The 518,526-nt window shown below is 41.7% G+C and overlaps 4 protein-coding genes across 16 annotated transcripts; 3 read left to right on the forward strand and 1 right to left on the reverse strand.

Moving 5' to 3' along the window:
* Positions 1–1,273: 1,273 nt before the first annotated feature.
* Positions 1,274–43,089, forward strand: ODF2L (outer dense fiber of sperm tails 2 like). Of its 7 annotated transcripts, none has more exons than XM_048498137.1 (17): positions 1,274–1,372; positions 7,187–7,350; positions 10,958–11,084; positions 13,744–13,875; positions 15,936–15,998; positions 16,558–16,629; positions 16,727–16,843; positions 19,403–19,588; positions 21,716–21,825; positions 24,480–24,615; positions 25,415–25,525; positions 29,615–29,719; positions 29,865–30,023; positions 33,364–33,449; positions 33,535–33,697; positions 36,015–36,140; positions 42,083–43,089. In XM_048498137.1, exons 1-17 carry the CDS (start codon positions 1,349–1,351, stop codon positions 42,209–42,211), a joined length of 2,010 nt encoding a protein of 669 aa, XP_048354094.1. In that variant the 5' UTR covers positions 1,274–1,348; the 3' UTR covers positions 42,212–43,089. The 7 variants fall into 7 exon arrangements, with proteins under 7 accessions (XP_048354094.1, XP_048354098.1, XP_048354099.1 ...); XM_048498141.1 differs by having other exon boundaries at positions 1,275–1,390; positions 10,998–11,084; XM_048498136.1 differs by having other exon boundaries at positions 1,281–1,390.
* A 72,017-nt stretch (positions 43,090–115,106) lies between these two features.
* Positions 115,107–362,751, forward strand: COL24A1 (collagen type XXIV alpha 1 chain). Of its 3 annotated transcripts, XM_048497360.1 has the most exons (61): positions 115,546–115,618; positions 141,392–141,456; positions 144,354–144,447; positions 146,269–147,581; positions 161,888–161,941; positions 165,486–165,539; positions 169,082–169,135; positions 171,256–171,309; positions 179,407–179,451; positions 182,293–182,346; positions 191,076–191,120; positions 194,892–194,945; positions 197,722–197,766; positions 202,791–202,844; positions 204,594–204,638; positions 210,006–210,059; positions 211,129–211,173; positions 213,288–213,341; positions 214,372–214,425; positions 218,552–218,605; positions 228,700–228,753; positions 243,628–243,681; positions 247,507–247,551; positions 253,710–253,763; positions 255,127–255,171; positions 271,888–271,941; positions 276,487–276,540; positions 278,565–278,618; positions 284,344–284,397; positions 285,482–285,535; positions 285,921–285,965; positions 286,080–286,124; positions 289,909–289,962; positions 293,241–293,294; positions 296,452–296,505; positions 298,538–298,591; positions 299,915–299,968; positions 302,298–302,405; positions 312,989–313,042; positions 313,205–313,312; positions 315,661–315,714; positions 319,553–319,606; positions 320,644–320,700; positions 323,338–323,391; positions 325,691–325,744; positions 325,863–325,916; positions 330,309–330,362; positions 333,772–333,879; positions 335,052–335,159; positions 336,909–337,016; positions 337,557–337,610; positions 337,861–337,923; positions 339,716–339,769; positions 342,186–342,221; positions 347,191–347,226; positions 348,028–348,054; positions 349,154–349,219; positions 350,494–350,662; positions 353,168–353,277; positions 359,891–360,106; positions 361,655–362,751. In XM_048497360.1, exons 4-61 carry the CDS (start codon positions 146,337–146,339, stop codon positions 361,799–361,801), a joined length of 4,899 nt encoding a protein of 1,632 aa, XP_048353317.1. In that variant the 5' UTR covers positions 115,546–115,618; positions 141,392–141,456; positions 144,354–144,447; positions 146,269–146,336; the 3' UTR covers positions 361,802–362,751. The 3 variants fall into 3 exon arrangements, 2 of the variants coding, with proteins under 2 accessions (XP_048353316.1, XP_048353317.1); XM_048497359.1 differs by lacking the exon at positions 144,354–144,447 and having other exon boundaries at positions 115,107–115,618; XR_007244588.1 differs by lacking the exons at positions 144,354–144,447; positions 347,191–347,226; positions 348,028–348,054; ... (3 more) ...; positions 359,891–360,106; positions 361,655–362,751 and having other exon boundaries at positions 115,107–115,618; positions 336,909–336,945; positions 342,186–342,206.
* A 3,090-nt stretch (positions 362,752–365,841) lies between these two features.
* On the forward strand, positions 365,842–411,133 carry ZNHIT6 (zinc finger HIT-type containing 6). Of its 5 annotated transcripts, XM_048497394.1 has the most exons (11): positions 365,842–365,931; positions 372,529–372,594; positions 372,683–372,789; positions 373,281–373,366; positions 375,789–375,892; positions 386,467–386,535; positions 388,115–388,195; positions 388,379–388,459; positions 403,411–403,547; positions 404,573–404,640; positions 409,331–409,688. In XM_048497394.1, the coding sequence occupies exons 1-10, from the start codon at positions 365,870–365,872 to the stop codon at positions 404,608–404,610; spliced, it is 831 nt and encodes a 276-aa protein (XP_048353351.1). In that variant the 5' UTR covers positions 365,842–365,869; the 3' UTR covers positions 404,611–404,640; positions 409,331–409,688. The 5 variants fall into 5 exon arrangements, with proteins under 5 accessions (XP_048353351.1, XP_048353349.1, XP_048353352.1 ...); XM_048497392.1 differs by lacking the exons at positions 404,573–404,640; positions 409,331–409,688 and adding an exon at positions 410,378–411,133; XM_048497395.1 differs by lacking the exons at positions 404,573–404,640; positions 409,331–409,688 and adding an exon at positions 409,712–410,369.
* Positions 411,134–432,149: 21,016 nt separating this feature from the next.
* On the reverse strand, positions 432,150–436,241 carry CCN1 (cellular communication network factor 1). Its single transcript, XM_048496565.1, has 5 exons — positions 434,816–436,241; positions 434,305–434,518; positions 433,592–433,939; positions 433,189–433,391; positions 432,150–433,078 (listed from the first exon to the last, which is right to left on the reverse strand). The coding sequence occupies exons 1-5, from the start codon at positions 434,873–434,875 to the stop codon at positions 432,779–432,781; spliced, it is 1,125 nt and encodes a 374-aa protein (XP_048352522.1). The 5' UTR covers positions 434,876–436,241; the 3' UTR covers positions 432,150–432,778.
* Between the last annotated feature and the right edge of the window lie 82,285 nt (positions 436,242–518,526).

Raw genomic sequence — 518,526 nt, forward strand, 5'->3', positions numbered from 1 at the left:
TAAAACAACTAATCCATCTTTATTTTAGTTGCCCATCTCTGCACTTACAAAGAATGGGAGGTGATGAATTCATAAGCATGGTGATGCCTGAGAGGAAAGCTCTCCAAATTTAAACTAAGATAGGTATCCTATTCTGACGAAATGCTCCTTTTTCTGTGGGATGAAAAGAAAGAATGGTTGTATGCACCCTAAAGATTGCCAAACTCCAAGTCAGACCTGGAATTACAACTGATCTCCAGTTTACAGAGATCAATTCTCCTGGAAAAAACAGCTTCTTTGAAGGATGGACTTTATGGCATTATACATGGCCAATGCTCTTCCCCTTCCCCAAACCTTGACCTCACTAGGCAATGACCCCAAATCTCCAGGATTTTCCTAACCCAGTGTTGGCAACTCTAGTTGATAGGAGGACTGGGACGAGCGATTACTCGGGTTGGGGTTAGATTTTAAGTTCTCTGTGATATTTCTCTGGTAATGCCTAATTGATGCTAACCGTATCGATTGAAATGTGGTGTTGGAGGAGAGTTTTTCAGATACTACGGACCACCAAAATCACTAATGTGTTCTAGATAAAATCGAGTCTGAACTTCCCCTAGAAGTTAAAATGACTAAAGTATTGTACTTTGGTCACACTATGAAAAGACAAGAGTCACTGGAAGAGGCAATAATGCTAAAAACAGAAGAAGGTAGCAGTTAGAGTTTACAAGACCTGAGCAAGCCTGTTAGTGACAGACGTTTTGAGAGGTTATTAATCCATAGGGTCGCCATAAATCAGCAGGGCCTTGACGCACGCAACACACACGAAGTCAAATTAAATAGTGCAATCTTTTAGTATCTGTCCATCATATAAGAATGTTCAGAAGAAAAAGCACAAATACTGGCTGTGTCCGGTCAGTCTGAGTAGCGGAGCTCGTTGCTCTTTTTAGCCAAAAACATGACAGTATCAGATGCATTTCGTTTTGGAATGACATGTCCCAGAGCGTGAAAGTGCGAAGAAGAATAAGGACAGTGGCGACCAGGCGCTTCTGAGCATGCGTCCTCCTAATTTGCTGACACCCCCCCCCCCTTGCTTTTCTTCTACATTTCTCGCACGCTTTATTTAGCGTTTGAGTGAATCCTGAAGCCCCATCCTTAGTACCATGTATTAAAATAAGATGGTTCTTTATTTAAAAGGGAAAAATCTATTCTAAATGAACTCAAAATAAAGGAAGGGATTCATTGGCTGCTTCCGAGCATGCTCAGGGATGAAGCGAGCACGCTCAGTAAAAGGAAACCAGGCGTTGGTTGCTGTGCAGCCGAGCAGGGCGTTTTGCCGTCGCCAAGGCGCAATCCCACTTTCCCGCCCCTTATGGCGGGGGCTGGCGGAAGAGCGGTAATGGAGGAAGGCGGGGTAACGTTGCTGCTTGTCTCTTTGGAAAGAGTGACAGGAAAGGATATGCTAAGGGGAGAGGGACTGGAGGCTGGATAGGAGCGCACGTGGGGAATGGGTCGGAGGGTAGGGTGGCGCTTAATGTCTGGAACCAGAGGTCCTTTCCCCACTTACCGTAAGCCCCGCGCTACTTGAGGAGAGTAGCGCGGGGTTCCTCCTCCCTCCCCACGGCAGGGGCGGCCACAGCGCAGCCGCCCCGACGCTGCCGCTGTCGCACCCCCTTAGCGCGCAGCATCCCAGGCGCTCTTCCGAACGGCGCCTTTTGATGACCCCGCACAGAGCGCGGGGTCGTGGGGACGCCTGGGCGCGCGCCTGGGATGCCGCGCGCTGAGAGCAGTGCGCGGCATAGGGGGGATAGAAGGGAGTGGGGAAAGGGAGTGCTGGGCCTTTCCTCACTCGCTTCCATCCCCCCTATGCCGTGCACTGCTCTCAGCGCGCGGCATCCCAGGCGCGCGCCCAGGCGTCCTCACGACCCCGCGCTCTGTGCGGGGTCGTCAAAAGGCGCCGTTCAGAAGAGCGTCTGGGATGCCGCGCGCTGAGGGGCGCGACAGCAGCAGCTTCAGGGCGGCTGCGCTGTCGCCACCCCTCTCAGTGGGGAGCGCTGAGGGACCCCTCGCTACTCTCCTCGAGTAGCGCGGCGCTTAAGGGAAGTGGGGAAAGGGCCGCTGTTGCTCAGGGATACCTACAGACAGGTGTGTGTTTTTGGTCTGGGAAATTGGTTTCCAGAGCCCCGGAACTATTTGTCGGTATTCAGTACTTCCTACAGACCACATAAATGTTATAAATATCAACTATAGTGTTCGTGTCTGAAAAATAATAACAAGTGGGGTGGCTGCAAGCTTGTGCCATGTTGCTTTCTAGTAAGCCCCCGCAAGGAGCTTTCTTCTTCCTTTCCGGAATTGGTACAAAAGGGCCTCCAGGAATGTGCGAGCCCTAGCAACTCTGGTTTTACAAACTAAATTTGCTTCATATGCGGAGGTAATGTAACAGTTCAGAGTGGCTGCTTGAGAGGCTGAGTGCTCAAATAAACTGGTTTCCACTCTTTTATGATACTTACTGGTAAACTTGGACCAGAAGATAAACAGTGAGGAGAGAATCACCTATCCTTGCCCTGAAATCACCTTTCCTTGCTCTGAACTCTTTTGGGGAATAGCAGGATAATAATGAGATGGATGTGAGGCATTTACTGTAGTTTTTTTTTTTACCGTGGCTCTATGCTTGCCACTGCAAATGGAGCTAAGCCTTTAGACTCCAGTTACATCTTATGGAAAAGGCAGGAATGGACCGTCCAGTGACCTGAAGGAGTAACACAAAATTCAGACATCATACCAGCGGAGTGAATACAGAGAGGCAGCAACAGTTGGCTGCTCTTCATCAGTTCCCTCCTTATAGTTCTTGGCCAGGTCCCTTCAGGTGTTCACAGGATCCAGTTTACTTTTTTGCCCTGCTGTGTTATCTTTCCTTGGAATTTCCCCCCCCCCCCCCCCCCCAGCCATTTCAGAGGCAGAAGTTCTGTGAGTTGTGAAAAGTGACATTTACTTACAAACAAATGGCAGCCTCCACCTGAATCTCGAAGGTAAAAGATTCCTGGTGAGAAACATCAGACGTTTCAGCCTTTTCAAATGTGTAGTTAATTATTAATAAGTGATTCTCAATTGTATGGTTTCCTCAGTACCGCACCATCTATTTCATCTTGAAGCCAGTTTTGGGATGAAAAAAGGAACTAGAAATGCAGTAAATAAGTGAAGGTGTGTTATTAGGGAAGATTGACATAGGTGCAACAAAGCTGGAGCAGTTGTTCTTTAAAGTAGGATATTTAAAAATGGAAGACAGTGATATTATCTTTCAATTTGTTTGCTGTGTGATGCTTTAAAAAGGGATGCTTGCACACTGGTGGCTGATGTCAGATATGTCCCCTTCCATATTGATTATTTTCAAATTGCTTATAATTGTGTCTCACTGGATTGCACAGCCATGTTAGAAATGAAATCTTTTTTGGAGTTCAGTTTCAAATACAACCTGGGGTGGTAGTGTTGAACTATTGCTAGTTGACTGACTGTATGCATGAAACTGATAGCACTGCAAATTTGGGTTGGGATAATTGTGCCTTATATGCCCTATATGTGATCTAATTTTGGCATCACTGAACCAGAGGCACGACTTTAACAATATAGTTGAATAAATCAAAAGTGCAGTGACACCTTATGTCCTAAACCTACTTATTTCCAAATAAGCTCTTACAAGTCATAGCTGCTATCATTAGATGCATTGGAATATAAATCCATCAGGCCACGTGTGTGACTGTGAGCTCTGACTCGTAAAAGCTTATGCTTAAATTATTTAACTTAAGCCTCTAAGGTGCCTCTGAATTCCTGCTACAGGAATTCCTGCTGCTACAGACTGGCAGGTGACCCATCTGTGATTAACAATTGAATTATAAATTATATACAGTAAACAAATTTAGTTTTCATTTATATCCAGCAAGTTACAGGTATGCTGTCTTTATTATAAAATGCTTTTCACAATATTTGTAAAGCATATGTTAATTCAAAACCATATATTAAGAAAGTAGTTGGATTTGTGTTTTTTGAACATTGTCTTTCTGAATTCTTGAATTGAATTAAATTGAATTAAAATTTACTATTTATTGCAGTTCTTTAGCATATAATGTGTTTTTATGAAAAATATAAACTACTGAACCTTCATAGGTGTATGTTTGTCAGTCAAAAGAGTGAAATCAAAGCCAACTTTTTATTGGAAATAACAGTGATCTGCCCTATTATCATGTCATCTTGTATGAATTGTGAGATAAACTTTTAAAAGTTTGTTGAAGGCAACCACAACCATTTAAAAAGTTTGTTATTAAAATATTTTATTTTTCTGATCCATCTCCCTCCAAAATATTCTGTACAAATGGTGACTTGGATATACCAAGATTTTTTTAACGCTTGAGTGACTTCATATCATATAAATGGGTTCCTTCTGATTTGTTACCTGCAGAGAATGATCATAATCTAAAGAGCAGTAGTGTTTTACACAAAGGATTTGTTTGAGCCTACTACAGTTTGTGACCTTTTTTCTGTTCAATACCTTACCCCATGGGAAATTTTTTCTTTGGAAAGGGGAGGTTTTCCCCCTAAGGATTTTTAAAAATTCTAGTGGAAAAATTAGAAATGTTTTAAAGAGGGAAATCTTTTCTTTTTTGGAATGCACGAAATGGTTTTTAAGATGCTCTACTCAATCTATGTATTGCTCTACATACAATCTATGTAAAGTTTGACAATTGACTGCATTAGAAGATAATTCCTACATATAGTGTAAATGTACCATTGAAAATAGATTCTGTATGGTTAAATGTGAATAACATTGACATCCATTTATTACACTGTAATTAGTTTGATATTAAACCATTCAGTTATAATGCTTGATATACAAAAGGGCAAACGGAAATATTGTGGCTACATATTTTCCATTTTTGGAAAACATATAGCCTCACCCAAAGCTGGAGGTGGTAGTATATGGTGCCACCCCACTGCCTCCAAGAGGGCTTTCCAGAGGCACAGGGAGCAAAAAGAACTCCAACACCCCACCCCTCACTGCTGGAAAACCCCATAGGGCTTACAGGACTTGTGCCACTCAAAGTACTCTTGGCTCAAAATCCCAGGAGGGAGCTGTCTAATGTCACATCCACCCCTGGGAACACCCTGTTCCATCCCCTCCATGCTAGAGTACCGTATGTTTGGGACTCCAGCACAGCCCCACTCCATCCCAGTCTTCCAGGTTTTGCTGTGGCGGGCTGAGGGATGAGCACCCGCCAGCAAATCTCCTCCAGGGCAAGTGCCCTGGGGCGGGCAAATGCACTGCTGCAAGGGCTGTGCTGTTCCGTCAAGCCCTTTCACTGCTCCCCCCGCCCATTTTGATGGGGCTCAAAGGAATTTACACTTTAATAGATATAGCAGTGATGGCCAAATTTGCTTAACCTAAGATCCACATAGAATAAGCTTTAGATATTTGAGAGCCACAAGACATGAACAAATAATACACACACATTTTATTGTTATATGTACATTTTAATACAAACCTTTATGTAAATATTAAACATACATACATAATAATTCATGTATGTTATTTATATTAACATTAAATGAGACTACCATAAATAAAAACAAGGAGGATACAGCCAGATATTACTAATGATATTTTTTTGTCTTAAGACCCTAAATATCTGGTTAAACATGGAGAAAAATATGAAAATTAGAGTTAGTTACTGGCTATTACTACTAGTCTCCATCTTTACTGTTGAGCCAACTACTACATTGTCAAGTTTGTACAGTTAGCTCTGTCAGGTTGATTTTTAAGGATTGCATGTTGGTCTGACTTTGACTTCACAAACTTCATTACAGAATACAGTTATACACAGCAGTATGTTGTAATCCGCATTCTACTCTTATGCAAAAACAGAAATTTCAGGAAGGTCTCTCAAGACCTTCAACTTTTGAACCTTTATCCCTAAGCTAGGATAAGCTACCAAGGATGTGATCACAAGAAGTGATACTCCACTTAAGTATACGCCACTGTGCACCCTCAGTTCATACAGCTGGCTTCTCACCATGCTGCATAAACCCTAAGATGTCTCTGCGGTGCTCTGGCTGATAGTCAGGAGTTCTTTGTAAGGTAGACTGTGAAAAGGTTTCCTGAATTTAGAAGCTTTGGAAACCACTTGTGAAGGGAAATGGGGGGGGGGGGGGTTTGCCCTGAGCTGGGTGCCCTCTTTCTTGTAACATACCGAGAAAACAGGATTATTCTGTCCAGATATTCTAAAATAGTTGAGTTTTCAAAAGTTTATTAAAAGAAAGAATTAAAAGAAAATAAAAAGTAACAAACGGGTTTCTGTCTCTCTCAGCTCTAAACAGTTCCAATCCTGTCAGTCTCTCTCCTGATCTGAATGTCCCTCTAGACTTATTTCAGGGTGGTTTTTTTTAATTGGATCCCTTCTCTAGTCCAGGAAGGGCAGATCCCCCCCCCCCCACTTGATCATTCTTGGTAATCTGTCAGGTTTAGAATGTTGCCATTGTAAAAGCCAATTTCCCGTGTAAACACAAGCATTGTTTACAGTTTTCAATGAGGGCCCAAAAGTTGTGTTGTTTATGACCTAGCCAGGCCATGTCAAGAAGAGACCAAATGCTTGTCATGCTGGGTGAGTTATTTCTAAGTAATCCTAACAGGAAGGATTCACTTTCTTCACACCACTGATTTGGTGTAATCCAAAGAGTTGCTGTACCATTGTGATATGTGCTGAACTGTGTCAAGGTTTGTTCTGATACAACACCATAAGAATAAAGTTGCAATTAAAGATATTCAGAGTCTTTACATTACTTACAAGCCAGTGATATAAGCAATTCCAAATAAGTGACTAAACTTGCTGCTTTAATTTTTTATAGATAGAATTATAGTGTTCAGATTTTCTTCTTGATCCCTGGCACATTTAATTGTACGATATTTGGGGGGAAAAGATAGATACAAGTAGTTAAATCATAAGACAACTTCTCCTAGTTAATTTGAAAAAATATCAGATTAGAATCTATAATGGCTGAGAACCGTTAAAGGCCACATCCTTAGGGAGAGATGAAAGGATGGAAGTGTGAGAACCTGTGAAATGTAGGCTTGTTACTTTGAATTGTATAATTCTGATGCAGAATCAACTTGCAAATATTATGGGTAAGAATAAGGAGTGAAACAAAATCTGTATTTTATAAGCTGACAGAATGCATTGAGAAAGTACCTTTGAAGGAAAACTGGAGTTCGTACAACAGATTTGTGATTCATCACTGGACTACAGGGAATGAGCTCTTGTCACGCCTTAAAGAGAAATCCCAGGATAACACTCTAGAAGAAAGCATGAATGAAAGTGAAACAAAATGGTATGCTTGAAATTTGGTTGGTGTTTGGTTGGGGGAATGAACATTAACAGATTGGACATTTTGCTCTAGAATGATTTATGTTCTGCTAATATCCATATCTGTGCATGGCATAGTGCCTACTTATCTCAAAGCTCTGGAGCTCTTTTATAAGATGAGTTTAATTTCTAAACTGTTGTTAAATTTTTTGACAAAGACGACCACATTTATATGGAACACTTACAGACTATATGTGTAACATTTAGAGATTTATAACAATCTCAACTCTTGCTTAGTCCTGTCTCAAGAATGAGTGGAAAAAATTGACTTGGACAACTGTGGATCCATTGCCACTGTCATACGTTAGATGAAAACAGCATTCTGGGTTCCTGCATGCAGTTAATGATTTGCACAGGCTGTAAGCCTGAATGCAGGCTTTGCTTCTGCTGTCTCATATTGAAGAGACCTGTTAAGAAGGCTCTTGGTTTCCTTAGTGAAAATGATAACCTTGTTCTCTTCAGCACTCATTGAATAGAAAGTGAAAATGTAGTGTAAAAAAGAGTTAAAGGCAGGTCTTATTTATTAAAATGTATTCATAATCTTTTGAATTAAGTTATATGCATTGTATGTGCAATCAGCTGGTGATCCTCCAACAAGCTCCCTAGCCCATATTGGTACTGGGTGGGGGGATGTGGTTTAGCTACCTCAGCTTGAGGGGTTTATCAGGTCCATGAGCCAGCTGAGGCAAACCCCCCTCTCCTCACTCCTGATCTGGCCTGGGAAGTCTGCAGGCCAAATTGGGAGCAGAGTAGCCAGGTTGCCTCAGCTGGTTCGCAGGCCTAATAAGCCCTCTCAAGGGGCTGGATTCAGCCCCCGGTCTGCATTTTGACCCCCCTACTATAGAAGAAATCATTTTCTTTTTGTTACTTTTTAAATGTACCTGTAGTCCATAAGGGCTGTTCCACACAATGTACATTTTTGGAACACAGACAGTTTATAATTAAACCTACATTTAGGCAATTGTGTATAACTATTGCACAAACTTTGGAAAGCCCTAACTGGCTGCTACCTTTACATTTATTTAGTACATTTTTATCTTGCCCTACATTGAAGGAGCAGCTGGCATCATGTATCTCCTTTAATGTTTTATCTGTACAACAATCTTGTGGGGTAAGTTAGACTGATGGGGGTTATTGACCCTGGGCCACTCATTGAGTTTTGTGGCAGAGTACAAATTTGAGCCTGGGCCTCCATCCTAGACTGACACTCATAATTTCAATGCTTGCTGGCTTAACCCTACTTACAAAAACCTTTCACAAGCACTACATGTGTTCCTTCCTATGTTATGTCTTCACAAGTATTTTATATGTCAAACCGTCTAATATGTCAAGCTGTTCTAAATTCACAAGCTCCCATTTTCACCCAAGATTCTTCAGTTGAAAATAGAGTTGCAGACATGAGATGCCAGGAAGCTGTTTCCTTTTTTTCTTATTTTTTTAATTTTTTAAAAAAATAACTACATAACCACAGGATGGTAAACCAGCCATTCTACAAGAAAATAGACTATAGAGAGAGAACAATAAGAAAGAACAAAGAGTCACCCTCAGCCCCCAAACATCTAACCCCATTACTGTGACATTAAGAATAAAAGGAACATAGACTACAAATTATGGAACAGGTACAAACTACATGACTCCCATCTCACCATCATATACAAAAACATTCTATATCAAATACTCAAAACCTCTTATTCCAGCTTTCTATTTCCTACTACTGATTTTTTTCTATACCCTTTGTTTTATGATCTGATTGCAGATACTTACTTCACAATCTAGTTTATACCATTACCACTTCACCTAGAATTCTGCTATTATGTATACCCATACATGCTTATTTTTTGTTATTCTTAGTCTTCTAAGTAACCTCTGCTATTTTTTTAGAATATTTTGTGAATAATTTCCATAATGTACCCTTCCATCTTATATTTTAAACCTCTAACTTATCCCTCTACTAAATCTTTTTTTATTTTTGCTAGTGAGTTTTCTTGCTTTTTGTACATCAGAGATCTTCTGTTGAGCTCCATTGAATGTAAAAACCTGTCCTTCTGGTAGCCACCATCTAAAGGGAATATTTTTTATTTTTCAGCACCTCAGTGAAGAACCTGTATTCTTTCCTCTTCTCCAGTATCTCTGATCATCAGGTCCTTCCTCAGATACTGCATTCTCTTTTTAATGTGCATGCAAAGTATACTTTCTTTTGTTGATCCTAATGTCGGATACATCAAACAGTCTTGGGGTATCTTTTTCTTTTGTGCAGAAAGTGATTTCACGCAGTATATTTTATCCACCTTTGCTTGCATTTCTGGAACAGGAATAGACATACATTTTGTTAGCTCTGGTACAAAATCCATCTGATTCTGGTAAAGCATGAATTCTCATTTCAAATTCCTTCTGTCTTAACTCGAGACCAATTAATTTTTCGGTCTGGCATTGTATTTCCTTCTGGTTAACATATAATTTCGTTTTTATTATTTTAGAATGATCAAGACTTTTTGTAAGTCCTTAGCCAGACCTTTGATCTTTTTTCCAGTTTTGCAGTATTGTGAATGCGTCTATCAACTTTATCAATCTTGTTTTTCGTTTCTGGTATATCTTTCTGCATGGATACAAACATTGATTCAGTTCTCTGCATTTGGTCTGGAATAGCTGGATCCAAAATAGCCCGTTTTGTGTTTTGAATCCGCCATTATTCCTCTTCCACCCTTTCTGCCGGGGCCTTTCCCCACTTACCGTAAGCCCCGCGCTACTCTCCTCATGTAGCGTGGGGTCCCGGGGCACTCCCCACGACAGGGGCATCAACAGCGCAGCCACCCCGACGCTGCCGCTGTCGCGCCCCCTCAGCGCGCGGCCTCCCAGGTGCTCTTCTTAACAGCGCCTTTTGATGACCCCGCGCAGAGCGCGGGGTCGTGGGCATGCCCGGGCGCGCGCCTGGGATGCCGCACACTGAGAGCAGCGCGCGACATAGGGGGGATCGGGGTGAGTGGGGAAACGCCCCCAGTTTCCAACTATATCAATATCTTTTTTTCCTGAGTGTGTTATGAATCTTTTTTCTAAGAGGGCTTCTTAAGCTTTTACTTGTTTAGGTTGTGGAAGAACATTATAACATTGCACCCATGCATGGGCATTACAGCATTGCAGCACTAACAGACCTCTACATAAAGTCTGTCATTCCAACATGGCAAAAATTATGATACAGTTCATATATCAGGCACATAACTCAGTTGTACTTATCTGCTTGTAAGGAGCAGTATGGGTGAAGTATATAATATCACCCCTCCATTCCCATCTCTCCAGAGCACAATGTCTTTCTCTCTTGTAGCTGCATTTAATCCACAGGGCTATAATTGCTTGGGGGCAGCACCTGAGTGAAAAAGAGACAACAGGTTCTTCTTTTCCTTCAGGAGAGCAGCAGCCATTCATGGTGCTGGAAGTCACCAGGACGCAGTTTCCAGTCACAGTAGACCACACTGGGTGAAAAGGTGTAATTGTTTAAAGGCCGCTTAATATAAAATGCTGCTATACAATTTCAGAAGAATAATTAACCTTGCAAGTATCTTTTTTTTTATCAATAGGCTGCAGGAAGGGGCTAATAATGAAAATGTCACTTTTCAGAAAAATCTCCAAGATGCAGAGTTTGCGATTGGTTCAGTTGAAATGTTTGTGCCATCATTTAAGGAAACTCTTGATAGAATTACAAAAGTAAGTTGAATTATGTAACATGAATACTTTTAGTAAGCACATCCCATGCAGCCAATATCAGTAGCTGTTTTAAATGCAAATATAGTTGTGTATTATAGTATACCAGATTTGAAACAATATGCTTAATATTCCTCTGTGTGATAGTTTAAACATTAGCTGCAATTTAGCTTTCAGCTATGAGTACCAAATTAATGAGTCTTAAGTATGGCTAAGGATACAATTAAGAATACAATATTCTCAGTTTTAAATATTTAAAATGGTACATTTCTTCTTTAAAACATACTTATGATATCTTACCTTCATTGCAACTTCATGAGCAGTTTATTCCACTGCATACATTTAACAAAATTTCTGGGAACAGTTCATCTAATAATGGATCAGTTCAGGTACAACATAAAGCCACAGTGTAATTCTAACTGTTATTTGTCTGAGAAATCAGGATTGAGTTCACAAAACATTCAATCCTGGTTTGTCCCGACAAATCCTGGTTGTCTCAGTAGTGTCCTTTTCTGTGCCTTCCATGCAAACACCTGCCTTCTGTCTCAGCCGATATTGCAACACCAGTGGAAAGGCAAAGCTTTGTTGTATAAATGTCATTTATCATTAGCATAGCAGAGGATGAACTCTCTCAACACAGAAAGCAACCACTATTCATGACCTCACAGCTGACTGGCTTTTCAGATTAACTGTTCCTCACTCCAGATTGTAAGAACACAGCTACATGCATATTGAAAACTGTTCAACAGACCGCTCTTCTGAAGATTCATTCCACATCTGGCAATCTTATTTCATGTTCTGCATCTGGAGTTTATCTTTTACTCTGCCAGTGGTAAGACCATTGGCCAAACTACACAATATGATTTCTACCTAGCTGCGTCCAGGCCCAACTCCTTTTTCCTGCAGCCACACAGCAGCTGTGAAAATTGACTTTATAAAAGTGTATGGGGGCCTGATCTGGCTTGGGATAATGGCATGGGGGAGAGAAAATTCCTTTTGCTTCATAACTTCTGCTTGTCTGTGGGACTAAATCAAATAAAGTTTCCTTTGGCTGCTGCATGTAAGAAAAGTGTGCTTTTAAACAAGGGCAAAGATGGAGGAGGTGGACTGATAGAGGCAGTCAATTAAAGCAGAGCAGTTTTGGGAACTTCTGTAGTTCTCGAAGTTTGGAAAACAGCAAGCCAGGCTTCCTCATTTATATGCCATGTAAAACCATAGTTTTGCATCACTGTGACAAACTACTTGCAGGTTATATTTTCAGGTTAGTAAACTATCATTATTGGGGACCAAATCAACTGTTTAATTAAACTTTGGCCTTGTGTTATGATGCCTGAACTGGGCTGTTGAGTTTTGTGTCTTGTAGGTTGTGTGTTGCAGGGTGGGTGTAATAGCTATCCCACCTCCATTGCTGTAGCCTCCTCTTCTTAGTGTTTCTCTGAACATAGAAATATTATTTTCCTAGTTCTACATTTATATTTGTGGGTGGGATTAAGGACCCAGAGAGTCAGTATGATCTAAGACCTGCCGGGTCTAAACTGGAGAACCATGTTCAGTTCTCCACTCTTCCACATGAAGCCTGTTGGGTGACCTTGGGCCTATCACAGTTCTCTCAGAGCTCTCTTAAGTCCCATGGAGGCAGGCAATGGCAACCACCTCTGAACCTCTCTTGCCTTGAAATCCCTATGGAGTTGCCATATGTCAGCTATGACTTGACAGCACTTTTCAGCACTACAATGTGACCCAAGTGCTATATGCTGTCTTTAGTGTACATGTAAGTCTATTCTGACTAACAGTGCTTGGTTAATTTCCAGGAAGGGGTAATAGGCTACTAGACAGACCCTTGTATGAAAATGTAGAATCAGTCTGTACCTTCTGTGTCATGGCAATATGACTGCATCGGTATATATTAAATGGTATTAAATTTATGGCAATGCGTGGCAGTAAGGTGGTTCTCTGATTTGGGCTGCTTCCATGCATGGGCACAAAATGGTGTCCTACAGTGGAAAAAGTGGTAAGTGGATTAGAGGTGGGCAGAAAGAGCATTCACACATTTCTGTCCCCCACATCGCTTCCTTCTTGCTCCATCCCTCCCTGTTCCCTTCCCCTTATTGCATCCGCACAAAAGTGCTGACCCCCCACCCCCATAGAATATCTTGTCAGGCCCTTCTCCACTACCAGCCTAGAGGCAGCTCACGGTGAGCCATTCCTCAGCTGCTATAGATTAAAAGCTGTGTGGAAAGATGATTAGCTGTGGGCAGCACTTTCACCTAAAGCATCCATCTGCAACCGTAGCACTTTTTTCTCCTTTAAGTCAGGGCAAGAGAGGGTTTCCTTTGATTTGGCTTAAAAGAGAAAGGCCCAGAAAGATCATGCCAAGCTACCCTGAGCCTCCGTGGAGCCAGGCAAGGGTGGCAGATAAATATAAAATAAGCTCAAATAAAGGCAGGGGCATGCTATATTCTACGCAGGGGAAAAATCCCCAGGTGGAAACAGACATGGAGAAAAGCCAGTGGGTCATTCTTTATATGTGACTGGCCCCACTTTGTGCTTTGCTCTAGTAAAATGTTTGGTATAATTTGCTTTCAAAATATTTCAGCTTTCACTGGCTTAGTGAAAAATGGTGTCTACAAAATGATTTAACTGTAACGTAATGTCTTATCAGGCTTGTTACGTTTCTGCAACAGATATGATGAAGATTTCTGTGCAAGCCGATTTACTGGTGAAGGAACTAGAAGCTCTCAGAAATATGAAGGGATGGTTACAGCAGCTACTTAGAACAAGCAAGGAAAAAGAAGTAAGAGGATGTACAAAAAAATCTTTATTCACCATGAAAAGTTGGTTTACCTTGAGCCATTCTTTACCTCTCAGTTTAATCTACTTTATGGATGCTTGTGAGGATGAAATGGAGGAGAGGGAACATAAGCGTAGTGCTCTGAGCATCTTGGCGACAGGGCAGAATAATATTTTAACAGAAACTAGGACCAAGAATAGCACTGAAAATTGTGCATCTAGTCAAAAGTAATCACCCACAGAATAGTGTAACAAGGATGTGTGTGTACTAGATTTCTTTTTTCTGGACCAGGTCTAAGGAAAAAATAGAAGAACCGCAACCAAATGTATGTCTACTGCATTAGTAAGGCTGAGCAATTTGGCACGTTTTAACAATCAATTTATATTGATATAATAAAATTTGTCACAAAAAGTAACACATTTTTCAGTTTTCAGTTCTGTCAGTAGACATACATCTAAACATGTCTAAATATGTTGTGTGTTCCCTCTTTAAATATATATATCTTATCTATAGCCTATCTTTCTGCTTTGTTTTTGTCCCGACGAGCCGATTTCTCCTTGTTTCACTCAATGGCTTATTCAAGGGACTTGTTATCTTGGGATAGAAAACAAGCAGAAAGATATAGTATTTAAAGAGACACAGCATATTTAGACTCATGTTTAGATGTATGCCTCCTGTTTCAGAATTGTAAAAATGTGTTACTGTGGCAGATTTCATTATAATAGTATAAATTGCTTTGAACAATAAAAGTTGATTGTTAAAACATGTGCCAAACTTGCACAATCCTTCTGGACCAAGGAAAAGCAAGTTCTCTAAGATTGTTTCCTTGTTTCTTAACCCACTCCTCACAGACCTGCACTGTGCTAGAAGAGCACAAAGAGCAGCACAGGAATTGCTCACAAATAGATTGGCTTGCATGTGAGAACTTTAGCTTCTTTCTCTTAGTGGCAGGCTTTCCTCACAATTATTCATGGCAAATAATTGAGTAGAGCAGGCAGAATCCTTTTTCTGGCGTGAATCTATTCATCAAGATTGCCCCGAAGCCAGTCAGATTGCCCCTCAGTTTTTCCCCTTCAGGCTGTCAACTCTTTCTGAGCAATTGCTGCCTGAAGAATCTGGGTGTGCTTCATGTGAGATCACATTAAGGGGTGGGGGCGTTAAATGATCCACAGTGACTTCCTGCTTTGGTCTGTGTCTTCTGGATCATTGTTTTGTGTGGATTAGAACACATGTATGTTTTTCAATAGAGGGATGGAAGACATCTGTCATGATTTGTCACCAATGGCAACAGTACCAGAGTCCACAAGGCTGAGTCAAGTGTGACATGCTGAATACCACACCGCCACATTTACTTGGAAGTCAAGTCCCTTCATTCCAGTTTACTTCTTGCTGTGCAATTCAGAAATGCAGCCCTGTTTGGCAGTCAACTCTGCTGGAATTGGGAGGAGGGTGCCGGGTGGCTTGTAGCAAAAGTGTGCACCATTCAGTGGTAACCCTGGACTAGAGCTGGCAATTCGAACTATGGGAGAACAAGAGAGGTCATCTCCATTACCTCACAACCTTTGTCACTCAGTTTCTGCTTTTTATCAGCCTCAAGGCCTGCTGTTAACTGACCCCAAGTTTCCAGCTGTGTGGAAGCCAAGGGCCAAGCTGGAAAAGTGGACTATCTACAGACACTAGGCAGATACTAGGACCCCACGGAGCATTCAACTATGAAATAAAGATCCCAGAAGAAGGGGTGGATGGATTGTATCTTATTCTGTGGATTGAAAAATTAATAGGGGTGCAATTTCCTTTAAAAAACCCTTGTGTTTAACAGAATGACCATGATTGATCTTCCCTTGTTCTTGTGGTATGTATAGTAATGATAATTACATTTTCTGATATTTAATTGGCATTTGTTAGGGAGATGATTTTTTTCCTCTTTGCCCACATTTGTAAATCAGTAGCATGCTTGTGTAAGCAATTTAGCAGGGAATGTTGATTTCACAGAAAGTATATTTAATTATGACAGTGTGCAATATTAAGTGGTATTCAGCTTTGTCACATTTCTGATTTTGTAGATAACCAGTAAACAGGTTGAAGATTTGGCACAGAAGTTAACAGAAAGTGAAAGTGAAACTATAGTAAGTTCTGTTTTCTGTTGATACTTTTGTTTGCTATAATTCTATATTCTGAACTAATGGAGCTGTGGTGGGCAGACAACCCAGGCACCATTCGACTGGGTCATGTGGGAGGCATTTTGATCCCTTCTCCTGTGCTCAGCTCTCAGCCAAACTCCCCCTCCCCCCAAACTCTCCCCCTGCTTCTACTCCCATAAAAAGCTCCCCCACAAACCTTTTCCTCCTCCCAGTGGTGCCAGCCAGCAGTGCACTGGGGGTGGCCAGGGTTAAGGCCAGGGAAGCTTCTTCCCCCAGTGTGTTGCTGGCCAGGTGTGTGCGGGGCGAGTTCTTTGGCAGTGGGGGAAGTTCGGTGGGGAGAGTTTGGTGGCAGGGGCTAGGGGAAGTTTGGGTGGGTGGGTTAGGGAGGAGGGAAATTGTGGCAGGGGAGTGCAGGGGATGAGGGAGTATGGGGAGTGGGGGAGAATGGTGCTAGGGGCAATCCCTGGGCGCCATTTTGTGGTGAGGTGCTATTCTGTTCCTGTATACTTTTAAATATTTTTTGAAAAACCATTTTTCTTTAAAGGATCTTACAAATCAAGTTCTTCAAAAACAGAGGCTCATTTTGGAGCTTTCTACTCAACTTCAGCAAGAGAAAGTAAGTAAAGAGTCATGTTAGAATAAATAGCTTATCTTAAGTCTTAGCAGCTGGATTCTTAAAACATTTTGTGGTTACTTTTTTCTTTATATTTTAGGCGGATAAACTAAGAGCATCACACCAGGCAGAACTGATACAAGTAGTAGAAAATCACTTGCAATGCCAGATAGAGAAAAAGGAGACTGAGACTAACCAACTGAGAACAAAAATTCAGGTTATTTTTTAATGTTTGGCTGGCTTCACTTCTTTGAGAAGTTCTTTAACATGTAGGGAGTTTAACTATGAGTTAAAATTGTTGGCTACATAGTCTTTAAATAATTTCCTCAAGACAGTGAAGCTCTTTATTGGTGTTATTCACAAGGAAAGTTGAAAATCTAATAAAAATGGGGTCTTGTATTCTGCTCACAGTAGAGTAAACAGGCAGGGCCTTTCCTGGACTGCTTTACCTTTTAAGAGAGAATTCATCCAAGACAGGTCCACTGGTGACCTCTGGATGACTTGCTACCACCCAGCTTATATGACTGACCCAGCCCCAGCTCCTTATTATTGGTTACACATGAATGCCAGTGTGGGGTAGAGTTTCATACTAGGATCCGGAAGACCCAGGTTCAGATTGCCACTCTGCTGTGGAAGCTCCGTGGGTAACTTTGGGCCAGTCACTCACACTCAGCCTGACCTACCTCACAGGCTTGTCGTGAGGATAAAATGAAGAGAAAGATGTAAGATGATTTACGTTTTCATTATGGAGAAAGGCAAGATATAAATGAAGTAAATAAATATCAATGTAGCTGGAGATGGGTTGGTTGGTAAGTGGGGGCAGGGGAAAGATACAGAAACAAGTTATGGGGACTGCCAGAGAAGTCAAGGACGAAATAGTGTGGAGAGAGTAAAATTAGATGCCCCCCAGAAGTTCTTGTTAGCTCGCTGTGTGTATTACTAATTTTCAAGCCTTTTTATTTTTAGAGGCTGTAAAACAATTGAATTGCTTTCTCTTACTTATGCAAAAATCAGTTTGATTGTGCACATTGATATGTCTACCAACATAGAATGGATGAAGATGAGCCAGTGGTGAGCACCCTTTGGGTTCCGTCAGTCAACCAATTACCAATCTATCTAACAGTAGCATTGTCTAGCCCACATTTTGCTAGTTTGCTTGTAAGATTATAATTGGGCACCTTGTCAAAGGCCTTACTGAAATCAAAGTATGCTACATCCACAACATTTTCTGATGCAGAGGATTCTAACTTCTGTAGTTCTATATTCAGCAGTTGTTTCTTTATCATGCCAAAGGCTTGATTTTCCTCCAGCATGTAAAACAAATCAATATCAATGCCTGTGGATGTAATTTTTTGGCAACGAGTTTGGTCCATTGATCTTGGAGTAAGGAAAAGATTAAGCTGATTGGATTACATCAATAATGAACATGCTGCCAGTATTTAAGCGTTCACATTCATGCTTTAGTCTCCCACAAATGCTGGCCCGCATATAACTCGAATTGCCTGTGCTTCTGAAAAACTTCATACTAGGGGAGAAGACTGTTTTGTAGTTTTGTTGGTGATTGTGTAGTTTGAGGTGGAAGTTACTTTGCTAAGAAACTTGTAGCGTTATTATGGTGACATCTTGTGTTAGTAGGTGAAATCGCAGCTGCGTTTTCTGCCCAAGGGTCATTGCCTTTTGTCAACAAATATAAACTTTCCTAATAAGGCCTTTTCTTCTGAGTCACCAAGCTGAACACTTCTCATCAACCTGTATTGTAGCTTGCCAAGGGGTTGATACTGCTGCTATTCCTGCAGTCCCAGGTTGGCAGCAAAAACTTTTCATTCCTCAAGTTCCTGGTCAGTTAATTTATTGGATATTTGTTGTGCAGCTCTGCTGTAAACTGAGTTGTTGGTAACCATACTGACTCCCCGCCTTTAAAAAGTGTCAAATCACAACAGTAATCTCTCTATCAACTCCTCCCTTACCCTCACTTGTATTGATACGTAAAGCTGTCATACAAATAATTACATTTGCAAAAGATTCTTCATTAAAATAGTTAGATTCTCAACTTGGCTATGTCATCAGAAGTGTTTTTTATTTGAGAAAAACCATTATGTTAATTGACATCTGACTTGGGTTCTCTCTATTATAATCAATATTATTCAAGTTCATAAGTGAGATGTTGTAGACTATGGACTGTGTTGTTAGAATCCTCACTGGTTCATTACATTTTTGCTGATATAAAAGTTGCCTAGTGCAGATGTGACAATTCAGCATTTCTGTGACATTCTTGTGCTCCATTTGAGCCATGCTGATAAGGAGCTGGATGAACCACCTCTATTAGCCTGAGGGGACACCCTATGGGTCCCCAGGTCTAATCTGGCCCAATCTGGCCCTAGAAGTGAAAATTCATCAGTTGTATGTGAAGCTGGAATGGAATTTTCCAAGTCATTGGATCATATTTCAGATGCAGAGGTGATGACCTTAACGTGTCTTGCTGCAGGTTAGGTCAGCTGGCTGTGTTGGGTCATGTTTCAGTGCTATGTAGACTCTGGGCAAGTTCCTCGCACCATTCAAGAATATGTTTAGCTGTAAGTTTAAGGTGTCTTGGTTAAATAACTGAGAAAACCCAAATATTAAACTTGAAGCCTGTTTTAAACTGTCACTGGATTGAGTCTGAACAATTGCTTTTTTGGTCTGTCATTTAATCCGATATGTGGGTAAATAAGAGACCTCTATGTTTGTCTGCACAAACATTTAAAATGTAGAATTTATTCTCTCAATGCTCTTGCAGGCTATAGAAAAGAAAATTACTGAATGGAAGCTACAAGTTGGAGACCAAAAGCAGCAGATTTTGACTGAAAAGGAAAGAAGAAAGGAGAGAAAGGCTGCACTGAAAAAAGCAGCACAGGTTCAGAAACAAAGAGCTGAACATTTGGATGCTGCTATGGAAAATTTGATTTCCAAAATTAAGGAGAAGGTGAGGGGTTGATTAGGAGACTATATTGTTTCAAAAGAACAAAGATACCCATTAATGCTGGTGGTTCATGCTAATGGTTGTCTGGAAGGACCAACTTCATTTTATGGACATATTTAATTCTTTTTGTAAATCATTTTAGAGAGTAACCATGTTGGCTTGCAGTAGAAGAGCTAGATTTGGATCCAGTAGCACTTTAGAGTCGAATAAGATTTTTGAGGTATAAGCTTTCGAGAGCCAAAGCTTCCTTCACAGAAAGAAAAAAGTATACTTCACGTGAGTTATGAAGTGACCTGATATCTGTGAAACAGTTTATCAGTATGTGTATTGTGGTTAAGAAGGGAAGTGTCTGAGGAGGTAAGCTCCTTTTATTCAGATGATTTAGCGAATCAGAAGTTCAACTGAGCTAGCCTTTGTTTAGTTAGAGGGGAAGGTATACCCTATGCAAGGACTAAGTAGCCTAGGCACACTCTACAACAAACTCCAGTTATTCTTCTGAGCTCACTGACTTAAATAGACTTAGGCAGGTGTTGCTCTAATTGGGATATATGTTCATGTAAATCTATGCCCCTTAAGCTCTTGTTTTAAATTATACAATGACTTCGGGAAAGCAATACTGTTCTACTGGTTCAAATGTAACAAACCTGCCCGTTTGACTACTTCTGGGACTTATTTTTTTCTAGACCTTTGAAAGACAGGCTTTCAAAAAAGTTTTGCTGTGTTAATTGAATATGCACAAATTAGATGCTGCATTGTAGATTCTTTGATTATGAGCTCTGCTTTTCTACCATATATTTATGTGTGCCTGACTTGTAGTCTTTCCCACATTGATCTATTTCTGCAGATAATCCAACAAAGTTTGTTATACTAATCTAGACTGGAGTGTGTTTTTTAAATTATATGGTATTGTCTGAAATAGTATATATTTCTTTTTCAAAGATAAGTAGCAAAACATTCTGTATTGTTTAGAAAGAAGCAGATGATTTTTAAAAAATCTTCTCAACTATACTTCCCTTTTAAGTAATTTTTGGAAAAATGGTTTCCGTTTATTGTTTCAAAGTAACATGTGTGCTCTCTGATAGCATTTGTTCTGGGCTTAGGAAAGCTGTTTGAAAGACCCCACTGTTATTTAAGTAGGCAGTCTCCACTTCAGTTGGGGGAATTGGCTAGAAACAAAGAATAAGAAAGGGTAACTGGGTTCAATAACATATGTGTACCAGGATAGTCCTAAGTGAAATCTCTCAGAAGAGCAGGCAATTGTATAATTAAAATATGGTTCTATTAAAGAATAAAAATAATATAACAAAAATATGTTTTAAGCAATGAACATGTGTATACAAAGCATACAAGAGCTGACTAAGAGAAAAGGGAGAAAGTTGGATATGGTTTCAGGGATGGATGATAGCTGTCAATCTTGAAGGGACATGCAGGGAAAGCAGCTCTGAAAAGGAAAATAACCAGCATTTCTAGGAGTAAACACAAGAGGCCACAAGCACATAGGAGTGCATGTACAGATCCAGAACACATACACACTATGAATGGCCCAAATACCAATATTTGTACCCCAAAATGGGTCCTTACACTGGATGAGGTAAGCTGGCAGGAAAACCAGAGAAAAAGAATTGATTGCTTTTCCAGTGTACCAACAATAAAATAGGAGATGCTTGATGAGTCTTTAGAACCCAAGAGAATGCTTGGACTGTTTTCTTGACTGTGTTTGATTGTTGGGTTGGGTGTAGTTAGGGTAAGTCATGGTCTGCTTGGAGCACTGATGAAATCACCTGAGGGTGACACAGTGGGAATTAGGTCATCCCATTGTCCAGCCAGGCTTACTTTTGGATCAGAGGAAAAGTTCAGCTGCCAACCTGCCATCTGCTGAAGCTTGACACACAAGATGGATCCCAAAATTCTGGGAGCAGTGTCTTGCTCTTATGCTAGTCTCTGACCCCTGTGCCTTTGTGGCACCCCCTTAGTGGGAGGAGGGGTCTGACTGCTGACACCATAGTAGGTTCACCGTGTCTTGGTGCTGTATGTCTGAAGGAGGGGAATGAAAATACCTTCTGTATTTAAGGAAAATTTTTTGAAAAGAGTTCTTGTATTACATGGGTCTGTATTTTGTACATTCTTCAGGAAATCCAGTTGACTGAGGCACTTTCAGCTTCTAATGTCTGGAAAAGTCATCATCAGACAGTGGTAGATGAAAAAACCAGGTTAGAAGTTCAAGTTGAAACTTTGAAAAAGTAAGTTTGTATATTGTACTACTTTGTCAGTAATCTCTTGATTAAAAATTAATACAGCCTTATCAACAGGTTTCCCACTTCCCTGCATTTTTACAGTGTAAATTTCAAGCAGACTTTAGAATTTAGTGCAAAGGTTATGGTAGTTAAGCACTAGCAGTCTTTCTCCATAGCATCCAAAAAACTTTATGAATAAAACCATTTGTTGTGGGACATCTCCTGCTTGTCGTGTGGCTCCTTAGGGAATTGCTGAGTTCCTGATTGAATGGATTAGGCAGGCAGTGTTTGGAGATCACATTGCTGCTATGCCTGTTAGCTCTTTTACTTCCAAAAAGGGAAACCAGAAGGAGCAAAGGAGATCCAGTACAAGCTTTTGACGTGTTGAGCTCTTAAAGTGCTGCTGTAGAATTATTCTGGAATACTTTTTCTGGCAGTAGACAGAGGCCCGTGTTTATTGTTAAATTGGAAGTGGTGCATATGCATATTTTCCCTCAGCCTTCAAAATAATGTCAGCCAGAAGAAAAATGTGCACATGTCATTAATGCCACTGTTCTTTAAAGCAACAAATGTCATAATTGACATATTGCATTTTTGAGGTTGGAAATACAGATCTTAAATGGATGAAAGACTGCTTACAGCATTGAAATAGGATTCACATAAGATGTTTCCTTTATTTTTTTTGAAAAAGTTCATAACCTGGAAACTAAAACATCGAATATATCTGCTGGCATTTTGGGGTACTGATCATGATATGCAAAGGTATTCCAGAAAATAACAGCCGAATGGCTTCCCCTGCTTTATGTCTAAATTGCTGGTTATTTTGGAACATAAGTTCTCATTTCAGTTTATTCGGATTTTCCTGAACTTTTTTGAATATTTTGAAAATTGCCAGTGGATAGATTGAGGTCCCCAACTTTTTTGAGCCTTGTGGGCACCTTTGGAATTTTGAGAGGGGGTGGTGAACATCCACCCCAAAATGACTGCCACGGGAGATACAGCCAAATGCAATCTCTCTCTCCTCACACTTCCTGGGTAGAAGGAAATCCTGAAGGGAAATAATAAAGCAACATACAGACTCAGGGAAATTCAGGTGCTTACCATTCCTTCTTATCTCCCAGTGGAAATCTTTCATCTGAATAACAGTAGCCAGTATTAACTCCTGTCTTATAGGGGTCCTGCCCCTTTTTGAAAATTTAGTGGCCACCATATTGGGGGACTCTGAGATAGACTGTTGCTACTCATGAGTAGTGGAGTGCCCACAAGCTAGCTGTTGCAGTGTTTTATAGTGTTATATATATGGACCAGAGTTGTGATGTAAAATTCCTGATATCTTAACCATGATTGAGAGTAGAAGCAGGCTTCTGTACTTCCTTTTCCCATGTACATCCCCCCTCTCCTGTTTTATGTCAGAGTTAACTATGCTGCAGTATTATGGCTAAATAAAACGAACTTTGATTTATTTTGACCAAGACTTGTTAACTGTTTGATATCCTGATTATAAGCTAGGTTACAGTTGACATTGCTGCAGGTGAAACACAATGATTAATGCTGTCAAGAGCATGAGATGGAAAATTTGTATGGGAAAGGGAGAGTAGAATTGAGAGGGCTCAAGCAAGCCTGTAGTCCACGCTGGATTTCTTTATAGAGACAGTGGATGCTGTGGCTTCCTCATGCCTCAAAAACAGTCTTGAATGCTTTAGTTTATAAAGAAATACAATGGAGGCTGCCAGGAATGTGAAGCAGAACTTGCTGAAATCTTTCATATTTCCACGTAACATTAGTAACTTAGTGAAAATGATTTTCCTAGACTTTGTACCACATTGCGCTCTCTCTCTCTCTCTCTCACGCGCACACACACACACGCACACACACACACACACACAATCTAACTTTATATTCCTAATAATATTGGGGTATAAGCTTCATTGTACCCTGTGTGACTGACTTCTGAGTAAGTGTGCATAAGATCAGATGGAACCACCCTTCTTGAGTAAAACTCTGGCTCCCAAATAAAATGATTTCACCTCCAGAGTACTCTGGGGGCCTTGTAAGGCACAGCCCTTGCTCCAGGCGCAAAGCCTGCCAGCTGTCCACACTGTACTTACCTTATTGCTGTCCAGTTCTGTCACTGTTCTCTCTGCCATTTCAGTTTGTTACAGTTCCCTTGTATTCCTGAGCACCAGGGCTCTGTGGGATACCTTGTATGCCCCTCCATCCTCCTCTTTGTCCACCATGGAAGAGGCAACAGTGAGCACCTCTGTAGTTCTTATCCCCTGCACATAACCTCCACATACTAGCTGGTCCATGAGTGCCCCCATCTGCTGTATGCTTCCTTTTTATAAGCTATTCAGCCTGAAGCTTCTCTATGGCGGGATGATTCAGTTTCCAGTGCAGTCCACTTCCAGTTGTTGCAGAAGAGACCCATTGTCACTGTGGCAAGCCACAGTCGTTCTGTTTTTGTGCTATTTCTTATAGTTTCCTTGCGCTTCATTAAATGGAAAATCTAATTTCAGTTTTTCCTAAATAATTTTTTTTCCATATGGTTCATATGGAAAAATTTCTAAGAAGTTGAGAATGAGGAAGTTAGTTAACATGGCCGTATGTTCTTAATCTAGTTAGTTATGATTGCTTCAGAAGCTGTGCTTGAAATGTTGAAGGCAGGTGGAAGACCATCTGATAGAACTACGAAGAATACAAGATTACGGGAGGAAGTCCAAGGGAGAGATTCTTGCACAGCTTAATTCTGTCCTCTCTGAAAATGAAATCCTTTCTCTTGAAAATGCAAAATTAAAGGTAATGTCATCTTCATTTGCAGAAAGTATAGTCATTCTGTTTGAGTTAAGTTCTCCTCTGTTGAAGAGCATCTTGATCCTTTCTGAGCATACTTTCCAATTGTTTTGTTGTAGCACTTTCCATGTGGTTGCACATAAAAAATCCATTTCCTTACAAAGCATACATTCATTCCTTTATTTCTCACTGAACTCTTTCATCCCAGTCTCATGCTTGCTTACTGAAAAGTGGCTCTCACAGTGTTAGCTGAGACTGACTTGCAAGGAAGTCTTCATGGGGTTAAAAGCAGAGGCGTATCTCCAAGGGGATGGGGGGCACAATGCACAGGGCGCATGCCCATGTGGGGGTGTGGCAGGGACGTTCTGGGGCGGGATGGGAACAGAGGACGCACCGGTACACTGGTCGCTTTTCCCACTTGCTACGCCTCTGGGTTACAGCTTGAGACTTACAACTAGCATGTAACAACTTGTTAATGAGGGTTTTAATGGTTAATTTCTAAGTTTTTTTATTGGAAGGAAATAATTCCCATTCGTTGCAAAAAGAATTTGACTCCCCTTCAAGTGCATCTTAAAGTCCCAAACAGATTGACTGTTTTGCAGGCTGAACCCAAGTTTGGATCGTTCGAATGCACATGTCTACACTCTCTGTTAGCCAATCTAGAATGTAAAGTAGGGATATCAAAATAGCCGGAAATAACTAGCTTTTCATTTATTTGCTACACTACACTAGCCAAACCCAATTTTTTCATTTCCTAATGAGACCTTGTGAGTAGTATTTATTTAAGCTGCATTCTAAATGTTAGGCATCCTCTGCTGCTTTGGACGTGAATATTATGTCTGCAGAAGCTGAACTCCTGGACTTGCATGAAGAAGCAAAGCTGCAAGAGAACCTGGTTAACCAATATAAGACTGAGGTGAGTCATTCAGCTGGAATACTTTTTGGTGCTGTGTTCTGACAATACTTTCCCTGATATTTCCTCTGTGTAAAATGGGGAAGCAGTAAAGCTCCTTACCTTGCTGTATACTTGGTCACTGTCTCACTTCCAAGATCAGTGGATATGGTCATGTTGGCATAAGGTTTTAATAGAGCATACATGTGCAAACCCTGGTGTGCATAAACCTGGGTTTTATGATCAATGTCTGGCTTATATCCAAGATGTCACTTGCCTTATTCCAGATAGAAAGCATTAGGATTGTGTGCAAGCAGCTGTATTCAAATGCGGTCATATTAAAAAGTTTTCTGCAGGCCAGCAAGGCATCACAAAATGACTTTTATTTGTATTTTACCACTACCAGTAATTGAGATTGTTGGTGATTATTTTAAGATATTGTCTGATGATTATTTGCAGGGTTGGCCCTTCGTGTCTATGTATGAGTCATATTGCATGGTTCAGGATAGCAGTTTTATGTAGTGTGATTGCCCAGTGAACAGTAGGATATGTTGCCAACCCCTCTTGGGGCAAGCTGGTTGCTAAGCAACTGCGGTGAGCTGTTTCTCTTGGCAGAATCTTAATCATGATTCATGACTGGCTGAGGGTGGCTTGGGATTAATACCTTTACCATATTAATTAACTAGCATAACTAATGAGTTCCAGTGGTGTACAAAACTGAACAGCCGCAAAAAGTCTGTTCTGAGATGAAGCTTCTCAGTTAAAGCTGTGTTATAACACAGATGTAGCAAATGCAGTTAGTCATGAATTGCACACACGATTCTTTCTGACCCTGGCTTCCTGGATGACCAACTCCCTAACAAGTACTGTTCTTCAACTACCATTGAGGGGGCCTATTTATATTAAGATGCAAGTAATACCCATGAGGCCTATTTCTGTCATTGTAACAGTATTGTGACACCAGCCAGGACACGAATGTGGTCCATTTCACATTCTTGATTCAATAAAAAATGTGATTCTTTGCCTGTGATTCTTTGCCAGGAATCTCTGCTTGTTTATGACCTTATTTCATTTCATTTCCATGAAACTTGAATTTGAAATGCTTGAGCTGAGAACCTTTTCTACAAATGAAGACCAGCCACCAACATACATCTGTAGAATCCCACAATTTTTATGCTGAGCAGTTGGTGAAATCGTGCTCTACAACCAGATGAAACTTTTAATAGAAATTTCCGGTCATACTTTGGCTTCATTGGGTTTTTGGTTCAAGCATCTCTGAATTTTGTAGTTCAGTATTAGACATATTATAAACTGGTATAAATTTGCATGGGTTTATTCGTGTGCACACATATACAGTTAGTAGATAAAAAAAACTAAGAGTAATAAATACTGTATAAATGTGTAAATGTATCCATGCAAAGATGTATCAATTCATAATGCAAAATGTTAGTGGATACACTGCTGCTATATAGTTTTGTTTTCTAGCACTGATTAAGTAATGAAACTAGTGAGATAACAGGCATAATTAATAACAATTTTCAGAGCCAGCAAATGTTTGCTGGCAGATACTTTGAAGAGTAATTGTGGTAGTAGCATTCATGAACTTTTTGCTTTCAACTATCACAATTAGATTCTTGAGTAAAGTTTTTCTTGTCTGTACAAGGAATATCTATGGGGTCTAAATGTCTAGTATTGCTCTCACTTCACTAATTTAAATATTTTTGTGAACACAGTGCAGGGGAAGAATTGTAGATCAGCGCCCCCGCCCCCCCCAACTCTTTTGTGAACCTATGGGCTTTCTGGAATTCTGACAGTGTGATGGGCACAACTGCAAAATGGCTGCTTTAGGCTCCTAGGCAAGACCAAACACAAAATGGACACCACAGAAGGTGGAGACACACACATAGAAGAAGCTCAAATACAGGGGACAAGAGGAGTAATTGTAAAAAATATACTGGGAAATACGTTAGGAGAGAGGAGAGAGAATAAAACCAACATTGTGGTGGCAGCTGCTGTTGAAAGGTTGTATTAATTTTCACATGTTGGGCAGAGTTTACACATGTATACAGCTGTTGTGCAGAAGCTCCACCTGGCAATGCCCACTTTTTGAAGATATCTGGTGGATGCCAAGAAAGGTCTCAGTAGGCACTGTGGCTCCCACAGGCACCATGTTGGAAGAACCCCTCCTGTAGATATATTTTAAAAATTGTGTTAATTTGCCTGTAGATTAACCTTTTATTCTGGTTTCAGAGTAATAGCTGTGTGCTGGGAGGGAGCTAGCCTTTTGAGGAGAAAATTGAAAATATTGACCCATTCTAGTTCCTCACACATAATTTTTTAGGCACTGGCTTGCTGGATTACATAATACTTGAAAAACTGAGAGGCTTAGATACAGAGAACCACAAATGAAACAGACTTTGTAGAACAGATGTCTGCCATTCCTTCCGACCACATCCGCCCTTTACTTATAAGAAGAGATTGCTGGATCAGAACAGTGTTCCATGCTGCTTCACAAAGCCGCCAACCAGTTGCCCTGGAGGGCCAAACAAATAAGGCATACAGGCCATTCCCTCCTCTGCTGCTGCCTCGTAGCTCTGGTATTTAGAGGTTTGCTGACTCTCGATATGGAGGCTCCCTTCAGTCAGCATAGCTATTAGCCAAGAATCTGTCTAACTCGTCTTTATAGCTAACAGATATTTCCTTTTTTACCTCTCCTGAACCTATATCCCAATGATACAATTGGGTGCCCCTGAGTTGTAATGTTATGGGAGAGGGAGAAAAAGTTCCTTCTACCAGATTCTTTAAAATGTATTCAACAAGATTTTTACTCTACACTTTTCCCTAACCGTAACCCTCATAGGGCCTCCGAGATAGCTAACAAAAACATATAGAATATCATTTTAAAAGTCATTAAAACCAACACACAAATACGTAATTAAAGCAATTTAAAGTTCGAGCTTAAAATATAAAAAAGATAAAAATGTTGTTGAAACATTTATTAAATAATTAAAATATTTTTTCACTCCCTGTGTAATTTTATAAGTCTATATCATGTTTCCCTTTAGCCATCATTTTTTCTAGGAAGAAAGCCCCCAAATTCACCAGCTTTCCCTTATAGGAAGAGTGCTCCACCCCCTAATGATCTTGATTCCCTTCCTTTGAATGTTTCCAACTTTGCAATATCCTTTTTGAGATACAGTGACTAGAACTGCATGCAGTGTTCCTAAATGCGGCCTCACTATAGCTTTAAACAAGGGCACTGCAATATTGGCCATTTTCTTTTCAATCCTTTTCCTAATAATTTGTACCATGGCATTATGCCACACACCTGGTTAATATTTTCATCAAACTTTCTACTACAACTACAAGATCTCTTTCCATCTTTATCTCTGCTAGTCAGACCCCATCAGCATGTAATTAAAAATTTAAAAAAATTGTTCCAAAAGACATCACTTTATACTTACTGACATTAAACTTCTTTTGTAATATTGCTGCCTACTCAACCAACCTAGAGAGATCCTCCTATAGCTCTTTACAATCTGCATTGTGGTTACTGTTTTGGTTGGTTGCACAACATTTATATTTCACACCAGGTCTTACACCTGTTCAGAAGCAAGTCCAGAGTTGGCACACCTCTTTTTGGCTCTGTGACCAACTGTTCAAATTTATGTAATTTATTATGTTTAGAAAACATGTTTCTGTGGATTAATTGAGTATTTATTTGCTCAGTCTATGTGCGGGTTGTTCAAGTCACCAGTAATATGATGTTCTCACTTTTAATCAGTTGCCTTATTTCCTTCTCCATGTCAAGATCTGCTTCCTGATTTTGATCAGACGATGATATGCTCTCATTTTTAAGTAACAGGACCAGATATCTACACCCATAATAATTCCATGGGGGAGGTTCCCCCCTCCAAATGGTTTCTAGCTTCTTTGACTCTACTGTTTGCACATACTCTTCGTTAATTCTATAGTTCCAAGCCAATATTACGTGTATCTTTACAAAATTAATTTTTAAAACTATTTAAAATTCAAATGCAAGCTTTTATGCTTGAAATAAACATTAGCATTCTGAAAGAAATATCATTTTGGTGTTCATGTAAAATGCTGTAGGTGCAGAAATTAGAAACAGAAGCTGAAGAATTGAAGACCAGGTATAAAAAAGTCATACATGAAAGGAAAAAGTTAATGGAAGTTAAAGATTTAGAAATGGATAAGGTAAGTACAGCGTATTCTATTTTTGTGCAATTAATACTATACAGTAGTTTAAACTTATTGGGCTGTGCAAAGTGCCTGTAAACACTAACAGTCCTTTTTCTTCCACCGTTTACTACCCGCCCCCATCATCAATGCTTTTTCACAGATGAGAGGCCAGACGGAGGCTCGTTTGAAGGAGTTAGAACATGCCCATGATTTACAGAGAGCAGCTGAAGGGAAACTGCAGAAGTGTCAAGAAAGCCTGCTGTCATGCCAAAAGAGCTGTGTAGATAAATCCAAAGCCTTTAGGGAACTGCAGGTTCAGGTGCTTGGGGAACAGTAATTCTTGGTTAACGCTTCTAAAGAAATGTGGAAAGAAGTCCAGGAAACTGGGGCTTTCTTCTCCCTTTTTCATTTTTTAAAAAAAGAATTGTAAAGGAGGGAAAGCAGGGTTTGCCAGTTGAGGGCACTCATGTCATCCTGCTGCCTGCTGTATCTCCCTAGTGGAATAAACACCCTTTTTGTACCTGAATTGGTGCACTGGATGAAACTGATCTGTTCAATTGCTTTTAGAGGCAATGGTGTTACTTCTTTATGTATTTGAATTTCTGCAGACGGACCTTGGCTATTAGATATTGATCTCTGAAGCAGTAATTGTCTTGTGATAATCTGCTCCTTCACTCTGTTTAAACATTAAATGTATAAATATCTATCCCTGAGAAAAAACAGTGGAGTACCTAATGGATAATGTTGCATTGAAAGAAGCTCAACTCCAGTTTGACATCATTTTAACAGAATTATTGGCATTGTTTTAATATGGCTGTTTTTCTGTTTAACATTGCAGACCTTTTTACACTAATGGCTGAGTTCAGACTTCTGCTGTTTGTTTGTGATGGGCATAAACCGGCTTGTTGCTGTCTTTGCATTCTCCCTCTCCACCTTCCTTCATATCTGAAATGTGATTGAAGTCTTCCTGGTTTGAAAAACCTTCAGTCAGAATCCAGTTTGCCATGACATCCAGTCTCAAAAGACAAACTGCTGTCTGTTTTCTTGCCACAAACCAGAATTTTTACCAGAGAATGCCCATTGACTAGCATGCCCATTCATTAGGAGACACCATTATCCAAGTTGCACAGCAGCCTGCACTTGGAGCATGAGGACTTCAGAACCAGGAAGTCTTCAATCACACTCCAAATGCAAGGAGAGAAGGGAAGGAGCATTGGGGTGCTCACATCATGTGCCTGAAACACCATGAGTCCTTTCCACTTAAGGCTGGGGTGTATGCCAAGGAGGAGGGTGCACACAGCAATCCTCCCCCTCACAAGTGAACATTTACTGGAGGGGGGGGGTGTGGTATACAGAAACATATTTCCACATTCCTTTTGGTAGAGATTTGCTTTGCATGGCAGGGAGGGCTGGCTCCAGAGCAGGTTGCAGCGAGTCTCTTCAACTACTTTGGTCAACGTGGTAGCATCATGAGTCTAGAGGCAATGATAGGTACAAGCCACACCTGTCACTTTCTATCAGATGCCATCCCTCTGCCCATTGGGTTCCCTGGCAGTGAACAGGTCCTGGCATGCAAACAAAGCAACAAGCAAGGCTCTGGCTTGGCACGAGCAAAGAGTTTCTATTCAACATTTGAATGAAGTCTGTAAATCTCCTTGAATACAGTGTATTTTAATCCTGTCTAAACTTGCATAGGATTGGGTTGCATACTTTGCGTTTCATTTGTAAAGTTTAATGAAGCAGTCTCTGCATGACTGGGGATCGACACTGGTTGCTCAGTTCGCACAGGTGGTTGGTTATCTGTGTGGGAGAAAGAAGGGGCTTGCACTGCTTCTCCACTATACATTTTCAGCACTGGCCTGCAGTGAATACATGAACTGAAGTTAAATTGGCTTTTGAAGGGAATGTAAGGCAGCTATCATGAAAGTTATTGTTTCCAAAGAGCACTAGTTATAAGTAATGGGCGCACAGATACTTTCTCCTTCAATTCACCTTTTTCAGAATGGATTCTTGGTTCATCTTTTGTTGAACATGGTTAGACCACAAACCCAGGTGTTTTTTTTTTAATTCACCCTCCAGTTTATTTATTTATTTCAAAATAACCTATATATCTTCTTTAAATAGCCATTTGTAAAAGCCAGTTAAAAATGTCGTTCAAGTTTGCAAGGCACTCTTGTATGCTGTGCAGCTTCCAGAAATGTAAAGCTTCCAGAAATGATGCAGCATTTCCAGATAAGAATGTCAGATGAGCTCAATTTTACATTTCATACAAGTTTGGATTTTACATACTTTACTCCTATTTTAGTTGTATTTTTACATTTGAAAGCGTAATTGAGAGACCTAATTCATCTATATATATAAAAAGCTAACAGTGACTTTGTTAGTCACGCCCTAACTCCAAAACGGCTGGACGGATCGCCCCCAAATTTTCACATGACGTTCCTCCCTGTTCTGGGCAGGTAATCAGACCTTCAAATCACCGAAAGTCCATACCTGAGCCAGGTAAAACGTCTTTTTCCTGGCGCACCAAGCCTTGAAGCTGGCTCTGTTTAACTGTCACCCTTAGAATGTTCATGCAGCATGTCTGTCTGTGGCTGGAGGGCTTGGTATGAGGGCTTAGAATGTTCATGCAGATGGGCAGAGATGAGCAGTGAAAACAGAAAATAGGTAATACTGTTAGGTAATAATAAAGCTGGCTGGAAGTGGAAACACATACACACTTTAAGCCGCGGTAGTGAGACGCCAGGTGGGGGTCCCCCCCCCCCACACACGCTCCAGGTAACTTCTTTCTCACTCTTCTCTGTGCCTCTTCACCCACTGCTACCACACAATCTGCTACACCCACTTCATCTCCTCTCACACACAACTCACTCTGCCCTCCCTCACATCCAACCTCCATTTACCCATTTCTACACCCATGTTCACCTCACTGCTCTCTTTTACTAAAAAGCAAGCTGGAGTTTGGCCTTTTTTCTTCTAAGAAAATCCACAGTGTGGGGTGGGCTAACCAACACCTCACTGGTCTTCCTCGGCTTCTTTGCACATGGCTCCTTTAAGAACCTAGAGAGCTGGGTTCCTCCTCGATCTGAGCTTACCACTGTCTCTGCCCGCTCTGCTGCCTGGACTGGGATAGTACTCCTTGCTCCCAGTTCCCTGCCTTTACCTAAAGCCAGAACTGTGTACATGTCAACCAGCCTCCTCATGGACAGCAGGATCTCGTGACTCTGGAACAAAGTTACGCTTTGTGGAATGGAAAGTGGTTACATTATACTAAAAAAAAACAAGACAATCTCACCATATAACAACAATGTGGAATTGAAAAGGGAAAGGGATTCCATTTGACCACCCCAAAAGGCTATGCTGGGGATCATTGGACCTGCATGGACATCTGTGTGGGTTGTGGACTGTGATGAGAAGAACAATTGCCACAGCAACGCGTGGCCGGGCCCCGCTAGTATATTCATAAGGGGCCAAATCTGCCATATGATAGTGGAGAAGCAGGATGAACTCTGTCCTTCCATGTGACCCATCAAATAGATGCGGTTTGTCTTGAGCATGGGTCAGTCTCAGTAGCTGCTGTGAAAGACTGCATAGAACTGATAGAATTTTCTTTTTTGTCTGCTGCTTTGTAAAATATGTTAGAACCATTATTTTCACAGGTGGCCAACAGTGATGATTTCTTGAAATACTATTCTATGCAAAATGAAAATTATACAATTCAGACGAAGTATGAAGAAGTTCAAAGGTGAACAAGGCTCCCCTTCATTATTTCCTTTTCCATCCGCTTTTGTAGTGATGTTACTTATATATCTATCTCTCTGACTTAAAAGAAAATTAGAAGAAATGGAATTACAAAACAAAAAGCTTGAAGATCAGCTGGTGGACCAGGAAGAGAGTCTTCAGAAAATTGAACTGCAGTTCAAACAAAAGCTTGCAAGTTATGATGCTTTGACCAGACAACTGGAAGTTGCTTTGGAAGATGGACGGAAAAGGGTAGATACAATCTAGACTGCTTTGAATTTTTGATTCAGATGAACAGTATTCAGACTGTTCCTCTGTGGACTCATGAAAGAGGCAGTTGGCATAGTTCTACGTTTTCTTTGTAGAACACTTCTTTTGTCAATGGGAGAGTGCAGTGTTATCTTTTAAAGTGAAAGTCATACTTTCCTCAGAGAATTGCCCTCAGAGTATTGTTTACTCATTAGTGAAGGAAAGGTCTTCTATATATGCCCAAAGCATTTTTTTCTTGATCATATATTGAGGGGTGGCAGGAAAGACTGGCATTGAGTTTTGGTTCCTGGACTAATTCTGGCTCTGATTAAGCACCAGGAAGGAACACCTTGGACTGATATCACACACACACTACACCACTGTAAGATTGCTTTGTCATGAGTTTCCCACATTGAGCAAGTACCTGTTGCATTCTCATGCTGCTGATGTACCATCAATCAAAGAGTGATACCAGCATAGACTTATACTGCCTGTGTGTGTGTGTGTGTGTGAGAGAGAGAGAGAGAGAGAGAGAGAGAGAGAGAGAGAAAGACCTCGCATCCGGAAATAATACAAACTAGATTTGTTCTAAAGTCTTTATTTCAGTACGAAAGGGCAATATGAAGCAAAGACGAATCTGAGATTCCCACTCAAACCTACTGTCTATATTCCCCAAAGCTTCTGCCACCCCCCCCCCCTTAGCCAAACGGCTCCTATGATTCCCACTACAAAGCACTACAAGCCTGGGAACAGCTCATACTTCCCACATGACAAGTTCAGGTCTTCCAGGGCTGCCAAGGCTGTCTGTGGAAGGAAGGGAGGAGGGAGCACAGGACACCTGCAGAGTACAAAGCAAAACCATAACTCTTTGCAATGCCCACCACCTATCAACTGACAGGCACAGGCCTGACATTGTGTGTGTGTGGTGTAGCAGCAGCTTAAAAATGCAAACATATAGGGACTTAGGATAAAGCAGCTTTACTGTGGTGCAGTTAAAATTACCTGAAGTGCATAGAGGCCATTACCCAAATGAGGTAAAACTAATCTGTCCAGGTTTACAAAATCATCATTTAGAAGCCATGAATAGAATGTTTTCTCCTTCTCCCATAATACTAGAACTCAGAGTCATGCAGTGAAAAAGTTGAGGAGCAGATTCAAGAAAGCCAAAGGTTTGCTATTTCATACAATGCATAATTAGTTCATGGAATTCACTGCCACAAGATTTGATGCCCACTAGCTTAGGGAAACTTGACGGATTCAGAGAAGATAGATCTATCTTTATTTCAAATAATCCAATGACCCAGTGGTATTGGACAACTGGGTATGCCTATCAAGAACTGCTTGCCAAGATGGCTAAATGGATCCTTCATGTTCAGAGGCAATGTACCATTTAATACCAGTACTGGAGGACAAACTGTGGAAGAAGGCTTTTGCTTCCATATAACTTTTGTGGGCTTCCCAAAGGCAACCAGTTGGCCACTGTGGGTTATGTGGGATCCAGCAGGCCTCTTCTTAAGGCATACATGAAGAAAATGCACCAAACCAGTATGTTACATGCACGTCCTCCGGTGTTTGGACAAAGTATGGAAGCATGGTAAGAGGAAGTGAGGGTCATCCTTGTATCTCAGTTCAGAAGCCAGTTTGCCTTTTGTCTGAAGAATGGATATAAGTAATTTCTTAACATAAAGTAATATCCGTGTACAGAGAACTGCTAGTGGGAGATGGAGCATGACTCAGCCCTAATACATCCAGATAAGAACTTTTTCCCTTTGCTGTTATGATTATACATGGTTGTTTTGCCTGCTTATGTTTGGCAAATGCGTACAAGGAAGCAGGCAGAAAATGGCCACAGGATTTTTCAATAGGCCTAACTTTACCACAAAGTCTGACACATGGCTTTGTCCAAGCTCTTGTATTTGTTGAAAACAGTTGCCTGAATGTCCTCACGTAAAAAAGAGACCTGTCCTTTCTTGCAATTTTAGGTAGCCACATGGAAGTAGTATGTCCCAAAGGATTAGTGGCTACCTGTAATTAGATGGTCAGTCTAGTTTACTGGGAGAATGGCAGTGGTAGCAGGGACAGTCTTTGAGTCCTTCGCTTAGAAAAACATTATTCTGATTTTGTTTTCCATGAGGTTTTTTTAACCTTTGTGTTGAAATCTGCCGTAGAACAAGTCAGACCCTATGATACAGTAGGTACTGATTACTAATTGAACGATTTGCTGTTTTCTAATGCTCACGAAATATCTGAACTAATCTTAACATTTTATCCACTACTTCTGATTAAGGGTCATCTAGGGTTGATCTCTTTTTTGTTACAGCTGGTAGAAGAGGCAGAAAAAAATTCACCTAAAGAGCAGGCCCTCCAGTTGAAGATATTGGATCTAGAAAATGAACTGAGGCGGAAAAAAGAGGAACATAAACAATTAGCTAAGAAGCTGAATACTGTGAGTATATATTGGGGGGTGGATACCGCTTTGTGATTGCAGATCATCTAACTAATGGGCATGTGTCTCCCAGGTCCTCCCTTTTCCTTTAGTGTTAGTCAGATTAAAATATGCATGTATGATACAACACCGTGTGATTTCTAGTACATAACGCCTTCCAAGTTCAAGCCAGTGCCCTCTGGTTGCTGTTCTTTCTTCTCCCAGATGATCATTCTGTTCCTTTTTGTCTGAACCAAGCATGGGTGTGTTACGGAATTTCTAAGCTTTGGATGCAGTTTAACAGATTGCCTCATCTCGAGAAAAGTGTGTGGCTACCATGCCCCCCCCCCCCCAATAGTCACCTGTCTGTGTCATTCCTGCTGACGTTAATGGAAGAGGATAAAACTTACCAGCCATGTGTCAGAACCTTATTTGGGATGTCTTATTTGTAAGATTACCTTTTTTCCTCTGTACACTGTCTTGTCTCTCCGATATGACCTCCCAGCAAATTTTGATATTATAGAGGAAGGTAGTTGAGAGAGCCATAGCAGAACAGCTGCATGTGTTTATGAATAAAATCTTGGCCCTGGACCCATTCCAGTCTGGCTTCCAGATCATTCTGGTTTCCCTCACAGGTGAACTTCGGCTCCTGCTAGACCTGTGTGGGTCAACACGGCTGTTGCTATTAGATCCAATGGCAGCATTTGACACTGTCTTTTGGCCCTCTGCCTCACTGGGATCCAGGGTACAGCCTTGAAATGGCTGTCCTCATTTCTCCAGGGCCAAGGACAGCAGGTAGCAATTGGGAAAGAGATGTCCCAGCGGTTCTCCCTTTCTTGTGGGGTCTCACAGGGGAAAATCTTCTCCTTGATGTCATTTAACATCTATGTGACCCCCTCAGCTGGTTCAAAGTTTTAGGCTGGGTTGTTGATGTCACTCAGCTCTATCTGTTGATGGAAGGCCGGCTGACTGCCACTCTTGATAGTCTGCCCAAGAGTCTGGAGGCTGTGGTGGGATAGTTAAAAAAATTGGAACCATCAATGACGAAGGTCCCATGGCTGAGACAGGGTGGAGTGGAGGGGAATTTCAGCTGCGGAAGTTAGACACAGCGATATTAGCACCTGCTTCCTCTGTGAAAAGCCTAGGTGTGCTCCTGAACTCCTCCGTCGAGAGGGAGACCCAGGTTACACAGCCAAGATGGCCTTTTTCCACCTCAGCCAGGCTGAGTAGTTACTCCCCCCACCACACACACACACACTTTTCCTGCTCAGCTTAGCTACAGTGATTCATACAGGGGTCACCTCTAGGCTACACTACTATAAGTCATGCTACGCTGGCCTACCTTGAAACTACTCTGGAAATTGCAACTGGTTCAAAATGCAGTGGTGAGAGTCCTTACAGGGATCCCTATAAGAGCACACATTCAACCTGTGCTTCACCAGTTGAGGCAGCTACAGTTTTCTGACTTGCTGACCTCCCAACCCACCTGTCTCCCTCCATCCCTTTGGCACCAAAAATCTATGGGAATTTTAGATGATTACTATTAATTTTATCATTGTATTTGAAATATTGTTTTACTGATGATTTTACATTATAGGTATTGTACATGTCATTCTGAATATTGTTAGCCACCCTGATCCTGGCCTTGGGCCGGGATACTAAGTCAAATAAATAAATTTAATCCACCTCGAATCTCAGTGAGAATAGCAGGCTATAAATAAATTAAATAAATGAAGCTCATTTAATATTTCTATCTTCTAAAATTGGCTTTAAAATCTCCAAATATGGACTTAGTCAGATCTATGACTCACAGGTGAGTCAAGTCAGATCTATTACACCAGGTGGGTCAAGTCTATAGTAGCGGAAGATGAACAAAGGGCTGATTAGGGCCTTCCAAACATATTCTTCCATGTATTTGTATGCTATTTAATCTACAGTTCAGAACTTGATCTTTTGGGCAAAGAGGAAATTTCCAGAGTAGCTGTCTGTATCCCTTACTACCTTCTCCAAGCACTGCAAGTTATTGTTGGTAGTGCCATGTGGACAGTGGTGGATTTGGACCAGGGATACCTGAAGTAGAACACATGCACACCCCAGCCCAGAAGATCCCTTTCTCTCAGCCTATCCTCCTTCTTTTTGTTAGGATAGAGTAAGTAGCCCTGCATAAATTGCCTTGTTAAAATTCTCCAAATGGGATAAAAATGTAATTTGTAAAAAGCTGCATGTTAAAGACTGTACTCACACTGTAGTCTGTTTTCTGTTGTGCTCTTTTTTTAGTAGATCTGAGGGCTAATATTTGTCTCTTGTGTTTTTGCGGGGGAGGGATAGAGCAAGCAGAGACTTGCAGCAAACAGTTGTCTTTTTCATGAGTTAGATTGATGTTTCTTCTGCCTGGAAACAGCCTCTTTCTCCATTAAACCCCAAAGTTGGAAAATTTAGTGCTGTGGGAATCTGTTGTATAGCACTGGGATTGGTAAGGAAGGTTAAGAGTTTGTTCCTCATCTACCTCTTCACCTCAGCCCTATTGGGCGGTTTCACTGCCATATCAGGCTGTTGATTGGATGAAAAGCAGTAATAAGATGCTTGCTTCTTGTCACTGAATTAGCGTAAAGGCTGTGATTGTGGTCCACCACGTGGGTTCCATAGATGTAGGAGTGGAGAACACTTACATAGTTCTCATTTTATTCATCCATCCATCCATCCATCCATCCATCCATCCATCCATCCATCCATCCATCCATCCATCCATCCATCCATCCATCCATCCATCCATCCATCCATCCATCCATCCATCCATCCATTCATTCATTCGATTTAATATACCGCTGTACCCCTGGAGGGCTCAGGGCAGTGTATCTATATATATAAAAAGCTAACCGTGTATGTGTTGATGACAGGGTACCTCAGTAACTGCTGGGCCAATTCCTCTGAAAATTCCCAGCCACTATAGTCAGTCAGGCGAGAGTGTTTTCAGATGTTCACATACCTGAAATTTCATACCTGGCCCAGGTAAAAATGCCTGACTGTGTGTGACTGTCACTCTTAGGGGCCTGTGTGTAACTGTCACTCTTAGAATGTTCGTGCCCTTAGAATGTTCACTCAGATGGCCAAAGATGAGCAGTGGAAACAGCACATAGGCAGTAACTCGAGTGGAAGTGAAACACATACACACACATACACACGAGGGAGAGGGGAGGAGGAGGAGGAGGAGAAGAGGAAGAGGAGGAGTTTGGATTTATATCCCCCCTTTCTCTCCTGTAGGAGACTCAAAGGGGCTGACACCTTCCCTTGTCTCCCTTCCCCTCACAAACAAAACACCCCTGTGAGGTAGGTGGACTGAGAGAACTCCGAGAAGCTGTGACTAGGCCCTGAAGGTCACCCAGTTGGTCGCAGGCAGGTGGGAGTGTACAGGCTACTCTGACTCCCCCAGTGATAAGCCTCCACAGCTCAGGGCGGCAGAACGGAGAATCAAACCCGGGTTCCTTCCAGATTAGATAATAATAAGCTCTTAACCCCACTGCCACTGGGAGAGGGAGGGGTGGGTCATTGTGAGATGGGATCCAGCAGTTTCTCAAGCAGGTTCCCGCAGAGTAGGTTACTAATTATTTGTGTGTGCCGAGAGGGGCTACCACTTGGTGATTTTGTCACGTGGATTTTTGCCTCCTAGCTACGCCTCTCTCAGAAGTAAGCAGAACTTGGAAGCAGTCTAGCAGGAGGTGCACCTAGCGTGCGTGGCAGCCCGCGCGCTCAAGGCATCTCGGCTTCCTCACCCTAAGTGATCGTGTACACAGCCAAGGCTATGTCCTGCCACAGCCCCACCCAGTAATGCCCCACTCCTGGAATGGCCGGCCATCGCCTGGGTCAGTGTCCTCGGCTTCAACCCCCATTGGCGCTTACGCAACAGTTTGAATCCCGCCCCCATGGCAACCTGTTACTAACACTTTTGGACCCCACCACTGGGTGGCATGCAAGGGAAGAGAGGGAGGGAGAGGAAAGGGACAGTGGGGGAGGCATGCAAGGGAAGAGAGAAGTGGGGAGAGAGGGGAGACACAGTGAGCTGTGGTGCATGCAAGGGAGGGGGGGAGGCAGGGGGCCTCTACTATCTTGATATGACCCACCCACCCTGAAGCAGAGAGGCGGAAAGGGAAGTGAGGGAGGGGAGGGGTGGCATGCAAGGGAAGAGAAGTGAGGGAGGGATGAGGGGTGGCATGCAAGGGAGGGGAGGCAGGGGCCCAGCATCTTGATAAGGACCCACCCACCCCAGCGAGGGAAAGGCATGGGAGGAGGGGAGGTGGCAAGGCAAGGGAAGAGAAGTGGAGGGAGGGGAGACAGAGGCTGTGCATGCAAGGGAGGGGGGAGTAAACCCCATCTTGATATGACCCACCCACCTCTAGCTGGTGGAGGGAAAGGGAAGGGAGGGAGGGGGAGGGGTGGTATGCAAAGGCAAGAGAAGGGAGGGAGGGAAGAGAGTGAGGGCTGCAACGGGCAGGAGGCAGGCCCAGCATCTTAATATGACCCACCCACCCTAGCGGAGGGAAAGGGAAGGGAGGGAGGGGAGGTGGCATGCAAAGGATGTGGGAAGGGAGGGGCCAGGCACCAGCTAAAACTGCTTAATGGCGGTCAAAACTCTGGACCCCATACTTCAGTTACAGTTAAGAAAAACCAGGCATGCATTACCAGGAGTAAGCCTGCAATTGGTACAGCAACCATGACATACTTTGAATGGCTGCGTCGCACCCGTCAGAGGGTTTCCTCAGAAGCGACACCCATTGCCACCAACCAAACTTACTCCCAGGTAAAGGATCAGGACCAGCTGAAGCCTAGGGATGTGTGCAGGGGTGCTCTTTCCATCCCCCCCCCCCCCAAAGAATGCGGGCACAATAATATCACTGACATCGCGACAAGTATCAGGGCTGCATAGTTTCTAATACGAGCATGTACTGCTGGCCTCTGCAATTGATTTGCTGCTACTGTTCCTTTCCCATTTCACCACAATAAGCCACAGCAACGCGTGGCCAGGCCACGCTAGTAAGTCAATAAATAACAAAGTACAAAAAACATCGAATAACATCATTAAAATATATAAAACCAATAAAAACAGTAGCAGCAATACAACCTACCCACAAATTGGTGGATGGTGTCCAGTCCTAACTCTGGGAGGGCTCCAAAGAAAAACAGATGGGACATAAGGCATCATTCTGGCTTGGGTTTTTTTTGTGGGGGGAGCATTTAGTTCTGAGCAAGGGGTCATATTTTTATTTCTATCTGGGGGAGAGGCCCCCATTTATTGGGATACTTTCCTTTTCATTGTTGGCAGCCGTTTGATATTGGGAGGGTCATCCATTTTAATGTTAAAGGGACTGATGTATCTCATCCAATTGGGAATATATTATAAAAGCAGAAATATGGAACATATTGTTCTACTCCTGGTGAGCTGGTGTTGCTGGATATGAGAATCAACTGTAAATACTTAAGAACAAGACCCAGGACTCCTTAGTGTACAGATGTTATAGGGTATTACAATTGAAAAACAAGCCCTTAGGAAGTCATTTATTTGATCCCTTTTAACCAGACATTAATACTGCATACAAAATATGGCCAGTGCTTAAAATTCTGAGTCAGCTTTGACACTTATTTTAACCACATGCATTTTTAATATTATATTCTAATAAATATAAAAGTAAATCTAAAGAATGTGTGTATTTTATGGGGATGATAAATTATGAATGACTGTAATAAAGCTGCTATCTATCACTTTGTTTTAACAAGCACCTTTGGTACCAAAAATGTAATTTAAATTGATTACAGATTCAGCTGTAAAAAAAATCTACAGGAGTTCTGATATTTCAGTGGTATAAGGATGAAATTGGCAAAAATTAGGTTGTTCCTATGGGGTAATGTGTTATGACTGTCTTGTTTTCAGGGAACATTTGGGTGTAATGCAATGTTTCTTTTTTTTCCAGAGTGAAAAACATCACGAAGTTTGCTTGAAGGAACTAGAACACAGTCTTCAAAAATCAGAGAACCAGAACCAAAGCATCCAGAATTACGTACAGTTTTTGAAAACCACTTATGTAACCATGTTTGGCTAAGTTTTTTGTTTCTTTCAAAACATTAGCACACAACATGGTAGATTCAGACGTGTGCTTTCCTCATCAAAGCTCCTATTTTTAAACCTGTTACTTTCTCCAACCTCTGTTTGAAGTTTGTAATTCCTAGTGAGACGTCACTGAGAACCACTTCTGCAGTTATACCAAAAAATGGATATTTCTTATCTTGAATTTGACAGAATCAGACTAGGGGATCTCCATGGATGGTGTCAACCTTATGCACTCAAACACTTGTAGGACTTCCCTGTATACTCTGTGCTCCTCTCCTCCCCCTTACTTGAGTGAAGAGGGTCTCTCATGCAGTGCTCTGAATTAGGGGCAGTAATGAATCAGAAACACATCACAAGCTCAGATGGAATTATTCTGATAGTCACTGTGCCTTGCTGAAGAAAATACTTCTGCTTCAATATAAGTTTTAGCTACTTAATTTACACACTTGAATTAAGTACAGTAATGTGAATCAACACCCCAGCACAACAATAATACAAACTGTACTGATAGATAGGTTAAGGATAAATGAAGGCTCAGCCCAGTTTGCACAGTTCTATGTATACATAATTAAAATCAGATGTACTCTATTAATAGCAGAAGCAAGGCTTTAAAATTTGGGATTGGGTTGATATTATTAACCTAATTAATGCATCAAGAGCCAAATTGTGTTTGGTTTAAAGAAAGCCACAAAGAATTGATTCCCCCTCCCCTGCCCCCTCCCCGCCCCCATACACGTAATTCAAATTAGTAGTATATAGTATTAGTATCTGAAGAGAATTTCTACAAAAAAGTCAGCCACAAAACAAAGTTTTTTTTAAAAAAACACTAGGAAAATCAGTGCTCAATAAAAACTTTCTTGTTACATTTTTTATGTTGCATATTTCTTACTGTTCAATTTTTTTTTTACTAAACTAGTTTTTAAAGTACTTTTTATGGTCCTGGAAAAGTGTTTCAGTTAAGTTTATTTGCTTGTTAACTCTGTTAAATCAACACTGACAAACTTAATTTTTAAACAACATTCTAAAACCTTTTCCTGTTTTATTTTATAACAACACAACCTGGAACCAGTTTACACCCATCCCCCTCAAAACGTCACAATTGCCCTCAGATGTGGGAGAGAAACAGCATTTTGATGGCTTGCAGGCAGGCCCAATACAGACAGAGGAGGGGTTTATGAGGGGTGGAAGTTCTGCCCCTCCTCCTGAACAGCTTTGCCTGTCCTCTCCTGGGCCAAAGAAGAGAGTGTGAAGAGATTGCTGCCCAGGACTGAAGGCAGCCATAGGGAGAGCTGCATGAGGTAACACTAGACCTAGCAGCTGGCAGGGAAAGGTTTATGGAAGAAAGCACGAGAACTACAAAGAAGAGCCCTAAGCAGGGAAACTCCAGGTTTTTCTTTCTCTCTGCAAAACAGTTTTCTTTGGCATTTGCCCAATTTATTTATGTATTAAGCATAGTCTTGCTAGATATGGGGGAGGCAGCACATTTTGACCAGGTGCTCAGGAGCAGCAGCAGCAGAAGGCCATTGCTTTCACATCCTGCACATGAGCTCCCAAAGGCACCTGGTGGGCCACTGCGAGTAGCAGAGTGCTGGACTAGATGGACTCTGGTCTGATCCAGCAGGCTAGTTCTTATGTTCTTATGTTCTAGTATATATTCCCTGATAACCTCACCCCATAATAAAGAGCCACAGGGTATTGCTTCAGTGTTCTTTCCCAATAAGTGAACCAAGTCACAGTTGCCCAGATACTAATATTCTGCCTGCCTTAAAAGAGTTGGTCTGCTTTTCCCAGTGTGTGCATGTGTCAAAAGTTTTATATTCTTCCATGTGAGAACTGGTGGTGGTAGCGAAAATCCACAAAACAGCCCCCATAATAGTTCTAGTGTTATATGAATGGGAGGACAGTAGGTAAAGGCTCTCACACAATAGAACAATTTTTCATTGGGAAACACTCAGAATTTAACGCGTAATCATGAAAACAGCTACATTTGGAGCTGAATGTTAACCCCATTTATATTATATCTTATTACTAGCGGGGCCCGGCCACGCGTTGCTGTGGCAATTGTCCTTCTCATCACAGTCCGCAACCCACACAGATGTCCATGCAAGTCCAATGATCCGCAGCATAGCCTTTTGGGGTGGTCAAATGGAATCCCTCTTTCCCATTCAATTCACATTGTTATATGGTGGTGTCTTCTTTTTTTAGTATAATGTAACCCTTTCCATTCCACAACGTAACTGTTCAGAGTGCGAATCCCGCTGTCCATGAGGCTGGTTGACACGCACAGTCCTGGCTTGGGTAAGGCAGAACTGGGGCAAGGAGGCTATCCCAGTCAGGCAGCAGAGGCAGGGTGGTGAGGCGCTCAGATCGAGGCCAGCTCTCTGGGTTCTTAAAGGGCCATGTGCAAAAGAAGCGGAGCCAGTAGTGTTGGTTACATACACTGTGGATTTTCTTAGAAGAAAAAGGCAAACTCCAGCTCGCTTTTAGTAAAAGAGCTGTGGTGAATATGGGTGTGGAAATGGGTAAGTGGTGGTTGGATGTGAGGGAGGGCAGAGTGAGGTGTGTGAGGATGAATGGGTGTGTATTGTGTGGTAGCAGTGGGTGAGGCACAGAGAGTGAAAGTTACCTGTGTGTAAGGGGGGGAACCCCACCTGACGTCTCACACGGCAAAGTGTGTATGTGTTTCACTTCCACTTGTATTACCTAACAGTATTACCTATTTTCTGTTTTCACTGCTCATCTCTGCTCATCTGCGTGAACATTCTAAGCCCTCATTCCAAGCCCTCTGGCCACAGACATGCTGCACGAACATTCTAAGGATGACAGTTAAACAGAGCCAGCTTCATGGCCTGGTGCGCCAGGAAAAAGACGTTATACCTGGCTCAAGTATGGACTTTCGGCAATTTGAAGGTCTGATTACCTGCCCAGAACAGGGAGGAACGTCATGTGAAAATTTCGGGGCGATCCGCCCAGCCGTTTTGGAGTTAGGGCGTGACTAACAAAGTCACTGTTAGCTTTTTATAGAGAGAGATTATGTTCATTGAGCAGAGTTCTAGAAAACAGCTGTGTTACTGCTTCAGTCAAAACAACAAAAATTCAGCAATCTAGGTTTGCTAAATTGCTATGGAGAACAGACATGGACTTTTTTTTGGCAGAGAATAGTTCTGGGTTGATATGTTGCTCTAATGGTCAATTGTTACTGCTGAATAGTTGCTTAAGTTTGGTGCATAAATAAGACTGGCATCCCTCCAAAGGAAAAGAACTTGTAAAAGCTGTAGATTTTTTATGATGGATTGGAAACCTTGAGATAGGAGCTGCTGGTAACAACCAGGGATGTCCTGCTGTTTTCTCTGCTTGATGGTCATATAGAGGGTGACTCACATGACCTTGCTGGTCCATCTATCCTTCGAGTCCTCTGCTGAAAGAAAGATTACATCAGATGTACTATATGCTGGAGCTGACAGTAGATTATGTAGTGTGTTCTGGATGGTAGCTGGAGAAAAGTGGATAAGTACAGCAACAGCTAGTTTTCTGGTATAAAGGGGCATTAATAAGTTCATCACGTCACTTACCAGTGGTGACCAGAAAATAAATCTGCTGTGTGGGTTGGGCTAGGTTGAGGTTGACCGCTGGACTGAGGGTCTTTAATAATTTTAAAGGGGCTTTTAAGCATCCTGGATATATGTCCATGTAACAATGATGTCATTGTATCAACTGGGTTTAAAAAAAAAGAAAACTTCTAAGACTCCTAAGGCAAACTGAAAACTTTTGAAAGTCTCCAGTTAAGGTCTGGTAGAGTTGTTGAACAACATGGGGGGGCGCTATGGGGAAACCACTCATCACAATGCAAGACTTGTCTGAGTTATCATTTGAAACTCAGGGAGATGGGGAAATTTCAATTAGTCTAACTTTATCTGTTTTGCATTGGGAGGGATCATTGAGTGTGTTACCCAACTAGAACCTTCACAATTGGTTTGTTACTATTCTTTAGCATTCTCCTTAAAGGTTTGTTCTTCTCTTTATGTTCTTTTATCACTTCCAAATGGTTCAGATCGCTTGCTACATATAAAAGAACTTTATTGCTAAGTTGCAGATGGATTTTATATGCTCTGCTTGTACTTACGCCACAATGAAGCAGAGCATCTTCCTCAACAAGAGGGTTTTTATTATTGTCTATCAGTATCATCGTTTATCTCTGGTACCTCAGAAGGTGCCTTTTTCTTGCTTTATTACACTAATTTCACAAAACAGAAGTAAAGTAGCTGTATTCTTTCATGAGAAATGTAATTATTTTGTCATGGAAGAAAATAGCTCTCAGAAACATTCATGCAAATATAAAGCTGGATGGCAGTGTTGATTTAGATTCATGTTACTCCATGATGTGATTTTGCAGTTGCAGTTGTGAATGAAGAGGAAGGTGGTAGGATATGTTATTTCATAATACTCTGTTTCTCAAGATTTACCTGTCAAACATAGCAATAGTATTCCCTGTTCTTGTCTTTTTGAGAGATAGATCCTATAGCCCTTATACAAGGCAACTTTAAATTTTTGAAAGATTCTTCAATGAATTGCCTATGAATCAAGAATCTCTGTAAAACAGATCAAGAGGATTTTATCTAGTATGGAATTCAGTTAGGTTGAAGAATGAATATTGTGAATTAATGATAAAAGAGGTGTAATAATATAATGAAGCATATTGAAAACAGATTTACTTTACTTTCTTCTCTGGTGATATTTTCTTTCTATGTTTGTGTGTTTATATACACATCAATATCATTTGGAAGAACAATTTTCCTTTTAGTCTGTGATGGTTGTACAGATGTACTTTCCCAACACCAATCCATGCTGGGAGTAAACTCAGTGGGTTTAAACTGTAATAACCCTCCATAGGAAGGGACTACTAGTTTCTTTTTTTCCTGATTGTCTTGCGTGCATTGAAATCTTGTACAGAATATGTGAGAGTTTTGTCATTGATATTGGTGGAAATTATTTTGTGCTTTCCATTTTCTACACAGCTCCCTGATAATAGGTTACGTGATCCTATTTGTTGTTAGTTTTAAATAGTTGGCCATAATACCTGCCTCAACCAAATATAGCTGCGTTGTTGATTCTGCTCTGAATGATTCTTCTATGGGCCCTAGAACAAATGTAGCTGTTCAAGAGAGCAAGAGAGACTGCTGTTAACAGCATGTAAGCTTATGAAATATTGAGGGTGCAATGGAGTGTGTAAGGAGAAATGAGAGTGTGTTTCTGGAGATATTTGGAACTCTCCAGAATATATATGCCTCATCCTCTATACCAGGGGTCTGCAACCTGCGGCTCTCCAGATGTTCATGGACTACAAATCCCATCAGCCCCTGCCAGCATTGGCCATGCTGGCAGGGGCTGATGGGAATTGTAGTCCATGAACAACTGGAGAGCCACAGGTTGCAGACCCCTGCTCTATACCTTCACATTCTAGCAAATGAATGATACATTTTAGATATGCACTTGAAATCATCTAAATATTATAAACTTTTAATTTAAAAAAATCAGAAATAAACTTGAAACTATGACTGTGCTTTGTAGAATCTGCAGCACAATCCTAAGCAAAGCTGCATCCATCTAAGATCACTAACTTCAGTTGTCCTAGAAGTGTGTAGCTCTGCATAGGACTGCCCAGTTAATATATTCCTGGTCGATTTATCAGTGGTAGTTCTCTTTTATGTATCCCATAACAATAGAATGATATAGCACTAGATTACCTTAGGTTGTCTCCCTCTTTTCAGTGATGGAATTCTGATATCATTTAGAGTTCAGAGGACCAAAAGAGCTGTAGAAAGTCAATGTCTGAAATCCTTTTGATTGGAAGAAAAACCAGTTAGCAATCTATCACCCCTCATTTCCCTCTGCCTTGGAAGAAGACAGTTTGAAGCTGAAGAATGTTCATATTATCATATGTTTTTGATTTGAGAAATGTCTGGGAAAGCACAGTTTAAAGCAGAAGCATAAGTCTCTTAAGGCAACTTGGTGCCTCTATCCTCTTTAATCCTGCCTGCCAAGTAGACTATTACTAGTGTTTCAGTACTGATACGAAACTTTCATCTCTGCTTCCTATCTGTGGCATGAAGACACTGTAAATCTTACGCTAAGGGGTGACTCTAGCCAGATAATAGACACTTAATCGTTTCTCTCTGTAAATGTGATGCCTCAAAGAATTTCTTGCAAGATATGCTAACCCATGCTGAATTACTTCATGAATGCATCTCTAGATTATTGGCTCGAGACATCCAATTTTTCTTGAATGAATCCAGTAAAATCCTGAATTATCTGGAGATATCTGGAACCAATCTCTGAATGTTCAAACAATCTTAAAGAGGAACTGTTCTATTATTATGCTAGAATGGTAATACAATAACCACAGAACAGTAATATGTAGAGGCTCCACACTTGTTTTTGTATTGCACTCTAAGTTCAGTAATATACTGGGTTGGATACTATGAGTGGTGCTCTGCTTGTGGAACAGATCTTCCTGCTGCTCCTACTGTCTTAAGCACTCTTACCAAGTTACGGGGCCATTAGGATCAGTGTCTACTGAAGTGCCCGTCTGCTTGTGGATAGGGGGTCTAGAACTACATTCCCTGTATTCTTACATTTTCTTTCCAGGGCCAAGATTGGAGGGTTGAATCATGCTAGGATTTTTTTTTGCTTCAGAAAGTAGCTATGTTTTTTGCTTCAGAAACTAGTCACACTGATGCCCTCCCTATTCCAGAGCGATTTTGTAATTCCTATTACATTTCTTGTGCTTAAATGAAATAAACATGCAAGCATACCTTTGGGCTTTACAAGACAAAAAACCTCTACTAAACGATGGGAAATAGCAAAATGGATGAGTAATCACTGGTATGCACATCACTAATTTGCATGGTGAAGGAACATGAGGAAATTGGTCTTACTCTGAGGTGACAGGGGAGGGAGGAAAAGAGAGTTCTTCACTCCTAAGTTTATATTCTTATTCATCTTTCATTGAAAGGAGAAAGCCCAGAGACATCAACTAATTGGTTTATCAGGACAATAGGGTACTGAAGTATTGAATATTCATTGAGAACAAGTGTGGTTATCCATCTGTATGTATTAATTACTGTATTTTTGCACTAGGAGATGACTTCTCACTCCCACATGTATAGAGTCTAAGGGTCCTTTTGGATGGACAGCTTTCTCATTTATTTAGTGAAATAGTTCTACTCCCCCAGTTTTCTCTGAAGACTCAGGGTGGCTTACATAGCAACACCAGGCAGGAAAAAACAACATCAAACTCTACAGTTAAAAAATTAAAGCAGCTGTTATTATCCATGACCTTCTACATCCTCTGCCAACATACTCAGCCTTTCATTATCAGCCAATGAAGGCTCCCTGAAATAAAGCAATCTTGCATGATATACAAAAAATAGCCAGTGATGGATGCCTCCACGCTTTTATAGGTAGGTCATTCTACCATATTAGACCTATTTCTGAAACAGTTTCTGCTTGAGTTGACATACAGCACAGTACCCTAAGGAAAGGATGTAGTAAGAAGGTAATCATCCAAGAAATATGGTTGTACAGGAACATAATAGGACATAATTTGTTAAATATGAATTGTTTTGGCCACCAAATGCTTTAGAGGTGAACACCTACACCTTGATTTAGACCTGGAAGCAAATAGGTAACCAAAGCAGATGCTTAAGTATGGATATTCTGTGTTCCTAGTTGCTACTGCCTGAAGCAGCCTGGCTGCTGCATTTTGTACCTGGTCATCTGGGTAGGCCTACACAGAGCATGTCACAATAGTCCATCCTGGATAAGTATAGTAAGGTCAGCAGAGTATGATAAGAAGGTAGCCTAAATGCAGTTGTGGTTAGGTTATTTTTTTTAATAAAGGGAGGAGCCCCATGGCACATAGTGGTAAAGTGCAGTACTGCAGTCAAAGCTCTGCTCATGACTTGAGTTTGATCCCAGCAAAAGTTGGTTTCAGGTAGCCAGCTCAAGCTGACTCAGCTTTCCATCCTTCTGAGGCTGGTGAAATGAATATTGGAGGTAAAGTGCAGCCAACTGGGGAGGGCAGTGGCAAAACACCCCATAAATATATTCTGCCCAGTAAACATTGTGATGTGACATCACCCCATATGTCAGTAATGACCCAGTGCTTGCACAGAGGACTATTTTACTTTTTACCTTATTTTTGTAAGGCACTAGTAGTAACAATGCCAACCTCCTTTCTATCAGCAAAAGTAGGTCCCATATTGTTGAGGTTGGACCCCCTCCAAAAATGGTAGATCCATTCCTGCCAGCAACTTCATCTTTCCCCACCAGCCTCACCTTGTCTTCTCTGGATTCAGGTTCAATATGTTCAACTTCAGCCACTTGGCCAGAACCTCAAGACACTAACCTAGGACAGTCAAGGAAACTTATGGAGGTTTGATAAAGAAATTGCTCTGTTATTAGAACTAGATACTTACTTTGTTGGTATTGTGAACTATGATGACAGGCAAGAGTCATATGGTAATTGGAGCTACATGAGGACAGAAAACTGCTGAGAAAGCATCCAGAGTGCAAATGAAGTCATTCTGTTGCCTCCTTCGTTTCACAACATCACCATGCTGGCTTTTAAAAAATGTATGACTCTGATTAAAAAAAAATTCAATGGGTTAGAGTTAATATAGTCTCAGTGAAAATCAAGCAGCTGAAGGCCAGTTCTTAGTTAAAGAATCAAGGCCTATTCATCGGGGATTGTAATCAATTCAATTACTCTGCAGAAGCTCCTAGTGTACTGAGCTCTCAGTAAAGTCTATCTATGAACTAGTTATCTCAGTTCATTTATGTATTTGTTGTTCTTATATCCCACCTTTCCACTGGAGCTTGTAGCTGCTGTCTCTCATTCAGTTCTGACCAGGCCAAATCATCCTTGGCTTCAGACAGAAATTGTATGAGAATTTCAAGACATGAAATTACAAGTTCAGGAAGCCAGGTAGTGTGCAATGCCTATGGAGGGTTTTGTTTTTTGAAATGGAAGCGGGGTGTGGGACCCACATAGCCTTTTAAGATTTTGGGGAACTAGGTTCTTTTAAAATAAAACCTTCCCAGATTGACTCAAGATTGCCCACAGCTCTCCAGGAAGGTGATTCCTTGGGGAAAGAGGTGAAGCAGAAGATTCATCTGTCTTCGCTTGAGTTGAGTCACTGGGAAATGGGATCCATCTTTGCTGAACTCTGCTGAGGAATTTTGAAGAAGATTGAAGCAGTTTCAGCCCAAATCTCTGCTACCTGGAATGAGTGGATCTAATCTGACAGAAAAGCCACCTCAGAATTTGATGTTGCTACTAAATGCAGACTGTTTGCTGGTTTTCTGATAAATATTGGCTGGATGACCCGTGCACTAAACTGAGTTTACAATCAGAAAAATTTAAAAGCGAAATAGAGGAAAATTAACATATAGTACACAGAAAATATTGCTAAAAATACCATTTGCGACAAGAGTAATGGAAAGATAAGTCTACTTTTGAACTTGCAAGAATCCAGTGACTTGACTGGCTGAAATAAGTAAATATTCTGATGCAGAAGCATGGAAGAGAAATTGGACTGACAGAAGTGAGCTGGAGGAGAGGCAGGACATTGGTGGTGTGATCTGGCAAGCTGTGAAATACCAATTCCTTCTGGGAAGGAAGGAAGATCAAAGGGAAGATTTGATTGGCATGAATATCTGTGGTAAGATAAGGGGAAAATACATAAGGATTTTTACAGTCACTGTTAGGAGAATTCTTCTATGGATATGACTGAAATATAAAAGATTTAAAGCTGGTGTTGTCTCCAATTGAAGCTTGTGCTAGAAAAAAAAGTGAATATTTTTATTTATTTATTTATTAAATTTATATACCGCCCGATCCCCGAAGGGCTCCGGGCGGTGAACAACATTATTTGAACATCAACAGGAGCGGTCATACAAATATAAATACATAAGCTCCATCCCATAAAATAGCTTAAAACTCATAAAAACAGCGAATAACCATAATACATAATAACAACAAGAGGCGTCCAACCCCAATTTAAAACCTTCCCCCATGAGGGGGGGGCGGTGGGGCCCCTCAATATGAGGGGACCCTGATGTAACTGTCCCAGGCACAGAGCAGTGAGGGGGCACCGTTCAGCAGCTGGACACTCCAAAGGCCCGGTGGAACAACACAGTCTTGCAGGCCCTGCGGAACTCACCCAGGTCCCGCAGGGCCCGGACAGCTGGAGGAAGGGTGTTCCACCAGGCCGGGGCCAGTGCCGTAAACGTCCTGGCCCGCGTGAAGGCCAGCCGCATCATAGAGGGGCCGGGGATCACCAGTAGGTTGGCCTCTGCAGAACGCAGGGGCCGAATTGGGACATATGGGGTGATGCGGTCCCGAAGGTACGAGGGTCCCAGGCCGCGCAAAGCCTTGAAGGTCAAAACCCACACCTTGAAGATGATTCGGAATATGTAAGAAAAATGGCCTCATATAGACAGTTGTTGAATTTCCAAGATTATAAATGTAAACTTAAATCTATGAACAACTTGAAAAACATAGTTGAAAACTGGTTTCACTATTACCACCTTTTAGAAACACTGGCCGAATCCCCACCAGGAAATTCAGTCTAGATCAAACCAAGTTTGAAAATAAACTGCACCTTTTCATCAAGGTTTCAACCTCCCCACTGCAGCATGTTTCCAGTGAAGACATCTAGGCCTATCTCATATTCAAGAAATTTAATAATCCACACTACCACACGATCGGCTTGGCGGGTCTCTCCTGATTGGCTAATGGAGAATTGCCCGCAAAAACGTGCTCATGTTATGACGTCAGCACGTTTCCCCTGCCCAAGTTTCTGGTTGGTTATTGTTCTTTCGTGCTCTCGCGAGAACAGCACCACATGCACTGATTGGTTGTAAGGCATTTGCGTCATGCGCCACGGTGGAAAATTTGAACCAAGATTAGACCCCCGATTCTCCCCTCCAAACTGGATTGAAGACGCGTTTTTTTTAAAAAAAGTAGTATTTTCAAGCAGGTTCAGCAAAGACACAGGATAAGGGGGAGAATGACTGCCAGAACCAGGATGAATCCTTGTTCGTCGATCAGACAGTGGGGAGTTCTTCCTGAATCCTTGATATTTTGAGTGAGTATCACGCAATTAATTGACCATGGGGAATTGGCCACTGAAAGACGATTATAATGCTAGTGACAAGTGACAAGATTTTAAATGTAATCTGTCTACAAATGATGACAGATTACTAAAATGTACAAGAGGTTATTAAAATGGGATAGAGAACATGAGGTGCTCAAATCTATTATGATTAAATGGTCTAGAAATATTGACCATGATATTCAGATGGAAAAGTGGGAGAATTCTAGAAGAATGGTTTAAAATTTACAGCATGTTATAATCTGAAGAACTGTTACAGAATGATGTGTTTAACATTACAGATGGTATTTAACGCCAAATGAATTGGCATAGATGTACAAAGGTGTGTCAAATAGATGCTGGAAGTGTCAACAGCAAGAGGGGCAGTAGTGGGACTCAGCAGGTTCGCACCACTTTGGCAGAACCGGTTGTTAAAATGGTGCTTGTAAACAACCAGTTGTTAAATTATTTGAATCCCACCACTGAAGAGGGGTCTTTCTTTCATTATGTGGTAGGCATGTAAAGAGGCTAAGACTTTTAGGGATATGATATTTAAAGAAGTACAAAAGATTCTGAAGTTGACCATCTTGAAAAAGCCTGAGACCTTTTTGTTGGGAATCTTAGGAGACGACTTTGCCCAAAAGACAAATTTGAGGAGAAATTGAGTCTTTATTTTTTTTTATACCAATCTGAACTGACCATGTAAAAACAGAACAACTCCAAGACTGAAATGCAGTTATTTTTAAGATATAATAATTGCACTAGTAAAAATGCCCAGGAGTAAACAAATTATAAAGATTCTAAGACTTTATAAGATCTCTCTAATAAATAGAAAATGCTATATTGGGATCCATTATGTAATATGTACTTAATATAATGATGGATAGATGTCTTCTTTGATGTAATCTTGACTGTTTTCTATTATTCTTTTCCTTTTTTCTGTTTTGTTTAATATATGTCAAAAATAGTAAGAAATTAAAGAAATCCAAAGACAACAGGTAGTGAACACTAGAATATAAGAAATAATGTCTTAATTATTTGAAGTAATTTCTTATTACTGACAGAAGCTAGAAAAATTACTGCTGGCTATATGTGGTCATAATACATAGACATTGGTTGGTATTCATCTAGACTTACGTCTATTATTGTTAGCAGAAATTTTGCTACATTCTCACACACTGTGGGATCCATGTTGTTCAAAAGCATAGGTATCTTAAGAGCATCAGTTAGATTGTTATACAGAAATGGGATAAGTGCAGATTGTGACATTCTGATTTTTGCAAACCTTACACAATGAAAGAGGGTATGATCGAGTGTCTCCACCTGACCCATATTGCATGGACATAGCCTCCTCTGTTTATCAATTTGTTGATATCTGCCATAGAGCAGCATAGAAGGCATTAGATTGAATCTGGCCAGTGTTAAAGCTCTTCTTAATTTAGGGTTGGTGATCCACTGTAAATAATTGGCCATGTGTCCTTGTTCAATTAAGATAAGCAGGAGGGTCAGGGGGGGAACACGTTTTCCTCGCAGCTATTTATCATATCCCGATACTCTTGTTCTAATAAACTGGATTTTCAAGCAGCTATATGGCTACTGATGATAGGGAAAGAAGGGACCAACGACTCTAATGAAAAGCCAAGAGTGTTGATTTTTCCCTCAACTAGTTTCATTTTAGAATTTGCATAGTGGGCATGAATGAGGTGTAACAAACTGGAGTGATCCACACCAAAATAGTGGATACATAGCCAGTATCCTGACAGTTCTCAGCCGAATACCATCGTGGCATATGATATTTGCCCGAGTTCTAAACATAGGAGCTGCATATGAAGCAAAACTTTGGTAAGCCCATAATTTTGTGGAAGAAAGCGGAGTTAGGCTGACATTATATTTTTGTTTATAGCTCCGATCCAAATAGGTGCTCCATAGAGGAGCTGAGAGCCGCATTTAGCATTGAACACCTTCAATGCGGATGAGGTATACTGGTGGCCCACAGTGAAAAAGAAGCGGCGCTGAATTGCTAGAGGCACTGTTGTTAGTTGTAGCGAGTGCTAGTTTCCTATGTACTGCACCCAGTGGAGGTTGCTAGTAAGAGTTATGCCCAAATATTTGAACTGGTTAACTTGTTCTATGGGTCCTGTGATTGCGGTCCATGTATGACTAGGGGGGTCTTCTAGCGAAGACCATTGTACTGGTTTTTTCATAGTTAATTACCAGTTGGAACTTCCTCTTACAATATTCGGCACAACAGGAATTTAAAGAGCCGAAGAGTGAGACCAACTTTAGTGTGGGAAAGAAGAGCGATTATTAGATCGGCAGCAATGCAGTAACGCGTGCACGTGTTTGGTACTTGGTTTGGGAACATGCCCATTGGCCTTTCTGGAGGGGTTGGCACTAGATCACTAAAGAATATATTGAACAAAGTGGGGGCCAATGTACAGCGCCTTGTTTGACCCCTCTGGTTTGTGATGATATTTTCTGTGAGCCCGGTCCTTTTGTTCAAACTCTTATTCTGCAGCTAGTGCAAGTGTGTAGCTGTTTACGCAAAACAGTAGTCTGGGGTCCATGTGTGTAGCGCCGTCAATTTTCTCCACAGTAGGGCTCTAGATATGGAGTCAAATGCCCCTTTTAAATCCAGGAAGGCTGCAAAACAGTTTACGGTTATTATGAGTTATGCTTTTGTTAGCTAAGTGTGCTAAAACTGTTACGCTGATCCAGTGTTGATTTATTTTTTAGTAGATCCAATTTGCTCCGGTCCTGTGCTTCTATAGCGTTACCCAATCTTCCACTCTCCTAAGGAGTAGTTTTGCATATAGTTTGCCAATTACTGAATAATAGGCTTATGAGATGATAGTTTTGAAGGATTAGTAATATCACCCTTTTTTTTGTGGGTGGGACAACTATAGGCGCCAGCCACATCTTTGGGATCGCGGCCCGTGTTATTTTATTTATGGGTAAATAGGGAAGCCAGAGTTAATAGCCCACCACTTTCGAGGTGAGGATTTAAGTATTTCTGGTATTATTGCATCAGGACCTGGGGCCGCTACCGCTTTTCAAACCACTGGTTAGTTTGCTCGCTGTGAGGGATGCTTACCTCAGGCCAATCTGGTAGCTCCTCTGGTATTGAAGTGGAATCAGGGTATTCAGTTAGGCTAGCATTGAACAGATTAGAAAAATAACTGAACCATTGGTCTAGTGAAATATGGGGCAACTGGATACTGCACGTTTGGGCCCTTCTATTTATGATCTGCCAGAATTGCTTAATGTTATTTGTTAAAGTGGCTTGATATAGTTGTTCCCACTGCTGTTCGAATTGATTTTTTCGTTTCCATTGTACCATAATTATGGTACAATTATGAAGTAATTTCTTAATTACATGCTTAAACCTTGTGTCATGCCCCCACAGAGACTTTTGTTATTTCCCCATTAAGTTTCAGTTTCCCCAGGAAATCCTAAAGCCCCACCTGCAGGCTGTTATCCCTTAATCAACAAAGGCTTCAGTTGGCAGAAGATCTCCCACTTTAAGCTAGCAAATGGGAACACTAGTTGTAAGATATTGGGCTGGGGGGAATTTATTTCATTTACATTATTTATAGGATACAAAGGCTGTTGGTTCACTGATGTAGGTTTTGTGGTGAGCAATATATGCAGAGTATTGAGGCTGGAATTGTATGAAGATTAAAAAATAAAGTGGTTATAGAATAATCACTCTCAAGGTGCTGGCCATAGATCTCCTGTCCTGAGTGTCTGAGAATTATACCTAAATAGGGCCTGGATTAGTGAACATTATTGATAACATTTTAAGAGCAATGACTCTATGTCTTAAATGTAGATGGTTCTGCCTTCTACATTATTGATTTATGTTAAATGCTAATACTTTCCTTCTTTTCAATTTGAATCTCTTTAGTAAAAACTTGAAGTTTTTGTGGATACAAATATGTATAGATTTTCTTTATCCAATCTGCTTCATCTGTACCATCTAATTTTTAGCATAGTTTTAGACACTCTGCAATCACCTCCACAATTTCAAGCCTTCCCCACCAAAACATCAGTCATGCCAGTTCCCCTTTTTAATTATCACTAACCGTATGATTATTCTTGGTTGAGGCACTTCCCTGCAGAGGTGCAACATGCTTATCTGTGGCAATCCACATATCAATTTACCAACCCCACCCACAGAAAGAGCCCTTGTGAATTATAAACTACAAAAAGTAAACACATATTTGACAGCCTTAATTTTACCAACTTGGTTTTAAAAAAAATACATTTTGACAGGAAAAAATGCTAGGTTGGCATTTTTTTGTTCTGAGAAAGCAGAATATTCTTTTATAGGATATGGTGAATATAAGAAAAATCACTGCAGTTTAGTAAAGTTTCTTCTTGCTTATATTTTTGTAAGCTGTCAAGAGACAAAGGCAATTGCTTATCGTATGAGTTGGAGATCATATTTAATAACTGGGCGAATCTAGGGTTGCCAGCTCATGACAGACCTCAAGGAGGCAGGGACAAGGTGGGACAGATGATGGTGTGACACCTCTCTAGAGTTTCCAGCAATTCTGAAACTGGACTAACATTACTTCCAGGGAAAATCTGTCCCCCAGTGGGAATTTGTTTGTGGAGATGGTAGTTGTTATTGGTAGGAAAATGGAAAGCCTGGTTGGATTCAAAAACCATTATCAATATTTTCTGGGTATATTTGGGTATCCTGAATAGTATTCCGTATTCTTGAGAGTACTGGTATTTGGTCATGTATATTTCTGTAAATATTCTGGCATCTCCAGAGCCAGCATTTAAAAAATCTCAAGCCTGCTCCCCACTCTCTTAACAGGGTTCCCAGGAAATGAGTGGGAGGGGGTTGGAGGTATCTCTCAGCCTGGAGAAGGCAGCTACTGGTCATTATGAGCCAAGCATACGGCCTGCTCTTCTCTCTCTCCTTCCCTCATACAGGTCAGGCTCTTTCCCAGGGCTGCTTTTTTTTGTGCCAGGTGACACTTCTCCATGTAGGGCAGCTGGGGGCTCTTTGTTCAGAGCCTTGTAAAATTATCTTGGCCCAATTCACCTGAAACTTGGGCCGGGTGGGAAGTAATCTTTAGGGAACAGGCAGCACTAGGTCCTCTACAGTTTTGTACTGTTGAAAAACAGTAGTCTCTGAAAAAACCCCAGCACAAGGACTAATGGAACCCAAATACTACTGCAATCTAGAGAAACCTAAATGTAAATCCCAGAACAATACAAGGTAACACAAATACCATTAAAAACCAGTATTAATGCCCTTTCTAAAATCTGAATGTAAAAAAGACCAATTTTTTAGGTGCACATCCCTAGTTATAAGCAGTTTGAATCCCCATTAGGAAGAAAAGGGGGGGGGAGTATCAACTTGAGAACTATGTGCTTTTGTGGTTGAAATACTCCTCTTCCATTAATTCAGGTATCTTGGGCATGGGAGTTTCAATTACCTACTTGTCAACCAACATTGTGAAGTTCAGTAGAATAAGGATTTTATGGCATTTTTCACAGGAGAAGTTAGACAGTATTTTGTAAATGCATGTCTTATCAGCTTATCCTTGAGTCCTGTGAATGCTTGTCACCACGGTGGTTGAGAGTCACAAGCATGGAGGTCTTGTGAATCACTACTGGCTGGATTGCAATCTTTGAACGTTTTTAAATATCACATTTTCAGTTTATACTGATAAGGACTTAATGTTTTACCTGACCCTTTTATAAGAGGATCTTGAAATGAATCCTTCCTTGTGGTGGAGGTAAACGTATGATTATGAAATTCTGACAAAGCTGTGCTATGTTTCCTGTTTGCTAGCTTGCGTGGAGGTAGTTTGTGTTCACACTAGTGACTAGGACTTTCAGCTGGGACAGAGAAACTCAGTTGTTTCTGCCCTTCATGTTCTTGAGGAAGTCTTTACTCTGATTAAGAAATGTAACTTGGCTGACCTTAGTCTTCTCCTTTAGGCTCCAGGTATCAGACAAACACCTGGAAGTAAGAATGTTTCTTTGGTATGTTGTTTATGGTACTGCCTCTTCAGTTAAGGTGATTAGACCAAAAAATTAAATATTTAACATGACTGTCCTTTCACTCCTTTCTGCCTTTACTCCAATATTTATTCTACTAATATCTATGTTAACCATAGGAACTGCCTTGCACCTCATTCTTTTGACTGGAATTGTACAGCTGTTGCTTATTTAAGTGTCTTGAGGTGACCTCTTCCTATACTTTGGAATAAACTTAAATAAAAGCCAAAAATATACTCCAAGGGATCTAGTTTTCCACAAATCTTCTAGCACTTTCTATTTCCAAGTCTTCTGACAAACCCACACTATTTGATCAGAGTTTTCTTATGTCTAATATTCTTGCCCAAGTGTTGTTTCCTTTCAACAATAGGAAGTGTTAGATATAAGCCATTTTAGGTTTGACCAAAATGTGGGATATAATATAAAGAAACAAATAAGCCTTAAAAAAATCCTGCTTAGGCTTGTAACTTGAACTAAGCAGAGATCACAGGGCGTTTTCGCACACACTGTATGTTGCAGATCTGGCATGTGAGGTCGTCGCAGTATCACACATCTGTTTGCACACACTTAAGCCGAAATGTGTCCCGACCCCCTTTTTGTGCCACATTCCAGCCGTTGTTCCACATTTTTCCTGTCGCTCGATACTTGTGCAACTTTCTTGGAAAACGCAGTTTCCCCCCAGAATTTGGTGCCTAGTTGCGAAACAAAAGTGGAGCGAAAGTGGATCAGGCGGCAGCGAGGGTTTACGCCCACCGTGTGGCGAGATTTGATCTCTATCCAATGGAAGTCGCGGCGGAAGTTCTTGCTGCTTACGCACATTCCTTTGTTCCTTTTGCATCTCCTTCGACTTCCCCCCCTCGTCCCGTTAGGTCGTGTAGCCAAGCCTTGCAGCTTGACCCAAGAGGCGAGAGAAAGAGACACGCCCAGTGAGGAGGGTTGAGGGACAGGGGTGGGGAGAGCCTTTGGATTCTTCCAGCCTTGTAAGATGTTCACCACCTGGCTCAACATGCAGCCTCCAGGAACCGCACACAAGCACAACCTTGACAATCAATCCAATGAGGGGTGTGCGGAAGAGCGGGCAGAAGGCGAAAGCGCCTGGTTGCGGATAAAAGTAAGCGAGGGGCCTGCCGTCCTGCAAAGAGAGCCAGGGAAGGAAGTGACAGAATGCGAAGGGGAAAAAAGAACAGCTCACAGGCTTTGTAACATCGCGGATCGGAGGCAGGGAGGGGAAGAGAGGCAGGGAGAGGAGGCTTCAAAACTCCATGCCCGGCGAAGCTGCTCTTCCTTCTTGTCCTCCCTCCTCCTCCTCCTCCTCTCCTTCTTCTTTTCTCTTTCTCTCTCTCTCCCTCCCACAATCCCAAACGAATGACTCTCTCCTGCCGAGCTGGAGAAATGATCAGTTTCACTCTGCAAAAAGGGGGGGGGGGTCACATCCCTAAAGTGTTTTAATAAAACAAACAGAGAGCCCAGCTCGGAGCAGCAGAGCAGGGAAGAGGCGGCGGCGGCGGCGCTCCTCTTCCCCTTGCCCCTCTGCAGGCTAAACAAGATTGATAAATTACTCCACTCCCCGACTTTAATTATGTATAAGGTATGCAGAATAAATCACCCAACATCAGGCACCTCAATCAAGCACTTTTTAAATGATAATTGCATCTTGGCTGAATCAATCTTGCCATGCCTGACATTTTGCTAATTTTAGTTTTTTACCGGGGGGGGAGGGGTAGGAGAGTTGGAGGGATGACATATGCCACGGAGCACCCTTTATTCTACCCAAGCCAAAAGATCGTGGCGTTAAAATAAGAATGTGAATCTCGTGCCCCTCCCCTTCCCCCCCCCCCGCAGAGAAGGTAAGGGATGCGGGGGGGGGGGGAACGCTCAGGATCTCTGATGGTTGACCCATCCGGGGTGAAGTCTCGGGCCAGAAACACAACCAGAAGAAGCAGCTCTGTCTCCTCTGTGTCAGGAGGCATGGCGACCTGATGGCTTTCCATCTGATATTATGCCCACAAAGCAGTTCTGTAGCCGGCGGGGCGCTGCAACTGGTGAGGGAAACCTCCTAACCAGGTAGCAATACCTCGGTTCCTTGGTAACGCGAGAACTCGAGGCTACGATATAAAATGGAGACGAGATCACGTTTCAATCAACGCGAGATGTAATCGAGCTAACGGCGTGACAATCAGGGTTTTCACCCGCCCACGTCCGCGTTCTCCGCGTGACAACTAGGCATTGCGCATACGGGTGGCCCTTAAGGAACGTTTAGCCCACCCCCGGACCGCCCCAGGACTGCGCGCAAGCCTATCAGATTCATCGTTTGCACCGCATTCCTGAGGGATGCAAAAACACGGGAGTTGCGAAGCAAGCAGAAGATGCGTGACTACAGGGCCATGTGCGAATGCCATCGAGCGACGAAACTACATTAAAAAGGCAAGGAATCAATGCGGTTCACTTTTATTCTGGAACAAAAAGTGTTTGCAAAAACGCCCATAGTCAGTTTTTCTTTTCATTCCGAGACAATATTGTCCAATGGGACCAGTCTCTAAAGCCTTACCTTTGTTGTTTGATCCTTTCCATGAAAGCTTTTGGATCTCCTAAATTCTGGCTCATAGCTACTTCTTAAATCATGACCATTTTTCACCCCAAGGGCTGATGAATGTAGTCTTCTCTCTCTATTTGCAGCTGTGTGGCTAATTTTCCTAAACTGCAAATTACCAAACCTGATTTTTGGCACAGAGTCTATGCTAAATAGAGATGGCACAGTCAATGTGGGTTCTATGATGAATGCACTTGCATGTTGCCCATTTTAACAAATAGCAACTTGTCACAGCGAGATTTTATATTTTGATTTGTTTGCTTATGGTTCAGGTTCCCTTCCCTGTGGTATGCATTCCTGATGCTAATGATGCTTCCATTTTTACATATGCTGTTTCTTCTGGCAGGATACCATTTGGTGGGAAAAGCCCAGTGCAACTGGTCCTGCTGATTTAGTTATTTAATTCATTCGTGCTCTCTTCCAGCATAACATGGTACCACTATTCCTGCTTTTTGTGTGCACAGGGGCTCTCAGGATGATAAACATGGCTGAATGTACAATAGCTCTTTTTTTGTTTTGCCATAGCTGAATCCTCTGTGTTGTCTGGTAGGGATTATGCAGAGTGAAATATTTCCAGTGGGAAATCATAATGTGGTATGTGAGAGCATATGGATTGCAGAAATGCTTTAATGTAGACAAAGTTTCTAAAAACTACAACAGAGAACCAATTTTTGATAGCTAACCAGAGTAAGTGGGAAGGCAGGTAAGATGTGTAACGGAACTGCCATGTTGTCCCCATGTAAGAATTCCTGCTGGTGCCAATAAGCTATGTGGCATCTTACTGTGGTCAGCAATCCCTGTGATAATAGTACAGATTTCCTGAGGTTTCCCTATTCGATATGTAGTTGATTAGCATTGCAGAAGCACAAGGTCTTGGTTTTATGATCCAGAAGTCTGGAATGAATCATTTTTGTTAAGAGTTTTTGCACTGGAGCTGATTAATCATTCTTTGAACTAGATTGCTCCCATACCCATATGCTGCTTATAATGAATTTGCGCACAATAGATCAAAATGTTGTTTAATACAAACCTGTGTGGTTCTCAGGAAATTTTTTGGTAAGATATTGATACATAAACCATTTTTTCTGGCCCCTTTTAAGCCCACAGCACAGGAAATATTGCATGCAGAAATGTTATACTCTGGGAGGGCATATGCTATGGGATTTTTCATTGTTAAAATATGGAAACTTTATTGGTAGAGATTGCTGTAGAGACACATGTAGCAGTTCTTGGCACTGCTGCAATGACACATGTTTTTTAAAGGTAATGCAGTAGTTACTTTGTGGGATTTGTGGGAATTTTTCCTCCCACACAAATATTTGCCTTTGGGGTGTCTGATAATGTGTTGCATAATAGGGGTCCCTAGTTTGAGGTAATTGTGCACTAATACAGTGGGGTTTTCAGTTTATACTGGGTACTTTGCTGCAGTCTCAAAATTGCATGAAAACTAAATGTGTGTGCGTGCATGCGTGTGTGCGTGTGTGTGTGTAAGAGAGAGTTAAAATATGCATGCCATATTGATCACTGCGTGTGACTGGAATCTAACATTTTAATCTCAAAACAGTTTGTTACCCAAATTAGTAATGTCCGCCTCATGGAATAGTGGGGGGGATTAGCTAGGGGCAGACCAGCTATGTGAGCAGTAGGTAAGAGATCTAACACCTGTGTATATACAGATTGATTCCCCAAGAAAACCACTCAAAATCAAGATTGCAGCAAAAGGGATTACAATTTTATTAAAAGATCAAAACTAAAAACATATATTCCAACAGATTTAAGGGCCTAAGAAATAAAAGGGATGAGCAATAGTGGAAATAGGGTAGGATTTGGGGAGGGTGATAATTATTGTTTCAAAAGTGAAGAGGTCTGAGAGAGAGCAAAAGAAACAACCCACGTTTCTCAAAGAGAGGGATGTCAGGTGCAAGAAGGTAGACCAAGAGCAAAGAACTAAGGCTTTGGGGGCTCTAGCTATAGGAAAAAAGGACCCCCTGGCAATGGTAATGGGACAATACACAGTTCCATTCCCAGGCATGGACAGTGCCATTAGAAATGACATGATTAAATTAAACTTGGGAGAGCCCAAAACTTGATGGTTTGGGGCTGTGCTGATGAGATTAAAACAGAGAAACTTGGGAAGCTTGACAACACTTAATTATTGGACAGAAGGTTTCTAGAATAAAGATAATGTTCCTTATTCTGGTGAAAAGAGGGTACAGGGCAGCAGAGGCATAGCTGGGCCATATGGCGCCCCACCCCCAGCGCAACTCACACACCTTAGTTCAGCCTGAATGTGCAGGCTGGAAAAAGCAGCCTGTGGAGGCTGAAAACGGCCTGGTGGGAACTACACTTCCCAGGAGACCTTGGAGCTTTCAAGGTCTCCTGGGAAGTATAGTTCCCACCAGGCCATTTTCAGCCTCAAGTGTACAGGCTGTTTTCCCAGCCTCCACTTTCAGGCTGAACTAAGGTGAGTGTGAGGGGGGGATATGCACCCCCCCGGGTACGCACCCAGTGCACTGTGCCCCCCCATCCCCTGGTAGCTCTGCCTCTGCAGGCAGTGCGCAGGTTTGTTGATAAGTTTAAGGTGAAGATCTTTGCAAGTTCATTGTAGGACTGGAGCCAAATGTGCCTTCTCAAGGTTAGGCTGCTGTTCATCAGATATGAGTGGCTGTGCCCTCAGTTGAGGCATTGTCTGAAACTCTGTATTACTAATTTGAGAGGAGGAGGAGGTCATGTGTCAGGCAAATCCTTTTGATACCATGCTCTGGCTTTCAAGCTGGCATCCATTCTCCTGAAGGCGGAGGCTATCTTAGATGACGAGGAGGCCGTCGATGACGCACTCTGGGAGCATGTATGTTCATGAGGGCTGGCTGCTGCTGCTGCTCCAGATGCTGCTTTTTGGGCACCACGGCTTTGGCGCGGCTTCCAGCCGCTTCTGGGAACATTTGTGTTCCTCTCCGGCAATTGCCCTTCCTCTCCGGGTGAGCTTGCTGGTTGCCCTGAGAGGGGGAAGAAGTTTTGGGCATTGCTAATGTCATTGTTTCTGCTGCAGATCTGGAGAACTGTGACCTGTGAGGCGAGAAGGAGACGTCCATCATCTTGAAGACGGGGAAATTGGTGGGAAATAGGGAGTCGGTTCTGCCAAGGCGTGTTGCTTCAATTGTACTGAGAGGGTGGTAGATCAGCCCTCCACGAAAATACTAACAGATAGAACTAGACAAACACACAAGAATATGCAAGACTAGACAGACTAATAAACAAGAATAGATTAGAGAATAGTGGAGCCAAATGCTAGAGCTGCTCTCCCTTCAGAGGTTGGAAGATAACTGGGGCTAAAATGGAGATGGAGTCAGGGACAGGAAGTTGAAAAGTTAGTCCTATCTCCCTAACAGAAGGATAAGGAAACACCCATCCAAGATGGCCTCCTAGCCTGTCTGGAGAAGTGCTCTTCCCGGTAAGTGTCCAATGGACCATTTCCCCCTGACTGTGTTTCCTCACACTGGGTTTCATATGATATCAGGGCAAGGAACTATAGCTGGTTCCAGCATAAATGCCCCTGCACACACTTAAGGATAGTCTGTCATGCACCAAGTTGTTTCCTCTCAAAAATGTGCTTTGGGGTTGGCCCTTCGGGAGTAGAGCGGTTAAGAAATCGAATAAATAATAATAATAATCTTTGAAGCTGTAGTGATGAAATTTTTTTGTACTGCAAGGACTTTTACAGTTGCACATTAGATGAGAGGATTGTATCCAGGATCATGAATTGTCAGGTAATTAAATTATATGAGCAGGGAACTGTGTCTTCCATAAGCCTATGAGAAAATGTGCTCATGTGAAATAACATCACTAACTGATTCAAATGAACACCAAACAGTAAGTTTCTTTCAACAGCTGGATGAGTGATTGAGTTGCTCACTGTTTATTTGATTGGCTGCTCAGTAGCCACCAATTCTGTGGGATAGGGGAGAAATGGGACTCCCATCCAGTCTATGTGAGAATGTACAGGTGCAAAACACTGCATTGTAGTGCACTGTTTGAACACATTAAGAACATAAAAACTGACCAACTCAACAACCCAACCAATGAAAAACACTGCATTGTACTGCACTGTTTGAATAAATAAAAACTGCCCAACCTAATCCAACAATCAAGTTCAAAATGTTATTGTAAAGCTGAATGATGGATGAAAAATTGGCTCCCTGTTTTCAACCAGTAAACGGACTGCAAGCCAAACTGGTGGATGTTTGAGCATCCTTCTTTAGAAATGAAAATTATTTACTTTGAATGTTCAAAGAAGAATTCTAAGTGACTTTAAAACTTGTTTGAAGCATTTAGCATTTAACCTGTTTTGGCGCTGATAATCCCCTAACTGGCTCCTGGTACACTGGCAAAAATTAAGTCCTTGAACTTTGTTCCCAAAATGTTAAACAGTGCTTATGGCCCTAACAGAACCATTTCAACAGAACCTCTAGTAATACATGACAATTTTGGCATACTTTCAAGTGTATCTCTAAATGGCAGCTTCATTGGATAAAGCACATGGTACCCATCTGGAAGGATTTGACTTTTCCTGGCTCTTATGATTGCATTTGTGTCTAGGATGACCAGATCCTTCGTTAATGCACATCTGTGGTAACAAATCCAAAATTACGTTTGAACTGCACACCTGCTCTTGGGTGACTACCAAGTATGGCCATATTTTTGACATTAGGAACAACAGCTTTACAGTGTTCATATGAATCTCTTTGAAAAAAACATGTTGCTGACAGCTGTGACCTTCTCCAGGCAATGAAACATTAAAAGCTGCTAAATTTGGATTTCTCTCTATCTCTTTTTTAAAGTATGTTGTGTGTTTTCCCCCTCACAAGACTTAACTCTTATCCATTTGAAGCAAATTGGTATTTGATATCTTTTCATCTGTGGAACATGCTGCGACTTCTGACCTTTCCCCCTCACAAATAAGGAGTGTATTTTTCCTGGGTTTACTCAAGTATATGATTGTGGGTTGGACCTCTTTGAAAAGATCTGCAAGTGCGGGGGGGGGGGAGGGGAGAGATACTCTCCCTTATGTTGCTCCGTAATTCCTAGGAATAATATTTCAGGATGCTTTTTGGGTTACTTAAAGGGGCAGCAGGCAAGGAAACTGTGTCTCTGTGCATAGAAAGTAGATGTGATCCAACCCTATGTATGAATTGGTCACATATATTTGGGAGAGGGTGGTCATTTTCACAGTTATCTTAACCAGCCATGATCACAAAAATGGCTGCAACTGACTGTTTGTAAGCAGTTGGTTCACACTACATTTTCCCTAGAAGGTCATATATCTTAAGTACAAGACCATAGGTTGAAAATGCTGGATAAATACTACCTGCTAGCCTTGAACCAAGTGAGCAGTCTGCCCCATGTGCCAATTTTCCTCTGCAGCAACAATTAACCGATCATATCAGGAAGGAAAATGCTTCTTTTGCTTTGAGATGACAGAGGCTGGTCTAAGCCCTGCCAGTTAATTAATGATGGAGTTGCAGAGAATTATTTTTCTTTGAACATTGTGCTCCCATCTTTCTACCACTGCTTCTAACATATGTATATGATTCACTGGATAATTAGCACACACAGTTATCTATGACACTGACAAGAGGATGAGGAAAGACAGATTTCTTCAGATGGTATGAGAAACAGCCTACATTAACAGGACTAGAAGGGCGGAGGGATTTGAGGCCTATTTCATGGGCTATTCAGGCAGATTGGTAGCTAGCAACAGGTCAAACATCCTGGATCCTAGCGAGCATGATAAGACTATTCTACAATGACTGGCACTGATGAAATCCAGGTAGGAATTCAACCTTGCCAGAACTTGGGGCTTCCTTGTGGTGTCTGAAAAGTGCCCAAGTCAACTTTGCGCTCTTTCTGAATAGAAGCTGAAACTCCAGCTGACTAGGGCTTCAACCTCCAACAGCTTCAGCAGCATTGTCACCTTACCTCACAACCTTAGATATAACTAAGAATCATAAGGAGGGACAGTATAGTGACTGCTTGCTGGCCCAAGAACCAGCCACAACTTGCCCACCTTATTATAATTCAAAAACTACTGAGCAAGGAACTTAGGCCCAAAGATGACTGCATATTTTCAGATCCAAGGGGGTGATTTGGCTACATTATCATTCTCTGACAATTAAAGATATTGTCTTGGAACTGGGGGGGGGGGATAAATTTTATGATCCAGACTTCACAAAAATTTTTTGATAATGATCTATACATACAAACATCCGGTTTGAGCATGGGGTCGCCATTAGGACCTAGCTGCGCAAATTTATATATGCAATATTTCGAAACTAAATACATTTACAGCAATAATCCATACAGTCAATATATGTTGTTCTACAGAAGGTACATTGACGATCTTCTGTTTCTAATGAAACCTGGATTTGAGTTTTCTCCATTTTTAGAATGGCTTAATGGGTTGCATCCTGCTTTATCTTTCACTGGACAATGTAGTAGTACATCTATCAATTTTTTGGATTTAAGAATACAATTTGATGAAGAACATAAAGTAGTATTTTCCCCTTTTCATAAGCTGGTTGAAAAAAATAGAGCTTTATTTTACACTTCTCATCATCCTTCTCATTTGGTACACAATTTGCCATATAGTCATTTACTACGTCAAAAGCGCAATTCTTCTAGACAAGGAACTTTCCATGGCAATATTCTGTGCTATCAAATGATTGTTGCATCCTTCTGTTCCTAAATACTCCAATCAGTCAATGTGCTAGCCTGCTTTGATCATCCACCTCTCTTCTCTGCAGAAAGAGTCACATTACTCAATATGTTAGCCATAAAGCAAAAGTAATGAAATATGTTAAGTGTTCAAAATGAAAGTTTTCTACCTCATACTGTAGCATTTTGTTCACTCCAGTCATATGAGCTATATAGTTTAGCAACCAGGAAAAAACGCCTGGATTGTTTGAGTGCCTTTAACCATGTTACCCTACACAGAGTTACACCTTCCTAAGATTTTGATGGATATAGAAGGATGTGACTATGCTTAGGAGTTGAAGTTCTTGATCTACAGCAATCCACAGCTGAAAGTTGTCATAACATGGAGGTAAACATAATTATATGATAAAGGGTGCAAACTATTATAAATCCAATAGGTACTCTACCTCTGCTATGGCATATTTAACTAATCTTGAGTTACCTAAACATCAGAATGCTTTTACTCTGACATGATGCCATGCCCTCCCTTCAGCCTTCCTTGAAGGCCAATATAGGCAAACTCTTTATTGGGAGAGACAATGTTCCTATGGAGCTAGGAACAATAGAATATGTGCTTCTCCAGTGTCAGTACTATAAAAAAAATACAGCAGCGTTAGTGTAGTAAATCTAGCCTAGTAACTAACCTAAAATACAGAAAACTACCAAAACTAAGCCTAGTACATCACCAATCTATACCTAACACTAGCTCTACAAAAAACTATAGACAATATCCCAACTTACTACCGAAAAAATGTTAACATTGTAACAGGAGCCGGACCAGTCTGTGCCCCAGATGAATCTCAGTGTCTGAGGGTAACGCTGCCACCACCATTGCTGCCGCTGTCGCCATGTTCTTACTGGGACACACCCAGCCCCAGCTGCTGAGAGGAAAACCCTTGAGCACTTTTTGGGGGGCCCTGCCACCGGTCCCCATTGCTGTCTGGAATCCTCTGGCAACAGATGAAAAAAACCACCTTGGCACTCTCACTGCCCTTGGGGAGCCATCACTGTTGCAACTGTCACTGCTGTAAATCCCGTTGCAGCTGCTGCCACCGTCGCAAGTCGAAGTATCCGCAACCTCCATCATCTCCTTGTCTCACTCATCTGTTTACCTCAGCTGGTCTCCTGACCTCACGGGGGCCTCAGCTGGTTGTCATCTGGGGGCCTTTGTCACCGATTCCCATGCCAAGCACACCCCAGAGTCACCAAAAAGCCACTCCACTCGCCAGACCAAGAAACACGGGCGCCGCAGCCACCGAGAGCCAGCTGCAGACCTACACAAAGGAGCTGAGAAAGGTCCCACTGCTCCACTCCCCATAATTCAACTCCAACCTAGTACAAACAATAACAAAGTTCTTAGAGTAGTAAGAAAATACTTTAACCCCCTCCTGGGTCCTAAACTTAACTACTGCAGCACCGCAACAAGTGGTCTGCTCTGGGCGCCATCAAATTATTTATTTGGCATATGTCTTCTTACATCAATATAGTACAGAGGAGTACAGTTCTTCCTTCTAAAACAAAATAAACTCAAACACTCAGGGAAGCAAACTGAAATCTCTCTGCAGGAGCCATGCTCCCAGAGTACTTCTCACCTGTAGCTCTGGAACTCCTTCCAGGGAAAGCTATTACCAATAGTGTATTGTCACGTTACCATTCTTGAGCAATTTAATATTAACTCTTTTTGTAGCAGTAATAAAGCACGGCTGCGCCTAAGATGCGCCTGCCATTGCAGGGGTTGAGGCCCCAGCAAAAGCCGTCTGCCCAATTGTGGCAGCTTTGGGTCCCGGCTTGCGCATGCGTGAGGGCTGGGTGGCCTCGGGCCCTAGCTTGAGCATGCGCGAGGGCCGGGCCCCAATTGGATGGCGTGCTCTCATGAGACCCAGGAGAGCACATCATCAGTGGGCCAGGCAGGGCCTATAAAAGGCCTATATAAGGCCCTGCCTCGTGGTCCAGGCTCAGTCTGCTCCAGGATGGTGACCGTGAAGGACTTGTGAGCATCGTTGTCTCCTTGGCATCGGAGTGTTTGGTAGGATGGAGGGAGACAACGGTGCTTGGCGGCCAGCTGCCACAGCGTTGTTTGGGCCTTCCTGGATATCGTGGCTGGGTTCTGTTGGGGGTGGGGCAAGGGATCAAGGGCTGGGGAGGCCACCACCTGCAAGGGGTCCCACAGGGGCAAGGCAGGGCACAGCGGTGGCCAGGACCCGTGTCCACTTCAAGGCCCAGTTGAACTTTTGAAGGGAGGAATAACAGTGCATTGAGGCCCAGGCCTAGCATGGCCCCTTCCCCCTCCTGAGGGGGGGCTCATAGTTTCCCTGCTTGGGGCTTACTCCCCCAGTTTAAGACTCAGGACTATAGCTGGGTGTCTCCCTCTCCACAAGGTGGCACTGAGGCACAGCGTGGGAGTAGGGCATTCATTACCCCCCTTGTTTGTTTGCGGGGGGTCCCAGGCTTAACCCCAACACCTCCAGTGGAGACTTTGCCCCCTCACCAAGCCCACAGGGAATTGGGCCTTGAATGAATTAAAGTTCATCTGCTGCACCAGGATCCAACATTATTCAGCCAAAGAGAGGGGGGTGGCACAGTAAAGGTGCTGGTGCTGGTGGTTGTCGGGCACGGTTAAGGACATTCTTTGAATTGTCATTATAATATTGAACTAAGTAATATTCAACTATGTTGGCAAACACTTCCTTGTACATTACTGGTTCTTGCCCATTTTCCAAATTTCTATACTAGCTCAATTAGTGATTCCATCATCAACCTACTTTACTTTGTTACTTCCATGTATTTTGAAAGGCTTCTTGTACAATTTGAGCACTAAACATCCAAACTTAAATATCTCCCTTGATTTCAACACTGAACATTAGACACATGTTTAATTTTCTCCCACTGAAATCAAAGATACCATCTGTTCATGAAAGTAGTCTTTCCACACATGATAGTAGTTTTTCAGTCAGTGAAAGGGTGTCTCCCATTAGCTGAAGAGCATCTTTGGACTAGGGATGCTTGAACATCCATTGATTCAGCTCATGTCCTGTTTGCCAGTTGCAAACAGAATTTGATTGAACAATAATTAATTCAAAACCTTGTTGATGTGTGTGTTCCACAAATTGATTCAGTGTATTAATTCACCATATTCTTCCCTAAACATTGATTTTTTTCATTCATTTAGCGGGATTTGTGTGCACTTAACAATAGTTGAATTATGGTGAAGTTTTCAGCATCCTTACTTCGATCCAATTTCATTGAACTCAAAAACATTCTACTTTATCTGGGTTGGAACAGATATGTCTACACATTGTTAGCCCAATTGTTCAGTTGTTCCTTTTGTTTCTATTCGTGCATGATTTTTCATCCTTCCATAGGGTCATATCCTTCCTTATTGGGCAAAAGGCTACACGTCACTAACAAGGGTGGGAAACTAAAACCCGGAATCCACCCCCCGGACTTCCCCACTGCCCTGCGCTGAGCGTGGTGTTTTCCTAAAGGTGCTCTTCCGTCCAGGATCTTAAATGACGCGCGCTGAGGGAGTAGGAGAGCGGCAGAATCGGGGTGGCTGCGTTGTTGCCGCTGGTGTAGTGGGGAGTGCAGCCGGACCCTGGGTTATTTGCCGCCAGTAACCCGCAACAAATGGTGAGTGAGGAAACGGCAGTAATTTATTTGATTCTTCCTCACAGATGCACAATATTCAATATGCAAATATAGTTACATTAACCATTATCACCATTATACATTTTAAAATGTATATTTAAAAAAATTAAAATTACTTTAAATATACTCATGAATATGTGAAAGTTCTGTCTTAGGAGAAAAAAGACAAGTGGCCAACCTGGTCTGATATTGAAGCTTCACTCATAAAAGCATCTTTATGATTGGATTTTTAAGAATGTTTCCTGAAGATGTTGTACAGTAAACAATCAGTAGTCTTTTTCCAATGCTACTGTAATAGTAGTACTGGCTATTGAAGCAGCTATTTCATCTAGCCCTAAGTGCCAATTTCTACCTTCTTCATGCTTTCAGCTTCTTCCATTCAATAAAATATAATGAAGTGTTTGTGATTCCATGCTAGTAAGAGGAACTCCGGATCAAAGAAAGCATTTACAAGGTCCCTTAGTTTTGTTATCCAAAGTATTCATTCTATGTCCTTGGAGACATAGAAGAAAAAAGCTTAATTAACAGTTAGTGAGGAACATTGACAACAGCAAAATCCTTACAGAACTTACTTCAAAGCTTAGAGCAGGCAGATAAATTGTATTTAAAACTAAGCTTAGAATCCTTACCTACCTTTTAAGTCAGATGCATTAAAATATATTGTACGTATAATTTACTATAGGAAGTTAAGGGGATTATTCCAAATTTACCCTGTACTAGCGGGGCCCGGCCATGCGTTGCTGTGGCTTATTGTGGTGAAATGGGAAAGGAACAGTAGCAGCAAATCAGTTGCAGAGGCCAGCAGTACGTGCTCATGCAAACACAGCCTGATACTGTACGTTGTCAGTGATGTGTGTGCCCGCATTCCTTGTGGGGGGAATGGAAAGGCACCCCTCCCACACATCTAGGCTGGCTGGTCACGATCCTTTACCTGGGAGTAAGTTTGGTTGGTGGCAATGGGTGTTGCTTCTGAGGAAACCCTCTGAGAGGCACGACGCAGCCATTCAAAGTATGTCACAGTTGCTGTACTGAGCTTACTCCTAATGTGTGCCTGGTTTTCTTAACTGTAACCGCAGTATTCAGGGAATCTAGGGTGCCTGGCCCCTCCCTCGCATCTGTAACGACCCAAAGGACCCCCAGAATATTATTTATATATATTTCTGCTTTAAAATCATATTGGCAAAAGCCAGTTGCCAAAAGCACTCCTATGGGTGTAGGTAGCAGCATGTCAAAAGGTCAAAACTACTTTAACAAAAGCTAAGATAATGAGTTACTCCAGCATAACTTGGAGGCCTCATTTGAGTCACTAGAATGCTTGATTACCACACCTTGCTATAGAAACTGTTAAAGCCAACTTGCTATCAGATACTGTCATTTCCCTATCTCTTCTGGGAACCCAGGTCAACAACAAATAAGTTACTTCTCTGCATTTCCTTCCCTTTGTGATGACTCTCCTAAAACCACTTATCCCATCCTGAATCAATCAGCCTCATTCAAATCTGAATGCTGAAGGCAGAGACTGTAAGAGTTACTTTGCATAAAAGCCATTAAGAGCAAATAAAGCCCCCCATTGTCACCGAGGTTTAGCAGTAGATAGGAGATGACCTAATGACCTCAACAGCACCCCCTCTAAAAGAGTCCAGCATGGGAAATTCCAGAGGGATTTAGAAAAAATAAAACTTGAAAACTCACTTATTCCCGCCCCTTCCTTACAAGGCAAGAAAGGGTATAAAAAGTTCGAAAGTTCACCCAACAACACATGTGCCTGCCAATTCTGGCCTGTGCCTCTCTTGGACTGGTTGCATTTTGGGTTGGAGACCACGACATGTAAAATCGATCCTTAGCCTGGATTCCAGATGCTGGTCATTTGAAATCCTTTTGCCGCGCTCTACAAGATCTTCAGCTGAATTTAGAGTAACGTTATTACCCTGAAAAAATCCCCTCTCCATTTCTATCATCCAATCCTTATCTTTCAAACCTCTTTATATCCTAGGAAACTTGAATGTATGTGCCTTTGTGTCTTACTGAGTGTGTGTATTTTTAAACAAATTTATATAAAACATTTAAATTCAATTTGGACTCTTGCTTCTCTGTGGAATATTCATTGCCAGAATTCCTTCCCCGTATCATAAAGTCTAAAAGATCTCCTCTTGGCCCCTCTCCTGATCTGCCAATGTGAGTTCATTCCCCCTTGCTACTTTTAAAAACTATATGTGTGCTGTTACACTTTTTAGCAGCTGGTGGAGAATCCTATCCCAAATCCCCTTCCCCTGTTAAGGCCATAACACATCCCTTGCATGTTGCCCCTCACTCTCTTCCCTCCCTTACTTCTTTTCCCTTGCATGCCACCCCTCCCCCTCCCTCCCTTCCCTTTCCCTCCACCAGGGTGGGTGGGTCATATCAAGATGTTGGGCCCCCTGCCTCCCCTCCCTTGCATGCCACCCCTTACTCTCTCCCCTCTCTCACTTCTCTTCCCTTGCATGCTTCCCCCTCCGTCCCTTTCCTCTCCCTCCCTCTCTTCCCTTGCATGCCACCCCTTCCTCTCCCTCCCTTCCCTCTCCCTCATGTGTATGTGTGTGTATGTGTTTCACTTCCACTCGAGTTACTGCCTATGTACTGTTTCCACTGCTCATATCTGGCCGTCTGAGTGAACATTCTAAGCTGCATGAACATTCTAAGGGTGACAGTTACACACAGGCAGCTGCATGTCCTTCACCATGGAGTGCCAGGAAAAAGGCATTTTACCTGGGCCAGGTGTGAAATTTCAGGTATGTGAACATCTAAAAACACTCTAACCTGGCTGACTATAGTGGCTGGGAATTTTCAGAGGAATTGGCCCAGCAGTTACTGAGTTATACTTTCATTAACAAAAACACTGTTAGCTTTATATAGAGAGAGATTACAAAGGTGATAATAGGTTAGAGTTCAAAAAATATATTGCATCCTTTTCAAAACTGCAACCACCTGACTATTATTTACACCAAATAATGTTTACTGTCTGCAGACTGAATTACATTTAACGAACCTTCTCTTGTTGCTATAAATAAATACATATCTATTGAAAAGGTTTGGCTCAGGGGAGGGGGATGTTGCTACAGATACATATCTGTTGACAAACAGTGGCTTGGCTAAGGCAGGGGAGGTGAGTGAAATACACTATAGAAATTTGGCTGTCTGCTCTTATAAAAGAAGTACTCTATATGACCAAAAATCCTGGAGTTTAAAATAATAAAATATTTTCTGCAGAGGTGTAGCTGGGCCAACCTGCTTGTTGCCGCCTCACGGGATGCCAAGAAGGAAACAAGAATGCAAAAGAATCACATGCTGCCAGTTCTTTTCCAACTACCCCTTGCAGTTGGACTACAGGCTCCTGCAGCATTATAGCAACCAGGGATGTAGGTATAGATTTTTTATGGGGGGGATTGGGGGCGGAGCCATGCCCGCACCTGCTCCTGGAGGTGTGGCCCTGCCCCCAGCCTCAGTGCTTATAACAGCAGGTCTCCGAGGCCAGGGGCAGCAGACTCCCCTCCCCTGCCCCCTCCCCATTGTCTGGACTCCCAGGCAGCAGTCCTTCTGCCCTCCCCTCCGGGCAGAGGCATAGCTAAGGAAAATGGAGCCCAGAGCAAAATCTGAGTTTTTTGGGGGGGCAATGGGTGGCCACTGTGATGTTGGAATCCACCCCCAAACAGCATCACTTTCAATGGTGTTTAAACTAGGGAGCCCAGATTCTCTTTTTAAATCTACCTTAAAGGGAGAATCGGGGGTCCCCAGTTAAAACAAAATTTAAAGTGATGCTGTTTTGGGGTGGATTATCCCCCACCCTGAAACAACATCACTTTCAATGTTTAAACTGGGGACCTCAGATTCTCCATTTAAATCCATACTGAAGGGGGTGAATTTAAAAGGAGAATCTGGGGCAATTTGGGGGGGGGGATGCCTGCTGTCAGGGGTGCAATTGTTAAGCTAGCAGCACCAAAATTTCAGGGTATCTTTAGGAGGGCCTCCTGATGATACCACCAGGTTTGATGAGGTTTGGTTCATGGGGGCCAAAGTTATGGACCCTCAAATGTGTAGCCCCCATCTCCTATTAGCTCCCATTGGAAACAAAGGGGGATGGGAACCCTTTGGGAGCCCATAACTTTGGACCCCCTGAACCAAACCTCATCAAACCTGGGTGGTATCATCAGGAGAGTCTCCCAACAAATCCTTTCAATTTTTGTGCTGCTAGCCTAAAAACTGTGCCCCCTGCAGGCCAAAAATTGAAAAAACACTAAAAAAATTCAAAAAACCCCACAAACAGGGGCAGAGCTTCGGACATGTAATGGGGGCAGTTAAACTCGAGGAACCCCCCCCCCCTTACCTACGTCCTTGACAGCAACTATTCGTTGCTCCTTTGGGAACTGCTAATGCCAACAGGGTTCAAGGAAAGATGAGAAAGCCACAATCCAGCATAGCTGCAGTGATAAGGAAGGAGGAAGCTTTAACTGAGGGAAAGATGGCTGCAACTGGGGGAAGGGAGTATGGCTATGACTGGAGGATTTCTGTACTGTATTCAATACCAATCTGCATTCGATTTTAGATTTTCTCAAGATGCAAGTCCTCTATTATTAGAATGTGATTACAAGAACCCTTTCATGGGAACTGACTTTCCCCTCTCTTTCATTAGCAGAATATAAGATAGATATTAGCTATCCATTTTTATTCATCACCATATGCTGTCATTCACCAAATCAACTCCCCATCTATTCTGGCCTACATTAGGTTATTGCCAATGGAATTTGGATATACAGGAGCAGCAGTGGCGTAGGAGGTTATGAGCTCATGTATCTAATCTGGAGGAACCGGGTTTGATTCCCCGCTCTGCCGCCTGAGCTGTGGAGGCTTATCTGGGGAATTCAGATTAGCCTGTACACTCCCACACATGCCAGCTGGGTGACCTTGGGCTAGTCACAGCTTCTTGGAGCTCTCTCAGCCCCACCTACTTCACAGGGTGTTTGTTGTGAGGGGGGAAGGGCAAGGAGATTGTAAGCCCCTTTGAGTCTCCTGCAGGAGAGAAAGGGGGGATATAAATCCAAACTCCTCCTCCTCTTCCTCCTTCCTCTTCCTCCTCCTCCTCCTCCTTCTTCTATATATATTAAATACCAGTTGCTCCAAACCCACTTTTCACTTCTTCAAAGCAATATGCGAAAGACTACATGCTTTAAACAAATTCTTATATTCCAGATGTAAGGCACAAGTACTTAAGCTCTTGAACAGAACAGAGGAAAAGAATGACATTTCACGGAGGCCTGGAGTTTCCAGCTGTGTTGGTGCTTGCTCTGGGAAACATGGATGCTGTTAATGAGATCCTTTATTGGTGCTACTGTGGTGGAAAAGTATATTTCTGGGTTTCTCAGCAGAGGTATTTATCCCAGCACATTTGACTTATTAAATTAATGAGCTGTTGGAGGGCAAGGCCAGTTTCCTGAACATGCATTGGTCCTGTATACCAATGTGCCAGGTATGCAGGGCTCCAGTTGCAAAGAAGCTTATGTGATCTTCACATATGATAATTATAGGTGACTTTCTTGCTTTTTTCCTCATGAAAGTGTTATGTAGGAAATTTGTAATATTTGAAGCAGTAATGGACAAGTCCATGTACTATGCTTTACACACACGTTCTGCCATTATCCAGCTAGTAAAAATGCCTTTTCTGACATAAACCTTTTAAAAGGCATAACTTCTCCCTGGTGTAATATAAAATGTTTAGTGGACCCATGAGATTAAGCCAAAGACATCCCCGCATCTCTAAGGAGAAAGTCTGACCCCAGTAGATTTTTACAACTTAAGGGGTGTTCAGAGCTTCCAATATAATTTATGCCATATGTTCCCTGATGTACCATTTTCAGATCAAACTGCTTTTTGTGATTAAACGTTTCACATAGGAACATTCCATTAATGCAGCAGGCTTACTTTCTTCTTGAGTACTGTGCACCCTTTTATTATAGCTGGGATTTGCTTATTAATTGGAGGTTATGTCCCTGGAAAGGATTCATTTAGTCCAAGTAACAGGAGATAGGAATGCTGATGCAGTTTTAAATGCACATGCTTACAATAAGATCATTCAGTTTTATATGCACATGCTTATAATAAGAACATAATTTGTGTTGCTGCTTCCTCCCATGTGGAAGTACCCATTTTGGGATGGATGGGTAGGTTATCCTCTAAGTTCTCAAACAGCAACCAGTGAGCCTAAATTCCATTTTTTAAATTTGTCAAGTCACAATAATTATGGAACTTTTCAAACATCATTTGATAGTCAATTTTTAGGATATAAACACACTTTCTTTTATTAGGTTCGGAAGAAGTTAAAGGGCATACACTAAAATATATGACCAGGAAAGAAAAGCTACCACCTCATAATATTTGTTTTACAAAATTAATTTCTGTGAGCATCTGCCACATCACCAGGGTTGGGTAGGGTTGGTATGCCCTCCACAGCCTCTTCGGGGAGGTCTCAACAGGGCTTAAATTAGAGAGAAAACTGCATTAACAGGACCCTAGATCTTCCCTCTCTGTTTCTATTTCCCTCCCCTGTAGACTGTTGGCTGATATGAGGGCTAGTATCTCCTCCCAGGCAGGAGATCCTGGCCCTTAAGAGAGAGATTCCCTAGGGTATGCCTACCACACTTCCTCTGTCTGCTTCCCTGAGGGTTGCACCACCCTCCCAAGTTGATTGCCAGGAATTATTACCAATCATGTGTGACCTGCCCAGGCTGGCCTCCAGCCTTGTTCTCCATCTCTGTTAAATGGCTCCCCTGCCTAGCTCCCGGCTAGATGGTGTAAGCAAATTAAGGCTCAGGGCTGCCCTGTGTGGCAGCTGCTCTTCCCATGCTAAGATCTTCTTGGATGGATGTGTCATTGGCCTCTTGGGCAGGCCCAGTTTCAATGTGTCTGCCACCTGAAGGACTAACTGCCCTGCAGTATCAAATGGCAAGGTGTGATGATCCTGCCCCCTCCTCCATCTGAGACTCCTTAAATAGTAGGCTTTTCCTCTTACGTTGGATCTAGCCAAATTAATAGGCATCCCCTTTTCAGCCTAAATGCCAGGGGATCTGAAACTTGGGGAGTCTCATAAAGACACTTGGGTTCAGTCATGACATTGGCCATTCCCATGAAGGAAGAGAAAGGCTGTTGCTGCAAGGAAAAAACAAGTGTAATTTCCCCCCAGCTTAGTGATGTATCATTTTCATTAACAAAAGACTTTTCACCACTGGAGATATTAACCAAAATCCTGACATACCCCAACCCAATGACACTGCTACTTCATTAAGCAACTCTGGTTCATTCTCTTCCTTTTTTTTACACAATCAAGAAGGGTACTCAAGCTATTAATTTGCCCCGTTTCAAGAGTTATGTTCTTCAAACTTCCGGTATAGTAATGACTTAAGATGGTTGATCTCAAGTTTGCTCTGGGAGCAGTTAATGGCTCAAATGAAGCCACATGCCTCCCCAGATTAAGGGGAGAGCTTAAAGAAGCTGCATACGCTCTCAAGACTGTCTCCCCTGGCTAAATTCACATAGGAGGGATGCTTACTGTAGCAATTTGCTGAGGTAGAAAAGTTGGTTCAAGGGCACCATCACCATTTCCTGCCAGAGACTTTGTTTTTCCTTTGGAAAACAACATCTCAAGTAATGCACCTCTCATGAAGAAACAAAGATAAAATGGACATTAAATAAGGAGAAGCTCAGAATCTGTTGCAGTTATGCCCAACAAAAACTTGATCTCTCTAAAAGGTATGGACTTCGAGTAAACAAAAAGTTTAAAATGAAAACACAATGAATTAAACAAAAAGAAACTGTTTTAAAGGAGAAGTTTGGAAATAAAGGCATTAGAGAGCTCTGTGACTATAAAAACAAGGTGAGCTGACTTTCTTTGTTCTCTGGAGTTGATGGGGTGCCATCAAGAGTGGTTTAAATCGGAAAAGAAACAATGAAATGAAGGAAGTTTTGCTGAATCATAGAAAGGGACCTGAAAGAAAGAACAAAAACTTCAGCTATACTATATTATAGATGTGGAGGCTTGATGCACAGATACATCTTGTGGTTCTAGTGGTCCTAGCAGGTCGAGATGGCTACTAGAAAAGGATCTTCTCAATCGAATTATCAAGAGTTGTCGAACAATGTTAGAATCATGACTACAAATTTACAAAGTCTGCAATTGGGAATAGACTCTATAAAAAGTAGTGTTTAAAACATAACAGCAACGATGGCTGAACTATTAAAGGATATTAATGGAGGATATTAATGGATAGTTTTTTAAAGGAGTTGACTCAGTTCAAACAAAATCTAAAAAATGTGAACAAGCCATTCTTCAACTGGAATATCACACTGGAATATCACGCTAGAAAAAAGTTAAATAATAGACTGAGATAAGTTGCAGAAGAACAAGACTCTTTAAAAGAAGCTTTCTTCGACTCTTGCCAAATTTATAATGATACAAGAAGAGAAGATGGCTGGAAAAATTGAAAAGATATACAGAGTAAACTCCAAAACCAAAATCACAGGGACTGTGTTGAGATATTATTGTATTCTTCTATGTAAAAGACACTACAAATCAAATTATGGAAGTCTATTGAAAGTCTGTATTTAATATGCATGACCAAGATATTATTATCAAGAAGGAAATTCCCTTGAGGATCCTGCAGAAGCTAAAGGACTATACCTCTTTAGTGGATGCTTTGAAGAAGGAACAAATAAGAATCACATGATTAAAATGGGAGGGAATTCTTTTCACATACAAAGGACAGACATGAAGAATCATCTCTGCAACAAGTGTCAAAGAGTTTTACAAGAAAAATATTAAAGAATTTACTTAAAAACATCCAATGAAACAGTTGTAACGCATATAAAAATCAATAAGAATTCTAGATATTTTTTAAAAGAATGTCAGACAGCACTTAAGTATTTATCTTGTGGGTCAAAATGTTTAGGAGGAATTAAAGAATCTTTATGTAAATTACCTCTAAAATTCAAGAAACAAGTTAGAGAGATAAGGTTACACTATGCACATTCTCTATATGAAAAGGATAGAAATTTGAACAGTTTATTTTCTTTATTTTTTTAATTGCTGGTCTAGATACCAATGGTAACAGTATTATATTAAAGATAAGTTCTGCAGTGAGTTCTGGGTAGAAAGTCAAGCAGCACAACTGGCTGCAAACCAAGGATGGGAGCTGCTACCATCAGCTTCACCCTCAGGAACGCCCTGGCCTACCCCCACCCTTCCAGCATCCGTTAGTACACCAGCACAGCTTTGCTGTCGCTGGGACTTACAGCTCCTGTGGCAGCGGTGCTGAAAAAATGCCCGCCCATCCTTGTATCTGGCCCTCCACTGGCACATTTTCTCCTTGTGCTGACAGGATGGGCACCTGTACTGGTACAAGACTGTACTGGCTCCAGAGGTGAATCCACCCCTCCCCTTGTGATTGGACTGCCTCTTTAGGTTCTTTACATTTTTATTTCTATCCCTGGACATTGCTTATGTTAAAGTTCATTGCAAATGAACTATGTATACATAAATCTCATATTTTCAGTTAACCATACCAGAATAGATAATGTTCTCTGATTCTTTATTCATTTTTAAAGTGGTCTGATGCTCTAGTGACAGCTCCCAAACCCACAGTCCTTCCACCTTCCTGCTCCGTAATAGGAAAGTATTTTCTCATGTTTTTAGCTGTATATTGATTCCTAAGTACAGCTGGTATTATTCAGTCAAATGACCAATAACAGTCTTTTATAATGAAGGAAACTCAATCACGTTATGTCCTTTACAATTTACCCATCCCCATCTTGCCATTATCAAGACTGATGAGCTTACTTTGAAAAGTAGCATTTTATAAAAGTGAGAAAATCACCTTTAGCCACAGGAATTATTCTGGTTCTTCTACTCCAGGGGTAGGGAACCTGCGGCTCTCCAGATGTTCAGGAACTACAATTCCCATCAGCCTCTGTCAGCATGGCCAATTGGCCATGCTGGTAGGGGCAGATGGGAATTGTAGTTCCCTACCCCTGGAATTGTAGTTCCTGAACATCTGGAGAGCCACAGGTTCCCTACCCCTGCCTTAGTGAAACAGTGCAGGCTGGAGAAGCAGCCTGTTCCCTTCAGGCTGAAAACAGCCTGGTGGGAACTACACTTCCCAGGGGACCTTGTGCAGGGGCGTACCTAGGCAAACTGGCGCCCGGGGACAAAACCTGAGTTTGGCGCCCCCCCCTGCCCGGCGTATGGGCGGCCACCCTCCCCCACCATGACCAAACAATGATTTTTTTGTACCAGCAATGGTGTTTAAACTAGGGAGCTCAGATTCTTCTTTGAAATCTACCTTAAAGGGAGAATCTGGGGTCCCCGGTTAAAACAAAATTGAAAGTGATGCTGTTTGGGGGTGGATTCTCCCCCACCCTGAAACAGCATCACTTTTGAGGGTTGGAGATTCAGATGAAACAAATAGCAGATTCGGCTGGAATCTGGGCACATTTGGGCACATTTGGACAAAAATTGTCCAATTATGTCCTGCCCAAATATGAACAAATGTGAATGCAAGGTATTTGGGTTGGGGGGGGTATTTTTGGTGTTTTTTCGGCCTGCAGGGAGTGCATTTTTAAAGCTGGTGGCACCATAATTTCAAGGCATCATCCAGAGACTGCCCTGATGATATCACCCAAGTTTGGTGATGTTTGGTTCAGGGGCAGCAAAGTTATGGATGCCCAAATGGAATGCCCCCATCCCCATTGTTTTCCATGGGAGCTAACCTGAGATGGGGGCTATCCATTTGAGGGACCATAACTTTGGTCCCCCTGAACATAACTTCACCAAACTTGGGTGGCATCATAAGAATAGTTACCAGATGATACCCTGAAATTTTGGTGTCACTGGCTTTAAAAATACATCCCTTTTCTGAGGCAGGCTGCACATTTTTGAAGATAGAGGCACCAGACTTTCAAGGTGGCTCCAAGAGGCCTTGAGTAATAGCATCCAAGCTTGGTGAGCTTTGCTTCTGGAGTGGGGGGGGGGAGTTGAGAGAGTTCTGAGAGAACTCAGCCCACAGGCTTTCATGTGCAGGAGCGGGGAAACAAAATAAGCCTTTTGGGGGCCCATAAAATTGAACCCCCAGAAGCAAAGGTCTCCAAACCTGGATGCTATTACCAGGAGGCCCTCCTGGAGCCACCCTGAAAGTCTGGTGCCTCTATCTTCAAAAATGTGCAGCCTGCCTACACACTCAGAAATTCCTCATTGGCTACAATGGAGCAAAGTCACTGCAAAACAAAGACTCTTGAGCAAATTTCTTGGGGTGCCTGGAAGGGATGTATTTTTAAAGCTAGTGACACCAAAATTTTAGGGTGTCATCTGTTAACTATTCTTATGATTCCACCCAAATTTGGTGAAGTTATGTTCAGGGGGACCAAAGTTATGGTCCCTCAAATGGGTAGCCCCCATCTCAGGTTAGCTTCCATTGAAAACAATGGGGATGGGGCACCCCTTTTGGGAGTCCATAACTTTGCTTCCCCTGAACCAAACATCACCAAATTTGGGTGGTATCATCAGGACAGTCTTCGGATGGTACCCTGAAATTTTGGTGCCGCTAGCCTTAAAAATGCGCCCCCTGCAGGCCGGAACGTGAAAAAACACTTAAAAATTTAAAAACACACAAAGGACCCTGAAATGTTGGCGCCCCCCACGTGACCAAATGGGGGGCGCCCGGGGACATAGGGTACCCCCTGTCCCTAGGCAGGAACGCCACTGACCTTGTGAGCCCCAAGCTCTCATGAAAAGTGTAGTTCCCACCAGCCATTTTCAGCCTGAAGGGAACAGGCTGCTTCTCCAGCCTGCACTGTTTCACTAAGGTAAATGTGGGTGAGGTGGGGGGCAGGACGCTGCGGAGGGGCCCCAGAGTAAGTAAGGACTCCATATTTGAACAAGATGGATTTCCCAAGTGCCTGGTTTGATTCCCAAGCTGAGGTTCCCAGATTGGTTTCTGTTGATATCAATTTGAAAAGTAAGGATTTTTAGGCTAGCTGCCCAGGTGTAAGATAGAAGTTAAAACTATAAGGCTGTTAACAGCATGCTTCATTCTCAGGCATATTTTAAAAGTTTTTTCATGATACCCCCCAAAGTAGTGTTTAGATATAGGAATTTCAGGTTGCAAAATTTCTGGAGATTTAGAGGGTAAAGCTTGGAGAGGCAGAGTTTAGGGAGGGAAAGAATCTCAGTGTGGTATAATGCCCTATAATTTACCCTCTGAAGCAGCCATTTTTTCGCCATGGGAACTGATCTCTGTAGTCTGAAGATCAGTTGTAATTCTGGGAGATCTCCAGGTGCCTCATGGAGGTTCCAAACCTAACAGCAACTCATCTGGAGACAGAAAAGTGAATGAAACCAAGGCCACCCTTCCTGGAGGTGCAGCAGAGGGTGGGGGCACCACAGCAGGAATTGTGCAGGGCCCCTTGTGCCACCAACAGGTCCCCAAAAAGCCTCTCGGTGCACACCTGTCTGTTTCTGACATCCCTCACAATACCTATCAGCTCTTCCAGGTGATTTATTCTCATATGTAGACCTACACTCATAAAAGCGGTGCGCTTCGCACGGTGCCCGGGGGGGGGGGGGGGGATGCCGCTTTCCAAAAGAAAGCAGCGTTTCCCTGCAGTTCTTTGGGGGAAAGCATGGCAGGGGCAGTGTTTTTACTGTCCCTGAGACGCTGTTGTTGGCCCGTGCGGAAACAGCCTAGGATTCTCCCAAAACTTAAAAACCATAGAATGGGAGGGGTGGGGATTCTACAGCATTATGCCAAGGGAATTACTTCATGTTGGGGTCATGCTGTAACTGATGTGACAGCATTCATAGTAGTAAATATTTTTCCTTCCTTCATTGGTTGTCACATGATCCAAGAGCAGCACTTTTTCATTTCCACTTGTTTCAATGGAAAACACATTTCCATCTGTAACATTTTTGTTTTCTATTTAATTTAGGATCACATTTTTTCAGTGATTTTAGCCTTTAACAAACAATACCAAGCTTGCCAAATTGCAAACTGTCATGGAAGCGGCACATGCTTTATAAACAATTAAGTTCAAAATCTATTTCAGCTGTAATTTCTTTGTTTGAATCCAATTGGGATGAATTTTTAATCAATTGTACCTCTCATCCAAAGAATCTTCCCTGCTAAATTTAAGTCAGGAAAAAGGATCCAAGCTTTATGGGTGATTAAAACCAACACATTTTTTTGGCTACAGCTTTTCCCCATCTAATTGGGATAGAATTGTTCAAAACTGGACTTCTCACTCAATTGTTCAAAACTGGACTTCTCACAACTCTGCCAGATTTCAAAGAGATAGAGAAAAGTTTTCTAAACTAGTTATCAGTGATAGAATATCACAGTTTTAAGGACTGGTTGTTGTCCATTTGACAGTTTCATATATCTTGGCTCTCCCCCCACCCTCACCCCATGCCTAAAATAATAACTTTTTTACTTTGACAGCTTGTGGAATGTTTCCTGTTCAATTGATTGCATTTTCCCTGGTTATGGTGATCACTGATTGGATGTTTCCTGTTCTTGTGAAAATCCCTTAGGAAGTATAAATGCGTCCCTATATTTCACTGTAATTGTACAAATACCATTATACTTTTAGATCCATAATTTGGCAGGGATCATCTTTTGGGTGAAAGCTACAATGTCTGAGAATTTAATCCACTTAGATAGAAAACAGAACTGTATTTTGACTTTGCTTATAAAACATTTAGACCTGTTCAATTGTTCACACTCTAATGTTTGGATGAGAGATCCTCTGCCTAAAAATTGGATCCCAGTAATGTATTTTGACTTGGTTTATAAAACTGGGAACATTTCTTCTGTGGGCAGGTGCCAGGTTGTATCCCACTAGTTTGTTTTCTTTTTCTTTTTGCTAAACCTATATACTAATATCAAAGAAGGCAAAATCTTTGGATACTTAAATCCTGTTACTGTAAATAGACAAGACAGATTTTCCTACAAATCTGAAAAGGTCCCCAGGTTTGCAGAAAAATGTGAAATTAAAAAAATACACTGGGTTTAAAAAAAATAAAAAATGATAAAAGGGGCATCTGTAGCTTTAAGCAACGAATTCCCACAATGGGAATTCCAAGGCTTGGTTCTGTCAGTAAAAACAAGGAGGGAGGAGGCAGAGCTTTTTCCAATCCAATTTTAATCATTGAGGGAGAGTACCTTGGGGCGAAGCCTATAGGGTTGTTAGCTCCAGGTTGGGAAATTCGTGGTGATTTTGTAGTGGAGTCTGAGGAAAGCAAGGTTTGGAGAGTGGAGAAGCCTCAGTTGAATATACCACCATACAGTCCACCCTCCAAAGCACTTGTTTTTCCATGGGAGAAATGTCTGTCTTCTGGATTCAGTTGAAATTCTGAAAGGTCTCCAGGTCCCATACAGAGGCTGGCAACCTAGGACTGGCAACAACCTTTGGGTAACTGGATATCACCTGACTTGCATGACTCAACTATGCCTGGCTGCTGGCTACTGTTCAACAACAGTCACCTTATGAAAAAGGTGTAGTATAGCAGTTAGAGCTTAACAATAGCATCTGAAAGACCCAACCTCCCGTGGAAGCTCACTGGGGATTTTGAGCCACATTCTTTCAACCAAGCCTATCTAACAGAGTTGTTATGAGCACTAAAAAGGAGGAGCCTGGGGATGGTGGAGTATGAGGAGGGAAGGGCCCTCAGAAGGGCATAATGCCATAAACTACACCCTCTAGAGCACTTATTTACTCCAAGGGAAGTAAGGTTGCCAACCTCCAGGTGGGGACTGAAGATCACCAGTAATTACAGTAGTTCTCCAGCTGATACAGATCAGTTCCCCTGGAGAAAATAGCTACTTTGTAGGCTGGATTCTATGGCATTATACCATACTAGGTCCCTTCCTCCCCAAAGTTCACCCTCCCAAGGCTCCACTCCCAAATCCCCAAGAATTTCCCATCTTGGAGCTGGTAACCCTGATCTCTGTAGCTTGGAGACCTTTTGTGATTCTATGGGCCTTTCTGCATGGCCAAAACAAAGTGGTAGGAGGTAGGAGATTAAAATTTTGATGCTCCGTTACATAAAAAAACCTCCAGGCATAGAAAATTGTACAACATAGAGGGGGTTAAGCTAAGGTACTTCCCTCTGACATGCTGGCTTTCCAAAGCTAGGAAGTTTTTTGATGAATGGGAGTATGAAATCATGTGATCTTCTATGATCCTGGCATCATTGTACTGCATGCTATTTCTCAGTATGCCAAATGAACAATGCATGAATGAGGGAAATGTGAAAAATCAGATTTCCATATTTTGAACTTCATCGTTGAAAATGTTAATCATGCATTTAATGCATTTAGTAATTTTTCATTCAAAAGACTGCATACTTGTTGATAGTGTTTCAGAGAATTTTCCTAAGAGCCAAATGGCATAATACATTTCCTGTTTTTTGTTGATTTTTAACAAGTCATACATTGATATAAAATTCCTTTCTAGAATGCTGGCTGACGGGAGATTTGATTTACTCTGATAGCAAATTGAGAAGAGGAAAACCAAAGGAAACCTATACAGCTTTTGTAGCTGTTTTTTGTTTCAGTGAGCAACCACAATCATTTCCGTTTCTCTTTTAAAAGAAAGTTGGAAAATGCATAAAAAAGATAATTTCATTCATTTTAAAGGGTTGTTCAAGTGGGGAAATAAGATGGAAAAGTCATTTGTCCACTATACCACAGACTTTGTGGGAAATTGTACTATTTTGCATTCTGTGGACTGTTGTTTTGTATGTTCTGTTTCACGTACAGAATATCTGTTTTAACTATTATATAGTTGGAAATGTTTTGTTCTGGATTACCCATTAAAATGCAGCTACAAATACAGCTAGTCAGTTGGATTGATCTTCCCTCTTCTTATGAAGATGTTAGGGCTGATTAAGTGTTTGAACATCAACTACTTCAGTTTCCAGTATTAAGACAGGACTTGCTCAACACATCAGATTTCTACATCCATATAATGGCTGTTTCCACATGGCAATGATTCTCCATGCACTGGAGAATGCATTAGCAACACTGATGGCGAGTCTTCATGGGACTTTCTGCTGCACAACACTGTCTAAACGTGCTAAATTTTAAAGAACATTTAGAAACCAAATGTGGATAGATGGGCTTCTCCCCTCCCAGAATTGTGTTGTGCTCGGTATTTGGGGGCTGGGAACCATCCATTTCCCCCCCTCAGAGCCCTATTGCTTCTCCACTGAGCTCCTCAGAGCCCCTATTGTTTCTCCACTGAGCTCCAGCACCATTCTTCCTCCTGTGCCTAGAAGGGAAGAGTAGTGGGCTGGCAGCAGCTGCAGACTGGAGAACAACAGTGGGGAAGTGGGGAAGAAAGAAAAAGGGGGCATTTCCTGACCTCCAATCACTGATCACAGGGTAGGAGGAGGATGAAAGAAGCCCCTTTCCTTGCCTTATTTGGCTTCTGAGCCAGGTCTGATTGCTCATATGGTAAAATATTCCCAAGTGGGGTATTACCACCAATAATGGGTAAAGTGCACCATGGCAGAGATGTCTTTGGCATAGGTAGGATATGCAAAAAGCAAAATCATGGCATTCTTCAAGATGGCAGCCGCCTCTTGTTCTACCAACCTAATCTGGAGGAATTAAATTCCTACTTAACAACGAACCCTCTTCCCTATTACAGTTTGTTAGGAATAATCAGTCAAGCTCTGATGTGATACCCTACCCCGCCTGCTATTTCTTTCCTATGTATGACTGTCACTTATATCTGAAAGAAATGAAGAAGTCATTTTTGTAGAATTCAAGGTGCACTTTATGGTATGGGTAAAGGGCCGTCAAGGCGCAGCTGACTTATGCTGACTTCATCAGAGAGCTTATTACTTAGTGTGTGTGTGTGTGTGTGTGTGTGTGTGTGTGTGTGTGTGTGTGTGTGTGTGTGTGTGTGTGTGTGTGTGTGTGTGTGTGTGTGTGTGTGTGTGTAAAATACCATCAAGTCGCAGCCAACTCATGGCAATCCAGTAGGGTTTTCAAGGCAAGAGATGTTCAGAAGTGGTTTGCTATTGCCTGCCTCCGCATGGACGGAGACAGTTCTGAGCGAAATGTGACTGGCCCAAAGTCACCCAGCAGGTTTCATGTGGAGCAATGGGAAATTGAACCTGGTTCTTAGATTAGGGTACTGCCACTCTTAACCACAACACCACACTGGCTTATTACTTCTTACACAATAGTTATTTTAGCTTTCTTGGTTTTAAATTTAATGAGAATCTTTTTTACTTTTGACTTTACAAGGAAAAGCATACTAAAATTTTATACCAAAGAGGAGTACAGACCTGATTTCAAAGCTTAGCTAATAGATGGTGAGTTTTCACCCATCCCTTTCACCACAGTGGAGAGTTTCTACCTTGACCTTAAGTCTGACAATTCTCCCCAAACTGTAATAGTGCTCAGCTACCTAAAATGTACTTGGTAAAGATTTAGATGGAGGGCAAAATAGTCTTAGATCTTTCAGTTTACATGAATAAAATTTCTTTACATCAAAACTCTCCACCATATAGAAAAATACATCAAGATCAGTGACTAAATGCATACATGTAATAGAGAACAAACTTGCAGCAGATAATGTTTCTGAATTCAGTTAAGCGGTAATTATTGCTTGATACAACTTTGTGGTGAGCATCAAACTTTCTGGTCCACCAAGTGTCAGTCTTCCAATTCATACCTCTGGGTTAAAAGAACAAACTGGACATCAAAGAACCCAGGAGGCAGTCTTCAGCATGAAAAATACAGCCTGCAATAATAACATGATTCTAATAATAATACTAGTCACATTTAACTTACCCCTTCTTTCCAATTAAGATTTTACATCTATAAGTTTCAATTACTCGTTCAAGGTAATAAGAACTCAGAACTGTATTCAGCTCCCCATCAAACAGATTCTCCCTGAGCTGCTACCTGCAATCATAGACTCCAATCATACTGTGCTAAACCAATTAGTTCCTGGGGGGTTACATTAGCTGCAGGTAGCCCAACTGTTGATGACCCTTTAATTTTTCTTTTCTCATTAATAAACAAGCTGTAATGTAAGCAAACCTGTAAAGGATATCACCCCAAACAGCCATTTTGTAGGTGTTTGGGAAGGGAATGGGCAATGCTCTTCAATAAAGAAGTAAGAGCAGATGGCAAAACCAAGGAAAGGACAGGAACTTTGTCTCCTGCTAGGCTGGATATTTGACAAGTACCAGGGCTGCACCTTCATGATAGGTGGGGCTGCCATAATCCTAGCTGGGGGTTCAAAAGACGAATGCAAATGTTCTTCCTCTCACAGAAGTGATCAACATGTTTTAAGGTATTTCAACATGTTTTAAGGTATTAAGGTGCAATCTTCCTACTCTGGATCATTTTAGTTGTACCTGACCTAGCCAATCTGTTGAAACTTATAGCATTGTTTTGGATCCTTCTCTTCAAGGAAAAAAAATCAACAGCTTGAGATGTGCCTGTTAGAAAAATTTGATCTGTACCAGAAAGGTTTTTTAAAAACATATTTTATGGAAATTATGGTTTTAGCAAATCATGACTTTTCATAGTTCCTGAACTTATGAAAATATGAAATACTGTAACCCATTCGCTTTCTGTTGTAGGCTTTAAAAGGCATGGCTAGGGGTGGGGGAGGGTGGAAAGGTAAGTCTTGGGATGTTTGTGAGAGGACTTTGCTGGGCCTGTAGAGCAGCTGCTCTGTGGGTTGGGCTGGTTGTTGGGGGTGGGGGGAGGCAGAAGTGCTTGTGCAGCCCATGGATCAGCGGAACTGTGGGCTGGGTGGTTGTTGGGGGGAGACGGAAGGGCTCCGCTGGGCCTGTGGAGCAGTCACTCTGCAGGCCAGGTAGGGGTGAGGCGGTGGGGAGGCTGGGATAGGGGATAGGGTGGCTTTTGGTGGGCTTCCAAGGGTGGTGGGAGGCCAGAGGTCAGGAAACTTTGAGAATGGTGGTGGGGCAGGTTGATTTGGGAGGGATTGAGCGGAGCATGAGCCAATGGGTGTGCAGGACTCACAGGGCTTGGATGGGTGTACATCCTGCACGAGGATTGGCTAACGGTTCGTCATTGGATGTTCGACCCTTAGCCAATTATTTATGGTAAGATACATACAGATATGTATTATGGTAAGATACATACAGAGAAAGAGAGAGACATGCTGTAGGCTTTTTAAAAAGTTCAATGCAACAAAGCATTGGACAGGTTATTGCAGGTAGAAATAAATGTGGAAAGAGGATGTGGTTATTCAAATCACTTACATTTAGCTTGAAGTCAAATAGTAAAAGAGGGTTCTCCAAAAACACTTCCTAATAAATAAATAACACTTTGTAATAAAAAGGTGCTACTGGTCAGTAGGACAATAGCTTGGGCTGTTGCAATAATTCAGTCTTGACATCTAAACATACTTCTTTTCTTCTTTATCCATTTAGTCGTGTCTGACTCTTGGATATTCTGTAAACCAGTTCCCTCCATGCTTCCCTGTTTGCCACAACTTCTTTCAATTGGTTGATGTTCATGCCCATGTCCCTCTTTATGGTTTCCAGCCAACAAGTCATTGGCCTGCCCCGTTTCCATTTACCACTGACCATTCCAAGTAGCATCTCTTTTTCCAGTGAATTTGCCCTCATCACATGTCCGGAGTAGGTCAGCTTCTGTCTAGTGATCTTACTCTCCAGTGACATATCTGGGTTAATAAGCTCCAGGACAGCTTTGTTGGTGACTCTAGCTGTCTATGGGATTCGTAAAAGTCTTCTCCAACACCACAGCTCAAAGGCATCCACTTTTCTTCTATCTGTTTCTATCTGTTATCTATGAGCACTCTAGAGTATATTATTTCATTTGTTAAGTCGTGTAAGTGTATGCAGTTTCCTTAGAAAACACCTATGCATGTGGAATTAGATTTTGAATTTCTATCTTTGTAACACAATTTGAAAATATGGCCAGGCATGGTATATGTTTTTCACACAGGGGACCCTAGGTTTGGGCCTTAGAAGCTTCTGGCAGCAGAAATGCAAACCTTTCTTCCTAAGACCCAATTGGAAAGTTGGATATGTGAACCTTATGTCAGTCTGAGTTAACAATACTGAGTTAAGTGGAATATTGAAATCTGTATAAGTTCATCCTGCATATCAGTGCACGTGTTCCTCTTTTTCCAGTAGGAACATTGCCAGATTATAATGAACACCAGCTTTTATCTATGAGCACTCTAGAAAATGACTCCTTACACTAAATGCAGAACAGACATATGCATGTTTAAATTCACGAGTGTGCAGTAAGGCTTACTCCCAAGTAAATGTGCATAATATTGTAAAATTTACGTCCCACTTATAAGGTATGTTTATTTTAAACTATGTCCAATAAATTCAGTAGATATGATTGCAGTAGATATGTAGATATGATTGCAGGCATCATCATATGCAATTATTTGGACTTAAAAAAAAAGAGTTTACATTGCTGTGTAGTAATCTTTGTGAAGGGGCAGTTCAGAAACATTTTTATAAACTCCATGAAATTTCAGTTTCACATCTGTAGCATTATATATGTTTTATAGATATATATGTTTTATTATTAATTTATTAATGTCTGAAGCTGCTCTGAGTCTGCTTTGTCAGGCAGAGCAGGATAAAAATATCAGAAGTAAAAATTTTTTAGTTAAAATGCATTTTACAATACAAAAGCCTTCGATTTTATGAACTGACAGTTTGAGGTGTTTGCAGAGGTGGATCTTTCCTACCTTCCCCTTCCCCCAAACAGCAACTTGTTGCTCCTGAAAAGCTGAAGTTAAGGGCCTAATTATAGGTTACAAAGTCCTCAGGTTATCTCCATGTCTGCCATAAGAACCTATAGTCACCTATGTGTTGTGAGTTCTGCCTAGGATTGCCATGTGCTTTTAGGAATTGGTCCAATCTCAAGCAACAAAGTCCAATGCTGCAACCACCGAGGTTTTGGAGATTCCTAGAGTGGTAGAACAAAGCCATGATGTCACTTTCAGTTGCAAGGGACCTTTGTACAATGGATTTGCTTTAGCACTGTGTCCCAACAGAAATACTTTGGTCTAGCAGATGAATTTGTGCCTGCTTAAAAATGACTTATTTGTGTAAACATAAGCCTTGAAGAATTTCGAAGTTCTGTCCTGAATCTGGCTGACGGGCTAGCTTGTGTTAATATAATTGCATGTGTTAATGTATTTTGCCTGTGTTGCTTTTCTTAATGTCTCTACAGTGATAAAAAGCATTTTGTTTCCTGTTCTAATACAAAACGTTCACAGCCTGACATTATCAGCCTTCTTTTTTTTGAGCTTTAGGCTCAAGGTCATTGTAGCATATTTCTTGACAATTTGTATTATTTTCAGTGTATACTAGTCCCCAACTTACTTATTAGAATGGATGACTTTCAGTTATGTAACCAGAGTGATTGCATAGCATCATGCTCCTTCCTCCATTTTCTTCTTCTGCTTTACCAGGTCATGGTGGGGGGGAATAGAGGAGGGGACAGGAATTCTCCCACTGAATCATGAAAGCTGGGCCCCTGAGATTTGACCAGGAAAATCTTCCCAGGTATGTCAGGACCAAATTTAGATCAGTATTAATGGAAAGCGTTCTTCACTTCACCATTTTCCAAACCTGAGAAGTGGCCTCAAGAAGATGGCAGTCCTGCTCCCCCCTCCATATATTGAAGGCTTGTCTAAATTGAGCTGTTGGAGACGTGCAGAAAGCTTTGAATTAAGTGGCAAAGAAAGCATAGCTGAGTTGCATGGCCAGCCATTCTTTGGGGAAGTGCATGATCTATTATCTTTAATACTGGTATCTATAAAACCAGGTTGGCCCTCAAGATTCAGCTTCAGAAATCCTTATACATAATTGCCTAAGGGATGGAATGTCCAACGATGAACCCACAGCCAATGGGTGTGCAGGACTCATGACATTCCATCCCATCCCTGCCCACCTTCCCTCAATCCAGGAACCTTCCTTGCCCCAAACAATATGGGCTGCTCTCCTGAAGGAAAGAGGGAAGAAGAGGGGGTCCCCCACCCTCCCTCCCCTCATTCTTGAACCCATTTTATTTTAATTTAAATTGGGCTTTTGTGCTAGTCAGTTAATGCCTACATGAAAATTGGATCCATTAATCTTTCATGTTATTTAGGTCAGAATCTCCAGCAGCAATTGAATTCTGAGTCAAATGTAGGTATGGAAATAGGCACAATAAAGGAGAAAATGACATGTTGGTTGCATGGTTAATTATGATCATGTTATGAATTTGTTCCCTAGGTAATTTTAATAATCTTCACAAGAAAGGGAGATGCTGGTACTGAACACAGTTTTTAGGAAGTTCATTTTTTCCCTGCATATGGGGGATCGGCATAACAGCTCCACAAAATTAGATGTGAAATTATCCTAGCTCAGATCTTATGTAGGTTTATGTAGAAATAATACCCAGAGAGTTAAGGGTGATTTACTTCCAAGTGTGTGTGTGTGTGTGTGTGTGTGTGTGTGTGTGTGTGTGTGTGTGTGTGTGTGTGTGTGTGTACAGAGTTACACCCTGTATGTGTGCTGAAGTAAACAATTTAAAAGTTTTCTCCTTTGAAGTGAAGACCAGCTGTAAAATAAAAGTGTAGAAGGATTACCAGCTCACTACCCAAAATGGCCTTACTATCTCCTTTGCTTTTAATCACAGCTGGGTCTGCAGCCCTCAGCTGGATTTTTATGGCATGGATGTAAACATGTTGATGTCTCTGGAACAAAAATATGCTTCAAGCAGGACAGCAGAGGTCATTTTAGAAGTTCACTGCCCTGGGGCATTATATTGCTCTGTGAGGTAGTGCCAAGTGTAAGGACCACAGAAGCAGCATGGATTGCTATTGGATTGTCTGTTAGCAACTGTAGCTTAGTTAAGCTGTTAGACAATCAGAAGCAACATCCTGATATCCTTATAAGAGACATTTGCTTACCAAGAGCTTCCAGATGAGTTCATAAATAACAGATATACCACCCACAATTCACAAGTGGCTCGTTGTTGAAGTTTCCTTTGATAGAACAGTCCAAACAGTTCAGCATTCCAGAGCTTACTCTATACAAATGACTGAGCTGAAAAACACATTATAAAGAGCCAAGGAAGAACTCAACAAAACAGCAAAGAAACTAGAAGGTGTAAAATTGGTCTTGTGAAAATAATGACACCCACCTATGCAAGCATTAAGGTTACCTGCCATGAATACTAAGAAGATCTTTCATGCTTAGAGACGGAAAGGCAGTTCATTCTGCAGCAGCTGTTCAGGTATATTTAGAAAACAAGACTAGTCATCAAGAGGTAGACATTTGCAGCCAAGACAGACTCAAATATTCTTCAGGATTATGAGTAGTCATCAGTCCCAGAACAAGAAAGTTTGTTCACAAAGGCCCATTCCACACATGCCAAGAAACACAGGTGTGGGATGCTATATAACCCGTTTTTGTGAGGGGACTTTACACAGGCCCCGCCCCCAAAACGAGTCTGCCCCATTACTTTGAGAAAGTTTTCAGTTTTCACTGCATTAGTAGGTGTGTCATGAATAAGATGGGCAATACATGGCTTGACAACAGTACATGTGAAAGCGATCTGGGAGTCTTAGGAGACCACAAGCTGAACATGAGTCAACAATGTAATGTGGCAGCCAAGAAAGCCAATGCAATTCTGGGCTGCATCAATAGGAATATAGTGTCTAGTTCAAGGGATGTAATATGGTCAGACCTCACCTGGAATTCTGTGTCCAGTTCTGGGCACCACAATTCAAGAAGGATATTGACAAGTTGGATCAGGTCCAGAGGCAGGTGACCAAAATAGTAAAAAATCTGGAATCCATGCCCTATGAGGACAGACTTAAGAATCCAGGTATGTTTAGCCTGGAGAAGAGAAGTTTAAGTGGTGTGACATGATAGCCATGTTTAAATATTTGAAGGGATGTCATGTTGAAGAGGGAGAAAGTTTGTTTTATGCTGCTTCAGAGACTAGGACAGTAATGGATTCAAAATACAGGAAAAGAGATTCTACCTAAACATTAGCAAGAACTTCCTGATGGGAAGGGTTACTGCACAGTGGAATACGCTGCCTCAGAGGGTGGTGGAGTCTCGTTCTTTGGAGGTTTTTAAACAGAGGCTAGATGGAGTGCTTTGATTGTGTGTTCTTACATGGCAGGGGGTTGGACTGAATGGTCCTCGTGATCTCTTCCAACTCTATGATTCCATGATTCTATAACTTCACCTAACTTGTTGGTTGCCAGTGCTTCATGATGTATGCAATAGTAATAAGATACCGCACTGGGAACAACTTTTTGTTACTTGCTGTACTAACTCTGAATGTCATCCAGTCATTGTTGCTGCTCTGTTGGTGGTGGTTCCAACATAGTTAAATTACTTCAAACCTCTTTTAGTCACAAACTTTTCCAACATTCTGCATTTCTCTTGTGGCTCAAGTAGGCAGCTCTTCACTCAGTAAAAATTCCTCCTCAATAACCACATTGACAGGATGTACAAAACATACATAAATCTTGAACAATTTGCAACATTTGTTGAGTCACCCAATTGTATTGCAAACTTCTAGCTTTTAGCATATTAACGGTTCATTTTCATCTTCTGACATCACAGAAATTCTATGACTGATGGTATTGTTAAAAAAAGAAGGGCACACATCTTATTCACCATATGCTTTCCTAATTCAGACTATTCACCATGCCTACAGCAGAGGGCAAAATAAGCTGTTCTGCTAATGTGAGGTTTCTAAGCTTTCACTGTATGTAAAGGCGCTTTCAGCACAGTAGAATTTTTTACCCATTTTAGTTAACAATCACAGTTGCTGTTTCATCTGGTCATGTTTACACAGGAAAAACTCTGTTTTGTCATGGTTTTACTGTACTTCGTTTTCTGGTGTTGCATTAGCTTTGACATTTTCATACTCGCATTAGTCAGCATCCCTGAACATTGTGGCATATCATTTTCCTGGACCAGTGCTAAGGAAACAGAACTTTAGACAAGATGTCATTCTAAACACTGTTGCACTCATCTGATTTGCCTCTTTCCTCCTTCCTATTGTCTCTTCTAGTGTAAAAATGTAGATTAGATAGTCCTCGGTTCTGGGGCCTTCTTTGCCTGTATGCAACATATTGTAATTTACTGAACAGCAGTAAATTAAAAATATTACTGGTCACACACTTTTGTGGGTACATTATTTTGTAGCGAAATATTACTAGGATTTCCTTTTCTGTGATCTGGGCATTGTTTCTGAATTTCCTGTATGGCTGCAGGGACAGGCACATAAGGCAAAAGAAACCCAATTGCCAGTAATAGGAAATTCACTTCAAATCCAGTAGCAGAATGTTTTTGCCTTGGTTAACATTTAACATGGCATCTGTGTGCCATTATAAAGCCTGCACTTTCAAAAGTCATGCTAGGCTTGAACTGTGGCTAGATAGTGACTATGGAAAGACTGTCTTAAGATAAACTGGGATTTTAGTTTTTTAGTCTCTGTGTGTTCAAAAGTTTCTTCCACTGGCAGAATTAATCCTGTTCTCTCATGTCAAGATTTTGTTAACTGTCCCTTTGGGAAGAATTAGAGCTGTTGGTTCTACTGATGTGTGCCCTTCATGTGTATTCAAAGCGCCTTCTCCTTTCCAGCACAAGGCAGAGAACTGAAGTTTTGCATTGGAGAAGTAGCAGGTAGAAAGTGTCATATATCCTTCCTTCTTGGCTTGATTTACCCTCCTCAGAATTTCTTTTCCCCTGGCAAAGGTCATTGGCCCAAGATTCCATTATAAACAAGGTTCTGGAATGTGGGCTGGGGGAAAAGTGGAATGAGATATCTGTGAGCAAGGGTAACGTTTAGACCCTGCCTCGTCTGTGATGGAAATGGTGCCCCTCCTGACCTTGCTTTGAAAGGAAAAGCACAGTGGTGATCAGTCTTTAACAAGTATATAAAAGACACTAACTTTTGCCCCAGAAAACAATCAATCAAGAAAGGCATGGAAGAACTTAACATTATATTGGATTCCCATAAATGTGGGATGTTTGCTGTATTTTCTCACTGCAGTTGCTGTGCATTTTCATTGATCAGAAGGCTGCAGACATCCAGGATTTAAGAGCTAAGCAACAATTTGCCAGGTTGCACTACTATCCTTTCAGGTTATACTGCCATCCTCAGTTTTCATAAAGTGACAGACGTCATCTTCCTAAAAAGCCATTCTAGCCCTAATGAGTCAGCAGACAAAATCATGTCATGATCCCTCCATTTTTATAGGTACTGTAGGTTATTTATGGGAGCTTGGCTAAGCCTGGCTGGTTCACAGTCAGGTTGTGAACCTCCAGATGGGGCCTGTAGAGCTCCCAGAATGACAACTGATCTTCATACTACAAATATCGGTTCTGCTGTACAAAATGGTGTCAGTGGGATAGTATCTATGTGATTAAGATGCATTCCTAACTGCTTAGAACAACAAATCAATGATGATGAAATATATATGTATGTGGCCTGCTATATGTAACCACTGTCATCTGGGGCATTCTTGATCTTTCTTTATGGGTTCATATGTTTTGTAGATAACAAGCTTTTCCCTAGTCCCATGAGAAAAGAGTCACATCCATTATCTCCTGAGGCCAGAAAGCCAGGTGGCTCTCCACTACTATCTGCTTGCGACTTTGGGGTGCCTTTGCTCCAAAGATTGTTTTTCATAAAGTCTTTGGAAAATGGGAGGGGGGCTTGCTTTGGGGATAAAGGAGGCTGCAAATACCAGCTTTCGCAGAACTGGCTTTCCAAGTGTGGTGCTTCGACACCTGTTCAATAAATGCTACTGATCAATACCTCAGAGTTCTTGCCTTAAGGGTCCAAGACCTAACAAATGGCTGCTTTGGAAAGTACAGAACTATAGAATTATACCCCGCTGAAATCACTCCCCATGTCCCACCATTCTTAGGCCAAACCCCCAGATCTTCAGGAATTTCCTAACACAGAGTTGGCAACCCTATCTTACAGTGACTTTGGGAGGGGTGGGGTTTGAAGGATCCATTTTCTGTGGAACTGAAACTGAAATTCATCTCAGCACAATATAGTGCTATATCCCCTTCAAAATCTGGCAATGGTTCCCCCAAAGGATAAGATCCAATTATGTCTGCTGGGAAGTAAATCAACTTTAGCAAAGGTCTCCTTGTATTTTTCCTTTCCTCTCCCATTTCTAGTCTATTCACCACCACTGTTTCTTTCCTGGCATTTGTGATACTGTTCAGTATCAGCTGGACAGGCTTTACTTTTTTAACTTTGTGGAAACCTGAAATCACAGGTGTTATTTATAATCATAATAATACATGCCAGTCCTTGTTGTGGCCTCAGACCAGGCACCTTTGGCACTAAGTCCTCTCAGGTTCCTTCTTGGCCACCTCTTGTTACAGCTGATCTTCCGATTGTTTTTACAATGCTTAGCTCAGTACCCATGCATGCACCTTCCTGCCTTCCCACTGGCAACAGTCCCTTCCCAGGTTCCCATATGCTGCTACTTCTTGTTCTTTGGGTTCCTCAATAGTCCTTTGGGCACCACCCCCATAGACCCACCTGGCCCTGGGCCTTTGTACCCTCCTGTACCCTGAGCATCTCTTGCAAATCCTTCCTTGGGTCCTTTGGTGACCAAGCTTGTTTATTGTCCAGCTACATCCACCCCCACATCAGTCTTTTCCAATCTGGTGTTTCTTCCCATTTGTGGTGAGCCCTTCCAGAGTCCTGTGCCTCTTTTGGCTTCTTGCCCTAGCTACTGGACTCACCCCCTGTTTCAGACTTGTCTGCAGGGATGTTCTTGGTCTTGATGTTTTCTGTGGCTACCACAGTCCTGCTGCCACTGCTGCCATCCTTGGCCTGCACCCCATCTTTCTCCTGCCTCTCCTTCCCCCAGTCCCTCCAGTTGCCAGTTTTTAAATTCCTCAACTGGTTGGGTGGGCACTCACCTAATGGTTGCAGCACATCACTTCCAGTCTGGTCATTTTTATTTCTGACTGGGCCACAGGAGATGTCCTGCTACCATTTAGGCCCTGTAGGACTAGCTTGCCAGCCACAATATGATTACAAAACTACAATTAAAATTAAGTACTGATGTAACACATGACAAAGAAAAAGAAATCCCATTTCTGAAGTTCACTGCTTAAGAAACTGTGTCTGTGCTTCCCCTACTGCCTTCCTGCTCCTCTTCTTTTCCCTTCCTCCTGAGAAAGGGGATGAGGCTTCTGCCAAGGCACAGGAAGCTCACTGTTTGCAGGTGGAAGGCTCTTCGGGTGACAGTGCCTTTCACTGTTCTTTCACTGTCCACAAAGGGCAATTTGATGCTGCAACTGTGTCTGAAATCAAGAGAACCATCACAAATCAGGTCAGAAGAAAAACCATAGAATATGCTAAAGTACAACAGGTTGATCATGATGTCATCTAGAGTTGGGGAGATCAGAGAAGTCAGTTACGACAATTCCACACAAAAATATTTTGTGTGCAACCAGTTCAAAGTAGTAGGCTCTGCTTTTGCTCTGTATGTGCACTGAGAGCTTCTCTCCTGCATCTGCATCTTGCAGGAAAAAGAGTTCAGTGATGTACATAAGTCATAGTGTCTTTCAGGAAATGTTGTCTGGCATTATTAATCTTGCTGAGGAACTCTTGACAAACTTCCAACCAAGGCAGATGGTTTCTAGAAACATGATTGGAAAACCACTCTTTTATTCCTCATTATTATATGTATTACAGATCTGCCAATGGTGGTCACAGCACGTACTTGTGAGAACAAACTAGGTTGACTTGGTTGAAATGGCCACACTGTACAGATGATTTTCAGTGGTTAGCCATGGACCCAAATGACAATACAAGTGCTCTCTAAATGCCCTCTGAAATTCTGTTTCTTGACAGGAATGTTTTTGTTGGAAAATCCATTATGGTTATTCTTTGGCATGTCTTGTTGCTCTTTCACATGCACACAATTTTCCTGTGAGTGCCATAATTTGCTGTAGACGAGCTCATGCTTTATGGTTCTGAGTTCTTGAAGTTTATTTTTTTAAGCAATATGGCAGGAAATGGCTTTTACATAATTTTCCTCTCTTGCCAATAGTACATATATATATTCAAGAATGCTTCTACTGTATGCAGAGGTAGCTATTAGCACAAGCTTCACATTTTACAGCATAAATGTGGTGAAAAGTGAGTGCAAATGAAAGTGTCTAGTTCTTTCTGTATATTCAGATTTTTCTTTGATCAGCTATGCAAAAATACTATTTTCCTTCATCTTGCTTTACATGCAACCTGGATATTGTGAATGGCATTCTCATACAATGGCTAGAATACGGTTGGGTAAGCATTCACAGACAGACTTGATAATCCTGCACTTTCTTTTTGCTATCTCTTCCCTCCTCCTTCCAACACACAACAATTTATCATCTGGCTAGTACTCCAGACAGACTTTTTCTGCTCCTCCTTTGTAATTTCTTGGGTATTTGCCTGGGTTTCTCATAATTCCTGGTATGGCACATACTATGTCATCTCTTGAATGACAGTTCCCATTCAAGCACAGAATTGCTTCCATGGAATGGTTTGCATTAAGAGTGCCTCAATCTTCCTCCAGCAAAGATTTCACTTATAGCTTGATGGTAGCCCTTGTCCTTCAGAAGTGGCTTTCTGACTGCATTTCAGGAGCATCGCATGTTTCTCCTTTTAACAGTCTGAGCTTTGTGGTTGACAAATCTTCATTCCACCTCACAGTTCACTTACCCATTTTCCCCTACATTTTTCCATTTCTTTCTTTGGCTGCATCCCTTCATTTTCTATAACTGCTCATCTTACAGCATTCCAAAAACTGCACAGTTATTTGTGGTTTGGCTTTTTCCTTATGCTGTAGATGCCACCCCAAGTTCAGCCCTGTAGACTAAAGAAAAAATTCCCACTTCTATTTTTGAGTTTCAAGTAATTTCTACTATTGGGGGTGAACAGACCATGGGAGTTATTGGGTAACTGGTTGACAGGCTGGGTGGTTAAAGGCCAGCATACCAAGGCTTAATTGGGGCTGTGGCTTTTTAACTAATTGCAACCACATATATGTACTACCGAGTGCCAGCTGATGTCTGAACTGAAGCCAGGCCCCACTTGATCCCAAAACTGGCCCATAACAGTTGATCTCTAAATTATACCCAAACAAACATATTCCAGAAAGAGGCCTGGGTGTACACTACAGAAAAGCCAGAGCGAGAAGCTATAGTTGTCAGTTTCAAAAGAAAGGGCAATTTTTCCTTCTACCTAAAGTTTCAGTGGTATTCCAACTTGTCATGGAACTGGATTGGATCCAGGGCTGGGTCTGGAGCTGAATCCCATGGATCTGTTCTGCTAGCTGATGTGCTTTTCTTTGGCAGAAGGAGCCGTCCGTTGACACAAGAAACTCAGTTTCAGTCTCTTATATCAGCGGAAGGCTTCTTTTACTGGAGGAAAGTGTTCCACTAGCAGGTTGAATACAGGAGATTGAGCACCTTATGGCTACTCTGAATTGATAATGATGCTAGTAAATTTGATTAAAATTTTGTGTAGGACTAATCCAAATACTCCAGAAGAATCTATGGAATTTCTAGATTTAGGAATGAGCAAAAACGACAGTTAAAAAGGTCTGTAATTCATTCTATAGAATAAATTTTAGACACTTTGGAGATGTAATCCAAATTAGGCCTCGGAGCTGACATTCATGTTTACGATGACTATATGGTAAAGTTGTACTGAGAGTGTACCGCTGCTGACCATTTGTGAGAGATATTGCTGATGTACATGGGGGAGGGGGGAGACTTAAAAGATCAGAGAATAAATTTCTACCTCAAACACTGCTTTGATGAATAGTGCATGGGGAAGAAGCCCACACAGCCTGGAAGAATTCTCTGTTGTGGCAGTGCAAAGGACTACTTTCACAGTTGCCATTACAACATGACAACAAATCCAATTCAGCAGGGATTAGAAGTCTCACAGGGCTTGAGGACAGTGAACAATCTATGCAATGTACATATCAGTTTAATTACTGGAACCATGGCAGATGGCCTTTGTAGGACACAGCCAAGTTTTTGTGCAAGAGACATTCAGACATATAATCCTTCACTTGTAGTCAAATGTTGTGTAGTCTTGAGACAACTGTACTATATTATTCTTACCCTGGATATGTAGGTAAGTTTAGGAAGGGTTTAAGGAACACATCTAACTTTTGAATGTTCCTAGTTACTGTGAAAGACATGATGTAAACACTTCCATTTCTTGGATTTCCTCAGTTTGTATTTGACAGGTTAGTAAGATGTTCTTTAACCAAAACAAACATATTTTTGGCTGACTCTTACAAAGTTTTAAATAATTTTTGTGCTGCATTACATTTTGGTGCATGTCTTAGCACTGCATATTGCTGTGAATAGATAAAATATGTTTCTGAGGTAGCTTCAGTTTTTCCATGGATTTACTGTCAGACACTGAAACTAAAGCAGAAAAAGTACAGGCATCTACTCAATTCATGTAAAAATCAATGACAAACTTCTCAATAAACACTTCTCAGAATGATAGATTACACTATCCTGAACTCTATACTTCTGCGAAACAAAGTAAAAAAAAGGTTTTTGTGATTTTTGGGCCACAAGGTTGTGGTCTGATAGTATTTGCCCCTAATGTTTTGCACACATCTGTGGCTAGCATCTTCAGAGGTCACGTGCGCTGGAAAACCCACAAGAGACAGATGATTCTGGCCCTGAACACCTTCAACAATACATTATAAAGGTTTGTTATATTTATTCCTTTTGTTGATAACTTGGAAAAAATTTGGAACCCCATTTTCTGTTAACAGATCTTTATCACAGTAACAATAATATTGTATAAATCATACAAAACAACTTGAAAGAGAAAATCAGGCAGCAGATTCTGAGGGAAATGGAATAATGAAGAAACTGTGCTTCAAATAGAGAAAAAATTTAGGTCTTAGTCATCACAGCGAAGTCGGCCAAGACTTTGCTTGTGAGAAGACAGAAGTAAGACTGCTGAAACACCATGAATAAAAACAATTAAAATATTGGGGGAAATACTACCAAAAATGTTTGTACAGGCTTCGTTTTATCAGTACATGCCTGTCAGTACATATTGATGAAGTATGCTTTATCACAGCCTATCAGAGTTACTTTCATGCATTCAATTATAATGCATCCCATAACAGTTGTCAGCTGTTTGGAAACAGGTGAGAGATTGAGGGCCTGATGCTATATGAATATACAAAAAGTCTATGCAACATGAAATAATTCCTGGCAATACAATCAAATTGGTCATGGATTTTGAGGGATGGGATGGCTGTGCATCAGTAGCCTGTCACAATAAAGGGAATGGAGTTTAGTGCAGTCTGGAGGGGAAGGAATAAACCAAGGTGATAGGTTGGAAAAGTAAACAATAGGTGATAGGTTGGAAAAGTTACAAAAATGCTGCATGAGTCAGAGGACCAGATGGGAAAATTAGATTGTAATGTCACAGAAGTCTTGAGCAGAATAGGGAATCCTCAATGAAGGCAAAATTTGGTTTTAATTAAGACAACTGAAGTTATTTTCTACACATTGTTTGTGGCTACATGTCAGATTCAACTGATAATCCATACCTGGCTGATATTGAGTAGTTGACATCATTTATCTCTTCTATCCACATGAATTTTTTTGTTACAGCATGATAATAAACCTGCTTTTCCTTCTGTTTACACTGATTGAGAAATACCTCCCTTTTCCCGTTCAAGCCAATTAGCGCTAAGAATGTATCATTATTCCCCTATTCTCATGTTCCTTTCCCTCTTAGAAATGACAATATGATCATTCCATGACAATATGATATTGTCATGGAACCCACAGAGCTTTGTCAGTGCTTAGGTTTATGTTTGCAATTGTACCTGTAAGGAATTCCATAGAAGCAGAAATAAAAGGCTCTTTGGTGAAAAAGACCGTTTATTCAGACATCTTAGAAAGCTCAAATACACGCAGTGGCAGGAATGACACTTCCCGCCAGAAGCACAGGTTATAACTCTATTCACCCCATCCCCCTTCCTGCTTCCCACATGAGGAGCGGAGTCCCTCATCTCAGCAGCAAAGATAAAAGTCTCCGCCCGATGAAGCTGGCCCATACGCCCGAGACTGTCAGGAGATGCTTGCTCAAAGGTTACTTTACCATCAACACCATTGAATCCTTTACATTGAATCCTATTTGAATCCCCCTCCCCCAGGATCCTTGGTATTCCACTCTAAAGTAGTCCTCATATGACAGCGAGTTGATATTTCCTCAAGGATATATTGAAAGTAATGTGTATTACAGTTACAGCTCGGAAGTTGTCGTGGAATTTTCTTGTCTTCTCGAACATTGAAGAGTTGGAAAACACCCTCTGACTGCCAAGACATACCTTGCCTCCTGCAACTCTCCTATGTACTAATAGTGAAGTTGGCCAAATCTGAGGATACTTGAATCTGGTGACTGGATCTGTGAACAGGTGAGACAAATATTTCTACAAACATAAAAACAACCCAAGGTTTGCAGAAAAATGTGAAAGATAATTTTAAAAAACCTTGAAAATTGTAAAAAGGAGCACCTGTAGGTTTAAGCAATGGATTCCCTCAGTGGCTGTTGCTAGGCAACCTCAGTATTCCAGGCTGGGTTTCTGTGAATAAAAGACAACTGTTCTCAAGATGACAGAGATAAGTTCCCCTGGATAAAATGGCTGCTTTGGAGGGTGACATTATACCATCTCCTTCCCAAACCTTACTCTTCCCCTCCCCCACAAATCTCCAGAAATTTCCCAACCTATAGTTGACAGCCATAAAGGGGAACTAATCTATGTAGCTGGGAGATCTGTTGTGATTCCAGGAGCTCTCCAGGCCCCATCTGGAGGTTGGCAAATGAAGAAGGAAAAAGGGGGAGGCTATGGGGGCTTTCAGAATATAGAATTAGGAAATAGTGGGGAGGGGGAAATGGGATACCTCCCACAGGTCCTTGTGGGTTCCCACCTGTATTACTTAAAGGTGGAAACAAATAGTACTGATGTAATAGTTTCAGTAATGGTGTAATTTCAAAACAGTGTTTTAAAATGGTGACCACAGTAAGAATTCATAGGTTGAACACAGGAATTAAGCTCAGCTGTCATACCACCAAACCTTATGGGGCGAAGCAGAGCCTTGATCAATAATAAATCATTAATCCGGACCTCTCAAATAATTAAAAAGCTAAATCTCACCCATGTTAACATTTTGCCAAAGAAAGAACCAGAAACATATTAGTATTTCTCACAAACAGGTTAGATTTTCCTAATGTAATTTGGACTTTTTGAGTTGCCTGCCAGAATCCCAGCTCAATCTGATAACCAAAACTATCTAAAAACTTTTGTTTCCCTGCTACCCTTCAGTTTTTTTAAAAATCTGGATATATTCTTGAGAGAGAATGAAAATGTGGAATTTGCTCCACATTTCAGCCAAGGTATGGATTATCAGTTGAATCTGACAAAAGTAGGACCATATTAGATTTTTCTTTCAGAGTGTTGCTACTATTTTAAATGTTTTGAGAAATCATTATTCTCACAATGCTTGTAACATATTACAAGTGTGAGAAACAGTCTGAAAGAATAAAGCACTGCATATTCATGTGGAAGAAATACCTTCCTGACAAGAGACTGAGTAGAAAAGTAACCATGTATATACAATCAACATTCTTAATGTTCACTATACAAATAAAAATCCCTGTGAAGGAAAATCTGCTGAAGTCAGTTAAGCTGCTGTATGAATAAGGATTTGTTATGAATAAAATCTACGAATTTGGCAACCATCTTTTTACTACTTCTTTCTATAATTTATGCCAGGCCTTCTTGCATTGTTTAACTTTTATACTGTGGATGTTTCACGAGACAGCTTGGATGAATCCTCGGAGACAAAATTATATAGCATCTCATAGTAAAGATAGAAACATTGGAAAATCAATTGACATTAAAAACAATAAAAAGAAAGAAGGGAGAACAGAGTATTGTATTTCTTTTGGCATGCTGTGACTCCCAAATTGCATCTGTTCTTCAAACATTTTCCAGAAGAAGATTCCCAGATGCTGTTCTAAACTGTTCAATACAAAACCTCTATTCCATCATCTCTTTCATTCTCCCCTGTTTTTAATGCCAACCTGTTCTGGTGTGTGCCCCAATATGGATGGAAGCTGATGCTGCCAATCCTCCAGATCACATAAAGTGAAGCTGCCCCTATTTTTATGCTTCGTGTCTGCTTCTTGGCTGAGGAAAGCATTCCTGATTAATTTGGGCTGCATATAAATAGACTTACATTTATGGAGCTGGGAAAATTCTGGTAGTGCTGTTCCTCTCAAAGGAGTGTAAAATGAAAATGAGCCTGGAGGAAACATTGGTTTTAAAAGTGGAAAGTTGAAACATGAAAAATGATGTGTCTGAATGTGGTGTCTAAAGCAGTTTCAATCCTTTGAAGCGCCTTCTGATACCTTGGAAAGACAGGGATCCCTAATGCTTCCCAGAAAACATGGGGCCTACTCTTCAACAAGGAATCCAAACAAGATTCAGGTGGTTTGATTCAGAGACTGATGGACAAGAAACATGCACCTTTTCTGCATTCATAGCTCACCACAGATTTTCCCAGTGGTCAAACATTATGCCTTAGAAATATTTTCTGTGAAATTATTCTGCACACCTCCTATCCCCCCCATCTCTTCATTTATTCCACATGCTATTACTGAAAACATTTATTCCACAAACTATTACTGAAAACATATTATTCTTGATAATGGTGGAATGTCATTTGTGATGCAGAACAGCAACTCTCTTCCTTTTTCTTTGTCTTGACAAGTGTTCTAGTGTAACTGTGCCATTACATTTTGAAGTGGCAATTTAAAAAATGTCTTAGCTTGCATTTCTATTGTTGAGAACTGCCAACGCCAAATTGAAGTTAAAACAACTCCTGGAGCAGGCATCATTACCTGAAGAAACAGAAGCACGTACCCCCCCCCCCACACACACACACACACCAAGAACCACATTTTCTGGCCAAATTTGATCTGCAGTAATAGCTTATTGTTACTGCAGCAGTCTCTGATTATATGCAGTGATTACTCCTAGTATTCTTTTCAATTGCCCCACTGCCTCAGCGTTCTATAGCTGCTGATATAATTGCCCCCTGCTTCAAAATTGCTCCCTGCCCTAGTATTATATCACTACTTCTATGTGAAATTGGTAAAACTGATCCAATTGACTAGGCTCCTTGTATTTCTGCTTGAACATTAACATGTGAAATTGACAAAGTTGATCCAATTGTCCCTGCTTCTTTGTATCTTGGGAGCAGCAGTGGCGTAGTGGAGGAGCAGCAGTGGCGTAGTGGTTAAGAGCAGGTGCATTCTAATCTGGAGGATTCCCAGCTCTGCTGCTTGAGCCGTGGAGGCTTATCTGGGGAATTCAGGTTAGCCTGTGCACTCCCACACACGTTAGCTGGGTAACCTTGGGCTAGTCATAGTTCTTCGGAGCTCTCTCAGCCCCACCTACCTCACAGGGTGTTTGTTGTGAGCGGGGAAGGGCAAGGAGATTGTAAGCCCCTTCAAGTCTCCTACAGGAGAGAAGGAGGGATATAAATCCAAACTCTTCTTCTTCTTCTTTATCTTTTCTTCTTTGGACTTCTTTGGAATTCAAAGAAAAAAATGGCAGGAAGATACATTGTCAATGACTCATGTGGATTCCCCACGGTCAATTAATCGTGTGATACTCACTCAAAATATCAAGGATTCAGGAAGAACTTCCCACTGCCTCATCGATGAACAAGGATTCATCCTGGTTCTGGTGGTCATTCTCCCCCTTATCCCGCATCTTTGCTAAACCTGCTTGAAAGTACTATTTTTTCAAAAAACATGTCTTCAATCCAGTTTGGAGGGGAGAATCGGAGGGTCTAATCCTGGTTCAAATTTCCCGACGGGGAGCGTGAAGCAAATGCCTTATAACCAATCAGTGCACACGGTGCTGTTCTCACAAGAGCACGAGAGAATGATAACCAACCAGAAACTTGGGTGGGGGAGACATGCTAACGTGTGACTACCTCACACAAGTTCTGGCTGAGTAATTTGGCTAGGGCAGCAGAGTCTTGTGGGCAGTGATTCAGCAGGGTACAGGTCCCAGCCAGGTCCTGCAGCTTGAAAATGCTGCCCAAAAACATTAACGTGGTTAGCATAAGACATTTAACATGCCCACTGGCTGGTCACCAGGTGAAAACTTTGTTCATCAGCATAGCCTCTGTGCAGGCATATGTGGAACTGAACTTATGCAGGCCAGCCACGGAGCATTTTAGTTAGCATTTAGGAGGTTTGAGTCACTCGTTGAGTGCTCTGCCCTCAGTCACAAGCCTGGGCTAGCAGCTCTTTCTGCCCAGGATCATGTGTCCATGGTGGAGGGGCACACTTCCTCCCTCCAGATCTCTCTTCGCAGCCGTATAGAGCAGGTGTGTTTTTGCCTATACTCTGTTCCACATAAAGAACTCAGTAGAATTGAAATTTCATTCACCTCTTCTTTCTGGATCTTTTTTTCTAGTGGAATGCTCTGCAGGGTACTAGTTCCTGGCTAGTTTTACTCCACTCCCCACCCCCATTTGACAGAAAAAGTAATAATAAAAAAGACAAAACACCTTTACCATTTTGTATGGTTAGGCCAGGGAGAGACACACAAAGGCCATTTCCGCACGGGCAGAAAATGACGGCCTGGAGACGGTAAAAACGCCGTCTCCAGGCTGCCATTCGCACAGGGGGAGCAGCTGCAGCGCAGCCGCGCCGCCCTCGCGCCGCCCGGCTGGCCCGAAGCCGGCGTATTCCCAGAGCGCTGGGAAGCGCTCTTTTAGGGAATACGCTGCCGTGAAGCCGCTGCTGAGCGAATGGCAGCTGCTTCACGCCGCCTCTCCCGCCCGGCACTTACCTTGTCCCTGGGCCTCCAGCGCGTCGCCAAGGCCTGGGGACACGCCCCCCTGGCCTGCGCTGCTGGAGCGATGCGCCGGAGGCCCAGGGACACGCCGGGTCGGCTGGGCACCGGCGCTCCGCGGCGCCGGCATCCCGCCTCTTCCCGGGACTGTCCGTGCGGACTTTCCCAGCGTCTTCGGGTCGGCGCACAATGCGCCGACCCAGCCGTTTCTGCCACCGTGCGGAAACGGCCAAAACAATGTTTTAGTTTTCTCGTTTCTCCCACCCCCAGCTTACAGATTCTTCTTGCCTTTTTGAAGTGCCCACCATTTTGTGTTAGCTTCAGGAAACTCCACACTGCTGCTGCCACCATTTCAAGAATGTTCCCAAGAGTTCTCTCTGCTTTCTGCTCATCCCATGGCTATTTCAATGTAAAAATTAGAAACATAAACTTTGTTTTTGCTTGCTATTCTGTGCACAAGTCTTTTTTGCACTTTTTTTTTCAGGGAATGATCTTTGAAGATGTGGACACAAATTAGAGAATCGCAGCAGCTGTGATTCTCGTATTTGTGTTGACAAAGCTGTAAAGATTCTTCCTTTGAAATAACCAGGCTTTGCTATATTTGCGGAAGAGCCAAAAACTAGTGATGGATCATATGCCTTGCATGTAGAAAGTCCCTGGTACAGTTCCTGCTGGCATTGAGGAGGAATTGGAAAACTGTCTTCTCTTCTGAGGGCTTCCCACTTGGCAAAAAGTGAAAGGCATCAGAAACTGAGGATTCCATCATCTGGCTGTATTATTGCCAAGGAATCTATGGGTTGAGATTTTGAAGAGTGGAGGGGGGGAGTGTCAGAACAGGCTGATTCTGACAAGAATTGAAGCACAGGATTAGAACAGCCTGCTCTGCTACTTCTTCGTCAACCATTTTCTCACCGGAAATTACTGTTTCCATGTAAAAAAGGCAAGTTTCACCAATAGTCATACAGGGTAATAGCAGTTGTTTATCATCATCATCATCATCATCATCATCATCATCATCATCATCATCATCATCATCATCATCATCATCATCATCATCATCATCATTTATTAATTTTTTAGACCGCCCTCCCCAGTAGGCTCAGGGTGGTGTACATCATAATTAAAACATAAAATAAAATGTAAAACAGTAGTTCAATCTGTAATTTAAAACAAACAAAATGGTGACAGTTCCCTCCCACCAACTCCATCCACAGGGGGCCTGGATAACATTAGGGTCTGATGGCTATCCCGGCTGGCCAAAAGCCTGATGGAACAGGTCCGTTTTACAGGCCCTGCGGAAGGTCCCGCAGGGCCCTGGTCTCCTTAGGGAGCCTGTGAAATCCCTGGCCCTTGTAGAGGCCAGCTGGATCTGCTTTGGGCTGGGGATTTCCAGCAGACGCTCCTCCAAGGAGCAGAGGACCCTAGCAGGGAAGTATGGGAAGATGCGGTCCCTCAGATATGCAGGCCCAATGGTGCTAACAGCCATAAAGGTCAAAACCAGTACTTTGAAGATGGCCCAGAACTCGATGGGCAGCCAGTTGCCCCTCTTTGTTCAAACTGCCATGTTTTGTAGTGCATAAAATGATATTTTAGACAAGGGCTGCACTGAAAAACTAATATTTAATGTGAACGCTCTTTCAGGTCTCCTTTCTAAAGCGGAAGCATGCTACTTCCTTTTCCTGTGAACAACTACAGACTGAATTGAGTTCTTTATGTGGAACACATTATAGCTGTTGGCTGAGCTTGGTTGTTTGCGTGTGAAATTGTTTCTGGATGATTTTTTTGGTTAGTATGCTTTAGTTTCTTTTCATGTATAGTTTTTTAAGTAGTTTGGTTTTTTGTTTTTATTTGTTTTCAAGTTGATATCTTCAAGGAAAACTATCTGCACCACCTCATGCTGAGGCAAAACTGCAACTGCAGATGGACTGGTGCACAGATGTGCAATTCACCCAGAGGGCACACCACGGCAGGGGTGGGTCCCTACTCCCTGGGAGATGCTTTTCAGATTAGCTGGTCAGGACTACTGATATAAGGTTTTTTGCCCAATTGCTATCAGGGTGCACTCCACATGGGCCTTTACCACCTCAATGGTTTTTAAATCTCATATGGACCTTAATGATGTCTGTAAAGCAGAGAGATGGTCCACTTCATTAACTTTTATCAAGCATTACAACGTGGACGTCAATTCTAGGGTTGAGAATGATTATGAATCAAGCTGTATTGCAGTCTATTGCATGTGAAATTGCACAGAGGCCATGCTGATGAAAAATAGTGTTGCTTACTGTAACTGTTAGATCATCTAGTGACTCTCTGTCCAGGCACATGTTCCTCCCACCTTCCCCGCTATGGACTGTCATCCAGCTCAAGTGGTTGCTCCCTGCAGCAGCAAAGGGAGATCTGGAGGGAGAGAGTGTGCCTGTCCCCCCTGGTCATATGATCCTGGGCAGGAAGCGCAGCTAGCCCAGGCTCGTTACTGGGGGAAGGGAGCATTCAACTAGTCACTAAAACCTCTTAAGCTAACTAAAATGCTCCACAGTTGGCCTGCACAAGCATAGTCCCATGTGTGCCTACACAAAGTGACACTAGATGAATAAACAGCTATGGTAAGCAATGCTTTTTTAACAGGCATATTTGGTTAGCTGCCATCCCCCATTCCCCTTCATTACTGGTTAAAAGAGTTTTTACTATACACAAAAACATTTCATTGAATGTAAGGTGAGGTATAATTTGGATAAGAGGGTGTATAATTTTTTGCGATAAGGTTTATTTTGGTTTTATGTCGATTAGGGATGTATATTAACAATTTTGTGATGGGAAACTGTTTACTTTCAATTTAATTTGTTTCTTACTTTTAATTTAATTGAGGGGGGGAAGGTCGCCATCAGCTGCTGTTCATTAATCTGTTGTGTTGCTAAGTTTAATTCAGTGTTTTATGCTGATTTCATTGAGATATTTATATTTGATGTACACCACCCTGAGCCTTTAAGGGAGGGCAGTCTAAAAATATAATTTAAAAAATAAATAAATAAATAAAATTTGAAGAAACTCAAACATATAATAGTATATCAATTCTGGGACTTGTATTTTTTTAAAAAATACTATCTAGTCACCATTTTCATTACGATTCTAGCCAAATGTATTGTTGAAGGCTTTCACGGCTGGATTCAACTGGTTCTGGTGGGTTTTCTGGGCTGTGTGGCCATGGTCTGGTGGATCTTGTTCCTAATGTTTTGCCTGCATCTGTGGCTGGCATCTTCAGACGTGTATCACAGAGGGAACTTCCCAGCCACAGATGCAGGCGAAACGTTAGGAACAAGATCCACTAGACCACGGCCACACAGCCCGGAAAACCCACCAGAACCAGTCTAACCAAATGGTTTATATCTGGGAAATTGTGACAGCTATAAAGGGTCTAACAAGACATTAAAACGATTTTATGAAATATGGTCTTTGTGATCAATCACATCGCTGAAGAAGAGTAAGCTTGAAAACAGTCATTGAGCGCATTCCGTTTGGATGTGATTATTGGACAATTGAAGGACTCGGTCCCGTCGTCAATACCGGGTTGGGAGCCTGGGCAAGTGGTCAAAATCCCATGTCTTCTAGAAGAAGCTCTGTAAAGACAAAAGAAATTGTGATATTAAGAATATCCGAAAGGGCACCAGATTAGCTGATTTTTCCATTACTCCGTTAAAGGGACACAAGCATTGAATTAGTTAATGTTACTGTTGAATGTATGGTGTTTGTCATTGTTTTGAATTTATTATAAGAATGCTTAAAATATGTGAATATATTAAAACGTTTGGATTTGTGAGCCAGCAGTTTGGTGCAACACGTTTCTCTATTGGTACAAGTTAAAGTAGTGTCAGGGAATTCTTTGGAACATGTTTCAGTGGGCAAATCCGTTGACTGCTTACCTTCAGTCACTAAAAGATGTCACTTGAAAATGGTGGCCATGACATTGGGTTACTTGGTTAACAAAACCTGTAATATGAACACCGCTATTAGCTATCAGCCTACGAAGGATGGATCAGAGAAGATGACAGAAGGCTCTGGAGATGTGATATAAAGTTACATGATTACAAAAAGTAATATTGCAATATATTTGTTTTTATCCTTTCAAGATGAATGCTGTCAATTAAAAAATGACACAAGTCTCTCTCTCTCCCCACCAACACCACCCCACTCCTTTCTGGCACTGGAACATTTTCGGAATACTTTCTCTTTCCTCTCCTCATCCACTATAGAAATAAGCCTTCTGCAGAGTCAGTAAACTTGTCTTTGAGGAGTAACTTTCACTACCATGAAAAGCACAAACCCTCTGAAGAAGTCCAAAGAAGAAAAGAAGTGGAGAAGGGTAGCGAGGAATAGATCGGGTCTGCGTGCTTGTTTGTTTATGCGCTTTCTTCCGTCCCCCAACCACACAAACAAAAACAGCCGCGTGAGTCCGTCCAACTCCCGGACTCTGGGACAGGCGCAAAAGCCTCAGCGGCTCCTCGAGCCCCCTACAGGCGACGCCGAGTCAAACAATCCGGCCTGAGGCAGGATCTTCGCTTCCACCGCTTGGCGGGCGGGGAATGATTGAAATGCATTGTATGATGTAATGAGCGGTGAAATTTAACACCGAGCAGCGGCGGGGAGGATTTGCTTTGCTTTGGGTTGGCTCTTTGCTCTGCTCCGCAGCCAGAAGCGGTCGCCTTTCAGCGCTGAATGTCTGTGCCATTGCCACTAGTCGCTGGGAGCAATCCCCCCCAAAAGGTTTGGAGTTCTGTGCGCTGCTTCTGCCGCTCCTCAGTTCCAAGAAACTCTCCTTGCTGGGAATCCCCTCTCAGCTCCTGTCCAGTTGCACACCAGCTGTGCTGTGCTTTGCAAAATAAAACTTTAGACAAGCCAAACAGCAGCAGAAGCAGCGACCAAAAGGGTGCCCGCGAGTAGCAGCACGTGAGCCAGCCCTCGGGCTCTTGGGCAGAGCTGGCTCTCCTCGTCATGTGCGAGACACTCTAGTGCAAGAAAGCGCTCTGGACAAACCAGTCTGCAACCACCTCGTGAGGGCTCGATTGCATGGACAGCACCTGAATCTCGAGCGGTCGCGAGTGGGCTTCTGTTTTCGCGTCGGACTTCGCTGCTCGGACAAATGCAGACAAATGCATTTAGGAGCTCAAAGGACAAGGCGTGGAAACATCTCTCCCGCAGCAAAAACGTGAGTAAGAAAGAAGCCCGGAGGGGGCGGGGAGCGGAGCCCAAGCAAGGGGGCGGGTTACTGCTGCCGGAGCTCTCTCTCTCGCACGGCGCCACTCACGTTTTGCGAGCGTGCGTTGGCTATGCAACTACTTTTCCTCCCGAAATCTGGACAAAAAGAGCATCACCTTTGGATAGAAAAGGCGTCTCTTTTGGATAGAAAAGGGATACGGGGACTCCCGGGTCTCCCCAGATATCTGGAGGCTGAGGAAGGTTTTCCACACCTCTCTAGAGAATTGTCTTAGCTTGCTTGGGAGAGCAGAAAGCATCGATCTTTTCCATTTATTTTGTTTCAGTCCTCAGCAGGAAACGGAGATGTCGCTGGTGGTGTTTTCCTTGCCCCCCCCCCCCCCCCCCGCAAATATTGGTGGTGAATTAGGAAGCAGATTGATAACGAATGAGAAAGTTTGTTTTGGTTTCCAAGCTTGGAAGCGTGAAGGAAGGTGGTGACTGTCTCAGAAGAGAGAGCTGTGCTGTGATAATGGCAGCATTCACTTGTTGCCAGCTTTTTGAGGCTGCCTTCAAGGAAAATACCAACTCCATAGAACAATTCACAAACTTATTATAATCTCTGTGTTTATATCCTGATTATTGATTCCAGCTCCCTACTCAAGAGCAACATCTCCTTTCTCCTGACCATCCAGCTCACCCATCATAATCTTACAAACCACTAGAGTGGTGAATTCACTCTTTCACTACCCGTGGACAAATAAGGAGGACTTTGGAACACAGAGAAATTTCTACTCCCAATGATTTGTTTCTCCTGAAATTCTGAGGAGGCCAAGAACTGTGTCTGGTGTAGAATTGCCCCTTCCAGTCAATTAGAGAACATTGCCTGATGAGAAAAGGCCTGTCAGAGCCTAGGATTCATGCAGATATGCTGCAGTCCCTGGGGATGCTTAAACATGTATGACAACTAGGAGTGTGGCCAAGGGCAGACGGGCCCTTTATCTTAGGTGGAAGGTTCCCATCTAAGTTCCCAGAGGGTCTTTAAAGTCAATGGCAGCCAAGCACCTCTGTACTGCAAGAACCACTTGCTTCTGGGCTGGTTGAATGCCCTATCAGCTCCTGTGTGGCCTTTTACTTCTAACTGCAAATGGGTGCTCATCAGCAGCGAAGCTCCCAGGGGGCGGGGGGGCGCGACGCACCGGGCACACGTGTTTGGGTCACGTGGGGGCGCAAAATCCCCCCCCCGCGGCGCCCCCCCTTACTTTAGGAAACCGAGCAGGCTGCAGAACAGGCCTTCTTGTTCTGGTGGGAACTATATTTCCCAGGAGACCCTGGGAAATGTAGTTCTCACCAGAACAGGAAGGCTTGTTCTCCAGCCTGCTCGGTTTCCTAAAGTAAGTGGCAGTGGAAGTGGGTGGGTGGGTGGGGGGCTGATTCCCACCCACAGCGGCCCCCCTGCGACGCCCCCACACTTACTTTAGGAAACCGAGCAGGCTGCAGAACAGGTCTTCTTGTTTTGATGGGAACTACATTTCCCAGGAGACCCTGTGAAATGTAGTTCCCACCAGAACAGGAAGGCCTGTTCTCCAGCCTGCTCGGTTTCCTAAAGTAAGTGGGAGTGGGAGTGGGAGTGGGAGTGGGAGTGGGAGCGCCGCGGGGGGGGGGCACTCTGGCCCAGCTACTCCTTTGGTGCTCATGGAACGATGCTAAATAAGAAGTGGTTTCTTTCCTTGCTTGCTGGAAGGGCACAGGGCTTGGGTGGATCAGTTTGGTTCCCAGTTAGATTGGGCTGCATGTCGTCCTCTCATTTTTTGCTCCTTTAAAGATCTAAGTTGGGAATCTGTAGTAAGTGCAACACATTTCAAAGAGCTTGCCCCTCTGTGCAGTCTTCTTCTGGAAAGAAGTGGAAGAATTCAAGGTGGTTGTTTTGGGGAGAGGAAGTTTTGTCTTACACTTGTGTGAATGTGAGAAATATTCCTACCCACCCACCTGCTGTATCCCTCACTTAAAGGCAAATGCTTTTATGAGACACTGGTTATCAAAATGAAACTTCAATTGAATAGTCCTCTAGCTCATGTACATTAATGATCCCTTTTCTTTCTTTGGAGGCATTTATTGTTCCTTGTGCTGTTTTATTTTTTTATTTAGTTCATTTCTGCCCAGCGAGGACACAAAGTGGCTTACATTGTTCTCTTCTCTTCCATTTTATACTCACAATTATGTGACGTTGGTTAGGCTGAGGGAGTGTGACTGGTCCAAGGTGACCCTGCAAGCTTCCATGGTACAAGTGGGGATTTGAACCCAGGTCTCCCAGATATTGGTACAATACTCTTAACCAGCACTCCACACTGGCTGGCCAGTGAAAGCATGTAGACTTATTGAGTAGATAGACTTTTGAGCATGAAAATCTGGCACTCTTTGATTTTCCACAGACTTTGATTAGCTTGTGCTTAGAAAATGAACAGGGTCTACCAAGCTGCCAATTCCCTAATTTAATTCAATGAAGTGTCATCTGAGGCAGCTTTCTATAAACAAATCCCTTTGCATGCATGTCAGTCTTTCTGTGAAAGAACTAGAGAGTAATTAGACTGCTTTTGTTGAGATCTGCAAGGCTGCTGCCTTTGTTTCATGTCTGGCTGGTTGGAATTTATTCTTGATTTTTATGTTCTTCAGGGAGTACGTAGGTGGTACACCTGTGGGCTGTACCACTTCAGACAGCAGATGGAGACATACATGTTTCAGAGTCAATTCATGGGAAGGGGGCACAAAATTAATGGATGTGGCACAAGGGCACACCAACACATATGCCCCTTATGCCAGAATAAGGGGCACATATACTGGTGGTGGGGTGCTGCGTAAGTTCCATGGAGCCCAAACCTTGAAGCTGCTGCTGTGCCAGCACTCCTCCTCTGCAGGAGGCAATATTTTGTGCAGGTGAGGGCATTATGGGGGCATTCATGGAAGTGAAGCTGACTTTAGTCAGCTTACATAGAGCTTTTAGTCCAGAGTGTCCCTACCCCTGTTGGTGACTTATGCCAAGAGAACAACAGGCATATGCTATTGAAAAGGTATAGTGAGTTGAGAGTTTGGGAATTTGTGCTTTTTTGCATCTTCTCAGGACCTCCCCATTGCTGACTGCAGCAAAACTCCCCCCGCCCTTGGACTGCACTGCCCGTTATATTTTATGGAGGAAAGTTTCTATACATAATGCACTGCAGAAACAAAGCAGAGCCCTTAGCATTTATTTCTGTTGTGAGAACTAATTTTTTTTGCGTGGAAGAACATTTGATCACCCAACTGCAGTGTGAAATAACAGTCCAGACACAAGTTTGCCTCCTCAATAAGAATTAAGTCTAGATTTTAAGAAGCCACTTTTGGCTGAACACTGTTTTTGAAAGAAAAAGCATGTAAAACAAATGCTGTGGACATTTTTTTACTGAAATGCAAGAGTGAAATCCCACAAATGTTCTAAAGCAACTGAAAGTTCATTTGGGAATAATTCTTGCTTTTGTTATTGCACAGGAAGTGATACTTTCCTACAGTGGATTCCACACAGCATAATAACGGGTTGCATCTGTTATTTTTGATTCCAAGTCCATTTTATGCTGTTTTTGTCCTTTGCATGGGTGCCTGTTTCTGTGAAGGAATTGCGTTGAGGTCAGGGGGAAGCAGTCCATTTTCTTTCAGCCTCTTCACATGAACATGCTAATTTTTTTTTTACAATGCAGAGCTACACAGGCGCAAACATCCCCTTTCCCTGCATTCTGATTGGCTGTTCCTGCCTTCTGCTAAGGGAACGCTTCTGATTTGTGGAGAATTTACAGCAACTCTGGGAGCCCAAGTAGGACCTTCCCCTCCCATTTCTCCAGCATGGAAAAAAAGTTTAGGGCTTTGAAACCATGACACATGTAAATATGAAGCATGCAACCCCCCTACTTAATATTGTAAAATACAAAATAATAAAATGTGTCCAAAAAGGACCAAAGCAATATGTGCCATCAACATCCAAAGGTGTGCATCAGCCTAGCTACGTGCTTTGAATAACCAAAAAAATAAAATAAAAGGAAGTTTGTTGTGAATCCGTTGCTGTACACATTTGGGTGAAATGGCACTCACAGTCACTGCCATGGGGAGAAAATGTGCTTGGGGGATGTTTCGGAAATGACAGGCTATCACACTAGTCAGCAGCTCAGCAGAAACAAACTGACATGACATAAGGGGGGAAAAGGAATGGCGGGCAGAAAAAATAAAGTAGTTGGGCACCTGTGCCATTCAGAGAGTCTGTTCAGTTCGAGATTTTGCAAAAACATCGCAGTTTTGGCGATTTTTGAAAAACCTGGGTTGAGGGAAATATAACAAATCAATCCTGCTTTGGGGAAGGGATCCAGGCGAAGTACTTCCCCAAACTGGGATATTTCCCTTCATCAACCCATTATATTTCTACCATGCAGAATCCACCTAACAAGATCAGGAGAATGTTACCTTTCTTGGATTCTGATCTCCAGTAAATGGATAAGGTCACAAAATACCTTGTCAATTTCAGCACAGTATTTCCCTCCACTTGAAAAATTTGTATCTGTAGATGTAGATGCACATAACAACAGTTTAATTAAAAAAACAAGGTGACAGTTGTGAAACCGTAACATTTCTTCTTCTGATGCCCATTGTTTCCACTTCTGAGCTGAGCAACCCTCTTCAGTATTTGCCTGCAGGAGCCTCTTAGTTTATTGTGCTATAATTTGACATGCTTACAGTTCAATGATATATACTGCAGTAATATGGCCACTAACCTGGATAGCTTTAAAAGGGGCTTGGACAGATTTATGGAGGAGAAGTTGATTTATGGCTACCAATCTTGATCCTCTTTGATCTGAGATTGCAAATGCCTTAACAGACCAGGTGATCGGGAGCAACAGCCGCAGAAGGCCATTGCGTTCACATCCTACATGTGAGCTCCCAAAGGCACCTGGTGGGCCACTGCGAGTAGCAGAGAGCTGGACTAGATGGACTTTGGTCTGATCCAGCTGGCTTCTTCTTATGTTCTTATGTTCTTAATATGACACTTGACATATGTCCAACAAATCTGAGGTTTTGACTCCTAGACACTGTGAGTCCCTCAAAGTGGATACGTGGTGGTAGAACATCAGATGACAAAAAACATTCTGCAAAATAAGGCAGAGAAATCACACTAAGTAGTTTTCTCCAGTTTCGCTTGGTTTTCTTCAGAGCTATTTTGACTTAACAACCCAGTGGTGGCTACTATGCAAAGGTGTGCAGGATACAGGGCTGGAGAGAATGATGTCTTTCAAACAAATCCACAAAGTTACAGTCCCAAAAACATTTAATTGCTTGGCCTCATGTATGTTGATTAAAACATTTTAATAACTTATTTAAAAATCAGTAGAAGGAAAATCTGAAAAGGAGTAAAATACTTAGTATCTCTACCTTGAGATCACTTCAGAGAAACAGTTTATGGAGTGATTGTTATGTAGCTCTGGGAGTTCTACATGCAGAAATCCTAGCAACCCACTTCTGTTTAGTGTGATTTCTCTGCTTTGTTTTGCAGAATGTTTTTGTTATCTGATGGTCTACGTATCCACTTTGAGGTACTGAGGATGTCCAGAAGTCAAAAACCTCAAAGAAATTGCTGTGACTGACTGATTCTGGACATATCTCAAGTGTCTTATTAAGGCAGTGTACATCAATGAACTTTAAGCATGTCAAGTTATGGCCTTCAGTTGAATAATGTGTGTATTATACTTGCATGAAGTCAACCTATTAGGGCTAACCTTAGCATGTTTCGCAGTCTCTTAACGACCGAGGAGCTTCCCCTCAAAGGAGCCCCCACAGCAAAAGAGAATTTGGCCACAACTCACCTAGGTTCCATTTTTCCCTCTTTGAGGCAGAGAAAATCATAAATTTTTGTGGTTTGAAGGAGAAACTTCATGGTGGCTGCTGCTTCAGCTGCTGCTGCAGAGGCAGAGCTATGCTCCTCTTTCAACTTGGTGTGGGGCAGCTTGCTGCTGCATACCATGGTCCTCTTTTAGCCTTTAAAGAGCTTTTTCTCATCCTCTGCTGGGCTGGGCTTTAGGTCTGTAGCATGAGAAATAGAAAGGGAGGGGGAGGGGGAGCTCTGAGCTGTAGAGGCCCACTAGAAGTGCTTTACCCACTAAAAGTGCCATATTTTGTGCAGCACTGATGGAGAAGAGGAGGAATGGTGAGGTCACATCTACAGTGAGCAGAAGAAAAACAGGATATGTGGGTGCCATTCCTTCCTGTTCCTTTCCTTCTTTCTATTGCACCTGTAGCAGGCCCATGTTCTAGCCCTCCCACATAGATGCAGCCTCAGTAGTTGCTAGTTCATTGCAGCTGGGTTTCTCTCCCTCACAGCAGTTGTCTCTCTGCCCACACTAGCTTTTTTGTATTCTCACATTGTCCTGAACCTATTTCTATACCTCCTCCCTCTTTACTGGGCCTTTCCTGCCCAGTATGATAGAAGCATTTGATTCTTCTATGAATTTCAGAATGATCCAAAATACTTCAGGATGAATAAAACTGAATGCTCGAGATAAGCATTGGAAGAAAGGCTAAAGCCAGGGATGTACCTGCAAAAACAGTGGCCAGGGCAAACTATCAAAGTGCATCCCCAATTTCTGGATCTACCTCTCCCTACCCCAGCGTTTGGATTTTCCTATCTTCTGAAATTCTTCAGAGTAAACAAATTCTCTCACCTGTCCACCCACCTAGCTCTCAAGTTGCTCTCTTCCTGCTCTTTCGCCTGCCCACCTGCTCACTCTCTTGCCCGCCTGCTTGCATGACTCTTAGGATGCCCACCAGTTCATCCACTCGCTCTCGTGAGCACCCACCTACTCACAAATTGCCCGCCCATCTGCTTGCTGTCTTGCCTGCCCCCGCCTATTCTCAAGTCAAGTCGCCCTCTCACCTGCTCGCTTCTCCAATACAAGGGCACACTCTGGCCACCTTCCTTGCTTGTGGGGAGGGAGGGAGGGAGGAGGATGGGCCGCCAAACGTGCCCCCCCCATGTTATCCAGACGAGTGGTGCTTAGGAAGCCAACCGCCCTCCAGGTTATGCATCTGGCTGAAGCCCTGTATTGAAATATGAATCTAAATTTAGGATGAATTGGCTTCCCTTTTCAAATTTAAACTTGCTGAGGATAATTGTTTTAATAAGGAATAAATCAACTGAATACATGAGAGAAAACCTGAGACGGCCACTGCATATAAGGAACTGCAGCAAATCCTAGTTCTTTGATGAGTATGCTAGTGTGTGTGTGTATCACAAATTACAATACAGAAACAACAAAAGAATAGAAAATGAGAACGAAACATAACTTAATCATAGTTCTAAATATGTAACTGAAAGAGCCAATAGAATTATGCCAATGATAAACATAGATTAGTCATCCCCGTGGTATATCAAAATTAACAAATATAAATAAATAAATATTGTATTCCAAATATTTTCTCCAAATTTATAAATTTGGTTGAGTTATACATTTATTTTATGCTCCAGCACAAGTAGCGCAATATTAACACTTACTGGTAATTCTATAAATTAATACTACATTCCCATTTTTACACATCATTTCATTTTCCCCTTACATTTATGAATAATATGAGAAGTACATTTTTCATTTGTCTTGAAATTCTTGATTAAGTCTTTTAGTAATTAATTAACTGATTGATTAATTAATTAATTTAATATGCCTCCCTTCTTGCAGGCTCAGGGTGGCTTCCAATATTAAAATACAATCAAGACAAAATCAGAACTAGCAAGTTAAAAACTCAAATGGCAAATAAAATCAAATTTAATTAAAATAACATATTAAAAAACCATGCCAGTATCTACTGTAGAGGGAAGAAGCAGGAGACCATTCAAATGGTACAACGATAGCTGCCTCAGCCATAAGCCTCGTGGAACAGCTCTGTCTTACAGGCCCTGCAGAACTTAATCAGGTCCTGCAAGGCCTGGATCTCACAGACAGAGTGTTTCACCAGGTAGGGGCCAGGGCCGAAAATGCCCTGGCCTGGTTGAGGCCAGACATATATCTTTCAGGTCACAGACCACCAGCAGATTGTTATTTGTTGATCACAGCATCCATCAGGGGACATACTGGGAGAGGTGGTCCTGCAGATATGATGGCCCTGGACCATTTAGGGCTTTGAAGGTCAACACCAGAACCTTGAATCCCGTGATGAGCATACATTCCCTTCAAGGCTGAGCTTCCTTTAAAGACACCTTTTCTACCCCTGCCAAACTCACTGTGCTGCTGATCCGCTAAGCCCTGCAGGTTCCAAGAGTGCATAAACTGTGACTCTTTACCTGGAGACCACTGGAGACTTCCCTGGCGAAGGAGACCATTTGTCTGTTCTGCTTGCTTCACCTTTTCTGTTCCTCTCTGTCTTCCCCCGCCCATGCATAAGCAATTCCACCCACTGCTGGCCAGGCATTTCTGGAGGAGCCATGGGTCTCCTTTTTTTTAAAATTGCACCAATGTTCTATCATGGAAGCAACAGAACATTAAAACGTCAAAAAAAATTAACAAGAGGGCAAAAAAGGTGGCAACAAATCTAGTGAACTGGTGTGATCCAGAATCAGGAATGAGCAAAAGGCAGCTCCAAAAGGATTGGAGCAAGCAGTGGGACACTTCTTTGCATGTAAGAAGAGAAATGTGGAGAGTCCACACTGCAGAGCAAACAATCTTGGGGTAAACACAGTATGCATAATAGGCATAAGGTGGTCTATATGTTTTATCTTCATTTATTGAGTTGGGCGGGGCAATACTTTTAACAGTACTGTTTCTTTACCTCACAATGGTGTGATAGGCAGTATAGATCAAACTTACAGTTTCCACTTGATGATGTGTTTGATTTCAGTCAAATAAATCATTTGTGAGACCTTGGCTGTCATCGGAACTGGTGTCTTCAAATGCTAAATAAATCTGATTCTCACACTGTCTGCATCATGTACGGCTAGAAGGAATAACTGCTGTGGGATTTGATTGTATAAAAATGGTTTATTGTTGTTTGTTTATTTGGAGTGGTTGCAAACTAGTGCTAATACAAACACTGTTCACGGTGTAAATGTCTGTACACAGGATGGAAGAATCAAAGTGTACGAATGGTTCAATAGACACTAGTTTTATTGTTGCCACTGTTAAAAATCATTTATCAAATCTCTAAGACTGTTTAGAACAAACTCAAAAGTCAATCTTTCTTGAAAATACAGTATTTAACAACACATCAGTTAACATGAAGAATGAAAGCCAGCTGATTATAGTACATTAAAACGTTAGTTGTTCCAGAAGAAACAGCAGTAGAAGAGGAGCTATAGATTAAAAGTTCTTCCAGTAAAAGGGTAGTCTTCAATAGCTATCTAAAGGTGTTCACAATCTTAGGTCAGTAATGTGTGTGTATGAGGGGCAATGGGTTGATTTGGTCCTTGCCACTTTTTCTTTTTTTTAAAATGCATTCCGGCAATGGTATGACAGTGCAGAATTAATCAAAGAATATTTAAAATTATTTTAAAAGTATTACAGAGCTAAGAACTACAGGTCATCTTAGACGGTAAAGTGACTGTGAGCCTACAATGTTACCCTGTGGCCAGCAAAGCCAATACAAGTTTGAGTTCTATTAAATGATCTTGCTATACGAGAAGCAAGAGATCATAAACCCTAAGAAAGTGACAGGCTAGGAGGCTGCCAACATAATCAGTTCTATGTGGGCAAAATACCTTTGAACAGTTTGTTCCATAGTGAACAACAATTGAGATTGTTGTTCTCACCATTTGCTCCTTGTGTTTTGACCCAGGCATTCAATTCAGGAGCTGAGATATATCAGAGGAGGGTTCTGCCTAAGTCTTTGATGTAGTTTAGATTGTGGAGGAAAGGGTTAAAGAGACCTTTGCTGATTTTCAACTGGTGCAGGATTGAGCAGAGCCCTTGTAGTCATTTCAACCTTTTTCTGTTTAAAATTTGGACCCTTTCAAACTTATTGGGTTGGATGGATCCTATGCATTTGGACCACTAGTGACCTTTCAGAATGAACCTTTTCTACTTCCACTTCTCCTTTCCTGCTACTGCCTGCTTGTCAAAATCCTACTTTGGGGGGTTGATAGGCCCTCAGGAACACTGCGTTGGAGCTTTCAGAAGGTCTACAGTAGAGAAAGGGATTTGTAGAAATATTTGTGCAAGCAGAAGTGCCATTTGTGTGAGCAGTACATAGCAGAGGATCTAACCCACGGTAACACTGATTATGTTTTCTTCTCCTAACATGGAGCACATTTGTTATCTGACCTCCTGTTGCCTATATTATCCTCCACAACTAAGGAACACACCAACATGGTCCCTTTTCATGTGCTACTGCCATGTAGCCACCATGACAGCAACTCTATCCGTTCTACTAAATGAGCTGTAGTAATTCTAGCTGTACTGCAAGTGACAGACTCTTTTCCCACCAGCAAGTTAGGCATGGGTAATCCTAGCCAATGGGAAATAGGGGCAGCTGCCCCAAGATCTTCACTTGGGAGGGCCCCAACTGCTAACAATGCTGCCTTCCTTAACTGGGGTGGGTGGTGAGGAGATAAGCAGACTCTTGCTGATCCTCCCCACTGGGGCCAAGCGGTGGATCACCCCATCTGAAGTAGGTAGGAGCCACTGCTGCTGCCAGAAGCCAGCTGCCTGAGTCCCAGACAGGAAAGGTCCTGTCTGGGACTCAGGCAGCTTTAGCAACTCTTTTGATGTCTACAGATCCACCGCTTGGCCCCAGTGGGGAGGTTAATGTGGACTAGCAATGGACTTTTGCTTGACTCATCCTGAGCTTTTCCTTGTTGCCCTAGCCTAGAATCACTAAGATCAGCCATGAAGGCAGAGTAAAGCAAATCAGAACAAGTGAGTTCCTAGCAGGAGGAGGTCATTGAAGACTTTGAATTGTTCCTTTCCAGAAGAACTGGGCAAGGGAGTAGGGGCAAGCTTTGGCACAGGAAATTTTACAGCTGCTACCCAGATTGCTAGTGGAACAGTGTTTGCTTACTTCTTTTAAAGGTCAGGTAGCTAGGGGCTCCATGAAGAGGACAAAGAGCTTGGTACTCAACTAGTTCTGATTTCACATATGCTGTTGCATCACTTGATGCTGCTCTGTGTCATGACATGAAGTTCAGTTTGTGAACTGCTTTTATTGAAAAAGCATTGATTGCATAGTTTGATTCCTGATTACTGTTTTGCACATGCAAGGCTTGGTTTGATGTTGCAGTGATAAGCATGTATAGATGAATTTGTGTTTTTATATCTAGTCTCATGCATTATGGTTGGTGGAATGAGTGTCTGGGGGCTGAATAAATACTGAGAATCACATTACAATAAGCAGCTCAAAGAATACTATGTTGGTATAGTTGAGTTTGGCCTTTTATATATATTAATGAACATGACGGATGGTGAGCTAGTCTGTGGAAGAGCTTCCCGAGGGAAGCTTTAACATTTTGAAAGCATTAGCTGAAATCTTAAGAACACTTTCTGGGGAGTACCAGTCCCACTAAATAAAATGGGACTTACTTTTTTATAGACCTGCTTAGGATTGTTCCAATGTGGAGTGGAACCACCCCCCACCTCCTGCCCCCTTTACAATTACATTCTTGTTTTCTTGCTAGGTTTGTTGCCAAGGCATGTTAAGACTTGTGTGTGAAGCAGAAAAGTTTAAAAACCCTATATGGGACTTAATATTCCAATAAGCTGCTCAGAAATACTTTAATTCAGTGATGGCAAACCTTTTCGAGACCGAGTGCCTAAATTGCAACCCAAAACCCACTTATTTGTCGCAAAGTGTCAACATGGCAATTTAACCTGAATAGAAAAAACAGTTGGCTCTGAGGTGTATGTTACTCAGGAGTAAGTTTGGTGGTAGTTGGTGCTTTGCTTTGAAGCAACCGTGCAACTCTTCCAATGGGTGAATCACGACCCTAGAAGGGTTTACTCAGAAGCAAGCCCCATTGCTAGCAACCGAGCTTACTCCCAGGTAAAGGATCACGCTTTAGTTCTTCCCATGAAAATCAGTGGGGTTTAACAGCACTTAACAGGGTTACCTACACTGCTTCCCCAAAACTAGGTCTTAGGTTTAATGCTAATAATCGAGCCCAGCGGCGCAGGCCAGCCTAGATGTGGGGGGGGGGGGCACTCTGTTTGCACGTGCCCACAGAGAGGGCTCTGAGTGCCACCTCTGGCACCCGTGCCATAGGTTCGCCATCACTGCTTTAAGGGGTACATGTTATCTCTGTCATGGAATGTGTATGAATGTTGACAGCTACCTATGTAAAAAGAGTTTGTTTGAATGAATTAAATATTTGGGGACTCTTCTAGCCAATTCGAAGGGGAATGCAATAATCCATTGTTTTTATTTTAGCAAAAACCTCATGATCAAATAGTAAATACAAATGAAATGTAAGAAAGCGAGCACAATTTTCTATGTGCTGTTAGTATGAAGTGAGTGACCTTTTGTGGGTGCCTATAAATTGTATTTCCTGAGCTTTGGAGCATGGTAGGAAACTGTGCTTCAGGTAGTGGAATTCACTCTGCTTCTCGTTTCTTGAATAACTGCAATTAGAATTGCCTATTTGTCTTTTCACATCCTGCTTTTTCTGGGTAATAACTTTTGATAGGTTTTGGAGCCTTGCAAATTAAGACCAGATGAGGGAAAAGATTTTGATATGTGTGAAAAAGTGTGAAAAAAATTCACACCTTAGAAATATGAATGCTGTTGTCAGGATGAAGTGTGGTTCTTGGGGAGGCTACTGCTTCTGACCTGCTGCAAGCAATTTTTATGGTTGGAGTAACTTGTATGTAATATTTCAAAAGTGGTAGTAATGCCATTCAGCTGTGATCATCATGTGCCATCATCAGGGGAGCATAGTGGTGAGAATACTGAACTATGGGACCTTGAAGACCCAAGGTCACATCCCCACTCTGCCATAATCTTTATCAGTCAGTCTAGTCCTAACCTGCCTTACAGGGGTGTTAATAAGATAAAATAGAAGATGGGAAAATAATGAACACTACCCTGAGTTCCTTGGAGAAAGGGCGAGATAAAAATGAAACAATTAAATAAAATTATGGTGGAACCTTGGTTTTCATTGCCTTCGGTTTCAATCAGTTTTGGTTTTCATCGGTTTTTTTCAGTGAAAAATTTGTCTCGGTTTTCATCGATTTGCCTCGGTTTTCATCGATTTGCAGTAAGGTGCAGGGGTTTGAGGAGAAAAATCACCCGGACAAAGCTGTTGCAGGCCGTGTCTGCAACTTGTTTAATGACAATGTCTTGCCCCATTTTAGACAAATCTTAAAGAGGCGTCAGAAACAGACCTCTTTGGACAGCTTTCTGGTGCTACATTGGTCCACTGAAGTTGGTCCTAGTGTTATCGTTTGTTACTGTTTTCAGCATTAAACACTATGTTTATTCACCAAAAATGTGTTTTTGGTATGTTTTTTGGAGTGCCTAGAACGGATTAATTGGATTTACATTGATTCCTTTGGAAAAGTTTGCCTCGGTTTTCATCGGTTTCGGTTTTCATCGATTCTTTTTGGACGGATTACCAACGAAAACCGAGGTTCCACTGTATAGGAAAGCTCTGTGAGCCAAAATGCATAAAAGGTTAAACATCTGTTGTATAGTTGGCTTCCTAAATAGGGCATTGTGGATGAGTGAAAAGCTGGATTTCTTTGGCCACAAAGTAGCAAATAAACCATTGGCTGTTTTTTAAAATAAATTTTAGGTTCATTCAAAGGCTAAGTCCTGCTTGCTTCAATCATTCTAGTGATTATTTCATGACCAGTATTATGCCTTCAAATTGTAACTAAACTAACTTCACTGGGGAACGCATAAATACAAAGAAAGTTTATACTTAGTTTGACTGGACAGACCACATGAGCAAGTGAGAGGAGAATCCAACCACTTTCTAGGAAATTGGGGGACTTAAGCCAGCAAATAGTGTTCCCTGTCAAAAAAGAAAAAAAATTACACTGGATCTCAACCTAGAACTTCATTTTCATTCTAAGAGGGTGGCATTGAGGAATGCAACGTGCAGTATATATTTTAGTTTATTTAAAAAAATGGTTTTCATTATTTTTCAAGTAAAAAACACAAAAAAGAAAAACATGATAAGCAAACTAAAACATATTATAATATATAAATAAGAGTAAGCTATATATCAAAATTGGATATTGAATGAATCTGCTTTCATAATATTTAACAAGAAAAGAGCTAACATTCATTCTTATTTACTATATATAACAGGTGGAGGTGGTATGCGCCTTTGCCAGCGCATTTGCCCTTCTAGGGGCTCTTATCCCAATGGAGGGGCAAATACATTGGAGGGTGGCCTCTGCCGTGCTCCAGGACAGTCAGACATGGGGTCGAGCACCATATCAGCACCCCTCGCCACCTGCCAACCCTGCTGTCACAGCAGGGGGGTGGCATTCCTGGGGCAGAGCTGACCTTAGTTTGCTTGCACCCCAGGTTTGTGGCCATTTATACCACAGCCCTGGCCCAATGGGGACTTTCTGGCAGAAGGTTTTTGTTTGTTTTTTTCTCTTTCCTCACGTCACCAGAAAGCCCTCTGAAAGTGGCAAGGTGGTGCCACAGCATTACAATCCCTGCTTGCACAGGGCTCTGGATTGGGCTGCCTATAAAAATAGTTTTATAAATCATGTAAAATAACTTTATCATTCATCTGGTAGAGTAAATATTATCTGTCTGATTCTATTAAATGCTTATGATTATTATAGGCATCATTGAATATACACTAAAAATATATTACCAAACCATGAAAAAGGGGGGGAAAAGACTTATTTGATCTAATTGATCTAATCTAAGGCAATATACTCTTATTTTCACCATTCAATAACATCAATATCAATAATATCAAAGGTCGTTTCTGCACGGCCACGGTAGGGGTCGGGTTGGCGTACATGATGCTGACCCGACCCCTCTAGGACCATTCGCAGGTCGACCTACCTGCCCTGCGGCCCTCCGGCATGTCGCCGAGGCCAGGGGACACACACCCCTGCCCTGCGCGACCGCTCCGGAGTCACAGGGCAGAGGGGGCGTGTCCCCAGGCCTTGGCGACGTGCCGGAGGACTGCAGGGCAGGTATGTCTACCAGACACGGGGGGAGGGAAGACACCTTGGAGCCGCTGCCGTTCGCCGTTTTCCATAAACCTCGCGCGTTTTTGCCGTCCCCAGGGTGCCGTATACGGCCTGTGCGGAAAGGGCTAAAGAATATCAAAGTATTATCATAGAAATGTTTTCTCAAAGTTAATATTAAGGCATATAATCAGATACATTAGCAAATCATTTCAGCAGAATATATTATCTAAACAATATTTCACAGTACAGAGAATATAGCTCCCCACATCTCATTAAACTCATGTTTTGGTCTTCGATTTACTAGCATTCTCTCATCTTGTCTTCCCAATTTTCTTTCCAACTAGATGCAATTAATTTCTTCACAACAAGATGCAATTACGGCTCTGGCTGCTGTTACTGAGTATTGAAATAATTCTTGGAGCTTTACTGGTACATTTTTTGGAAGGATCCCTAACAACATGGTTTTTAGGTCCATTTGGAATTTGATTTTCAAAATTTCAGTGTACATTTCTTTCCAAAACTTTTAAACTTTTTTGCATGTCTACCACATGCAATAAAAATGATTCTGTGTGTTTCTTCTTGATAGTTCTTAGCACATTTGCTTAAATTTTTTATACATGTTCTTAATATCTTTTGGACTGAAATACCATCTAAAGAAAATTTTGGATCAATTTTATTTTTAAAATTTACACTGGACATTTTATACTTCTAGTTCACAATGATGTCCACTGTTGAAGAGCGATCTCTTCTATAAAGTTTTGCATCCATTTTATTACGTAGACTTTAACTTGTTCTAGTGTCATATTTAAGTAATAACTTGTACATTCTTTGTAGTAAATGTGGTTTCTGTTGGGTGATTTCTTTTTCAAACTCCAACATTTCTCTTAAGGTACTCCTGTTACCTTTAAATTTCTTCTAAGCCTTGATACTATTTGAAAACTTGTCGAGCATTGTACGTTCTTTCCTTCATTTTTAATTTCATGCCAGGATTTGATTTTAGCTTGATTAGTTACAATGTCTTTTTATGTTATAATATCATTATTCTTTTGGATAATAGCATCATTGTAGGCTCAATTGGGAACATTATAGGCCAAGTTGGTAAACTGATAGCCCTATTCAACAGGCCACCCACCCACAACACTGCAGCCACGCTGTCCTGCTGCTCCCAAGGAGGCTTCCTAATGGCATGGGGAAGCTTAACATGCAAAAAAGTTTCCTTACCACTGGAAAGCCCCATGAGGCTTGCAGGACTTACACCCCAAAAGGGTGGCGTAAACCCAAGACTGGTGTGCCATGCTCCCAGCTCTCAATCTAGGAAGGGAGCTGACTAGTGTCAGCTCTACCCCTGGGAATGCCCCCCCCCCCATGTTGGTGTCTGATTGGAATGCCAGCCCAGCCCCACTGCCGCTTGAACCTCTGAGTTTTGTGGCAGCAGGCTGAGGGATGAATGGCTACCAGCGCATCTGCCCCCTCTGCAAGGGTAAGTGCCCTGGGGAGGGCAAGTGTGCCGGCACAAAGTACTCCACTCCCTGAAGCCCTTCCCTCCCCTGGTTTGGATGGGGCTTTAAGTCTTTGGCCCAAATTCCCAAGAGATCTCTTCCAACATGTGCTTCTTGGTTTATTTCTTTCATCTTTAGTGGCTTTTCTGACCAGAGATAACTATATGTATCTGCATTGAAGTCTCTGTTTCTAATTTTATTATTCTTTTTCATGGGTCTTTAATCTAGCCTATAATCAAAACCAGGTGTGCTGCCTGATAATACAACTTGAACAGCCAGACAACTGCTTTTCTTCTCATCATGTAGAACTTTAAATCTGATTCTGGGTTGTTGTTATCTCAAATAAACTTGTTTAATTGACTTTACTAGTCTTTCAAGATTTTGTCTTGGATATAAATTAGTAGCATTTGAAACCGGAAGTTCAGTTTTGATAATATATTCATTTTGACTGATGCTATTCTTCCAAATTAGGATAATTTTAGCTCAGTCCATCTTGATAAATCCTCTTGTATTTTTCCCCATATAACTGAGTAGTTATTTAAAAATAATGTTTCATTTTGTCCATTAATATTTATACCTAAACGTTTCACTTTTTAGAATGAATATCACGTTCTTGTTGTGATAAAGAGTTTAAAATAATCTTTGTTTTCATCTTACTAATTATGTAACCTGATAGTCATCCAAATGGTTCTATCTAGTTCAGGGGTCAGCAACCCGCAGCTCCAGAGCCGCATGCGGCTCTTTCAACCTTATACTGCGGCCTGCAGGTCGAAGGGTAGCGTGGGCGTGTCTCTCCAGACCAGTGCTGGAAGGAAAAGTGAGTGGAGGGGCTGAACTGGAGGCAGCCCCGTGCGTGAGGGTGCCGCTTTTTGCGTCCCCTCCACTCACCTCTCCATCCAGTGCTGCTCTGGAGGGCTGGAGGGACACGCCAACACTGCCTTCCGACCCCTGGAGGTCGGAGGGTAGCATGGGCATGTCCCTCTAGAGCAGCTGCCATCCCCCTCTGCCCCACAGAGCAGGTGGCTGCCTGTTCCGTTGGGCAGAGGAGGTTTCCCTGCCCGACACCACTGCCTGCCGCAGCACGAGAGGCAGCGGCACCGGGCAGGCCATGGCCGCCATCCCCCCTCTGCCCCACAGAGCAGGCGGTTGCCTGCTTCGTCGGGCAGAGAAAGTTTCCCTGCCCGGCGCTGCTGCTGGAGGTGGTGGCACTGGGCAGGCCGTGGCTGCCATTCCCCCTCTGCCCCACAGAGCAGGTGACTGTCTGCTCTGTCGGGCAGAGGGGGTTTCCTTCTTGGCGCTGCTGCCTCCCACAGCATGGGAGGTGGCGGCACCAGGCAGGCCGTGGCCGCCATTCCACCTCTGTCCCACCTCATCCCCAGCTGCCTGCTCCGTCGGGCAGAGGGGGTTTCCCTGCCCGGCGCCTTCGCCTCCCAGCACTGGAAGGAAAGGTGACTGGAGGGGCCGAACCAGAGGCAGCTTCATGTGGAGCCGCCTGTCTGGCTCAATAGTTCCTCGGGGCCGTGGAATACGGGTCCAAATGGCTCTGTGGGTTGTAAAGGTTGTCGACCCCTGATCCAGTTCATCAAGTGTTTGATTGCTAATTTCCGGTTCACAATTGTTAAAATTATACAATCTGCATAACTTTTCATCTTAAATTCCTCATTGTCTATTTTTATACCTCAAATTCTGTGGCCTTGTCTAATCATTGATGCCAACACTTCTAATACTAGGTTAAACAAAACTGTAGACAAAGGACATCCTTTATGTGTACCTTTTTAAATTTGCAATTGTTCTGTAAATACATTATTTACTAATACTCTTGCCCTTTTGTGCATATGTACTTTGAATGCAATTAAAGAATCTAGAGCCACATTTTAAATGTTCCAAAATTTTCAACATAGTCTCAAGAAATATTATCAAATGCTTTTTCAGCATCTAAAATATAAAAGTTGCTTTGCCAGCATCTAAAAATATAAAAGCTGCTTTTCTTTTCTTGAATTTGACATGTTCAAGAGCATTAATAACAAATTGTACATTATCATTCATATATCTTTTGAGGATGAATCTGGTTTGATCATAAATCAGTTTATTTATACATTTTCTCAATCTAGTTGTCATTATTATAAAAGGTTTATAATCCACATTTAATAGTGAAATCGGTCTATATGACTTCGGCAATTCCAGATCATTCCCTTCTTTGTGAATCTAACTTATATGGGCCTCTTTCCATGAGAATGGTAGAGTTTTGGCTGAGTTAACTGCATTAATGACTTCAAGAAAAGTTGAACTCAGTTTCTCTTCCATACTTATGTACCATTCTGACTTTAGACCATCAGGTCCTGGGAATGTGCAGTATATTTTTTAAAGGTTCTTTAACTGAAATAAAATGAATTCTACTTAACTGCAGTGTTCTTGTCATCAGATTGTTTGGACAAAAGAAGGTGTTTGAATGTGCTTTTGCTGGCACCAGGCAGTTGACTTTTCCAGCAACATAATTATATGTGCTATATTGCCTATTGCACTGCTGTTGCTTTACTGCCTGTTCCTTATTTCAAAGAAAAGTCCCTTCTTTATGGCATTCATACTCATGGAAAAGAGATACACCAAAACTCCTCCCCCCCTCAAATCAATACATTACCAATAAGATATATTCTAGTAAAGTACTGATAATGTTTTGACAGAGGGAAGGTGGAATGGTATAATTGGATCTTGTCAGATTTCAGCTGCTAAGCAGGGTCAGTACTTGGGAGGCCACCAAGGAACGCTCTGCAGATGAAGCTAATGGCAAACCACCTGCTTCTCACTTGCCTTGAAAGCCTCTTGCTGGGTTGGCATAAGGAGGCTGCAACTTGATGACGCTTCACACGCACAATGTTTTTACACTCATAGCATGTCATTTTTCTTGTGGTCTCATACTGGGAAGACTCTGTGGAATTGTTCCACACTGAGCTCCCTGTTCTCACCAGCTTCTATCCCAAAATCTCAAGGAGTTTCCTAACCTGGATTGGCAACCGTAACCCCCCCCCCCCCACACACACACACACACATACACACAGGTCTTCCACCAATGGCCAAGTGGGACATGACAGCCCTAGATCCAGGATTTTCACTTTTCTTATTTTATACCATTTTGCCAGTAACACACACAGATGATTCTTAATCCTGTACTGACAGCTCATCAGCTTCAAATCAAGACCAATTTTCTCTGGATCCCACGATGTGTGTAGTGGGTAATCTAGGTTGAGGATAGTGTGGGAGACGTATTTAATAAAACATATTTTTTTAGTTTGTAAGTGTGACCTGTAATGCCTTTCCCTGTCTAGCCTTATAGCTGAGTTACCAGAGTTGGGAGGTACATTATACTTAAAGGTTACAATGTTGTATTCAGGCAATATGTAGATATATTTTACAATTTACTGCTTTTATTGAGAAACAGCAGTCAAACCTTGCCTGTCAAAAATCTTATACTACAGTCCATGTTGGACTCCCTGCCTAGCCCAGAATATTTCTATCTCTACACCATCTAAAACCAAACTGCTTGGTTGCTCATTGTTTGTTGACAGTTAAACTTCCTTTCCCACCGTCCCCTTATTTTATTTAGACTTTTTGAATCTCTCAGGCACACCTACCTCACTTATTGTGAAGTTAAAACAAAGATGTGTAAGAACCAGGTAACCCTCTTTGAGCTTCTTGGAGGAAGAATAAAATGTAATAAATAAATTCTTAAGTAAAAATTACTAAAGGAACTTAGAATCTATGTGTAAAGATTAGGACCAGTAGTAGAAAATATTTGAAACTACTTTTTTTCACACTAGTTCCCCTGACCTTCGTTGGAGATGGTGGTTGCAGTTATTTCCTTTTATGTATGACAGTTCATTATAGGTAGGATGATATTACAGGAAACACAGAACAAATGTTCAATTATAAGGGCATTAGTAGTATAATAATCATAATTTTGTTTCACGCAAACTGTAATGTGAAAGAGATGGCCAGACCATTCCCTAGCGGGGGAGAGGGTAAATGAGCAGAGGCCAGCCATGGTGCAGCCCCTCTGCCTCCAAAGGGGATTATGGAAGTGTGAGGAGCAAAAAAATAGCTAAGTTCCCCCAACCACACTGCAAGCCTTCTCTGCAGCCCAGTGGATTGCATCACCTTTTTTTATGACGTCAGTGCCAGCAAAAGGGGACGTCCCAGGGCTGAAAGGCCTCAGGAAGCTAACTAGTCAGCTCTAACCCCAGGAACATCCCCATCAGTGCCAGAACAGGGTCCTGCACCAGAGGTGTGCTGGCACAGTGTTGGTGCCTGGGCATTGCATGGTCACACGGCTCCCCAACAGAGGTGTAAATGCCCCTACACCAGCATGGACACCACTTACGCTGCATTACTTTGGCACAGGGGTCATGCCACATCCTGAGCCCTTCCACCACACCACTCTGGACTGCACAAGAGAATATTTCTTTTGTTCTTTAAATTCAAGTAAGTAGCGGTGTTGGCCTGAAGCAGCAGAAAACAGTTCTGCTGTCCAATGGCACCTTTAAGACTAACAAAGTTGGTCTTAAATTTTTTTCTTTTTTTCTTTGTTCCTAATTTAAGACCGTGGGGAAAAAAGAGCATATGTGATCAAGAGAAGGGATTCGTTTTCTAAATTGATTTATCTGTGTAGTAAGAAAAGAGTGGAACAACAATTTATCAACCTTTGGGAAACCTGAATCAACTTCTTTCATTTGTGTCTTCTGCATGTGCTTCTTTGTTTGAGTGTGCATCTGTTCTTGATATTAGCCAGGGACAGCTGTAAACGTTGTAGATGCATTTTCCTAACTCCATTTATAAACTTAGGTTTGAGTTACTGGCAGCCATATGAACTTTACAGAATCTTTAAAAGATCTCTCTCTGAGAGAAACAATTTTTCTCAGGCTGATAGCAGGATGAGACATGTCTGTATATCAGTTGCAATACAACACTGGACTTTTATTTGTGGGTCCTGATTAGATTTCATTGAAACTATTGGATTCATGAGAAAACGGGTTCACATTGAATAATCAAAGGTAGCATTTCTAATACTGAGTGGCGTAACTAATCCTATTATATAAAAAGCAAGCCATGATGGTGACGACTCACTTCCCGCCAGGCACCCATGCACAACTTCCAGCCAATTGCCATGCACACATATCTTGGGGGTGGGGCATACACAGAACATCACAAACAAAACAGCAGAATGTGGTGGTTACTCACTCTCTCCTGTTCTCACCCTTCTCACCCACTGCTGAATAATTACAGTCACTATACCATCTGTAGCTGCCTGAGGAAAAACAGGTGCACTCCCTGCAGGAGGGTAGTGACTGCTGGTGGCCACAATTGCGCTTCTAACTGTTGTGTGGTGATACAGATGTCTGAGAAGAGAAGCAGACGTCCAGGAACAGGAGGAGAAGCAGCATAGAGCTGGTGATATGGGACTGAGGGAGGAAGAAAGGCGGGGGGACCCTTGGTGGGTGCCATTAACCTTTGCATGCAGATGCAGGCATCTTGGAAGAGGATGAGGAGGGAGCTGTTGATGTGGGGGTAAGGGGGGAGGAAAGGCAGGAGGAGTTAATCCCCAACAGTTTTTCACACAACGGGCTTTACTGCAAGTTTAGAATAATATTTATTAGGGGTCTTCACAAAATTTGTTTCCATTTTGTTTTCAGTTCAGTTTTATTTTTCAAAAACGTAAATCATTCTGTTATTTGCAATATCATATATATTATTTATACAGTTCAAAGCAGAACAATGAAGAGCTTTCAAAGTTTAATTTCTTGGAGTTATATTGTGGTCATATTCTTTGTTATACGTTTTATTCTGTAAAAAGAGTTTTATTTTGTGCCTACAAGGCAGAATACGCTGATGTTAGAATTTAACCTCAGTTTAAGAGGCTGTCTCAGCAAGTAGCACAACTTGTCAGCTTGTATCAAAAGAAATGGCGCCCAGAGACAACTCCTTATCTAGGCACACCCACACACACCCATACTCAGGGGTGGGGCTGCCCACCGCTGAGCACCCCCGCTGCCTCCACACAGGCTGAGCCCCTCCTGGGCTCTGTGCAGGCCCACAGGGCCTAGGATGGCCTGCATGGAGGCCAGAGGGGAGTGGGACCACCTGCCACCGAGCCCTGCCCCAGCTTCCGTGCAGGTCATCCATGCAGACCTTGAATTGGACCCAGTAGTGAACAGGGAGCCAGTACAGATCTTTCAAGACCAGTGTTATGTTTTCATGGCTAGGTTGATTGTAGTTTTGTTCTTCAAAGGAACTTATACCAATGTCCAGTTTTATTAAAAAGGAATTATTTCTCACAATAACTTGAGAACATGTCTTTATTAATTGCTTTTTGACCAACTGTTTGTTTAGTTCAAGAATAATCTTAAGATAGGGTTGTCAGTTGTTGAAAAAGTAGTTGTTTCAAATTCTTTGGTTATTAGAATGATCTGCCCTTAGACACTAATGGTTCCTATTTGTTTCCATTTTGTTTCTCTGGGGAATATTGGGAGCTTTCCTGGGACTCTTTGGAGGCCTTTGTACCTGCATGCAATTATGAGCTATCTAATGCCAAAAACAGGGTTGCTCCTTGGAGTCCTCTTTCATGATCTGGTAGGTTCTCAGTTCTGTTGATTAACAGGGAGCTGAGGGGTTATGAAATTGGATTGGTAGATCACTAAAGTGATAGGCATGCCACAAAACAGCCCGTTGTCAGGTCTATGAGGTGGCAATGGTGGTGGCTAACCCCCCCCCCCCCAATCTCCTGTTCTGTCAGTTGAATTTTGTCTATTTGAATTGTCTGAAGTGGTTTGTGACTTAGTCCAACTTGGCTGATGATGTTAATTTGGTAACTAGCTGTGATGTTTTAATGAATTTGTTTGCTAATTTCCTGATTTGGAGTCAATATAGTACCTGAGATGTTAGAAGCATCTGTTTGTCCTTTTGTTATGGCTAGATTCTTTATCTTGCCAATAAATTCTGACATGATCTTTGAGGATATTAGAGCCCGCACTTGTGCTTATGACCCATATATGTCCTGGTTTTTAAAATCATGCTGGAAGAAGTTATTTGGAATCTTTGGTTGACATTCAAATAAGACCAGCGAATAAAGTCATGCATTCTGACTACTGCAGCACAGAGGTGGAGCTGCAATGGAGACATCTGGGGTGGCTCACCCCGGGCACTGCCATTTCAGTCACATGTCCGGGCCAGGGGTGTTTCGGGGGCGGGAGGGTGCGTGTGGGCAGTTCATGTCCCAGGCGCAGTTTCCCCTCCCTTCATCCCTTCTGCAGCATTCCAGCAAGGCAAGTGATTTGGACAGCCCAGTCCAGAAGGGGTATATGTGGAATGGCCATGGGAGGCTGCACAGGTTGGCATCAACATGTTTTCCCCACTGGACAGTGTAAATGGCTGGTTGGGATGGCAGATAGGGAGGCGGATGGGTACTGCGGAGCTCCAAGGTGTCTGCTCCGTTTGCAGTTGTCGCTTCCACTGCTTGTTGCCCTAACGTGGAGGGTAATACAACTGGGGGCATTCCTGGGGCATTCTCAGAGGCAGAGTTGATGCTGGTCGACTTCCACCAGGCTTTGGCCCTGGGAACACCACAGGACCATCAATGGACTTGGTGTAACTGGAAACCTTTCAGTGGAAACCCACTGGAAACCTTTCAGATGGCTGGAGGTTTTCAACTTTTTGCTGCCTCCCTGCACTATCTGGAAGCCCTCTGGAGGCAGCAGTGTGGAGTGGCAGTCTCCAGGAACTGGATTGGGCTGGTGTTTCACAAGCATGTTTATTCAGAAGTCACTGAGCATAGTGGAGTATATAACTCAATGTAAATATTCATAGCATTGCTGCTCTGTAGTCCAGTCCATTTAATATTTACTTGGAAATGTTATTTCCAGAAATTTTGTATTGGCTGCTGTAAAAAACAGGATACTGAACTCAGTGGGCACTTTGTTAATGAAGGGTATTTTTTCATGTTCTCACATTCTTAAATAATTACTCCCTGATAAGTGTGCCTAGAATTTCAGATATAGTAGTATGGTGATAGCTGCCTTGTGAAATGTGAGGCTTCATGGGAGAATTGTATCGTGTCTTGTGTGTAGAACACCATTTACAGACCTACAGGCATGAAAATAAACACAGTGCGGAAGCCTTCTCCTTGATTCACCTCTGCCTCACACTAATGCAGGGCTTTTTTAAACTGGGGATTCATGAATGGGCTTCAGAGGGTCCATGAACCATGTTCAAGAATTCTTTTCTTTTGTTTCCTTCCTGTTAGCATGAAAATCATATTTGTGAAAAATATAGTTTTTAATGTCAAATTATATTAAGATGTTATTTTACTCCAAACAAGTGTAGAGTGGCATGGTCAGGTGAAGTATAATAGTCATCATGCTATGACGATTAGAAAGTTTCCTGTTGATGGGTATTAAAGAAAATGTACACTGTCAGTAAGATTGTGAACATCTGTCCTTTTCTGCATTGGTTCATGATGAATTCTGCTGTTCCTTGACTCAAGCCTACCCTTGTCTGCAAAAATGTGCTATGGAAGCTCTGAGACCATTTCTTACTACATACTTTTGTGAGTCAGAGTTTTCAGATTTATTGGCATCCAAACAAGTCATAATCAATTGAATGCCCAAGCTGACATATGCATAATGACCACTCCGCAGTTTTGACTTGCTATTCAAGCCAAACTATAGCAACCTGCTCATTGAAATTTACTTTTGAGCAGAATTAAAGTTTACTTTTCTTTTTATTTGCACAATTTGGATTTATTTCAAAAGTTTTCAGGAAATGACCAATGCTTAAATTTAGTTTTATGTATCATTTTATGTGTATGTATTTATGATCATATTTTTTTTCTGGGGATGTATGCATTTCAACAGATCCTTAAAAGGGTCCATCATGTAGAATGGTGGTGATGGAGATTTGGCCTGTCATTTACCAGTGATTCCTTCTGTGACTGACTGGAAAAACAAGTTGCAGACTCGATAAAACCTATAAAAGACTGCTAAAACCAAGGGTCTTCCTGTCAATGGCAAATTATGTTCCTTGTATACTGGGGTTCTACTTTAAATGTACTTTGTTGCCATTGTAATTTAATTTTCCCCCCTTTTGTTTTAGGAAAACCCTCCTCCTTTTTCTTGCAGCATGTATAGCTGTGGGTGCTACACACATACAAGAAGAAGGTGAGAAGAGTTCCTTATTTTATTACAAAACGTTAAATTATCTTTTCAGAAAAAGAAAAGGGGAGAGCAAAGAAGAGAGAGAAGTAATTTTCTCTTTGGTTTTAATGACCTGAAAATCTGATTGTCAAAGGGTACTAAACCAAATGTCAGATAAATTTACACCGAGTGCAAAAGTTTAAAGAAACTAGATCAGGAAAGATGACCTTTTCAAAATTACTCAGATTTTCACTGTATGAATTGCTTTCATATTTAGGCAAACTCCTATGAAAGGAAGGTCTTGTACATTGTAAGGCTTTGCTTATGACTTCACTTCATGTGGGTGTTTTTGGGGGTGGCAAACTGAGGCTGAATTACCTTTGCATTTTGGGACCCTTCAAAGTAAACCAACGCACACAATAAACACTTGGTCTAGACTTAGGGTTCCTAAGGTAAATAAGTAACTTTTGGGTTTTGGCATTTTTTTCCAGCATTTTTTGATGCAGATTAGAGTGAGAAAACAGGGATGTGATTTTGTTATTTGTATATAACATGATGAAAGACAGAGATTATGCTCTTGAACTTGTACTTTGTTTTTATTTTTACAACTTATGTGATAGTTATTACTTTATGTATGGACACATGAGCAAAGTAAAATGTGTGATGTCTGGTTTTAACATGTAAACAATCACATGGTGAAACTGTTTCTGGACTATACCATCTGAGAATGCAAGTGGGGAACTGCATTCTGCCATAGGAATCTAAGAACCCCATCTAAAAGGGAGGAATCTGCTTGTGGGAGTGGTGCGTGGCTGCGCTGGTGAATTTCCTCTTCCCAGAGCACTTGCCTCAGTGGAGGAGTGATTCCGCCAGTATGCAGCCCCCCCCCCCCCCCAGTGCTGGGACACAATTCTAGATGCCACACCAGCATCCCAGGGCCCCTGTTGCCACTGCCAGTGTAGTGAGGGTGTGGTAAGGGATGGAGCTGATGTTAGTTGGTTCCCTTCTGTCCTTTGTTGATGTTACACTAGTGGCCCACACTGCAAATTTAAGAGACTGTAAAGGTGACATAAGTCTGTTGTAGCCCATAGAGACTTCCGGACAGCAGGGAGGCTTTTTCGTTTTGCAGGTCAAGGCGCCAGGCAGGCTTCATGGGAGCTGTGGGGCAGCACTACATTAGTGCCACAGCCTGCTGCATCCAGTTTGGATTGGGCTGCCCGTTAATAAGATGGGGGAACTAGAAATAACTTTTCTCCTTAATACATAGCTTTCTATGTATAAGCAGTTTTTTTATATGGGATTTCATCCACTCTGCTTGTGGTCTGCCACAGGATAAGCTGTTTGACTGTACAGTCCCTTGGATACCTGTGCAGGAATTATTCAGAAGCAAGTACCTTAATTTTCTGTTTGCAGGGATCTATTCCTCACTTTTTTGCACAAAGAAAAGAACGATCAGTGAAGTCAGGTTGAGAATATCTCAGAATTCTTCTTAATTTTTCTTTCTTGAGAGGAAGAAATCATTATTGCTATATGTAGAAAGCTGTCTGTAGCCTCACTTTGATGGCGACTTCAGAAACAAGCAGGCAAAATTTCTGGCTTCCTCTGAAGTCAAAACATGACTTAAAAGTCAGAGTAAAAAAACCCGAGGCTTGCATTCTGTGCCTTGCTTCCATTGGTTGTGTGTAGTGCTTTTCTATCGCAGGAGTGGATTGCATTTCTCTGGCTCTAGGCACATTCACTCACACATAAGACCAGTGACTTTCTGTGAACTACAAACTGCCTAGGGCTAGAGGAATGCAATCCAAAATGTAGCACTCATTCCACAAAGGAAGATTCAGCACAAGCAAAAGCAGTGCTTAAGATCTAAACCTGAAAAGCTTTATCCATGATACATACACAAAAATATTGTAACTATAATCATAGTGTACAAAATGTATACAGGTATGAGACACTTTTCATACTAATAACATGTTCATAAAATTGTCGAAGGCTTTCACGGCCGGAATCACTTGGGTTCTGTGTGGTTTCCGGGCTGTATGGCCGTGTTCTAGCAGCATTCTCTCCTGACGTTTCGCCTGCATCTGTGGCTGGCATCTTCCCTCTGAAGATGCCAGCCACAGATGCAGGCGAAACGTCAGGAGAGAATGCTGCTAGAACACGGCCATATAGCCCGGAAACCACACAGCACCCATGTTCATAAAAGTTTGTCACAGTATCCCCAAACTTAAAATTGAATATTTAGAATTTCACTTTGCAGATGCAGTTAGAACACAAATGTACTCTTCATCTGTTAAAAGGAAATGGATAATTAAATAAATCAGAGCAGACTTTTGTCTCCTTTGTAATTCAAGACATAATACATGTAATTTTTTTGCTTATTAGAGTGATCTATGCCCTCAATAAATATGGGTTTAGCTGCATGAGGTAAAATACAGATCCCCAAAAGTTGTCTAAGTGTTATGTGCTATCAAATCAGTTTTGACTTAATGATGACCTTTTGAATGAATGAACTCCGAAATATCTTATCATTGACAGCCTTGCTCAGGCCTGGCAAACTGAAGACCAGTGGGGTTTTTAAATTGATTCATTCCATCTAATGTTAGGGCTTCCTTTTTTCATTCTGCTTTCAACACCCCAAAGTTACAAATTAGTTTTTATTAACTTGAGATACTTTTATAAAGTTGGATGTCTCTTTCAATATCAAGTGGCCAACAAAGAAAGCTGAGAAGTGATCATGCTTGATGATTTTTGACCTTTTCATTTTAACTGAACTGTCACGGGCTGAGTATAGAGAGCTTTGCAATTTTGCCATGATGAAGGCTCTGCAGTTATTACAAATTAGACCTTAGTTAGTTACATGAATTGTTTTGAGGTTGAGCATCCCAAGGAATTGGCAGATGTGTAATTTTTTTTCTCCCCAGTGAGACTTCCTGTGCCTTGGACCATTCTGGCTGCTTGCCATTGTAAGCTTGGCACCATTACTCTGAGTCTGAACATGACTAGAACCACTGCAAGGTGTGTAACTAATTTTCAAGATGCAGAGTCAATCAGATTTACATATTCAGGGCCAATTTTAAAAACTCTTCCAGGGAAGTCTTGTGCTTTTTGTGAACTTATGTATAGTCTTTCTAGAAACTAAGCCAAAATATGTCTGTTCTTAACATATACTAGTGAGGTCTTTGGTAAACAGAGCAGGCAAGTCGAAAAAGGCAGTTTAATTTTTGTATATATGTGTGTGAAATATGTGGAGGTCCTTCTGTGTCAAGGACTCTTTTCATTTAGTTTTGGTTTTTGTCTTGGCTTGCTTTAATTCTGGCAACATTTGGCCATTCACAGCTTTTAAAAAATTCCATCGTTCTCTCACAGCTGTGTTTATCCAATGTATATACATAGGCCCCTTTTGGAAATGGGGTGGGGAAAAGTGGTATGCAGAGTTTTTCATTAATAATGCATAAATATTTTGAATCAAATTTATGGTTCCTGGGACAAAATTTTGCATTGCTGGATGAGGACTGGTTTTACTTGCCGTATGTAAAAATAAAAAAGTGAAGGGGCCTGACAAAATTCATGCTTCTTCAAAGAATCTGCTTATTCTGAGTGAAGGAGGCAAAAGATCCTGATAAAAACTATTTATTATCAAATTATACATTATGCTGAAGTTAGTTCCTGATTTCTTTTTTATTTTATATAGTTATATTCTGGTATCTCCAAAAACTTGTTTGGGGCAGTAACTCAATAACTTCACAAATTGTTATAAAAACATTGAAAATGGCATTGCAATGTAAAACAATAAAAGCAGCATAAAAAACTATATCAACACAACCAGCCTGAATGTTCAAACCTCCAGCAACATTTTAGACAAGACAAAGTTTTAAATCCCATAGGTAGAGTTAATTGACAAAAACAGCTCCTGTCCCATCAACAATTTTCTTGCCTTTCATTCTTACTTAAACATAGGATAGAGTTAGCACTGCACGTTCACAGCAATCATACCTATTGACATTCTAGTAGTGGCGAAAGGTATCTGTGGCAAACAGGACCTATGGGATCAGATCCCTCAAAGGGGGTGGTGGTGATGGTAAGAAGATAGAACTTCTTTGGCTTGCAACAGATTTATAGCAACAAAACCGAAAGGAGAAGTGGACTAGGACGTATATCACTTGGGAGCAGTTCTCCAACCATGCACTCGCCTAAGCACACACAGGCACGGCATAGGTTCAAGCCCTCTGTGCAGATAGCTATAAAAAAGTGAAAGGAAGATTTCTAATGGACAAATATGTTTGAATTATCAAGTAAACCTTAGTTTTGTAAGATCTAACTTTTTGCAGTTTCACATTTTCTGAAAGCAAAATAATTATTTGTGAAAAGTTTCATTAAAATAATTCTCTTAAATTTCTTTAGTGGAGAAAACGCCACATTTTTTAGAAAACATAAGTTTTTCCCCAGAGATTAACATTAAGTGGTATTAAAACTTTAGTGAAAATCTGTAGACAATTCAGCATTCCCAGATTAATGTTAAATGAACATGGATATTACCATAATGTGATTCATGTTTTTGAGCTGAAAAGAGCATGAAAACCATGATCTCATGTGTCATGGGTGTGCATTCCATTGTTTTCTGTTGAGATGACTTATCATGTCTTCCTACAGTGCTATCCTAATCATATATTCTCAGAAAAAAATTCTTTTGAGTTTCGTGGAACCTACTGTCTTGTAACTATGCTTAGGACTTCAACCTTAGTTAAATAGTTCTCAGAAGAAACTACTGGTATGCATTTCATGTCAATGATGTTCAGCCAAACTGAATTCTAAATTCTTTTTCTCTCTTGTTTTCAGGCATAGATGTTCTTCAACATTTAGGCCTAAGGGGCCAAGCTGCGTGCCATCCATCATCAGAGACTGTAATGCCCTCATTGTGTACTTCATTACCTCAGGGGGTTCACATAAGTGTCTCAGGAGTTGTTTTGTCCATAAACACTACTATTGAGGTTCCCATTCCTCAAGTGATAGCATCAAGCTTAGGCTCCCAGTTCACCGTACTGATTGGTTTACGTTCTTACAGAGTAAACAATGCCTTTCTTTTCAGTATTAGAAATAAAAACAGACTGCAGTTTGGTGTACAGTTGCTACCAAGGAAGATAATAGTGCACACTGGAGGGAAGCAATCTGTATATTTTGATTATACTGTTCATGATGAACAATGGCACTCATTCGCTATTGGTGTCACAGAAAAAACAGTGTCCCTATTTGTTCAGTGTGGAAGGAAGCATTTCATCAGGGAGACTCTTTCTAAAGTAAAGCAATTTGATTCACATAGTTCATTTACTTTAGGAAGGATGAACTCCCATTCAGTCAACTTTGAAGGAGTAATATGTCAGCTGGATGTTATCCCTTCTGCTCAAGCCTCAGTAAACTATTGTAAATATTTGAAACAACAGTGTCGCCAAGCAGATACCTACCGATCTCAGCCAACGTCTCCAGAAACATCACTTGGAGGGCTTTTAAATATCTCAAGCAAACAGTTGGATGAAGAAACCCTGCTAGATTACAGGACATTAAAGACAATCAAAGTAGTCTCGACACTTTCTGACAATGACTCTGCATCAGTCCATGTGCCATCAGAATCTGTGCAGATTGGACCTGTCATGGAATCTCTTTGCCTAAGAAATGCTACTGCTTTGGAAATTATGCCTGAACCAAATGACCAGCAAATTGTCAATGTGTCTAAAATTGATGAGGAAGATGACAGCAAAAGGAAGAGTGGACCCCAGACTCAAACAGAATCGCTTCTAAACTTTACAAACAATGCCACAGAAAATACAAGCAGAAAAAATTACCCACCACTTCTCTTTTCTATAAGACAGACTAAAAACCAAAATATGATGGGAAACACATCAAAAGAGTATTCACACAAACCTGTGGAGATGCAACAAATTTTAAATATCACATTATATAGGACCTCTGATTCTTTATCTTTGGATAACCAACTTGGCCCATGGGGTGAAGATACATTTCAGGTTGATGAAAGTTACAATGTAGAAGGCAATTATGAACTTGACAGTGATGGTTTTGATTATGACTATGAAGAATTGGAGAGAATGTTTGAAATGGAGACTCTGAAAGGGCCTAAAGGGGACCCCGGACTTCCAGTAAGTTTTCTTGTTTATTGCTCTTAATTAAATACAATAGCTCTTAATTAAATACACAAGCAGTACACAGGAAGTGCTGATAAAGAAATTTCTTGTAGTCTCAGTTTGGTGATTACCTGGAATTAGGTGTAGGAAGTGATTTTCATCTTAAAATCTGTTATAAGAGTAATAATATGTAGGTTCTCTTTATCTGAAAACTTTTAGCAGATACTCTACAGTCGTTTTTCCTTTCTCTAGAGAAGAATATGTAGAGGCAGACAAAAGAGAGAGGCTGGTCAGTCATAGAGACTAGGACTTGTTCTTATTAAGGTAATACCACAGCCTGAATGTCAAAAGTTATCTAATTTTTTCAAGATGTAATTCTCATTAAGGTGGCAAACCTTGGCTCCCCCGATGTCACTGCCCAAATAAGGAGCTCCCTCTGCCTGCCGGCTAGCTGGGCTTTGTCAAACCCAGCCAGCAGGCAGAGGGAGTTCCTTATTTGGGCAGTGACTCCCCCTGATGTCACTTCCCAAATAAGGAGCTCCCTCTGCCTCCCGGGGTTTGACCAAGCCCAGCCAGCCAGGGTGCCTCGGGGTACCCCCTTCGCCCTCCCAGGAGAGCAGCAACAAGCAGCTTCTGGGTGGCAGGGAGGTTGTCCCGCCCCCGCCCCCAGCCTCCTTGTGATGGATAGAAAATGGTGACTCGCGTATAAGCCGAGGGGGCTTTTCTCAGCCTTTAAACAGGGCTGAAAAACTCGGCTTATACACGAGTATATACGGTATCTAATTTACCACTTGCTCTTCAGTTACAGTTAAATAATTAATTCTTAATAGATATTATTAATAACAATCCAATTTTTCTCTATAATATCTGTTTTCTTGTTTTTCCACTCCTGAGAATGACAAATCATCTGTTTGTTCTTTTCTGTTATATGCAAAAAGTCTATCAGGGGTTTCCAGCTGTCCAATAATTTAGATAAGTTGTTTTCTCTAATCGAAAGGGTAAATGTCGTGGTCTAGACTCCCAGCAAGCAAAAGTCAAGACAGCCGTCCGGTATTTACTGTTTATTGGAGTTTAACCCAAGGCAAGGATCAACACATGGGTCACTCACCCCAAAACAATGTTACTGCCACACTACACCCTTCTTCTTACAGCCTTATATACAGAATGACCTTCCCATTAATTGCCAATCTCCCTCAGCTGCACTCCCTTAGCCTGGCTCCTGCAAGGACTCCCTGTTTCTCCTTGCTTGCTCTAAAGGTGCCAATCTGATGATGCACCTTCGCTCCTGTAGGTGGCTTTGCAGCTGCCTTCATCATCATTTCTGGGGTTCAGGTGACCCTGCAGTATAGGAGCTGGTGGGCTGTTCCCTGACTGAACAACTGGGTACTGAGGAAGGAGAGAGCTGGGAACTGCCAGTGGCTTGGGGGTAGCAGTTTCCATCCGGGGGGTTACTTCTTCAGGTGTTGCCTGAGCCCGTGGCCCTGATCCTGTGCCCACTACTGAAGGCTCAAGCTCTAAGTCTGCCTGGGTTAACCTCTGATGGCCCAGCTACATCCTCCTCTTCTGTAGACTCACTATCTGAGGCTTCTACCATGGTGCGCAGGGAGTTGACATACAAATTGCTGTCTCTGTTAGTTCCAGTAACTTTACAAACCATTCTTTTATCATAGGTATAGATGCAGTTTTCCATTTTGCGCATATACTAATCGTGCTACCGATGTCATATATAAAAAACAGGTTCCATCTTTTTTCAAACTTTCTGTCCACAAGACTCAAAAAAGCTCCAATTTCATTTGTATATTAATTTTTAAGATCTTCTGAATTGTTAAATGTATTTATGTTTACATTTCCAAGTGACAAATACTAACAATTTCTCAAATATCAGCAATGTTTTACTTTGTAAAAATTCTCTTTAAGACTGTAACATAATGTAAATTTAAGTTTCTTTAACCACATATTCTTCCTTTGTTTTATTTGTATATTATTCCCAAAGTTAGTGGTTCATTTTGTCATCCAATCTTTTATTCTTCCCCTGTTTCAAATCTCAAGAAAAGCTTATTCATTTTGGCAAGAATGTGATTGTCTTTGATACATAGTTTCAATTCAAAATCAGTCTTGCAGTGAAATATTGGGGGGTTGTAGTTGCAGTGTGGGGGATGGTGCATGGCCTCCAACAAGGCTTGCTGTGCTGCAGCCAGCAAAAACAACACAGCCCCTTTCCCTTTGCAAGTGGCCATTACAGCACTATGGGCTATATCGTTCATTTTGCTGGCGTAAGTAGGCACTGGCAAATGTGGGTATTCATGGCCAGAAAAGGCTCAGGAAGCCAACTAAAGCTGTCTCTGCCCCCACTAACGTCCCCTTCAGCACTGGCACACACTCCTGTATTGGAGGAGCACTGACGCCACAGCTGCGATGGCACCTAGGCATCACTCTGCCCTTTGATTCCCTGACACGGGTATAAGTTCCCCTGCACAGCATTCATGCCCCTTACATTAGTGTAAGTGACATTTTTGCAAGTGCAGGGATTACACCACCTATTTAGTGGTTTTGTCCAACCCCCGATTGCACTGTTAGAGTCCTCAAAACCATAAGATCTGTTATGCATTTTAAGTCTTTCTAGTAATTGTGCGTAAAGAAACCAATGACAGGAATTTTCTTCTGCTATTAGATGTTCTCTTGATTTCATTTTACATTTCCCTTGTGAAAAGTCTCAAATGTCGCAATGTGTTATCCATCTGTTTTCAAATATGATTTCTTGTTCTAAGGCTCAGTGGGTTTTTTTACATAGTCTAGATTTAAATTTATTCCTTATTCTCAGAATGTCATGCCTAATAAGTATTATTAAAATCCTTATTAATGTTAACTTTATCTTACTATACCATCCATATCTCAAATCATGTCCTCCTAGATCAGGGGTAGGGAACCTGTGGCTCTCCAGATGTTCAGGAACTACAATTCCCATCAGCCCCTACCAGCATGGCCAATTGGCCATGCTGACAGAGGCTGATGGGAATTGTAGTTCCTGAACATCTGGAGAACCGCAGGTTCCCTACCCCTGTCCTAGATCAAGCAATCTTCTGTTTCTCAACAAAACCCATTCTTTCAGCCTAACCAAGCACCATGCAGCAAAGTATAATTTCAAATCAAGTAAACCTGGACCACCTTCTTCTTTTGTATCTTGCCCTCTTTTGTATTTAACCTGAGGTTTTTTCCCTTGCCAGACAAAGTTGTTTAAATGCAATATTATTTGCCAACACTAGTATTGTTTGAAACAAAAATAAAAGTCATGGCAATACAGTTATCCCTTCCACATTGTTGGGGCTTCGGAGCATGGCACCCTTCACGATCTGGAAATCCATGTAAAATTTTTTGGCCTTGCCTTCATCCCAGAGAAGAAGTCTGCTTTTTTCTTTTTCTGTTATTTGAACTAAAAAATACATTAGGTATATTTATGATATTAAAAGATAAAATATGTTGATATTATAAAATACTATACATATATTTTATGCATTTCTGAGTTTCTAAACATTTTTGTGTTGTCTGCTGGCCTTCACTTGTCAGCTACAACTTTCGCAACCCCCCCAAAAAAATTTCCCATTTAATTTTTTATGCCGACCTGCAATGTACCAAAACCATAATGGGGAAAATTGTGATGTGGAAGGGGTAACTTAATCATATAAATTCTCTCCAGCAACGATAACTAGAGTTTATTCTACCTTGACAGATCTTTTTAAAAATTGATTCCATGTGTTAATGTAGTTGTTTTGAACTAACATAGAATTCAATGTAATACACAAATATTTAAACTTTTAAAAAACTTTTAAACCTGTTTTACTCATCAGTTCTATTTGATCTTTTTGTTAAAACCCTTGTTTTCTTATTCATTTCAAAAACTGCTATTGCACCAAATTCTTTCAGCTCCCTTTAGGAGGGTTTCTAAAACCAACATCAAATCGTCAGCAAATGTCCTTAATTTATGTGACTGTTTCTTAATTTTTATAACCCTAATCCTATTATTAAGACTCTCAGAACATATAATAATCCTATTATTAAGACTCTCAGAACATATAAACGGTCACCACTAGGCTAGACTATTGTAACTCGCTTTACGTGGGCCTTCCCTTGCGCCTGATCCAGAAGTTAAAACTGGTCCAACATGCGGCGGCTCGTCTGCTTATAGGGGGCGCCTTCCGAGACCATATTCAGCCTGTGCTGCGCCGCCTGCATTGGTTACCAGTTGAATTCCGAATCATCTTCAAGGTGTGAGTGTTGACCTTTAAGGCCTTACGAGGCTTGGGACCCTCGTACGTTCAGGACCGCATTACCCCATATGTCCCTACTCGGATTCTGTGTTTGGCAGATGCCAATTTGCTGGAGGTCCCTGGCCCCTCAGTGATGCGACTGGCCTCCACTTGGGCTCTGGCCCCAAGCCTGGTGAAACACTCTCCCTCCAGCTCTCCGGGCCCTGTGGGATCTAGGGGAATTCCGCAGGGCCTGTAAGACTGAGTTGTTCCACCGGGCCTTTGGTGAGGCCAGTCACTGAATGGTGCCTCCCTCTGTTCTCCTGTTTGAGGGTCCCTTGACATCTTTGGGACTCACCCTGCCCCCTCCTCCTTGTTAGGAGGATTTTTAGGTAGGGTTTTGCGGAGCGCTGTTTTTATGTATTAATTGCTGTTTTAAATTAGTTTTTAAAGTCTATGGGGCTTAATCCATTAGCTTATACTGTTTTAGTTAATGTTAGGTATTAATTGGTTGTTATTTAATTGCCCCTTTTGTTATTGTACTGTACGACGACTATGTTGTACACTGCCCAGGAGAGGAGATAACAGGCAACCTTGGGCCTTTCCCCACTTACCTTAAGCCCCGCGCTACTTGAGGAGAGTAGCGTGGGGTCCCTTGGCACTCCCCACGACAGGGGCGGCGACAGCGCGGCTGCCCCAACGCTGCCGCACCCCCTCAGCGCACGGCATCCTAGGCTCTTTTCTTAAGGGCGCCTTTTGATGACCCCGCGCAGAGCGCGGGGTCATGGGGATGCCCGAGCGCGCGCCTGGGATACCGCGCGCTGAGAGCAGTGCGCGGCATAGGGGGGATGGAAAAGAGTGGGGAAAGGCCCCTTGTCTTGTTCCTTTCTGTATTTTACATGGTTTCTTCCAATCTCCATTAACAATTATGTGTGCTGTTTGCGACATATAAATTGATTTCATCCATTTTATAAAATTCTGTCCAAAATCTTAAAGTTCCTTATTGATTCTAAATGAGAGAGAAATGTACCATTTCTTTAAAAATGGCTTTCAGAAAGTAGAATTTGTCAAGAAATAGCCTAGATAGTGTATAGATAAATGGCAAAACTTTTGTATCTAGCTCAGTATATTATGTCTTCTACATAAAACTCAATTTTACAGATATTTTCTGTAGTGTGAGATTCAACTATTAGGAAATGTATTGTTTTTTATGAATCAAAGTAGCATCAATAGGAGTATAGTGTCAAGATGGAGGGATGTAATTGTCTCTCTCTATTCTGCATTGGTTAGACCTCACCTGGAATATTGTATACAGTTCTAGGCACTGTAATTCAAGAAGGATATTGACAAGCTGGGACGGGTCCAGAGGAGGGCAACAAAAATGGTAAAAGGTCTGGAATCCATGTCCTACTAGGGGAGACTTAGGGAGCTGAGTATGTTTAGTTTGGTGAAGAGAAGGTTAAAAGGTGACATGATAGCCATGTTTAGATATTTGAAGAGATGTCATGTTGTGTGAGGGAGCAAGCTTGTTTTCTGTTACTCCAGAGACTAGGACCAGGAGTAATAGGTTCAAGATGAAGGAAAAGAGATTCCACCTAAACATCAGGAAAAACTTCCTGACAATAAGGGCTGTTCAACAGTGGAATACACTACCTCTGAGTGTAGTGAAGTCTCCTTCTTTGGAGGTTTTTAACGAGAGGCTCAATGGTCATGTGTCAGGAGTCCTTTTATTATGCGTTTCTGCATTGCAGGGAGTTGAACTTGATGGCCCTTGGGATCTCTTCCAGCTATATGATTCTAGTATTTTGAAAAAAAATCAATGTATATAAGAAACTAGCCTGGTGGAGAAAAGGATAGACTAGAACCCTTTACCCGAACAATGTTATATTCTGAGTGGAGGCATTTTTATATGGAAAAAAACTCAGTTGGTGAGATCTCATGTGCAGTCTGAAGTGGATCAAAGTAGACATGTTCAAACTGGACCAAACTGGCATCCTCAAGTTGACTGTTGCGATGCTGGTGCCGTTTAAAAGTTTTTTTTTTTAATGTAGCAAGGACTCAATCCAGGAGCACAAGAGTCCAAGGCACTTTTGTTTTACCTTTTCAAGTGCCAAATTGACTATACTTCCCACAGGAGTTTCAACACTTAAAAGGGTGCAGGGGGAACAAAAGTGCCTCAGGCTGCTGTGCTGGGGCTGATCAGGATCAGACCCTCACCTCATTTTTAAATCACTTTATCATAGCAGACATGGCAGACATGAAGATGGCGTCTTGTCCAGTTTGGGTACAGATGCAGATTTGCTGCCTCTGTGAGAAACAGGCTGGACTGTATGCCAAAACTGTATGTCAAAATTGCTTATTCTCCTTCATGGCTACATACCTGGGCCTTTGTAAACGGACCCTTGGGGCCAAAATACTTAAAACGTTTTTAGAATATGGGACAAGTGAAACAAATGTATTAAGACAGCCTTTTAAAAATGTGTAACTGGGCTAAATTAAGGCAAACACATATTTTGAAAAATAAACAGAGATTATCAACTTGACTAATTTGTTGGAGCCATTTGTCTTGTGTTGCTCAGCTTTTTTTGCCTCCAAGCAAAGGGATGTCATATATCTTGTTGACTGTCAGTCTCTTGAATGTGTTGCTAATTAGAATTGTGATGATCTAACTTTGTCAGCTAAATGGTTGATGCACAGAGAACACTGCTTGAGGGGTTGCATCATGTCTTTTTAAGGAGAAACTTCAACTATTCAAGTCCCCTTGTGCATGGGTATTATTTACTTATTTACTTTTTCTGAAGTCCTCCTTTCTCATTGGGACTCAAGGCAGATTACCTACTGTAAAGCACTGCAGTCAAATAGAATATGACATTGCAATAGGACTAGGACTACAAAAATGAGAAACGCTGCAAAATGGAATGACAAAAGAGCAGTATTTTTAGCTTCATCCTAGTCTTGCACTCTAGCCATTACACCGTGCCCCTCTCTGATGCCCATGTACTACCTGTTTATTTTTGGCAATTTGCCGGCCTTCTCCCAGGGTTAGGACCGGATGCCATCTATCAATTTGAAGATAGGATGTACTGTTGCTACTGTTTTAACTGGATTTTAATGATGTTATTCGATTTGTTTGTTTACTGTTATTTGTTGTTGTTTTTGTTTAATTTGTGCACCGCTCTGAGCCCTTTGGGGATAGAGCGGTCTATCAAATCGAATTCATCATCATCATCATCATCATCATCATCATCATCATCATCATCATCATCATCAGAAGGCAGCCCTGCTGGGATCCGCACGAATACTACACCGATACATTACAACTTCCTAGGCCTCTGGGTGAGGCTCGAATTGTAATGAAGGCCAACAACCAGCTAAAGATCTGGCAGCTGTGAAATCTATCTTGATGATGATGATGATGATGATGATGATGATGATGATGATGGCTTTCATTATTACTAATAATGTAGGCTCTCTGATTCCTCTCTCTAATGTAGCATTGCTCAATTGACCAAGCATTCACTGTCCATTTATGTTCAGCTTTGCTATTTCCATAACCCACAATTTTGCCTTTTTGTAATTTTTCGTTAATTTCTCCCTTTCACAGTAATCAGCCAAACCCACCAATGTTCTCCTTAAGTTTGACCTCAGTATAAGACATAAGTGCCATATCATTGGCATTTAATAAAACTGCAATTTTGCACCTGGTGGAGGAGAGAGAAAAATCTGTGACTCAGTTTCCTAAATTATATCATTAACATAAAAACTAAACAAAAGAACCCAGCAAACAACCAGTGACACTTGCTTTTTCATAATGTGATCAAAGTATGATAGCGTTTAGCCTCTAGGGAAAGTTCAGGATTGATTTTGCCTAGAACCCACATATTTGTCTTTTTTGTGGTCCACATTATAAAACTCTCCTCCCCCCCCCCCCCCCGTTTCAAAGAATCTACTTTCTTCCTGTCAGCTTTCTTCATTGCCCAGCTTTTATATCCATACATAGTAATGGGGATAGGGGTGTGCATTCTGCAAAACTAAAATAACCCCCCATCCAAATGGTCGCAATATGAGGGAGCCAAAAAGCAGATCCCGAAAAAATGCTGATTTTTTGGGGACTGTTGCCATTTAAAAAGATGGTGAGGATCCCTTCTCCCCCTCCTTTACCTGCTGAGCGCTGTTGTCATGGTCTACATGAGCTTGGAGGTGGCAGATGGCAGAGAGCTGAATGCTGGCCTCAACCTGATTGGGCTCAGTGTTCAATTCTATGCTGCCACCTCTGAAGTCTGTGTGGGTCTTTGAGCTGGCAGGTGGCGCAGAGCTTTCAAGCCCAGTGTTATGCTCTGCATTGGATGCTGCCTCTGAGATCCATATGGACTTTGAAGGCAACTTGGAATTTTTCAAGATCAGGTTTAATGGACCCCAACATTTTTGGACAATCTGAAAAAAAACTGGGGGGAAAATCTATATGGTATGGGAGTTTTGGCTTTTTTGGGATTTTATGAAAATTTCTGGTTTTTTAAACCTGCCCCACCCACAAAATCTATTTTAAAAATGTTTCGTAGCTCTAATAGTGAATACTATGGCATGAATTAACTTGATCTTGGTCACCAGTGACCCATCCTTACAATTCAGACTCTTGTATAGCTCCTTAATGGCTGTCCTTCCCAGTCTCAGTCTCCTTCTGATTTCTTGGTTGTTGTCCCCTTTCCGGTTGATAATGGAGCCAAAGAGCAAAAAATCTTGAACAATTTCAATTTTCATCATCACCCTTAAAGTCATGTAATTCCTCTGTAGTTTTTACTTTTGTCTTCTTGATGTTCCTCTGTAATCCTGCTTTAGTACTTTTTGCTTTAACCTTCATCAGGAGTCATTTCAAGTCTTTGCTGTTTTTTGCCAGTAATGTAATGGCATCTGCATATCGCAAATTGTGAATGTTCCTTCCACCACTTTTCACTCTGCCTTTATCTAAATATAGTCCATCTTTCCTTATGATATGTTCTGCATAACATATAGGGTTATAGAATATACCCTTGTGTGATGCCTTTGCCAGTTGGAAACCATTCTGTTTCTTCATATTCTATCCATATTCTGTTTTGACCTCTTGTCCAAAATATAGGTAGCACATCAAAATGACCAAATGCTATGTCACACCCATTTATTTTTAAATCACCAAACGTTTTATGATCCATTCAGTCAAAAGCTTTGCTGCAATCTATGAAACACAGACTAATTTTCTTCTGAAATTTTCTCATAAATTAGCAGTGTGATCACTGCTTTTCCTTTTCTGAATCCAGCTTGAACATCTGGCATTTCTCATTCCACATATGGTAATAGTCTTTATTGTAAGTTTTTGAGCATCACTTTACTTGCTTGAGAAATCAGTGTGATGGTCTGATAGTTGCTGCCATCTTTGATGTCTTCTTTTTTTGAAATTGGAATGTCCCAGTCTGTGGGACATTGTTTTGTTTTCAATATTGATTGGCATAGTATTGTTAAGATTTTGATGGAATCCATTTCTGTGGGTGGGAATAGCTTTAGTGTTATCCCACTTACTCCTGGTGACATGTTTCTGTCAGTTGCTCTCAAGAAGAACTTTAGGTTCTTCAAAAGATTCTTCTTGGAAGAGATCTGTCTTCCTTTAATCTCTTTTATATTGTTCTTTGGTGTATTGTTACCATTTTTTCTTTATTTTGTCTTCATTTAATGTAGATCTTTCAGCATGTCAAACTGTACTTTAAACTTCCCTTTGATTTCTTGGACCTTGTGGAACAGATCTCTGATTCTTCCTATTTTTTGTTCTCTTCTGATTTTTTTCCTGGTTATTATAATAGTTCTCTTTATCTCTACATGTGAGTACCTGGAACTCTGCATTTAGACTTTTGATTGTGTTTATGTCACCTTTTGATTTTTCTTCTCTCTGTCTTTAGCAAGTTTAAGAGTTGTATCAGTCATCCATTGAGACATCATGACCATCATGTTATTACAATTCATTTTGATGCCACAGTTGTTACATTCATTTTGATGCTTCCTACATTCATTTTGATGCCACAGTTGTGATACTGGGAGGTGTGTATCTTTTTTCTTTTGTGTAGCACATATAAGTAGGGAATTTACTGATTTCCCTATTGTGTGTGTAAGCGAAATAATTAAAAAGGCAGCAGCTGTTTCATTATTCTTTCAAGCATTGCATCAAAAATCCCAGTTGCCAAGTAGTAGGATGCTTGATACTGACATATGGGCATTTTCAGTCATTTGTAGAGCTGATGCATAAAAATGTGATGTTTTCCCCTAAAAATGATATAATTTTCTGCCCTGAAAAAGTGAATGTTAACACAATCCTGTAAAACCTGGTTCCAGTGGTGCATGTGACAGTGCTGCATGCTGCATGCAGCATTTTCACTGGCACATACTATCATAGGCTCTCCTCACAATGAAAGTAGTGTAGTTGTTGAATTGTTGGAGTAAGATCTCGGAGATCCAGTTTTGAATCCCCACTATACCATGGAAGCATGCTGAGTATCTGTAGGCCATTGGTGGTGAACCTATGGCATGGGTGCCAGAGGTGGCACTCAGAGCCCTCTGTGGGCATGCACAGAGTGTGCCCCCCCACCCACATCTAGGCTGGCCTGGGCCCTGGGCTCGATTATTAGCATTAAACCTAAGACCATGTTTTGGGGAAGCAGTGTAGGTAACCCTGTTAAGCGCTGTTAAACCCCACTGATTTTTATGTGAAGAACTAAAGCGCGATCCTTTACCTAGGAGTAAGCTCGGTTGCTGGCAGTGGGCCTTGCTTCTAAGTAAACCCTCCTATGGTCATGATTCACCCATTAGAAGAGTTGCACGGTTGCTTCAAAGCAAAGCCACCAACTACCCCCAAGCTTACTCCTGAGTAATGCACGCCTTGGAGCCAACCATTTTTTCTAAACTAAAACCTCAGTATTCAGGTTAAATGGCACTTTGCGATAAATAAGTGGGTTTTGGGTTGCAGTTTGAGCATTCTGTGAAAGGATTTTTTTAAAGCCCAAGATTTGGTTATGTAAAGAGATTTTATGATGGTTGCTAATTGCTGTTTGTCCAATTAAAGGACAGTTTGTTGGTTCCACACATATATATGGAATATTTTTGTGCTTACTTGCAACCTTCACTCCTCCAATCTCTCTTGTCCATGTGCATTGATATATAGACTGAACACATGATCAGCATCCATTCATATCAGTTTGTCATGATATCCAAATGCAGTCACTTCAGCAAATTGGTATATATTTCTCCCCCAGAACCCAGGATTCCAAAATGGTGTGTACCAGTGATTTGGAATCTTGACATTGAGGAAAAAAAACCCTTCCACTTTGCTGACATGCCTCTTATGAATGTTACAAAAAAAAGACTTAACTAAACTGAGAAGAGTTCAGTCAAATTCTGAGTGCTGGACAAAGAGGGAACGCCATGTGCAAGCACAGCAAACAAGCTGTGTTTGTTCGTGAAACCAACAAACCTCAGTTTTCTTAGAGTATGTCATTACATCCAAAATACAGCCTTAATTGTGTATAGGTTGGCAGCCTGAAGATGAGGCCACAAAACCTTCACTGGTTAGCATGCCAGTGCATACCCATTTAGCCATTTGTGGCCTAAAACCAAAAAGAGAACCCAACTGCTGTGCAACTTCCCTTCCTGTCAACTTGGAGTTAATATTTACTCAATTCAGCTAGCCACATGTGACTATTTGTAAGGCTTCCATGTAGATTAAATTATGTAGATTAAACTAGGTATTTTTAAATCTAGTTAGTTTTTTCTCCCTTATGATTTATTATTTGTTTATTCATTCTGTATTGATATAAGAGCATTTGAAAGCCTTTGTTGCATGTGATTTTCAACATTACTTGAGATAATTCAGAAATTGTGCTCTTTTCTATTCAAGACAACCCTTTTAGATGGTCTGAAGCTACAGTACATTTGTTTTGGAAATGTTAAGGAATTCAGACTGGAATTCCATGTAGTGGAATAACTTATTTCAGCCACATGGAGAAAGCATTATTAGAGATGTTTAAGAAGAACTAAAAACATTAATGGAAAAGCCAGATTGTTCCATGTGGTTTATGGTGTACATGTGAATAGAATACAATTGCCAGTGGTCAAGAAGTGGTTTTTATCTTCTACACCAGGGGTCGGGAACCTGCGGCTCGCGAGCCGCAAACGGCTCTTTAGAGCCTGTGGTGCGGCTCCACGCCCCTTCCTGGGCAGCGTTGAGTTCATACACTTCGACGCCAGAGACTGCCGCCCGTGCCTTGCGTCCGACCGGAGGCGACGCGTACGCCGCCCCAAGAAGAAAGCGACATCCGTGCCACCGCCGCTGAAGCGGCCTCCCGCCCGCCCGCCGCCACCCCCCCCAGAAGCTTCGGCTCCAGCTCCGCGCCCGCCACCCCAGAAGCGGCTCAGCGCCCGCTTCATACGTAAACCCATCAAAATCCCCTCAGGGTTGCCAACTCCAGGGCTGAGCTGGGGATTCTGGACAATGTTCGAGGGATTTTTTGGGCGACGGCTGGTGCTGGCTTTTCTTCAGGGGACGTGGAAGAGAAAAAAAGCCAGCACCAGCCGTTAGCCCAAAAAATCCTCGAGAAACAGTCCAGAATCCCCAGCTCAGCCCTGGAGTTGGCAACGCGGGGATTTTTTGATGGGTTTCGCTTATCAGAAGTCGAGGTACGCCAAGGTCGGGCGAAGAAGGGAGGGAAGGGCAAGAGGAGGGCAGAAGCAGCAGCCGCAACAGCTGTCCGGCCGGTGAAAGTGAAACCTGCCCGAAGGTGGCCTCTGCACCGCCCGCCCCGAGCGGCCTCCAGCGCCTCCGTCAACCCCCCACAGAGGCGGGGAGAGAAGCGGTGATGCGGCTCCATGAATTTTCTTTTCCGGGGAAAATGGGCCCAAATGGCTCTTTGAGTCTAAAAGGTTCCCGACCCCTGTTCTACACTGTTTTGCTACTGGGATGATGATGGAGAAGCACAGCTAATTCAGTTCATCCATTAACATCTTCAGCAGAGATCCGCTTTGCTAGTGCCCATAGTGGTCGCTAATAGCTGCCTGGAACACACTGCCCAAGTATTCCACTGCAGAAGATTCCTGATGTCTTAGTAGAGGTGGTGACTGTATTCCACTCCTTTTAATATTTATTATTGTATATTACATGTTGCCTTCTGGCTTTATTGTTCACCGCTCAGAGCCCTTTGGGGATTGGGCGGTATAGGAAAACTAATAAATAATAATAATAAATCTTCATTGAATATATATTCAATATACACCAAATCTCTAAGAGCATGACGAGCAGAATAATATTCTGAAGGATGATGAATTCATAAAAAATTGCCATTCTGGATATACTTTGCTTTGGGGGAACATACAAACTCTTATTTCTGTTCTATGGCCATTCTCATCTGTGCAGTCCCAGTGTACTTTCTATTAGCTGCAGTGACCCTTTGTAGAAAACTGTGCAAATAGTGCTCACTTCAGTGAGCTGAGCATTTGATGAAGAACTTGGTAGAAACTTGGTAGAAATTGTTTCTACCGTATATACTCGTGGATAAGTCGAGTTTTTCAGCCCTTTTTTAAGGCTGAAAAATGCCCCCCTCGACTTATACGTGAGTCAGTGATTCCCCCTCCCACGACGCCCCCCCCCCTTACTTTAACAAACGCAGCAGGCTTGAGACGAGGGCTTGCCTGTGTTCCCTTCCAGGCTGAAATGGCCTGCTGGGGACTACATTTCCCAGGAGACCAGGCGGCTGCCTTCTCCCTGGGGCAGAGAGGGAATGGCGGCGGCACCCTGCTCTGTGCAGGGAATTCCTCTGCCCCAGAGAAAAGGCGGCTGCCTTCTCTCTGGGGCAGAGGGGGAATGGCAGCGGTGCCCTGCTCTGTGCCGCTGGCTGCTGCATTTCCCACCTCGACTTATACACGAGTCAATAAGTTTTCCCAGTTTTTTGTGGTAAAACTAGGTGCCTCGACATATACTTGGGTCAACTTATACACGAGTATATACGGGTATTTCTAAAATGAGTCCAGCATTGTCAGTAAATCATTTGCCTGATTTTTCCCCTTCAGGGTCCTCCAGGTCCTCCAGGGTTACCTGGCCCACCAGGGAAGAGAGGCCCAAGAGTGAGTAAAGGCAGCAGTGTTTTTCTTCTTCTTAAAGCATGGTGATTAATGATCTAATCAGGCATGTTCTCTCTCTTTCTCTTTCTGTCCTTGTATATGTTCTAACAAAAGACCTTATGATTCATTATTGTTGCATGGCATAAGTTCCCTCCCACAAAACCATGTAACAGACAAAGCAATGCATTTTGCTTTGCGCTTCAATCATTTTAACTATGCTATTAAAGATTGTCTTGACTCTTGGATTTGCACTTCCACACAATGTAATGTTTACATTGAAGTGTTCACAAGGCTACTTCTGAATATGCAGCGCGTTGGTATGCCACTACAATAATCCTTAGATTTTTAAGTCCTTTCATCACCTGTGTAATTATGAACACTGAAGGTCCTATTTGTTTTCATGTTGAGATGAAGGGGAGTTGGCTTCTATACTGCATACTAGGGCTAGAGTAGAAAACAGTGAAGAGCTGGATTGAAGGAAGACTGCTCTAGGAATCTGAAGTACTTGCTTAGCCAGGGGTGTAGCTAGGGTAAATGGAGCCCGGGGCAAAATCTGAGTTTTGCGCCCCCCCCCCATCTGGGCAGCGTCCCTCCCCCACCACGACCAAACAACATTTTTTGCACCAGGTCATCTCAAAGTCATCATCGCATTATAGAACATGCCCCAACACACAAATCTGAACACACCCAGGGCTCCCTAGTTTAAACAACATTGAAAGTGATGCTATTTTTTTGAAGGCAATCACTTTTAGTGTTGTTTAAACTACAGAGCCCAGATTCTCCTTTTAAATCCACCTTAAGGGGATACTCTGGGCTCCCTAGTTTAAACAACATTGAAAGTGATGCTGTTTCAGAGTAGATTCCCCATCCCAAACAGCATCATTTTCAATGTTGGTTATTGTGGGTTTTCTGGGCTGCATGGCTGTAGTCTGGTATATCTTGTTCCTAATGTTTCACCTGCATCTGTGGCTGGTATTTTCAGAGGTGTATCACAGAGAGAAGTCTATTATACACTATGTCCAGCCTTCTCTTATAACAGACTTCTCTCTGTGATACACCTCTGAAGATGCCAGCCACAGATGCAGGCAAAACGTTAGGAACAAGATCTACCAGACCATGGCCACACAGCCTGTAAAACTCACAACTACCAGTTGAATCTAGTTTTGAAAGCCTTCAACAATACGTTCAATATTTTTTTAATCTAGGGAGCCCAGATTCTCCCTTTAAATCCACTCCAAAGGGGGTGGATTTAAAGAGAGAACCTGGGGAAAATTTGAGGGTGCCTGTCAGGGGACCAATGTTTAAGCTAACAGTACCAAACTTTTAGGCTATCTTCAGGAGACTCTCCTGATGAAACCACCAGGTTTAAGTGAAGTTTGGTTCAGGGAAGCCCAAAGTTATGGACCTCCCAAAAGGGTAGCCCCATCTACCATTAGCTCACATTGGAACCAATGGGGGATAGAGCACCCTTTTGGGGGGTCCATAACTTTGGACCTCCTGAACCAACCTTCACCAAACCTGGGTGGTATCAGCAGGAGACTATCCTTATGATACCACCTAGGTTTAGTGAGGTTTGATTCAGGGGGTCCAAAGTTATGGACCCTCAAAATGGTAGCCCCATTTACTATTAGCTCCCATTGGAAACAATGGAGTATGGGGTCACCCATTTTGGGGGTCCATAACTTTGGACCCTCTGAACCAAACTTCACCAAACTTGGCTGGTATCATCAGGAGAGTCACCTAACAATACTCTGAAATTGTGGTGCCGCTAGCCTAAAAACTGCGTCCCCTGCAGGCCAAAAATGTAAAAAACCCTGAAAAATAGAAAAAGCCATAAACGAACCTGCAATTTTTGCGCCCACCACAAGGTGGCGCCCGGGGCACTTGTCCCCGGATGTCCCCATGGTAGCTACGCCTCTGTGCTTAGCAGCTCAATACAGGAATGATCTGTGGACTACAAGCAAATTCCCTCCTACATAATACATGTTGAAATACATAATACATGTTGAAATACTCCAGTTTCCTCTGCTTTCTAGAAAATTTTAAATTCTGTCCCAAGCCAGCAAAAATTATGCTTGTTCAAATTAGGGAAGTTAGCCAAATTGCCATTATAATTTGAGTTGCTTACTTATTCTAATGCATTGTATTGTGCTTTTCTCTTGCTAAATTCTGAATTGTCTGAGCATTATCTGGTTGACAAAGTTTAACTGTTTGAAGGCATGGGAAGATTGAAACGCACTGAGAAGGAATAAGTGTGTGTATGTTGGGGTGTGAGGTTTTTTTCCAGTTGAAAGTGGGAACTTTTTAGGAGCTCTGAAATAAATTCCTATGAAATATTTTCTTTTTGAAGTGAATGAGATACTTTTTAAGACAAGGTGTTCAAAAATGTAGCCAATGCAGTAGCCAAGAAGGGTTAAGTACGCAAACTACAACATACATACAGTTAGAACGAACTTATAATTAATTTTAATTATCCAAAAATTACAACAATAGCTAATAAATTACTATAATAGCTAATAGCAGCTCTTGTTGGTGTCTCCTTCGGAGAAGGGTTAAGGTCAGGCAACAACAGCTGAAAACTGTGTACACCAAACAATGGTGATTTCTGCATAGCAGAAATAAAATGCCTGCACATGTTTTAGAAAAATCTGTTTGGGCATTTTGTGTTCCCACAGCGTGGGGAACACAAGTGTTGCCAATCAAAAGGCATCTTTTTACTGCCTGCTGCGTGGAGCTCTTGACAGTTTCACAGTTGCACCCGCCATTTTGTGTACTGCTGCAGAGATTCTCTAGGCCTCCACCATTTGGTGAAGGTTTTCCGCAAAAGTTTCCTCTGCTTGCAACTCATCTGCGGGGAATTTTCATGTAAAAAGTAGATGAATAAAGTTAGTTTTACTGTTTTTCCTTTTGTTTTGAGAGGGATGTCTGTGAGATTATGGTGCCACAAATATGGTGCCACAAAGCTTCTCTAATAGCTTCACCATTGCTTCACAGACCCCCCTTCAAAACAAATAAAAAGGAAAAACAACACATGTGTGAGACTGCCAGGCAAAACAAACTTTATTCATCTACTTTTCACAGTGAAATTATGTGTGGATGAGCTTCATGCAGAGGAAACCTCCAAAATTCAGAGAATTTTGTTGGAACACACAAAATGGCAGGCGTTAAGTGGTGAAAATGAAAGTAAGACCTTTGGGAGGGAGAAATAAAGCATTTCCTACCTGCTTTTGTTTGCTTAGCAGGCAGGAAACATCTTCAACCCAGCAGGGTGAGCATCTGGACCTGCACAAGGCTGTGCTGGCTCCAGAGGTAAGTCTTCCGTCTCTGGACTGGGTTGCCAATAATTTAATGAACTAGGAACTCCATTGGTAATTGGGTTACCACTTCATTTGGCTTCTTTGCATTGGAAAAAAAACCCAATACAATTAATGGCTTTTTTGGTGAGTTAATAATATTCAAGAACAAATCTTCATGTATTGTTTTTATCAAGGACTGTGTTTTTCTTCTTCCTCTTGATGTAGTGTAATACTTCTTTAACTTTCTGCAGGGTATTCCAGGTCCACATGGGAATCCAGGACTGCCAGGGCTGCCTGGTCCAAAGGTAAGCTAACACATAAACACCCCTGCCATCTGATTCATAGGATAGTCTTACGTGTGTCTGTTTGGAATTGCCAAAACTTCTTTGCGATAAAATTTGTCATTTTATTTGGCTTACAAATGAAGCCTCGAACTATACACTCTGCTTACTAAATATGACCCATAATAATGTCAGGACTGAGGGGAAATAGACAATGGCATGGAACAACAATATGCTGTCAGTCTTGTGGAGTTTTTGTATCTTTTGATAATCATCCTTTTTTAGAAATGAATCTGAATTCATAGGGTTATCAATGTACCCATTTAATCTGGTAATCTGCTTTTAATAAAGATTGTTCCAAGAAAAGATATTGCATCAAGGATACTGTTTCAGGTAGTCTGAATTTTTCCAGTGACTTTTTCAGGATTTTTTAATGACCCAAGAGATTAAATGAAGATTAATGCCTAGGAGGTGACTAAACTCAAACGCCAGCAGCTCAAGCTACTTAAATAGCTTTAGACATATTTGTGCAGTTGTGGAATGCCTTCAGCTCATATTTAGTTATAACAATTTGATAGATATGTTAGGGAGGAAAATAGAATCTCAGCCTTGATTTGTTTTAGTATGATTCCTCATGGCAGGAATCTGTCCTGTCGCAACGGCTGTTAAAAAGAACTCCAGGCCATGAAAATATATTGAATAGGCCTTGCATGAGTTGACATAGTACAACAAAGTAGCCCAGTGATTATTGGATGTCCTATTATTAGAATCTGGCAATATCAGAGAGCTAAGTAGAGTATATACAGAATGTGTTTGGGATATATGATGCTTAAAATATAGACAGAACTACCTATCCACTGGATATAGTCCATGGTGCAGTCTGTTCCTTTGGCATAGTAGCTGAATTTTCAGAGGTGAAATGTTAACTACATCAAAATCAGTTTTTAAGCTTTTGTTGGTTTCAGTTGTTCTTTGAGGTTCTTTGAGGTTCTAAACAAACTGAGGTTATGATTTGTTTTTCACCAATCATGATTTTTTGTAGCTAAATAGCTTTTGCATATGTGTGTGAGCAGCTCTCAGATGCTTGTTTCTTGACATCCAGGGGTCAGGATGTACCTCAAGGACTCTATACTCTGCTCAGCTTAGTCTCCATGATTTGCCATGGGTAGACTGGACAGATATCTTGATGGGCAGTGGGATATGAAGGGGATCTGAGATCCCTACTAGTAACACTATGTGACACTGACTGACTGATTGTCTGCTTCATTTGCCTCATGGCCAGTGTAACCTGTGGAGCAAATCATCCCCCCCCCCCCAAAAGGAGAATGAGAAAGTCAATTGTGTGGTGAGAGGAGAATGAGGAAGAAATAGAGGATACAGATGAACCAACCCCCCCCCCCCAACCAATATGAAAAAGAGAGGAGGGATTCCAGAAATAAAAGAGATGTTCTGGAGTTCCTGGGCAAATGAGGGCTCAATTTAAATTAGGACCATGGGACACAGAGAAAAGGTGATTCAGTCTCCCCTCTGAGCTGTTTTCCAAACCTGAAATGGTCCTGAGGAACTGCTGTTTGCCTGCTTGCTACAGATTGTTAACAGTAAATTCAAGTGTTCCCTATGAGACAAATAACAGCTTTGGACCTACTCCAGATTTTTTAAAAATTGCAGGGAGGAAGGCTTAAACAAACTCTCACACATACTGTGGTTCAATATGAAGAAGAAGAGTTTGGATTTATATCCCACCTTTCTCTCCTGTAAGGAGTCTCAGAACATATTACGAACTCTTTTCTTTTCCTCTCCCCACAAGAGACACCTTGGCACATTCTGCATGGGCCACACGAGCGGCGACACCCCCTGGAACTGTTCGCACACTATCCTGAAAGCGGCGCCAGTGGCCCACAGGGCCGCCTTTGCACGGGGCCCGCTGCTTCAGGTCCCCTCTTACCTTCTCTCCTTCCATCGCTGTGCAGAGGCCAGGGGACATGCCCCCATGGCTATGGCGACACCTCTGGGACCAGAGGCCAGGAGGTGTGTCCCCTGGGCTCTGCAGGGTGACGGCAACTGAGAAAAGGTAAGAGGGGAATTGAAGCGGCACAGGGAATACAGCGGTGTCCACTTGGTGCCGTTCACTCTGCACCATTTTTCAAAATGCCATTTTTCAAAAGTCTTGTTCGTTGAGCAAGTCAGAAAAATGCCATTGTGGGGGAGGTGGGCCATTGTGGCTTTACTCCAACTGTGGCAGCTGTGCAAAGTCCTACCCCACAATAATGTTTTTACTGACCCCACACCGGTCTTTATGGCCCGTGTGGAATGGGCTCTTGTGAGGTAGGTGGGGCTGAGAGATTTATGAAAAACTCGGACTAGTCCAAGGTCAACCAGCAGGCTTCATGGGTAGAAACAGGAAAACAAATCCAGTTCACCAGATAAGAATCTGCCACTCATATGGAGGAGTGGGGAATCAAACCTGGTTCTCCAGATTAGTGTCCACTGCTCTTAACCATGACACCATGCTAGGCTTGCATGTGCCTCAGAGGCACAGAACACTAGAACACTTTGTAACTTGTCAATTGGGCTTAAGGAAGAGGAACAATACTAGGCTCAATATAGTAGCAGTCCATAAGCAAGAGGAAGTGTTGAGGTTCATGGCCTTGAATCATAGGAGGAGGGGAAGGATGAGGTGTTAGATTAATTCATTAATCCTCTTAATTCATAAAGTTTGACTTTCCAGAATCTACTAGATGGGACTGTGGTGATGAAGAATGAAACATTCATTATGCAACTCATGGAGGGCAGTGGGAATATGATGGTTTACAGAGAGTTGGAGAGCCAGTTTTTGAGTGTGACAAATTATTTTCACATGGCCCAGTTCTATCTTCATACAGAAAAATTTTATTTGATAATGACCCAGGGCTGAAATATATGCATAATAGAATTCCTTTATTTTAATTTTACTATTAAAAAACCACAGTATATCCTGACGAACCAGAAACAAAATTCCACATGAACATGGGGCAGCCTGAGTTATGCACTTGTATTTTTAGAAGCAAACTACTAGACCTATAATTACATAAATTTACATGAGATTTTGGCATTGTGATAATTATATACCAAAAATGTAGGTTAACAGTGCAATCTGAAGCAGAATCATAACCTTCAAAGCCTATTAAGTTCAGTGGATTTAGAAACATATAACTCTACTTAGGATTGCTTCATAAAAACCTTTTAAAATGTTTTCTTAATTTTTGTAATTGTTCAATAACTGCTGTAATTTATATAAGATTCTTAAATACTATATAATTTTCCATCATGCCTGTCTGTAATTTGATCAGTATGTATTGTTGAAATCTGTAAATTATGATATTTCCTTTATCAAAGAACAGAAGACTTTTACAAAAGGTTGTTGCAGTATAACCTGAGTTATATGATAGCGTAATGATTTCAGAGGTCAACACAAGTATTTGGAGCCATCCCACCTCCTTATTGGAAAAAAAATCCCAGTTTTGTCCACTTCCAAAAAAAGCAATAGTAGAGAATTTGTCTTTTTCAACATCTAACTTCTCTTTCAGGGCTTTAAAGGTGATCCAGGATTCTCCCCTGGGCAAGCAAAGCGTGGAATCAAGGTAGCTGGTTTGGTTATTTGAGAACTGTCTGTGCAAAAGTGTTTGAAAGGCTTGTCGGTATTTCTATTGTTGATTATGTTTTAGTCATTCCTGAATGTTTTCAGTATAAAGTTATAGAGACGTTATATATGCAAAGGAACTATGATTTGAAAACTTATGAACATTTTATAATTAAATTGTACATGTGCATAAAAAATTAGGACCAAATTTGGAGCTGTACCCAAAATACTCTTTTACTTGAAGCTTGCTTTACCTTTCTGTCTACCTGGAAAACCCAGTTCAGGGTTCAAAGAGTTCTGAAGCGTTTAGTGTAAAACATAAACTTTAAGTAACATCCAAGAGTTAATGAGATCCAGATAAGTGTGTGGAAGAACAGTTTTGGCACGTTTTTGCAGGTTATCTTCATGCTATCCTTTTGGACATATAATTATAAGGTACCATGTAATTATAATGTAGAGGCACCAAATTTGCAACACAGTTGCTGGTGACTCTTCTTAAGTTTGATAAAGATCGTGTCAGGGGATCTAATGGAGGAAAAATGGGTTTTATAAAATTGCACCTCCTGACTAGGAGTGTGCATCATTGTTTTCTAATTCAGTTTTTTTTTTCAAATTCCACTTTGTTGGACCCAAACATCTTCAGTAAAGCTGAAGATACCAGCAAAGGGGTGAGCCCCCCCCCCCCGAAAGTCAGAAATGTTAGGTTCTTTAAAGTCTATGGGGACTTTTATCAAGGCTCGGAAGGGGGCTCTTTTTCAAGATAGAGGCACCAAATTTTCAGCATAGCTGCAGGTGACTCTCCTTAGAAGAACCCTCATGTTTGGTGGAGTTTGGTTCAAGGGATCCAATTTTATGGGCCCTCAAACCCATTGGAAACAATTGATAACTACAGTGGAAGATGGGGTCAATGTCACACTCAGGCATCCTTAGTGGGGAAAAAGTTCCCATCATTGACTTCAGGGATCGGGGAAGGGTAACTGTTTTGCTGCAGTTGCACTTGGAACAAAGCTGTTACCAAGGCCTCCATTCTCCCATTGTTGTGGAGGAATGAACAGCCTTTTTTCTGCAGGGGAAAAATCAAGAGCAACCATAGGTCAATACCTCCCACCCCAAGAATCAACACAAGCCCATCAGAACCATACCAGAACCCAAATCAGCAAAACCACAAGCTGACATATCATGAAGCCTAACAAAACCAGCATCAAAGCACAGAAACACAACAAAAGAAAACCAAAACAGGGGGCACTTTTGCCAGCCCAGATGAAGCTGCAAGCCAAAACAATGCCCAGGTGCCCATCAAAACCTACGCATGCTCTGGCATCACAAGTCCAACAGAGCCCATATTCAACCACACAATGGCATGCAGCTGAAGGTGTGGGGGCACTTTTGCCAGCCCAGACAAAGCCACAAGCTCATACAATGGACAGGCATACAGCAAAATTTAGTCAAGAAAGATACTTTCATTTCCTCAAGGTAGGAAGGCCTCAGAAAGTGAGTGGGAGGGGGGTTTTGTGCAGCCGGATTCTCCTCTGTCTGTAGTTTCTTACATCCTCCCATAACAGTATGGGAATTCCAGGTTTTTCAGGAATATTGAAAATGTTGAGGTCCAATATACCCAATCTGACTTTTACCATTTTTAAATGCTCATCCCTAATGCTGACTGTCATATAATTTCTGTGTTTTGATCTAGTTTAACCTCTTCACTGGAACTAGTATTAAACTTTTTAGCAATACCTAGAATAACAACACCTAGAATATTTGCGAGATATTGGAATTTCCAGTCTCTATAAGCAACAATGGTTATTGAAATTTTGGAAGATGGTGAATATGATAAAATAGCAGCAATACTGCATAATAATTCAGTATTCATTACTGTTTAAGAACACATTGACAATTGTGTTATTCTTAAAAGGCACTGTGAGAAGAAACTTGCGAAATATGGTGTATTTATATATCTCACTGATCATGTATTTATTATTATCATGCTTATTTATGTAGAATTTGATGTATGCAGTGTAATTGTTGAAAGTTATAATATAATTTCAAAAAATAAAAAAATTACCTTTTCATTTCTGCAATATTGTGACTAACTACAGTAATAAGTGCCTATTGATTTTACAGGGCGATACTGGAAGAGTAGGTTTGCCTGGTCTTGCAGGAAAGAGAGGTGAAAAGGTAAGAATATTTTTAAATTATATTTAACTTTCAAGGCATTTATGGATAATCATAAAAGTAGGCACAATAGTTTGATACTGATATGAACATAGATCTTCAGTGTGTTTCTTTGCCAACTTCAACTGGGGCTGAAATGGGGATCATTGAAAGTTATGGGCAAAATTGCAGAGGTGTGGATCAGAACAGAAATGTTAGTGTCAATTGAGGATTTCAAAGCTGATTTGTGGTCTTGTCAGGGCTGGTTTCAGGATTTTGTGGGCCCTGGGCAAAGGATTATAACTGGGCCGCCTTTCCCCTTTGATATGGCCTCTGTTCCCTCTAATACACTTTTTCCCTGTTCTTTTTCAACTACTTCAATTTGGTTATAATGGTAAAGAGAAATCACACAAAATTGTGCTTTGTTAGTTACTTTTGTTACTTTGTGTAAAGCCAGAGATAAGAAAATATACCTTCCATGATTGATTTTGTGGGCAATCAATAAAATTAGTATCACATGTAAAATAAATAAAAATTGAAGTGTGAAAGAACCTTAATCTGGGGGTCTGTGGAAATGTTTCCCCACTCTCATCACTGAAAGTCAGGAGGCTGATCCACATTGATTCAAAATGCTTATTGTGAAGACATTGTTCTGGTTACAGTATCAGGCAGATTCACAGTAGCTTGACAAAGACCTTTGATCTCCGGATAGGAAATCAAAAGGCTTTGATTAAAGTACACAAATGAAGCTAGAGGACAAATGGTAGATCAGAGAAGCTGGGGCAGGAAACGGAGTTTACCTGAGAACCAAAGAGAGGGAAGAAAGGGAATTCTGATCCAGGTCGGGCAGGAGAAAGCAACCCTGATCCCAGGTCTGAAACAAAGCGTGCATTGAGCGATGCTACAGCTGAGAAATCTATGTATTAGAACATTTCTTATTTTCTGGTTTTTTTTCCAATAAAATCCTTGGAAAACTCAGTGTTTTTGAGTATCTGGAAAAAAGAACCCAGGATTCGTAAGACAGGCGTGGATCCCCACATTCCTAGTCTTGTGGCATGGTGGCAAGCTGTTAAAGGTTCCAGTACTCTAGTTTGGCAGGGTGAAGGGCAGGTTGGTGTATTCACCAAAGTGGATGTCACTCTGCCTGAGACTTCTCTGGACTGCGAAATGCATGACTGGATGTCAGTGATTGTCGGATCTTAACATACTGAAGGTGTTCATTTGGAAATTTCAGAGAACTTAATTTCATCCCTCAACACTGGATCAAAGGAGCCATAGGCCCTACTCCCTTTTCTAGCTTCTCTGGGGCTTCCCTGTACACCCAACCATCCGGCAGGAGATTTGGTCAGGGACTGCCCCCTTACTGGTCTTCTGTTATTCACTTGCACAATCTAAATTCCTTTGAGTATCAATTTAAGCAGATATGGCATCCAGTGCACAATCTAAACATATATTCCACACAGGAGAACCATGCCAAATCCTAACATTCCTATTACTAATTACAGATGGAAACTTTTGATGAACTGCTGAAATGTTTGTAAATAAATTCTGGAATTTATTATACACTTTCCATTCAAGTGATGCAAGGAAACAGAACAAAACCCCCAAATGATTCTTAAACACTCTGGCCGTTTCCGCACGGAGGCGGAAGGGGTCGGGTCGGCGTAATCCACGCCGACCCGACCCCTCTGGGACCGTTCACATGGACGGTCCCAGAATCGGCCGAGACGACGGCGCAGAGCTGCGCCGTCGTCAGAGCAACTTACTGGTCCTGCAGCCCTCCGGCACGTCGCCGAGGCCAGGGGACACACCTCCCTGCCCTGCGCGACCACTCCAGGGTCACAGGGCATAGGGGCCGTGTCCTCAGGCCTCGGCAACGCGCCGGAGGGCCGCAGGACTGGTGAGTCGCCCGGTCGGGGGGGGGGGAAGGCGCCTGGAAGCCACTGCCGTTTGCATGGCAGCGGCTCCAAGCCGCCGTTTCCTGTAAACCTCACTTGCCGAGCGAGGTTTGGAAACGGCGGCTGCGCAGCAGCTGCGCCCCCTGTGCGAATGGCTCCCTGGGGATGGCGTTTTTGCCCATAAACCGCCCATGCGGAAAGGGCCTCTGTTACATTGTGTTTGATTTTAGCAAGCCAATCAGATTCATATTTTGCTGCTAATTAACCTAATTTATTTATTGTAGTAGTAGTAAAATATGAAATTAATTTACAGTGCAGGTTTTGCACATAACTATTTCCTATCAACATTTCATTCCTCACTCAACAGTGTAATTCTTTGAAGGATTTGAGAAATAAGCCTTAATTATTGGCTAACCATACACATCAAGGTTCCCAAGTCCTCACTCAGGACCAACTAATGCATGGGCTCTTGCACAGAACCAAATATTTCACACCTAATGAAGAGTAGAAATATTTTTTGAATTTATTAAAAAAAGAACAGTTCAGAGGCACTGATATTTGCAGGTAAAAATAAAACAAAATACAAATTGAAAAACTGCAGCAGCTAATATAACCAAGCAAAGTCCCAACAGAGTCCAGACAAATTCATTTCTGTGTTGCTTTTGTTTCATGCAGCAAGCAGTGTTTTTCCAAGTTGCCACTTGCTTGAGTGTGCCCTTGCTGCTGCTCCCCCCACCTTAAAAAATTCTGTGGTTGCTTTAAAATGAAGCTTGATTTTTTGCTTGAGTGTGCCCTTGCTGCTGCTCCCCCCACCTTAAAAAATTCTGTGGTTGCTTTAAAATGAAGCTTGATTTACTTCTAGACCAGGGGTAGGGAACCTGCGGCTCTCCAGATGTTCAGGAACTACAATTCCCATCAGCCCCTTTCAGCATGGCCAATTGGCCATGCTGAAAGACCCTAATGGTAATTGTAATTCCCTGGAGATTCCCTATTCTAGGCACTAATCAGCGCTGAGGAGATTATCAAGAGATAAAAGGGGGCACAGTTTGAGAACTTTCCCTGGGTACCATTTTCTGTAGATGCACCTCTGCTGGGAGGTTTTGGACTTCCACTTCCACAGCAGTTCCCATCACACTGAAAGCAGCACTGGTAAAGGAGCACACACCCCTCCTTAGTATTAACCTCAGTGGAGGGGAAACACCTTGAGAGGAAAAGGCCCTGATCCAAATTGGGTATCTCTCTTCCACAACTGCATTTTCATGTTAAATACTGAGTGATCTAATCATGGACATTCTACAGAATGCATAGTTTGACTGTGTATAATTCTGCTTATGATAGATGGTGGGTCTGGGGTAAATCCAATAAAATATTCTAAGTGTGAGAGTTCATCAATTTTTAGATGTCTTCAAATAATTTTTAAATGACTTAAATGACTTAAAAATGCAGCATACTAACAATATTCTAAGAAACAATATTCTTAAAGATTATGGAAAATTATGAGCTGAGGTAATTCAGAATAGCAGTGTTGTGTAGTCTTTCATAAATAAGAAAAATAAACAAATTTGTCATTTTGCATAATTTCTTTTGCAGGTTTTTATACTTCTCTGATTTTGGAATGCAGTTAGTTGATATCTCACTCCTGTTCACTAGTTCATTAATTCAGCACCACCTTTGGCTTCTGAAATATTACATGGCACTTTCTTCATACTTAGAAGCACGTTTCAGCCAACAAAGTTTAAACTAAGGTAGCAGAGTTAGTATTGCAAACTATTATTATTGTTGTTGTTGTTGTTATTTTTATTTTTATAATATAATATAATTATATTATAACAATAACAATAACAATAATAATAATGATAGCAAGAACAACAACAACAATACTAATAATACTAATAGTAATAGTAATAATAATAATAATAATAATAATAATAATAATAATAATAATAATAATAATAATAATAATAATAATAATAAAATTCAATTTCGGTATGCCGCCCCATTCCCAGAGGGCTCTGGGCGGTGTACAACATATTCATTTTAAAATACAAGTAACAAGAGGGGCAAGAAAAACCCTATAGACTTTAAAATGCTAATTTAAAACCGCAGTTAACACATAAAAACAGTGTCCCGCAAAAACCTTACTTAAAATCCCCCTAACAAGGAGGAGGGGGGTACGGGGGGTCCCAGAGATATGAAGGGACCCTCAGACAGGAGAACAGAGGGGGCACCATTCAGCGACTGGTCTCACCAAAGGCCTGGTGGAACAACTCAGTCTTACAGGCCCTGCGGAATTCACCAAGATCCCACAGGGCCCGGAGAGCTGGAGGAAGAGTGTTCCACCAGGCTGGGGCCAGAGCCGTAAAGGCCCTGGCCTGAGTGGAGGTCATCCGCATCATGGAGGGGCCAGGGACCTCCAGCAGATTGACCTCTGCCGAACACAGAGGCCGAACAGGGACATATGGGGTAATGCAGTCCTGAAAGTACGAGGGTCCAGGCTACGTAAGGCCTTAAAGGTCAACACCCACACCTTGAAGATGATTCGGAATTCAACTGGGAGCTAATGCAGGCGGCGCAGCACAGGCTGAATATGATCCCGAAAGGCGCCCCTTGTAAGCAGGCGAGCCGCCGCATGTTGGACCAGTTTTAACTTCCAGATCAGGCGCAAGGGAAGGCCCGCGTAAAGCGAGTTACAATAGTCTAGCCTGGAGGTGACCACTGCATGGAACACAGTGGCTAGGTCCGCGTGGGAGAGGAAGGGAGCCAACCACTGGGCCTGACGAAGATGGAAGAATGCAACCTGGGTTATATGGGCCGCCTGGGTCTCCATTGAAAGAGACGAATCCAGGTGGACCCCCAGACTGCGAACGGAGGAGGTCGGCGCCAATGAGACCCACTCCCACACCGGCAGCTGGAAATTCCCAACCTCCCCCCACCACCCCGCGGCCAAGCCAAAGGATCTCCGTCTTTGATGGATTAAGTTTTAACCTGCTCTGCTGCAACCAATCAGCAGCCGCCTCCAAACAATGCTGTAGAGCCGCAGGGGCGGCGACTGCTCCCCCTCCATCAACAGAATGAGCTGAGTGTCATCAGCATACTGATGACAGATCAGCCCAAAGCTCTGTACCAACTGAGCAAGGGGTTGCATATAGATGTTGAATAACAGCAGGGACAACAATGCCCCCTGAGGTACACCGCAATTAAGCGGGCACTTCCAGGAGGCTTGATCCCCATACCACACTTGCTGACTCTAACCCCGGAAGAACAAGACAATCCACTGAAGGACAATGCCTTGAACCCCGGAAGCGGCCAGGCAGTGGGTAAAAGATCGTGGTCATCCACTTCAAATGCCTGTTTCCATAACAATGTTAGGACTTCCTCAGAAGAAGTAGGGTCATGACTTAGCTGGACAGCACCAGTGGTCTAGTTCAGTCCTTGGCATCTCTGGTTAAAGAATCTGGATACAGATGCTGGGAAATATTTTTCTGTACTGGGAATAGGAGCTGCAATTCAAAGTAAACAATATTGCTAGATTAATTGATCAATGTTTTATTAAAAGGGCTTTATATTTTAGTATTCTAACTTTTTGATCTACATTTGTAAAAGACAAGTGGGCTGTCATTTGTAGCTGGCTACCTCATGTATCCTCCTCATTTCATTTTTATATACATGTATATTTGCATATAAGAAGATTTACCTTGTCAAAGGAGAAATAAGCACCAATATTTTTCTACTGGATACATTCGAGATCCTTCAATAGAGCAAAATGCTGAAGACCTTCTGCTTATTTGTACAACTGCCACTGCTTTCTTTGTGCTCCTATATATAGCAGTGGAAAATACTAGTGAAATGAGCAGGTGGATGAACTATGGCTTAAGGAATGCATTGTATTGGATCTCTGCTAAAAAAAATAATCTGTTTATGCTCAGAGCTGGACAGTGAACTATAGCAAAGAACACATGGTGCACAGACATACCTCCCGTTCAAATGACAAGTTTATTTATTCATCCATTTAAGAAACAGAGGCCTATAAGGTCTATGAGTGGATCTGATTTCATGGATTGAGACTTTGCTAGTCCTTCCCATTGAACCTTCTAACATTTTGTTGTTTGAGGAGTTAAAGGACCATTACAAGGATGATAGATACCATCCCCCCTTCCTCTGCAAAAAAGAGAGATAATTTCAGCATTGGATAGGTCTATAATTATAATATTTTGTGCCATAATTATTCATTGTCATTAAAATTACAAATACTCCTACTGCTACTTCTACGAATAATAATGTTTGTCAAATTGTAATCTTGTGCTGAGCATAAGCCTTCAGAACTAACATTGTTTTCAAGGTCTGAAAGTAAAATTGCAAAATCTTTACAGGTTGAACTCTCTCTCTTAGATATGGTCCACTGAAAATTCTCAATTTATATTCCAGTTCCAAAAAAGGGTACATCAAAGATTGCAGCAACTATTGGACCATTGCAATAATTTTCCATGCTGGTGAAATGATGCTCAAAACTTTACAACAAATACTTTTACCATGTGTGGAACAAGAAATGCCAGATGTTCAAGATGGGTTGAGAAGAAGTGGTATTAGATATCACATTGCAAAGTTAGATAGTTACTGGAGCATGCCAGAGAATTTCAGAAGGAAATCAGTTTGTGGTTTACAGATTGACTGTGCATATCATGAAAAGCTTCTCTTTTTTTAATGGATAGCATCTGCTTGTTTTGATGCAAAACCTGTACCGTTAGGACAGAACATGGGAAACAGAATGGTTTCCAGTTGGCAAAGACAATGATTAATATTATCCCCCCCCCCCCCATCTGTTCAGTCTATATGCAGATCACATCATAAAGAAAGCTAGACTGTTCAACAATGGAATACACTGCCTCAGAGCATGGTGGAGTCTTCTTCTTTGGAGGCTTTTAAACAGAGGCTGGATAGCCATCTGCCAGGAGTGACTTGATTGTGTATTTCCACATGGCAGGGAGTTGGGCTTGATGGCCCTTGTAGTCTCTTCCAACTCAATGATTCTATAAAGTTGTGTCTCTCGAGACCAAAGCAAGATAATTCATACTGTACTGTTCCTCATTACCATGTATGGATGTGACAGCTGGTCATTGAAGAAAGCTGATAGGAAGAAAAATTGAAATGTGATGTTGGAGGAGACAAAAAAGTGGATTCTAGAGCAAATCAAGTTGTAATGGATTGACTCAATAAAGGAAGACATAGCCTCCTGTTTGCAAGACATTAATGATAATGTGTTTTGGAAGTCCTTAACTAATAAGGTTGCCCTAAGTCAGAAGTGATTTAATGGCACATAACATGTACAACACAATGATTCTCTGTCTTATTCCATGTATGACAATGCTATTTAATATAATTTAGAATTTCTGTCAGAATTGTCTGCCAATTATACATCGAAATAATTGTACTGTAATAATAAAAATATTCCATAGTGTTGTCTTTTGCATATGAAATTATTTTGATGAATTTCTTTCAGTAAAATAATTGTTTTAATGTATTGTCAAGGCTTTTATGGCCAGATTCAACTGGTTGTGGTGGGTTTTCCGGGTTGTGTGGCCGTGGTCTGGTGGATCTTGTTCCTAGTGTTTCGCCTGCATCTGTGGCTGGCATCTTCAGAGGTGTATCACAGAGGAAAGTCTGTTACACACTGTGTCCTCTGTAGTACACCTCTGAAGATGCCAGCCACAGATGCAGGTGAAATGTTAGGAACAAGATCCACCAGACCACGACCACGCAGCCCGGAAAACCCACCACAATCAATTGTTTTAATGTTCCTTGGGAATTGTCTGCGAAAATCTTCTTTATACCCAGTTAATTAAAACTGGTTTACTCGGAGTGTTATAAAAGAATTTGGTATGAGGGAAACTGCCTGGATGGAATTCAGATTTGAATAATTACAAGCAGATAGTTGCTGAAGGCCTTTTTTGTTTATGTGTTACTGAATGCAAACCCTTGCTTGATTTCAGGAAGCTAGCATACGAAGGATTTAAGTATACCAAGATTAGACTCACTCTTCCTCATCAGTAGTTTTATCCATTCATATTCCAACTGCTGTAACTAAGACATATGGATGTAACTGTCACAAGAATATGACAATTCTTACTTGGTGCAGGAAAGACAAGAAATTTGTGTCTGATTTTTGTGTGAATATGCATATATGAGGATATTTATAACAATGTTTGTTACTGTTTTACACCTGCAGGGTCCCATGGGATATCCAGGAGTAAGAGGACCACAAGGAGAGCAAGTGAGTGATGCAAACATCATTTGATATATATCTCATGAACTTTATTTATCAGCCTAATCTATTTTGAAGGATTATTGTGAAGTTGAAATGAGGGAAGGGAACCCATTGTTCATCTTCATGGCTTCTTGCATCACTGACTTGTAGGTGCTCATTGAGACTATGTATATGCAGTCCAGCCATGGAAAAGATTTTCAAATTTCCAGCAGACTAGGAGCCCCCCTCTTCCTTCTGGTGCTTTCCTGCAAAAATAATCACATGATCTGGGGGATGGGTGCTACTCCCTCAGTTCTTTTTTTTTCCACCGTGAAGAGATGATCTCCATTGCTGTTCTGTGTTTTTCCTCACCTCATTCTTGGGGCTGAGGAGACTAGTTTATCTCATCAAGAATAATTCTAATGAAGAATAAACTACATTTAAAGAAGAAATGCTTCTGTATTATTACTTTGTTGTTATTCAGGAGCCTATTCAGGATTGTGTCAACTGTGAGTTTAAAATGGCACTGATAAATGCCCATTCTCTGTATCTATCTGCCTGGGGGATCACATGCAGAGCTGCCTGCCCTGAAGGTATGATCAGATGCAGCTGGACCCAAAGAGGTTTTTTGCAAAGGCTTTGGCTGCGCACCAGCCTAAATGAAGGCACTTTCCCCTTCTGTGGCAAGAGGTGATCTGACACAGCCTTGGACTCACAGGCTCTTTTTAAAGGCTTTGGCTTTGTGGCAGCCTGAATAAATTTCCCCTACTTGGCTATGTCATCTCTATGGGAGAAAAGCAGGACTTGCTGCCTGACAGAGCTTAATTCAGAATGGGTCTTTTCTAAGGCTTTGCCTGACTGAAAGACTCTTAAGTCTTCTGTTGGCTCCAAGATGCTGCCTGACTGATAGCCACCCTTCATATCCGAGATGAGGAGATTGTGTCAGGCCATTCCTCCAAACTTCTCCCTTTAGAACCTTTAGGCCTCCGACATTGAGAGACCAAAAGGAGGGGAGGGAGTGTTTCCCTCAAGCAGTGTCTTTAAGTCAGGCAGGCTGCAACCAAAGCCTAAGAAAAGAGGCATTCTGAATTGCATGAGTTAACAGAAACTTGTAGTTCTCAGTGGCTCTTTGTAACCTGTGTTATGAATCAGGAGGATTTTCTTTACTTTATTTAGCCTTATATCACACACTACCCCAGCCAAAGGCTGAACTTAAGGGAGGTGGCTTACATGCAGTCAATACACAATATAATAAAAATTCCAGCCTAATATAGTAAAATTCACACCTTGACAAATAATTCTTTTAAAACTTTGGCGCCATTACACTCATCCTTTTGTTTTTTAGTTGGGGTTATTTGGACCTCTTCAGTCCCTGCAGTTTTTTGACAGTTGCTGAAGTGGGTGGAATTTCATATTCTTGTGTTCCAAGTCAATAAGCAAGCTTAAGGCCTGCTGAGCTTCATTTTACTAAGCACAGTAGCTTCTGTCCACCATTTTGCTATAATCTTGCTGCACTTTTCTTAATCCTAAAGGGCTTACAGCACAGGTCTTTAGGATAAAGTCTAATAGGTATTGAATGGACAAAACAACAACAACCACAACCAGGGAATTTGGGGGTGCTACTTGCCCACTGATTGACTAATGAAACATCTATTGGGGGTTCGTGGTTCATCTATGGCAGGTAATTCACAGCCATGTACCCTCAGCTTGACCTCTGACTCAGACCTTCTTATTTATTGGTGGTTCCCACCCCCAGGGATGCTTTAGTGAGTTCCACTAGAGCCAGGGCTTTTTCGGCTTTGGGTCCCATCTGGTGGAATTCACTTCTGGTGAAAGTTAGGGCCATGTGGGATATAAATTCCACAGGGCCTGTAATACCAAACTATTCCACCAGGCATAAAATATTTGGCCCCAAAATTAATCTATGCTCCCTCCCCTTTTCATCCACAAAGTTGAAATTACAGGGAGACTGGTTTGATTGGGCTATTTACTTTTATATAGCCATCTATGGATATGTATATTTTATACTGGAAGTTTTAATGTTGTTTAACTGTATTTATTTGATATACCTGTACTTTTGTTTTAAGCATGTCTGTAAGCCACCCTGACCCTGGCTTTTGACCGGGGAGGGTGGGATTTTAAACAAACAAACAAACAAATAATATCAGCATCTGTCAGATTCAGAAGGCAGCCCCAGGATCTGCATGAATACTATGCTGATACATTGCAATGTCCCAGGCCTTTGGATGAGGCTCACATTGTAATGAAAAGCCAACAACCAGCTAAAGAACTGGTAGCTGTGATAGCAAACAAAATTAAATAATAATAACTAAATATCATGATTTGAAAATCAAGATTCAGCAATTATAGCACAAACCAGCTGAGGCTGTCCCAGTGGTGCCAGTCTGAAAACACTTGGATGGCACCGGAAACATCTTCAAATTGACAAAAACAACTTCTGTCTGACTCAGAAGATAGTCCTGCTGGGATATGCATGAATACTGCACCGGTACATTACAACATCCTAGGCTTCTGGGTGAAGAAGCTAAAGAACTGGCAGCTGTGATATTAAACAAAATTTAATATATCTTTGTCTTCTGAGGGACTCTTCCATTCTCTGCCTTTTTCACAAACATTCATGAAATTTTGCCTTTATGTATCAGTCTGTATCAGATCTTTCATCATATTCTGAAATAGCCTCCCCTCCCACTCAGTTGTTTTATGTTTTGTTTTCTACTTTAGGTGAATAATCATGTTGTCACATGAAATTTATGTTATGTGTAAATTACATGAAAAGCAGTCTTTGAGAATAAAGTGCTTATCTAGAAATATAAAAATGCACTGATTATTTTTTCCCTTTCGATTTAGGGAATTCCAGGAATGGCAGGCAACCCTGGGGCTCCTGGTTACCCTGGCAGGCAGGTGCAGTAACTATGCTTCAGACCTAAATCATCAGATTTCCTTTTTCTTTTTTTGGCTTTAAACACTGATTGTCAGAAATATCTGTTTTTACAAATAAACACGATTCTAGAATATTTTATGTGTGTTGAGATTAAATTGTTGTACTTTATTTAAACTGATTAGTTTTTCTGCTTGGTATATTCACTGGAAAAGTTAAGAGAATTTCCAGTTTTATAGTAAAAATTTTCTCCCGGAGGATCAGAAATAACTATTTGCTGGAGAAATGACTAAAAAGTGCAGATCAAAACCTGTCCAATGGAACCATGTACAGATAGAAGGGATTTTTTTCCCTACAAGCCTGGAGTAAACTCCAGGTTTGCACAAAAAAGAAGTCCAAAAAGTTTTTTAAAAGTAAGGAGAAGTTTTAAAATCTTTTCCAAACTGGTAAAAAAGGAGATTTCACAATGCTATACAAGTGGTAGTGGGGGGAAAAAGAGGTGGTAGCAGAAAGGAAGTTCAAAGGAGGAGAAGAGAAGATGGTGTCAAGAAAGTGATTTGGTCTTTGACCGCTCTATTGGAGGGTTCATTAATTCTCAGTCAGCTATTAGCTGTGAGGCATTTATGAGCTTTTTTGCAGATAAAGTCTTGTCGCCTCGCCAGGACCTTCCTGCCACCTTGTCTACAAGTAGTGAACTGAAGGCTCCCTTGCCGTTTTCAGGCCCTTGTTTGGCCCGGTTTTCTCTGCTCTTTGAAGCCACTGTTGACAGGGCCTTGGCTGCTGTTAAACCTACTACATGTCCTCTGGATCCGTTCCCCTCCTGGCTTATTAAAACCTGCCGGGGGGAGTTACGACCCCACCTGTTGAATATCATCAATGGCTCTCTTGAGCAAGGAGTCTTTCCGGGTGGGTTGAAGGAGGCAGTGGTCAGCCCTCTCTTTAAAAGACCATCGTTAGATCCAGGAGATCTGGCCAATTACTGCCCCGTTTCGAATCTTTCATTTCTGGGGAAGGTAATTGAGAGAGTGGTGTTGGAGCAGCTTCAGGGTTTCCTGGATGACACATCGGCTTTCGATCCCTTCCAGTCCAGCTTCCGTGCTGGGCATGGAACGGAGACGGTTCTCGTTGCCGTCACAGATACGCTCCATATCCACCTAGGCAGATTGGCACTGCTGGTACTGTTAGATCTGACCGCAGCGTTTGATGTGGTCGACCACGACCTTTTGGCCCACCGCCTGGCCGCTTCTGGGGTGCGGGGCACTGTCCTTCAGTGGATTGTCTCATTTCTCCGGGACCAGAGTGAGCAAGTGTGGTGCGGGGATCAAGCCTCCCGGAAGTGCCCGCTTTATTGCAGAGTGCCCCAGGGGGCGTTATTATCCCCGCTGTTATTTAACACCTACATGCGACCCCTTGCTCAGTTGGTACGGAGCTTTGGGCTGATCTGGAGGATCAGCTCATTCTGTTGATGGAGGGTGGAGCGTTCGCCACCCCTGCGGCTCTACAGCATTGTTTGGAGGCGGTTGCTGGTAGGTTGCAGCAGAGCAGATTAAAACTTAATCCATTGAAAACGGAGATCCTTTGACTTGACCGTGGGGGGGGGGGAGGCTGGGAATTTCCAGCCGCCGGTGTGGGAGGGGGTCTCATTGGCGCTGACCTCTTCCGTTCACAGCCTGGGGGTCCACCTGGATTCGTCTCTTTCAATGGAGACCCAGGTGGCCCATATAACCCAGGTTGCATTCTTCCATCTTCGTCAGGCCCGGCGTCTGGCTCCCTTCCTCTCTCACACAGATCTAGCCACTGTGATCCATGCAATGGTCACCTCCAAGTTAGACTATTGTAACTCGCTCTATTCGGGCCTTCCCTTGCATTTGATCTGGAAGTTAAAACTGGTCCAGCATGCGGCGGCTTGCTTGCTCACAGGGGGGCGCCTTTCGTGATCATATTCAACCTGTGTTGCACCGCCTGCATTGGCTTCCAGTTGAGTTCTGAATCATCTTCAAGGTGTGAGTGTTGACCTTTAAGGCCTTATGCAGCCTGGGTCCCTCGTACCTTCGGGACCGCTTTACCCCATATGTCTCTACTCGGCCTCTGCGTTCAGCAGAGGAAAATTTGCTGGTGGTTCCTGGCCCCTCAATGATGCAGATGACCTCCACTCGGGCCAGGGCCTTCTCAGCCCTGGCCCCTGCCTGGTAGAACACTCCCCCTCCAGCTGTCCGGGCCCTGCAGGATCTTGGTGAATTCCGCAGGGCCTGCAAGACTTAGTTGTTCCACCAGGCTTTGGGAGTGTCCAGCCACTGATTAAAGGGCCCCTTTTTATTCCTCCTGTTCGGAGTTCCCTTTACAGGACCCACCTTTTCGTTTTGCTTCCTCCTCTTTGGGAGGGTTTTAATGAGGGTTTATTGCCTGACGTCATTTTTGTTAACTTTACCGCTGTGTTTTTAAGTTAATGGGGTTTTGTTTGTATGTGCTGTAAAGGGAAACTATGTTGTGCACCGCCCAGAGCCCTCCAGGGGTAGGGCGGTATACCAAACAAACAAACAAATAAATAAAAGTGCGGGCTGGCCATGGTGAGAACATAATGGAGGGAAGACAGCTGTAACCACTGATGCTGCAAGTGAAGGAAAAGTTGAGGGTGGGGGGAAGGGAGGAGGAGATGGTAGCAAATGGGAGGGAGGTGCTGCAGACATGAACATTTGACAAGATGGCAAAAGGCAGAATCATGGAGGAAGGAGAGGTGGCAAGAGGGTGGGGAAAGAAAAGGATGTGACTGTGGAGAGAGGATGGTCAAAAGAAATGTACCAGCAAAGAAAAGGAAGACATGGGAGAGTAAAGGGGACAGGTAGCATCCAGGTAGAGGACAGAAAGCAGGAGGAGAAAGTGGTGACGAATGAAGAAATTAACCTGTGAGTTTCTGATGGATCTCACTTTTCATTTCTAATGGTCAAGCAAATTTGTTTTGAAGTAGTTTATCATTAGTTCACTTCGCTTTAATTTATTATTCATCCATTTTTCTACTTCAGTCCATTGACAGACTTACAATTCTGTGCATGTTTACATAGGTAAGAACCCTATAATGCAGAGTGGTAAGCTGCAGAGCTACAGAAATAACTTTGGTCCTGACAGAAGTCCGTTTCAGGTAGCTGGGTCAAGGGCCAATTCGGCCATCTGTCCTTCTGAGATCGCTAAAATAAGCACACAGCTTGCTGGGGGTAAAGTCTAGATGACTGGAAAAGACAATGGTAAACCATCCCATAAACATAATCTGACTAGTAAATGTCGTGATGTGACATCATTCCATGGAGCAGTAATGAGCCGCTGTTTGCACGGGGGACCAACTTTACCTTTTAATTGTTACTTTTCTCTCATCGAAGCAGTAGTATGATAATATTTTCTGAAATTATTTTCTTGGTGGTCTTTTATTTTGTTTAGAGTTGCTTCGCATGTTCCTTTTCAGGTTTTTGTTTGTTTCTGAGACATCTGTCTTCCATCAGAAACCCCAGAAATCAAATACACATCTTAGCAGAATTTCCTAAGAGATCAAACCTACTTTGTCCTCTTTTCCTGACAAGGAACAATTATCTGATAAGCATCTGTGGAGTTTTGGGAGGTTTCTGCTGCCCTAACCAGAATTTTGATGGAAATAAACTACCTGTATTGTTCCCAAGAGTTTGAATATGAGATCATGGAATACTTTAAAGTAACTGCCACTATCTTACAAAGCGAAATCTGTGCTGAAGTATTTATATTAGCCACTTTAAAAGATCAAAAAAGCACAAGTTGTGGGAAGGTCTATGTCAGAATTTGAAATATTGTTTATTTACAAAATATATATTCTCCACATTTCTGCTCTTATCAGGGATGCCAAAAATATACATACAAACACATCCTGAAAACCATTAAAAATGGGCAAAAACACATCATTCCAACAATTAAAGCTATAATACTTATACAATACAATAATAAAACTAACAATTAAAAACAAGGCAAGAAGGAGGGATTACTGAGGGAGCACTAGACAAAAACAAAAAAGTCTTCATTTGCTGGCCGAAGATGGTAGCAGCAGGGGACAGTTGACTCTCCTGGGAAGAATGTTCTAGAGTCTTGGTGCCATTACCTTTTCCCAGGTTGCCACCTGCTTAATCTCAGAAGGCAAAGGCACCCTAAATCAGAACCTCAAAAGATGACCATAGCAATTGAATAGGTTTGTAACAAAGGAAGGAGATCCCTCAGAAATGCTGGTCTCAAGCCATGTAGAGCTTTAACTTAAAATGCATTTGTTGTGATAATATATCAGCCAAGATTGATACATAGACAGAGTCATCAGCCAGCATTGTAGCATTTAAAAGTTTACACTGACACCTTCAGTTGTAACCAGAAACAGATTAGGAGCCAGTGTAGATGAGTCAAGGGTGGAGTGATATGGTCCTACAGCCCACTCTAGTCATCATCCTGATTGTAGCATTCTGCAGCAGTTGAAGTTTTAAAACATTTTTTAAAGAACAACTGCTGTAACTACTGTAATGAACTACTGTAATGAAGTTACAGTAATGAAATCTTGATATAACCAGGGTATGCACTACAGAGGCAAGGTATTTTCTGCCTCCATCTACCAGTTCAGGGTTTCTACAGTCTGCATGGGATCTTTAGCTGTGCAGGAGCACTTCTCATTTCACTTATGGACACAAATAAAAAATACTTTTTTCTCTTTAAAGTTCTGAACCTAGGACATCAACCTTCCCTGTCTTGGTTTTTATTACCTGTTCAAGGTGTGCTATGTCCCTGGTAAAGGCCAGGAGATTACTAATGCCTCACCGAAACTGGTTGCTAGTTTCCCCTGTATGGGTAAAGTGCTTGAGTGAATACAGAAGATTTTGCTTAACATTTTTTAAATAATACAAATTATCTAGACCACAGGTAGACAACCCCCAGTACATGCACTGAATAGTACCTTGCCAGACATTTTCCTTGACCTGCAAGACCATTTTTCCCCTCAAAAACTGGGACAACTTGAGATCCTGCCAGTGAAACTGGGGCTCAGCCTGCTTCCAGTATGTACAGCCAAGTGCAACCTTCAGCTCCTCATCTCACCCAATCCTTTTGTTTTGTAGAACACTAGACTCTGTCACACCAAAAGATCTAAGTGTAGTCAGTAGTCATTAGGAAGAAGTGAAAGTAGTGTGTTTCCGCAGGTGAAAATTGTCCCAATTCTCTAAAAGCATTAAAGACTCTTTTTTAAGCATCACCATCATCACAAGCATTATGAAACACTGAACTTTGATAAGAGAGCATTTATAATGCATCGGACAACTATCAGCAAGACTTGCCTTTTTGTATAGTAGCGCCCACTATTTTCTTCCCCGTTCAGGAGCCTCTGTGCTGCAGTGGCCATTTTAAGAATCTTCCTAGCCGTTTACTCTGCTTGCAGCCCTTTAAAAAATTAGATAAATAAAGTTTGTTTATCCTGGCAATCCCGCATATGTATGGGTTTTTTTCCCCTTTTCCTTTTAAATTAGCAATCTGAAGTTTTGCAGATCATAAATTAGAATAGCTGCTGCTTGGAGTACTGGTCTACCTCCCGTAAAGCAGCATTGAGTAGATCTAGCCTCCGGAGCAGTCCCAAGGCATCCACAAAGCATCCATGTGAGAGCTGAGTTTGCCACAGCTACAAAGCAGCAGCACCGGATGTGGTGCGGGAGAACTCACCAACCCCAGCAAGCCCTCCTTGGTGGAGGCGTCCTCCTCACCCCGAGGTTGCAAATGAAGCCAATTAAGGTACACAAATGCAGGATACACCTTCAGGTGGCGCCAGAGGTGCAGGAAAGTTTGTAAGATGTTTTCAGTGTTACTGTTTCTCCTCCTAGAGAGAGAGAGAAAAAAACTTAAAAATGTAAGAGAAGGCAAGAATTCTGGGAAAATTCAACATCAGGACCCTTGGCCATTGTCTCCATCCTTGGAGAGAATGCCCCCTGAGCAGAGTGCCACCACTGGTGCATCCACTAAAACAGTGATGGCGAACCTTTTTGAGACCGAGTGCCCAAATTACAACCCTAAACCCGCTTATTTATTGCAAAGTGCCAACACGGCAATTTAACCCGAATACTGAGGTTTTAGTTTAGAAAAAATGGTTGGCTCCAAGGCGTGCATTACTCGGGAGTAAGCTTGGTGGTAGTCGGTGGCTTTGCTTTGAAGCAACCGTGCAACTCTTCCAACAGGTGAATCATGACCCTAGAAGGGTTTACTCAGAAGCAAGGCCCATTGCCAGCAACTGAGCTTACTCCCAGGTAAAGGATCGCACTTTAGTTCTTCGCATGAAAATCAGTGGGGTTTAACAGTGCTTAACAGGGTTACCTACACTGCTTTCCCAAAACTAGGTCTTAGGTTTAATGCTAATAATCGAGGCCAGTGGCCCAAGCCAGCCTAGATGTGTGTGTGTGTGGGGGGGGGGGGCTCTGTTTGTGCATGCCCACAGAGAGGGCTCTGAGTGCCACCTCTGGCACCCATGCCATAGGTTCGCCACCATTGCACTAAAGGTACCTTTAAGTCTTCCATTGCTGTTTTGACAGAGTGTAGAGTCTTTTATTTCCATCTCTCCCAGGGGATTACTGTTGTCTTTGACAAGCTACTGAAGCAAGAAGGCAGCACTATGCAAATTTTTGCTGGCTCTCTTCAGTCATCCTAAAGCGTAAGCAATGCAGCTCCTGTTTCTAGATTTTACTCCTGTTTTGAATTTATTTTATACATAGTAAGGTTAATCAATGACTTTGCCCTGGTTTTGAAGAGAAGACGCAAGTAGCCCATTCTTGCTTCGTTCATAGTAAAAAAAAAATCGTCAGGAGGGTGGAGTGGCAATTTCTACATCTTTTCCGTGGATAGATTTGTTTTGGTGAGCAGGTCCACCTTCCAATTTATCAATCAAACTTTCCTTCTGACCAGAATGTTGGCTATTTGTGATGACTTGGGAGACATCACAGGTGAACTGGGCTACACATTTTATCTTCAGGATGGATCTTCTGAATGTTAGATGCATATTAGTATTTTGAAGTTGTCTTTGACAAGCTACTGAAGCAAGAAGTAGCTTGTCAAAGCAGTCTGTGGAAGGATGTTCAAGTGTGGGTTTGGCTGTTTTTTTGCAAGATCTTCTCTGGCTCCTAAATTAGATAGGGAAGAAAGTGAATGGTCGGGGGAAGAGTCTTAACAAACAGACACTTCAACCAAGCTGGAACACTTTCAAAGACTGTTAAAAAGTGATTTCCACATTGAATCACCAAATTAGAAGAAATAAAGGCTAAGCAGTGGTGGGATTCAAATAATTTAACAACTGGTTGTTTACAAGCACCATTTTAACAACCTGTTCTGCCGAAGTCGTACGAACCTGCTGAATCCCACCACTGAGGCTAAGGCATCAGCCACATCACAGCTTGATTCCAGGGGCTGCAAAAAACCAGCCCTGAAGAAAACACACGAAGCCTCCTCAATGACGATCAGGGCGTCAGCAGTGCTCTCAAACTTTACCAAGACAATATTTATCTGGGCTGATAATATACTTCAAAATACTAATATGCATCTAACATTCAGAAGATCCATCCTGAAGATAAAATGTGTAGCCCAGTTCACCTGTGATGTCTCCCAAGTCATCACAAATAGCCAACATTCTGGTCAGAAGGAAAGTTTGATTGATAAATTGGAAGGTGGACCTGCTCACCAAAACAAATCTATCCACGGAAAAGATGTAGAATTGCCCTCCACCCCTCTGACTGATTTTTTTTACTATGAACAGAGAAGAATGTACCCCTTTTGATCTTCTCTTCATCAGGGCAAAGTCATTGATTAACCTTACTATGTATAAAATAAATTCAAAACAGGAGTAAAATCTAGAAACAGGAGCTGCATTGCTTACGCTTTAGGATGACTGAAGAGAGCCAGCAAAAATTTGCATAGTGCTGCCTGTGGCAACTAAGGACATGACCTAACCAGTCTGAATGACTTCACCCCACTGAAGAGAAGACACCTTCAGTCAAGTCCACAGTGTCTTTTTTTCAAAGATGCAGAGTGTAACTGAGCCTAAAAGTTGTAAAACACTTTACTAATCGTCAATTTTTAAATTGTTTTGTTAATGTAATACATACAGAATGAACCAATGAAAACATGTCAGCATAAAAAGTGGATTTCCTTAAGGTGTCTGGAATGATCCCCATTCCCCACTCCAAAATACAAATGGTTATACATTTACTTGAATTGATTACCCACCTTGAGTTTTAGCCCCGTCTTCAATACAGTGTCAGATCAATGTTTTTTTAAGTAACTCACAGTCATAAGATCTATCAAAATATTTTAAAATATTTTAAAATAAAATAATAGTAACTGGGTCACAACTTGCCAGTCTTTTCCACATATCAACAGTTCTGAATGTTTGGAATCAGCGTGTTGTTCTGATGCTGGTTTGGAAATGTCTGAAATTGCATTCAAGCCTATAAGTTTATTGAACATCTTTGTGAAGTTACATTAAGCCAAGTCCATAATTGAAAGGAGTAATTTCCCCTAAGTAATTAAAAGGAAATTGCAGCCATACCCGGGAAATTATATATTTTAAAAGCCCCCTGGGAACTTGATTACATGTATCGTGTTCTAGCTTCTACATTCACAGCTTTTAAAAGGATGTTGCCAGCTTTGCAAATTATCAGCTGTGGCGCTTTTAGAATATAGTATCTCTGCTTATTGAAAATGAATTAAAAGGCATTTCTCTTTGTGCTAGGGTTTAGGAGGACCCGAAGGTAACCCAGGCCCCAAAGGTGTAAGAGTAAGTAAGCATTTTTGAAGGATTATGATATGCATGACTTGTATCCTTTTTGTCCATTCACAGTGGAACAGCAGGCATTTCATTCAGTTTTTGCTGCTTCTTTACTCGCTGGATCATTCTGTATTCATAAGCTACATTTCATTAACATGCATTGAAGGATTCCCAAAAGCCATGTTAGTCTGTTGCAGTCCAATAGCAAAGAGCCTAAAGTGCCATCTCTGTTGTTTTGATGGATAAGAATTTCTTTAGTTTTCTTACTGATAGTCTGCAAGTCTTCCACCTTTGCTTGGAATGTAAATACACCAGACAAAAGACATGTGTGAATTTGTGCTTTGGTGATAGATGTTGAGGGAGAACTTGAAATTTGAACTATTATCAGGTTAACAAAACTATGGTTTTATCAGGTGGCACTTTTTTGATTTCATCTCTTCAGGCACTAAGATCTTGGGAATAGGTCTTGGCCTTCTGCACTTCAGTGACATGTCTCTCTCCTCATTCCACATAGCAATTGAACAAGAAGATGCTACATTTACCTGAATGCAAAATGTTTTCTGACCTGTGCTTTTGATCCTACTTGAAAAATTATGTGTGTGCCTTCTAGAAGTGAAGGAGTGGTATATTATATTTACATCAGCAATGTTCACAGAAAGGAAAAAAAATGGTAATATCAGTATTTGGCTATGGTGACCAGACGTCCCGTTTTTGGCGGGACAGTCCCGCCTTAAAACAATTTGTCCCGCGCCCCGCGGGTTTTTTGAACCGTCCCGATTTTTGGAAGGCTGCCGCACTGCCTTCTGGGGCACGCCCCAGAAGGCAGTGTGGCAGCCTCCTGCGCACGCGGCCACAGGAGCGCACTGCCTTCTGGGGCGCTCCCGTTTCCCGCGGGAGTGTCCCAGGAGGCAGTGCGCTCCTGCGGCTGCACGCGCACGGCCGGCCGCCCGCCCGGGTCTTGGTTTACAACGGTGACAATCTGGTCACCTTATATTTGGCCCATTTATTTAAACATTAAGAAACTTTTGCCATTTCCATATATCAATTGAGAGACATCTACAGGTTTAATCATTTAAATTAAATTAGGCCAGTGGTCTCTCCAGCTTCCTATTGTCAGTCCTATTTGGTGCTAGCTGTCTGGGATCTTTATCAGTATTGCATTCTGAGTTTCTTTAGTACTAAACTGGAGATACAGGGACATACCGACACTGAGTAAAAGTTTCAGTAGAAAATGTCTACTGATTTTGATTGTGGATTAATGTAACAATTTTTTACAAAACTGGAGGAAGATGACTTTCTCAATAAACGTTTGTTTATCACCCTTGTAATTTCTGCACAGATTTTTTTCTTAGCATCTTTTATTGGTTGACTGTATCATGCACACAACTGAGAATATTTTGCATCAGAAATAGAAGCTACATGACATACAGATTCGTTCCTTGTTCTAGAGGCATATTTGCAAAAATATTTAATTAAATTGTAGAAGAAAATAAGTATCTATCTGAGGAAGAAATAAATGTTGTATCCCCTTTTCTGGGGATCAGTAAAACAGCCTATATGCAATTAAAAATCAATAAGGCCACTTCCGCACATGCAGAATAATACACTTCTAATGACTTTTGCAGCTGGACTTTACTGTGCAGAATAGCAAAATCCACTTGCAAACCATTGTGAAAGTGCATTATTCTGCATGTGCTTAAGGGGCCCTAAACAAGTTGAGAGAAGATTTGCTTGCTGGAATAATTCATTTAAATGAACAGTCACGCAAATATAAGGACAAGAATGTAAATAATTTTGAGTGGCATGTCTAGCTACACAAATTGACTTGAGTGTAGTGCGGGGGTTGTGTCCTGGACTATGGATTGGGAAGACTCAAATGCAAGTCTCTACTCCACTGACAAAGCTACCAGGGGGCGGGGGGTGCGCTGCACACCGGGTGCATGGTTTTGGGTCATGTGGGGGGCAGAAAATTCCCCCAGACCCCTCTCCTTCCCCCCACGCCCCCCCCCGTGGCGCTTCCCCCCGCAGCGCCCCTCACACTTACATTACAAACCGAGCAGGCTGGAGAACAGGCTTCAAAGGCCCTGGTGGGAACTACATTTCCCAGGGTTGCCTGGAAAATGTAGTTCCCACCAGGGCCTTTGAAGCCTGGAAGGGAAGAGGTCTGTTCTCCAGACTGCTCGGTTTCTAAAGTAAGTGTGTGTGTGGGGGGGTGCTGCGGGGGGATGAAAACCACCCCCCGTGACCCCCCCCCTTACTTTAGAAATTGAACAGGCTTCAAGGCCCTGGTGGGAACTACTTTTCCCAGGGTCTCCTGGGAAAGGTAGTTCCCACCAGGGCCTTTGAAGCCTGGAAGGGAACAGGCCTGTTCTCCAGCCTGCTCAGTTTCTAAAGTAAGTGTGTGCAGGGGGGCACCTCAGGGGATGAAAATCCCCCCGCAACCCCTCCCGCACTTACTTTAGAAACTGTGCAGGCTGGAAAGGTAGTTCCCACCAGGGCCTTTGAATCCTGGAAGGGAACAAGCCTGTTCTCCAGCCTGCACAGTTTCTAAAATAAGTGGGGGGGGGGCATGCTGTGGGGGCTGCCATGAGGGGGGGGCAAAAAAGCCAGAGTGCGCATCGGGCGCACTCTGGCCCAGCTACGCCTCTGCTCTACTCTGTCATGAAGCTCACTGAGGAATCATAAAAACACTGCTTTGGGAGTAATCTCCATTTTAAAAAATGGAAATTATACTTAGTAGACCTACTTAGTTCTCCCAAAGTGGCCTTGGGCCAGTCACTCTTGTTCAATTTTCCCTATCTCACAGAGGTTTTTTTGGGAATAAATATTATACCACTGGGGTTGTCAGCCTTGTTTTTAGAGGGTGGAGTGTGTGTGTGTGTGTGGGGGGGTATTTAGACGGTGAAGCACAGGGAGGGTTAGAGGCCCTAATGCAGTAACATCATCATTATGTCAGCAACTCTCTAAGATTTTCCTCTATTGTAGGAGCGTAGAGATGGAGAAATTCCCAGAGTATTATGAATGTGTGACTAAAAGTGTGCCTTCCCACCAAGAGTAAGCGAGGGCAGAAGTTTGCTTCCCAAAGGAGGCCATATGTACCAACCTGGGGGCTCCTAACAGAAAATGTGTGATAAAAATATAATGAATAAAAACTGGATGGATATTCACAAAGGTTACCAGCCCACTTGCTCCTCCACTCACAAATGTTTACTGTTGTTACTCATTTATGACTTAAAGTTTAGAAGAGCTCAGTTATGTAATGTTACTTTGCTTGGCTGCCTATAAACAATTTTTAATCACCATGGGTGACCAGACAACTGGCTGTTTATGAGAGGTGACTTTATCCTTTTTGTAAAAATCCATTATTTTCAGTTAGATTACATTTAACTGTTGGTACTATTCACAAGGGAGGAGCCGCGTGGTGTAGTGGTTAAGTTCTTGCGCTGCCATTCACACAGCCAGGAGTTTGATCCCCCTGCAGGTCAGATAACCTGGCAGCTGGCTCATGGTCAACTCAGCCATCCATCCATTTCTTGGTCGGTAAATGAGTACCTAGCACCTAGCTGGGGGTAAAGAACAGTTGGGGGAAGCAATGGCAAACTACCCCACTAACGGCTTGCCTATAAAACCACTGCTTGCAGTGGTACCCCAGGGTCGGATACGACTGAAGGGGAAACTTTACCTTTCTTTTTACTATTCACAAGAAAATATGTAAACTGTGACTTAATGCTGGAAAAAGAATCTCTTCTCAGTTTGTTTCTTCTCTTTATCTATTTTAAGGGATTCATCGGACCCCCAGGAGTAGCAGGGCTGCCTGGACTTGAGGGAGAAAGAGTACGTTTTATATATATATGCATATATATAATGTAAATGTGAATTTTATTTAGTGGGGTTCTGTTTTGCAAATTGATCATGCAAAACCAGGGATACTTTTTAGATATATGTTCAGATTAAAAGGAATTGCTTTTCCATGGGAAGAGTCACACGTCTAGGGGGCTTTGTCCAAATGGTTCAAACATGTAGGTGTTGCCATTTCCACAAAACACGCATGCTCCTTCCTTGTGCTGTTGATTCCTGGAAAAAAAAGCATGTAATCCAGCTAATCACATGCTTTAACAACACATCCAGCTGACAATTCAGTTTATGATTATAGGGCCTATAATATAAGTATACCGAGTAGTTAACTGAAGACATATGTAAACAGAGCTGAATCCTGATTACATGGTTCAGCAGTCATATGAATCTTGATTCACAGACTGTACTCAGCACATATCCTTTTTTCAAGCATGCAAGTGACAACAAAATCCTTTTTAGGAGGATTTTTAAGTAAGGGTTTGCGAGACACCAATTTTATGTAGCAATCGCTGTTTTAAATTAAATTAATAATTTTAGAGTTTATGGGGCTGAGTTCTTAATGTTAGGTATTATTTATTAGTTGCTATTTACTCGCCCTCTTGTTATTGTATTTTATGTTGATGTTGTACACCGCTCAGAGCCCTTCGGGGATGGGGCGGTATACCAAATTGAATAAAAAATAAAATAAAATAAAATGAGGATCAACTGTAACAGTCATAAGTGAATTATTAACAAGACTGGCATTTTAATGCACTGTTCTAGAAAGTGGAAATTCTCTATAAAAGGGAAGTAAGAGAATTGGGAGAACTTTCAACTAAACTTTCCACCTAATAACAAAGACACAAAACTCCTAGCATCCTAGCTTCCAAGCATAGCAGCTACACGCAATTCACCATTACATCAAAATTCATCTTTAGTCACAGTCAATTAACACTTGCTATCAAAATCCTTGTTGGGACTCAAGGCAGATTACAACGCAGTGAGTCAATGCAATCAACAGGAGGGGACATTCAAGGACAAAGCAATAAAAATTAGGGTTATAGAACCAACAGAATTCTAAAAACAACTGAAGCAAAGCATAAGTACTAACAGAATGCATTACATAGTAGGATCCTAGTTTCAGCAAGCTATACACAGTAAAACAGTCCTAATAAATTATCCAAGCAACTTTGGAAACATTGTGACTCCATTGCCTGGCTAGAAAAGACGTCTTGAATAATTCAGTTTTCAATAATTTGTGGGAGACCAGGAGAATGGGAGCTTTCCTGACCTTCTCAGGCAGGCCCTTCCATAAAGTGGGGCTACAACACAGAAAACACATGTACGGGCAGTTGTTGATAGTCTTGATGTTACTTTGGCATTGATCCAGGTGGCCAGATCAACCATATCAAGGTAAGAGACCATATTTCAGGCTGGGAAGAGTTGGAAGAAATCCCCCCCCCCCCCATTTTTTCCCAGCTATATTAACTTGCTTTTCCAGTAATAATAATGCTGGCTCCAGTATAATCCCAAATCTCTTAACTGAGTCAGCAAGAGTCAGCTGAACTGTGGAGAGCACAATATTCTTCAAGATCTTTGCCTTCCCAACCAGCGGTACCTCTGTCTTTTAAGGTTTAGGTTCAATCCATTCATTCTTAGCTAATTTACTACAGCTGCCAGATAGTGATTCAGGACCTCTATTTCATCATCAGGGGATTTGGATACGCATATGTGTGGGGGCGGTGCGGTATAATATGCATATTAATGACAATCAACCCTTAAACAACAAATGATTTGGGCGAGGGGGTTTAAACAAAGATTGAAGAGCATGGCGGATAGAATTTTGCCTGTTAAACTCCACAGACTAGGTTCCACAGTGATGATAATTGGTCTCAAACAGCAACCCTTTGAGTCCACTCCATGAGGAATGACTTCAACACATTCAGCATGTGTCCTTGATACCTCCTTGTGTCTCCAGGCATCTCAACAAGATGGTATGATCTACTGTATCAAAGGTTGTAGATAAATTTAATAAGAGCAACAAAGAGGCCTGACAGTCAGATGGAGGTTGTCAGCTAAAACTAGCAGAGTCCTTAAAGCTAGCTCTGTCCCATAGCTCAGCCTGAAGCCGGATTGAAAAAGGTCTAGAGCAGATGAGCTATCCAAGAAGACTGGTAGTTTGCTTCTGCTCTCTCAATCACTTAGCCTTGAAAATTTAAATTAGAGATAATTGGCTACATCACTTTTTCTGTAGGATTTTTGTTGTGTCGCAGACGAATAACCACCTCTTTGAGTGACCAAGAGAGGGTGCCCTGAGTTAGTGACTGATTTGTAATAGATACTAAGGTTTATTGATGTGGTCTTTACATTATTTTAGTAGCTAGAATGGGCAAGAATCCAGGGTACACGTAGTGGCCTTCACTGATCCATCATGAAAATTGGGAAAAAATCCATGAATAAACCTGGTGGTGTATTAGTCCTGTCTTCCACTATTCCTATGTTACAGGTGATATGCAGATGAGAGCATATTCTTGACATTTTGTCCAAAAAAACCTTGGCAAATGTATCACTGCTTATTCTTCTTAGCGAAGTTTCAGTTTACCGTTAAGGGACAAATTTCACATTACTTAGTTTTAGTCTCTTCAAAAGCTGTTGAAAGGGTGAATGGGATTGTAAATAAAGAACATCAAATATAATTGAAAATAATAGCATATAATAATGTTCTGAAATTGCATAGAATATAAAAGTTAAATTCTGTGACATTTTTCAATTTCAGGGCATTCCAGGTTTACCTGGGAGAAAAGGCCCAAAGGGGAGACAGGTAAGGTACTTAATATATTTTTCACTTAATTTCCTGCTAATTTAAATTGGTTGAATGCACCTTTAAGTTACAATGTTACTTTCTCTGCCATTTTCTTTCAATTGTAGCCTGAAAGAGTTCTGAGAGGATGGTATACATAGGCCTGAAAAACTTGGAGGGCAACACTAAAGTGCATAGAGGGGAAAAACCTTGAGAGAACAGAGCTCAATTGAAATGAACCTCGTGCATTTCCATGAGGGCTAGGATCCTTTTGGTGATTGTCATGGGGAACTCTCTCCTTATCATTAGATGCCTGTTCAGTTTTAGGTGCTTTATTCTTGTGGGCTTTTATGTGGTGTTTTTATATTGCTTGGTTTTTCCCCCTTATTTAATAGTTTGTGTTTTATTGCTGTTAATTTAATTTATACTTTTTATATTCTGTTAATTTTATCATAGTAAAATTGGAACATTTTACATTTTTAACTCTTTCTGTTCATATTGCATTTATTGCTATAATATAATTACATGTAGTTTTATGGGATTTTAAAGATTGTGGTGTGTTGACTTTATTCTTGTACAACACTTTGAGAACCTGGTGTATGCATTAATTTTAAAAAATGTTGTTCAGATATAGCTTTCCTTTTAGAGTGATGCCTCCCTTGTGCCATCTCCAAGCCCAACAGTCAGTCTGTCTACTGCATGAGAGATTTCTATAACAGTTGGCCATTGACGCAGTGCTTTATATTTGAAATGCATTGGGCTGACTTCAGTTAAGGGACAGATTCCGTGAGCAACATTCACAAGAGATGGACCTTTCCCTACTTTCCCTTAGTCCCCTAAGACTCCTGAAATGCTGATGTCAGAGCTTGAGGGACCCTTATGGAGAAAATGACACAAGGCATGGGGAGATGTAATAAGGAGGAGGACTGGGCAACATTTCACCTACCCCCTCTTTCATGAACAGAAATCTTGCTCCAATGTGTATTGTCTGCCAGCAGAAGAGGGGAGTGGGGATGATTTCCCCTTCATGTTGTTGACTACCATGACTTACTACATTTTGTCCATAAGGCTCCTTCAGTTCTTGTCATTGGCCATCCACAAGCCTGCTGGGGTAAAGAGAAGCCATGGAAACATCCTGTTCAGTTCTTTCAGTTTGTGGGATCCAACCCACTGTTTCCTAGCACCTGTTGATATGTTTTCTAGTTGTTTTCCTTTTTTATGTAAGAATCCTGCTTTGAAGGCTGTTTTGGCTCATAGTTTGATTCAAGGACATCGGTAAGGGGGGTTCTCGGGTTCAAACCCCACATTACATGTCCAAAGCTCCGCCCCATTTGTGCTTTTTTGTATTTTTAAAGTGTTTTTTTCATTTTCTGGCCTGCAGGGGGTGCAGTTTTTAGGCTAGCAGCACCAAAATTTCAGGGATTTGTTGGGAGACTGACCTGATGATACCACCCAAATTTGGTGAGGTTTGGTTCAGGGGGTGCAAAGTTATGGACTCCTTCCCCCATTTGGACTCCATCCAAAGTTATGGTACCCCATCCCCCATTGTTTCCAATGGGAGCTAATAGGAGATGGGGGCTACACCTTTGAGGGCCCATAATTTTGCACCCCCTGAACCAAACTTCACCAAACCTGGGTGGTATCATCAGGAGAGTCTCCTAAAGATACCCTGAAAGTTTGGTGCTGCTAGCTTAACAATTGCACTCCTGACAGCAGGCACCCGCTCCCCAAATTTCTCCAGATTCTCCTTTTAAATCCACCCTTTTTGGCATGGATTTAAAGGGAGAATCTGAGGTCCCCAGTTTAAACACTGAAAGTGATGCTGTTTCAGAGTGGGGGATAATCCACCCAAAAACAGCATCATTTTCAATGTTGTTTTAACTGGGGACCCCAGATTCTCCCTTTAAGGTGGATTTAAAAGGAGAATCTGGGCTCCCCAGTTGAAACACCATTGAAAGTGATGCTGTTTGGGGGTGGATTCCAGCATCTCAGATTTTGCACCGATTCCATTTTCCTAGGCACGCCCCTGCCTGGAGGAGAGGGCAGAAGGGGCTGCTGGCTGGGAGCCCAGCCAGTGGGGGGAGGGCGGGGCGGGGCAGGGGAGTCTGCCATCCCTGGCCTCGGAGAGCTGCTTTTATAAGCACTGAGCCCAGGGGCAGGACTTGGGGAGGCATGGCCCTGTCCCCGAACATCCCCATAAAAAATCTATACCTACGGCACTGGTTTGGTTCAGTTTTGCTACCATTTCATATACTGTCACATTAAAACAGTATCCTTTTTGAGTAATAGAGCTAGGTGTCATTAATACTTTAAATATTGTTGGCATACAAAAAGTGGAACAAAATATTAAATGTTAACTTTATTGCAAGAAAATTATAGGGTCTGGATATGAGCATTTAAAAAATACTAAATGTATATTATGCTTAAATGAAAATATTCTGTTACCCCAAACATATGTTTTTCTTTTCCACATTATATTTTGCATGAAATCTGGGAAAGTTTGACACATTTTAATTTTTTGCCAGTGGTATTATATTGTGCATGTGATGCTACAGTTCTTGTATTTGGCCAGGGGAATAAATTTTATGGGCCTTGTCTCGTAGATGGAATTATTTTACATAGCCAGTAGTCCCTCTGAAGTAGGATACTTTATAAATTTTATTAACAAATTTCAGCCTAACACACTGAAACTAGAAGTGTAGCCACATAGTTCCTAGCAAAGTATTAATATACATCCTCCCTGAGATGTTCTTCAATAGTATGGCAACTCATGGTGTTAATGCAGAATTTCTAACACTTAGTAATGTATAAAATATGTGGTACTTTTATAAAGAGAGAACATGTTTTAGTTGATTTAACAGTACAATCCTAAACAGAGTTCATGTTTGTAAATCCTTTGAAGTCAAAGGGCTTTAGAAGGGTATGATTCTTCTAAGGGCTGCCCTGCAATCCCAAATCCTATTAGTTGTTTTGGGTTTGTCCAACTGTGAACATGCTAGTGGGAATTTTCTCCTTTTTTCTAGAAACAGAAGATCTCCATACAGTATCACAAACAACATTTGTACATTTAGTTGAAAAGGGATTTCCATGTCCTTTTCAAGAGACTGAATCTCATAGTTCCTGTAGGCTAGGGGAACTAGTTCCATAATTTTCTGAACCCCAGTTTCGTGGCTGCTGTCATAGGGGGCATTTTTGAGCCCAAAGCCCTGTGGAAACCATCTAAAGTCACCCCCCTGACCACCTTCAGACTGCCCCCCCCCCAAAAGCTGGTGCAGGTTTCTGTGGAAGAAGAGCAGCACAGGGGCAACTTCTGAGTTCAGATGCTATTGGAGCTGTGTGTTGCTCCACCACTGATGCGAATGATCTCCCCCTCCCCCAGCATCTGTGTGTTGGGGCACCCGTGTGCTGCCTTCATGACACTTTTACCCTCCCCCTCAGGATTCACAGTTAGCCTGCATTAATTAATTTTTTAAAAGCCTTCCCTAGTGGCCATCTCAGTATTAACTGAAAAGGATGAAACACTTCTGATCGTAGGTTTACTTGTGCCTTTTGTGCACATTTAGCACAAGTCCCACCAAGCGTTCATGTACAACTTGCTCATAAACTTAAACTATCCATGCAGTAGATCTAAAGAAAATTGGGCTACATAAAAAGTTCTCATGTTGCATGGAGCAGAAATATTCAGAGCCAGATTACAACATGAGACTCTGAAACAAGGTCAGTTTAAAAGACTGATGGGGCTCTTATTCTGTGTTTATCTGTCTTCTCTGTTCAAACAATTGGCATTGGCAGCATGTCTGGGTCAGAGTCTTGGCAGACAGTGGGCACAGATAAATACTACGGATTGTTTAACTTTTTAATTTTTTTAATATAGATCATACTGTAAGGCCCTAAATGTCATCCTTACATCTTTCTCTGGTTACATTGTACTTCGTTTTTGAAGATGTTCTTTCTTATGTTGCATTCAGAAGTCTGGAATGCAGAGTGCTGTGGTGCATGTACAACCATTTGAATCAGACTTTAACGTTTAGGTAAAAGTCTTTGGTTAACTTATTGTGGTAACCCTAAATGTTAAAGTCTGAGTATTCCAAGCTAATCCTGGGCATTGTAAGTGTACTGTTGTTTGATGCTTTGAGTGTGTACCATTCACATTTCCAATTGGCCATGAGCAGTCTGAAATGGGGCAGCCCACAAAGAAGTACATTGTTTGTGGAGAGTGGCTTATCTCTGTCTTGCCAGTACTTAACACACTTAAGGTTGTCTCAGACATATAGTCTTATCAGTTGATTTTTCCACATTTGATTATTGGAGACTCAGGACTGGATTGGATTATGAACTCATGAAGCTACCCTAAAGAAAGGCAAACCACATCATCACCAGAACTGCCAGTGGCTCTCCAAGATCTCCACCAGAGGTGGTGCTGATTGAATGTGGGACTTTCTGTTCCTGCTGAGTAGATGCTGTACTGCTGGGGTACAGCTCCTTTCCGATACATCAGCATATGAAACCTCTCTTATTAGTCCACTACACGTGGTGAAGACAAAGGTGGGAAATTGTGTTATTTGTGGGCACATACTTTGAATTGGGTGCCTCTTTAGGATGTTAAGCCTTTATATGGATGTTTGGAGGCAGGGCAGGTGAGTTGGGTAAGTGGAGAAGCAAATGTGTCCTTACTCTCTGCCATTAGGGGAACTGTTGGGAATGTAACGTCTAATTCAGCTCTTGACTACTGGCAGCTGAAAATATGAATTGACTCCAGAGAAACAACATGAATTTTCTTTTTGTGGCATTACAATCCCTTCATACCTGCAAATCACCTTAGAGATACTATAACAATAAAGTTAAAGATGCCTTAGGCTGCTGTTCCTGCACCAGAAGGCCAATAAAAGAATGAACAATTGGGAGCTTAGTAAATATCATGTTGGCAGTTTTTGAAGAGCAAATGTTTGTATCTATTGCTGAGCTTGTTCTTATGTACATATTCCTTTCAAATCCAAATTGCAATGCTTTACAAAATTATTGGATTTGTTTCTATTTTTGACTAGGGTTTACCGGGTGATTTGGGAAGCAGAGGCCCCCCTGGTCCTGATGGAAGTCCTGTAAGTATGATGATATCTGTTCAGTATGTCTCACTTTATAATGGGCTCATTCATCCATTATGTTATAAAACATGATAAACAAGATGGAGGGTTTTCTGAATGATGTGTGTTTATTCAGACATGTGTGTCCCTTCTGCAAGCCACAAAAGACCAGGATGATACCATGTTGATTTCTGCTAGTCCAAATTGCAGAGTGGAGACTAAAAGCCCCATCCAAGAGCCAGCTGCCTGGCTGCCTCCTCTCCCCCAAGAAGCTTCCTGACAGCATGGGGACGCTTGAAAATTGAAAAAGCCTTTCAAACACCAAGAAGCCTCTATGGGGCTCAGTAGACTTATGCTAGCCAAAAGGGTGGCATAACTCTGGATTCCCATCTGCCAGTGTAATGCTGTGAATGGCCAGGAGGGATATGTCTAAAGTTGGCTCCTCTTCTTCTGCATAGCAATCCAGGCATTCTTTGATGGTCTCCTATTTAAATACTATCTAGGATAGACCTTGCTTAGTATTTGAGGTCAGGCTGGCCACTTGAAAACAACAGCTGTTGGTACAAAACCAAATACTACATAGCATCTCTGTCTCCCAATGTTTTTCTGTCAGTGTCCAACTTAGTGCCAGGGTAAAAGCTGCAGCATGGATAAGCTCTGAAAATTTGAAAAAACTGCTATCTTCGAGAGATTTCATTTAGTTTAGGCCTAACTTGTTAATGTCTGAGCTGATGCTAGTCACCAGTGTACATTTAAATGTGTTCATTTTAAAAGCCATTTTAAAGGGATCATTTATATTAGCTGAGAAGATACTTGGCTATTGGCCTAGAGGGTTTTTTTCTGGTTAAGGCTTTATTCTTTTACTATTCTCATGTTTTCTTTTGGTGTTCATTTGATGGATGGTTGACATTTGCTAGTAATTTAGATTTTAAGTGACTCAGAGGGAAATGCTAGAACATTCTGGCATTTATGACATATTCTTAGAGCCAGCTGAGTGGCTTCCAGCAGATCTCCAAATGTTACTCTCATTTCCATCATTTCATGGTAAATGACATTTCCTTTACTGTGGTTTCAAATATCAAAGAGCACACCCTTTATTTCATGTAAGGAATTGTATATTACCTTTTGTATATTACCTTCTTTTAGATCAATTGTATATTACCTTCTTTTAGATCAAGCATCTGGGATGTTTGGAGAACAGGATTCAGATCATGTCACTTTCCCCTTCGCTAGTATAGTTTATAGATATTATGGGCGGGCCGGGGGGGGGGGGTGCAGTCCACAGAATACAGTGTGATACCACCACTTATTTATTATTTTATTATTGTTATTTACTTCATTTATACCTGTCTTTCTCCCCAATAGGACTTGCTTTCACACATGCTGAATAATGCACTTTCAATCCACTTTGAAAGCACTTTAGTAATGACAAGCAGCTTTTGCCATTTTACACAGTGCAAAGGACATTGAAAGTGGATAGAAAGTGCATTATCCAATATGTGTGAAAACACTGTATACCTTACTTCATTATCTTATCCTTCATTTTATCCTTACAACAAGCCTGTGAGGTAGGTTAGGCTGAGAGTGTATGACTTGGCCAAAGGACACCCAAGCATCTTCCATGGTAGAGGGGGGATTTGAATCTGGGTCTTCAAGATTAAAATCTGACACTCTTAACCACCAGACCACACAACTCTAATTTATCCTTAACTATTGTTCAGAAATATATATACTTTTAATAGTCCTTTTCAAACTCATTTTTCAAAGGGACTTGTTGGTGGTGTTGGCCCTCCTGGATTTCCTGGACTTAGAGTGAGTATGAATCTTGATCTTATGTCCCTTTTCAGAATGTAATTTAATCTTTTACATAAGGCTGCATAACTGCATAGCATTTTGTAAGGCATGTTAAATCTATTTGGCTGTATTTCTTACAAGTTAAAACTAATCTATTTTTATCATGTGAGTAGCAAATGGAGTTTTAAAACATAATTCATACTTGTATTCTTTAGTCATCATATTACATGAGGTGCTTCTCAGTGCCATAATTTTAATTCTTCACAATATCCTTTTGTTTTACTTCCTTAAACAGAAATTTATAATGTGTTTCTCTTGGATATTGCCAAGTAGCACAAGTAGAAAGTATTTCTCCACTTTGGTGGAAATATATTTCTGTTTCGTACTTGTAGAAAACCTTCATTTTATTCCAAGCTCACATGCAAGTCTCAATCAACACACAGAATCAACATTATTTTCTCTTTCATATAGTTAAAGTAGTTTCAGCCAGCTTTTAAATTAATTTGGGGTTTTTCCATGTGCATATTTCCATAACATCAACATTGGACTGCCTGTTCCTTGACAAAAATACATTAAGCCATTTCCAGATCAGAGCTTCCAGACTATGGCTGACATCCTAAGCATACTTGCTCAGAAGTAAGTTCCATTTTCAGTCAATGGCTCTTCCAGTCAAGTCTGGTTAAAGTTGGCTACCAATATTCTGTTGCTGTTGTTTTCTCAAAAATCTGTATCATGGGAAGAGGAACAAGACTACCTTTGCCAAAACATACTGAGGCTACTGGTAGATGCTTTTTAATTGTCTGCTTCTGGAAACTGATCATGTGAAAGGGCGTGCGTACATTTACATGGAAAGGGCAGTCACATATTTTGCAGCCAAAGCAATTTTGCTCTTCATGTACATTTCATCTTGATTTTGGTTTCTTAATACTTTTTTGCTGCTATGTGTGTACACAATATTCAAAATATTATTGTGGAGTGGATGCACTATATAAGTGCATTTCAGTATCTACATTGTATTATAAAGACTTGAAAATTATCATTGTCTTGGGACAAGTGTATTAGCCTTTGGGTGTAAAAGTGGATTGATTGTACTTACATGTATGTTACACGGACAAGAACAAAACAGAGTTGGCAATGCCAAAACCTGGGGCAGAAAGGCCTATAAGTAGTGTGCTGAAAAAACAAAATCTCCATTTGGCCCATTACTCATAGAACACTTATCGCGAGCCTGTTATTTGCACAGTGGGCTCATAGTGGGACTACTCTCATTTCTCTGTTTACATGCTAGGAGGCATCCCACAGCCTGAAGTGCAGTTTGTCTGCTGAACTCTGCTGGGCCTTTGCTTCTCCCAATTCTCCGCCCATCAACAGCCTTAAAGGCACAGAGCTGTTATTAGTTCCCCCTCCCATCCCTCCCCCTCCCCTACACACACACATGTACACACGCTCTCTCTCTCTCTCTCTCTCTCTCTCTCTCTCTGTATCTCTGCTGCTGTCACAAGAGAAGAGAAGGGAGAGACTTGTTTTAAAACAGTCTTGCCTGAAATAAAGTTTTAAAAGTCTTCTCAGCCAATGGGGAGGGCAGAAGCTGAGTAGGGGAGTTGAGGTAGAGCCACAAATATGCCTGCTAGCACTGTTCCTTGCAAAAGCTCTCTTTGTTGTTACTTTTTTGTCTTTTATTATTAAATTTATTTTCCTATTCTATAGTTGATGTTCCTATTCTATAGTTGATGTTTAATTTTCCATGCCATCCACTTACTACATTTATTAGCTTGTTCAAAGTTATTTAATTTGGAAATTTTGATCTTCTTTTCCATATTTGCTGTATATATCATTGTTAGTTGATTATTTAGTCTGTTTAATTCTGATATTAACTTTCTGTCATTAGATGCTTTTAATAATTGCTTTTCTATTTCCAAAATTTTTTCTCTTATTTCTGTTTCCATTTTAATCTTTTCTTTTTTCCATCTACTGTTTTCTTTAATCAGGATACTTCTTATAAATGACTTATAAGTATCTCAAATAATCTTTAGGTCAACTTCTGGGGAATTGTTTATTTTTTAAAAAATCCTTAGTTTCTTTTTGAATTCTTTTTACTACCTCTTCTTTCTTTAATAAATAATTATTCATTTTCCATGTTCTTTGTTTATATGGTGTTCTTAATGTCCATACTATTGGTTTATGGTCTGAGGATATTTTTGCTTTTAACTAAATATCCTCTCTCTTTATGCATACATCATTTGTGGCCCATATATCTATCGTAGAATAGGTATTGTATTTTTTAATATGAAAAGTATAATCTTTGCTATTCCCATTCATCAACCTCTAAATATCTTTCAATTCTAAATAATCTACCAACTCAAAAAATGTTTTTGGTAACTTACCACTTATCAATTTTTCCTCGTTTTGTGTTTGTTTATCCAAAGAGAATGAGACTACCCCATTCAGATCTCCCATCAAACATACACTGTTGTAACTAAATTCTTTAAGTTTTTCTAATAATTTTTTAGTAAAAATGACCTTTGTTCTCATTGGGGCCATAAATTCCTATTACTAGTATTTTCCCCCCCTCCCAATCAACTTCAACTCCTAAAAATCTCCCTTCGTCATCTTCCAACAGTAATTTCGATTGTAATTTTTCTGTAATATAAAATACAATTCCTCTTTTCTTTTTCTTTTTCATCGCTGAAACAAAACATAAGCCTAGTTTCTTATTCTGAATCAATTCAATATCTTCATATCTAATATGAGTCTCTTGCATGTATATCAAATCATAGTTATTTTTCTTTAAATAATGGAATATCTTCTTCCTTTTTCTAGTATATTTAATCCATTGATGTTCCATTATATAAATTTAAGAGTCTTTTTTGTCTGATTAATCAAAAGAATATATATAAATTATTTTGCACTTACTGAACTTATCAACAGTTTTTGAGTTCAAAATCTTTTTTAATTTTCTGAAAAAAAATGTGCTTGAGGAATTGATTGTAATCTGACATGTTTGGATTTATATTTCAACTGCAGTCCTTCTACTTCTTCCCACCTAAATGAAATATTTTTCTCCTTCAAATTCTAATTTTTCCTTCTATTCAAGATCCAAATCGGTATCTCCTTTAATATTATTATGTCTTTTGAGTCTATTTTCATCTTCTTTTTTGGGTTTTTCTTCAGGGTTTTGTCTCTTGTTTGCATTCTGGAGAAGAAAACTAAAATATCTCAATTTTTCTTATATTCTTCATTCCCTCTTGTATTTATCCATATAATCCTATGTCTTCTTCTATAATCTCTTCTTCCATCTCCAAAAAATGTTCAAGTTGTATAATCATCTTCTTTTCAATGTATTCATCTTTCTCTTCTAGTACTCCTTTAAATCTTAAAATATTCCGGTTTTGCCATAATTCCAGTAGAGCACATTGCTTAGCTATTTTCTCAGATTCTTCCTCTAGCAAATTAATTTTACCCTCCCATCTTCCATTTAGCATTTCCTGTTGTTCAACTTTCATTTCTAGTTCTTTCACAGTTGTCTTCAATGTCATTAATTGGGATAGATCTTTTTTCATTGTATTCAAATCCTTCTATATTTTGTAATTTTACTTCAAATTTTTTATCAGGATTTTTAATTCTGTTGACTAGTCCATCTAATTTTGTAGTCATTTCTTTCCTCATCTCTCGTATCATTTCCAACATCTGATCCATTTTGGCTTCTATATCTGATTTGTCCAATTTGTCTGGAATACTTTGTTATCTTGTATTTGTTTTGGACATCTTAACCTCTTAGCCTTCTTATGTCTTTTTTTCTGATTTCCAATCTCTTTCTCTATTCGTTGTCACTCTTTGATCAGGATACCTCTCATATATTCTGTAATTCAAGTAAAGCAATTTTGTCACACCTCTATTCCTCTCTATTCCAACTAAGCCTTCTCTGATGTTATTGTTCCTTTAAAAGCCACCGTTCTCCATAGTTCTCGTTTGACTTGTTTACATTGGTTATTGCTGCGCTTCTATATTATCTCCTCCACTCACCACCACTCCAACCCTCAGTCACACGTTCTCATCTGGTGTTACTTCGCTCAATTTCATACCTTCCTTCTTCCTTTAACCTCACACGCTCACCTGCACTTCTGCTCGCTTTCAATCGTGCACACTCACCCTCTCTGTCTTGTGCCACTGCCTCTGCTTTCAGTCGCACATGCTTGCCTCCACAAAACTGTTCAACTCATCGCGCATGCCCACTCTCCCATGTCCCAAGCAGAACCTGGCTTCTGAGTAAGTCTCTCAATTCTTTATGACTTCAAGGGTTGAGTGTTCTATTTTCCTTTTCCCCCGCTTTTGTTCAGTCTAATATTAAGTTTGACTAAGCACTTGAATAGCACTACTTTGCTTAGCTGCAAAAATTTTTGCAAGTGACCATTAAGTTTCTCCATTAATACTATGGCCACTCCAGTTCGATTTCAAAAATCAAAGAAATAGTTTTGCTAACTTCTTAGATAGTTTAAGAGTATTGCAGAGCTTTAGGTTTGTGGCTCGCTGCTATGTAGTTTCCTCGTCTCTTTACCTGGAAGGCATATGTTCTCACCGTCGGGGACTCTAGACGGTTATCTTTCCCTTCTCCAGTGGACGATAGTGAAGAAGTTTCTTTCTTCTTTGGTCCCTCTGTACTTCAGGAGGAATACCTCTCTCCAAACTCTGATGGTTGTGGGTTTGGAAGTTGGTATATTCAATTTTCCACAATAACTAGCGGCAGCGTCCGGACAGCCCGGCTTCTCCCACCCCGCTTGCAACCGGAAGTCCAATTCTGAGAGAACGTTGACTAGCCCAAGGTCACCCAGCAAGATTCACGTGGAGGAGTGGAGAATCAAGCCTGGTTCTCCATATTAGAGTCTGCTGCACATGTGGAGAAGCAGAGAACCAACCAGTTCTCCTGATTAGAGTTTACCACTCTTAACTGCTATACACATTGAATCTGCAGGCAAATCACAATGGGTCAGACAGCCAATTGTGAAATAACTAATATAGAAGAAGAAGTAGAGTTGGATTTATATCTCCCCTTTCTCTCCTGTAGGAGACTCAAAGGGGCTTACAAACTCCTTTCCCTTTCCCCCTCACAACAAACACCCTGTGAGGTAGATGGGGCTGAGAGAGCTCAGAAGAACCGTGACTAGCCCAAGGTCATCCAGCTGGTATGTGTTGGAGTGTACAGGCCAATCTGAATTCCCCAGATAAGCCTGCACAGCTCAGGCGGCAGAGCGAGGAATCAAACCTGGTTCCTCCAGATTAGAGTACACCTGCTCTTAACCACTATGCCATTGATGCTCCCAATACAATATAGTGTATTATCTTACAACATCCCCATATGAACAATCACACTATTTATTGCTTTTTCAGGGTGTTTTAGGGCCAGCAGGACCATTGGGACAACCTGGAATTCCTGGACCTCTGGTGCAGTATTACTTATTTATATAATATTGAATAAATTAAATAAATAAAATGTAATGATCATATGATGAAATAAGTAAAACAATAAATAAAATACATTTAAAAGGTAAAGGTAGCCCCCTATGCAAGCACAAAACCACATTAAGAACACTTTAAATTCACCATTTGGATATATTCACTTTGGCCCAGGCACCTTCCACACAGGCAAAGTACAGCAGGTTGCAGTCAGAGGTAAAGCAACTCACGTTGCCATCGGGGTGTTCGCATGCCTCCATGCAGGCAGTGAACGGAGCCCGCAGAGGCAATGCAGGTTGCCACCATGACTTCACATGGAGGCACTTTTTTCCCAATCACCTCTTCCCCAGCTGTGCATCTATGGGACCAGGCAGGCATGGACCTCCACAGCCATGCTGCCACTCCTGTGCCCCTGCATAGCTTCACAGCAGAGAGGCAAGGACTGGGAAAAAAGGCCAAGTAATGCGCTTCTCAGGGCAGCCGTTCACTTGCGAGCAGCTGCAACCCTCATTATAACCAAAGAATTGCGGATAGCATGATTCTCAAATAACCCATTTGGGGAAGGGGGAAACACAGGGCAGACTCACGTTGGGACAGGAATTGTGCAACGTTCCCTCCCAAAACAGGTTTTATCCCATTGTTACTCTGAGTTTATTGGCCCATGAGGAAGAGGCCTCAGACTACCTGAAGAGCTCTGTGGATTAGTCCTGTTGTACAGCCTCAGAATGGCCTGTAATGGCTTTTCCGGCACGGTGCAGCCACTGACAAATCCCAAGCTCAAGTTGTTACACAGAGGGCACAGCCAGTAGGCCCTAACTGGAATAGCAAATTGACTACACAGTGAACATGCTGGGAAAAGCAGTCCTTCAGGTATGCGTACCTCAGGTCATCTTTAAAAGTGAGCAGTGGTACCTTGAAATAGATCTCGAAATGAATATACAGCAAATGAAATGTCCTTAAAATATTATGGAACTGATACATAATCAACAGCTAAATATATTGCTGTATCCAAGCACAAAGCATTAATTTTGTAATTCTTTTATGTTCGTTTTTATAGGGTCTTCCAGGAAATATGGGGCAACCTGGATTGAAAGGTGATAAGGTGATCTAAATAATTTCATTATCAAAGTTATTTTAACTTTGGATCTTTTCTATTAGTGCAATTCTACAAAGAATTGTTTTTCACTTATTTAATCATGTCCAATAAGGTTCTGCATTTATTTTAACCATAGCTTTGTTTTATATAACTTCAGCCAATATATGCTTCTTGCTGTTAATGGACTAGATTCCTCAGATCTGTTCCATTTAGGCTTGGAGATTCAGGTTCACTGAATCCTAGATTCGGCCTGAATCTGGGTGCATTCGGGCATATTCGGGCCAAAATCAGCCAAATATGTCCTGCCCAAATACGAACAAATCCATATGCAAGGCATTCGGGGTTTTTAGAGTATTTTTTGGTGCTTTTCAACATTTTGGCCTGCAGGGGGCACACTTTTAAAACTAGTGAGACTAAAATTTCGAGGTATCATCCGGAGACTGTCCTGATAGTGCCACTCAGGTTTGTTGAAATTTGGTTCAGGCGGTCCAAAGTTATGGACCCCACAACGAGGGTGCCCCATCCCCCATTGTTTCCAGTGGGAGCTAACAGCAGGTGGGGGCTACCCTTTTGAGCGTCCATAACTTTGGACCTCCTGAACCAAACTTCAGGTGGTATCAAATTTTAGCAAAGTTGGCTGGTTCCTTTCAGGAGACTCACACCAGCAGCCCTGCGTGAAATTAGATGCCCCTATTGAGAACACACACACCCCAGAGCCTGTCCCAAATCTCCAGCACAGAGCCAGCTGGGCATAACAGCAAATCCCATTGAAGTCTATGGTGGGAAAAGTTAATTAATTTTTCCCACCATTGAATTTGCTGAAGATCCTGGCATATTCTGTGCTCTGCAGTGTCTGCATTGTACCTAATGGGGAATTTCTGAGTGTGTAAGCACTGGCTGCACATTTTTGATGATAGAGGCACCAGACTTTCAAAGTGACTCCAGGAGGTCCTCCTGGTAATAGCATCCAGTCTTGGTGAACTTTGCTTCTGGGGGCAGTGGTGAGGAGGGCAGGTTGAAAGAGTTCTAAGAGAACTCAGCCAGCAGGCTTCATGTGTAGGAGTGGGGAAGCAAAATAAGTCTTTTTGGGGCCCATAAAATTGAACACCCAGAGCAAAGTTCACCAAGCCTGGATGCTATTACCAGAAGGGCCTCCTGGAGACCTTGAAAGTCTGGTGCCTCTATTTTCAAAAATGTGCAGCTTGCACAGAAATTCCCCATTAGGTACAATGGTGCCAAATCACTGCAGAGCAGAGAATCTTGGGCAATTTTGGGGGTGCCTGTCAGGGCACATTGTTAAAGCTAGTTGCACCAACATTTCAGGGTCTCATTCAGAGACTGTTCTGATGATACCACCTGAGTTTAGTGATGTTTGGTTCACGGGGTCCAAAGTTATAGACCCTCAAAGGGGTAGCCCCCATCTCCTGTTAGCTCCTATTGGAAACAATGGGGGATGGGACACCCCCTTTGCAGGTCCATAACTTTGGACTTGCTGAACCAAACTGGCACCATCAGAACAGTCTTCGGATGATACCCTGAAATTTTGGTACTGCTAGCTTTAAAAATGTGCCCCCTGCAGGCACAAACACGAAACAACACCAAAAAATACCAAAAAAATCAGATGGACCTGAATTTTTCGGGCATACTCAAATATTTGGGTATATCCAAATATGTTATTTGTCTTATTTGGGCATACAGATAATTTTATGCCCAAATAAATCTGAATTTTACCGAATTTCTAGGGTTTTCGCCCAGCCTAGCTCCATTTATAATGCAGCTTTCCTTGCACTGAAGGAAGCTACCACCACTAGTAGAAAGGATCCATGGGATTCAACTCTTAATTTTTACTAGTGTCCAAGATATCAAACTTTGCTGTCTTAATAATAATAATAATAATAATAATAATAATTATTATTATTATTATTATTATTATTATTATTATTATTATTATTATTAATTCAATTTATCAGACCACCTTACCCCCAAAGGCTCAACAATTGTACTATTCCTCTGTTATAAAATACCAAACATATAGTTAATTTTTCTATGCCTATTGGACTTAATAAACATTCTATTTATAATGCTCTTGATGGGTCTGTGTATAATAATGCATTGTTTAGGGTGAACGAGGCATTGCAGGAGAGCAGGGAGAGCTGGGGTACCCAGGAGACAAGGTAAGAATGTCTAATTCTGTTTCAACAACCTTTTAGAGGATTTAATCATCTTAGACATTTAAGCTCTTCATTTTTGGCCATATTCTGTGTCATTTTGCTTATTAATCTGCAAGTGTAGCCACTTGCCCAAATATCCATAATGTTTTGTAGGCCAAATTCCAGTTCAGCAAGGTGCATGGGATTGCTTTTCAGAAAAAGCAACCTTCTGTTTTCTAATGTCCAACCCTTGCCTTCTACATAATTTCAAACAACCAGTTATACATTAAATATTTCAACAGCAGTGCCACAGGAACCTGTGACACAAACAAAGGTGACAAGTGCAGGAATCTAAAGTGAGCTTTCACTTACATTTTTCTTGATGTTAGTTATGTGATCTAAATCCCATCTATATATTGGGACGGTTTGGAAAGAATATCAACTTGAGTAAAAGTTCCTGGGACAACCCTTTGGTATCTTCCTGATATCACCCAATTAAAGTTTCTCCTTCTGAGCAATTTGTCAATGTGCTGAGGGGAAAGGGGTCTGAGATACTTGGTAGTGTGGGACTCCCCCCTCTAGTGTCTTAATTTTTTTCTTGCAGATACTGAAAAGACAGTTTCCCTTCAATTCTGTCATGTTTAGCCTTTTCCACCTCCAACTACTTGTTTTGCTTTAAAAATTTCTTTGTCTATATGCTTATATGTATTTTGATTGAGAATTAATAAAATCTTTATATTAAATAATATTTGTCCCTGTAACTTGGTATAAGAATAAACGCATCAAAGAAATTGATAAGTAACTTTTTCACTGGAAAATTTTAAATCATGTTCTATTCAGCCTATATGAAATGTAGAAAATAGATAATGCCTGTGCTAGGGATTTAGAATATATCTGTATAGGAGATTTCTGATCTTCTGTGTAAATCTTTTCTCTCTAACCTAATAGAATTTAAAAAATGAAGAAAAGGGTTACAGTGTCTGTTTTTTGTTTCAATGGAACTGTGTAGTCATTTTTCATTGAAATGGTAGGAACTTAATTGTTTTTCTGAAAGGGTGCTGCTGGTTTGCCAGGTCTTCCTGGAGTGAGAGGAAAATCTGGTCCCCCGGTATGTATTATCACTTGAATTTTATATTCCTTGCTATGTTAGTTAATGGTTTTATGACCAACAGTTAAGATTCAGTCAGAATGCAATTGGCTCCTTTAGGAAATACTTAACCGGAACAATGTCTACTCTGTGTATTTCAACACATTTTACACACTGCAGAATCTGTATTTCTTAAAAACATCTTGAAATTAATGTGTTGTCAAAGGTTTTCATGGTCTGAATCAACTGGCTATTGTGGGTTTTCCTCACTGTGTGGCCATGGTGTAGTAATTTTTGCTCCTGCTATCAGCCTATAGCGAGACAGCCCAGAAAAGTCCAAGTAAGTCCAAGTTGGTTAGTCCAAGTTAGTCCAAGACTTGGTTAGTCCAAGTCATTTTAGGTGTGGGATGGTGTGTTGAAGACTTCTACAGGGTTTAATAGTGTCTTCTTTTCATCACTTCCACTATTATAAGCACTGTGATATATGTGGGCAGCATGAGGGAGCATTGTAAGAAATTGAGATTCATTCTTGCTTCATGTATGCCATCTAATTCTTCTTCTGTGTGCCATATAAGATACTTCTGTTGCAAAATGCATAAATTCTGTGTTACAAAATAAATTGAGTGATAGGGAGGAATGGAGAATATATGAAACTCCTCTGTGGTTGGGTGCTTTAAACTATATGCAGTTTGATAGAGCCACACCCATTATTGCTTTAAACTATATGCAGTTTGATAGAGCCACACCCATTATTTTCTAAAGCAAGTTTCCCATTTTTCTTCAAGTCCTGATAATGTTTCAGATATTTTATTTGAGGGAACAAAGTTTATGGGTTTGATTATTGCTTAAGGTGTTCTGTAGTTCTTAAGTTAATTTTATGAGATTATATATTTGGATTTTACACTGCATTCAAGAGATGTAAGCAGTGGATTTTCAGTGTGATACATTTGAGAGCATATCTTTCCTCCCAACCAGTGAGTGGTTAAGTTTACTTTGTAGTACTCAGACAATCAGCCCATCCAATACACTGTTGGCAACTGTTGAATGGTGATGGTTTTCTGAGGCAAATATCTTTCCCAGCCTGGTCTTATGAGATCCTTAATTCTTTGTGCTGGAAACTGAACATGGGATCATGCAAAGCACATGTTCTACCTCTTAACAGCCAGTTATACCCAAAGTGTTATCTGGCAAGATTTTCTTGTACAAATACATTTCCTCTAGCCTCACTTTCACTTTCCACTCTTTCCACAGCAAGCAAATCCACTTAAAGCATGATTTTAATTTTGCTTCATTGCCAGAGCTGGACAGCTTTGCCAGTAGACACAGCTTTGCCTTGGACCTCTTCCCTCTGCCCGCAGCCAGCCCACTTAGTCTTACTCCCGCACTCCCTTGCATTGCTTTGCATTCTTTCCCTCTAGCCATCCTCCCTGTTGCTGACTACATCCCACTTCTGCATATCTTTAGATCTTTGGATTTTAAAAAGTTATATAGCCATATCTATAGATTGATAAATACTAACCCTAAAAAAGAAAAAGTAATAAGAAAAAGTAATAATAAATCAAAACACCTGACTTGCCCCTGCATTTGATTAACAAACTGATGCAAACTGATGTAATTTTATACACAAGCAATCAGTGATTCCAGACCATCGATCTTGATACTTGGGTTTACAGCACATCGGGAGACCGATGATTGTGAACCTGGGACCTTAGCAAACAGCAGTCCTGTTGAGGTTTTGTAGTTTGCACACCACCATTACTCTCCCCTCACTTCCCTGCATAAAAGACAAGTGTTTGGACAAAGTGTACAGATGTTGTATTCAAGACTTTTCTTTAATAGTTCACCATTTTATGTTGATATATTGATCTGTCAATAGATTGATATATTGATAAGATTAAAGATAAACATTAAAGATTATATTAAAAATTAAAGCCCACATGCCCAATAGAGAACCTGTGAAACGTCTCCCTCTCCCTCCCTGACACAAGCAAAAAGCCAGTTGGTGGGTAGTGCCTGCCCCTTGGCAAGCAGGGCAGTGGGTAATAATGCTGAACGTACCCCAAAATAAAGACTCCCCGGCCAATTCTCTTTGATGCTGCGGGAACCTCACTATGCATAATCAGCCAGCTATAGGTTTTTCTATCAATTCTGGCAGAGTTATTTGCTCCTTTGGAGAAGTAGGGACCCTGAGTCCAGCTGAACTAAATTCATACCTAGAAGAACCTGGAAACATGAAACACTAGAAGAATTGGGTTGGCTGGGGAAAAAATTGAGATGGAAGCATATCATTAGTCTATTTTACTTATATGAAAGAAAAATAATTCAGAAAGATCTCGCTATTTGAATTTAAAATAATTTATAGATTACTAAAATAAAAAGACACAAGATGTGTATATATCATATTGTTCAGTATTGTGCCCAAATCTTGGATTCACATGTAACTCCTGTTCTTCTTCCAGTCATATTCTTGGATTTTTTCCCTTATGTCTTCCTTAGTGGATTGCAGTTTGTTGTTACATATGAACAGGCTAAAATCTGGTTTACACCAAGAATAGCTTGCTTGGAAACTATAACTGTAAAACCACAATGGTTGGTTATTCTGGTTTCAAGGCAACTATGGTTTGTAAAAACTATAGGTTGTCTGATTCGGATGTAAGAGTATTTGTCAAGAAACAGAAAGGGAGGCAACTGCGGTGTGACGAGAACAGACAAGGGAGAAAAGAGTGTGCAAGCCTTGTAGCACATGGCTAGTGCTTCAGACCACCTGTAGTATTTTTACCCTTTTCTGTGAGACCACTCATATGTAACCTCTGTAAAGGCAGCTCTCTGCAGTGTTCTGAAGTGACATGTTTTCTGCTACTTCCTTGCCTTCCTTATTTTCACTGCCAGCAAAGGCTCTTGCCCTAAAGTTCTTAGCTGGACCTAAAGAACAGGAGGTTGGCTTAGTTTTATATGGTAGGACAGAACAGTCATTGTGTGGAGGTAGCTGTGAGGTAAAATGAGATCCTTTTCTTTAAATAAAATAGTTGTTTCTCTTAAATGTAGAGCTTATTTATAACAGCCTACCAGTATGATTTATGGTTCCAGGTAGGATCTCTAAAGTTCTTTAAATAGAAATAGCCCCAAAGTTTATTTTCTCACATGCTGCTTAAGTTAATAACTTGCATAAGTTTAATTTTCCTGACTTGCCACATAGGACAATGACTTGAACACAGGCATATTTTCTTCACTTGCCACTTAGGCTTATAACTTCACAGAGACTTATTTTCCCCAGAGCACGCTACTGCACCCCACTCAATCCCTTTACACACTTTACTGTCTCCCTCTCTCTATCTACAATCCATCAATTCAATCACCCCTCTAGCCTCCCTTTTTTCTTACGCACAGGTCTGCTTTTTAAATCACATACATATAAAACTTCACATTTAAACCTAGAAATAAGCCAGACAAAATATTTACATAGGGAAAACATCACAGCACTGTTTACGTCTGAACAATGGCTGTATGTAAACATTCTGTTTGGCAGAAGATTGTACATTATCAGATATGGCACAGAGCCATAAAAGTTGTCAATCCAAAATAGGCAGCCTTTTGATTTATGCACTATTTGTTTTTGCAGAATACAGAAGCTCATGAGTTTTTAAACAAATTGATATTAGTTAGATAACAGGTATCAGCTAATCTATTTCTGAATTTTTGTTAAATGATAGCATATGCATAAAATCATAGAGTCAAAAGAGACCACAAGGGCCATCCAGTCCAATTCCCTGCCATGCAGGAATACACAATCAAAGCATCCTTGACAGAAGGCCATCAGCCTCTGTTTAAAAACCTTCAAAAAAAGAGACTCCACCACACTTCGAGGCAGTGTATTCCACTGTTGAACAGCCCTTTCAGTTTGGATTGTCCTATATATGTTGACATACATCTGCATGGTTAGTTTTCTTTCCTTTTGATTTATTATGGCTATAAATGGGATACTTATTATTTCCTTTATATGAGAAATGCCTTTAATCAATTCAAGAAGTAGAATTATTGCTGCTCATTAAAATTTAGTGCATCTGTTTGGTTTGTGACTGTGTTAAGAAATAGGAAACATCTTTTGCGGATCTGCAAATTTTAAATTCACAATGCATTCTAATTTTAGGGTAAAACAGGAGACTCTGGACCCCAGGGACCACCAGGCCCTCCAGGACCAGAGGTAAGAAATTACTGACAATAATTAATAGTGCATCCTACTTTACATTGGATATAGCACAAATACACGAATCCTACTATGTTTGAAGGATGGCTGGCTTGTGTCCTGATCCTTTTTCAAATAATCTAATTAATCTTTTTACTGTAATAGCAGGGGTCCCCAGCATTTGGTTTGTGACCAGCATTTTTGAGCTTGATGGCGCCTTTGGAATTCTGACATGGTGTGGTGGGCATAGCCACAAAATGGCTGCTGCAGGAGGGAGAGCCAGCCATAAAATGATTGCCACAGTGTAACTTCAGTCATACAATGAAGGCCTTGATGCTGTAGTAGCATTTTTAAAAATCTGCTCAGCCAATCAAATATCCAATAACTAATCAGAAGGTTTGCTAAACTAAAGCCCTACCTGCCCCTCCCACTTCCTAAAAACATTGAAGGATACTAGAAAAGATGTCAACAGGCGCCATGACACCTCAAACACCATGTTGGGACATCTGCTGAACAACCTTCAGCTGTCGCACTGTTAAGTCTGGCCTGTGGTTCAAATGTCTTTGCAATCACTCATAAGCAGTGGCGTAGCACCAAGGGGACAGGGTGGGGTGTGACACACTGGGCACGTGCCGGGGTAGGGCGCAGGGCGCACACTTGCTCCAGGCGTAGTTCCCCCTCACTACAGCTCTGCTCAGATGATTCTGTAATGCAATCTCATATTTTGATGCTGCAAATTGCAGTGCAGTCTTATGAACACCTGTCTGCAATTAAACCTCACTGAATACACTGCGATTTACTTGCATAAGATGCCACTGTTAATGACTCTGACAGTCCAGTCAAATCTGAAAACTATGGTTTATCCTTCAAGTATGATTAGAGAAAATCTTATATCCAGGAGTATAGAAGCTCAGAATTTATCATATTTCAGGTTTCATATTAACCCCTCCCAGACTCAGAAGAACACTATGTGAATATTATTATTTGATAATGTAAAGTATTTGATTTTAATATTGTTTTTACGTAAGCACATTGATGGCACTTAACACACACACCCCTCTGTCACTGGCTCTTCATTTAATGCAAATGTTGTTGAATAAAGCATATGTAAGTTTTAACATCATGTTTATATACATCATATATATGTGATTTTGGCTTTCATACTTTGGCTCTAATTCACTGTTTTATTCAAGATCCTGATCTGTTAACTTAATTGGTTGAAGCGGAAAGTTGCTGCTTTCCTCAACCAGTGACGTAGGTCACACCCCCACCTGCCCCTGGGGCCATGGCCATGCCTCCACAAGCCCCACCCCCAGCCTCAGTGCTTATAAAAGCAGCTCTCCGACGCCAGGGACAGCAGACTCCCCTGCCCCGCCCACTCCGCACCCCCCCCCCACTGACTGGGCTCCCAGCTGGCAGCCAGCAATCCCTTCTGCCCTCCCCTCCGGGCAGAGGCGTAGCTAAGGAAAATGGAGCCCGGTGCAAAACTGAGTTTTGCGCCCCTCCCAAATGGCCGGCTGCTGTGATGCTGGAATCCACCCCCAAACAGCATCACTTTCAATGGTGTTTAAACTAGGGAGCCCAGATTCTTCTTTTAAATCCACCGTAAAGGGAGAATCTGGGGTCCCCAGTTAAAACAACATTGAAAGTGATGCTGTTTTGGGGTGGATTTTCCCCCACCCTGAAACAGCATCACTTTCAATGTTTAAACTGGGGACCTCAGATTCTCCCTTTAAATCCATGCTGAAGGGGTTGGATTTAAAAGGAGAATCTGGGGAAATTTGGGGGGTGCCTGCTGTCAGGGATGCAATTGTTAAGCAAGCAGCACCAAACTTTCAGGGTATCATTAGGGAACTCTCCTGATGATACCACCCAGGTTTGGTGACATTTGTTTCAGGGGGTCCAAGTATCATCACAGAGTCTCCCAAAAAATCCCTGAAATTTTGGTGCTGCTAGCCTAAAAACTGCGCCCCCTGCAGGCCAAAAACTGAAAAAACCACTAAAAATACAAAAACCCCACAATTGGGGGGCAGAGCTTCAGACATACAATGGGGGGTTGAACCCAGGAAAGCCCCCCCTTACCTACATTCTTGCCTCCCACCTCCTTAAAACAGGGCATTGAAAGGAAAAAAGATTTCTAAATATAGATCTCTTGTGTGACTTATTCTGGGAAATTCAGTACAATAAGTAGGACATGAAGGGCCTTGAAGGTAACAACCATAACTTTAACTTTGACCTGGAAACATGCAAGGAACCAATAGAGTTGATGCAGCACTGATGTAGTATTCTAAGGAGCAGACCACCAGACAGGAGTCTTGTAGCCTCGTTTTATACCAGTTGAAGTTTCTGAGACATTGTCAAAGACAGTTTCATGTAGAATATAATATTATATTCTGAAAGTTGTGGTAGCATAGAACCATATACAGGTACTGTACCAGTATATTTGCCCTAACTGTACAAAGTTTGACTCCTTGAGGTTTTACATTGTAAAAATGGTGGGTGGGATTGGGGGAGAGATTATAATCCTCCCTTCATATTGCATTCTCAATAGAAATTGTACCAGTGGTGGGATTCAGCAGGTTCGCACCACTTCGGCTGAACCGGTTGTTAAAATGGTGCTTGTAAACAACCAGTTGTTAAATTATTTGAATTCCCACCACCGGAACCGGTTGTTAAAGTATTTTAATCCCACCACTGAATTGTACCCCTAAACATGATTTTCAAAGAAAAGAAATGTTGGAAACTATCAGACTGCAGCTGAACTTTAAGGCAAGGTTTTTATAGGCTTTTTCTCTGATTAGTAGGGAAACATTTACATTCCGTTCCAAAAGTTTTCTTCAAAGCAGAATTTATTATTTTCTCAAGATGCTCTTCATTGTGGTCTGTAACAAGTAAAGAAATGTGTCATTATTTTCAATAGATTCTCCATCTTATCTAGATAGTATTTCTATCTGAAAATGTTCACTTAATTCTGTCTTGAAAGTAACCCATGTGGAAATCAGCAGTCTCATGTTTTGTGCTCTAAATTCTAGAATTACAAAGAAAAAAGACATGTTTCAGTTGAATAATGGTGTAAGACGCTTATCTTTCATAAGAATCATTTGGTTGATCTGATCATTTAACTTCAAAAAGTTTACTTTCGGACATGTTTGAGCTCATACAGCTGTGTTTTGAATGTAGGAAGACAGTGCTGAAAACTCTTTGATATGACCATTAACTCATGTTTAAAATTAATTATAATACAAATCTAACAGTTGTTTCTTTTCAGCATGATTTCTGTATTAAGGGGAATTATTTGAATGATTGGATTCTCCAGTATGGATTGCCTATGGATATTTAATTTTAATTAATTAGCAATCTTTGTTACACTGGTGGCCAGGTTAATATTCTAGCAATGAGTCATCAAAGGAAAAGGGTGCCATGGGTTTTTTTTAATTAAGATATATTGACTTAAAATAAGAGATATCTGGTGATTATATGTTGCATACAAGTCTGCACTTTCACATTCTAATTTTGCTTTCTGAAGAGGTTAAAACTCTGTGTGATTTGTACTTATCCACAGAATTCTTCTGTCTTTTTAGCTTTCTTTTAGATTAATTAATTTTTTGTATATTAAAAGTTTCTATTTAATTGGCCTTGTATAATAATTTATGTCATTATTTCTTGTTCTAGTTCAGGCATTCAAAAATGCTTCCTCCAAAGAAGCCTTGTAATCCTATAGAGGAAGTAGTAGCTTGGATCTACTGTAATTTCTACTGATGAAAAGGCCTTCTGTTAACAGTTTGACATCCCCACACTGTATCCCAAAACACTACTCTTGGGGGCTGGGGACCCTAAGAACAACATGAGTAGGAAGCTAGAGGTCGTCAACAACAAAAACTATTACAAGTATAGTTGCGGTGACCCTTCCACTTGCGGCTACCAAAAGCAATGTCCACTTTTTTTCCTGTATAAAAAAATAAATAATGCGTCAACTAATATTTGTTCCCTTAATTCTTCCCCATATTGTAGCTGCCACCAGGAACATAAGTTTAAAAAACAAACACTTTTTATCCGCTTTGGGTAGTATATATGAGCTTATAAGGCAAAGTGGATGGCTTACACATTCGTAAGGAATATAGGGTGATATTCCAGTGTTTCTTCAAAATAAGATTTTATTTATAACTGATAGGTATCTTCAAGCAAAATATCTACAAAATAAAATAAAATCCAACTGAGACAACAAATATTTGAGAACTTCACTCAACATAAATCCACTCGATACTTTCTGACAGCTACTCTTTCATAGTTTTCTGAGACTCTCTGCTTTCTTTTGTCTAACAGTTTATTGAGGCTCTGACATTCTCTGTATACCCTCTGACACACTGGGTCTTTTCACACAGAACTTCAACTCTCTATGACTAGAGTTTTGACACTCCCAGTCCTTTCATTCTGAAATCCTGTCACATCAGCACAGCACAGCCCTCCCACATGCACACTTTAGAATCAACCAATCATATCACTCTGTCATCCCCTAATACCTACATATTTTCTGGCAGAATATACTCCGAAGCTTAAAAATTCAGAGCATTATGAAAGTGTGCTCTTTTAGCACCTGTGCAGTACATATTCTTCAGACTAGGAGTGCTAGAAACTAGGCACGAGCATCTATAATTTCTATTGGTAAATTTTAGATTCAGATTTTTTTAACCTGGAAATTTTCAGTTAAATCAAATAAAGCTGATGTCAGTTGGCTTTATTTGACTGTTACTAAAATGTTTAAAACCTCAAATCCAAAGTTTTCCAGTTCTTCCCCCATTCCCCATATACTGTTTCTTGAACCCTTGGGCTTGAAAAGTGTCAGCAGGGGAGAGAGCTCCATGTACAAATAGAAGTTTCTCTTTCCTTCCCTCCTCTTGCTAGCTTCCAAGTCCACTTGGGCTTGAGAAATGGTGGCCAAGCGAGGGGGGGGGTTAAAAAGCCCCAAAAGCTGAATGTTATTCAGTTTTTTCAGACCCAGTTGTATTTGGCTTCTGGGAAGGTTTTCAGTGATTTGGGTTTACTGGATTAGCAAGCCTGTTAGAAACTTGATGCATATTCACTGACTACTAAAACTGAATTGAGATGAAATGAATGCAGTGTACAAGAACAGCAACCTGGTTCCTGACTTCTCTTGAATCTGCTGACTGGTGATTTCTAAATCAGGAAATCTCTCCCGTGTTCCAGGGGCAGATCCACGCAATCCAAATCTGTAACACAATTAAAATTCACCTGTCCAGACACACTACACAAGGCTAAATACTGTATTCCACACAAGAACTTATCAAAAATTACAAACCAATTTAGAATTCTTTTTTAAAAGTATGATTTTTTGGTCAGCTGTTCTCTACTAACACGAGTGAATGCTGGATGTCATAAGAATTGTATTTATTTATTTGCTTTTTTATTTATAGTCTTCCTTTCTTGCTGGGACTCAAAGCAGGTTACACAGAATTAGTCAATAGAATCAACAGGATGCAACATCCAATAGACAGCACAATAGCATTTCACTTGTAGAAATCTGGAACCAAGCAGATATCTGAAATCACAGCAAATCATAAGTGTCAACATGGCACATTAAGCAATGCAGAAATTACACACTAGGATCTCATAGTAACCGATGGTGCAGTCTATACACAGCATTATAGTCTAAAGTTCCTAACTATATTACCTCAAACTCCTTTCTCAACAATTTTGTTACAGTGCATCCTTATTTCCTGTACAATCTTGAATAAATACGATTTGGAGTCGTTATGCCTCGAAAGTAGTCCTGAGAGCTCAAGGATGTTTTAAACTTGCTTTTCTCAAATATCACTCTCCAACACTGCATGGCTAACTGCTTTTGAAACACAGGGAAATTTCAAAGCCACTTTTAGTAGGGGGGTGGTTTATTGTATAAAGGAACTCTGGAACTTTGCAAGCCCCTTGTGTAAGCTCACATTTTTGAATTGCGGCCACCAAGTAATTAAAAGAATGGTTTTATTGTGAATATTATGCTGGGGGGCGGGGAGAATGTTTATTCAGTAAGTGTTAAAACTAGCAGATGTTTATTTAACAGTTATGTTACCCAACTGAAATGGTTTAGTCTTCTGTGTTTCTCAGCCTCTAGAAACTGAGGTGCAGAATTCATTGTTCATACCATTTAAATGAAAACATTTTTGGCTGTTAATTTGGCAAGGATTACAAATTGAATGTTTTGAATCTTTACTTCATGTTGCTTCCTTCCCTGTGTTTTACATTCCTCCTAATTTTCCATGGAACTTTATAAATAATCCAAGGTAAACAAAAAACAAAAAAACCTACCTTTAGTGAAATGGGCCTGTGAGCATGATCCACCCACAGAAACCAATAGTGATGGCAGGCACAGGGTATACTGAAATGTCACATAAAACATGGAGTGGAGCTATCCTCCTGCCATGTGTGGAATCGGTATGCAACTTCACCATACCCTTTGTTCCCTGATTATTTCTTGCCCAGCTAACTGCCTATTAATTAAGCTAACTGGTTAATTATACTAGCTGTTTGCCTAGTTTAAATTGTAAAGTTGAATCCAACAGAAGAGTTCGTGGAACACATTGGTTAAGTGGATCTTTCTCCACATTTCCTTTATTCAAACAAGCTGTTGTTCATCCCAAAGCTCCTGTCAATTGAGAGAGTCTATTAAACAATATGGGGGGAAATGCAATGATGATGGGGGAATCAAGTAAATATTTTTATTTCTCCCTTTTTGACTCATAGCTCCCATTAGTCAAGAAAAGAGATTATTTGATCAGAATCCCCCTTGTTTCTGCAGCACCCTGATTTGTGGCTGATAATCTTCAGAGAAGAGTTTTGGAACGAGCAGCAGCCTGCTTGGAGAAGAGAAATGTGGGGAAAGATCTGCTTAACCAATGTGTTCTATGAATGACCTAATTTTCTATAGGAATGAAAGGACCAGCAGCTGCCTTTAAAACTGCTCCGATGAATTTCAAACCACCAGTGGTCCAGCTTGTGTTACATCCTGGATACCCTCTTGTTCCACAGTACCCATATTTCTACTGTCCAGTTCTAGAACCTATTTTGAGAGTCATTTTAAGCTTAACCTTCAGGTATTACCATGCCTTAGCCCTTGGCAGAACAGGGAGTGAATGGAACACCAACTCTCCCCCGCCCCCTCAGGAACATGGGGAAGACTAAGTCAGCCTGGAGACAACATTCCTAAATTGAGACTCAAGAAGTTTAATCTTTCTGCTGTGTCCAACTGGAGAAGAATATATGCAATGCTGACAAAGGGTAAAGGATGGGAGATGGGTTTCCTGGATATTTTTTTATATGTAATAGGAGTTAAGGGGAATCAGTCTTTCTCATATCTGTAATCTGCCTAGCCCCACCACATTCATCTGTTTTGCTGGAAATCTTTGCTGTTAGATTCATATGTTTGTGTCATACTTTGTAATTCACTTGTTAATTGACTGAATAGTTTTTATAGTTGTAATCCACCTGGAATCCCAGTGAGCAAAGATGACAGTGATGATAAGGAATTTTAACAATGACGTTTTAGTAAAATATTTTATACTGTTCTAGAAAATATGTTGAAATAAAGAAAGTGGTGTCTTAAAAATGCTTTTTGTGTCAGCAGTGCAGTATTTAAACATTGGAATATGTTAAGTTCTGTACTAGTCTGTGCTTCCAAACCAACTTTTGGCTTCAGGAGAGCTCAGTCTCTTATAGATCAGTTGGTGCATTCTAATATGAGATCACAGTCTTTCCAGATGAACTTAAAGGGACATTACAGATGTAACGATGTTGACTGTAAGTAGGCAGCTCAAATTCAAATTTTGAGTCATCTGGCTATACTTTTTTACTAACTGCAACTCAACTTATGTTATTTACGTATTGCAGTGTCCTTGCAATTTACTCTATGTAGGTATGACTACTCATCCTTTAAACACAAATTATCAAGGCATTGTAGTAAGATTAGAAACCAAAACACGGATGCTCCTTTTGTCAGTCACTTCTTATCTTTGAAGCACAAGCCTACTGATTTCAAATTATTTTTTACTGAGAAACTGGACCTCAAACCTTTTTCTAATTCTGACATGGGAAAATGACTTCAACAGAGAGAGGTCTTGTGGATCTTTACATTAAGTTCCATACTTTCTACAGGTCTCAATGTTAGGTTAGACTTGTCATCCTATATTTAATAGGCATGTTTTCCCCCATAGTTAATAGACATATCTTATATGTTTAATCAGACTCAACTTGTTTTTAACAGGCAATTTTTGACAGTAGAGGGAGTTTCTTTTTTTCAGCATTTTCCATGATCACTTATTGCCTTAATTCCCCTTAATTAGCATCCCCATCCATGCATATACAATAATCATATACATCAACCTTTGCATAGGAGCCATAATGTGAGTTTGTTAAGTATCTTTTTTTCTGTTGCTTTGTTATGTAATGGTCTCATTTAATTGGACCAATGTTATGTTTATAATTCTTCTAAAAAGTTTGAAGTTGTACCATATCACTTCGTACTATGAATTTGGTTTTGATTTTCTGGTATATAAATATGTCTCACATCTTGTATAATGTGTTTGAATTTAATGGTTTGCTTCATTTGGGTTATAATTTATTATTTATCTAGAATTGCTTATAACAGGCTTACAAATTAAACAGTACAAGATGATTCATGACTGATGAAGGTCCATATAGTGAAACAGAAAATAAGGTGGCATCCTGTTGTTGATTGCCCAGCTTGTTAATTTTTATAATAAATTTCCTTATTGAAACTGTATATAATATCTGAATTGAAATTGTTTTTGTTATTTTGGGGTTGTAAATCTTTTCATAGAATCATTGAGTTGGGAGAGATCACAACATTTAGAATCACTGAGCTGGAAGAGCACACAAAGGCCATTCAATCCAACCCCTTGCCATGCAGGAATACAGTCAAAGCACTCCTGACAGATGGCCATCCAGCCTCTGTTTAAAAACCTCCAAAGAAGGAGACTCCACCAAACTCCAAGACGGGGTATTCCACTGTTGAACAGCCCTTACTGTCAGGATGTTTAGGTGAAATCTCTTTTCCTGTACCTTGTCCTATTACTCCTTGTCCTAGTCTCTGGAGCAGCAGAAAACAAGCTTGCTCCATCTACAACATGATATTCCTTCTAATATTTAAACATGACTATGATATTATCTCTTCTCTTCTCCACACTAAACATACCTAGCTCCCTGAGCCACTTTTCATAGGGTATGGAACCCAGACATTTTACCATTTTGGTTGTCCCCCACCTCTGGAATTGTTCCAACTCGTCTATATTATTCTTGAATTGTCTTGACTTGTTCCCAGATCTGGACCCAGTATTCCAGGTGAGGTCTGACCAATGCAAAATAGAATGGTATTGCTATGTTTGTCTATCCAGACACTAGACTTTTATTCATGCATCCCAGAATTGCATTTTTTTTGGCTGCTGCGTCATACTGCTGAGTCATGCTCAGTTTGTGGTCTAATAAGACTTCCAGATCCCTTTGACATGTACTGTTTTCAAGTCAGATGTATCCTATATCAGTGCATTTTTTTCTGCCTAAATGTAGTATCTTACATTTATCTCTGTTGAAATTGTTATTGTTAGTTTTGGTTCAGCTCTCTAATCTGTCCAGGTCATTTTGAATTCTGACCCTATCCTCTGGGGTATTAGCTATGGTTCCTAATTTGGTATCATCTGGAAATTTGATTTAGCATGCCCTTTAGTCCATCATTCAAGTAACTGATAAAAATATTGATAGCACTGGATCCAGGGCAGAACCCTGCGGCACCCCACTAGTCAACTTTTGATAGTGTTCCTATCTGTGTAGACATATTATGGTACAACCTTGTACTTTTTAAATTACAGTAATGATCTTCTGTATTTTCTATTACATTCTGCAATCTTTGAATTATATATTCACATTTTTTATGTGTCTGCAATCATTTTTGTAGACCTCTGGCACTCTATACCCCTTATTTTTGTCATTTGCACTCTCTTTTTTTTGTTCTAAAAATTCTGACATTTTTCTCGCTTGAGTCACTGGACCAATTGACCAATCTTAATGAAACATTTTTTTTATCCTAGGGTTTTCCAGGAGATATTGGTGTTCCTGGTCTGAATGGCCTCGAAGGCCCAAAGGTAAGAACATTTAAAATTTTGATATATTGATATATTTTTCCATAATATTTCCATAACTTCTTTTTTGGACTTGGAAGCTGCCACGAGAGCTTATTAGTTAGATGAGGAGATAAAATGTATAAAACGAATTATAAAATAAGTAATACTACAGAATAACATATTGTCTTTTTAAAATATTGATAATTATTTGTTAAGGTCATTATTTACTTTTTAATATAGAGATCATTCTGAAGGTGGAAATTATCTAAATCCTTACTGAGAAAAGTTGCTGATCTTACACATACATAGAAAGCATATCATTTCAGTCTTGGCTCAGCAATGCTGGTTCCCAATCTGTTTCCAAACAAGATTCAAAGTGCTATTGTTCACCTTTAAAGCCCTATATGGTTTGGGCCCAACATATCTGAAAGACTGCCTACTCCCTTTTGAACCAAGCTGACCACTGCAGTCATCATTGAAGGCCATGTTGCCAGTGCCTCCGCCTTCTGAGATTAGGCAGGTAGCAGCCCAAGCTAGTACCTTCTCAGTTGTGGCACCAAAATTCTGCAATGCTGTCCCTTGGGAGACTTACCTATTCCTTTATGTTAACATCGTACACCAGTGGGTAAAAACTTCTTTATGTTTTCGTTGGCATTCCCCCAAAGATCCATCCTTTCTGCTCAATATTTTAATTGGTGCTTTTATGTATTTATTTGTATTTTAACTCTGTTTTTAATTTTTAATGATATAGGGAGTTGTTAGTTTTAATAGATTTTAATATGTAATTTTATTAGATATGTTTTAATTGGTTGTCTGCCTTAATGGCCATTATGAGGGCAGAAAGGATTGATATTAACTGTAAAATAAATAAATAATATGCACATTGTCTCGGTAAGCAGAGGAGAAGATTATGTAAAGCTGCTGTGGAAGCTCCTTTAGTGAACAGAAAAGAGGCAAGTAGGTTTCTTACTGGCTGAGACTCTGTTCCTACCATTTGCTTGGAAACCTGTTTGTCATATCAGGAGATACTCAGTCCTTTAGGGAGCTTCTACAGATTTTGAACCAGGGTTGATTGATTATATAATTACAGAGCCCTACTTATTATGAACATTATTCATCTCTGATTCGATGTCTGATCCTTTCCGCACAGCCAGTGTATAGTGGGTTGCAGTTGGGATAAAATAGCCCACTTTCCTGTTTTCGCATTCGCATGCATCCATACTGGCAGCGATTGGAGCCCACAGAATCATTGCTTGTAGTTGTCACGCCTTTGCACTAAGGCTGATCTATTTTTTTATTGACCTCCCACTGATGCGTAGCTACGCAGGCATGCACAAGTGAACCTCCACAGCCATGCTGACATCTCACAATACCACAATACAACCATTTTCACCTACGAGGCTATGCAGATGTAAGCCAGGAATTTTTTTGTAAAGGAATGTGCAGCTGAATAACACGCCTCCTGCCCGGCTATTCGCTCACAAGCAGCTGCAACCCAGGATTTTTCAAAAGTCTCATGAATAGTACGATACTCAAAAAACATGGGGTAGACTTGCTTTAGGGACGGGATCAATGCAAAGTTCACCCCCCCCTCAAAAAAACAGGCTTTTTACCGTCCTTAACCTGTTTATTGGCCCGTGAAGAACAGGCCTCTGACTAGACCTTCTGAGGAGGCATTAATAACAATGATGAAAGTTTGCAAAACGGTGATGATACAAGGAGCATGTGAGCCTAAATGCCAGATTCTGTGTTTTTCATGGTTAGACCTTCATATACTGCCATCATAGTTTTGACAGTCCTAGTGAAAACAACCTTCCCAGAGGAAAAGCAAATGGTATATATGCTCTGCTGTGCAAGTGTTCCTCACCCAGGTTGTGCTATTATTGTTCAAGAACTGAAGTAGCATGCCCGAGAGCCTTAACAGGATGGCACTACCAGAATGGTATCCAAACTGTGCTCAGGGATTAAAACCTCCATGCAAGATAACCCGATAGGAAAAAGTATCAACAGTTCCTTCCTGCCTTTTGGAACAGCATTCTGAGACACATGATTCCAGTGAGCATAGGGCTATCAAGGCAATCCCTGCCAAATCTCAGTCAAGAATACCTGACAGGGTGGTCCACAACGAAGTTTCACTAAGTACATTAGATTGCGACTGAGCCGAAACCTGATCAGTGATAAATTCAACATATGGTATCACTAGTAGGGCACATGTGCTTTGCTACGGAGATTATAAAAAATGCCCCCTCCTCTTCCCTCCCCTCCCTTGTATGTCACCCCTCACTCCTTCCCCTTCCCTTGCATGACACCCCTCCCTCCTTCCCCCCTCCCTCCACTAGGGCGGGTGGGCCATGTCCAGATGCCGGGCCCCCTCCCCTTCCCTCCCTTGCATGCCACCCCTCCCTCCCTCCCCTTCCCTTGCATGGCAAAAAACTGAAACTACTGAAAAATACTAAAAATATGAAATGTATGTGATAAAATTATCCTTGAAGTTTGAAATGGCAATTCAAGACAATTCAAGAATATACATACTGGAAAAATACTGAAAATGTAAAACATATGGCATAAAAATACCCTTAAAGGTTGCAATTTAAGGAATTCATAAAAATAAAGATCTTTTAAAAACACTGAGAATACTAAAACATAGTGAAAATATAAAAGTTGCCTGATAAAAATATCTTGAACATTTCAAATGTAATGAATTCATAAACACTATTAACTATTTAGAAACGGTAGGATGAGTTTTTGTCACAGGATAAAACATTAAAAGGCAAATAATCACCACCCCTAGCTTTGTGGTCTACCTAGCCATACTAATAACTTGTTCAGCATACAGTTTTCATTTCTCCCTCAGATTAAGTTCTCAAAACTTCCCTGTAAACAATATTCTTGGTTTTTCTCTCTGGTTGAAGGATGACCAGTTTTCTCTCTGGTTAAAGGATGACAGGTGAACTAACTCTGGAGCACTCTGAATGTTCCTCTCATTGTTATCACCCCCAACAAAGTATATCTGAAGAAATGATGGCTTCTGCTGGGGTCCCATCATGAGGCTTCCTATCATGTAGTAGACCTGTCCCTGCACTTTGAATGTTGGCATGAAATTTCTCTCTCTCACATCTCGGGCTCCAAAAGACGTAATTTGGAAGCATCCATTGTATTTCCAGGAAGCAGAAAGAAAGTGTTCTGCCATTGGATGCTGGTGAGTGAGAAGGCTGTGAAGAGGTTCAGGGTAGGGTTGAATGGCAGAGAGCTGAACTTTACTGCCACTGCAGCACATTCCTGGGGGCTAATCCCGCCACTTCAGATCATGACACCAAGCACAGGGCGATCGAAGTCCAATAACCGTTTCTCCACAGTAATCAATGTGAGAGCCATATTCAAAACCCGACAAATATTTTTTAGTCCAAGGTGATAATTTGGTTTGTAATTTTTTTTATTGTATTTGGCTGTAGTGGTCTGGTTAACATGAGGGTTGTTAGAGGAATATTTTTTCACAGCCTCTCTATTAACTTCGGGGTGATGTTCAGCATACCTCCTCACAGCCTGCCTGTGAACTTTGGGGTGACATTCAGCATACTTCATCACAGCCTGTCTGTGAACTTCGGGGTGACATTCAGCATACCTCATCACAGCCTGTCTGTAAACTTCGGGGTGACATTCAGCATACTTTTTCACACCCTCTTTATGAACATCTGGGTTGTTTTTCGCATATTTTGCAGCAGCTTCCTGTAGTTTTCTTTTTTAATCGAATCTGTAAATCGCTTTCTGCGTTTAATCCTTCTCCTCCCTTTAGCTGTTTCAACAGAAGGAACAGGTTCATATGCGGTGAGGAGGTCGGTGGTAGAATCCGGTTGGGCCACCATTGGCTCAATTGTGCTTTTTGTTTGGTGGGCATTATCAGAACTTGTCGATTCGACACATGGAAGTAGAGCATCAAAGTGCCCTTCATTAAAATCTCCTGTGAAACGAATCATTTTTACTCCCTGTACTACATCCTTTAGCTTGGCAAGCAGGTTTTTAACTGCCACCTTTAGAATGTTCACGCAGATGGCCAGAGTTCAACAGTAAATGTGTAATAACTCGAGTAAAACTGAATATTTTGAAAAATCCTTTCTTAGTGAGCACCTAAACCACATAATGAACCAGTGTGCCAAATTTCAATTTCGTAGGTTTGGTGGTTTTTGAGTTCTTTTGATGCATCAGTGAGTCAGTCAGTGGTATTTCGCGTTTATAGATATAGATAATGCTAATGATCAGGTAAACTCATGGTGGCACATGGCTACAGGCAGCAATATTTAGATGTAACCACAGGCAAACAGCCATAGACACAATCATCTGAAATCTTTTGATTCAACCCTTATTTTCTTCCATAAACACTGCATTCCATAAATACTCCCAATATGAATTTTGACTTTCTTATTATTAAGTTTGAGAAAAGCTAACCTTTGATAGGAGGAAAGAATTGATGTCAGCCATTGTACTCATATAATAGCACATACATGATGTTATTGCAGTCATATAAAGGGATACAGGTATTTTTCCCTTCTAAATTTTCAGTATACTGTTCCAAATCCCACTATGCCATTAGACTGTTGTTCATCAATATCATAGGCAAAATGCTGACTAGTTAACTGAACTATCCAGATGTTGTTTGAAGCAACAGGAATAACTTATGTGGAGATCTCCATAGTATTTTGGCTCTTGAAAACAGAGTTTGGGCAGCCGTCTCTAATCAGTGAAAATTTGTAGCTTATGTCTTAGATGAGCGCTACCAAAATGGAAAAGCTTTTACACAACCCATAATACTAAGAGACTAGGCCTTGAATGAAACTGGAAATGTTCAGCTTTTGGGCTCCCAGCTGTCCTATGTTGTCTGCGGTTTTAAGGAGTTTCTTGTCTATTTTTGGAACAGTGTTCTGCCAAGCTGCTCTTTTCTTAATTCTTCTGTTTTATGCTTCCCCAGAAGCTGAATGTGCAGTAACTGCCAAGAGAGTAGGACAGACACTGTGTGTTTAAGATGTTGACCCTCCTGAATGAAAGATAGCCATGTTTCATTCTTTTTGCAAACAGTAGATTGTCTGTTTGATTTTTAAAAATCTAAATCCTTGCTGTAACAGATGTTTTATGACGTAGTAGTATAATCACATCCCATTGTCTAGTAATTCAGTTTAGCATTTAAATAAAGTTTTATGAAATATTTTTAAGCCTTTCTGCTCTGATCAACATCTTTATATAATAACTATTTTCATTTAATTTGTTTTATAAGATTTTCTTGGAGTTGCTTTTGTGCGTGTGTATTTTTGTTGAGTGAAGCTTGCAGCTACTACCTTTTGACTGTTCAGTCACATGAGCAGCAGAAAAAGTAGACTTCGTAAGCATTGCAATGTTTCCATAGCTTTATGTCAGTAGCCAGTGCCCATGACATCCCCATGCATCCACGGAATGCTCAGGGGGGGAGAACAGGAGCGAGCACACAGGCCCTGGCCCCTGCCTTCATGCAATTGCCCGGGCCTTTGTAGGGGTGACCTTGTGGAGCAAGTGGCTGTGTAAACTCTTCTTCCCCATGATCTGCAATTTTCCAAAACTAGTGCTGCTTATCATGGAGAGGGAGTATTTGCAGGGCCACTTCCCCACATGGTTGACTCCGCTTGATGACCAGGCAACTGAGCGGAAGCAGTGGATGCGGCCATCAGCACATTCAGTGAGTCCATGGTACTTTCATGTGTGCCAGGCTACTATCTTAAACAGCTGAAGCATACTTTAAAAAAAATGATTAGGAAATTTCCAAATAAGATGAAAATACAAACTACTTAGTTGAGACTGAGGCCCACTCTGCACTGGCCAATACAGCCAGGTTGGGGGCGGTATAAACACAGTTTTGGGTGGAACCTTCGCACAGTTCCTGCCCTGAACACGACTCTAAACTGTCTCCAACCCGCACCATCGACCTCAGAGCGGGTTATATCGCTGAATGAGTGATTCTTTTGTTTTACTGCAGAGCACAGCTGGGGCCGAGCTGTTTTAAACAGATTTAAACAGCCGTTTTAAACAGATTAATTGCAATAGATGAATTGCTCAGATGAATTGCTCAATAATACCCCCTCCCTGGCTCCCATTCACAGAGCCACCAGAGGAAAAGGGAGCCCTCCTATGGCCCAGGGGGGTCGGCCCTGCCTGCCTGCAAAGCTGTGCTTCGCAGGCAAGCAGGGACAAGGTGAGAGGCAGCCGGGAAGGGAGCCATGGATGCGCCTCTATGCCAAGGCATGTCATGGCCCCCAGCTGTCATGAGGCTGCTCGCACAAGCATGTACGAACGGTCCCAGGGCTCCACCAGAGTCAAGTACGCTGGTGTGACCCCACCTCCCCGGCCTGTGCGGAATGGGCCTGAGTTTCTCACAAATGAAGTTATGTATACAAGCAAATTAAATAAATTATATGATATGCACATGTAGATGGTTAATTTAAAACACTGCAAAATGAATATAGAAAATACAAAACAAGCACATACCCATTATCTAAATATAAAAGAAGATAAGCAAAACTTCTATAGCACTGGAATACAATTTAACAAGCAAAAGTGGGTTGGAATTTTTCTATTGGTGAAAAAGTGAGGAAAGGTTCTCCTTTGAGCCCCAGAAGGCTATGCTGGATAATTATGGGATTTACATGGACAAAAAGTGATGAAAGAGTTAGAATTACCTGTCCTCAGAAGAGAATCACCTTCGGTATTTTAGCATGAGTCACTGATCCATAGGTGTCTCCTGATTGGAATAAAGCCAGTTTAGAGTAGTGATTCATGGAAGGACACAATGAACAGATTCCTCTAAGCTTGGATAATGGTGCTGTGTCTCTACAATAGTAGCGATTCAATGATCCAGTCACACCCTATGCAGAGATGTAGCCAAACTGTCAGGGGCGTACCTAGGCAAACTGGCGCCCGGGGACAAAACCTGAGTTTGGCGCCCCCCCTGCCCGGCGTATGGGCGGCCACCCTCCCCCACCATGACCAAACAATGATTTTTTGTACCAGCTCACAAAACACCTCCCACTCCCAGCAAAACATACATGGCTCTCTCCCCACCAACTCTTTTCCTAATTTCCTAATCACAACAACCCTATGTGGTAGGTTGTTAGCCTGAGAAACAACTCCAAGCCAGTGCAAGTCCGTATTAAGCATGTAAATCTCTCGCAAATCACCCCCAGCAAAACATTTACCAAACAAATGTCAGCATCATCTCTCACAAAACATCTCCAGTGGAATCCACCCCCAAACAGCATCACTTTCAATGGTGTTTAAACTAGGGAGCTCAGATTCTTCTTTGAAATCTACCTTAAAGGGAGAATCTGGGGTCCCCGGTTAAAACCTAAAATTCGAAAGTGATGCTGTTTGGGGGTGGATTCTCCCCCACCCTGAAACAGCATCACTCTTTGAGGGGTTGGAGATTCAGATGAAACAAATAAAGTGCAGATTCGGCTGGAATCTGGGCACATTTGGGCACATTTGGACAAAAATTGTCCAATTATGTCCTGCCCAAATATGAACAAATGCGAATGCAAGGTATTTGGGCTTTTGGGGGGGTATTTTTGGTGTTTTTTCGGCCTGCAGGGAGTGCATTTTTAAAGCTGGTGGCACCATAATTTCAAGGCATCATCCAGAGACTGCCCTGATGATATCACCCAAGTTTGGTGATGTTTGGTTCAGGGGCAGCAAAGTTATGGATGCCCAAATGGAATGCCCCCATCCCCATTGTTTTCCATGGGAGCTAACCTGAGATGGGGGCTATCCATTTGAGGGACCATAACTTTGCATGCCACCCCTTACTCCCTCCCTTCCCTTGCATGCCACCCCTTACTCCCTCCCTCCCCTCCCTCCCCTTCCCTTGTATGCCTCCCCTCCCTCCCCTCCCTTGCTTGCCACCTTGCTTTGGGTGGTATCATCAGGACAGTCTTCGGATGGTACCCTGAAATTTTGGTGCCGCTAGCCTTAAAAATGCGCCCCCTGCAGGCCGGAACGTGAAAAAACACTTAAAAAATTTAAAAACACACAAAGGACCCTGAAATGTTGGCGCCCCCCCACGTGACCAAATGGGGGGCGCCCGGGGACATAGGGTACCCCCTGTCCCTAGGCAGGAACGCCACTGCAAACTGTCTATTCCCAGCAGTGGCTGATTAGAAGAGAGCAAGCACTAAGCCATACAAGGCAGACTCTTTTATTGACTGGGTATTTTGGTTCACAGATACCTTTAATTATTTGTAAAGCAGAACATGGCTTCTTTACATATTGTAAAACAGAACATTCCTAAACCTTTTGGTGTTTTCATTGTGCTACTTCCAACATATAAATGACTGTTAAGACCTTTACTAATCCTATAAGGAAAACGTTTCATAGCCATGGGAAACAAGTTCTTCCCATTTGTAAGCTCTCTGGATTCTTTCAAGGCATGTTTGAAGTCCTTTACTTTATTTTCTTAGTTTTTATATAGAACAGGAGTGGATGGAAACTTCAGTTAATTAACTTGGTAGTGTCTCTAAGGTCTGGATTACTTTTTTGACCAACTAAAGTAACATCTACAGCTGCAGCAGTGAAGAAAGCTGCTGTCAGTTTGTGTCACATTAATTAGAAGAAAAAGTCAATCAGTTCAGTGGGCTTTTCCACAGGAATTGCTTACAATGTATCTTGCTGCCAAATGTTATTTGGGGGGGGGGGTTTCTTTGAATTCAGCACATTTTTTTCCTTCGATTGGTTCTGGAAACATTTTTTCTTCATTTTCCCACCAAGCAATTTTACCACAACATTTTTTTTCTCTTTTTGAGCCAATTTCCCTTGAACGTGAGTTCATGTTGAAACAGTCATTATTTCTCCACCGCACCAAACACCTGGCCCTTATCTATGCCCACCCAGCCTCCCCTTTAGCCATTTTCTCTTCCCCCAAAAGGAAACTTTAATTTTCTTCTCTTTGTCACATTATACTGGCAATGTCATGTTTAGGCAGAGACACAAACAAGCACGGTCAGTTGGATCTTCTTTGTCAGTTTCATATAGAGCTTTCAGTAGAATGTTCAGGCAGAGATAGATGGAAGCAGGGTTGATTTTTGTATGGGGGTGGGCTCTGATGTAACTGTAGAACACAAACACAAGCCAGGTAGGTTGTTGTGGGTTTTCCAGGCTGTGTGGCCGTGGTCTGGCAGATCTTGTTCCTAACGTTTCGCCTGCATCTGTGGCTGGCATCTTCAGAGGTGTGTCACAGAAAGAAGTCTGTTACACTCTGCGTCCAGTGAGTAACAAGCCCGGTAGATTGTATCAGCTTTGTCAATTTCATCTTAAATTAGTGATGTAATGTTAAGGCAAAGATAAACCGTGTCAGCAGTTAGGAGCGAGTGAAATTGAAAAGGGGAGTTTCTTTTCCAGGAGGAAATTGACAAGGGACTTCTGCAGTAAGGGTTGTATATTACTGCAGCTCTAATTTGGCTGGAGAAATGTGGTTCTTTGGCTGTTTCCGCACGGACGGAAAACAGCGCCCTAGGGACGGTCAAAACACTGCCCTAGGGATGGTCAAAACATGCTGGGCACGCCCAAGCGGCGCAAAGATGCCGCTTTCAAACTTTTGGCCCAGCGCGGTGCGAACCGCACCAGCGAGAGGGCGCCATTTTCGGCCCCTCCGGTGAATGCAAGGCACTTACCTTGCCGTCCTGTTCAGCTCCAGGCGGCTGCAAAGACACGCCCATGCTGCCCTCTGACCCCTGGGGGTTGAAGGACAGTGTGGGCGTGTCTGTGCAGCCGCCTGGAGCTGAACAGGACAGCAAGGTAAGTGCCTTGCACACACCCTGGGTGGCTCTGTGGACCGTGCAAGCAGTCCCGATGCCCCACCGATTTCATTTAAGCAGGTGAGACGCTGGTGCCGCTGGCTGTGCGGAAACAGCCTTTGTGTGGGGAGGTATGTGTTTCTGTTCCTTCAGTAGTTTTCTTCTTTTGCTTCCATTTTGTGCAAACACTTGGTCTTTATCCAGTCTCCAAGTAGCTGCTCAGCCTTCCCTTCATCCATTTCTTCTTCTCCTCCTGTTCCATTTTCAAAAAGATTTTTTAAATTATTTTTGTCATATTAAACTAGTGATGTAATGTTGAGGCATAGATACAAAATAGCATGGTTGATTGGATCCGCTTTGTCAATTTCATATAGAACTACCAATATAATGTTAGGACAGAGCAATTTTGAAGCTGGGGAACAATTGAAAAGAGTACTAGGAGTTATTATGGCATGTAATCAGAGACTGCTGCAGTAATGATTGTGCATTACTGCAAATCAAAGTTGGCCAAAAATGTGGTTCTGTGTGTGTGTGTCTGTGAGTGGGCTATATGTTTCTCTGCCTTAGATAAACTTGCATGCTTCAGGAGTTGTTTTGGCTTCTATTTTTGGTTGGTAGTTCTCACTAATAGAAATAGAGGCCGAGACATTTATAAATTTCCCCTTCAAAATATAACTGCACGGTAACACTAGAGTGCCTGTTTAAAGAAAAAAGGCGGGGAAGGATGGTAAGTCATCTAGAGCAGGTCTCTGGAGGGGATGCATATAAATCCCCTAAACAAATAAATAAATACTTCACTTATTCATCAATAAAACTTGAACTTAGTTGGAAGTCTGGAGAAACACAATTAGGAAACAGTTGAATAGTGGGTCAATTGGAGGGGCTGGACTTGTGTTTTGCATCCAAAAAGTCCCAGATTCAGTTTCTGGTATCTTCAACATAGAATTGCACGTAGCAGATACTTGGAAACTTCTGCTGGTCAGAACAGAGAATATTGAGCTCATATGTAAACACACTAACTTGCAATTTCAGTTCCCAAACTGTGTACAGGAACACACCAATGTACAGCGGCATAGCAAGGGGGAAAAGCACTCAGTACACTGGTGTGTCCTATGCTCCCGTCCCATCCCAGAACACCCCTGTCCCACCCCGGAACACCTTCGCCACACCCCCACAGGAACGTGTGTCCGGTGTGTCACACATGCCTCGACCCCTTGGAGCTATGCCTCTGCCAGTGTACCATGAATTAACTATCTGTTAATTCATTAACTATCTGTTAACTATCTGTTAACTAATGGTACAAAGAATTAACTAATGGTACAAAGAATTAACTGTCTGTTAACTAATGGTACGAAGGCAGTGCAAAGGCTGCCAGAAGGCAACTTATGGCAACACTAGTCCTATCCTTATGGATATAGTTCCACGGCAGCCAACATTAAAATAAAGGGCTTATGAGGCTTATACTGGGCTCAACTGGGTGGCAGTCTGCTGTAGCAGGATGTGATAGAGGCAGGGCCCGGATAAACAGAGCAGGCACAGCCAAGCAGAGGACAAAAGGCTTGGGGGCTAAGCTAAGCAGTAGAGCTAGCCCAGAGGAGGCGAGAAATGGCATGAGGAAGGGAAGCTACATGTAAGTGGAACCCCCTCACCAACGTAAAGAGACTAGAGTCAGTCTCAAGCTCCTGTACAACAGGAGCTGTTACCCAGCTTTCACAGGTTTCCTTATTTCTAAGGAATCTCCACCAGCTGCTAAGAGTGTAACAGCACACAACTATTTTAAAGTAGCAATGGGGAAAATAACTCGGCTTGGCAATGCGAGAGGCAGGGATCTTTTAAGACTATGTATACCAGAAACGGCTTGAAACGTATCTGCAGAGAATTCACAAAAGACCAAATTGTAGTTTTAAATATGTTTTTATATAAATTTTGGTTGCAAACAATCACACAGTGAGACGTTAAGGCACATACACACAGTTTCTAGTATATAAATAGGTAGGAAAGATAGGGGGGATGATAGCTTAGGGAGTTGGGGAAGCGGGGACTATACGTTACCTAATTCAGCTGAAGAAGATCTTGTAGAAGGCAAGAATTCAAATGACCGGCATCTGAATCCAAGTGAAGGACAATATCGTGTCTCAACGTAACTAGACCAAGAGAGGTGCAAGCCAGTATTGAGCACTGGAGTTGGGGTGCACAGTATTTTTATACCCTTTTGCGCAGGTGGGGGCGGGAACAGGTAAGTTTAAGTTTCGTTTTCCTAAATTCTCTGGAATTTTCCATACTGGACTTGCTGGCTTGAGCTAATCAAAAAGCTCTATCTATTATTCTAAATCCCGGGACAATGGAGTCAATTGCTCTTAGATTAAATCAGGAAGCACAGAATGGCTTTATGCAGAGTAACTCTTTGGAGCCTCCACTTAGGTTATTCAAATTTGGCTGAGGCATCAGATTAGGAAGGGATTGATTGGATTTAGGGAAAGTGTATCAATAGGTTGAAGAAATGTAGGGAGAAAGCAATGGTTTGGAGAAAGGTTTTCTCAAAAGCACAGTATCCAGGGAGCTTCAAAAAAGCAGCTTAGCGAGGTGTGGCGTTCAGGAGATGTTCAGATTCCATTACATCACTGAAGTACTCTGGTAGGGTAAGATAATCAAAGATGCATGTCCTTGTTATGAGACGTCCAGATAATTGCCTGGAGTAACTCATAGATTAACTTTCTGAAAACAGGCTGTTTTGCCTTAGGCTTGCTCTTGGCTGGGACACTCTGCTATCCACCCATACAAACATGGAAACTGGCATTTTTGCAGCACATGGTATGAGAAATAATATGAACTTCAATATTTTATAAGGCAGGGGATGAAGGCCAGGGTTACAGTGTCAAATGTCCCTGTGAAAAGTGGGGGAGGGCTGCCACCCATGGGGTGGCAGAAAACTCAGTTCTTGCCCCGGGCTCTATTTTCTGGTGATATGCCACTGCAACAGACCGGTATGGTATGGGCTCCAGACTTGTGCCACTACTTTGCTCACATGAAGCAAAAGTCATGCAAACCTCAGAAGGGGAAGGGACAGTGTCTTGCCCAGTGTGCAATTTCAAGAGGTGACTGTGTTTTGTGGGGAGCCCACATTGCTGAGGGCTCCCCCACACTAATAGTTGTGTTACTCCTGCCTGTGAAGGAGCTGAAGGAGGCGCTGGCAGGGTGGACTGGTAAGAGAGGGCCAAAAGTGCCTCTGATTTGTTCCCCTATGCACCCTGTCCCTCCCCCACATCCCTCGCTAGAGCAAGCAGCCCTTCTAGATGCCTGGCAACCACTGTCACAGAGGCTAACAGCTCTACCATCCACTACTGACCTCTGGAGAAGATTCCCACCACTCTCAATGCCTCTCCAGCCACTCACTCTCAATTGCCACCCACATGGATTACGGTGGAGGTTGGGATGGCCTGAGGCAGGCACAAACTCATTGCATATGGACCTGGCAAGTGGCTGCACTGCATGAGGCATCAGTGGCTAGGACACCTGGCTCTAGAGGCTTGTCTTTGGCTCCCTTCCTCACTATCTGCCACCCCATGTCCATTGCCAAGTGAAGAAATCAGCTGCATGAGCTTACCTTTAATCACTGCCCCTGGTGATTCCAAGATGACCCATGCCCACAGGACATCCAACCCAGATACCACTGTGATCCTTGGCGAAGTTGAGGTGTGGAAATGGTCAATGACATCTGCTGTGAATATCAGGGAGAATGGTTCTGAGGTAGGGGACAGAGAGTGGAGTGTCATGCCCAGCAGGTAACTCACTCCCGAATCACCAGCTGCCCTTGTGCTCCCCTCACCTCTTTCACCCCCTTGTTCTCCCCTGCTTCTGTGGTTTTCTTCCCTGTCACTCACCTCCATCAATTCCTGGCTCACCTAAGGCACGTCTTGTTGGAGCATCCTGCCTGGGGGGAGAGGGGATCCACATTGGCAGAATACCCCTTCTTGGGCCCAAGAGTGGATGCCTGGTTGCTCTGGATAGTAGCAGCCACAGTGTCCTCCTCTGTCCCCTCTGAAGGTGCAGTCTCACAATAGCATCTCCACTCTGAGAGTTGCCTGCAGTAGAAAGAGAAGGAGCCTGACAATCCAGGGAATGCAGGGGTGATAAAGGCGGCAGGGGGAGGGACCATGGACCATCTGGTTGCAGAATCCCTGATATTCACTGCTCAACACCTCAGTGCCATGTCTGCTCACTAACATGGGTGGTGTCACTGCCCTTATGATATCCTCAGTGTCAGGCAAATCCTCCTCCACTGCCTGCTCAAAAGGGACACCCTGGGCTATGAGGGCACATACATAGTTCTGAGCTGGCCCAAAGGGATCATTCCAGCAGAGCTGCTCCAGGCACTTGCAAAGATGACACTAGCATGATCCACCACCAACATGAGCTTCTCAGGCTCAATCCAGCTAGGCTGGCAGTTGCCATTGCCTCCTGATGTTGACATAGACCCAAATACTGGAGAATTTGGAGGCAGGGTGAGACATCATGGTTCCAACCTTCTACCCCAGTTCCAGCCTTCTTCCCCCTGATTCCATGATGGACACCAGCCGTTAGAAGAAAGAGTTACTGGGCATGGAACTTAAATTTGTTCTTGAACTAGCATTTTAACAATGTAATGAATGCAAAGGATTAGCTGCTGGATATTTTATGGCTGGCATATGGAAGACTAAAACTTTGAACCATCTTAACAGTGAAGTGTAATGTCTTGATCTTATTCCAGATCAGTAATTGTTAACTCGTTATGTTTAGTGAAACAGGCAAGTAATACAGATCATTTCATTCTACATGGAATAGTTTTCCACAGTGTAAGCAGTTTTTTTTCCATTGTAAGCTTGTACTTTAAACCTGCTATATATATATATATAGTAAGTATATTGAAAGATTGCACAGAAATTCCACTAAGCCCAAATTTACTAATTTTGGCTCCCTGACAGAAATAAATAAATTATGAGAATAAGAGAGAATGATGTTTTCAACTCTTAATGCTTTACTCATGCTAAATTTTCCAGATTAATATAGTTGTTCATTGATCTTAACTATTTTTGGTGTATGTGTTGTTACTTAGGGAATTCTAGGAGACAGAGGACCTCCAGGACCACTGGGTCCCAAAGGAGTTGAGGTAAGATAGCAACACTGTTCACACAATGATGCACACACACACACACACACACACCCCTTTTAAACTGGAATTTGTTTTACTTATGTGGTTGCTTTTGTTTTGGTTTGCAAAGATATCTACTTTTAGGTCTGGCAGGTGTTGAGCAGAAATTGTTACACAACACTTTGTTATTTATGTCAGTGGTTTCTGTGCAATGTTTACAGGAGCTGTATCTGGCATCTTGCACATCGAAGTAAGAATTAGGTTTTGCATTCTGAGGCAGAATTAGGCATGAGTGCATACAAGAAGAATGAATAATATTTTCCAGCATAGGTAGAGATTTAAAAGACAATAAAAATAAAAATAATGTGTTTGGATTGGGTGGAAGGGGGATCATCTGAACATTTTGACATTTATAACTAGGGGTGACATGGAGAATCCCAGTAAGCCTTGTTAATCTGATGCCTGATTTGTGAATTTTAGCTGTTGAGTGAAGTTCTGTACATGGATTTCTTACTGCTAGCGATTAAGTGGAAGTTTGCATTTTTTCTTGGTAAACAAGCCCCATTCATATTTTATTAAATGAATATGAATGGCAGGTATCTTTTAAAGTGGGAGGAGAGAGGGAGAGATTTGGGGGTTGTTAGTTTATTAAACTGTTACTGTAAGCTGCTTTCATTTTTCAACTTTTGCCAAGATTTGATTTCTCCTTGAGAGTTTAAATGTTATAACAGCATTATTTTTTCTCACATTCTTCTCATAGTATGCTTCCATGGGGGACATTTACAGGCCTTTTGGAGGACTGAGTTCTTCAGATAGATTCCTAAATTTTCAATAGTCAATCTTGAATTATATGGCTGGTTTTATTCCATAAGTAATTAAGTAAGCCTTCTTTCTAATCTGCCTTTTCTAATTTTACTGTTCTTTGATCTGGGTTTTAAATCCAATTTACAATACAACCCTGGCCAACTGCTTGGTAATATAGTTTAATATTGAATACTTCTAGTCCTCCTCTCTTTTTCTCAACTTGTAAAACTTTAAATCTTGGCTTTTTGTCATTCAACATGAATTTATCTGCTTCTGCCATTCCTTCAAGGTTTTTTCTTGCATATGGATCAGTAATATCTCAACCAATAAATAATTTTGGTAATACATTCATTTTTTATTGTAGAAATTCTTCCTAACTATAAGGTTTTTAATTTAGACTATCTCTGCAGGTCTTCTTGTATCCTCACCCATGCTTGTTTTTGTAGTCTTTAACTAATGTATAATTTTGTCCAATCAAGTTTATGTTAAAATATTTAAGCGAATTTGATGTTTCTGCACATCCTGTAATTTTTTTATATCTTTCCTCTTCCCCATGTTAAAACTGCTAATATTATTTTCATCTTTTTTCTATTAATTTTATAGTCAGAAACTGATCCCAAAAATTTTGGGGGGGTCCTATTATGCATGGCATCAACAGGTGGGGTTTGGAATTATAAACACCACATAATCACCATAAGTTTTCATTTTAAACTCTTCTTCTTGTCGAATCTTTGAAGCCAGCACTTCTAGCACAAGAATGAATAACAGCCCATTCCAGAGAGCTGCAGTGATTGGGGATGGCATTGCTCCCATGTTGCCGTTCTGCCTCCAGAGGGCTTCCAGGCAGCACAGGAAGGCAATCGAATTGGAAAAATCCTGGCCGCCTAAAAACCCTGCATAGGGCAAAACAAACTAACCCGACCCTTTTCCACAAATTCAGTTGCATTAATCACAAAACATATGTTATCTTTCATAACTCTTTTAGGCACAAAGCCAGTCTGATCAGTATGAATTACCATTCTGTCATACATTTCCTTAATGTCTGTGCCATTATTGAAGTAAAAGTTTATAATCAACATTAATCAGATTGGTCTGTAAGATTGTGGTAATGTTGGGACACTGCCTTGTATCAGTGTAGTCTTCCTGCCATGATGAGGGCAATATTTTCTCTTTGCCTATTTCATTCATAATCTTCTGCAGTGGTAATATTAAATATTCTTCCAGGCCCTTATGAAAGTGAATCAGGGCTTGGCGCTTGGTCTTTTCAAATTTTCTTTATAGCTTGTGATATTTCTTGAACTGTAATAGCTTGATTCAATATATCTTTATGTTCGGATGTTAATTTCTCATTATGTATTATTTTCTGTTCCTTCTTCTGTTGCTGAATCTTTTTGTATAATTCTTATAAAAAGATACCTAATAGTTCCTGAATTTCTTTTTCTACATGAGTAATTTGATCTCCTTTCTTCACTCCCATTATAATTATTCTTTCTGATTCTTTCTTTAACCAATGTGTCAAATAGCTTCTGGGTTTGTTGACATGTTCAGAATGTTAGCCCATCTGCTGATCAGATTCAAATCCAAATACTGTCACACCCTAGTGACCCAACCTTGAAAACCCCTGGAGCCCATAAACTCAATAAGTGATTCCAGAGAATTAAAAATATAGATATTTACTCCAGTCATATCAGAAATGAAATAGGTAAAAATAAACAGATTTCAATAAAATTGATTTTCTAAAACAAACTTTATCTAGTAAATAGTTTCCAACAAACTTTACTTACAAAACTTCCTTTCTTACTGTAAAAAGAAGAAGACAGAAATGCAGCTTATTGGCTTTCTTGCCCCAGCAGGAATTCCAAAGGTCTCCTGCAAGGGTAGAGCTGATTCCCATGGCATCTTGTAACAACAGCTCAGTGGCATCTTTTAGTCTGACTCTATGTCCAGACTGCAAGAGCAATGAGTAAACTGAAACCTCTGCTTTTATGGAATTGTAGGCATTAGTCATCACCACCTGATCACAATGGAATCATTTCAAAATAGTTCTCTATATGTAAATTAGCCTGAGGTCTCTCCTGGTCATTTCTGCTGAGAGCTTTATCAGAAAAGGTAGGCATAGTGATTATGTGCCTTCCATAGCCTGGGAGCTTTGAATGATGTCACTTTATAAAATCAGACTTCTATACAGTCCTGGATTATTTTAGATCAATCTCTCACTAAAAGCTGAACAGGGAGGGAACAAGGTCACGTGATTCACTGCACAGACACCTGGCAAGATCTTGGCAGACTGACAAAATATCCCTCTCTCTAGCTTCAGGGATACTCAGAATCATGTAACTTTTACAGTGAAGGAAAAAGGGTATAAAAGCACCGAATAAAGCACCTCCCTGCCCAGCCATTTGCTCAGATTTTTTAAAAAACCCAGATTTTAAAAAAGAATTGCAGATAATGTGATTCTTGAATAACCCATTTTGGGGGAAGTAACATGGGACAGACTTGCTATATAGGTGGAATCTGTACGAAATTCCCCCCAAAATGTTTTTTTTACCATTGTTATCCCAGGTTTATTGGCCCGTGTGAAAAGGGCCCCAGTTTCTACTGTAGCTTCCCAGTTTCAAGCATATATAATTGATTTCTTAATTGCTTAATCTCAGTTAAAATTACTTATTAAGACAGTTTTAATGCTGTTCCTCCAGCATTTGGATTCTGTTTATTATTTTCTGAATTTGCTCCAATTTTGTTTTTTTGAAGCTATAACTGTTACGTTTCCTCTCATATAAACCTTATTGGTTACCCAAAACTTTACAATGGGGATATCAGCCATGTTGTTTAATCTAAATAATTCTTGTATATCTTTTCTGCATTTTTTTGTAGTAGAAGGTTGTTGTTTAATCTCCATCTTCCTCTTCTACCTCTGTTTTCTTGCCAAATTCCACTAACTTGGTTATGATTCTCAAAAAAGCTTTTATCTATGTAAAAAAACTTTTGAGATACTTCAGTGTCCATGGAAGAAAAGTTTCTAACATGATGTTATTTTAGGGAGAGGAAGGACCTGTTGGACCTATTGGAGGAGCTGGACCAAGGGTAAGTTTGGAAAACTTGCGTAAAGCCATAGCAGGGAAGCAATTGAATCATCTGTTCTCCCTAATGTAAGATGTGGAAGTAAGGCTGTTTCTGCATAGCGGCAGAAGCGGTTGTCCAGTGGCATAATTAATGCCGGTAGAACTTTGGGACCGCTTGCATGGTACCACAGAGGCGGCTCCACATGGAGCTGCCCACAGTTCATCCAGTTCACTTACCTCACCTCCCTGCGCTCTCTGGACGGCTGGAGGGACACGCCCACGCTGCCCTCCAACCTTTGGGGATCAGAGGGCAGCATGGGCGTGTCCCTCCAGCCGTCCAGAACTGCACAGAGAGGAGAGGCAGGTGAACGGAACACCAGAGGGCCCATAAGCTGTGCCCTCATGTTGGTATTCTTCACACCACGCCGGCGGGAAGACGCAGCTTTTCCAAAATGGTGCTTTTTCCGCCGTTTTGGGGGATTTGGCACAGTGTTGCTGCAATGCTGTTGTTAGGCTGCTGTTAGGCTGTGCAGAAACGGCCTAAGACATGAACTGAATCTGTTCTTCAGCTTTCTGTGCCCCTTTGAAAAAGTCACCCATGTCTCTGGCACAGTGGAAGAATGTTGTATGTGGATGTAGAATCATAGAATCATTGGCCGTTTCCGCATGGGCCAAAAAAGCCAATAAAAGGACAGTAAAAACAGGGTTATAGGCAAAGACTTCACACGGCCATTGCTGCATAAACAACTCTGCAGCGATGCAACAATGCTCCAGTGGGCCCACAATGGTTTATTCAAAAATCACTCACCGAGCATGTCTTTTCAACAACGGTGCTCCGCAGTCGACATTGTGCGAAGCACCTGCCAGGAATCAGTGCCCCAGAGCCTGCCCCCCATAATGGTGGCCCACACCGGCCAATCCTGGCACTGAATGCCCATGATGTCTATCCTGGGGGAAAAAAGAACACTGTTTGTAAAGCACAGCCATGCGAAGTGCCAGGGTTCAGCCGATGCACTACCTGTCTACGGAGTGACTGTCCTTGCGAACACTCCGTTGCTGCAGCTCATGCCAATAACACCAACAGCACAACACTGGATGTAATTGGATGTGCAGAAACGGCCACAGAGTTGGAAGGGGCCATATAGGCCATCTAGTCCAACCCTCTGCTTGATGCAGGATCAGCCTAAATGGTCCCACAACCTTTTTGAGCCTGTAGGCACCTTTGGAATTTTGACAAAGTGCAATAGGTTCGAGCACAAACTATCTGCCACAAGAGGCAGAGCCAACTACAGAATGTCAGGGAGTGAGGTCATTAATAGCTCTAATACTAACTCTGCAACATTACAGGCAGAAATTCTGTTTAACAGCATACATTTTAAAATGAATGCATTATTTTAAAAAATTATTTCATACAGATCTTACATTCAGTCATGCAAATCCTTGTGCTGTAGAGAAAGCAACTTCAGATCTCCAGTGGCCAATCAAAGGTCCTGGTGGGCAAAAGTCCTTCTCAGCCTCTCACATTTTCTAAAAACACTTGGCAGGCACCAGAAAAAGATGTTGGCAGGCATAATGGCACCCACAGGCACAATGCAGAGACCCCTCTTCAAAACTTATTTAGTCTGACCATGCTGAGCTATAGGCAGCGCTAATCCTGGTGGCTTTAGGTCACTTTCATCTGAATGTAGAAAAGGCCATGACTTGTTGTTGCTCCTACTTGATTTATCTGCAGCCTTTGATGCAACAACACATGCCATCTTGCTGAGGCATTTGGAAGCAGAAGTATCAGGGGGATGTACTTTGGACTGGTTTAATTGGTTCCTCATGGACTGGACTCAAAGGGTTGCTGCTGGAGATCAATTATAATCACTGTGGGATTCAGTAGGGTGCAATCCAATTCTCCATACTTTTCAATCTCTATTATGTTCTAAAGATAAATTGTTGTTAGGATGCTCCTACTATGTAACGTCTGCATTGTTTAACATTTCATGTTAATGCGTATTCTTTGTTTCAACTGTGTTTTCAGATTTCTGCTTTATTTCCGTTTAAAGCTTTCACATTTCAATACTATTTCATATTCATAAATGAATTTTGAGAAACAGAGCCAGGAATCTTCAGTGTATGCTAGAATTCTTTACTGTGTGCTAGTGACCAGAGTATGGATTCTCTGTTCAGTTTATATTGTGTGTAATAAAGCATATTCTGTGTTACTTCAAGCTTTTTTTTGCTCATATGGGCATCTACAATAGTCTCTATATGTTGAGTTAATCAACAGTGGCAAAGTTTGGCTAAGCAATGTTTTTACTGTGTCACTATAGCTTAGCTCAAGCAGCTGAAGCATGGGCACAATTTTTGTTAATTAAAAACTGCCTGGCTTGCCATTAAAACTTTTATTATGTTAAAACTGCTTATGGATAGGACAGAATCTGATTTAAAGAAATGGTCCAATGTTAACTTGTAAGGTCGCAGTTGTAAAAGTGAAAATTTTGTTGTGGTTCTTATTTTCGCTGCTATTAATACTGATCTCAAAAGAGTTTCTAGGCAAAACCCAAAAGATGATAGATTAACTTATTTATGGTTTTATTTATTAAATAAATAATTTATCAATAAATTTATTATTAATAAATTTATTAATTTATTTATGGTTTTCAAAGGCTGGGATAGGCAGAATTGCAATTCAAGCCCCTGAAAACAGATGGGACTTTGTGGCCCCATCAATTGAAAACTGCTACCACATTAAAAGATTTGTAACATCATGGTATTGTCTTAAACATCCTTGATACAAAAGCTTATGGCACTTGGAACAACTGAACCTAAATGTACCACTAAATATATGGATCTGAGGAAGGCTAAGGTCAATGTGCAAAATAAGGTTAAGGAAAGCACTGTAAAGTCCTCTATTTACTCTATATGGAAGAAATTCAGATCCTTACCAATTATGCATCTTATACATAAAAACATTTTAGGCGAGCTAGTCTTGCAAGTTCTTTCTGAAAGTGGGACCAGGCTGGTTGCAGTTGAATCATAGATTTCTTGAAAAAAGGGAAAGTTTGGTTCGCAGTTGAGAGTGGATGCAAAATAATTCTTTGATAAAATGCCAATACTGGCAGATTAAAAAGTTTATTTGTAATTTAGCTCAAAGAGTAGATGTTTTCTATCCATAGAATCAGTGGTGGGATTCAGCAGGTTCGCACCACTTCGGCAGAACCAGTTGTTAAAATGGTGTTTGTAAACAACCAGTTTGTTAAATTATTTGAATCACACCATCGGAAACGGTTGTTAAATTATTTGAATCCCACCACTGCACAGAATGTTTTGAAAAGCTGAGATGTTCTCTGAATCATCCAAAGGACTATTAGCAAAACTCTAGAATTTTATAAAGAACCATCTTACAGACAGAAATGGCGATGGAATATAACACACACACACACACACACACACACCCAACCACCAAATACTACAGACAGATAGGGGACATTTTATGAAGACATCCTAGCCATTTCAGCGATCATTAATGTATGGACAAATGGTCTGAGATTAATGTTTAGGTGGCATTATACTGTCTCTGACCAATGCTGGCAATATCTTCAGGAGAAAGATAGTTCTACCACATATGGTGGACCTGCCCTATTATAAAACAATTCTGGAAGATAATATATAAAGTATTAAGTGAAATCACAGAATAGAATGCTTGCTGTGGTTAATCTTATTTTGTCATTAGACAAGAAGTACAGTCGTCTCTTAAGAAATGTGATGGTGTCTGCAAGGTTCTTGCAGTCCATTGGAAACAACCATCTAGATTTCTAGGCCCTCTCCGCACACTGGCAGAAACGCACCTCCACCGGCATGAATCATGCCGGTGGAGGCTCAGGGACCGTTCACTCGCAGGCGTGACTTTCCCCTCAGCCAGAGAGGCGGCTCTGTATGGTCAGCTCTGTATGGCAGCTTTGGTTGCCCCCCTCCACTCACCGTCCCATCCAGCGTCGCTCTGGAGGGCTGCAGGGACCGGCCCACGCTGCCCTCCGACCTCCAGGGGTTGAAGGACAGCGTGGGTGGGGCTCTGCAGCCCTCCAGAGCTACCCTGGACAGGATGGTGAGTGGAGGGGAGGGGGAAAGCAGTGTCTTCCCGCCAGTGCTGTTTGCACCGCGCCGATGGGAAGACGGTGCTTTGGAAAAACCTCGCTTGTTTAGCAAGGTTAACAGAGGCAGCTTCACACCGCTCCTGGGTCGCTGTATTACGCCCATGTGGAAAGGGCCCTAGAGAACACCAGCAGTTGAAATCTGGCTGAGGAAATGTTGGTTACCTATGGTGACAGAAAACTGTAGTATGTCTGCATTTAGGGGAAAGCTATATAAGAGAATGGACGTTATTCAAAGTTGGCCTTTATTCATAGAGTACTAGAATAAAATTAAACCCGAAGAACAGACTGAACTCATGATAAGGCAAGGCTTTTGTCCAGCAAGACTTCGGATTGACTTGGCAATTTGATTGGTTGTGCAGATTTTTTCACATGTTGCTTTGCAGCATTCATAATTACAGCACAAATATCTGTACTGTGCTACTGAAATTAAACTGTGGCAATCATTTTGTGGCTGGTCCCACCTCCTGCATCAGCCATTTTGTTGCTGCACCCACCATGCATGACAAGCTTCCAAATGTGCCTGCGGGCTCAAAAAGGGCTCAGAAATTATGCCGGTGGAGGGGAGGGAGCCGCCTCTTCTGCGTCCCCCCCCCACTTACCTCGTCCTCCAGCATCAGTCTGGAGGGCTGCAGGGACCCACCCATGCTGCCCTCCAACCTCCAGGGTTAGAGGGCAGCGTGGGCAGATCTCAGCAGCCCTCCAGACCAATGCTGGAGGACGAGGTGAGGGAGGGGGGACGGGAAAGCAGCGCCTTCCAAAAACCTCCCTCGGGAAGGGAGGTGGAAAGCGGCGCCTTCATGCCGCTCGGGGCCGCACAGGCAGTGCTGCTGTGTTGCAGCAGCGCTGCCTGTGCGAACAGCTCCCCAGGGACTGGTGTTTTTCCGTCCCTGGGCCACTGTTTGGCCCCATGCAGAAAGGGCCAAAGACTGGGGACTCCTGATCTAAAGTTTATCAGAAAAAGTCAGAGACAAGACCAATGGAGTAAGCATAAATTGTTATCTGTATAAATAAGTACACATTTTCAGTAGGGAATAAAGACTAAGGGCTTGAGCCAGCTTGATACTCAGATCAAAGCAGCATTTCAGAACAAATTGTCCCATGGCTTAATTCCACTTAAGTTAACAGTATGTTTTTCTTTCTGTCTTCAGTGTGCTTTTTAGTCCTGATCCAAAACACATTGACTTGCAATCCTGTCCTATTGTATTCAGCAGAAATTAATTCGCAATATGTCTGCTTGGAATTATGGCCTTAAGAAAGTTATTTTTGAATGTTTATGATTGGCTTTTGTGAGATATATCCAGTGTCTTCTCAGCAGCAGATTTCCATAACAGTTGCATCACAGCAAGTGCCATGAAACATGAAAACAATGTCTGTTACAAAAGAGCTCCACAGTAAATGGGAAAATGACAAATTGGGACGGATCCAGCAGCAGATTTCCATGATTTTATGCTGAATCCCTCCATCCACTGTGGATTCACTGCTCATGCTGTTCCTTGAATCCCCTGTCCCTCGAGCAGCATTTTGAAGTTCCTCTGGGCTGTCACTAAATGACACTTGATCCAACTCACTAAGCACAGTTTTTGTTATCTTTCTTTGGATTTTTTTTTTCAGATGAAAAGTATATACCGGATACTACACATATATGCAGGAACAGAGACCCCAAAATGGGGTAGGGGTAGATATTTTACCTTGGAGCATTTATCCATTTATCCTCTTTGTCTTTTTCATGAAATTCTGTAAGGAACTTGCAGGGGAAAACCAGGTGGGAAAGATGTTTAGAGTGAGAAAATAATAGATAGAAAAAAATTAAGCATATACTTCTCACTTACATAGCTTCTACTCCATGCTAGTGTCCTATATCTGGTCTTGGACTTAAAAGGTAGAGGAAAATTATATTCAATTACATATAGCATGTAGTTTGACCCTCTATAGCTCTGATATTTTGTGTTGTTCATGATGCAATATGATGTTGCTAGTGAACTCATTAAGTTCTGGCTTTAAACACTGTTCAGTAGCCAATGTGTTTATCTGAATACAGGGAAAGCCAGGTCGGAAGGGTTATGCAGGTGAACCAGGACCAGAAGGCTTGAAGGTATGTTTGGAATATTTCCATTTTTACTAATTTATTTAATGGCTAGAATGCCAGAGTTCTTTTGTGTGCTTATTCAAAATATACAGATAATGCCAGTAGTTGAGGGGTTGAAGCTGAAGGATGGTGAAAAGTATAAGTTAATGTGGTTTGTTATATCCCTCCCAATCTGGAAAAAAAGAGATTATCCCTCACAGCTCTTCCCTTATTTTTACTCCTCCTCACTGTACCACTAAAACAGATTCAAGTCCAGTAGCACCTTAGAGACCTTCATCATGCTTGTTTCTGATGAAGGGTGCTTTGACTCTTAAAAGATTGTATCCTGAAAATCTTGTTGGCCTTCAAGGTGCTTCTGAACTGAACAAAACTGAATCAGTAGTTTTGTAAACATGTGCACACTATGAGTGATTCCGCATAGCATATATATAATGAGTTGCTGTGCAGAACCCACTTATGAATCTCATAAGAACATAAGAACAAGCCTGCTGGATCAGACCAGAGTCCATCTAGTCCAGCACTCTGCTACTCACAGTGGCCCACCAGATGCCTTTGGGAGCTCACATGTAGGATGTGAAAGCAATGGCCTTCTGTTGCTCCCTAGCACCTGGTCTGCTAAGACATTTGCAATCTGAGATCAAGGAGGATCAAGATTGGTAGCCATAGATCGACTTCTCCTCCATAAATCTATCCAAGCCCCTTTTAAAGCTATCCAGGTTAGTGGCCATCACCACCTCCTGTGGCAACATATTCCAAACACCAATCACGCATTGCATGAATAACTGTTTCCTTTTATTGGTCCTAATTCTTCCCCCCAGCATTTTCAATGTATGCCCCCTGGTTTTAGTATTGTGAGAAAGAGAGAAAAATTTCTCTCTGTCAACATTTTCTTGCCCATGCATAATTTTTTAGACTTCAATCATATCCCCCCTCAGACGTCTCTTCTCCAAACTAAAGAGTCCCAAACACTGCAGTCTCTCCTCATAAGGAAGGTGCTCCAGTCCCTCAATCCTCCTCGTTGCCCTTCTCTGCACTTTTTCTATCTCTTCAATATCCTTTTTGAGATGTGGTGACCAGAACTGGACACAGTGCTCCAAGTGCAGTCGCACCACTGCTTTATATAAGGGCATGACAATCTTTGCACTTTTATTATAAATTCCGTTCCTAATTATCCCAAAGAAGCTGAATAAATAAATCCAGATGGCTGTGTATTTTATGGAAGGATTTTGTTCTTTTGAAATTGTTTTCCTAAGTTTGCTAAACTGCTAAATTAGAGCGAAAGTAACCTGTTGAATTGAAAATCCTCTTTACTAAATGAAAGGAAAAGGAATTGTATGTTAAATGTCTGTATTTCTTTCTAAATTATCAGGGGGAAACTGGAGATCAAGGGAATCTTGGGAAAACTGGGGAAACAGTAAGAATAATATTTTTCTGATATCTTTAATTTGTATCAATATTCTGTTAATATTCTGCAGACTTAAAACTCAATCTTTTGCTCAATTCCTCTCATTATTAAAGACCCAATCCTGCTTGTTTTTTGTGCATGCAGACTTTCTGGTGCACTAAGAAAAGCCCTAACTCGGATAGCCTAGATCAGTCTGATTTCATCAGATCTCAGAAGCTAATCAGGGTTGACCAAGGTCAATATTCGGACGGGAGACTAGGAATACCAGAGTAGCTACGCAGAGGCAGGCAATGGAAAACAATATCTGAAAGTCTCTTGCTATGAAAATCCTATGGAGTTGCCATACATCAGCTGTGACATGATGGCAACTTTTCAACCCCCTTTTCCTTTTCACCAGCAGAAAAGCTGGTATGATCCAACAATTAGGAGTGAAACTAATTGTTATGCTCAAATGGAACTGCCACCCAAAATGGTAGCTTGTATAAAGCCCACACACACATGTACACCCGGTGTAGTATTAAGGCATAAAGTCTGTGTTTCCCTTCCTTCCCCTTGGACATAATGATTTTAGAGTGCAGGCAGATAGATGCAATATCATGATGTCATGACAAGCAACTGTGAGTCAATGTTACAGGAAGGTGGGGAGCTGCCATTTTCAAAGGAAATGATAGTGTTTAAATCCACTCTTAGCAATATGGTTCAACCTGTATAAAAGGTGTTTCATGTAGACATAGCTGAATCTTCCATATATCTGTTTCCATTTAAATAGTCTTTTGTTTGTCCATTCCCTAATATAAAATGTGTTATTCAAAGGCCCATTCAAGAATAAAAACAGCATCTGAATTAGATATTTGTTTTCTTACATGGGTTTAGTTTTAGGGTTGTTGTTTTTTTACTATAGTTGAGTAAAGCAGAACATTTTATTATTTATTTTGTAGTTCTCAAAATATAGATCAACAGCTCAAAGTTTTTATAATTGAGGGGAGAAATCTCTGTTCCATCTTCAAATGTAGTCCTTTCAAGGAGTTATCTAGTCACAATTTGATTATTTAATGGAAACATGAAATTCTGCACAGCTGCATTCTCTTCAGGGACGTAGGTAAGGGAGGGGTTCTCGGGTTCAAACCCACCCACATTGTATGTCCGAAGCTCTGCCCCCGTTTGTGGTTTTTTGTATTTTAAAGTTTTTTTGTTTTTGGCCTGCAGGGGGCGCATTTTTTAGGCTAGTGGCACCACAATTTCAAGCTATTGTCATGTGAGACTCCTGATGATACCAACCAAGTTTGCTAAGTTTGGTTCAGGGGGTCCAAAGTTATGGACCTCCAAAGGGGGTGCCCCCATCCCGCATTGTTTCCAATGGGAACTAATAGTAGATGGGGCTACCCTTTTGAGGGTCCATATCTTTGGACCTCCTGAACCAAACGTCACTAAACGTAGGTGGTATCATCAGGAGAGTCTCCTGCTGACACCACCCAGGTTTGGTGAAGGTTGGCTCAGGGGGTCCAAAGTTATGGACTCCCAAAAGGGGTGCCCCATCCCCCATTGTTTCCAATAGGAACTAATAGAAGATGGGGGCTACACCTTTGAAGGTCCATAACTTTGGCCCCCCTGAGCCAAAGTTTACCAAACCTGGGTGGTATCATCAGGAGACTCTCCTAAAGATAACCTGAAAGTTTGGTGCTGCTAGCTTAACAATTGCACCCCTGAAAGCAGGAAAATTGACACCACCACCCATTTCCCCAGATTCTCCTTTTGAATCCAACCCCTTCAGCATGGATTTAAAGGGAGAATCTGAGATCCCCAGATTAAACATTTTAAGTGATGCTGTTTCAGGGTGGGGGATAATCCACCCCAAAACAGCATCACTTTCAATGTTGTTTTAACTGGGGACCCCAGATTCTCCCTTTAAGATGGATTTAGAAGGAGAATCTGGGCACCCTAATTTAAACACCATTGAAAGTGATGCAGTTTGGAGATGGATTTCAGCATCACAGCAGCCACCCATGGAGAGGGGGCGCAAACCTCAGGTTTTGCACCAGGCTCCATTTCCCCTAGCTACCCCTCTGCCTGGAGGGGAGGGAGAAGGGACTGCCAGTTACCAGCTGGGAGCCCAGCCGGTGGGGGGGGGAGCAGGCAGGGCAGGGGAGTCTGCCATCTCTGGCCTCGGAAAGCTGCTTTTATAAGCACTGAGGCCAGGGGCAGGGCTTGGGAAGGTGTGGCCACGCCCTCCAGGGGCGGGTGGGCTTGGCCTTGCCCCCGAACCCCCCATAAAAATCTATACCTACGTCACTGATTCTCTTCCATAGAGCTGAGAATCTGATCTTTGATCTCTTGATCTGCAATCTACATAACATTGTTAGCTATTCTACACAACAGGTTTCCTTTTTCAGTGTTCTTTTTGGAAAAAAACACTGGCTCATTCCACACATGCAGAATAATGCACTTTCAAACTGCTTTCAGTGCTCTTTGAAGCTGTGCGGAATGGCAAAATCCACTTGCAAACAGTTGTGAAAGTGGTTTGAAAATGCATTATTTTGCGTGTGCGGAAGGGGCCACTGTTAGAATTGGCTGTCTTCTTCAAGCTTGCAGGTTCTTGCCATTTGTATCTTGCAAAGCTAATTGTTCCAGCTGACTACTGTATTCCTCTGTTGCACATTATCCTTCTATGTATCCAGTGCATTTTTATCCCGCCCTTTCTCCAAGGATCTCAGTGCAAAATACAGTGTTCTCCCTTCCTACATCTTACATTACAGTGCAGGACCAAGTAAAAGTCTATGAAAGAGGAAAAAAATTGATTGCTATCTATTTTCTAAGCCTTATCTTAAGAAGAATTGCGGCTTTTAAAAAACAAGCCAAGAAGTTTGAAGGAAAATTACCTATCTTGTGCAATATGATTAACAAATGCGGGAAAAGCTAAATTGCGATGTATGACTGAGAAAAGGTACATCATTCACTGTCTGCTACTTGGTGCTCTGCTACACAACAAGGTCTCCTCATGTTTCTTCATCTACATGTGAGTAGGTGCCCTGCTGCTTCTGCTGAGCTGAGGTATCATTTTCTCTGGCCCTTTGTTTCCATGTTGGGAAGTTGTTCACTGCCTATCTTTTTTAAGACACCATTTCAGTGATTTGTCACAGGGATGACAGATCAAAAGTCTTTTAAAAAAACAAGACCTCATTAATCCCCTGGAAATGCATGGGTAGGAAAGGTGTGTCAGACCAGAAAAGCCAAGCAGAGCAAAATTGACACTGGTGTGCTCTTCTTTCCCTACACAGGTAGGGAAAAGGTCGCACTTTCCCCACTCCTGGAAACTGCTGGGCTTCACTGATCTGTGGTGTGGTGAGATCTGAAGAGGGGTGGGTGGGATTTGCACAGTTGAGATTCTGATCCAAAGAGACCAAACCTGCACTAACCCTTGGTCTCAGCTCTTCATTCCATAATATTATCAACAGAAATAGGAGGATTAATATTTCCCCATGCCCTATCAAAGCAGTAAAAGGATGCTACTGCTTCCCCTTTACATGTATGATGATAGTATGTTGATCTGTCTTAGTGGCTGCACATGTGGACAGAAGTTAACCCCCACCCCTTAGATTTAATTACATTTTAAACAATGTTCAGACAATGGGTGGTAGTAGTTGTATTCACGAGGCATCTATATCCTTTTGTAAATGCTACTTTACTAGCATTAAGCATTAATACTAATACTAATGTCATATAACAAGCTTCACGTTAGATGAAAAATGACACAATCATTTTGGAATATATATCAGCTGTGGTGCTTCCTGAGACTTCCTAAGACTTTGAGTTATGTCTCAAAGGACTGTTGAAGTATTTTTCCAGTTGTTTCCTATGCTGCATGGTGAATATTTTTGTGATTTGTTGACATTTAGTTCGCCATTGGTAAGGGGTCATGGTTTGTGGAATGGTATCATATACTGTGATCTTTTCAGAGCTGATAAGTTAAGCTTGGGAGACCACCAAGGAAAAGAGTGTAGAGGAAGGTAATGGCAAACCACCTCTTTTTAACCTTTTGCCTTGAAAACCCTGTGGAGTTGCCATAAGTCAGCTGCGATTTGACATCACTTTACAGGCACATAAGGGGTGGAGATTATTATAAACAGGCAAAAAAGAGAGGCCTGATTCAGTGTATGTGGGTTAGAGAAATGACAATTGAATCAGGAAGCCTTTAGATTGAATTTCACTTCTGCTTGTGAACTCATTAGGTTAGAGGTCCCCCAAGTGTTCCAAGTGTTTTGAGGAAGTGTGTGGGTCCAGGTAGAGCTTTTACTCTGCAAAGATTCTGATTAACTATTGGAGATTTAATTGGCTGTTCATGTATTTTTAAACGTTACTTTGGCAACTGAAGGTAATTTTCAGTAATAAACACTAGTTGCAGGATTGGTAGAAATGTAGAAAGACACATATTGATTGGGTAATGGCATCCTGCAGCATGACTTAAAAAGGGCCAAATGAGTAAATAATATATTTACATAATTATTTTGTATTATATTTTGACCAGAAAAATAAATATTTTAAAGGAATCAAGACCGCATCTTGACATAATTTATTTTATTTATTTTATTGGGCTTATAGACCACCCTCCCCCAAGAGGCTCAGGGCGGTGAACAACCATAATATAAAATATAGTCTTAAAACACAGTATAAAAACAAAATAATAGTTATAAATGGCATATTTAGATAGGTTTAAGGGGCATTTTTAGAGATGAAGAAAGAACATACGGCAGAACACAAAATTAAATTGTGTTAAATTTTGTTCCACGTTTTTTTAACAGTGTAAACTTGGCAAATCAATGGACCTGAACAACTAATCCTTCTAATCTAATATTTGATGCCTCAGAACGCTCAGTCATGGAATATACTTAGCCTATTGTGAAATAATCTATGCTATGACTCCAATGCAGACAAAGTTAGTTGTGCCTAAATCCCATAGAAATGAATGGGGCTTAAGTTAATAACAGGTAATTAATCCCCTTGATTTCAGTGGGAGATGTGTGATCCTAGGCTGGGATTTACATAAATTTGAAGAACACATATTTCCACAGATAAATACAAATGTATTAAGTCATAAATTCTTCCACGGTTTTAATACTGTATCCCAAACTTTGTACATTCTTGGAAACACAATAGTCCAAAATATGGTTGTGTTGCAATGGAAATGATTATTGTACTCCTTTAGGAGGTTATCAAGTTTGACCAACATCAACATATTTAATGTTCCTTTGTTTGATTTCATAAGTGCAAGCAGCTGAGATGTTATTCACTGATTATTTTTAAGCTGAGGCATGACATGGTTGCTGAAGATGCATGAGTTTATTGAACAAAAAATATATGTCAACACTGGCACTGTTTTATGTGCATCTCTCTGCTGGCAGATTGTTCTTTTCTATTTCAGCGATTTAGAATGATTGGCCAATTCCACATCTATGGCTGTAAAATAGTATTGTTTTAAAGTAGTGGCTGGCTTACAAAAAGGGACAGGATTTACACTTTGAAATGTTTGACTTTTTAAAAGCATATTGTAATCAGCTTGGGTTTTTCTATCTTTGAAATAATTGGTTATCATCTACAGGCTCTATTATCTCAGTGCTTCAGGGGCTCAAAATTATCTTAAAAACAAACAATCCTAGAATTACAAATTACCATTACAAAAACTTGGAGCTGGTTCTGTCTACTTTTGTCCCCTGTGAAAACGTCTTTCTCTGTTTTTCAATAGATTCTCATCCTTTCTAAAAGTTGTAAGAATTATTTGTCAAGAATTATTACTGTTAATTAGATCAATTCAGAACACTAAGCATCCAGCTAAAATTTGGCAGAATATCTGAACTCCTTTTCCCCACAAAATAAAATACTTCAGGCAAGAAGAATATGGAATTTTTGAACATGGACAAACCTTACAAGAACCAAAAAATTACTAATCAGCATGTGAATGGAAGACCACCAAGGAATACCAGGTTTATGACAAAGAGGGAGGCAATGGCAAACCACCTCTGAACACCTCTTGCCTTGAAACCCTATGGAGTCATCTTAAGTCAGCTGTGACGATGAAAAAAACAAACGAAAAGCATTCCTTTAGTAATATTTTAGTTGTAAGACTCTGTTGGCCAAGGTGAATTTAAAACTAATGTGGGCCTCTGTATTTCTCCCTGGTTGGTAAGATTAGCAGCCTGTTCAGAACAATAGAGCCATTTAAACAGTATTTGATTAATTTGATGAGAAGTAAAGGAGTTCAGCCAGAGCAAATTTACAATGCCAATGAGACAAAAGTTTTTGGGAATCCATGCCAAGAAAAACACTGGCTTCAGCTACTGAGAAAATTGCCCCTGGATTACATGGAGAAAAGTCTCAACTCTGTTGGCATGCACAGTTGGGTTTTAGAGTTTTAAATTACTAGCTGGCAAAACTTTAAAACCACATTACATTACATATAAAGAAGCAAGTAACCTGTCTCCTCCATTTCTGAGCATAGTCCAGTGCATGAACAATTACAGATGTTGAGAAAAATGGTTCCAGGGTTATATTCTTTCACAAGTGAATATACCAACAAAAGAGCTGTGTTTCTAGGCTATCATTACTATTTGGAAACATCAGTATTCCTTACCAAAAGCAGAAACATATTGTCTGAATAGCTGATTTACATAGATGCAGGTTCTACCCCGACAAACATATTACAAAAATTCATACTGTGGATGACAGGAGATCAGAGATCAGGATGTCTTGATATATGGCAGCAGAGCACCAACTAAGAGGACAAAGGATCATACATATGTCAGTACCATGATGTTGAGCTATTCTTTCAAGGGAAAACAGTAATGGCATACTGGTGGATTCCACACAGGCCAAATGTAACGGGTGTAGGATGTTATATAAACCATTTGAGCGGGGGACACTTCAGACAGATCCCATTCCCAAAACGAATTTGCCTTGTTTATTCCCCTCAACCCAGGATTTTCAAAAATAACAGGCAGGAGATGCTTTATTTCCCTCCTTTCCACTTAAGTTCCGTGCCGTCCACTGTCAAAGAGAATCTGCCCACCCACCATTCTGTGCAGATTGCGGGCAGAGTCTCTGAGCACCTAACAGGGTACAAGGTCCGCCAAGCACATTTTCTCCCCTGGCGGCGAGTATGACTGATCTACAGCAACACATTCATTATTGCTCTGTTATTCCTTTTCTTTCTTTTGAGTGTTGCACTTGTGCAGCTATGCAAGTGCCGCCAACCATATTGTGGGATGATTGGTATGACTGTAGGGGTTGCAGGAAATTTAAAAACATGTGTTGCAGGAAATTTTTTAAAAGAGAAGCGTTTCCATACAAAGGAGCAAAAGTAACCCAGATTGTTTCCGTGGGCTCCAATCGCTGCTTAAGCAGGTGAAGGGCACATATGTGAACTGGAAAAAGGAAAACAGGTCCCTTTATAAAGACTGCAACCTGTTATACATATGTTGTGGGAAATCCACCACTGTCAGATCAATAAGCCATCTAGACCACTATTTCCTATTCCAACTGACTTGAGGCTCTCCCAAGGTTCTTGTTTTTCCTGACGCAGCCAGGAATTGAAATGGAGCAGTAGAACACTAATGAGAAATAATAGAACACTCATTAGAAATAAAATTAGTTAACAGTTCATTAAAGGTGTATGGAAATTCTGTTCTAGCTACAGAAATAGTAAAAGGAAGATGGCAAGAATGATTTGCAAATTTCTGCTAGAAATGCTTGGCCCCATTGCATCATGAGATACTACTAAGGGAAGGAGGTGTCCCTGACTTGAGAAGAAAAACAAGATACACAAATCAGCACATAGACCTACCTGCTTGAAGCTTTGGAACACATGGAAAAACATTTCCCTACTTCCTGCGTAGGCTCATTTTAGCTCAGTTAGGTGCCAGGCCTGATTTATGTAGGATGATCAGAATTCTCTCTGCTCAAAATAGCATGGAGTGTAAATTAAAGTTTCTTTGAGGGCTTAAGGATGCTTATTAGAGCAAAGTCTTTGAACTGTTTGGGAAAGCTTGGACTCTAGAGTCACAAAACCCAATTAGAAACAGAAAACAAGATCTACTATAACATGTCGAACGTTATTAAACTTGTTACAACTACTTGTAATGAATAATAATGACCCAGGAAGATGCAGCTACCTCAACTGATTTACAACATTATGCTTTTGTATTACACAGAATATGAGTTTCATTGAAAAAAATGTCAGAAGTAAGTTTAATATGCAAATCTTAGAGATCTTTTCCATTTCAGAAATCAGCATGTGAAGTTTCTTTACATGAAACAATATTGGTGTCTATGGATGTTTTTCCAGGGTTGTATGGCATAGAAGGGAATAACATATGTTTCTCCTGTGTAAGGATTCCCCATGCTTTTACTGTGATACAGAATTAATTTTTAAGTTGAAAGGCGTCAGCTGAAAGACCACACACAAAAATTGTGGCTTGCCAATGTGATGGAATTATACAGTTACTTTGAAGCTTATATGTTGGAGTTGGTTATGAGTTATTCACTAGCCAGATGGACTAGCATTGTACATGTCTACTAAATTAGGCTATAGTGTTAGTGGCAAACATGTCCAATAGGCAACTGGTGGTTTTTGAGGGCATGCACATATTGTTTGGTGCCTACATATATTTCAGTATGCCTATTTTATCTATTTAGAACTTTAATACATTGGGCTATTGATCTTCCTGTGCCTATTGTCACCAGTGGTTTCTGGTTGAAATCTACTTGCACTCATATTAATTGGATTTTTTATTCATTCATTATTATTATTATTATTATTATTATTATTATTATTATTATTATTATTATTATTATTATTATTATTATTATTATTTGGATTTATAGACCGCCCTCCCCCGAAGGGCTCAGACTCTATTAATTAGTGTTCCTTACAAAGGTCACACCTACAACTATCTATCACATTGTTTAACTTTGGCCATTTCCACATGAGTTGTTTACAGTGAAACTTGCTACCATTCGCTGTGTTTTTTTCTTTTAATTACACATATTATTTTCCTCTGTTTGGTTCTGGAAATTTTTTCTCTCAATTTTTCGTCTGTTTTCCCAAGCATTTTTACTGTGATGTGTTTTTCTGATCCATTTCTGACCCAGTTCACCTTGCGATCATGTTGAAACAGTCTTTATTTCTCTGCCCCACCTGGCCTCTATCTGCCCCAGTAGGTTTCTTTTGTCTTCCACTTTGGTCAAACAGTAGGTTTCTTTTGTCTTCCACTTTGGTCAAATGCATTAAGGAACTTGGATCTTGATCTTGCCTTTCCAATATTTCTGTTGTTCACTCTTGATTCCATTCAAAGCCCAATTTGCCTAATCCTATTTTTTGATTCGGTGGGTTTTTTTTATGTGTCTGAGCCTGATAAGTGTTTTTTCGGGAGATTTTGTGAAATTGTAATTTAGAAAGGAGTTTAACTGGACTTTTTCTGGATTGCTTTTATTCTGGCTTTTTGCAGTCTTATTTCTACAGTTGTATTCGAACAGTTGGTCTGAAACTAGGCAGTGCCATTATTTTCTCACACTGCAAACCTTGAGAAAATATTTATGCAAAGAGAAATACAACTTGACATTTAGCCTTTAGCAATAAGGAGACTGGCAATATTTTCCATACGCCTTAATCACTGCCTTGTGTGAAAAAAGATCCCTCTAATTAGAATGTTCTAATCAGAACATCAAAAGCACTTGAAATTGTTACTGTCTGGTTCGTAGTCTAAATATATTCACATTTTAGACTTATAGTGCATGTTCAGAGGGGCATGAAAACACCCAAATAGACAATGTTATGAGTCCAATTATACTATGTGTTAATTTGTCACTGTCAAAAAAGCTTACATTATATGTAAAATTATATTTTGCTTTTAGTTTTATAAAGTACTTGCACAATAATTAATCTAAAGCATTTGTTGTCACTTTTTTCTTTTATAGAATGTTCAGTGCTTTAGTCAGGCATGTTATAATTTTAACAAACACATTCTATAGTGTATATTGTACACATTTAAACCACTGAGGAAGCCCTCCCAGTATAAATTCATTTTGTTGGTATATGTATATTTTATGTTATTTATTTATTTATTCATTCATTCATTCATTCATTCTTTCTTTCTTTCTTTCTTTCTTTTCTTTCTTTCTTTCTTTCTTTCTTTCTTTCTTTCTTTCTTTCTTTCTTTCTTTCTTTCTTTCTTTCTTTCTTTCTTTCTTTCGATTTTTATACCGCCCCATCCCTGAAGGGCTCTGGGCGGTGTACAATAAACCATTATATGTAGGATAAAACAACTAAAACCATTAAAAGCAGCGATAAAAATAAGACTAAACGTAATAACAGGTTACCATAAGCAAAAATGGCATCCGGAAGCTCCATTCTTAAATCCTCTTTCAGGAGGGAGGAACGGTAAACCCCAAGATGGCAGAAGGCACAGATGTAAAAGGCCGGGGGGTGGGGGGCACCATCAATGGCTGGTTCCTCCAAAGGCCCGGCGGAACAATTCCGTCTTACAGGCCCTGCGGAATTCAGTAAAATCCCGCAGGGCCCGGACAGCTGGTGGAAGAGCCGTAAAGGTTGTAATAATTGTATTTGGTCATAGGAAAAATGTTTCTGTGTGACACCCCAATGTGTCATTTTACCTTAAAAGTGTTTAAAAACAACAACAGCAACTAGGTGGAAGTATTTATCTATGTAACCAAAGTTGATAGATATGTACAGTTTATAATATTTATAATTTGATTAAAGTTTCTGTGATTTAATATAATTTTAGCTTTTAAAGGATTGACCTTGATGTTTGCATATACAAGGTTTTCCTATTTTTTTTCAACCCCTATGGTTACTGGTTTGTTCTGGGTTGAAATATTTCTCCCCCATTTTTTGCTCATTTTCATTTATTTGTCACTGTGACCATTGGTATATCAGGTGATGACAAGCAGCACCTATAATTTTGCATTTCACTCCAAACCTGTTTAAAATGAAAAATGGAGGATCAAGCAAAGTGAGTACCCTGATTATAAGGAGGGTTTTCTTCTCCACAGATTCTGAAGATTGTGGTAAAACAAAGTAGTTTAGGAAGGCATTGTTTTTTGTAAAGGAACATGACTATAGAAGAAGAGAAGAGAAGAGTTTGGATTTATATCCCCCCTTTCTCTCCTGTAGGAGACTCAAAGGGGCTTACAATCTCCTTGCCCTTCCCCCCTCACAACAAACACCCTGTAAGGTGGGTGGGGCTGAGAGAGCTCCAAAAAGCTGTGACTAGCCCAAGGTCACCCAGCTGGTGTGTGTGGGAGTGCATCTGAATCTGAATTCCCCAGATAAGTCTCCACAGCTCAAGCGGCAGAGCGGGGAATCAAACCCAGTTCCTCCAGATTAGAATGCACCTGCTCTTAACCACCACACCACTGCTTCTCCTATATAGTATAATATAGTGGAATGGTTCAGCAGGATGTTCTTTTGCAATAAAAGACTATCACTATAAAAGGAAAAGGACTAGTGTATTCCAATGCCCTTACTGCATTGACTTCTAAGATGTTGCTGTCCTGGCTCTCTCTTAATAAACAAAATAAAGGAAAATTACTGTAGTGAAAATCCAGCAGAGACTGGTGAATAGAAATCTAGGAGTATAGAGATAAAGTTGGATCTTCCTGTCACTCTGATTCACACTTTGCAATGTGATGTATGTGACTGTTTGAGGCTGGTCCATCCTTGAAACCCAATTTAGGCACCTGGAGTATCAACACTGCAGGTGCTCTTTGCATTAGCTCAGTGGTTTGAAGAGAGAGCCGCTGCTTTTTCATTTGATTTTAGCTCCTCTTGCTTTGGAGACAGATGGAAATTTTAAACTGTGTTCAGGATCGTGCCCAGGAATCTGAAAATAGCATAGCAATGCAGCTCAGAGAATGAGCCATGAATCATGGAGTTTGTTTCTATTTCAAATGGAGCATTTGATATGAACTCAGTAGAAGAATTTAGGCCAACCATCTTTCCTCCTAGATGGATATAAAAATTCTGGTCAACATTACAGATTACAGTTGTTAACAAGATTACAGGGGGTGGGAAGGTGGGATGACACATGAGACATAGAGAAATTACCTTGGTCCTTGCTTTCTCCTCTGATTTCTGACGCACACACCCAGCTGCCTTTCTCTGCCCTTTCCTGCCACTTTCACAACCTCCCCATCTGACCTTCCGCCTTTCCTGCTCTGCCTATTCACCCCCTTTCTCACAGCTGTTCTTTCCCTTCCGCACCCTCCTTGCCTCTCCACATCACCTACTCCTTTGCTTGTGCCCATTATGGTTCACTGCCCCCTCACTGATTTTGCAGAAGTGCTCAAGGAGTCACCACTGTTGGCTTTTCAGCTTCACCGTAGGTTGATCACCCTTAGGTTACTCAAATATAGGCCCACTGGGAGACAAGGAGGAAAAATAGTGATGTTGCCTCTCCTATGCCCAACTCAGCTGACACGACTTTTGGCCTCTGATGTCACCATTATGGTGAGTGTCTTTTTTCACCCCTCAAACAAAGGAAAGAGAGAAGGAGGCAGCAGTGGCTTCAACAGACATTCATGGTGTGTGTGTGCACAAACACTCTTCTGCTTGGAATGATTTCACACACACCCTCCATTTTCATCTGGGTTTCTGTTTTTTCTGCAAACTTGGAGGGTTTCCCAGATTTGTAGAAAAATATCAGTGTTGAACTGCACACCCTTCTCCCAAACTCCATCTGGAGTTCAGGGGCAGGCTGAGCAGTTCAGTGCTGGCCTTGGTATGGGCCCACCTTTAAATTGGACTCTGCCTCTGAAGCCTCCAGTTTAAAGCAGGACCCAGCCAGGCCAAGCCCAGCCTTAATCTGCCTCTGCCCTGACTGGGGTCAGTTTCATTGTGCTGTCTCTGCCTTCAAAGCTCACATGGACTTTGGAGGCAAAGTCAGCAGTATAAAATTGGACCCATGCAGTCCTGAAGTTCAAGGCTGACCTCTACCTGGCTGGATCCAGTTTTAAACTGGGGGTTTTGTGGTGGGCTCTACCTTGACCCAGTCCAGCCTTGAACTGCATACCTCACCCCTGAACTCAGAGTTCAGGGGTGGGGCACACAGTTTGATGTGCCTTCTTCTCCCTCCTTTGTGCCCAATCTGTTATCTGCGCTCTGCCTCTCATCTCTGGAGACTGCAGAGGGGGGGCAGGGCCCCTTCAAGGAATGGCTTCCAGGGCACATGTCCTGTCTTCCCCTCCCTAGATATGCCTCAGGACCTTAGGCTAGTCACAGCGTTCTCAGAACTCTCTCAGCCCTACTTCACAATGTTCCTGTTGTGGGAGAGGGGAAGAGAAGGTGATTGTAATCCAGTTTCAGACTCCTTTCAACAGAGAAAAGTGGGGTATAAAAACAATAACTGTCCTTTGTAAATTTCCTTCTGTGTTAGAACCCAAACAGGATGTTTCTCCTTGTGCAGTCACAAGTATAGAATGCTTTTTCTGGTGACGTTCATCTGCCAAATCTTTAGATTAGAGTAACTGGTGGAGATTATCATAGTCTGCTATTTTTTTCATTGTGCTAATAGTGATAGATTATTATTAATTATTTATTCGATTTCGGTATACCGCCCCATCCCCAGATGACCCCTCTGCACATTGACCGAATCAAGACAGCAGGTCCAATTGTGGTGGCCCCATCCCCATGCATCTATACACTTGCTGGTTTCGTCTGCATGGCACTGTCACAAACACAAATATGTCTGTTTATACACATGGTCCCCATGATTAGGGATTCTGCTTCCCGGTTTTCCTAACCACAGGGCCAATGAGTACACACACTTCCTCTGTGCATAGGTGGCATATTAATGAGAAAACTGTTGAGGTGATGGTGGGGCCATCCTGTCCCCATGCATTCATCCATCATTTTTGTAAGCTGCCCTAGGACTTCGGTGTAGATATAAATGGAATGAATGAATGAATGAACAAATGAATGAATGAATGAATGTATGTATGTATGTGTGTATGTATGTATGTATGTATGTATGTATGTATGTATGTATGTATGTATGTATGTATGTATGTATGTATGTATGTATGTATGTATGTATGTGGTGGGGTAATGTAAATCTCTTGTTGGATTTATTTGGGCTACCACTCCTTTTTGTTACTGGGGTAAATGGGAAGAGAAGGTTGTTTGATACTTTTGAGGTATTATTGTATAGAACAGTGATTTTAAACCTCCTTCTTTGGAGATTTTTAAGCAGAGACTGGATGGCCATCTGCCAGAAGTCCTTTGATTATGTGTTCCTGCATTGCAGGAGGTTGGACTTGATGGCTCCTGGGGTCTCCCCCAACTCTGTGATTCAATGATTCTAAAGTTCTTTAAAAATAGAGAAGGAAGTGTGGCTATTGCATAAAAAATCTAAGCATATGAAACATCACATGATGAGTCATTGCCAATTATTTTCTTGTCCCATTCTCAGGCACATATCCAAAGTGAAATTCAGTCTAGACATTACACTTCCCATGTACAGTTCTCTGTTTTCATGTGGTATTTATGTTCATTTCTAATACAGATCCCATGTGGTTGATAGGTTCAGCCGTTGTTTTTCACTAGAAGAATCTACTCCACAAATTCCATGATAATTTGACTTACTCTTTCTCCTGTGACACTGAGGACATTTGAGGTGTAATTGCAGAGGCGTAGGAGAATAAAATGGCACCCAGGGCAAAATAACACCCAGGCTCCACCGCATTTCTTTTATTTTATTTTGGCTGTGTTATTAAAAATTCAGAATAGGTCCAGAAAGGCAAGGGGAAATCAACAGCCTGTGATTGAAATGTATTTATTTGTTCAAAGTATGTTTGGCTGGACTGTTAACAAATGCAGATTACATTGATAGTTTTTTGGATCTTTTTCCTGGGTACACCTGCAATGCCCCATTAAATCATCCTCCATGTAGTAATATGAGTCCCCATTATTCTGATGTACAGTGTAGTGTTAAGCAAATGGAAAAAAGGGGGCAGTGCATCACTACCTTCAGCAGTGCTGTAAACACTATATGTGTAAGTAAAAAGAAACAGACCACCATGAAGAAGCCCAGTTGTCAGCACACTTCAGCTAGAAGCGGGGTAGGAACAGTGAAAAGCCAGAACAGGATTTTGATTTGAAGACAGCCTATGAAATACATAAGGTCTGGAACTTATCACACTTAACAGTCAATTATATGACTTTCATTTGAAAATGATGGCATCAACAGATGTTCTACAGCTCTACAGATTCAAAGTAGAAGTAGGCAACATATTTGCTTCAATGATTATTGTGGAATTTTGCTCCACTGCAGTGGAAGTCTCTGCCTTACATGTTTAATATTATCACTATGTAATAAACATTCTGCTAAGTGATCTACTATGTATATTATGTGATATACATTTTCATATTCTAAAGAACAGTGGAGGAACCATTAAATATCAATAGCAAATTTGCCTTAAGTCTGTGAGAGAGATGGACTGTAAGTAAGTAAATAAAGTGTTTGCGTGTCCTTGTAATTTTATCCTAATGCCACTACTATCCTATTCACCAGCAGCATTGTCATAAAGCACTCCAAATTTAAGCCTTGGTTCACACATTCAGGGGAATAAGATGGAAGAATGCGGAGGTGATAGAATGTAATGTATTACTTCAGACTAGCAAGAAAGAGTAGAACCTTTCTCCCTGCTTTTCTAAGTTTTCTGTGTGCACAGACATCTTTTTAAATGCAAAATAATACTGAACACTGAAATCGAACACCTGCAGTCTCAAGTGATAAAGCCTCATCCGCTCATGAATCTTTTACCTCTTTCCCACCTCATTTTTCTTAATCAGGTATGTCTTTTCCCAGGCCAGGTACAGGGAACGGATTCATAAAGCTATTTTGTGATGTTAAAATGTGAGGAGATTCCTCAGCCACAGCCCAATGAAGTGGTCTTGTGAAAAATATAATCATGATGATGCTCTGTAGGTGGTAACTTGATCCTTCTATGAAGTGCTGATTTTACACTATGTGAAAACTGGGGAAGAACTGGGACATAACCATCTCAGAAATGGTAATATGAATTAGCTCAGTAGTTGTCTTGATTCCATACCCATTATGATTATTGTTTGACCATATACACGAAAAGTGCTATTAGGGCCCTATGCTGCCAGCCTCTGGTCAAGTAAAACAGACACTTTGGCCCCTTCCGTACACGCAAAATAATGCATTTTCAAACCACTTTCACAACTGTTTGCAAGTGGATTTTGCCATTCCGCACAGCTTCAAAGAGCATTGAAAGCAGTTTGAAAGTGCATTATTCTGCATGTGCGGAATGAGCCTTTGTTTCATTTAGATATCAGTATGTCTCTCATGTAACTATATTTTCTGATGAGACTGGACTCAGTAATTGTAAACTTGCTTCAGTGATGTCATAGGCATCATTTAATAATCTGTGGTGTCTTGACAGTTTGAGGCTAGGATTAAAGTGTCAGTCCTCATCTCAAAGTTTAAAATGTACAATAGTGAAAAAGCTAGGAATAGAATATTATTAATTAGCTGCCTTTGAATTTTAGTGGAATGAACTGGGTACCTTACAGTTACTGAAAAAAGCAGTTATTCTACATAGGTAATCATTAACATCATTGATACGAGTTGATGCACAGATATGTGTGTGAGAAAAGGCTGTTGGTAAAGTCCATTTGTTTTATTTTTCCTTTAGGGTCCACTTGGTTTGCCGGGTGAAACTGGACCACCTGGAGGTTCCAGCGATAAGGTATGTGGAAAGGTGCTATTTATTGATAAAATATCGCTGTAACCTAAGTAATTTGCTAAATGCAGTAAAATTATAGGCATTCCATGGGATATTTTTGATCTTGTTTTAATTTTGCTCCAAAGCTGGGATCTGTTTAATTAGCTGCTTTCCTGTCTGTTGAACTTTGAAATTCAAGTAGGATAGTCTTTGTAGATATTCTACAGTCCTAATTTCAAAGATGGGAAAGCGAATGTTCCTAATTCTCATTTAATCCATAAGCGTTTGAAATATTTGGAAATAAAGAAATAAAAACTTTCTCTGTTTTAGGATGTGCACAAAAGGTTTCAAACGTATTGCCATATCTTTGTTGTAATAAGCTGATCTGCAGGTTTAAGAAGTTGCTTCTTGGTTATGTCTTTTCTTAAAACTGAAAACAGGAAACTATAATTTAACTGGATGTCAGTTTGGATTATGCTAAAAACCTAAATATTTGTCAGAATGATCTAGCATCCCATCCTTCGTGTTTGTGCCTGGAGAGACAAATTATTTCAGTGCAGTTTGATCTCAGGAATTTAAAAGGATGAACTAGAGAAATATCATATTCTATTATTGTATTACAATTTTCCTGCAAATGTGAAAAAAATGTCAGTTTATATTTCTGTCAAAGTTGGAGAATAACATTTTCTTCCAAGTCAAATTGATTTAGGTTTCAATTCTGATGAAACAGTATTGAACAGTATTTGCAGCTTAAAATATTGCTTTGTGTTTGATGCATAATTATAAATATTCTGGTTTCAGATAAAGTTGCAGTTTTTAAAAAGTAGTTCACACTAATGAAACACCATTCCATTGATTTCAAATGGGGAATAGAATGCCGTAGTTTGCACAACCAAACAGGAAGCCATTGAAACCCAGGTTGAAGGAAAAAAGTAGATAATTTTGGGCCTTTCCCCACTTCCCTTAAGCCCCGCGCTACTCGAGGAGAGTAGCGCGGGATCCCTCGGCACTCCCCACTGAGAGGGGCGGCGACAGCGCAGCTCTTCTCAACGGCACCTTTTGATGGCCCCGCGCAGAGCGCCGGGTCGTGGGGACGGCCGGGCGCGTGCCTGGGATGCTGCGCGCTGAGAGCAGCGCGCAGCATAGAGGGGAAGGACGAAAGTGGGGAAAGGCCCTTTGTGACTTTCATTTAACCTGGGTTCAGCTGAATATAAAATGTTAGAAGTATTTGGTGGGGGGGAGTTCTGTGGGAACTTCTGCCCCATAAGGTTTTTAAAATGGACCTGAACCCATTATATTTGACCTGTGTAGAATCACCCGTTGCATCTATGGAGAAGGTCCTGACTAATCTTTCTCCCTTGCTCTTAAAAAAGAATGAAAATTACAGATAATTGGTTACTAACAATATTACTTTGGAATTTGACTAATCTCAAAGACTAGCAGTGTCTTATATTTACTGTAGTGAAACATAGCACATTGCACAGTGGCTCTCCTCTTGGGAAATGGTGAGTGCTCTGTTTCCACAATCGCATGCCAGAGGCACTGGGGTGATAGTATTAGTTGTCCCAAATTAAGATGCATTGTTTGTGAAAATACCCTCAGTCTTTACCTGCTTCTTCTGTCACTGTCCGAATGGGTGGGCAAGTCAATGCTAACATAATGCGAAAGCTCAGCAAAACTGATAACTGAATTAACTCAGGAGATCAACTTTCACAAACATTTTCATGAACTCTCCCCTCCCCTCCACCTCGCCCTGCCCCTCCCCCATTGTGGATGGGCGCTTAAAAATGTATAATGGTATACATGCTTGCATTACCTCAGCAACTAGGCAGAAGCTGTGCTGTATCATTGGCACTACCACACTGTGGAAGCATCAGCCTGGATGCACACTGGAATGATGATTTTTCCACACAATGAAAAATCTGTTTAAGTTCGCATTTTCTCCTGACTGTAGCTGAATCAATGTTTCAGAAAGAAGATTTAATGGCTATTTTTACCCTCAATAATCCTGTCACATTGACAAGTTAATCATATTTACCACATAAACCTTGTTTAGTTGGTGTCATGTAGGGAAGGACAAAGAAGCTCTGCTAAAAGGAAAAAAATGCCCCTGAAACACAATAGATTGTGGTTATAATAACTGTTAACAGGTATGAAAAATAGTGGTGATAAGTAGGAGTTTTTCAGGTGTTTCTTGCAACACTTAAGAGTAAACTTTATACCTTGAAAACATTTGAAGAGAAAATTATGTAGCTTTAGAAAAATGCATTTTTCTGTTGATTTAAGGAGGATTCAAGAGAGCAGTGACATAATTCACAGTTCACAAAAACTGGATACACATCTTTATCTTGGGTTGATATCAAAGCTTACAGTAGTCATATGATGTAGGATTTATGGTTTCACCCCCAGGGATATTAGGTAATTCTTTTCTATGTATTTGTGCTGTGGCAGCTGCTATCATGAGAATGTCCATTCTGAGAGCTAAGAGTTTGTTACATTTCACCACTTTAAACAGTTCTTTAATCAGGTGCAAGCATGTTTTGAGCCTCCCTTATGTATTCAAAGTCACTGTGTAGCTTAGACCCTATGCCAGGGATGGCGAACCTATGGTACGGGTGCCAGAGGTGGCACTCAGAGCCCTCTCTGTGGGCACGAGCAAACAGAGTCGCCCTCCCCTCCCCCACACATCTAGGCTGGCCTGGGCCACTGGCCTCGATTATTAGCATTAAGTTTTGGGGAAGCAGTGTAGGTAACCCTGTTAAGCGCTGTTAAACCCCACCAATTTTCATGTAAAGAACTAAAGTGTGATCCTTTACCTGGGAGTAAGCTTGTTGCTGGCAATGGGGCTCACTTCTGAGTAAACCCTCTTAGGGTCATGATTCACCTGTTGGAAGAGTTGCACAGTTGCTTCAAAGTAAAGCCACCGACTACCACCAAGCTTACTCCCGAGTAACGCATGCCTCGGAGCCAACCATTTTTTCTAAACTAAGACCTCAGTATTCAGGTTAAATTGCCGTGTTGGCACTTTGCGATAAATAAGTGGGTTCTGAGTTGCAATCTGGGCACTCGGTCTCGAAAAGGTTCGCCGTCACTGCCCTATGCAGAGTCATCATCATTAATTGGGAACCTCTGAACATGCCAGTCGGAGAAATAGTCACTCTGTGAGGGAAGGGGGATTCTGCTTCTGGATAAGTCTCAAAAGTTCTGATCAAAGTGCATGCTGATCGGGGCGGAGCAAGGGGAAACTGCGCTCGGGCATATGTGTGCCCCACGCTCCTGCTGCAGCGCCACCTGCCCTGCCCCAGAATGCCCCTGGAACGCCCCCCCATGCCTTCTCCACGGCCCAGCCACACCCCTGTCCCAGCTCCGCCTGGGGCGTCGCACCCCCTCCATTGGCACTACACCACTGATGCTGATTGGTTGTTCATGAGTCACCTATTGTGGCCAGCAAAAGTAATAACTTAGTGCCTATGGTGTAACCTGCATTCCTATTGCCCTCTCCTTTCCCCTCTCCACTGGTTTTGCCATTGCTACTGAAACTCGCAACAGGTACTGAAATCAACTGAAGTGCCTGGTGCTTGTAAGACTTCACTGTGTAATGTAGAGGGTAAGCTTTTATTATTTTTCTTGTGTTATTGTGCTGCAAACTTGTGTGGGTCACTGTGTTTTAAGCCTGTGTTTATTTAGTAACTTCTTCAATAAAGCTTTACTTAATTTTGACTTCTATGAGTTCTGTTTCAGACCCTCATTCTTAGGGATGCTGAGACTCAAAGACTGAGTCAGTGGCTTTTTACAGCTAGGCAATTTATGCTGAACATTTAGCAACTTATGTTATTACTAATCCTTTATGGTTGGGTTTGGGAAGTCAGTCTCTCTAAGGCCTTTTCCGCACAGCAAATGTAAAGTGGGTTGCAGGTGAGATAATGGAACCTGTCGTAGCCCCGGGCTGTTCCCATGGCTGGGCGTCCCATGGTCAGCAAGCTCATTGGCCGGGGTGCGCGCCTTCGCACAGAGGTGGTTTTTTTTCCACTCACCTCCCTCTGTTGCGTAGCTACAAAGCTTGGCAGTCATGGACCTCCACAGCCATGCCACTGTCCCTGTGCTCCTCCATAGCTATGCAGCAAGAGGTGGGGACTGGCAAAAAAAAGAGAAGCGCAGCCAAGTAATGCACTTCCTGGGGCAGCCGTTCACTCGGCCATGGCTGCAATCCACATTAAAATGAAAGAATCACTTGAAAAACTCGGGTTGGGAGAGAAACGTGGATCAGACTCGCGTTAGCAGCGGGATCCGTGCAAAGTTCCACCCCAACATGGGTTTTATATCAAGGTTAGCCTGCGTTTATTGGCCCGTGCGGAAGGGGCCTATGTGAAACCTTTATCCTACAATTGTTTTAAGAGTTCTCTATGCTGCTTTAAGATATTATTGTCATGGTTGCTATTTTTACATAAAAATAATGTTTCATCAGTTGATCTTGGCCCTGCAACATGATCTTATGAAATAATCATGACTGTTAAAACTGTAACAATGAAATAACAGCCCATCATAAAGTTTCTCCATTGTTTCTTTAAGGGAGAGAGGGGTAGTCCTGGCCCAATGGGCTTACCTGGAGAAAAAGGTGTTATGGTAAGTAATTAATGAGATATCAGACAAAGAAGAGTCTGTGTATATAAAAACGAAATGAAAATACAGGATTGAAGGTTACCAAGTCCTTGTTTTCTCATTAGGTAGTCCCTTGTGCAAGTACCATGTCATTACTGACCCATGAAGTGACATCACATTATGACACTTACTAGGCAGACTATGTTTATGGGGTGGTTTGCCATTGCCTTCCCCAGTCATCTACACTTTCCCCCCCCCCCCCCCAAAGCTGGGTATTCATTTTACTAACCTCAGAAGGATGGAAGGCTGAGTCAACCTTGGTCCCTTCCGCACATGCAGAATAATGCACTTTTAATCCATTTTCACAATTGTTTGCTAGTGGTTTTTTCTGTTCTGCACAGTAAAATCCAGCAGCAAAGTGTGTTGCAAGTGGATTGAAAGTGCATTATTCTGCTTGTGCAGAAAGGACCCTTGAGTTTCCATCAGGATCCAACTTCCATTAGGATCCAACTCAGTTCATGAATAGGACTTTAACTGCATTTCTGGAGCTTACCACTTGTGCCAGACTACTAATTGAAGCAAAACATAAAATTCTCTTCCACCCAGCTAGTTAGGAAGATAATATTCTCAGCTAAGATTCACTTGAGAAAGAACTTTTGCATTTGATACTGTCCCATTCCCCCTGCAGGGCCCCCAGCAACGGCCCTGTTGCCGTCCCTCTGTCCCTTACCCGGGAGTTGGTAAGACCTGGCCTCACCCCCAGTTCCAGGGGAGTGGTTTATGCAAGATAAGCATTTGAGCCACAGTCTAAGGAGCCACCTCCCCCGGGCTTCCTTCCCCTCCTTGCCACTCCTTTACCCAACTACCACCTTCAGTGAGCTTGCTCTGCCTCCACTCGCCTGACAGGCTTCTCTTGCCTCCCTCCACCTCTCCCTTTCTCTCCCTCTTCCTTCCAATTCCTCCATAGCGTTAAGCTTCTCCATGACTCCCACTCCCTCCTCCCGAACCCCCATGAGTGGTTTGGAGCCATTAGTGGGTCCATGGGGCCGATGCAAGGCTGGGTCTTCCCCGTTGGCTCCAGCGACCCAGGTGGCCCATTTCTGACCACTGTGTCTTCTTTTCCCTCATTGTGAGACCAAGGCCTCCCCATCGGCTCTGGCCACCTGGGTGGCCTGGCCCCAGATGTCATCATCTCCTTCCCCATCCAGGGGGCTCTTGGCAGAGTGTTATTGCCAGCCTCCCCCTCTATGCTAGTGAGTGCAGGGGAGGCACAGCGGGGGTCGGAGAATTCCAGGGAGGGGACCGACCCCGCTCCCGGACAGGTACATTTAGATAATACATTTCTTAGGATGTATCTAAGGACTATTTCACATTTACTTTGAAGTGGTAAAATTATGTTGAGATGGGGAGAGATTGAAACAGTCTCAGTCTACCACTGATGAAAAGTTATCCCATCACAATGAAGCTTAAGCTAATAGAAATCAGACATTGCTTACATATATTTTTAACATTGTTTTGCAAAAAATGTTCTGGATTGCCATTCTCACTGACATACTGTGTATGGGGGGATAATTTTTAATGTGGTGTTGACATAACTATTTGATGTTTTATGCCAGGTGCTATCTCCATTGGAACATTGCCCAAAAGTAGAAGGAAAACCCCAGAACCATAGAGCATTGCAAAACCAGCTTGATATATGTTCAGAAATCTAAAGTCACCCAAATGCACCTGACATTTAAAATCATCCCATACCCTTTCAGTGACTTATCAACAGTGGAAGATTAGAGATTGAATGCTAGCTGACTGGAGTAATTAATCTTATGAATTGCTTCCTGACAAGTCATTTAGGCATTCTGGTACTCTGCCCTCCCAAGGAAGTTACTGACAATTTAACTAAGCAATGATATCTTGGCTTTTCCTAGCTGGCAGTGTGCATTTGGGTTGCAAATAATGGAAAGAAATGCTTGTATGTCTCTATTTCTGCAATTAAAATTTGACTGGACTGGACTATCAGACAATCAGCAGTTCTATTTTTCATTCTGTTTCAGGGATATCCGGGACCTCCAGGAGGTCCTGGGTCTATAGGACCACAAGGATTGCCTGTAAGTAGGGTTGCCAGGCCAACTGGCGGGAGGATTTGGGGTGGGGACATGAGGCATGAGATGTCAGCTGCATTGCTGTGTCACTTTCAGTATGTAGGGTAGAACATTTATACACACACAAAAGACCAAGGCAGCATCTAGCCAGAGTTCAGAAAATGTTACTTTCAGTGAGTTCAACAACATACTTTACCAATTCATAATCCCTAGGTAATCATACATCACTAGCACACTGTCTGCATACTTAGTTGGCATACTGTGATCTCTGGGTATATATGTGTGTCAAATCACAGCCAACCCCTGGTGGGGTTTTCAAGGCAAATAATTAAGCAGAGGTGTATTGTCGAAGGCTTTCACGGTCGGACTCAACTGGTTGTTGTGGGCTTTCCGGGATGTGTGACCGAGGTCTGGTAGATCTTGTTCCTAACATTTTACCTACATCTGTGGCTGGCATCCACCCAAACATCCACTTTACCATGGAAACAGAAAAAGAAGGAAAACTGCCTTTTTTCGATATCTTGGTCTTTCATAAACCCAACCATCATTTGGGCCACACAGTATACAGAAAACCAACACACACACACACACACACACACACCAGTATCTATATAAAAACTCCAACCACCACCCACAACAAAAAAAGGAGTATATCAAAACTTTGACAGATTGTGCAAAACGAATCTGTGAACCTCACCTCCTCCCTGATGAAATCAATCATCTAGACTGGGCTCTGTGGACAAATGGCTACTCCACAACAGAAATCAGAAGAGTTTTAAGACCAATAAAAACCCAGAGGACTGATGAGAAACAGCCCCTCACAGGAAAAATATTTCTACCACATATCAAGGGAATCACAGATCAAATAGAGAAACTGATGAAAAAACATAACCTACAAACCATCTTCAAACCTACCAGGAAAATACAGCAGATGCTACGCTCAGCAAAGAGAGACTCCCTCACTTCTACAGGAGTCTATCGCATACCCAACAGCTGTGGAAATGTCTACATAGTAACTACAAAACGCAGCATTCAGACTCATATTAAAGAGCATGAAAGACACTGTCGGCTTAAACCATCCCGAAAAATCTGCAGTAGCAGGACATGCTTTAAACAAAACTGGACATAAAATTTTATTTGAAAACCCTGAAATTCTGGACAACTTGGACGGTTTCTATGTCAGACTACACAGGAAGGCTGTTGAAATCCACAAACACCGAGAAAATTTCAACAAGGAAGAGCCTCTGAGAATTAACAAAACTTGGCTACCAGTACTAAAAAACACCAGAATCAAAGGCCAAGGGCATGCTAGGTTCATGGACAATGAACTCCACCCAGACACAAGAGCTGCATTCACAAATACTGTTGCTACTGCAGGGAATGCAAATGTGAATACGAATGTAAATGGACTGAAAACCCCACCCGCAATACAATGCAGTCAACCACACCTTTGCATAGCAAGTTCCATTCAAACACGTACTGATTGTATTGTCGAAGGCTTTCATGGCCGGAATCACTGGGGTGCTGTGTGGTTTCTGGGCGGTATGGCCATATCCTAGTAGCATTTTCTCCTGACATTTTATTTATTTATTTATTTATAATCAATTTTATATACCGCCCCTCCCCCGAAGGACTCTGGGCGGTGAACAACATAATCATAACAGAAATAACATTAAAATCCCAGTTAAAACAGCGAATTAAATAAAATTACAGCGGCATCCGACAAATTTCATAAAACGTAATACACCCACCCTGGAAGCAGACCCAAAAAGCTGAGGGCCTCCACAAAATTAAGGGCCCAGAGCGAAAGGAGGGAGGGGAGGGCTGACTTCAAGCTGATGGAAGCCCCTCCAAAACCGCTTGATGGAACAATTCGGTCTTACAGGCTCTGTGGAGACTCTCCAAGATCCCACAGAGGGCTTTCTCCGGATAGCTGGTGGTAAAGTGTTCCACCAGGCAGGGGCCAGGGCTGTAAAGGCCCTGGCCTGGGTAGAGGCCAACCGCATCATCGAGGGGCTAGGGACAACCAGCAAGTTGGCCTCTGCCGAACGCAGAGGCCGCAGAGGGACATATGGGGTAAGACGGTCCCGAAGGTACGAAGGTCCCAGACCGCGTAAGGCCTTAAAGGTGAGTACCCACACCTTATGAATGATTCAGAACTCAACCGGAAGCCTGATTAATAATAATAATAATAATAATAATAATAATAATAATAATAATAATAATATGTGGCCATATTCTAGTAGCATTTTCTCCTGATGTTTTGCCTGTATCAGTGGCTGGCATCTTCAGAGGATTTGATGGTAGAAAATCAAGTGGAGTATATATACCTATGGAATGTCCAGGGTGGGAGAAAGAACCATTTGCCTGTTAACAAGTGTACAGGGTGCAATTAGCAAGCTTGATTTGCATGTGTTGGGTGGGATCCATCCATTTAGCATGTAAGTGCTAAAAGTGCTAAATGGGTAGATGATCCCACCCAACACATGCAAATCAAGCTTGCTAATTGCACCCTGTACACTTGTTAACAGGCAAACCCTAACCCTGAATTTTCCACAGGTATATGTACTCCACTTGCTTTACTACCATCAGATCCTCTGAAAATGCCAATCACAAATACAGGCAAAACATCAGGAGAAAATGCTACTAGAATATGGCCACATATTATTATTATTATTATTATTATTATTATTATTATTATTATTATTAATCAGGTTTATATACCGCCCTCCCCCGGAAGCCCGGAAACCTCCCAACACCCCACTTACTGATTGGTTCCCCACCCTGGGACATGGACAATATATACCCCATGGACAATATATACCGGACATGGACAATATATACCGGTGCTGCTGGTATTGTAGATCTTACTGCAGCGTTTAATGTGGTCGACCACGATCTTTTGGCCCACCGCCTGGCCACTTACAGGGTGCGGGGCACTGTCCTTCAGTGGATTGCCTCGTTTCTCCGGGACCGGAGTCAGCAAGTGTGGTGTGGGGACCAAGCCTCCCAGAAGTGCCTGCTTCAGTGCGTGTGCCTCAGGGGGCGCTGCTGTCCCCATTATTCTTTAACATCTATATGCGACCCCTTGCTCAGTTGGTACGGAGCTTTGGGCTGACATGCCATCAATATGCTGATGACACCCAGCTCATTCTGTTGATGGAGAGGGGAGCGGTCGCCGCCCCTGCGGCTCTCCAGCATTGTTTGGAGGTGGTTGCTGGTTGGCTGCAGCAGAGCAGGTTAAAACTGAATCCAGCGAAGACGGAGATCCTCTGGCTGGGCCATGAGGGAGGGGCTAGGGATTTTCAGCCACCGGTGTGGAAGGGGGTCTCATTGGCACCGACCTCCTCCTTTCGCAGCCTGGGGGTCCACCTGGATTCGCCTCTTTCAATGGAGACCCAGGTGGCCCATGTAACCCGGGTTGCGTTTTTCCATCTCCGTCAGGCCCGGCGGCTGGCCCCCTTCTTCTCCCAAGTGGACCTAGCCACCATGATCCATGCAACGGTCACCTCCAGACTAGACTATTGCAACTTGCTCTACACTGGCCTTCCCTTGCATCTGCTTCGGAAATTAAGACTAGTTCAGCATTCAGCAGCTCGCTTGCTCACAGGGGGTGCCACCAGAGATCACATTTTACCTGTGCTGCGCCGTCTGCACTGGTTACCGGTCAAATCATTTTCAAGGTGTTGGTGTTTTGGGACCCTCATACCTGCGGGACCAGCTTGCCCCATATGTCCCGAGTTGGCCTCTGTGTTCAGCAGAGGCCAATTTGCTGGTGGTCCCCGGCCCCTCAATGATGCGGCTGGCCTCCATTCACGCCAGGGCCTTTACAGCCCTGGCCCTTGCCTGGTGGAACACTCTTCCTCCAGCTGTCCGGGCCCTGTGGGATCTTGGTGAGTTCCGCAGGGCCTGTAAGACCAAGCTGTTCCACCGGGCTTTTGAAGAGGCTGGCCGCTGATAGCCCTCCCTTTTTAATAACACCAGTGGACCCTGCCATGCCCCCCTCTTAAGGGGTTTAGGCTGTGGGACTTCATCTATTGTGTTTTGTAATTAGAATGCTGTGTTTTAATGGGGTTTGGTTTTAATATGTACAGAGCCATAATTTAATTATTCCTGGTTGTTTATTGATTTTACTTTGTGCTCTGTTTATATATTCTGTGTTCACCACCCTGAGCCCCTTGAGGGAGGGCGGTATACAAACGTAATAAATAATAATAATAATAAACATTCTCTTCTTGCTGGACACAGTGTGTAACACACTTCTCTCTGCGATACACCTCTGAAGATGCCAGCCACAGATTCAGATGAAACATTAGGAACAAGATCTACCAGACCACAGCCACACAACCTGGAAAGCCCACAACAACCAGTTAAGCAGAGGTGGTTTGCCATTGTCATCCTCTGTAGGTCTTTCTTCCAAGTACCAACCCAGCTTAACTTTAGAGATCTGGCAAGATCAAGCTATTATATATCATTCCACATTCCATTCAAGTTATTAAATACCATTTTATATTATATACCATTCCACATTCTCTTGGTCCCCCCCCCCAAAAAAAAAAATCTGGGAAAGATCCAACAGCATAACAACTGGATTCCATAGCCACACTACCCAAATTTACTAACCATGGGTGGGCATGACAAAGATTCTCCCATGCCAAGTAAATTCAGGAGCAGATAATGATGCAGACCCCATTATTAAAAATATGGTTGTTCTGATTGGGGTTATATAGTATTTAGGACACCTGTTGTTAACTACAGACTGTTGATATGCTAAACTGCACTATAGCTCTGATAGTGTGTGTGTATTGGCTAATCCAGGCCCATAAACCAGCTGATGCAACCACTACCACCCCACTCCCAATCTGACCTGGCAAGTCTCTACATCTGGAGGCTCCCTGGCTGCAACCAGCCAATAACCTTGCATGGCACACTCCTACTCCAGGACTGGCCTGGGCCTGGAGAAAAGCAGCTACCTGACTTGCCCACCCCTTGTGGTGGCAAACGCCTGGCTGCAGTGCCTCCCTGAAGCCAAGGGTGGTGGGACAATGGCGGTGCTGCTGAGCTCGGCCAGCTGCACAAGAGCTGTGGAAGGCAGAGAAGGAGGTGAGGCTGGCAGCTCTGCCCTATCTCCTGCTTCACTCACTGCCTACCCCAGCAGCACCCAGCAGCTTAGGGAGATGGACACCTTGCTAGAAGAGGGAATTGTACCAACTATGTCCAGTGGGAGAGAGACCTGGACTACTTAGCTACTGCTCTTGCTTTGCTCTTGTTTTACTCAGCACATCTGCTGTCTTCCATACCACTGGGTCTGCAAAAAGGGAGGTGCTTTTTGCAGGACTGGCTCTTCAAGGCAGCTCTGCAATTAATACCTGACCTCACAACTCAGCTGCTGCTGAAGCTAAATAGCAGAGGCTGCAGGTGATGTGTCTGTCACTGAAGGGGTGGACACTCAACAGGGTTGCCCCTTGGGGGAAGCCACTTTGGGGGAGACCGAAGGTGAGGGCCACCCTCGCTCATCCAGGTTCTTGGGTTGTTGGAGGAAAGCAGTTGGTTGTTGGTCATGTCAATATGGTATAATGCCAGAAAAGGTATATAATATTGCTAATTCATCAAAATTCTGAACTGTCAATGACTTCAACAAACTGTTGTGACATCTGAATGCGGACATAGAGACTATACCTGCATAATACTAACCTTTTGGAACCATTCTGATTTTTTTTTTAATGTTTAGGGGCCTTCAGGGCAAAGAGGATCTCCTGGACCACAGGGACCTAAAGGTCAAAGAGTGAGTAGTTCTATTTGATCTTGGTGGTGTCTGTGTTATGTTCTGTCAAGTCACTTCTCACTTATTTTATTTATTATTTATTTTATTAGATTTTTATACCGCCCCATCCCCGGAGGGCTCTGGGCGGTGAATTAATGGTCCCTATGAATTAATGGTCCCCAAAACATCCTAACATGAACAACCCTTTCTCTGGTCTTGCAGCTGATGACCATGGCTTCTTTTATTGAGTCAGTCCATCTTAGGTTGGGTCTTTCTTTTTTTTTCCTACTGCTTTCAAGTTTTCCTAGAATTACTGTCTTTTCCAGTGAGTCTTGTCTTCACATCATGTGATCTAAGTACAATAGACTTATTTTAATGACTTTAGCTTCTAGGGAGAGTTCAGGCTTGAGTTGATCTAGAACTTTCTGATTTGTCTTTTTGCCATTCCAGGGTAAAACACTCCTTCAACACCATATTTCAGAAACCATATTCTTCCTCTCAGCTTCACATCCATGCATAGTAATGGGGAACACTGTGGGATGAATTAACTTGATCTTAGTTGTCAGCAAAACATCCTTACACTTGATAATCTTTTCTAGCTCCTTTATGGTTGCACCCCCAGTCTCAATCTTCTGATTTCTTGGTTGCACTCTCCCTTTTTGTGGATGATGGATCCAAGGAACAGAACATATTGAACAATTTCAATTTCTTCATCATCAATCTTAAAGTTTCGTAATTCCCCTGTAGTATTCTTGATGTTCAGCTGTGATCCGCTTTGGGCACTTCCTGCTCTAACCTTCATCAGGAGTTGTTTCAAGTCTTCATTGTTTTCTGCTAGTAGTGTGGTGTTATCTGAATATTTCAAATTGTTAAAGTTCCTTCCACCAATTTTCACTCCACCTTAATCTAAATCTAATCCAATTAGAGGATTGCATCCAGTGAGTTACTTGTAATATGTCATTTATGACCCTATGAAAGCCTTTTGTTGAGAATATCATACCTGGAAACACTGACAATCTAGAGACAGCATTGTTCTGAGAGACATACATGGTTACACCTGTGCTTTAATGGCTTTTCTAAATATCAGGAGTGATCTGTTTTTCAGGGACCAAGAGGCCCAGATGGTCCTCTGGGAGAGCAAGGGATACAAGGTATTAAGGTAAGTGATAATTTAATCTTACCAGGTTAAGTTGCTCTCTAGAAACTGTGCTCCTGCTGCTATTGCAAAGGGAACCAAATATAAACATTGCTGTGTTGGAACACTAACATTTTTAGCTCAGTGTACTCCTTTAATCCTGTTCCTATTTATTCTGGAATAACTCTATGCTTAATTGTTGTGTATTTTATTGTATATTTTTATAAGACATTTTTATCTTGTATCAGTTGCTTTCAGAGTTTACTAGGAAACATTGTATAGATTTCCAACTAAAGCAAATAAATGCTCTGCATATTTATGTATATACATGATAACAAATGCCAGTAACTAGAGATTTAGGAGAGTTTAGGTCCTGGGCAAACGTGTGTTCTCTGTTCTTTCTTCTCAGGGAGAAAATGGTGACGAAGGGAAAAAAGGCATTCCTGGATTAATTGTACGTACCAGAAAAGTAGTGTTCTTCCAGCTTCAATATACAAAATAGGAAGTTTGGTCAGACATTTCTTTTGAGTGTGTTTAACACTGGCATTTTTTAATTTTATTTGACCAGGGCAAGGCTGGTAACCCTGGGGAAAGAGGTGATCAAGGAGTAATAGTAAGTTCTTCATGTTTTTGCAGAAAATATAATGCCACAGTAGGTAGAACATACTATGAACTTACTTTAATTATTTAATATCAGCTTTGATGGCTGATATTGAAGGTTTAAACAACCTCAAATAAGTCAGAACTGTCCTGTTAGGTGGTAACTGCTTATGATGCCAGAAGCACATATTATGTCTGAATAACGTAATTGTTTCTATCTCTGCCCGCAGGCCTTCTTTCATAGCACTAAATAGGTGACAGTAGCTTCAGACTTAGTAGAGAACCACCTAAAGGAGAAGCATTTTTATCTTTTCTTTGCCAGCTGTTTCTGTTTTCACAATTGTGCCTCTATCCCTATGCCACTTCTCTCCCTCACCTCCCACTTGCTAGAAGTAAAACATACAGAACCCTGTTTCTTTCTCCCAATAAGTGGGAAGTGAAACTGAGCATTTGTGGCCCTGGTGATAAATCGGTGGTGGGTGCCAGGAAGAGAACTGATAGAACACTATGTGTGTGTATATCAAGCTTCAACTTTTTACTGGCTATAGCTGCAAAGGTTTGGCCTGACATAGTGAATGGATCCAAGGCATTGTGTGACCCATCTGCTGCCCAATTGGTAACCTCCATCTCTCAACCTGCCGGATGAGGAAGATGAATCTGGGTTATCAGTGATATGGGAAACACCTGGGCACAAGCCTCTGTATGTTCCCCTTCCATCAGTGGGGCAATTCCCAACAGTCCCTGAGCCGGACATGCCTCCTTAATCCATGACCTCCAAATCCTTAATGAACCCTCCCCCACACCTGGTGTGATGGGTACATAGGTGTGAAACTAGGTATTCCATTGCAGACAAATAACTAGCAATGGAGGGATAAGACAGCCCCTTCCCTCCCATCAGTTTGCCCTTCAGTCTGACGGTGTCTACAGTTCTGTACACTATGCAAGTTAACCTATAAACCTTAAAAGAAGCTATAAATAGAGTTCCATGGGTTTATTGAAAGCCTACTACAGAATCATTGCTCATCTATGAAAACAAATTCCCACAGTGGGGGAGCTGGTGCCACCAGTTTCGGCATTTCCAAGGCGTCAAGTTTCCCCACACCACCACCAGTCTAGGAAGTTCTCTTGGTGGAGCTCGAGGTCAAGAGATGATCAGTATCAGTATTATTGTAACTGCCGGTCAAAGTCACAGGGCCTGTATGATCCATGGTTATTTTCCAGCTCACATTGGCTGACTTGGTACCACTAGAGTTGGAGCAGGAGCTGGTCCCTCCACTCTGCTTTGATGTCCAACTTCATGGTCCCCACTCTTGTAGCACAGGTTGTGAGTCACTCAACCCTCAGTCCTGGACTTCCATCATCCCTTGGTGCCACAGATCACCTCAACAGCATAATTCTCCATGGCACCACAACTCCCCTCTGCCAGGAATCATCTTGATCCTGCAACTCTCCTCAACACCTAGAATCTTCTTGATACCCCAATGTCTGCAATTCTCTGCACATTAGTTGGGTGTCACTGGACCATATCTCTGAAGAACCCATGTGGGTTCTCTGATGAAGGTTCGGACTGAACTTCAGACACATCACTGGAGAACAGATTTGGACAAGCTACTGAGGTCTTACCATTGGATGACCTAATGATGAACAAATTATTCAGATGGAAAATGTGCTTAATTTGACTCTGGTGCCATCCTTGGACGGTTCATCAGACCCATTGTTTGGGTTCTCTATTCCTCCAGCAAGAATTCATCGGCGTTACCTATGTCCAAAGCTTTCATGGACATTGCCACTGCTAATTGGTCTAAGCCAGGGGTCTGCAACCTGTGGCTCTCCAGATGTTCATGGACTACAATTCCCATCAGCCCCTGCTGTTTTGCCTTTGCATCTCTTTGTTCTAACCCTTTTTGTAAGAGATTCTTCAAAGGCTTGGATAATTTCTACTTCCCCTTGCCCAAGAGACAGCTGGTCCCCCAGTAGAGTATTTCCGTTGTGTTTTCTTTCCTCACCTCCAAACCTTTTGAAACCCTGATGGCTTGTGATCAAGCTCACTTGTCATAGAAGGTGACATTTTTGGTTGATATAACCTCTGCTAGAAGGATATGGAATCTACAAGCCTTAGTATGCCACCGTCCTTTCACAAAGTTCCATGTGGATAGAGTAGTGCTTCACCCAAGTATGGAATATCTTCCCAAGGCAATGTCCTCATTTCATCTAGGGCCGTGGTGGCGAACCGTTGGCACTCCAGATGTTATGGACTACAATTCCCATCAGCCCCTGCCAGCATGGCCAATTAGCCATGCTGGTAGGGACTGATGGGAATTGTAGTCCATAACATCTGGAGTGCCAAAGGTTCGCCACCACTGATCTAGGGCAAGACATAGTCTTCCCTGTTTTATTTCCCCATCCAATATCAGATGCTGAGAAACCCCTGAATTGCTTAGATGTGCTCAGAGCAGTCTTATATTACCCAGAAAGGACAAGAAGCTTCAGAGTGACCAAAATTTATATCTTTTGGGCCTCCAAAAGGGGAAAGATGCATCAGCCCAGACACTATCCAAGTAAGTTAGCAAAGCTATCCACAGGGCATATGAGGGGGCCCAGGTGGAATGTCCTATGATGGTCAGGACTTTTTCCATAAGGACGCAAGCTTCTTCAGCTGCATTTGCTGCACATGTGGACATTGCAGAAATCTGCCAGACTGTGACATGGTCCAGTCCATCAATATTCATCAAACACTATTCTATCAATGTGAACTCCAGAGGCAATACAGCTGTTGGGAGAGAAATGTTACAAAGCATGTTTAAGTGACTACAGTAGTAAAACAGTATTGTCTGTTATACCAGTGCATGAGAGTGGCTTCATTCACAGTCTCACTCTACTCTCCCATGTGGGATTGCACATAAGACCATGAAGATAAAAAAGAACATTGCACTTAACTGTAACTGTTGTTCATCGACTGATCTTCTGTGCAGGCACACATCACTCCCTTTTTCCCCACTTTGGACTGTTCGTTCATCACTCTGACATCTTTCCTGTTTGGTGTACACTTGCTTCTCAAGGGGAACAGTCTATGGCAGCGGTCAGACAACGGAGGGGATAACTCCCTCCCCTTACAACCTCATGACCATTTTGGCTGGAATCTTCCCACCTATGGCTCCAAGGGGTAGGGAGCACTTTGTTGCTACAGGAATGACTGAAGAAAAGCTTGATACTCTTCTCTGTGACAGGCCTGTGCATGCTCAGTCCCATGTATGCCTGCACAGAAGACCACTTGATGAACAACAGTTACAGGCAAGTGCAACATAGTTTTTCCAATCCTTTGAAAATATTTTATTTGTACCCAACCACATTTCCCTGTGTAGCATTTATGTAACTTTTCACCAAAATATTTATTAGAGAACATTTACCATTGCCATAGCTTTAAACTGAAAACTGTGCTAACATTGGAAATGATGTTGTAATCTTATATTTTGTATCGTTTCATACAGGGGGCAATAGAAATAGCATACCAAACTGAGAAATGTTTACCTTCATTACTTCTGCTTCGTTCTAAATTAAGACTGTCTAAAAATAGTAATCAGTTGCCAGTGGTCTGATATGAGTATGCAGAGATACCCCCCCCCCCCACACACACACATATTTACACACATTTAAATTTTATATTACTGGGGAAAACAGCTTGTATTGTTCTGAAGAGATTTTGAGAATGATATTTTTGAATTACTAGCCAAGGAATAAAATTTTGCTTGGTGTGGAAAATAAAACAGCTTTTCTTTCTCTTGGGTTTGTGTTTTCAGGGTTTGCCTGGTCTTCCTGGAAGCATGGGAGATATAGGTCTGATGGGCGAACCAGTAAGTTGATTTCCATTCTCTCACATGTTGTGTTTGGATCACAGGTTTACAGATTTGTAATTAGGTATGTGTTTGTGAAAAATCTTCACTAAGTTCATATTGAGCCCTGTTCTGCCTTCCTTGTAATAAGTAGTATTTACAATTCATCTTAAATTTTGAGCCTGTGGTTGCCATGACAAAATCCTGCTCTAAACATCTTCAGGCCAGTTGTTCGCCTCTGTTTCCTGATGAAGGATTCAGTACATCACTGCAGATATCACTTTATCGTTTCTTGACTGGATGCTCTGGTGTGAAAAAATTGTACAGCATGCACACAGCTAGGTTGCTATGGCATAGATAAATGGGAGCCAACACCGAAGAGCTTTTCAGGTTTCTCATATATCTGTCCTTATGATTTTGTCATCCATTATGTCAACTTTAAAAAGTCTTTTATTTCCTTCAATGATTCCATCCACATTCACACTGTGCCCCTTATTTTCTCTCAGAACAGCTATTTATTACCTGTGTAAACAATCCCTCGGGGATGGGGCGGTCTAGAAGCCCAAAGTATAAATAAATAAAATAAAATAAATAAGGAAAGTGCCCTGTGGGCCAGGCACCCAAACCCTGTGATGATGCACAGATTGGCACTTGGTGGCTCTACCCATCTTCTTAGGAGAGGGGGATGCTCAGTCGCAGGGTGATCTCAATTGAGAACAAATGGCTAGCTGTAAAAGTAGCATTAATAGCCCCAGATGTACTTCCTTAGAACTGCAAAGAGAGAGAAGAAAATTCTGCCTTGGCCAACAAGTACGGAGGACAAAAGTACAGAGGACAAAAGGAAGACAAAACTAGGCCCCTGCCTGGACCCTGGTTATAACTACCCAAGGAAATGGGGGGGGGGGGAGTGACTGGTTGCCAACAAAATGGTTGCCACTTGGCCCCTTGGTGAAAAAAAGCAGTCCTTCTCAGGCTTTTCCCCCAAGGTGACCTTTTATCACTGTTCTTCAAAAGAGAAAGAGAAAATAGCAACAGTAAAAGGGTTGTATGTCTACAAAATGGCTGCCATATGTGCCCAGGAATAAAGAGTACCCACCACCACCCAGCTCTAGAAGCCACTGCCTCAAGGACCTGGCTCCAAGGACTGGTGAAGGATTTCAGCCTTTTAAAGAAGTGAATTTAGCTAGTGATTTCAACTCTGATGATCATGCATCAGTGAAAAGGGCATCAGGGTGCACTGATGACTACTACACCCCTACTTCACATCACTGGGACCACTGCAGTTCCCTCACTACCCTTACTTTTTTCCACTGGTTGCCTCTTTGGGTCTTCCCCCAGGCATCTCTTTGCATTTTCAGGGGATCAGGGCATATCTCACTTGCCAATTTTTGCTATTCAGGCTTTGAAACCTAACTGATTAGATGACCATAACACATGTTATTAAGTACAAGGTGATTTAATAATGCTAAAGTGCAATAAAGTGAACAAAGTGAACAATAAATTCACATCACATAAACAAGTCCCATAAATAAATCCGGCAAATAGCCCGTCCTCATATCCAGTCCAATAAGTATGTAGCTGTTCGGGATTATTAGAATGTATGGCTCCATGAAAGCAGGAGCATTCATAGGGACTTATGACTCTCTAATGAAGTATCACTCTCTTGAGACACTAGCAATACCTTGGAGAAAAACACCCTGGAGTTGGCAACTTAATGAGATGTAAATTTCTTTGAGACAGGAGCCTTGTGGAAAGAACAAACAATGCCTTGGAGAAAAATTCCAAAAACATTGGCAACTTAATGAGAGGCAGAAGCTTTGAGGCAGAAGCAATGCCTTGTAGAAAGAAGAATACAAAATTAAAGTGAAATTAATTCAATCATAGCCTACTATTCAGGTAGAATTGTGTCTGAGCCTAACAAGTTGGCTATATGAGAAACTCTGTTTAAGATATTTGAGATGGAAGATTTGGAATATAGGGTGGTATTACAATCTGTAGGCTTATGATATAGGCTAGAAGATCATTTGGAATCCCCATCTAAAAAAATGCCGATATCTAGAAAAGGAATTTCTTTGGGCCTGCATAAATGGATCCTTTATAAGTGCTACATTGATGACATTTTACTCATAGTGACAGATTCTGCAATTGTGGCAATGCTAGTTGTGTGGAAGAACCATTTACATCCCCCAATCAAATTCACATGTTCATGCAGCCCCAAAGAAATTCATTTTTTAGTTTCAGTCACCTTTTTAGATGGAGATTCCAAATTTGATTGAGAAAGCAAGTCTGTTCTTCAACAATACAAAGTTAGAGGTTATCTTGATTATACCTTGACCAGTGCATGGCAAAACAAAAACAAAAAATCTAAATAGGTAGACAGTTTTGACACCCAAAGTCACAAATGATGACAAAGGAAGAATTAATTTCACCTTAGACTTTACACCAGAAGCTAATAGCATTAAAAAGTTTCTATTTAAACACTGGCATTTGCTTTCAGAGATTCCAGGCTGTTCAACAGTTCCCTCAATAGATTGTAGGTGAATCAAAAAATTGAGACAATCTCTTGTTAGGTCTGACTTTTTACAGGTTTCTTCCAGAGTATACAGTGTGTTTGGACATTTCAATTGTGGCCATTGGTTAGCATATAACTTGTTTATGAACATTAAAGAATTTTCCCACCCATTTCTTTAATTTAAGTGGCAACTGAGGCACTTTTCTAACTGTGCCACTAAACAATGTATCTACCTTATTGTAAGCAAAGCAATTTCTTGTGCCTTGGAATGACTTGTAGACCTACAAGAACACGTATATTAGAGCATGCTTCAAAAATGCATAATGACAGTTCAATCAACCACTGCCTCTCCAGAACTTTCATCCAACTGTCTTTTCTGTTCAAAATAACCACTAACTCATTAACTGGCACTCTCTTTCCACCACCCAATCAGAAGCAATCTCTATCTCTCATATGCTTCTGTCATTAACTCTTTATATTCAGGTTGACTCTGCTAAGTTATACTTTAGCAAAGTTCTGGAATCCATCATACATGAAAACAGAGGAGACTTCTGAAATCAATAGACTGAAGAATTTTATTATTTAACAGCATAAATGTATTACTCGTAGGTTCTAGTATATGCCTATGGTACAGGTATAGATTATCTAAAAATGCTAAAATAAGTGTTTTAATTGATTTACTACATAACAGTCACTTGTAGAGTGAGTATAGTAGAGTGCTTGTTTAATTGGTTCATTTAACATAGCTGCCAATGTCAAAAATATATAAGGTTTTGTTTAATACTAGGGACCAAGAGGACAACAAGGAGACGCTGGTCCTATAGGAGAAGTGGGCTTTGAGGTGAGTATCCGATTACTTTAAAATCAAGACCAAACAGTTACAATAGTGTTTCCAAATGTAATTGCCTACTAACTTCCAGTGCATGTTGTATTTGAATATCCATATCTCACTTCTAAACCTGCCATATTTTGAGTAGACATGACATTAAGGAACTTTCTGGAGTTTCACATGCATCTTTTGGAATACTTTCTGCAGATACGTCAAAAACTTGGTTGGGCCAGAACTGCCTCCCATAGTCTACAAAACATAACAGTTAATTGTAAAGTCAAATAACGGCTATACATCTGACTTCAGTTTGTTGGAATGAGTATGTAAATGTTTTGAACATGCTAATTTACATATCTGGAGCTCCAGGGTGACAAAGAGGATAATTATGTGAATTAAAATGCTGTCATTTAGATGTGTAAATAGCCCCCCCCATCCAGAAAAACTTATTGAAGAGAAGTCTCAAATCAGCTTTCATGTGGAAAAGTCCATGCCATTCAGTAGTTAAACTAGATAGATAGATAGATATTTATTATTACGGCCTTTTGGCCAGCCAATAGTTTAAAATCAGAGTACATGTGAATACATAGCACTCCACTTATACAAAAATATAATATAAATTAAAATCCATTATAAAATCTATTAATAAATAACATTGGCTTCAGGCATTATTACAGTCCTCATCACACAGTGCGGCTCTTTGTTTTAATAAGGAACTACGCTTGTTGTGTACCAATATACAAAATTTAGCTACCTTCTGTGAAATGGCAGAAACACGATCTTCTAATAATATTCTTACAGAATTCGTATCTGAGTTATCTATGAATGGGTATACATGATGAGTTAACAATGGTTGGATCAACAGCTTCCTTTCACCTTCATGTAACTTGTAATGCAGTAAGATATGTGACACTGAGTATACTTCCCCTGAGCCACACACACAGGTTCTCCTGTGCCTTGGAATATTTTGGAATCGTCCCGTCAGATTAGCTGACGGGAAGGCATCGAAGCGAGCCCTAGAAAAAGCCCATCGGCTTCTTACTGATGTTATTACAGATAGATAAGGTGCAGCTGAAATACCTATCCATGATTTTAGTGGTTTATATAGAACAGGTAGCCGGGGAAAATCTGTTTGCATCTCAATGTCAGTAAGACGTTGGTGGACCATACCCATTGCTCTGCTACTTCCAATCTCCAAAAGTTGCATTGGATCAAGACCACACTGTCTAAGTTTTGATATGATCTTTTCTAGCCATCCAGGGTAGGGTGTTGCTGCCAATAATGAAGGCATTAATCCCTGGGGACAGGAAAGCACTTTGAGCCAGTATTTGATGGTTAATTTCCAAAAGATGGTCTCAACTTTGGCCATCCCTGCTTCTTGCCTTAATACCACATTGGCTGTACATTTCGGTGTATTAAACAAGTATCTCAGAAAAATCGATAGGACTCTCTCCAATGGCACAAAATCTGAAATCATTGCCAACGGAGCACCATAGGTCAATTGGGCTAAGGCTTTGGCCTCAAACAGTCTAACTGCACTTGGGATGAATCCGTTCCCCTGTGAGCGAAAAAACCTCAAGATTGCCTGTGAACTTCTTTGAGCCGATTGAATAACTGATTGTACATGGGCTGTGGGTTTCCCATTGTATTGGTACACCACTCCTAGATATTTGAAACATTTTGTTTGCTCTATCTGTTGCCCTTTCAGCTGCCATTTAGATCTCTTGAGTTTAGTGTTGAAGTGCACTATCTTAGTCTTGGTATAATTGATGTTTAACAGTTCTTCTGTGCACTTTTGGTCAAAAATCGTCAGTGCTCTCTTCAGTCCCACCCTTGTAAGAGATAATACCACTGCATCATCTGCATACATAAGAATGGCTATTCTTTTATTGGGGGTAAGGGCATGCGCGCAAGTATCTGCCCCTTGAAATGCAGTTATAAGTGTATTAACATAGATGTTAAATAAATGAGGAGCTAAGAGACACCCTTGCCTCACCCCTTTCTGGGTAGGAATGGGTGCTGTTAGCCTGCTGTCATGTGTAAACCTTATCTGCACAGTTGTATTTTCATGTAACTTGATAATTAGATGGAGGAGACGCCTATCAATATTAGTTTTCATTAGTTTTGTCCATAGCCGGCTACGTGTGACATTATCAAATGCGGCTCTAAGGTCAATGAAGGCTGCAAATAGAGATCCTTTTTTAATATGTACATATTTCTCTATCAAATAGTTAAGTATTAGGCACTGGTCCATTGTCGACCAGCCTTTGTGGAAGCCCGCCTGTTCATCTGTCAATATATTTTCCCTATCCATCCATTCTAAAAGTTTTGTACTCAGATATTTAGTATAAAGCTTGCTTGTGACATCAGTAGTTAAACTAAAGCAGCAAGATATTGGAGCTTGAACCAGATAAAAGCAACAGGCAGAGCAGAAGCCAGGACCAGTAACAGCCAGTGGGGGCTAGATGAGGTGAGACAGGGGTCTTTCTGAATGTTTTTCAGACATTTTCAAAAAACCCTATTTGTCTGCACTAACTTCCTTGAAAACACTTCCTGGTCGCCATTTTGTGGTTATTCCATTTTTTAAAATTTCTAAGATTTGTATCTATGAAACTTCAAAGCCTCATGCTGTGATGTGTCTGTGTAACTTTGCAGACATGAAACAACTCCCCCCCCCCGCCCCGAAATTTAAAAAAACTGATGGAAATGCAGCACAAGATGGCTGGCCCAAGCTCAGAAAATGGTGCTGATGAGAAAGTCTGAAAACTGCAGAGAGACATGGGAAATCTTTTAAAGAGATTGCAGAGCAAGTGAACATATTTTCAAGATGTTTTCACAAAAAGAATTGCTAGGGACCAGCATGCAAATAAAACATGGGCTAAAAACCATGCCGAACTCCATGGACAAAACGTTTTATTTCATGCTGAAAAATTTTTATGTGTGGTGTGCGGAAAGGGCCATATGAAAGCCTGAAGAGAAGGAGGTACTGCAAGCCCCTACACGTTAAAAAGTAACATAACTCCTCAAAAAGCCTTTATTTATGCAAGAACCTGTTGAAAAAGTCAATTTCTTTTTCAGTTGTATGATTCTTCTCGGATGTCACATTTTGGTTTTATATTTGGAAAGGATTTAGTGGTGAAAGTAGATAACCTTAGTTATGTCTTCAATGCAGGGATCACCAGGCCTGGAGGGAGAATTGGGACCCCAAGGAGAACCAGGTGCAAAGGTGATCGTAAGAATAAATTGTTTAAAGGATACTATTTGAGAAAGAGGAGAAATGGTAGTCTCTCCCACCAGATGAATGAGAGCACATTTGGTTATGTCTTGAGATAGCCAGTACCTCGCAGTTGCTTGCTATAATTGTAAACTTAAGTGGCCCATGTGCTAGGTATGCATGCCAGAAGTACAAATGATTTCATTATTTTAAGTTGTCATGTTTTGATAGCATTGATATAAAAATGATAACAATAGATGCTATTGGAATATACTGTCATTCCATTATTCATCTTCAAATGTTCCCCAGATTAGACCTTTGAACTCCTTAATTTGCCATCATAGAAATAAAAAATGATGTTCCAGGTTTGTCTACATCTTGAAAAAAGATTTCACTTCAAGTGCTGTGAAAACATTCAATTTGAAGATTGTTTGCCGTAGTTGCTTCACTTAGCTGAGACTATACATTAACAGATCTCCATAGCATGTGGATAGCTTCTGATTGTGAATCAGCATAGATATTGCCATTTTTGTAAGTGTTTAATCATTTATGACATAATTATGTTTCTATTCACATGTCATAATAAAACATGGTTTATAATCCATGTGGCCCAGATAGTGGTGCCCACCTCATATTTACCTGGGAGCAGCACTTGACTGCTATAGGAGTTGCCCACTGGGGAGGGTTCAGACCCCCCAGCTTCCCTTCTAAACTCTGAGATCTTGCCTTGGTGTCTCCCGCTTCCCCACTCCTGGGCTCACCAGGGATCATTTACTGCCTGGTGTGCCCCTGGAGCAATAGCCATTACTAACTGCCAGCCTTTTTCCTTCAGGAACAGCAATGGTGTAGTGGCTAAGAGCAGGTGCACTCTGATCTGGAGGAACCGGGTTTGATTCCCAGCTCTGCCGCTTGAGTTGTGGAGGCTTATCTGGGGAATTCAGATTAGCCTGTGCACTCCCACACACGCCAGCTGGGTGACCTTGGGCTAGTCACAGCTTTTTGGAGCTCTCTCAGCCCCACCCACCTCACAGGGTGTTTCTTGTGAGCGGGGAAGGGAAAGGAGATTGTAAGCCCCTTTGAGTCTCCTACAGGAGAGAAAGGGGGATATAAATCCAAACTCTTCTTCTTCTTCTTCTGGTACTCCCTTTTAAAAATAGCATGTCCAAGATGGTGGAGGTGTATGTGATACAGAGAACTACTAGCAGCATCCAACATTAAAAAGTATTTACTGAAAGGAAAAAGTTTGCAAGCAGACTTTTAGCACAGTGCCAGACTGAGTGAGGGATCCAAAAGAAATTAAACACAATTCCTCTTCTCTTTCTATACATGAAGAAGAAGAAGAGTTTGGATTTATATCCCCTCTTTCTCTCCTGCAGGAGACTCAAGGGGACTTACAATCTCCTTGCCCTTCCCCCCTCACAACAAACACCCTGTGAGGTAGGTGGGGCTGAGAGAGCTCCAAGAAGCTGTGACTAGCCCAAGGTCACCCAGCTGGTGTGTGTGAATTCCTCAGATAAGCCTCCACAGCTCAGGCGGCAGAGCTGGGAATCAAACCTGGTTCCTCCAGATTAGATACACGAGCTCTTAACCTCCTACGCCACTGCTGCTCCTTCTGAACTATCTGAACTATCAGATGTTAGAAAATAGGCTAGGTTCTTGGGCATAGGATGTTTTTAGATCTCTACAGTCTCCATTATCTGGAAGTCTGTTCTAGCTTTCTTGAACCTTCAATATTTTTCTTCCTGATATCCTTCCCAGTATTTTGGAACCTCCAAATCTCTGATCCCTGCTTCGAAGGGGGAGAGAGAGCTTGACTCATCCCGTTGTCTCTTGATACCTCTATTGGAATTTCTTTTAAAAGTGATTGAGGTGAAGCTGGCAAGCAATTGAACTGACTTCCCTAATCCTCCTGCTCAGAAAAAAATGGTCAAACTGTTCCCTTCAAACGTCAACTGAGCCCTCCAGGGGAGGGCGGTATAGAAATCTAATAATAAAATAAAAATAAAATAAATTTGATTTTGTGTATATGTGTTGCATGTGACAGGGAGACAGTGGACCTGCTGGCAACCAAGGAGAACCAGGAGAACAAGGCTTAAGAGTAAGTGATGGTTCTAGAACATGCTTAACACAACCTTAGATGTGATTCATTATGTTTGGATAGTTTAAAGATCTGGTTTATGGACAGTATAATAAGCTCACATTAATGTGTGAGTCACTAACCTTTGCATTTATTTTCATTAGAAGAAATAAAACAGCTACCCCCAAATTGGTACTCATTGTACTCATAGATGTTGTGGTGCCCGCTGTCACTTCTTCTGGTGCTCACCAAGTGTTTTTAGGAAGTAGGCAGGGTCATGTAGGGCTTTTGCCTAGCAAGGTTTCCAATCGACTATTGGAGATTTGATTGGCTGTGGAGATTTTTTTTTAATGTTGCTGTGGTGGCAGCTGCCACCAAAGTGTATGCACTGTGTTATTGAAGTTAATCTGTGGCAATCATTTTGTGACTGGCTCCACCTCCTGCAGCAGCCATTCTGTAGCAGCCATTTTGTTGCTGTGGCCACCATACCATGTCATAATACCAATAATACCAGACTCAAAAAGGTTGGGGAACCCGAAAGAAAGAACTACAGTTAGAAACTCCCTATGATGACAGGTCATTCTACTGCATTGACTGGATTATACAATAAAACAAGCAAAGCCAGGACACAGCAGAATTACTTACTTGTCGCAGTGACTGACTGGAAGGAGGGAAGGCCAGTACTATAAACCATGTATGTGTATATTTTTAAGTGCTGTCAAGTTGCTTCAGACTCATGATGACCATATGAATTAACGTAATCCCCAATGTCTTATTGTTAACAGCCTTGCTAAGGTCTTGAAAACTGAGTCAGTCCATCCCATTTGGGGTCATCTTCTTTTCCTGCTGCCTTCAACCTTTTCTAGCATTATTTTCTTTTCCAGTCTTTTCATAATGGGGCCAAGGTATGATAGCTTCAACTTAGTCATTTTAGCTTCTAGGGAGAGTTCAGGCTTGATTTCATCTAGAATTCACTAGTCTCTTTAGTGGTCCATGATATCTAAAACCCTCCTCCAACACCACATTTCAAAGGAATCAACTTTCTTTCTGTCAGCTTTCTTCATTGTCCAACTTTCTAACCTATATATAGTAATGGAGATATGCAGCCTCTGACAAGATGACTACTTAGGGTTCACAGGAACCAGTAATGATTTAAACTATTTGTCCCATCATACTAGCAGTTTTCTTACATTCACATATTAAGGTGTCCTGCTACATAGTTTGTAATAACTGCAAACCAGATTGATCTGAAGCAATTCTCTTATACTTTATTTATGTATTTATTTATACACACTACAGTTTTTGGAAATGAAAACTTTTTTAAAACTTTCTGTTGAAAAATAGGGTGGGCCTGGACCACCAGGAGAAGACGGCATCCAAGGGAAAGATGGCTCAAAGGTACATTTATCAATTCTCACAATTAAACCTGTTTCACTGTAATTTTTCTATGGAAGATGCATGTTGCACTCACAGTAAGAAATCAGAGAGGCAAATATCATGAAGACTCTGGTCGATTATACACTGCTGCTCTGCTGCACAGTGAGGGAACTGATCCCAGAAGCCCCACAATTAGCAAGTGTGATGAAACCTTGATGTTTTCCTCTCACTTCGGGGTTTCATTCCTTCTGGTCTCTTTCTGCCCCCAACTCCTAGCAGGTATTTCTGACAATAAGATCTCTGGAATTTTTCCAGAAACAAAAACGTCATATCGATATTCTTCAAGCCAGCACAATAGTGATTTGAGGAATATCAATATGACAGTGGCTAAAAAAAATGCCTTACTGGAGGTATCTGAAAATAAAACTTGCCAGCAATGAGAAGGGAAGAGAGTGAGTGACTTGCAGAGAGCAGAGTTCCACTCTCTGAAGGCAGCTCATAAGTAGGCACCTTCCTGATCTCCATGCCTGCTGCCAGCGTGAAGATCAGGGAGGGGTCAAGTTGCTTGCAGAGAGCAGAGCCCATTCTTTGTAAGCAACTCACAAGTACGTGCCTTCCTGATCTCCATGCCAGTAGGGTGCTAGTAGAGGGGAGGCTCCTGCCACCACAGCACTGCAGCCCGCAGGTGGACCAGAGGAGGGGAGGGAACTGGGCAGTGGCTTGAAGCATCTCGCCTTGGGAAGGAGCATCGACATATCATTTACATAACATATCAATATGTCATGTAAAGGGCAATAAAAATGCTGGCAATCTTGTGATTGTGGAATGGGTCCACCCAAAAGTCAGGGTAGGCAAGCCCCACAGCAGGCTGTGGGGCACAAGCAAGGAAACACGAGGAGACCTCCACTGCAAGGGCACAGTAGGGTGAGGAGCATCTCAGGAAGAGCTCAATACATTATGGGCCTCTTAGCACAATTCCTGCTCAAATGATTTGTTGCTATAAATCCTTCTTTATACTTCAGAATATATTTCATTGTGTGTTTTCTTTTGGCTTTACTAGAATTGACATGATAACTTCCATTTATAATTTGTAACAAAATAGCAGAAGGATTCAAATGGATCATGTCCCTATGTAAAGAAAGCAAACTGAGGAACGCTTATGCGAATGATAGCAATTTGATCTAAACAAAAATACATTCTAAAGCTACCTATAAATTATTTTCAACATTGACTACTGTGAGGTTTTGATCAGTAATATCCATCAGATACATTTGTCTTTGTTCAGACTCTACCCCCAGGATCCTTCCATGTGGATACCACTGAAAGTCTCAAAGTTCTCTTTTAGACTTTTGGTCCAAAAAAAATCACTGTGTTTCAGCTTGCAGTGTTGTTTGCTAATTCACAGAAATAATCAGGACCAGGTTAGTCTGTGAAGCTATTTCTTAGAGTGACCATACGAGAAAGTCTTCCTTTTCAGGATCCCTGTTGTGTGTTTCATTGTCCATTCAAAATATAGGAAACTGGTACCCAGATACAATTCCCAGAATCTCTTTCCAGACATATAATGAAGGCCAGTTATATGCCTGCGATAGTTTTAGTTGTTTATTCATTTGTGTACATGTGTGAATCAGCCAGTATGTAATCTGATTTAATAATAGATCAAAAATATCAATATCTTTCCTTACCTCTACACTCCAAGTGCCTCTGCCACGTTCCCCCCTGCTCAGTTTATTCCTGTAAATAGTGTGAGGGTTCAGCTATCCTTGTCTATGTACCTCTTCCAATTTAATAAGTACCTATGTGAGTTTGCCTATCAGGCAAACAAAGAACATATATGGCTGCCACATCATGTCTAGTTTCGTCCTTATTTCACGTATGCAACCATAATCACTTATATTGTACTGTGGTAGTAGAAAGTTCTGTCAAGTCACAGCCAACTTGTGACAACTCCATAAGGTTTTCAAGGCAAAAGACTTATAGAGGTAATTTGCCATTGGCTTCCTCCAACTAACCTCCCAGTATTGTGGAAACTTCACTTTGTAGGACTTCTAGAAAATGCAGCACTTGTTTTTTATATGTGCTATGTTGAGAGCCCTTGAGCCCATTTTTGAACATTGTTAATGTAGGGAGAAAGCATCAGAGCCAATTTTGAATTTATTCTGCTTTGTAGTTTGCATTTTGCAATAAGATTACAAACACAGAAAACACAAAAAAGCATATCTAGTGTCATGTTGCATATTACCAGGTTTCAACCTGCCACTTAGGAATTATTGTATTTATGTCTGCTTAAAACAAGGGAGATTTAGAAGGAACAAATTCCTGCATAATGGTTGCTTATTCTTTGTTTTAGGGAAATGTAGGAGACAAAGGGCTTTCTGGAGAAGATGGTGAAAAAGGAGAACCTGGAATTCCAGGAGCTCCAGGTCCTGCAGGTCAACCCGGCATAAGGGGCATTCCGGTAAGTGTTCTCTGATGCTGCCCGTTTAACAAAAATGAGGCCATTAGATCTTCACTGATTTGGCTTTTAAGTATGCCAAATTAGCAGTTCTTGAATAGTTTAAATAATTTAAAAGAATAAAATACTTTCCTACAAAATACATTCAAGGCGAGGGAATTGCTTTAATATTCACCAGTTGCTGCTTAAACACTATCCAGGTTGTGCCCATTACATGCACTCATTATTGCAATTGTGGTAGCTGAATGGGAAGGGGTTGGAACTGCATTTTCCCAGGATCAAAATACTATGGCCTCCAACAGAAGAGGAAGAAAGATGTCTGGATTTCATCCACTAAGTGAATAATGATCCCACATTTATTATACAAACATTTGTTTATACATGAATTGAAAGTCATGACCAAACAGCTAAACGGTTTATGTGAAATAAGTTGTTGGTTGCAGGCTAGCTAAACTGGAATGGGATCCTGGCTCACAGCAAGCAATTATTACCACTTCTGCTTGCAGTCATATTAATGGAACTCACACAGTGGATGATTGTGGAGAATTTGTGAGTGTCCAGAATGGCTTGGAATGATTAAAAAGAAGTGCTTGTATTTTCAGAACCTTGGTAATCCTGGTATCACGAAGTGGCAATATATTTTGCCCTTTTGGGTTGAGATTGGTGAAACTTCTGATTTAGTTGATAGAGATCTCTTCAATGATTTTATAGTCTCTGTACACTTCATATAGGTTCTATGTTGAGCTGACAAGGAAGACAACTTCCAAGTTAGAGCTGACCTCAGTTCAAGAGGCTACATCAACAAGCAGCACAGATTCATTAATAGAAACTCAAATGTTAACGGAACCATATCATACTGCATACCATCATGTATGTGTGCAAAACTTCATAGGTCTTTGTAATTGTCTTTCATTTTCTTTAGTTCCTGAAGGGGGCTACAGAGGGCACACATTATAGAGGTTCCATTTGCAAGTTCAGTTTTCTTTTTTGAATTACAAAGGAGCAGGAACACAAGAAGTGTAACCTTACATGTACTTTCATTAACTGTAGAATATCCAAAATCACACCTAATCCTATTGGTAAGCTATAGGTTGGAAAGAAAGGTTCACATCCTGATAGTTTAATTTAATAAACATCAATCAATGCAATACTGTTTTGCATCTTATATTATAGTCTTTTAACAAAGTCAAATGATGGCTTCGTGGAATTTAAATCTGAGATGCCCACAATGAAATCTGACAGACTGTTTTCAAGACCAGTACTCACTGGAAACATGACTGGGCTTCAAATGTGCCAAAGACCACACTACAGTATCAGGGATTCTGTAGCATTATGGGGAGGATTACCTGAGTGTGAATTTGTATTTCAAGTAGTCTGGCCAAATTAACTGAATTAACATAAATGTAGAAGAACAAACTGTCAGAATACAGCTGTTCAACATTGGTCTTCTGTGCAGCCCCACAATGGGACTGCCATGGAGAAGACCTGCTGCAGAGAGATTGATTTATAAGCTTTAAAGCCTTCAAGGAACACCCTCCCCTCCTGCTTGAAACCATTGCAATACATTTTCCCGCCCAAACGGTCACATGCTCCAAGGGATGGCAACCCCTCTCTATCAATTCTTTCTTTGGCATCATTAGAGCAGGATTTTCCCCCCTTCATCTCTTACAGCTGAAGTAAAATTTTCTCTGATTTTCCTGCATTGGCTATGCCACAAACAGTCCATTTTCGCAAACCAATTCTTTTACTCTGCTTCTCGTTTGTTAAAACAATTTTTACCTCACCCTTCCTTACTTAAATTGGGGTTTCTCTTCTTCTGTATTTCCTTGGTTTGAAAGATAGCTAAAAATGGGCTTGTTGTGACACTAAAATGTCTCATTTTGACGAACATAACCTCTGTTTCCTATATCTTGATGAAGAACATAATGTCAGTGCCTGTAAAACTTGTCAACAGTTCACTCCTAAAACCAGAGGAGATTGCATTTCATTCCTAAAGGTGACATTATGTGATTAAATTTCCTCTCATAAAAGCTTTACTTGCATCCTATACCACTGCTATTGAAATATCGTCTGTTATATTAATACTAATTTAATACTGTTTGTGGCAAAACAAAAGAAAGACAGAATGGAACAAGAAAATAATAGATAGATTAAAAGCTATGGAAGAGCAATATAAAAATCCTTCTGACAAAGTAATTTTGAAAGAAATATTATGGAGACAGAAGAAATACAAAATAAAATGAGTTTTTGAAGAGAGAAAGACAACTGAAAGAAGAACAATAACAAGAGCTAAGAAAGGAGAAGGAAATTCAGGAACAATTTGTATCTTATTTTTCAGACTTCTATAAAAAAATCCAGTAGAATTGAGAATAGAAGAATTTATAAAAGGGATACCAACTGAGAAATTCACATCTGAACATAGAGACATCTTGAATCAAAATATTCCAATTTAAGAAATATGACAAGCAAAAAATATTGAAGAAAGATAAAGCACCGGCCCAGGTGGACTTAGCAGCAATGTATTTCAAAAGTTTGGAGGATAATTTAATATTACCTTTACAAAAAGTCATGAATGGAATTAGCAGGGGGAGAACGTTGCCATCCTCATGGCAAGACGTCTATATGACACTGATACATAAGGAAAGAAATGATCCTCTGTTATCACAGTGGTGTAGACTGATTGTTCCAAAAAGACAGATGAAGGATAACATTTGCTTTGTAGTCAGTGCAATGGAATATATGAAGAAAAAGGAAGTGTTTATTTTTTTTAGATGCAGAGAAAGCATTTGATAACATAGCTTGGCCTTTCTTGTTAAAAACATTCAATAATTTAATGTGTGGTTCAGGATTCTTGAACTGCTACAAAGCATCTATAACAAACAACATATAAGATTTTGGCAAATGGAGTTTTAACTGAAGGAATAAAAATTGAAAAAGTAGCATGTCAAGAGTGCTCACTATCACCACTGCTATTCAATCTTGTATTGGAAGTACTTGCCAATAAGATCAGGTAAGATTCAAGAATCGGAGGATTAAAAGTATATGGAGAAAAAAACTGAAACTGAAATATTATGTTGATGATGTGGTAATGACAATTACAGATCCAAGTAGGTAGATAAATCCATAATGGAGCAAGTTTCGTTCTTTTTCATGTAGAGGGTCAATAGGAAGAAGACAAATAATTTTGAAGTTTCTATTTGTTATATAAAGGTTAGGGAAAGGGAGTCCAGTGATGATGGAGAGTGCCATTGCTGTCCTCAACCATAGGCCTGGCAAAATAGCTCCATATAGCAGGATCACTGTGGCTAGGTTGGTGCGTCCCAAAGACCCTGGTTCTCATTCAACAGAGCATTCTACCAAACTGGGGCCAGAGCAAAGAATGCTTTGACCCTGGTTGAGAACAGCCAGATATTTTTTCAGGCCAGGGATCACCAACAAGTTGTTATCTATGGAGCAAAGCACTCCTGTTCTGCCCCCCCAGTGAATCTGTTTTTGGTGCCCTGTACTTGGCTAGGACAGAGTGGGGGAGACACAAGCCAGGTTCAACAGTTCAACAATAGGTTTATTACTGGAGAGAATCAAGACCCTAACTCCTCCCTTGGGTCTATCTAAATCAGAGTACTTGCTTGTCTTGAGCAGGTTTGAAGCTGTAGACTATGTCTTCTCTTGGCTGCTTTCAAGAAAGTCCACTGTGTCTTGCTTCCTTTCAGTTCTTTTAGTCCTTGTCTGATTCTAACTGCTGTTAAACTTGACTTGTGCTCTATGGACCACCATCTACTAATATGGACGTCATGAATATTCCAGTCTCCAACTACCCTTAGCACCTCACTCTGACTAACTGGCTAGGACTAAAACAGGGGATTGCTGGGTAAAGAAAGGAAACTTCCTATTGTGAAATGTCTTAAAGGGACAGGGGCTAACGAAAATACCCTCCCTTAGAAGACTTAACAATGAACTAAAACCATGATAACTATGGGGAAACTGAATCTTAATAGGGAAATAACAAAAGCCTCTGTGGGGACATGACAGCTCCCTTGGGGATGTACTTAGAGAATTGGTCCCGCTGATACTATGGTCCCAGATGTCTTAGGCCTTTGAAGGTTATAACCAAAACCTTGAATCTGACTCAGTACTCCACTGGTAACCAGTGCAGCTGATGAAGCACTGGATGAATGTGCTCTTGTCATAAAGGCCCTGTGTGGACCTGTGCAACTGCAAGCTGAACCAGTTGAAGTTTCCAAGTCAGTCTCAAGGTCAGCCCAGTGTAGAGCAATAGTCTAATCTAGAGGTGACCTTAGCATGGATCACTGTGATTAGGTTGGAGCATGACAAATAAGGGGCCAGTAACCTGGCCTGGTGAAGATAATAAAACTGGGTGAGCTTCGTCACCTTCAGTGATCAGTGCCATCTTCCTTTGCCCTTCCCAAGGTTTTTCCAGCTGTACCAGGCCCCTGTCTAATAGCTGACAGCCCAGAATTGCTTCATTCATCCAAGGTGTTTCTTTTCACTCCTAGTGATGTGCAGGCTGTGGAGCAGCTCTTGCTATCATCTCCACTTTCCTCCTCATCTGCTCTTTGTCTCCTTTTAAATGTGCAGCTTACTCACACAGGCTCCATGCCCCTACTAACATTTCCTCACCCTTGTTAGCCAAACTGGCATGTCTTCCAGTCAAGCTGTTTGAAATTTCCAGATGCTTCTCCAGCCTGGAGGGCCTGTTCTGATGTCCACAGGGGTCTCAATAAGTTTCTTGTTGACCTAGTTCAAAATGGTGTCCCTGGTTTCAGTGTTACATTTGTTAAAGCATAATATTTGGTTTGTTGTAATTGATCTACAAGATGCCTATTTTCACAGAAACCACATTGACATTGATTCATAGGGTCTCCATGAGTCAGAAGCAACTTGATGGCACTTAACACACACACACACACACACACACACACACAGAGAGAGAGAGAGAGAGAGAGAGAGAGAGAGAGAGAGAGAGAGACTATCAATATTTGATGTGACAGTTTGGGTTGGCAACTGTCCCCAGACTGTTTACCAAACCCATGGTCCCTGCCATAGCATTACTGTGCCTTCAGGATTGTACTATTTTCCCTTTTTTATGAGACTGGCTGTTGGTGGCAGATTACAGGGAAACATTGATTGGCCATTTGACACTCATTTTTCAGAACTGCCACAGTTCAAGACTCAAAGTTTATTAGAAGAAGTCTGGATTCCATCTTCCCAGATGATCCAGTTTATTGGAGCAAATCTGGATTTGTTAAAAGATTCCTCCCCAGGACTGGGGGCACTGCACTGAAGTTATTGCTGCTACATTTCTCACATCACTGTTATCAAAAATCACACTCTAGCCAGAGATTATTGTGCTTGATAGCCTCTCCCATGGCCATTTTACCTATGGCTAAATTATGTATGCAATCACTGCAATTATGGTTCCTGTCAGTATTTAAACCCATTGTTCATTCCCCTCAGCAGTCTTTTTCCATACCTAGAAAGGTGATAAGAGTGCTGTTATGGTGGTCCACTGACACTAGCATCTTTATTGGTACCCAGTGGTGGGATTCAGCAGGTTCGCACCACTTTGGCAGAACCGATTGTTAAAATGTTGCCTGTAAACAACCGGTTGTTAAATTATTTGAATCCCACCACCAGAATCGGTTTTTAAATTATTTGAATCCAACCACTGTTGGTTCCCCTTTTGGCCTTAGGCAACATGGTGTGGTCCTTACTACTGATGCAACCCTGAGTGAATGGGGAGATCATTGTGAGGATCCCTCTGTTCAGGACATTTGGTCACCAGGAGAGAGGAGATTGCATATTAACATTCTTGAACTGAGAGCAATTAGACATGCTTTCAACTTCCTATCAGATTTCCTGCAAGGCAAGAACATCCTCATTCAAATGTTCTATGTTTTACATAAATGGAAGCCTGGCACTGGGCTATAGGCTATCAAGCTTCACTCAGGGCCATACATATAGCTATAATTCGCAACTCACAGGCAATTACACAGAGCAGAGTCTGTATTTCAAACCACAAATGGTCTTTCTCAGATGAATACATCCAACTGATTTTTGATCTCTAAGGTACCTTGGCAGTGGATTTGTTCACTGCACAGGACAGCATTTTCTGCTCCAGGGTGGGCAACAACCCTTATTCAGTTGGACATGCCTTCCAGTTTGTGTGGTGGGGGACTCTGTTCCACATTTCCCTCACTTTCACTCTGTTAACTAAAGTGGTAGTGGAGCTGATGAAGCATGCTTCTCAGGCCGTTCAAATTGCTCCCTTTTGGCCTTACCAAATTTGATTTTTCAAACTTTTCAGGGTACCCAGTGGGAATTACATTTATTTGCCTACTGCCCCCAATATGTTGAGGAGCGGCACTCAGTTTCACCACATGATGTTGCATCTACACCTCATAGCATGGAGAATAATGCCCAATTACAGTTGTGCACTCAGGCAAATTATGTAAACATCATTCTTACATGAACAAGTTGGACTTCAGATACATAATCTCCCACCTTTAGTACATTGTAATTGAAACTGAGCAGGAATTATGGCCCAGAAGTGCTCGATGAGCATGAACTCTGCCTGCTGTGTTTGGGTGAGGAACATACAGTGGCTGCTTATAGAATGTGCCAAAAATGATGCTCAAGGCTCACTGTGATAGGGCGTTGTGAGAAAGCAGCCCTCGAAAGTGTCTCTGATTCGAAAGAAATCAGTTCCAGTGAAGTCCCCCTCAGTCTTGATGTCAGGAGGGCATTATTGTTTTTCTTGGACAGGACAAGAGAGTTTAGACAAGATAGGTCATTGTTTATTGCTTTTTTTGGATCAGGCAAATGGAGGAGAGTATCATTACACAACTGTCTCACTGGATTGTTTACACAATAAAGATGTGTTACACAATCTCAGATGTTGAGAGTCTGCTCAGAGTGTGTGCTTATTCTACAAGGGTATCCACAAGCTTCTTCTGCAGCTTTTTTAGATGGAGTTCCTATCCCAGACATCTGCAGAGCTGCATCCTGGTCTTCAGCAGACATGTTTGTCAAGCATTACGCCTTGGACCTGGATGCAAGAAAGGAGGCATCAGTAGGAAAGGCAGTTCTGCAAAACTATGTTTCAATGTGGTCCATCATAGATCTGTTCCCACCACCTGGTAGTTAGCTTTCTAGAATCCAAGTGTGGAACTGCACAGAAGACTGATGATTAAGACAGGGTTGCACTTACTGTAACTGATGTTCATGGAGTGTTTTCTGTGCAGGCACACATCCCTCCCTGTTGCCCCATGGCAAACTCTCTGTTTGAGGGGGGCAAACTCTCTGTTTGAGGTGGTCAGACACTTGTGGCGGATCCGGGGAACTGAGGGATAGGGCACTAAATTGCAAACAGTCTAGCTACCCCCTAGAATTTAAAAGCTAGAAAAGTCTTAGGCAGGCCTGCACATGCATAGTCCCAATATGTGCCTGCACAGAAGACATTCGATGAACATCAGCTACAGGGTAAGTGCAATTCTGTCTTTCAGTCCTTATCTAGATGAATTGTTACAGCAATAAAACTGTGTTATGAACAAGCACAGTTGTCCTTTCACCTTCGCATTCATACCTGCTCGAGCAGAGCACAATCCTCTTCCTCTGTTTTCCTTAGTGGTGTTTCTGTCCTGGAGATCTGCAGATCCGCCACATGGTCCTCCACTGACAACTTTGTAAAACATTATGCTCTGGACCTGCAAGTTAGAAAGGAAGCAGAACTGGGTAAAGCTGTTCTCCAATCTCTGTTCCAATAACCAAACAGGTGAGAACACCACCTCACCTCCTTATAAGATAAGCTTGGAAGAATCCCAATGTGAGACTTCACAGAAGACCAAAGCTGAATACAGGGTTGCATTTAACTGTAACTGTTGTTTATTGAGTTGCTTTCTATGCAGGCACAATTTTTTTCCCACATGTCCTGTTGGGAGTTCTCTGGTTTTTCTTGCTATGGTAGTTCAGACAGAACTGAGGTCACCATTTCAGCAGGAAAGCACATTGCAAAGGCTCTGATGGGGAGGGCCACCCCTTAGAAGATTTATAAATGAACCTTAGGAGCTTAGAAGCTTAGAAATAAATCTCTCCACAACAGGCCTGCCAAGTGGCAATCCAAAGATGTATCTGCCCAAAAGACAACTTGATGAACAAGTTACAGGTAAATGCAACCCTGGTTTTTGCCCTCTTCAATTTGTTTCCTTTTACTTGTGACATCATTATCTCCCTTTTGCTTGCTCCCCATTATTTGGAAAGTGGTTGCTTAAGCATAGGAGAAGATGGAAGTACTATTAACAAATTTTGAGGTTGCTTCACCATAGCAGCATGTTGGGTATTTTTATATGAACAACAACTTATTAAGTCACACGGGATTCAAAGAATGGGTCCATTCTCCTCAGTGCATTGCCTCAGTTATTCACTATTTCTAGATATTCAGAACATTTAACAAAATAGCATATTTAGAACACTTTATAATTACCAACTCTCTGTTCCTGGCCTTTATCTTTTGTATCATACAGTCCCTAAACATTAAGACAGATGCATGGAGTATCTTACCATGGCATGTTCTGTGATGTTTGTCTTCATAGCACATTGCATTCAAAAGAAAAAGAAAGAAAACAACATTTAATCAGCTGCAATGCGTTTTATTCTGTTTATTTTCTCACTCACCAAATATATCAACAGTGTTTTTGTTATGAATCAATTAACATCTAATCTGGAAGTTAGTTGTTTATGAAAACATTGTCTGCTGAAATCTTTTTATACTTTGGCTACAGCATTTGTTTCCAGAAAATGATCATCAACAGCTTCCTTCTATCCCTAATTACAATTTTATATGGCTGTAAAAAGCTTACCCTGGGGGAATCAAACTGTATCATGAAATGGGATCATTCACTAAGTGTACACAAAAATGTATATGTGATCTTAAACAGAGATTGAATCTTACTGTCTGAAATTTTAAAGGTTGATTAAGGAAGGATGGTAGTAGTAATCACATCTGGGCCCAGTGCTGGACCTCCAGGTTTAAACTGCATGGTTTCTTGGTGATGTAAGATTTCCTGCTGGAAATTTCAATGGAACAGGCAGAACAACCCAATGACTGGCTGGCACAGTTCTTCCACCCTGAAATATTTTTGTACATTGATGTATATAAGGAGTGATGTGAGTTTATCATGGATTTTGGAGAGTGGCTTACCACTGCAAGCTGTTTCCAATATGCTATTTGATAGGAGGGAGCTTTACCACAATATAGAAAAGGAAGAACTAACCTTATCAAGTTCAAGACACTGACTGACTTCCATAGTCTTTTAAGAGACACTGGAATGGATTAGTGAAGGTGACCATTTAACAGTTAACTGAAGTATTTAACATAACTGAAGTGCTATTTATTGAAGATGTGGTGGCACTCCAATTTTTACTCTGAATCCATCCTGGGCTGCTTCCACACAGGGGTGGAAAACTTTCCCCCCCTTTGGCAGCTCCCTTCTGCGGAGCAGGAATAGCATCCATACTCCCCTGTTGCCACCCTCCCTGCTGTTGCTACTCATGCCTGTTGCATCTGCAAAGGAGGCTTTCTGGGGCACAGGGGCCTGGTGTGACTGCTGTTTCACTGATCAAACATTAATCCCTCTGGGCCCCGGAAAGTCCCCCTTTCCCCTTAACTTTCCCCTTTCCCAAATGAGTCATAAAATAGTGGTTCAACACAGCTTGGCTGGGAAAGCAAAAAAAATCCTTTTAAAGGACTAAAAGGGGGAAGTAGCACACTGTAGCACATTATACCACTCCTTTTCCAAAGCAGAGCTTAGGTTCAACCCTCTCCCTACTACACAAACAATGGAGGGAGTATTCACGCAGATGCTCCTCCATAGCCACTATGAAGAATCTCCTTTGAACCAAATCAGTGGGTTTATTTTTAATTTGGTTTATATAAAACTGTATGAGTCATGATCAAAATGAGCATGATGTCATGTTAACATTGTCTTTAAATGTGGGGGCAGCCTGCTGTCCATGAAGGGGAAATTCTCCAAGTAGTATCAGACTTGTTCTCCTTTCCCAATTTACTAGTTGTGGGGAAATTTTCATATGGCCTGCATTGCTCTCTTGGCAAGACAAATGCCAGATATGTTTCTCCTTCAGTTGCTGTCTCGCTTACCTAAACCTGCCATGAAGGGCTAAAGGAATACAAACATGTCTACTTTCAGTTCATAAGAGAGCATGTTCTGGCCTGGATTCTAAATATCCTGCTTCAGTCTTCTGGGACTTGAGTACCATATGTAGCTAGATGAAATGTTTGGCTTCAGCACAAAATATATTTTAGTCTTCAGCTGTTGTTTTCTGCCCAGACATGTTAAGGTTTGTTGCATTTCCACTTGCTTGATAAAATCATTGTAAAGATGACATCACTGTGTTACAACATAGAGTTGTCATGCTACCTTCTTCAAAAATTAACTTAACAAGAGTTTCCCACAACCCCATTTGTAATCTTAAAAGGTTCTGCTAAGATTATGCAGTTTGTACTACAATTTAAACATATTTTCTATTTTCTCTCATGATAAATACTGCAGGGTCCTGAAGGAGCTCCAGGAAGTCCCGGTCAAAGGGGCCGTCTAGGCAAAAAGGTAGATCTTCATACTTCTGCTGAAATTTATTCTGAAAGTGACTTCTTTTTATAACTGAAAATGACTTCTTTTTTAACATTGGATCTATATGGGTTTTATGTTCTTTTTGCATAATAGTTTGATGTTATTCTATTGCTTTCTCCCTGCCCCATTTTCAAATAGGGGGAAAAGGGTCAACTTGGTCCTCCAGGAGAGACTGGAGTCACAGGTGATCATGGCCATATTGGAGAAATTGGTCCAAAGGGTTCAAGAGGAACAAGAGGTCCATTGGTTCGTACAATATTAATTTATACTAAGAAGTCTTATGTATAAAGTTTCAAGCACAAAAAGAGAGAGGTCTAGATTAGATGTTTTTAAATGCTACATTCACGAAAGATCCTGGATAGTTATAAGATTGTCCAGTTCTCCCTGATTGACACATTTTCCAGCTTGTACACAGAAGATATTCATCACTTATTGTTTCATTACACAGAGTAAACCCAGATCCTAGCTATGAATGTGCAGAGATAACAAATGAAGTTTGTGCTGTTCATGGACCTCTTCAGGGACTTGCAGGGGGCACCTTGCTTAATCCTATATGCCGTCCCCACACTATTTCTTCTTGCATATCTCGTCCTCATCTTTCCCAACTTCCTCCCTTATATTCACCCAACAATCGTCCTTCTATCTTCCCCCTATCTTCTTCATTTATTTCATTTATATTCTGCCTTTTGCTACAAGGGGGACCCGAAACTGCTTACATTATTCTCCTCTTCTCCATTTTATCCTCACAACTGCCCTGTGAGGTAGGTAAGGCTGAGAATGTGTAACTTGTGAAAGTAGATTGAAAGTGCATTATTCTGCATTTGCAGAAAGGTCTCAGAGATGACAGGCATTGCTCCTTCATCTTCCTACAATCTCTGTCTTCTATGACTTTGTGGATGACATTACAATTTTTTTTTATTTTACACCAAAATAGTTCTTAATGTATCTACATAACCACTACCCGCCTGTAGCCTGCCCAGCTCCTCAACAAAGTCTTTTCCTTGTGTTCTCTAGATTGATGCTACCACTATTTGAACCCCTAACCACATGGCTTCTACTCTTACTATCTCTTAATGTATGCTGTTTAGTGCTATCAGAAGGTTGTTCTTAGACCCAGCCTCAGTTTTTTCCCCAAAGTTGCTTCCAAGTTTCACCTGCTTAAGGGCAACATAGCTTCCTCCCAGACACTTTCTAAGTGGATTGTTCAAACTATTGAACTGTATTATCTACACACTGGTGTCGCCTGTCCCTTCCATATCAAGGCTTATTCCAGCCAGACACTCATTCATCAGCAGCCAGGGGCGGAGATAGGGGGAACTGCGCCTGGGGCATGCACGTGCCCTGTGTCCATGCCACTGCGCCACCCACCCCGCCCCAGAACCCCATGCCGTGTGCCTGGGCATCGCGCCCTGCCTGCCCTGTTGGTGCTATGCCACTGCCAGCAGCCTTTCTTTGTGGTGTCCACACTGATGACATCTGCAGAGTGGAGATGTCCTTGACTGGCACCTTCAGTTGGCATTATGCTATGGAAATCAACATTTGTCAAGAATCAGCAATGGGGGGACCTGCGTTACAATTCATTGGTCAGTTAAGTGGTCCTCCATTTACTGGCTCACCCCACCTTCCTTTGTTGAGCAACTTGTAAAATCCCAAATGTGGGACTTCACAGAAGACCAAAGGTGAAAACAGTGTTATACTTTCCTGTAACTGTTGTTTGTACAGTTGTCTTCTGTGCAAGCACACATTTGGGATGTCACAAGCTACTCACCGAAGGAGGTGTGAGTGAGCTAGTAGACCAAATAGAAGATCTTTTCCCCCACTCTCCAGTAGGCAAGTTGAGGCAGCATTCAGTGGTAATGCGCTCATGTGGTTACATTCCTTCTTGAAGGGTCAAATCCAGAGGTAGTAATAGGAGACTGCTGCTCTGCCCCATGGCCTTTGTTTTCTGATATTCTGCAAGGTTCCATCTTGCCTCCTACACATTCAACATCTACATGAAACTATTGGAGAGGTCATCTGCAGATGTGTAATGACACGTCTCAAACATGTTGGGGCCATAGTACCTTCTTAAGCATGAACCTCTCCAATCAGATAATTTGTACAATGCCCACCTTATTTTCTCCTTCCTTTTGAAGTTCAGCATATGGCTATGCAGAATAGGACCTTTTTCATGATTGCTCCATGACTTTGAAACTGCTTTCCTGTGTGAGGTTCACTTTGCACCTTCTTTCCTAGTGTTATGTAAAATCATCAAGACAATGTTATTCAAGCAGGATTTTTCACTGTATATAACAGCTAGTCTGATGTAGTGGTTGGAGCTTTGATCTGAGAGACCCAAATTCAAGACTCCCATCTATTATAGAGATTTTCTGAATGACCTTGACCAGTCACATACTTTCAGCCTAATCTACCTCACAGGTAGATGTAAGGATAAAATGAACGTGAAGAGAGTAATTTAAGCGGAAGTAAAATATTTCCATCAAAAAATACTTAACTTTGGCTGAATTGTATGCTATATATTTCCACATATTAGAAATGTTACGTTAATCACTGTTTAAGTAATTAAATGTGATTAAAATGTGTTTCTGACACAGGGATATTTAGGTTTAATGGGACCTGCTGGAGAACCCGGAATTCCAGGTTATGGGGTAAGAAACAGATACAACTGGCTGATTTTTTCTGTTTACATTATGTATGCATCTTGTATTAAAATTGTCAAACTGTGGATAAATCCATACAGTTCTTCCTATAGACATATTGCATCCCGTATCTGGTTGTAATTCTAGAATCTGAAGAATATGCATCAAAGTCTCTAGATGAAAAGCAACAATGAGAAACTGGAGATCATTGTTATGGCACCTGTGCAGTCATACATGGGTACATGCAGGCCTACTGCAAAGAGGTTCTTCAAGCTCAAAAATGCCTGAGTATATTCCATCCCCCTTCTCCTACCTTTTCCAGAATAGTAAATAGGGAGCAGAGTGCCCTTTCCTCAGTTCTCTCTCTGCCACTGCAGTGCTCTGTATGCAGAAAGCCTAGTGCCCGGAAAATGGTACAAAAAGCATTCTTCAAAATTGCATATCCTGTGGGTAGAAAATCTCCCATGTAGACAAATATGAGAAATGCTTTTTACATCTCAGTGAAGAGCATGATGTCTTGGACTGCTCTATTTACCACTAGTTGACTTCCAAAGCAAGGCACGATAGAGCTTCCTCTCTTTAAAAAAGGACTTGGGGAAAAGACTTTATCCAGATACAAGCTCAACACCCTCCTCAAACACCAACAGATGGATTCAAGCATCTTCACTTCCATCTGTTCCAAAACTGAACCCAGCCTTTTTGTGCCCAACAAAAAATGCAGATAAAGCTACACTCTGTCTTCTTCCTACATCCAAATACTGGCAATGCGTAATCAGCAATGCCATAAAACCCATAAAAGAAGTTCTGCTTAATGCTAAAAAACCAGCCATCTGGTGTTCTTATGCTGCCAAATGGAAGCATTTCTGTGCATGGGCTAAGGACCAAAACTTAGAACCTGTTACACGTCCCATCTAAGAAGTCTTCAACTACCTCCTAAACCTAGTCCAAGGAGGACTCTTATCCACCTGGTTGCTAAATCGGTTTACTCAGCCCATTTCCTAGTCCCGTGGTGATGAACCTATGGCACTCCAGATGTTCATGGACTACAATTGACCATGCTGGCAGGGGCTGATGGGAATTATAGTCCATGAACATCTGGAGTGCCATAGGTTCGCCACCGCTGCCTAGTCCTTTAGTAGAGCTTGTCACTTGTGTTTTCAAAGCTCATGGGCAAACCCATTTGAACCCATTGTAACTTGCTCCATTTGTCTCCTCACCATGAAAATATTGTTCCTGATTGCCATAACAACAGCCGAAAGGATCAGCAAATTCCAGGTTCTGAAACACGACCAGTCCCCTTTCTGAAACTATTCAAAACTAGAGTAGGCCTTTGCACCAAGGACGTAGGTAAGGGGGGGGGTTCCTCTGGTTCAAACCCCCCCATTCAAGTCCGAAGCTCCGCCCCTCCCTTTGTGGGTTTTTAAAACATTTTTTGTGGTTTTTTGGTTTTTGGCCTGCAGGGGGCGCATTGTTTGGGCTAGCAGCACCAAACTTTGAGGGATTGTTTGGGAGACTCTCCTGATGATACTACCCGGGTTTGCTGAGGTTTGGTTCAGGGGGTCCAATGTTATAGACTCCCAAAGGGGGTTCCCCCATCCTCCATTGTTTCCAATGGGAGCCAATAGAAGATGGAGGATACACGTTTGAGGGTCCATAACTTTGGACCCCCTGAACCAAACTTCACCAAACCTGGCAGATATCGTCAGGAGAGTCTCTTACTGATACCACCCAGGTTTTGTGAAGTTTGGTCCAGGGGGTGCAAAGCTATGGACTCCCAAAGGGGTGCCCCATCCCCCATTGTTTCCAATGGGAGCTAATAGGAGATGGGGGTCCTACACCTTTGAGGGTCCATAACTTTGGACCCCCTGAACCAAACTTCACCAAACCTGGGTGGTATCATTAGGAGAGTCTCCTAAAGATACCCTAAAATTTTGGTGCTGCTAGCTTAGCAATTGCACCCCTGACAGCAGACACCCCCCAAATTTCCCCAGATTCTCCTTTTAAATCCACCCCCTTCGGCATGGATTTAAAGGGAGAATCTGAGGTCCTCAGTTTAGAAGAAGAAGAAGAGTTTGGATTTATATCCCCCCTTTCTCTCCTGTAGGAGACTCAAAGGAGCTTACAATCTCTTTGCCCTTCCTCCCTCACAACAAACACCCTGTGAGGTGGGTGGGGCTGAGAGAGCTCCGAAAAGCTGTGACTAGCCCCAGCTGACATGTGTTGGAATGTACAGGCTAATCTGAATTCCCCAGATAAGCCTCCACAGCTCAAGTGGCAGAGGAGGGAATCAAACCCGGATCCTCCAGATTAGAATGCACCTGCTCTTAACCACTACGCCACATTGAAAGTGATGTTGTTTCAGGGTGGGGGATAATCCACCCCAAAACAGCATCACTTCCAATGTTGTTTAACTAGAGACCCCAGATTCTCCCTTTAAGGTGGATTTAAAAGGAGAATTTGGGCTCTCTAGTTTAAACACCATTGAAAGTGATGCTGTTTGGAGGTGGATTCCAGCATCACAGCGGCTGCCCTGAGGGGGAGGGGGCGCAAAACTCAGATTTTGCACCGGGCTCCATTTTCCGTCTATGCCTCTGCCCAGAGGGGAGGGCAGAAAGAACTGGGAGCCCAGCTGGTGGGGGGCAGGGCAGGGCAGGGAAGTCTGCCATCCCCGGCCTTGGAGAGTTGCTTTTATAAGCGCTAGGCCAGGGGCGAGGCTTGGGGTGGCATGGCCATGCCCCAGGGGCAGGTGGGGGTGTGGCCCTACCCCCGAGCCCCCCCATAAAACATCTATACCTACATCCCTGCTTTGCACTATAGTCCACCCCTACCATCGTTATATTCACAACCACAGAACGACAAAGAACAAGCCTTTCACTCCTTAGACTTGCCACAGAACACTTCTTTTCTACCTTGACAGAATGAAACCCTTCAAAAAAAATAGTACGGTAACCTATTCATCTCCATACTAGGCCCCAACATGAGGAAGAAGGTGTCACTGCAATATATTTCCAGATGAAGAAGAGTAGGTTTTTATACCCACTTTTCTCTACCTTTAAGGAGCCCCAAAGTGCTTACAATTGGCTTCCCTTCCCCTCCCTACAGCAAACACTTTGTGAGGTAGGTGGAGCTGAGAGAGTTCTGAGAGAACTGTGACTGGTCCAATGTCACCTAGCAGACTTCATGTGGAGGAGTGAGGAATCAAATCCAGCTCTCCAAATGTACAGTCCACTGCTCTAAAGATCTGTAACTTTTGTTCATCAAGTGATCACCTCTGCAGTTACGCATCCTCCTCTCCTGCCTCACGGTGAGCTCTTAATTAAATCCAGCAACTCTACCTCACTCTGGCAATGGCAGGGAGGAAGTGAAGGAAGGGCTCTCTACTCCCTATATCCGTGGTGGTGAACTTTTGGCACTCCAGATGTTATGGACTACAATTCCCATCAGTCCCTGCCAGTATGGCCAATTGGCCATGCTGGCAGGGGCTGATGGGAATTGTAGTCCATAACATCTGGAGTGCCAAAGGTTCGCCACCACTGCCCTAAATCATGCTGCAAAATGTGGGAAGTAGCATGGGGGAGGGGAATGAAATTCCCTCAGGCGTTTTCAGCTTCTAAAACTTCCCCATGGTAGTCTTGTATATACACAATCCCCATGCATGACTGTACAGGTGACTACAGTGGTAGATAAGTGCAAACCTGCTTTCTTTCTTGATCATTTTATATATCCTTGCATCTCCGTCTGTCACCTGACACACAGACTCTGTGTATGAACATGAGAAAGAGAGAGAGGATTGTTGGATTAATGGCCAGGAAATGCTGACTTTACATTTAGTTGTTCTTTATCTTAGGGTCATCAGGGTCAACCAGGAGCATCTGGCCCTCCAGGACCCAAAGGAGAGAAGGTATGAAGGCTGGAATTGCATGTGTTTTTATGACAAATATTGTAGTAGAAATTATTACCATCAGTTACTGGTACATCCTTCTGTGAAGATACATTCATAAACTAGGTAAATGAAAAGATAAATTTGAGTTTGCAGTAGCTCAAATCTAAAGCTTAGTTCTGTCATAGATCCACTAACGGTTCATTAACTCATGTGATTGCTTATGATTACTGTATTTTGGTTTGGCATATTGCAAGTCATCATTTTGGGCCATCTAGCTTAGGATTTTCTGTTTTGATTGGCAGTGGCTCTCCAGAGACTCAGGAAGAAAGAGGTCTTTTCAATCTTTTTCTTTTACAGTCTTCTGCAAACAAAACTTGTGTTCTGTCACTCATTTACTCCTTGCCCTTTAAGATTATACTTGCAATATTTGTGAAGCATTATGTAAGCAGTTTTTCAAAACAGAAAGTTACTAGCATGGATCTGCAAGAATCTTGCAGTGAAACTGCATTATCAGTCCCTGCTTTCTTCTCCAGCTCATGATTTGTGAGAACTGTTCCAGCCTCCTTTTTACACTCCCCTCCTCTTGCTGTCTCCTTCTTGTATCTCTCCTTCTACACCTCCCTTCATCTTTTTTCTCTTTCCCCATTTGTTCCCACCTCAACCTTGCCCTCCTGCTTCTCCCTCTTTCTGGGTCCTCCCTCCCATCTCCACCTTCTCTTGCTACTCAGAAAAGAAAGAAGGGTGATGAGCAGCAATCATATTCTCAATGCCTGTCTGCTCTGCTAGCAACCTGTTGATTTTGGAGGCTGCTCAGCACTGTACTGTTCTCCTTGCATTTGATTGAGGTAAAAGAAATTCTCCAGTACCACAAAAACATCATAATGGGGAAACAACTAGTTAGTTTGTGTTTATATATTTACTAACATGGCATAAATGTATAAATTACTAAAGGTCTGCATTTAATATTGGATATCTAATATAACTTTTTGTCATAGTCAGTTTACTAAAGACTCACTCAAATGTAACATCTAATAAATTATTTATCTTTATTATAGGGTTACCCTGGTGAAGACAGCACAGCTCTGGGACCACCTGGGACCATAGGTGAACCAGTAGGTCTTTCTTTATCCAGAAAACTATATAAGTGATTCCAAACAGGAAGCAATAAATGGCATTCTCCAAAAATCTCTAGTTGCCTCCAGACATTATCATTACATTGTATTTTAAAAATGTGGAACCAGTATAGTTATTTTGAAATACTAAGATATGTTTGAACTTGCACAAATTTCACTTTCCCACTGTGTGGGTATTCTTTGTGTATTTCCTGTCAAAGAAATTATTCTAGGCCAATGGGTTTGGTTTGTCCAGTGATCCCTGTGGCATTTTCAGATGATCCTGGAGATCACAATTAAAATAATAAATGCTGCTCACCCCGACTCCCACCTGTGAGGTAGACAAAACATATACCCTACCACACAGTCACTTCACACTGTGCCACAGAGAGAAACGCATCTTACCATTACATGCCTCTGAGGATGCCAGACATAGAAGGAGGAGAAATTCCAGGATCAAAATCTACCAGACCACTCACCAGTAAACTGGTCAAGTGTGTAAGTTACGAACCAAAGAACTTCCTGGTGCAGATTGTACCTCTTGTGTGTTTATTTATTTATTCATTTTTAATTGTTCAATTTTTATCCCACTCTCCCCTGCCAAGTGGGCTCGGGGTGATTTACAGCAATATAAAACAATAACATGTAAATCCAAATCATTTATTTACGGTCAACGACCAGAACACCAGTAGCAAAAATGCACAATTCAATTAAATGTATTATACAGTAAACAACAATGTTCTAAAAACATATAAAATGTTACTTGACCTAACTAGAGTGAATCTTGCCCTGTTAGATGGCTAGGATAAGGTAGGATTCTCAGAATTAACTTTTCAACTGAAATATGAAAACAACAGTACAATTGACAGGAACAATGAAGTAATATCTGTGGGGCAGCCCAATCCAGAGCCTCTAGCAGTGAGATGTAGCACTGCTTTAGCACCACCCCGCCACCTCCAAGAGGGTTTTTCAGCAGTGCGGGGAGGCAAAAAATAAAAAAGCCTACTGCTGAGAAGTCATTGGGCTCTACGGGCCTACACCACACCAAAAGGATGGATTGGAGCACCTTCCTTTTGAGGAGAGGCTGCAGTGTTTGGGACTCTAGTTTGGAGAGGAGACGCCTGAGGGGAGATATGATTGAAGTCTATAAAATTATGCATGGGATAGAAAATGTTGACAGAGAGAAATTTTTTCTCTTTCTCACAATAGTAGAACCAGGGGGCATTCATTGAAAATGCTGGGGGGAAGAATTAGGACTAATAAAAGGAAACATTTCCTCACACAACGTGTGATTAGTGTTTGAATATGTTGCCACAGGAGATGGTGATGGCCACTAACCTAAATAGCTTTAAAAAGGGCTTGGACGGATTTATGGAGAAGAAATTGATCTATGGTTACCAATCTTGATCCTCCTTGATCTCAGATTGCAAATGCCTTAGCAGACCAGGTGCTCAGGAGCAGCAGCAGCAGAAGGCCATTGCTTTCACATCCTGCATGTGAGCTCCCAAAGGCACCTGGTGGGCCACTGCGAGTAGCCGAGTGCTGGATTAGATGGACTCTGGTCTGATCCAGCAGGCTTGTTCTTATGTAAGCCCAAGCCCCCAGTGCTGGCTTTCTGGCAGAGAAAGGCTGGTGGGAAGTTGACTAATGTCAGCTACACACCTATTCACACCTCTGAAGCACCCCCATTTCCCCAGCAGTGGCAGAAGGGTGCAGGAGTGTTGACGCAATGCTCTGCACCATGTCTGGCTGCTGCGGAGGGCTGCAACAGCTGCCCACTGATGGATTTGTCCCTCCACTGGGGAAAGTGCCCCGGGAAGGCCAAATCCTCCAGCGCACCCCTGCGCCACCTCCATTGGCAGATTCCCCTGCCCCTCTGGACTGGGGTGTATGACACTGCATAATGCAAAGTACTGTTAAATTTGCTGGCTCTTGTGGGTTTTCTGGGCTGTGGAGCTGTGGTCTTGTATATTTTGGTCCTAACATTTCACCTGCATCTATGATGGCATCCTCAGAGGCATGTCATGGTAAGATGTGTTTCACTCTGTGGGATAGTGTGGCGTGATTGTGTGGTGAGGTATATGTTTTGTCCATCTTACAGATGGGAGCAAGGGTGAGGTGCATTTGCATGTGTCCTGATAGAGTTCAGTTGCAGTAGCAATTGCAATCACATTTGCAGTCATATTTGCAACTGCATTTTCAGTCACATGGCTCTGAAGATACAAGCCATAGATGCAGGTAAAAGATGCAGATGCAGACCACAACAGCCAGTTGATTCAGGCCATGACATTCTTCGACAATGCACTACTAAATTTATTTGACTTTTCCACCACATTCTGTGCAAACAACCTATTCATTTATTTGTTTTTAAGCTGTGACATTCAAATTGAAATTGAATTTTAGACAGGAGTTCATGTACTGTGGTTATAAATACATTAATCATTTACCACTTGGAGCTGATTACAAAATTACATGTGAGTTAAATTCTGTAAATGGTTCACATATAGAATTTTGAAAGCATCCCTTGTTTCCTTCCCTTTTTTGAGTTATTTCATTTGAATTTGTATTCCCCCCTTCAATTTGTCTGTATATTTCAAATGAAAATTTAAACAATCAGGCCTCTTTTTAACTTTTTAGGGTCCTATTGGTGAACGTGGAGAGAGAGGAGAGCCTGGTGATGTAGGATATGAGGTAAAACATACTTTGGTTTTTGCTTCAGTATTTATGCTCTGTGATAGTCTGTTTTGTTATTTATTTGCTTGCAAAATATGTACCCCTCCTTTCTGCCTTGATCAAAGTTACCAAGGGTACTAAAATTACCAACAGGTAGAAAACGTGCATAATAAAAATACGTCTTATAAATGATTAAAATCAAATAAAACACATCATTACAATTCTTTTAATGAAGATAAAACATACATACATTACAGTTTGGGGTTTTTTGGCTATCAAGTCACTGCCAACTTATGGCAATCCCATAGGGTTTATCAGACAAGAAATGTTCATAGGTGGTTTGTCATCGCTTGCTTTTGCATAATAATTTCCTTGATGTTCTCTCATTCAAGTACCAACTAAGGTTCTAAGCTTCTGAGATCTGACAAGATCAGGCTAGCCTGAGTTATCCAGGTTGGGGCAATAAATACACAGTAATGTTAGGGCAATAAATACCCCCCCCCCTTTTTGATGGTCCCCCTTCTGATGGTCCCATAACATCTGAGGGACCTACTGCCCTCTTGGGAGGGTTTTCGCTGTCAGACAAGATATTGTATATTGGAATGCTGTGTTTTAAGAGGGGTTTTAATCAGTGGTGGGATCCAAAAATGTTAGTAACAGGTTCCCATGGTGGTGGGATTCAAACAGTGGCGTAGCGCCAATGGGGCTGGGCGGGGTACGGCGGGGGCGTGGCCGGGCATTCCGGGGGCGGGGCATTAATAATTTCTCTGTTACTGTAAAAAACTCTTACTGTAAAAAAAAGTTCCTAATTTCGAGCTGGTATCTTTCTGTCCATAATTTAAACCCATTATAGCAAGTCCTATCGTCTACTGCCAACAGAAACAACTACTTCTCCTCTAATTGACTGCCTGTCAAATACTTAATACTTTCAAATACTTAATTTTGTTTCTAGAAATCAAAAGAAGGATACTTTCCTTAAACAAGGAACTTTACCATATTTCTAAAACATGTTTTTAAAACAGCTCAATAGGGAGAATTATCCCGTTTTCTACCTTTGCTAACCAGCCACATAAGAAACAACAGGACTTTATGATTTTTGGACCTAATGGAATTTTTTACAGAAAAGCAGACCCAATTAGTAACCCCCTCTCAGCACACACAAATAATTAGTAACCCACTCTCGGGAACTGGTGAGAACCTGCTGGATCCCACCTCTGTGTTTAATTGTTTAATCCTAATAGAGCCATATATATGTTGTTATAGTTGTATTTTGCTATGTTTTAAACTGTGCTCTACTTATATATATTAATATGTTGTGCACCGCACAGAGCCATCCGGGGGAGGGCAGTATACAAAACTTGATGATGATGATGATGATGATGATGATGATGATGATGATGATGATGATGATGATGATGATAAAAAACATGCATAAAAACAACACTTGAAGTATAGGGCAGGAAGGAGGAATCACTGAAGGAATCCCAAAAGTCTCAATTAAAAAATAATCAAACTTTTTTTTAGTATGTGCTTTTAAAAAATTGGAGGTAGCGGCAGCAATTGGATGTGAGGATGGTAGCTGCAAAAAAAAAAAGGCGCATAATTGGGCAAACTGGATTTGCTCAGATGCCCCTGCAGAGCTCACTGAATTATTGGCTTGTGACCACTGAGCATAATATGAGCTGAATTAGTTGGTGATCTGGAACAATTTGACTCTGTTGGATGACTTTTCATATATTCATCGAATACAATATAGTGAAACTGGCCATACTGTATGCATGTGTAGGACACATGATCAAAGTCCTAGTTTTCCTGTTCATCCACACACAATCTTCCCTGCTTCCCACTCAATAGCCAATCACATGAATGAAGTGAATAAATCAGTCAGCCAATTAGTATAAACATTGTATTTTTAAACAATTTTAACCACTTGGTATTCATTTAATTCCGAGGTAATTTAAGTCAAGGTAATTTCACACATACATATTTTCAAACAATCCTATTGGAGCTGTAGTATGCCCTTTGTCATATCCTAGTGTCCCCCACCCAATTATGATCCTGGGAAAGAAATGATTTCATTTACTGCATGGATGCAAAAGCATATTGCAAGGCAGAAGAAGTTGAAACTCAACCACCACAGCTCCTGTTCAGCCACAAAGCTGTTCAAGGTAGATGGCAAATAGTCTTAACAAATCTGAGGTTTGGCTCATAGGTGGTCGTGGCTACTGAATATGTTATTTCTGTGGGCTGAACCTGTCCACTACAAACTCATAACATAATTTGCCTGCCCAGTAATATATTGTGCTCCTATATCTAGGGTCACCCAGGACTTCCAGGACACAGAGGTGCTATTGGACAACAAGGACCACCAGTAAGTGTGCTGTCTTCATTATTTTTGTTTTAAAATAATATACTTGTACTTCTATATTTGTTACTAGGGACAACCTCTCATTTTCACCCATTTTTAATGGATTTTCTTTAATCCAAAGGGTGAGCCAGGCGAACGTGGTGAAGCAGGACCAAAAGGAGAGCAGGGATCTCAAGTAAGTAAAAAGAGACAAGAAAACACATTGTACAGCTTTTTTAAAAGATGCTTGGCATTTTAAAGATTAAGATTTTTACTGTATTAGGGCATTTGTGCATGTGATCAAGTGAACATTACCTTCAGACCAGATTCTCAATTTCGCACGTCTCAATTTTCCCCATGTCTCAGATCAGAGAAGCCCCACAGTTTCCAGGAACAGGGGAAGCTCAGTTTTTACCCTGCCTGCACAGGGAAAGCAGAGCACGCCAGTGTGGATTTTGCTCCACTCAGCTTTTCTGTTCTGACATGCCTTGCCATTTCTAAGGGATCAGTGAGCTTCCTTTATATAAAAAAATTAAGACTTGTGGGCAACAGATCATTGAAATAGTATCTAAAAAGAAAAGAAGTGGTGAACAACTTTTCAACTTGGAAACAAGGGGCCAGGAAAAATGGTAGCTCAGTTCAGGAGAAGTAGCAGGTCACCTCCTCATGCCTAAAGGAGGAAATACAAAGAGACCCTACTGTGAAGCAGAGAGCCACGCGGCAGATGGTGAGTGCAGAAGGGGCCTTACTTACCATGTTAGCCCATGTCTTTGTTGCCATGTTAAGCATATTTCCATCATGGCAAGGGATAGCTTATGTTCTTGGAGCTACAGCAGCATCCTTTCTTTTGGCACTGGAGGCAGTCAGGAAGCTGAATATCTTTGCCAGGGAAACTACCAGCCCCTTTCTTTAATATGAAGCCAGTGTCTATTGATGGTATTGTTAGCATACTACGTTGTTCTGCAGAACTGTTGCAGTAACTCACAGCATCATCAAATACATTATGAATATTAACAATTAAACTCTTAATGCCTTTAAAAGTACTGAATGAACAAATAAAACAACTCCCTATCGTTGCCCAGCCTAGGATGCAGAACCTTCACCCTCTAATAATGCCTGCTGAAATCATAATGTAAAAGTCTTCAACAGGTTTTTAAATGTTAAAAAACAGAGCCAGCCTGCCAAGCTTTTCTAGGGAGCCAAGGTCATAAAGAGGCTGCTGCTGCTGGAGAATCCTCGCTTTCATCCTCATATTTTATATAATAAAGAAGGTCTGATACTGTTAGTAGCCTTTTTCTTGTTCTGTGTACATTGCTCCTGAGCTTCTTGAAGCCAGGGCAGAATAACAGTACTGCAGGCACTCCCTATCACTGCTCTGCCTAGAATCCAGAGAACAGTGTTGGTTCAGCAGTGCTGATGGATTGTGTTATGATGGGACAAGCAGTTGGACCCTTGGCCCTGGCTGCAGCTACTGGGAATTAGCACCTGATCCTCTGTGCCATGATTCTTGTTTGGCAACACTTAGGGCAAGCTATTAGAAACCAGCTGCTGAAGATACTTAAGTACTGACATAAAGGACAGATTGAGTAGCAGTTGCCTTTCTGAGTGCATGCCTGTGGTTTTGAATAATTATTTTGTGGTCCGAAGTGTTTTTTAAATATAAAGTTGTTCCTTCTCTGGAAAACACATTAATCTTTTTTTTTAATGTTGTGTTCTTAAAAAGTATTCTTAGGAAAATATTTCAGAAAGAATATCCAGGTAGAGTCCAGAGAACCTTACAACTTACTCTGCATATTCTTTAGACCTTTTGGATTATGTTGTGAACAGCAGCCAAAGAGAAAGCTACTTTTTTGCATTTATATGGATTTCAGAAGCAGCAATGTGGGGAGGTTGTTATTTAAGGGGGGCAGGATCTGCAGTTGTACTTGGCAATGCTCAAATTCTAAAGAAGTTGAACTGATTTGTAAAGAAAGCACAGCTATGGCACCATGCCCAAGTGTTTGGAGTGAAGAGTTTGGAGTTTGGTCCAAAGGACCAAGTATAAATGTCATACTTTGAAAATCATTCTTTGAGTTGAGGATACATTTAAAGCAGCCAAAGACGTAAGTTTTACAGGCTTATATAAAAAACCATTTTAATATCCCCATTGCACCTTCAGACTTCCACTTTCAACCTAGTTCTGCTCCAATAAAATTATTTTCTAAGGGATATGTGATAATCTGTGACTGAAAGCAAAACCACATTTTATTAGCTTACATATCTCAATAGCTCTTTGAAACTTCTCCTGTGATTACAGGATGCTTAATATTTGGCAGCACATAAATAATATAGAACCAACCCCCAACACCCCCTCCCTTTTTTTAATGCCTGTGTTGTCTCTTTTCAAATTTTCCACTTTGTTCCCTAGGCTGAAATATAATATTCCAGTCATATCCTTAAAAATATTTTAATAGCCAGAGTCTTCATGGAAAATTTAGTTCTTAAAATTGCAGTTAAAGCTGTGCTAGGGACATGAGAAAGGTTGAGCCACTTCTACTGTAATGATTGCTTAGAACAGGAATCAGAATAATAATTTGCTTTCATTTTGAATAGATTCTAAATTGCTAACAAATACAAAAATGTCAGGTTGCACAGGTCTGGATCCCATGAATCATTTCCATGGATTTCCTTTGGTATCATGAATGCCTTCTGCTGGAGGAAAGCTCCACCATCAGTGAAATGAAGTCATGGGATACAACCCCAGTAGCTTTTGTCCAGTAACGCACAAATGGAAACATGAATGGGCTTAGCACAGTTCATGATCTTTAGCACCTAGTATTTTCCTGCATATATATTATGTTGCTCTGACCCTATGAATTAATGACCCCCAAAAGTTCCTGTCAATAACAGCTTTGCTCAGGTCTTGCAAACTTAGGGTCATGGCTTCTTTTATTGAGTCAATATATCCCATATTGTGTCTTTCTCTTTTCCACTGCCTCCAACTTTTCCTAGTATTACTGCCTTTTCCAGTGAGTCTCATCTTCTCAAGATGTGACCAAAGTGTGATACCCTCAGTTTGGTCATTTTAACCTTTAGGGAGTGTTCAGGTTGGATTTGATCTTGAATCCACTCATTTTTGGTGATCCATAGTACTCCTAAAACTCTCCTTAACTCCCCATTTCAAATGGATAAATTTTCTTTCTGTCATCTTTCCCTACTGTCCAACTTTCACGTCCATACATAGTAATGGGGATTACCATAGTATGAATTACCTTGATCTTGGTCACTAGTGATATATTCTTACATGTAATGATTTTTTCTAATTCCTTAATAGCTGCCCTTCCCATTCTCAATCTCCTTCTGATTTCTCGGTTGCAGTCTCAGTTTTGATTGATTAGTGAGCCAAGAAATAGACCATCTTTAACGATTTCAGTTTCTTCCCTTTCAGTGTATTATATTGCCCAGAAACTGGTTTCACAAGATTTTTGTCAAGGAGAAACACAAGCAGTTATACAGTAAGTCTGACTTACCCCAAGTGGCTACCATGATCTTTTTCTTGCATTTTCTGGCACAAGTGGAAACACAAGAAAAAGACCACATTAGCCACTTGCTGTACATCAAACTTATCGTATCTCCATGTGCATGCTCTGGGGCAATAGGTCTGCATCTACCCTCTTGCATACTTCAAAGATGAGTCCAAGGGTGCATGCCTATCCTCCTCGAGAATTTCACCACAAAAAAGCCATGAAAATACTGCAGGAAACCAGGATATGTACACAAGTATGTCCAAATTGCTCCATGTACTACTGATTGAACCAAACCAATGTGATATTTCTGTACATGTATTGTCATTTTAAGCAGTAGGGGCTCTCAATTGAAATGACAATTAGGCATGATGATCTAAGGTTTATAATTTCGGTTTCCATTTATGAAAAAGAATATGCAAAATTGGCAATAATTAAGTGAAACAACATGCTGTTTGAGAAACTAAGTATATAAATATTCTACTACTTAGTAGGAATAATTAAGATAAAATTAATTCTGTGCCCTTAACAACTTAGTTTGCAGACATGTAAAAGGATACATTTTTTAAAACAAGCAATTAACCATAGAAGGTAAAGTACAAACGGTAGACTGTAGTATGCAGCAAAGGAAACAAGGCTGAGTTGACAGTAACCGATCATTTTTGCACAAGTCTATGTTTTATGAACATATATTCCTTGCAGTGTGTTCCTCCTATATTAGCAAAAGCAAAAACTACTCTTATGGTTTTTCACTCAATATTGTGATAAATGACACCATCAATTCAGTCCCAAATAGACTAGCACCCAATATTGTGACTGGCTATGTGTGTTTGTGTGCTTTTCTGAATCAGCACAGCACAGTGTTTTGCTAAACACAAGAGGCTGGAAGAGAGATTAGGAGTTTGCAGCCAGCTCATGAGACTCCTGCTAATTGAAGTGATTGTCACATTCTTTGACTCTGACATAATACCAGATAATGCAAACACTCCTAGCTCCTTAGTTTCCTTGACAGAGAATTGCAGGCTTCTGACCTATGGTTAGGTTTCATTAGCTTTGTCAGCTAACAAATGCTTTGGAATCTCCAGGGTCCCACTGGAAAAAAAGGAATGAGTGGTCAAGCTGGGAAACCTGGAATGCCTGTAAGTAAACAAGACTGTTTTGTTCATCATGTGCTTACATTTCAGATATCAAGTGGCGCAAAGGCAAATCTACATTGCTTGATGCAGTAAACAATATGCTCTTGATAAAAGACAAAAAGCTATTGGAATTCAATTAGCTCATTCAACTTAGTGCATGGACATTCTTTCTTAATTATACCATTAGCAAATGTTGCTTTTTATAACCATGCTCTTCACAGGGTCTGCAAAATGAGAAGGGGCCATCTGAAGTTTAAAAGAGTCTGTTTTTATTGACTCATTGACTTTTCTGCTTTGATTCAGTTTTTCCTTCAGAACTATTCCCTCCCTGAATCCATATATGGCAGTCTCAGGCATTTTCCCCCTCTGACACTTTGCTGTAAAGTTACTGAAAAAAGGAATGAATTTTTGGAACTGAATCCAGAGACAGGCAACTTCTTTATGACTGCAATGGACTGCTTTAGATCCAGTATATTTTTAGGAATGCCTGCTTAATGGTCAGTTTCTCCCTGTCATAAAATGACTGAATAAATAGCTGTAATGGAGGCAAAATGGGCCTCAGGTATTCCAAAGGATTCTGTTTTGTTACTAGCTGCTGTGTAGTAGTACACACTGATGTAAAATAAGTAATTCATAAGCATTGAGCACTAAAAGGTGGAGGAATTCCAAATGCTCCAAGTATTCCTATTCAGAAAGGAGCTACCTTTTAAAATTCCAGGATACAGCTGAAAAGCAAATGAGGTTAGGAACCTAGAAGGTTAAGCCAGAATAATTAAGAATAATATTACAAATGTAGATTTATTATCAATTGTAATTTCTCTTTTAAAAGCCTCAAAATGTAAATTAGATACATATATGGAATCACATAAGGAGGCTAAATTGGTGCACAATAAAAACCACCGAGACAATATGCATTTCAGCCAATAGGGTCTTCTTCAGTCATCACAATAAAAAAATCAATCATGGCTACAATCAATGTGTAACATAGTCTTTGTGACAGACAATGCAAGATGCAAGTGAAACTGCCCATTATTGAGGCTCCTAATATAGACCAAAGTAAAATCAGGCGAGCTTGTCCTGGAGGCGAGCCCCATCAATCATATAAATAAACATGATGCAACAATGCTGCTGTTGGCTGCACAACTTCCACTGTGTGTTAATGTTCAACCAAAAATAATAGAATAGATAAATACATAAAAATAGCAGATATCTGTCTCAACCTCATGTTAACTAGTCACAGAGATTGATTGACCAGCAATCCCCGGGCTCCTCAGCACTAAGAGTAGACAGGGACCCACCCTCAGGGTTCATGAACCAAAGCAGCATCACATGTGGTACTCTAATGCAAAGCCTACTGCTCCACTGCTTGATAGGAATTGGCCCTTTAACATTCTGCTTCTTGATGAGCAGCTGGGATACAGCCTTGAGGTAGGGAGAGAAAGGAAACAAGAAGATGAGGGGAAAGGGGCCCCATCATCTGGTCGAGGCCCAACCACCCTGGGGGAAGGGGAGGGGGAAGGGGGCCTGTCATCTGGTTGAGGCCCACCGACCTGGGGGATGGGGAGGGAGGGGGAAGGGGTCATAGCTGGGATGTGGTAATGGCAGCAGATTCCCACAGGAATTGCTCAGATCCCATGGGAGTTCCAGAGGGGTGAAGCCTCTTAAGAAGTCAGGCCACTCATAAGGCAATGAAAATATGTCAGGGAGGACACACCAGCTATGGTTCCTGAACTTGAAAGGAGCAGGGTCAAGAGAGGTAAAGAGCTAGAGCTACAGAAATCTCCTTCCCTCTCAGTCTGAGGTCTATGAGAGGGTACACAAGGATCTTCCAGGCTTGGGCAGGCCTTCCTCAAGGGAAATCAAGTGGAAATTAAATCCAAATCAGATGGACATGATGCCTGTAGGGAAAGCCAATGTTCTAGAACAGATTGATTTTAAAGATTTAGATGGTCAGCAGCAGATCACCTTAAGAAATCCTTTCTGACCAGGGACATAGGGATAGATTTTTTATGGGGGGTTTGGGGGTTGGGCCACATCCCCACCCGCCCCTGGGGCGTGGCCACGCCTCCCCAAGCTCCACCCCCAGCCTGAGTGCTTATAAATGTAGCTCTCTGAGGGTGGGGATGGCAGACTCCCCTGCCCGGCCCCCCCTCGCACCCCCACCAGCTGGGCTCCTAGCTGGCATCTGGCAGCCCCTTCTGCCCTCCCCTCTGTGCAGAGGCATAGCTAGGGAAAATGGAGCCCGGTGCCAAATCTGAGTTTTGTGCCCCCCCTCCATGGGCGGCCGCTGTGATGCTGGAATCCACCCCCAAACAGCATCACTTTCAATGGTGTTTAAACTAGAGAGCCCAAATTCTCCATTTAAATCCACCTTAAAGGGAGAATCTGGGGTCCCCAGTTAAAACAACATTGAAAGTGATGCTGTTTGGGGATGGATTATCCCCCACCCTGAAACAGCATCACTTTCAATGTTTAACTGAGGTCCTCAGATTCTCCCTTTAAATCCATGCCGAAGGGGGTGGATTTAAAAGGAGAATCTGGGGGAATTTGGGGGGTGCCTGCTCTCAGGGTGCAATTGTTAAGCTATCAGCACCAAACTTTCAGGGTATCTTTAGGAGACTCTCCTAATGATGCCACCCAGGTCTGGTGAAGGTTGGATCAGGGGGTCCAAAGTTATGTACCCTCAAAGGTCTTCTATTAGCTCCCATTGGAAACAATGGGGGATGGGGGCACCCCCTTTGGGAGTCCATAACTTTGGACCCCCTGGACCAAACTTCACAAATCCTGGGTAGTATCATTAGGAGAGTTTCCCAAAAATCCCTGAAATGTTGGTGCTGCGAGACTAAAAACTGCACCCCCTGCAGGCCAAAAACTGAAAAGCAATAAAAAATACAAAACCCCCCACAAACGGCGGCGGTGCTTTGGACATGTAATGGGAGGGTTGAACCCGAGGGAAAAAAAAAACCTTACCTATGTCCTTGTTCCTGACCCAGTCCTGTTATTTAAAAAACAGGTTGGAGTCACTTCTAGGAGTTCTTTTTACCATCTACATCAGACTTGAAAATTATCATCTGTTCTAGATTCTGCTGATCTGACCATGCTGATTTATTTTTCTGTATCCTTCTGTTTTCGGGTGCTCTTAAAGGTTTAAAATACAGATGCCTTCCTTTTAACTGAAACTAGTTCCTATAATCATTCTATGCCAAATCTGAACCAGTTATACTTCTAGCTTCAATTTAGTCCTTTCTGTTGAAATGTTTTCTTGAATATTTATTTGAACGTTCATGTTTATTTTAAATATTTTATTAGCCATCTTGAGCTTTTTTAGGAAACAAGAATTTTTTAAAAATTAACAAATCATTCCAGATAATTATGCTATTTGATTGTCTAATAGATTTCAAATTTATTTCAGGGTAAACCTGGTCCTCTTGGCCAAAAGGGCTTACCTGGCTATCCTGGACCAGAGGGCATTCCTGGAAGTCCTGGAAAACATGGATTGCCTGGGCAACAAGGTTTTCCTGTGAGTAATACTTGTATAACATATTAATTAAGATTAGGGTGTTTTTTTTAATTAGCACAGTATCTAGGGGTGTGCATTTGGCAAAGCTGAACCGACCCCTCCCAAAAATCTTATCAGTATTTTTTTTTGGGGGGGGGGGGGTCTTCCCCAGAAATGGTGGTGATATAAGAAAGCCAAAAAGCAGATCATGAAAAATGATAATTTTTTCCGGCAGTTTTTAGGCTGCTTTGGCTTTTTTGCCATTTTTTAAAAAATGGAGATAACCCCTCTCCCTCTCACTTACTTGTTGACCCAAGCTCAGCTTTAAGCTCTACACCACTTGCAGCCTCTGAGATACACATAGACATCAAAGGCTTGGAATTTTTTTGGATCAGATTTAATAAATCCAAATTTTGGAAAATCAGGGGGGAAAGTCCAGGACTCCCCCCCCCCCCAATTTTCCAAAATTTGGATTTATTAAATCTGATCCAGGACTTTTTTCCTATTTTTGGAAAAATTCTGTGTCTTTTAAACCTGAACTTGCAAAATACCAAAAACAAAAAAATGGTGCACATCCTTGCCAGTATCACTGCTGAGGAAAGGCCAAATGGGATAAAAGGATGATTACTTTTTACACCATGTCACATTTCCCTGTGGCTTTCAGACATCATGTGGGACACAGCCACATCATCTGCCTTCCCTACATGTTTCTCATTAACTGACTTGCCATTGTGGTTCATGACTAAACTATGCAGGAATCACACCACAATAATACAATAATCAGGCTTTAATAATTTTCTAGCAAATTCTTACTGCTTTTTTGCAACAGAAAATTGGTTCCAGGAGGCTCCATTTTGCTTTGAGCTGGGACCATGTTTTATGTCTGAAGTTAACAGAAATCTGCTTAAATTAATAGAGGTCCTTCATAGTACATATTGTAGATCTAGTGGCTTTATGTTATGACATGTTATTAAATACTAGAGTTAATTTCTATTGATAACTTATACTAAATTTAAATAATATTGTTCAACTATTTATTCCACTGAAGTGGTATAACAGTGTGTGTGTTGATCTTTAATTTAGATACAGGTGAAACAAGCTAATTTGCATGAAGTAAAGATAGGCATTTGTTTTAGTGACCAAAACAAAGTGGTTAATGTGACTTCCAATAACTTACTGTTTGTTTATTCAAGGGTAATAGAGGAAACTCAGGAATAGCTGGACTGGCAGGATATCCTGGAACTCAGGGACTGAAGGGGTTACCAGGTATGCCAGGAAACACTGGACCACCAGGACTAAAGGTACCAATAGCATCCTTACACTCTGGTTTAAATTGCTTTTGAACTCCTTTGGCTCATTAAATCGGAAGTAATAATAATAAGGCAAAATTGTAGTTTGAATAAAACTTGCTTGTGTATGTTTTGGAAAGAATAATACAAATGAAAATGCATGTATGTAGGATGACTTGAATGACTGTGTGTGTTGGAATTTATGTTTTCCTTATGTTCATTAAAAGTTTTGTGGGGCTTTGATAAACTTTCCATGATTCCTATTGCCGTTTCACAGAAGCAGATGTGATCCATTAATTGCAAAGGACTATATTTATCTAGGGATGAGAGAGAAATGTCAAGTTGCAGTATAAGCTGGGCTATCTCAGTGAATTTACTTTGAAATGCAAGACCACAAAATTCTCCTGAATTCAGCTCTCATTCCTCTTTAAGTGGAAAGGGAAAAAAATCTTGCATAGGTTCTTCTTATAGTTCACATCTCTGTAGTTTGACAGGAAAAAGAATGGTAGGCATAGTATAGGAGGGAAAATTTCTTCCTGACGTCGTGGATATTGGAACTTGCTTTTTCTCTAGGTTTGGGAAGAGATTTTGAAAAACAGTGGATTACTTTTTCCATTAAAGCCCTGTCTTTCAGTCACAGATTTACTGATGGCTGCAATTCCTTTGTAAGTCCATGGTGCCAATTTCTGGATTCTAAAATAGCAGGTCTAGGGTTTTCCTTCTCTGGCTTGTCTGAGCTAGGCTTTGATAGAGCTTGTACTCTGATCTAAAATCATCTTGAACTATTGGAGCCAGTGGCGGGATTCAGCAGGTTCTCACCACTTCGGCAGAACTGGTTGTTAAAATGGTGCTGGTAAACAACCAGTTGTTAAATTATTTGAATCCCACCACTGGCTGGAGCCATCTTCTATCACAGTGGTGGTGAACCTTTGGCACTCCAGATGTTATGGACTACAATTCCCATCAGCCCTTGCCAGCATGACCAATTGGCCATGCTGGTAGGGGCTGATGGGAATTGTAGTCCATAACATCTGGAGTGCCAAAGGTTCGCCACCATGGCTCTATCAGATGCCAAACTTATTGCTTACCATTGTACCCGGGTTTTACTCCCTCAAGACCATTTGTAGGCAATAAGTATGCATATTTTCTCATGGTTCCACCTTATTGCCATTTTTTCTCCCTGGCCTTTTTCAGTGCATTATTTATTTCTGATCTTTTTGGAAACTTGTCTAATATACCGCAAGGTTAAAGGATTTGTTCCTGCAAGCTTGAGGTGTTTGATGCCCTGAGACATTTTTACATGCAAACTTTATTAATGCAGTTTAAGAGCTTCTCTGATAACACCTCCTACATGTAACTTTTCCCAGCAGTTCGGAGGACTGTCACAGACTCAGTCATCTGTCTGAAAACAAAAATCATATCTCACTGACAGTTGCCAAATATATCTCAACTGTAATAGAATTTCAATCTACTGCCATTAACTCAAAGCCATTAAATATCCTGTGATTTTGTGGCCATTTTAACTGTAATTTTAATTCATTTTCATAGAATAAGTATTTAATATTTACTTTTCCTGTAAGTGCTAAATGTTCCCTTTTGTCTTGTATTTTAACTTGTATTATTATTTTGTCTATAAGCGTATGTACTATATAGACTTATTTGAATAAAAAGTCTACTAACACATTGTGCAGAAATTTCAAGAGAGGCCATCTGCTGTTCCTCTATTTGAACAATGAGGGTGTACATTTCCCTGTTCTGCAGGGTGAGCGAGGACTTCAGGGTTACCCAGGAAAACAAGGTAAAAGAGGCTTCCCTGGGACACAAGGTGACCAAGGTGCACCAGGAGATCCCGGCCTGAAAGGGCATGCTGTATGTATCTTCTGTCACATATAAAGTAGTTAATAGTGTTGCTGGGTATCTAGAATGTGTGGCCTCCAGGATCTGTTCTTGGTCCTTAGTAGCCAGGTCCAGGAGTGTCTTTTTATGAGACGATATACTAACTTACATTTCCTGGGGAGGAAGGACCCAGCCAATGTGCATGCCTTGGAGACATTCAGTACTGTAGTGCAGTCTATGTTGAGCTGCCTCAGAAAAGCATTCAAAAGCAACACCAGGTTCAGTATGTGGCCACAAGATTATTGACAGGAGTGAACCAATATGATCACATAACTTCTGTACTGAAACAACCTTTATTTTGTATTTTATTCAATTTCTAACCTTCCCTTTCCCAGCCAAGGATGAGCTCAGAGCAGCTAGCAGGACAGCTATTGTGAATATTAGGGGACACAGAAAACAACACTGGGCATAAACCATTTTAATGGTGTTAATTAAATGTATTGATTTTATTGTTAACTAACAAAGCAGCATGGAAATTAATTCAAGCATAAATTTCCTCTGCTAATATTACAGGGAGAATCTGGAGATCCAGGGTTAATGGGATTTCAGGGATTCCCAGGTCCTAAGGTATGGTCACTTTGGAAGAGTTAAGCATGTTTCAGTTTATTAATTTAAATGGGAGAGAATAATTCATGTGCTTAACTCTCTTAGCGAAACAAATGGGACTTGCAAATGCTTAAACTTTGCCTGGATTGTGCCTTTTTTTAAAAAATTGAATTTTAGCCATATGTAATAAACACATTTTTTAAAAACAAAAGTAATATGAAAACAATTCTACCCACCATGTAACAGCTAAAAGATCTTTATTTATTTTTAGGGTCCTGAAGGTGACCTTGGTTTAATTGGAATTTTAGGACCAAAAGGACCAGTAGGTCAAATAGTAAGTGTTCTGCACAACTAGAAACTTATCAGCCACTCTGCTACTGAATTGTTGTTACTACTTTTCCCATTTATATATAAATAGCAAATTTCCTGCTATGCTAGCCAGGAAAAATGTATAGTGGAACTCTAGGATTGGGGAACCAGAACAATGGAAAAGTTTGTAATGATGTGCTGACCCTGCTATTAGGCAAATTGAGGCATTCCAGTTCAAATTTTGCATCACCAATAAAGGGCAGACAATTCCCAGTTGTTATGTGTGTGTGCATGTGTTACTGACTACATATCTATACAGCACTCTATCATCCATCTAAAACCATAATAGAAGGTATCATTTGAATTTTCCATACAATTTAATCAAGAAATCAATAAGATGAATCAACTAACATTCTATCAAAATTATCGCTTATCTCCTTGAAGGTAATCAGTGACACAACAAGAACCAGATCTTGACCAGCTTGTTACCCTGCAAGCTGCATAGACAAACTGGTTTAAGACAGCTTTTGTTCCTTACAAGAAGTCTCTTAAACTGCAGATTACATCATAGGCAGGTAAAGGCTATTTTCAGTTATCAGCCAGGAAGTTCTTGGGCTCACGTACTCCTTCCCTTCTCTTTCCTCCCAGCATGAAAATTGAAGATATATTCGTTTGAAATAAATGGCAACATATCATGACATCCAGATTGGGTGAAACAGTAAACTATGAGCTGTGATTTGTTTTTCTGCCCATAGGCCAGGATTGTAAATCTCCATTTCAATCTGATTTTGAATCCTGGTTTCTAAGCAAGAGATAAAATCACCAGCTTGGTCATGTGGAAAAAAATGTAGGTGTAGTGATTTTCTCCAGGGTCTTACATCGTGGTGTTCCTGAGGATCCCCTGTCCTCAGGAGCTATATTTTGGTAAGCCTTTTGAACTATACCCGCTCCCTGCCTTTTACTGACAGAAACCCAGGATTGAAATCTGGAAATATTGTATGATTGTTAAGCAACAGCTATTGAGGGTATTGATTGCTTAAAGCTAGAGGTACTTCTTTTATTATTTTGGAAGGTTTACCCCACCCCTCAGCCATTGTTTTTTTTGTTTTATACTTCAGATTTTTCTGCAAACTTTGGATTTTTTCATGTTTCTGCATATATATCTGTTTTATCTCTTCATGACTCTTCATGAGTCTCTGGATTTAAATAGCCACAGATTTGGCCATGTTGAGAATTAGATATGTCTGGGGACTGTCTCTCCAGCCACTCCAGACTTCACCTCCCCAGCCCACTAACCATAGGATGGATGGCATCCCATCCATGAGCTTGTACAGACCTCAGAAGAGCCCAGAAAAGCTGGAGCACTCATGGCCCACTGCAGTTGATCCAGGACCAGCAGTGGCAGCCTCAAGAGAATGCCTGCTGATCTGGCCACCTCCAACTTTGCCTGCCCCTGTAAAGATGCAGATGGTGAGCTGCAGCCAGTGGGAAATGCTTGCCTCTATCACCTTAAAGCTCCAGGTGGGCTGACGGGTCAAGGAGCCAATCAGAGGCCTGGCCAGACCCAAAAGACAGCCTGCAGATCAGCAGGCGCCTGGGAGAAAGCTCTGCCACAGTATTCAGTTGGTCATAAACACAGATTAAAACTATCTTGTCTAACATGGAACCAGCATCATTCTTTGAAAGTGCAGTGGCATCTCACAGGGCTTCAGTTAGTGTGGTGTGGGCCAACTACAGAATCATATATTAATGATATGCTAACATATTGTTATAGATTCATGTACTGTTTTAGCAATTTCTTTGCTTTTTGTGTTTAGGGAAACATTGGTCCTGTTGGTAATGAAGGCATCATAGGCCCAGCAGGCAAACCTGTAAGTACATACTTTTCTCTTTATCTAAGATATCTTATAGCATTTCCCTCATTATATGAAGGTTTTCCAACTCTAATGGATAAATAGGTCATGTTTATATTATGAGATGCCTGCAACATGAATAATGTGAAGGGTTTTTTTATCAGGGTCCTGAGAAAATGCATTTTTCTTGGCAAATGAGCAAATACTGTGAGGAATGTTACATCAACAACCAAGGGGATATGGGATCCAAGTCCCTCTGGGCTGAGGCATTGTAGCAATGGGCCATACCTCCTGATGTTTTCCTGTCAACCATCTGTATAGTTGGAGAGACCAACATCACTGAGGATTTCCTCAGCAGGCCAGTGTTTATCTCATGAATGGTCCCCGAACCCTCAATACTTAATTCTCATTTTCAAAGAATTGGAATTTCCACATATAGACCTTGCCACCAAGGCCAATGTGAAGTGCCCCTTCTTCTGCTCCAGAGCAGGAATGGGCAAGAACTCCCTAGGAAATGCCTTTCAGCTGCCTGTATTATGTTTTCCCGCCCTTCCCTCTTCTTCATTAAGCCACAGCAAAGGTTATCTCTGAGTGTTCAACATTAGCCCCTTATTGACCAAAAAGGTTTTGGTTTCCCGCCCTCTTTAGGATATCTCAGAGGAATTTCAGGGTCCCTCCAATCAAGGACGACCTTCTCATGATCACTTCAGTTCTTCGCCACAACATCTTTTCCTTACACTTAACAGTGTGGCTGAACCAGTCCAAACACCAGAGCTAGCCAGGGTTGTGCAGGTGATGATAGCATCACATAAACCCTCCACATGAAAATCCTATGGTTCCAAGTAGACATGGTTTGTCCATTGGTCAGAGCCTCAAGGTCTAAGGTCTGAAACCTGCCCTTTATGTCTGACATTTTTTTATACTTGTATTTAAAAGATATGGATTTAGCTGCTTCTTTTGTCAAGGTTCACCATGCTTCAATTTCTACATTCTACATCCCTGTTGGTTCTTGTTCTGTATTTTCAGTTCCTGTTTCCAAAAGATGATTGAAAGACCTAAATAACATCTTCCCTGTATTTACACATCTTCTCCCAGTTTGGAATCTGTATAAGGTGTTGTCACAGGTCATACATAAACCTTTTGAACTTCTGACAATGTCTGATTAGTCATCTTTATCTTATAAGGTTGCCATCCTAGTCACTATCACATGGGCCATGAAAGTGGGAGTGTTGTCTGCTCTCAAAGTAGATTTTCTATGCACCAGATTTCATCTTGATAAGGTGGTCCTACGCCCTAGTTTGGAATTTAGGCCTAAGATAGTGTTCCAATTCCATATCCTAAAACATCACCCTGCCTGTGTTTTTCCCAAATCCTCAGTCAACGGATGAACATTGCTCCATACATTCGATATTAGTAGAGCAATCCTTTTTTAAGTTGTATGAAGTCTTTTTGACAAGACAAAAAATTATTTATCTGCTTTAAGGGTCCTGAGAAAGGCAAAGCTGCCTCTTCCCAAACCATTTCAAAATGGGAGGATTCTGCCATTAGGCTAGCATATGCCAGTGGCAAGGTGGATTGTCTGTTTCAAGTTAGGACTCATTCCACCACTGCCCAAGCCTCTTCAGCTCCTTTTCTTACTACACACCAACCTAGTCTGTTCTGTCCACATTTCTCCAACATTACTCCATCAATGTGGACTCCAGGAGAGATGCAGCTGCTTAGAGTGCAGTATTGCAGTTATTTCGCTGACAAGCCCATACTCACCTCCATGGTGAGTTTGCTACTCTCCCATGCGGGACTGCACTGAAGAAACAGTGATGGAAACAAAGTTGCACTTACCAGTAACTGTTGTTCATCGAGTCTACTGTGCAGGCACACAGCCTCCCTCCTTTCCTTACTGTGGGCTACTATCTCTCCTAATGGTGCTCTTCCAAGCCAGTGAAGGAAGAACTGAGGGAAGAGCATTCTCCCTGACTCCTTTTACATGACCATTTGGGTGGGGAACCAGTTCGCTCTTGACTCCAGAGGGGATAGAGAAGAGCCCTGCAAGTACTCAAAAACTTGTAGAAGCCTTCTGGTCAGTTCTCTGTGGCTGGTTCTCTATGTCTGGCATTCTCTGTCTGTTCAGTTCCCATGCATACCAACACAGAAGGCAATTGATAATGTTACAGGTAAGTGCAATTTTTTATTGCAATCTTTCTTGCAAGCCTTAGCTAACTTGAAACATATATACAAGGTACAATAATTTAAAATAGAGAAAAATGGCTGCCTAGTTTTTAAAAAGCATATAAAATATCAATTCTGTTTTTCCTAGAATATCTATAAATGTCTTTGCCTGTGTCATTTTTCAAATAACCATTCAAATGTTTGTAAGTTGTAATCATGTGACTGTAGCTATTCAAAAAATGGATAAGACAGCTCTTTTTGTTTTTAGGGCCCCAGAGGTGATAAAGGATCCAGAGGGGAACTTGTAAGTCAAAAGAACATTCATATTTGAATTAAAATGGTTAAGTATACTCAACACTTGAGGATCTCAGGCCCATAATGCACAGGGAGCTTACTGTGATCAGAAGGAGCATTCACTGCACAGCCTTTGCTTTGTTTGCTGTTATTACTGATTGCCCTATTTCCCTGTGCTTCTCACCTTGTTTGCATTTCTTGCTATGAGACTGAATGGCACTGGGATTTAGTGTTCCAGGTCTGAGTGCCATTATGGTAATTGGATTGACTACTCTATACAGCTCTGCCCAGCTGCATACATGTTCCCATTGGATGTGATTGGATATCCCCTCCCTCCCCCTGGAAAAAAATCACCCCATCTTAGTAGTACGATAGCTATAAAAATTCAAATATCGTATGTATATCGCAATTTATATCGCAAATTTGCTATCGAAATTTCAGGGGAGAGCACTCTTTTCACCAGTTGGGGGTGGATCCCAATGCTAGAGCTTATTTGACCTTGGCAGGAGGAATCCCCTTTCACTAATGTTGGTGTGTTTTGCGGGGAAGGGGGGAGCTTCCGTCACAACCCGGGGGGTGGTGGAATTGCCACTATATAATGTTCCCACTATCGCCTGCCATTTATAATTCATCCTACAGACATCTATCCCTGCCTGTGGATAACTGTAATGGCTGCTGGAAGTGAGAGGGCAAGGAAAATTGCTGATCTGCAATTTGGAGCCAAACATCATGTTTTCAAATGTAATAAAAGACAACAATTTTGCAATGATTATCCGTTTATATTGATTTTATGCTATAATAAATAACAAATATTGAAGTAATAAATCTGAAAAGTAATAATAAATCTAAAAATCTGTTTACCCACTGATCGGCCTTTTGGCACATTCTCCTGATCCCCAATCCTCTCTTTTCCCTGCAGACTGAGATGCTGCTGATGTGTTCTAACACAAACTGCTTAGTCTCCCATCTGTCCAAGCAGATAGCACTAACAATAATTTTTCTATGCTCAAATGCTACCCATTCTGAGTCAGAAAACAGTTGGCAGGAAAAGGGGAGCAATCAAGGTAGAAGGAGGAGGAAGGAGGCAGCCACAGGGAGAGGGGAAGGTGAGAGTGGGGAGGGAGTGAGAAGTGTGAAGCTAGGTAGGCTGGCGGAGGGAAGATGTCTGGGACAAAGCTGTGCTCCCTGGCAAATCACCATTGCTCTGGCGACCGAGAAAATTATACTCGTGCTTAAAGTGGTGTCACTTGGCATGAGGAAGCTGGAAAGTGAAAGCACATCTCAGGGAAATATGTATGTACAAGAAATCTTTCCTTGACATCAGTGGCGGAGGGCCAAGGGGGCGGGGAGGTGCGCCGTGCACCGGGCGCACGCCTGAGGGTGCAAAATTCCCCCCAGGCCCCTCCCCCCGCGGCACACACACACACACACACCCCACCCCCATTCCCACACTTACCTACATTCCTTTTCTTTTTGTAGTACTTTTTGAGGCTGAAAAATGCGGCCTAGTTACAGTTCAGGGGAAAAACTGCCTGAGGAACTACAGTTCCCAGGCTCACAAGGTCTCCTGGGAAGTATAGTTCGTCAGGCAGCTTTCTCCGTGAACTGTAAATAGGCCGCGTTTTTCAGCCTCAAAAAGTGCTATAAAAAGAAAAGGAACGTAGGTAAGTGTGGGAAGGGTGGTGGTGTGTGTGTGTGTGCCGCGGGGGGGGGGTGCCGCGAAGGGGGGGCAGGGGGGCGGAAGAAACACTGCGCACCAGGCACAGTTTGGCCCAGCTACGCCTCTGCTTGACATGCATTCACCCTTGCCACAAGGCAGAAATCTGTGCATAATCAGCCTCAATCTACCCTTTGGTTCAGTCACTACAGCCTCACTGGAGCACACACATACAGAAAAAGTTTATCGGATCTCTGGTTCACACTCTGCCCCTTAATCCTGGTTATGAAAGTTTATGAACAATATTTTTCTGTTCTCTGTATGTATGCATTTTTGCCACTGCACAATTCAAAGACATTTGAGTGTTGTGATTTCACTAGCTGCTGATTAGAGCAACTTCATTTAGCCAGGAATGGTTTACATTGCTATTTAAATTTATTTATTTAATGCATATATATCCCACCTTTCTCCCCAATGGGTAACCAGAGTGGCTTATATAGTTCTCCTCTACTTCAGTTTATCATTGAAACCCCCTTGTGAAGTAGATAAGACTGAGACTCAGGCAGATTCTGCATGGGCCAAAAACAGCTGTGTGAAAACGGTATAAAATGGTTTAAAACGGTGTAAAAGGGTTTACACTGTTTTCACACCATTTTCACACCGCTGTTTTTGACCCATTTTGACCCACCACTGCATTTTCAGTAACATTTACAATGAAATCCTGAGCAGAGTGATAACATTCTGATTGACTTCAGTGCTTTTAGAAGATGCAGCCTGCTTAAGATTGCACAGCTAGGTTCTTAATTTGCTTGTTTATATTCAGTTTGATTTTTCTGTCTACTAATTTTCTGTCTACTAATTTACATTGTTGTATATTACTGTGATATAAACATGCAGCTTCCAGTCAATGGACCTTTACAGGAAATTTCAGTGGAAAATGAGCATAACTGTGCCATTTAATTACTCTTTTTTGCCTTTGAAATTTTGGACGATTGGCATTTAGTGATTTCCTTCCATCATGACTTCACTGCATCAGACATTTTCAGAAGAAGAGTACAGAACTTGTTGGCAGCCCAAAACCACTAGCTTTGTCTCCACAGCCAGGAACAAGCACATCCCAACAATTTTCACAAATGACAAAAATCAAATAATTTTCATTCCATTCTGAACTTATTCTTTGAAGGAGAGGAAAGCTGTTGGCATTCCTCCTAAATTTTCTGTGGCTTTTAAGCAGTAGTATGATTTCTAGTTAAGACATTTGAAGAATAATATGGCTTGTTATGCTGTTATCTCTGTGCGTTGTACTTTTGCTTTTAGGCGCACAGTGATTTGTTTTTCCCCTTCAAGGCAGGTTGCACCTGGACAGTATTTTGCTTCAAGTAACAGAAAATAAGCTCACTCATACAGCCAACCTCTAATTCTCCTGATATTTTATTTTATTTATTTTATTTATTTATTTTTAAAGCTTTTATACCGCCCCATCCCCGAAGGGGATGAGAACTCAGAAATAACAAGCCTCTGTCCTCTGGTGGCAGCAGCACCAGCAGCATGAAGTGCTGTGGGGAGGGGAGGGGGGAGAGACTATCTGCTCTAGGACAGTCCCCTTCTTTAGCACCCTGTGGTCCAGGGAATTGCTCTGTCTCTTTCATTTTGGGGGGAGGGTTACTTTTGGAACAATAATATAGACATAAGTGTTGCTTCAAGGGCTAAGCCATCACTGGGTATAATGGGATCTGTGCCTTTAAGAAGCACTTGATGGTCAGAGTTAAGAGAACCAGGCCTGGAGAGCTCTCTGCAGGAAAACTCCAGGGAAAGAAGGGAGTGACTCCTCATGTGTAAACAGAGAAATGAGAGGAGAGCCCTCTGGGCCACTGGCAACCAAGATCAAGTTAGTTCATTCCATAGTAATCTGTATTACTGTGTATGGATGTGAAAGCTGGACAGGAAAAAAGCTGATTCCTTCGAAATGTAGTGTTGGAGGAGAGTGTCATAGTTACTGTGGACCACCCAAAATACAAATAAGTGGGTTCTAGATAAAATCAATCCTGAACTGTCCCTGGAAGGTAAAATGACTAGACTGAGGCTGAACATACCCAGAAATCTTCTGCCTTTTTACAGTGTTTTTTCTCCACCTGTTTATTGCCTCATCTTGTTTAATGAACCAGCTGTTTAATCTTTCATTGAAGTGTTCAGAACTTCTAGTATACTGTGTTCAGTTTGACCTTTAAGTGTGATTGACATATGTTCTCTATGTTTGTGCCACAGGGCATACACTCAATGAGACACAACTTGGAAGACAACTTCCATGAAGCTGTAGTAACTGCCCCTACTTGGGTAGCTATAGCCAGCCATGTATCATGATCTTCCTTCCTATCATTGCTCCACCTCACACTCTGGGCAAGGATAGTGTCAGTCATTCTCAAGGGAATGCAGTATCTTTTTCAGGATGGTGGGAGTGGAGGTGATATAGGAAACAAACAAACAAAAATGAGGCGCTGCAATGACATAAGAATGAATGAGCAGCAGCAGCTCTCTCTCCATGTCCAAATTAGCTGAAGGAAGGCAGGAGTTGCATATATTTATGTATTCAGGAGTTTTGGGGGTAAGAGACCATGGCAGCAGGAGGGCTTCTTTGTGTTTCCTTAAGATTCAAACTAGGAACACAAATATACCCCCCCCCCCCATATAGCATCCTTTTACATAATGACAATAGAAATTTCCCTTTAAAAAAAAATTAAGGTGAGATCCATTCCTAGACAAACATTTGCCAGTATAGATCTGGGGAAATTTTGCTTTTCATTCTACATGCTTGATCAGTATTCTAAAATAAACTTAAGGCTAACATTTACAATACTTTATAAATAGATAATAAAACATAACAAAAACATAAAATACAATTAAATAGACATTTAAATCAATTTGCTTGTTATATATTACTAGATGGGTTGCTGAAAAATTGCATATATTGTTACTTACTCATGACTGTGACTATATTTTTCAATGCTACGCTATGGTACTGACCAAATAAATAGAGTACGTCAGTATCCAATCTTATTGGGCAGGCATCTTTCGACAAGAAACTACCTTACTTATTTTTAAAAGCGTGTAACAAGCACTTTCAGGGCTACAGGCAAATGATTTTCAGCTATACTGAGAAATCTTTGTGCAGGTCAAAATCTAGTAGAAAATAACCCTTGCCATTTTAGTCTTTGTTGCAGCCAGTTGAAAACATACATTATTCTGCTGTTTTTTATAAACTACATTTCATTGCAAGATGGAATATGGATGTTTATATGTATATATGTCATTTCTTTTTGCTTAGGGTCCTCGAGGACCAAGGGGTCATCCAGGCCTACCTGTAAGTATATGACTGTATAAATATGACAGCTAAATATCTATCCCAACTGTCAGAGCCCAGGCAGAGATGGATCATTACTCGAGCTAGATGTGACTCATTCCCCTCTGCCGTTCTTAAGGTCCGACAGTTGAATATTCCACTTCTAGATAGAACATGTGCATATTGTCAGGATATTGTTGAGACCCTCGAGCATATTATGTTTTCTTGCCCGAGGTACGCGTTACCAAGACTCTCCCAACTTGTCCCGGTTCTAGGGAATAAAAAAAGTTGTTTGGAGCATACCAAGACTATTCGCCTGCTCAATAATAGCGACAGCAGGATAACTGGAAAAACCACTGAATTTTTATTAGAAGTGCTCAAGTCAGAGACATAATGGAAGCTTGATCACCTCTTCTGTACCAACCTGACGTGCTTTGTCCAGTTTTATGTCCTGTTTTAACCCCCCTCTCTGTCCTGTATTTTGTTTTATTTTTACTGATATGCCTAATAAAGGTCAGTTGAAGTTGTATAATAATATATATAATAATATGAAACGTAAGAATCAGCATTGCATAGTGGTTAAGAGCGGCAGACTCTAATCTGGACAACCAGGCTTGTTTCCCCACTCCTTCACATGAAGCCTGTTGGGTGACCTTGGGCCAGTCACAGTTCTCTCAGCACATTCTCAGTCCCACCTATCTCCCAAGGTATCTGTTGTGGGTAGAGGAATGGAAGGCAATTGTATGTTGCTTTGAGACTCCTTTTAGGTATAAAAACCAACTCTTCTTCTTATCTTATTTATTTTTTCCTACTATTTTCAAGGGTTTACCTGGAGCACCAGGCTCAAGAGTAAGTTACATATATTTCCTATAATGATGATAGTGCTAGATACAGAGTTAGTGCTCAATCATCTGAGACCTTTAACCAGAGATTTTTCCTTGAAAATGAACTTGAGTTGGCAAAGAATGTTGTTACCAAGCTCCTATTCATTTCAGCTGAAGTTGTATAGGAGAACTGTACACATTACTCATCTAGGGTTGCCAACAGTTCTGGAGAAAAAAATGCCCTGTTGCCTTAATGGAGGGTTAAGTGGATATCATTTTTCAGGTGATGCTGGTAACCTTAATGCCTTGAAAAACTTTTAACTATCCATATGCACATATTAAAGATCTGCTAAAGAGACATGACATTTTTTTCTCTAGTCCTGTTGGGAACCATATACCCAAACAACTCTATATAAACTGCTATAATTTATATATGTGAGTATATAAATATACATTTATGCAGAAAGAGATTTGAATTTCATTATTTCAACTTAATAGATCAAGTTGATCAACACCTCACTTCCTGGACAGTTGGAGGTGGAGACCTTAATGGGATATAATGCCATAGAATCCACACTCCAAAACAGCCATTTTCTGCAGGGGAACAGACCTCTTTAGTCTGGAGATCTTCTGGGACATCTCCAGGCCCCAGCTAGAGGCTGGTAACCTCCCAGTAGCATGCTGTATCACAGTGTTCCTGAAAGCTCTTGGTAAAGTAGGTCATTTATACAAAAGCTCCTTCCTTAGTAGCATTTTGTTCATTTTAATCAGTTTCCAGTGTCACCTTTATTACCATCCTTAACCATAATCACCACTACTGATGTGTAACATAGTTTATGGATGACCCCCTGCATTACAAAACTTGAGTGAACACTGAAGAGCAATGTCAATCATAGGTGTCACAAAATGACCTTACATCTTGATTACCTGAAAAGTACAGTGAAAAGTGGCATTCCCTACAAGTGGCATTCCCTACATTCACATTTAACAGTCCCAAATAATGGCACCCCTATTAATTGGTAATATTGTAATTCTGTAGTTCTTTTACCTTTGGAAAGTATATAATATAATATTTGCTCTGTTTTTTTATTGCACTGCTAATGTAACTTTTTAATTATGTACAGAGGCAAATTGATATCAATGCTGCTATTCAAGCCTTGATTGAATCAAATGCTGCATTACAGATGGAGGTACTGGCATATTATCTATGCTTGTTATTATAATTTCAAAGTCAAACAATACTTGTTCACGAAGGTTTTATTTACCACACATTAAGCAATTTCTATCTATTCTAGTACTTTTACCCCATTTTTCTCCCCAATGAAGCAACAAAAGGACTTACAAAATTCAATTTAAACACAAGGAACTGAACAAAAAAAGCAGAAACAAACTACTTGGCGCAAAAAAGCAATCGATAGTATAAGTGTAAACTCAGCTCAGCATTTTAATTAAAGTAGCCTGGACAGTACTTATATTATTTAGTATACAATTTGGCAAAATTTGTTGATATAATAAAAGAGTGTGTAGATTGGGCTGTCCAACTAAAAATCAATTTTGCATATGAATTTGGGAGGCTTTTGACCTAAATAGTAAAGTACTATGCATCGCTAGTTAATTTGAAAATTGCATGTTTGTGAGACTGAAGCCTAAGTTAAGTACTCGAAGTACAAAGCATAACTGATAACATCACTCATTATTTTTACCTGTAATTGGGGGTTACCTTTTTTAATCTAATCAATACATTAATGTCACTCAGAGGCTGAGTTGGAATCATCTTTCCTCAAAGAAGCTCTTCTATTGCAAGGACATCAGAGCCCCTAGGGGATGGGGCGGTCTACAAATCTAAACAATAAATAAATAAATAAATAAATAAAACAATATTTTATCAGTAAAATTGTTTTCTAATTCCCAACAAATATGTCTATTGCCATTGTAAGTGTTGTATAGAATATAATTGTACAGATTTCACAGGCTCCTGCTGGCTAGTGATTGCTATTATTAATGATAGAGGTTCTCTATCTCTGCATGTGCCATTTTGTTAATTTTTTTGTTTTGTTTAGTTATTTAGCTACTAATAGATAACAGTAGTGCCATCTATTTTCTTGTTTCCTCTCCAGTATCCCCACCATATGTGATGAATATCATTGCCTTTGAATTAGGACTTAACAGGAGCATCTCAAAGACTAAAGTAGAATTGGAGTGCAGTGTGTTAATTTAGAAAGGCCCATCATATATCTCTTGTGGGGACACTTTTGTATCTTTTCTATATATTGAAAATAACCATTGGCATTTTAAATTTGTATATATATTTTTCTTTCAGTTGTTCTCATAAAACTGTTGCCTTCTGAAAATTCTGTAGGGTATATTATACACTCCTTCCAGTTTGGCTTTTGACATAGCTCCATGTTCCAAAGCAATGGCATTTCTTTCTTGTATTGTAAGTGTAATGGCTTTTTTTTGGCAGAGCTACCAAAATACTGAAGTAACATTTCTGGATCATAGCGCTGAGATATTCAAAACACTACATTATCTTAGCAATTTACTACATACTATCAAAAATCCATTGGGAACTCAAGATAACCCAGCACGTATCTGCAGGGATATGCTTAACTGTGAACGTAAAGTCTCTGATGGTAAGTTCTCCAATGTCATCAAATAGTTTACCAAGAATCCTGATCCTTAATATATTGTTTTAAAATATTAATCTCTAGACAGTAATAGATGCTTCTTTGAAAACAAAATAGGATGACCTGGATTGGGAAATGGACAGAGGGAGGACAACTCTGTTGATTCTCCTGGATCTTTCAGTGGCTTTTGATATCACTGATTATGGTATCTTTCTGGACTACTTTTCCTGGCTGGGATTTTGGTGATTCCAGTCCAACTGGAGGATAAGTTTCAGAAAGTAGTGCTGGGATACTGATGATCAGCCCCTTTGTCATGAGCCAGATGGGTACTACAAGCTTTCATCTTGTCCCTGTACTTTCAGCATCTACATGAAACCACTGGGTGAGGTCATCCAGAGATTTGGGCTGGGTTGTCACCAATATGCAGATGACAATCAGCTCCGCATGTGCCCCTAGACAATCCAAGAGAGGCTGTAGAAACCCAGAACCAGTGCCTTGAGGCATTTTTGGAGTGAATGCAAACTAATAAACTGAAACTTAATTCCAACAAGATATGACTACTTTTGGTAAACAGAAGGTCTGACCCTGGACTTAAGATATCTCCCATTGTGAATGAGGTTTACCTTCCCTTGAAGAAATAGATCTGTACTCAGAGGCCCTTTCCACACAGCAAATGTAAAGTGGGTTGCAGGCAGGATAAATGAACCCATCATAGCCCTGGGCCATTTGCATGGCTGGGTGTCCCATGGTCAGCGAGCGCATTGGCCGGGGCACACACTTGTGCATGGAGGCTTTTTTTCCCACTCACTCCCCTCTGCTGCATAGCTACGAAGCCTGGCAGACCTCCACAACCATGCTTCCATCCCTGTGCCCCTCTGTAGCTAAACAGCAGAGAGACAGGGACTGGAAAAAAAGGGAAGCGCAGCCAAGTAATGTGTTTCCTGGGGCAGCTGTTCACTTGGCCGTGACTGCAATCCACTTTAAAATAAAAGAATTGCAGATAGTGTGATTGTTGAAAAACCTGGCTGGGGGAGGGGGGATGTGGAGTGGACTCGCGTTAGGAGCGGGATCCATGCAAAGTTCCCTCCCAACATGGGTTTCGTGCTGTCGTTAGCGTGCGTTTATTGGCCCGTGCAGAAGGGGCCAGACAGCACTCTTGGACCCAGGCCTTCTGCTGAATAAGCAGGTTATAGGAGTGACTAGTAATGCCTTTTACCAGCTTAGACTGGCTAGTCAGAAAATATCCAGTCACTGAAGTGCATGCTCTGGTTACATCTAGATTTCAATTGGTAGAGAATGCTGCAGCTAGGATGTTCACTGGGGTGACCCACGGAACCATGGCCCTTTCCACACGGGCCAAAAACAGCACCCTAGGGATGGCAAAAACGCCGTCCCTAGGGAGTTGTTTGCATGGGGGGCCCTCGCTCTCCCCCAGCAGCGCGAAGCCACTGTTTCCCAACCTCGCTCCCCAAGCAAGGTTTTCCAGAAACAGCAGCTTCCAAACGCTGCCGTGTCCCCCGCACCATCCCTGCAAGCTTACCTCATCTCCTGGCTTCCGGCTCATCACAGAGGCCAGAGGATACACACCCCTGGCCTTCGACTCCAGAGCTGTCGCTCCAGCCTATGGGGGCGTGTCCCCTGGCCTCTGCAATGAGCCGGAGGCCAGGGGACGAGGTAAGCTTGCAGGGCCGGCGCAGCCTGTGTGAAGACTGCGCCGCTGCCTGCCGCCCTCCCGGGACCGTCTATGCGAACGGTCCCGAGGGGGGGAGTACATTGGCGTCGTTTATGCCGACACACCCCGGAAAGGGACCATGTCATGTCAGTCTTGACCACTAGTTCCCAGTCTGTTTCCAGGCACAATTCAAGGTGCTGGTGCATTCAACACATATGGCTTGGGACCAGCACACTTGAAGAACTTCCTACTCCTTTATGAACTTACCAGACCACTATGACCATCTGCTGAGGCTCTGCTTCAGGTGATCCTGCCTTCTGAGATTGGGTGGATAGCAAACTGGGAGAGGCCTTTTTGGTTGTTGCACCAAAACTCTTTTTCCGAAGGGAGATTCACTGTGCCCTTCTGTTGTCATCGTCCACCAGCAGGTGAAGACTTCTTGGTTTTGACTGGTGTTCTGTCAATGGTCCCGCCTTTCTGTCCAAAGTTTTAATTGCTATTTTAAATTTTTTGCATGTATTTTGGCTTTGGATTTTAAGATGTGTTTTTATTATGTATGTTTTTACTTTGCTAACTGCCTTGGTGGCCCTGATTATATTTATATATAAATAAAATCTATATGCCTAATAAAGGTTGCTGCTGCTGCTGCTGTTAAAATAAAATAAAATTTTACTTTTTGTTATTATATATCAGAATACCACCTTCTCTTTAACATGTCTCACAGACCTATCCAATGTATGCTAAACACTGGAGGTTGAGTGGGGGGAAGAAACAAGTGCCTGAATCTTTCTCAACTGATAGGGAAATACTGATCTGCCTGTATCTTTCTCAACTGATAGGGAAATACTGGATTGATCCAAATATTGGATGTAATTCTGATGCCATTGAAGTTTTCTGCAACTTTACTGCTGGTGGTCAGACATGTTTGTCACCTGTATCCGTGACTAAGGTACGTGTTTCTCTTGTCTATGTTAGAGTGAGACAACAGTGCATGATGTTCACTTATAAGAATACCAGTTTCATTTTACATTACACCTCTGTGTAACATTAGAAAGACAGCTTAATTTCTGTTGCAAGTGTCCTTGTAAGAAGGCATTTTCCTTTGAAAAAGAGGTAGGAGAGAAACTGACAGGTGCAAAACTTTTCTTCTCTTAGCTGCAGATATGTATATAGGTGAGACCTTCAGGCATGTGCTAGTGGCATCTTGCTTCCATGGTGACATCGCCCGTACTGTCACAGAGCATGATAGTCTTGAAATAGAAGGCATCAAAATGAAAAGGAAATTATCCCATACAAGATATCAATTCCTCAGATGGTGAACCTTGTTCTGAGGATCATTTTCTAGGGGTTTGGTGAGATTGTCTCTTGTTTATGGGAGCCCTATACTGACAGGGGCCATCTGCATGTTAAGAGGGCTTGGAGAAGGAGGCAAAATATCTTATGAACATATTAGGTGCCTCTGAGTTAAAACAGGAAAACTGGAAAACTTGAGGCATAGAATGGTGTAAGTGAAATAATAGATATAGCAGTAATTCAAGGCTGAACTAAACAAGAGAGCATCCCTCAGTTGACCCTAGGGATGTGCCACCATTTTGCAAAGTTAGTTCCCAATTGGGGGAGGTCATCAACAATCCCCAGAGGCCTTTGCTGACCCAAAGTCAAAGGGAACAGGAAGCTGGCAAGGCAACTCCACAACAGGGATACAAAAAACCCAAAAAACATTATTGGAATGGAGACAGTCACAACTTTTATAGGTTACAGCCAATGGCGTAGCTACAATGGGGACATCCGGGGACATTTGTCCCAGGCGCCACCATTGTACATCACATGGGGGTGCAAAATGGCCCCCCACATAGCCACGTCCCCCTGCTGGGACGTGCATGAGTGCCTCAGAAACCCAGACTACACACAGGCCCACTGGCTCTATACCAGGGGTAGGGAACCTGCAGCTCTCCAGATGTTCAGGAACTACAATTCCCATCAGCCTCTGTCAGCATGGCCAATTGGCCATGCTGGTAGGGGCTGATGGGAATTGTAGTTCCTGAACATCTGGAGAGCCGCAGGTTCCCTACCCCTGCTCTATACGTTAATAAAGGTTGTTTTTTAGCAGGCACGGGGGGCACAGCCTCGCAGGGGACAGGCCTGGGAGCCATTTTTCCCCAGGCTCTGGTTCCCCTCCCTATGCCTCTGGTTACAGCTGACGGAGCCTTGGCCTAGCATAGGGCAAAGGATCCAGGGTATTGGCCAATCTGTGTGCTGGCTGCTGTGCAAACTACCTTTTCTGAGCCTGCCTGCTGGAAAGTACCATGTGATGGCCGTATGTGGAACTCCACCTGGGCATAGACCACTGCATGATTTCCACTGCCTTTTGGAATGAGCATGTCCTTTGCAAGTCCTCCCACAAAATCCCTTGAGAGAATTCCCAAATGTCGGGAAAAAGAGGTCACAGACTAAATTTCCCTTGAAAATGGATCAGGCCCCATACTAACACTGCAATAAGAGATGGGCAGGGAACCTCACCCCTTAAAGCTCCTACTACTGCAACCAATCCCATAGGTCATTCCAAACACTGTGTAACCTTGTTTGTAAGCCAAAAAGTGGATGCTATCTGGCTGGAATAGGTGGCAGATCAAGCACCCCCCTAGCTAAACTACAACCTTTTGAACAGTGTCCATAACCTTCCACCTGACCTTTATCTGTCCAAGCAGCCCCATGCCAGGAACAGGTTAGACCAGAAGAGTGGGGTGCTGGGCAGCTTAAGGAAGAGAGACTGTATGTCTGCCACTTCTACACCTCACACCCCCAGTGCCCAGTGTGAGTGGCCCCTGGTGGAACTGGGAGCAAGATCACCCTTCCTAAGTGCCCCAAAGGCCAAGGTGAAGGAAATTTCAAAGAGAAAGACCTCAAATGCTGACCAGCACAGCTTGGGGAGTCACCTAATTAGCTGGGCCAGAATGGAAATGGTAATGGTTTGTATGGGTTAGTCACCACCATTCATTTACTTGGTGGCTGTGAAGAAGACTCATGGGTCAGGGCTTTGCTAAAAATAAATGGTGACTAAATACCCACCTGTGGTTCTTGGGGCAAACCTATGCTCTTGCATCAAAGCCAGGTACAGAGGGATTGTCACTTTGGACGCAAGCCAAGAGCTGGCATTTCCAATGCTAGCAAAGAAGGACAGAAAATTAGCTTCCGTTGTAAAATACTCTCATAACCTGGATGGCAAGACCAAACTGAATACTCCCTATAGTATGGAGTGTCACCAAAAGATCAAAGCTCTTCTAGGAATGAGTCTGGGCAATTATTTGCACTGGGTGCCAGGCTGCAGAACTCAGTAGCATAGCACCAAGGGGGCGGGGTGGTGCACAATGCACAGGGCGCGCGCCCCTGCGGAGGCATGGCGGGGGTGTTCCAGGGCATTGTGGGGGAGGATGGGAGCATGGCAGGGGTGCAGGGCACACACATGCCTGGGCACAGTTTCCCCTCGCTCTGTCCCTGGCAGAACCTCTCCTCCTGAAGGTGAGACAAAGCATCTGCAGTGGTGTTATCTGCCCTGTGACATGCTGCACTGTCAATGAAATCAGAGGCATAGCTTCCAGGGGGTTGGGGGTAAGCGCTGCACTGGGCACACACCTGGGGGGGCAAAAATTTCAGGTTCATTTGAGGTTTTTTGTATTTTTAGTGGTTTTTTTCAGTTTTTGGCCTGCAGGGGACGCAGTTTTTAAACTAGCAGCACCAAACTTTCAGGGATTTTTTCGGGAGACTCTCTTGATTATACTGCCCAAGTTAGGTGAGGTTTGGTTCAGGGGGATGGGCATCCACTCCCAAAGTGGGTGCCCATCCCCCATTATTTCCAATGGGAGCTAATAGGAGATGGGGGCTACACTTTTGAGGGTCCATAACTTTAGACCCCCTGAACCAAACTTCACCAAACCTGGGTGGTATCATCAAGAGAGTCTCTTAAAGATACCCTGAAATTTTGGTGCTGCTAGTTTCACAATTGAACCCCTGGCAGTGGGCACCCCCCAAAAAACATTTTTTCCCAGATTCTCCTTTTAAATCCACCCCCTTCAGCATGGATTTAAAGGGAGAATCTGAGGTCCCCAGTTTAAACATTGAAAGTGATGCTGTTTCAGGGTGGGGGAGAATCCACCTGAAAACAGCATCACTTTCAATGTTGTTTAAACTAAGGATCCAGATTCTCCTTTTAAATCCACCTTAAAGGGAGAATTTGGGCTCTCCAGTTTAAACAACAGTGAAAGTGATGCTGTTTTTGGGGGGCGGAGAATCCATCCCCATACATCATCACTTTCAATGGCGTTTAAATTATGGACCCCAGATTCTCTCTTTAAGGTGGGTGCCACAGGTCGAGGGAGGGCGCTGACCAGCCAGAGCCCATGACAGCACACCGACTCAATCCCTTCCAGCCTTCCCAAGCAGTAGACCTGGGCACGCCTCCGTGAGATCGGCAGATGGCTTGATTTTTCTCCCCCCCTCAGCTGTATCTAGGGAAAATGGAGTAGGATGGGTGGGGCAGAAAACTCAGATTATGCCCCAGGCTCCATTTTCCCTAGATATGCCTCTGTTCCACCCTCCCGGGGTCCACACAGGCAGGCTTCTGCCCTCCCCAGGCCCTGGGGAGAGCAGGAGCTGGCAGCAGGGACATGCAGGGAGAGGGGTTACACAATGAGTGGGGGCGGGGCTACATGACCCCCACTAGGGTGCTGGGGCGCAGGGCACCGCGGAGGATTGGGTAGAAAACAAAGAGTGTGCACCAGGCACAGTATGGCCCAGCTACGTCTCTGGGCGGCTACCCAGGGGGGCGCAAAACTCAGATTTTGCACTGGGCTCCATTTTCCCTAGCTACGCCTCTGAATTGAATGTTAGCAGAAAAACAGACCGGAATGAACCTGCGCATGAGGTGCGTGGCCCACTCTGAATGTGATGACTTACTGTTATCAACAGGTTGATAACCCATATGATTGCTTGGTTATCACAACAGAAATGCACCCTCTTATCTCTAAAATGATCCTGCTGCTTGACAGTCACCATCAATCTGTCCTGCTTGACAATCCTGCTGCTTGACAATCACCACCGGGCTTTTGGGGAGACTAGCCGTTGATAGGGGCCCCCTCCCCCCCCCCTTCTTGTCTTCTCTGACATCATGAAGATCCTACCACCCCTTCTGGCGCCATCTTGTGTTAATTAATTGATGCTGCATTTTAAATGGGGTTAGGTTTATTTTTTATTATTAGAGCCATCTTAACTTATATTTATATTGTATTTAATTTGATTGTGCTCTTTTACACTGTTCACCGCCCTGAGCCCTCCGGGGGAGGGCGGTTTATAAACCTAATAAATAATAATAATAATAATAATAAAATTGGAAGAATTCCAAGAGAGTAATATCCCATGAGATTTCTGTCCCCACAACATTGGCCAGGCCACGGCTGCACATACCACCAACTGTCAAAATATACCCAAAGTCTATCAGCTGCACCAGACTGAGCTTGGAGTGCAAATTCATAGGGTCCTGCCACAGAAGCCATCCAGAAAAGTCAAAATTTCTTGCTTCAGGCCTCAAGTCAGTGTGATATGGTGGTACAGGGAAGTAGCCCTGGAAGCAGTCTAGCCCAGAGGCAGAGCAAGGGGAAACCATGCCCAGGGTGTGCATGCGCCCTTCTCCCCTGCCGCAGTGTCACCCAGCCCCGGAACGCTCCCTCGGCAGTCCGGCCATGCCTCCACCACTGCTCCACCCAGGGCATCACGTGCCCCCCCCCCCCCCCCGTGGGCGCTACGTTACTGTTCTAACCAGACATGCACAGAAGGCCCATCCCAGTGACATTACTTTACAGGCGCAGTTAAGGTGCCTGTGAGAGACTGTAACTCCTTCAAAGTGTGCTTTTGCCAGGAAAGGAACTGGAAATGAAGGGCCTTCAAGACCAACTGCTTGTCCTTTGGGAGGTGGAAGGCCTCAACTACAGAATCAATCTGAATGGTGGGTCCCTCAGTTTTTTCATGAGTAAGTGGAACACCCATATCTGCTGCTTAGAACTGGAAGGTCTGTTGTGGGTTTTCTGGGCTGGGTGACTGTGGTCTGGTAGTTTTTGCTCATAAGAGTTTGCCCACAACTATGTGTTTAAATGTTATATATGCCTTCTTCCCTTTCAACACTTTATCAATATAGCATTTCACGAGGATTACTAATAGTTTTTGTATATAATTTCAGTAACCTCCCTCTTAACTCACCATTTTTAAAGAGTAATGTAAATAATGTGCTTTCCATTTATCTTGGAATTATTTGATTTGTCTCGTATTTACAACATTTGTTCATTTTGTCATTACTGCGTTACTGCATATTCAACTGTTTTCCCAGTTCTCTCAGCCTGGACATGCTTCTGCTTTCCATTTTGCTGCGTGTATAATTGTAGCTGTTATAAATAAAAACAGTTCTAAGATTTTTGTTATGTTTTCATAAAATGCTTAATAACGTACTTTTAGTGTCCACAGCAAATTTCTGAATTTCTATATGTATTTCTTTCAAAAAAAATTTTTTTTACACATTCACCACATATGGTACAAGATACCATCTACTTCTTTACAATTCCAGCATTTCCCTTGTAATTCTTGTCCAGCTTCTTGATATCCTTTGGAGTGATATAAGATATTTTGTACCAATTTTCTCTTAAATGTTTGGCTGGTTGTAAATTTGAAGTTCTATGTCCAAACACGTTCCCATCTGTTGGAAAGATGCTGAAAAGATAAAAACATCTCCACTTCTCCTTGTTTGTATCAGTCCTAAGATAGGAATGCAAGCAGTTATTAAAGCCTGCCAAGAGGGCATCGTTTCTCATACAGCAATGCCAAATAATCATGAATCCAATAGAATTTTGTCATGGTCCAAGATCTTTGGTCACACGGAGACCAAAATTTTAGTTTGTACAGTAATTGTTGCCTTTCATTGGGTCAGTTTAACACCAGTTTGTCCTAGTTCTCAAAACACTGGAAAAGCTGACAGAAAATTGGAGCGGGTGGTTCTGGAGGGTTTTCCGGGCTGTGTGGCCGTGGTCTGGTGGATCTTGTTCCTAACCAGACCACGGCCACACAGCCTGGAAAACCCACCAGAACCAGTTGAATCTGGCTGTGAAAGCCTTCGACAAACAATTGGAGCGGTCTTTAAAAGCTGTTACCCCCTGGGGACACACAGGTTAATGCACAAAACCCAGTTGGACGCAGCTGAAGAAACATTAGAGATTCATGTCAAGTGTCAACACATAAGTTAACTGATCTCTTGAAGATCAGGCATTGATTTTCTTTTCCCCTCTATGAACTGTATGTTATTTTTCTATCATTGTATAAACCTTTTGTGGCATGCAAGGGGCATATCTTAATAGTTTACTTACCAAGAGTTTAAATAATTTAAATACTGGCACTTTGTTAAGCCAGTGGAAATAAATGTTTATGAAGCACTTGAAATATATTTCCTGTGCATAGATCCATTGCGCTTTTGTGGCCAGAGAGATCAATCTGATTGTCTTGTAATATGTATTTTTGTTAACCAGTTGGAGTTTGGCATTGGAAAGGTACAGATGAACTTTCTTCATTTGCTGAGTTCAGAAGCAATCCATACTATCACTGTTCACTGCCTAAACACCCCAGTATGGGGAACCAATGAACCAGGTGCTCAGAAACCCTCCATCAGCTTCAAGGGATGGAATGGTCAAATGTTTGAAGCAAACACTCAGCTTGAACCAAAAGTGCTTCATGACGAATGCATGGTAAACCATCTAATGTTTTATTAAAATCTCTAGAAAGCAAGTAGTTTTTTTTAAATAAATTGAGTCTACGTTGTATTTTTCTTACTAGTATATCTAATTTAATATTCTCTTAAATGAAGGTGATTTCATTTCATGAAATAAATTGATACTCTCCTCACCCTTCCAATCACATGTTAACTGTTGGCATTTATTTGGAACTTAACAGGAGATGTGGTATCTATTAACAATACTTGCTTTTAGCGTCAAACTCCAGCTACTCTAGAAGTTATTAACATTGATGTTGCTAGCCTAATCATCTAAATTAGTAATAACCAACCTTTTGATCAAGAAATGAAATCCACAATATGAGGTGACACATACATCTGCAGCCCACCCGTCTCTGGTGATTTGGAGCAGACTTTCTCTGATCTTTCCGGAGGTCCTGTGGGTTGGAATGCAGATCTGAATATAATGTAACCAGGCTTGAGCCTTCTTGCTTCAGAAGAGTCCCACAAACTCCTACTCCTTATACCCATTATGCCAAATGGCAGGTCATCCTTGTCAAATACATAATAAACACTGAAAAGATTGACTTTTAAAGTCAAAATGTTTAAAACTATTTCATGGAAACTTGGAGAAATAATTTATTTCCAATGGATATTGGATCAAGTCTAGTTATGAACAAGATGTTGCATTCCAAATACTTCATGTTTCTTTTCAGGAAAGCCAGTATATATCAATTTGCACAAAATCTGTTCTTGTCATCATCTGTTCTGTGGAACGCACACTGACCTCAGTGTGCAGACAGATGGCAGAATGACAAGCCCTTAAAGACTCGTAGGTGTTAAACAGATCAGCTACCAGATCAGCATTTTCCACTTGGTTAGATTCCTACCACTTTCCATCCCTACCCTATATTTATATTCTGTCCTTTCTCCAAACAGCTTCGGGTGGTGTACATGCGGCTATCCTGTTTTATTATCACAATAATTCTTGGAGAGCAGTTAAGTTCAGAGACAGTAATTAGCTGAATCTGAATGTAATGGGCATGCAAGAGTTTGAACTTACATCTCTCTTGTTGAAGTCAAACACCCTAGCCAATATGTTATGCTTGTTATTGTTTTGAATGAATATGGATGATAATATCGAAGATGGGAAGTCATGCAGTGTCAAGCTATTGATAAGTGCAGTTTTTTTCTGTGAGATTATCTTTCTCTGCCGAAATCTATGTAATGTAGAACTTTCCTAAAGAATCTCACAGATTAAAATAAGGTCAGTCTTGAAGAAGATGAGATGTGGTCCTCATTTAGAAGAGTGTTTACAGAATTTAACACAATACAGGATAAAGATTCCACATCAATCTACACTTCATGTTGGAATTGTTATATAATGGAACTTTATCCACAGTCTAGGAAAAGAGGAACATCATAAATCCTGTATAGAACAGTTTCACTGTTTTATATTTAGGGAATAGACAGAATTAAATTTGTGTATGCAAGCTGCTTGCTTTATTTATTTCATCTACAGTGTTAATATGCTCTCATAACAATACTGTTACATTCATTGCAGGTTCAAGATGGCAGCTGGCATAAAACCCAGTTCCTTTTTCACACTCAAGACACCAATCAACTACCTGTTATTCAAGTACACAAATTTCCATATCTCAAACAAGGACAACAGCACTACGTAGAAAGTGGTTCGGTGTGTTTTCTCTAGGCCTCTGACTGGACTTGAGTTTCTCGTATCATGGATTATTGGAAGGAGTTTATTACAAAACTACAGAAGAATTGTAAAGAGAAGTTTTCATGTTTCTTAAAGCATCTCAGGAAGAAGAAGACTTCCTCCTAAGAAGGAGAAATGTTTTTTTAAATCCTTGATAACATTAATATTTAATTTTGTGATTGGTGCCTGTTGTACTATTCCATGAAACTGTAAGTTATACATATACCTGGAAAACCTTCAGAAAATCCCATCTTCTTAACCTTCTTAATAGCACTGTACATGACACCCTATGGAAAGATGGAGGCATACAGTACAAAGGAGCAACCTTAGCTGATGCTCCCAGATGTGCAATAGTTTGTATTATAATGATATGAGAATGAGTTATGCCACCAAAAATACATATTTTCCTTAAAACACTTAAGTTGTATTACAGTCCTTTATGGACACAGACATCTTAACAGATGATACACTACCTCTTTTGTGTTTCCTGTCTGTTTTGCCTGGTGCTCTATATATATATAACACAAAGTGTTTGTGGCCTTAGCATAGTTTATTTGGGCAGGGAGGGGGGTTGCTTTTTTTTCCAAGCTGTATGTACTGGTTACATCAAGAGAACTTTTCATTGTAAAAAATTTTATGGTTATATCATTGAGTGAAAACATTATTTATGTGAAAATCTTGTTTTAACTGCTTCTGTCTTAGAAAAGGAATTGATTTACAAGACAGGACATTATAATTGGTGCATATAGAAAGAACAGGATTTTGTAGCTGTAGAATGGCTACATATAGTAGTCTTCTTAAACTTTCTGGATGGCAGTTAAGGATTATTTTAACTATTCAAAGTCACCTACAATGATGTATTGTGTAAATATTTGTAACTGTTGAAAATGTTAATACTGCATATATTTTAACTGGGTGCTATTAAATTATAATAGTCAATATTACTTCACTTTCTTGGATATTATATGAGTTTTAGTCCCATCTACTACATCCCATTACAGTTTTTAATCATTTCATCTGGAAAAATTTTCAGTCCCCAAGATATCAGGAATTCTGTTTGGCTACCTTTCCTTGAAGAAATCCTAATGTACGCCAGTATCTTTTGTTAAATAATGTTTTAATCCAGCATTATCCAAAAGGCAACTCTTTCTCTCCCATGAAAGCCCATAGGGGGAATAAAGTGGCATAAGTCTGTGCTGCTGAAGGGGGGGGTGGGGGTGTTTCCCATCTGAATCGTCTTTGGGAGACAAGTAAAGTTGGCTCTGCCCCAGGAACGCTCCCCTCCTCCACACCAGCAGGGTCTCCTGTGGTGCAGAAGTGGCAATGTGGCGGGGGGGGGGGGGGGGGCTTTCGGGTTCCAGCACTGCAACTTCCCACCACCAAGGTAAGTCCCTCTGCGCCAGCATCTTTGCCACTTTGTGCTATGTTGGTGGCACAGATACTAGCAAAACCACTTCCAATGTGGCTTCAACCCACCCCCCTCCCCTTTGGATTGCACAGTTAGTCTAGAAAACCGTAAACAAATTAAGCCTTCATAGTTCAAGATATTTTGAGAGCACCATTTAGAGAGATCTTTGCCTTCTAACAACTCCATTTTAATGGATGCATCTTTCTATTAAATTGCAAAGGGCATCTCAGTTCTCAAAGAGATCTATTTTACATGTATGGAAACATTTACTTCAACAACTAAACACTTCTATAGTAAGGAAAATAGGCATGATATGGCCACAGCAAAAAGATAACATTGTTTTGCCTGTTACTGCATCCTTTACCCTCTTCAATAAAGTCATATTTTTGTTTTGGTATTGTATTAAGGATTCGCTTCTGCCACTTCTCTTTATCAATTTTTAGGGTATGTACAACCATGTCATTTTATTTTAAAAATATTTTATTTGAAAATGCTGTGGCAAAAAGCCATACTGTGTTTAAATCATAAAAGGTAGCCATATTACTGAAACACGTTGATTGCAGTTCTACTTTTGAAGAAAAGGCATTTTAAAATGATAGCTATAATTAAAAACAGCAATCCAAATAGCCACACACTGTGAGGGTTTCATGTTTTCCTGCATTCAGATGATACAATTTATACCTATTAGATTTACTGATGGTATTCTATATTAATTTGCACATTAAATGTTTACAGCCCAATCCAGTAGCCCCTGAGGGCCAGCCACCACTCTGCTCTGCCACCTCCAAAGGGCTTTCAGGTGGTGCAGAGAGACAGAAAAAAGGGGGGGGGGGAACCTCTTGGGCCACCCAAAAGTGTACCTTGGGGCAAAATGGACTTAATGCCATTCTTTCTGGTGGCATAGCTCTGGGGTGCCAGCTGTGGCGCCCATGACCAAAAACCCAGATGGGAGCTAAGTATAGTCAGCTCCACCAGCGGGAATACCGTGGCCCACCACACCTCCCTGCACTGGCATCCAAGTGTATGCCAATGCTGCTCAGAACACCACCCTCCCAGGTCGGACATCGCTAAGGTCTGTGGCACCCACCCATCTCCCAGTTTGCCCACCCCACTGGCACATTTGGTTAATGCACCAGCGGGGTGGGCTTCATTGACTTTTTACGTTACCCTGCCTGGTATGGTTTTTAGGAACAATAAGCTTTAAAATCTAATGCCTTTATTCATGTGGTTGTCTTAGCGCCCTCCACAGCCTAAATTGGACTGCCATTATTTTCAACTAAATAGGAAAATGGAATTTCTTTTTCATAATAGATCAAAATGCCTATTAATTTTATGTCAAATGTGTAAAAACAGTTACTTTTATGTCCCATGGGTTTACCAATTTACATTTTGAATAAATACTCATAGCAAACAGTTTCCTAACATATTACGTTCATTAAACTACCTTTACTTGCTTTAAGCAAATTACCATTCTGAGACTGATAACAGTTACAAAGAGTTTTTTCCCCAAGATAATTTATGCATAGAATCACCGCCTCTGCATAAGGAAATACCTGGCAATTTTGGAGGTGGAACCTGATGAGGGTGGGGTTTGAGGAAAGAGGGACCTCAGCAGGGTATAGAGCCAGAGTCCACCCTCCAAAACATAAATCTCCAGGGGAAGTGATGTTAGTCGTCTGGAGATCCACTATTGGCAACTCTACTTGTGCATTATAATGACACTGGAAAATTCACATTGAACTGGGGGCACTTTTAAATTATCGGAACTGATCACCTGAATAATTTTACAAGAGAGATCAGCTTTTTTTTTTTGCAAAAATATGCCTTTTTCAAAGTTGCCATCTATCTAAAGGAGCACCTACGCCTGTAAGTGCCAGCCCTTGCACTGCACATTGTGCAGAGGTCCTGATGACCCCTTCTGATGCTGAGGTGGAGCAGAAGGGGGCACACAGGAGGGGTTTTTCCTGTGGCAGGCTCCAAGCTTTGGAACTGCCTCCCAGCAGAAATTCGACGATACTTTATGGATTTTAGTGCCTGGTTAAAACCTTCCTCTTTAGTCTTCAGTGTGTGACCCACAGGGTCCCCCGTATTGATGGCAGCTGAAGGCAGAGGCATACAGAGGGGAAATGGCATCCGGAGACAAATTGTCATGTCTCAGGTTTAAAAGCCCATTTACCAAATAATTTCTTAGCAAATTAGTGGTCCAGATGTGTGCGTGTGTGTGTGGTGAAAGCCAGTGTTTATAAATGTACATTTATTTAGTCAGGCTGACTAATCTATGGTTACAGCAGGGTAGAGTGGAGTTGTTTCCAAGGAATGCCACTCTGGCGATCTTTCTGTTTGAGAAAGCATTCAGAAAACACGGGAGCCCTTTCCTTCTTTACACAGCAACACTGTCAGATTTAGCTAGCCGTATGAACAGGCACGAGACTTCAAAAGCCAAAAAACAGAACACCATCTTTGCAAGGGATCTGATTGTGCAAGAAATACCCATAACCAATACACCACCTCACTCGCAAGCCTAAAAGCTTTTTCAGACGTCCCGCCGCTGGGGGGCGCCTGTCGTTTACTTGCGGTCTAATTAGCCGGTCTAGGCTGTAGAAGAAATACGGGCTCAGGCCGGTTCTGGGCATAGAGAGGTGGATGTTGTCATCATGGCAGAGAAGAGCGTGGAAGAGGTTCTTGAAGCTGTAAGGCGGAAAATGTCGCTGAATAGGTAGGGATTTCTCTCCGCTGGGTACTTAGTCTCTTTTCCTTACTCCGAGGGGGTTGCTCAGCTTATTTCTTTGGAGTGTGACAGAAGCTAGTTGAAGAGAAGAATCCAATTTAAGCTGAGGGGGAGGGGGAGTGAGCTCCACGTGGTAAGAGGTCCACATGCTATTAGTTAGGGGTGCGGAGAAAAGGAACATCTAGCCGTGAGCACACGCGCCCAAAGGGCTCTGAGCAGCTGCAGAGGATATATTTTTTAAAACTCACGTATCCGACGAAGTAGGGGTGCTTGTGCGGAAGTCTATGTTGGAATAAATAATTTCTGGTTTTTAAGGGGTCATACGACCCCTAACTGTGTTAGCCTGTGGTAGGGGAAAATAACTGCCCTTCTGAGAGCAAAGAAGTTAACCTTTGAATCTCACCAGTGCTGCTGTCCATTAGCCTTATTTTAAAGCCTGAGAAATGACTCTGTTTAAAAGTTCATTGAGGTGATTTATTTACTGAGACGTTGTGTGTCCGTCTTTATTTTATATCCTGCTTTTCTCCTCAGTGGAGACCCTAGGCACGCTTGCCCATAGGGAATAAGTGAAGACACGTTTGCCAGTAGAGAAAAATGGAAAGCACAGTTTTCCATAGAGAAAAATGGAAAGCACACATGGCCATAGGAAATAATGGAAAGTACAATTGCCTGTAGGGAGTAATAAAAACAGTATTGCTCATAGAGAATAATGGAAACATGATTGCCCATGAGGAATGATTAAAGGCTTCTTGCCTATAGGGAATAATGGAAAACATGCTTGTCCATAGGGATTAGTGGAAAGCATGCTTGCTTGCCCATAGGGACTAATAGGCAAGTTTCATGGCAAATTCCACATAAGGGTGGGAGATAAGCTAGACTAAGGCAACCCAATTCCTTTTCTTTGTGGCCCTGAAACGCCCATGGTCAACTTGAGGAAGGTGGACAATATTTAAGATTCCCAGATTTATTTTCTGAAAAGTATTCCTTCCACCAAACACCTAAATTGACACCTCTGTGACTTGCCTGGTTTGACCAGGCCAGTCTGCCATCCGAAACACAGTATGTCCAGTATGCTGGGCTCAGAAATGAACCCCAGTGAACCAATGATTGCGGTGATCCATCGTCTTGTTGTCTATATCTGGAAAAGGCCAGTGTCACCTTTTCCCACAGCTGTGGCCATGCATTTCCTTCAATGCCCACTATCAGATTTTTTTTAAAAGAAACTGTTTAATATCTTGTCCAAATGATAAACCTCAATCAAGTGATTCAAACAAATGAAAAAGACTTATTATACAAAGTGCAGCAGAATAGTTAACAAATCAATCAACCCCCCCATGAACAATCCCAGAAACCACATAACCAATAATCAACATCTAACACAAAACACACACAAACAACCCCTGCAAACTGACACAACCCTTTTCTCAGGCCCACTGGTGGTGGTAGGATCCTACGGGAGACTGAGGCGCTGATCGATCGTCCTGGTGTCCCCTCGGTTCTCCAGAGACAGTGGTCAAGTATTTGCGCTAGGTGTGAACATGAGATTCAGCAGTTACTTAAACTGGACAGTGAGGACATTTTTTTACAACATTTACTTTACCCTATGTATAATGTTGTACATCTGTCATAACACGTACTTACGTGTGCTGAGGCACCACTTCTCTATTGCCTGGATGGCCCTCCAAACCTGCCGCAGTTGTTTCCTGGGCAAGGCCTCCCTCCTTAGTCCATGGCCTTTCTTGTTCTCCCAAAGGGCCTGCAAAGTAAAAATCCAGAACAGTGGAAAAATTCAGTACACATGATTGACTGGGCAATCCAAGCAGTGGTGAAAGAGCACTGGAAGCAGTAGAAGGATTGGGCTGGGGCAGGTGCCCCAATGCCTGTGCAAATACACCAGCAGGAGGGGAGACAGGCTAGCAGGCCAGAGTGGCAGAGTAGAGCAAATGGGCACTGGCAGAAGGGTAGCGTCAGCATAGTGGTAGCACAAGGTGCCACTCCAGCGTGAAAGGAGGAGGGACAGTGGTGGGGGCAGGGAAGGCAATGGAAAGATTCCAAAGGACGTTTTGATTGGTTTGAATCCCCACGCTCAGTGGCATAAACTTACACCTTCCAAAACCATGGCATGGCCCATAGGGACAACCTTTGCTGGAGCCATCCACCCCCACCCACAAGGGCCAATCCACTTTGGAATTGAACGGTGGGCTGACAAAACAGGGAGAGGTGAGCCACAGGTGACCAGTGGCCCCTGAAAGGAAAATTCAGAAGAGCAGCACACTGATATCCTCCTTCACCACTGGGCTAGAGGCAAAGTTGGTGTTCATCACTGCCAGGCCAGTAGAGTGAACATGATTTCAGATTTAGAGGCCTTTCATAATCTGAGGCACTAAATAATAATTTAAGCTCTCTTCCAACACCCCATTTCAAATGAATCAACTTATTTCTGTCAGTTTTCTTCATTCCAGCTTTCTTTATATGTTCTGCATATAGTTTGAAGAGACTGGGAGATTGCCAACTGAAACCCATTCTGTTTCTCCATATTCAGTCCTAACAGTAGCCACTTGTCCACAGTATAAATTATGAGTCAAAACAATCAGATGCTGTGGCACACCCATTTCTGTTAAAATGAACTATAACTTTTCATGACCCATGCATCAAGCGGCCCCATCTAAAGCGGGGGGCGGGGGATCTGGCCATGGGAGCTGCACGCAGCTGCTCTAGTGGATTTGCCCTCTCCAGGGTACTTATCCTGGTGGAGGGGCGAAACCACCGGCTTGCAGCCACTGCTGCCCTCCCCAGTGGTGGGGTCGCAGGGCAGGACGCTGCAGCAGCATCCTTGCACCGCCACGCAGCAGAGTGGTCTAGGATTGTGGTTGAAAGAGGAGCTGACTTTAGTCAGCTCCCTCCTGGCCATTCACTGCCTTAAACCAGCAGCAGTTGGTTTAGACTTAAGCTGTCTAAAAGGTGACGTGCATCTATACAGCCCCATAGAGACTTCTTGGCAGTAGGAAAACTTTGTCTCTTTGGAAGCCTTCCCAGGCAACCAGAAGCCTTTGGGAGTGGCAGGGCCACAGCCGCACTGCCACCACCAGTCTCCTTACCCTTTAAATGAATGGAGATGAGTGTTTCCAGTTTTGGGGCCATTGTTTTTTTATATATATTTTTGGACTATTCTTGTTAAGATTGTGATGGAATCCATTTCTGTTGCCCCTTCATTTCTTGGATCTCGTGGAACAGATTTCTTGTCCTTTTTTGTTGCCTTCTGTTTCTTTACACTGGTTATTATAATAGTTCTCATTGTTTCTATGTGCCAGTTGCTGGAACACTGCGTTTAGACTTCTGATTCTATTTCTGTCCCTTTTTACTTTTGTATCTCATGTATCATTATCAGTTTAAATTGTTTCATCAGCCATCCATCAAAGCTTTTAATTTCTTTTGACTTCAGAAATAGCCTTTGCTCATTCTTTCTTCTTAATATCTCTGGTTTCAACCCATAGTTCTTCTGGTTCTCATTCACTTGAATTAGTAATGCAAATCTGTTCTTTACATGGTCTTATACTCTTCAGGATTGTTGTTTAGATTATACTTTGACACTATGGATGTTAGATTGCATATATAAAATGAAAACTAAGTAGCTGCATTTGCTGTAATAATATTACAATAAACATCAGAACATCTGTAAAATAATGCCAGTTCTAGGAACCAAATGCAGTATGTAAACTGTAAGGAAATAGAGAACTGTAAATAGTATATATGAAGGTTTTGTTTTGTTTAAAAATAGTTCTAAGGAGCAGCAGTGGCGTAGGAGGTTAAGAGCTCATGTATCTAACCTGGAGGAACCGGGTTTGATTCCCTGCTCTGCCACCTGAGCTGTGGAGGCTTATCTGGGGAATTCAGATTAGCCTGTACACTCCCACACATGCCAGCTGGGTGACCTTGGGCTAGTCACAGCTTCTCGGAGCTCTCTCAGCCCCACCTACCTCACAGGGTGTTTGTTGTGAGGGGGGAAGGGCCAGGAGATTGTAAGCCCCTTTGAGTCTCCTGCAGGAGAGAAAGGGGGGATATAAATCCAAACTCCTCCTCCTCCTCCTCCTCCTTCTTCTTCTTCTTCTTCTTCTAAGTGAGGGCATGCTTTCTCTGATCACTTGTAGTTTAAATTGCAGTAACACATTCTATGTGGGGCTACATTTGAAGGCAGTATGAAAACCTAAGTTCTATAATATACGGCTGCCAGAGTAGTGCTATGTGGCTAATTATAGATCATGCGTGTAAAAAACTTCATTGGCTTCCTGTACGTTGCCAACACAGTTCAAAATGTTAGTTCTTACCTTTTTATGGCAAAGTGCCCGAGACCACAAAATCTTAAATACCACCTTCTTACATGTGTGCCTGAGTTTTAAGATCTTTATCAGAGAGACTGCTTTGGAAGTGGGTGGCAATGAATACAGTAGTGTTTCTGTTATTGTGCCTTATCTGTGGGAGTGCTCTTTCCCAGCTCTTTATCTGGTGCAAAATTTGTGTACAGGTCTTGATGTGCACGATAAATTACGGTTTTCCCATTAATATATTTGTTTAGGTAGTAAATTATAATTCCAGTCTCCCAGCATTTGATGAATACTATGAATTAGAATTCAGTTGTTCACTAAAACCGACTTCGTTTGGGAATCAAAGTCTGCAGATATTACTAAAGGCCTCAAAATTACATAATACCTCCCTAAATAATATATTGCTCAGTTATTCTGTTCCAGATCATTTATTCTCTTCACCAATTTTAAATCACGACCTTCGGGATTGGATATTCAAAGGAGATAACTGTATGGACAGAGATATAATTTTACATTCCAAGTTTGCTCCCTGGTATAGTCACCTTAAAAAGGATCATCATAGAGCCTCCTATCTTGCTGGCATTACTCAGTTTAAGATAAGGAAGGCTATGACAGCATTACGATTTCAAACAATGCCAACAAATTATTTAGAAGGCAGATATGCCAAAATACCAGTTGAACAACGAATTTGTATCTGCAAACAGGAAGTAGAGGATTTACCTCATTATGTTCTGAACTGCCCCCTGTACGCAGAGCCTAGGGCTAAGTTTCTGAATAGTTTCATATCCCTGTCCCAGGTATATTATGAGTCAGACAAATTATACCTTCTCCTTGCGGATTTGGATCCCTATATATCCTATAGGGTTGGCCTATTCGCCTTGGCAGCTACAAAGATTCGCTCCAACAACGTAATAAAGTAAATGATCAAACCTAAATTGGTATAAGTTAGGTGGGAATACAATCTAGACATACTGTAGGGGGGAAAGTGAAAGACTTAGTGTTCACATGATGGATTTTTAGTGAATTTTTTTTTCTTTTTCTTACCTGTTGGAATAACAAGTTGGCTCAGAAGTTTTAATGTAATAATATTGTAATATTGTACTGGCCTATGGCTTTCAATAAAATTGATTGATTGATTGTTCCATTTATTCGAAGTTTCATCTTGTGATCATTTTTCCCCTTATTTTAGAAAGATACACTAGAATATATCATAAACTGTGGACAGTGATGACCAGGTTGTGTAGTATCGTGGGATTGATTTACCTAGAACACAGCTGTTGAAGGCACAGGAAGTCTGACATGGAAAAAATGGCAACTTTAGACCAACGATGCCTATTTATTTGCTCTTTGTCTGCACAGAAATCTCTTTACTATGTCATGCTGCACCCTGGATCAGTTTGACTTTTTCCTCAAATGGCAGTCATAAAAATAAAAGTACTGTATAACATTTGGTAGTTTTGAAAGGAAAAAAATGTTTAGCAAGACAGCCTGAAATTAAGATGACTGTATGTAAACAAGGTCATCATGCTCTGTACGGCATAATGAGACACATGAAAAATCACATGTATTTCCTTTCCAAAGGATTCATTTGACAGCACAACACACAGGATCCATTAAGGCACATTTCACTAAAAAGTAACTGTTCCATAAATTTTCTGACTTGCAGTTATTGTATAATAGGATCAGCAGTCAGAGGGCTGGAAGATCACAATCATTCATGAGATGTATTCTTGTCCATTTTCTCATGCCACTATAAATATAAACTCCAGTGTGACCTCCTCTTTAAAATGTCAGTGCCATTTCAGTGGCAGGATGCTTGAGAAATTTACCTCTGAGCAGTGGTAGAAAGTTGGCAATTTAACAGACACCATTTCCTTATTATAAGGAAGGAGTTGCATTCAGGACCACTATTGGGGATTAAATTCTTCAATAATATTTTAGTGTAACAGAAACTTCGATAGTGCAGGCAATTTGATTAACTTAACTGGGAGTCAGTTTTTGCTGATCCCCCCACCCTCCCGGGCTCTCCCAATTCACGATGCTATTTCTGGTGTCCCCTTTCTCCCCAATTCAAAGAGTTTCAGTAAGTTGCAGGGGGGGGGGGGGAGTGATCCAATCTATTGGCAGAACTCTTTCTCAGGATCAATACCAATTTTAACTAAAAAATATATCAGTTGATTTTACCAATATTTTCTCAAAATGTTAACCTTGTAATACACTACATGTTGTTAAACTGATTTTCGGTGTAATTTTTGTATTTAAGGTGTGAAATATGTAACATGGAAGAAGCAAAGTATCGATGTCCGCGCTGTATGAAATATTCATGCAGGTATATAAAATTGACTGGCATATGTTTTTCTTTACTACCTTATGTGTGACACATTGGGTGACATTATGTGTTCTCTGTTTGCTTTCAGCTTGGTTTGTGTAAAGCAACATAAAACTACAGACAACTGTAATGGAGTCAGAGAAAAAACATCCTTTGTTTCCATAAACCAATTCAGTGACTTAAATCTTCTTAGCGGTAACACTTTCTGAAAATTTCTATCTGTTCTTAAGATCCAGAGTGCTATCAAATAGATAGCTGGAAATGAGGGGCAGTGAACTGCATTTATCCAATGTCCTATTGTTTTCATGTTTGTTTTAGACCTAACTGTAAGTAGAATAGTATCACTGCTGTGTTGAGAACAGGCACCATTAATAGTGCATCTTGTTCAGTACTTCAATAGATTTTTAGCTTTTGCTGACTGGGGAAGAGCAGCGGGAGGATATGGAATTTTTCTTCAACCATCATGGAAAATTCTAGCCACTTTACATGTGTCAGGCTCTGTGCTGAGTATTTATCTAATGCACAATAACAAGTTGCTAGAACAGTGTTGCATCTTTACATGCATTAGTTATGCATCAGTTACATGCTCCTTATACCTACTTGCCCCTGACTATATCCTGTACTTATGAGGCTTATCTTTCGTACACCAATCCTTTTTCTGAAGCCGCATTTCCTGTTAATTTTAGATTATCGGTTTCTGGAAGAAGTGGGAAGAATGGCTAACTGTGCTGCTCGGGATGTCACTTCACATAAACCAAGAACAAATAAATTTGTAAGTTCTTGCATCACTCGCAATCATATTACAAATTTTTAGATGTATGGTGAGTTTTTTTGTTAATATAAGTTGGAAATATTAGCTACAAGAAAAGAGAGAAGTAGAAATTTATGAATTCAGTCACAACAAGCACCTGATAAGTTTCAAACTGAGAAATAGACCAAAATGGTCTTGAAAGTATTCACCATCTAAAATTGTCAAGAAGATTGTTAAGAAAAATAACTTTAAGCAGCAATCTGTGTTACACATAAATATGTGTACCAGACCAAAGAGCAAGCATAATGTAGTGGTTGAAGTGTTGAACTAGGATTTAGGAAACTTAGATTCGAATCCCCACTCTGCCATAGAAACTTGCTGGGTGATCTTGGGAAAGTCATATACTCTCAGCCTCAACCTTGGCAAGTATTTGGATGGGAGATGTCCAAGGAATACCAGGGATTTGATGTGGAAGCAGACAATGGCAGATCACCTTTGCACATCTGTTGCCTTGAAAACCCCTCAAAGTTGTTGAAAGTCTGCTGTGACTTGACAGCAAAGAAGGAGAAGCAGAAGGGCGGCCATGATGACAAACTGGCCATTACAAAATTGTTTATAAACAGAAACTATTAAGTATAGATGGAGTTTATCTGACACCTCTTTGTCCCTGGAAATTAGAACTCTTATCCTTTTTTCCACATGAATTAATTAATTTAGTTTTTAATTAAAGCATTAGCACTCATAACAAATATATGTCTCACATGAATGTCCAATTCTGGTGCAGAAAATTTTAAGAGAAGTATGAGTAATTCGTTTTTTAACTTCTATTTCAAAAATTTCCAAAGTAGTAAAACTTGTTGATGAAAGAGCATCATCTTGCCATTTCATCTGCAGCCAGCCACTAGAGTGCATTCATAAATTATACCCCAGCTCCCCAGTCTGGATCAGAGCAGGATGCTCCCAACAGGGAGAGGAAATTGCTGAGGTCCTGGCACATAAAAATCTAAGGATCTGGAAGATAGAGCAAGCTGTAATGGAGCCTCTGGCAGCTATTATAGGTACAGGTTCTTTCTACTCCATACCAACTCCAGCTTGGTAAATATCTGGGGCATGAGTATGGGCTTTCCACTTCCCTCCCAACCTGCTTCTCTGACAGCTGTTTGTGTGGGAGAAGGCTTCCTCCTTGTCTTTCATATATGCAAAAAGACCCTGGATTCTGTCCATAGCTTTTACACAAGTAGATGTTTTAAGTTGTGTCAGTTTTTCAATAACCAGGGCACCAAAGTGGTGATGTTCTATGAAATTACTTTTTAGGCAGCCCATAGTTTTAAAATAGTCTTTTGATGTATTGCTTTATCCCCTCCATGTTTATATGTTGCACTCTTGGGTAGTTCTAAGCTTTTGAGATGACACACTAAATGGGTAATGTTGTGCTAGTGTCATTATGAAGATAATAAGGGTACTTGCAGAATAGCTGCCATAAGATTACAAAATGCTGTTTAAAAATATTTATTCTACAGATGAGAGTACGAAGAATGTGGGCAAAGAAAGTTCAGCATTAGCCTGCATTAGAAGCAATGAAAGTAGGAGGAGTGCATTCTTTAGGAGTGATAATCTAGTTTAATCATCTTGTCCTGTTTCTTTTATACACATCTTAAATTTTCTGAGTTGGATTGGGAAGCTATATTTCCATGGTCATAAAGAGGTTCAGGAGAAAAATAAATGGAAATCTTGCTTTACGCATTTAGAAGGAATGCACCATATTTCCATCCTGTTAAAAGTTACTTTAAAAAAACTCCATTTGATAGCCTAACCATTAATTATGGCCTGTGGATTGCTAGAGGATCAGTACACAAACCTCACTGTGCTTTCATTCATATTGTATCTGTTAAACAGTTACATCTCTGCTAATTTTTGCAAGCAGTACAGTGGTATTGGAGTTGTTATAGAACAAACAGATTGCAGGGAAGTCTTTCGCTGTCATTGTACCATAGCTATGAATGAGCTTGAATACCACATGTAGCAAGTTGTAGTGTCTTGCAGAAAGAGTCTTTAGCTTTTGGAGCAATGTGTCCTACCGTGCTCCCTGTAATAAACCTGTACAACACAGCTGTTGACTTGTGAATAAGCACCCACAGCCTTTCATAAACATTTTGGCCTGTTTATTCAGGGCTGAAGAAAGGAAGAATAACTTACAGGAAATGTGAAAAAAAAACTAAAAGCAAGATACAATCAAGCCTTGCATGCCAAACATGTATAAATTTCATGTGGGAAATGCACAGTGTATGTGATTAATGCTAGATTTTGTTATATTTGTTGTGTAGGAATGGTGCTACATGTTACACTCCATCTCTCTCCCCACACTTTTATCTCATGGCCACACCTTTCAGTCAGTTGGGGGGAAATGCCATGTTTCAAAATACTGTTACTGTTGCTTTATCAGGTCAACTTTTTGAGAAACAGAGCCCGGAGATACAACATCCACTTGAAAACTTTACCAATTGGATTCACAAAGAGGAGAGAGAATTCTACATTTTTTAACAATAAGTGAGTGTCTACTTAATATCAATTTGGCGGAGGGGGGCAGCAGGCGGTTAATATGAGCAACACTCTTCATTCAGAATATAGTCTCCCAGCCAAGTATTGTAAGCTGTCAGGAGCTCAGTTCCCCTCCTGTTTATGCTACCTGCTTGACTGCGCAAACTGCACCAGTGTAGCTGCAGCACACGATTCTGCATTCTGCTTGGTGGCTCAGACATGGTGAAGGCCTGTTTTAAATGCATCATGAAAAATTAAAGACCACAACCCCATATGGGTACATTTAGAACTGTGCTTCAAAAGGCTTTTTGTTTACTTGCAACTATGAAAAATTTTCTTTATCTTTCTTCTTGTCCTTGTGTCTTAAGTAATTTACATTAAAACATTTTACAACAGAGGCATATTTGCCTAGGGATATGAGGCACCCAATGTCCCCGGGCGCCCCCATTTGGACACATGGGGGTGGGCGCAAAAATTTCAGGTTCGTTTGTGTGTGTTTTGTATTTTTGTAGTGTTTTTTGTATTTTTTTAGTTGAGTGTTCTGGACATGCATTCACAGTTGGCAGTCAAGAAGAAATGTGACATTCCACCTGTAAACCAGTAGATGTCTCTCTTGCAACAGACTAGCAAATATATTTTCCTACATTAATATACTTGCAAGCATAACTGCTATAATTACTTGTGTTGAACAAACTACCAAGAAGCAATCTGTATTGAAATATAAAGTAGTATAAAGTGTATAAGAACTTCAGAAATGCATTTCAGATGGAAATGGAGGCAAATTAAATGTGGGGGGGAGGGGGGAATCTACCCTTACTAATCAACAGAAGTCAGCCCCTTGATGCTAGCAATGAGGCTTGAGTAGCTGTTAAGACCCTTGGCTAATTTGTAACAGCTTGATTTGGTGAGTACAAATGACAGCTTGTTAATTGGCAATTTTATCTCAATTCACTTGTAAGAACTTGATACAAACTAAGTGGTTACATGTGCATCAATAATAAACTATGCCTGGTGAGTCAGTCTGGGAGAGTTTAAAGCTTAGTTCACAGGAGTGAACTCTGAGGTGCTTTCAGACAGGGATGCTGGCATCTAAGATTGGGCAACGTGTCGTGATGATGGGTTACATTAGTTCCTAGCTGTACCCTTAGAGTATTCAAAGTGAAAACATTAGCTCAGATACTCTACAGAACATTCCCAAGTCTCTTGTTTGACATCTGTTGAACCAGTACAATCAAAGTTCCTAAGAGCTGCCTTCCAATTCCCACAGGGCATGTCCAACTCTATGGTTTGATTAGTCCCTAGCTGTATCACCTGCAGCCTTGGGGTTAATTTTTTTGTCCAGAATCAAGCAGCAGGCATCTTAACCTTCAATATATACATTGTATACTATTTCTGCTCTCATTTTTTCTACCAAATTCATTTTGTTTTATCAAGCTGTGCACACACTATGGCAATGATCTTTCATAATTTGTATGTCTCCTGGAGTCAGCAGGGCATAGAGAAAGTGCCGTCTTCTCCAGTGTGAAAATCTGTACCCCACAGGGTGCAAGCTAAATAATACAAGTGTGAAGCAATCAAGGAAACAAACATATGCATAAAGAAAATGCAATTGAACAATACATTATTCAGTGACTGTCAAGCTACAGTGTTTCAGCATTCTCTGGATCCAGTGCATACTGTTTACAGTGATTTTGGTGAACAGTGGAAATATATTTCAAACAGTCCTTTAAAATAGTTTCCGCTATCAGATACCCATCACCTTGCTCACAACAATTAATTGAAAAGATGACAGTAGTATTATTCTTGAAACGGTGTTTTGTAACCAGTTGAAGACCCTTAACTTAAAATTGTTCTATTTTCAGCTAGTCATCCTTTCTTTTCTTGACAACTTTTAATTCTGTTCTTGTGTGTTTGAACAGTACACTGCATATGTGAGTTTATTCTCCTGCTGTTCTGTGCCCTCCTAGTAGAAGGCCCTATGTGTAAAATAAAGTGCACTTCAGTCAGCTTCTTGGTAAATTGGCTTGTTTCTCAGCTTCCAATGATTAAGAAAGAGTCAAACTTGCAGTAATGTTAACACAACTTTCTTGCTTATATCAAATCTCAGTTGGGTAGTTGCAGGGGCTTAGCTAAATTTCAGGAGAGATGTCCCCCAACCCCAGTGCCTTATGTTGTTAGGACTTCAACTTTACTATACTGGTCCTTCTGTTATTGGTTTGTCATAAAAGCCTCTGCATTCATTTACTTTAATGAGATTTTAGGAGTTCCGCAGGAGACGATAATCACTTAATTAGGCTGGATCAAGGTTGTTTACAGAGGCTTAGAAAGAATATAAAACACTGTAGGGAGCTGGTTTACTGAAAAGTGAATTAAGCAAGGCTGTAAATTAGTTCATTGTGGTTCAAATATGAATGCTTCTTCATCATTGCCTAATCCCTCCCCCCACCTCCTAGCTTCTATTTCCATTTTGGACAGACCAAACTAGATGTCAAAGTAGCAACAGGGATTTGTAAATATGCACTTGAATCAATTGTGAGTGTTACCAAATCTCTCTCAAAATGTTTGGTATTTAACAGAATTAAGGCATACAAGCAGGGATTCTACAAGGAGTTGCAATGGTCACATTTAATTTTTCTTCTGTATCCTGTTTGCCATGCAGTTTCATGCAGGTCCTGAGAGGTGGGGCTTTTGTCCTGAGAGGTGGGGCTTTAGTTCAGTCTCTGGAACCAGCAGAGAGGAGTAGCAGCAGAAGAGACTTGGCCAGGAAGAGCAGAGTGACCTGCTGGTGTTCATTTTGGAGGGCTTTTCTCAAAGCCACAGCTTTTAAAACAGTGTATTTTAACAGGGGTTATCTCTTTTTCTCCTTGTAAGGCTGCTGCATCTGGAAGGTGGGGCTTAACAGGGGTTAACAGAGTTCGTCTCTTGTTCCTCTTTGTCCTGAGAGGTGGGGCTTTTGTCCTGAGAGGTGGGGCTTTTGTCCTGAGAGGTGGGGCTTTAGTTCAGTCTCTGGAACCAGCGGCGCGCGCCTAACAGCGCACGCAATTTTAATTTAATTTTTTGTTTTTTAAATTAATAAGGACATATTTGACAGATAGTACGTGCAGATAGCTCCAGGGGGGCAGTGACTAAAAGCTTAATATTTAAATATCTAAACAAATCAGATATGAAGGCAGAAAGCCAGCAGGGGGATGGGGGCTTTCCAGTGTTTTGCACTGAATGTCACATGTATGACTATCTGCCACTAGGACAGAAGTCGTGGGTGTGCCCTCGCTGCAATGAGCTCCTGGCACTCAAGGAACGTGTGCGTTCTCTTGAAGCCAAGGTGGCAGACCTGGAAAAGCTGAAAGAGGCAGAGAGGGTGTCAGACGAGGCTTTCAGGGACCTAACAGCCGGGTCCCACTCCCAAGGTGACATCTCTTCAGATGTCATGGAGAATGAAGGCCTTGGGGATGGAGGGTGCCAGTCTGAGGTGGGGGAAGATGCTCCCTTAGATGGGATCCCTTCCTTAACTGGTGATCAGCTATCCCCTCGCACTGAGGATACCCCTCGGGGAGGTGGGGGGCTCCTTGTAGTGGGTGATTCGATCATTAGAAATGTAGAGAGTTGGGTTTGTGAGAGGCGTGATGACCGCATGGTGACTTGCCTGCCTGGTGCGAAGGTTGCGGATGTCACGCTTCGTCTAGATAGGCTTTTAGACAGTGCTGGGGTGGAGTCAGCAGTTGTGGTCCACATTGGCACCAACGACATTGGGAAATGTAGCCGGGAGGTTCTGGAAGCTAAATTTAGGCTGCTAGGAAACAGGTTGAAGTCCAGGACCTCCAAGGTGGCATTCTCTCAGAAATGCTACCCGTTCCATAGCGCCAGGCGAGCTAGGCAAGCGGAGATACAGGGTCTCAAATGCATGGATGAGAAGGTGGTGTAAGGCAGAGGGTTTCAGATTTGTCAGGAACTGGGGAACCTTTTGGGACAAAGGTAGGCCTGTACAAGCGGGACGGGCTTCATCTTAACCAAAGAGGAACCAGGCTGCTGGCTCAACATTAAAAAAGTGACAGAACAGCTTTTAAACTGCTGATCACTGGGGAAAGCCGACAGGAGCTGAGAGTGACTTCGGTTCGGAATACAGTATCTATGGGGATGCAGACAGAGAGGGAGGTTTTTCTAAATCAACCACATACAAGCGAGGGAACATAGCAATGTGCATGTGACAAGGGATAGTGTCTACTAAAAGACTTGAGGGTAAAGCACATAAATCCCAGGTTAAGGACAGAGACAGGGTATACAGGTGTCTCTATGCTAATAGTAGAAGCATTAGACCTAAAATGGGGAGCTAGAGTACAGAGTTTTGAAGGAGGGACTTTGATATAGTGGGCATTACAGAGACATGGTGGAATGAGGAGAACCAGTGGGATGCTGTTATACCAGGCTACAGGCTCTATAGGAAAGGGATAGGACAGGGCGCATTGGGGGTGGAGTTGCCCTTTACATCAAAGAGAGCATAGTATCACATAAAAATAGACAATGCAAGGGGAGCTGGTTCCCCTACAGAATCACTGTGGATATCAATACCAGGTGTGAAGGACAGTTTAATATTAGGAATATATTATCGTCCCCCCTGACCAAAGTGCACAAGAGGATTCTGAGATGGAAAAAGAAATTAGAGAGGCCAACAAAAACAAAAATGTAGTGGTAATGGGTGATTTTAACTATCCCCATATAAACTGGAAAAATGCATGTTCAGGTCATAGTAAGGAGAGAGCATTCCTGGATATGCTAAATGACTGTGGCTTAGAGCAGATGGTTGTGGAACCAACCAGGGGAGAGGTGATCCTAGATCTAATTCTATGTGGGACCCAAGACCTGGTGCAGGAAGTCAGTGTTGTTGAGCCGATAGGGAACAGCGACCACAATGCTGTCAGATTCAGTATCTCAGCATGCGAACAAGTGGCAACTACTAATGTAGTTACATTCGCCTTCAGAAAGGGAAATTTCTCAAAGATCAGAGGGATAGTGCATGGGAAGCTGAAAGGGAAAATCAAGAGAGTCAAAACTGTCCAGGATGCTTGGAGGTTATTTAAAAACACAGTAATAAAAGCTCAGCTGGAATGTGTTCCACAGGTTAAAAAAGGCAGCACCCAGTCCAAAAGAAAGCCACCATGGTTAACAAGAGAGGTTGAGGAAATTATCAGAAAAAAGAAAATGTCTTTTAGAAAATGGAAGTCCAGTTTGGCTGATGAAGAATATGAGAGAGAACACAAATGGTGGCAAAAGAGAAGCAAGGTAGCTGTAAGGGAGGCAAAAAAAGGATTATGAGGAACATGGCTGCGAACATCAAGACCAGCAACAAACAGTTCTTCAAGTACATCAAAAGCAGGAAGCCAGCAAGGGAAGCGGTAGGCCCGTTAGATGACAAAGGAACAAAGGGTGTGCTAAAAGATGGCAGGGAGATTGCAGAGAAGCTGAATGAATTCTTTGCATCTGTCTTCACCCAAGAGGAGCTGAGGAACATTCCTGCACCTGAACCAAGCTTCTTAGGAGGCGAATCCGAGGAACTAGCGAAGATAGTGATAGACAAGGAAGAAGTTCTGGCAGCCATTGATAAACTAAATGCTACCAAATCCCCTGGCCCAGATCGCATTCACCCAAGAGTTCTTAAAGAGCTCAAGCATGAAATTGCTGATCTTCTCACTTTAATATGCAACTTATCCCTGAAATCAGGCTCCATCCCTGAAGACTGGAAGATGGCCAATGTCACACCAATCTTTAAGAAAGGATCTAGGGGGGACCCGGGAAATTACAGGCCAGTCAGTTTGACATCTGTTCCTGGCAAATTAGTAGAATCTATCATTAAAGATAAAATTATAAAACATGTAGAAAAGCAAGACCTGCTGAGAAAGAGTCAGCATGGCTTTTGCAGAGGCAAATCCTGTCTTACAAACTTACTAGAGTTCTTTGAGGGTGTAAACAGGCATGTGGACAGGGGTGAACCGGTGGACATTGTCTACTTGGATTTCTAAAAGGCTTTTGACAAAGTTCCTCACCAGAGACTGTTGAGAAAACTCAGCAATGAAGGAATAAGAGGGGAAGTCCTCCTATGGATTAAAAACTGGTTGAGAAACAGGAAACAAAGAGTGGGTATAAATGGGAAGTTCTCACAATGGAGAGATGTCGGGAGTGGTGTAGCGTGGTGGCCAAGTTTGCAGATGATACCAAATTATGTAGGGTGGTGAGAACCACAAAGGATTACGAAGAGCTCCAAGCGGACCTTGATAAATTAGGTGAGTGGGCTCAGAAATGGCAAATGCAGTTCAATGTAGCAAAATGTAAAGTGATGCACATAGGGGCAAAAAATCCAAACTTCACATACACGCTACAGGGGTCAGTGCTATCAGTCACAGACCAGGAAAGGGATTTAGGCATCTTAGTTGATAGTTCCATGGGAATGTCAACTCAATGCATGGCAGCTGTGAAAAAGGCAAACTCTATGCTGGGGATCATTAGAAAAGGAATTGAGAATAAAACTGCAAAGATTGTCATGCCCTTATATAAAGCAGTGGTGCAACCGCACTTGGAGTACTGTGTCCAGTTCTGGTCGCCGCATCTCAAAAAGGATATTGAGGAGATAGAAAAAGTGCAGAGAAGGGCAACAAGGATGATTGAGGGACTGGAGCACCTTCCCTATGAGGAGAGGCTGCAGCGTTTGGGACTCTTTAGTTTGGAGAGGAGGCGGCTGAGGGGGGATATGATTGAAGTCTACAAAATTATGCATGGGGTAGAAAATGTTGACAGAGAGAAATTTGTCTCTCTTTCTCACAATATTAGAACCAGGGGACATTCATTGAAAATGCTGGGGGGAAGAATTAGGACTAATAAAAGGAAACACTTCTTCACGCAACGTGTGATTGGTGTTTGGAATATGCTGCCACAGGAGGTGGTGATGGCCACTAACCTGGATAGCTTTAGAATAGAATAGAATAGAATAGAATCTTTATTGGCCAAGTGTGATTGGACACACAAGGAATTTGTCTCCGGTGCATATGCTCTCAGTGTACATAAAAGAAAATACATTTGTCAAGAATCATAAGGTACAGCACTTAATGATTGTCATAAAAAAGCCCCTTTAAAAGGGGCTTGGACAGATTTATGGAGGAGAAGTCGATTTATGGCTACCAATCTTGATCCTCTTTGATCTGAGATTGCAAATGCCTTAACAGACCAGGTGATCGGGAGCAACAGCCGCAGAAGGCCATTGCGTTCACATCCTACATGTGAGCTCCCAAAGGCACCTGGTGGGCCACTGCGAGTAGCAGAGAGCTGGACTAGATGGACTTTGGTCTGATCCAGCTGGCTTGTTCTTATGTTCTTATGTTCTTATCTTTCCTCCTTGCCACCCCCCTATCCTCTTTCCTTTCTGTGCTTCCTTCACCAAACTCCTTTTTTTTAATCTGCCCCTGCCCAAGTCTTCAGCTTTATTTTATTTATTCATTTATACATTGCCTTTTTCCACAGAGGGGATCCAAAGCATTGTGCATTGCTCTGCTCGTCTTCATTTGATCCTCACAACAATCCTAGGAAGTAGGTTAGATTGAGAGTGTATAATTGGCCCAAGGTTACCCAATGAGCACCATGTCAGAGTGGGGTTTTGAACCTGGACTTCTCAGATCCTGGAAAACTCAGAAACTCTGACCACTAAATTACTGGCTTTGCTGGAGTGGCTGATGTTGAACAGTAGCAGGCAGCTGGGCCTAGGTGGGTCATGTAGGTTAGGTGGTAGCAAGTAGTCCAGTGGTTGCTAGTAGGCCTAGCCCTGATGTGTTCTTCCTCAAAGGCCCAAACATTCCTGGAAAGGGCTCCTCACCCTGCCTTTTACTGATGGAAACCAAGGCTTGAAGCAGCACTGTAGCAGCATGATAAAAAAAATACTACTGACTAGACAAGAAAGTTAACTTGTTTACAAATTGAGGGCAAGGGGCTCTGGTCAATTGCTAGAAGTGGTATAAACTGGTCCCTAACTTCTTCCCCCAGCATGGCTAGAATAGAATAGAATAGAATCTTTATTGGCCAAGTGTGATTGGACACACAAGGAATTTGTCTCCGGTGCATATGCTCTCAGCATAATGAGGTCTACGGTGACTCCATCTCTAAAACTTTACTTAGAGCCTAAGGCTTAAGTCACAGAGGACAATAGGTGGTAGTGGCCAGTGAACATTTCAACCACAGAACTGGAGGAGGAATGCAAACTGAGTAATAATGTTAGGTGGCACTACTAAAAAGCCCTCTCTTGTCAATAGTGGAATACAATGTTCTACATGTTGTGAGTTGCACAGGACAGTGAATATATGTGTTCATTGTCCTACTGTTTTGCTGACCTAAGATCCAGGAGATCTAGAGAAGATGATACTTTGGCAGCTAGTTGAGTGCATATTAGTATCTTGCAGCCCCATCCAGAGGGGCCTAATGAGCAGGGATGGCACCGCTTCAACACTGCCCCATCCCCTCCAAAATGCTTTCCCACGGCACGAGAAACAAAAAAAAAGTTTTAAGAAAAAGAGCCCTGAGAATCCCCTGGGGGAGAATTGAGATACACCACAAAAAAGTGCCATATCTCCTTTGGCTGCTCCATCAGCACACAGGGCCCAGCCAGGTAGTGGAGGCTGATTAAGGTGGGCCGCAATGTCCCTGGAATGTCCTGGCCATGCTGACAGACCTGAGGATGTGCAGCAGCTACCAGGTCACGTGCCTCAGAACCAAACAGTGCCCCGCTGCCGGTGTGCATTGCCCTTCTGTTGATGCATTTGCCCCTTGTGCCAGCAGAATGAACACTCATTCCAGCTCAGGTGCACCGGCTCCAGAGAGGAATCCCCCTCCCCCCCCCCTTGGGTTGGTAGGCATACTTCCAGTACATTTAGTATAAAGCATTGTTTTTATCATGTATATATGAGACACATTCAGTGATGGCCATAATTCTTCATTTAGAAAGCAGGATGATAGAGGTCCTGCTGCCAATTCCATTCCTAGAACTCCAATGCTTTCGGTCAGCTTGGGAAGGTACTGCATCTGCTGGTTCTGTATGACCGGCCTTAGAGATCATATCTAATGTTTCACTGCAATGTGCTGTACGTTTAGCTTATTAAAGGGTATGCTCGCACATAAAAGAAGTCTCATCCTACTAAAGAATCACCACCATTCTGCAGGAGAGAAAATATAATGCCTGTACAATTACACACAGATTCAACTTGGAGAAGAAATGCAGTCTGCAGAATCTCTTTGAGGTTCTTGTTTTACATTCCTCATTTCTGCAAATGGAGATGTGCATCATTCAGATGTTATTTTCACAGGTACTGCCACAAGACCAAGTGATTTGCTTTCTTTCTTTAATAAGCTGCAGCTGTAAACCCACAGCAAGCCTCTCGAGGTTTCAGGCAGGGGAACAGCATGGGCACCGCCCAGAGCCCCTCGGGGATGGGGCGGTCTAGAAGCCCAAAGTATAAATAAAAATAAATAAATAAATAAATGGGCGTTTGAAGGGAGGCTTGTTCCTATGTGGTTTTGTGTTCAATATAATTTTCTGCCTCCTGCATGTAACCATGTTAGTTGTTTTTCATTAAGGAAGCACACTGAGCAAGTCTTTGGAGGCTCAGGGGGACACTGTGGTTACAGCACCATCAGACTTAACTAAATTACACACTGTCTATCCATTTTTTACAATAAGATAGTTTAAGCTTCTGTCATTTGGTTTGCTTGGTTTGTCTCTTTTTTCTTTTGAGGGAGGGATCTGCTACTACCTTTTTAACAGTTTTTAAAGTTTCCTTTCTATAAAACTAACTTTTCTTCATGCTTCTTGCTCTCTATATACATATTACAAAGTGCAGTCTCATTACAGTGAATTGCATTCTAATGGTAACTCTTGAATGTGTACAGCAAAGCATATATTGAGTTTCTCCACTGTATTTGCTACTGGTGCTTATGTCTACAGGCAGTCAGGCTATAACCAATTGGGCACAGCCAGTTGTTTATCTGCCCAATAGCCACAGTAACTTTGCTATGGCAGCACTGTACTTTTTTCGATTTGTAATATTGAGCCCCCTGTAAATGTGATAAATGTTTATATTTGGCTGCAACTTAAATAAATGGTATCAGGTCTTAAATGAAGATGAGAAGAGTCAAAGAGGTGGAGGGGTAATGCAGTAGGAGAAAGGTAGCAGGATGAGAACAAAAGTGTACAATTGGGAGAGAAGTGGGAGTAGTACGGAGTTGACAGCTAAAATGGTTATTAGTATTTTAAATAAATATCAGAATAGCTGGAGTGGATACAGTTTTAAGCCACACAGCATAGGAGTGGTGTTGTATTTGAAATAGTCCTGCAGCAACACATTGTGGTTGGATTAAATTTTGGTCATGTAAACAAATCTGAAATTGAAGGAATTTTAGAAGTATGTTATCCGCATTAGTTATGACATGAACAAGCCCTGGGTGATTATATTAATAGATTTTCTGCCACCGTGTCTATATATTTGCTGTATTTGTTATTTTATATTAATATTTAATAATTAATAAAATAATTGAGTATGGGTTGTTTTTTTCAGGGAAAAAAAGTTTTATTGGCACTTGAAGCTTATCTTTCCTCACAGTCATGCCAAATTCACAGAAAAAAGGTATCAGAATATTTTGTTTGTAGTATGGCTCTTACCCTAAATTAGGATCTGTTACTATATTTTATTAGTCGTTTTTTAAAAGATTGTGACCTTTCTTGCTAAAAGTGAAATCATAACAAGGACGTATATCTATCAGTTTAAACTACTTGTTTAATTTTTTTGTTTAGAAATGTAACTGATCTGTTTTATATCTCATTTCATTGTCGCTGTGTATATAAACCCAAGAGCGTTGGATCACAGTGCTTGCAGCTCCTATTGTAGTACTGGGGAATAGCTAGAGTTATCAGAGTTCTTTTTGTAGCTCACTTAGTAAAGGGGATCACTGTATGGGCTCTTTTATAATAATGTAATTTTCAGAATAGATTAGAAGAAGACAGATCTGCCAGCAGAGAAAATTAAAAGATGTTAAAGATGTCATATACCATTTTGAGTTCCACAGTGGAAGAAAAGCAGAATGTAAATGTAACAATGTGGAGCATCTACCGTATATACTCGCATATAAGCCGAGTTTTTCAGCCCTGTTTTAAGGCTGAAAAATGCCCCCTTGGCTTATACGCGAGTCACCACTTACCATCTCACTCTTCAGGCCTCTGCCAAGGCTGGGGGCGTGGCCGGGACAACCTCCCTGCAGCTGCACAAGCCGCTTGTTTCTGCCCTTCTCGGAGGGTGAAGGGGGAACCCTGGCTGGCTGGGCTTCCCCAGCCGGCAGGCAGAGGGAGTCACTGCCCAAATAAGGAGCCCCCTCTGCCTGCCAGCTGGGTTTGAGGAAGCCCAGCCAGCTGACAGGCAGGGAGCTCCTTATGTGGGCAGTGACTCCCCCTGATGTCACTGCCCAATTAAGGAGCTCCCTCTGCCTGCTGGCTGGCTGGGCTCAAACCCAGCCGGCAGGCAGAGGGAGCTCCTTATTTGGGCAATGACTCCCCCTCATTTCACTGCCCAAATAAGGAGCTCCCTCTGCCTCCCGGCTTCCCACCCTCGGCTTATACCCAGTCAATAAGTTTTCCCAGGTTTGGGCAGTAAAATTAGATGGCTTATACACGGGTCAGCTTATACAGGAGTATATATGGTACTCGATATAGACAGAAGACATTTACATGTGCTTCTAAGTAGAGTTAACTCCTTTATAAGCCCGTTAACTTCAGTGAACTTAAAAGGGTACGCTCTGCTTAAGATTATATCATTAGCATAGGAAAACCAAAGCAGAACAGTGACTGATATTCTTTGTTCAGTGAGGAAATTACTGAGTTCTGTCTGTATTTTCAGGTAGCCCAATCCAGAGCCAGAGCCCTGGAGTGGAGCTCTGCACTGCATGGGGGTATCTCAGGAGGCTGTGGCTGCTGCCTGCCAGCGAATTTGCTCCTCTGCTGGAGTAAGTGCCCTTTGGAGGGCATTTCCATTAGCATAGGGCCTTTCAGCCCCCCAACTCTTGATTGAACTGTTCATGTGGTATATGTGCTCAATATAATAGTTATTTCCATAGTATATATAGTTGCCTTTTCATACAGGAGTATGATTGTTTGATCTGTTCTTGGGAAACGTTAAACTCTGTGATTAACATATTTTTGTATTCTGAATAAAGGGTGCCAGATGATAAACCACTGTTTGACATTCTTAAGCATTATGTTGATCCTCAAGAGTCTGATCCTGTCATTTGTCAAAGGTATGTACTGAAATGTTCTTTTGCAATACAAATCTGCTATTAAAAGAAGTTGTATAACCTGTTGTTGTTTCTTAATATTAAACTGCCCTGCAACAAGCATGTTGCTCTAGTAATTTGCTTTTAAATAATGCACTCTTATAATACAGCAGTGTGTTATGTAATGTACTATCCTTTCTATTTTAGATTAAAAATCTATACAACGTCCTCTCCGTCAGACATACAGATTCTAATGAAAGTTGAAATCAGCCCATCCAACACCAGCAGGTAAGAGGATTGATTTCTTTGTAGAAAAGAAAATGTGCATGTGATGTAGCAGCAGAAATAGCATTCAGAGAAAATATATGAAGTGCCTTATGTTTTTATAAGTATAGCTTCATAAGTAGAAGGTAGCAATGTTTTAAATGTTTAAGAAGAGAACTAATAGCATGCAAGGTTTGGATTTTGTTCTCTAAATTGTAAGTTATTTTCAGAAATGTTTCTTGTATAAGTCACTATTCTAACAAAATTTAATGGAGTTTAATTAAATGATTCTGATTTGTCTTTGAATGAAGAAGGACATACGGTTTTGCATTACAAGAGTGACATCATACTCTTCAAAGCTATAGCAAGTTGATGTGTTTTCCTAATAAGACAGTTCCTGTGAGTTTTGTTTGTTAGTAGAATGACCTAGAATTATCTAGAATGCTAGATAGCTAGATAGCTAATATACAGAGGATTGGTTTAAGATGATCTCATTGTCGATCAAGTGGTGATGACTAGTGCAAAAAGTAGAAGTTCCAGTTTGTGCTTTGCAGTCTGGCCCTCAAGCCAGACAGGAAAGATTCCACTGGGTGCCTGTACTCTTTGCTCTGGTAACCTGGCCCTCCAGTCAGATTACCAGATGCCACTGGACTCTTGCGGTTCTGCAGCCTTGTAACATGATGCAGTGGGACTTGATGCAGTGGGACTTTTGGATTCTTGCTAGGGCAAACACCAGTCAAGCTGTATTTCTGCCTTCTTGCTTTTTACAACAAGAAAGACTGTTAGGTAAGTTCCCTTGGGTAATGTCTGGAGGAAAGGTTTGTTAGGTAATGACTGTATTTTATTTGTCTTCTCTTAGAAATGTGTTGTATTGAAATTTCTACTTCTTTTCTGATATGACTCAAGTAAATATTAATATTTTGAAGTCTGGAGTTATTGATTTATTTGAACCAGATAAGCAAATAGACTTACAAAAAGAAAACTACAGTAGTCAGTTTAGATAAATGGGGGAGATGTTGGGTTGTATTCTACTGCCATTCTGCATGCAGAAGAAAAAATTTTCCCTGCTTCCTTTTCCTCTGCCTTCCACCTTTAATCCCCAAAAGGCTATTTCTGGGAAAGGGGGAAAGTTGCAGACAAAAAATCATGCCAGTGTGGGTGCTGTAATAAGGGAGAGAGAAACAAACAACATTGTCCCATCAGTGGGAATATAGAAAGATGCTAGGTTTCAAATCGCAAGATTAATACAAAAAGCATTTAATTATAATTTGTTCAAATGATGTAAAATAAATGTTTAGACAAGAATACATTTTGTCACTGTAAATAGAACCTTTACACTTTATCTGACTTGTGTTTTTACCTTCTGTGTTAAAAACCTTTTAATATTTTCAAGTGTTTTTGGTTGGTGCAGATATAAGTATTTGAATTGTGTGTAATCTAGAAGTCCAAAAAGAACTTCATCAGTAGAGGAAGGTATCTGTAACAGTGGGCTAGCACAGATCGAGTAGGCACTCACCTAAGGCTCCTCAGGAGATCTTGTCAGCCTTACTCTAACTGCCACCATTAACAGGCAAACAAAGATGAAATGTTTATGGGTTTACAAGAAAACAAGTTACAGAAATAAATTAAACTTTTCTTTTTCTCTGGCAGGAATACTTTACTAAAACACTTCAGTTGTTTCAGATATTATGTTATAGTTTCCAAACAGTTCTCTGACTCAGTTTTAACAAAACTTCCTTCCACTAAACTTCCTTCACAGGAAAATCTTTCCTTCACAGAACTTGGCAGATGCTTTAAAAATTCAACTCCTTTCACTAAAAGAGACACACTGGGCTTACTAGAGCAGGCTTTGGAGTATTCCACCTGAAAACCCACTCCTGATACTATTAATTAAATAATACACACCCTCATAGACTTCACTGTCCCATATCTAGGTGCTTTCTCCACAGAGACCTACAAATAAGCCCTCCATATGTTTTCAGTATTGCCCTTGTGATGTTTCCCTAGGACAGGGGTAGGGAACCTGCGGCTCTCCAGATGTTCAGGAACTACAATTCCCATCAGCCTCTATCAGCATGGCCAATTGGCCATGCTGGTAGGGGCTGATGGGAATTTTAGTTCCTGAACATCTGGAGAGCCGCAGGTTCCCTACCCCTGCCCTAGGACCTTGGCTCAGGTTTCACATTCAGCCTGGCCTTCATAGTCCTTCACCAAAAACTGGCTATCTAGCCTCTTGAGAACCAAAGCTCTCTCCCTCTCTAAATTCTTATTCCCTTCTCTCCCCCCCCCCAACACCCACTCACCCAACAGAACAATTTTTTAAAATCCTAAAATCTCAGATAGTTCTGGAATCCAGTAGGATTCATGAGCATCCGTGGGTGAACCATTTTAACTGGACCTCCGCTCATGCAGGGTGACATGGCCACATTCATCCTGGTTAAATAGATAGCGGTCAGACCATGGTTCAGGATGAACCTCCAGTGCTGAAACTAAATCTTCCCTCAAGGGCTTGCTGCAAAAGATTGAGTCAAGGATGTGACCCCTTTCATGTGTTGGGCCAGTCCGTGTTGAAAAAGATTGAGTCAAGGGTGTGACCCCTTTCATGTGTTGGGCCTGGAACAGTCCGTCTAGGAGTCTCCAGCACCGTATTTGATAGTATCTTCCAGCTTCTAGAGGGTGCTCACTGGTGAACCAGGTGGCCAGCAGACAATAAGAATGTTTAATCTTATCTTTGCCCCTAAGGAAAGGAGCATGCAGTCAGTGCCAGGGATAGTTTGCACTGGGAGTCTGTAGAAGGTTTCATGGAGGATAATAGCCGCACCTCTTCCCTTGCTATTTGTGTGGGGTTGATGGAGAATTGCGTAACCAGGGAGCATTAGTTGGGACAGACAACCCACATCATATTCTTCCAGCCTTGTTTCTGTTACACAAGCTAGGTCAATTTCTTCTTCCTATAACATTTCATAGATGTGTACAGTTATGTGTTTCACTGATCTAGTGTTGCACAGCATTAGTGCAAATGAGGGGGAAATAGTGCTTGTTTCAGCAACTCTTTGGATGCTAGAAACCATATGCTATTCCTGCAGAGCCATAGGTATATACGCACCTGGAAAAGCATTTTGAGCAGCACAGTAGGCTGCTGTATTAGGGGAGATCTGGGAAAGATCTGTTCTATGAGCTGAGCTGTATTTATGGTCCATTGGATCCAAGTAAGTTTTTTTTTCAGTGTATCAACCAAGTGTGTTGTTTGAAGCACGTGGTCTTTTTTTTTCACGTTGAAGCTGTTATAGCCTTCTGTGGCAGATAGAAAAAGTTAATCAGAAACTTTCTGAAAAGTTTGTTTAAAACTTAAGATATGAAGAGACTACTTCACAGTATGTGAATGTTATAGAATTTGGGGTTAAGTTTCCAGAAGAGAGGGCAGTGAAAGGACAGCTAGAAATAGTGCTGATTTCATTGCTTCTGTCAATTAAGGTTTTAGATGGAAATGTTGCATGTTGTCAAAATGAACCTCCATATCTATTTCCACTTAATCTTGCCAAAAGGGAATCCTTCTGTTTATCTCTTCCCCACAGTAATGAACAAGAACTGTTCTTCTGACCTTGTCAGATGTTTGACCTTTCCTCCTTGACAAAGAGGTGGGAATGTATTTATTTTTAAGGTTTAGTGGCTATTTGGCAAGTAGATGGCAAATTTAAACTTTTGTAAGAATATCAAAACTGAGATAAGAGCTTGCTTTTGTATTATTGTGTATGAGTTAGTTACCTCAGCTCTTAATCATGAGAAGAACTATGCCAGATGATATAAATACGTGGAAATAACTGTCTTTTAGTGTAGTTGCATTTTCTTCATGGTAGGTTAAATACTATGTGTTTCTGTTCCAAATTCCCTTTTCCAGAACTGCAAATGATTACACAGAATTATGCAATGCCTACTGCGTCAGCTTTTCTTGCCTACCATTTTTTGTCACAAGCATAGTTTGGCAAAATAGCAGACTACTTAAGATTCCTTTGTGCTTGAGGTTTGAGTGTGTGTTTAATATTTGCATTTACATTCTGAACCGTATTTGGGAGTTTGGACAGGACATAGATGTGGGTGGAGTGGAAGTTTTGCCATTTGCAAATCTGGAATTACTGCTTTGGCTTGAGTCCAAGGTACATTTTGGTCGACGTGAATTCTGCAGCAGCAGAAACCTACAGACCGTTTGTAACACCCAGAGTTCCATGTAACTATACATTCTGTATTCTTGTCTGCCCTTGAAGCTGCTCAGCACATTTCACATAAACTTTAAAAAAAGAAAAGAAGCTGATTCTACATTCTTTCACTGTAATAAATTATGCAGTATACTAGTTACAATGATAAATCAGTATAGTCTTCACATTTGGAGTGTTCTGAGTCTTTCCACTTGTTGAAGTACTCTGCTTGGAGCATTTCAGGCTGGCTTGTTCTATTTAGGGTAGATTAGTGTGTTGTCTAACATAAAATCTAGTTGGGCTTGAAAAATACCTGGTCACAAGGACATAATTCAGATACCAGAAATGCACTAGTCCAATGTTGGACCTTTGAAAACAGTGATACTCAGTAGCTACGAATGACTCTTTAACATGACTCTGTGGCTTCTCTAAGTACCATTATTAGATGTGGCTTGCTATGTTCCAGGTAAAGTCATTGTCTGGTAAAGCTTGTAGTTGACATGTGTATGACAGGGCTTGTGGTTGACATGTGGTTCCTACCTTGAAACAAGTCCTACTGGAGGGCTGGAGAAAGGGTGAGCTGTGAGCCTGCCAGAGCTGCAGGTTTTAGGGGTAAAGGTCTCATGCTCTTCATCAATTTGCCACCCTTCTTTATAATCTCATCATTCACATCTAGTTGTGGCTGCTATGAGGAAAACAAGCCAGCTTCACAGAAAGAAGAGAAAAACTATGACTGCAGTCATCCAGGAAAATAGGAGGCTGCCACAGAATGTTTTCCTCCCCTTTCTGCGCTAGCTTGCTGTACTCTGGGTACTTTGGCATTCTCTTGCCTCGTGCTGAGGAGACCACAGGAAGGCAGAGAGGGAAGTTCTTCTCGTTCCAGACATGCAAGGCTGCCTAAGGTTTAACAGTGGTGAGCAGAGATAATCCAACATGCTTAGAGGATTTTGGTAATTAAAAAGGCTGCAGTTGTTTGATACCACATCTGCCAGTTCTTTAGCTGGTTGTTGGTCTTTCACTACAATTCGACCCTCACCCAGAAGCCTAGGAAGTTGTAATGTATCTGCGTAGTATTCATGCGGATCCCAGTAGGGCTGCCTTCTGAATATGACAGATGTTAATTTTGTCAATTTGAAGATGTTTCAAGTGCTGCCCTAACATTTTCAGAATGGCACCCAGGGTGCCAATTACCACTGGGACAACCTCTGCTGGTTTGTGCCATAGTTGTGACTCGATTTTCAAATCATGGTATTTAGTGGCCTCATGTTCTTTCAATGACCCTGCTGTCACCAGGCACTTCTATGTCACTTTCTTGTCCTCAATAACACTGATGTCTGGGGTATTATGTGCCAACACTTTGTCCATTTGGATTCGGAAGTCCCATAAGATCTGGACAGAGCAGAGGTCTCTGGAAGCTGCAGAGAGGAGTAGCAGTGGAGAAGAGGAGTGGGACAGAAAGGGCTAAGTGAGCTCTGGTTTTCTTTTTGGAGGGCTTGTCTCAAAGCCACATCTTTTTAGCCAGATCTTTTTAACAGGGGTTTTCTTTTTTCTCTTTGTCCTGGCCGTGTGCTTGCCTCAGGCTTCTGAGAGGTGGGGCTGCTGAGAGGTGGGGCTTCCTATTAGCTGTGTGGCTCAGTCTCTGGAAGCAGCAGAAGTCTCTGGAAGCAGCAAAGAAGAGTAGCAGTGGAGAAGAGGAGTGGGACAGAAGGAGCTAAGTGAGCTCTGGTTTTCTTTTTGGAGGGCTTTTCTCAAAGCCACATCTTTTTAACCACATCTTTTTAACAGGGGTTAACAGGGGTTTTCTTTTTTCTCTTTGTTCTGGCTGTGTGCTTGCTTCAGGCTTCTGAGAGGTAGGGCTGTTGACAGGTGGGCTTCCTATTAACTGTGTGGCTTAGTCTCTGGAAGCAGCAGAGAGGAATAGCAGTGGAGAAGAGGAGTGGGACAGAAAGGGTGAAGTATTTTACTGAATAAAGTAATTCAGGTGTTTTACTGAATAAGGACATATCTTGAGGGATAGTAGACAGTACAGAAAGCTTAAGGGTGAGTCACCCTGGTATTCCTTGGTGGTCACCCATCTAAATATTAACCAGGGCTGACCCTGCTTAGCTTCCAAGAACTGACAAGATTGGGCTGGCCCAGGCTGTCCAGTTCAAAGCTCTTTGAATTGATAGTAATTGAGAATATGGCTTTCCATGAGTCACAAAGTGAGTACCACTATGTTAGAATGAAACTTCTTGGGAACTTACTAAAGATGAGCACCAGCCCTTAAAATGGTAAAATTTGCTTCAAGAACATAAGACCAGAAATACAGAGCACTCTGTCTTAAACAAGCAAGAAAAAAGCCCAGAGTAAAATATGAGCTGTTCTTTTGATTAAATTGTTTTCTTTAGTAGACACTTCTCAGGACTGCTTTGCTGGAGTCTACCTCTAAAAATTCTAACCAAGGCTCTCAATCTGTAGTTCCAGAAACTACTAAATACAATTTCCATAATTACTTAATTAAGGTTTGGTCATCTGGTGGTAGCATGCGTTGGCAGAGAGCCCTGCTTCTTCCAGCCAGTTGCAGAAATGAGCTGCAGGTTGTGTATCTCCTAAGTGAGTTTTTACTCCAAAAAAGTTTGTATAATGTGGTTCCAGGTTGTAGATAGTTTGTATGATGTGGTTCCAGGTCAAATCACCATGCTTGAAAGCCTGCCTTCCAATAGTTCCTTAATGTGAGACTTCATGATTGCATGTGCCATTTTTCCAACGTAGAGACAACCTACATCAAGTTGGAAAACAACTTGAAAATTGTGCAGGTGTCTTTTGCTGCAGTTATATATCTTTGGATACTCGGTGGTGTTATATGTTGCATTGGGAAGAGGATGGCCCCTTGTGGGACTCCATTCACCAATGGGTGGCATGGCAATGTCCTCTCCCTTTCTGCCACTCTTTTTCCCTGACCCTGGAAAAATGAGATCAGCCACTGCAAGGCTGTCCCTCGTATATCAGTATTGACAAGGGGATGAGTCAGAAGATTGTAATCAACTGTATCAAACATTTCTCTTATTACTTCCAAATGCTGCTGAATGTTTTGTATTTCTGTGTTTTCTTGGCAGGTTTTTAATTGTTGTTCATTTTTATTTTATGTTGTGAACTACTTTGAGCAGTCCTCTGAAAAGGCAGCAGCTAAATGTTTTAAATAAATAAAATATATTATCAACATAACTGCCAGGGACTGCATATACCTCCCAACCTAGGCTAAAGACCTTAGTCTTTATATACAGATGCAATCTTGGGGGTGATATTTCAGATGGAATTGTGAAAGGCGAGAAAGACAGACTTGATTTTTACTGAACAGAGATAAACAGTAAAAATGAAAAAGAAAGGCCAATAAAAACATAATCTAATAGGATTGGTGAAAATATTGAAAGACTAATAAATCAAACCAGTGCAGATCACCACAAACAAACAATTTCAGCCATTCCTAGTGAAAGCAAATCAGTTTATATTTGTGTCCACAAAGCTCATTCCATGAGGGGTTCCTTGTGCAGGATTCCTCCCCCTCCCCATACACACAATAAGGAGACTGATTCATTTTCCTGGTCACTATCTTCTTCCTTCCATCTCATGGAGACCTCCTGGTTTAGGTCTAATTGTTTTTGGTCTAATTGTAGTTTCTGTTTTAATAAACCATGGTTTAACCTATTGTCGAAAATGTTCATGGCTGGGATCAACTGACTGTTGTGAGTTTTCCAGGCTGTGTGGCCGTGGTCTGACAGTTTTAGCTCCTAACATGGCTGCACAGCCTGGAAAACCCACAACAGCCCGTTGGAGCCTAATGTTTTTTGCCCATATATATCATTGGCATCTTCAGAGGCACATCACGGTAACGCATTTTACTGTGACATGCCTCTGGAGATTCCATCCACAGATGCAGGCAAAGTATTTGGTTCTAAAACTGCCAGTCACACAGCCAACAAAACACACAGTAGTTCCCTGGTTTAATCCTTTTTACTGGGAAAGAAGCAAATAAAAGAAATCTTTATATTTCTAGATGCCTCACAGTGCTCTTCTCCTTCCCTCCTTGTATCTGATCTGGGCCCACACCTACATTAAATCTTTCTTTGCTATAACTATAACTCATTTGTCTTTAACTCTTACCAGTTTCTGTACTATTTCTGGAGATTTGTAGCAAATATTTAAACTTTTGAGGTGACATTAAACGTAAAATTGTCTTGGACTGTAAAAGTGTAAATTAAACTTTTAAGTTAGTGTAATTTAAACTAATTGGATTACAACCTTTGCTTCCTTTTTGGTTCACTGTTTTGAGTATGTTGGTTTATTTGCACTGTAATTCTGTTAATGTTTAATGTATGAATATGATCCATCAGTATATACTACGTAGTGCTTTTCAGAATAGCATAAAGAACACAGGTGTTTGCCTCAAGGAGCTTGTATTCTCTTCCACGTCTTTTCCCCCCATTTTGAATTATTTTATGTCTTCGCTATGTATTTGTCATGTGGAAGTGCTACATATACTTTGGTTTCTGCAGTTTAGGCTTCTAGCTATGTGCTGCTATTTATAGTGCACCAAAAGGTACCTTTCCATGTTTACTTTCCTTGTGTTGATCATGATTTTTGTGTAACATTGTTTTTACATACAAAGTCCACTTGCCTTGGCCAACTGTGCCTCCCAGGAGTATCTTCATGGCATCCCCCCCCCCCCTCAGAAAAATGAATGTTTTATGTGAACTCTTGTCCAGTTGGTATATATAAGTAAGTATATACAATAAGCAGTTGACTGAGTTTTTATTTGAATAATATAATCATAACCACAAGCTCACAAGGAAACAGAATAATTGGAGTATTATGCCATGTAAGAAGTCAGAATTTGTGGTTAGATGGTCAAAATGGGAGCTAACTAGCCACAAAAAAGTTTTTTATTCCAAAGCAGGATCTTTAGAATTGTAGCTAGCAAAAACACAAGTAGCTGATAACATAGACATTTCTGTTTGGCTGAGGAAGAACAGTTGATAATGCTGTTGAACAAAGCATAGCCACTTTCAGAAAATAGCATTTTATTGTGGTGTTTCGTTATAATCCTTTTAATTTATTTAAAACATTTTATGCTACCTTTCCAATTAGGATTCACAAGTATGAACATAAAAACATTTTAAAAATTTAACAATTAAAATACAGTTAAATATAAAATTTAATTAAACACACAAAGAAGAAGAGGAGGAGTTTGGATTTATATCCTACTTTTCTCAAATGTAAGGAGTCTCAAAGTGGCTTACAAATCCCTTTTCTTCCTCTCCACACAACAGGCACTTTGTGAGGTAGGTGGGGCTGAGAGAACAGTGACTAGCCCAAGGTCACCCAGCAGGCTTCATGTGAAGGAGTGGGGAAAACAAACCCTGGTCACCAGATTAAAGTCTGATGCTCATGTAGAGGAGTGGGGAATCAAACCTAGTTCTTCATATTAGAGTTTACCACTATACCACGCTGGCTCTCAAACAGCACTAGAAGGTGGGTCAATAGCCATTATTGAGATATGCCAAATGAAGCAAAAAAAAAAAGTCTTCACCTGCTGGCAGGAGACATGTAGAGAGAGAGAAATTAATCTCCCTGAGGAGGGAGTTCCAGAGTTTGGTGCCACAACATAGAAGGTCTCAAGTCGCCACCTGTCTATCCTTAAGTGTCAATGGTAACTAAAGCAGAGTCCCCAAGGATGGCCAGAGTGAATAAGTGGGAGAAGGTACATTAAGGTACATTGGTCCCAGATTAAGTAGGACTTTAAAAATCAGTACCAGCATCTTGAGAGCCACCTTAGTAGTTAATAGCAGCAGACTGTAATCTGGAGAACTGAGTTCTATTCCCTACTCCTTCACATGAAGTCAGCTGGGTGACCTTAGGCCATAGTTCTCTCAGAATCTCAGAACTCTCTCAGCCCACCCAGAAGCAGACAATGGTAAACCACCTCTGAAGGTCTCTTGCCTTGAAAACCCTACAGAGTCACCATAAGTCAGCTGTGATTTGAAAGCACTTTCTACCACCAAACCAGCATCTTGAATTGAGCCTGGAAGTATATTGGAAGCCAGTCTAGGCAGAACAAGACTGGAGTTCTATGGTCCCTACGGCCCAATCCAGGCAACACTGGTTACAGCATTCTGTACCAACTGTAGCTTCTGGACAGTCATCAAAGGGAGCTCTGTTGGATCCAGACCAAACTATTATTATAGAAGTACTGATACTTTTCATAAATCATGATGTAAAACATTCCTTCCTGATTCTTTCAATATCCAAAAAGTTTGTAGTTGCAGCAAAATTGAATGCATAATTATGAATGTAGTTCCCTCTCCCTTTGCTGTCGAGCTGAGACGCTTATTTCACTGTTTTCCTGTTCACAAATCATAACCACAAGGAACAGTTATTCACCACTTAGGAATGAATGTCCATCTGTTAGTTATTATCTCTGCTGTGGCCCCTCAAAACTAGTACTTGAAAGGAATCTTAAGTGCTGTGTATATCTTTTCTTTGCATTCTCTGTCCTGCCCTCTCCATGGCAAAATGAAGTTTAACCATTCTGTGCTGTTAGGAAGACTCTCCTTAACTTCTTTCAAGCTCATAAAGCATTATTCAGTTGATCCTAAAGTTTACTTATTCTTTTGGTTTTTTCATTTGTTTCTGTTTTGACGTTTTAAGTTGAAGGAATAGTTCAGAAGTGAAGGCTATGTGCAGCTGCTTCAGAAGTCCATTGTTTAAGTTAAATGACATCAGCATGATTTTTAAAGGAAAAGTCAGTCTTACAGGCATTCTTTTCCAAGTATGTATGCACTGTTCATCTGAAAGACTCTTTGATGAGGTAGTCATGCCTTATCACAGGAGAGCAGTTCACATGGGATTTTCGTTTTTATCTTTAATCAGTCTACAAAAATTCCATTATTAAAACTAAAGTCCCTCTAGATGACATGCAGGAAGGACTGATCTTAGCCGGGAATTTCCTGCTGTCTGAACTGGCAGGGATGACTGAGTTCACCACTGAAAGAATAGCTGAAAGCATCATTGAAGAGGTATACATTTGTGGTGCTATGTCCTGCAACAGTTTACCAAAGGATTAGTAGATTACTTTTTCAGCTTTCTGGGAAGCCTGCAGAAGGATCTTTGGAGCTTGTATGACTTCTGGTAAATTGTAATGGACAGTATTCAAGTATTGCAGCGCAAACAATACAAGTCCTTGAGAGTAAAGCTACTTTCAGACATAATCTTTGCCCTGAGAATAACCCATCTTATTTCAGGAATGACACTTGTTTAGTTAAGTTGTGTACAGATGGCATTTGGAATGCCTGGATATCATATAGTTGACAAATGTCCCCATTCCAACTCTCAAATGCTCCAGCTGGTCCCCTTTAGAGACTGTGACCTGCCTACCCCTTTGCCCATGTAATTGCTGAGCAAGTAACATGTATGGGTGCTGAACAGGGATGGTTTAATGGAGACTAAATATTTAGTTTTGTAGTCTCTTCTTACATTTTCGGCAAAAACTTTCCTATGTTTAGTAACAACTATGTTACGAAACAGTTTCTTGTCTTAATAGTCTTAGACCAGAGGTGTCCAACTCTGGCATGTCAGATGTTCATGAACTACATTTCCCACCAGCCCCTGCTGGCATGACCATTGGCCAGCAGGGGCTGATGGGAATTGTAGTCCATGAACATCTGAAGCACCAGAGTTGGACACCCCTGTCTTGAACACATTAGTTTAATTTGAAGAACCTTCTTGTTACTTGGGAGTTATTATGCATTAACATGGTTGTTTCTGTCATTTATTTTGACACACTAAACAGTGTTCTTGTAATTTGTTCAGGGTTATATACTTCGTGAACTGGGAGTGAGTGTGGGAGAGCTGATTGATAAATAGACTATTTGTGAAAGGATTGGTGAAGATTGTATCTAGGAGTGGGGTGTTAGGGTTAACAATTAGAGAGAGAATACCCATTAATTAAAAACAAGATATATTCCAGATATTTAGTTTTGTTACTTTACAGAAACTATTCTCTTAAGACTCTTTTGCTCTTCACACTGCAGTAAAGTCTTGTATATTTTCCAAAAGCTGTCACTGTCTGTCAACCAATAAACTTTACTTAAATCTATTCCTTAGTGATCTAACACTTGAATAATTTACTATCATAAAATAAAGTACAAATGTTTTATGCTATGCCAAGCTGGACACTGGAGATGTTTTGTCTAAAACATGAGATAATGGAAAGTGTATTGTGGCATGTGAATGACTTTAGCCTTTTGGTGGTAAATGTTTGCTTAACCAGAAAAGAATGTGTTGAGACTGTTGCCAATGGAAAGGTATTGCCACACTTTGCATTAAAGTACTGTAAATAAATCAGTAAATATGTTTCTGTTCATGTGTTAATCCAAAAGTTATGAATACACTCATTGAATAAGAAATGTAATATACTGTTATCCTTTTTAAAAGGTTTCAGTAAGAACTGGTCATAATTATTTTGGATTGAAAGAAACATGAAACCAAATATTTTTACAATGATTGAAGTTGGATTTGAGAGAAGTAGCCATTGCATAAAGTTCAGTTTCTTCCAAAACCAGAAAAAGCAAGTTCCACAGTTTAATGTCTGGATATTTTTTACATCTGATTCCCAATAATGTTATGCAATGAATAGTTTGATATACCCTATGGTTATTGATAAGTCTGCAAGCAATATAGTTTGTAATATTAGGTATTAATTAGGTATTGGATCTTTACAACTGGCTTCATGTTTCCACAATTGCTGCAATAATGTTGACTTTAGGGCTTTTGTTTCTGCCATTGATTAAATCATGAAGAGACTGCTGTATTGATCACAGTATGATCAACTGTTATGATTATGACATTTAGAAATTGTGTGACGATGCTTGTTTTTGTCTTTTAATGCATCCTCCGAAGGAGAAGACAGTCTCAATTATATGTAATTGGCTGATTTCATATGCAGTCACATGGGTAGACAGAATAAAGAAACTGAACTTCAGTTTGCCACTGCAGGGAGCTCAGAGTTAAACTATAAGCTTAACTCTATCTGGAAGTTAGATTTCAGCTATGTTTTGCTACTTAATGGGACTGTTATGGTACCTCTAATCATATACAAATGGAAACATGCTTCAGAAGTTGTCCAAATGTGACAAGTTCCTCCCTCTTCTCTCTGAGTACCATGACATTTATGAATTATGACTAACTTTTGATCCCACCTGCCTTTGCATTGATCTTGTGCAGACTAGAGAGTGGAAGTGCTTCAGAAGTGCTTGTACATCTGTGCTTGTACTAACCAAACCTATTCAAGGCAGGAATGTGGTGGTTTTGTTCCCACAGACTGTTCATTAGGCAGCTCAAGTGGGAATGTATCTGGTGGTTCTGTTTTGTTGCCTGATGTATGGAAAACTCATTTGCTCAGTAGGAACAGTGATATGTAAAGCAAAAACCGAGTTTACACAAGCACCAAATGAGGTGGTTGTTTGGGCTATACCAGACAACAGGTAGAATTGCATATTTTAGAGCATGTGTCTAGATAAAGAATTTCTTGTACAACTGGCAAAGGACTTCACTGGATTATTGTTCTGAAAGGTTCTAGTGTGGTTTTTTTTCAATGAGTTTGTGAAGGAGTACTAAAGAATGATATACCACACATGTAGTCTAATAATTACAGTCAGTTCTTCCAATTCAGTTGCACACCTCCATTCTACTGCAGTTTTAGTTCTAGCCTAAATTATACTAATCCTCCATGTACCTTCTTTGTCCACTGATTCCCAGTTCTTATTGTCGTTTCCCAATTCTTATTGTCGTTAGCTTTTCTAGTCAATACATGTTTCCCAGTTCTTATTGTCGTTATCTTTTCTAGTCAATACATGTTATCTAAGATTCTAGAAAATTGATAGTGGGATATTTGTATATATCAGAATGTGATTCTCTAATGTTAAAATGACTAAAATATTCTCAAATTTGGTATCAAAGTAGTAACTCAGAACCTCTAGATTAGGAATCTCACAATTAAACACTTGAAAAGGCTACATTGTTAAGGTTAAAAAATCACTTAGCTGAAATTTGGTATACACACAGCTTAAACAGTCCAATTACTAGGAAGATCTGAAAAGGAGAACTGTTTATTTCTTCCTCCAAACAGGAAATAATAAATGCATCCTTATATAGATAAACTGTTCTGAAGTGAGATGAAATTTGATAACATGTAGTCAGCTTACTGCAAATTAAGTTTGAAAATAGGATAACTGTACATTTTCCCCTGAAATTATTAGTATGTTTAAAAGGATATTGTGGCCTGACTGACTCATAGGGATATCAGATTTGAAATTTGGTTCACACACACATTCATTTGTGAGAGACAGAGAGAGAAGTTTTACGGGGGAGGTTTTTTGTTCCTTTCATTTGAAATGTATTCTTAAATAGTTAAGAAACTTTAGAATTAGCAAAGAACCAGACATTTAGCCTCAAATTTACCTGCTTGGTAAAATCTGGAAATAGGACACTTCTGTATCATAGTCAGTACAAGAGAGGGTTTGTCATCATACAAAGATCATCATTCCACTACCAAGTAAGTCTCATGTTAGACAGAATACTGTGTTCTTCCTGTATTGTCTCTTTTCCCATTCCTGAATAAGACTTGGATTTCTGGGAGGGTAGAAATCGTGGAAGATCTGTATGTTTTGTTGCAGAGTGTAGACTTTATTTTCAAATCATGTATTTGTTTGCAGGCTAATTAACTTTACAATTGCTTTTTCAAAGATATGAAGAACTAGATGCCAGCAAAGGTCTTCTAGACAATTTGAGAGGGAAGACTATCGTTGAATACCCATCTTTGCATGTGGTCTTGAAAAAATTCAAGACAGATATGGCTGTTCTTGGCTACAGTGAAAATAAAGGTATTTATTATTATATAAGATATTTTGAGCAAATACTAATTAATGAGATATTTACCAGTTTGGGGTGTAAATATCTATCAAAATAAAGCAATTTTGCTCTCTTGCAATCCTGCAGTATCCTTGCAATCATAGTATCCTTGTTTAGCCTTTCTAATTACATTTCATATTTCACTATTGCAGTAGAATTACTAATATTTTTCTGCTATCTGTAAATATTGGTAAGCTGTTATTCTTCTGAGACATTAAACACCCTTGCCATAAAGATAGCTTTTTGGACAAAGTTTGCAGTATAGCACTAATTTACATCTGTAGTTGATTTACTATATTAGTTCAAATGTCTGTTTGGTAATTGGAAATTTACATTGCTGTGAAAACACAATATTATGTAGGAACATCTCTTTCATATTATGGTTCCTCTACAGTTCAGAGACTTCTTAATCTTTAAAATATCCTCCATTACATTTTGCTTATCTGCTATACTCCAGAGTTAGGGAGCAGTTCTAAGCAGGTCAGCTCAGAAGCAAGTCCTATTGTGTTCAGTGGAACTTATACCCAGCAAAGTGTTCTGAGGATTGCAGCCTTACTGTGCAATCCAAAGAGAGGAGCCTGAAGCCACACTGGAGGTGACGTGATCCTTGCATTGGCGCCACTGCCATCAGCGCCATGTAAAGTGGCATGGATGCCAGCACAGTGGCACTTACCTCAGTGGTGAGACACTGTGTACCTCTGCAGCACCTACATCCAAACGTTCCCCCCCCCCCCCAATGCCTTTGCTTCTGTGCCATTAAGGCCTCACCCAAATGGAGAGGATCAATATCTATTTTTCTAGATACTCACATATAGGGAGATAACTGCATACTGTATTTATTTGGAAATAACTAAATTAAAGAATAGGGGTCTAGTTTGATTCTTTCTATATAGAGGGAACAGATATGTTGCCTTTATAGTGTCAATAAAATGATTTTAAAATGGACATAAACAGGAGAGCAAGCATTTAGAAAGCCTCTTTTGTCTTACCTATTTAGGACTTTGCTCTTGCACTTCTGCACACATCCTTCCATGAAAGTGTCATTCCGGAGTAAACATTATACTGGTTAGTAAATTGTCAGTTGGGGAGGAAAAATCCAAATTGAAGGGTTTCAGTGCAAATCATCTCTCTGCCTTTTAAATTTAGAAGTGATAAATATATTAGTTAAAAGTGCAACAAATACCAGTTCCCCCCACACACCTTTAATTGTCATATTTGTAATGAAATAAATAGAATTAATTGCCCTTCACTTTCAGTATTTACAAATGAGTGGTTTGGCCCCAGGTGTGACAGAATTAAATGCATAAAACAATAAAATAGAATCTTGCCTCTTCTTTTTTCCCTGTCTGCTCACCCTCACTTAGGTTTCTCTGTGTAGGATTTGAAATTAGCTAGACATCTAAGAATTGCATTCTAGACATGCTTTGGACCTTTTCTGATGATAGTGCATGCATTCTAGGTGCAGCAAAAGCAGCTGTGGGGGCAGGGGGTGGGTGCAGGGGAAGGACTGAGAGAACGTACATGTTGGCCAAATGAAGGCCAAACAACATTCCTGCTTTTTTTGGCTGAGCAATCCAAGTGCCAGTCACTTCTTCAGTAGCCAGGTCTAAGTTTAAATGAGTCACTGGCATCTGGTGACCACATTTTTGCAGCCCTGGAAGGCAGACATATTACTTATTTGCACAAAATATTGCTTTGATTTCAAAGGCCATTACTGAGCTAACAAGAGATGGCATTTCAAGAACTGCTGTCCTCATGGAATGACGGCAAAAATATGCTTTGGAGGAACCTCCACATCATTTAAACTTGAATACTGATAGCCAAATCCAGATCATGTGGTGGTGGGCCAGAGCACTTTGTTGTCACTGCCCCACCACCTACAGGAGGTCTTCTCAGCAGTACAGAGAGGCAGAAAACAGAAGAAGCCTCCTTGATGCTGATGAGCCCCCCAAGGCTCCTCCACCAGCCCACCCCCACAATGCCTCAGGCCACACCAGCACAGCACTTTGTTCCAGCGAGCCTCAGGGCAAACTGCATCTTCCACGTTGAGTGCCATGGATCCAGGCAGTCCCTGGCCACCCGGGTAAGTTGCCCCTTTCCTGGTCCATTTGCCTCTTGCACCAGTGGCACCCACACCACTGCAGGAGTGCACCAGTTCCAGACGGGGATTCCTCCCCTCTGGATTGGGCTGCCCAAGTCCTGAGAAAAGTTTTGGAAGCTGTTTCGTACTGTATCTCTGTGTGTGTATCAAGTGCCAAGTTGTATTTTTGTATTTTTGCTGTTTTGTATTTTCGTTGTGTGGACACAAGGCACAATGTGTGTGCACAGTGACATTAAAGTTATTCTATTCTATTCTGATTCATGGTGACCCTTTACAATGTCCTACCGTTAACAGCCTTGCTCAGGTCTTACAAACTGAGGGTCATGGCTTCCTTTATAGAGTCAGTGCTCCTCATGTTAAGTCTTCCTCTTTTCCTGCTGCCTTCACACTTTCCTAGCATTATTACCTTTTCCAGTGCTTCTTAACATCTCATGATATGACCAAAGTATGACAGCCTCTGTTTATCTGTTTTACCTTCTAGGGCGGGGGTCGGGAACCCGCGGCTCGCAAGTCGCAAACGGCTCTTTCGAGCTTGTGGTGCGGCTCCCGGCCCCTTCCTGGGGAGCATGGAGAACCCCCCCCCCTTTGCAAAGAGGGGGGGGGAAAAGCGGCGGCCAGCGGGTGTCCGTCTGCCGTTTGGGAGAAAGGGAGGGGGTGGCCTGCACACACATTGTGCCTTGTGTCCACACGAGGGGCAGCGGCGGCTTCTGCAGCCTCTTTCCCGCCATGGCAGAGCTGGGGAACTCTCAGCTCTGCCATGGAGGGAAGGAGGTCTGCAGAAGCCGCCGCTGCCCGTCGAGCGGGCCAAACGCCTCCCAGAGCAGCCGGGGGCAGGGCAGGTGCAAGGCAGCCTTCATGGCTGCGATCATTCGCTGGGGGGCGGGTCCAGGAAGGGAGGGAGGGGGTGGCCTGGGTGCCGGTCTCCCTGCCCTGTCCTCGGTTGCTCTGAGAGACGTTTGGCCCGCACGAGGGGCAGCGGCGGCTTCTGCAGCCTCTTTCCCGTCATGGCAGAGCTGGGGAACTCTCAGCTCTGCCATGGAGGGGAGGAGGTCTGCAGAAGCCGCCGCCGCCCGTCGAGCAGGCCAAACGCCCCCCAGAGCAACAGCCGGGGGTGGTGGCAGGTGCAACGGCAGCTCTCATGGCTCACGATCATTCCGGCGCAGGGGGGGGGTGTCCAGGAAGGGAGGGAGGGGTGGCAGGTGCGGTCTCCTGCCCTGTCCCGGCTGCTCTGGGAGCGTTTGGCCCGCATGAGGGGCAGCGGTGGCTTCTGCAGCCTCTTTCCCGCCCTTGGCAGAGCTGGGGAACTCTCCAGGCTGCCATGGGTCTTTCACGAAGCCGCCGCCCGCTATGAAGCAGGCCAAACTCTCCCCAGAAGCAGCAGGGGGCAAGGCTTAACCATCAGCTGGGATCCCTTGTGGGGGTGGCTTGGGTGTCTCCCCAGCCTTTCAGTCCCCTGTTGCTTGGGAGCCGCTTGTCTACATGGGTAGCGGTGGTTTCTGCAGCCTCTTTCCGCCATGGCAGAGCTGGGGAACTCTCTAGCTCTGCCATGGAGGGAAGGAGGTCTGCAGAGTCAGCCGGCCAGCCTTCTCGAGCAGGCCACCTCCCCAGAGCAGCCAGCAGGGGCAGCCTCATGGTTGGGATCCTTTGTAAGGGGGTGTCCGTCCGCCGTTTGGGAGGGGGTGGTGTATTTTTTGTTAATTTTTAGTTATTTTCTTTAAAACGTTCAAAATATTAAAAATGTGTTTACATAAATGAAAGTATTTTTCTCTGTAGCACTTCATGGATTTCATAAGCAACACACTATAATTGTTTTATACAAAGCGTAAAGGTAAAAAACCAAAATACACAATGTTATCTTCATTTTAAATGTCAAAAAGTGTTTGCGGCTCTATGTGTTTTCTTTTCCATGGAAAATGGGTCCAAACGGCTCTTTGAGCATAAAAGGTTGCAGACCCCTGTTCTAGGGACAATTCAGGCTTGATTTAATCTAGAACCCCCTGGGGGGGGGGATCCATAATATCCATAACATTCTCTTCCCAACACATTTTAAAGGAATCTACTTTCTTGTCAGCTTTTTCACTGTCCAGCTTTCACGCTTTTATATAGTAATAAGGAATACGATGGCATTAATTAACTGGATCTTGGTTCTCAGTGATACATCCTTTCACTTAAGAATCTTTTCTAGCTCCTTCATGGTTGCCTTTTCTAGTTTCAATCTCCTTCTGATTTCTTGGTTGCAATCTCCCTTTTGGTTCATGATGGAGCCAAGGATGTTTTATAAATCCCAGAAAAGAAAGACAATGTCGCTGTTCTCATTTGCAAAAAACATATATTGTGGTTGAAAGAGGGATTCAACTAGTCTGTAGAGCTAGAAGTCTGCATCAGAAAGTATATAGCCACATATACACAAGGATATAGCCACATATACACAAGAAAGGTATGCAATTTTTTGCAGTTTAAGACTTGTGATTTACCCAGAGAAAGTTCATGATCTATCAAATCATGCTCTATATGTATGTTTTCTCATTGTCCTTTTATTTTTCCATTATCTAAAATACCCTTCCAGGAACATAAAAATCAAGCAGCACAGGTTTCCTGTGACTCTGTTCAAACCTGTAGCAAAAGGAAGTAATCATACATGGCTCCTGTATGTAGCTACAGCCCAGTTGCATCCCTCCCTCAACCTTACCCATAGTGCTTGACCTTGAACTCACAGAGTGCGAAATCAAAGCTTGGGGCCCTATTTTATTTATATATAAATATCCTCCCTCAATCTGTTTTACATTGTTATGCAGTATAGTTTTTATTTCCTGTTTCAGACTTGTGATTTGTACAGAGAATGGCTAAGAATTTATTGTTTCATGCTGGAATCCTTTCAACAGTATTAAGGAATGACATACTCATGTTGTAGTTTTGTATATTTCAACTTCGGAGCAGAGTGTTTGCATGGCTGAGAGCCAGAGAAAATGTTATAGGTTTGCGCTGTGCGGGGTCCCAGGACTGACCAACACACCAAGTGGTGATGTCAGACTATTTCCCAAGGTGCTTGTCACTCCTCCCTCCCTCCAGCTCACCCAGGTTCTCCTGCTGTGACACCACGGCTCCTCCTTAGATGAGGTCAGCAGACATCAGCAATAAAATACATATAAACTGCATGTTGCAAAGGAAAACACATAATGCTTCTCAAGGAAGTTTTTATTATCTAATACTGTCTGTATACATATGTCTAATGCTGCTTATTAGACAAAAAACGCCACCGCAGAAGTCCTTAATGAGAAAATTTATTGCTTTGTCAAAACTGTATAGTTACTGATTAGAGAATCATAGTATTTAGAATGCATTTGTATAATTTCAATGGAATTTGGACAAGAAAATAAAAGCAGTTCACTGAGAAAAGGTGGTCACATTTTGGATACATTACTTCAAGTGTTTAAAAAAATATTTTTAATTCATGTAGTTTCATTCTGATGTCATCCCACATGTAATTCTGTCCCTTTGATCTTCCGTGCGGAAATTGGTAGCAGCCACTCCTTGTTTGGGGAGAAAATAAAACCAATTTGATACTTTTTAAAGGATAAACAAATTTATGAAGATGCAAACCTAAAACTTGTATGTTGTTTGCCAACATTTGATTTTTTTTCTCCTCCACTGTAGATGCTGAGAAACCCAGTAAAGAATTAGTTAGGGAAAATTCGTCTGAAGAAGAAGGAGAAATCCAAGATAGTTCCTGAAAAAAAAATAGATTGTATGTGGGATTGAGCAACTTTTTCTACACCTGACCTTTGAAGATGTATTAGATGGTCATATTTTTGAACATCCACTTTTTAATATATCTTACATTGTATACAGAAGACTCTCAAACCAAACACTCCAGTTAGAATTAAGGCACTAACTTGGTTTCATTTTCTGAAAAGTGCTGACAAAATTAGAGGATTTTACAGGATTTGGGGGACACTGAACACTTGTACTATTTTGTAATTAAAAAATGCTTTCATTAAATCTCCTTTTTCAATGTTTGGTTTATTCCCTGTTTAGATGTATTGTGACCCGCACATGATCCTAGATTCATCCCAGCTTCTCCAATCAAAGATTAATATTGGATTAATATTGTAGGATACCCTTGCCACTGGTACACATACTTACAACTGCAGAATTGCTGGGCTCAAGACACTAAACTTTGGGGCATTAACCAAAATCAGACAGAGTTAGATGGGATACTATTAGGAGACAACAAAAAGAATATCAGTAAACTCTATCAGTGTCTATTAACTCAAAAAACAGAAGATGAAATAGTAAAACCTAATATGATAAAATGGGCAGAAAATGTGAACATGGTTATACCTCTTTCTAAATGGGAGAAATACTGGAAAGAAAATTACAAATTCACACCTAACACAAACCACTGGGAACACAATTTAAAGTTATTTTACAGGTCTTATATAACACCAACAATTTTACATAATATAGACAAAAAATACTTACCTCAATGTTGGAAGTGTAATACTGATGTGGGAACTTTTTTCCACACCTGGTGGACCTGTAAAAGAATAAGACAATACTGGTCATTAATTCATACAGAAACAGAGAAAATAATTAAAAAAAGGTTCAAAAAAGATCCACTAACCTATTTGCTGGGTCCCGCATTGGCAGAGGAGTCCTTTGACAAAATGCAATTACATGTACTATTCCATCTAATTTTAGCAGCTCGCCTCACCCTGGCAAAGACATGGAAGACAGATCGTATCCCAACATTGGATGACTGGATTACAAAGGTCCAACAACTTTTTATAATGGACAAAAGCTCATTTCAAATCAGACAACAACCAGCAGAAGCATATATGAAGACTTGGCAACTTTGGATTTTCTATCAAGAGAAAAGATCGAATGTCCTAATATTCCCGATTGAATACTAAGACATATTAAGTTACATCAGACTAAACCTTTTTGTTCTTCATATTAGGTGTAAGGGTTATATAGAATAGAAAATGATTAAGAAACAATATTTATAGAGTAATAGGGAGAATAGTATGTATAGAGGAATAGTATGTATAGAGTAATAGTATGTATAGAGTACATAGTATAGAGTAATAGTATGTATTAATATAAAATACTTATTATAGACAACTCTCTTTTCTTTTTTTTTCCCCTTTCCCTTTTCTTTAATTGTTAAATGAATCAAGAACAGTCAGGTGTAATAGTGAGATTATAGAACAAAGTACATGAAGTAGGCTGAAGGGGAAGTCTCAATTATCTTCTTTCTTTATAACAGCTTCTGAGATTTAGCGGTTTAGACTATGTAGAACTTGTTATACAGATATAGCCGTGGAAGCATGATATGAAAAATTTATGTCTGTCATTGTTTGTCTGTTTGTTATTTGTTGTTTTTTGTGGGTGAGCTTGTCGCATGCCCTTCTCTCTTTTTTTTTAAAACAATAAAGTATATTCAAAAAAAAAAAAGAATTCTCCCTTTAGAAATTGAGTTTTTGGTCCCATGTAATGCAAATTAGCCATCTCAAGAGCCTCTGCAGTTTAGGCAAACTCGTGGTAAACTTTGCATTGGAATCATACTGCAGGGATGAAAGCTGCAGAATTAAGAATTTATCCCAAAGCAATTCACCTCAAGACTTTGGCTTCCACTTTTGTTAATGCTCCAGATCTCCTGAATATTTTAAAGGATTTAATAGAGTTATTTCAACCAATATATACATCTGACTTTTGGCCAAAAGTTCCTCTGGAGTTCTGATGGTAAATCTGTGTTCTGATGTTGACATCAGCAGTTTTTTGCATGCAGTTCTTTAAGTGCACCAACAATTCAAAATCTGTAATTCAAGGCAATTTCTCCAGTACTTATTACTGTCTAATTTAGACTGCAAAGCAGAAAGAGAATAAACCTTTTTGGAGCACCACAGTTGAACAATTCAATTCTAGATTGTTGATTTTATCCCACATCTGTGTTCATTGTTGGAAAGAGCAATTTTGAGCTTTTTTCTTGATGCAACCAGGGCTGATTCCACAATTCAGTTGGCTTTTCCTCCTGGTACTAATTTGTGGTCCCCCTGTAGCAGTCTAAGAATGAAATCAGGTAAAGCTCATGGCCCTGACCTGGTTCCCCCTGAATTATTTAAATCAAACCCAACTTAATGGGCAGATGTTTTATTTCCATAATGCCTAGGATTTGGTGTTATGCAATCATGGCAATATACAAGATATAATATACAAGAAAGATCCTTGTAATCATCGCCCTATTAGCCTGCTGTTGGCAAATTATAATAATCTCTGCTGAATGCAGGATGGCTGAATGGTTAAAAAGAAGATGATCTTGGGGAAAGAGCAATCTGACTTCTGAACAGGAGTGAGTACAATTGGTCATTGCCATGTTTTATGGTTGATTCTTGGTAAATACACGTGTAATAAGAAGGGATCACTAAGCAGGGCCTTTATGGATCTTAGAAATACTTTTGGACACTATACTTAGAGATGAACTTTGAGCAAAATTGGGAAAACTTTCTATGGATGAATGTTCTTTATTACTTATTTGCCACAGCTTTATGATCATACAACAGCCCAAGTTAGGTGTGGCCTTTCAAGAGTACTGTCAGACTCCGTTCCACTAGACAAATGTGTTAAATAAGGGTGTGTTTTGCACCTTCTATTATTTAACTTGTCCCTCTATTATTTCATTTGTATATTAATGATTTTAATACTTTTTTGCTACAAAAGGACTGCCACTCACCATGCTTTGCTTCAGTTCCTATTCTCCTGTATGTAGACTGTTTTGTTGTCCAGATCCACAGTGAGCCTGCACAAGTTTATTTATTTATTTCATAGTTATTGTTGTAGAGAAGATTTAGTAATTAATGTGGCAAAGTCCAAGTGAAAACAGAAAGTGAGAGACTACAAATGGTCCATGGTTACAAATGGCAACTGGTTACTCAGTTTAAATACTTGGGAGTAATGTTTAGTGCTGATCTTTCATGAAGAATTCATGCGGCTTTGTTAATAACAATTGCAAACATCACTGGGAAAGTAATTACTAGTTTTTCTACATTTCAGGGGGACAATATGTATCTCCTGCACTTGGAGTATTTAACTGCAAGGTAGCTGGCCAGCTGTTATATGCAGCTGGTGTATAAATAAAAGCTGTCATCAGGGATCCATTAATCAAGTTTCTTTGCTGTACATTGGAGTCCCCCAAACATGTAGCTGGTCTTGTTTTAAGAGCTAAAGTGGACAAAATCTCTTATGAAGTTAGGGCATGGAGAAGGGCATTCAATTTAAATCTTAAGATCTTCCAGTCAAACCTGGAGTTAAGTTTGCTCAGTCTTAGTAAACTAGACAACTATAAGAGCAACTGAGATAAACTGGTGAAACATAATCTAATGTATCTAGAGATATCAACAGATCTGGCGACAAGACCAAACACTGATGAGCTAAGACATCTAATTGACAACCATCTGAAATATCTGGACTATAAAAGTTCGTTCATAAGGGCAAGCAGAATCTGCTCAGCCTTTGCAGTTGGTATTCCCCCGCCCCCCACCTGTGCTTATCCCAATATATTTCTGCAACTTAACTATCCTAAATACTGTCGCGCCTCAATGCATTACCATCTGCAGTTCTCTCAGGTAGATATACTAGTATTCTATACAGAGAGAGAATATGTAACTGTGCTCTTCACTATATTGAATCCACAAACTATGTACTTCTACGCTGTTTGGAATTCTTAAAACTTAGACAAGAGCTGATTTCCCCCCAATTAGTAATGATTTGACCTCTAGCTGTTAAGACTACTTAGGCTTCTAAAAGGCAAAGATGGATGGGTTACATACAACGTTGCAAGATTTTTGTCTGTCTTGTAGAAATACAGGAATGCTCAAAGGCAGATGCATAAACCTGTTACAAAGAAGGCAGTTTTCCATCAGTTGCTCAAACAATAATCTTTTAGTGGCTGTTCATGACCACTTGGTTGAATTAACAGTAAAAGAAAGAAAGAATTCTCAGGCAGCAGGGGAGAAAAGTACCCCAGAATGGAAGGTTGCTGATAGAATAGATAATACAAGGTTAAATTGCCCAAAGGGCTGAAATGTCCTAAGGTTTATATTGATGATAAAACTTCAGAATTTAAAACACAGAGAAAGTAGACATCAGGGAGACATCCATATTGAAAATCCATTACCTGAAGAAATCATGGAAGCGATTGGCATTTTGCTTCCTAGTAGAACCAGATAATTAGCCCATTTTCATAATGCAGTAGAAACCCTCCTAAGATAGAGACAACTAGGCTGGAATCACTGGGGTGTTGTGTAGTTTCCGGGCTGTATGGCCATGTTCTAGTAGCATTTTCTCCTGACGTTTCACCTGCATCTGTGGCTGGCATCTTCAGAGGATCTGATGGTAGTAAAACAAGTGGAGTATATATACCTGTAGAATGTCCAGGGTAGGAGAAAGAACCATTTGTCTGTTAGCAAGTATAAAAGGGTGCAGTTAGCAAGCTTGATTTGCATGTGTTGGGTGGGATTGAGTAAATTGAGTAAACTAAATTATTTTGTAATACTTCGAGTTGGGCCCATCATGATTTGGGAAAGACCCAAGACGCTGTAAAATCTTGGGCTGGCCTGAGGTATTCTCATGCAAGCAAATAGCAAGCAATTTTTCTTTGCTGCTCTTGGAATCATGCTTGGAGTGCACTCGTTCAGGTGTAGATGGAGCAACTCTGTTTAAAGGACACCATGAAAATAATCATCATTATTAGTGGCCAGTGCCAGAGCTGTGATCCTTAAAAGAGGTGAAATAATGGGGGGGTGGGGGAGAATCCTGAAAAACATACTTATGTGCAAGGTGTAAGTTTGCAAAGTGTGAATTTTCTGCAAATCAAAAATTATTTATACTGCGTTATACTATTAATGGTTAGCAAAATTGTGTGTGCTTTCTGTTCTGAAACTATTTGTAATGGTCCAGCATATCTCTGACTTGCTTTTCCTTGCATAGTCACCTGTATCCCACTCAGATGATCCTGGCTACCTGATCCACCAGGGCAGGCCACATTGTATAGGAAGTGATGTGCTATAACCCACACCTGCCACCTGGCTCAGGATGGACTTCAGCTTTTTAAAAAAACGCAGATGACAGATTTTGGATGATCAGCCTAAAAACCCTGGCAATTTGTTCAACGGTTCTGGGCAGTGATCTCCCCAGGGAAATGGAGAGCGTATCGTTAATTGAGACATTTAAAGCTGGATTGGACAAAGCACTGGAAAAATGTCTGTGGTAATAGAAAGTTCAGCTCTTGTTGGTACACTTGCAGCTTCAAATTATTAAATAAACATTAGCTCATTGTCCTTGCATGAAATAGTAAGTATTATTTGTTGTGTTCATTTCACAAAGAGGGGGGAGCCAGAATAAATATACCAGTTGCTCTAGGCCACAAATGTATTTTAGTGGAAGTCCACATAGAGCCTACCAGTTCTTGTAGTCTGCTAGTTCAGCTGCACATTCAGAGGACTCTAGGGACTAGAATATACTACACTACCTTATTCTAAGTGAAACCAGTGGTCTCTCTAGCCCAGTTCTGTCTGGCACTATGAAGGGTGGTGTAAAGGCTTGGATCTTGCTGTAACTCTTGGCCTAAAGTACTGAAACACCACCATCACCCGTTGAAATAGGCTGCTCAGGGGGAAATAATTTATAAATTGCTGCTGTTGATGAAATCCACCAGGATGAAATGAGAAAAAAATTGTCCGTATAAATCGATTATCTCTTCAGTCACAGAAGCATATAACTGGAAGATAGCCAGAAGTCAATTTTAATGTTTTATTTGAATGTGGGGGTTGTTTTTGGTTATTTATAGCCTGCTTCTCTCACTGTGACTCAAATGGATTATGTAATGAAATCAGTAAAATTCTGATTTTCCTCAGAAAGGGCAATGAGAACCGGCCACATCACTTTTCTGCAGAGGTTTTTTAAAAGTCGGGGATGGATGATCATCTCTTTGCATAGCCAAGGTATGGTGTCCTGAAGCAGTGATTGATTTTTGACAGACATAAATGGTTGATTTATTAGATCTGTACATAATTTCAGCAATCAAGATGGACAAGGACAAGGATCCAGAGCACAAGTGGTATCCATCACAGAACCCAGGAAGTTGTGAACAACCATCCCAGGATGAGGACAAAATGCTCCATGAACAGTCCAGATATTAGATATCTCTTCTGGCTGATCCATGTTGCAACTAGCATCCAGGTTGCAGTGTATTAAACAACTGGGATAGCTTTAAACTGGCTGATGCAATGATAGCTGAGAGATAACACTTCTCTGCCATTGTCACCACTGGTAGTTCTAGGCAGCCAGTATGTCAGATTCAGTATGCATTTTCTACAGTATGCATTTTCTAGAATATCATTCTAGATATCTCCTAGCCCTCTTTAGGTCATCCAGCTCCTATGGTAAGCCACGGGGCTGGGTTTTCCCCAAGGATGGAAGAGTTCAACAAGGGGCAGTATTGTCAGTAGCTTCTAGGAGATTCACATTCAAAACTCCCATCAGAGCCTCAACAGAGCATGGGCTTGGAATCCTAACATCCTCCAGGGCATTCTAGAATCCAAGTGCCTCTGTTGACAGACTGTTTTAACTGGGTCTCCTCTTTTGTGGAGTATCTGAGTGTCATTTACCCTTGCTTTGAGTAGGCAGTGGTCAGACCATGATTCAGGCCAAATACACAGCCTTGAAACAAGATCTGACCTGAAGACACAGTGCAAAAACATTAAACCCAAGGTGTGACATCTTTTAGATGCTGAACCTGTCACAACTTGAGAGTGGCCAGGCAGCTAAAGAAGCTATACATTTTTTGATGAGGTAATGTTGAAGCCCCCCTGCACAACCAGTCTAGGTGTCTCTAGCACTACACCAAGAGCACTTCCACAAGCATGGACAAGGGGGTCACTAGGTAACTAGGCAGCCAGTAAACAAGCAGAGTTACTAATCAAACTCTTATGCCCTAATGCAATGAAATATAATCAGTGATGTCCACAAGGAATCAGAAAAGGTTAAGATGGAGAATAATAGCCATTACTCCTCCCCACCCTAATATAGACGGGTTGACTGATGGAATGAATAACCAGGTGAAACAAATTGACACAGACATGCCATATTATTTTCTGTGTGGCAAATACATTGTGTCTAGGATGAAAGAATACAATATAAATCAATAAGGATTAAAGAAGGGGTTATACTAATCTAACAAGCAAGAGAGATCCAAAGGGAGGTAAAACAAGTAGGGGGGCCTTGACTATTGAAGCATTTATACCACCTTTCCTCTTGGCTCTAAGCAGTTTACAAATGGTACATGTGGTGTGAACCAAAATGTCTTGGCTTCACAGAAATGTGAGAAAACCAGTTTTAAAGATCCAGCCTTTCTGACAAATGGCTCAGTGAGTGGGCATAACATAGTACCCTTTAAAACAAATCTTAGTGTTAATTTTGGAAAATCCTGTAAAGGGAGCTGGACTATTAATGCCTAGACTGAGAGAGTTTGGTGCTCCAGCTTAAAATGAACAAAAAGAAGGCAAAGGTTATTACTAAAAATATAACTTGACAAGATCAATGAGCCCTGATGAATAAAACAGGATTAAAAATTGTCAAATAGGTAAGTACCTTGGTGTGGTGTTATCAAATAACTGTATGATACATCAAAATAGTTATCTTAAAACATGGAATGAAGTTAAAAGGGCTTATCAAAATACAGTAAATGACAGCTATCACTGCTGGGAGGAATTTCAGTGACTTAAGATGAACATTTTACCAAGAATGTTAATGTTATTTCAAAGAATATTTATTCAAACAATGGCAGAAGTATACAACAAATTGTATCTGGCTAAGAAAAAGACCTCGAATTAAGTATATGTTACTCCAAGATGCAAAAGAATAGACTGCCAACTTTGAGTATAAAATCCAATTTGAACAGTGGGATAATTTGAGATCAAAGGGGCATAAATATGCATGAAGCTCTAATCTGAAAGAGAACTTTTATAAAATGATGTATCATTGGTACATGATATCAGAAAAACTGACAAAGATGTATAAAAATGTTTCAAATAAGTGATGAAAATGTGAACATCAAGAAGGGACTTTTGACGCTTATGGTAGACTTTTGGAAAAGCTAAGGAATTTTGGAGGTCAATACATGCAATAATTCAAAATATTTTAAAGACAAATATACAAATAAAACTTGAGGCCTATCTGCTGGAACTTATAGACAGATCTCTGCAAAGAAAACATAGAATTTGTTTTTACATATGACAGAAGAATATGAGTAGAAATGAAAAAATCCAGCTATACTTACAACTGAAGATGGTAGGTGAAGGTATTGGAGTTGGTGGTGATGACCAGAGAAAATAACTTGATTAAGTTTATAAACAAATGAAAACTATTGATAGAGTATTGAGACAAAATAGAAAAAATAAATTGATGATTAGTAATTTTGAAGTTTAAGGATTGTTAAAATAAGAATCAGTTGAAAAAAGTGAAACTTTTATCAGTAATGACATTAAAGGTTGTTAATGATTAAGTCCTAGAAAGTTGGCCTTATGGTGAACTTTTTGGTGAACTTTTTTCTTTGTGTGTGCTTTTGGTGTTGGAAAGATTTTGAAGTACTAATAAAAAATTTTATAACGAAAACAAATCTATTTCTTATACCTTGTTGTACAACATTCTGAGGCCCCTTCTGCACAGCCCATTTAAAGTGGGTTGCAGACGGGGCAAAGTAACCTGCTTTCCTGTTGATGCGTTCACATGCCTCCATGCAGGCAGCAAGTGGAGCCGCGTCTTATTTTTTTTATTTACCTCTCACAGATGCATAGCTACATAGGCATGCACAAGTGAACCCCCACAGCCATGGTGTCTCACAATATGACCCTTCGTGCCTGAGTGGTTACCCAAATGTCATCTGGGAATATTTATTTAAAGGAATGCACAGCCAAATAAAGTGCCTCCCTGCCCAGCCATTCGCTTGCCAGCGGCTACAAACCGGGTTTTTCAAAAAGGCCCCCCAGTTTTTGAATAACCCAGTTTGGGGAGGGGGACATGGGGCAGACTTGTGTTAGGGGTGGAATCCATGCAAAGTTCCTCTCCCCCAAAACGGGTTGTTGTTGTTGTTATTATTATTATTTATTAAATTTAATAGACCGCCCTACCCTCGAAGGGCTCAGGGCGGCTCACAAACCAATCAACATTTAAATACAACAAATAGTTTCAGTTAAAACAATAAATAAATTAAACATTAAAACACTAGCAGCAGTGATCTTCCACAATTAAAATAAGTAGATGATGTCCGGCATTAACCCCCAGGAGGGGACTGGCTGATATTCAGCCAGCAGATGACAAAGCTGTAAGGAGCAATGAAGAAGGGCGGACTCAGCGGCCAACCTCACCAAAGGCCTGGTGGAACAACTGCGTTTATTGGCCCGTGCTGAAGGGGCCTGAATGTGCACAGGCAGACAATCTATACTACACTGTTCCAGAAAAGAGACATAAGTTGAGCCACAGAAACTGCAGCAGCCAAAGAGAATGAAGAGGATGTAGTAATCACTTTCTTGAAGCATATCTTGTGTTGAATCACTGAAGGTTAATATGGGTTTCCCTAGATTTCCCACACTCCGAGCATTGGTGGTTCACTGCAAAAAGAGGAGCGTTCCATCATCTTCCTTTTTTTCTGACTGCTATAATATGATTCTGAACCATTTCAAACCTCTATCCAAGCATATTCAGGATGGTAGCATGCCAGCAGCTGTTTGCTGGAGAACTGACAATTCATGGTAGTTTAAAAGCTTACTGAGTCCTTTTCAGCAAAATATGGGCTACTACTAGTAAAGTTATAATAGTGTTACAACCAGAGGTGGGATCCAGCAGGTTCTCACAGGTTCCCGCGAGTAGGTTACTAATTATTTGTGTGTGCCGAGAGGGGGTTACTAATTGGTGATTTTGCCATGTGATTTTTGCCTTAGTTATGCCCCTCCTCTCAGCAGTAGCACGCAGAACTTGAAGCAGTCTAGCAGGAGGTGCATCGGCGTGTGTGGCAGCCTGAGCCTGTGTGCATTCGTTTCCCGCCCAAGGACTGGTGCAGCAGCTGCATCCTTGCCACAGCCCCACCCGAAATTCTTGCAGAGGAATGCCCAGTACACCCAGCCAAATTGCTCCGCCCAGCCCCATTGGCGCTATGCCACAGTTTGAATCCCACCACCATGGGAACCTGTTACTAAAATTTTTGGATCCCACCACTGGTTACAACACTTCATAACACAAGAAATGTTAACATAAAAATATCCCCCCCCCCCCCCGGCAAAAAAACATAAGTTGTATCCAAGGTATTTTGCAAGCATATTGTTGTTGGAAACCTCAATTTTAAAAGAATTAACCTTTTTGATATCTTGTCTTACTCCTGAGACTTAAGCCAGCTTATAAGAAGCAAATAAAATATATCCTATGAAAACCATCCAAATAATGTCACTGAAAACATTCAAAAGGATGTTCAGTATCACATTGTAAATCCAAATGACAAATAGTGAATGCCACAGTTGCCAGTTATAAACCCTAAAGAAAGAACTCCATGTTACATGCCCTTAAAAAACGTTAAAGTGAAGTAGACCTGCAGACATATTTAGAAATGATGCTCCACAGAGTTTTACAAACAACTGAAAAAGTTCCAGTGGGAACAGAGATGAAGCAAAACACTCAATGGAAGGCAGACATTATTTATTATTATTTATTCTTATATACCGCCCTCCCCCGGAGGGACATTAAAACAGTCCTTGAGTCAACTGATCCCAGTGTCCCCTGTAGTGCTGAGAATTGCACAGGGCTTTTTGGCTCAGAAGAAAGCTGAGGTGATGACATCTACAGATAGGATTGCCCAAGTGAGCTTAGTGCCTGTCACCATTATCCCTGGGGCTGAGGTCCAAGCCATTAGGCCCTCTGGTGCTGCCGCCCAGCACTGCTGGGGCCCCTTGACTCAGTTTGCCATAGATGATTCTTGCACGGATGGGAGAGGATGCTGATAAGAGAAAAATCTGATCAGCTTTACTGGGTCCACTGGTGGTAGACAAGGGAAAAGCTAGCTACAGAGGTTCATAATGCAGAATGGACTATTCCAGTGCAATGTACTTGGGGCTTATCCTTAGAGTGTTTGGAGGCTGAAGCTAGTGTGGAATGCTGTGACTAGACAGCTAGTCAGGGCCATCTAATGGGATCATTTGAACCCAATTACTCCCAAGGCCAGTTTGAAGTGTTGGTTTTGACCTACATGGTTTGGGACTGGAGTATCTGAAGGATCATCTTAACCCATACATTCTTGCCTAGGAACAAGAATCACAAGGAGAGGCTTTCTTGACTGTTCCATGAATCAAAGAAGCTCATCGTCTTCCAAGGAGATGGGCACGGAAGAGTACATTTTCAGCTAGTGGTGCTTCCCCAATCCAAGCTGTGTTTACTTACAAACAGTGTATTCTGACCTTTCAAGTTCCAAGCTATTTCCCGGAAAACTTTTTGTTAAAGGCAGTTGTTTGTATTTGTGTGGTTGCTATGGATTTTGGTCAAACTGTATGCAGATGCAGATTGTGTTAATAAGAAAAAAAATTGAACTGTGTACTCCAGTGAACAAAGATTAGTCTATGTTTGTATTAGCATGTTGCTATGGAAGAGCATATGGTTTTGTTTCATGGACTTTGCAGTGAAGTAGAGGGAAATCAGATGTATGCAGGACAAACAAAATCGATAAGAAAAACATTAAGTAAATGCCTAAAGCTGGAAATGGGTAGTTGCAGATTTACAAAGTTAGAGAGACTAACAATCTCCAATTATTGGGTACCCACGTTAGAATGTTTTACTTGCCAGCCTGTAAAATTATTAATTAGCACTCCCACTGTGTCTTATTCTTTGTCTGTCTGAACCACTTGATTTTAATCATTGTTATTGTTGTTGTTAAAAATACTTACCGGTATTACCAATACTGTCTGTCAAACCATTGCTCTGCCAAATACCAAACCTCTTTTGGTATTGGAGGTGGAAGGAATCAAATTTTCATCCAGCTAAACTGTGTCCAGGTGTAGTACAGAGAGCTAGAGTGAGGCAGGAGTTAGAAATTCAAGCTAGGATGTCAAAAACCTGTGTTCAGATCTCCAGAAGGCCTTTGAGGCTCACTGGGTGACTTTGGGCCAGTCATGTACACTCAGTCTAGCTCACAGGGTGGTTGTAAGGATAAAATGAAAGAAAGGATAGCAATATAAGGTATTTAAGTTCCTCATTGTGGAGAAAGGCAGGGCACAAATTAAGTAATAAATGAATATTGTGTATTTAGAGGTTGTACCATTTTAGACTACAGGAGGGGTGGGTCACATGATTGATTCAAACAAATTTCTTGCCAGTAGCAAACAACCATCCCTCCCTTTCAGTTTTGCTGCAAGTAGCATCTCCCACTTAGTAAGCAGTGTGTGTGTTGTGTGACCAGATGGCAAAAGTTGTTAAGTTATAAGGCCATGATTTTCAAAGAAATCTCCCTGCTTTTTGGTAAGGCCAGAGACCCATACAGAGGTGACCATTTTGCTTCCTCTGTCTGGAATAGAATTGTAGGGCTGCAAAGCTGATTCCAGAGCCTCTTTAAAAAGGAAGGTTTAATTTACCACAGCAGCTGACCCAGGTCTAGCTCCAAAGTTCTGATAAATTTCAGATTGCCATTCTGGAGTTTGAATGGTGGAGGTATAGTGTGTGTCTGACTGCATATGGGCAATGTACCCCAGTAGATTTAGCTATAAAGGGAGGCTAAGAGCATTGTGACTTTTGGTCAGTCATTAAGGGTGGAAGGGTCTCAAGCTGTACAGGGGATAAACTTTTTTCCTGTCACCTCCAATGTCCAGCATACATCAAAACAGATTATTCCTTATCCAAGGCAAACAAAAAACTTCAAACAAAGAAAATACCTGATGTTTGGCAATCCTGTCTGGCTGACTGTGAATTTCTTAAAATCAGCCAGCTGCTTTCTGAGAATATTGTCGGAAAAAGTGGGTTTCATATTGAATAAAACAAACAAATTACTATTGCTTGCAATGATTTTCTTTCACAGATGTAGTTGGGAAAGTACTATGATGATTGCATCTTTGTCTTGTAGTTCTTCATCTCAAACGTGTGTCCTTTGTCCTTAGGATTTTTGTCTGGGTATCCATGCAGGCTCTGAGCAGACTGATGCAGACAAGGAACTTCCTGACTTTTTCAGGGCTGGAAAGTCTGGAAAGATTTGTGTAGGTTTCCCAGCATTGGCTAGTCTCCAAATTCTGACCTACCCTGCTGTGCAAATTCCATAGAACAATGCTGAATGGCATGCAGGCATGTGGAGTTCCCCTGGCCAGGCCACCTATAACCTTGTGTGCCCTCTGCTTGAACGGAAGGCAGTTGGCCTGCTTTTGATGCTTCAGGCCTCAACACAAAGGCAATTGACAGCTGGGCCTTCATTACGTTTTATTTTTGTGTCATTGATTTTGGCCTTAATCTCTTGGACACATTCCTTCTGTTTTATTTCTTTTATCTTTATCTCTATTTGGTTTATGATTATGAATATACCTTTTGGAATGAGTGACTTTTTGTCTGATGACATCAAGGGATAAAACGAGGCTGCCACTGCAGGGATTTCAGACAACTGCAATGGTGCTATAATGTAGATATTTGTAACACAGAGGAACTCAGTTAGCTTCCTTTTGGAATGGGGTTACTCATTTAATAGCTACTTCTTTTCTTCCAACACGATCATATCTTCCATGCATGTGTAATCTAAGAATTTTCTGTTTTGATATTAAGGGATGCTGGAGTGGACCCTGTTTCTGGAGGGAAAGTTCTACTGTTACAAAAAGATTTATTTATTTTTTTAGTTTACGCACGAAATGATTCAAGAGTACAGGAAACAACTTCCTGTAGGAAATGGCTGTTCCACAGCTCTTCTTGGAAAGCACAAGGGGATTTTTTTTTAAAAAAACAAGTCACTATTCTCTTGTGAACAGCTAGTATAGTTCAAAAAGAAATTGCATCTTCAATAGTTCTGCAAGAATAAACATGCACCCATTTGTCAGTTTGTGTTATATTTGGATTTGTGGTGCCATCTTCTTTTAGAGAAGAATAACAGGGCAATAGTGTAATACTGTTTTAGAAAAGATTTGTGACCTTATTCTGCATTGAGGGGTGGGGGTGGAGGAAGGAATGATAGACTCTTATAGTTGTAAGGGGCCATAAGCCATCTAATCCAACCCTTTGCTCAATGTAGAATCAACGTACAACATCCCTGACAAGTGTTTGTCCAGCAACTGCTCGAAGACAGTCAGTGAGGGGGAGCTCATCACCTCCTTAGGCAGCCAACTCCACTGCTGAACTACATTCATAGTAAAAAAAATTTCCCCAATATCCAGATGGTACCTTTCTGCTTACAATTCAAACGCATTATTGCAAGTCCTATCCTCTGCTGCCAACAGGAACAGCGTTTTGCCCTCCTCTAAGTGACAGCCCTTCAAACAAAGAGAACAATCATGTCCTCTCTCAACCTCTTCTTATCCAGACTAAACATTCCGAAGTCCCTTAGCCTTTCCTTGTTGGGCTTTGTCTCCAAGCCCCAATCATCCTCGTCATACTTATCTGCACCCAGTCCATTTTGTCTACATCCTTTTTGAGGTGAGGTTTCCAGAACTGTAGGAGCCGCATGGCGTAGTGGTTAAGTGCTTGTACAGCCACTCACACGGTCAGGAGTTCAAGCCCCCTGTGGGTCAGATATCCTGGCAGCTGGCTCATGGTCAACTCAGCCATCCATCCATTCCTTGGTTGGTAAATGAGTACCTAGCAAACAGCTACGGGGTAAAGAATAGCCGGGAAAGCAATGGCAAACTACTCCACAAAAACGGCTTGCCTATGAAATCACTGCTTGTAGTGGTATCCCAGGGTCGGACACGACCGAAGGGGAAACTTTACCTTTACTTTTCCAGAACTGCACATATTACTTCAAATAATATGCACATATTACTTGCATATTACTGCACATATTACTTCACATATTACTTCAAATAATAACTACGGCTCTGGCCCCGGCCTGGTGGAATGCTCTCCCTCCAGCCATCCAGGCCCTGCGGGACCTCGGTGATTTCCGCAGGGCCTGTAAGACGGAGCTGTTCCACCGGGCCTTTGGAGGTACTGGCTGCTGATATGGTGCCCCCTCCCCTCTTGGCCCTCGTCTGACCCTGACATCTGGGTCATCTGCCAACCAATGAGACCACCATGCCTCCCTCTGGGGGGGGGGCGGGGGGGGAGGGAATTTTAAAATTAAGCTGTTGGACGCCACCTATATTCTTATTCCTTCATTAAATATTGTTTAACTGTTGCTGCTTTTAATGTTTTAATTCTGTATTGCTGCTTTTATCTGTTGTACACCGCCCAGAGCCCTTCGGGGATGGGGCGGTATAAAAGCTTCAAAAATAAATAGATAGATAGATAGATAGATAGATAGATAGATAGATAGATAGATAGATAGATAGATAGATAGATAGATAGATAGATAGATAGATAGATAGATAGATAGATAGATAGATAGATAGATAGATAGATAGATGAGGCTTGACCAATGCAGTGGACTGTGGGACTATGACATCTTGCAATTTGGATTTTATGCTTCTGTTCATACACCACAAGATCACATTAGACTTTTTTACTGCTGTATCATACTGGTTGCTCATATTTTGCTTACGGTCCACCCATACCTCAAGATCTTGTTTATACCCACTACTAGCCAGAAGTGTATCCCTGATCCAGTATGTGCATTTCACATTTTTGTTACCTAGATGTAGAACTTTGCACTTGTTCTTGTTGAATTGCATCTTGATTACATCTGCCGGCTTTTTCAGTGTGTTCAGACCTCATTGAATTCTAGATTTTCTGGTGTGTTTGCTGTTCTGCAGATTTAAAGAGTAGTCCCTCTACCCTCTCATCCAGTTAATTTATAAAAATATTGAAAAGTACTGGGCCCAGATAAAAGCCCTGTGGCATCATACCGGACATCTCTCTCCATTCACTTATTATATGTAATGAACTCTGGGAGACTTGTTAGTACTAGACTGTATGTTAAAACCCATGCACACTGTGAGGTTACCCTCCTGTTTCAAATTTCTTGTTTCTTCTCTCTTTCCTCTCAGGAGTAGCTAATTTCAGCGGCTGTAATAGCATCACACCAGTGACTCTCAAATGTGGGTTAAGACACACCTAAGATGCAAGGGGTTCTTTGTGAATCTGCCGAACCAGGTTATCTAATCACTGACTGAGAATTGGCATGCGGGTCTTGAAAAAAGATAAAATGCTTTGGGTTTGCCCCACATTTCAGAAATATTTCCAAGTTATTATTAATGCAAAACACACACACACACACACACACACACACACCACAATATCTTCTCTCCACACATCAGAAATTTGCAGCATAATTATTAATATCAGCTGGGGACTCTCATAAATTTCTAATCTGGTTGGCCATCCTAGCCACTGGTTCTGACAAAATATCTTTTTTTTTAAAAGACTTTTTGACTGTTCCATCTGCTTGCAAAGTGACTGAGTGTCGAATGTGGTCACAGAATGAGCACAGAGCACATGACCACGTGATCATGATCTTATCCTGGGTCTAACAAAATGAGTGTTGTCAGCACTAGCAGTTACTTTTCAGGGTCCTTCTACCTGGTCCTTTTAGCTGGAGGATCAAGGGACTGAACTTGAGACTTCTTGCGTCCAAAGCAGATGTTCTTCTACTGAGCCACAGCCCCTTTCCAGAGCAGTTTGACTGGCTTCAATCCTCCAAATTAGTTTTTTGCTACATCTGCACTGCAGATGAAGTCAAACCCTGTTATTCCCAGCAGTCATCTGACAGTGCATGTGGAATTTTTCCAGAGCTATTAAAGTTAGTGCTTTCAGTGTTTGGTGAACTTCCACCTTCCTTCCTTCACCATCAAAGTTGTCAATAGTGTTAATTTTGTCAATTGCAAGACTTTTCCAGCACACATGACTATGTATTCACAATGACCTTTGGAGTGTTCTGCAACTCTCTCCATTCTCATATGCATTTTAGGATTTACTGAAAAAGCACTGTCCATAGGAAGCTAACACATTTTGGCAGCACTCTAGTAGATCTTTAAACTGGCATTGATTCCAACCAGGGATTCTGAACATTCCTCGCTAGAAACTTCTTCATGCAATACTAGTCCCAAAGCAAGTAGGAAGACAACCAGCTTTGCTGGGATGCATATCATAAATGGAGTGTTGCCACTTCAGTTAAGGATTGATCTATAAGGAAGTGGGGCATATAACACAAACCTTCCCACAAGACTATTTCATTCCTAAGGAGGCTTCAGTCCAATGCTGGAAGAAACCAGATTACCTGGTTTGTGGAATAAAGCCTACTGTCTTGCCCCATTCTTGCCCCACAGTTTTAGTCTCTGATGATATACTACAACAGCATACTTTTCACTGTACCTCTCTATCAGAACAGCTAAGATCCACAACTTATCAGTGGGTGAGACTGAAGATAACTGCAGTGGCCCTCAGTGGTGTCAATGCCAAAGCAGGAGAAATATCTCCATAGCTGACAAAGAGAGTGGTGAGACCAAACTGTAATTTATTAAACTATTACAGATTAAAAATAGCTTAACTTGTGGGGAAAACACCTAATTTATATTGTGCCAAGAGGATGGGTAATCTGGGAGAAGAAGTGCTGTGCTGCAAATATTGTAGATCTGAGAATGGCTCATTGTCAGTATGGTGTAGTAGTTAAGAGCAGGTGGACTTTAACCTGGAGAACTGGGTTTGATTCCTCACTCCTCCACCTGAATGATGGATTTGTTTCCCTGCTCCTACACACGAAGCCTGCTGGGTGACCTTGGATTAGTCAAAGTTCTCTCCAAACTCTCTCAGACCCACGTACCTAACAAGGTATTTGTTGTGGGGAGAGGAAAGGAAAGGAGTTTGTAAGCCCCTTTGAATCTCCTTACAGGACAAAAAGGAAGGGTATAAATTTAAACACTTCTTCTTTGCAGCTGACACCACCTGCCTCTGACTTGGGGACTTCAGGTAAGCAGAAGTGATTCTTGCAATTGCTGCTAGAATTTGTTCAACAATTCCATTCTGGGATTTTAGCTTCCGAGATGACATTTTCATGAATTTCTTTCAGTACTAAAATGGATTTCAGCCATGCACATTCTTGTTGGTTATTGCACTTTGAAAAGTCTCCACTGCCACAACATTGGTTTGGGAATTCTGCGTCTGCATTTGCTTTGGATACCTGTGTGCTCCTGCCTGAGAATAATCTATGTTAAGATCATGCATAGTTTTGTTATTTTTTGAACCACAAGTATTACAATGGGTCTGGATCTCAGAACATACTTACTGGTACACACAAAGAGGTTTGTAGTTTTGTGTTAATGTTTGGGGACAAGACAAGGAGGTAATTCTTGCATTGCAGACACTGGGATGGGTGAAAACTTGGACTGTCTAGCTGTGTGTGTTTTTTCCTGTTTAGCCTCTAATATGACAACATAAAATTCTTCATGTGATTTGTAATCTCAGAATGAGGCAGTGGCGGGGGGTGGGGGGTGGGTGGAAACCACAGTTCCAGCTTTTTGCTTATTGATAGCACATTAACACCCACTAATAAATCATTGAACTAGTTCAGTTGACATAACCTGCTGTCTATTGAATATATGAGGGTTTTTTTTTGTTATAGCACAAGGGTGGCCCCTTGTGGATTTCAACCAGTTCAGTAAAGTGGATAGAAGCCATGAGCTGCATGGGGAGGGGTGGGTGGGTGGGAAATCCATCTATTTCTCTAACATAGATCACTTTTGTACCAGTTTAACTGTCATGGCTTCCTCCAAAGAATCCTGGCTATTGTACTTTGCTGAGGGTCTTGAGGGAGTTTCTTAGATTCTCCCTTCCAAAGACTGCAGTTGGCTAGATTCCCTAGAACAGGGATATCCTACAAACTACTAGCTATGAGAATAGCAACATTTATCTTTGCCTAGATCAACATTGTGACTTGAGCCACTCAGACACTTTAAAATGTTGACAACAACTCCTGTAATATTTAATCCAGGAAGACTGCAAAAAAATTTATTTAACATATTTGTAGCATATTTTCTTCCACGTTCCTCCAGTGTCATTTTCTCCCCACAGTACCCTTGTGAGGTGGGTTAGACTAAAAGAGGAAGCGGTATACTCAAATCCATCCTAGCTGCTGATTCAAGTGGTCCATTCTGATGCATTCAACATCTCCCTGGCCCTTTGTATGTTCTTCTATATTCTGTCACATTGGAAGGGTTTATGTGTTCATCTAGGGCCAGCTGACATCCTGCATCCAGTCACAGTGTCAGCTGATTTGAGTGCAGCTTAATTGCAAGGCGCCCCAATGCAAGATTGCTACCACGGGCAGCTGTGAACAATTGTTGTAGTCCTGCTTCTCATCATAAAGTTGTTTTTGTGATTCTATCCAACTTTATTTCTCATCTGTAAAGTAATAATACTATTCTACTTCACAGGACAGTTGTGAAAGCAAGTGCAGAAAAGTTCAGAACTGCTACATAATTTTAAACTGGAACTGCTGGTTACTTGGAAGCTATAGCACCGGTTCAGGGTGAATTATGTTTTTGTTTTGTTTACAGTTTTGACATGAAATTGGCAATTTTTGCCATGGGTAATTTTTCACCTGATAGATAGCAGATTATTACTATTCTGTTCAGTAGGCTAAGTTGTTTGCTTTCCTTATCTGATATGAATGCTTTTGATAGAGGCAAGGGGTAAAGCTGTGGCATTTTCTGCATCTACCGAAAACAATGGTGTCAAGCAGGGTTAGGAGGAGGAGCGAAATCCAAAGTTAATGCAACACTGGGTATCTGCAACCTTTTTTTCCCCGTGCAACCTTTAGCAACCTTTTTTCTGTGAGAGGCATTGAAACAGTTATCATCATTGGCTAGCTTTAAAAGGGCTTGAATTATGGGAATAGTAATTTTCCTTGACAGTGTGGTTACAAGATACCAAAGATCTTCAGCAACTGAATTCCTACAAACTGCATTTATGTTCTCAAGGGTTTCTATAGAGCTCATCAAGGGAGAGCCTGGGATTATGTGTAAACACAGTCTTTTCCAAAATTACTTTTTCCCCTCTGTGGGAATGTTTTTGGAATAATCCATGTGAATGCACAGATAATGAAAAGAGTTGGAATGTGCCGACCACATAGATAGGTTGGGGTGATACTGTGAGGAGGTTATGACCATCCAGTAAATCCAGTAAATTTCACACTTCTGTTGACAGCAAAGTTTTGTACAGACAAGTTCAAATGATGGCCATGCCAGGTGGTACTTACATTCCAGTCAGCTCAAGATACAAATGCCTTGTGGAGAGAAGAACATGACCAAGCAGATAAGAGAGCAGCCATTTTTAAAGGAGATGAGCTGCTGAATCCATTAAGACCCATGGTCAGTAGTTGTGCTGAAATGTATTTTTATTAGCCAGCTGTGTGCCAGCAATTTAATTGAGTGGAATGGGAATTAATGTGGAATGGGAATTATCTACAGTCCTAGAAACCATAGCTAATATCTTTTGGTACTTGTATGGCATGCCCCCATTCCCATCCCATATGGGAACTAATGTGGTATTGGGGGACAAATGTTGGAATTGACATGGGAAAGCTTGGGTTCAAATAAACTCTCAGCCATACAGTTCAATGGGTGGCTGAAATAAGTACTGTGTTTCCCCGAATATAAGACAGTGTCTTATATTAATTTTTGCTCCCAAAGATGCGCTATGTCTTATTTTCAGGGGATGTCTTATATTTCTGTATTCTGTTCGTCAGGCATGCTTCCAAACAAAAACTTTGCTACATCTTACTTTTGGGGGATGCCTTATATTTCGCACTTCAGCAAAACCTCTACTACATCTTATATTCCGGGGATGTCTTATATTTGGGGAAACAGGGTAATTCTCTCTAAGTCAGACTTAAAATACATTTATGATCCTCTAGAAGGTGCTGTCCCCTCTAAAGACACATTCATCAACAGCCCCTTCTTCACCTAAAGAGGCATTATCATGAATAAGGGTTGCCTTTCTGGGCAAAACTGAGGTCCATGTTCCTGCATTCTGAATTGGATCCTTCCCTGCTGTGGTTGGGGGGGGGGGGGACAATCTTGCCTGATTCCCTTCCTTTCTGCTATCCCATCCTGTGACCTTTTGTCCATATGTCCCAGGAAAGCCTTTTTCAGTGAGTTAAAATGGGAGCCCTCTTGTGCCAGGAAAAAATGTTAAAGATCTAACCCTTGATTTTCAGCCATACCCATCCAGATAGCTTTTAATGGCCCACAAGCAAGGCCTGTTGCTGCTTGTCTACAGCATTTTGATATTCAGAGCACTAATGTTTCTGCACATATATTATGGCTAATAAGCATTAATAATTTGCCCTCTATGAATTTACCTAATTATTTGTTTTAAACCTCTTAAGCTTTCATCAGATAGGACCCCTGTTTTCATTAAGCCACAATAAATTTGCAGAAGGCATGTTTCCATTCTTCTAGAAGAGCTTGGATTTATACCCCCCTTTCTCTCCTGTATGGAGAGAATGCTATATTTACTGGTGCAGACAACAATAGTTTTGACAAAGCCAGTGAGTAAGTAAGACTCTTTAATCTTAAAAGAGAATCTTTGGGGGGGGGGGGGGCGACAGGAAGATGTGGCCGTTTGATTCACACTTTCCTGTCACCTTTTCATGAGGAAGGGTGTAGAGAAATATCCCAACGTTTCAATAACGGACAGCTAAATCCAAATGCCTGGATGGTCAATGCCAGTGCTGCTGCTATGCTTGTCCACCCTCCCCAGGGATTTTTCTGGTAGTTCAGAGAGTGTAAAAATAAAACAACACCCCCACCATAAAGCTCTCCATAGGGCTTAACTTACGTCACCCAAAAAAGTGGCATACATTCAAGAGCCACGGCTGTAGCACAACAAAGATTGGCTCCACCCCCAGGAATGCCTCCATCACACCCCCACTGGACAAGCAGGGCTGGGAATGGCATGAGAGCACTGATGAAGCGCTCAGCGCCAAGTCTGGCTGTCCCAGAGGGCTATGGAGGCTGCCTACTGGAAAATCCGCTGGCGTAGGCCCAGCTGTCTCCACAGGTCCTTTCAGACCCTCCCACTCTGGATTGGACTCTTAAGAAATCTTTGGCACTAGAACGTTGATAAAATGATACTGGAGCACTATGAGCCTTGCTCCAATTTTGAACATATGCATTTGGAAATAGGCCCAAGTCTTACTAAGGTCTGTAAAAGTGCTCTGCAGTAAATTAAGCTAAGAAACGGTAGAATTTCAGAATATCACAGGAGAAATCTCATGTTCTCCTGTTGTCCAGAACCAAGCTGAATCATATTACAGGAATTAGGTAAATATTTCTTTATTAAATGATTAATTCCATAAATAAATTCTCTTAATTCATTGAATATAAAATTAAATCATTTACAACTTATTCCAGTATTAGGGATTTTTTCCTCAAAAAAGCTACATTTTGATAAATAAAATATTCAGCTTTAAAGCCCACCAATTTCTGTTTGCGGGTATGAATTATATAGCTGGTACCTATAGCTGCCAGAGATGAGAACACCAAAAGTGCCCACCTTAGGAAGGAATGTAACCTCCAATATGAGTTTGGAACAACAGACATGCGATGTTATGCTGAACAGTAGAGAACTGAAGGTTTTCATATCCAGGACAGACAGACAAACGTTTAAACAATCAGTTACAAACAGAAATCAGTAATCATGAAAGTGCTCCAAAATGAAGCAATAAGATTGCTCCAATATTATGAAGCTTTAAGTATGCTCAAACTGTTGCATTAGTATCCAGTTGCACAGTGAATTCTCGTGTCTCAGTGTTGCCCTCCCATGGGCAAAGGCACCACTTCCATCAGAGTTCATTTTTCCACTGTTGTTACTTCAAAAACATTTTTTGTAAAAAACAACAAAAAAGAAAAACCCAAGCCTCTTCCACAAGCCTGCATGCATCACCACTTAGTCCCTAAATTTGTGGATATCATTAAATAGCCGGTAGTTAGGGTAGGCCTCGTTTGCATGGGGACAATTGTAGTTGCATCTGCAAGACTGGATCATCATAACATTCTTAGTGAAGGTCTCCCCGTCATCACAACGAAAACGGATCTTGACAGTCCTGGTCTGCTGAGGAGTGCAGCATCTGCTGTCCACGCAAGAGCCACAGTACTTGGGGCGGTACTTCTTAACACTGGAGCATCCTGCATACGTGAACTTCACTGGATCTTGGGATTTTTTGGTCTTGGTGCATTTTTTTCCCTTCTGAAAGGAAGAGATTAACAACATGGTTAATATGAGAGTTCTACCCAATAGCTACCATGCACTCAGAATGATTCTGAAATTATGGCAAGATGGCAAAGAAGGGTATTTACCTTTAAGGAGTCATAGCTAGGCTGCCCACAAGGCCTCACTTCACATATCCTGGTTTCTTTGACTAGTCTGCAGTCAGGGTTGTCATTGGTTACTCGGGTGGAGACGCCAGTCCCACAGGTCTTTGAACACTGCGACCATGAGGTTGTCTGCACAATGCATTTTGGATTCTCAAATGAGTGACTGCGCGGCTCAGACTCAAAGACTAGAAGAAAGAGAGGAAAAAGAAGGACCTGGCGTAAGTGTTTTTGTGCTGAAGAGCTCATGGGTTGCTTTTTTTCTTCTCATCAACATGCAGAGCAAAACACTGTAGACATTCAAACAGATAATCCCTCCACTAAAGACATTCCAGCAATAACCCTTCCGTCCCATGCTAAGGATAACAGAACCCTGATATTAACTCACCAGGTAGTATTTTCAGCCCTCCTTTCACAATGGCTATTAGCTCGTTGTTCCTGGTTAATTCCCCTTCAGAAGCATCCAGTCTAAATTCTTTGCCAAAGAAACCTTCCAGCTCCTCAAGGACATCTTTGGACTCATCACAGACCCATTCCTCACAGCACTGGCCTGGGACTTTCACTAGCCTTGGGTTAGGGCAGCCCAAGTTAGGAAGGGAGAGTTCTTGTGGGCACAGGGGGATACAGCCCACAGCTCCATCAATGCACGTACACTGGTGCTTGCAGTTGGGCTGAAAACTTTCTCCATTCTGATAAATTTTGGAGTTGTATTCACAGGGTCTCCCTTCTAACTGTGCTGTAACAATTAAAGAAAGAGAAAAGGAGAAGACATGAGTGAGGCTCAAGGCTGCTAAAGCAGAGCGGGTTTTTTCTGCAGTAAAATTCAGTTTATGGTAAAGTTCCGTACAATCCCCTAGAGCTCTAGGCTAGAACAATAAGTTAGTCAGGAATCACTTTTCCTTATGCGCTGTTAGTGCAGCCCAGACACAGTGAATTGCATTCCAGACTGCTGAAGTCATATGCCCTTCTGCCAATCTACCAACAACAAAGCATAACCATACATGGGCTCAAAATTACTAAACTTTGCTGCTACACAGACTGGTTGGTATTTATGTATGTGCACGCACACGCTTTAAAGGAGCCAAGCCACAAGCTTCTTACCTCTGCAGATCCCCTTTGGAGCTGTGGAACTGGCACCAAAATTGCATTCCAGCCCCTTGGTGTGATCACAAGGCTGCATCTTGCTACAGTCCTCGTTGAGCTGCTTAGCACAGACTTTACAGCATCCGCAGCCATCCAGAACCAGACCAACTCCGGGGGCGCATCGAGGGATCTCCAGAGGACATCGGCAAGCAGAAGGGCAGGAAGAAACTGCCTGGGGAGGAGAAGCAAAGGAAGGCATTCATGAGATACAAATGCCCCACTGGGCTAGACAGAAAACAAACAACACCCCCCTTCTCTCTAAAATCCAGACACATTGCCTGGGAGGGTCATCACTTCGGGGCTAGCTAACTTCCTTGCGCCTCTACCAGTTGCGCACGTGCAAAATCTCCCCTTTCCTCCACCCAGACAAACCTCCCTTAAGTTTTCAGAGTTTAGCATGCAAGTCACCATGTATAATACATAATAACCCTCCCCCCCATAACAAGGTAGAAATCAAATCCAAACCTACCCTATTCACAAACTGAAGAAGGGCAAGAGCCAGGATGAAGCTGGTAGTCTGAGAGTTCATCACTGCTTTTTAAGGAAGAAAGTCTGGTCTTTTTCCTTCCAACTCAAACCGGAGAAAAACACACTCGGGAAAAACAAAGCGAGAGAGTGTCTGAACAATCTCCCTGCCTCAAAAAACTGCACGGCTGGGGGCAAAGTGACTCGGCTCAGGTGGGGGCTTTTAAAAGGAGGCGAGTCCTGCAGGGACGATAAGCCTCGTCTTGCTGCTTCTTCTTGGAGCAATCGGGAGGGGAAGGAAAGGAAGAAAGGCTGCCGTCCCTGCTTGAGGCTGCTCCGCGCTAAGGGTCGCACTCCTCGGGGATCCCTTTGCCGTCTGAGGAGGCTCTGCGAGGGAGCAGCTGCTTATATGCCGAGCCGCCGCCGCCGCGTGCTGCACTGTGACGTTGAGCGTTCCAGAATTCTCAAGCACCAGGAATTCTCAAGCATCTCAGGAATGTTTTCTTGGCGCGGTTTCCCTCCAAGCTCCTCCCTGTCTAAGTTGCATTTTTATGGTCTCAAGAAAACAGGTCCTCCCTCCCTTTCCAACGGTTTCAGCAATCATAATTTGCAGCTACGCCTCTTCTATGCAGAAATGTTTTTATAAACCATTTCTCTTCTCTCTCTTCACTTCCCCCTCCACCCCTCGAAACTTGTAGTCTGGCCCGGGAAGTAAATGCGTTAGATGGATTGCCTCATTTGCTAAATAGTTTATACGCTATTGAAGATTACACGGAAGAATTGGGGGGAGGGAGAAGAAGGAGGCGGGGGGCGGTTAGCCCTGGAAGTCTGGTAGACATTCGGATCTGATCCAGGGCTGAAATGAAAGGGTGTATCCCACACTAATACCCAGATGGCGTAGTTTTAAACTGTTTTTTATGAATGGGGCATGTGCAAAAGGAACTATTCCTTGTTAACTGGAAGCGTTCCAGGGTCGGGGGGGGGGGCTCTTGTCCCCTAAAGTTTCTGGTTTATGGGAATTCTGCCTTCCGTTATGTGGTCACCTTGATCTTGGCAGTTCACTTCCCTTACTCTTCAAGATCGTATGGAGGAGAAAGGGGACGGGGGTGTCCTGCGACGATAATGATCTTACCTGATTCGTTCTTCACTCCTTAGTGGCTCAAAAGCAACTCCTGTACACCCAACCTTCGCTGCAATTTTTTTCTTTCCTTCCATAGCTGCCCGGGGAAAGGTAGCCGGCGGTGTTGGCGCCTTCAGCGTTCCAGGGACAGAGTCGGCTCCCCTGTGCGACCTCTGCAGTTGCTCGATGGTGTTTGAACTTTGAACGTATTGTAAATGTGTAGAAACCGATGGAAATAAACCTGCGAGGCTCATTTTTTTTTCCATTTCTGAAGTTAGAGCGGCTTTGCAGAATTCAGGGCGACCGGAAGGGTGGCGAAGAAGAGGAAGAAATCTAGTTTAATGGGAGAAAATGGGGAAGTTGGAACAGTGAACTCTTAGTGACCTTCTACCTAGCTTGGAATGACATGCAATTAAAAAAATCAACAGCGTCTAAATTGCACGTTCCAAACGTAGAAGGGAATTCAAAGGCAATTCATTTTATTAGCTTGCACAGATGATACACTTTCAAAAACCGCAATAGGACTTTCATGTGGGATGCTTTCTATACATAATCCATGCTTCAAATATATCAACTGTTATAAATGCAGAAGGCATACGCTCTGGTGAAGGTGGGATTCATTTCTCTTAGGCCTGTCAGTTCTTCAAACGTAACAGTGGGCTTGCAGAACTCTTCTGCAACCTGATTCCAGGGGTTTTACTATTTACCCCTATGGTTAAATTTTCTTAATAATGTTTCTCCTGTGGTTTGAGGTTGGAGTGTGTGTGCGTGCCTGCACTGTGGGGTGTTTTGAGCTTCTGTTGTGGCGTCTTTCAGTTCGACTTCATGGCTGTAAGTATTTCCAGATGGTGATTCAGACACCAGACGTAACAGTATTTCCATATTTGGTAGAGCAGTAGCCTGCATTTTCCACATTTTTCTGCTCTGTTATCCAACCACAAAGCATTCTTGACAGTTTCAGATGTTGTTAAATATAGACTTTACTTTTTTCCCATGGCAGGAAATTCTTTTAAATTCCTGGTGTGTGTGTGTGGGGGGGGGCAATCCCCCCCCCCCAGCAATCTTCCTGTTACGGATTAGGAGAAAGGTAAAGGGGAAATAAGTTGTGGCTTGCTGACCTATCGATGAAAGTAACAACACATATTTCCCCTGTGAAATAAGAATGCAAATCCAACAAGGTTTTCCACAATAAGGTTGTATACCCATGTTAAGGGTGCTGCATTGTTTTTTACCTTTTTCATCTTAGGCGATCTTTGCCAGGTCCTTTATTTGCTACAGGTTTTTAATTATTAAAATGTGTGAGAACAACTCAAGGATAGGACACGCTTGCAAAAAGTATAGCAGGCTAATGGGGAGGGATAAAAAAGCAGTGAGATCAACCGGGCTGCCTACCACTACCACTACGGTTTGCGTCTTTATATGTGCAACTTTCGCAGAGGGTGGCTATTTCGGGGAGGGGAAAAACCCCTGGCCAGCCCCACCGCTGCTTGGACGACGAAAAACCCATACACCTCGTCGGCTGCTGCTTCTGCCCACCGCTGAAAGGGTCACAGATGGAGAGGAAGACATTTCATAGGGAATGTGAACCTGTTTTAAGGTAAGTATTGCTCCTGGTTGCAAACTGAAGGGGGATGCTGGGGATGGGAGGGAAGATGTGTGGCGCTATCTTGTTGAATTTTACAGATGCAATAGACATAAGGTTCCCCCTCCCATTCAGGGGAAGGGAACTGGGATATCTCTGCAGCTAGAGGCACTAGCGATGGAGGAGTTGGTACAAATACAACAGACCCCTGTGTCTCCTGCTGACGCCCCAGCCTATACGTTATGTTATTGGAGTTTCCATAAGCATGTACGGGTTGTTGTTTTTTTACTTCTCAGACTGGTTGTATTTTCTAGCTGGCTGCAGTGCAGACACTTCCTCTTTTTTTCTTCCAAGCAATCCACGTGGTACTGATGGAGAAAGGTCCATCTTTTGTGGGTTATTCTGGAGAAAATCCATCAACCCCCCCCCCCCAACAGCAGGAGGAAACCATCTGTCTGTCTGCGCCAAAAAAAAAATATCAAGTATCAAATAATTGCTTTCCCCACAATTGAACCCTACCCACAAGATCCGCCTACAGTGGATTTTGACCACACGAATGAAGGCAAGAAACTGGGAAACTTGAAAAGCCCTCTTAGCTTACCCCCCACTCGTAGCCCGTGTGCGAGAGAGATTGTTTTTTAGTGTTTGTAGTTATAATCTCAGGCAAAAAGTGTTGCCAGCGTCGGTTTCCCTCCAAAATTTCTATTCGGCCTGGGATCGTGCTGATATTATGCCTCCTTCCGGCAGGAGAACAAAAAGGGCCGCGTTAGCCCCTTGCCGGCCTTGCTTCGGCAGCACAGGGAGGGGGATGCCGTCGCCAACATTATTTCCGGCATTAGTAAAACAAACTCGCGAGGTTTTCCAATCCCGGTCCATATTTGGTGAAAGTCTTACAGGATCTCGTCATCCGCCACCCCCTAAACCGACGATGATGCAGCTGCAGGGCAGGCGTGCTGCCGAGCTCGTTTTAGCCAGCGGAGCTCACGGGGTCCTTGACCCGCATTCCAAAGATCCAGGTCACTCGAGAATCTCTGGGCACGTGTTCAATCATTTCCTAAACTGGGGAGGTGAAGGTCGGGGCTTTCCTCCCGCCTACGAAAGATCTCCAGTGAAGTGTCCTAAGGAGTCATTCAGCATGCCTCTCGCGCTCATCGGGCCAGCTGAATTAGGAAGCGTTTGATGCAGCCGAATTCTTCTTTACAGTGGGGTGAAAGAGGTGGGGGCAGGAAGTAAACCAAAGCAGATTAAGTAGTCGGGAAGCAGGAGGACAATCCGAACAATAATTTTCTGCGTCTGAATAGTTTGAATGAAAGCAACTAAGGGATCTGAAGAATACCAGTCAAGCAGAATGCAATCCAAGAGGAGTGCACAAATTGCTCTTGCAATGGACTAACAGCGCAATCTGAAGAAGGCAGTGAATAAATCATCATGGTGTCATGGTTAGAATGTTGGCCCAAGATCTGGAATACCCAAATTCAAATTCCCACTCTCAACTATGGGTGATCTTGGGCCAGTCACACAAAGGTGGATTCCACACAGGTCAAATATAACTGGTGTAGGACACAATACAAACCATTTTTACACTGGTCCCGTCCCCAAAACAAGTCTGCCCTGTTTTATTTCCCTCAACCTTGGACTTTCAAAAATTGCCAAACCAGCAATCCTTTTGCAAAAGCCCAGGTTGGAGCTGCTCCTGCGCAAACAGCCAGGCAGGAGGCGCTTCAATTACCTCCCTTCCACTGCGCCATCCACAGTCAGGGAGAATCTGCCTGACATCAATGCGTTCATTATTTATTTATTTTTTATTTATATTTATTTATTTATTAAACTTTTATACCGCCCCATCCTCTAGGGGCTCCGGGCGGTGTACAGCATAAAACATGGTAAAACAAGTCACTAAAATCTTTAAAACAGCGGTAACAAACATTAATAGTAATCCATAAAATAGCTTAAAACTCATAAAACAGCAAAAAACCATAATACATAATAAAAGGCGTCCGACCCCAATTTAAAACCTACCCCCATGAGGGGGGATGGCAGGACCCCTCAATTATTGCCCTGTTGTTGCAGGGAGGCCCCTTTTTCTTTTCTTTTATGTGTTGCACATGCACAGCTGCACAGTGGGATGATTGGCATGGCTGTAGGGGTTCATTTCTGTATGCCTGCACAGCTACGTATGTGTTGCAGGGCATTTTTTTAAATTAAGGAAGAGTCTTTGTGCGAAGACGCGAAAACAACCCGGATTGTTTCCATGGACTCCAATCGCTGCCATGTGGATGGGAAAAAGGAAAACAGGTTCCTTTATAATGACTGTAACCCTTTACACATTTGCTGTGTGGAATCGATCTTTGTTTCAGCTTAATCTGCCTTGGGATTGTTGTGAAGAGAAAATGCAGGAGTAGAGAACAACAGAGGCACTTTTGAGTCCCCATTGGGTAAAAGGATAAATGAGAATTATAGGCCCTTTCCGCACGGGCCATTTACAGCGCCCCAGGGACGGCAAAAACGCCGTCCCTAGGGAGCTGTTCGCATGGGAGGCGCAGCTGCATCGCAGCCGCGCCACCCTCGCTCCCTCCCCAGTGGCACGTTGCTGCTGTTTCCAAACCTCGCTACCTGAGCAAGGTTTTCTGGAAACCCGCTGCCGAGTGAACGGTTGGAAGGCGCCATCCTCCCCTTTCCCGAACAGCGTACCTCCCCTGCGACCTTCTGGTGCGTCGCTCAGGTCTGGGGACACGCCCCCTGCCCTGCAACTCCAGAGCCGTCACGCAGGGCAGGGGGGCGTGTCCCCTGGCCTGGGCGATGTGGCAGAAGGTTGCAGGGAAGGTATGTCGATCGGGCGACGGCGCAGCGCTGCGCCATCTTCCCTGCCCCTACCAGGACCGTTCGTGTGAACGGTCCCGGTGTGTGTGTGTCGGCATTGTATACGCCGACGCACCCCCCAGCGTGGCCGTGCGGAAACGGCCATAGAGAGTAAATGAGAATCAAACCCTTCAAAATCCATCTGAAATTGTTTGTGATTTTTGAGAACTGCACTGAATGGCATCCTGCAAGGCTTCCTTTGCCATAGTTTTTTTTGGGGTTAGTTCTGTTTCCAGTGGTAGAATTTCAGTTCAAAAGCATTTTTTTTCAAGGGCTGGGGTTCCATTTGCTGTTCCTATTTCTTCTGCTGGTTAAATACTGTCACATCCTATACACAAACATTATAGCAGCCTTAGATGCATGCACATGATGGGATGTGGACTCTTCTACCCACATTTGTCATCCTGGTGCTCCCCCCTTCCCCCGTCTTAGTCGATTAGAAAGATGATTCATCTACTATGATAAGACAGGCAAAATTATATGGAGAAACAAGGAGGAAACAAACAAAGGGCAAAGATGAATGCGATAAAATCACCTCCCTCCAATTGCTCTTTACATATTTTTTTCTCATAATTTCTTTCGTTACCCTATTTTTGATTTCTTAGCATGTTCCTGGCAGATACTGATCAGTTAACTTGTGATTAGTGTTAACCTACAAATTTTACCCAGTTCTGAAGGGAACCTATAAATCTGCTTTTCAAGCATGCTGTCTTATGGTCCTGGGCTGAATATGAAGGAGTTAAATTCAGGGGTTACATACATTGCTTTTGAATTCAGGTTTCCTTCCTGTTATAACTCTGTAGTGTTTTTTTAATCCTATGCCTTAGAGAATGAAGTTGCTTTTCTAGATGCATGTTAAAAAGGAAAACCAAAACCATTGGGATAGGCAAATATATATATTGGTTGTTGTGAGTTTTTCGGGCTGTGTGGCCGTGGTCTGGTAGATCTTGTTCCTAATGTTTCACCTGCATCTGTGGCTGGCATCTTCAGAGGTGTATCACAGAGAGACCCCTGGACACAGTGTGTAACAGACTTCTCTCTGTGATACACTTCTGAAGATGCCAGTCACAGATGCAGGCAAAACGTTAGGAACAAGATCTACCAGACCATGGCCACACAGCCAGGAAAATTCACAACAACCAGTTGAATCTGGCCATGAAAGCTTTCGACAAAAATATATATTATTCTTATGTGAGGGGGAGCCCAATCCAGAGGCCACCATGACTGGGAACGGCTCTGCCACTGTGTTTCTCAGAAGGAATGGGGGTGCAGCAAAAAAAGAGAAAGAAAAACGGCCACCTGGAAAGTGCTCTATGGGGCTCAATGAATCAGTAAAGTTGCAATTAGTATTAACCTACAAGTTTTATCCAGTTCTGAAGGGAATCTATAAAGCAACTTTTCCAGCATGTCATCTTATGGTCCGGGGCTGCATGTGAAGGAGTTAAATCCAGGGGCGTTTCCTTGTGAACCTTTTGGGTGGTGTAAGTCTGAATCCCTGGCTGCAGCATTCCTTGCTTGAAAGCTCAGTTGGAAACTGTCTGAAGTCAGCTCCAGCCCTGGGAATGCCCTGGCCTGCCCCCCTTCCCACACCGACATCTGCTTGGATGCAGTGTAGCTCCACAGCAATGGCCACTTCCAGGTTTTCCCACCACAGCGCTGTGGAGTGGCCAAATACTTGCATTTGCCCTCTCTATCAGCGGGTATGCCCTTTATACTGGCAGAGGGGGGCTGATACAAGAGCATTTATAGTTCACTGGATGATTATCACCAACACTTGCCTTTACAAACTGGTAGGACCCAGGCGGAGCATTCCATAACAAAGAAGGTCCAGCATGTTGAGTTCTGTGGCAGAGGAATATCCAACCCTGCTGACATGTTTTTCTGAAACACAGTATAGTTCTCCATAACCAAGGTAATATGAATGCAGTCCGCTCTATCCTTTTCATTTCATTTTCATAAGAACACCTTTGCCCAAGGAAGACTATTATGGAATAACCTTTAGTGTGGCTGCAGCTGCTGTGAACGTGTAAAAAATGGACTCAGGTCTGGCCTTTCAGTTGTCTCTTTGCCAAAATATTGATCCCATGTTGATTTTGCTCTTGTAGAAACCCAGATATTGCCTAGAAGGACAATATGGTTCCTCATCGTGTTCCTCTCGCTCCAGATTCTTTCAACAGTCTTTTTTTTTACTCTTGCTACCTCTTTCCCATTAGTTCTACTACTTTTCCTCCATGCTTTAGTGGACACATCTAAATCCACATATCACAGGCTTATTCCACAGTTGGACATGATAATATGCTCCCATCATGGCAGTGAGCAGAGCAGAATTAATGCTGCCATATAGCTCCACTTCCTCCTCAGTGGCTACAAGATTGTACAAATGGATGCCCCACCCACAGTTATCCCCCCATTTCCCCTTTGAGCCAAGTTAAATATGGGGGCCAAATGAGTTGTGGCCACAGATTTAATCTGGATGTTCCCAAATACTGTAAGGGTTCCTGAAGAAATGCCCCTGTGTGGAAGCAGTCATAGACTGAAAATGAATTTTAGGAAGCTTCTAGTTCAAATCTCTGTCCTGTGGAGAAAGAGCCCTTCGGGGATGGGGCGGTATAAAAGCCTAATGAAAGAAAGAAAGAAAGAAAGAAAGAAAGAAAGAAAGAAAGAAAGAAAGAAAGAAAGAAAGAAAGAAAGAAAGAAAGAAACTTCCCTGTAAAGCATCTCTGATGTATACCTGGCCATCGCTTTACTGCAATCCTTTGTGGCTCTTTTGTAATATTCCAAGAACATCAATCCTCCATACTCCTCATCTTTCAAAGCACAGCACTGCACTAATGTGACAGATTGTGGCTCTGCCTCTCACCCTATACAAGAAATTAACGTGTCTCAGTATGACAGTATTTCCCATATATGGCTTGCTGGCAACAGGTGGTTGCCAAGTTTACATTCCATTGTGTTGGAGCAGAGCCTTTGAACTACAACCACCCTCCTTAACTATTCGTGGTTCATATGGCAGGGCAGAACACAGTGTATTCTACCATGTTATACCTGCACAGAAGCCCGTAGTGGCTTGTATAGGCTGAATAATGTCATCACTCCTTGTCAGAAATTGCTATAGGTCTCAGCACAAGCAGAGCACATAAGCTGATGCTTTCTTTGTCTCTTTGGACGACCTGTCTTGAGTAGGCCAGGAATGCTCTCCTAGATGGGCTATGATGAGCTGCTACATTTGAATTGATGCCCCTTGTCCAAGTTTCCTATTTTCATTTAAGGTTATAGTTCAGCAGAGGAGAATCTGCCAAGTTTATTCCTTGAAATGAAAGTCCTAAAAATATATTCAGAATGAAAAATGGATGGCAGAGATGTCAAAAACTGCTGTAGCATTAATTTGTGAATGTTAATGATTAAGAGCTTTTAATTTTAATTAACAACAGAAGGGTTTTTCTGTTCTTGATTTTCCTTTTCCACCATTCCTATAAATGCTCACTTTTTTCTTCTAATTTTTCCTCTTCCAGTTTCTTCTCTTGTTATGCTTCCCCCCCCCCCCCCCCGTACTCAATATTTGTGCTTACCTTAGAATGGGCCTCTTCTGCTGCCTCTGCCAGACCACTGGTTCCTGTAGTTCTAAATCATCCCTTCAGTAGTAAACATCTCAGTTCCGTGACTCATAAGGGAGGTGAAAAGCTGTGTGTGTGCGTGGAGTGCGGGTGCAGTTAAACATGGAAATACATAGGGAAGTCAACAGAGCTGAAAAATGACCTCAAGTGGTTTCAGGTTTTCACTTCCTCAGTTTTCTCAAAGCTAGTGCAGTACTCTTCAGGAACAAATAGACAAGTCTATATTCCCTCTGCAAGGCCTGTACAAACAGCTCCAAGGTCCTTAAGAACAAGGAAGTATTTTCATACCTTTCTGCTCTACAAATAACTTTGCAGATCTCATGGTTCACCTTAACTTCAGAGCCTCCTATCTTGGAACCTTCCATTCCAAGTCCTGACTTTTCTCCAGAGAATTAAGAAGGAAATCCAGCAGGGTGTTAAAAAAAATTTGGAAAGGGGGCTGGGGAGTCCTCTGAAAATTAGTGTTGAAAATATTTAATTTTTAAAATGTGAGATGCTGGGAGTCAAGCTTGAGTGCATGTCACACTGCTGAACTAGAAGGAGGGTTGCCAGCTCTGGGTTGGGAAATACCTGGAGATTTGGGGAGTGGAGCCTGGGGAGGGAAGGGGAGGGACCTCTGCAGAGTATAATGCCACAGAGGTCACACTATGAAGCAGCCATTTTTTTCAGGGGTACCAATCTATTGTAATAATGAGAGATATCCAGGTGACACATGGAAGTTGGCAACCTTACCTACAAGGCATATGACCACATGGCTGAGTTCAGGCAAAGCACAGAACACTGCCCAGAGCCCTTCGGGGGAGGGGCGGTGTATAACATTTAAATAATAATAATAATAATAATAATAATAATAATAAAAATAAACAGTGATCTATTTTAACTGTGGTTAGGGTGTGAAACCAAGATCCAGCTTGCAGGTGAGTGCTTAAATTCTGATTTGCCTCATGAAATACTGGTTCTATCACTGTCACTCTGCAACCAGGAAGGGCAGTACCAGGGAACAAGCCAGAATGGTACCAGAGTTTCGCAAGGATATTTGTGTTCACACATCATGTGAACCTATAGTTAAGAATAGCTGTGGTTCATAAACCAACTTTAGATCATGGCTTCAGTTCTTGTTTGGTAGATCCTAACTAATCAAAGTTAGTAAAGGGGCCTGTGTTCAGACAGTCACACTATTATGGGATCCCCATCTGGATAGGGGCATGGAGCAGAGAGGTTGAAAGGGTCCAATCGTACTTTGTGTATAAAATCCTTGGCTTGCCCCATTCTATTCCCTATGCCAGTGATGGCGAACCTTTTTGAGACCGAGTGCCCAAATTGCAACCCAAACCCCACTTATTTATCGCAAAGTGCCAACCCGGCAATTTAACCTGAATGCTGAGATTTTAGTTTAGAAAAAACTGGTTGGCTCCCTCTTCCTCTACCCCACCCACGTTCAGAGCAGGGGCCAGCCTGCTCTAGCCTCCAGCAAGTCCCGTGCAACGCTCTGTGCCTCTCTAGCATCTCTGCGTTCTCTGCCTCCCCCCCCACTTGGAGGCAGCAGCCACCACGGGACCACGGAGCACCAGGCCACGCCAGCAGTCTCCTTCCCTCACGCTTGGTCTTGGCATGTAGGTGTTCAGTGGCCCAGGCCAGCCTAGATGTGTGTGAGGGGATGGTCCCGCCCCATGATGAACTCTGTCTGCGTGCCCACAGAGAGGAGCTCAGTGCCACCTCTGGCACCGTGCCACTGGGATTACGCCATCCCACTTGCCTACTCTTGGCCCTGTATTGCTTAGAAACAGGGAGCCAGCATCGGCCTGGAAACTCTGGCCCAAGGTGCCGTACATTTCAAGTTTTGGGCAACAGGATTTGTTTTAATCGAGATGAACTGGACCTATACATCCCAGGGACAGCCTCCATCCCTCCACACAAACCCAGTGGTGGGTTAAAATCAGAAGCCAAACTTAATCAGTGTTGGGCATTTTCTCTTTGGCGGACCTGCTAATGTTAAGAGGGAGCAGGAGATCAGCTTACTGGGGCTATCAAGAAGAGACTTTCTTCGATAGTGAGAGTTTCAACAGATGCTAGAGGGAAGCTAAATAAAACCTGTTCCCCGGATCTCTCTGGGAATACCTGTGGATAGACAAAATTAATTGTAGCCCAGTACCTTTTATCTCCTGGTTGAGGCCCGGTGGCGTGGAGCAATCACCTTAGCTAAGGTGTAATGCCCTGCCTTCTTCCTTTGCCCAGCCTTGGACGCCACCTTGGAATCCCACATAAAGAAAGGAAATGCCCGTGTGGCATGGGTTCTGTGGAAACAGTATCTCATATGCTGTTGAATTGTCCTTTTTATGAGGTAGATAGGAAGAAGCACATAATCCCCTTCCTGCATGGAAGTGAAGGCATTATAGATAAACAGAAGGTTATATATCTTTTAAACAGCCACAACTACGAGCTGTTGGAAGCGGTGGCTAAATTTTTAAATGGTGTTATTTTAACTCGTCAGAAGTTGTAAAGGCTGTTATTATCTTGCTAAGTCAATCTTAAACTATTTATATGCCATTAAAGGTATTCGAAATCGAATCGAAATTGAACCAGTCACACTATCGTAAGTTTAATTGAACTATGATTTTGTGTGATGTTTGAACTGAAACAGTTTTATAACTTTATATTGGTAAGTACGAAACAAGAAATTTTTTCATCTTCTCCACACTTATTTGCCACAAGCAAAGCTTTTAGGAATAGTAATAACAAAGCCTGTGGGACCTGGTTGGGGAGAATAGGAAATGTGAACGTGACTACTGAAGTGTTCAAATACCATAAAACTGCAGGATTGGAATGAGACTGCCATCCTCCAGGTGGGGCCTGGAATTCTCTCGAAATTGCAACTGACCTGCAGGCTACAGGGATCAGTTCTCCTAGAACGGTGATGGCGAACCTATGGCACGGGTGCCAGAGGTGGCACTCAGAGCCCTGCCTGTGGGCACGCACTGAGTCACACACCCCCCCACACACACACACACATCTAGGCTGGCCTGGGCCGCTGGGCTCGATTATTAGCATTAAACCTAAGACCTAATTTTGGGGAAGCAGTGTAGGTAACCCTGTCAAGCGCTGTTAAACCCCACTGATTTTCATGCAAAGAAGAAAAGTGTGATCCTTTACCTGGGAGTAAACTCGGTTGCTGGCAATGGGGCTTGCCTCTGAGTAAACCCTCCTATGGTCGTGATTCACCCATTGGAAGAGTTGCACGGTTGCTTCAAAGCAAAGCCACCGACTACCACCAAGCTTACTCCTGAGTAACGCATGTCTCAGAGCTAACCCTTTTTTCTAAACTAAAACCTCAGCATTCGGGTTAAATTGCCGGGTTGGCACTTTGCAATAAATAAGTGGGGTTTGGGTTGCAATTTGGGCACTCGGTCTCAAAAAGGTTTGCCACCACTGTCCTAGAAGAAATGACAGCTTCAGATGGCAGACTCCAAGACATCCAATCCCCACTTAGCTCCCTTCCCTCCCCAAACTTTGGCCCCAAATCTCCAAGAATCCCCAAACCCAGACTTGACAATTCTAGATGTATATGCTGCTTCTCCTGAGACTTGCTCAAGGTAGTTATAAACACCATAAAATATGAATATTAAATCAAACAATATTAAATCAACAAGAAAACAAAGTTGTCTAAAATGATTTCCATAAAACAGTTCTTAAACTAGAACAGCTAAAATAAGGCAAAACCTTTCAGTTTCAAGTCTAGCAACGAGAAATGTTCAAAGGGAAGGGCGTTCCACAGGTGAAGGGCCAGCCCTGGAAATGTCTTGTCTTTGGTTGCCACCCACCTCACCTCACCTCTGTAGGCAGGGGTACAGATAGCAGATCAAAGAAAGGCATAGAAAAAATAAGGGGGAAAAAGAGCAAACACCAGTCACTATTTTATTCCTTTCTCTCTGGAGGGCAGGAGGAGGTCATCTTGAGTAGATGGTTCCCCAACCCTTGGTACAGGGAGACCAGAACAACTTTTTCCTCTACTTCCTGTTCCTGGTGGGAGTTGTGTTCTCCAGTTTTTTTCCTGCCTAGGAAAGGGAGTTAGTGTAGGCTCTACATTTATTGCCTTCTATCTAGTAAACTTATATTTCAGACTGTTCTTTGCTTTCCTTCTTACTGGTTTTTCTATCCCCTTCCATTCACTCTTACTTGATTTCTCTTGGTGGGGGTCAGGGAAGCTTTGTTCACTCTCTTGTTCCTTTGCCACCAGAGGAAGGGAAAAAATGTGCACTTTTAAATGGCACCAAAAAAAAGTCGCAGGAGGATTTCTCCCCAAGGACAATCCAAGGACCCTGTTATCGCTGCTTCAGCCCAATCTGGAGAAGAGAAGTAGCAGCACAACGGCCCATGCCCAGGGGCCAACCTGCAGACATCAGGTGCCTCCAGAAGCAGCAGTGTGAAGAAGTAACAATGCTCTGAAGAAGGTGCAACCATCTGTTTGCCACCTAGCTGCGTAGTCTTTGCCATGGAGGTATGCTGGTGATGGGAATATCCCCATCCATCCAATGGCACAGCAGAGGTGGACTCAGATGACAAATCCAACTAGGACATTGGAAGTAATTTGGCAGCCACTGACCAATTGGCCCTCTCAGTGGAGATAGAAAGCTTTATACAGAAAACTGTTGCTGACATGTCAACTCAGGGTCAGAGAAGAGAGAGTCTGGGTGGCTCTAACCAACCTTGCCTGAGCTGCTTGCATTAACCCCATACCCTGTAACATCCTGGAGGGGGTGGTAGATGGTGCTAGATGGGGGGGGGGAGCCTCAAAGTCCTAGTCCTCTTGGGATCAGGATTCTCTCTTCCCTAGTGAGGGGGAGGAAAGTAAGGAGGGGAATTCTCCACTGATTATGATGCTTCAACCATGGAGATGCTTAAGCAGTCCTTACATGTTTTTTTTTCATTCAGGAAGGGTTCTCCTGAGCCCCCTGTGGGTCAGATATCCTGGCAGCTGGCTCATAGTCAACTTAACCATCCATCCATTCCTTGGTCGGTAATGAGTACCTACACATAGCTAGGGGGTAAAGAATAGCCGGGGAAAGCAATGGCAAACTACCCCACAAAAATGGCTTTCCTATGAAATCACTGCTTGCAGTGGTACCCCAGGGTCGAACATGACTGAAGGGGAAACTTTACCTTTTTACTCTCCAAGACAATAGCAGCCCTAGACCTTCAGGAAATGCCTAGAGAGGAGCCTTCCAATAATCAAAATAATGTCAGGGGAAGTCTTAAGGGCTACAAGGAGTTTTCCCTCATATCTTAGGTGGATTCCACATGGGCCAAAAACAGCAGTATGAAAATGGTGTGAAAACTGTGTAAACCCTTTTACACTGTTTTAAACCTTTTCACACCATCTTCACACGGTTTTCACATCACTGTTTTTGGCCCATGCGGAATCCACCTGAGACTTGTGAGGAAGCCTTTCCCCCAATCTTTTTTGAAAATCAGGTTAAGAAGGAATGGCTCAAACCCACAGCCAACAAAAACTTATCTGCCAAGAAGCTATATAACTTTACCTGAGTTTTCAAATAAGTTTTTACAGGTACCCTTTATGGCTGACCCTGTGGAGGGTCTTCAGTTGGGGAAGGAGGGTTGGTCACTGAAGACAGGGAAGGCTCTACTAATGATTCCCTGGACAGAAGATCTGATTTCTGCCTGAGGAAGTTGCATGAAGCCATAGCCGTGGCCATCAAGGCTTCAGGCATAGCCTCCATAGTTTCACAGTCAGCGATTGTATGGACCAGAAAACTTTAAAAATGGATCCTATAAAATGAAAGGGGATTGATTGAAGGCTCCAACCAGATTCTCCAACCTTTGTCGTTCACAGCAGATGCTACTTTTGACAATCTTTGGCTGAAGGTGTGGCAAGTGGACCTCAAATCTAAAGCATATGTCGCTGCCTATCCCTTTCAAGGAGATATGCTGTTCAGCAAGTTCTTAGACAAGTTTTGGTCAAGACCAAAGATAAGAAGAAGGCTGTGCCTAAGTACATTCCTTGCAGTGATTGCAGTCCATCTGGTGGGTTCGCTTCAGATTTCAATGAACCCTACCCAGAATCCAGAGACAACAGAGGCCAACATTGGAGCAGTGGAAATAGGTCCTTTCACTGCTACAACTATAACAAATCATTCAGATGCAAGGGAGATAAGGACCCCAAGGACTTTGCCCCCACCTCAAAATAATGACTACACCACCCCCACAGTGGGAGGCAGACTGTTCATGTGTTGGGACATTTGGATTCAGGAGCAGGAGGATGCCTAGGCACAAGAAATAGTCAACAGAGTGTATTCTCTGGAGTTTGCCATGTTTCCACCTCAATGCTTCCTCCTCTTGTCCCCGACTCCCAAATGTCCAGAAAAGTTCATAATAACCTGAGCGGCAGTTCCACACTTGCTCCAAATAGAGGCCATAGAACCAGTACCAGATGCAGAAGAGGACAAGAAGTACATTCAATATTCTTCACTGTCTCCAAAAGAAACGGAGACTGGGAACCACCTTGAACCTCAAGTTTCTCAAGAAATTAATCAAGCTGAGAAAGTTTCACATGGAAACCTTGAGGTCCATTACGAAGGGCCTACAGCTGGGGGACTATCTCACTTCAGTAGACCTAAAAGAGGCATACTTTTATGTCTCCATCTTAAACTTCCACAGGAAGTTCTTCTGATTTGCCATCATGGATGACATTTTCAGTTCCGGGCCCTCCCCTTTGGGTTGTCAGCTGCTCCAAGAGTATTCTCAGAGATCCTTCTGTCACCCAATCTTTGCCTACACAGGAGGGGAATTCACATATTTGTATATTTAGACCTTCTGATTAGGGCACCGTCAGCAGATAGCAACAGTGGACACTCTTGAGACAATTACATACCTACAGGATCACTGTTTTCTGGTGAATATGACAAAGAGCTCCTTAAACCCAGTAAGTCGAATGCCCTTTATTTACCACCAGGCAAGGCACAGAAGATAAAAAGGATGGCCTCACAGATTATCATCAGCAGGCAATGGTTCCTGATGCACCTGGCCTATGTAATGGACACTCTAATCTCAACTCTGGACTCTATTCAATGGGTCAGACTTCACTCCCGTACACTTCAGAAATTCCTGAGACCCTATCATAATGAACTGCAGAGACAAAACCATTATTGGTAGATTTGGGGGTAGAGCCCAGTTTAGGGAGGGAAGAGGCTAACATGCTCCACACCTCATAGAGACACATGACTCACCAACATAAGCCCTTACCTGTTAATATTCCCATGAAATATTCCCCAGACAATTTTGCAGCTTTACAGAACATGAATTTACATGTGTGCATGGAAATATTTTGACCCTCTACAGAGGAAAATCCAAGTTTGAATATACTAATAGATGTTTTTGGAGTTTGGAAAACTGGGAACTCAGTTTTTTCCAAGTACTTCACATTAGGTCTGCTCCAGTTTTACTAGCATTGCTTGCAGCTCCTTTTTGCTTTGTTAATGGACATCTATTTTATCATCTTCAATTTCCCTGTGATTATACTTTTACTCATGCAATGTGCTATATTTAAATATCTTTCCCCGGTCTTGTATATATAACTCTTACATTAATAATTTTTCTGTGTGACCCAAAAACGTGTTTGGCATTTTGAGAACAAAGGGGAAAAGGTGCTGTCCTCTCCAAGGAGCTTAGTATCTAATTTTACACATGACAGAACAACAAGGCCATGACAAACAATAGGAGATATGAGGTGAAAAAGGACAAAGGATCCAGCACGCTAGGTAAGCTTCAGTCATCCATTCAAAGACTAAAATATCACTCTGTGTGTGCATGTGCTCATGAGGTTTTCTGTGTGTAGTATAGTCAAAGCAAGGAAGTAATAATGGGTCATGCTGAAACAGATCTGCACACATTCTAGATGTAATACTGTAAATGAAACAATTCAGACTGAGAACAGTCTAGTTTCGTAAAATGGTTGTTAATATCTCAGGCAGTTTTAAACAGAAATACCATGCTGACAAAAGGTTCCATTAGAAATGTATTTATTTGGGGAATTTAAATGCTTCTTCTCCAGAGTCCTAGTTGAAGCAGGTTAGAAGTGAACAAATATTTATGTGACCTAAACCTGTAGACTAACAAAATATGTTGGCATGCATCACCATTCATCCTGACAACAGAAACAGGTGTTTTGGGATCTCTTGAATGGAAGGGATATAAACATGATTAGGCATAGCCTCTGGGTTTTGACAATGACTCCAACGAACAGCTCCTTGGTGTTACCTTTAAGAAATGAATGCCTTTTCAGTGGTTGTTGCCAGCCTTCAATCTGGTTTCGTCAGTAAAAGGCACAGTATTGGCCTTTCAGAGAGGACTCATTGGGGCAAGGCCCAGTAGCAACCAGCAAGAGAGCTCGCTACCATGCAACTTGAATAATTTATGTAGCTGCTTGCTATTGTCCAACAGGAGTAATTCTGTGAAAACCAATGTGGTGTACTGTTCAGAGTTTCAGACTAGGATCTGGGAGGCAAGGTTCAACCTCACCCCACCCCGTTCCGTTGCCATGAACACTCACTGGGTGTTATGTTTGGCCAGTCGTATACTTTCAAACTACCTCTCAGGGTTGTTGGGAGGATAAAGTGGAGGTTAGGACTGGGAGAATGACCCAGCTGTTATGGGTCACCATTGTGGGGAAATGTGCAATATAAATGAAGAAAATAAATAATAAATGTTGTTGAAAAAGGATTCAGATTAACAGTAGGTAGGTTGGTATGTGGGAAGACGAGAAAGAAGCAGAGGAAGATGAGGATATGGGGGGCTGCAAAGAGAAAAAGAGGAAATGATGTGTGTGGGGGGGGGATATAGGGGCTTGTGAGTTCCTCGCTGTGCAAATGGGCCCAGTCTGGCAGCCAACCCCACATAGAGTTTTCATAGAGGGAGGCTACCAAGGCGAGAGAAGGACAGAAAGTAGAAGACAGGGCAGATAAAGGTAGACTGAATGGTGAATGGAAAAGTAAGAAATAAGCAGGAAAAAGAGAGAGGCTTTCAAAAAGAAATGATGGGGGAGAGTGGGAAAATGAAGTCCCTCCAGCAGCTCCTTGTGGACTTCCTTCTTGTCATTTTTATCCCACTTATATTACTATAATTTTTTTACAGGGATGGATTACTTATCCCTCACCTTAGTCCTTTGATTTCCGGTTGCTATTTTTCCCTTCAAATTATGCTAGGAAATATTGTTTTTTTATTAGTATGTAGTGGTTAGGAGCAGGTAAACTCCAACTTGGAGAATTGGGTTTGATTCCCCACTCCTCCTGAACAGTGGACTGGATTTGTTTCCCTGCTCCTTCTCATGAAGCCTGCTGGGTGACCTTGGGCTAGTCACAATTCTCTCTCAGAACTTTCTCAGGCCCACCTACCTCACAAGTGGTCTGTTGTGGGGAGAAGGGAAAAGGAGTTTGTAAGGCAGGGTATAAATCCAAACTCTTATTCTAGTTTTTTCTCCATTGGTCACTGCTCTCCTTTTCATATTCATATTTTGGTTCCTAACTTCACTTTCCTCGGCTCATTTTTCAAATTATTCATGTTCTTTCCTTTCTTTTTTTAAACCATGGGTTCCTTCTTTAGCTATATGCTTGAAATGGGTTCCGGTTTACTAGATCTCTTACACCATTTAAGAAATAATTTTAAACTTGTTTATTTCAGTTAACTGTTTCCCCTACCTCTTGATGAGAATTAGGGTATCCTTACAGCCCCCCCCCCCGCCACGTTCCCCACATAATGGATCTTTTCCAATGCTGATACTGTCAGAATGTAGTTGTGACAATGGAAACAACAAAGACACTGAATATGACCCCACCTTGGAAAAACTAACAACCCATCACCAAAACAAACCTATGTTTGCCACAGATAGAGGGAGGCACAGACAAGAAAATCCTAAGTGTCAAATGTGGCAGCAGTATAGCCAGGTCTCCTTTTGTCCTAGCCAGGTAGACCAGAGACTCCTTCCCCAAGGTCTGTCAGCTAGACCCCCACTTTGGCCAGGCCAGTGCCTAATTGACTGGCCAGGGATGTGAGGAATTGAGGGCCTGTGCTGTTGTGGAGGCCCTTGGCAGCTTCTCTCCCCAGCCACACTGAAAGCTGCAACTATGCCATGCCAGGCTCCCTGTCTCACAGATTTGCAGGTGGGACCTTAACATATGCTGCCAATAATTTTACAGGTGGTTCTCATGTCACAAGAGTGACTTTAATAGGAAAAGGGAAATTTATCCAAGCAATTGCAGTTAGGTCGAATCCCCACTTGAAATTTGCACGCAGATCCAAACCTGTTCTTTGTGAAACCGTGTCCTCTTCATTGGAGTTTCTCCCTCTCCACCGCAGCAAGTACACAGCAGACGCACCCTGTTGCAGAACTCTGAGCAATCCCCACTACCAGGCGAGCTCGCTTCACCACTCTCCCCTGATTGACTGGCGTGCCTTGATGGGGCAGGACCTTTTCCCACTGCGGAAACGTACATTGTAGGGGCGTGATAAAAAAAACCAGCGTGTAAAAGTTTAACGTTTGACTGTTTAACTGTGCAAACACTTAATCGTTACCTGTATAAACCATTAACGATTTAAGGTCACACGTTTGACTGTTTAATGTTTACGTCCCCTTCTGCTGGCTGATCGCAAAAGCGGAAACGAAACCAAGGAAAGGCTGTGTGCGCATCGCAGCGCTGATTGGTTGCCCAAATTCCGTGTCACACTCCAGGGCGGGAAACAAGTCAGGGTTTCAACCCTCATCCCACCCCTCGGATCAGCCCTGAACCGTGTTAATGGGGTCTATGCCACTTGCAACCAGGTCCTGCCGGAACGCGGATTAACGGGGAGAATGAGCGCCAGAGATGGAATCTGCCTCGCAAGCAATGGGGAGGCTGTCCCTCAAACCTGGTTAGTTTGTGTTCTAAAACCTGGCTAAGACGATAGTGGGGATTCGACCTTAGATGATGTTTAATGAAACGTTCTGAGATTGAGCTGTTAAACCAGTGGAATCCAAGTTGCGGCAGACAGGAGTTATTTTTATTTGCAAGATGCTTTGCAAAAACGTTACTGTGAGCTCCCAAATATTCTGAGTTTACATCATCAAGACAGCTCAGCGGAATGGCTTTGAACAATGCAGTGCTGGTGGGAAAGTCAGCTTGCTTTGCCTCCAGCATTGTCACAGAAAAAGCACAAAGGGAGACTCTAACCCATGTTTGAACGTGTTTTTGTTGGGTTTTTTTCTACTTGGTCTCTATGGTGCAGTCCTAAGCAGAGATTATTGAACTAATTGGACTTCCTTGGACTTACAAAGGTGTGACTCTGTCAAGGATTGTACTGCAAATCATCTACCAGTCTATTTTATAATTTTCATTTCGCTCTGAGGAGCTAAATGTGCTTTGCACTTTGCAGAACTGTTACTTAAATTTGATTGACCAACATCATCTTGAGCAAACATTTTCAGGCCACCTTTCCCTTGGTTCCATAAGCTCATCTCCAGTGCCTCCTACTCTGCCCTATAAAAAGCTTTATTCAAAACAGTGGTTTGCATGACTCACTAAGGTAGCTAATAGTAAAATTCAAACAATAACAATCAATTGCACATCTATTCCAAATCAAAGTCTGAAATAAAAATAATTATGATAGTTTCTACCAAATTTGACAGCATTGTGCCATAACTTGATATATTGTAAATAAATAATCAACATAGTTGAAAAGGCCCACCTCCAGCCCTTCGCTACCTCCCCCTGGCCTCTTGGTACCACCCTAGGTAATCCTACTGTGCCTAATGGGGTGGCACCATGTACATAAAAATACCTGATCTACAGGCTAGCCAGATCTCAGAGAGAGAGGCACTATGCTTATCAGTTATCAACTCCCTGAGGTCCTTCTTAGTATCTATCCATCATTTGGTGGCAGAGGAACATTTTTGTAGGTTTCCCACTCCTGAGTAGGTAATAAGTTATGATTAGTTCATGACAAGTGTATCGTAATAACTTTTCATAGTGATCCATTGAACTTCATCTATCAATAGAAGAACAGATCAAAACTACATCAAGAAAATGACTAGCTGTATGAGTAAGGGACATGATGTAACGTGACAGCCGTTGTAGGACAGCGTGATGAAGAAAACATGCATTACTGAATGTTGCTATGATTCACTATCCTTAACAGTACAGAGATTACCTGTCTCTTTTGGCATATGGTAACCATAACCTGATTCACAAATTTTTGAATTCCCTTTCTTACAGTTCAAAAACTTATTTCATTTCATTTTTTTCCCTGTAAGCCAGAAAAATGTATTGTGTGAAAATTCCAGAACAGGCATATTGAAATCAGTAGAAGTGAACATCACACTTCAGGGAAATGATATCAGCAGAGTTTAAAGCGGAGTCACTCTGGTAAGATGAGAAGGTTTATAGTCTTCTTGCACTCACTACAGCTTCCTAGCACTTTGGAAAAGAATACTCTCCATGCAAGATGTTCTTTCCATAGGAAGGTTTTATTTTAGCAAGGTTCTGAATATCTCTATTCCTAGATATGTCTTAATGTAGCCCAGATCTTTCCCTTGAAATGTTTTACTCAGTTTCTCCAAAACATCAGTGATCTGTTAGAGCTGTTACACACATATCATCTACATAAATAATGACAATCATTTGCTCTTTTCCTGTTCCTTTTGTAAACACACAGGAATCTGCAATCTCTTTTGAATCCTAATTTACACAGCCCAGCATGTAAACAATTATTCCAATTGTGAGATGCTTGTCTAAGACCATATAAAGATTTTTTTCAGCTTATAAATCTTTCCTGTTTCTACTACATAACCAGGTGCAGGTTTCATGTAAACATTTTCAGTTAAAGGAGCATGCAAATACGCATATTGAAAATCAAAATGTCTCATTTTCCACACTTTTTGTATAGCTAGTGTCATAATTAGTCTCATGGACTCAGCTTTAGCTGTTGGTGAATATGTTTGATCAACGTTTTCCAGATATTGTTGTCCAAAGCCTTGTGCCACCAAACTGGCTTTGAATTTGTACTTTCCATCTGGTAAAGGTTTCTTTTTATAAACCCACCTAGACCCAATCACTTTTTGATTGTCTGGTTGATCTACTAGCTCAAAAACTTTTTGCTCCATCAGAGGCTCTTTTGGCATGGAAAAACTAAGCCGTCAGAAAGATGGTAAAAAAAGTGTCACAGCAGGAGCGTTCGCCGATGCTGCGGCGACATGAAAATGCTCAAACGGCACCAAAACGCCAAAATCCAATGTCGGCCAGGAGCGCAGGTTTATGACTGAAAAAAATAAATTAAAATAATAAGTTAGGGTTAGGGTTTAGTTAAGAGCAGGGGCTGATGCTTGCCTCTGTGTTATGTTGAGTTCTAGGGCGCAGTTTGAGAATAGGGCTATGGTCAATTTTGGGAAAAATTTGTGACTGAATAAATTAAATAAAAATAATAAGTTAGGGTTAGGGTTAAGGCAAGAGCAGGGGCTCAGGACTGCCTTAGTGTTATGTTCAGTCCTAGGGCTCAGTTGGGGAATAGCGCTATAGTCAGCTCGTATCAGGGTTTTCTTTCAATTTTGGGAAAAATTTGTGACTGAATAAATTAAATAAAAATAATAAGTTAGGGTTAGGGTTAAGGCAAGAGCAGGGGCTCAGGACTGCCTTAGTGTTATGTTCAGTCCTAGGGCTCAGTTGGGGAATAGCGCTATAGTCAGTTTCCGGTATCAGGGTTTTCTTACAATTTTGGGAACAATTTATGACTGAATAAATTAAATAAAAATAATAAGTTAGGGTTAGGGTTAAGGCAAGAGCAGGGGCTCAGGACTGCCTTAGTGTTAGGTTCAGTCCTAGGGCTCAGTTGGGGAATAGCGCTATAGTCAGTTTCCGGTATCAGGGTTTTCTTACAATTTTGGGAACAATTTATGACTGAATAAATTAAATAAAAATAGTAAATTAGGGTTAGGGTTAATACAACGGCAGGGGCTAAGGCTTGTCTTAGTGTTATATTCAGTTCTAGTCAATTTATGACTGAATAAATTAAATAAAAATAATAAATTACGATTAGGGTTAAGGCAAGGGCAGAGTCTCAGGTTTGCCTTAGTGTTACGTTGAGTTCCTGGGCACACTCCGATAACAGGGCTATGGTCAGTTTTAGGTTTCGGGTTTTTGTTACAATTTTGGGAACAATGTATGACTTAATAAATAGAAGAAAAATAATGAGTTAAGAATAGGGTTCAGGCAAAGGCATGGGTTATTGCAAAAGCCTAAAACCTGAAACTGACCAAACCCTTATTCTTGGACTGCACCCTAGAACTCAAAGAAACACTAAGGCAAACCTGAGCCCCAGCCCTTGCCTTAACCCTAACCCTAATTTATTATTTTTATTTAATTTATTCAGTCATAAATTGTTCCCTAAATTGTAACAAACACCCGAAACCCAAGACTGACCATAGTCTTATTCTGGGACTTCACCCTGGAACTCAACATAACTCTAATGCAAGCTTGAGCCCCTGCTGTTGCCTTAACCCTAACCCTAACTTTTTAAAATTTATTCAGTGATAAAATGTTCCCAAATAGTTAGGGTTCAGGCAAAGGCATGGGTTATTGCAGAAGCCCAAAACATGAAACTGACCATAGCCTTATTCTCGGACTGCGCCCTAAAACTCAATGTAACACTAATGCAAGCATGAGCCCCTGCTGTTGCCTTAACCCTAACCCTAACCCTAACTTTTTAATTATTTTATTCAGTCAAAAAATGCTCCCAAATAGTAACAAAAACTCAAAACCTGAAACTGACCATAGCCCTATTCTTGGACTCCGCCCTAGAACTCAACATAGTAATAAGGCAAGGCTGAGCCCCTGCTGTTGCCTTAACCCTAACCCGAACTTATTATTTTAATTTAATTTATTCAGTCACGAATTGGTCCCAAAATTGTAACAAAAATAAATTAATTAAAAATAATAAATTAGGGTTAGGGTCAAGGAAAGGGCAGGGTCTCAGGTTTGCCTTAGTGTTACGTTGAGTTCCTAGGCGCACTCCGAGAACAGGACTACGGTCAGTTTTAGGTTTCGGGTTTTTGTTACAATTTTGGGAACAATGTATGACTGAATAAATAGAAGAAAAATAATAAGTTAAGGTTAGGGTTCAGGCAAGGGCATGGGTTATTACAAAAAGCCGAAACCTTAAACTGACCATAGCCTTATTCTCAGACTGCGCCCTAGAACTCAGCGTAACACTAATGCAAGCAGGAGTCCCTGCTGTTGCCTTAACACTAAACCTAACCCTAACTTTTTAAATTATTTTATTCAGTCTTAAAATGTTCCCAAATAGTAACAAAAACTCAAAACCTGAAACTGACCATAACCCTATTCTTGGACTCCGCCCTAGAACTCAACATAGTAATAAGGCAAGGCTGAGCCCCTGCTGTTGCCTTAACCCTAACCCGAACTTATTATTTTAATTTAATTTATTCAGTCAAAAATAGTTCCCAACATTGTAACAAAAATAAATTAACTAAAAATAATAGCTTAGGGATAGGGTTAAGGTAATTGTAGGGCTTCAGGTTTGTCTTAGTGTTTCGCTGAGTTCTAGGGTAAAGTCCAAAAATAGGACTATGGTCAGTTTTCTGTTTCGGGTGTTTGTTACAATTGAGGGAACAATTTATGACTGAATAAATTAAATAAAAATGATAAATTACGGTTAGGGTCTAGAACTCAACGTAGCAGTAAGGCAAGGCCGAGCAAGGGCAGGGTCTCTTGTTTGCCTTAGTGTTATGTTGAGTTCCTGAGCGCAACCTAAGGACAGGGCTATGGTCAGTTTTAGGATTCGGGTTTTTGTTACAATTTTGCGAACAATTTAATACTGAATAAATTGAGGAAAAATAATAAAATTGGGTAAGGGTTAAGGAAAGGGAAGGATCTCAGGTTTGCCTTAGTGTTATGTTGAGTTCCTGGGCGCACTCCGAGAACAGGGCTATGCTCAGTTTTAGGTTTTGGGTTTTTGTTACAATTTTGGGAACAAGCTTTGACTGAATAAATTGAAGAAAAATAATAAGTTAGGGTTAGGATTCAGGCAAAGGCATGGGTTATTGCAAAAGCCCCAAACCTGAAACTGACCATAGCCTTATTCTCAGACTGCGCCGTAGAACTCAACGTAACACTAATGCAAGTTGAGCCCCTGCTGTTGCCTTAACCCTAACCCAAACTTTTTAATTATTTTATTCAGTCATAAAATGTTCCCAAATAGTAACAAAAACCCTAAACCTGAAACTGACCATAGCCCTGTTCTTGGACTGCGCCCTAGAACTCAACGTAACACGAATGCAAACCTGAGCCCCTGCCCTTGCCTTATCCTAACCCTAATTCATTATTTTTATTTAATTTATACAGTCATGAATTGTTACCTAAATTGTAACATACATCCGAAACCCAAAACTGACCATAGCCCTATTCTTGGACTTCGCCCTGGAACTCAACGTAGCAGTAAGGCAAGACCGAGCCCCTGCTGTTGCCTTAACCCTAACCCTAACTTATTATTTTAATGTAATTTATTCAGTCACAAATAGTTCCCAAAATTGTAACAAAAATAAATGAAATAAAAATAATAGGTTAGGGTTAGGGTTCAGGAAAAGGCATGGGTTATTGCAGAAGCCCAAAACATGAAACTGACCATAGCCCTATTCTTGGACTGCGCCCTAGAACTCAATGTAGCAATAAGGCAAGGCCGAGCCCCTGCTGTTGCCTTAACCCTAACCCTAACTTCTTATTTTAATTTAATTTATTCGGTCAAAAATAGTTCCCAAAATTGTAACAAAAAATAAATTAACTAAAAATAATAGGTTAGGGATAGGGTTAAGGTAAGGACAGGGCTTCAGTATTGTCTTAGTGTTACGTTGAGAGACAATAAATTCAATTAAAATAAGAAGTTAGGGTTAGGGTTAAGGTTAAGGCAACAGCAGGGGCTCAGCCTTGCCTTACTGCTATGTTGAGTTCTAGGGTGCAGTCCAAGAATAGGGCTATGGTCCGTTGCAGGTTTGGGGTTTTTTTTTACTATTTGGGAACATTTTATGACTGAATAAATTAATTTTAAAAGTTAGGGTTAGGGTTAAGGTTAAGGCAACAGCAGGGGCTCATGCATACGTTAGTGTTACGTTGAGTTCTAGGGTGCAGTCTGAGAATAAGGCTATGGTCAGTTTCAAGTTTTGGACTTTTGCCTTAACCCATGCCTTTGCGTGAACTCTAACCTTAACGTATTATTTTTCTTCTATTTATTCAGTCAGACCTTGTTCCCAAAATTGTAACAAAAACCCAAAACCTAAAACTGAGCATAGCCCTGTTCTTGGAGTGCGCCTAGGAACTCAACGTAACACTAAGGCAAACCTGAGACCCTGCCCTTTCCTTGACCCTAAACCTATTTTATTATTTTTGTTCAATTTATTTCAGTATTAGATTGGTCCCAAAATTGTAACACAAACCTGAAACCTAAAACTGACCATAGTCCTGTTCTCGGAGTGTGCTCAGGAATTAAACGTAAAACTAAGGCAATCCAGAGACCCTGCCCTTGTCTTAAACCTAACCCTAATCTATTATTTTTAGTTAATTTATTCAATCAAAAATTGTTCCCAAAATTGTAACAATAAATAAATAAAATAAAAATAATAGGTTAGGGTTAAGGTAAGGGCAGGGCCTCAGGTTTTCCTTAGCGTTATGTTGAGTTCTTGGGCACAGTCCGAGATTAGGAGTATGGTCAGTTTTTTGTTTCAGGTGTTTGTTACAATTTAGGAAACAATTTATGACTGAATAAATTTAATAAAAATAATAAATTAGGGTTAGGGTGCAGGGAAGGAGAGGGGTTCAGCTTTCCTTAGTGTTACGTTGAGTTCCGGGGCGCACTCCGAGAACAGGGCTATGGTCAGTTTTAGGTTTCAGGTTTCTGTTACTATTTTGGGAACAATTCATGACTGAATAATTTGAAGAATATAATAAGTTAAAGGTTAGGGTTCAGGCAAAGGCATGGGTTAAGGCAAAAGCCCAAAACCTGAAACTGACCATAGCCTTATTCTCGGACTACGCCCTAGAACTCAACGTAACACTAATGCAAGCATGAGCCCCTGCTCACACCTTAACCCTAACCCTAACTTTTTATTTTTATTTAATTCATTCAGTTATAAAATTTTCCCAAATTGTAACAAAAACCGAAAGCTTGAAACTGACCATCACCCTTTTCTTGGACTGCCCCCTAGAACTCAACGTCACACCAAAGGAAGTATGAGCCCCTGCTCTTGCCTTAACCCTAACCCTAACCCTAACTTTTAAAATTAATTTATTCAGTCATAAAATGTTCCAAAATAGTAACAAACACCCCAAACCTGAAACTGACCATAGTCCTATTCTTGGACTGCGCCCTAGAACTCAACGTAACACTAATGCAAACCTGTCCTTGCCTTAACCCTAACCCTAATTCATTATTTTAATTTAATTTATTCAGTCACAAATTGTTCCCTAAATTGTAACAAACACCCGAAACCCAAGACTGACTGTAGTCCTATTCTTGGACTTCACCCTAGAACTCAACGTAGCAGTAAGGCAAGGCCAAGCCCCTGCTGTTGCCTTAACCCTAACCCTAGCTTATTATTTTAATTTAATTTATTCAGTCACAAATTGTTCCCAAATTGTAACAAAATTAAACAATTAAAAATAATAGGTTCGGGTTAAGGTAAGGGCAAGGCTTCAGGTTTGCCGTAGTGTTACGTTGAGTTCCTGGGCGCACTCCGACAACAGGGCTATGGTCAGTTTTAGGTTTTGGGTTTTTGTTACAATTTAGGGAACAATTTATGACTGAATAAATTGAAGAAAAATAATAAGTTAAGGTTAGGGTTCAGGGAAAGGCATGGGTTAAGGCAAAAGTCCAAAACCTGAAACTGACCGTAGCCTTATTCTCGGACTGCGCCTTAGAACTCAGTGTAACACTAATATAAGCATGCATCCCTTTTCTTGCCTTAACCCTAACTTTTTATTTTTATTTAATTTATTCAGTCATAAAATATTCCCAAATTGTAACAAAAACCCCAAACCTGAAACTGACCAAAGCCCTAGAACTCAACGTAACACTAATGCAAGCATGAGCCCCTGCTCTTGCCTTAACACTAACCCTAACCCTAACTTTTTAAAATAATTTATTTACTCATAAATTGTTCCCTAAATTGTAACAAACCCCCAAAACCTGAAACTGACCATAGCCCTATTGTCGGACTGCGCGCTGGAACTCAACTTAACAGTAAGGCAAGGTCGAGCCCCTCCTGTTACCTTATCCTTAACTTATTATTTTAATTTAATTTGTTCAGTCACAAATTCTTCCCAAAATTGTAACAACAAATAAATTAAATAAAAATAATACTTTAGGGTTAGGATTAAGGCAATGGCAGGGGTTCAGGTTTGCCTTAGTGTTACATTGAGTTTTAGGGCGCAGTCCGAGAATAGGGCTATGGCCAGTTTTAGGTTTTGGGTGTTTGTTACAATTTAGGGAACATTTTATGGCGGAATAAATTAAATAAAAATAGTAAATTAGGGTTAGGGTTAAGGAAAGGACAGGTGCTCAGGCTTGCCTTTGTGTTACGTTTAGTTCTAGGGTGCAGTCCAAGAAAAGGGCTATTTCTTTTTTAGGTTTTGGGTGTTTGTTACAATTTAGGGAACAATGTATGACTGGATAAATTAAATAAAAATAATAAATTAGGGTTAGGGTTAAGGCAAGGGCAGGGCCTCAGACTTGCCTTAGTGTTACATTGAGTTTTTGGGCGCACTCTGAGAACAGGGCTATGGTCAGCTTTAGGTTTTGGGTTTTTTTTATAATTTTGGGAACAATTTATGACTGAATAAATTGAAGAAAAATAGTAAGTTAAGGTTAGGGTTCAGGCAAGGGCAAGGGCAAGGGTTAATGCAAAACCCGAATACTTGAATCTGACCTTAGACCTATTCTCGGACTGTCCCCTAGAACTCAATTTATGACTGAATTATCAGCAGAGTTTAAAGCAGAGCTACTCTGGTAAGATGAGAAGGTCTATAGTCTTCTTGCACTCACTGCAGCCTCCTAGCACTTTGGAAAAGAATACTCTCCACGTAAGATGTTCTTTCCATAGGAAGGTTTTACCTTAGCAGTTGCAAGGTTACACAAGTCTATGCTATACAAGAGTATAAGACTATACAGAACTCTTCAGCAAGAACACAGTGAACACACACACTGAACTTAAACACACTGAACTCAGACTCAGAACTTAGCATACACAATGCTTTGCTTCTTATGCATTCCACAGGATCCTTTCCCCCTGCCCGGAAACAGCCTCTCATTGGTCTAGAGTCACAGTTGAACTCACCAATCATGTTAAAGGTTAACTGTAGCTACTTCGCCCTAGACTGACTGTCTCCAGCCTCTGGGTTAGACAAACTTCTGCTGACTAGAAGATGAACCTTTATGAACCTTTATTTTATATATCATGTCAGATGAATGTTTACTTTAGCGAGATTAATGACCTGTGCACACAACTGGTGCCTGCAAATTTACCATGGAAAAGAAATGTGACTGCCCTTTTCAGGTGTTAACATCAGAAGGACATTGCAGTTGCATATTTGCCTTCCTTTTTTGACTATAATTAACAAAACCATCCTTAGGACTTTTTACAGATGCACATGCTTGATTCAGTTTCTCCTAACTTGATGAGCTGCAACTGAATGTGAGATCAGAATCTGCTGAAAAGCGTTACATTAGAAATAAGGCGAGGTGAACATTCCTTTTCATTTCCTTAGGGTGCTTCCGCATTGTCGCGGTTCGACCTGATCGACACTATTCCACCAGCCCCATGACGTGAAAGGCCGACTCGCGGTTCGACTCCATCACCTCCCTCGGCCATTGAATTTCTCGACTTACCGGGGAGTTGAGTCGACTGGCGGATTCCTGGCTGCACTCGGTTTCGCTTCAATGTTAGAATTCCGCCAATTTAATTCTGCCATGTAGCCAATCACAATCTAAGTATTTCACCATGCGCAGAAGGGAGACTCGTATGCCAAAAGCTTTGGGCATATGCGAGAACGGGCATTAAACCAATCGAACGCAGTACTGCGGGAGGTGGTCCGCCTCTCTCGAGCTCGCCCGAGTACGGTAGAAATCGCTGCTGTGCTGAGGAACGGAGGACTCGCCGAAGTCAAGGTAAGATCACTAATACCCAGTCAAACCTGACACTGTGTCCGGAAGGGCCTTTTTTTTTTAGTTTTATATGCCGTCCTTCCCTTCATGGACTCTGATGGAACATTTCCATGTACAATTGATTATCTGGTGCTCCATGAACATGTATGTGTGAACCCTTGCTGTCTCATTCCTTTTGTTTCCTTTCCGTCCAACTTCTTGTTCTTCCTTGTGAAATATAAATACCAGCTGATGTGCTGAGCCACACACAACTATGCTCTTGCAGATTAGAGCTTCCTGTGAAAGTGTGAGTATTTGCATTGTCATGGGGCCTCTGCTTTCAGACAGCTTTGTATTTTGGGGGAAGAAGCTCAAAAGCTCGGGAGAAGGAGAAATATAAGTAGACACGATGTAATCCTTTCCTACAGATAGGAAAGACTTACTGGCAGCCAAGAAACCATGTATGTGCTTCCAGAGTAATTGTTGATGCAAGGTTTCTATTTATAAAGGCAGAAGCAACTGCCTATCCCAGTGCTTCATGTCTGTGAATTAAACAAATGTTAACATGTTTAGTTAACCTTTTAGCACGAGTGGTTGCCAACTCCTAACTATTCATACTTCAGCTGGGATGGTTTCTGACTCAGCTTTGGGTGGAATGATTTGGTGCAAAGGAGGGGGAGTGAAATCTTCTTATTTTTATCCAGGACTGAAAGAAGGGAGAAGCTGGTAGGGTTTGGAATGGTGCCATCAAAGATGGTATGAGTTTATTCAGCACCAACCCTCATTTGGGCTATGCTGCACAATGTTGATTTCACAGCCCACCAGCAGAATATGTGTAGCAAAGGATGTCCTTCTGAGGTGGTCAGCATTTTAAAAGAGGTGAAATTATTTTTGGCAACAGAAATATATTTTACTTGCTTTGTAAGATTTAGCATCTATATATGTTGTACCATACTGTACTACACTACATATACTAAACTGTACTATACTATAGTCAGGCACTTTGCTATGCTGCATGTCCGGTGCTTTATTCTAAATGAATTCTAAATAGTGCTTTATTCTAAATGAAGATAGCCTGTTTCTTTCCAAGTAAAAAAATAATACACTGATTTGTTGTGGTTGTTCAAAAGCCCACATTACAGAAGCAGTATAATTGTAGTTTGCCTCTGATCATCTTTCTGGCCACACCTTCATTCCCAGATGATATAATCAGTCAGTGGGCAATTCCCTGGAAACACAGAGAAGAGACGACTGAGAGTTACATATTTGGACATGTCTAGACATTTCTTCATAATTACTCAGGGAACAATGAGCAGGAAGTATAGTAAGCCTGTCATAGAAATTTTGTAGGTATGCATACTACCAGTGGTGCTAATGGGAAGAAAATGTGGCAACGTTTCATAGTTATTTTCTGCAAATATTGAGTTGTTCTCAAATGTTATTAACAGGCATCTCATTTTTTGTGCAAGTTGCCAAAAGCACAGAGTATTGGCTGTGCCTGAAAACATCTTTCAGTGTCCCAATTCACATAGTGATTTAATAATGTTAGAAATGTTGAGATTCCTAGTGTTAATATTATGCCTGGGTATTAAATTATCTAGGACACTAGGCAATATTTCCTCGAGCAATCCAGCTCCTGGGTCTCTCTGGTATGAAATACAATGACAAATTGACCAAAATTTACTTGCTTCCATAACAGTTGCCTTTTATATGCTGTTGCACTTTTGACCCATTTTGCTGCTGAATTTGTTATTGGATTCCCAGCCCTATCTTCCTATCATTTCTGATTTGGTTTTCAACTGCCGGTAACTAGCTGTGTTCTTCACCCAGCCTTCTCCACTGAGGCAAACTCCTTGTGATAATTCTGCATGAACTGAGAGTTCTAAGTTTGATCCAGAAATGCAAAAGTTGTCTTCTCTGGGCAGGATTTGGCCATGGCCATAAGACTGTGGGCTATGCTGGGAACAGATTCAGTTCTGGGGGTGAGGTGTCCAAGAGCATTTATCTGTTGGGAGCATATACCATATATTCCTCTTTCCTGGCTAGACTCAGCTTACTAACTCATCCCTCTCTTTTAGGATAGTATGAGGATGAACTGATTGCTCTGAGGGAAGTAGGGATTTTTTGCCTCCAAGTTGAGATGCTTTGTGTCCACTGTTCCCGACTGGCCGAGGGTGAAGAATTTTTTTCCTGCCTACTCTCCACTGCTGTCTGCCTGAGATCAAGTGTGTCATGTGTAGGTGGTAAGAGTAAGCCTCAGACATTGTTCTTATGGCTGGTCACAACTTGTAGCTGACAGAGCCAGGTGGGAAGCTGATCAGAAGACTAAACCAGGCTAAAGAATTGCTTTAAGGTGGATAGCATAAGGCCAAGTAGTGGCAGGCCTTGCTCCATAGGGATAACACAACATGGAGAAGACAATCACAGAGAAGACAATCAAACATGGAGAAGACAATCCCTTTGAACTAGAGGCACACTGGTCATGGTTGGGAGGTACGCCTTGCTATTTCCACATTTCACCAGACATGGTGGATGGGTGAGTGGGTCACTGAGAACTACAGTGTGGAATGCTGCATTTGCGTGCCATTGCTAGATACCTACAACCTATCAAATCTAAGGCTTCTTCTGACAGCCTGATAGTAGCAGCTTCTAGCCTATTTTCCCCATCCTGCAATGTGCTAGGAGTTCATCTGAACTATGCTTTAGTTTTTTAAAATAAAGTTGAGACCTTTCTTAAATCCAGACTCATGTTACCTCTGGGTTCCAGAGGCAAATGATACTGCCCTTTCACGTCAGGTAATATGGAGGGAAATTAAATACAGTCTGAACTTGCTGTGAAGCAGCTTGCATTAGTCTTCATGTTCAGAATATATCCAGGATAAAGTAACATTTTTGTTAACTGGGTATTGGTGACGAAGCAGTCCCAGGTTGAAAGATGCCCTTTAATTGCTGTTCTGGTCATACGTTCTCACCATAACTTTGAAAACAGAAAGGATAATGTACACATTTACTTGTTCACATTTGCGCTGACTTTTCTTAGCTTAACAGCAAAGACAGACAAATCTGTTTATAGGCAGTTCTATGTGCTGGCACAATGGTGTACTGTTAGGCTTGTGGGCTCCAGAGAGGAATGTTTTAAAAATATAAAGTGGTTCCATTGACTTTTTTTCTTCTTTAAATCAGGAAAATTGTTAATATTAACTGGCGGGAAGCTTCCTTTTAAGAAAAAACTACCATTCAGACTCGTATTTGAGGCCTGGGATGTTGACACAAGAGAAGGGACTAGATTGTTAGATTTTGTGCAGTAGCACTTTCAGGGGGTAGACTGGGGATGCAGTAAGAGAAAATAGTCTGTACAGATTTATATGTCCTGTGTAAGAGGTTGTCAGAGTAAAATCCTTTTTGGTAAAGCAGAGTAAATGACAAACATTCTTTCTGTATAGAACACAACTACTCAGGTTATAGGAACGAAGCAGAGAGGATAGAGACAGTGACTGGCCTTTGATGTCCCTGGAAACCAAATTTTTCTACTACCCCACAGCAGAGTTGCCATCTCATATGGAAGAAATATTAGCCCTTGCTCAGTTGGTTGGGTTAAGTATTTAATTTTTTTTTATTACAAGAAGAATTGCAATGGGATTGTATTGAATGAAAAAACAGAGGCCAGGATAGCTTTAAGGTATTTCTTGTTGTGATGAGTACCAGGGTGGATGCCATATTGAAAAGTACACAGCTTTCTCTGACAACCAATTCATGTGTAAGAGCTATCTTTAACTGGCCCTTTGTATGACTTCTCCTAGTAGAAAACATCAAACCTTTTCACCATCTTGATTCCATTAAGCTCTTCTTCCAATCTGCCCTGAATCACTAGTTCCTGCACCTGCCCTGAACCTGAAGGGTCGTAACTATCCTATCAGCTTTGTATGTTGCTGAGCCTAACAGGGTTTTTTTCTGAATTTTGCATTCCAAGTTCCATCAGCCAGTTGCCTTTTAAGCTGCCAATATATTTTCCCTGAAAAGCGTGGAGAAAAGAAATGTAATGGTGACATGCGGGACAATATACTGGTAAATTTGGGAGTAGGGTACGAGTACAAATTGGTACAAAAAAGGCTCCCAAGGCTAAAAAAATCTTGCGTGTGTTTAACTTTGTACACTGTAGGACTAGCAATTTTCCCTTCCCTGAATTTCTTACCCTTTCTGAAGGCTCTGCACTGCAGTACAGTGTCAGGGAAGGCTGGCATAATGACAAGAGATGTAAAAAATGAATGCTTTGTCAGCCACCATCTGAATGTTACCATCATTTTAATGCTAATGTGGTTTTCTTCTCAGTCTTTCTCCCATCTGAATCTAAGGAACTAAAGCCTCCTGATATTTATGGGATTTTACTAGATTAGCTAAAAACCTTCAAAGCAAAGAGGCAGTTCATTCAGTAGTGGGGGTTTGCTAAAAATGCCACCTTAGATAAAATATTACAGGAGTTGAAGAAGTATGAATAAGACCCTTGCCTATGAAATGAGTTCTTATGTGAATTTGGGATTAGGTCCAAGAGTATGTCTAGGTTTTAGGGAAATTTATTACCTAAGGTCAGCTGTATTTCTAGGACTCAGAAGATGGGGTGGCAAAGAATTTGCTAGCTGGAGTCAGGCATTTCCTTGGTTCCTTGTTTCTTTTTTTACTGAAGGGATTTTTGGTAACTTAAAGCTCTAGAGATGGTGCCATTTTGCAGTTTTGCTTCTGCTTCCTGAACTTGTGCAGAATAGGAATAACTCAACATACTGAAAGCATGAGCTTAGCATATTGTTCTCCTGACTTAACTGCCAAATGTTAATAATTCCTTTTCTGGAGACACAGTACTGCTGTAGAGGGCATTCTCCCCCCCTCCCCCTGCCGCCCCCTTGCAGGGATTTCATCTGAACAGAAACTCTGTTGGCCTTCTTAACTAACACAAAACACTTATCAGTTGCTTGTCTTTTTCATTTTATTCTGAAGTCAGGTTATGGTTTTGTTTAATAATCTCTTAAAAAGCAGAGCTGGAAAAAATCTGGCTGTTTTCCCCTAAACCTTTTCCAGTAGTTATTTTTGATATTTTCTGACCCTCCCATTTATGCCTATCAATTATTTTTCTTACCAATTGCTTCCATTTCATCCTTCACCCTGATCTTTCACAAACCCTGGTGTTACAGGTACCAAAACCTACCCAACACGCTTGAAAGTATCACCCCCTGAGGTTTTTACATATATGAAATGCATTGCAGATATTTTGTTGGTTTTTCAACTGCTAATATTTTGGATCCTTCCTAGTGTCCCTGCAAAATATTCCCATTTCCCAGCAGTCTGTTTTCTGCTAAGAGTTCCCATATTTTCTAGTGGTTCTTTTCCTTGCTATCCATTCATGTTTTGATTTATCTCATGTTTTTCATATATTTTGGTAGTTCCTTGATCTGGACTGTTATGGCATTTTCTGAATGCACAGTTTGCCACAGATTTTCCTAGTAGTTAGACCTTATGCCTTAGAAATGTTTTCTGTGAAATCATTCTGCATACCTTGTTTTGGGGCTGTCTCTTCAGTTGCATTTATTCCACACAATACTACTGAAAAGATATTATTTCTGATGGTGGTAGGATGTCATCCATGACACAGAAGAACAGCCCTCCTCCTTTTTTCAATTGTGCAGGAGCTCTAGTGTTGCTGCACAGTTACATTTTGAAGCCACAGTTCAAAAATTCTTCAGCCTCCACTTCTACTATTGAGAATTACCAACCCAAAATGGAAGCCAAAGCAACTCCTGGAGCAATCACCATTTCCTGAAGGAACAGAACAGAAACACATAGCCTGCACCCCATCCCCCACAAACAGCCACATTTTCCAGCCACATTTGATCTGTAGCAACACAAGATTGTTACTGCAGTAGTCCCAATTTCATGCAGTGATTACTCCTACTATTTTTTCAAGTGTCCCCAGCTTCAAAATCGCTCTCTGCCATAAGGTTACATCACTAATTTGCTGTGAAATAGACAAAGCTGATCCAATCAACCATGCTAGTTTGTTTCTCTGCCTCAGTGTTGCATTACTGGTTTGATATCACAAAGACAAAAAAAAACATTTTGAAAACAGAGGAGTGGGAGGAGAAAATGACTGAAGGGGAGGATGGGCAACTACATGGGGTAGGGATAAGGGCCAGCTATTTGTACAAAAAAGAAACCAAGAAAAAACCCTACTGGAGCAGGCACCATTACCTGAAGGAATAAAAACCACACATAGTTCACCCCACACATATGAAGAACAACATTTTTCAGTTAAATTAGAGCTGTTGTAATGCCCAATCTTTACTGCAGCAGTCTCTTATCAATTTTCCCCCTGCTAAAGCAACTTTCCCTGTCAATTTCACTCTCTCTAACTGTCCTCACAGTATATCTTCATTTTGTCTTTATATTGCTAATTCAAAATGAAACTGACAAAGTTGATACAATTGATGTGGGTTGGGTCTATGCCCTAACCTTACATTGTAGTCCATCCTCCCCAACTGATGATGCTTGTTTGTATCTCTGTCTAAACTCCACTGCAGTTTCTTTATGAAACTGACAAAGCCAATCTAATCAATTCTGCTTGTGTTTGTGTCTGTTCCTGAATGTTACGTTACTAGTTCAATATGACAAAAGGAAAAAAAATTCTTTTGAAAATGGAGGAGTAAGAGGAGAAGAAAATGGGTGAAGGAGAGATTGGAGGACTATACAGGCAGCATGGTTTTGGTCAGGTGGAGAAATAAAGACTGCTCCAATATGATTGCACGCTCATGGGAAGGTGGTTTGGAAATAGGTAGGAAAAAATTGCAGTAAATGTGCTCTGGAATACAACATAGGAAACATGAAGGGAAAATGTTTCTGGAACCAAATAGAGGAAAAATATGCAGTGTTAAAAGAAAAAAAGCATTTGGTGGCAAGAGACATAGTAAATGACTTGTGTGGAAAAAATGTGTGTTATGTGATAAGATGGTGGAAATAATGTTAAGGCACCTGTCATGCGATCAAGGAAAAAAGTACAGGAGGAACACTTCTTCCTTCCTTATGTAGCTAGGGTATTTAAGGCTGTTTCTGCACAGCCCAATAACAGAGCCCCATAAACAGTAAAAACACTGTCCCTGGGGCGCTGTTCACACAGCAGGCGCTGCTGCATTGCAGCAGCACTGTGCTCGCCCCCCTCAAGTGGTGCAAAAACGCCACTTTTGAACCTCGCTCGTGCGAATGGCAGTGGGTAGAAGGCGGCATTCTCCCCCCATCTTCCCCAAACAGCTCTTACCTTCTCCTGGCTTCCATCGGATTGTTGAGGCCAGGAGACACGCCTCCTGGCCCCCGACGCCATAGCCATCACTCTGGCCACGGGGGCGTGTCCCCTGGCCTCCACAATCCGACGGAAGCCAGGAGAAGGTAAGAGCCATTTGGGGATGGCGCAGCCTGTGCAAAGGCTGCGTCGTTGGCTGCGCACCCAGCGAGACCGTCCATGCGAATGGTCCCAGGGGGTGCATCTACATAAACTATGCCAATGCACCCCCACTCAGCTGGCCATGAGGAAATGGCTGTAGAATCATAGAGTTGAAAGAGACCCCAAGGGCCATCAAGTCCAACCGCCTGCTATGTAAGAACACACAATCAAAGCACTCCTGACAGATGGCCATCCAGCCTCTCTTAAAAAACCTCCAAAGAAGGAGACTCCACTACACTCCGAGGTAGTGCATTTCACTGTCGAACAGTCCTTTCTGTCAGGTTTTTCTGACGTTTAGGTGGAATCTCTTTTCCTTCATCTTGAACCCATTACTCCTGGTCCTAGTCTCTGGAGCAGCAGAAAACAAGCTTGTTCCCTCACCAACCTGACATCCCTTCAAATATCTAAACATGGCTATCATGTCACCTCTTAACTTTCTCTTCACCAAACTAAACATACCCAGCTCCCTAAGTATCTCCTTGTAGGACATGGATTCCAGACCTATTACCATTTTGGCTTCCCTCCTCTGGACCCATTCCAGCTTGTCAATATCCTTCTTGAATTGCGATGCCCAGAACTGTACACAATATTCCAGGTGAGGTCTAACCAATACAGAATAGAGAGGTACAGTCAGTGGCAAAGCTCCCAGGGGGCGGGGGGTGCACGACGCACTGGGCGCACAAATTTGGGTCACTTGGGGGGCGCAAAATCCCCCCAGCCCCTCCCCCTACTCCCCCACGGTGTCCCCCCCCCACACTTACTTTAGAAAACCGAGCAGGCTGCAGAACAGGCCTTCCTGTTCTGGTGGGAACAGCTGGGAGATGCTGGGAAATGTAGTTCCCACCAGAACAGGAAGACCTGTTCTCCAGCCTGCTCGGTTTTCTAAAGTGGGAGTATGAGTGGGAATGGGAGTGGGGGGGTGCCGCTGCGGGGGGGGGAGCCAGAGTGCGCACCTGGCGCACTCTGGCCCAGCTATGCCTTTGGGTACAGTTACATCCCTTGATCTAGACACTATACTCCTATTGATACAGCCCAGAGTCACATTGGCTTTCTTGGTTGCCGCATCACACTGCTGACTCATGTAAGAGTTGTGGAGGAGTTGTGGAGGGGAAGAAGCACACTCACTCTTTGGCTTCAGCCTATCTATGATTATTCTTCAGCAGTATCTAACATTGATGGTGACTACTGTACTAAATAGTTAAATGGAAAGGAATGCAAGTATGCCAGAAGCATGCATTCTTTTGCTTAATGAAAAGGTACCTGTTTGAGCAGTGCTTTTTACATTGGTGTGGCTGTTGTAAAGTATAATAAAGTACTCACAAGAAGTGCTCTTAAGATACAGGTAATTTGACTCTCTTGCAATAACATTTCTTTTCCTCAGAAATACAGTTCCTGTAAAGTTTCTTCTTAGGGCCCAGTCATTGCCAAAGCAGGCATATGGTCTGCATCCACTAGTTGCACCTAGGAAATTCCCTAGGGCACCACATGTGGAGATGTCTACCAGCTCTGTCACCCTGCCTGCAGCATCAGGGTCTGCCACAACCATTGGCAGCCTCAGGGGGTGTTGCCATTCACAGTGGTGAATCTGCTCCTTCTTTACCTCCTCCTCTGCAGGGCCAGCCCCAGCACAGCATAGTGTTTAATAGCAGTGGACTCTAATCTTGAGACCCAAGTTTGATTCCTCACTCTTCCACATGAGCAGCGGACTTTGGGCTAGTCACAGTTTTCTCAGCATTCTCAGTCCCACCTACTTCACAAGATTATTATGTGGAGGGGAAGGTAAGGTGATTGTAAGCACTTTGAGACTCCTTACAGAAGAGAGAAACAGGGTATAAAACGCAACTCTTTTGCCTTCTTCCTATTTTTCTCCACTTTCCTTCAGGCTTCTAGTGGTTGTTGGGTTTTTCCACTTACTACTGGAGGAGGCAAGAAGGTAACCCATGATTTCTTGTCATGATATTTGGGGGGGGGGCGCAGGAAGGTGTGCTATGAGAGACTTTACGGGCCTGCTAAAAGTGAACAGCTAGGGCAGGGACGTAGGTATAGATTTTTAATGGGGGGGTTGGGGGTGGGGCCACACCCCCACCCGCCCCTAGGGCATGGCCACGCCTCCCCAAGCTCCGCCCCTGGCCTAGCGCTTATAAAAGCAGCTCTCCGAGGTCGGGGATGGCAGACTGCCCTGCCCTGCCCTGCCCTCCTCTGCCCCACCCCCCTGGGCAGAGGAATAGAGGGAAAATAGAGCCTGGTGCAAAATCTGAGTTTTGCCCCCCCCCCTGCAGCCAGATGTGACAGCTGTTGGGAGATCCACCCCCAAACAAGCATCCACTTTTCAATGGTGTTTAAACTAGAGAGCCCAAATTCTCCTTTTAAATCCACCTTAAAGGGAGAATCTGGGGTCCCTAGTTAAACAACATTGAAAGTGATGCTGTTTGGGGGTGGATTATCCCCCACCCTGAAACAGCATCACTTTCAATGTGGCGTAGTGGTTAAGAGCAGGTGCAGTCTAATCGGGTTTGATTCCCTGCTCTGCCACTTGAGCTGTGGAGGCTTATCTGGGGAATTTAGATTAGCCTGTGCACTCCCACACGTGCCAGCTGGGTGACCTTGGGCTAGCCACAGCTTTTCGGAGCTCTCTCAGCCCCACCTACCTCACAGGGTGTTTGTTGTGAGGGAGTAAGGGCAAGGAGATTATAAGCCCCTTTGAGTCTCCTACAGGAGAGAAAGGGGGGATATAAATCCAAACTCTTCTTCTTCTTCTTCTAAACTGAGGACCTCAGATTCTCTCTTTAAATCCATGCCGAAGGGGGTGGATTTAAAAGGAGAATCTGGGGAAATTTGGCAAGTGCCTACTGTCAGGGGTGCAATGGTTAAGCTAGAAGCATCAAATTTTCAGGGTATCTTTAGGAGTCTCTCCTGATGATACCACCCAGGCTTGGTGAAGTTTCGTTCACAGGGTCCAAAGTCATGGACCCTCAAAGGTGTAGCCCCATCTCCTATTAGCTCCCATTGGAAACAATGGGGGATGGTGCACCCCCTTTGGGAGTCCATAGCTTTGGACCCCCTTGAGCAAACTTCACAAAACCTGGGTGGTATCAATAAGAGACTCTCCTGATAGTACATCCCAGGTTTGGTGAAGTTTGGTTCAGGGGGTCCAAAGTTATGGACCCTCAAAGGTGTAGCCCCCATCTTCTATTAGCTCCTATTGGAAACAATGGAGGATGGGGGCACCCCCTTTGGGAGTCCATAACTTTGGACCCCCTGAACCAAACCTCACCAAACCCAGGTAGTATCATCAGGAGAGTCACCCAAACAATCCCTGAAAGTTTGGTGCTGCTAGCCCAAACAATGCGCCCCCGCAGGCCAAAAAATGTTTTAAAAACCCACAAACGAAGGGGAGGAGCTTTGGATATGAATGGGGGGGTTCAAACCCAAGAACCCCCCCTTACCTACGTCCATGAGCTAGGGCCCACACACAAATCATGAAAGCCTGGCAGCCAGAAATGAGGGTGGGGATCAGGGGTGGGAACTATTTAAGTCTCCAAGGCATAATTTGAGCAAAGATTCACAGAGGCTTAGACATGAAAATGGTTTTCAACTTTAAAAGAAGGTTTTCTTTTCCTTCACTCACCCTTCGAAGGGCAGGACCAGATATATTTCCCGCCATCCTGGAGCAGCTTTGGTTTTCTGTTATCAGATGAGCTCCCCACACACCTGTCCCTGGCTTTGATATCAGTGGGCATTGTCATGCCCCCACAGAGCCTTTGTTTATTTCCCTTTTAGTTTCCCCACAGTTAGTATGGGTTTAGCTATGTTTGTATAGTATTCAGTGGGAGGGAACCGAATTTAGTTCTGTCCCTTTAAGAAGCCCTAGGGCTGGTGTTCTATGGCAGTTATTACCCAGCAACCCGTCTGGTTTTGGCAGTTAGGTGCCAACGGAAGCTGGGTGACAGCAACAAGTTAGACAGTCCAAGATGTTATAGACTCTCAGTATTTAAGTTAAACAGTCAAAGATGTTATAGATTCACAGTATAGATGTTATAGTCTCACAGTGTTTACAATAAATTCCAGACTCCAGAAAGTTTCTGCAACAAAGTAACCTTTATTTAGTTAGACCCGGGAGGAGTCAGGGTCTGTCAACATTGTTACAATTAAAGCTTTAAGTATTGAACTGTTAACTGAATCAGTGAGTCTTACATTCTGCTTTGGCCGGGTGCAGGGCACCTAAATAACCACCTGGGGAGCAGAACAGGCATGTTTGCTTTTTCCTTCAGGCTTCTAGTGGTTGTTGGGTTTTTTCATTCTTTTTTCTCCCGGTGTCAGATAATTAAATTTGGCCCCACACTTAAAAAATAAAATGTTGAAACATTGCTTTTGGTTAAAGATTGGAGGTGTGGCTTTGTGTGTGCCCTAGTGGTTCACCAATCAGCACTGCACACAGTCAGATAAGGTGGTGAGAGGGCGGTAACTTCATTATTGTGACTAGAGGCAACCAGTCAGCTCTCTGCACATCTGGAGTTCTCCTGGGAACAGAAAGAATCAGTTGCTTTGAGGCACAATTCAGTTTGGAAGTTTGTACTAAAAGGGGTGAGTGTGGATTCTTCATAGGTTCACTACTCAGGCAAAGTACATCTTTGTTCAAAAACTGGAAGCTGGGGGCTTCCTTAAGCTCCAACACCTCTCATCTTACATATTAACTACTGAGACCCTCCACAGTGAGACCTCAATAATGCATTATTGTGTGTTGGGGGGGGGGTTCCCCCCTTACATGATTGTTTTTTCAAATTTACAGGTCTCCTGGTGTATTGTTACATTTTAGCCTTTGAAAAAGTGTAATGTTACTGGTTGGTGGGCTAAGAGGAAAAGAACTTGAATAGCTCTCTGACTCTGATACAAATCAGTGTTTTAAAAGAAATGCATTAAGGACCCACTTAGGCATGTCATTTACAATCCTCTGGCATATGACCAGATAGACAAAGTTTCATTGAGACCTCTTGGTGATGCGTTAGCTGAAGTGTGGGAAAAATCCTCCGAACTGAGCTTTTTGTCTTCTGTGCCATTATTAACTCGTCGGAATACTCATCCTTCCTTCATTCGGACGTCTGAATTTGTGCACCATCTTTTGCTCTACAGTCTGTTAAGTCTATTTCATTCTTGTAAAAATAATGTTGTTTTTTTCCTAGCATAACCAAAGAGGCAGACAGGAGAAATTCAGAGCAATGAGACTTAGGCTGCTGAATTTATTATTTTGGTCCAAAAATAGCTGAAGGGATTAAAGCCTTAGTTCTAAACAACTGTTGATCTTAATAAATTAGACTGCTTTTGCAAGGCTGATCTGCATGGCAGGGGGTTGGACTTGATGGCCCTTGTGGTGGTCTCTTCCAGCTCTGTGATTCTATGATTTCTTCCCCCATGGACAGATGGTCCTCTGCTTTCCACCTGTACAGTGTACGCAACCACATCAATCGCTCCACACCATACCATGGCTTTAGGCCAGGGAATACATGCATTGGATTGCTTGAGAGAGTGTGCACATTATTGTCACTGCACTATTGTGAATATTCCCACAGCAAACACTAAGTTCAGAAAACCTTGGGAATAGTGCATGACTGATACAATTGCTGCCAAGTCTCAGAATACAGCTGTTATGTATGCAATCTAGGAATCCATGTATCAAAGCCATATTTTCCAAGACAGTTAACACAATATTTGGTAAATGCATTAGTTTTCATTGGAGTGAAATCTGAATTCTCTTTTTGTTTATGGGCTAAGCTCCAATGTGTCCCCTTCTCCCTGCCAGTTTAAGGTAGAAGCTTTAATCTTCATCATCAACAAAAGATATTCTATTTTTATATTTAAAAGGGGAAATTATGCATCTACCTTATTGGATTGAAAACAATCAGCATCTGATCTGATCCTCAGCTACTCTGGTAAAGTGCTATAAATACATGCACGCCTATATTAATATGGAAAGGGGCTGTGAGCCCAGAAAGTCTCTTGGCAGCTTTTGCTGTCTGGTTAGAAAAGGAAGCAAGCAACAACATTTGAACATTCAGTTCTGAGACATGAAAGGTTTCTGGATTTTATTATGGACTCAACAGGGTTTTCATTATGCATGTGGCCAAGGGGAGAGGTTTATGCAAGAAGAACATATTGTCATTGTGCTTGTTTGTAATTTTACACATTGCTAAATAATTGAGATAGATACCTTCATACTATAAAAGCCAAGAATAAGGAAGTCTGTGTAAGGCAGGACAGATTGACAAGAATAAACAAAAGTAAAAGGACATCCTGAACTCTATTCTTAATCTGTCCATTTGCACTGGCAGCACCCAACTCTGCCCTGCTGAAATTAATGAGGTTGGTTATTTACTGGAGAGCAGACTTCAATATGTTTTACTACTCCCTAATCCTTGGCAATCCCCCAGGTCATTGCAACCACTTTTCTAAGCTGGCCCACCTCCTCCTACTCCTCCCTCACTATCCTTAGAAGCCCTGCAGAATAGAAGACAAAAGTGCTGGCATAGGATAGAAAAAAGAGGCAATGTAGAGTGACAATGATAAGCATCAGCCCCAGACTTACCTGGGGACCTGTTTGCAAAGGGTGTGTGTGGAGTTCTGGGCAACCTGGAACTTGCTGGAGGGACCTGACATCCCTCTTTCCTACTTGTTTGGGTTGCTGAGGTCAGGCAGCTCTCAGTTGAATTAGACTCTCCCACCCACCCTTGTGTTCAGGTTGTTATAGGTTGCATCAGTTTGCTTTGGCTTTTGTAAATTTGCATTTGTCAGTGCTCTAGTTGACACTTTGGGTAGTGGAATGACACAATTTGGAGAGGTAGGCTGCGCCTGCTGCCCCTATTTTGTGGACTTACTTAAGGGGTCTTGAGGGTGAGCCACTCAGCAGCATGGGGGATATCAGGTGGTTTTCATCACAAGGTGGCAAGGGAACTATACAACAGCTTGCACCTAATGGGAACCAGAGTTTGCCAATCGGTTGGGCTTTCTCCCAGCTGGTTGCCCAATGCTGGATCCACCCCATGGTACACTCTTAAAGAGGTTAGCTGTAGTAATAGTTCTAGACGTTCTCCAGGCCTCCAACGATATGAATTAGATTGTGTGTACTCCTCACTATTTCTCCTTCTAGTCCCTAGTTGTTATTTAAAGTTAGCCCTCTGATCAACTCTTCTATATATATATGGGCTAAGTGGGCTATGGGCTATATATATAGGATTGATCAGAGGGCTAACAGAATGGTGGCAGCCACAAGGACAAGAGAGGAAGTGAGGGTGAGGAGTACACACAGATCTAATTCATATCAGTTTTTGGAGGGGGAGGAATAGGTCACAGATTTATTTACTGCAGCAATATATTATATGGCAATATATTTAAAATCATATTGACAGAAGCTAAGTTTTCACAGCACCTCTCAGTGTAGGAAGCGGCATGTCCAAAGGTCACAAGTCTGCTTTACCATGATCTAATTAAAAGAATGAGTTACTCCTGAATAACCTGGAGGTCTCATCCTGTGTAAGGGCATGCTTGATTACCACACCCTGCAAAGACACTGTTAAAGACAAAGAATATGGAAAGCCACTTTAATATCAGATACTGCCTTTTCCCTATCTCTTCTGGAAACCAAGTCAGCAACAAATGGTTGCTCCTCTGCATCTCCTCTACCTTTGTTATGACTTTCCTAACCCACTCACCTTACCCCAGTCCAAAGGTCTCAGCCAAAATCTGAATATCTTGGGCAGTGACTCTAAAGAGTTAATCTGCATGGAAACCTTACAGCAGCTTCTCGTTTAGCTTAACAATGTAATTTGGCCCCTTTGTCCCGGGCTTAGTCATAGTTGAGTTGATTAACTGGCTCTGCATCCCAAACCCAGCACAGCTGTGAAACCGAGTGCAATTAGCTCCTTTTCCCGCCAAGAGAACGATCTACCTTATAAAAGTTCAGTTCACCTAGAGCACTGCTATTGTCATTACTTCAGCCTGTACCCCTCCCTTTGGTAGTCTGGTCGGTTTGAGACACGATATCGTCTTCTACTGGGTTTCCGTGCTGGCGTGGACTCCCTGCCTTCTACTGCTTCTACTTCGAGAACGTTAGGTAACGTATCACCCTGCAAATTCCCAATTCCCTCTCTATCGTCCCATCTACCCTTTCAACCCTTTTTATATACTAGGAACTTGAATGTATGCGCTCTTGTATCTTACTGTATGTGTGTATTTTGAACCAAATTTATATAAACGTTTAAAAACTCATTTGGACTCTTGCACTTACTCTGCGGATTGCTCCTTGCCAAATTCCTTCCCTGTAGATATAGTCTCCAAGATCCTGACCTAGCCTCCTCTTGCACTGCCAAGTGAGTTCCATTCCCCTTCGCTACTTTAAAAACCATATGTGTGCTGTTGCGCTCTCAGCAGCTGGTGGAGATTCCCTTTAAATAATTTAATAACCCCTGTTAAGCTAGGTAACAATTCCCACAGAGTCTTTACTAACCACATTTTTACCCACCAATCACAACACTGCTGATGACTCCTACTGGATCACTATGCAGCAATAGCAAGAATGCTGCAATGATACCATCCCATGCCCTCTCCCTCAAATATGGCACAAGCATGCTGGCAGGAAAATGCCACAGCAACTTTTTTTTAGTACATTACTGTTTGCTACAGATAGTACACACTAGTAGCTGAAATCTGTTGGTTGTCTGAATACAGAGCATGGCAGAACTACATTTTGCCAGGGAAACAGTCAAGGAAGGAAGTGCTGTCATTTTGACTATATAAACCAGACAGTGCTAAAACAGTAGAAAGTAGGTCACAACACAGAGTAAGCCAAAAACACATGTGCTCCCCTGACAATCCCACAATAGCAGCTTGCAGCCAGTTAATCTTACCAAGGAATACACAAGGGCCATGCAAGGGAGAAAGGCCCACCATTTCAATCACAAAATCAACTAGTTCCATAGCTATTTGTGCCTATTCAACATACCATCAGTGCTAATGTAACTTTATACCAGCACAAAACCATTATACCCTTGTGATATTTTCATTCATTAGCACAGGATTTCTGAGGTCTCATAATAAAATTGTTTTATAAAACCTATGGATAGGGATGGGACTTAATAACAACTAACTTGTTTTAGTGGACATAACTATAGCTGGGTCAGAGTCTATAACAATTGGATAAAGAAAGTACACAGTAGATCAATGAGAACTATTGCAGTAATCTCAAGTACCATGCATTGCATAAATTCAAAAAATTAATACACTGCTTATTCAATAATCCTATGCTAATTACCAAAGACAGGAGTTAGTGTTAGTGCACAGCCTATTCTGATTCAAAGACAATAGAATTACATGAATCCCAATTGAATTTACTGTTTAAGAAAGATCTTCAAATTGGTTCATGAATGAGGCGATAAAAGGGATGTCCAAAATGGATTAACACAAGACCAATTCTGTAATGAGGTAGCCTTAGACAGATTTTGGAGGGATGCAACTTCCAGTTCTGTTAGTTAGCCATCTTCCTTCCTGTCACCCATTCAATTGCCACTCCCATCTGGGAGCTGGAGAAGCTAACCTTTATCCCTCAGACCTCTCATAACAAATGTGTCATTTTTGCCTGTGGAATTATATGCGTACCGGATTCAGACCTCTCCCAAGATTCCTTCTTCTTCAAGCCATGATTTTTATTTGCTTTTGCCAGAGCAAACAAAACAATTACTGAATTCTCTGTCACACACACAAAGATAACTGTGTAATAGTTGAGGGACAATATTTAGTATTGCATGCTTAAAGAAAGCTGGGGTAACATAGAGGTAAGGAGGATTTGACTCCTCTGGTTTCTGGGTGGGGTGGTGGCAGCTGTGATGGGGCTTGAGGTGGGGTGGAGGAAAAACATCTTGAGCCCCTACTAGATTCATTAGCAATATTTCTACAAATCTTGGCTGAATTCTCTAGGGAAATGTCTGACTACTTTTCTAGGGAAATGTCTGACTACTTGGATTAAATGTATCTATATCCATACCCAATGTGCATTATTCTGCCTCTAAATCCATCTTAAGGATCCCACAGTTCTTTAAAGATTTTGTTAACAAAAATACTGTGATGTTTGTTCAGAAATTTCACCAGCTGACCAGCTTTGACTTGGCCAGATTATATGAGGTTAGTCAGCAATGCACGACATCTGGCTCAAAATAATTTTCTGTGGTTTTCAGTTCACGTTGTTTGCAATGCATTTACTTTGCATTGCCCATCTAATTTCCATGCTTCTAGAGCTGATGAATACATTCCTTCCCTTTTGCCAACATGTGTTAAGTAACAGACCCATCCCTTGCTTATCACCCTCCCAAGTTGACCTTTGGTGGGGAGAGAGATCATTTCAAACATTGTGTTCTTGCAGACTTGTGTAATATTGAAATAGCCTAATTGTAACATGGAAATAAATTTTACAGTCCACCATATAGTTAAACACTAGATAGAAGCTGTATTTGAGGAGGAAGGCATCCCTCAGTCTCCTCAGATCTCTGCCATTCATCATCATCTCCCACATAGCCTCAGTTGGAGGGAAAGAGATTCTCAGCCACTTCAATGGCCTTCTTCTTCTTTCCAAATTGGAAGGTTGCTGTACAGACAAACTTTTTACTCGGCACTTTGAAGACTTTTTAAATGGACTATAGTTCTGCTTGCCTCCCTGCTGCCTTCCTTGCAAGATTACTTGCTCCCAAGGCTGCAGAAAAAAGCATACACATCGCTATAGAATTCTATTATATGAAAGGCTAGCTGTGGTGGTGACGACTCACTTCCAGCCAATTGCCATGCATGACTCACTTCCAGCCAGTCACCATGCACACATAACTTGGGGGCAGGGTTTTCACAGAATGGGAAAAAAACAAAACAAATGAAACAGCAGAATGTGGCAGTTATTCAATCTCTGTTGTGCTCACCCTTCTTTCCCACTGCTGAATACTTAGTCATTGTACCATCTGCAGCTGCCATAGGAGGAGCAGGCATAGGCATTGGCTGCTCCCTCTGGGAGGGTCACGACTCCACCATTAACTGAGGAGCTGCATCGTATGAGGCAGGAGCTCAGACATCTAGAGTGAGTGTGGAGGAAGTCTTGCAATGGAGCTGCGCGATCATTTTATAGGACGTTTATGAAAGCCTATGAGATGGTGACAAAGAGGACGAAGAGGGACTTCTCATCTTCTCTTGTGTCCACTAGCTCTCACCCAGCTCAATTGTTTCGTATTATTTGGTCTCTTTCCTTGTTAACTGGGGGTTCAAAACATTCCCAGTTGGCCCTTAGCTGTGAGGCATTTATGAGCTTTTTTGTGGAAAAAGTCGTGTCGCTCTGTCATTATCTCCCTGCCACTTTTGCTGTCTTCAGGCCCCATTTTGGACCAGTTTTTCCTGCTTGCTGAGGCCAATGTTGACAGGGCCCTAGCTGCTATTAGACCTGCTACGTGTCCTCTGGCTCCATGCCCCTCCTGGCTAATTAAAGCTTGTCGGTAGGAGTTGCAACCCCACTTGTTGAATATCATCAACTGCTCCCTTGAGCAAGGCATGTTTCCTGGTGGGTTGAAGGAGGCAGTGGTCCGCCCACTCTTGAAAAGACTTTCCTGGTGATCTGGCCAATTACCGCCCCATTTCAAATATCTCGTTTCTCGGGAAGGTAACTGAGAGAGTGGTGTGGAAGCAGCTTCATTTCAAACATTGTGCGCTTGATTACTTCCAGTCCGGCTTCCATGCTGGGCATGGGACGGAGACTGTCCTTGTTGCCATCACAGATGGTCTCTGCATACAGCTTGACCGAGGCGGATTGGCGCTGCTGGTATTGTTGGATCTTACCGCAGCATTTGATGTGGTTGATCATAACCTTCTGACCCACCGCTTGGCCGCTGCTGGGGTACATGTCAATGTCCTTCAGTGGATTGCCTTGTTTCTCCGGGAACGGAGTCAGCAAGTGTGGTGTGGAATCAGGCTTCCCATCGGTGCCCACTTTATTGCAGGGTGCCCCAGGGGGCATTGTTATCCCCACTGTTATTTAACATCTATAAGCGACCACTTGCTCAGCTGGTGCGGACATTTGGGCTGATCTGCCATCAATATGCTGATGACACTCAGCTCATTCTGTTGATGGGGGAAGGCGGCCATCACCCCTGCAGTTCTACAGCATTGTTTGGAGGCGGTTGCTGGTTGGTTGAAGCAGAGCAAGTTAAAACTTAACCCATCGAAGACAGAGATTGTCTGGGTCACAGGGAGGGGATTGGGGACTGTGTAACTGTGACTTTGTAACTGTGACTTTGTTAGTCACGCCCTAACGCTGAAACGCAGGGACCAAATGCCCCCAAACTGGCACACGCTGCCACTCAGGTCTGCGAGCGTGTTTTCCACTACGTCCAACCCTCACACGACACACCAGAGGCAGGTAAAACACAAAAACCAAGGGTTGCCTTCACTGCGCATGCACAACACCTCGAAGCCAGGGCCCAAAGCAAGGCACCCGGCGCCGCCAGGCCCAGCAAGGCACCTGGCGCCACAGAAACCAGCGACCGGAGGGTGGAAGGAAGGACCGCCCCCCGACAAAAGTGTGCCGCCTCATAAAGCACCGAACGGAGGGCGGAAGGAGGGAACCACCAACCGTCCGGAACAGTGGAGCCCCAGCCTATTCGACCCAGTCCCAGTGCTGACTAGGGTCGGGACGAGATGGGACAGGACAGGGGGGGAACCGGACGGTCAGGCAGAGAAAGCCACTGTAACAGGGATTTGGATGTCCAGACTCCCTTTCTGGAGTCTGCCTCACTCCAACTCTCCCCAGAGGAAAAAAATAAAGCCCCTGACCAAAAATGGAGGGAAACTCTGTGAGAGCGTTTTGGCTTTTTCGCAACCAGACACCACCCTTTTGTAGACACACAGGAAAATAGACTGGGACCTTTTGGTAACGTGAAACAGAATTTGTAAAGTTTATTTGGCTAGAAATGAAGGCTTCTCAGTTGACTTGAGAGGTTTTAAACGCTTGTTGGTTACAGAGAGTAAAACTTATTTCTTGAGAGGTTATTCAGTCAGTTACACTAAAGTTTTCTGATTTGGTCACACGCAGGTGGCCACTATATTCCTTCTCTTAAAGAGATTCTGGTTCTTAAGCTTTATCATACACACAGGTTCTGATTTACTTCAGCTTTCTCTCACAGAGGTTTCAGCTTTTAGTTGTTACACATACAGACACTATATTTTCTCTGATCCACACCCTCCACAGTTCACATAACTACCCAAGTCTTAAGACTGGAAGGACTCTGGCTTAACACTCGCAACCTTCCCTTTCAGTCCCTTGTTAAGGCCTAACTGCCCCCTTTATGGACTGGTCTTCTCCTGACTGGGTTTTGAACTGAGGTTGGACAGACACTAGTCTGGACAGCCAAGCTGCCAAGCACCTGAGCAGCGGATTCACCTTCCACCAAGCCCAGGGCTTTCCCTCACACTCTTTCAAGCCTCCTCAGCCTGAACAGAGCAGTCTGACTTCTTGTCAGAACACACAAGCAGCGACAGATCTCTCTTCCTGATCTGCACTCAGCTTTCTGGAACCTAGTCCAAGAACAAACCAAGACAAAAGAACCCACAGCATGGACGTAGGTAAGGGGGGGTTCTCGGATTTGAACCCCCCCCCATTCATGTCCGAAGCCCCAGCCACCCGTTTGTGGGTTTTTAAAACATTTTTAGTGTTTTTCGGTTTTTGGCTTGCAGGGGGTGCATTGTTTAGGCTAGGAGCACCACACTTTGAGGGATTGTTTGGGTGACTCTCCTGATGATACTACCGAGGTTTGGTGAGGTTTGGTTCAGGGGGTCCAAAGTTATGGACTCCCAAAGGGGGTGCCCCCATCTTCCATTGTTTCCAATGGGATCTAATAGAAGATGGGGGCTACACCTTTGAGGGTCCATAACTTTGGACCCTCTGAACCAAACTTCACCAAACCTGGGATGTACTATCAGGAGAGTCTCTTATTGATACCACCCAGGTTTTGTGAAGTTTGGTCAAGGGGGTCCAAAGCTATGGACTCCCAACGGGAGTGCCCTCCCTCCATTGTTTTCAGTCGGAAATAATAGATGAAGGATACATCTTTGAGGGTCTATAACTTTGGACATCCTGAACCAAACTTCACCAAACCTGGGATGTACTATCAGGAGAGTCTCTTATTGATACCACCCAGGTTTTGTGAAGTTTGGTCCAGGGAGTCCAAAGCTATGGACTCCCAAAAGGGGTGCCCCCATCCCCCATTGTTTCCAATGGGAGCTAATAGGAGATGGGGCTACACCTTTGAGGGTCCATAACTTTGGACCCTCTGACCCAAACTTCACCAAACCTGCGTGGTATCATTAGGAGAGTCCTAAAGATACCCTGAAAGTTTGGTACTTCTAGCTTAACCATTGCACCCCTGTCAGCAGGCACCCCCCAAATTTCCCCAGATTCTCTTTTTAAATCCACCCCCTTCGGCATGGATTTAAAGGGAGAATCTGAGGTCCTCAGTTTAGAAGAAGAAGAAGAGTTTCTCTCCTGTAGGAGGCTCAAAGGGGCTTACAATCTCCTTGCCCTTGCTCCCTCACAACAAACACCCTGTGAGGTGGGTGGGGCTGAGAGAGCTCCGAAATGCTTTGATTAGTCCAAGGTCACCCAGCTGGCGTGTGTGGGAGTGCACAGGCTAATCTGAATTCCTCAGATAAGCCTCCACAGCTCAAGTGGCGGAGCAGGGAATCAAACCCGGTTCCTCCAGATTAGACTGCACCTGCTCTTAACCACTACGCCACATTGAAAGTGATGCTGTTTCAGGGTGGGGGATAATCCACCCCCAAACAGCATCACTTTCAATGTTGCTTAACTAGGGACCCCAGATTCTCCCTTTAAGGTGGATTTAAAAGGAGAATTTGGGCTCTCTAGTTTAAACACCATTGAAAATGATGCTGTTTGGGGGTGGATTCCAGCATCACAGCGGCTGCCTGGGACTCAGATTTTGCACCAGGCTCCATTTTTCCTCTATGCCTCTGCCCAGAGGGGAGGGATAGGGCAGGGCAGGGCAGGGGAGTCTGCCATCCCCGACCTCGGAGAGCTGCTTTTATAAGCGCTAGGCCAGAGGCGGTGCTTGGGGAGGCATGGCCATGCCCTAGGGGCGGGTGGGGGTGTGGCCCCCAACTCCCCCCCATAAAATATCTATACCTAAGTCCCTGACCCACAGCACTCCAGCTGCCTCCTTTTCTTTTCCCTGGCAATTTTCTTCAGCCAATCAGGACTGGGCAGGACTTAACTATTTCAGGGCAGTCTCTCCCTGGAAACCACTTCCCAAATATGGGCATTTGTCACAGCCACCAATGGAGGTGAGGAAGGAGGAAGCCAGCCGCCCCCCATCGAGAACCGCGAAGGTAGGTTGAGCCATAGCGAAGCGTGGCCGGGTCTGCTAGTTTTAAATATTGTTCCAGGTGATGTTAGTCATATTGGGATTTGTTTATGAATGTGATATTTTATGGTTAGGAACAAATAGTTATTTTTGGTTTCTATGATTGGAAATGGTAATATTGTTATTGAATGCAATTGTTATCGTTTGGTAGATTTGGTTTTTCTTTTGTACTAAAAATAAAATAAAAAAGGAAAAGGAAAAAAAGAATGACAAGAGTCAGGTAAGCTGCTGCTGTTTCCATGAACATTTCTATAGCCTAAGTATGTGTATTTTGGAGGTTAATGTGTATGTGTATTTTGGAGGGCATTGATTCATGGAGTCACTCTAAGTTGGAAACAACTTGATGATACCTAACACATACAATGTGTATTGACTGGTCAATATATATAAATTATGATTGCTCACATTCAAATGAAAATATATACCGAATATTCACAAATGAGGATTTTGTGTAAAGATTGGTCAATTTGGATAATCAACTTCAGATGTCGAGAGAACTGATCAGAGAAATTTGGTATAGTGTCTAATAAATATGGATGGCACATTATGGATGGGATGGGAGAGTCAATATATTTAGCACCCAAATGGAGAACACGTGTGCTAATCAACCTGTGCCCACATACCTGGTTAAAATTATTCACCTGTGTATGTTCTTCAACATTCTTTGGAGATTGAACATGTTGACAGAATTATGTGAGTGGCTGTCACCATGCATATTCTTTGAGTATGCTAGCATGCCAGGTCAATAATGAGAAATTTTGTTATAAGGCCAAATGAGTCCTGAGGTAATACAAGTCACATTCATACTTATAAATAAATAAAAACCTCTGTTAAGTATTTTATATGCATTTATAATAATAACTGCACACAAATATGCAGACAGAAAATATCAGTCATGTCTGTATCTTACCCTTTCTCCAAGAAGCTCAGGGAAGCTTGCATGGTTTCCCCATCTTCTGTGGATATCTGCTACTATGCCTGTAGCATACAAGAGGCGACCCCTAAAAAGTGACATTCAGGGCTCAGGTTTGTCTGCAAGGCACAATGTTTGAAATCTGTGAATGGATTGTGTTAATCAGAGTGGAAGAAAAGGGACTCTGTAAGTGTCTAGAGAGTCCCTAATACTATTTCTCAGGAGCTTACTACACACTGCATGGACCCTGCATGGACACACACTGCATGGACACCCCTCTAGCTTTGCGGGGTGGAACCAAAAGTATAAAGCTAGAGCAGGAGAGGCTGCATGGTCAATCTGAATGTGGGTGAGGCCAGGCTCAGATGGATCCTTACCACTCTCATCTCCACGTGGAGATAGGGTGGGCCACCTGGCTTCCATCCACTGATTAAAGTCTTCTTCTCCTGAAATTGCTTTTATTTTCAACTAATAGTGCTAGGGTTCCATTAAACACACTTATACATAATGTATCTTTAAACCTTCTGTTGTTCGGTATTCAGCAAATTTTGGTATTGAGACATGACTCTTATTAATTCCTGAAAATCGCACCTTCAGCGCCTTCTGGCAATAACAGACCATTTCTAGGAAGAATAAACTGGAGCCAGTGGCATCTCGAGGGTTTCAAATCAAATGTGAAATGGAGCTTTGTTATCACAAAGCTGTCTTTCCTAATGCCTAATAGGTGATGTTATGCCTGTGCCCTTTGCAGAGAATACTACTAGATGTCAACATAACTACTCTGGATTAATTATTCTGTTGTACACCTCCCCCCCATCCCCGGCCGCCCCGCAAAGTCAAATGGTAGTTTTGAGAGGATGGAAAATGCAATAAAACAGCATTTAAACCCCAAGTAGCAGCTGGAGTGTGCCCAAGGGTAGATCAAATAGCTTGCAGTGCTCAATTCACAAGCTTAAAAAAAAATTAGCCAGGGCAAAGTCGAGAACAAATCTGAGCTGATTGTATGCCACTCTGAACTTTTGGGAGGAAGGGAAGTGTGGGATAAAATTAATAATTCCCAAGTCTAAAACTAAGCATCTTTCTGAAGTTTTGCATTTAAGATCTTGTTGTGGTTTTTGCTTAGCATTTAAACATGTTGGAAGTTGTGATGTATTTGATTTACTTTGGTCCCTGCTAGATAGTTTACATACCTAATGTGAGTCTGAGGTTAAGTTAGCCAGAAATTTAAATAAACAGTACAAACAATGGACATTCTTTAGGTCAGCATCGTAGGACCTTCCTAGGGTGTGTATATGGCTGCATGTGTGTATATGTAACTCTGCTTATGCTTGCACTATCAATGCATGTATTCCTTTGATACACTTGTACCATTGGGTTATTAAGAAGTATCAGAAATATCTACATTTGATGTCTTTTTAATGCAGATTTTTCTTTAATGTAGTCCAACTGATCATTTTTGAATAACACTGTCTACCTTGATTGATAGCTCAAACCTCTTTCCCTACCTCTGTGAAGTTATTTCTTCACTGCCATCCGTTAGAGGAGGTTAGATCTAGAGCAGCTGTCCTGAGAAAAGCCATGTGGGGATATTGTGTTAAAACAAAAACAAAAGAGGATTTGGGTTTCTTTGATGGTGCCTTTAAAGTCTGAGTTATCAAAACAGAGTGATGATTAGGCTTTAACTGAGAATGGAAATTATGCACATTTCCCATTTATGTTACTTCAGTTTGCCATCCACTGATGGTCAGAGGAAGAGAATAGCCCTGGTTGTTTGTGACAATGCTTTATGTTGTGAAAGTGATTTTTTTTTTCACATGCAGCGGAAGCCTTGCGTTTTTGGAGCTTTTTAAGGCTAGAGCAGAAGCAGTCGACAACATGGAGGCTAACATGTATAGAATCTTTTCCTTTTACACCTTCACCTCCTGTCCCATGAAACACAGCCAAGAACAGCATCTTCTCAAGTAACATGAGAACCCAACTCAAGGTCTTGAATGGAATTTGCATTATGTTGGATGTACCTCCTGGCTAGGGCCCTGGGTCAAGTACCACAAGCTGTAATAATAACACCCAATTAAGAATGGTTACTCTGACCCATAGCTGCCATCGCCATCATAAATTTTGAAATAGCTGGATGAATGATGGGTGGTTTGATTCACAGAATTTTCTTTCTGGTTAATATGAAAAGAACATGATGCATTGGAAATAGCAAGTCTTGATTCATTAAGTCCCTCTGCTTAGAAACAGGGTTCTGTTGCACATTTAGAGTTCTGGGCAGGAAGAGGAGGTTTGTTTTTTTTAAAAAAAATTGGATTGAACTGTCAGTGACTTGGACAAGGAACTTTGGGGGTCTGAGCTAGCTCATAGGACCACTGAACAACGTGCATGGGCAAAATCCTGTTGATAAACAAATGAGTATGTGTGACATCATCAATTCATGCGATTGGCAGACACTCTGCAGCCAGACCTCACAGAAATATTAGGAGCCAAGATCTCTATACTTACCTGACCAACAGAACATAGCTGTTACACTTTAGGCACAGCTGGAAACTTCTAACCCTGACCACTGGAGTACTTAGAGGACATGGGGGGGGGGGGCTGGAGCCTCAGGCACCACTTTGTACAGTTTAGGGCTACAGTGCCCCCACCCTCGCAATTCTACCACAGTGTCTGTGAATGTGTATAGTCACTGTAGAGAAATGGCTTCTCCCTCCCTTTTTTCCTCCCCTTCTCCAATCAGGTATCATAGATTTGGAGGACTTGGAAATTCCAGAGGGACATCAGGAAGAGCTACCTGACCTAGGGGGGAAAGATATCTTGACCCAGCTTGACCAGGTCAAAAGAGGATGGGGTCTGGGAACTGATAAAACTCTGGGAAGAGAGGGGTGAGGTCTTTTTCTCTTTCTCCTGGGTCACTGAAGGGAGCAGACCCCTTACTGGGGCTGTAGAGAGAGAGCAGCCATTGTTAAACCATGTGCTCATCCAGGGAGCTCATTCAACCTTCCAGGTAATGGGAACTCTTTGAGAACCTTTTAAGCTTTAAGGGCCTACCCTATTTTCAACAACTGCTAGGGTATGTTTAGAGAGAGGGACAGGGATTTTGCGCTTATATCTCCTTTGTTTTGGAACCCTTGCTCAATCTGGAGCAGTGCTAAAACCTACTTGTGACCATTTGATTTTTAATAAATACTTTGTAAATCTTAGATGCGGGGACCAGTTTTCTTTACCACAAATGCCCCACCATCTTAGATGTGATATCTAAATAGGAGGGGGGAGGAAGACTGGCAGCTGGCAAACAACTTTTCCTCTGGGGCCTCCAATCTATCCTATGGAACCCAGCAGAGGGGAACCAAGGGAAACTGAGGCTAGGCCTCATGGTTGGAAAGGAAGTTGGGGAACCCTGACCTTCCCCAGTGTGCAGTTCCTCAAATGGTCAGGTGGTGGCAACGGTTTACCCAGAGAGAAACCTAGCCCTCTCCAGGAAGTGTTGGCAACCACTAGGAGAGGCTCAAGAGTGGAATAGGGCCTGCCAGGCAAAGCAAGCCCATTCCATCTCAGTCACAATCATGAGGCTTTGAAGAAATGCATTATTCTTGACACCAAAAACAAACAGCCATGCAGGTTTGCTATGTGCCATATTAACAGTGTAACTGAACAGTTAATCTCTAATGTATCTATGCAGTAATCTCCACATTCAGGCTTGCATAGAAGCTTTAAAACAAGCCATCAAGTATGTGGACTTGCTGACAATCTTGAAATTTCTTCCCAAAGCCCTGAACTCCAAGCCTGAGACCTGACAACTTCAGATATGTGTAGTCTGAAATTAATGGTGGAGAGGAGATTAATTCCTTCCTGCTTAAATGATTCTTCTTCTGACCCAGCTATTCCACATTACCAATCTCGGATACTAAGAATCGTTTTTCACATTTTTGTCTGTATGCCTCCCTCTGCAATATAGTTTCCTGTGTTCTTGTTTACTATAGCTCAGTTCCATCTTTTCTGCACTTTAAGTGATTTCAAGACTGATCCACATCTGGGTTCCAGTCAGCATAGTGGACATTTATTATACATATCTTTACTATTGTTAACAGGGTCTGTTTCAGGTACCTTGATGTCCTTTGGAAGTTGATTGATGTTGATATATACAATATTCACACCAGAGAACTTTATGGAAGAACTTTGTTAAACTTTTACCTCAGCCATACACCTGGTGAAACAGCTCCATCTTACAGGCCCTGCAGAATTGTTGCAGATCCTGCAAGGCCCTTCATTTGACAGAGCATTCCACCATGCTGGGCCAGAGCAGATAAGACTCTGGCTCTGGTTGAGGATAGCCAGACACTTCTCAGACCAGGGATCATCAGTAAGTTGTTATTTGCTGAGCATAATGCTCTTTGGGGGACATATATGGAGAGGTGGCCCTGCAGGTACAAAGACCATTTAGAGCTTTAAACATTAGTATTAGAATCTTGAATCTTGAAGGTAAAGGGCGAGGACTGGTGGAGCCGTGGCACCCCGGTATCACTCTGCCATGTGACTCCCCAACACCAGCGTAAGATAGATAGATAGATAGATAGATAGATAGATAGATAGATAGATAGATAGATAGATAGATAGATAGATGAAAGAAAGAAAGAAAGAAAGAAAGAAAGAAAGAAAGAAAGAAAGAAAGAAAGAAAGAAAGAAAGAAATTAAGTGCCTCTGTGCAGGCATAAATTCTCCTTATGCTGGCACAAATATCATTAACATTGGTGGCTCGCTACCTCCTGAGCAGCCCCCCCCCCCACTCCAGGATTATACTGTAACCCATTCAGAAAACAGAACAAAGTTGATGTTCTAGTTTTCCAATCCTCTCCATTTTCCTTTTTCCGTCTCCCATACATGATGAAAGATCCAAAAGTATATAGCTAGTCCATGTAATGATAAGAAAATAAAAATGAGACTGAGACCACAGGAATGAATATCAGATGAGGTCCTGTCAGTTTTGACGTATAAGGGAAGCTATGGTCCCCTGGACACCTGTGGTATATGTGGTCTCCAAATATGCTTTGCAGATCAGGATTGTTTTACTTATCATGGTTTTGAGAGGTGCAGCTGTCTGGAGCAGGTCATGCTTACAATGACCTCACAGATGACTCATGTCAGCTTGACCCAATTGCTCATTGCTAACTTCAGATTAAGAAACATGTGGTACGATGTTCTGAACTCATCTCTCTGGCTCATCCTGGACAATTGCTTAGATTCTCAAAATAGAAATAATTTCAGTGGGGAAAGTCTTAAACATTAATCCTTCTAAAATAGAGGCAATTGTTTCAGATTGATTTTTGAAAGTGCTTTTGGGCCTTTTAACGTTACCGCTGATGCAGGGGAGGTCAAGACTAGGACCACAAAGTGCTTAGGGTTACCCCACCATGTCTGGCAATAGTCCATGCGTTCTCATCCCCATGCTATGTCATTGTCCATCAGAGGTCAAAAACTGCTTGTGGAGAAGCAGATAAGAGAAGCGGTTTGAATTTCAAGCTGTTTGCAAAGAACCTCTGCATCCATTTACTCTATTTTTGTATAGAAATCCTGGTTTAGATGTTTTTTGGTTTTTTTAAACTGAATGCATCAATGGTAGATGTGGATCTTTTATAACTATGCTGAATATTGCCACTGTAGCTACTCATGTATGTGCCATCAAGTCACAGCTGACTTATAGCAACCCCGGAGGATTTCAAACCAAGAGACATTAGGAAGTGGTTTGCCATTGCCTGTCTTCTGGTGGGCTGAGAGAGTTCTAAGAGAACTATGACTGGCCCATGGTCACCCAACAGGCTTCATGTGGAGGACTGAGAGCTCAAACCTGGTTCTCCAGATTAGAGTATGCTGCTCATATGAATACTAAAGGGATAAACCAAAGGCTTCATGAAAAGTGGGATGTGAGAGATGAGAAAACAAGGGCACTGGAGCTGGGACAGCTTTCCCTTTTCTGTCAGCATCCAACCATGGAACAATGTCACTCTTGGTCACCAAGACTCCTCCTCCAAGATCCAGCAGGGCCCCCAAAATTCAGGCACACTTGGAATTCCAGAGGAAACCACAGGGACAAGTAACCACAATTATACTGGTGTTCTGATTTCCATAGGCATTGGGCGGGGGGCAGAGGGGCTCAAGACCCAGGTATCAACTCCCCTACCACCAGGAGTTAGGACCTGGGGCACTGCACTCCCTGCCAACTTTTTCTCCAGCGCACTGCTCTCTCCACGCCACAGCTGCCATTGGCTGCTTTAAGATTAAGCTTAATTTACTACCAGCTCAGCCAGGAAGAGATGGGGGTCGGGGACAGGCCAGGGAGGGAGAGAAAGCGATAAAAAAGAAAGGGGGAAAGAGAGAGCTTCAGCGGCATCAGCAGGGAGTTTGGGGGGATTGTCACCCACAATCCCCCCTTCTGCTACCGCCACCTCATCACCCACTTTAAAATTAAAATTGGCTTTAAAATTAAGCTTAACTTACTACCAGGCAAGAGAGTGGTGCTGCAGCTGGGAAGAGACTGGGGACGGGACAGGCCAAGGAAGGCACTCCTTCCCTGGCCTTGTTCCTGCCCCAGTCTCCATCCGGCCACCACTCACTAGGAAATACAATAAACTTAATTTTAAAGCAACACAGGCTTCCTTCCTTCCTTGTAGCTAATGCAACTAAGGTTGCTCACTGTGCCCCCCCCCCCCCCCAAAAAAAATCTGGTGGTCCACTGCAATGGAGTCCAGGTGAAGGAGGGGGAGTAATCTCAGTGCTTGCTGCAGGCACCACTTTGTGTAATTACACACCGGCTGATTCCAGAGTGTCTTTAACTTCAGTCACAGATTCCATCTTGTAAGCAAAAAAAACCAAAAAAACCCAAATATAATCCAGTAAAATGAATCTACATTGATTTTAATTGTTTGTTTTTACCCTCAAGATGGCAGTGATGTTTTGTGCATTGTACAAACCGCACAAAACCTCTAGTAGAGGAATGAATAAAGCCTCTCCTGCTGTGTTTCCCTGTGATAGCTCCTAACAACTGAGCAAATCATTTTGATTCAGTGCCACCCTGACACAGGCAAAATGGGCAATTGCCTGTTCACATGCATTCTCTCAGTGGCCCCACCCTGTAGAATGGTCTACCGCAAGAAGCCCTGCTGTGCTTCTATAATTCTGCAAAATGTGCAAAACAGAATTGCTCAATGGGATGTTCTTGTAGAAGGAGGAAAACTGCAGTGTAATGGTTCAGCTCAGTGTAATGGTTCTATTACAGATAAAGTATTTCCTACACTGATTTTCTTGTTGCCTTAAACAGATACGTTTGCATATGGTGCTCTGGTTTTTGCCCCTGTTCTACAGTCCAATCCCAACTCCATTATTTTGTCTTATTAGGAATCTTTGCTGTTATAATCTTTGCTTTTAGATTCTTATCGCCCACTCACTAATTGCCTGATGGTATCATATGTTATAATCTGTTTAATGATTGATTGAAAGTTTTCATCGTATTTGTAGTTCACCTTGAGTTCCAATGAGAAAAATGGATTATAAATGAAAATAACAATAGTAAAGCCAAGTTTCTTTCATGAGACCTGTATAATAGTTGGAGTGTTATACTAGGATCTGAGAGACCTGAGTTAAGTGGGCCTGTTCCATGGTTTGAAGCTTCTTCTACAAAGCTGGCTATATGACCTTGAATCTGTTACTAGATTATCTACCACATACTTGAACGTTCCTGGTAGCAGGTGGCATTGTTATGGAGTCACTTCTAGGGCTATGGAGTCACTTCTAGGGCAGCACCCCAAGCTATCCAACTAAGTGTGTGTGTTTTGAAAGGGGGGGCAAATCTTGAAAGCCCCATTCATGTTTCTTAGTTAGTGAAAATTAATGGGAATAACGGTAAATGAAGTAATGCTATTTGTTTAATTCTTTTCCCTGACACATAGTAACCTGGTTTAGGGAATCCAAAGAGCATTGAGTGGGACTCAGGGAGTAAGAAGAGACATGAAACTGATCTTGGAGCTTTCCAGTCATTGATGCCCAACAGATTTTGCATAACAGAATAGAAAATATAGTTGTATTTTATATCAAATTATATTGTGATAGGCTAATGAAAGAATAGGTTAGTTCTCAAGATTGCTAACCAAGAAAAATTATATAGAACAGTAAATACACAAAGAAAATATACCGTAGCAAAATAAAAATTTACAAATGTTTGGTTCTTGCAGATGAGATAGAAGTTCAGGGAGTATATAATCAGACATTGGGTTTTGTACCATTTTACCATTCCAGAAAGAGGTTTAAAGGCAAAGCTACATATGCCAGGATTTAATTTTGGATTGTTTGACTGAGTTACAGAAGGAACACACTGATGTTATGGGGTGAGAAACTGTTTATTTTTCAGTGGTTATTACACTGAAGTTGAGTTTATACAATTTCACAATTCAATTGCCATTTCTAGATTGAGACAATCTGTTCTTTTCTGAAGTGTACATACTTTTTTGTACTTTTTTGCTATTTCTGTACTTTCCTATAACAACCCACTTGAAAATGGAGATGTTTATTAATATATGACAAAGTAATTTTGTTTCAGTGCTTGTATCACTAATGACAACATCATTTAGCTTGTGCCTCTTGAGAGAGAGTAGCTGTTTTTCATCAGTTTCAATTTTTTTCCATATTCATTTCCTTTAAATTATTCTTTCAGTGGCCAAGGTTTGGAACTATACAGCATTGATTTTCTGTTTCAACTGCAAATTTCAAACCCGGAGCAGATGTTCAAATTGTGTGGATGTTTATGCATAGTTATGGGAGTCAGGATTGGCTCTACTCACTCACAGTGCACCCATCGTCTATGTATATAGGTATATGCCCAACCAGCATGTTGCAAGAATGGAGGGTAAAAATCATGCTTATAGAACCTACACCCATTGTGATGCACATACACAGGCCATAGTACTAGGACCTTGACCACAACATATAAGTCAGATGCACTGAGGAGGCAGAGTCAGTGGATAAGACCTCACCCCCACCCCCATCATCCCAATACAAAGAAAGTAAATGTCTGCACAGAGCCTGAGATGATAATTTACCTGCAGTTGTAGGATTAGGGAAAGAAAACTTGGATATACACTTCGATATCTTGATATTGTTGCATAGATATTTTAAAATAACTTTTCAGCCATAGATGCCATGTTTCCCCAGCCAGGGGTCTGCAACCTGCGGCTCTCCAGATGTTCATGGACTATAAATCCCATCAGCCCCTGCCCCAGACATATTATTCTGTCTTTGACTAGTGACAATGATAACAATGATTTCAACAGGGGCAGATACTTTATTATACTGGTGACCATAATTGGAATAGTTTTATTAAGATAGACTGTTAGAATTTCTTCTCTTGATTCAGAATCCACCTATTGATAGCTTTCCAGAACCTAAAAGCTGTTTCTTATTGCATTGTGTCTGTCTCTGTTACTTCTTCTTGCAGATACCTGGTCCTGGGTTTAGGTCGTGCAATTCATACTGTACCTGTTAATGCATGTTATCCATACGCCTTGAGTGGCAAGCAGCACCCAAAGCTATCCTGCACTGTTTTTACTGCCCTCAGCCTACTGGTAGAGCCCAGACAGCACCATGGTATATGGGAGAGCTAAGGGCCATGAAGCAGTTGGGCTGACAGATTGAGCACAGGTGGAGGAAAACCTGTTGTGAATCTAACCAGACATTGGTGAGAGCTCATTATGGAATCTACCAGATGGTGGTGAAGATGGCGAAGGGGGTTCACTTCTCCACCTCTATTGCATCTACATATAGTTCTGCTCTCAGAGGTCAGCTGTGATGATTCTGCAAAATATTTTCACTTCAAAGTTGCTCAGATTTGTATGGAGTTGGACTCCATGGTTTTGAATGATCCTGAGGTGATCTCCAGAGAACCGTCTGCTTAGTTTGTACAGGATCAGTTTCAACTGTTGCGATCCAAAGACGTGGACAAGTTGCTTGCAGGGGTGCAGCCAACCACCTGTTCCTTAGATCCTTGCCATCATGGCTAATTAAATCTAACTAGGGGGATTGTCTGGGTGGGTCATGGAGGTGGTGAATGCCTCCTTAGGGAGTGGAAGTTGTCTCATGTCTTTAAGGAGGCAGTGGTATGCCCCTTCCTGAAGAGGTCATCCTTGGACCTGGAAGATCTCAACAACTATTACCCCGTAGCCAATATCCTCTTTTTGGGGAAAGTCCTGGAGCAGGTGGGGGCAGCGCAGCTGCAGGTCCACTTAGATGAAACTGATTTTCTAAATCCATGTCTGTCGGGGTTCAGGTGGGGTTTGGGATGGAGACAGCCTTGGTTACCTTATGGATGACCTCAACAGAGAAAGGGACAGAGGTCAGTTGTCCCTTTGGTACTTCTAGATCTTTCGGTGTCTTTTGATACAATCAACCGCAGTATCCTTCTGAAGCTGTTGCAGAAGGATAGTTGAGGTCCACTGTAATGAAGTGGTTCTTGTCCTACCTCGATTGCAGGATCCATAAAGTAGACATGGGGGGCAGGTGCTCAGATCCCTGGGAGCTCTCTTATGAAGTTCCTCAGGGCTCGGTCCTGTCTCCTATGTTATTCAATATCTACATAAAGATGCTGGGGGAGGTCATCAGAGGATATCAATATGCAGATAACACCTAGATATTCCACTCAGCTCCATCTGCATCAGGTGAGGCTGTCCGAGTGCTGGTCTGCTGCCTGACAGCCATCATGGATTGGAGCAGGGTCAATAAATTGAAATTGAATCCAATAAGACAGAAGTGCTCTGTGTACCAAACTTCCCACTCCATGGAATCAAGGGACACCCAGTGTTGGAAGCGATGGTTCTATCCAGAAAGACTGGGAGCAGGATGTTGGGGTCTTCCTGGACGGAGACTGGGCGTATCTACACAAAACCAAGAAGTTTTCCTTTCACCTACCATCAGGGTCTGGGCTGTGGATGAGCTGGAGGCAGGACACTTTCTAAGGCCAGTTTGCCTCCCAGAGAGGTGGGAGTGTGCCTGCTGCCCTAAGGCCACCACTCACCAGATCTCCAGAGAGGCCTTCAGTAGTGCAGCAGCTGGATGGCTGAGGTACTTGAGTGTGAGCCCTGGGAAAATTGTTCCGGATGCCCTGTGGCTGAGACCATCTCAGCTACCCACCTCTACAAAGAACTACATGGATTGCACTAACAGAGTCTACTTGTATAGATATGTATGCCTTGATTCTCATTAGAGCTTATATGTGCAGAGGGAAAGGACATGGAACTCCAAAGACCTAGAACCTACCATATGTGTAACATACATTTCCAATTATGTGTGAACTTGTCCTGTTTCTACCTGAGATTCTAATACTGTCATCCTGACGGAGCTATATGCATGCATCAGTTTTCAATGGATTAATTTTGTTTATTAATCAATTATGGTTCCTTTGAAGAGGTGGAAATATGACAAGATCAGCCAAATGGATGTATAGATGGATGCACATGTGACACATATTGTTTGTGCTTGTTGCATTTACAGGATTCCCAGAGAGGTGGGAGTGTAAAATGGTATACGTGAGATCTGTTCGGTTCTTGAGAAGCTGTATCTTTTAGCTCTCATGAGTAATTTTACTATATTCAGAATCTGTTTTGATTTTTCTGAATATGTTTTATTTGGTGTATTGAGGCAATTAAAGGTCTTGTTATTTGTTTGTTTGAGAAGCTATATCTTGTTTTAGAGTTTAGTTTGTCTTGGTATAGCAGTCTGAAATATGTTGCAGTGTAAGATGGAAAGTGCTCATACTAAAGCCTTGGTTCTGACTGGTGACTAAGTGGAAGACTGTTAGCTCAAGATACATGTCAACATTAATTCTAGTCTAACATCCCAAGCAATGTTTATACAGCCAGTTAAAATAAACATTGTGGGAAGTAGAATAGAGGGGTATGTCTTTTAGATTGGGAAGTACCAAGGAAATGCTTCATTTTTAATTAATTTAACAGAAGTTGTTAGTCCAAACATAGATTCTTTTCTGCACACCTAAAATTCTTTATGGCAGAGGGGATTTTTTTTTTTAGGTGCTGGACTGGAAGGTAGTAGTAGAAAAACAACTCACAATGAGCTGATGGTTGGAAAAATATTTCAAACTATTTAAAAATAAACATTTTGTTTTATGTGTGGGTTTTGTTGAATAAGTCATATGTATGCCACAGTTAACCAGTGGGATGTTATGGTAATTACTAATGGCCCTTAAATATTTTGGTTTACCACAGTACAGGATACCAAATACAGTAGCTTTTCCAGGAAGATTTAAATCCATTTTCAGGATTAACTGTATGTCTCTTGTTACAGCATCTTTTCAATTTTAGTCCAGTTCTAGGAGTTTCCATTGTCAGAGAGGAAAGCAGCATGTCCTTTAGCTTTCTGACTATTTTTTGGAGGGGAGGGGAGTGATGTTCTGTACTCTTCCTTCTTAGTAATGAGCTGTGAGGTTACACAAGGGAAAGGAATTGGAGAGAAAAATCTTTCAACCACTTCTTGTGCTGCAGATATAGACATTGTTTTTTTTTCTAAAGCCTGAGAAAGCACTACAGAGACATCTTATGATTACTACATTACTAGAAGAGCTTCAGGGTTTGAACTTGGATTATTCAGTTCATAAGTCTGATTTGCACACACGTATGTACATTGTTTGACTACTGGCACCTGAATGTGTGAATGGACTTCACGGAAAAGCATTGTGTTTGAGGTGCTACAGGAACTCAGTCCATGCATAATAAAAGCACAGATGCACATAAGTTAGAATGTCACTCCTAGAGCAGCCCACTTCCCAGAGAATTATGCTTTTATTCTTGAACTCAGTTGGAAACTCTGCTGCAGATGGGAACATGATGCCAGTTAGGGCCTCCAACCTGCTTCCTTCTATTCATAATCAGGGAAAGGACAAAACAGTGACTTTCAGAATTCTAGTGGCTGTCAGATGCACAAAGCAAAAGGTTAACTGTCCTCTAGAAAAGAGAATGGTTGGCCATGCTATATATACACAATCATGGATCAGCTCCGACAGAAGCAAGGGAATCCTGATCCTAAGGCTCTAATGCTGTCAAGGTTCCTTTGATGGGATAGTTTAAACTCTTCTGGAACAGTGAGTATCAATCTAGGATATTGTTTGCGACTAATTCAGAATAAGAGGGGGGATCACACCCTACCTGGCTTCTTCATCTTTTGCTTTGGGCAAATTGTTTTCAATTTCTTTGGAAACTCAGAATGGTAGCCGAGGTCTCACAAATTGTTAAACTGTTTTGATTTTATTAAGTCCCACTTATTTTTAATTTTCATAATTTCTGCTGATCTGGGCAGGGGCATGCTGGATTTGCATAAAGTTATACTTTAGCCCATGAATTCTGGATTCATTCAAGGAAGGCAACCATGTTTGATTTGATGCAGCCCAAAAGAGCTTGAATTAGTGTAACCCTAACGAGTGGGGTAGATGGGGAAATTATACAGTTCTTGGGCAGCACTGTTCTAAAAAATGATTGAATTATCAATTGATTAAACCATAGGGAGTTAGACAAGGAGTTGGAAGTGACTGTTAAAAAAACAATTGTGATATGGTTTGGCTTGCTTTTAAGAGAGGTAGCCCAATCCAAACCCCACCATCCTTGGACTTTTTTCCAGTGGTGCAGGGAGGCAGAAAAAGTCCCCCCCCCCAACACATGCTGCTAGAAAGCCCTCCGTAGGGCTTAATGGACTTATGCCACCCAAACAGATGGTGCAAGTCCAGGACCTGGACCGCAGTGCAAACAGCCACAAATCTGTGGTGGAAGCCAACTAACATCAGCTCCGCCCCCAGGAACACCCAACCCCCCCCCCTGCCAATGTCCTATTGAGACGCCAGCACAGCTTTGTGGCAGACTTCCAGTTTGTGCTGCTATGGAGCTGAGGGGCAGCCAATGCCATTATCCCCTCCACCAGCACGGGTGCCCCTTGCACTGGCAAAGGCAGCAAACGCTTTAGTGCACCTTTTTGCCACTTCCTGATATTTGCCCTCCCCATCTGGATTGGACTTTTACCCAAGTAGAGGCTTCTGGAATTCTTTGTTCATTCACTCTCTCCACCCTTCAGAGATTAAAGGGGACTACAAAAGGGCTACTGCCCTCTAAAATCCTAGCACTGATGTCAATCTGTTTAGTTCTGTTCAGCTTCAGGAACAAAAATATACACTCCCCTTTTCATATTGAGAAAATGTAATATTAATACACAATTAGCTGTTTTTCAAACATACCCATTTATGTCTTACATTACATCAGTTTTTAGATACAAAAGTAACAATAAAGTTACTTCCAACTCCAGTTGGAAGCTTATGAAAATATCAGCTGTAAACATAGAGAATATAAAAAACGTCACCTGACAGTGCAATCCTCAATAGAGTTACACCCTGCTAAGTCTGTAGAAATCAATTGTCTTACAATAGTATAACTCTGTTTAGAATTGCACTGTGAGTGTAGTCTCCCCCAGATGACTTGAAATAAGAACATAAGAACATAAGAACATGCCAGCTGGATCAGACCAGAGTCCATCTAGTCCAGCTCTCTGCTACTCGCAGTGGCCCACCAGGTGCCTTTGGGAGCTCACATGCAGGAGGTGAAAGCAATGGCCTTCTGCGGCTGTTGCTCCCGATCACCTTGTCTGCTAAGGCATTTGCAATCTCAGATCAAGGAGGATCAAGATTGGTAGCCATAAATCGACTTCTCCTCCATAAATCTGTCCAAGCCCCTTTTAAAGCTATCCAGGTTAGTGGCCATCACCACCTCCTGTGGCAGCATATGCCAAACACCGATCACACGTTGCGTAAAGAAATGTTTCCTTTTATTAGTCCTAATTCTTCCCCCCACCATTTTTCAATGTATGCCCACCTGGTTCTAGTATTGTGAGAAAGAGAGAAAAATTTCTCTCTGTCGACAATTTCTACCCCATGCATAATTTTATCAACTTCAATCATATCTCCCCTCAGCCATCTCCTCTCCAAACTAAAGAGTCCCAAACGCTGCAGCCTCTCCTCATAAGGAAGGTGCTCCAGTCCCTCAATCATCCTCGTTGCCCTTCTCTGCACTTTTTCTATCTCCTCAATATCCTTTTTTTGAGATCACGTGACCAGAACTGGACACAGTACTCCAAGTCGCGGTCGCTTCCACGTGTTTATATAAGGGCATGACTTGTCTTTGCAGTTTTATTCTCGAATTCCTTTCCTAATTATCTAACCATAGAGTTTTGCCTTTTTCACAGCTGCCATGCATTGAGTTGACATTCCCGTAAGAACTATCAACTAAGGCAGCCCAAATCCCTTTCCTGGTCTGTGACTGATAGCACTGACCCCTGTAGCGTGTATGTGAAGTTTGGATTTTTTGCCCCTATGTGCAGCACTTTACATTTTGCTGCATTGAACTGCATTTGCCATTTCTTAGCCCACTCACCTAATTTATCAAGGTCCGCTTGGAGCTCTTCGCAATCCTTTGTGGTTCTCACCACCCTACATAATTTGGTATCATCTGCAAACTTGGCCACCACGCTACCCCCCCCTACTTCCAGGTCATTTTATGAATAGGTTAAAGAGCACTGGTCCCAAAACGGATCCTTGGGGGACACCACTCCCTACATCTCTCCATTGTGAGAATTTCCCATTTACACCCACTCTTTGCTTCCTGTTTCTCCAACCAGTTTTTTAATCCATGGGAGGACTTCCCCTCTTATTCGCCAGATTGCTGAGTTTTCTCAATAGTCTCTGTTGAGGAACTTTGTCAAGCAGCACCCCAATCCAAGTAGACAATGTCCACTGGTTCCCCCTTATCCACATGCCTGTTTACACCCCTCAAAGAACTCTAGTAAGTTTGTAAGACAGGATTTGCCTCTGCAAAAGCCATGCTGACTCTTTCTCAGCAGGTCTTGCTTTTCTACATGTTTTATAATTTTATCTTTAATGATAGATTCTACTAATTTGCCAGGAACAGATGTCAAACTGACTGGCCTGTAATTTCAGGTCCCCCCTAGATCCTTTCTTAAAGATTGGTGTGACATTGGCCATCTTCCAGTCTTCAGGGATGGAGCCTGATTTCAGGGATAAGTTGCATATTAAAGTGAGAAGATCCGCAATTTCATGCTTGAGCTCTTTAAGAACTCTTGGGTGAATGCAATCTGGGCCAGGGGATTTGGTAGCATTTAGTTTATCAATGGCTGCCAGAACTTCTTCCTTGTCTACCACTATCATCGCTAGTTCCTCAGAATTGCCTCCTAAGAAGCTTGGTTCAGGTGCAGGAATTTTCCTCACCTCCTCTTGGGTGAAGACAGATGCAAAGAATTCATTCAGCTTCTCTGCAATCTCCCTGTCATCTTTTAGCACACCCTTTGTTCCTTTGTCATCTAACGGGCCTACTGCTTCCCTTGCTGGCTTCCTGCTTTTGATGTACTTGAAGAACTGTTTGTTGCTGGTTTTGATGTTCGCAGCCATGCGTTCCTCATAATGTGTTACTGGGTGAAATATATATATTTGCTAATACAGAAGCAGCAGAGGTTACAAGAACATATTCTAGCAAGCTTTGAAAAGTCACAGCCATGACACTTTGCACTTCAGCACCTCTTTCCATGAACACAAATAATATGATTGAGTTATTTCTGCTCCCTACCATTTGGCATTGTCATACAGAAAGATATGTAATAGAAATTTGTAAACACTTATGGGATTTACCACCATTTGTTTTATTTGCAGTTCCCTAATTATGATAATTATTCACCTACAGTGCACTATGCTTGTACTCAATAAAGCTTGAGGAATAGGACTGTGAGTAATCAAACTGAAATTGTATATTATTGAATGTGTTGTTCAGCAACAAACAGCAGTGATCATTAATGGTTATGAAAACTATAATTTCTCATCCATATTTGTAAACATAAGCAAGATCTTAAAAGCATAAATGTATAATTATTTCTACATCACAGTAGTGAAAAAATTACATCACCAATCCCTCTAGTTAGAAGTATTAATTCTCCCACCCCCCCATGCCCCCATTTCAGCTGCAGTTTTGATAATGCCCAGGAAAATTATGGATATTACATGGTGAAGAAGGCATTTGCTGGAAGAGATGCAGACTGCTAAAATTTGGAAGGGTGGCAAAAATATACATATGAGAAGTAATAAATTTTAAATCATAGGAGGCTATAATATCAGTCTTGTTTTATGATTCTAAGCACCTGACATTGGTGTACCTGCTTATAAAATGTCATTATAATGATCTTGTTTCATGACATGAGATATCATCTTACTCCAGCCAGTGGTTCATAGCTGACCACATGCACAGGGGCTCCACAGATGCACTCTCCTACCAGGATGAACCAAGTGGCCACTGTGTCATGAGTGATCATTTGAAACAATCCAAAGGTCTTTTATAGACTTGAAATTTGAACTCACTGACACTGACGGCAGTCCTGGAACAGGTGCGAGGACACCACCATAGCCCATACAATAGACAGACATGAGGATAAGATAGTGCCTCTGAACATGCACAGAGTATTTCCCAGGTAATAACCAGTGGCCCTTCCCACCAGAGTGCTATATGTATTTGAAGAGGAGTTCTCCATAGTATGGTAGAAACATCTAACCAAATATATAGTGCATCCTGAGACAATAAAAATTCTGATATGATTGGTGGCAGAATTCTCCAAAAAATTTTCTGCTGTGGAAGAGTTAAAGTGAGATTATTTATATGCAAATGTTCTTAAATCCCTGAAGGAATCTGAAATTGCCTTTCTTGCCTTAGAAACAGTCTTTGCAGCACTTTTTTTCTTTTAGATGGTTCTCCAATTAGCCCTTGTCCTTTTAATGCCAGCACCTCATATACCAGCCGATTCTCTCCCATTAGCTTGTAGCTCAGATAATTTCTTTTCCCTTTCTAGCTAAGCTTCTGTTTCAGATAATTCTCTCTGTCTTTTCTCGTATTCAGCTGTCAGTCTTTTTTTTAATATAAAAGGACCTTGCAAGTTTCTTTGAGATAATCTAAGTGTGTGGGTGTTCTCTTTCATTACAGTTTGTGGTAAACTATACTTCAATTTTGCTTGGATATATTTGTGTATATCAATGTGATTTTTTTTAGCAACAACTGCCTTTCCTATATCACTTAAACAAGGCCAGGTGCCTTTGAGAGGAACATTGCCAGCATATCTTATCAACCTTACTTCATGAGTTATGAAACGATGTTTTATGCAGGCCCGGCTAAATGTCCTTCCTTCAGTTGTCACGTGGGGAAGATTTTCCCATGTTCCTTTACAGGAAAGACTATGCAAATGTCCCTTCCAGCAAGTTGAGTCCACCAAACATATTTTACTGTACTGCACTAACCATATCAAGCAGAGGAGATTATTCATCAAGCCCCACTTAAACAGATGCTTATCCACCTCTGATCCGGATAAGATTTGGCTGCTTCTAAACGATTGCAATGCTAGATGAACTGAAGACGTGGCAAAAAAAATTCTTTCTATTTTAACAAGTACATCAAAACCGAATAACTGATTTTAATTTTTTTTGATCCATTTTATTCTTTTTTACCTCTGCCATTAAAGGTTATAAAATAAAAATTTAACAAACTAGCCCAGGTGCTTCAGCATACACCTCCCCAGTTCAGCAAAGGAAGAATATCTATGAAATTATCCCCACTGTCACCTGTGGACAGAGATCTTACACTGTGTGTTCTTGGATGGCACTCATTCATTTCAGGGATACCTGTACACAAGAACTTCCCAAATGATTGAACCTGGTAAGTTTAGGAGTAATATTCTGAGCAAAACATGGGACGAGACTATATGATACAGAAATATATGATTCCACTTGCAAGAAAAGTATGATTAAAATGATGTGTCAGAAACCATGTTTCAAGCTCATTAATGTCCTTTGATGTGTTTGCTTAGATGATGTGTCTTTGGTTTTTTCTAGTATCTAAATGTGAAATCTAAATAAAGAGACATCAGCAGCTCTTTGATGTCACATTCTAAGCTATTTTCATCTTCCCCTCTGTCCTTTCCATTCTCTTCAATATATATTTATATTTTATATTATATTTTTAAAAACTGAGACAACCTCCCTCTCATTTTACCACAAGAAGAAGAGTTTGTATTTATATCCCACCTTTCTCTCCTGTAAGGAGATTCAAGGTGGCTTACAAACTCCTACCCTTCCTCTCCCCACAACAGACAATGTGTGAGATAGGTGGAGCTGAGAGAGTTCTGAAGAACTGTGACTAGCCCAAGGTCACCCAGCAGGAATGTAGGAGTAAGGAAGTCAGAGAGACAGCTCAGCTGGCCTATCGGACCAAAGATGGGCAGGGCTGGCTCTGATCCAGAGGCCCTTGTTGAGGGGGAGGACCCGAGGGTGGGGAGGGTGGCAGGAAAAGAAGGCCAGGAAGGAGGTTGTTGGCTGGCTGTTTTAGTAGTATTGAGAAACCTGTCAGGCCATGAGGGAGAGGCAACCTTTGAGTCCTCCTCTCTCGCTTCTGAAGCCTCAGGGAAGCCTCAGGAAAGCCTCAGGAACTGAATACTCCAGCTCTTGAGAGTGTGAGCCCAGTGTCTTCACCAACAGAGGGTGCACCACAATTTGCAAAGTTTAAAAACATATATTTTCTTTAGTATGTTTTCTTATTGACAACAATAAGGATTTTCTGGGTACCTTATCCTGGGGCTTCTATTTGCTTTGCAATAGTTTCCCCTCCTTCTTGAAAATGATTGCAAACATTTCTAGAACATCACACTTTAAATCCTTCAGCTCTTCGCCAACACAGATGAAGACACACTGCATACTGTGAAAGGTAATCTTCCACACCTATTTTGAGAGATGTTATTAAGGGAGAACATTTGAGAGATGATGATGTAGAACAGATGGTATCGTTATCTTTGAATGTGAATTCCCACAAGTTTTATTTGAATAAGCTCTTGCATTTGACTACCCCACCTTAGTTATTTTTATTGCAATTAGTGCTGCTTTGTAAGAATATCCGAATTTTTCTGCCTGACAACTTCTATTTAAAACTCAGAATATCACAATATATTTTTCTCCCTTTCTTCTTGTCCATAATGATCCTGATTTTCCTTAAAAGCTGAATCCTAGGGAGTAGGATTCAAAAAAGGGTATGAAGACATAGGAGAGAGCCATATGTGCAGCGGTTTTTACCCCTGTGATCCCCTTTATAAATTGAACAGTGGTTTGTCTCTCCTGCTGTAAAAATTGAAAAAACTCACATCCTGTGTGCAGGTCTCTTTCCCAGCCTTCCTTACTTTTTTTTGATGGATAAACAGAAAAGTAAGAGATAGCCATCACCCGTTGTTTTCCTGCTGTCCCTGGATACAAAAGTTGTAAACTGCCTTTTATTTCAAAGCTGTGCCAACTGGTGTTTCCACAAAATAACACAAAGAAGGACGGGGTTGCTGATGCTATCTCTAATCAGGCCTGTTTACATTCTGTATTGTCTCTGTATAGGGGTCCCTAACATTTTTGATCCTGTGGGCACCCACTGAATTTTGATGATGTGGTAAGAGCAGCCACAAAATGCCACTAAGAAGAGGCTACAGCAAGCAAAGTCAGCTATACAATGGCTTACCCTCAGCCACAAAGTGAAGATCCTTGTACTGTGGTGGCAGTTGCTCCCAAAGCGACATTTTTTAAAATATGCAAAAGCAGATCTCCAATGGCAAATCAGAAGCCATGCTGAGCAAAAGCCCCACATGGCTCCACACTCTTTCTAAAACACTTGGTGCGTACCAGGAAAGGTAGTGTTCACAGGCAGCACATTGGGGACTCCTGCTCTAAACAATACTTACCGGTAGTTTATCACACTGATTTTCTGTTCAAAAGGGGACATCTTTGTGTGAATGAGTGACTGGGCATACTCCTTTTTTTTCAAAAAGGGAAAGGTCCCATCACTTTAATTAGATCTCTTGCAAGCTATAACTCAAATACCCTCTTGGAAGAGGGAATGGATCCACTTCAGTGAACGCTGGGTACATAGGAAGGCTTGGTCCTGGTGGCAAGTCCATTACTCTGAAACTGTGATCTATTTGTGACAATTCAGAATTTTTCTTTTTAATTTACTTTTTAATTTAATTAAAATTTTCTTTTTAATTTATTTCTGAATTGTCATAAATAGATCATAGTAACTTAAGTGTACGCATGGTCTGAAAATGGGAAACAGGCCCTGTGTTACTGGGTGAAAGTATCTGGTTGAGTATAAAGGAAGAAAGGGACAAACAATACTCTGGTTGGAGTCTGCTACAGATTGCCTGAGGAGTGAGGAGGCAGATGCTATCCTCCTTGAGCAGCTTGATAGTGTATCCAAGCAACATGGCCTTGGGTGACTTCAACTTGCCTGATGTGTGCTGGGAGACTAACGCTGCTAAGCATCCACATTCACACAACTTCCTGATCTACCTGGCTGATAACTTCTTTTTACAAATGGTGGAGGAAGCTATGAGGGGTTTGGCCATTCTTGACTTAATATTAATCAACAGGCAAGAGTTGGTAATTGAGGTGAAGGTGGTAGATACCTTAGGGGGAAATGGCCATGTCCTCCAATAATTTCTTTTGATCTGTGGGGCCAAGAAACTGTGTAGCCAAACATGTATGTTATATCTTAGTAAGGCAGACTTTAATAAACTCAGAAGCATGATGAGAATCATTCTATGGGCGAGAATGCTGGAAGGGAAAAGAGCAAGTGAAGGATGGTCTCTCCTAAAACAAGAGTTCTTGTTTGCTCAAGCTGTTGCTATTCCAGTAAGCATGGTAGGGGATCCAAGAAGCCAATGTGGATGAACAGAGAACTCCATAATGATCTAAGGAAGAAAAAGGAATTGTTCAAAAAATGGAGGGAAGGACATATCTCTAAGGAAGAGTATCTGAGGTCGCTAGATACGGTGGGTCAGCCATCAGAGAGACTAAAGTTCGGACTGAGCTAAGGTTGGCAAGGAAGGCTTGCTACAATAAGAAAAGCTTCTTTAAATGTGTGAAGAACAAATGCAATGTAAAAGAGGCAATAGACCCACTGTTGGGTGAAAATGAAGAAATGAAGAAATTCTGATAGAAAGAAAGAAGAAAAGCTCAGGGCCTATTTTGTCCCAGTTTTTAACCTGAAGAAGAGAACAGGCTCATCTAGAGATAGTCGTTGGTAACTGACCCACAGGTGAAAATGGAGAAAATCTGATACAGGCAAAGAAAAAGCAGAAAGGTTCAATGCCTATTTTGCCTTAGTTTTTTTCCCTGAAGAAGAACAAATCTATCTAGAGATGGGGAAAAGGGAGGAAGGATGACCCAGGATACAGGCCAATCAGTCTGACTTCTGTCCCAGGGAAGATATTGGAGCAGAATTTAAAAGGGTCCATTTGTGAGCAACGGAAGGACAACTTGTTAATCTGGAGAAATCAGCATGGATTTGTCCCTAACAGATATAGCCAGACCAACTTAGATAAATTCCGCACACAAATGTATAATGGGTTGCAGTCGTTATGAGGGAACCCATTTTCTTTTCCCCCATTCACATGCATGCTATGCAGGCAGCATTTGGAGCTCATGGAAACAATCCGCACTGAAAAGCTTCTCTCTTTATTTCCTGCAACACATACGTACCTACAGAGGCATGCAGAAATGAACCCTCACAGCCATGCCAATCACCCCACAATATGATTGTCTGCACTGCATGACTGTGAATGTGCAACATCTATATATATAAAAAGCTAATCGTGTATATGTTACTAATGCCCTAACGCCAAAACGCCTGGATGAATCACCACCAAATTTGGCCACGACGTCCGTTCCCCTGGTGGGCATGTTTTGGCAGCTTCATCGGGCTCCGAGGTCACTCCTGAGCCCGGTAAAACTCACGTTTAGGGAAAGCCACTGCGGACCAATGAGGGGCCGGCATATCGCAGGGCCGGACCAATGAGGGGCCGCCGTATCACAGGGGGCCGTGTCTTGGCTGCCTTCGCCTTGCCGTGCGCGCTCCCGCCAGCCGAGGCCCCCTGCTGAGGAGCGCTCACAGCAAAGCGCCATGAAACCGCCAGTCAGCCTCTCCCCTTCTTTGCCAAACTCACCACCCTCAGCGCACCGGGGAAACAGCCGTGGGCAATCACCGGCACAGGAAGGAGGAGCATGCCAACCAAAGCTGCTTGGAGCAGCTGGTATGCCACTCCCCTTCCTCCTCCCTTCCCTGCCTTGATCCAAACTGCTGAGGACACACAGGGAGAGGAAGACAGGTCATCCCACGCCAACCCGCAGGGGACAGCCGGTACGCCTCTCTCTTTCCTCCTCCCTTCTGTTCCTAACCCCCACCGCCACCCCCCACATAAGCCACAGCGAAGCGTGGCCGGGTCCGCTAGTGCAAAATAAAAAAAGAAGGGGCCTCCCTGCAACAGCAGGACAATGGCAGGTGGATTCTTTCTAATTTTGGATGGCACAGTGGAAGGGAGCAAACATCCCCTGAAAATAAGACGTAGTAGAGGTTTTGCTGAAGTGCGAAATATAAGGCATCCCCCGAAAGTAAGACATAGCAAAGTTTTTGTTTGGAAGCATGCCCAGCGAACAGAACACAGAAAAATAAGACATCCCCTGAAAATAAGACATAGCGCATCTTTGGGAGTAAAAATTAATATAATACACTGTCTTATTTTCGGGGAAACATGGTATTATATTTGCCCTGCGCAGAATCCACCAGTTTCCTTTTTCTTTTTTGACTCAGTGATGATTTACTAGATTGTGTATACCTGGATTTCTGTAAAGCTGGCTGTTCTGACAGATAAACTGAAACACTGCAGACTGGACTCTTGGATAGTTAGGTGGATAGGGAACTGTTTGGAGAAAGAGTAGTTGTCGATGGCATTTCATTTGATTTGAAGGAGGTGTCAAATGAAGTGCCACAAGCCTCTGTTCTAAGCACAGTACTGTTCAGTATTTTCATAAACAATCTGAACAAGGGTGTTGAGGAACTACTGAATAAATGTGCAAATGTTACCAAATTTAGAGGAGTGACAAACATCCTGGAAGATAGAAATAGCATTCAATTAGATCTTTCAGTTGTCCATATGAGACACTGGAAAAGTGAACACAATGCCATTCAACAAGGAGTTCTACATCTGTGTAACAAAAAATGACAAGTACATATACTGGATGGGAATGTACTTCTGGGGAGCAATGTGTGTGAACAAGATCTTGGGGTATGAGTGGACTATAAGCTAATTATGAACAGTCAGTGAGTTACAGCAAAAAAGGCTAATGTGGCTTGGGGTGTATCAATAGGAGTATAACATCCAAACTGTATGTTGTCATAGTCCTACTGCACACTACATTGGTCAGGCCACACCTGAGTGCAGTTCTGGAGGCTTCTTTTAAAAAAGGATGTAGGCAAAATGAAGCAGGTGCAGAAGAGAATGGCAAGGATGATCAGGGGCCTTGGAGACCAAGCCTAAGAGGAAACACTGAGTGATTTGGGAATGTTCAGTGTGGAGAGGAGGAGGCTAAGGGGAGACATGATTCCTCTTGGGTGCTGTGTGGTTTCTGGGCTGTATGGCCGTGTTCTAGCAGCATTCTCTCCTGACGTTTCGCCTGCATCTGTGGCTGGCATCTTCAGAGGATCATGATTCCTCTTGTTAAGTATTTACAAGACTATCGCTTTGAGGAAGGCAGGGAGGTGTTTCTGTTGGCAACAGAGGATAGGACTCACAATAATGGGTTTAAATTACAGGCGGAAGGGTACCAGCTGGTTATTAGAGAAACATTTTTTACAGTAAGAGTAATTCAGAATTTGCTGCCGGGGGGCAGGGGGTGAGCTCCCCCTCACTAGCAGTCTTCAAGCAGAAGCTGGATGAACACTTGCCAGGGATGCTTTAGGCTGATTCTGCATTGAGCAGGGGGTTGGACTATATGCCCCCTTAGAACTCTGTGATATATTTGTCCTAGAGATGTACCTGGGTGGCAAGTGCAGAGAAAGTTGCAAAGGAATTGCAGACAAAGGTGAACACCCCCACTCTTAATAAACCATTTACAAAATTGAGATGATCCCTGAGGACTATAATGGCTTGGGGGGATTTTATCTGGATGTTCAGGAATGATTTATGGGCAGCCAAAAACAAGACCCTGAGCACCAGTGCATCAGCTATGCCAGTGTGGTATCACTATTTGTGTAGCATGCTCACTCAGGAGAGGTATAGAGGGCATAGCAATTCTAACAGAAGACATATCAAGCCAACCATGAGAAACCATTGTACCATGCTGGCAATGACAATGACAATGAAGCAGCCACCAGTACATTCCTGTCTCCCACATCATGCTGCCACCAGCTAGGAACACACAGGACACTGCCTCCCCCACACACAATGCAAGGTGCACCATTGCATGACCATAAGAGGCATGGAAGGGACACACTCCAGGGAGCTCTGCAAGGTTGGTTTGATTCCCTTCTGCTAGGCAGACACCAAGGGAAGGAAACATGGCATCATTCTTTAGATCTTGGGTTGAGGGCTGAGCAAGGGAGATGCAAACCCTGGGGCAGCAGCAAGGGAGCACATGACCACATTCTCGGAAAGCATTCCTGTTACCGCCAGGAAAATCGGAAAAATATTTTCCTGAGCCTGCCACTGAACTACACTGGCTAAGGATCAGAGCAAAGAGACCAGTGTTGTCCAAAAGCCTCCACAAGTCCTGGAAAGAACATGTATATACAAATGTGCTGATATTTCACATGGTTTCCTTCTTGCCTTTGTCCCTTTTAAGGTTTAATGTAAGCCCCTCAGTGTTGGATTTATTATTTGCCAAATGTTTAGGATTATATTTTAGCTAGGTTCTCCAGTTGATTTAAGGTTTTGTTACTGTTAATTTAGGATACTCTTGCTTATATGTTTATATGGGCTTGTACTGTATTGGAGGTTCTTTGTTATAAAGTTAAGGGATTCTATAGAGTTACTTTAAGTGATAGACAAGAAGAGAAATGGATTAGAAAAATTCTTCTTACTTTATTGTATTAATAGAAGAAGCCTCTTAGGATTTTAGTAGTTTTATTTTAGCTAGGTAACAAGTAGATCAGAAAATGCAAAGTAAGGACAACTCCTCCTTACAATCTGATAAGTTTGTCAACACCAACAAAAGACCTTTTGGACTTACAAGGTGTGCCTTGGCCATTTGGAGGACATCACCCTACTTCCCATTGGACTATTTGAATTTTCACTGAAGAGGATCTCAAGACCCATTGGATGATTGAATTTTCCACTTCTAGGATCTCAAGATTCATTGGCAGCCTTTTCTTCTGGGACTTAATCCCATCAGCAAAAACAAAAGACTGTCTTCCTCCTCTTTGTTTTAGATTGTCTGTATTATGTGGCAGGGGACTGCCCCCTTCCTCCTCTGATTGGGTGAAAAACTGTATAAAAAGGGCTGTGTTTCATTCTGTACTGGGCAGTCTGGCCTGGAAAGAGCTTGAAATCACAATAAAGAACCTCTGCTCTGAAGGCAGCCTGCCTCTGCATCTGCTCACTGCCTCCAAAGCTGAAATCACTCTGAAATCACTTTCTAGTTACCCCTGGCAGTGGGTAACATTCCCAGGACAGATCCCACTGGAGAGTTGCTGGCAAGAATAAAAAGCTCAATATGTGACTAACAACAGGCCAGTTGGTTAGCAGATTGGAAGAGGCAAGTCTGGAACCCATGCATCTCTATGATCCTGGGAAGTGTACCAGTTTTCTACCTTCCATACGTAGGCCCTCATCAGTGGCAGCTGGTGGCAGAGTTGCCCAACTTCAGGCAGGTCCTGGAGATCTCCCAGTATTTCAACTCATCACTAGACTACAGAGATAAAGGCCCCTGGAGAAAATGGCCACTTTGGAGGTGGACACTATGGCATTATGCCACATTGAATTCCCTCACCTTTCCAAACTCCTCCTTCCTCAGGCTTCTTTCCCAAATATCCAGGAATTTCTAGCCTACAGTTGGCAATCCTACCTGATGAGCTTTTGAACTGGTAGGGTTGCAGTAGTGGGTAGGACCATTGCCACTGTGGCAAAATTTCTCTTTATTGGTTTGCTGATTCCCCAAGCCAGGAGGTTTCTTCTGTTGTTTCATCCTCTGGTCCACAGCTCCAGTTTCACAATGGATTTTCAGGGTTGCTGACTTGAAGCCTCAAAGTATCTGAACAAACTTGTTCCCTCACGACAACCATATAGGAGAGGCCTGTATGTATGGCCTTCAGTATAAGGCCATAAGAGAAGTGTATTATAACCTGAAGATTTGGCTGGGTATAATGGGACTAATTTAGACAGCATTCTATTTTGACAATGTGCTTTGCCTAATTTGCATGTGAGATGGATGCCAAGCAGAACTGGCAGATGCACTGAACACATTCTGTGATATATATTCTGGCATTTGTAAAGTTAAATATGGGGCACTATCCTTGTTTTTTCCCCAAAACACGGTATATTAGCATTATTTCCACCTTCTTACTGCTTTATTTTGGATCATTTTTTGGGTTTGTCTTCATGTTAGCAGATATATTTCAACAATCACTACATCTGGAAACCTGAATTTTTCAAAGTGGAATTCTAGAATTTTAATGAGCTCATACTACACAGCCATTCCTTGGAAACTGCCCATCTATGACGGTTTTATCTTTTGTTTTGCAGACTCATTAGCCATTCTTTTTGGCATAAGAAAAGGGACTGTCTGTATTTTCGACTCTTAGTCTGGTCATCTCATGTACAGAGAACAGCTTATCCCATAATGTGAAGCTCCTCTTTTGGCTAGCTTCCCTGAAAAAGCCTTTATATTTTACCTAAGTATGGTATTTGAGGAGTAGCCAAAAGAGTATTTGTCACATGATCTACAAAGCAGAAACTGAATTGTTTTGGGAACAGAAAATGTGGAAGACAACATAGATATAATATGAATGTAATGTCCAGTCAGTACTACATTTGCTATTTAAAAACGTATTTTATAGGAAGGGAAACTTAACCCTACTCTTTTAAATCTATAAATGTGTGTGCAGTTACAGAAAAATGACATATCCAATTGTGCAAGGTACTAAAGATGAACACACACTCTAACGTTTCACAGTGGCAAATAGGGGCACGCTTGTAAACTACCTGGGTCTCAGAGTAAGGATTACTCACTCAGTCCCAGCTCTTCTGCTACTGCAGACTGCAGAAGAGTTGGCTGTGCCTGGTGGATGCTGTTTTTGTTTATCTATTCTCCATTGACAATGGCTCTTGTGCTTTTTGTTCAAGAAAAAACAGAAGCCTATACTTGGTCCAAAATATATTAGCAGGAGTTAAAAAATACCATTGTGTAGGGTGCTTTAATGATCATTGTGCATACATTTAAATGTAGATGTGCACTACACTAATAAGACATTGACTCTCTGATGACCTTGAAGAATTATAATTGACGCAATTCACACTAACGTATTTCTAACAAGGTATCCTGATAAAATGCAAAAATAGGAACAATGATTGACCTAGGTCAGGGACCAGAAAGTAGGGTGAAATAAGGAGGGTGTGTTGGATTAACTTTTTTTGTTTTGATGTATGTTTCTGTGAATTAGGGGTCACATTGTCAGGCAAGTCATTATCTGGCAGATCAGATGTATATTCAGATAGGCTCATTCCGCACATGCAGAATAATGCACTTTCAAACTGCTTTCAGTGCTCTTTGAAGCTGTGCGGAATGGCAAAATCCACTTGCAAACAGTTGTGAAAGTGGTTTGAAAACGCATTATTTTGCGTGTACGGAAGGGGCCATAGAGAGACATAAGGGTAATTTATGGCCTCTTGTGCTTAAAAAGCTGGGTATCATTGAATACCAGTATCAGATATGTCTCTAACATGTAAGCACAACACAGACTACCCCAAGACTTGACATCATGCTCCAACATCTTTATTTTCCTATTTTTATAAAATCCAACCTGAAGAAGAGTTTGGAAGAACTTGAAAGCTTGTGCACAGTTATGAGTCATTTGGCTGATCTTCATATAAGGTATTATGTGAATTGTGTTCTGGTTTTTTTGATATATATCCCAACATTCGTACATTACAGAGAAAAAAGTCTCTCAGCGCAAAGGGTAAACACTTGTTTATGTAAAGTCCAAGTGTATGCAAAAGAAGAATAAAGTAAGCTAATGTGTAAAATCCCAAACTCTACAAATTCTGTTTCAGTATAAACTGACCAATGGAATTGATTTATTTCTGTGTACTGAAATCAGTCAGAAACATGAAAGTGATCATGCTTCAGGGTTCACCTCCTTCCTCTCTTTCCTAAATCTCTGAGTGGGTGATCTGTGTCTGTTGACTGTAGTGAACATGCGTATGAACAATGAGACTCAGGAATCTAATTACCAATAGGGTTTTAGGCAGTAATGCTGGCAGTGTTTTATATACTGTTATTTAAAGTCCCCAGGCAGAGAAAGATCTCTTCCAACGCTGTAGGCCTGTGATGCCAGTAATGAAATCTGTCAAAAAGCTCCAG

The sequence above is a fragment of the Sphaerodactylus townsendi genome, linkage group LG05 (assembly GCF_021028975.2).
Source record: "Sphaerodactylus townsendi isolate TG3544 linkage group LG05, MPM_Stown_v2.3, whole genome shotgun sequence".
In the NCBI taxonomy this organism is placed as follows: domain Eukaryota; kingdom Metazoa; phylum Chordata; class Lepidosauria; order Squamata; family Sphaerodactylidae; genus Sphaerodactylus; species Sphaerodactylus townsendi.

Coding starts and splice junctions, on each gene's coding strand:
- ODF2L (XM_048498136.1), top strand. CDS start 1,349: ATGGCGGGGGCTGGCGGAAGAGCGGTAATGGAGGAAGGCGGG. Junction 16,630..16,726: donor CTCAACTTCAGCAAGAGAAA/GTAAGTAAAGAG, acceptor TTTATATTTTAG/GCGGATAAACTAAGAGCATC. Junction 29,720..29,864: donor AAGATTTAGAAATGGATAAG/GTAAGTACAGCG, acceptor GCTTTTTCACAG/ATGAGAGGCCAGACGGAGGC.
- COL24A1 (XM_048497359.1), top strand. CDS start 115,563: ATGCATTTAGGAGCTCAAAGGACAAGGCGTGGAAACATCTCTCCCGCA. Junction 141,457..146,268: donor TACACACATACAAGAAGAAG/GTGAGAAGAGTT, acceptor TCTTGTTTTCAG/GCATAGATGTTCTTCAACAT. Junction 320,701..323,337: donor CTGGGACCATAGGTGAACCA/GTAGGTCTTTCT, acceptor TTAACTTTTTAG/GGTCCTATTGGTGAACGTGG.
- ZNHIT6 (XM_048497392.1), top strand. CDS start 365,870: ATGGCAGAGAAGAGCGTGGAAGAGGTTCTTGAAGCTGTAAGGCGGAAA. Junction 365,932..372,528: donor CGGAAAATGTCGCTGAATAG/GTAGGGATTTCT, acceptor TTTGTATTTAAG/GTGTGAAATATGTAACATGG. Junction 388,196..388,378: donor GATCCTGTCATTTGTCAAAG/GTATGTACTGAA, acceptor TTTCTATTTTAG/ATTAAAAATCTATACAACGT.
- CCN1 (XM_048496565.1), bottom strand. CDS start 434,875: ATGAACTCTCAGACTACCAGCTTCATCCTGGCTCTTGCCCTTCTTCAG. Junction 434,519..434,815: donor TTCTTCAGTTTGTGAATAGG/GTAGGTTTGGAT, acceptor TCTCCTCCCCAG/GCAGTTTCTTCCTGCCCTTC. Junction 433,079..433,188: donor CTAGCTATGACTCCTTAAAG/GTAAATACCCTT, acceptor TCTTCCTTTCAG/AAGGGAAAAAAATGCACCAA.